At 44.2% G+C, this 523895-nt stretch overlaps 4 protein-coding genes and 2 long non-coding RNA genes across 13 annotated transcripts; 3 read left to right on the forward strand and 3 right to left on the reverse strand.

Moving 5' to 3' along the window:
- The first annotated feature begins 319 nt into the window (after positions 1 to 319).
- Positions 320 to 51027, forward strand: TOPBP1 (DNA topoisomerase II binding protein 1). 2 transcript variants are annotated; one of them, XM_053259714.1, is made up of 28 exons: positions 320 to 630; positions 2828 to 2915; positions 4436 to 4570; positions 5102 to 5245; positions 6758 to 6939; positions 7295 to 7488; positions 8788 to 8967; positions 9967 to 10136; positions 11156 to 11319; positions 12249 to 12478; positions 13990 to 14294; positions 14795 to 14967; positions 21284 to 21495; positions 27477 to 27769; positions 29734 to 29907; positions 30676 to 30785; positions 31787 to 31910; positions 33902 to 34036; positions 34464 to 34551; positions 34706 to 34895; positions 36568 to 36791; positions 38934 to 39094; positions 39810 to 39909; positions 41263 to 41426; positions 42799 to 42939; positions 49029 to 49118; positions 49997 to 50158; positions 50819 to 51027. In XM_053259714.1, the coding sequence occupies exons 2-28, from the start codon at positions 2832 to 2834 to the stop codon at positions 50960 to 50962; spliced, it is 4473 nt and encodes a 1490-aa protein (XP_053115689.1). In that variant the 5' UTR covers positions 320 to 630; positions 2828 to 2831; the 3' UTR covers positions 50963 to 51027. The 2 variants fall into 2 exon arrangements, with proteins under 2 accessions (XP_053115689.1, XP_053115690.1); XM_053259715.1 differs by lacking the exon at positions 320 to 630 and adding an exon at positions 1916 to 2312.
- A 387-nt stretch (positions 51028 to 51414) lies between these two features.
- CDV3 (CDV3 homolog) lies at positions 51415 to 65525 on the reverse strand. Of its 2 annotated transcripts, none has more exons than XM_053259717.1 (5): positions 64915 to 65525; positions 61236 to 61312; positions 59263 to 59399; positions 57928 to 58081; positions 51415 to 56754 (listed from the first exon to the last, which is right to left on the reverse strand). In XM_053259717.1, exons 1-5 carry the CDS (start codon positions 65134 to 65136, stop codon positions 56628 to 56630), a joined length of 717 nt encoding a protein of 238 aa, XP_053115692.1. In that variant the 5' UTR covers positions 65137 to 65525; the 3' UTR covers positions 51415 to 56627. The 2 variants fall into 2 exon arrangements, with proteins under 2 accessions (XP_053115692.1, XP_053115693.1); XM_053259718.1 differs by having other exon boundaries at positions 51415 to 56322; positions 64915 to 65522.
- A 25-nt stretch (positions 65526 to 65550) lies between these two features.
- LOC128329143 (uncharacterized) lies at positions 65551 to 70294 on the forward strand. Its single transcript, XR_008309534.1, has 3 exons — positions 65551 to 65845; positions 66025 to 66134; positions 69842 to 70294. It is a non-coding gene; the product is annotated as an uncharacterized LOC128329143 (long non-coding RNA).
- A 2824-nt stretch (positions 70295 to 73118) lies between these two features.
- BFSP2 (beaded filament structural protein 2) lies at positions 73119 to 91272 on the reverse strand. The gene is made up of 7 exons (XM_053259049.1): positions 90802 to 91272; positions 83005 to 83087; positions 82656 to 82812; positions 80405 to 80566; positions 79923 to 80054; positions 77166 to 77386; positions 73119 to 73355 (listed from the first exon to the last, which is right to left on the reverse strand). Exons 1-7 carry the CDS (start codon positions 91255 to 91257, stop codon positions 73352 to 73354), a joined length of 1215 nt encoding a protein of 404 aa, XP_053115024.1. The 5' UTR covers positions 91258 to 91272; the 3' UTR covers positions 73119 to 73351.
- A 4822-nt stretch (positions 91273 to 96094) lies between these two features.
- Positions 96095 to 391342, reverse strand: TMEM108 (transmembrane protein 108). 5 transcript variants are annotated; one of them, XM_053265035.1, is made up of 6 exons: positions 391067 to 391342; positions 371550 to 371687; positions 237525 to 237606; positions 122762 to 123868; positions 100926 to 101080; positions 96095 to 96441 (listed from the first exon to the last, which is right to left on the reverse strand). In XM_053265035.1, the coding sequence occupies exons 3-6, from the start codon at positions 237562 to 237564 to the stop codon at positions 96319 to 96321; spliced, it is 1425 nt and encodes a 474-aa protein (XP_053121010.1). In that variant the 5' UTR covers positions 237565 to 237606; positions 371550 to 371687; positions 391067 to 391342; the 3' UTR covers positions 96095 to 96318. The 5 variants fall into 5 exon arrangements, with proteins under 5 accessions (XP_053121010.1, XP_053121008.1, XP_053121009.1 ...); XM_053265033.1 differs by having other exon boundaries at positions 237525 to 237610; positions 391067 to 391341; XM_053265034.1 differs by having other exon boundaries at positions 237525 to 237610; positions 371539 to 371687; positions 391067 to 391341.
- LOC128331520 (uncharacterized) lies at positions 345112 to 360096 on the forward strand. 2 transcript variants are annotated; one of them, XR_008310335.1, is made up of 5 exons: positions 345112 to 345337; positions 355280 to 355374; positions 356341 to 356392; positions 358833 to 358909; positions 359943 to 360096. It is a non-coding gene; the product is annotated as an uncharacterized LOC128331520 (long non-coding RNA). The 2 variants fall into 2 exon arrangements; XR_008310336.1 differs by having other exon boundaries at positions 359946 to 360096.
- Positions 391343 to 523895: the final 132553 nt, after the last annotated feature.

The following is a 523895-nucleotide window of genomic DNA, read 5'->3' on the forward strand; positions in this document are numbered from 1 at the left end:
ATCTATGTTAGGCTAATCAGTCTTCATCCTCCAAGTAAAGAATAAAAGTAATACAAATAAACACAGAGACAACACTGAAAAACATATAAAACCCTTGTCATTGATATATACGACACTAGTCAAGCATCCCTGATACACATATACTATCATGGGCATTCGATAATTATAAAGCTTATAAACCTATATCCTTCCTAAACTGATTGGCTGACAGACGAGCACTGGGCGGGTGCAAAGGTGTTGCGTTCCAGACTAAAACTGCACCATCGTGCGAGAGGAGGAAGGGGCACTGTATCTGCATTTCCTGCACCGCTTTATACTCCGCTCTTTATACACCCCGAAAGAAACTGACGGCTGTCTTCTCATTAAGAAAGCAGTATTTAAAATTACGCCGCAAGTCTTCTGTGTCAGTTCCCACCGTCCACCTCTGCGGTCCCTTTAAGGCAGGTTTTTCTGGAATACTGTACACCGGGTCATGTGATGACGCCGAGGAAAGAAAGGGGAGAGGCATCGTTATCGGTTTACGCATGCGCGCTCAATCTCCACTGTTTTTCCCGCCATCCTTTGGAAAATTGGAATTCTCGGCTGGACTGAGGGCCTGAAATAATCGTCTAAAGAGAGTTCTGGACAGAGGTAAAGCCGGGGCCGGGGCCGGGGCGTGGCGCCGAGAGGAGTCTCCCGCGCGCGAGGATGTGGCCTCGGTCCTCGCACTGCTTCCGTCTCTGTCTCCCTCCCCCACCTCACGGAGTTTCCTAACTCAGCTGATTCCGCCCTTTCCTGTGGAGAAGGGGCCCCCTTTTTCTGGAGCGGGGAGAGAAATAAGGCTAGGCTCTCCCTCTGCTACTCTTTTCTAATCGCGTCTTCCCCTCATGCCTTGTGAAATTTCAAGGCAAGGTGTAGGGAAGGAACAACCGCTGTGGGGTACTTGTTGCCCGGAAGCAGCAGCGCACCGAAGGAGGCTGGTTAGGCACGGGGCAGTAGGGACACCCTTGTCTGTCCCATCAGGTCGCATCCCTTTGAAGGGGAGAGCGGCCGTCCCGTTGTCCTCGTTACTTGAGTCTCTCCTGTCTGTTTTTTATTCCTTTAAGGCTCAGCAGTGTTCCCTGTAACAGGGATTTCCAGATGTTGACTACAATTCCCATCATCCCCAGCCAAAGGCCATTGCTGCTGGGAATGATGGGGGTTGTAATCAACAACATCTGGACATCCCTGTTACAGGGAATATACAAATCTTAACAAATATGTCAGACTTGCGCTTAGTTAAAAATGCCCCAAGACATTTTGGTGCCTGAGGCAGAAAATACAAACGATTCCTCCTATCATGCTGTTAAAACTATAAGAATAAACCAAGTAGTTGGCAATTTGCTGCTCTTTGGAGTGGGCTGCCTCCTGGCAGGGTTGGCCCTATTTGTTACATCAAAACACATGAGAAACAAATACTGCCCAATGAAAGGAGGTTATTTGTTATGGCACCTGTATCCCATGCTTCACCCAAGAAAGCGTAGGCGAGATTTATTTCATTTTAGCTTTACAATATACCTTGTGAGGCAGATTAGGTGGAGAGAGTGACTGGCCCATGGTCCTTGGCAGGCCTTGACAAATGTTCTTTGGATTTAGGTGCCAGGCAATGGATGCTTGACAAAATTACTAGACTTAATGATGAACATTGTGAGGGGTGATTAATGGGCTTTTCTTTACAAGTAACATACTTAGAACAGAAACAGAGCTGCCTGAGACAAAGATTTTATTAAATAACTCTGCCTTCTGAACATCCTAATCTAAGCACCATGGCTCCCTAGAGCCTGGGATTAGTGTTCCCTCTAACAGGGATCCCCAGATGTTGTTGACTACAACTCCCAGAATTCCCAGTTGCAATGGCTTTTGCTTGGGGATTATGGGAATTGTAGTCAACAACATCTGGGAATATCTGTTAGAGGGAACAATGTCTGGGATTTGTTAAATCCTGAGTAGAGATGTGAACCCAGTCAATCTGCTATATCATAAAGATTCTCAAAACAACATTGTGGGGATGGGGTGATCCCCTCCATCTGCTGAATACTATCTCCAAAATGAATCAACATTTATCCTCATCAGCTTGAGAGAGATTCAATACTAATGCCTACTGAAAGAAATTATCCACTTGTTAGCCATGAGCAAACAAGCTCCATTATCAGACTGTCTTTATGTATGCTGAGATCCAGGTACTCTGCTGCAGAAGCACAAGAGCCTAGAAGGAACATGATTTGGGCCCTGCTTGCCACTTCCTTTGACAGCTCACAAACACAAGGAGCACCCCCACTGTTCATCATAAACGGGTGTGTGGCTAGCTGTCACTTTTCTATTTCTCAGTGGCATATTTAAGATTTACACAGTGTCTAAAAAGAAAGCCCATCACCCATTGTTACAAAAAATTGCTACCACTTTGCAGCATTTTTAACACAGAAAACTAAGATTCTGGACATAAAATTAAAAAATGTTCTCATCAAACTGACAATTTGACTTGTCAGAATGTATAAGTTTCTTTTGTTTGTTGTTTAGCCTATTTACATTCCGCCCCAGACTCACGTTTCTGGGCAGTTTACAATAAAATAACATAAATTAAAATAATAATTAAAACAGAACAATTTAAAACAATCAGTAAACTCAACAAATCTAATTAAAATATACCATTTTGGATGAATATACAATTTCCCCTATAAACAAAACAAAACTGGTCTGTGTCTAGTTGTCTGAGTACATAAAACTGTTTCTTTGGCAGACAGTTATACTTGTTGTTAATAGTTTATTTTTCTAAATAACATTAAATCTGCTTCCTTCATTTCTTTGTTAGCTAAATGATGAAAAATAGCAAGGAACCCTATTTTGTGAAGTTTATAAAGTCCAAGGAAAATTCAGAATTTTTCCTTCAGGCGCTTGAGGTAAGTTTATTTCATACTAATAGGTGAGGCCCGTTGTTGACTGGACATTCATTTTGTGTAAATGTTCCCCCAGCATATTCCAGTGTAAAAATGTAGAGCATTCAAGTACGTTGTGGAAGGATTGTTTACACAAAAATTGGTATCTGTAGGTAATCGGGAAGTGTGACTTTATTTTCCACAAACAAACTCTTCAAAATATATAATACATTTTTATAAAATATGAAAGAGAATTTTTTATTAATTTGAAATGCACACATGCTCACTCGCCCACTCCCCGCCACTCACTCTCTCATTCACCCCCTCCCTGACGCTCGCTCACTCACTTGCCCCCTACCTACCCTCTTCCCTATCTGCATATGGAATTCCCACTGCCCAATCACCACAGTGCTTCTGTTCTGTAACCTCCAATTGGTAAAGCACTGTGTGGGCGGGGTTTGCCACATACAACCTTAGTGGTTTTTTTTTATATATATATATATAAATTAATTACACACACACACACTAGCTGGGCTGGGTGCAGAGCATCTGTGCCTCTGCCGGCCCGCTCGGCCCGCTTCTCCCCACCCCCACCCCCCGGCTGTGGTTTCTGGCTGGCTTTCAGGCTGGCCCATCCCCTCCTGGCTGCTGCCTCATCCTGGTGGCCAGCCTGCTGCCACTGCCTCATCCCGGTGGCCAGCTTGCTGCCGCCTCATCCTGACGGCTGGCCAGCCGGCCTGCCACCACTGCCTCATCCCAGCGGCCGGCCCGCTGCCGCTGCTTCATCCTGGCTGTCGTTTTCTCACTGTCGCTAGTCTGGCAGTTGTTCGTGAACTCTTGCGAGAGCTGCCATGCATGGGATTAGCAACGGGTATGCCTAGGAGAAATAAATATATAGAAGATATGTATAGATGTTTAAGCAGTTCAGTAAACGTAAAGAGGCTCACCAAATATAGTAACTCTGTGTTGGTCTCAAATAATGCTAAACATTTTATTGTCTCCAATGCTGCAGATGTCTGCTTGCCACCGCTGACTATTACTAATAATTCATGTTGACAGTGTCATATACTTTTCTTATATCCTTTTTGCTTCATAGGGACACTTCGAAAAAAGTTACGTTGTTGAACTGAACATAGGGAGCCGTTTTAAAAGCAGTTTCAACTATTTATAGATTTTTATTTTATGGCGCAGTCACTGACCAACCTGCTGCACAATGTACTGCATGTAGAGAAGAGTTCTGTTAGTGCCAATAAGTTGTGATTTTTAGTTGCGCAATATCTGGAGTTTGTGTTCCAGGCAAGTGTTTCCGAACCACAAGCCTGCTTGAGGTTGCACAGTGGCTGTACAACTTTAGCGCACCTCATTTGTGTCACAATAGTTCTCTTGCACAAATGCCATTTTGCACTACTCCACTAGTGCAGTAGTGCTTGTTCCATATGCAGATGCTGTGCAACATGTTGGCCACTGTTTCCATAATGATACAATAAAAGTAACTGTGCTAGCAAATGCAGAGCATTCAATTATTGCTTTTGTGTATTTTGCAGTCCATTAAAGAATTTCAGTCAGAAGAATATCTCCAGATCCTTGAAAATGAAACTGCACTGAGAATACAAGAGAATGACAAATCCCTTTATATTTGTGATCAGTTCAGTGGCACTGTTTTTAATCACCTTCAAAAGGTTTGCTCTATATTTGCTTCTGGTGGGATGCCTTATACACATAGAAAAAAATGTATGTACCTGATTCTGTACTAAGCATCATCTCTGTATATCCAGTGATTAGGTAAAGTACAAAGTGACTGTCTAACACAGTATATTGACAAGCAGCATTTCAATAAGAAAGTGCTAAAAGAATACCAAATAGTTCATGTCGCCATCTCATGCAAATATAGTTTAACTCCACTTCTCTTTTTAGATGCAGACAGCAGATGTATGAATACTTTCCAATCACATATAAGCTAACAGAAACAATTTTCCTTTCCTTCCATATTATTGACATGTGGGGGCTATTGTTAGAGTGAAATATATTCTGTGTATATCATTCTTTAATCTTCTGGAAGCATTCAAAGCTACCTGGTTAAACAGTATGTCTGAATTTTGTTAGTAGATCAATAGTTGTTTTGGGCTATTTTTTGAGGTCTGTTTGGGATGGAGTTGTGTTGAGGTGGAAAGAAATCCTATTGACCTTAGTTTTTCTTGTCTTTGTTTCAGCTTGGTTGTAGAATTGTTGGACCACAAGTAGTCATATATTGTATGCAGAACCAGAGATGTGTGCCAAGGGCTGATTATCCTGTTTATAATATGACTATGGCTGATGTCACAGTATCCTGTACAAGTCTAAAAAAAGAAACAAGGGTAATGCCATATTTAAAATGGGTAAATGTATTGTCTGACATTCTGGAAGAATCCAAAGCTATCTGGTTAAACAGTAATGAGCTGTTGAGCCGCTCTGGGCTTTTCTTCTAGATGTCTTTCTTCTAGATGGCCACCTCCAGTCTCAAAAGGCAGGATGGCTCTGAGAACCAGTTGCAGGGGAGTAATGGCAGGAGAGAGGGCACGCCCTCAACTCCTGCCTGTGGCTTCCAGCAGCATCTGGTGGGCCACTGTGAGAAACAGGATGCTGGACTAGATGGGCCTTGGGCCTGATCCAGCAGGGCTGTTCTTATGTTTTTACAAGTTTACATTTGTCTGTGATGGTTTTAAAACACATAGTCCTGGGAATTGGGAGCCAAACGTTTTTTCAAATTGCCACCTAAAGGCACTAGTGAGTCTCTCTCTCTCTCTCTCTCTGGGCCTCACTCACTGATATGAAACTCCCAGACCAAGCCACAAAAGATAGAAACATAGAAACATGCCATTTTTCAGAAGTAGATTCCAGACCTCACACAGACTACCAGAAAAATTGATTAATTTGCCAGAAAATTTGGAAAAATTCTCCCACTGAAAAAGCATAGGGAATGATACTTTCCTGATAAACTGTTCTGGGGTACCTTTTGAGGAAAAAAGTCCAGACTTTCACTGAATTATGAAGCAACAAACAAACTGGTGTTTGTTTTTTAGTTTACTACATTTCAATCCCTGTCGGGTTTCCACGAAAATCACTTAAGGAATAAAAAAACACGAGAAAGCTTAAATGCTGGAGATATAAATATATTTTTCTAAACACATAAGCTCTTCTGCACTTCAACCAGCAACAAGTGAAGGGAGAGCACATGGTCATTTTGTGGTGCAGGAAGAATGCTTTCAAACTGCAAGCCTGGTTGTGTGTGTGTGTGTGTGTGTGTGTGTGTGTGTATAGATGTGTGTACACACACACACACACACACACACCCCATTTACAAAGCCCTTCCAGAGCACAGGCAGTGCTTCGAACTCTAAAGGCTCTTACGCAACAGCACATGCATGCGGGGCTGGGGGAGTGGCACGAGGGCTCCCATGGCACCCCACAGTCCCTCAAAGTGTAGGGGCTTCGTTGGTTGGGATGTCAGCCACTAGTAATACTTATTCATTCTTCTGGCAGGTGATAAGGTTTTATCATTGTATGGTGACATTTCAAACATTTGAAGGCTATCATGTCTCTTCTTTAGCCTTCCCCAACCTCCTTCCATCAGCCAAGATGTCCACTTTCAACCTGTCTTGCTACTGTTTGAATTATATCCCCTTTTTGTTACTTTTCTCTGGATCATCTCCAGTTTGCCAGTATTGTTAAGTGTGCTGTGCCTAATTGGACACAGTACATAAGCAGTGTTTCTTTTACTAATATAACCATAATGTAGCATATTTAGTGCTTTGCAAATTTTAATTGTTCGTTCATTGGTTTGACTCATTTTTTTCTGATCTACTTGTATGATTTCTTTTCTTCTGTAGGAAGAGGTCCACCAGTATGTACAGATGATGGGTGGTCGTATCTACAGAGATCTTAATGTGTCAGTTACACATCTTATAGCTGGAGAGGTTGGAAGCAAGAAATACTTAGTTGCTGCTAATTTAAAGAAACCCATTTTGCTTCCTTCTTGGGTGAAAGCACTGTGGGATAAATCGCAACACAGGTAAATGCACTGATGTATTTAGGAAATACATGGTATACATAGTATGCCTTTAATATTTTGTACCACAGTATTTCCTAAAGAGAGTTTTAAACTTTAATATTAGCTTCTTCTTAGAAAGTGTGATGCTCGTACCATAATGAGAAGAGTTATACTATGGGAGTGGAGAGCCTTCAGTGTCCCTCCTCACTTGGAATTATGATAAAAGAGCAAAAACTGAAGCATGAGATCCTTGCTGCTGTATAGCCATTACATTCTATATTGTATTTACTTGAGCATAGCTCTCAAAAAATTCATATTTTCTGCCAACGAGTGACAAATGACACGATATATGTGTGTGTTCCCTTGTTTCTAACAGCATGGTCAGATATACAGACCTAAACATGAGAGACTTCCTATGTCCTTTGTTCTGTGGCTGTACAGTCTGTGTTACTGGTTTAAGTAGTATGGACCGCAAAGAGGTCCAGCGCCTCACTGTTGAGAATGGTGGCCAGTATACAGGGCAGCTGAAGATGAACGAATGTACTCATCTTATTGCTCAAGAGCCAAAAGGTAAAAACCTCTTTGAAACATGTGCCTTTTACTTGGTTGGAGTGGAAGAGGCTGCCTGCATTTGTGCACGTTTGCAGAACCTAAACACCACTTTATAATTCTCTCATAAATCCTTCATGGATGAGGTAGTATATTTTTTTTATCTTGACGTGCTGCAAAGAGCAAAACCTAGTTTTCTAGTGGTCTCACTAAAGTAGAGATGTCACCTTAATACAATCGGATTTCTGAGCAAACCTGCAACAGATTGTGCTGTTAGTTATTTTGAGAAAACAGAAAAGACTTTTCAGGTTATATCGCCCATCTGTCTAAAGAACTGTGGCTCACATGCTATTCATTGTAACTTAGGTGGTTAAAGAGCTGCCTGCATGGCTCAAAAAACATGCCTGTGTTGCTGCAGAACTAGGCTACTCCGCTCCTACTAGCTGTTGCACAATTTTAACATAAACTGTCCTTAACCTTGTGTGTGATATTATTGACAGATTTGCCCGTGGCCAAATGGTTAAATACAGGGTCTGTTTCTTTTAGATTCTGGTAACTCTGCAGAATGATGCAAGACATTTTTGTTGGCATGAATAATCTGATCATTGGTTGTTCAGTGACCACTGTGAAAACATCAGTATGAAACGTGATTGTAAACTGCCCAGAGACTTGTGTTTTGGGCAGTATGTAAAAACGTTTAAAGAAAGAAAAGTCCTGACCAACAACAGCATGCTACATTTAAAAACAATATACTATACGTACCTGCTAACTTGGATGTAGATTCCAATGGAGTGAAGACATTTGTTCATGATCTACGTGCTAGTATGTTAAAATAGGAGCCTTGCATAAAACATTTGATGGTTTCCCCTGTTTTTCTGCTAGGTATGTGTTTTTTACTAGTTATATATCTGTGATGAAACAGATTAATTTTGTGCTAGCATAACAAGGGAAGATGCAGCATTGCGCAATTACTAGCAGAAGCCGATGAGATGTCATGGAACATCATTTTAAACAGTAAATAATTGCACAAACTGCCCTCTAGTTGTGCCATTGGTGTTCCCAGTTAAAAATGTTAAGGCACTATCTGCTGTGCAAAAAAGTGGTAGTGCTCTATGGTGTTGGAAGCACAACATCTTTTGTTGGTGCACCACTAGTCTGGAACAGAGGTTTTCACATCTCATACAGTGTAGCACTTAAAAAACCATGGGTAACATCTTGGGATGCTTGCCTATTAATGTGCTCTTTGCAGTTTCTATTTCTTTAAGAAATGTATTTGAATGTTAACTTTGTGTCTCCCCCCCCCCCCCGTACTTGGGAAAGGCCAGAAATATGAGTGTGCAAGAAGGTGGAATGTTCATTGCATATCTATCCAGTGGTTTTTTGACAGTCTTGAAAAGGGATTTTGCCAGGATGAATCCATGTATACGATGGAAGCTGGACAAAAGCAAGAAAATGCACCTAACACATCAACTCCAACTAGTGAAACTAGCAAGCCTGATAGTAAGTGGTGGTCCATCATATTTATGTACTGCGTTTACAATCTATCTGTCACCTTTCTGCCTTGACATTCAAGGCAGTTGACAATTTTTAAAAATGCTAAAACACCCACAAAAAATCTCAAAAGCTAATACAGAGTTGTCTCGGGCCATGTATGAGCTCCTTGGTCAGAGTGATGCTTTTTCTACCTTCCCCTCAAATCTCACAGACCTTAAGTAGCTCTTAGACCGGTGCTGGTCCGGACCAGACTGATGGAATGAACTCCCTGGCCTGAGCACCACCTCTTCATAAGGTGGCTGAGTGTCCATAAACTGTTTAGAGTTTTTGATAGCATTGTGATTTGATTATGACCTCAGCCTTGGAAACTTCTCAGTATGTCTCTTGCAGAGTTATTGGCTCATAAATATTTGGAGAATCTGTATACTATTTTGGCTTTTATTTTGGGAATGTTGAATTGTTTTTAACAACAATAAAAAGTCCAGAAAATTTCCTGATGTCAGATCAATTACTATATCTACAACCCTATACTAGTACCAGAATTTCAGTATTAGTAAACTAAGGATAAAATTGAATACCTAAAATTAGGGGTAGAAAGACCAGTAGATTTGTTACTAGCATGTCAAGTGTTTTTCATAATTAAAGATTTATCCCATGTACACATTCTTTCTGTATTAAATACTTGTTGTGATGGTTATATGAAATTCCTAAATCCTGAAAATATATTTGCAAAATAATGTTTTAGTCTTTCATTTTGGATTTCTTGGTGCCTCTTTTTCTTTCCTTCATTTCCAAAATGACAGGATAAAAATCAAGCTTGGGACACAGTGTATCCTGAGTGATTCATAGGGCCATTTCCTTGGAGGGACAAAGAGTAAGGATTAGGAGAAGCATTTTTAGCCTTTTTAAAAAAATACCCAATTCATAGTAAGGTCACAGGTGGTGAAAGTATGCACTCTCCTTAATCAACTCTAATTCTTCTCTCTGTTTAAATTTTATTCAAAGGTCACATGCTCTCAGATGTCAGCCATATTTCAAATATCTGCTTAGGTGGCATCAATGAAACCACATATAACTCTGCTATGACTAGCAGACTGGATCCTCCTCCTGATGATCTGAACAATTTGGATATTAGTTCCTTTCAAGCTCCTGAAGATTTACTAGATGGATGCAGAGTACGTCTAATAGTGCATGTGAAATTATCCAAATATCTATATATAGAATATGGATTGTCTATATGGATTGTCTATCCAAATATCTATCTATCTATGTATATGTATATGTATGTATGTAAAAATATGTATTTAGGGACTAAATGGTTTTTGAGTTTTGCAGGGAAGAAGTGCATGATACTCTCATGAGCAAATGTATGGAATCAGTTACTTTTGCTGCTACTCCTGTCCTGCAGTTATAACAGGCAGCAGAAGGTATTGAAAATCCCACTCAACCTGTAGGGATGTGAATGGAACTGGTTCAGAGGCCCTTTATGGGCTTCCGAACCGGTTCGAATGGCGGGTGGTTCCTCTGGTTCGACGGTGGGGGTGGTGCATCTTTAAGGGCAGGAGAGGGTGCACTTACCCCTTCCGCCGCATTTCCCCCACTGGTGCTCCATTTTGGTAAAGCCCCTCAGGGCGGCAGTTTACTTCCCGGCTACCCTGTTGCCGTGTCTCCCGGAAGGGACAGGAAGTATCAAGTGTGCCTGCGTGCACTGGCGGGTGCACGGTTCGTGTGCGCACCCGATACTTCCGGTCACTTCAGGGAAATGTGGCAACGGGGCGGCAGGGAGGTACGCCCCCTCCCTTAAGGGCTTTACCAAAACGGAGCGCTGGCGGGGGCAATGCAGTGGAAGGGGTAAGTGCACCCTCCCCCGCCGTTGAACCACCCCGCCTGGTTCCGTGCACATCCCTAGCATCCTGGCCATTCCGTCTGTAGTTTGTATTTTATTCAGTTCTAAGGAGGCCCAAATTAGTTCATGCATTTCCTTACTGATAGCGTAGAAGGTTAGAAAATCTACTCCACTTCAATGGCTGCAGTTGACATAAGTGACTTATAGTGAACAGTAGTTTCCTCTTATACTGTGGGAGTTCCTGCAGAGAAGACTTCAAAGGAAAATTTAGCAGTATTTGCCATTGTAGCTTGTTTGTAAATTACCCTTTGGGACATGTTCCCCCTTGCCGCTTGCTTTTCCTTGCAGATTTACCTGTGTGGTTTCAGTGGCAGAAAATTAGATAAAATGAGAAGGCTTATTAACTCAGGAGGTGGTGTTCGTTTTAATCAGCTCAACGAAGATGTGACACATGTCATCGTGGGTGACTCTGATGATGAACTAAAACAGTTTTTGAAGAAGACAGCACAGAGGTAATGGTAACTAAATGTCTTAAATGACAACTGCAAGCACATTCCCCTCTAAAAGCATTGATAACAGTCAAATGGTTTGAACTAAAACTCTTTCTCCACACTGTATATCCATTTCTATTCAGTGGTGAGTGGGAATTATTCTTAGGATTTTGGACAGCTAAGTGAAAATGATCCTTTTATAGGTCCCATGACTTTGGTCGTGCCCAGATTTATGGGCATGTAAGCTCTGTGATTTCTGTTGAACTTGTTAGTTGCAAGAATATGGATTGCATTTGCAGTCATAAGAGCAGTTTTCCTAGGCTGTAGGTTTGGGTAGCAATGTCCTTAATTTATATGGTTTCTTTAAAAGCCAGCCATAAGTAGGTAGCATTCAGGGGGAACGTTGTGGGAGTGGAATTATTCTGCTTGCTCAGTGCAGGGATACATAGTTTTCAGTATTTCCCTCTTCAGCTGCCTGCACTCTGTGAAGGTTTGGGAACCCTTGAGCATATTTTCATGTATGTGTATATGGGCATCAGTGTTCCCTGTAAGAGGGATTCCCAGATGTTGACTACAATTCCCATAATCCCCAGCTGCAGTGGCCTTTGGCTGGAGAATATGGGAGCTGTAGTCAACAACATCTGGGAATCCCTCTTACAGCAAACACTGCTGAGCATGCATGGAAGGCACTGCAGAGGAAAGGAGGGATTGTTGAAAACCATCCCTCCCCTTATTGCACAAACAAATGTTCCGCTTCCACAATGTTTGCTTTGAATGCTACCTGTAATCTAAAGCCGTGTAAACAGACATGTGTCTCAAGTCTCTGTGTCACTTTTATGTTCAAAAGTTTTGTCTAGTCTGGACTTCGTAGCTGTAACATAAAATATGGATCATCTTTTAAGAAAGGGTAGATTTTCCTATCCATTTAAGTTTATGGTTTTGTTTTATAGGCCATATGCTGTGACAGCAAAATGGCTTTTGGAATGCTTTAGAAAGGGTTATTTACTTCCTGAGGAACAATATATCCCACAAAGCTACCAGCCAGTGAACATTCCAGTTCCAGAGCAGCCTGCTCCCCAAAGAAATAGTCTCTCCAGTAAAGAACCTGTGAATATTGTGCAGGCTCAGGAAGCAGATGAAGATCTTCTGTCCCAATACATAACTAAAGATTCCACAACTGGTAAGAGATCCATCCATTCACCCACTCTACTCCCACTCCTCTCCTTGCCATCTCTTGCTCCTTGTTCTAGTGTTTTCTTGTATCTGTAGCTCTCTTATCCTCCTCTTCCATTAATAGATCACAGTCCCTTTTGACCCTAGAGTTTATATGAGGTTTCTCCTCATCTCGTTGGCCCCTATTCCTCTTCATTCTTTGTCACTCTTTCCTTCAGTCTTCTGCCACCTCTACCCATTGTTCTTCAGGGACTTGTTTTTCAGCCTGCTGCCTGTTTTGTCTCCCTGCCTTCAGTAACTTTGCCTCTTGCACTACATATTCCTTAGTTTGCTCTTCTCACTCAACATTCCTGTCTGCCGGGTATCCCTATTTCTGCCTTGCCCATCCTAGCAACACTACACAACTCTTTCTTTCTTTAGAATTACATTTTGTGGGTAACTTGATGTCAATGCACTCACAGAAGCTGCACTATTTGTTACCATTCCGTGACAAATCCTCAGAAGTTAGAATGTTTGTGAATATTCTTTGATTGGAGCAGCCTTGCCATGAAGGCCATGATGGACTTGCAGAAATATAATAGGTGACAGTCTGTTTATTCATTATCCATAGACATAAAACATTCATTAGGTATCAAATTTAGTTTAATACTTAAGGGGAGTCAGCGTAGTGTAGCGGTTAGAGTGCTGGACTAGGACCAGGGAGACCCAAGTTCAAATCCCCATTCAGCTATGATACTTGCTGAGTGGTCCAGTCACTTCTCTCAGCCTAGTCTACCTCACATGGTTGTTGTGAGGAGAAACTTAGGTATGTAGTACACCGCTCTGGGCTCCTTGGAGGAAGAGTGGGATATAAAATGTAGTAGTAGTAGTAGTAGTAATAAATAAATAAATAAAATTCCATGTATAGCATGCTTTTAAAACATGGGGCACTATCTACTGGGTGCTCCTGCTTCAGGAGAGCTGGTGTTGTGGTAGCAAGCATGACTTGTCCCCTTAGCTAAGCAGAGTCTGCCCTAGTTGGATATGAATGGGAAACTAGAAGTCTGAGCACTGTAAGATACTCCCCTCAGGGGATGGGAAGAGCAGAAGGTTCCAAGTTCCCTCCCTGGCATCTCCAAGGTAGGGCTGAGAGAGACTCCTGCCTGCAACCTTGGGGAAGCTGCTGCCAGTCTTTGTAGACAATACTGAGCTAGATAGACCAATAGTCTGACTCAGTATATGGCAGCTTCCGATGTTTCTATGTTACTAACCTTTATATGACTGGGGCTTGTGCAGGAGCTCCTGAAGTGAGTGAAAGTTGAGTGCAAGTAATGCCTGGTAGATTGCAACTATTAAAGAGGGTAGCATCAACAATGATTCCCAAGTTTAAAAAAGGGAGTGGATTTTATTTCTGCATCACATATGCCTAATCCCATCAATTTGGAGAACATTTTTTCCTTTCCTTCATCAATGCACCTTCCTTTTGAGTTGTATAATAATCTTTTTCTGAAGACTGCAACATTTTCATGTTTCTTCCAGTTTATGCTGATGACTACAGTGATACTAATGACATTACCCTTAAAGAAGGAAATGGGTCCCCAGTCAGATATAGTTCCTTGGCAGAAGCTGCTACAATTGTTGAAGGAGCCTTGTTCAGCAGAAAAAGATTTCTTCTTCTGGGTTTTGAGAAAGAGGATGAATCCTTCCTAAAGAGTCTGATTGAAGAGCATGCTGGGAAGGTCCTACCTCAACATAACAAAGCAGTTGCTGACTATGCAGTGGTTCCTCTACTGGGGTACAAGGTGGAGTCAACTGTAGGAGATGTGGTTACAAATACATGGCTGGTAAGGACAAGTTGTTGAATAATATCTGGAATATGTTGGTAAAAAGTAAAATTCTAAATAAGGAAAATGTTCTGTATCAGCATTAGTTTTCATATGTCTGCATTATGAATATACCAAATTAGGAATCCTATTTATGAATTTGTATTCTGGTCTCATTTTATTTCTTCTTATGTTAATCACTGACATCGAGATTGAGATTGAGATTGGTGACATCATAAGTGAAGAAAGTATCCAATTTTGATGATTACTAGAAGTATATATATGGCTGCTTTAAGTACTAAAACATCAGTTGACTTTTCAGTTGTGATCTTAAACAAACAATCTATGAAAAATATATGTGAGAGCATTGGAATGCTCATAAAACTTTGCCTTAAGAGCTTGAGATAATCCATTTGGTCGTATGGAGTGCAGTGGCTAGTTGCCCAAGGACTTTTGTATTGCTACAGCTGAAATAATTTCTAACTTATTTGTTAAATTTACATTTATTTGATCATTGTTAGGTGATGTGTATAGAACAGCAAGTTCTTCTAGATCCACAATCAAGTCCACTTTTTATGCCAGTACCTATGATGGAAGGAATTGTCCCACTGGAAAAATGTGTTTTATCTTTCAGCCAGTTTAGTGGAACAGAGAGAGATTCTTTAACATATCTAGCAATTCTGCTTGGGGCAAGGTATGTGATATGTCATTGCTTCAGTTAATATTTTTTATTGACTGTTTTTAAAGTACAGAATAAAAAGATATTTATAAGCATTTACAACAACAATGTATATTGTATTGATGAATGTCTCACAATTGCACACAAAAATTGGAAAATGTATTAACATTTGTGCTATGCTGTGTTAACTGGACACCACGCAGTGCTAAGTTTTAAATTATCACTTCTCGGTTGCTGCTGCCAGGGACATTTCATGGGTTATCCCCTCCCACTAGCTCTGAGGCAGGACAGATCTGATTTGATAAAAGAAAGAACACGCTCACTCAGGGCTGAGAGAGATAACCCCGCCCCAGTTCTTTCTGACCTTGCCAGCTCCTGGCAGCAGTTTTTCCTCTCTCTCACTATCTGTTTGTTACTATCACCATCTTTGTCTCCCTTCCTATCGCTGTTTTTCAATTCTAACCTCCTTTATATCCTTCTTAATTTTTTTTTTAAAACCTCCTATTGGCTTTCTCTCTTACTGTCTCCCTTCTTCCCCCCTTCTTCCTCCTACTGTTGTATGGAGCACGAGTATCGTGGAAGAATAGATTTGGTCCTGCGAGGTCCACAGCAAGTGGAATTCGGCCAGGGCAAATCTAAGCCCTTTGGCGAGCCCGCACCCAATAAAGCGCCACTCCAGGGAGCGGTAACGGCTGTGAAAGAGCCGCCTGTTCTGCCTCTAGCCACAACAACGTTGGCGACGGCCAACTCAGAGCCACCCTTGCCGTTCACCACCAGGTCCGCGTCGAGTCTCCCACCTTTGGGCCACAAGACTCGCTCATCAGCGGCCCGGCATACAGCCATCCAGCCAGCAGAGCATCTCCAGGTCAGTTTTCTAAGGCTGTCCATTGCCAACCTTCCTCCGTCCTCTACAAAGATCAGCTTTACTGGAGCAGCGAAGGCTGAAAATGGCAGCTGAAACCTCAAAAATGGTGTGAACAGAGGGCGGAGCCGCCATCTTGTCTGCGGAGGAATGCACCAGCTTGCTGCAGGGCCTTCCCACAAAGAGACTCCATCAAGGGAGATAACGGGGCGACCTGGGGGCGTTCGCATGTTACGGCTCTAGTGCAGGTGGGAGATGAAGTTCCTTCCACCTCTAGTGCATGCCTTTCCCTTCCCAAAGTGGTTCCACCCGAGTGGCAGGCCTGGTTCAAGAATGCTGTTGTAGACACTATACAGCAAATCAGACCTGCCAAAAAGAGCAAGAAAAGAGATAGGAAGAAGAAGTGGGCTGCTTCTTCCTCTGCGATTTCTTCATTGAGAGACTCTGCTAGCCCGCCTCCTAAGAAGGTTAAGTCTAAGGAAAAACACCTCAAGAGTAAAAAGAGGTCTCAGGGCAGAAAAGGTGCTCAATCATCCCCGCACTCATCTGATATATCTGAGCATGATTCGGGGGATCCAAAACCTCTTAACCCCAGGCCTATGCTGAAAGTTGGAGCAAAACCGCCTCATGGTCTGGACTCTGATGTAGATGATAACACTGTCAGGACTGAGGGATTGGGCCAGGACCCAGACACGCTCCCCAACAGGGAGGAGGGGTAATGGTCAGGAGGAGAGGACAATGAAACTTCTGTCTCTGAGGCTTTTTGTGACAGAGGACTCCAACCCCCTCATGTCAAGAGTCATTAAAACCATAGGGCTTTATCCCTCCGCGAATTCTGAGCCTAGTACATCTGAAAAGGGGGACCTGGTTTTTCCAAGGGCAAAACCAAGGGACTTGCTGTTACCTTTACCTGACCTCTTTGCTGAGGTAGTCAAACAGGAGTGGTGGCATCCAGCGTCAAATAGGAAGCCAATGTCTGTCTCTAACCGATTCTATTCATTTCAGCAGGAGGCTTCTGATTTACTAAAGACTCCCTGCACAGATGCCCTGATAGCGCAATTGGTGTCAAATTCCCTTGTCCCACGAGATGGTGAGGTTATCCTGAAAGACCTGGCCGATAAGAAAGCTGAGTTGGCCTTTAAGTGAACTCATGATAATTCCTCCACTCGAGCAGCAGCAGTGGCATCTATGGCAGCCCGGGCCTCCCTGTTGTGGATAGATGACCTCTTAAATGAACCACCTTCGGATTCAGTCAAGCTGAGGCAACAACTGGTCAAATTGCAGAAAACGCAGGCTTTTATAGCGGATGCCACCTTGGACTCGATCAGGTACTCATCCTGGGTGGCGGTGGCATCAATCTTGGGACGACACCACCTCCAAGAATAACCTCACAGCAGTCCCGTATGATTCCATGGAACTCTTCAGGGAGGACGCACTGAAAGATGTCCTCATCGAATCAAAGGATAAACGTAAGACCATGTCATCAGCAAACCGGAAAACGGACCGGCCTCCATTTAAAAGGAATTTCCAGCAGTTTCAGCCCTTTCAGGGCTTCCGTCCCTTCAGAGGCCAGGACAGAGACACTAGACAGAGAGGCTCATGGAATTGGCAACGCTTCTCCTACAAGGGGCCAGGAGGCTTCAGACAACAATCAGTGCAAACTAAACAAAAACCACAGCAATGACTCTCAGATAGTACAGCTCAGAGGCCGCCTGACAAACTTCCTCGCTGTCTGGGAATCTTCTGTAAAATACAATTGAGTTCTAAAGGTTATCCAGCACGGATACAGAATAGAGATAGACGCCCCTACCCACACCAAGACCCCGCTCATGGACAAGGCATTCCGAGAGGCTCCAAGCCATACATCATCTAATGGAAATCAGAGCGGTGGAACCAGTTTCCACCCCACAGGAGGGAGGGGGCGTTTATTCTATTCTATTCACTGTCCCAAAACGGGATGGATCCAAAAGAGCAGTTTGGGATCTAAAATTTTTAAACAGGCGGGTCAGTCGGGAACGTTTCTGCATGGAGACCTTAAGATCAGTATCGGAACCCTTCACCACCTGGACCTCTTAGCATTGATCAATCTGAAGGAGGCATACCTGCATGTCCTGATACACCCGGAAAGCAGAAAGTTCCTTCATTTCAAGTATGCAGGACTCCAGTCAGTACGCTGCTCTTCTCTTTGGGCTGTCCTCCGCGCCCCACATGCTCACCAATGTTCTGGCGCCCCTGGTGGCACATCTTTGGCTTCGCAGAATACGGGTTTTCACTTTTCTGGACAACTTGCTCGTGCAGTCATGATCCTTACAGGAAGCGCATCAAGACATAGCACTCACCGTCTCAGAGTTGGAATGCCATGGGTTTGTGATAAACTTCAGAGACATCTGACACCAAGCCACCAGCTTCGTCATCTGGCCGTAGTAATAAAAACAGTTGAGGGTCATCTTCTCTTGCCCCAGGATCGGTACGAGATGCTCACAGATGAGATAAAGCATGTACTGGTGTCACCGGCAACTCTACTGACATCTCTGGCGAGGTTGCTAGGCCTCGTGGTGGCAACAATGGACGTAGTCCCTTGGGCATGTCTACATCTGAGACCTCTTCAATGGTTCCTGCTCCCTCATCAGGGTGCATTGCATGGAAAAAGAGGATATAGCTATTGCTACCGGCCAGGCTTCAAAAATATATCCTCTTGTGGCTGTCCCTGGCCAATCTCCTACATGGGAGGGATGTTTTGGACACCCCAAAACTCATAGTGACGATGGACGCCAGCAACGGGCTGGGGGCACACTGCCTACACCTCTCAGCCCAAGGGCTGTGGGACAATCAGGAGAGAAGGCACAACACAAATTGGTGAGAATTGCGTGCCATCTGCCTGGTGCTGGAGACTTTTCAATCCATGGTTCAAGACTGTCGTGTTAATAAGAACAGACAACACTACAGCGAAGGCCCACGTAAATCGGCATGGGGGAACCTGCTCCAAGTCTCTCCATCAGGAGGCGGTTCTCCTTCTCGCCTGGCTGGAAACCAACATTAGTTCCATAACAGCTCATCATGTGAAAGGAGAACTGAATCTGGTGGTGGACTGGCTAAGCAGGGAAGATCTTCGTCCCGGGGAATGGGCCCTGAATCTGCTGATAATCAAACAAATCACAAGGAGGATGGGGAACCACATAATCGACCTGTTAGCAGTTCCAGAAAATGCACAGCTGAAGGACTTCATGACCAAGGTTCCATGCAGAGAAGCAATGGCCGTGGACGCACTCTCGAGCCCATGGCCAAGAGTCCTTTTATATGCCTATCCTCCAACTCCCCTACTGGCCAGAGTTCTATGGAGGGTGCATCTTCTTTGAGCAAAGGTCATCCTCATAGCACCATTCTGGCCCAGAAGACCTTGGTTTCCAGGGCTCCTGCACCTATCGACAGAGCCACCGTGGGAAATTCCAGTTCTCCACGACCTTCTCTCACAAGGTCCCGTACATCACCCCCCAACCCGAGCTGGTTACGGCTTGCCGCTTGGAAACTGAGCTGCGAGTCCTGAGCCAGCTTGGGTATTCGGAGGGTGTCCTTTGAATCATGCTAGCATCCCACAGGCCTTCTACTGACCGTATATATCAATCTAACTGTATATATCAATGTATATATCAAGGGCTTTTCTGCGATGATTGGCATGCCATTCCATATCCAGGGGTAGTGCCACGTTGAAACATCTCCTACAGTTCCTTTAGGAAGGACTGGGAAAAAGTTTAAAGCCAAATATTTTAAAGTGCCATGCGGCTTCACTGATAGGACTCATTTCTGGAAGTCCGAGGGATACTTGGCAGACTTGTCCACACCTCAAGAGATTTTTGAGAGGGGCCACTCTGTTGTGACCTCCAACTGTGTACAGATTCCCGACATGGGATCTACATGTGGTCTTATGGGCACTCCAACTTCCAACTTTTGAACCCATTGCTACTATCCTTATCAAGGTTTTATCTTTTAAACTGGCTTTTTTGGTGGCTATAACTTCAGCCAGATGCGTATCGGAATTAAGAGCTTTGTCTGTGGGCAAGTCTTTCTGCATTTTTCAAAAAGAGGCTGTCAGACTAATACCAGACCCTTTTATTCGCCCCAAAGTTGCGTCAGTTTTCCACCAATCGCAAGATGTTTTCCCTCCATCCTTCTGTCCTCACCCGAGTCACCTGAAGGAGAAGCTATGGCACAAGTTGGATGTGCGTAGATGCCTAAAAAGTACATGGAGAGGTCAGCCTCCTTTCAAATGACAGATGCAATGTTTGTGTCTTTTCATCCATCGTCAGTGGGATCAGCAGTAACTTCCTCAATGATCACTAAGTGGATACGGACATGTATTGTTATGGCATACCAAGCCCAGCGTATGAAACCGCCTTCTCACATCACTGCACACTCCACTAGGGTGGCAGCTACCATGGCAGCTTTTTCTTCTAACGTGCCAGTACAGGACATTTGTAGGGCACCTACCTGGTCTACTCCATCAACCTTCACCAGGCACCACAAGATAGACCCTCATGCCACACTTCAAGCTGCTTTTGGCAGAAGAGTTCTTCAGCAGGTCCTTCTTTAGGAATAGACAATGGAGCTCCCGCCCAGTTTGGCCAAGCTGTGGTATGTCCCATGAGATGTCCCTGGCAGCAGCAACCGAGAACGGAGCATTGGTTTCACTTACCGTGAAGGCTTCTTCTGGTTGCTGTTGCCAGGGACATTTCAACCCACCTGGTTTGGCACTCCTTGCCTGTTCCTGATTGGGGGTTCACCTTGCACCTCAAGAGTCCCTCAGTTTCATTAGAGAACATGTACGGTCTTCAATGGGTTTTAGCTGTCTTCCTTTTCCCGTTCTTTTTCTATTCCTACTGTTATACTGTTTTATCTTGACTGAGTTTCAAATAATGCATGCACTGCGTGTGCTTCCGTGTTACCTGTTTTCTCTCTATTGTTCATGACTCGGCCCGAAAGAACTGGGGCAGGGTTATCCCCCTCAGCCCCGAGTGGGTGTGTTCTTTCTTTTATCAAATCAGATCTGTCCTGCCTCGGAGCTAGTGGGAGGGGATAACCCATGAGATGACCCTGGCAACAGCAACCAGAAGAAGCCTTCACGGTAAGTGAAACCAATGCTCCATTCTATTAATTTTTTGTCATCTAAAATCTCTCAAATTTTAAAATAGAGAAAGTAGAATAGTAGTAGTGGCAGAAGAAGAATTCATAAACTCTTAAAATAAGATACCATTCAGCAGCAGAAGTTACTGTTGTGATTGGAATGTACTCTCTGTGCTCTTATAGACCACAAAGAATATATTTTATAACATTTTATAAAATCATAGATTTTATTTTGGATAAGAGTTGTTTTTGATTAACAGCGATATATAAAGTACCACAAGTCTTGTTTTAAGGTTAGCATTCTCTCTATTGAGGCTTGATAAGGAAATGTTACCTGGTTTTAAATTTTAGAGTTCAGGAATTCTTTGTCAGAAGGGCTAACCCAAAGAAAGGAATGTTTGTCAGCACTCACCTGGTGTTAAAAGAGCCAGAAGGCTCCAAGTATGATGCTGCAAAGAAGTGGGACCTTCCTGCTGTTACAATGGCTTGGCTGTTGGAGTCTGCAAGGACAGGAAAGAAGGCTGATGAAAGCAAGTTCCTGGTCGACAACGTAGGCACTGCAGGTTGGTTTGCTTGAAGCTTTGTAGGCATGTGTAGTACGTGTATCATGTCATTGTTGGAGGTGGCAGCAGCAACAGTGTGTCATCAGTGCAGTATTACCTTGTTAATGGGAAGCTATAGATGTAGCCTGTGCTTGTTCTCTCAGACATCCTGATGCTAAACATTTTCTGCCAGCATATTTATAAAATGCTTTATAAATAGCAAGTATGATTATTGGTGGCCTACTACATCTCGGAACTGGGCCTTTTCTGCAGCTGCTCCTGGTCTATGGAATGCACTCCTGGCAGATATCCGCAGTTTAGGCTTGCTGTCAGCCTTTAAGAGAGCCCTAAAAACCTATTTATTTGGCCTGGCCTTCCAAGGCTTATAAAGTGTTGTTGTTTTTAAAAGTATTTTAATTGGTTTTAAATGGTTTAAATCATTTTTGAATTGTTTTTATATTGTTTTAGCATTGTTTTAATTGTGGGTTTTATGTCTTTTTAAAAGTTATTGTACACTGCCCAGAGCCTCTGGATGGGGTGGTTTATAAATGTAATAAATAATAATAATAATAATACATACCCCCAGTGAGGCACTACCTTGGCGTGGTTGTGGGGCTTGTGTGCTCTGAGGAAGGTGAGAGCTATGCCAGAGGTCCAACCATACTGGACAGGTCTCACCAGAGGAGCCAGACAAAGAGTGCCTCTCCCATCAACAATATGGTGAGACGTAACTTTAATAAATCTATACCAGATCGGTTGTCGCCCGGGTCAACAAGGACCGTGCCAGGTGCTATAGTCCCTGGACATCTGGTGGCAAGTGGGCAACAGGACTCAGGATCTTCAGTTGAGCAACCAGGGCTGGAGACTGCAAGGTTACTGGAAGAAACGTCGCTTAACCAAAAAAAAAACAAAAACAAAAAATGAAAAATGCCAACAAGGAAATAATGATCTGCTATTACAAGTCTAGTCCAACTAGAAGAGGTTATTTAAAAAGAATGTACCAAATTTGGAAAGAGAAACATCCAGATACAGAAATAACAGAACAAAGGTTAGCAGACCAGAGAAGATTCATTATAAGAAATAAAATATTCACAGGAGTTGAGCTGGAAGAACTGCAAAGAGCAACACAGGCTCAAGATATGGAAGAAGAATTACCACCAATTGAAGAAGTTGCTCAGGCGCAGGTGGAGGAGGTGTTGGAAATCGAGGATGCCACTGTTGCTGAACTGTTTCAAAATCAAAACCAGGCAACCGCCCCTTTGCCTTCACCTCAAAAACCCAAATGCCGTTTAACAGAAAAGCAACAAGAACTAAAGCAAAAAATAACTGAGCGCATGAACCAAACAACCACCAGGGTTCGACTTCCAGCTCTAAAAACAGTTGCCAAAAAACAACTTGCTCAGGCATTAAAAGATGTCAATGCTGCACTTGCAGAAACAACAACCAATAATTTGCAAGAAACAAACCAACTAATGTACAGTGCAGCAACAATAACAACACAAGAGCTCGGATATAAGATCAGTGGACCTGTCAAAAAAGAAAGCAGTACATCACCTAAATGGAAGATTAGATTAGAAAATAAAATCTCCAGGCTTAGATCAGATGCTAGTAAATTGAAAGATATGAAAGACAAGAAGCTGAAGAATGAAAACACCAAACAGTATCTGATCCAAAAATACCACCTAGATTCAAGGAAAATTAGAGAAGTCCTGGAAATAATAAAGCAGCAAATAACAGCAGTGTCAAAGAAGATTAGCAGATATGAAGCCAGAATTACACAACACAGGCAGAATCTCCAATTCCAGTCGAATCAGAGACGTTTCTACCAAAGCATAGAAGGAGAAACTGCAAGAAACGTAGAAACACCAAATAAAGAAGAAACAGTGCAATTCTGGGGGAAATTATGGGACAATCCAATAGATTATAATAAAAAAGCAGGCTGGATGAAAGAGGTCAAAAAATGTAACCAACAAATGCAAGATCTAATAATAACACCAGAATTAATAAGTGAAAGAGCAAATAAAATTAAAAATTGGACTGCACCAGGCGACGATGAACTGCATGGCTTTTGGCTTAAACACCTAACAAGCCTTCATAAACAACTATCAAAACAGTTCAATCACATTTTGCAAGGAGGTGATATTGAACAATGGCTAACAACTGGGAAAACTCATCTCATCATGAAAGACCCAGCAAAAGGTGCAGTTCCAAGTAATTATAGACCGATAACCTGCCTGCCAACCATGTGCAAATTATTAACTGGAATAATAGCAGATGAAGTGATACAACACTTATTAACTAACAAACAGCTTCCAGTTGAACAGAAAGGAAATTGCCCAAACACCAGAGGCACAAAAGACCAGCTGCTGATTGACAAAATGATTTTAGATATCTGCAAGAGAAGAAAAACAAATCTAAACGTTGCAAGGATTGACTACAAGAAAGCCTTTGATTCATTGCCTCACACATGGATACTAAAATGTTTAGAAACAACTGGTGTCAGCAAAAACATTCAGATATTTATAAAAAAAGCAATGAGCATGTGGAGTACACAGTTAACAATCAATGGCGAGACACTTGGACAGGTTAGCATTAGAAGAGGCATTTTCCAAGGGGACTCACTATCCCCTCTGTTGTTTGTAATCGCCATGACCCCACTTTCACAATACTAAACAAAACAGGCCTCGGATACCAAACATCTAAAACATCAAGTAAAATCAACCATCTGCTGTACATGGATGATCTGAAGTTGTATGGAAAGTCCCAGTCAGAAATTGAATCACTGCTAAACACTGTCCGTATATTCAGTAGCAGTATAGCAATGGAGTTTGGACTAGACAAGTGTGCTGCATTAATAATGAACAGAGGGAAAATAAGAAAAACAGAAGGAATAGAACTGCCCAATGGAAGCAAGATCAAGAACTTGGAAGAGAAAGAACATTACAAATACTTGGGCATTCTCCAGGCTGATAACATTGCACACACTGAAGTTAAAAGAAAAATAGGAAGTGAATACATCAGGAGAGTTAGAAAAATCCTCAAGTCCAAACTCAATGGCAGGAACACCATACAAGCCATAAACACCTGGCCTATACCTGTTATCAGATACACTGCAGGAATAATAGACTAGACCCAGGCAGAGCTAGAGACGCTGGATCGTAAGACCAGGAAAATCATGACCATCAATCATGCTCTGTACCCCCGCAGTGATGTAGATAGGCTATACCTCCCTCGCAGCTCAGGTGGAAGAGGAATGCTGCAAGTCCATCAAAGAGTAGAGGAGGAGAAAAGAGGCCTTGAAGAATATATCAAGGACAGTGAAGAAGATGCACTTCAAATGGTCAATAACAAGAAACTATTCAACACCAATGAAAGAAAGCAGGCCTACAAGAAAGAACAAGTCAAGAACCAAGCAGAAAAATGGAAAAATAAGCCCCTGCATGGTCAATATTTGCACAATATAAGTGGAAAATCAGACATCAGCAAGACCTGGCAATGGCTTAAGAATGGTTACTTGAAGAAAGAAACAGAGGGTTTAATACTGGCTGCGCAAGAACAGGCACTAAGAACAAATGCAATAAGAGCAAAAGTAGAAAAGTCAACAACAAACAGCAAGTGCCGCCTTTGTAAAGAAGCAGATGAAACAGTGGACCACCTAATCAGCTGTTGTAAAAAGATTGCACAGATGACTACAAACAAAGGCATGACAAGGTAGCAGGGATGATACACTGGAACATCTGCAAAAAATACAAGCTACCTGTAGCCAAAAATTGGTGGGACCATAAAATTGAAAAAGTTGAAGAAAATGAAGATGTAAAAATATTATGGGACTTCCGACTACAAACAGACAAACATCTGCCACACAATACACCAGATATAACTGTAGTCGAGAAAGAAAAACAAGTGAAAATAATTGACATAGCAATACCAGGGGATAGCAGAATAGAAGAAAAAGAAATAGAAAAAAATCACCAAATACAAAGATCTACAAATTGAAATTGAAAGGCTGTGGCAGAAAAAGACCCAAATAATCCCAGTGGTAATTGGCACCCTGGGTGCAGTTCCAAAAGACCTTGAAGAGCACTTCAACACCATAGGGACCACAGAAATCACCATCAGCCAATTACAAAAAGCAGCTTTACTGGGAACAGCCTATATTCTGCAACATATCTATAATAATAACAGCAGCAATATTGATAATAAAATCCAGCCATCCCAGATCCTTGGGAAGGACTCAATGTCTGGATAAAACAAACCAGTCAATAACACCTGTCTGACTGTGTAAACAAGAAAGATAGTAATAATACATCAGCACTGAAGATGCACTGGCCCTGCTATTGAGACTTTTCTTAAAATGTGTTGGAATCATGAGTCCCCTGCTAACTGAGCAAAGAGGCACCTTTTAAAAGTAGTGATTCTCTTTATTTAGCAGGGGGAGAGCAACTGGCCCTATCCACCCCCTGCACAGTATCCCTTCAGTGGCTGTTGTTGGTGTCTGTCTTATGTTTCTTTTTTAGATTGTGAGCCCTTTGGGGACTGGGGGCCATTTTATTTATTTATTTATTGTATATCTATGTAAACCACCTTGGGAAGCTTTGTTGAAAAGTGGTATATAAATATTTGTTGTATTTGTATGAGATAGTCTTTTAGGAGTTATTACCATGCTTATAATTCTGAATTTCTTATTACATAAATAAGAACAGCCCTGCTGGATCAGGCCCAAGGCCCATCTAGTCCAGCATCCTGTTTCCCACAGTTGCCCACCAGATGCTGCTGGAAAGCCCACAGGCAGGAGCTCAAATCATGCTCTCTCCTCTGCTATTACTCCCCTGCAACTAGTATTCAGAGGCATCCTGCCTCTGGAGCAGGAGGTGACCTATAGCCCTCCAACTAGAAGCCATTGATAGACCTCACCTCCATGAAGTTATCCATATCCCTCTTAAAGCCATGCAGGTTGTTGGCTGTCACCACATCTCGTGGCAGAAAATTCCACAAGTGAATTGGGTGTTGTGTGAAAAAGTATTTCCCTTGGTTGTTCCTAAATTTCTTGGCAATCAATTTCATGGGGTGACCCTGGTTCTAGTGTTATGTGAGAGAGAGAATAATTTCTCTCTATCCACTTTCTCCACACCATGCATGATTTTATAGACCTCTCATCATGTCTCCTCGCAGTCGTCTTTTTTCTAAACTAAATAGCCCCAGGTGTTGTAGCCTTTCCTCATAAGGAAGGTGCTCTAGGCCCCTGATCATCTTGATTGTCCTCTTCTGCACCTTTTCCAGTTCTACAATGTCCTCCTTTAGGTATGGTGACCAGAACTGTACGCAGTACTCCAGGCGCGGCTGCACCATAGTTTTGTATAAGACTATTATAATATTAGCAGTATTATTTTCAACCCCCTTCCTAATGATCCCTATCATGGAACTGGCCTTTTTCACCTCTCTCTGGGAAGGGAGAAAGACAGTCCTATAATGGTTGTGGGTGTGTGCGCCAATCCTAGTCTTTTAAGGCCAGGATTGGTGGTGCTAACAGTTGCAATCTGTTGCAGAAAGAGAATGTAGTGCTATTCATTAACTTATTTGACCGCCATTCCCAGTTTTAAATGTACATTTAAATGCCTCTAATAACTTAGGTGCTGTTGCTTTAACCATGAAACATTGGCTCATGAAACAGCATCATACCACGGATTATGATACATTTATTAGTTAAAATAACTTTCCCCGTTTTTTGCACTCTCCTAAAATGCAGTGTCCCTCATTTAAACTTGGCTTAAGCATCTTAGAATTGAAAAGCATGCAGAAAATGGACATGAAAATTATTTTTGTTTGACATTTAGGGAACAGCACAGCCAATGTTAAATGCCAACTGTAAAACAGAAGATGGACTTCAAATCATTCTGTCTTTTGAAAGAAAATATTAGAATACATCTTTTCAAAAACTATACTCACAAGAGAGAAATAAGTAAAACACAAATAATCATGCATTATTTTTTTACATTTTAAAGAGCAAGAGAGCTTCACAAATCACTCAGAGAAGGCAGGGACAGAGGTAACATCTTCAAATACTCCCAGCCGACCTAGTAATCTCTTTGAAACTGAGAAGAGAACAGCTGTGACACCTCTTGATATGAACCGGTTCCAGAGTAAAGCTTTCCAGACTATTTTGCACCATATTGGTAGGAAGCCAAGCCCTCCAGCAGAGGGGAAACCATTACAGAAAGAGCCATCTCTGCATCTGGACACACCATCCAAATTTTTATCTAAAGACAAGCTCTTTAAGCCTTCTTTTGATGTCAAGGTAAATGTCTTGGAAATCTTGTTCCAGTATTGAATGTTTTGGGTACAATACTGCTAGTAGGTGGCATGTCAATAACAATGGTTACCATATTCGTGGAAGTTTTTGCTGTGCTTGGAAAGGGAATGGAATTTGCTTTTTGCTTAGTTATAATTTTGTACTACCTTTTAATATTAATAGTAGATATAATATCTGTAAAAAATAAACCAAAAATACTGAACCAAATACTGTACACTTAAGAAAAATATCAACCCTCTTGATACCTTGCATGACTAAAAGGGTTCTTCTACTGTATGCCTGGAATACTAGGTGTTACATACTAGGTGTACATAATAACAATATTATTTGTTTCCTCTTCTCATTCTGGTAAAATTGGTGAAGAGCACCTAGAAAGCCCATTTTATTTTTATTTTATTTTATTTTATTTTATTTTATTTTATTTAAAACATTTCTATACCACCCAAAACTTGAGTCTCTAGGGCCGGCGGTTTACAATTAAAATCAATTAAAACATTTAAAACCCAATATTAAAACTATTAAAACTATAAATCTAATTAAAAGGCCATTTTTTCTTTAGGCAAGTTCAGGGGATTGGATGTGTCTGGTGGGAATTCTGACATTTACAGCATCTTGCTTTTGAAACTGCTACTCAAAGTGGCATGCGAAGGAGATACAGTTCATAAAACAAAACCAGTCATATAGTTGGGCTTGCTTTTGTTTGTTTCTTTCTGAAGCAAACTTGAAGGAAAGCATTTAGTTTTGGAAGAAGTCATGAATACACTGAAAAATGTTTGAATACATTGAAATGTTGTTATAAAATCATGACAGTTATCTCACAGTTAATGAGTATTGCCTATTTTGAAATTTTCTGAGGAAAAGTTCCTTGTGAAATTTTATTATCTAAAATACATTAGCTAAATTTTATTATCTAAAATACATTGACTTTTGGTTTGTATTTGACTTTATGTGGAAAAACTAAGCCATGGGTCAGCATTTAGATTAGTCATGACTAAACAACACTGACATAACTGAAACAAGTTAGTCATGATTAACTTCTTATGTCCTGTTAATTTCAATGGAGCATTCATGACTAACTTAGTCTGGATGCTTCGCATGGATTTTTAGTCTTTGATGGGGAAAATGTAGTAATTAATCATTGTTTCCAATCTGTTTTTGCTTACTCATGATTTTATTGACAATATTGAAAAGTTGGCTCTGAACCTCTATTTGAGTAAAGTAAAGGAAAAGTGTGCCGTCGAGTCAATTTTGACTCCTGGCGCCCACAGAGCCCTGTGGTTGTCTCTGGTAGAATACAGGAGGGGTTTACCATTGCCTCCTCCCACGCAGTATGAGATGATGCCTTTCAGCATCTTCCTATATTGCTGCTGCCCAATATAGGTATCAGTGGGATTTGAACTGGCAACCTTCTGCTAGTTAGTCAAGCATTTCCCCGCTGCGCCACTTAAGGTGATCGAGTATTTGAGTATATTCTTCAAAATAAAGTACATCAGGCTTAGAGATTTTACTGCTTCCCTGCAAAGACAAATGGTACTGTTGATGCTGTTGTCTTGTTTCTTGCCTCTATCTCTGAAGTGGTGTATAAGCATCATACAAAATACTTGGCACAGAAGAAAATAAGGGTGGGGTGTGTGTGGAGCAACCAAACACTTCAGTTGGTTTCTCTGTGCTTGCTTTCTCTGTGCTATCCAGCTAGCCATGGAACGTTGATTGTTGGTGCAATACTGTGCTAGGCTTCTTTTTGTGGTGAGGTTTTAATAGCATGTTTCTCAGGAACATTTGCCTGGCAGGGGGCAGAAAGGACAGCTATGCCTCACTTGCTAAAGATAAGATGTTGTTTTACTTGCTGCATTGTGTACGGTACATTGTGTGCCATGACAGTTAAAGGAAGCACCTTGGATTAGATGTTGGTAAACTGAATTACTACCTTCTAATTAATTATTTTTCAGGATGCTCTAGCAGCTTTGGAAACTCCAGGGGGCCCTAACCAACGGGTCAGAAAACCAAGTACTCCCCTTTCAGAAGTCATTGGTCGGAACTTAAAACTGGCTTTAGCAAACAGCACTCGGCAAGCAGCTGTTCTCACCGCCAGTCCTCAGCTGAAGGCAGCACCTCAAAGAGTGGTAGGCTCAGGTTTTCCTTGTATCGTAGGCTCAATTAAGCAAGTACAATGTTCATTAGTTGAACTTCTGAATATTGTTCATTTGTACATGAAGAAATGTTCATCCCAGTAATATTCACATATGGCTTACTGGGGTGAGGAGGGACTTGATTCACCGTTTTGTCTCACCTGGAAGAGGTGAAAAATGTTCCAGTCCACAGATCCCTGCAAGCAGTCATGGGCATAAGCGTATTTTGCTAAACAGATCAATGGTCTGTGTGACCAGCTTTAACAGTGCCAGTCACTTGCTAGGGATGGGCATTGTTCTGGGATAACTTGTATTCAAATCAGTGTTCTTTCTAATTCTTTTCATCTGTGTGCGGAATGGTTTTTGTTCTGGGTGGCAGTATCAAAGCAGTGTGTGTGCATGTGCAGTCAGAATGGGGCCTTCCTGATTCAACCTGAGCGGGATCTAAAATTTACTGAGCTGACATAAAAAAAACATGTGAGCACCCACATGTCCGCATGCCTTAAAGGTTACACTTAACTCAAACCACCACCACCACCTCTACCCCCAATCCTGAAAAATTTATTTAGTGCTGTAGTGTTAATTGTCTGCCTGGGGCTGCTTTCATGTATTTGGTACTGTTGAGTTGTGCTAATGCAAGTTACTGCCTTTCATTTTATTTCATTAAATACTTTAAAGAGTGGAGTTACATTAATGAGTGTGTCTTTGGAAGTGTTGGAAACATTACTCTTGACTCTGTTTTACCTAACTCCATTTGAATAGGAGGAAGAGTTAAAACCTCTAACTGATGTTGTTGTATGTGTGAGTAAGAAGCTTAGTAAAAAGCAGAGTGAACTGAATGCTATTGCTGCTTCCCTTGGAGCAGATTACAGGTATGTGCAATTAACAGAATTATTTGCTGAGATGACTTTGACTTACCTAGCTCTTTCTGATTTGTTTTGCTTTAGTTTGCTATTTTATTCATGTAAATGCTGCAAACCTTCTCCTTTAAAAGTCATTTATCCCATGTCATCTTAGGTTGTGTAAAACTAGGCCTGAAGGCCTCAGAATTGCACTAAAATAAAAGGAGAACATTGGTCAAGGCCTATAGCTCAGAGGTAGGGCACGTGGTTTAAATCTTGGACTCTCTGGCCTCTCCAGTTATAGGATCTTGAGTAATGGGACTGAGAACTACTACTACTATTTATAAACCACTTTTCAACTCAAGTTTCCAAAGCGGTTTACGCAGAAGAATAAATAAATGATGGTCTCCTGTCCCCAAAGGGCTCACAGTCTAAAAATAAACATAAGGAAGACACTAGCAACAGCCACTAGAGGGATGTTGTGTTAGGGCTGGATAGGGAGAAGAGACCTGAGATAGGAGTGAGAAGAGGCCTTTTGCTCAGAAGAGTCCCTGCCTGCCAGAGCAGACAGTACAAAGCTACATGGGCTAATGATCCGACTTGGTATAAGGAAGCTTCCATTTTTCAAATGACACCCCAACTTCTTACTCTAGGGTAGTCCCATTAAGTTACTATCCTGGTGGGATGTAACACAATGAGTAACTGTAGGCCCTAGAAATGTGGCTACGTAATTTTGAACTGGTGGATATTCACTTTTATATTTTTTGGAAGTGAAGGTGTTCAGAGCATCAAAATGATTGATTTCTGATCACCATAATTGCCATTGGAAAAACAGTAGCCTGCAAGGTATTTGCATAGAGGTGTATAAATTCTTCTGCATGAGAAGATGGCAGATATGGGTATTTCTAAGGGCTATTGAAGTTGGGCAGTGGGTGTGGTGCATGCTGAGCCATCATTCTGATAACCATAATGGGCTTTTTCCTCCTAGAAAATGGCAGTTGTTAACATGGAATCGATATCCTTTATCCTAGATGGTGCTTTGATGAAACTGTAACTCATTTCATCTACCAGGGAAAGCAAAACGATAGCAACCGAGAATACAAATCTGCCAAAGAAAGGGGAATACACATTGTGTCAGAGCACTGGCTTTTAGAGGTACGGAGATACCCACTTTGCTTTTTTCTAACGCCTAGCATGGGTGTGTGGGCGGGGGGGAAGTGTGTGAATCAGTTTAAACTTGCATATCATCAATATTCTGTGCATGTCACTCTGCAGTCATAACCTTCACTAATGTAAAGTTTCAGTAATTTTAATTCAAGTACCATGTGTATTATTCCTCTAATATTCATCTGTTTGAAGTCTAGCCTGGCAAGATACATATGCTTGATTTTCAAAACCATATCAACCATTAATAACATTTGTGTATGTGTTAGCAAGACTAGTCACCTGCCCTTTGTCTTCTGATTAAATGAGTACAGCTACCAAAGGGAGTGAGATAACTGTGCTATTCAGTCAGTGAGAAACAGAGTCTCCAAGTAAGATATTAGTAATTGGTGGGGGAGCAGTATGGCCTCATTCAGTAGTGTCACAGTCTTGGTGGCAGTCCAGGGATAGGCCCCTATTAGCTATCCCTGCCCCCCAAATGGCACATGCCTCCTGCCTGCACCAACCATGCGTCTTGTGCCACTGTCAGATGCAGACCGTTGCAGGGGCTGTGGCCAGCACCATGCAGGGGGAACATGTGGCTCCTCACCCACTCCCAGCTGGCGAGCACCTTGTTCGCCAGGTGGGTGTTCTTTCTCTTCCCCACTCCTGGCGAGGCAGAGAAAAGAAAGCACCCAGCTGGTGAACAAAGCAGTGCCCTCTCTGATTTTTTAAATCTGTGTGCAGAATGAGTTTTGTTCTGGGTGGCAGTATCAAGGCAATGTGTGCACACATGTAATCAGAGTGTGGGACCTTCCTGATTCAACCTGAGTGGGATCTGAAATTAACTGAGTGGACATTAAAAAAAAACTTGTGTGCGAGCGCATGTGCACGTGCCTTAGAGGGAATACTGGAACAAAGTGTTCACCAGCTGGAAGGGACTGACAAGCTGTGTCTGTGGCTCCCAGGCGTGAGCATTTCCTTCCCTAGCTGGGTGTTTCCTTTCTGCCCCTCACTCAGAGCAAAGGAGAGAAAGAACACTCAGCTGGCGAACAAAGCACTTGCCAACTGGGAGTGGGTGAGGAGCAGTGTTCCCTCTAATAGAGATTCCCAGATGTTGTTGACTACGACTCCCAGAATCCCCAAGCAAAAGCCATTGCAGCTGGGGATTCTGGACGTTGTAGTCAACATCATTTGGGAATCCCTGTTAGAGGGAACACTGGTGAGGAGCCGTGTGTCAAGTTTCCAACTGGCAAGTGCTTCCTTGGACAGCGGGGCAAGGGCGTGTCTTGGGGAAGAGGCAAGGGAGTGCCATGCCTTTCCCCCAGCGACCCCGGGACATTTGTCCCCCCGCATCTGACAGTGGCTGTGCCCTGGTCTCATCCATGTAGTGGCCGTGAGATTCGTGACTGTCTGGGACCAGAAAAGGAGTGAAAGAACAAAAGACCTCTTTTCCCTGGAGTGGGAAAAGAGGACAGTAACAGTGTAGCACCTTAAATTCCATGCATTGTAGACATGACAGCACATCTTCTGCCTCCTCTTCTACGTTATTCAAGATTATATTGGCAACAAATTCTATACTCATTCCTCCTCATGCCCACTCTGTGAAGCTTGTGGAGCTCTGCAATTTTATTATTTCCCTCCTCCCTGTATGTGGTAACAGACAGGGCTGAAAAGGAGTGAAAAGTGTAAAGCATTGCTTACTGTTGTATTCCAGTGGCTTTGGCTACTGTTTACAAACTTTCCCCCTCTTCTGCCCACAGAAGCATTACATGCATCTGATGAACTGGGCTCTTGTTCATGAGGGCTTATGCCACAATAGAATAGTTAAGTCTATTCTTTTCCAAAGAACCTTTGAGGAACATATGTGGTATTCTACTGAGCAGAAAGGGGGGAAAGAGTTTTCTTTTTATCAAAAAGTATATTGCTCACTTTCTTGCTTGAGGTTTGCAGCATTAATTCCATCCCCGCCCCCTTAACTTCTTCCTATTATCATTTTCCAGAGTGCACAAGAATATAAACGACTGCCTGAAGCTCTTTATCCTCACACATACAATCCTAAAATGAGTTTGGACATTAGCAGCGTACAAGATGACAGATGCTCAAGTAGGCGTGACTCAGCTGGGAAGGAAGACGAGGTATAGTAGATGCAATTCCCCCCCCCCTTTTAAAAATTTGTTATGAGTATCTTAAGCTGGACAAATAAATAACAAAACAGCAAATAGATTTATGAATTGTTTTTACTTAGATTATATTGATTCTGAAATCTATTTGATTGTGAAAGTTTCAGGTTTGTGTGGTGATATTATAGCGGTTACAACATAAAATTTAAAAAAACATGGAGTATTAAATCACAGTTTAAAAGCCCTAACGATATGACAGATATTGATAGCCTCCTCAAACTCTTCATATTGGAAGTCTAAAAATAGCTTTGCTTCTGTGTATTTGCTCAAGGGAGTATTTTCAATTTATAAGTGAAGTTTTTATATTGTCTCATGTTAAATATCAACACAAATTGCTGTCTTTTTGGTCCAAGATATATAATACCTGAATCTCCTGTTTCAGATTATTTCAGATGATGATGCAGAAGATGTTACTACTGACCAAATAAACGAGGCAGCTGCTATAGAAAAAGATGATGCATCAAAAGGAGGTGACTTTTTTGTGCACATTATTGTATGGCTTGGCATCTAGCATCTTGAATTTTGTGGAATATAGAAGGGGGAAGTGAAAAGGGGACCTATTTGGATTTAGTTGTGTGGAATATGGTAGAACATTAATATACTGATGATTCTCTTGTATCCAAGTTTTAACACAGACCCTGGAAATGAGGGAAAACTTTCAGCGTCAGCTACAAGAAATAATGACTGCAACATCACTAGCAAAACTGCAAGGACGGAGGAGGTCTCTGCCTAGGAATGGTTTTGATAATTCTCCGACAACTCCTGATGGCCCTCGTGCACGTAATGGCCGTAGTAGAGTCTTGGAAGCGCTAAGGTACTAGCTAACTGGCATGTGAATATATCTAAGGTTTTGGACTGCAGTCCTAGAAAGCTACACATATGCAGCGGGGCGTGTGTGTGTGTAATACCTCTTTTTTGACATTTCTGCTGCTGCAGCTGCTTACTTGGCTGTATGGTGAGATCCTCAGTTGGAAAGTGGCTTGCCTGTTCCTTCATGTGCGTATCTGCAGTAGAAGACTTTAGACAGTCAGCTGTACATAATTCTCCCATGTGCGCATGCAAGACAGTTTCTGGGATTACAGTCTTGATTTGCTTGTTCGGGGTTTTGATATTTATGAACATCACAAGAAAGTAAATTCTTCTAATTGCTTTTCAATATTGCTAGACATACTATGTTGTGAATAATGGGTTGGATCCCACATACTGTGTGCAGAAGAAAGTTTGCACAAAGGGACTTCATCCTCCTCCTTCTCAGAGCAACCCCCCACACCCCCAAAAAACGACCTCGCCTGAGGATTGGAAGGCCTCCCCCTGAGGCTAGACGAGGACTTGAAGGCCCATGCCTCCCATTAGGGGCAGGCATGGTGTGAATTGGCTAACATTTGTGCCACCCCTGCTTTTCTTGCCAGTTGGTAAACTGCTCTCGCTCATCAGCCAGTGGTGAGGCAGAGAGAGTTTTTCTGAACACAGATTAACCTTATTGGAAGCAAAACCAACTGCATCAGGTGAGGAGGATCTACATCTAGTCCCTAAAATTGCAAGCATGGTGTTTCTGCACCTTGACAGGTAATTAATGCTGTGAGCCTATCATAGTGCTAACATACCTGTTCAGAGGGGAGAGGGAGCAATCTAGTGTCAGTCTCTTTGCTCCTTCATTTTTCAACATGGTGGCTGGAGCTATTCAGTAACATTCCTGAACACAGATCTGCAGCTTTTGGCTACATTTATTCCCTGTATCCAGAGTCAGAGAAAATAGTGTCTCCCTCTCCATAACTGCTCATCTATGTCTTCCTAGTATATAGATCTTCCTCTCTAATCTTGTTATATGCCTTTCTTTCCCGTGTCTTTCACTATAAATGATTTAGTTTAGTATTATTGTGAGCCCATCCTCAAAGCTCTAGTGAAGGAGAACGTCCTGTTCTTCAGAAGTTATGCCAATAGTAAAATATGCAACTGTGTAAAATATGTAAAGAAAGTAAATTATTACCATTTTGGCTGAGGTGTATATTTTGGTTTTCTTGAGGAATTTGGATGTTGTGGTTTCAGAAATTGTGTAGATTTATTATTGATTTCTATACCCCCCCCCTTCCAAAAATGGTTCAAGGAGGTTTACACAGAGAAATAATAAATAAGACAGATCCCTGTCCCCAAAGGGCTCACAATCTAAAAAGAAACATAAGATAGACACCAGCAACAGTCATTGGAGGTACTGTGCTGGGGCTGGATAGGGCCAGTTACTCTTCCCCTGCTAAATCAAGAGAATCAGCACGTTAAAAGGTGCCTCTTTGCCAAATTAGCAGGACTTATCCTTAAAATTGAAGTGTAACATTTCTAGCTATACTGATAAAAGGTTACAATCTGACACAGAATTAAGTTTAATGTTGGATTGTGGTTAATAAGTTTTCTATTGCTGTAGTGTAGACTATAACCTTCATGTACTGAATATCCATATTGTGCACGTTTTCATTATTTATTTTGTTCCTCAGGCAGTCCCGTCAGGTAACACTTGATGTCAACACAGAGCCATCCCAGAATGAACAGATTATTTGGGATGACCCCACTGCAAGAGAAGAGAGAGCGAGGCTTGCCAACAATCTGCAGTGGCCCAGTAGTCTTTCTCAGTGTTCTGAACAAATTCAGACGAACGCAGTGAACACAGGGGACTCCTCATTTAGGAAGTCCTTGACTGATAGAGAAATTGCTGACATGGGTAAGATGATAATACAAGTGGTTGAGTTGGACAGCAATCTTTGATTCTAAGTTGGCATTACAGTGTAAGGAAGGTATCCATGAGATCTGTTTTTCAAAGAATAGTGATGATGTCAGTTGCCTCTACCATTTTTTATTTGACTAATTGGCAAATGCCTCAATACTTTCCTTAAGAACAGCCCTGCTGAATCAGGACCAAGGTCTATCTAGTCCAGCATCCTGTTTCACACAGTGGCCCACCAGATGCCCCTGAGAAGCCCTCAGACAAGAAGAGATGGCATGCCATCTCTTCAGCTGTTGCTCCCCTGCACCTGGTATTTAGAGGCATCTTATCTCTAAGGCTGGAGGTGGCCTGTAGCCACCAGTCTAGTAGCCATTGATAGACCTGTGCTCCATTAATTTGTCTAAGCCCCTTTTAAAGCCAACCAAGCTAGTGGCCATCACCACATCCCTTGGCAGAGAATTCCATAGATTAAATACATTCTGTGAGAAAAAGTACTTCCTTGTGTTGGTCCTAAATTTCCTGGTCATCAATATCATGGGGTGACCCTTGGTTCTAGTGTTGTAAGAGGGGGAGAAACATTTCTCTCTGTCTACTCTCTCTACTTCAGGCATAATTTTATAATCTCTACCATGTCTCTCCGTCATCGCCTCTTTTCCAAACTAAAAAGCCCAAAATGCAGTAGCCCTGCCTCATAAGGAAGGTGCTCCAGGCCCCTGATCATCTTGGATTCCCTCTTCTGCACCTTTTTGAGTTCTACAATGTCCTTAAGATACTTGATTATGACATGGTATGTTTTTGTATGGCTGAAATCCTGACTAATAGTGCACTTGTGGGAGGACGTTGGTTAAAACTTCCTCCTCTTTAGTACCTAATATCTTCTGAGCCCCGGTGGCCTCATGATTAAATGTAGTAGAATGAGCAAATTGACTAATCTCTTTATCCATTTGTTCTACCTTTTTTTAAATTCTCCCAATTACTCAACCAACACATACTTTCAACAAGAACAATCTCCATCGCCAAATCAACATTTCCTTCATTTGTTTGCAGTTCAGATATAGCTAGTTTATGGTCCAAAGACCAATCCAAAACAGGACTTGGAAGGTCTGTGGACTTAGTGTCTGTGCTCCCTTTAGTGGAGAAAAAGATAGAATTTTAGTTTGTCTTTTCCTTCTCAAGGACAAATCACTTTCCATGGGGCAAGGGCGAGGGAGAACCCTAGATCCCTATAACCTTGTCTATTAAGAACCATTATTTGAACATCCAAAAACCTATAGTAAATAATTACGAACATAGGAAACTGCCATATACTGGGTCAGACTATTTGTCTATCTAGCTCAGTATTGTCTTCACAGACTGGCAGCGGCTTCTCCAAGGTTGCAGGCAGGAATCTCTCTCAGCTCTATCTTGGAGAAGCCAGGGAGGGAACTTGGAACCTTCTGCTCTTCCCAGAGCAGCTCCATCCCCGGAGGGGAATATCTTACAGTGCTCACACTTCTAGTCTCCCTTTCACATGCTACCAGGGCAGACCCTGCTTAGCTCAGGGGACAAGTCATGCTTGCTACCACAAGACCATCTCTCCTTTCTAAGGGCTTTTTAATTATCCCAGCCTACCAATTAAAAAAAACCCCCAACTTTCTCTCCAATAGGACAATTATATATTCTTTGTACCAAGCAATCAGATAAAACAGTCACATAGATCTAATATAACTGTTGCTTTTGCCCACAGGCTGCACACAACAGGCGAAGAGCCAAAGGCTTGCGCCCTTGGCAAGCCAGGTTCTTAAAGAGGCCTCTGGAAGAGTGAGGGCGAACAAGCAAGCTCTCAGCAAGCAGCCACAGCTGCGCAGATTTCCCAGTGTTCCTTTGCTTGCTGCAGCCTCTGCCCTTGGCAAGCCAGTTTTATAAGCTGCTGTTTATGAAGGGTCAGACTTAAATAATATATGCATTTTTCTCTCCTCATGGTCTTATTCAGAGAACTGTTCAATTCTCTCTTGGTCTTTAAGTATACAAAATCATGCAGTAATGACCCTCATTTATTTATTTTTTATTTCTCTATGTAAACCATTTTGGAATATATTTTTTTGAAAAGCGGTATATAAATAGTTGTTGTAGTTGTCGTAATGATTTTCTGCTTTATAGGTGCTGATGAGTCTGTGAAAACAGTTGAGGCCCCAAGGCTTCCTGCCTGTGGAAATTCAGAAACTTCTATAAAAGGCTATGATCTGATCTCAACACCATTGGCTCCTGCTATTGCTTTTTCATTAGCAAATCCTCCTGTGGCTCCCCAACTCAGAGAAAAAGTATGCTATACAGAAGGATGCTGAAAATAGATTTCTACTTGCATTGAGATATTGTACTCCAGTATATTTGTGTTTCAGCTGCCATTGGAATCTGTCAGTTATTTAATCTTAAATTACAGATAACAGATTAGAACAGACAGCAAACATTTTTATTTCGATAACTTATCAGAAATTTCTTTTAAATCATTTCTGTAGCCTAGTTTGTCCTGCTAGCTCAAGAGGAAGCATTGAAAGTTTGAAGCATGAGAGGAACTACCTGAGGTTCGTTTAGTTAAAATAATTTTATTCTGAGGAGCAGTAGTTCAAGAATTAGCTTTATTAGGATTTGAAAGGTCGAAATATTTGGTCTGTCAACCAAGACAAAGAATTAAAATCTAATCTTGTGCAACAATCTGGCTTTATGCTGCTAAATCTGCTGGCTTCCTCCACTTTCTGTGTTTCATACAGAAAGACTTTTCCTCTGGCATGTTAATAGACTATACTTCATTAGAGAAAAAGGCTTTTACTGTAAGTTTAGTTTATCATTAAGCAGAGATGAACACTAACATCAAAGCTTTTTTACAACAAAATTTGACCAAACCTTCCCTCCATTGACTTTCCAAAAACTGTCATACATTTTGAGACTGTATTAAGTTTTATTTGGGAACATGGATACTTGGGAGACAAATCACACATCAGATTCATTGTCTCCCGTTTCTCAAATTTTGTCTTTTAGGTCATAATAGACCAAAAAGCAGAGAAGCAACGGAAATTCCAGTTGTCCTCACTTAACCCTCAAGAGCGAATCGATTATTGTCATCTGATTGAAGAGCTCGGTAAGATATCAAAAACCCTATTGGGGTTCTATTATCAGATTCTAAACATGGCATATAGAAAGCCATTCTGTGGTGGGAAGGGAAAGATGGACCTCCCTTCCCCCAAGACAATCATCAAGCTCCTCTTAGGCGCACTGGTGCATGCCCACAGGATCCGTGCTGCTCCCAGCAGTGCGGATCACTGAAGTCCAGGAAAATAAGTCCCGTGAGTCTTCAGGAACGAGTCTCCATTGAGTCCCATAACGAGTCAGGAACGAGTCTCCAGGAAACCCAGAATGCATCGTGTGAGCAGCGCAGTGCATTGGGGGATTCCCCCGTGAGCCGGACACTCTAAGCGCCCAACTCTTGTGTATGTTCAGCCCGAGCATGCACACGATCCTAGACCTGGGTTAGAAGGCCTGCTTATGCCCTCTAACCCAGGCTGGGTTCATTGCAGTGTTCCCTCTAATTTTTTAAATCAGTGATCGGACTGGGTTTTCTTCAGGGTGGCAGCATCAAGGCAGTGCGCACACATGTGCATTATTATGTGCCACTGTAGATACAAAACACACACACACAGTCCCTCTAGTACACTCCTTCCCTTCCCACCCCACATACCTACCTCTCTCCCTCCCTCTCCCTCTCTCTCGTACACCCCACCCCACAAACCTCCCTCGACATACATGGGCACTAGTTCCTCTAGTACACTCTTTTTCTTTCTCTTCCCTTCCCACCCCACCCAACTCCCTCTACACACACACCTACACACACACCTACACACACACCTACACACACACCTACACACACACCTACACACACACACACACACACACACACACACACACACACACACACAGTACCTTTAAACACATTCATACTCACACACCCTCCCTCTGGGTACCCTCCTTTCCGAGATATGAGCCACCAAGATATAAGAGCTCTGCAACTGCAAGAAAGGGCTTTGAAAGCAAGTTAAGCACCGGAGCTCCTGGCAGAAGTCCCTCCCCTGGCTTTCCCATTGGACAAGGAGGCCTTAGCCTGTAGGGAGAGGTTGGGGGAAGCAGAAGGGAAGGGAAGCTGCTCGGGAGCCTTCTCTGAGCTGCTAAACGGGAGAATTGGCTCTCTGGCTTGCAGAAGGGGAAAACGCTCATTTCTTCGCTCTGGCCACAGCAAGCGCTAACTCAGCTGTGGCCGGGGGAAAGACTGCCGGCACTTCAAGCAGCCCTTGGAGCTCAGCGAGGCTGCGTGGCTGACGGAATCCTTTGAGCAGGGGGCTGGAATCCTGGGCACGTGCTAACCTTAGAGGGAAGAATGCTTCATTGTCTCTTTAAAGAAACCCATCCATCATCATTATGGTGATTGATTTATTTTTAGGTGGGGTAGTTCTTGAGAAGCAGTGCTTTGATTCTAGCTGCACACACACAGTTGTGGGATACCCTCTTCGAAATGAGAAATTCTTGGCATCGATGGCAGCTGGCAAGTGGGTACTTCATCGTTCCTACCTCGAGGCATGCAGAGCAGCACAGCGCTTTGTAGAGGTATTTAGCACTATTAAGGGCATTGTAGAGTTTTTGTATTGCTTTTTATTTTTATTTTTTTAAAAACTTCCTTACTATTTTAGTGTTCTAGTGTTTTAGTGTTTTAGTGTTTGGCTAGTGTTTGGATAGCAAACTGCCTAGCAACCCCATGGATACCGTCTTGAGTTCCATGGTGTGGTGTGGCGGTTATGAACTACATAAGTAAATAACTTCTGAAAGGTAGCTTCAGGAAAATGCCTTAAGTGGAATGTAATTATTTAGATAGCCCATGGATTTATGTTTAACCTTGTGAAAGAGGACAAACCAAAATAATTGTAAACCATGTGTGATAAAGGTCAGGTAGGTTCAAACCCAATTTCTTTGTCTCCCTGCTCCCTCTTTCTCAAACATTGAGCTTTACACCCATCAAGTTAAAATCCCGAGCCTGCTCTTTTCTATCTAACAGCTCTGCTGTGCTGAGGTTTGTGGCATTTTTCTTTTGCACAGTTACATTCGTTTCTTTGAGAAACTCAATATTTTTGCATTTTTCTCTCCCTTTTTGACACTTACACATTACAGTTTTTTAAAAAGAAGACTTTGCTTTTTGGGGAAAAAATTAGTATCATGCATTTTTCAGTAGGTCCAACAGTCATTTGCAAACATTAGACCAAGTTTTCATAAAACATTTGGGTACAAAGTAAGTGTGTGTGTGTGCGTGTGTGAGAGAGAGAGACAGAGATTGATCATTAAAATGATCATTCCGATTATGAATACAAGAAACAAGTAACTCCCTGAACAAAAACGTGAACTGCTTTTGAGATGGAGAGTAATAAAGGTAATGAATTTATTTACAATTGGAGGTAATAATCTTAGGCTGCAGTCCAGATACCTGTTTGCTAGTTCCACATTCCAGTAGGGAAAGAGGCTGGGGAGTGAGTTTTTGTTTTGAAGAGCAACTTTCTATGACATGTGGCAGGCCATTTTTGAAACTCTGGGGGACTTTTAGCCAAATTTTCTGATATGACATAACTTGTGTGTGTGCTATTACAAGAAAAACAAATCCAGTCCTACAGAGCCCACATGGAGTCCTTCAGTGCACCTAAAAGAGCTGCCTGGATGGTGGCCTTCGTTTGTGAATGCTGAAAAAAGCCAAAGGTTTAACTGTCTCTGCCTTTCAAATCTGTTCTCTTTTCCTGTAGAATGCAAGCAATAGGTCTGTTAGTTTAATTTTCTGTTCAGGAGCATCTCTTAAGTCTTGAGATTTGGTTCTATTAATATTTAATTTCCTTTGGTTTTCCTCTCAAGACTGGTTTGTTCCTGGGATTTTGTTTTTTTGAAATGTTCCATTACACATGATAGAATTACTAAGAGTGAGAGACTGTCCTCATTCTAGGAGGAAGATTATGAATGGGGAAGTAACTCCATACTCAGTGTATTATCTGGAATCAATGAAATCCAGAAGAAATTAGCAGTTGCAGCAATGAGATGGAGGAAAGCAATACAAAGGAGGAGAGAGGAAACTGGAATTACTGAGGTATTTATGTTACACTTTATGTACTTTGGATTCCCCTAAGGAGAAGAGGCTGTGTCAAAAGTTTCTCTCAAATATATAAAATATATTAAATGCATCTGTTTTCTATAACAGAAGTGATACCTGTTTTAATATTTTAAAGTAGCATTTTAACTATATTTTAGTGAAGTCGTTTTTACAAGGTTTTACTTCATTTAATAAAATGAGTTAACTAATGTTGGGTAGGCATGTTCAAAACTGCTTCAAATATGAACCAGTTTTGTTGCCGCTGAACCCAGGGGGGTGCGGCAAGCGGCACCTTTAAAAAGTGAGTACAGCAGGTCCTACCTGCGTGATTGCTGCTCCATGCAGCTTCCTGCTACAGCAGCGCTCCCTCCCAGCACTATTTGCATGGTCAGCAAGGTGTTGCTGACCACACAAATGGTGTCCGCAGGTGCAGAGGCCATATGTGTGCTGCCGCTGTGCCACCGCTGTGCACAGATTGCTGGGGGACAGGCCACTGCATCAGGAAGCTGCATGGAGCAGTGATCTGAGAATTTTTAGAAAGCATTTGAAAACTCACCTCTTCACCCAAGTTTTTTCTGTTCTTTAAATTTTAAGGTTTTAATTCATGGTTTTTAAATTGTTAAATTGGTTTTAAGTTTTTGTATATATTTTAACTTGTTTTATACTAATGTTAACCGCCCAGAGACGAAAGTTTGGGGCGATGTACAAATGTATTAAATAAATAAATAATCATGTAGATCAGGTGGGACCTGCCGTACTCATTTTTAAAGGTACTGCTCGCTCTCCACCCCTGGCCCCGCACTTAAAGCACCAAACTGATTCGACCGCACCACGAACTGTTTCATATTCAAACTTGTGCATGAACAGAGGTTCGTACAGATGCCTAATTTTGGGCAATATCTGTATGCAATCATTTTGTGTATAAAAGGCATAAAGCATAGCATAACTGGTTTGTTTTTTGGAAGAAGGGTTATCCTCATATAGTAAGGAATATCTGGCCTGGCTCAGACATCGCCAGCCTAATCCCCATATTCATGATTTAGTGGCTCAGTAATATGCCATGAGCCTGTTTGGGGGATTTTATTCACTTCCTAGTCTTCTCTAAATATATTTTGCTGCAACATCCAGCCTGGCAGTCTTTGGTTCTTCTTTGTTGTTGCTGTCATTTACACTGATGGACTCTCACGCCTGCACAGGAGTCCCATCGGGAACCTTTTAAAGTTCTTTAACTCTGCTACATTTTGGCAGTAACTCTGGCCCCTCCTTGGTGCTGCAACAGCTCGCCCTCAGTTCTTTGTCGTCTGCTGAAGGATCTACAGCTCCAATCAAGGTGCCTTCTCTTTTGCTCTAAACAAACAAAAAAACTCTATTTTTCTCACCCATTTGAATATTTTATTCTGTCTCCCTTTTAATTTAGTTTTTCTCTTCTTCCTTTTGTCTTTTGCTCTTAGTTGTGCCTCCCTATCCCCCCATTTCCTTATCTCCGTTTCCCTACCTGCCCCCCCCCCCGGAGAGGGGCAGAAGTCTGAATTTTTTAAAATTAATTTTGGATGCACTGCATGGCTGGATGCGCTGCATGGCTTGTCAAGTCTGTCGACAGACGGACATTCACGTTGCCTGCTGTGCCTGCAGGAATCAAATTGAGTGGAATCCTGCCCCCACTGCCTGAAGTTCACAAAACATGCCAGAAAAAAATAGGGCACTATGACTCTGATCCCTGCTTTGGGGAAAGGCCTTATCCGCCTCATGGTTTTGACTTCAACTGCACTGACCACCGCACCAACCACAAAGATGCACCCCATGGATTAGGATCCTTCCCACGCTTGGCATCCCAGGCCCGATCTCGATGCACATCTATCCCAACAACATTGACCTCGATCGCTGCAGGATCAAGTTGCACTGACCTGGCCAAACCAATGCTGCCTCCATCAAATCTCAAAACAGATTCCCTGGTTGTTGTGGTGGTGGAGGAGGAGGAAAAGGAGATCTCATTCAGTCGAAACTGAATCCCTTAAAGCCTAAACTCCTGGCATGGCAGGGATTACCAAAAATCCCTAAGAAAAAGAGAGTACTAGCAGATGCATGGACACTGACTACACCCAAGCAACAACAAGACTGCTCCATATCAAAAGTCAAACCGAACCATCTCATTGATCCACTAATGCTAGATGAGCTCTCTGGCAGAGCTCAGGATCCAGACGCTTCATCTCCAGTCAACCAGGGACATGATAGCCACCATTCGGAAGGCTGGCAATCTCCCGAGAATGATCAGGACCTGGCTGTTTCTTCTGGTGTGGAGGTAGATCTCTGTCCCGACGATCACTATGCCCACAGGGATTGACAACAGCAGAGCAAATTGAGTCATTATTATTGTGGGTACACCACCACCAATGCTGTGATCTAGAGTGGGATGACACCTACACTGTTTACTCCAGATCCCCCATTACTCTATTACAGGTCTTTGCACATTCGATGACAATATTGCTCCAGGTCACCACTTTGAATGACCTATCATTGTCAGATTCGATCACTGTCTCACCAGTGTGGGCAATCCCAATCTTGTGGATGATCGAGGTCCAGGTCCAACTCTTGCTCTAGACATCAAAACTGATCCCCACGGCTGTCAGCGCCTGCACAGTCCTTGGGGATTCACCCACTTAAGCAATTTTTGGCTCCACACCAGAAGTCACATGAGACTCCTAAGTCTATGGAAGTGATACCCTTACAGGAAGACTCTGCACCTGACCCAGTGCCATACTCACATAAGGCCCACGTGCAGTTGGACATAGCTTTGAACTCAGTAGCAGAGTCTGACCAAACTGATGCTAGTACCAGTAGTAGTAGTACCGACCACCTCTGAAAGGCATTCCGGAACCAAAGCCGGAGTCCCCTACAGAGTATGATCTCACTCAGAGAGAATTCTTCAGAGGGCAACATCATTGGGACTCCAGATTATCAACAGACTAAACCTGAAGGAAGACTCTATATTTGGTCTCATTGAATCGTATGCAAGCATCCTGGTTGCCTTGCCAATGTTTAAGCTGTTACTCAACATTACCCAAGTGTGCTGGACTTTAGATCAGTGGGCTTTAATCCCGCTCCAAAGCAACTCATTATATCAACTACTTGGAGCTCATGGCAATTTTCAAAGCTCTCAAGGGCTTTCTGCCACACCTCCATCACCACCAGGTGCGAATCCAGACAGACAATACTACTACCAAAGCCTATGTGAATCACCAAGGAGGTCCCTGCTAGCCCTCTCCTTACAAATTCGGAATAGGGGCCTCCATCACTGAATAGTTCTCTCAGTGATCCATATCTATGGTCAGGCAAACACACTAGCCGATACCCTCAGCAGACATTTGGTAGGCTCTCACGAACGGCAATTAGACAAGACTTGTCTCATGAACCTGTACCACCTCTGGGGTACTTCAGAGAGAGAGCTTTTTCCTTCACAAATCAACCATCAATGTCCTTGCTTCAGCACCAGAGCAGGATTAGGAAGGGACTCAATGAGTGATGCTTTTGCTATCACATAGAACTCCAAGTGTTCCCATGTGTTCCCACCAATCCCTCTCCTACCCAGGGTTCTTCAGAAGATAAAGTAGGAATGTGCTTCAGCCATTCTGATAGCCCCTTTGTGGCCACAGAAGGCCATAGTTCCTTCACCTAAATCTGTTGGTGATGGGAGGATGGCATCGCTTACCGTACATTCCTCATCTACTTACACAGGAACAAGGAAGGGTGCTCCACCCAGATGTTTACTAACTTTGCCTCATGGTGTGGCATCTTCCCTAACAGACCCTTATCTAGTGGAAATCTTGGAAGCTTCCTGTAAACCTGTGACCAGAAAGACATACCAGAATAAATGGAAACACCACGTTGAACAGCTAGGCCATAATCAGAACAATCTGACAACCTCACATTTACTTTCTTACCTTTACATTTAAAAACCTCTGGACTGGCTCTGACCTCAATCAGAGTACATCTGGCTGCCATTACATTCTACATGACACATGTTAACAAACCTCCACCCTTTCAAGACCCTACAGTGAAGCACTTTCTCAAAGGATTAGCCCACACTTATCCTGATACACCTCTCATCTCCCTGCCTTGGAACTTACCTTTTAGTACTTACCTAGCTGATGAACCATTTGAGCCTCTTGCCTTGTGCAACCTTCATCTCTTCACTTGGAAAACAATTTTTCTGGTTGCTATCACTTCGGTACGCAGAGTGAGTGAAATCCAGGCACTTTGGGCTGAATCCCAGTATTTGGTCTTCCACACAGACAAAGTACAGTTGGGCCCAGACATAAGTTCTTGCTAAAAGTGGTTTCCACTTTTCATAGGTCATAGACAATCTTGCTGCCTGTCTTTCCCCCCAGTCCAAGATCCCCAGCTGAGAGACTCCTACATTCACATTGCCCACCTCAGAAAGAGCCAATACCTCTTTGTATCTTATAGGGAAAACACATTGGGCTCCTGACATGCCTCACAAACCTTATCCAGATGGATTGCAGAGACTATTTCACTACCATATCAGCTTGCGAGGAAACCATTCCCAGCACTGGTTTGCACCTACTCCACCAGGGCGATTAAAACCTCTGTGGCTTTTGACAACAGTCTCCCCTGGAGACTATCTGCCAGGCAGCCACATGGGTGACACCGAACTCCTTCATCTTGCATAATGCCCTGGATGTCAAGGATGCCACATTCGGCAGGGCTGTGTTGAACCCCATCTTCCAGTGACTGCTCTCCTCCTCATACCTGGATATGTAAGCTGGCAATGCACCCATCGGTGTGAACAACAGAGACCACGAAGAAGAGCGGCAGGTTGCTTACCTGCAACTTAGGTTCATCTAGTGGTCATCTGTACATTCACACACTCCCCCTTTCTCCCTGCTACAGTCCCTTTAAGATCCATAGACACTCAAAACTGAGGGAGAGCTGTGGTGGCACCAAGGAGGGGACGGAGTTACTGCCAAAACGTAAAGTGTGTCATCGAGTTGGTGTCAGCTCCTGGTGACCACAGAGCCCTGTGGTTGTGTTTGGTAGAATACAGGAGGGGTTTACCATTGCCATGTCTCAGTATGCCATTACCATCTCTCAGTATGAGACTATGCTTTTCAGCATCTTCCTCTATTGCTGCTGCCAGCTGGGATTCGAACCAGCAACCTCTTGCTCCCCAGACAAGTTACTTCCCCGCTGCACCATTAAATGGCTTTGTCAAAATGTAGCAGAGGAAAAAAGCTTTAGAAGGTTCCTGACAGGACTCATGTGCACGCGCGAAAGCCCATTGATGTGAAAAGATGACCACTAGAAGAACCTAAGTTACGAGTACGCAACCTTCTGTTAGTGGCAAGGCAGGATTTGAAACATTGGTTTGCAATAGATTTGCAAACCATGATTTGGAGATAGCACGGCATACTATGTATAAAGAAAACTAAATGAAGCAAGGAACTTGTGCAAAAGGGAAAAGCATGCAAGCTTGTCTTATTTCAGATCCTCCAAAAGATGATTTGAAGGGTTGGGCTCATGGGGTCTCACTCTCCACCACAACAGTCTTTGGTTTGTGCTTGAACTAAGGGTGTTTAATCCAGAGGAGCATTTCTGTGCACTCTGCACACTCACTGGAATGTTTCCAGAAGAAACAATAGAGTTGCACCCCATATCAGATCCTGGATACAAATTGTGACCAGGGCAACCAAAACACCTTGAAGCCAAAGTGCACTCAAAAAATAACTGGTGGATACACATTTTGTACACAAACAGCTCTAGTACTATATTTGATTTGATGCATCTAAAGCTCATGTTCAGATGAATGCACTTAATCCTAAATATAAATCTTCCTGAATGAATCACTTAGGAAAAACTAGCTACCACTTATCAATTGCATATGAAAAGTTGTATGTGTGGGATTGGTATTTCCACCCCACCCCAATGTATTTATTTGACAATGGATGGGGCATTTATAAATGTATCATTTCAAAGTGAGAAACATCTGAAATTAGAGTTGGTTGGGGTTTTTTGCAGCATTATTATTATGTGTGTGTTGGTTTTTTTTTAATGGATTGATCTTTCTCTAGGGGGCATTTAGTGGTTGGAAAGTTATTTTGCATGTTGACCCAGCGAAGGAAGCAGGCTTCAAACGTCTTCTGGAGTCAGGAGGAGCAAAGGTGTGTGTGTGTGCTTAAGTACTATATTATCAGTTTTGTTGGCAGTCACAGGTGGAGGCTGGATTGCATCTGTTTGCCCAGGAATGGTTGCCTTGCAACTCCAACTTAGGCTGGTGCTGGATTCTTACAAAGGAAGGAGCTATTAACCAGAAGCTTTTTTACCCCTAGTTGCAACCAGATGTATTAAATCTATTCAAAAAGACACCCCCCACACATAGACATTGCTTTCAGTGATAAGATTTTGTAGTACCTCTGTGGGTCTCCTCCTGCCTAGGTGGTCCCTAGGATGAACCTTGTTACTAAGCCTTTGAAAGGAACTCGCCACCCCCCAAATGCACTCTCCTGTTCTGCAGTGTGTGTTGGCTCATTCTCCTGAAGCAAAAACGTTGCTGCTGCTGAAGCTTGAAACAGTACCTCAAAGCACTGAGAATTATTATAGCAATTGGCACCTGCTGGTTGCCACTTTTGTTTTTACTCCATAGCAAGACAGGAAATAACCCATCACCCTCTGCCTTAGTATTGTAGACTAAAAGAAAAAAAGGTAACCTCAACCACCATTGTGTTAATCTATTAAGAGGCAAGAAGTGACTGGTTACTTTCTGCCTTACTATAGACTTTTTTTTTTTAGAAGTGACCAGCAGGGGCCAGCTGCCATGATCATTCTCAGCGCTTCTAGGCACCGTGTCTCCCCCACCCCCCATTTATGTTGCCAGTGGCAACTATGTGAGTGATTAGGGCTAGGCTTCCCAAGAGAGTTGTTCTATCACCACCACACTGAGGCTGTGGGCACCGAGGTGGTCTTTTGAAGGCCCTGGGCTGCTGCCCAATGGCATGCACTGTAGGTAAACCAGAATCTTTTTGTGTATTTAAATTTACAGGTGTTGCCTGGTCATTCTTTTCCTCTCCTCAGAGATGTCACTCACCTTTTTGCTGATTTTAATAAGCTGAAACCAGAGGATGTAAGAGTTAGTACTGGAAAGGCTGCAGCTCAAGGTGTGAACTGCCTGAAGCCAGAATACATTGCTGATTACCTGATTCAGGTTTGCATACTAGTAGCACAATATGACTTCTGTTACACTTTTAAGAAAACACTACACATCTGGAATACAATGGCTGTGATTCAGGAGCTGTTGCTCAGAATTCTGGGTGTGTAAGGGCTTTCCCATTGTATTATAATTGGAAACCTTTGGGTATGGTTTGTTTGCACAGAGCTTTGAATATTGCTTTGGGGGTAGATGTTATTATGATGAAGTCCCTCTATCCATTTCAAAGAACAAGTGGGTACTGTCTGGATGGATACAACAGTGCTCAGTGATAACTTGCGTTTCCCATTACTTTTTCCTGCTCTTAATCACCTAATAGCTCTGGCAATGGCTAATATTGCAGACAAGGCACTATGTAGCAAAAAGAGTGGAGAAGAGCAGGGATTCTTGGGTTCCTAGGTGTTGGACTAAAACTCTCTTTAGTCATTGTGGCTGGGGATACGAGTTGTAGTACATCATCATCTGAGGATCCCTGAGGTAGAGAACATGGAAAGGGAACATTGATAAAGAGTTTGTGAGTGTTGGAAGAAATGGTTTTAAAAGCCAAAAGCATGGGACTCTATTGTAGTGGCTGGTCAATAGAAGTGCAGTAATTTGGCATTGATTACTCCTTCAAAAGCATCTTTAAAAACCAACATGTTTTTTTTTTTTGTTAAGGATCCACCACCTCCTGTGGATGGCTATCGTTTGCCAGAAGCTGCTGCTTGTCTTCCTCATAGCAAAGAACATGGAACTAGGTTGTCTCAAAAGCGAAAAGCACCTGATGAAACAAGCATAGTTAAGCGATCCAGACTGTATTAAGATTTTAAACAAAACATTTTCTATTTCTATTTATTTTTCTTTCAATAATACATGTCTTTATAATACTTCGTTTAAGATGTTCTCCTTTGCTCTGAGTTGTCTCACAGCATCCCCTTTCCCTGTAAATTCGGCATCAGGTATGATGGAGAGAACTCTTTGGAAAACATCAGGGTTACATGTTTTCCTAGGAATGACTTCTGAACAGAATCCCACCAATCAGCTACTTTGCAAAAGGTGGGAGTATCCAGTGCTACCTCTGGAACGGCTCACTGGAAATTTTAGTTTTTAAATATATTTTGTATTGATGGTTGAGAGAGAGAGTACTACTTTCTCCCCATTGAGAAGTTAGTAGCTGGTATGGTAAATGAACTTTCCAAAGGGACAAAGTAATGGATAGCTCATTATTTTAAAAATGCTAAGAACAATGTATTCATACAAAAGGGATATTAAAACAGTGTGAATGTAAGTTTATTTCATTCTGGGGGTTTACAAAAAATGACAGTTGATCTTAAGTAATTGCCATGCAAAACCCAAAAATCTTAATACATTAGATCTGCACAGTTAATCACATAAAACCAGGAAGGATGCATAAAGATTGAAAACTCAACCATGCCTTCTTACAAAGTCCATTGTTACATGATCCATACATTTAAATAATGTGTTTTGTAGAGGAGCGTGTTATAGTAGTAGCTAAACACTGTAATGAAAACTAAGTAGGTGGTTTTTCTTATTGTGACAAGATCAGCCAGCAGATGTCAGCCGATTAATTTGTCTTGCATTTCTATAGCACCTTCCATCAGGGAAACTCAAAAGCATTTTACAATAAAGTCAGCCTCACAACACCCCTGTGAGGTAGGGAAGTATTTTCTTTACAACCTACAGAACTGAGGCACAGCAATGCTTCCACTCATTCCTATGCCATACTTGTGACAGACTACACTTCCTTCCTTCCAATGGTTTTGGATCAGATTTCTTCAGCCATGTTCCTGGAACTTAGCCTTTGCTTGAATACTTTAATAGGCCAAGTGAGTAATCTATACCAGCAATAACTTTATTTTTTTTAATGGAAGTGAGAAATAGTTCTTAAGTTTTCTTTATATATTTGATGAATTCATTTTGCACTTAATATTTCCATTCACTCAGCCATCACAGATGAAAGCTATGTAGGTTCAGAAGAGAATTCCTAGTCCTACAGTATTTATTCCTATCAAGACACTTTCTTCTCTTCTAAAATAGAACTATTCTACACTTTAGGCAGGGTGAGGTAGCAGTCTAAGCTTAGAATTCTGGACTGCCATTCATTGCAAATGGAATATTTTTGAATATCCCCCCCTCCCCCAAAGTACACATCAGCAACACAAGTGTAGCCTTCTATTCCTGATATACTAGTTTTATTTTTAAATGTGAAGTGTTTGTGGGGGCACATTCAACCCCTCCACCTGCAATGATACAATCCAGTTCTACCTCATCCTGGATAATGTATAATAGCTCTTGATCTAGCTGTCTCTGAGAGATAGATGAGAAGTTTTTTCTTTCATCCCTCAACATTGAGCTATTCAAGTACTTTTCTGCACTGTCCTTCAACAGATGTATTTTACCCATAAGAGTAAAATGCACTCCTTTGGGATGGCAAAACCTCCAAGAGGGGCATGATATGAGGAAAGTTTCTATTTGTAAGAATTTGAGTATACTGCTTTCCATGACACCTTGAACCCCCCACCAGACATTTTATACTACTCATTGTTGAATCTTCAGTTAACACTATCTTTGACTACTAAATTTATGTGCAGTGAATAAGCAGGTACTTTTCCTGTAGGATTTTTGCCAATTTTTAAATTTCAACGGGCAATTTTAAAAGCAGATCAGTTGTTTCTGCATTAACTCAGCTTACGCACAGTTTGTCCAGAATAATGCAGACACTACCACCATGCAGAGGCAGCTTAACACTACGTCAGCTATACAGTATCAGGGATCATAACATCATTCCAAAGCCTCAGCATTTTCACACACAGGTCCTACTGAGGTTTAAGCATACAGAAGACATGGTCTATGTAAACATGGCTTTAACTGTACAGCCCATCTGATGTTCACAGGAACCTATGCATGTAGAGCCCAATCTCACCTGCAAGTGTTTGAGGGCAGGATAGGAACTCGGCTGGGCACTACATATTCAAGCCTCATTCAGAGGCAACTAGACACTCTGAGCAGGTGTGGCACAATCATGATCCCCTGCTGGGTGTAGGCTCTGCAGTTAGAGCAACATCTGCATACAGCTTGTTTCAACCCTAACAAATGTAGGATTTGTACAGGGATCTCTGTAAATGATGTAAAGGCTTTTCGGGCACACCTAATAGTTCTGTAGAATGAACACCCCTTTATAGATTGTATTCACTATCAGCTGGAAAACAGAGTTGTGTTAAGTGCTCCAACCATGTTTGGAAGTAGGAAGTCTGTTCCACAAACAAGCTCTGTTGACAACATTCCAGATTTAAACCCTTACATGCATGTGGAGTTAGCTTTCAGGAGCTTAATAAAACATAAATTATGCCCATCTTGAACAGAATAATGCCATGTACATTGTTAAAAAGTGTCCATAATTCAATAGAACAGCCAAATATGTTACCCATTATAAACTGGTACATATTTTCCCAAGAGTATTTGTTTTTACATCAATTCATAGAACGGGCAGGTAACCTAAACACAAACCTAGAGTGGAGTCTAATAGGCCAACTTTGATTTCAGAGACAGATTTTTCTTACCAGTACTTTCTGAACTTCAGATATGCCTCAGTATATAGTAGAGCAGATTTAGATGCTTTCCATTTTCCTTACTACCTGAAAATATACTAGTAATGAAGTGGCAAACTCACTCAAGCTGCCTTCTCCCTTTTTTCTTTCAGACCTAAAATCAGTACATCAATTCCATAAACAGGATGAATATTATTACACAGGGAAAGGAGTTAGGCATCTTTCAGGATCCAGAGCTTTTGCACAGTGTTAAGACATTCACTGACCCCTTTATACACCTGTAAGCCCACCAAATGAGTGGTGGGCTTACAGGTGTATGAGTAAGCCCACCTAACCCTAAACACAATTGCCCTCTGGGACAGAACGTTTACAGAATAAGTCATGCTTTTAGAACTGTATCTTGCTTTTTCAAGCACTGTTCAGTAAATTAAGTAGACAATTCAATGGCTTGAGCATGTGTGGATACAGTTCCCATTATCTAAGAGGCCAGAATCTAGGGCTTTAAGGGTAGGACTTCAAGTTGGAATAAGGTACAAATAATAGTGACTGCAATCTCAGCAGTACTGCTTCCTCACTAAAAGCAGGAAATCTGTCCCCTTGACACGAGTCTGATCTTTGTCTATAACACCCAGCATATTATCTCCACTAGCAATGGCTAAGCTCACCCATCATTAGCAACAGTGAACAGCTGATCATACACAGCCCAATTCTATGTGCATCTACCTAGAAGTTGTCCCACTGTATGTAATAAGGTTTACACCCAAAGAAATGTGCAAAGGATGTCAGCCTTAAGTTTCAACTTCATGGTCATATATCCGCTGTGTCATGCTTAGTTTAGAATGATGCATGCCATCATAAGACTTTCATGTAAAGACTCATTAGACTCCACAAGCCATGTATAGTTCCATTATATTTATTAATGTTCACAATGTTTTCTTGCTCTGCCAACCATGCCCAAGAATTCAAATGAAGATACAAAGGACAGCTTCATCTACTCTATCATACAGAATATTAAAACTTGATTCATGTGTAACAACCTTAATAAAATGCCAAAGTTGGTATTTAAAATTAAGTTCCCACTGTCATTAAGCGACATGCAAATCCACATAATCTTAGTTCTTTAGTTTTAATACCCTGCAAAAGTTTTGCTGGCAAAGAGACATTTTCCAGGAAAGATACACAACTCAGTGGTGTTAGCTGTAGGTTTACTTTCGGTGATCTGGGCACCCAGAGGCCTGGCTTTAAATCAATATAAAAGGCAACTATATAGTAGATGTTTCAGTCATGTCAAGCAACTCTTTATAGGAATAAAGCCAATGCCATTCTAAGCACTAAGGCAGAGGGAAGAGTTCTCATTAATCAATGATTTCATGCTGTAGCCAATGGTCTACTGTAAAGTCATTACTGCAAAGTCATCTTGTTTTTATAAAGCAAGGTAACTAGACTTCTTTCCTATGAATTTGTTTTACCTACTCATCTCATAAAGTACTGTGCTCCAGTGATGTTTGAATGCCTACTTGAGAGTCCAGAAAGTGGCTGGATTCTTGGAAGATTTATCAGCACTGGACACACCAAAGATTTAGATCAGAGGACAAAGATAGGATTACTTTCTGTACCCCGGGAAGTTCTTTGGGAGTTGGTTAGAAATATTTTTACTGTCAATGGCATATAGAATATAGCATTAACCTTAGCTCATACAAGTACTATTATACTAGCTTCTCTCCAAATAAATGGTCATACAGTTGGTCAGAAGAATGACCTATAGCTGAAGCTGTCACTAAATCTTTGGGCAGCAGAGGAAAAAAAATGCCGTAAGCGCAACACTTTATTCCCAGAATTTTTCCAAATTTCAACCAAAAAGAAGCCACAAAGGACATATTTCACTAGACATAGTTAATTTCATCCTGAAAATACAATGTGTGCGATCAATAGTTGAAACCTGCCATAATACAGTGTTAAGGCTAAGTATACGGCATATGTTTGTTTTGTTTTTTCAAAAAAACTCCAGATAATTAAGGAGTACAGACATTTATTGGCCACTGAATGCAAACCTACAGAAATCCTAGTCTCTTGAATCCCAGTAAAGAAAAGGTATGGATAGTCTGCATAATCTATGCTGCTATGTGACTATACTGCAATTTCTCAAGCCAGGAGGCTTAGAAAGGCATTTTTAAAATAAAGTGTTTAAACAGATGAAACCAGTTAATATATGCAGACTAGGGTCTCTAAGTTTTGTATCGGGATCTGTATTTTCTGGTAACCTAAATCAAAACAAGGTAAACAAACTACAGCTCAACACTACACTGCATATTTTGAAAGTGGTATACACTAGAGGTTTCTAGTAAGTTATGGCTACATATGAAAGGATGTAATAAATGGGGGCACAGGACAAGTTGCTCATTTAAGGTCACTTAAATTTGTTATTTATACTAAATCAGAACCCAAATGGCTGACTTCTGCAGGAGGAATTTCTGAGAGGAATCCAGTAGAGCTGGTTTCGAGTTTCAGATGGCCACTAAAGAGTTGTAACCTTTTCCAGAAGTTGTGATCCACATGGTGTCCACAATGAGTGCAGCAAGTCTGAGGTAGTCAACCCTTACGAAGGCTCAGTATCTGAACATAAAAAGATTTGAAATAACCACTGGCTGCAGATAGTTTTGCAGAGTAATCAACACACTGGAGACTCTTGTTCAACCACTTACATTAATTTCCCCCATATCCAAGGAAGAAGTCAGGTGTACCATATTAAGCATACTTCCATAGTGCAGAAGAGCCAATCACTTACGTCAAAGTAGTCTGCACTTGTTGTAGTAGATCCAGCAGAAATAAGACGGCATGTTCATAATAGCTGTAGTTTAGTTACCTTAGACTGGAAAGGTACCAAATAACCATTCCTTAATTGTAATGTGTGTGCAGCTTTACTGATCCCCAAGCACAGCATATTGGTTGTCTAGCTGAAGTTTAGTTGCCTGGGTTTTTGAAACCTCATCCCTACCTCTAGTTTTGTGTTTTACTACTTCAAAGCTCTTCTCCATTTCTTTATCCCTATGGGAAAATAAATGTAATCAGTAAGTGTCTTAAATGCACTTGCCCCGTAGAAGTATTAATTCAATGACACTAGTTTTGATTGCAAAGTTCCATGAGTAGGGCCTCTGACAGAGTGAAGCTACAGGCCAAGGAGCTACTGCAGGTATGGCTAAGGACTTGTGCATGGCTCAGTAGGAGTACAATATTTCTTTGAACGGACCTTAATGCTGTGACACAAACTGCTTTCGAAACACCAATGTAGAGCTCGAATTTGCTGTTTGAAAACACAAATTCAAAGCTCTCTTGGAGAGCTAGTGGTACACTTCTTTGGATTCTGACCATAAGCAACCATGCGAATTCACACTCCCACAGAAGTGTGACCACCACAATACATGAACAGTAATTAATATGGCAAGTGCAACATCCAGTAGCTATTCCAAAGAACTATACCATTAGTTCTGCATGCCCCAGGAAGAGTTGAACTTTTGTTGCTGGAACAGGTGGTCTTTATGTTACATGTCAAGCCTTGCTTGAAACAGAGACATTTCATAAGCTGTTTGAAATAGCATGAAGGGATCTACCATTCAAAGTTTTGTTTTTTGTTTTTTAAATGCTACCAGGCACAATCATGGGCTTGGACACACCTAAAGTACTTCTCTGAATCCCAATCATATTACACACTCCCAGGTCTAGTGAGAAGAGTCCTGGAAAAGCCATCTTTGTCAGCATATTTTATCTACATGCAGACAAAATTGGAACAAGGTTTAAGCTGTAGTTTAAGAAAGGGAGCCACCTGAGGGAGACCTACTTATTTCTTCCATTAAAGATACGGAAAACACTGAAGTCCTGCAAATGGTCGACTGAAATTAAGATCCATGCAGGAATGTGATTTGACATTTGGAGTGGACACAAATCCAGTCTAGTAACATTGCACCAGCCCACCCCTTTGAACCACTTCCTGTTTAAGTTAAATTACTGTTTAAGAAAGCCTGCTGTCAAGACCTGTGGATGTCTTGCTACATGCTACTTATAAGGGCATATTTGTGCTTTATAGTTTACTTGCTTCTTCTGGTGCTGATCACACCATATACTTATTTATGACCTCTGTGGATAGGGTTATGAACTCTGAGCAAATTGTTGAGGGAAAAGCAACTTTAAGGTAACTGTGCAGATTGCTATTACCATACTTACTTTCTGGTATCTACATGCTTGGCAGTGGACTGCAACGATGGAAATTGTGCATCACTATAGATCTCTGGGGGTCCTTGTGGTGCTTTCCGTGTCCTGGTTTCTCTTGCACCAGGAGGCCTATATACTCCGCTGGACTGCACTGGTTCTGGGCTTTCTGTAAGTGAGTCAGAAATAGTTTACAAACACCCAACTACAATTAGATGAGTGTGCATTATCTCATTTTGAACAATGTTTGTAAATATCAAGTTTCAAAGTACTGTATGTACTTGCTGTGATATTCTAGTTTACTGAAGATATTTAGTTTACATTTAACACACTAGTCACCTAATATAGAGGGATTCTTTATTCTAACAGCAACCTATTGTGCTAAAACTATTTTAACACAAAAGTAGTTACCAGAGTGTCACTTTAATAGAAGTTACTTTATATTCCATGTTATTTAGAATTAATCACATAAAGGAGTAATTTATCTTAACTTAAGTTGCTGCTTATGAAATGTATTCCTCCCATAAATACTGCAAGTCATACAGCAACTAAAATAGCAAGAAACATCTTCTACAGCCTTTCTGGGAGAAGGCAAAAGCAGTCATGTCTGTTGTTACGGCAAATACAAGCATGCATTCTACCAAGAACACTAAGATGACAAATATTTATATGCCACTCTTCAACAAGAGTTCCCAGAGTGGTTTACATAGATAATTAAATAAATAAAACAGCTCTCTGTCCCCAAAGGGCTCACAATCTTAAAAAAAACCCTATAAGATAGACATCAACATCAGCCACTGGAGGAATGCTGTACTGGGGATGGATAGGGCCAGTTGCTCTCCTCCTGCTAAACAGAACTGCCATTTTTAAAAGGTGCCTCTATGCTCAGTTAGCAGGGTATAAAATAAGCAAAAATCTCGCGTGTTCTATCTTCTTGATATCATAAACATTTTTTATTCTAAATCTTCAAGTGGTATGCAAAGACATTAATGTATTAAATCTTAATTTTTCTAGCCACTGATGGAACTAGCAGTTCTAGTACTTGGAAATCTGAAGTTTCCTTCCAGTTCTGGGTGTTTGAGAACGCACAAAAATACTAGCCATGTTCTACAAAGACAGCTGGTTGTAACACAGGCTAGTTAGCAGTAGCTACCAATGTACAAGCAATATAGATCCACTACATTCCCTCTACTTTGTTCTTCCTATGTGTTTCACTTTCTCTATATAAGGTACATCTTGCTCATTTATATGGATCATGTTATGCAACACTGAGATGGGTGAAACCCACAGTTTATGAATAGCAACAGGAAGCTCCTACTGTTTTAAAAAGGACCATAAACCAAAGCTTACCAATAGTTTCAGCAACAGGTGTTTGTGTAGGAGCAGATCTATTCCAAGGACCAGATGACTTATCCATACCTCCTCCTAGTTCTTCACTGCTATCTCTTGGTTCTTCTCTCTTTTCACCTTCATCATCATCTTTTTCACTGTCAGAAAAAGGCATTATGCTTGTTCACCACTTGCACTGAGAGAGCACATGACACACCATGTACACTATGATATTAAGCACACAGTGTCAATGTTAATGAAACTATGTAAGTATCTATCTATTTTGGTATGGTCCCCCAATGGGCACAATGTTACCACACAGAGGACTGAGAAGCTAACAAAGGAAAAATGAGCTACCAACCATGGCATAGAAACTTCATAAAGCTACAGCTCTGCATTTGAAGAACAGCATGCAAGGATTTAGGAAGCCATTAGTTATAGTGCTCAAGGGAGACTAAAAGTCAATGTGTTTGCTACTCACACATGTTTAAGGAATATACAAATAAGGTAATGAGAAAGTGTAGTAAGAAACAAGGTACACGCCCTTCTGTATGGAACACTCTCTCAGTTGTTTAGGTTTTGGAAGTCACTGAGTAGTAAGGACAGAACTTCCAGAAGCGTGTTTTAAAAATTCAAAACTTTCTTCCCCAGTCATACCATGAATGAATGAAACTTTATTTCGATTACTGATCAGAAGCATATCAAGGCAAGTGTTAATCAATACTTACATACCAATCAAACACTGAAAACAAAATAACATTTGCAGATTAAAACCCACCCCCATTTCATTCTAGATCTATTCTGGTAAAAACACACATCCTGTCAGACTTTACTTGCTATTAGGTGAGTAGGGTTGTAGGAACTGGTTCAAAGTCAAACTGGTCCGATTCGACAGCTCAATGTCGAGCCGAAACACTATCACCCCCAGTTCGACATCAGACCAACCCCCCACCACATCCTGTTCAGGGAGGTTCATGAATTTATTTTTAACAATTTTTGTTTCTACTTACCCCCTCCAGGGGGCTTCTCCGAGGACGTGTGTGTGTGTCTGTCCATGGAGGTTCCCCCTCCCCCCCATTGGAGGGGAGGTTTAAGGGGGGCAAACCCAACTGGCCCAGTCTGGACCGGGCCAGCCATTTTTGTGCAAACCCTTATTAGAGTTTAAATGTGCTGTCCCGATACCCAATGCTTGCAGGACTACACCAAAATATTTAAATTTATGATTACTACTACTAGGGATGTGCCAAAATGTGATTTGGAAGCTGAATCATGGCACAATCTGTTTTAAACAGAGGGCTTTCCCAGCCCCTTTAAAGTGGAGGAGAGCAGGTCCATTCCTGCTTCTCCTCTGCTCACCACCACTGCCATACTGGCAGTGCTCTCCCAGTTGCCCCCACACAGAATTGCCTCGCGAATGGCCTCTGTGCACACATGGAGACTATTTGCATAGCTAGCAACCATACTGACTACACAAATGGGCTCAGCACATGTACAGAGGCCATTTGCCTGCCAGAGACACACGGGCAGCTGTGGGAGAGTGCCGCTGCCACATATGGATAGCTGGGGGGAAGCGCCACCAGTATGGCAATGGCAGCAAGCAGAGGAGCAGGGATGGACTTGCTCTCTTCCGTGTTAAAGGGGCTGGGAAAGCCCTCTATTTTAAGTGGATTGTGCCGCGATTTAGCTTTTGAATCACTTTTCAAGCACATCCCTAACCATTACGTCAGCCATACCAAGAATCTGAGAAATGTAAGACATTTTAACAAAGTTGTTAAGATGTGCACACAGGCCACAACTGCTTTGAAGCAATATCACATGCAAGTCAAATTTAAGCAATACTTGATCAGTGGTGTTACTTCTGCTATTAAGCCACTCCAAGGCAGACTGAAATAGTTATGAGCTTGCAAAGAGAATCAGTACCAGCCATGTGTACTCACAGACTGTTGATTGGTATACTGCATCTTTCTCACAGATTTTAGTTAATATGTTAATACCTTATTTGCATGGAGTGAACTCTGAGACCACTGTAGTCAATTTCTTCCTGTTCAAATTCCTTCCAATCATCTTCTTCCTGAAAGATACAATTATTATATAGGCCCATTTTCAGTACTTCACAGAAGGCAGGTAATCAGCATACGAAGTTACAAAAATGTGCCATATTGTTAAGAATATTTATACCCTGCTTTTCAGCAAAAGTTCTCAAAGCAGTTTACACAGAAAAAGTCATAAATAAATGAGATGGTATCAAAAGGGCCTACAATCTAAAAAACAACATGAGGTAGACACAACAGCCACTACAAAGATGATGTGTTGTGGTTGAAGAGGGACAGTTACTGTCCCCTCATCACCACATAAGAGAGGAGAGCTGGTCTTGTGGTAAGGTAAAGTGTGCTGTCAAGTCGATTTCCACTTCTGGTGTCCACAGAGTCCTGTGGTTTTCTTTAGTAGAATACAGGAGGGGTTTACCACTGCCTCCTCCTGCGCAGTACGAGATGCCTTTCAGCATCTTCCTATATCGCTGCTGCCCGATATAGGTGTTTCCCATAGTCCGGGAAACATACCAGCGGGGATTCAAACCGGCAACCTTCTGCTTGTTAGTCAAGCATTTCCCCGCTGCACCACTTAAGGTGGTTGGTCTTGTGGTAGCAAACATGTATTGCCCCCTTTGCTAGGTTGGGTCCTAGAATACACCAGGGCAGGAAGCAACACCCTGTCATTAAGTCCTTTTCCTGGTGCATTACCTGGGAAAAAATGGCTGTGCCCTAGTTAGTAATGCACCAGAAAGAGGACACAATGTCATGATGTTGCTTCCTGTCCTGGTGCATTCTAGGGAGGGACAGTGGAGAGAAAGGCAGCAATTAGAAACACTGTGCTGTGGCACTGATAAGGACTATATTGAATTGGACCCGATTATTGTTCTGATTCAATGCACAACCCTACTGGCACAATTCAGATGCTCAAGTGTAAGAAAAACTGGAAGAAAAAGTAGATCATTCAAAATAGGACACACGGGGTATTAGATCTCAGTTGGCACTTGGAGGCCAGGCTTAAGCCAGCAGTATGTGGAGGTTGAATTGTGGGGGAATTTAAACCCATGCACCTTGATGTTTTAATGTTACCCAGCCAAGCTACTGGATAGAATAGCTTTAAATGAAATTAAAAATACTTAAATATTCTAGCACAGTGTTTTACAATTCAACATGTAACACACACACTTTTCAAAATATTAGAGGTACTTTACAGAAGGTAGAGAAGTAGAATTTGTATGTATTCAATATGTTTTTGTCCTGCTTTTTCTCATGTCATGCAGCCCCTGAAGTCATGATAGCTTAGAGCCAAATATTCTGAGGTTCTGTTTGATTATTTCCTCCACCTGATCTTCCAGGTTCCCCTTTGACCTGTTTTTAGACAGCTAAAGATGGGAGGGAAAATTTGCACACCTTCCTAGGCAAGTATAGATGCTTTTCATTTACATAATGTTCTGAGTCAATGCCATCCCTTAAACGGATCTCCTTTCTATAAGCAAGGAATTCATTTAAATTGGCAAGCTATTTTTTATGGCCAAGACAGTTCTGACTATATCCATATTTTAAGGCACAATTAATGCACCAAAGTAGGTAACGTTGGGATAAGAAGTATTCATTAGTGGCAAGTTTACTCTCCAACAGTTCAAGATGGCCTATTTTCAGTTGAAAGGCAACACTGATGAAAACAGGATAGCAATCCAGACTGGTAACTCAAAATTCAACAAATGAATGAGAAGCATAAGAATCCACCTTTCATTGTATTCTCTAACTCAAGGTAATCCATCTCATGCATTTCACACAGCTTCCAATGATGGTTAGCATAAGGGCTGTGACCTATAGTGATGACTTAAGGGTGCCTAAGTGCAATTTTAGTATAGTTCCATTCACCTCAAAGGCTTGCAACATGTTTGGAAAGATAGGAATACTTTTACCACACAGTCACATTATTGTAGAGCTACAAGGATGGACATCAAGTTTCTGAACAGAGATAGCAAAAAGTTCTAATTAAGTTTCTTACTCCTTTGTTCAGCTGGGGTGTACATAGTACAACTTAAGTGGTAATTTTGTTTTGCCTCAATGCTGATGTGCACAAACAAGTGATTGCAAAGAAATTGTTTTAATCCATTCACTATGGCACCTGACAGCCAGAGCCACAAGTGGGCCAAACTGGGCATGGGTCTACCCAGAATCCATCTGATCTTTTTGTGGTGGAGCTGTCACATGAGTCACATGTACAGAGATAAGAAAATCATCATAGGGAGTATGTTTTCTTATTTCTACAAGTGACTTGTGCAGTAGCTCCTTCTAGTCCATCAGTCAATTTCCCCCCATATTCCTACAGTAACCAGGGACTTTCGAGAGAAAACTGCCTGTGGAAGGGGAAAGACTTCAAATTGCCAAAGGCCTTCTGCTCTGAAGATCTGCAGGGGGAAATGAATAAAACTAAAGCTCTGCCACGTAGTGAGATATTGGGCACAGGGGTGGGGTTTCACACCAGGGTTCCAAGCCTGGCCTTGCTTCATGGTCCAGATCAACCTGGCGTTGGCCCTGACACTTGCTCTTCGTGACCATTTCCCATATACATGTGACAACTGTCTATTCTACCACAAATGTATTCTGTACAGATATTGGAACCAGAGAAAGATGACTCAAAGTCACTACACAAGAATGAATGACAACCTGGAACAGCAGCCATTAGGAGCAATTTAAAGCATCATTCATGCCTTTTTACATGCACTGGCCCCTTAAAACTAGGGAGCAAGTCATCTGGTTTAGAGTTAAGGATAGGAAAATGTGCCAAATCTAGGAAAATGTTCTGCCCATGGTTTTTGGAAACTATGAAGTCGCTAAGTTTCAGATCTTAAGTAGTATAATAGATGTACTAAGTGTAATATTTTCATTATATCAAACGTGCAAGTGTGAAGAGCTCACGTCACAGTGAGAGATATTTAATCCATATTATACAGAGAATGCACCAGGAAACATTATTGGAAAGCATAACGCATAGTAGGGCAGGCTCCACGGCCATGTTGCTTGCTCACTCAGTGGCACGATTTTAAGCAAGCAGAAAACACTCTGTTGTTCCACTTACGCAGTAGTAACCAGCGGCTAGAATACAGGGGAAGACGGCTCGGGTTATTACACAGTGCTAGCTACGGACCTCAGATGTCGGTAACTAAGCAACTCAAATGACCAAGTTCTAAAGGAAATAGGTAGTTTAGCTAGATAAACTCCTGGGTCAATATCAAACGGTAGTTACAGCATACGAAGAGGCGCGAGACAAGCGAGTCTCATACGTAGGAACTAGTAGAACAAACGTGAGAGCGAGCTCGCCTCCTCCCCCGCTTTTGTGCCAAGAGCCTCGCTGCACGCCTGCCTCTACCAAGTGCAAAGGGCCTCCCGGAGTTTCAACCAACGGCCAAAGGCAGTAAGTGGGGGCCATTTCCACATGTTCCAAAGCAAGGCCAGCAGGGCCTGGCTGACCCCGCAGCGGCGCCCTCTGTCGACAGGAAGCTACCAACGCCCACAGGAAGTGGTGAGGGAAGAGGGTTCTTCTTCTTCCTCCCCAATCCAACACCCCCCCCTCAAATTCCTGGCCATACTCGAACCCACGACCCACCCAGTTCCACCCCAGCCCTCGCGATACCTTGTTCGCCGCCTTGCTAGAGGAAGCATTGGTATTAGAAGCCGCGCCCGAGCCCCCTTCGGCCTGCCGGCTTCCCCCAGTCCCGCTGGCGCTGGTCGTGTTGGAAGAGGTGGCCGAGGAAGCCGCCGTACTGCCCCCTCCCCGGCTAGCTTTCTCTTTTCGTTTCTTTTTGTCCCGCTTGGCGAAAAAGTCGTCCAAGCTCCTCTCCTCAGTTTCGGCCATGGCGGCGGCACAAGCAGCAGCTCCTCCTCGCACTCCGGTTCAAACCGGTTGTGACTGACGGGTTGATTGGACGCGTCTCCCTCGCGCCCGCTCGCCTGGACGGCGGTTGGGTGCCTCCAACGCCTCGGTAGTTTGAGGGGGGCAGGTGGGCAGGAAGTCTGGGAAGGCGGGCGGCGACCCCCCTCACAGGTGAGATTCCAGCAGCCTCACGTGTGCCTTGGCGAAGCCCGGTCCCCAGCCGCTCCCCTGTTTCTCTTCATGGGCAGGAGGTGGTACGCTCCGAAGCCGCCGTCCGCGCGCTCTTTCTTTTTGGTCCTCTCTCCTCACGCGGCGGAGCCTGTTCAAAGGAAGGCAGCGGCGGCTTCCGCTCTCCACGTTGGTGGCCACCACTTGACACAGCCAAAGGAAAGGCGGGGGTGGGGGAAGAAGGGAGGGACAGAGCGTGGAGGGCGGAGTCAAGGAGCAAGAGTCTCGCTAACGTGGTACTCTAAGCGGCACCTTATTGGGTATGATCGCGGCAAGGAGGGAGAGCGCGTGCGCTGCTCCAGCTCCCGACCAACCCGCCGAAAGGGAGACTTACCCTCGGAGCCAATAGAGGAGCGGCGTCAGATGACGACGGAGGAGTGCGTGCCGGTAGGGAAGGACGTAGAGATCTACGGCAGGGATTGGTCCAATATGTGTAAGGCGGGGAGAACTTTTGGAGATTAAGGTTCGTTGGAGTGAACTGGGTAGGGCTGGGCAGGGTGGAGGGATGAGTTGCGCATGCCTAAAGAATGAGGAGTTCCTGAAGAATTATGGCGTGGCGAGCTGGTAGCGGGTGGGCAAAAGGCTCAGCTCTCTTCGATATGAGCCAGACGTTCTTCCTTGTTGCTTTTCGGGTTTTCACAGCGCAGTACAAAACAAGTGATGCAGAGGGTCAGAAAACTCGACGAGAACTCCTTTGGTACTCGGTTCCAGAGTTCCCCTTGACACTCATCCGTTGTTCACGGTTGTCAGTCGTGAGTAGAATCTTCACTAGGAATCCGCTTCGGTTGATAATTACTCTCCCCCCCCCACACACACACCTCTGTGGTTGTGCGCCTTTAAGGGTCGTATGCTAGGCAGGAATTCAACAGACGCAGCTTTTCCATCACGACATCTCTCAGGAAAGGGTGCACCTGTTGAATTTTGCCTGTGCCATGCTGTTAGTTCTGTCATTCCTAATTCTCGTATCTCTGCATTTTGCAGCAAACCTCACAGAGAGTTTATGAGGAGGAGAAGCAGTAGGAAGCTATTCACCATTAGCTTGCATAGGGCAGTAATCGTGCATAGTGTTTCTGTTTAAACTTAAAATAATGAATTTTTTAAAAAAATATGTAGCTTTTTCTGGTGATTGGTGATCAGATTAAGACCTCTTTATATTTTAAATAAAACGGATCAACTAGTTAAAATAGAAAATGCTAAAATTAAAAACGCAGGTATAATTTGGGAGGAACAGAGGGGGTGAAGACTTAATAAGCACACTTTAAACCAATATAATTAAATGTAGACTTGCCAAATCAATTCTACTTTAGGTGCAAGTCCATTGGTTTAAGTGTTTCTGAGTAATAGTTTTTTTTAGGTGAAGGAAAAGGTCAGACACACTATGTAAGGAACTGTGCCCCCTTCAAGCTTGCTGCTTAAAACAGCAATTTTGACTAACTTAGAGTAAATCTACTGTGAGCAGATAGAGTGCCAAACACGAGTAAATTTACTTGTGTCACCATTGCCTGTTTCAGGGGGGCATGTTTGTCCCATGTGGGTCTATTGTCCTTTGTTTCATGATTCATTATGACAAATTCATGATTCATTATGACAAATTCTAATGAATCAAAAGGCAACAAGGGTCTGGTACATATGTAATACAGGACACTAGAGTGTAAATGGATGGGTCTCCCCTGCATGGTAGTACAACTGGCATCTGTATTGCATTCATTTTTCTTGGAAGCAAAGTAGTAGAGTGGTGCAGTGGGGAAATGCTTGACTAACAAGCAGAAGGTTGCTGGTTCTTATCGGGCAGCAGTGCTATAGGAAGATGCTTTTTGGGTATGATCGCGGCAAGGAGGGAGAGCGCGAAGGACACATGTTCATGAAGAAGTGTTCTTTATCCACACAGGCTGCCATTTGAAATCCTGAGCTTCATTTTCTGAAATCCTTTTTCCTACTAACTCTTGTCTTCCAGAAGCATCCTATCACAATTTCCTTTCTCTCCTCACTGACAACCCTCCACTCTAAGAAAAGCATCCCCCAAATCTGTCCTCCCTTCCCTCTCTTTTCAGTGTTTACCTTTCCACCACAGAGTAAAAAGTTTGGTTCCAGCTGTTTACTCTGTAAACAGCTGGAACAGGTTTGTTTGGCATTACAGACATCCCCTTTTCCTGGCACTTCAGAGATCCCCTTCTTTTGACAATTCTCTCAAATGGTTGGACCATTAGACAATGAGGGAGTGAAAGGGATTATTAAGGAGAATATAGAGGTTGCAGAGAAGCTCAGTGAGTTCTTTGTGTCCGTCTTCATGGCAGCGGATACTGAGCATATACCTGTTCCTGAACCAGGCTTTTCAGGGATGGAGGCTAAAGAACTGAGTCAGATAGAAGTGATGAGAGATGATGTTCTAAACTGTCTGAAAAACCTGAAAACTAACATATCGCCAGGGCCGGATGACATCCATCCAAGAGTCCTCAAAGAACTCATATGTGAGATTGCCGACCTCCTCGCTAGAATATATAACTTATCTCTGCAATCGGGCTCTGTACCAGAGGACTGGAAAGTAGCCAATGTAACACCGATTTTTAAAAAGGGATCCAGGGGCGATCCAAGAAATTACAGGCTGGTTAGTTTAATGTCCGTTCTAGGCAAATTGATGGAAAGCATCCTCAAGAACAAAATTGTAAAGCACATGGAAGAACAGGCCCTGCTGGGAGTGAACCAGCATGGCTTCTGCAAAGGTAAATCTTGCCTCACCAACCTTTTGGAGTTCTTTGAGAGTGTCAACAAGTGTGTGGATCAAGGTGATCCAGTTGACATAGTATACCTGGACTTCCAAAAAGCTTTTGACACAGTTCCTCATCAAAGACTCCTGAGGAAACCTAGCGGTCATGGGATAAGGGGGCAACTACATGTGTGGATTGCTAACTGGTTGAAAGACAGGAAACAGAGGGCAGGTATAAATGGAGAGTTTTCACAATGGAGGGAAGTAAGAAGTGGGGTCTCCCAGGGATCTGTACTGGGACTGGTGCTTTTTAATTTATTCATAAATGATCTAGAAATAGGAGTAAGCAGCGAGGTGGCCAAATTTGTAGATGATACCAAACTCTTTCAGGTAGTGAAATCCAAAATGGATTGTGAGGAGCTCCAAAAGGATCTCTCCAAACTGGGTGAGTGGGCGACAAAGTGGCAGATGCGGTTCAATATCGGCAAGTGTAAAATGATGCACATTGGGATGAAGAACCCCAACTTCAAGTATTTGCTGATGGGATCTGAGCTGTCGGTGACTCACCAGGAGAGGAATCTTGGGGTCGTGGTGGACAGCTCGTTGAAAGTGTCAACTCAATGTGCGACAGCTGTGAAAAAGGCCAATTCCATGCTAGGGATCATTAGGAAGGGGACTGAAAATAAAACGGCTAATATAATGCCCTTATACAAAACGATGGTGCAGCCACACCTGGAGTACTACGTACAATTCTGGTCACCACATCTAAAAAAAAGACATTGTAGAACTGGAAAAGGTGCAGAAGAGGGCAACCAAGATGATCAGAGGCCTAGAGCACCTTCCTTATGAGGCAAGGCTACAACACCTGGGGCTTTTTGTTTAGAAAAAAGACGACTGTGGGGAGACATGATAGAGGTCTATAAAATCAAGCATGGTGTGGAGAAAGTGGATAGAGAGAAATTCTTCTCCCTCTCACATAACACTAGAACCAGGGGTCATCCCATGAAATTGATTGCCAGGAAATCTAGGACCAACAAATGGAAGTACTTTTTCACACAATGCATAATCCACTTGTGGAATTCTCTGCCACAAGATGTGGTGACAGCCAACAACCTGGATGGCTTTAAGAGAGGTTTGGATAACTTCACTAGTCGGAGGGCTACAGGCCACCTCCAGCCTCAAAGGCAGGATGCTTCTGAGTACCAGTTGCGGGGGAGTAACAGCAGGAGGGAGGGCATGCCCTCACCTCTTGCCTGTGGGCTCCCTAGAGGCATCTGATGGGCCACTGTGTGAAACAGGATGCTGGACTAGATGGGCCTTGGGCCTGATCCAGCAGGGCTGTTCTTATGTTCTCCCATGCAGTCTGTCTTGCTCTTGAGATTTGTAATTAATTCTGTCACTCCATTTCCTTCGACTCCCCTTCTTTTATCTCTTCTCTTTCAGTTCCTTCTCCCTCCTGCTAGAATCACCCATCCTAAGATTGTTCTGTTCCCTAATGTCTATGTTCCAATGCTTTTCCAGTTCATATTTGTATTCACTTCCCACCAGTCTAGGAGTTTTATCCTCAGAACTTGCTGGTTTTAATTTTTTCAGTTGTTCTGCTCCAATGTACTATTGTTAATTCCCTCCATAATTGGATTGATAGTATTGCTGACTCCCTTCTTGATTTTTGTGGACCTTTAAATATGTTTTAAATAAAAGTTTACTGTTATTCAGCTTGTCTTGCCTACCTCATATCACTCTGTTCTTTTGCAGAGGTTAGCCCTTGGCTTAGAGAATAGTGATGGACAGTGGCCTTTGTAGTATAAGACTGAAAGAAAAAAGTAAAAGGAAAGAAGCAGCATTCATTCTCCACCATATTCCCCAAATGAGGTGCTGCTGTCGATGTATACATTATTTAGAGTTCATTTTTGCAACATGCTGAGAGACAATCAAAGTCATGTTAATTGTGTTTTAACCCATCTTGGTAATAGAATTTCTTCTAGTAGATCATGTAAAACATCCTGATGGGAATACTTTGCAATGGTGTAATTTGTTCTTACTGTTTATATTTTCCTCTTTCTGTGAACACTTGTGTGCTTTCCATAATGCAAAGTGGCTTCTATTAAAAATAAAACTAAGCATTGTTTTTGTTAAAAAAATAAAAAATTAATAATTTTTTAAATTTCTGTTAAAAATAAATCTAAATAAAGATAAGCATTTATTGAACTGAGGTCCAAAGTTGTATTTACCTCAAAGTGCTGATTACATAGACATTTACAAAGTATAGATTTGTATTCCAAATTCTACATAAATTTGTGCCTTCTGTTGCTAAATAAAATGAAGCAAGCAACAATTTTCTCATGTTTGCAGATTGACCCTATTGTAAGCATTTTACTCAATGAGCTTAGAGAGATTCAGTTTCATTGTAAACTGCCATAGGACTACTGTATTAATTTCTACAGCATCTTAAATAGATACAGGATGGTGAGAAGAAGTAAAATAGAGCTTGAAGGTATCACAGGGCGATTCAAATGGTTCAAATGTTTTAAGCAGCTTTGGAACCCAAAGTTGGGTGGCAGTTGTGTAACAAGCACCAAGAACAAGAGACTTTGTGGTTTGACTTAAGAAAAATTTTCAAGTCCATATGACAGAGCTTTCATTGCTTTTGCCCATATTTCTGTCCACTACAAAATTAATTACTGGAATTTTCTCTTTCACATTGACAAGTATCAATCAAACCTTGATAGACTCAAACGTTTCTCCTGATAGCACAAAATTGGCGTTTGCATTGTGGCTGAGTGGTATAATAAGAGAGCACTTAGGGCAGTGTGAAGTTCTTTACCATGTTCTAAAAAAAACACACCAGGATCCAAATGTCCATATACAGTGTTTTGTTTAGTATGTACATAGTGGCTTCTTAGCTACCCATTTTCAAATGCCTCCTGGTAGTTTCATAAGGGAAAGTTTCCAGCCCCATATATGTGTGCAAGTGCTTTGCTTGCATCTATGGGCTTCTCTGAACCCTCACCAGTATTTTTAAAACTTCCTTGCTTCAGGGGACTATTCTAAGGGGCAAAATATCTATGATTGGACCTCTTGATGTCATCAGGACTGTGGCATTGAGAGGATATTGAGAGAAGGTGAGTGTAACCTTTTCCCTGAGTGGTTTTTCCAAGATGTATCTTCTCACCTCCAAAGCTGTTATCTGTCCCGCTGAGGAAAACATACAGATACTTGCCCCCTAGCAAGAGAAATAGCAGCTTTCAGGGCAGGGGATTCAGACCAAGAAAACAGTATGGTGGTAATGGTTCAACCTGGGATGACCTAGGAAAGGTTGTTTTCATGACCAAGCCAGGGTGGGGGAGCAGGAGGGAAGACAGGCTCTTACTTTCCTGCTCCCACACATGAGCTTCCTCTAGGCTCTGCCACCCACGTGCCTACATGTGCAGCATGGTGGCAAGCTCCAGAGCTCAGATGGGAGGGGGGAAACAACTTACACTGGATCCTCCAGCATTCTACGATGCACTGTGTGAGCAGCAGAACAGCTGCCTTCCACATTGCAGCAGCTCCACTCTGCTTGGCCCCTCTTTCTCCCTAACTCTCTGATTTACATGGCCACTGGCTGCCTCAGCAGTTTTGCAACTGCCAAGCGGTGGCAGTGCAGAGGACTAGGGGAGTAGGTAGGAAGGGGTTTCTTTTGCTCCTACTGCACTTTTAATCTGGGTAGCTGATCTGGGCTACCCAGGGACGGAACGTCTGGATCAGGAGGGCTCCCAGTGCCCCAGATGACCGGAACTACCTGGGATAACTCTCTAGCTCCATTGTATACTTTTACTTTCAAAAAGCTTTTGACAAAATCTCATCAAAGGCTCTTGAATAAATTTAGCAGTCATGGGATAAGAGGGCAAGTCGAATGGATTAACTGGTTAAACAAGAAGCAAAGGGTAGGAATAAATTGACACTTTTCAGAAAAGAAGCTAAGAAGTGTGGTCACCCAAGGAACTCTTTTGGGACCAGTTCCCCCCCCCACTTGTTCATATATGATTTGGAGTTAGGGTAAGCAACACAGTGGGCCAAGTTTACAGATGACACGTTATTCAGGGTGATGAAAATCAGAGCAGATTGCGAAGAGCTCCAAAAGGTTCTCCCCAAAGTGGGTTAATGGGCAATAAAATGGGAAGTGCAGACCGGTGTAAGTATGTGTAAACTGATACACAATGGGGCAAAAATCTCTGTTCACCATATGCACTGCTGCGAGCATGTGTGAAAACAAGATCTCTTCATCTCATATGGCCTTAAACTGACTTGGCTTTTTGTGTCTCTTGGTCATATTCTAGGATACACTCTTTGTTCATATTAGGCCGTAGCCAGACCTATTGGGCCTCACACCTTACCACTGCTGCATGTGAATGAGAGACTAGCCTAGAAATCACCTAGCACTCTCCTGCAGCCAGTCATTTTCTTCCACAAAAGCCTGCCTGTCATTGTCTTCTCACGGAGGAACTCCATATAATCTTCCAAGGAACTTCAGGCCGGCGATCCCACAACACACTTTGCAAAGTGCTTCTAGATCAAGGGAGCCCCTTTGATGCTAATACTCTTGAAGTTTGGTCTTGTGTGTGTTTACTGAAAACACAAGTCATAGGAACATAGGGAGCTGCCTTTTACCGAGTCAGACCATTGGTCTATCTAGCTCAGTGAGGTCTACACTGACTGGCAGTGGCTCTCCAAAGTTTCAGGCAGGAATCTTTCCCAGCCCTACCTGGAGATGCCAGGGATTGAACCTGGGATCTTTTGCATACAAGCGGAAGCTCTACCACTGATCTATCTTACAGCAAACAGTGCTTGCATGTAGTCCCCCATCCAAATGCAAACCAAGGCAAACCCTGCTTAGCAAATGTGAAAATTTATGCTTTCTACTGCAAGACCAGCTCTTCATCCCAAGTTCGATTAAAATCAGTGGGATGTAGTATTTAATGAGTGTGCATTTAGATTGCATAATTAGACTAGTTCTTTTCAGCAATACTGAAAAAAGAAAGGGAGAGTCAGCTAATTGAAACTGATATTTTATTCTCTAATTATGTTGGATGTATTGAAACCTGTAAGCAAAGCAAGCATACGTGGGGATGCCTAGTGTAGTAGGTCAAGCTATGGCCTACTTAGGTTGACAACTCAAACTGAAGCGGACTGGATTGGCTGTCGTCGTTTCCATGGTCACTTTTACCAGTGAGCACCTCTTCTGCTTTGAGTGACAATAATTGTCCTCTGAAGGCAATTTGAAAATCAGCTGAAAGTTAAACAAAAAATGCAAATATTATTTCATCAGAGAAAAATAAACTCAACAGTGCTGTGATGAAATTTTGGCAAGATAAACAACAAAATGACACGTATACTTAATTTGTATAGATCAGCCCTATGGTTGCTTTAGATCCCAAACACACATCATTGGTTGCATAGGTCTACCTGATCTTTCGCACACGAGCTGTTTTAAACATTAGGGCCAGGAGATCTAGGCTGGGATCTGGGAGTCCTAAGCCTACCTGAGCTTTGTGTTTTCCTCTCTAACCAGCTGATTCAAAGTAGGTGGAGGGGGAAGAAAGCTGAACGTATTTTTCCTGACAAAGAGGATACAGTCAAATTCAGCCAAGATTTTAAGGCTGAAAGGGAAAAAGAGAAAAACAACAACCCAGACTTGGTTGTCATGACTCAGTTGTCAAAAAAGAAATTGGTTTTTTTGGTAATCAAATTTTCCAATGAAAAAGACAGATTTTGATGAAGTATTACAGATGGGAATTCCATTTACGGTCAGCCGCAGACTTACATTTTTCTATTTTTCTCCCATGGAGAACATTTCTTCCTATTTGCTGCTTTCAATTTGTGTCTGAAATGGTTACACACTGAGGTATGCATTAAAATGCATTTTTACTCAGTAGGCACATCTTCATACTGCTGCTTTGGCTCTTAACTGCATTCATTGGGCTGTATGCAGTACTTTTTGTAAATGTTTTGGGCTGAACAACATTTATTAAGCATGTGCAAAGTGATGGTTTCAGTCATGGCTTCATTTCTTATGAAATCTTTTTAACGAGAAAAATGAAAACAACTGTATCTTCTTCAGAAGTAGCATTTAGCTAACCTTGGAAAATGGAAAATGGTAAATTGAGTAATTATGAACTAACACAAGCAGAGGTATATACTGTCCTAAATTTTAGATAACTAGCTGACCTGGCACAGAGCATCTGTGTCACTAGTTCTCCCTGTCTCTCCTCCCATCCCTTCAGCCGTTCTCCTCCCCTCCCTTCAGCCCCATTTCATTCTCGCCCGGTGCCAGGCTGGCTGCCACTTCCTCTTCCTGCCTGGTGGCCAGGCTGGCCACTACTTCCTCTCGCCATCTAGTGGCAAAGCCAGCTGCCACTCCCTCTTCCTGCCCGGCAGCCAGGCCGGCTGCCGCTTCTGCTTGCTGACCACTCACCTCCCTCTCCCCCTCCCCTCGCTCACAAACTCTTGCGAGAGCTGCCACACATGAGATTAACCATGAGTACGTCTTAGCGAATTATATAGATAGATTTGTTTGCTTTCTGGACTGGAACTGATGTCTTTATACCAATGTATGGTGCAGCCATATTTGGAGTACTGCTGGTCACCATATTTTAAGAAGAACATTATAGAACTGGAAAAGGGCAGAAGAGGGCAACCAAGGTGATCAGGAGTCTGGAGCACCTTCCTTATGAGGCAAGGCTTCAGGATCTGGGGCTTTTTAGTTTGGAAAAGAGGCAGCTATGGGGAGACATGGTAGAAGTTTATAAAACTATGTGTGGAGTAGAGAGAGTGGACAGAGAAATTTTTCTCCCTGTCTCACAACACTAGAACCAGGGGCCATCTCATGAAACTGATGGCCAGGAAATTAAGGACCAACAAAAGGAAGTACTTTTTCACACAGTGTGTAATTAATCTATGGGATTCTCTGCCACTGGATGTGGTGATGGCCACTAGCTTTAAAAGTGGCTTAGACAAATTAATGGAGCACAGGTCTATCAATGGCTACTAGTCCGGCTATAGGCCACCCAGCCTCAGAGGCAAGATGCCTCTCAATACCAGTTGCAAGGGAGCAATAGCAAGAGAGAGGGCATGCCCTCATCTCTTGCCTGTGGGCTTCTCAGAGGCATCTGGTGGTGGGCCACTGTGTGAAACAGGATGCTGGACTAGATAGGTCTTGGACCTGATACAACACAGCTGTTCTTATGCTTTTTTCCTATAAAGATCACACATTACACATTTTCTACAACTGGAAAATATAAAGGGGAGCATTTTATTCTAAGTTAAAAGTTTCTCTAACAGTATTATCAGTCATGACTGATGGAGCAGCCCAAGTTCTCAGAGGATAGTCTTCCTAGTCTTGCTGCTTAGCTCAGGGGTTCATAAGGTTGGAGGACCCCTGAGTCACAATGGCCTTTGCGGCTTGCAGTGATGAGAGCTGTAGTTCAACAAAGTCTTGGGTCACAAGGTTTGGAACCCCTGCCTTAGTGGATGACGGGATATTAAAACTTCACACATGCATTGCGAGTCTGAGCAAAAATGAAGCCCTACGCCTACACCTGATGTTTGCAGATACATTGTTGTGAACTTTTGGAATTGAGGTTTTTTACCCAAGCCAGGATCACCATCACTGAGCTGTGCTGCCCTCCCCACCATCTGCTGGTTTCAAGCTATATTTGCTTGTGCTGTAAAAGCCACAATCAGCTAGTCTGGGGAGTGCCCAGAAGCCTTTGGCAAGCCTTCTTGGGCCTTGGTGTAGTCTTGCCTCTGGTCTTCTGAGGCAGGAAGCGACACTGCATAGGAAAGGCAGCAGTGGCAGCCCCCGAAAGAAGGGGGGAGGGGCGTAGAAGCAGCAAAGTATTTGCAGAGGGTAAGATGTTCGTTTTCAGAAAGAGAAATAACCGTATATTTTACATTAACACTCTCATCATCATCATCATCAGCAGCAGCAGCATAATCAGGCATAAGTCCATGGGGAACTGTTACAGTGGCACAGCAAGATTGGAGGGGGCCCTGCGACAGGATTTGAAGACGGTTCACCTGCATTCACTGGGCAGTGGTGACAGGTAGTGCCTACCTGGCGGGATGCCCCATCTCCATGCCACTCTTCGGCTGAGCCGATGTGGCCTGATGATGTCACCGTGCTGGCTCAGTGAGGCAGAGCCACCCTGATGCCAGTGAGAACAGGCCTACTTTAAAGGGGCCTTCTTGTCCTTCTCCTAGTGAGAACAGGCAGCCCCTTTAAGGCAGGCCTGTTCTCACTGGCATCAGATCAGTCCTTCCTCACAGATCTGGCATGACTGCCAGAGAGAGCAGTCAGTGTGAGTTTGGACCAAACACCCAGTGGAGGGGAGGGGCAGGCTGGTGGCTGGCAGCTCCTGGACACCTGTACCCCCTGAGAACTCCCTCTGTCTCCATTGTAGCTGTAACCTTGATCTGTGGGAAATGCAAGTGACCACAGGAGTCCGTCAATCAGGAGGGAGAGAATGAGCTACGCCTGCATATGAGAGGCGAGTGGGGGGTGTGGGCAGGCAGGACAAGGAGTCCTAGTGCTCCATACCATGGGATAACTTCCTGCCATCAAGGGCTAAATCTGTTCCATCTGCTCAGCCCCACCCCTCTGCATAAAATTAAATTAAGAGAGATACAATTCCAGGATGAGTTATGGGCAGCATTAGCTGATTCTTGATGGAAAGAAACATCTGGTATAGACCTACTTTTAGATAAGCAGGAATTGTTCATATAGAGTTATACCAACCTGACAACATGTGCAGTTTTCAATCTGGAAATTAAAAATCCTAGTTAACTAGGATTCAGTTAAAAAGGATTTTCCATCTCCAGATTTCCAGATCTATAACTGAGGTATCAATTGCAGTACAAATAGGATCCTCAAATCCCATGGTGACTTCAGCAACACATATGTTTTGCTTACTACTTGATATTTCCTCTTGAATCCACTCAAACAGAAGTGGTTCAGATTTATTCTTCCCCCTTTCTGGACTCAGAGAGACTATTATGCAGGTTCAAGGCACAATCCATCTTTTAAAATAAAATAAAATACCTGCTCTCTTCCTTGTCTAGAAGGCAGTGGTATGCAGCAATGTCTTTCTCCAGCTGTGTTTTAATGGACAGCAGGGTTTCGCGATCTCTCTGCTGTTGCTCAGTCTCTGCTCGGATTTCTCCTACTTCTGCTTCCAGTTTGGTCACGACGGAGCCTAAATTCTGAAGCTCTATGTCATGCCAGTGCTTGGCATCATAGAGAGAGTTCTCCAGGCCTCTCTTCTGCAAGGACAAATGAATTACAGGTCTCATAGCAGAGATTTGTTTCTGGCTGTATTTGCACAAATCTTTCTAAATCTGTGCACATTGTTTATGTAGCACAGAAGCCTTTCCCATGATCCTAAACTTTCCCAGGAAGCTTTTCACATGGGACTTTTGAAGCCCTTTAACTCACATCTCCTCTGGAATGGAGAGGGTGTGTTCACATATCGGCTAGATTTACCCCGAAGTCCCTGTGAGTTATCGGGAAGCAGTTCACACACAATTTCGGTTTTTCACTGTATGTTAGAGTGTAGCCTGATTTATATCTGGGGTAAAAAAATCCACTATTTGCGACGGTTTTTTGGGACAACTTTGAGTTTACAGTAAAGCCTCCCCATAAACTCACGGTAAAACCTTCTGTGCATAAAAGTCCCAGGAGAATGATGTTTTGGCATGGGCATACTCTCAACCAAGTGATCGGCCAGGTGCATACTGAGGTATTACAGTTGCAGGAGAGGACTGTACCACTGGATGCCTGACTACGTGCTGATCAGGATAATGTGAATCCTGGTGGCATCACTCCCTTACATTTTTCAGCAACAGGGCAAGTTGCTTACTGGTCACTAATTGTTTCTGCATTGTCACAATATGTCTTAATACTGCTCTGATTTCTCCAAGTTTAAGTGTCCACTACAGGGTAATGAAAGCACTAAAAAGATGTATGTCAGACCTGCACAACTTGTGACCCTCCAAGCTGAACCCAGTTCATAAGCCATCTCTTGGGGACTGACAAAGGGTCTGTCAAACATACAGTTTTTACTGTCTGATTAAGGCTGTAAAAATGGCACTGCTGGTGTGTTTTGCAAAGCACTTGGTATAGGCTGTGATACAGCGGTGGACTGCATTCAGCTTGGTGGGTTACTAGTTGGGCAGTCCTGATTTGTGCTGAGGCTAGAATCTGGAGGGCTGTGTGACAATTTCAGTGTGTGAAGCAGGGGCATATCTAGGGTGGGGCAGGCAGGGCACGTGCCCCGGGCGCCACTTGAAGGGGGCGCCATTTTTTAAAATTAACTTTTTTAAAAAAATTGGCCACTGAAAACAAAATGGCCACTGCACATGCTCAAATGGCCTCTGCGAGGCCCTAGACCATGCCAGGCCTTGCAGAGGCCATTTGAGCATGCGCGGTGGCCATTTTGTTTTCAGTGGCCATTAAAAAAAAAATTTTTTTAATGGCCACCGCCCATGCTCAAATGATCCCTGCAAGGCCCTAGAGGCCAGCGGGGGGAGAGGGAACCTTTGCAGACTCCCACCATGGCTTTTAGGAAGCCCCCTGAAGGGGCTACAGGTAAAAAAAATTAATTTAATATAACATAAGTCACTGAACACATATTCAGTTTGGCACTATGTACAGAGAATCAGGGCTTGTGAATACTGAGCTGAAGCTTATGAGCTTGTATTGTATTCATTTGCTCTTACTTTGCTTCTTGTGATAAGTGAGTTAAATGTGATATCTATTAATGGCGAGTTTGTCTTTGAATCAGTGTGAAATCCTTAGTATTAAGGCCCACTGGGAGTTTCTTGCTCTCTTTCTCTCATTTTAACTATCTTTCTGAAATATTAGAATATATTCCAAGCAGTGACACAATTTACTCTGCATTTTCAGACTTTCTGAGAAAAGTCAAATTCTCCATTTATTTTTAAAACTTGTGTAATAGTGATGCTACAATGCACAGTAGACAATTAGGCAGGTGCTTCTGTTTAGTTTTCCAAGTACACCTCCACATAGTATTTGGGTATTTCATGAGCCCCAGCGTACTGAAATTTGTAGTTTTCCAGCATTTTGGGGGGTCTGGATAGGTCCACTGCTAAATAGTTTTTGAAATATTAAAAGATTAACTAGTTTGACTTGTATTTTTGAGCTGATAATATGGTAAAGTTATCTGAAAGATGGGTGTCAGATGTTTGGACAGGGGGCGCAATTTCAGTGCTTGCCCTGGGCGCTATTTTCCCTAGATACGCCTCTGGTGTGAAGTAGAACATTAACCTAACCCCCCCCCCTTGATTTCCCCCCTAACAACAGCTCCACATACTGTTTGATATGTTGCTTCAGAAGCTTGAGCAGCTTTAGCATCTGATACTTCAGAGTGGAGTTGTGGTCAGTGATATGAGAAGATGAGTGTACAAGTCCTTGTTTCCATTTAAAGAGGCTCTGTGGACCGTGGCCATAAACACACAGGGTTGAAAGGAACCAAAAGGTCATCTCGTTGATTTCAGTGGGAGAGGCTGAAGCAGTTATTTAACGTTCTTACTGAATCAATGGGATTTGAGGTGTTTTGTTTTTCCTAGATCTAAATTTTACCGATATTATTTGCTGAAAAGCAGCCTCTCTCAAGGTTTTTCTAAGAATTATGCACTCATAATTATAATGGATGCACTGTGCTTATTAAACAGATTTGGAAATTTGCTCTCCCAACATGCCCTTATGCATCCAGGTTTGACCATCTTGGAAACTGTGACTGCACCAGTAAATAGACACTACTTCTCATTCCTGACTTACCAGTGTTCTCAATGATTCAGTCTCTGCCTGCAGGCTTTGTATTTTGCAAGCTGTCTCATGAAACTCTGCCCTCAGAGATTCAATCAATTCCTCCTCTTGGGTTCGTACAGCAGGTGCACTTTCTGTGGCTTGCTGACAACATTTAATAGTGGCAGACATAAAACACTGATTATCATTTGCAAGTCTGTTATAATGTAGATCACTGGAAATTTAAAATAAGATTACTGAGGTTTTAAATCCTCAGCTTTCACCACTATTTATGTAAACAAATATAACTTTGGAATGGAATGATGAGTGAAGAAAATAGAAAGGAAAGTTATTTCATTATATATATATATATATATATATATATATATATATATATATATATATATAATTTATATTTATATTTACAAAAAATATAATGAATGGGCCTTCCCAGTTTCTTAAGCCTAGCTTTTTAGAGAGACACTTCATCTCCCTGATTATTTAGTTGTCCTTACCTTGGTGTGGAGCAATGCACCAGTCTCAACACGGTTCCGTTCAATATCTTTCTCCCAGTGAATCCGGATTTTCTCTAATATGTCATCCAGGCCAATTCCGATGGGGGAATCTAATTCTTCCAGTGGTGATACAGCAAGCTGCTTATATAGCATCTTGACATCCTAAAAACCACAAACAAAACCCTCAAAACATACATGTGAGAAAAAGTGCAGCCACTGCCACTGAAATAATAGCTAGATGAGTTATTTCTTTTGGGTGCAGCTATAGCCCTATTCAGAAGTTTTAGTAAAGGGTTGGAAGTCCTGCCCTTTAGCGCTTTCCAGATTATACCCTGCAATGGGGTCACGACATATCTCTGAAGTGTGCTTCTGCACTTCCTGTGTTGTGACACCGCAGTCCCTACACTGCCAACAGGGTGCCGTTCACATTTCCGATGCCTTGTTTCGGATTTTATCGCTGCGATTTATTGCTATAACATTGTATGTCCGACGTAACATACAACGTTATAGCAGTATACAATGTTATAATGTTGTATGTCCGACGTAAAAAGGCTGCTGTATTTTCCAGTTGTTAGTTTTCACAAGACTGCTCCCCCTGCTAGTAGCTTTGCTATTTACGTTTTGAATGTGATTTGCCCAAAGTGAAGGATTTTGCTGCTGTTGAGTGGGTAACCCGGAAAGCGCCCTGGCCCTGTCAGTCATTTCCGGCAGCACACCACTCACGGTTAGAACGGCATTTGTCTGAAGAGGTGAACACTGTATATTATATTATTATTACATATTATCAATATTATGTACTATTGAAATGGCCTCTTGATTTCTCTCTATTTTGTATTATGTACAATTAGCTAGTCAGTCAGTGTAATGTATACAATTAGCTAGTGTACAATTAGCTAGTCAGTGTAATGTGTGTGCAAAATGCTGATCTGGAAGTGCTGAAGCTACTGTGTACAATAGCTTTTTATAGTGCAAAGGCTGTCTAGTGAGAAATAGCTCCATTTTCAAGAGGAGCTGACTGCTAGAAGAGGATTCTTAGACTGATCACATTTTCTAGGAAATTTATTTTCCATCTATAGTGGAGCAGACATTCTAACTCAGAAAAACATTTCTCTTGAGAAGACTGAGTGCTTCATTTGGATGGTTAATTCCATCAATCCTGTTTGTGCTGATGGTGAAACAATTGTCTAAGTCTGGGGTTCTCAAATTCGGGTCCCCAGATGGAGTTGGACTACAACTCTGATCATCTGCAGCCACAGTGGTCAAAAGAGACGATGGGAGTTGTAGTCCAACTACTTCTGAAACCCAAGTTTGAGGACACTGGTCTAGATGCCCAGTCACAGGCCCAGATCCTGAGGGAGTATTCCATTGCGACCACTTTTTAAAAATTTGTTTCAGAGCCAGCTAAATTAGGAGAACCCTGTCTTAGGGCCACATGATCTTTGGATGTATCTCACCTCCTATAATTCTACAAAAGAAGAGGGGCATCCTTGCATACACAGAAGTCTGCATTTCTCCATGGAACTAGAGCACACTAAGGTTCACAAGGCAACATTTAAAGGTTTTGAACAGTTAGAATTAATGGTGCCAGCCACCTAATGGCGTAGAGGGGAAATAACTTGCCTAGCGAGCAAGAGGTTGCTGGTTCGATAGTATGGTTCCCAGACTATGGGAAACACCTATATTGGGCAGCAGCAACAGAAGATGCTGAAAGGCATCATCTCATACTGCACAGGAGATGGCAATGGTAAACCCCTCCTGTATTCTACCAAAGATAACCACAGGGCTCTGTGGTCACCAGGAGTCGACACCGAGTCGACGGCGCAACTTTACTTTACTTCAAGCAAGCATAACCCTTTGCTGCGGTGTTTTGGGGATAATCTCCATAACTTCTACCTAGCTGTTCATCAGATGTTCATTAGACTCCATAAGCTTGGACTTTCACATTTGTTACACTGTACTGGCTTGCACAAAAGCAAAAAGAGTGACTTGTTTCGGCTGCTGAAACCCTGCATTAAAGACAGCTTGCTTGCTGGTTATGTCATTAATTATACTTACCAAATGGGGGGAAATTAAAAAAATTGTGCTTTGCAGCATTAACCCTATTATTCAGTAAAATCAAGGAACACTGTTTATGATGAAGAAATGTTATTGGATTTGACAAGACCAGCCATTGAGCAGAGGGAAACATGCGTGAATTACCTGCCTAAACAAATACAGTTTAGCTATACATTGTTCCTCAGCCTTGATTTACCTCTTCATGATTCTTTGACAATAAACTTAGTTCTTCTTTCATGCTTTCAATCTGACTTTCCAGGTCCATTTTAGTCAAATTTGCATCATCAATCACTTTATAGAGGGAGTTAATTTCGTCTTCCACTGCCTTCCGGAATGGTTGTTCATTTTCATACCTGCAGAGCAAATGGACAGTGTGTCAGCTGTAACACAGAGCTCAGTCCTGGCAGAGACATTAACCATCTCCTGAAGTCATAGCTCCATCCCACTGGTAGATGTTCTGTAAATCCTCTTCTCTAGCAGTAGCTCCTGTGCTATTCCCAGTATGAATCAGTACAGAAAAAGAAAATTGTCCAATGGAGAATTACCTGTCTTTAACATCTTCAGCACAGGCTTGAATATTCTCTGTTTGCAGCATAAGCCGGGCATTTTCCAGGACTGCATCCCCGACCTAAAACAGTCCAAGCAATCAAATATAAAGAACATATACAATCTGAATCTGGAATAGACCTGAACACCTTTGGGGTAGCCAAGTGTGTTTTATGCAGAGTATTCCTTGTCGACTGATATGCATGAACCCGAGACCCCTTGAAACTGCTCCCCATAGCAGCATGGAGAAACTCCTCGGATCTGCATGGTCAAGATGAGCCAGGGCATACAAACCACTTGCCTGCGGAGCAGCTGACGCAAGGAACAAGCAGAATGAGCCTCCATTCCCATCACAGCATCCCCCCAGTGGCTGTCGCTGGTGTCTAATTCCTGCTAGATTGCGAGCCCTTTGGGACAGGGAACTTTTATTTTATTTTAATTTATTTATTTAGTAAGACACTTTTTGAACTTTTGTTGAAAAGTGGTATTTAAATTTTCATAGCAGTAATGGTAGTTGTAGTATTATGTGAGTTTTGGAATGAGGGTATAACTCCATTTAGTAAATACACTTGCATCATCCCTTGCAAGTCTGCTCACCATGTAGTAGAATATTGAGTGTCTAGGTGTGGAGAGAATGAACAGATGTTATTTTTTCCCTCTCTTTCTACAAGAGCACCCAATGAAGTTGATCTGTAGTAGGTTTGATACAGACAAGAAATTACTTCTCCAAGCATCACACTGTTTGTGGATTTCATGCCACAAGATGTGGTGATGGCTTTTAATTATATTAGACAGATTTGTGAAAGATAGGTTTATCAGTGGCTATTAATCATGATAGCTCAATGGAACTTCCATGTAAGTGGTATACTTCTGAATACCAGATGCTGAGGACTAGTAGATTGTCATTTTACAGTTCTATGAACAGACACAAATGTTGGAAGCATTTGAAATCTGCATCCACATCTCATTGGCACTCTAACACTGATGGTGGCATTCTGGAGACTCAGGTAGGGATGACTTGAAATCAAATAAATCTACCTATAATCAGCAAGAAATTAGCTTCAGCACTTGCGATAAATATGTGTCTGCTGTGAAGTATTCTTGATTCAATGGAAACCTAAAGATCATACAGATAAAAAGAAACTTTGAAATACAATTTTATCTGTGTTACAAGTTAATGTTAACTGTAATTAATTAGATTAAGAAGAACTTTAATTATAGTAATGGCTTCCCAAAGTATTTGTGGCAAAATAATACTTGCACCACATTTCACAAGTGACAGTAGTTGACATCCAGACTATTAAAGCACTGGTGCTGCAAGAGAGGCAGTGGTGAAGCACTGCTGCTTCTGAGAAGTTATAGACTAACACTGCACCAGTAGTTGCCAGGTGGGGGGCAAATTTTGGCGACCTCTTCTTACCCAAGCCCAGAATTATACTGTGCCACCTGAAAACATGTCTCTGAGGGCTGTGCAACCCTCAGAGACATATTTTGAGCAGCGCAGAGGACTTCTGGGAGAAGGGGAGGTTGTTGAAATTTGTTCCCCCACCTTTACCCCAAAAGCAGTGGAGCTGCTTTAGCTGAACTCTTCAGAAGCACCGGTGCTTCTCCCATCGCACTGGTGCTTCATTAGTCTGGATGTCAGCCAGTGTGTAGTTTCTAGAAATAAAACAAAATCTGGTATACCTTGCTTAATGAGATTCTGAAATACTTTCTGGCCCTTATCCAGAAGGCCTTGCACTTATGTTGCATTAGTGGGTACAAAGGGCTTATAGGACTAGAGAGCAGAATCCTCTTTCAGACCCAGCCTGATTTGAGGCAGGGGAGAAGAGAGTGCTTGGGCTTGTTCTTAATGCCTCCTTTGTACCTGCTCCCTTTACTTAGCAGAGGTGAATAAAATCCTTCACTGTGCCCATAGCCTGTTGGAGAAGGAGAGATGTGCCCAGATTGAGTTCTTATCCTGTCCAGCTAAACGACTGATTGGCAACAAACCAGCCTTGTATAGTAAGTGCTGAGAAAAATGAAACTCTTTCAACTGCTCTACTGGCAACCAGTGTTGCCTCTAATGTTTTTTTCATCTGTCTGCAGAATGCGTTTTGTTCTGGGCGGCAGTACCAAGGCAGTGTGTGCGCACCTGCATTCAGAATGGGGCCTTCCTGATTCAACCTGAGTGGGATCTGCAATTAACTGAGAGGACATTAAAAAAAACCCCATGTGCACACACACACATGCATGTGCATGCCTTAGAGGTAACACTGTTGGCAACACTAGTAGGTTGTGGGATGTCGGTTCTCCCCATTCATAAGGCACTCTGTTGAATCTCCAGTTGAGCAGATCGTTGAACTGTGGCATCTATTTCCTTTTAATGTATTTATAATTGCCACAGTTCAACATTGTTAAGCGTACTTTAGCCAATTGGAATGGATGGGACTAGGCAAATGTAATTCTGAGTTGCCTTGTGACTATAGTTGTTGCCACAGTTTTTTCTTGACTTTTCAACCAAGAGTCTACAAGGTTTTAGAAGGATGATTGCAGTAAGCTATGTCAGGGGTTTTAGGGGGAATTAAATACTGTAAAAGACTTTTCTCAATGCATTTCCCCCCCACATCACTGCAACAAAAAATGCTGCTATCTGCTTCAGCAGTATAGCTTAAGTAAACATTTATTTATTTAAGATTTATTTGTTTAAAATATTTCTATACCGCCCAAAACTTGCGTCTCTAGGCGGTTTTCTATACCGCCCAAAATATTTCTATACTGCCCAAAACTTGCATCTCTGGGCAGTTTACAGTAGAGTCTTTGATTAATACTTGTTCTCAGTTCGTGTGCTATTCTTTTTACATGCAAATTGGAAGAAGGGCTTTTGCTGCAATTTTTAGCACTCTGTTCTCAGATTTGGAGAAAGATGCCGCATTTTGTTTTGCTATAATAGCTGTGCATAGTTGTCCTGGCAACTGTTAGAAGTTCTAAAAACTGGTCTCCTTGGCCTGCATCACACAAAATAGGCTGCCTACCTGTTAATCAAAACTTAAGTGTCATTTGTCATCCATGTTGTATTAAACCATGATTGTCAACAGAGATATAGTTTTTTGATTGATTGATTAAGGGCCGTCAAGTCGATGTTGACTCGTAGCGACCACATAGATAGATTCTCTCCAGGATGAGAGATATAGTTAGAGGAAGCCAGATTTTAGTTCAGTGTTTCCACTTATAGCTTCATCAGTAACGGATGGGTTTTTGGAAGAAGAAAAAAAGGGTTGTGTGAGCACATCTCACAGTTCCAGAGCAGGTGTCAAGAACAGAATGACTGGCAGATATTGCTGATGGATGGAAGATGGTTTTATGTATTATCCTCCAAATTCAGTCCGTGAGGCATAAGGCTCTTGAGTCTGTAGAGCAAGTATTTTTTCTCAAGAAAAAAATCTCAAGATGTGTATGTTGTTGTTCAATAGGAAACATTTCTCCCTTGTGCTTATTTTTAGATTGTGAGCCCTTTTGGGACAGGGAATCATCTTATTATTTTTTCTATGTAAGCCACTTTGAGAACATTTTTTGTTGAAAAGCAGTATATAAATATCCATAGTAGTAGTCATCGTTGTCGTCGTAGCCCTCTGAGTCTAAGAAAGCAGAACTTAGAAAAGGTTTGGGGCAGAGCTGTGAGACAGATCTCAGTAATTCTTTGGTGAGTGAGGCTAGATCCCAGTGCAAAAGCTATCTATTTCCTTAAGACAGGGCTGCTCAACTTTGGCCCTCCTGCAGATGTTGACCTACAACTTCCATAATGCCTGGCTATTGACCACTGTGGCTGGGGATTATGGGAGTTGTAGTCCAGAAACAGCTGGGGTGCCTAAGCTGAGCAGGCCTGCCTTAAGGTATACTGCTCAACAACAACAAAATCTAGCTTTGGGAGGAGAAGAAGAAACAATTCCTCAGCTTTGGCCTTTACTTTTCCTGCAACCAGTCTGAAAGAGAAATCAAGCAATCTTTCTGGGGAAAGGGTTTTCAGTTGGTTGGCTCCCTCATACAAAGGAGCGCTTCGGTGCCAGTACATTTTTCAAAACCAGAAAGGCTAGAGAACCAGAAAACTCTCTTTCTTCACCTCAAAGCAGTTGTGCCAACTGTACCACCAGGGGGGCACCTAGGTGATTTTGAAGCCCTGACCTGAAGGGGCTAGGCTTCGGAGCCCACCCACCCCCTGCTTGAGGGCTTGGGGAGCAAGTTATTATTATTTTTCTTTAACTTTTCACTGTCCATTTTGGGCCTCTGTGCACACATGTGCGTATGCAGAGAGCCCCTAAATAGACCAAAAATGGCCTGATCTGTCATTTGGGAGGCAGGCAGGCAGGTAGGCTCAGGGAGGGAGCTCTTGATGCGGCCTCTGCCTCCCTGCCTTGGTCTCCCTTTGAGTGGCTGTCCCTGCTGCGCAGCAGCAGATGGTTAAAAGTTTTTAAAAATAATAAGTGGCGCGGCGGGGTGAGTGCAGAGCAGCGGAAGGGCTCTGGGGAGGCCCCTCCCAAATATTTGGAGGCCCTCTGAGACAGGTGGCCATGGACCTAATCTTCAAGATCCATGGCTAAATCCGCCTCTGTGTACCACTGACACTTCAGGCATAGCCTGTGCAGGCAGAAAACCACCAGTGTTGGGTGATCAAATGAGGAAATACACATCTACTTATATTGGTATAAAACTGACTTTGACAGTTCTCTCTTTTCATAACGTATTCATTGAGAACAACATAGTTCTGAAAGGCTTACTTTAAAAAAATTAAACCTGGAGCCACACATACCTAAAACGTGCCTTTTTAGCATGTGCGAGAGTTCTCTTTATTCCAGATGCGTATTTCCAGAATAGGAACATATGAAGCTGCCTCATACCATTGATTCATCTAAGGTTGCAGGCAGAAGTCCCTCTCAGCCCTATCTTGGAGATGCCAGGGAGGGAACTTGGAACCTTCTGCATGCAAGCAGGCAGATGCTCTTCCTAGAGTGGCCCCATCTCCTCCTGAAGGGAATACCTTACAGTGCTCACACATGTGTCTCATTCAAATGCAAGCCAGGGCAGACCCTGCTTAGCAAAGGGGACAATTCATGCTTGCTACCACAAGACCAGCTCTCCCTTGATTTGTATAAAGCCCATACAAATGCTAGAATTCTGAGGTAACCAATTATCTGAATAGTCTCAAATTTAACGGGGGAAGCAATACAGCCTGAGAGCTAAGTAACTGGTCTAAATTATGAATCAAAATCGATACTAAGGTCATTCACATCATCCTAATTCCTGGTGGCTAGGGAGGGCCGGGGGGGAAGGCAGGTGTACCCACCCCACCCGCCGATCATCTTGATCTCGTTGCCGCACCACTCCGCCCCGCCACACACACGATCGCTGCTGCGGTGAGTGGCGTGGTGTTTTGGAGGCCAGGGAAACATAGCCTGGCCTGCCTCCAGAAACTGACAATGCACTGCAAAAGGAGTGCAGTGCATTGTGGGATTGCCCCATGAGTCAGGTGCTCTGGGTGCCTAGCTCTGTGTCTGCTTGGGCTGCTTGCAGCTCAAGCAGACATATGACCAGAGACTGAGGTAAGAGGGTGTATGCATGCTCTATTACCTCAGTAAAGGCCCAGGGTGGGTGGGATCCCAGGCTCTCTGGCAGGGCAGCGCTGAGATCAGCCTTGATCCCGACCTTTCACATGAGGTCTTTGGACTCTCTGGTCTCTCAGGTCAGCCTTACTATGTCTTTGTACCTAATACTGACAAATGCATTTGGAGGAGTTCCACAGCCTTTTTGAAGCTAGCTCCATCTTGTAAAGCTAACGTTGCTTTGCTAAATGGTATTTGTGAATATGCTGTGGTTGATGCATACACTGAGAAAAGGCCAATGACATATTCATGTAGGAAACAGACACCTATGCACTCATTACACATTGGATTGCCGACTCTGACGGAAGCTATTTCTATTTCTGAAGATCTCCCCCCCCGCCCCAGTATTTTTCACAATATCAAGTGTTTAAAATCTCCAGAATTGCTTTCAGTCGAATTTGTCTAGATGCCAGTTTCCTGGAGGCTCCAACAGAGCAAATATGGGATACAGGAGAACCTCAGTATTCACGGGGGTTACATTCTCCGCAATTACCGCAGATATGAAAATCGTGAATACTGAGTCATTGTGGCAATGGGAATGTGCGGGTTAGCTTCCCAAAGGTCCAAAAATGGCCCAAAGGGGTGGGGTTAAAAGGGTAAAATAAAGTGCCCTATCATACTCTGTGGGCCTCCAGCGATCCAGCAATGCCCCCCAGAAGTAGAAAATTGTCCATTTTTAAGCATTTCCCTGCAGTTTTTCACAGGGGTTTCCAAGTAAATGAGCCACAAAATGGCTCAGTTTCACAAAATGGTGGGTGGAAATGACCTCAGAGGTCATTTCCACCTACTCCCAACCCAGGGGTGCACCCTTTGTGTGCTGGATTTTGGTCGCATATACCAGGGTCAGGTGCTAATTACCTGACTGTGGAAATGTGAAATCGTGGATGCCGGGTCTGCAAATGCCAAGGTTTGCCTGTATATGGCCTTTCTTTCATAGAAATAATTATCCATATGCAATATCTGCCTTATGAGAAGTAGTCCTCATCTCTTTGTGTGAAGAAACATTGAAATTTGCACTTTGGCTGCTTGATCCTATGAGTCTTTGTAATGGTAGATAGAGTTTTGATACTCTTGATACTCTTTACATAGTGGTGAGTTTGCAGGATTGGAGTAAAATATACCTTCTAAAGCAATCCCCTTCTTGAGACGTTCATCAACCAGGCTGCAGCCATTCTGGGCCACAGTATGTGCCTGACAGAAAGCAAGAGCATTGCAGAACGTTGTCTGCAGAGCAAACACTTCCAAATTGCTGAAACAAGCAAGCCAAACTACACAATACAGGAAAAAGCTAGCAAACAAAACCCTCGTTTTGCTGCTGTCTAATCTGATCAAGGCAAAAAAAAAATCCCTTCCCATTCCAAAGTAGGGCTCCTAAATGTGAGCAATTTTGTAACCCAGCTTGGTTATCCCATTTTATCCTAACAGGAATGCTGTAAAGAAGATTAGGCTTACACACGAGCCCTATCCAGACATTACATTGTACATGTGTACTGCTGTCTGTCTATGTCTATGTTCAAAAATTGGCTTTTTCATTTCATTTTGGAAACGGGCAAAACGTTCACAGTTCTTAGGTGAAAGATGTGCCAGTCCTCTTCTGTTTGCAGAAACACAATCAGAATATGCAAATATACCTCACCTTGAATAGGCTGCTGTATGCAGCGACATGGGAAAAATATCGTACTCTACAGCTTATTTTTTTAAAAGAAATGAGGCTTTTGGAAAATAGGACCAGTGAGATAGGAAGATACAACTCAGATCTCACTTTCCTCATTACAAACAGTATGAAGCTGATCATGAGATAATACTGGGTATATGCACTCTGCTTTGGCAGCATTCCTTTTAATTTATGTATTGTGTGTAATCATAACTGCTCTGAGGGTGGGGAAATCACTGATTAGAACTGGGCCAGACATGGGAGAGCTTTTCCTTCTTGCTCTCACATGCACAAACCTCTCAAGGCAATTCTCATATTGCCTGTAGATTTTTCACAGCACATTGTGAAATGATAATGCAGATGATCATGGAGATTAAAACAGAAAGATACTATGCAGGATAGCTGTACATGAGCATTGGACTGTGTTTAATCTGCAGATCAGAAACTCTTGTTTGCTTAATGATTCATTAACGTTTGTCTTCATTGTCAAAAGAATGTCTACTTACTTGGTGGTAGATGGTCTCCCAGCTGTCTCTCAGAGCTCCCCAGTTATTGGCACTGGAAGACTTCTTGTTCAGGTAAACTCGGATGCGGTCTTCAAGTTCCTGGTTTACCTGCTCTAAAGCTCTCACCTTTTCAATGTAGTCCACCAGACACCCATTCAGGCTCTCATAGGACAGGCCCCGTCCCCTTTCCAGCCCTTGGGGTAATGGTATGGTTGTACAAGAGCTACGGAGGCCTTGTAGGAAAACACTGCTTATGCCCAGAGCTCTGCGGGACACCCGGGTGCCCAGACTGCTCACACCTCCCGTCGGTACAATGCCCACATAAACACCTGGTGGTCTCGACAAGCTTCCTGCTCCACCAACACTAACCCTGCGGCTGGTGGCCCCTGAGCTTTCCGCTGTGGAAGTTGAGGGCTGTTGCCCCAAAAAGGAAGCCCTACGCCTTGGTAACGGCATGCTGAACCTCGGAACTTCTGCACTAAATGAATCGCCTCTCGCCTCAGTGCCCCTTTGCTGTTGCACACACTGGTGGAGATCTGCAGAGCCAAGCAGGTTTTGGGAAGGGGGGCATTATTTGTGCTCTGTCCCAAGAGCTTCTGGGACATTTCTCATTGTCTTTGGCTTCTCATCAGAGGCGTGTTTGTTAGGATGATTGTTTGGGACTTTTTACTGGCTCAGCAATCTATTTCATGAGCAATCTGTCTGCTGCAAGTGCAGCACATGGAAAGGATAATGCAATTCACAGCCATAATAGAAAAAGGAATTCCTTACATATTTAAACACTGGCATTCTCTAGACTTATAGATGCAGGGTCTACACATACTATCAAGAGCCCAGCTAACTGATGCTCCTTATATCAGGAGGAACTCAACTTAAATAAGCAAAACTGCTGGTCCCATTCAATGTGAGCCCAAGTGTCAAATATCTAGCTTTTGACACACAAATGCACAGTATCAAAAGAAAGAAGCATCATGGATTATAAACTATTCAGGAACTAGTATTCATATTTTTGAGTGCATACAAATATAGCATTATTTGAACGATGGGACTACCATTCTCTTTCCAGTACTGAGTTCAAGAAATATGAGTTATGTAAGTTTGCAGCAGAAGTCAGCTGTGGACAGTGCTGATTGTCTTGCACCTGTGACACCACCTTCCCACAAGCAGTAGTTCAACTCTTTTAAAACTGATTATGCTTTAAAAGCAAAGGTGTGTGTGTGTGTGTGTGTGTGTAATAAATTTTAAAATGAGTAAACCTGCAGTGGTCAGTTGTTATTTTTTTAAGTGGACTGTCTGACTAAAGTGTGCTAGTAGGGGCAAGTCTAATGATTGAACTACCAAACTACAATTTGATTTGCTAATATTTATGTCTGTCATTTACATCATGAAAGTGGGAGGAAGCTGGGCTCACCCTGTTGGAGAAAACTTCACTTTGATGCCTCTTGTAATTTCATGTAAGCCCCCACCGCCACCCTAAACAATGTCCAGCACCCAGTTCTAATAACTGATTCAGTGAGGGAAAGATGATCTACTCTGCCTCTGAGTATCTAGATAGCTTTAGTAAATGCCTGTTGAACTCCCCCATTTTCAGCTATGGGACAGAAATTTATATTTCTTTATAAACGTGCCTCTTTCTTTGATGTTATATAAATGCATGCGCTTGGTATCTGTCTTCTGAGGCCTCTCAAATACAAAAATAAATACAAAAACCACAGTACTCTGAGAAGAGACAAGCTGACCAAAAGTGAAATGAACTCCTCTCAAGTGTGCTGTGTTCTATTATATCTGGATTTATTCTTTTCTGAGTGTAACTGAATGAATGTTTTCACAACGGGGATTCCTTTGAGAAAGCAGCTGACAAACAGAACTGCTTGCTCATCGCCCTCTGTTGAATGCTCTGGGGCTGCATTTCCATTTAAGAGTCAGCCCCACTGAACACAGCGAGGCCTACTTCTGGATACTTAGGATTGCATTGTTGGTCTTTATGAACAGAGAGCTGTACGACACTGTGTGTATGTGAGAGTGAGAAAAATAGAGAGGTGGTGTGTGGGGGTTGTGTACTACAGCCCTAAAACAAATTGTTCCAGTGAACTGTTGTGTGCCCAGGTGGCTATTAATTGTCCTTTTCTGGTTTATTTTTAAAGCAATTACACCACTCAGTTAATGACAATATAACAAACCCAGCATGTTTTTTTAAAATATTGCTGGCAAAAGGTAGAATGAAGAAGAACTCTTTCTATGCCAGCATATGCAACACCAGCAGTTAAGCATGCTCACTTGAGAGCAAGTCCCTCAGTGTTGAGTGGGATTTACTTCCTAGTGTGAATCTACGCTAGGATTGCTACCTAGTATTATTGGTTCTTCAGATTGTTGCTGATCTGTATTGAGATAGATAAACTCCCTGCTTACAAACCAAGGCACGCTACTCCATGCAAACCAAACCCAGCAATTTGTGATTGCACTACCAAGGAGAAACAGAAGGACCCCTCTTCTGACAGGAGGGCCCAAATGCAACTCTGTCGTTTTGCTTTGCCTTCCTTGACTCATCCCCTTTCATCTTCATGCAATGGCTGAGGTTCTGGCAGCCAAATAGACAGCATGATGCTCCGCTACATGAATGCAAGGGCTCTTGCCAAGTTGGCAGTCATTGAGCAAAAGCCATAGGCCTGTGCAAGGAAGAAGCAGACAATGGACAGCTTGAAGAACTGGAAGATGATGTGCTTTTGCTGCCGTTCCGCAGACCTAGTGTACAGTTACAGGAATGTGGTCTGCACTGCCGCTGACTTTATAGGAATAAGTCCTAATAAAGATTTTATCTATATATTATATATCTATCTATCTCAAGAGTTTATCTATCTCAAGTCCTAATAAAGATTTTATCTATATATTATATCTATCTATCTCAGGAGTTTATCTATCTCAATTAATTTAACATATGAACAGGCATATGAACAGGCTAGGATGCAGTTCCAACATAATCTTTTGCATCCTCTTGATCCCTTTCGGAATGGCTGTTGAAGATGGATGAATCTGGAAGGCATGTAGTAGAAATAAGGCAACCATGCAGCTTGCTTGAAGGCCTGTGAATTGAGACTGGCTTCCTGGAGATATTCATTTCACAAGAGCCTCTCTGAGCAATTGCATGGATGGCCCATTTGACAAAACATCTTCATCCATAGGGTGCCTATGGGAATAATTTCCCAACGCCAACCATTGAGTACTTATACTATAAAATAATTAGTTATCTTAAATTACTGCAAAGGCTTTTTCTGGTGTACATGCCTCCAGTGGTTGGAGAGCTAGACCAATCAGAACAATATACTTACATATTGAGCAGCACATCTTCATAACCATAAAGACAGAAGTAAGAGGTTTAGGTGACAGAATGATTGGTCTTCACAACAGATAAATTAAAAAAGTAATAGAACACCAGAGCAGATTCTACAAAGCACCATATTGCCCAGAATAAATGAGCAATCTGGAAGAACGTGGGAGTAGAGAAGCATACTATCCAAAAGGGGGGGGGGGAGTGTTGAGGGTTTTTTAGTCAGCAAACTGAACATGTAACTGCTGTATAGCTACATCTTTAATAAATGGCTGTTTTGCTGTTGTGAATAAGCACTTAACACACTGATAGTGATAACTCCTTTTGCACTGATCCCAGAGGACAAAGAAGAGTCAGGGAAGACTGGCTGTTCATCAGTGGTGACCTACTTTGATGTTCCAAGGCCATGGGGTGTTCCAAGGTGTGCTCTCAGAAATTTATGGGACACACAGAATATGCACTGTTTTTTACTTTTGAAATGGACAGATGTAGCAAATGTGGCCACCACTATTTACTTCTCTAGTTCTGCCCAGCTGCACTTGGGCCTGAGTTCAACCATGGCCTCATTGTGTGGGTCACTCACTACCTCTCAGCTACAACTCTCCATTTGTGAAATGGAACTTCTGGCAACTCTTCTCACTAGTTGCTGAATAGCTAAACATGATGGCTGACTTTCCATGCAGTTGTACGCCAGCGTAAGGAACCCACTGTGGCTGCTGCACCGTGGGAAAGGCAGCCCCAATGGCATTGTACAGCAGGTCAGGCTGCACAGCAACATAAAACAGCATCCACGGCAGTGTCTTCTTGTGCAGACTTGACTTGTTGAGCAATACTGTCGGGACTGCCTTTCTTCTTTTTTTTCTTTTTCTTTTACATTTATATCCCGCTCTTCCTCCAAGGAGCCCAGAGCGGTGTACTACATACTTGAGTTTCTGCTCACAACAACCCTGTGAAGTAGGTTAGGCTGAGAGAGAAGTGACTGACCCAGAGTCACCCAGCTAGTTTCATGGTTGAATGGGGATTTGAACTCGGGTCTCCCCAGTCCTAGTCCAGCACTCTAACCACTACACCACGCTTTCTTGTTGAGCAGCAGTCCTGGAAGCCCCCTTTCGCTGGTGTGCCACTGCACGGAATATCAGCCAATGAAGATTGAGAAGTGCTACCATTTTAACTGTAGCATTTAGAAATATCTAACAGTACTGTCGCACTTTCTGTGTACCAGCTCTGGGTCCTGTTGAGTTTATGAAGTAAGTCAAACAATCCAGACCATTCAAAAGAAGGCAATTGGCTTAGCAGTTTCTGGGATTGGCAGGAAGGATCCACATCTCTGAATCCATGAGTCAAGCTTGACCTTCAGTGGACATAATAAAATTAGCTAAAATTCATAATAATGGAATCGTTCAAACACGATCTAATTAAAAGTCCTTCTGGAATCAGGACTACATGAGACGTGTCAGACCAAATGTTAAGCCTATTTTTGAAGTAATAAAGGAGCCAGAAATGGAGTACCATGAATCAGAATTTGGAAGCCAATAGTAACATTAACATAAAATTCCCATCAGGCCTTGCTCTCAGATGCTCACAAACTGAAATGTCCCAGACATTCCCAGTCTGGCTCCCTATTTGCACATATGGCAGGGAGTGGATTCTTTCCCGGTTTGTCGGCCAATCCCCTAGTGCTCAGAGAATGCTCAGTCAGCGGGCAGTTTAGTCACAGCACATTGTATTAGGGGAAGAGGGATAGCTGTTTTGTTCCATGGCTCAACCCAAAAGAATGCTAGACTATATCCTATCTATGTTCTAGTATATCAGCAGAGACTCCTGTGCTTGCTTAATCTTGTGAAATAGGTTTATGAAAAAGAGGGGAGAACTGAACAGATTAAACAAAAAATCTAGCTTGGCTACTTACAAAGGAAGTACATATTGTGAGCATTTAGTAAAGGTGACACAAGGAACCAATTCATCAAAGGTTTTTGCTTAGAAATAACATTTATTTTATAAAGCTGAAGTTTGTTCTGTAAAGTTTTTAACCACACTTATAAAAAAGAGGCTGATAATTCTTAGGGGAGGGGGAAGCTGAAAATGTTTCTCATAATTCAGGGTTACACAAAGATTATATTTATAATATATATAATATATATATTTATAATTTGGAGACAATATAGATGGGGCTGCACGTACAAGGGCAGGAGTCATATTTCCGAAACTTGATCATGTCCTGCAAATAGCGTTTCTTGACAGAAGGGGTTAACGAGGACCATGCCTGTGTCTCTGTAATCGCCATTGGCTGGAGAGCGTGGCTCAGACAGGTGGTCCTAGAAGAAAGAAGCAGGTGACGGGGGGGGGGGTGAGGGGAGAGGAAGAAAGACGACGCTTTAGAAATGCTGTCACATATTCATTCTCCGTACAATGGTGTGCGTATGTGCACCTGTGCAATACAAAAGGATTCTAAAGTGGCTACACAGCTGAGTTCTGAATGCAGACTGTTAAGTGTTGTTTCTCTGCAAGGTCTCTTCCTTTCAGCAGTGCTTATATGCGAGTGGTGCTGAATGGACTGTGCCTAACATAGGACAAGAAGTGCCTAAGAAGGCGGGCCTTAGTGATCCAGATGTACAGCTTCAGAAGACAAATCAAAGTAAACTGGAGCTACTAGTAATATGACTTCCTGAAAACTGGGAAATTATTCTCCTCCCCCCCCATCTTTTTTTTTTGGAACACCAAAGGATTGCAGATTCACCTTGTGAAATGTGTACTGGTATTTTCCTTAGTGATGCTTTAAAAATCAAATAATATTTAGCAAAATGTCATACCACAATCCCACAGTTCTGCTGGGCCTGAATGTGAGGGCATTTGCAAAGACCAAGCATTTAACCTCAAAACCAGAACTGGAGTACCATGAATGCAGTTCAGTAGCACTGGCAGCCCCCAGGAGAAAGATTGTACCTTGATACATATGTAAAAGGATGTAATATGTAAGGTGCATCTTCTCCCATGATAGTGCTATGGTGATGGCAAAAATGGCAAGTGCTGAACCATTGCCCTGCTGTGATGTCATAGCACTTTTGTGTGCATTCTAGCTGCTGAGAAATGTATTTCTCAGCAACAGAGCATTCACAAATAGGCCAGCTTCTGTGAAGAAAGTGAAAGGTCAGTTTTTGCCAGGACCCTCACACAGGAAGCATAGGAGAACTGTGTGGACAGGATAGGGATGCTCAGTGCAAAGAAAAGCTTTGTGGGCAGTACAAAGGGACAGGGGTGTATCTAGGGTGGGGCTTGCAGGGCACGTGCCCCGGGCGCCACTTGAAGGGGGGCGCCATTTTGTAAAATTAAAAACAAAATTAAAAATGGCTGCCAAAAACAAAATGGCCACTGTGCATGCTCAAATGACCTCTGTGAGGCCCTAGGTCATGCCAGGCCTTGCAGAGGCCATTTGAGCATGCACGGTGGCCATTTTGTTTTCAGTAGCCATTTTTTTTTTAAAAAAGATTGTTTTTAAAAATGGCCACTGCACATGCTCAAATGGTCCCTGCGAGGCCCTAGAGGCCAGCTGGGTCAGGGGGAACCTTTGCAAAAAAAAACAACCCTAGCCTTTAGGAAGCCCCCCAAAGGGGCTACAGGTAAAAATAAAATAAATAATAATATAAGACACTGTACACATATTCAGATTGGCACTATGTACAGAGAATCAGGGCTTGTGAATACTGAGCTGACGCTTATGAGCTAGGATTGTATTCATTTGCTCTTAATTTGCTTCTTGTGATAAGTGAGTTAAATGTGATCCTATACCATAAAAGCCTTTGGCGTGCGGCCGTGCTGCCCGTGTCTTTTTGGCCCATTCTGGGCATGCGCGGAGCGGAGCGCATGCCCAGATCGGGCCAAAAAGATATGGCCGCCCAGAGACGGGCGGCCATGTTGGCTCTAAGCAGGGAAAGGCGGCGGTGGCAGGAAGGACTGGCCCTGCTGCCGGAGAAGCCTGGCCCCGCTCACGGCAGCGGCGGCCGCCGAGAAGACTGGCCTTGCTGGCGGTGGTGGCGGCCGCCGAGAAAACTGGCCCCACTGGCGGCGGTGGTGGCCGCCGAGAAAAATGGCCCTGCTGGCGGTGGCCGCCGAGAAAAATGGCCCCTGGCTGGCGGCCGAGAGGAGGAAGAAGGGGGGGCCTGATCCAGCGCCCCGGACCGACCGGGCGCTCTACAAACGGGCGGGCGGCACAGCAGCGGGATGTACGCCCGCCCCCTTCCCTGCCATGTCTCTGCTCTGCAAAAGCGTTTTGGAAGGAAGCCTTCTGCGCGTGCGCGCGCAGAAGGCTTCCTTCCAAAACACTTTTGCAGAGCAGAGACACAGCAGGGAAGGGGGCGGGTGGGAGTACATCCTGCTGCCGTGCTGCCCACCCGTTTGTAGAGCGCCCGGTCAGTCCGGCCCGAGACTTAAGGGGGCGGCAGCTGCAGGGGGCTTCAAGCGCGGGAGGGGTAAGTAAAGCCCCCCCCGCCCTAAATAGAACCCACCACCCCCATGCCGAAACAAAACCACCCCAAGTCCGGGGGACTGGGCCCGCTGGCAGCCCAAGGTGAGGCTGAGAGCAGCACCCCCCCCCACTAGAGCCCGTTATTGAAACGGGCTTAAAAATACTAGTGTCTTAATAATATGGCTATTAATGGTGAGTTTGTCTTTGAATCAGTGTGAAATCCTTTGTATTAAGGCCCACTGGGAGTTTCTTGCTCTCTTTCTCTCATTTTAACTGTCTTTCTGAAAGACTAGAATATATTCCAAGCAGTGACACAGTTTACTCTGCATATCCTTTAATTATTTTCAGAGTATCTGGGAAAAGTCAAATTTTAAAACTTATGAAATAGTGATGCTACAATGCATAGTAGAGAATTAGACAGGCACTTCTGTTTAGTTTTCCAAGTACACCTCCACATAGTATTTGGGTATTTCATGAGCCCCAGTGTACTGAAATTTGTAGTTTTCCAGCATTTTTTGGTCTGGCTACGTCCACTGCTAAATAGTTTTTGAAATATTAAAAGATTAATGAGCCTGACTTGTATTTTTCAGCTGATATTATGGTAAAGTTATCTGAAAGATGGGTGTCAGATGCTTGGACAGGGGGGCGCAATTTCAGTGTTTGCCCTAGGCGCTATTTTCCCTAGATACGCCTCTGCAAAGGGATGCTTAGCACAAAGTTCCACACAGGACTGTATGGAAGCTAAAGGGTAGGGATGTGCACCGGACTGGTCTGGGGCCATCATAGAGGCCTCCGAATTGGTCTGGATTGGGGCCGGTCCGATGGTCCGGCGGGGGTGGGGTATGGAGCTTTAAGGGCGGGGGGGGTAGTACTTACCCTTCCCACCGCTTTCCCCCCTCCGGCGCTTGACTTTTTGCAAAGTTTCTGGGGCGGCAGTGTTCCTCCCTGCCGCCCCTGCCCCCGTCGTTGCCCGGCAAACAAGGAAGCTGAGTGTACGCATGCGTCCATTGCAGCGCACACGCGCCCATCGCCACTATGTGCACATGTGCCACACACACCACATGTGTGTACATGCAATGTGTGACGTGTGCAGCACGTGTGTGGTGCGGCGTGTGAGCACCACAATGGGCGCATGCGTACACTCAACTTCCTTGTTTGCCAGGCAACGACGGGGGCAGGGGCGGCAGGGAGGAACACTGCTGCCCCAGAAACTTTGCAAAAAGTCAAGTGCCGGAGGGGGAAAAGCGGTGGGAGGGGTAAGTACTACCCCTCTGCCCTTAAAGCTCCATACCCCCCAGTGCCGGACCGCGCCTCTGTGGTTCTGTGCACATCCCTACTAAAGGGCAGGGATCCCTGAAGAATGATTTTTTTTAAAAAAGTTGGTTGTGAACTACAAAATAGAACTAGAGGGAAGCATAGTTGGAGAAAACAGAGACCTATGTGGGGAAAGGAGGCAGAAAAAAAAGTCTATAGAGATAAGGGCTATGGAAAATGTTTAGAGATGGAGTTCCAGTGCATCGACCTTTTGCACCGACTATCCTAATGGCCACTAGAGGCACTGGTAGTTATTGAGGGCTTCCATATCTGTCCCTGCTTGCCTCTACTCTGTGACCCCCTGAGTCCATCAGGTACTTCTTCTAGTGAGTCAGTCCTCTTCCTTTCCTCCTAGAGAGAAGATGGAGACATCTCCCTCCCTCCCTATTCATTATGTAGCTGATAGATAGGATTAGGTCTTTCCTATCCTAACGTACTTCAATAAATCTATTTAGACTCTACAGTGATCTCCATACATGTACCTTAACAGCTGCAACAACTAAACTCCACACTCTGTAACTGGAATGGTAGCTTCCTTGGCACTTTGCTAAATAACCACAAACCCCAACAGAAAATACAGCTCTTATGGAGAGAAGAGGCTGTTTGTAGGAGAAAGGGATGACAAAAGTGCTGGGGAAGTGGGGAGGCTAGTCATCAGGATGGCTAAAGGTATTGGGACAGAGTAGCCAGGGGACTGGAAGCAGGAAAGGAGAGTGGGTGATGGGTGAATGTAGTGGAGGAAACACCAAGGAGAAAGTGGGGCTGGGTTATAAGCTCACATAAAACTCCTCACATGTGGAGGAGTCTATGCTAGTTGCAGGAATGAAATGGACAGGCAAGGGAGTTTTAGAGACTCAGGGAACCAAGGAGGCCTATTTGCAAGCCATCGAACCTGAGATTCCTGTGCCTTTCATAACAGTATAGGAGATTAAATTCTGCTGGGTGTGATTTCTCCCATTGCTATACTGCTGTGGAATGGCAGCTAACCAGACCACTGTTTTATTATTGACCTTCTGATGTTACCTCTGATGTTTCAAGGGACTGTATCTCTCTTGGTAATTCTACGGCATGCCTGTTGAAGTAATCCATGGTGATAGCATTGTTCCAATAGCTCAGGTTGCTTTCAGGGTTAGACGTCTTCTTCTTCCTCCGCATGCAGCAGACAGTTAGTAGGACAGCTGTAACACAAACATGGAGAACTTGCTTATGCACCAAGGGGACATTGATCAGTGACTCATTTGACTAGTAGTGTTAGTGATCAGGAGCTCTCTGCTCCTCAGGCACCTTGAAGCAGCGGCGGGCCTTTCATGAGGCAAGGTGAGGCGGTCACTTCAGACAGCAGATCACTGGGGCACCAACAAGGTGAGCTCCCCACTACCAATGGAGCAGCTCTTCAGGACCAAGCTTTCCTTGCAAGCTTTCCAAAGAGCATCTCTCCTCACACTTCTTGCAAGAAGCAAAGGGAGAAAAGAGGAACCTGTTGGCAACCTCCCCTGCTCCCTGTCCCACCTCGCTTCAAAGCTTGCAATGGTCAGATTTGAAAGGGGGTTAGCCCCTATCAGGAAGAGAGGGCAAGCCAGCATTTGGCACCATGCCTCAGGTATCACAATACCGTGGGCCCAGAGGTACACCTAGGTCCTTTTGGAGCCTGGACCTAAAGAAGGCCTTTTGGCCCCTGCCGCTGCCACCCAGATAAGCTGCAATGCACTATTTTTTACACCAGAACATGCTCAGGGAAAGCTGGAAACTCTTTTTATTTTTATTTCTAGAAGAGATTCTGAATAAGATACTTGCCACTGACTTGCAGAGCGATGCCACATTTTGCATGCTTAGCATTTGGAGCCCCCGCCGGCCTTTGGGGGACTGGACCACCACAAGGAAGTCCAGTCCAAAGAGCACCACTGCTTGGGCCACCCTTGCCCTGAAGTGGTGCTCCTTGTTTGCTCCAGCCCATCCCACCCACCCACCCAACCATTTCTGGCACATGACAACAATAGCAGTGGACTGATTTGTGGAGGATTCTGCCTTGGGTGGGACATCGGACTTGTGGCTCCTTCTAGACTTATAGTGAATCTAGGATTCATTTTTCAAAATGAATATTTTGATACTTACACTTCCATACCTATGTTCTGATTCCCCTAGCTTTGACTCACACAATACTACTCGTATTGTTGTTGGTATCAAATATTTTATGTTCCCAAATCATAAGCATCTAGAGTGAAAAACAAGCCTTTGTAAAGTCTAGGGATGAACTAGTATTACCAACAGAGTAAACAGAATCAGCTTTCATGGCATGCTGTCTTCTTAACACAAAATGGTTGAGAGAGGGCGAGAGGGAGATCTCACACAATCATATCTGTTTTGATTTGGATCAAGGGGTGCCTTATCTTCTTACTACCACTGAAAAAGCTTCAGAATCTGAGCAATTTCATCTAAGCCAGGCATAATCAGACTGCTAGGCACACTTCTTTGAATTATAAAGCTGTGTAAATTCAGACAGGTTGGAATGTGATGGGTTCAAAAAGGGTTTCAGCTGGGCAAGATTGCTCTCTGCTCCTCTTCTTTCCTATTTTCGTCAGCAAATATATTTGTCTTAGGTCACCTTAGGGAGGTACAAGAGGTGCATTCACACTGGGCCAACCCATGGTTGCCTCAAACCCCATGCTGTCTTTTGTCATGCTTTATAACGAACATCTTCACATTGTTCTGGCTTCTGTATGTGCCTTTAAGCTCTCACCCAGCTTAATGCAAAGTAAGAGCAATAAAAACCCCACCCAGAGACATTATCCAAGCTCTCTTCTTCACTCTAATCCAGATTTAAAGATTGTTTTAAACCCCAACCCACCAAGCAGCTGATGCTTGTGCAGCCCCTGGTAGGCTTTACAGCCTCAATGATTTTCTGAAGAAACTGACCAGGAGGACAGGGGCCTTAGGTAGCTACTTTGGATACTCCTTCCTTTCCCCCCAGCCCCAGTGATAACTGTATGGCAACAAGCCACAAAACTCACGTTTGCTTTGCAGGAAGTCTGTCCTATCTTTGCAGCTGGCCCTGAAAATCCTAAAACCAACCACAAACACTGTACCTGAAAAATGGAACTGGGAGTTCATATCCAAGAACACTGGAATTTGCATTAACGAGGTCATTTTATACACAAGATGAAGTTGTTAAAAATCACTGGCTGACATTCAATAAAACTCCACCAGCACAGCAGGGATTTTGTTGTGTAAGAGGGGAGGGGCAATTTCCAGCAATCTCCCCTTCCCTCTGCAGCCACCTGTCCCTCCCCAAACTGTCTCCCTGAAGGCCAACCAAACTTCAGAGACATGGTTTCAGGAGGCACAGGCAGCTACAGAGGGAAGGGAGGATCACAAAAACTCGCATCCCCTTCCATGCAATGGAAAACCCTGTCACACTGGTGGAGAGTTAGTCTGGATGTTGCAAGAGGGTTAGCGGGGAAGAAGCCCTAAAGAGTTTACCTCCCTGCAGACCCTCAGCAGTGGCCTCTTTGGCAGGCGGATTGCCCACCCAGACAACTACCGGCTGCTGCTGGTAGCTCGGAGGGCCAGGGTGCCGGGACACATTACCCCGTGTCGCCTCACTCCCTGGAGCTCCAATAAAAATGCACCAGGTGAGTGTACAGTGCATTATGGGGATCGCCCCTCTTCTCCCCGAAGCTGCTCGGGATCTCTTAAGTCTGCCAGACCAGGGTTTCTCAACGTGTGGATCTCCAGATGTTATTGGACTTCAGCTCCCATAATCCCCAGCCCTAGTGGCCTTTGGTTGGGAATTATGGAAGTTGGAGTCCAATTACATCTGGGGACCCACACGTTGAGAATCCCTGTGCCAGATGATCACAATAATGGGGTGTTTTTTTGTATGCCTAGGCAGGTTTGCCACCAAGATACCACTGGGATCGGGCCCAATCCCGGTGGTACACACATGCACTGAAAACTGGGATGGGCTTCCTTAGCCTGGTTTTCGGTGTGCGAATGAATAGCTTGTGTATCTCATCTATTCAGTCATATGTCCAAGTGACCCCATCTAAAAACAACACTCTTTATTTTGGAACCTCAGTTACACTATGTACATGTTTGTCTTTGTAAATATAAGCAGGAATCCTCCCACACATGTAAATTCCTACATTTTATTTGAGCTTTACCTGTGAACTCATAAGAACATGTTCATATGAGAGATCACATGATCATTCAGCATCAACAAAAGAAAAAGGGACTCCCCCCATTAACCAGGGACATTTAGAAAAGAAGTGATCATGCCACATGATAAATACTTTTAAACACAAGGAAGTTCTTCTCACGATCCGTGAGAAGAGCTTCTTACGGGTCTATGGGGAGGGTGGGATTAGCTCGCTCTCCCCGCAGACAATCAAAAGGCAGCCCTGGGTGGCTGGATCGGCCGCCCACATGACTGCTGGCTCTGTCATGGAGCCGGCGGGGGCTCTGGGGATTGGGGGCCGTGTGGCCCCTGGAAGTTCCAGGATGCCCCGCGTGAGTGCGCAGGGCATCCTGGAGAGACCCCTGAGGAGGGAGGCTGCTTACAACCTCCTGGTGGGGGGTCTACTTGTGTGTTGCCGTGCGCTGCGGCGATACACAAGCAAACGAATGAGGCTAATGGAGAGCTCACTCCGTTAACCTCATTTAAGGGGAAGAGGAATTAGGCGGGCTAGCTGTTGGGGACACCCCCCCCCCCCAACATTAGACCCAGAGCCACCAACCCAGAATTATATGGAACCCAGGCCTGTGTCTGATTCCATTTTATAAGAGTTCAATTAAATGCCTGAACTCAGGGTGAACTGACACCCAGACCTCATGAACTGTTCTATGAAGCAAGAAGCGATCCAGCATTGTATTGTGAAATGGGTACTCAAAGAAGCACAAAAGCCAGGCCAGAACAATCCAAATGTTAAAATCTAATTCACTATCAGATAATGTCTGTGAAAGAGGCCAGAGGCTGATCTCCCCTTTCCAGTTGCAAGAAGTCCATGTTAATCCTTGTCAATGACTGCTCTGCTATACTCAGTTGCTCTCTATAGAAATTCAACATAGGTAAATGCACACAAAGAAAACACCTATAGACTTTAATTCTTACTTTACTAACATCTTAACACCTCATGGGATCAGGCTAGCAAATCTGGGACAAGAGAAGGGGCCCATTTGCAACTCAGAGATGCAGATTTGCTTTGGGCAATGTCCCCCCTCCCCTTCTAAGCTTACAGCTTACAGAAGATGGGATTCAGATCTCTCTGGACTGGCTGAATAATTAAAAGACGATATCCAGAAGGTAACAGCAAGTTGTCACCTTTTGGGACACAGGAAGGATGAGGATATTTTGAATAGACTCTATGAGAGATCAAAGGAAGATACTACTATAAAGAATGAGGCTTACTGGACAGAGATCGAGCAATCTTGTGCCTACAAGCAAGATCTGCTCATGAGCAATCCAAGGGTTTGCTGCCCAAGCCGCGGGGCTAGAGGCGGGAACTCTTTCCATGGGAGAAGGGACTGTCTGTTTGTGACTTCTGCTGCGAAGTGAAAAGTCAAGACTCCCCAGCCATGATACTCCCTAGCAATCTTGTACCTACAAGCAAGATCTGCTCATGAGCAATCCAAGGGTTTTCTGCCCAAGCCACGGGGCTAGAGGCAGGAACTCTTTCCATGGGAGAAGGGACTGTCTGTTTGTGACTTCTGCTGCGAAGTGAAAAGTCAAGACTCCCCAGCCATGATCTGCTCATGAGCAATCCAAGGGTTTGCTGCCCAAGCTGCGGGGCTAGAGGCAGGAACTCTTTCCATGGGAGAAGAGACTGTCTGTTTGTGACTTCTGCTGCACAGTAAGAAGTCAAGACTCCCCAGCCATGATACTCCCTAGCAATCTTGCCTAACAAGCATACTTGCTCAAGAGCCATCCCAGAGTTTGCTGCTAAGCCGCCGGGCAACAAGCAGGAACTCTGTCCATGGACAGGAACTCTCTGTGACTTCTGCTGCGCAGTGAGAAGTCAAGGCTGCCCCAGCCATGGTGCTCTGACTCTCAGCCGTGCTCTGAGCAAACTGCTTGCTTGATCACCGCTCTCAAAAGCTCCTGTCCCCAGCCACAGCCTCGCTCCTTCAGCTGAAAGATCCACCGTTCTCAATCCTCTGATCTGGGTAATATGCCACCCCACAAGCCTTGGATCCCTCCATCCTTTACCCTCCTTCTCCTCCCCCCTTTCCCTCTACTAATTCCTGATCTCCCCAAACCATGCCAGCCTTCAGCCTTCCTTACCTCCCCCTCTTTTTGGTCTATATCTGAATTCTATTAGGCTCTAGAAAGATTTAATACACACATATATGTTAGTTAGGAACACTGGGTGAATATTGGTGCTGGCTAGGGTTGAAATACTGTTAGTAATACTGATAGCTTGCTCTGCTTTCTGCTCAGCTAGATTGATGTTATTCTTTTATACTCAGTAAAGCCCATTGAATCATTTATGATTGGTTTGATCTCCTTTCTTCCTTGCACCCAGATCCTACATGGTCACTATATAAAAGAACTGGTCACTTGGTGACACTGATGAAACAGGCCTAATTTCGTATGCTAGCTAATGAGCATATTTAGTATACAAATCAGGCCTGGTTCACAACATAGCCGCCTTGGGAGCACCAGGCTTGCCTGCTAGCCCGGTGGTTCCCACAATCCCTGGAAAGTGGGCTAAGCTCCCTTAGTCCACTTCCCAGGGATCGTAGAAATAGCCTCAAGTTGTAGTTAAACTATGGAATTCACTGTTACCAGATGTGGTGGTGGCCAGCATCTAGATGGTTTTAAAATGGGATTAGACAAATTTATGGAAGACAGTGCTATCAGTGGCTACTAGCTGTACATTTCCATCAGAATCAGAAGGAACACCAATAGGAGTTGGCCGTCTTCCCACTTGCAGGCTTCCCAGATGCCCCTGGTTGGCCACTGCATGAAGCAGAACGTAAGAAGCAGCTATGCCTTCTAGGGATCTGCACGGAACCAGGCGGGAGTGGCTCGAGGGGGTGGAGGGGTGCCGCTCATTTTCCATAAAAGCCTTTGGGGTGGCAGTGTACCTCCCTGCCGCCCCTTCCTCCTCTGTGGCCGGAAGTACCGGGTGCACATGCCTGCGCACCTGGTACTTCCGGCCACCGTCCGAAGAGGGGGAAGGGGCGGCAGGGAGGTACACTGCCGCCCCGAAGGCTTTTATGGAAAACGAGCACTGGTGGGGGGAAAGCAGGGGGAGGGGCAAGTGCACCCTCCCCTGTCCTTAAAGTGGCAACCCTCCACCTTGCATACCCTCCCACATTGCAGTGGTGAAAACAGGAATATGCCTGTGAATGTCTAGCAGGCATGGGTAAGCAGCCTGGGAGGGGAGGTGTCCCATTCTGACCATACACCTGCCACAAATAAAAAGGAGATCATAAAGTGCATGCCAAACCCATTATTCCAGATTACCAAAGCAGATGAGCCAGCATTTCACAGGTGAAAATAGGGATAGAATTGCCAAAGATCAGTACTCAAAACAAAAGATTACTGTCCAAGTCCCCCACGCCCTATTACACACTGCTGAAGACTGGACTCCACCTGGAGCTTTTACGCACAGCAGGTTTTACTGTGAGTTTACGGGGAGGCTTTAGTGCAAACTCTAAGTTGTCCCCCAAAACCGACACAAATAGTGGATTTTTTTTAACCTCAGATCTAAATCGATTATAAATCAGCCAGCATAGCATAGTGGTTAGAGTGTTGGACGAGGACCAGGAAGACCAGAGTTCAAATCCCTATTCAACCATGAAACTCAGAGGGTGACTCTGGGCCAGTCATGTATCTCTCAGCCTAACCTACCTCACAGGGTGGTTGTGAGGATAAAAATAAGCATGTATACCACTCAGAGCTCCTCGGAGGAAGAGTGGGATATAAATGCAATAAATAAATAAATAAATAAAGCACAGTAAAAAACCCAAATTGTGCATGTGAACTGCTCCCTGATAACTCGCAGACTTCGGGGTAAATCTAGCCAATATGTGAATGCACCCCCTCCGTTCTGGAGGAGATGCGAGTTAAAGGGCTTCAAAAGTCCTGTGTGAAAAGCTTCCTGCTAAATGTGATGCCCTGCACAGCGCCTATTTACAACTATTTACATACAGGTGCACTAGAAACCTGATGCATCCGCCTATTGGCCGCTGCCACTCGCCTCCTCCCACAGGGCACATGTGCTTACGGTGCCTTTTGTCTGAAAGGAGAGGTGCCGTAAGTGTGTTTCCAGCTATTCTGTGAGCTGCAACCTTGAGTGATCGAGGTTGCAGCTCACAGAATCTTTGGTGGACACACGGCACCTCCCTCTTCAGACAAACAGCATCGTAAGCATGTGCGCCCTGTGGGAGGAGGTGAGTGGCAGCAGGATGGCTGGAACTGCTCCCCATTTTGCCTGCTGTAAGAGTGAGCACTGTTTGTGCTGGTAACCTCTGAAAAGGGCATTTGTTTAGGCTATTCTGAAAAAACCCTGTTATTCTAGAAAGCTTTTAAGCGTTGATTTTAGGTGGTAATTTGGGATATGGTGCATTTATCATTTTCTATGGCAATTGTATTTGTTTTATTATTTGACTGATTTCTTAGCCACCTTGGGTGGACTTGTCTTAAAGGGTAGGATATAAATGTTTTAAGTAAATAAAGTAAAGTTGTGCCGTCGGGTCGGTGTTGACTCCTGGTGACCACTGAGCCCTGTGGTTGTCTTTGGTAGAATACAGGAGGGGTTTCCCATTGCCAACTCCCGCGCAGTATGAGATAATGCCTTTCAAATCGCTGCTGCTCAATATAGGTGTTTCTGGGAAACATACCAGTGGGGATTCAAACCAGCAACCTCTTGCTCCCTAGGCAAATTACTTCCCCACTGTGAATAGATACAAATAAATTGTCCTTACCCTGCTTTTAGACACATTGTAATATGATGTGTCATGATCCAGTCAAGGTTCCACTGATAATCAATGACATAAGTGTCCAGCTCTCTCATTTAAATCAAAGGTACTTAAATGTGCTGAACTAATTCTGGTTTGTGCCCTAAAGCAGTGGTTCCTAACCAGGGGTATATTAACACCTAATGGGTCTTACAAGGCTTTAAAGCAGAGGTACACTTACCCCTGGACTTTGGGGCCAAAGTCCAGGGCCTCCACACCCCTTGGGGGCCCCCAAATCCTCTTTAGTCTGTCCCAGGTGGTGTGGCTGTCCGACGGAGCATGATGATGCTTAATTTGCAAAGGAGGGGGTGGCCTCCAAAGGTCTTTAGGTCCAGACTCCAAAATTACCTAGGTTCACCTCTTCTTGTAAGGGATACTCAGAGCCAGTGGTGGAGCCAGGGAACCTATCCCAGGTTCTGCCCCGTCCCTGGCATGCCCTTTATGCACTACATCACATGCAAATGCTGGCTGGGAACGAGTCCTAGAGGGCTTAGGTGTGCCCTCCGGAGACTGGGCCATGCCGATGTGCATGTGATGTCATGCGCAAAAGGAGGCCATTTGCATAACCATGCAAATTTGTGTGGTCACAGAAATGGCCTTCATGCCTCTGTGGAGGCAGAGGCTGGAACTGCGCCTCCACTGCTGGATGGTCAGTAAGTGAGAGGTGCCCTCTCCCCCCCACACACACTCCCCCCCACCCAGGCCACTCAGACTGGAGCAGAACTCATAGCCCAGTGGGCCAGGCTGAGCCTCCATTGAGAGATTCCCTGTTGCAAAGAATCACTGAACTCCTTGCAACAGGAGTTCAATGGAGTGAAATGATTAACTCCTAGGAGACAAGCTGGAAGCTAATCCTTTACTTCCTCTGACAGAATGCTTACCATGTTGATGTCATCTATATTGTTTTGCCTTAGTCAAATGCATTGATTAACTAGCCTCAAGCATGTACCCTTTTGCTGTTACTTTGAACATTTTTTATAATTACACACTAGGTAGATGTACTCAAGAAGTAATTTAATTGCTGTCTCACACATATAGCTTAGCCTCTTCCTTCTAAAACAACCCCTTTTGACTTTTAAACACTCTTTGGAGCAAGAGGCGCTAGGAGCCTGCCTCTTAGGCAAAGACAGACCAACAACTTAAGAAATGGAGATGTTGGAGAACAAAGAAAATTGCTTCCTGACAACAAAAAACAATATGCAGAGGATGCTACTCTGAACTGAAGTCTAACAAAGAAACAGTTTTGTCATGAGAGGGAAGCTTTATGATAAGAGTGACTGACACTTTTGAGATCCATGACGGAAATTGCTATCTTGAAAGAACACTGAGTGCAGATCTATAGGATCCAGTTTTGCCTAGCCAGCAGCTCTGTGCTCAAGAGCGATCCCCAGAGTTAGCTGCTCAAGCTGCAGGGCTAAAGCAGGAATTGGACATGGAGAAGGGACTGTCTGTGACTTCTGCTGCGTAGTGAGACGTCAAGACTACCCAGCCATGGTATTCTCTCTCTGCCTTGCTCTACCACCAGCCTGTTTGACTGCTCAAAGCCTGCATCATTCCCAAGCCTAGCAATGAACAAATAATTAAACTTAAGCCTTCCCCATGACTGATGAGATGCCTATTCAACAGCTCAGCCTGCTCCCTCCTCCCTAATACTAATCACTGCCATCCCCTTTCCTAAGCCCCCCCTTCTTTCTTCTTTCTCTGTTTCTCTCTCAATGTTCTATTAGGATTTGTTAGACAGCTGTAATTATTGATTGCACACACATGAGATAGCTAGGAACATTGCACTACACCTTGAATTGGAAACCTGTTTACTTTGGATGACCTGTTTGCATTTTATCCTGATGAGCAACTGTCTATAATAAAGCCCATTGAACTTTCTGAGTGCCTCTCTCTCTATCTCTGTTTGCGCGCCCAGATCCTACATGGTCACCATCTCCAAGAACCAATTCAGTTTATGTATGATGTGACTTTGCCTCTTCCCCTCTGAGCATATACAGAGTGCAAAACCAGGTGTCGCTCCTGGCCACCCTTAGAAGCCTTTTAAAGGCAGAATTCCCCTTTGCTTGTAAAGGGGAATCCTCTCTGGAATTGACTCACACCTGAAAAGCCTAATTTACTGAATGTTCGGGATCTTCCTAGATCATTCTTCTTGGGGCTATTGGTGAAATCTAACTGGTCTGCAGGATGATGCAGCAGGAGCGAAGCTGCAGCTGTTTTCACTTAGCCCCTTCACTGATATGGATCATGCTGGCTGGTATGGAAGAGAGACCTGCGTCAGCTGCTTCCATAGGGAAGCACTGATGTGGTGTGCAGGAGGAGATAAGTGTAAACAGCTGCTGCCAGGCCCTGCTGTGATAAGCTGCTATCTGAGCCTGCTTGACCTTCCTTTCAGTATCCAAGCACACCTAATCTGTACGTTTTCTTTGAGGGCAGAAAGAAGCGGTGCTGTCCTGTGAGTTGAGCACACGTGTGTGCCTGCTTTTAGCAAGCAGTGGTGACCGGGAGAAGCTAAGCAAGTTCAAACATAGCTAGCACGGGGTTGACGGTGTGTGTGTGTGTGGGGAGAGCATGGCAGATGCACACCCCTAGGCTGCAGCCCATGAGCTTGAGTGAGACTGGGGGAAAGGCTGAGGCAGTCCATGCAAAGAAAGTTATACTCCTGCATGCTCTTCAACTCCCACTAGGGTCCAGAACCAGTGCTTCAGTCGCAAAATTGGTGCTAGGAATGTAAAGAAGAAGAAGAAGAGAGAGAGAGACCCAGACTCTTCTCATGGAAGGACTTCAATGGAGGGGGTGGTGATGGAAAGAGTGAAACCTGGGCATGATCGGGTTACTCATCCTGAGTTAATCATAAAAGCAGAAAGTCATGTAATATGAGCTAGAATGGGATCCAAGGGAACATGTCATGAACCCTTTTATGTTCTGCTGATTTTTCCACACCGCAAGCTAACCTCTGCTCACATTTTGTGACATCAGCAGAAATGGCTGAATGAATCCACAGCTGTAAGTCTGAGTCATGCCCTTCCATCCTTCACTTTGTCACCACGTCTCCCTTTAATTTCAGAAATGGTTTTGATGTTTGGCTTCAAGGACTTAGAATCCAAGACATGGGAGAAGTCTCTGGAAGTGATTTTGCAACATATATTGCTCTTTCAGTTTGCAGACGGGAGTGCATCTCCTACACCAATGATTCAAGGCTGCATGAAGAATATAAAACCAACTGGAATTATGACATTATGAGAACACTGATCTTGGCAACATTAATGCATTTTTTGTGATTGACAGCTGAACACCAGTTAGCACTTTTCAAAGGAAAGTTAAGTGCCTTTAAAATTTTGATTTTAAAAACCTGACTTAGGGTCAAAGATAGATCTGCAGTTGCCATTGAACCATTGGAAATACCAGTGTTGTCCACGTTTCTATATTTGCCTTGTGTCCTGTAGATGGCAGCAATCTCCTGGCTACTCAATATGTCTGCCAGAGCTGTTCAGTTTTGCTGAATATGAAGCTGCATATTTCTGTGAGGTTTTTTTGTTTTTGTTTTAATAAAAGCAAAGTGTTCCCTGGTAATCGAGTGAAACAAGGGAGCTGCAACTGGTCTGTCGATCTGGCTGGTGTTTGTATATCAAACCTGATCTGTAATGCATGCCTTTCCGCTCCACAGATGATAGTAGAACAGCGTGCAGTGCATCTCGAGTCAGTGATGACGATACTATGATTATTCTCTGACTGAAGACCAAAAATAGCATTTAAGAGAGTTGAACTGCTCTTAGAAAGTATTGCTGTCCACAATGTACACATTCATTCCTTATATCCCTCTGCCATCTCTGGTCAGGTAAATCGTACAGGTTTCAAAGCATGGGAAAACGGATGGGAGGTGGGGGAGCATCCCCCAAAAGCTGGTTACACTCACATAAGGGGCTTGTGCTAGCCCAATGGTATAATGCCCCTCCCTTTTTTGCTTGAACACAGGGATGTAGGGAGCTCACTTGCGGGTGGAGGATGAAATCCTGCTGGTAGCTTCCTGCCCCTTCTGCTGTTTGATCAGTGTGCCTCCCAAGCCACACCCCTGCATGTGACATCAGATGCAGGGGGTGTGGCTAAGTCAGCCCCTGAAGAGTTTCCCCAGTCAGCAGTTCATGGAATCGCTGACTGGGGAAACTCTGCGGGAACTGACTGGCCTTGCCCCTGGTACTGGCCACACTCTCTGTGTCAGATGCCAGATGCAGGGGGCGTGGCCACTGCCCAGGAGAGGATCTGTTCATACTCTCTCCCATCCTCCGTAGTCTTTGAAATGCTAGCTGGATGGGCTGCCCCCCCCCCAGCCCAGCCAGTGTTTCAATGAAACACTGGTTGGGGAGGAGAGGAGTGTGCCTTGCGCTCTCAGCCAGTGAGCAGTTTGTTCACCAGCTGGGTGTGGGAGGGGGCCTCCCTGGCAGAGGGCAAGGGGTTGCCTTGGTGCCCCCCTCTGAACCTGGTGGCCGAGGGACAATAATCTATTGTCCTCACACTCCTGCTTGAACAGCTTGACCTCCCTTTGGCATATCACAAACTGCTGTTGAAATCCCCCCTTCATTTCAGAGGCAAGTTGCTCTTTGTGGAGTGGGGGCTGCTGTTCAAGAACAACATGTCTAAAGCCCATTGGCATTGTTACCAGTTCTTGAAATCAGACATGTGAGTATTGAGTGCATGTGTCTGTGGGCGAGAACAGAGAACATCCAGTGATAGGCCCAGAAGTGGGACCCTTTGGCTTCTGGTGAGTTCATGATGGAACCCAGTGGTTTTGGTAGGCCCAGGCCCAGGGCCTTTGGAGGTTTTGAGTGGGGCCAGGTGCACAAAACACTCTATTCACCTGGAAGCATCCTTAACATGGTGCTAGGAGTTTGGGTAGGACTGGCCTGGGTACTCATGGAACTGACATCAATTTCTGGGCAACATTTTGAAAGCAATCTTAGACATCTTAATGGTTTGATGTTGTGAACAATACTGGGGGAAAGAACACTCCAGGAATGGTTTTGGCATGAGTAGACAACCCTATCTGAATAATGCACGTGGCCCTTCGCTGTGGTTTTGCTCAGAGGTGCCTGGTCTGTATGCCTGGGGTCTGACAAAAGTATGTTAGTATTCCTTTAGGGCTGCAAGGAAGACTGGTCCATGCTTCTTAATGTGAGTTAATGGTTGTGAGATGGCTCTGGAACATTCTGAAATGTGGGGAGGCTAAAAAAAGGTAACGCTTTCTCCCCACCCTTTAGCCAAGGATGTGTGTGTGTGGTCAGCGTAAAGAAATGGCATCAGCAGTTTTCTAACTGGCAGATACAGAGCTTAAATGGAGACACCAAGAGAGACAGAACTGAAAGGTGAGGAAAAGCATCTTGTGGTGCTGGGAGGCAGGGGTGAGGTCTGCCTAGGGAATTTGATGTAATCTGTTGCTGACAATCTGTTGTTGAGAACCACTGAGAATCTGTTGAGAACCACTGGGAATGGGATTGATCCTGGTACTCGCTGGCTGGGTAGCCCAGTTTTTTTACCCGGGCTAAAAGTTAGGTTAGAGAGTGCCTCCTCCCTCACTCATGCTGCTTGGATATTCAGAGGCTGGGGGTCCTCCCCCTACTCCCACTGGCCTAAGGATTGGTGCGCTGCTCACTGCAGCACCTATTGTGTGGGTGCGTGAGCAGCAGCACCCACAGGCAACCAGTAGTCATGTGGGGGGAAGGTAGGTAGGATCCTGCCTTCCCCCCAGCACTCCCCGACCCCAGTATGATGGTCTTGTGAACAACCTTAATGTATATCTTTGTAAATAAACCAAACCTTATAAAGGCTCCACAAACCTCCAGTGATATCTCCACCAGTAGAAGTCAAAACCCAGTAGTATTGCCCTGGGACTTCTCGCTGTTTGAGCAAAGTGGGGACCATGTGTAACACCATGAATATATGAAGCTGCCTTATACTGAATCAGACCATTGGCCAACCTAGGGCTGCACAACTTTGGCTCTCTTGCTGGTTTTGGACTACAACTCCCATCATCCCCAGCTACAGTGGCCAATAGTCAGGCATTATGGGAATTATAGTTCAATATCTGCAAGAGGGCCAAAATTGTGCACCCTTGACCTAGGTCATTATAGACTACATTATAGACTACATTTACCAGCAGTAGCTTTCCAGCGTTTCAGACAGGAGTCATTCTCAGCCCTCCCTGGAGATGTCAGAAATTGCATCTCGGACCTTCTGCATGCAAAACATGTGCTCTACCACTGAGCTATGGCTCCAACCCTGAGCAAACCTTTCCCCTTGCTTTTCTGGCAACTGGCCTAAAAAGCCTACAAAACTCAGCTGGTCCCTCCCCGCCCCCCCATTCATTTGGCAGCTCTACTATCTTGAGCTCACTGAACCTGCTTCATGGTTCTTTGACCCCTGGCCAGGGACACTAATGAGAAATTTTGCATGCCATGGGCAATAATGGCTCTAGCAAACCACCTTCAGCACTCTTTTTAAAAGGCTGAATTTGCATGTAATGTGGAACCGTGGGTCCAGTGGGCCGGTGGTTCTGCTCCCCACCCCCGCTCTCCTTTCCAAATTTGGACACAACGGATTGCACTCTATCTGCAGTCAGCAAGACTGCAGAGAGCAGGGGGAACTGGCTGTGTGGGCTTCCTCCTTGCATGAAGGACAGCCCGCAGAACCAATCACGGCTGGAAATAGGGAGAAGCTTCCTCCCTCAACTATGGTTGAAGGGAATCCAACCTGTGGTTCCAAAATCAGATGCAATACAGGCTGCATTGAACCTCACATTGTGGAACCAGAGTTGCATGCATTCAGATGTAATGGTATGACAACCTCTGGCCCCTTAAACTCCGGTGTTGCGTTACATGCAAAAGCGACCAAAGGTTGTCTTCAGTCTGTGCTTCAAACAATAAATGCCTGACTTCTTAATTCACTTCCCAGCTTAAGCAAAGCTTCAGCTCTTTTAATTGTTCACACCGCAGGGGCAGTCTGAGCAGGATTATTTATATCTGTGACTCAAGCCCAATTTGGAGAGATTCAGCCCAGGGAGTTCATTCTTCTTGACCATTCAGTTTTTGGCATTGCATCAAGATAGCTTTTATGATCTGGCACAGCTGCTTGTTGACCAGAGAGTGAAGTAAAAATGGTAGATTTTACCCAGCTCACCACCTGTTCATAGTCTTCTATCACTAGCATTTGTATAACAAAAAAGGGTTGAGATGTAGCTGCTGTGCTAGTTCCACAGAATGAGAAAAAAAGAAAGAAAGAAAGACAATTTCCCCAGTTTAGCAATTTGTTGTGTTATGCACGCAGGAACTCCAATGTGGAAAAAGAATTTTGGGTAAGGCAGTACTTCTGTTTGGGATGTGAATTCTAGATGTTGAAAGTTGTTGACAAACTCAGGGTTCTTCTTTAGAACTTGTAATTAAGTTCTTCCGTATTCAGGCTTGATGGATGATCATTGAATGATCTGAATATAAAGGATGTAACTCCTCAAGATATGTTAATTGAACAACAGATTGAACTGATTCTGATGCAGCTTTTTATGTCCACAGGATGGCTCCTGGAGTACATATACAGGTGGCCCTCATTATCCGCAATCCTGGCACCCACGGTTTCATGTATCTGTGGTTGGGCAATATGGACCCAACCTCGTTATCTGCAGTACAGCAATTTCACATATCCATGGTTTTCATCACGTGGTTTCGTCTTTATATGGTCGTGCTCTTCCTGCATGTGCACATGGGTTGTGAGAGGAGCTTGGAGGAGGACAGAGGAGTGCTTTGGTCTGTGTGTTTAGAGTGTTTTGTGCTTCAAAAAGACATTTTAAAGAGCATTTGACAGCCTTGGGTAGCCTTTGGTGTCCTTAGGAAGCCACTGAGAGTCCTTAGGAGCCATTGCTCTAGAGCAGGCCTGCTCAGCCACCCTACTACAACTCCCATAATCTCCAGCCACAGTGGCCAATAGCCAGGGATTATGGGAATTGTAGGCCGGCATCTGCAGGAGGGCCAAAGTTTAGCAGCTCTGCTCTAGAGCTTTTGGAGCCTTTTTGGAGATATTTCTGTGAGGCCTTTGCAAGCCTGTGGGAGCCCTTGGGAGCTTTTCTTGAGCCATTCCTGTGGAGCTTCCTGGAGGAGCCCCTTGCAACATTGCGCAGCCCTGGCAAGGCGCTAATTATCACTCTAATAAATTTAATTTGGATGAAAATTTATTTTTTTAATTTAAAAATTCAAATCAAAAATGTCATTTTAATCTTGGGTAATAAATTATAGTACTGCACTGTATAACTGTAGTTAATTTAAATTTCATTTAAATTTAATTATCCATTAAAATTCATTTTTAAATACTGTACTCTTTAAAATTGATTTTTAAATATCCATTGAAATTTGATTTTAAATACTGTAACCATTAAAAATTGATCTCAAGTACTTTATTGTATCCATTACAAATTGATTTTAATAATAATAATCTTTATTACGGTCGTTGACCAGCACAAGTTATAAAACAGTAATACTATACAGTAAATGCAATATAAGGAAAGTGTTGCAGTATTACGGAGATTAAAATTGATGTAGCATTAAGACTGAGGGGGCGGGAATCTAAAAACAAATTGATTTTAATTATGCATTGAAAACTGATTTTAATTATTAGTTATAGTACTGCACTCTCCTATCCTGTATGATGCTCTATCAATTTTGTGTGTGGGGAGTGTTGTCTGGCACAATTACTGAACTGTACGTAATTGTACAAAATTTTCCTTCCTCTACAGTCAAAATTAGCAAGCGCACAGAGGAGAGCTCTGCTGAGGGGAGTGGGGCAAGGTCTTGCAAAGAGTTGCCCTTGAGCAAGAAGGTGAAACTGCTGGACATGTTGGCTCGTGGGAACAGTGCAACATCCTTTGCACACCATTACAACATCAATGAATCTATGCCCGGTCCATCAGGAAAAGCAAAGCCAGTATCTGTGCAAGCACATCTCAGAGTCTTAAGGTGGTGCATGCAACAGATGGGAAAGCCCCTCAGTTTGTGGATAGTGGACCAAGCCTTGAGGAATGTGCTACAGTCATTCATTAGTCATTCATGAGAAAGTAATGCGTCTCGACAGGCAGTTTGTGGAGGGAGGCAGTCAAACAGTGGGAACATCTGAAGGTGCCGAGTGTGGTTTCCAGGTAAGCAAGGGCTGTTTTGAAAGATTCAAGAACTGCTGTAGCCTCCACAATGTCAAGCTGGCAGGGGAAGTAGCATCGGTGGACCACAAGGCAGCACAAAGATTTCCAGCAGAGTTCCAGTAGCTGATTCAGTCTGGAGGGTACAGACCCAGGCAGGTCTTCAATGCTGATGAGATAGGCCTGTTCTGGAAGCAGATGCCATCATGTTCTTTCATCAACAAAGAAAAAAGAACTGCTCCGGAGTTTCAAGGCAGCCAAGGACTGCCTCACTTTGCTGGTAAGTGGCAGTGCTGCACAGGACTGTGTGGTCAAGCCCGTGATCTTGTACCGAGCAAAGAATCCTTGTGCCCTGAAAGGGAAGAATAAAAGCCAGCTTCCCATCTTCTGGAGAGCCAACAGGAGAGTATGGGTGACTTTAGCACTTTGCTATGACTGGATAAACTGCTTTCTGCATGAGGTGCAGAGATATCTGACCTCCAAGAACCTGAGCTTCAGAGACCTCCTTTTGCTCGACAATGCCCTGGCTATCCTGAGATCCTGCAGTTTGCACACTGGAACCTGGAGACTGCCTTCTTGCTGCCAAGCACTACCTCCTTGATTCAAATGATAGACCAAGGCTGGTCATAACTTCAAGTCATACTACACTCACTGCACCTTCAAGAAGATGCTGGATCCCATGGAAGCTGATCCCTCTCTGTCAGTCAGCGATTGCTGGAGGAGCTACAGCATCGCAGACTGCACTGAGAACATCGTGGCATCCCTTGCAGAGATCAAATCCCACATATGGGACGTAGTGTGGAAGACATTCTGGCCAGTCACCACTTCACCTGCTGCAGGCTTTCCCACAGTAGCTGATGAAGTGGAGCAGATCACCAACCTTGAGCACACCATTGGTGGAGAAGGCCTAGAAGACATTGAGCAACATGAGGGAGGAACTCCTCCAATCCCATCAGGAGGAGTTGACAGAGGAAGAATTGGATGACATCATCAAGATAGCTCCTGAGAGTGAGGAAGAAGAGGAGAAAGTGGAAGCGATGCTCCCCAAGCCCTTCACCACAAAGGGGCTGTCTGGGATTCTGCAGCTGGGGACCCTGGCCGACAAAGTCTTCAAACTTGATCCCCTGATGGAGCAAAGCATCAAGTTCAAAAGGCAGCTGGAGGCTGCTTTGCAACCCTATACGGACATTTATGGGGCTCTACAAAGCAAGGGGAAGCAAAGGACCACCACCAGCTACTCTGAAAAGGCAGCTACACCCACCACCACAGTTGTGGAGTCATCATCAGAAAGTGACACCTGCACTTTCTTCCTTCAAGGAGGAAGAGGGTGATAACGATGACTGTGCTGTAAACTCCAGCAGTGGGGTGAAGGAACTCCACTGCATTTAAAACTTGATTTTTGCTCCTCAGGCCAAAGACTGGAGAGAGATGGAGTGCTGCTAACTCTAGCAGTAGAGCAGTGGAGTGAAGAAACTCTCGTGTATGTTTACTTGAACTGGATCCAATTCTGTGCTGCTTCTTTGGCTACCAACCAATCAGGCCAGGGGTTTGTGCTGCTAAATGTTGGACTTCGACTATGGAGTGAAGAAACGTCATGATTATGCATTACTGGAGAAGCTGAGGGCCACTGCTGGAGCACATGGAGAGTAGGAGATTGGGAGAGCTGAGGTGGCCAAGGTACAGTGCTGTGCTCCATCCTCATTTCTGCTTTCCCCCTGTTTTTTGGGTTTTTGTTTTTGTTTTTTTGGTTTCTTTTCCAGGGCTCTGGAACCTAACCCCACAATTTCCATTGACTCAAGGTTTCATTATTTGCTGTTTCATTATCTGCAGTTGTAGGCTGGAACAGAACCCCCTTGAATAACGAGGGCCACCTGTATTCACAAATGCTTTGCCCTAATTCTATGCAACTTGCTTGTAGGCATGGAAGCAGGTTGGACTTTTGGATTGTTTTGATTTTATGCAATCATCTACAGGCAAGTCACACAGATGTTCCATTCTGATAAAACCACTGAAATCCATGCATCCATTATCATTCCAGGATCTTGTGAATTGTGATCACAAGATCACAATGGTCAACATTTTCACAGCATAAAGGTCTAAATCGGATCGTCAGTAGGCAGCCTTTTGAACTTCCTCAGCTCATCTCCTAGTATGAGAGATGTACCTTTACTGGAAATGACTGTTTTTCCAATATGAAAGAGCACCTCCTGAAGAGGTGCATTTTGTATTGTTCTACAAAGTGCTCTTTCAATTCTCATTAGACTTGGAATTAACATTTTAAAAACTGGACCTGGCATTTCATTCTATTCACTATGTATGATTCCATTCTCCACCATCAGGGAAACTTAAGACATATTTTTTCATATGCCCCAGAGGAAAGATTTTCAAGCTCCACTCATCAAACAAATAGTCATTTACATATACATAAATTGCCCCTATTTCTCACACTTTTCTGAACACTTGGCATCACACTGTTCTATGCGGAGGCTGCCATGTTTTCTTGTGAGACTGTAGCCCGATTCAGACATTATGCTGTATGAGTGTACAGATGTCCATACACTCATACACATATTTGTGTGAATGACTGCACGTGTGTTCATTTTAAATCTGGATACAAGCCCTTCAAATACATGGTACAGATAGGAAGTGCACTTCTGTACCTGCGTTCAGCATAACATGTAAATTACTGTATCGATGTACAAATCTGTACCTGTGTACACTGTACATTCATTTTACGAGTGTTGAACATAATGTGTGAATGGGCCTTGTGTGTAAGCTTTAATGTGTGGCTCCTATGAAAATATGGTGGCTGGGACATTGGCAGCCTTCAAGAAGCACATGCATGCCACTGTGGCAGACCTGGGGTGGCAGATCAGAGAGGAGGCTAGAAGAAGGCTTCCTCACCATTTAATTGATAGTCAGAGACTTAAGCTACCCATTTCTGTGTTATGGGAACAATGTTTTGGAAAGTGTTATGGGGACACTGTTTTGGACCCCTGCTAACTTGGCAAAGAGGCACCTTTTAATGTGGTGATTCTCTGTATTTAGCAGGGGGAGAGCAACTGGCCCTGTCCACTCCCAGCACAGTACTTCCAGTGACTGTTGCTGGTATCTATCTTATGTTTCTTTTTAGATTGTGAGCCCTTTTGGGACAGGGTTCCATCTTATTTGTTTTTTATTTCTCTGTGTAAACCGCCCTGAGCCATTTTTGGAAGGGTGGTATAGAAATCGAATGAATGAATGAATGAATGAATGAATGAATGAATGAATGGAGTAGGCCTGTTTTTCATTCCTAGAGACTTACTTTATTGACCCTCCTGGCTATCTCATTAACTTGTTACACTATTTTGCAAAGTTAGGCAAAGATCACATCTGCAAACCAAGGATCAGAAGCATTGTTCACTTTTCACTTAAAAAAAAATTTTTTTTTTGGTGATCACATACCATAATGTTCCAACTTGGGAATGGGATGCAATGAGGTCATTCACATGACTGTGTGGGGAGGCTGGTTTAACACACGTTCCCCCCAGATGACTGATGCCTGTTTCTGGAAGCTCAGGCCACGCTCCCAAATGATCCACTCTGCATGCCTGCAATGCAGAGCTCTGGAGGCCAACACATCCTGACCTCCGGAAATCCCACAATGCAGTGTGTGACATATGCGATGCATTGGGGGATTCCCCCAAGAGATGGGTGCTCTAGGCGCCCATCTCTCTGTTCACTGGGGCTAAACATAGCCCAGCGAACACAGGACCCTGGAACCTGAGTTAGGGCTCACTTGAACCCTTAACCCTGGCTAAGAGCCAGGTTTCAAAGCATGGCTATGATGCACTGCTAGGCCTGATCCTACTGGTTCTCACACGCAGCCTAACCCAGGCTGGGCTTCCCTAGCCTGGGTTAGGCTGTGCATGAGAACAGCCTCAGTGTCTGACTGCTGCACTGCTGGAGGAGATATTACCAGTGGATACAGAAGTCCTAGTAACCTTTTTCAGAACTGCAGAACATGCTAATCATCTGGGTGCGAGAGAACGGAAGCGTCAGTCTCTGAGTATCTCTACAACCAAATCCCTTAATCTCCCCTGATGGACTAGCATTGGCCATAATTAACTCCAGTGTAATATCCATCAGTAGAAGAGAAAATTAATTATATCTGACAATGTTTGCATGACCATCAGGAAAAAACAACCCAGCCTGTGCTCCTTCCTCCTTATTATACTATGTGATAGATGATGACTCAGGGATATGATGAAACAGGGAAGGAAACATCCCACTCCAAAATCGTTGGGTGGGTGCAGAATTGCCCTTTTGCATGCTGCTTAAGGCTTTTCCAAACCAGTGGTGGCTTCTCATAGCAAAACATTATAGAGACCTACAGCATTAACCCAGATGTTCAAAGTGATATAATCAAGCTGGAAGGGACTATGATGGATCTGGAAGTGATGAGAACATGCATCTGCACATGAGAACAGCCTCATGGTGTCATGTGGCAGAGGATCATCAATCACCCGCAAAACAGCACCAGTCACAGAAAAGCTGATGATGTGAGTAGCCTTGGATGATTATGATCAAACTAGAAAAATAATACTGAATAAAATTACTACTATCAAATCTTCAGGTACTTGGACAACAAGCAGGTTTTCCAGATTTCCCCAGCTTCGATAATCACCTTGATCTTTGCATCATGTACATTTAAGATACTTAAGGAAGGCAACAGAGATAGTCAACTTACAGCATGAGGAGATGGGGACACTGATCGCCAAGATGATCCATGCTATATCCACTTTGCTGAGACAAATGGTTGTCCTGTGTTGGGGCTTGTCCTGCTCTGTGACATGGGAAATGTTTCCTGGCAGACCAGGCTTCCGGGTTCCAGCAGGCACCAGTCTGTTTAGGAAATTTCCTGTTGCTGTTGAGGTGGAACTTGGCAGCCATGTGGAGGGTTCTGTGGAGAGCGCACTGCTTGGGAAGCTGATATTATGCCCAGAGGGATACAGAGCTGTAAATGTCCCATTAGGACTTCCTGTTGTATACAGTGAAACATTGGCCTCAATGCTTGTTTGGCCAGTGTGACCTAAAGCTGCTGTTGCAGTCCCAGTCCTAGCAAAATAACCCTGTTTCGTACTCTGGCTCGAGGTTACCCATGAGTTATTTTTGCCCAGAATATCCCATATGCTGTAGTGTGGAGGTTTCAAAGGCACCGTCACCATTTCGGGAGCAGTAGATGGGCCAGTTGTTGGAGTCTTAAGATTTGTTTCCTGTGTAACCAATTCTGTTGAGCTCCCTTTCACTCCTGCTTTGTTAAGGCTTTCCAGGGTATCAGTGTGGAGAGGAGCAACCAAGTCTGTTGTCGTTACCAGCACAGTGCTATTATGATTGCTGTGAATTGTAGGTTGAGGCTGAAATGGATAATTTGAAGACCAGTTCCTCATGGTGGGAGAAGAATGCAGCTCTGTCTTTAGATAAGGCTCTGGAGATTCTGTGTGATTGCCTTTGACAATCTGGAAGGTTTTCCCTTTGGAAAGAGTCTCCCCAGAAGACAAAACACTCTGGTTGTATAAATGAAATGGTTCCTTGTTACTGACAGGATGGCTGCTGGTTGATTTCTTCGGGCCAAGAGAAGGAGCAAAAGTCACCACTGAGCTAATAGAATGAAAATTTGCAAGTGCAGCTGTGGGTAAAGGCTGGGCTGCATGATGGCCTTTGGGTTGAGGTGTCATCCTCATAGCTGAGATACTGATATTCTCTGTCCGAAGGCCCTGAGATGATGTCAAGTTGAGAGGTGGGACCTGAACAGCAAACACTATTTCTTCTGTCAGTGCCAAGATCAGTAGAACACCTTGAAAAAGACAGACAACAAAGACAGGCATTAAATAATAACAATAACAACAACAACAAATTAATTAATATAAATAAACAACTTTATTTGTTAGCCACCCCATAACAAATTGTTCTCTGGGAAGCTCACAACAGACGATTAAAACATACAATAAAACACATTAAATCATAACAGACAAAAAAGGTGAACCAAAAATACAAAATACAATACAAAGCAGCTTAAAAACTCATTCTAAAATTAGTTAAAAATCAGATCAAATCTGAAAAGCAGAATTTAAAAGGCCTGGGTGAACAAAGAGGTCTTCGCCTGGCATCTAAAAGAACAAAGTGATGAAGCCAGGTGAATGTCACTGGGGAAGCTATTCCATAAATGGGGTGCCACCATTGAAAAGGCCCTTTACCAGATAGCCACCTGCCTCACCTCTTTTGGCAGGGGTGCCCAGAGGAGGGCCTTTGAAGTAGATCTTAAGGTTTGGGTTGGGACATATGGGGCAAGGCGCTCTCTCAGGTAACCCGGTTAAAACCAGCACTTTGAATTGGGTCTGGAAATGGATTGGGAACCAGTGCAGCTGACGAAGCACTGGTGTAAAACAAAGGCAAGCAAAGAGTGGTAAGAATTTCTTAGTACCATAAAAACTTGAGGTCTGTAAAAGAGATGAAGCTGGCAGAGGTCAGTTCTCTGCATGGAGGCAGGGTCATTTGTGTCTATGTGTTCATGTACACAAACAGATTCTGGTGTAGAAGATGGCACTTACAGAATCTCAGCTTACTTCAATTAAAAACCTAATAGTCCAAAAGGTTGCGGAGACAACAGAGAGATACTTGTAAGGGCATGGGCAGTTCAGGGGATACTGGTTACTTATGTAGTCTGAATTTCTACACCACTGTGTAAGGATGAAGGTAATAGTTCATGTATGTTCTGCTTTTATATTCATTGGAAGCTGCCTTATCCTGTCAGATCATGGGTCCATCTAGCTCAGTATTATCTGCTCTGACTAACTCGTTCAAGGATTTTAGACAGGAGACTTTCCCAGCCCTACCTGAAAATGCCAGCAATTGAACCTGAGACCTTCTGCTTGCAAAGCAAAAGCTATACCACTGAACTACAGCCACATCCCCATCCTCATTTTCTGCTTTCCCTCTACGATGCCCAGGATAGCATACACGAAGCCAGCATGGTATAGTGGTTAGAGTGCTGGACTAGGACCGGGGAGCCCCGAGTTCAAATCCCCATTCAGCCATGATACTAGCAGGGTGACTTTGGGCCAGTCACTTCTCTCTCAGCCTAACCTACTTCACAGGTTTGTTGTGAGGAGAAACCTAAGTATGTAGTACACCGCTCTGGGCTCCTTGGAGGAAGAGTGGGATATAAAATGTAAATAAATAAATAAATAAAATTAAATTAATACATGAAGATAGCCCATTCTCTCCTCACAACCACCCTTGGAGGTTGACTGGGCTAAGGAAGTGTGATGACAAATATTTATATACCGCTTTCAACACTGATGCTGTGCTGGGGTTGGATAGGGCCAGTTGCTCTCCCCCTGCTAAATAAAGATAATCACCACCACGTTAAAAAGGTGCCTCTTTGCTCAGATAACAGGGAACCAGCCCAAGGTCACCCAGTGAACTTCATGTGAGAAGGAATCTGAACCCAGGTCCCCGTGGACCAAGATCAACACTCAGATCACTGAACTACATTTTCCACACTGGTTGTATAGAATACATACAAGATATCCTGAAAGATTAGTTTCTATTATTCTGATCAGGGATGGCCAACTGATGGCGACAGGCGGGATCTACTCCTATAGCAATTTTATCTGGCTCTTAGAAGCTCGAGCCCACAGTTTCACTCCTAAGGAAAAAATACAATATTTGTAAGTTGTAATAAATAAGAGATATTCCATACTTGAACACTATGCCTCTCTATTGGGTTTTGAGAGTCATGCCCTGGTAATGTATACTGTGTACTGTTCCTGAGCACATGTATTCTGCAGCTGTGAGGTGCTTACTGTTGGATGGCACCAGTGTTAATGTGGAACCTAACCCCTTGAGGAAGTCAGTTTTTGCGGCAAACTGCACCACTGACCCCCAGACCACTGTCTGTAGAATAAGGCATCCCATGAGAATGGAGAATTCAGTGTGGCTATCTCTCTTCCAGAATATAGCATACAGCAGGCAGAGAAGAGAAGCCAGCGGTAAATGTAGGAGAAGGAGTAAAGGTAAAGCGTGCTGTCGAGTCAGTCAATTCCTGGCGACCACAGAGCCCTGTGGTTGTCTTTGGTACAATACAGGAAGGGTCTACCATTGCCATCTCCCATGCAGTATGAGATGATGCCTTTCAGCATCTTCCTATATCGCTGCTGCCCAATATGGGTGTTTCCCATAGACTGGGAAACATACCAGAGGGGATTCGAACTGGCAACCTGTGGCTTGCTAGTCATGTCATTTCCCCACTGCGCCATTAGGAGAAGGAGTACCTTCGGATAAAACACATCCAGATGGCTCAAGTCAGTAGATGTGTCATGTGTGACAGGGGAAATGAACCAGACAATCAAGCTAGAGGGAAAAGCCCTTTCCAGTGTGGCAGTCAGTTTCCATCTGACCATGAAAAGAAAGCATATCTGCTGGATCTCCTCCAGTGGAAGGTTTATTAGCTCTGCAGCACATCCACATATATCAAAATTACATCTCCAATTGCTGCTATCATGAGGAAGATAAAAAAATACCTCCAAAATCTTAGACAAAAATGAACTTTTGATGACCTCAGCTGGCCACTATTTTGTAGCATCGGTCTGCCATGGAGGACACGGAATGCTTGTAGGCAGCTTCTGCAGAACTAGCTGGTCATACATTCCAAGGTCCTTTTAGGACATATTGCTCTTCAGATCACTGGTTTAATACAATGCAGCAGCTCCCCCACAGATATAAAGGCTAAGGGTGGCAGCTGTCCAACCTTATCTCCCAGAAGCACTAAACTTGTGCTTCAGAGAGGACATTCATATTTCTTCTGCATTATTCAATGAGAGGAGACGTTTGGCCTCACACATAAAATGATATAGGAAAATTAAAAATAAAAGTTGAGAACAGCACAAAAGCATTTGAATAATTTTATCAAGACATGATGTTTACCCTTATATTCCTGCTATGATGCTTTCCAACAATGGCAGCACCCAAAAAGATATTTGACAGGCAAGGAGAGATAAAAGTAGATTCTGAGGGGTGAGCTCCATTTCACTTATGAAACCTTCTCAAACAGAAATATCTCCAATCTGACGTGAATGTCCTGATCCTAAATGTATTTGCTTAGCAGTGCAGTTAACTATTTCAATAAGATCTACAACGAAGTACTTACCAAAGCAGTTCACATGACCAAAATCCCTGGGGCTAGGGAGGGCTGGCGGGGGAGGAGCCTTTCTGCCTCCCCACACATGACTGGTGCCAGTCCTGCAGCATCTGCACACCCACATGACCGGCGCACAACCGCTATGGGAGTGGTGAGAGTGAGGCTGGGTCCTCTTGCACCCCACAATGCACTACATGAGGAGTGTGGTGCATTGGGGGATTTCCCCCCTTCTGGGCTGTGCACCCTCCTCCCTCAATTTTAGCCCAGGTTTCAAACCTGGGCTACCTAGCTGAGGAGCACTGGGATCAGGACCAATCCTGGCACATCTCATGACTAGGTCTACCTGGGTAGGGCTGCACTAGCCATGAGAACAGCCTCAATGTTTAGGACCACAACGTTAACTGATTTCAACTTCCTGCCAATAGCTATGACAAACAACAAAACTGCCAACTACCAGTAGGGGTGAGCAAAGAATGTCAATGCAGTTTTCAGTTGGGGGCAGCATTCCCTCTAACAGGGACTCCCAGATGTTGTTCACTACAGCTCCCAGCAACCTCAGCTGCAATGGCCTTTGCGTGGGATTCTGGGAGTTGTAGTCAACAACATCTGGGATTCCTTGTTAGAGGGAACAGTGGTGGTAGTGGGGCACGCACCCAAGCTATGTTTCCAGAGCCCAGAGTTTCAGAAGTGCTTAATCTGCCAGAAACCCCATTTGAAGGCCCCCTGCTATCTCCTTGCTGTGGGACCGATTAGGCCTTGCTTCATCAAAGAAAGGTTCCCTGCCCATAGAATTGGAGTTAATAGAACCTAAGCTGGCACTGGTCAGAACCATGATTATTTCCATGCAAGGCTTTAATATTCTTCATATAAGCCTAAATATCCTGTGTCTTAGGACCAAACTAGACTTGATGGTGGCAGCCAGGGTTCACTCTAGTTTTTTTCATCTGTGTGCAGAATGAATTTTGTTCTGGGCAGCAGTGCATTCAGAGTGGGGCCTTCCTAATTCAACCTGAGCGGGATCTAAAATTAACTGAGCGGACATCAAAAAACGTGTGAGCACATGCACACGGGCACACCTTCGAGGGAACACTGGTGGCAGCATGTTTGCTCTTCATGCATCTGCCTTTTCCTGCTATAAAGCAGAGGGTGGTGTGTCTGATGCTAACATCAGAGGAGGTATGAGGGTGAAGGGAGTTGAACCCTCCCTGTCTTGCCACACTGTGGGCCATCACCCAAACTCCTTTCTTCTTCAGCTTGGCTCCAATACCAAGCTGGGCCAAGAGAGAGATGCCCAGGTGATGAACCAAGAGAGGAAAGGCAGGGGAGGGTTCAGCTCTCCTCCCCTGCCTGCCCCTTCGGATGTTAAAATTAGACTCTCCGTTCCCCCTGCTTTATATGTGAAATGGGCAAAGATGTGAACAACAGATGTGGCTGTTGCCACAATATATTTGGCCCTTAGGGCTAGTTTAGATGTGATCCTGGCTGTGTGAGGCACTAACAAAAAGTCTTGACCAGTGTTGAAGTTCCACCCATCCAGTACCGTGTTGATCAGGTTTTTTAACCCATACACCAGATGACATGTGTGGATTGTTTGCCCACTAGCATTCGGTGGGTGGCCTAGGAAGACACTACACTGAGATGAATCTTTATGGGCAGAATCCATGTGGCCTGGTGAGAAACTTGTAGACTTGACACTCGAGACAGAGCTCCTATAAGGTAAGAGCAATTTAAAGGGTACTGAAAGCAGCCAGCTTCACAACTAAATTAGCCCTTTGTGTTATACAACAGGTTCTGAATGGAGTCCACCACTTTTAATCAGGCCGGCTTGTCAAACAAAGCTGTTTCATTCAAACATCAAAGTGCCTGCCTTAAATCTCTGAAATAAACAGGGCACTTTCCAACCATTTGGCACTCAATGTACTCATTTCTAACTTACTGAAATAAAAGGGGCACTTTCCAACCATGTTGATGGGCTTTGGTCTAAGCCCTCATCATGCAAGATCCAGTGGAAAGTTTTGCAGCTTATATTAGCATTTTCCATGGTGAATAATCACACACAAAGAGTTCAGTCTGGCATTCCAAAGCCAAGAGCCCCCCCCCCACCTCACGCACCTCAATGTGACCCCCTGATTTCAGACATGGTGGAAGATTAAACACAAGCTCCTTGCTCAGCAGGGCTTGAAAAAATATTGCTGCTGTGGGAAGTCAGAAGTAGATTTTTGTGCTCAGACCAATTGTTGGAATTATTGTCTTCAATAAGTTGCCTTGGGCTAAGCAAGCAAAGTGAACTGTCTGGAGCCCCATTAGATTATCAAAGGAAGTGGTGCAGAGACACAGGTCAGAGGCAGAGTGTGTGCAAACCTCATGGCTCCTCTAACATTTCTGATTAAAAATGATCTCATGAAGCTGCCATATGCTGAATCGTACCATTGGCCCATCTAGCTTGTGTGTCTACAGCAACTGGCAGGGGCTCTCCAGGACTTCAGGAGGGGTTTCCCCCACCTAGGCTACCTGATATGCTAGGGACTGAACTCAGGACCCTCTGCAGGTAAATCATGGGCTCTGCCACCAAGCAAAGGCCCCACTCCCTAGTGAAGAGTATACTATTTGTAACATCTATTCAACATAAACGAGCCCCTTATATGTATAACTGAAAGTACTGAGTGCCATCTTATGCAACTTCTATTTAATTCAGAGGAGGACATGTTCATCCCATTCTGTTCATCCAATTTTGCATGGAAATAGAATTGGATGAACAGAACCTGGAGGACTTTAGCCTTTGTGAACAATCCCATTACTATTTTTTAGTCATCACGGGGCCAATTCATATACTGGTTTTGGTGGCAGTAAAGTCTACACAATGGGCGTTGCAATTTCATATTCATGTGGGGAGCCATTTGTCTGAAATTGACAATATACAAAAAGTTCAATTGCCTTGCCAGACGAAATCTTTCAAAAATAGCATATTTCCCCACTAATGTGGTCACTTTGGAGATTTTGAGGGGGTGGTGGTGCTATTTTTGACAAACACATAAAAATGAGGCGATGTAGTAAGTCATCCTGTGTGGATTTTACCTCCTCAAACATAAAAATATGAATTAGTCCTCATTTAATGACAAAGTACTGTATAAGAATAGTGATCTTTAACACATGGCCAGCATCTGTCTTGAGCAGTTCCCCTCCCCTTTTTCCTTTTGTGTGTTGTTTTATTTTATTTTCATACAATAGGAGTGCCTGAGGTAAACCATAAAGACCAGTTTCTGGACAACTGACATATGGTAAAAAATTCCACAGAGGGTTAACCAAATTATTTTCCATTGAATGCACCAATACTTTCTCCTCACAGGACCCAGTTACCAGGGTTAGGGAACATCACTGAAAATAACACATTTCATTTAAATGCTTTTTCTTTTTTCATTGTGTGAGACCGAGGGTGAGCACATTCAGTTAATATTCCTTGCACTTCATTTTAGGAATCCACCCTTTATGATTCAAAAGTTGCAACCCTGAGAGTAAGCCTCATTAAACTCAGCTGAACTTACTTCTGAGTAAACCTACCTAGGACTGCACTGTAGGTCTGATAAAGCCCATCTCATCAGATAGGGGGAGTGAGCAGTGACAACAAGAGAAACCAGTTCACTCTAAGGCAAGCACAAAACCTTTCTTCAGCAGAAGTTTTAGACATAAAGATATTTCTAAGATATGCAACTGAAAAACTAGGGGTCACCAACACAGCGTGACAGCATTAACAGCTTGACAAAGCAACCGTGCCCAGCTCCATAACAATTAAAACCCTGACAGGAGCCACCAGTAATCTTGCTTAGAAGATTCATTTCCACCCAAGGTTTCAGGCTAGTCAGTCCATAAATTAAGAAATTTCAATTCAATCTCAGATCATCATGCAGTAGGAACAATAGAGAGAATACACAGTACATTAACGCGAAGAGGCATACAGGCGGTTTCCCATTCATTCTAAGGGTGCACTGAAAAAAAGCTAGATGCTGTGGTAATAACAGATGCTTTAGGAATGCCTACTGATGGAAATACATTCAGACATCTGAATAGCTGACCCTTCTGAAAATGACCACGGAAGATTTAATTGCTTTGTAATTACTGAAAGGAGGAGAGCAAAGAGAGAGGGGGAAGAAGTGAGAAGACTCTGATCTGATTGCAACCAGGTAATTACTCACCTGAAAATATCATTTGGACTTGTCAGCAGACATTCTCACCTGCTCACATCATGTAGACTGGGAGGCTTCATATTTCAGCACTAAAAAGAAAGCCGCTCACGCCTGCTAATGCTAAGCACGGAGCTGCTGCACACAGAGGAGAGTTTGCTGCTAATGCCGGGATCTCTTTGGAGCAAAGACGACAGGCACAGAGTACGCAGGCGTGTCTTGTAGGAATGGGAGGCTTAGTGCCTGCTCTTTTGTGCAAGAGTTTTGCAAAGGCAAAGAAGGCTTGTTAGTTATTGAGCCTTTTTGTCCCTCCGCCCCAGCTGCTTTGTATCCCAGCTTGGGTTTTTCCTCCCAGCATACACTTGGTCTGATGCCAGAGTCGTATTCAGATGCTACAAAGGATCCCCGGCCTTTCTAGTTTGCCAGAAAGGAAGCATCAGCCTCACAGCAGCACATCTTTATGGGGTTGCCTCATTTCCTATTTTTAAAGCAGGATGCTCGCTCCTGCTCTGACATGGCATTTGGTGACACACAGCTGGGCTTTACAGATCGAAAGCTGCTTTCTGTATCTGCCCTCTACTCCCCTGAAGATCGAGGTTTGGTTTGGTTTAAAGGCGGAATGCAACAGTGTGCATTAACAGTGGAGCAAGTTTGGAGTGGGCCCTGGGACTAAAAGTGAAGATGGACCCCTGCCCCCACTCCCACTTACCCACCTTCAGAGAGGAGGGAGGTGGAAGTGAAGAGCAAGCTGTCATCTAGGCAGCAGGCCCCTCTCCCTCAGGGGCCCAAGGACACCCCCCCTCGTTCAATTATAACTACAACTACACCCCTGGTATGCATTCTCCCTACCTTCACTTGTATGCACTCTCTCTCTCTCTCTCTCTCATTCATTCCATTCCTTAAAGTACCTCGGCAGCCCAGGGCATTCTTCCCAGTGGAAAATACTACAACACAGTACTTTGAGACAGATGGAATCAAATCATGTTGCAGAAACTGTTGTTCTCACTGATTATTCATTTATGATTCATACTTCTTTTACTCCAATGTTTTAAAAGCTGTAAATCTCATTTATACAAGCAGTCACCCCCCCCCACCCCCACCCAGTGAAAAACAACCACCAGACCAAAGTCACAGCACATAGTGTCAGAGAGCACTGGGCTTGGGTGATACCTACTCTGATCACAGGTCATGCCCACCTGTGACAGCGTGCATAATGCCTTTGGCCTCTTCTCCGGCCATTGCTGGGGGTGTGCTGGCAGAGACATGCCGGTGGGGGCGGACACACCGCATCTGATCTGGCCCCTGCTAGATGGCCGGGAGGAACGAGTCTTGTGGGATTTTGGAATGAGATCTCATGAGATTTCAGAATGAGATTTTGCAAGACCTTAGAAAGGGCTCTTGGCTCTTGTGTGAGATTTGTGGGAGTTGCACTCATCTATATAAAGCAAGAATGGCGGCTGATGATGAGGGGCCAGTGTCTGATGTGGTCATCTGCTGGAAGCAGACCCTGTGAGTGGCTTGGGAGCTGGCTAGGGAGAAGGGGAGAAAGGTGCTCTCCCAAAGCCAGTCTGTTATCCCAAGCCGAGATATCCAAAGGGAAGGACTGCCTCAAGCAGCTTCCAAAGTGGCCATGAGACAAGGGTCCTATAAAGTCCATGACTATCCTCTAAGGCAGGGCTGCACAACTAAAATGCCCTGGTGGGCTGGAACCATTCACAGCTTGGCATGCAGCGGCCGAGGTCAATTTTTAGTGCATGATTACATTAGAATTAAACATATTACTAGTTACTTGTGCATCTATTCCCCCTTTCTAGGGACCCATAGTTTTAACCAAGGATAGTGGCCAGAAAATAGGTCCTGCCCTGCTCAATCAGTGGGACCCCTGGAGTTCATGTCAGCCCCAAACAAATGCCAAGTCCTATGCTCTCCCTAAATCACCGTTGCATCCAGGCTGCAATCCTAGGTATGCTTACATGGGAGTAAGCCTCACTGGGTACACCATGGAACCTATTTCTGTGAAAGCATGCACAGGATGGTGCTATAAGGTAATTTCCAGCTCCTGTGTTGTTGCATGATACCTGAGGACCAGTCAAATAGTCCCTGAGGGCTGGATCCGGCCCCTGAGCCTTATGTTGTGTAGGCCTAGACTTAGGGGATAAGGGGGTCCCTATCAGAGGTAAGGGTTGTAATGGAGCCCGGAATGGCAGCCGGTTGTGGCCCCTGACACTCGAGGCAGAAACGGCAATATTTTTGTACCTCCTTGCAAACTGAGCCGGGGGCAGGGGGAGGAATCTTCAGGACAAGGGCCAAGGTACCCCGGTGACCTGGATGCCCTGCCCATGCTGAATCATGGGCATACTGAAGGACCTGCTGTCAGAATGCCACTGGTACTGGGCCACCTCTGGGTCTTGAGGGAGCCCTCGGGTTAGCCTCCACCATACCTGTTTGCTGCACTTGATATAAAGGAGACAATTGGCCATCCTAGGATCCTTTACCTGTCCTTTGATGTGGGCAGAAGTGCACCTAGATAATTTTGGAGCCTGGACCTAAAGGCCTTTGGAGCCCTCCTCCCCTGCAGATTAAGCATCATCATGCTCCGCCTGGTGACCACACTACCCGGGACAGACTAAAGAGGATTTGGGGGGCCTCAGGGGCTGTGGAGGCCCTGAAATTTGGCCGCAAAGTCCAGGGGTAAGAGCACCTCTGGATGCAGGCCCCACAGTCCCATAGCACTTGGAGAATTGGGTCTGCTTCTTGGGCCTCCCAAAAGGCTGGGTCTGTATATAGGGTTGGTGGTGTGTCTTGCCCCAATGTGCAGTTCCTTCTCAGAGCTGGCTGCTCTTCAGGAACTTCCTGTGGGTCTTCCATGGTATCTTCTTCTTTGGACTCAGTGGCTAATACCACCCCCTTTTTGGGAGAGGTGGCATGAAGTATTAAGGTGCAGAAGCCAGGAATGTCCCACCCCAATAAGAGAGTTCAGGGCAAGCCACATAGCACCATCAAGCCTAACAGGTGAGAGACACCTTTTATTTTTACTGGTAACCAGACTGTTTGCAGATGTCAGTGGTGGAGGTTCACACAGGCCACCCACCTGGGGGTGGGGGCCCATACACGGGGTGTCTTGAGGTACCAAGGAGTCATCAACCATGGAAATGGAGCTCCCGGGGTCCAAAAGGGCCTACTCCACTTATCTGTGCCAAGAGACACATGGGGGGCTTGTCTACCTTCCCAAGGGGCTTTGCCCAGGCTGCGAAGTCCAGCAAGTCACAATCCATATGGGGGCATTCCCTCTGGTAGTGGCCCCTGCACCCACGGGTGTAGCAAGGGCCCTTAGTGTTTGACTCCTGTGGGCTTGGCACTTCTTCCCACTCGGTTTGGCCACTGGATCTCACATCCTCCAAGTCATACCTTTGCCAGTTCGCTAGGTTTCCTGAGTCAAGGCCTCCTTGCTGGGGTGGATCCCTTCCCCATAAGATAGGGTGAGCTCGCTCTCCAGTATCGAGGGGTCTGGGGTTAGAGTGGCCCTCCTCTGGCAGGCCCCTCTTCTTGCCCACTGACTTGTGTCCAGCTGCCAAACTTCCATCCCCAACTTGTTCGCTCCTATTGCGGTCTCTCTATGTCTCAGTGGCTTCGGTCGCAAAAAAGTTCTCCATCATATGGGTGACAGCTTAAGGGTGGAGGGCTTTCTCCTGGCCACCTAAGCTCTGGCTTTGGGTGGGGGTATGTGCAGGGCCTGCTCCAACAGCACTTTGTCAACTGTTTTTGTTTCACCTTCTGTCAGAGGTTTAAGAGTGGCATCCTTCAGCTCAGCAACCACTACTGGTAGTCTGTCCCCACGCCTAAAGTGAAGGCTTTGGAATCGCTGCCTGTATGTTTCCTCTGTAATTTAGTATTGATCTAGGATGGCTTGCTTCATTTCGCCATCATCATTAATGTTCTGAGTGGGTAAGGCCCAGAAGGTACAGCCCTAAAATGGCAGCCAACTGATGTTTGGGCCATTGGGCAGCCTCTGCCGTCTTTTCAAATGTGACCAAAAATGCCTCCACGTTGTCCTCTGGTGTCAACTTTGTCAGGCAGAACAGTGGGGGTGGGGTCTCGCCTGTAGCCCCATCCTTGCCAGTTACGAAGGGCACAGATTGTCAAGTAGCCAAAGCATCATATAGCCCTTTTATTAAGTTGGCCTGGGTCAAGTGTTACTGCTCCACCAGGTCCATGGTGATTATAGCCTGCTGCTTCACAAGCCATTGGCTAAATTGTGTTAAGTCCATAGATATTTCTTCCAACAATTCCTTTCCCATCCATGCATGACGTTACCAGCTACTAGAGGACCTGGTCTCTCCTGAGAGGCTACCTTAGGAGCAGTCCTGAGTTTCAGTACCACTTTGTAAGCTGTGTCAGGCAGACCTCTAGCTGGACTGCTTCTGGCCTCAGAGATCCAAAGGGGAGAGGGGAGGTTCCAGCACCTCTCACCCCTTCTCCCTAGCCAGCTGACTCACAGGTTCCACTTCCAGCAGATGACCTTGTCAGACACTGGCCCCTCATCATCACCTGGTCCTGTTTTATACAGGTGGGTGCAGCTCCCGCAAATCTCATGAGAGCCAAGACCCAGTTCCGAGGTCTCGCGAGATCTTATTCTGAAATCCTGCAATATCCTGTTCTGAAATCCCACAAGACTTTTTCTAGCAGGCACGGTGCATCTGCCCCGACTGGCAAGCTCCCAGCACTGACAAGAGAAGGGGCCAATGGTGGGGTGCACACTGTCCTGGGCAGGCATCACCTGTGATTGGGGTAGGTACTGCCCTGCTTTCTCTCCCCAAGCCCGACGCTCCCCGATACATAGGTACTTCCAGGATTTTCTAGTGTGGGAGTTCCCAAAGGTCATTGTGGTTGGGGATGATGGGAGTTGCAGTCCAACAATACTTGTGGACCCAAGGTTCTGGTGTATACAACAATAATACACATGAGGGTGTAGGCAGGAGATCAGATTTCTATTTGTATTACGTATACATTCACTGCAAGCATGTTTTGTATACCTTTGAGCACCTCATTGAAGTCTACATAGAGAAAAAATGGCATAAGGGATATCTAATATTATATGTTGGATAAAAGGCATTATTAGTTACATAGGTCTACACTTAAAATAGATGTAAATGAGCACAAAGTATTTAAGATAACTGAAGACCATATGATGGTAGCTTTAATCTATTTAAAGGTCACAATCCACCACAAACTTAAGTGCACATTAAGCCAATTGCTTTCAGTGAGCCTAAACACATTGCACTGGATTGGAACCAGTATCAGCTACCTAGGTAGTCAATTTCAGTGGTAATCAAGTATTAAATTTCCCTTCCTACTGTATGTAAGCTTCGTAAAGCCTGCATTACTTAATCAAATATTTTGTAAAATGTAAAGATTAACTGGTCTATGACCGTAATAAACTTTATCTATCTAGCCCTTCCTATTTTGTTAACATCAAAGCAACATATCTCCTCTTTTTCCTGCTCCTCTTCCTCCTCCTCCTCCTTTCAGACTACCCACTCCACCTGCCTCCAACCCAGGATGGAGGTGGAAGAAAGAGAAAACTGACAGCCAAACAAAATAATGAGTGTCAGACATGGCATAAGAGATAGGTGGTAGAATTTCCCAAGCAAGTTCTGGCCAATTATCTGGTTGAAGTGAGATCTTCAGTAATTTCTCATTAGCCTTAATGACATATAAGAACATTATTTTCCTCCCACTCATTAGAAAATTAAGTCATCTTGATTGGGGAGAGTGCTAAGGAAAGAAGAAATAGTATGAAGATTGTCTTGAGGACCTTTTCTGTAGTAATTTCTCAATAATGCATTATTATGATGGATTCCTGAGATTGCCCAGCTGTGTTAATAGAAATACAATGACATGTCTTATTTTCCTTCTGCTCTCTGCCTTACAAGGGTCCTGTGCGTAGGCCCGGCCTGCCCGCTAGGTGAACTAGGTGGCCTCCTAGGGCACCAAGTGGGGAGGGGTGCCAATGGCCAGGACCATGTGTGCCACCTGCCAGCACTGTCAGAACCAGCCAGCCAGTCACAGCCAGTCAGCCAGCCAGCACCTCCCGCCTCCATGGGTGACTGCACACACTGTCAGAACCAACCAGACAGCCAGCCACAACCAGTTAGCAGGCACTCCCCATCCCACCACCTGCCCACTTGCTCTCTTCGCCACCTCCACCCACTGCTCCTGTCGCAGGCCTGTGCATGGCGATGTTACTATAATGGGAATTGCCTGCCCACCCAATGGGAGGCATCTGCCGACACGGGTGAAGGGAGTAGGGAAGTACCAAAGCCAGGCTTCATCAGGGGCGCTCCGGATGCTTGGGCTGGCCCTGCCTGTGTGCTCCAATTAACGTTGGAGACAAAATATGGGAGAGTAGCTGTTCTTGCTTCTTTGTCTCAACCTCCTTCCCAATCACAGAAATGCCAGCCATCATGGAGATGGCGTTTGTCTCTATAGATGAACGCCATTGTAACTGTGGGTGATGTGCTGCTGAGAGTGAGTGATGGGGTCAGGCAGGACTTCCAGCCCCGCATTCAATGCTGTACATGAGTACAGCATGTTTTCAAGTACGTTTGAATAGGCTTGTCTCACAGCACAGCCTAATCAAATTAAGTTGCATAAAAGCTTCCAAACTCCATGTTAAGGCTGTTAGAAATTGCAGAGTTGGGGTTTTCTCCCATCATGCCCAAATTTTACTCCCCCAAATGATGTGCTTAACAGCCAGCCTGAGGAAGAACTCTGAGTAACTCAAAAAGTGTGCTGACTACTTTGTGGTATTTTAGTTGGTCCCTATAAAGGTATGGCCCTACTTTGGCTTTTGGCTGACCATAGCACGGCTAACTATGATTTTCATAAAGGTGCAAGATGGATGAGTAGAGCAAGAACTGCTATAATATACTGGGAAATATATAATGTCCTAGGAAAAAAGAGGCGCTGTGAGTTGGGAAGTCTCTGCTTCCCATTTGCTTCAGACATGAACTAAAGAGGTGACTTTAGGCAAGCCACTATCTTTCTTTCAGCAGCAGGCCTTCTCCTCATCTGCATAGAGGGGATAATAATATTGCCTAACTTTTAACACAGAGAGGCTGTTCTCACGCACAGCCAAGACCCAGCTAAGCCAGCCGAGCCTGGACTTGGCTGCGCATCAGAACCGCCAGGACCGCGTCCGAACTGCAAACCTGTCTGCGGAGCCAGCCTCTTAAACAAGGTTAAGGGAGCACTTGTGCTCATTTTTAAAATTGTGTGCAGCTCTGGTTGCTTTTAGCCAGCACTGCGGGAGCCCTACAATGCACTGTGCAGTGCATTCTGGGATTTCCAGGGGAAGGGACAACATGTGCTGCTGGGGCCAGTCCGTGCTGCTGGGGCCAGTCTGTGTCCATCTCGCACAGTGCATTCTGGGATTTCCAGGGGCCAGGATTACATGTCCCGGCCCCTGACCCTCCATGCTGCTGGGGCCAATCTGGGTGGGTGACCTTTGCGCCCAGCATGGACGCAACGATCATCTGTGGAGGAGGTAAGCTTCAGCAGCTTTCCTCCCTACATGCCCTCAAGCAGGCGTGGAGCCAGCCGAGCGGCAGCCTGAGTCCAGCCCCACCCAGTGGCCCCTCTGATAGTGCCTCGTGCTCATGATGTCACACACACAGGGTGTGCCCTGAACGACACCCCCCCCCCCCCGCGGCTACCAGGAGCCCTGAGTGAGTCCTTGGCAATCCCTTTCAGGTAGCGTTTGCTGCCTGAAAGCGTCTATTCCCCTTTCTCTCCCTCCAGAGAGGGAGAGAAAAGGAGTATAGACGCTTTCAGGCAGCAAGCACTGCCTGAAATGAGAGGGAAGCACTCTCTCAGGCTCTTCGGAGCTCAAGGTCATGTGCAAAGGGGGAGTGGCCTCGAGCTCCGAAGAGCCCGAGAGAGCGCTTTCCTGTCATTTCAGGCAGAACTTGCTGCCTGAAAGCATCTATCCTCCCTTTCTCTCCCTGCTTTCAGGTAGCAAACACTGCCTGAAAAGGATGGGCAAGCGCTCACTTGGGGCTCCCAGTAGTCCGGGCATGGGTGGGGCGGGGGTTCGTTCACGGCTCTTCCAGAGCCCGAGCCACCCACACCGGGGCTTCAGTGGCCCCTACCATTGGCGGCCTGGGTTCTTTGAACCCGTTCGCACAATGGTGGCTATGCCCTTGCCCTCAAGCCTTCCTCACCAGGGTGGCCAGAACCTCAGGGGTATACTCATGAGTCAAATAGGCCGTAACCCAAAATTTGGCTTAGAAAAACCAAATCTGGCAACAGAGTTCCTCACTGATGGTGAGAAAGGGCTTAGAGTCTTTTAGGAGTAGTAAGGATTACTGAGATGTGTGAAATGCTTTGAATAATTTTGATATGCTATATCAATTCTAAGTATTATTATTATACTATGCAAAATATTTCAAACTGGACAAAGCCAGGGTGCCTTTGGGTTATCATGGCTGTACTGATTTGGATTACCAAATAACATTCGTAAGAGCTATGCAAGCACACAGAGTGAAGAGATGTTGAGTGATGTGCATGCACAAGTGGATTCAATCTCAAATTTTCTTTGTTCAAATAATGCCTGCCCTTTCTAGTTTATACTCTATATCCCATTCTCCTTTCCAGTCATTACTTGGCAGCATTTCGGTTGGCAGAATGTTGTTGCCAAGGGAGATAGCATAGATGTGCAGCTGGTTTTTCTTTCACCAGCACTTAGACTTGCTGTTGCTATTTACCTGACTGGGTGACCTTTGGCTGCTTAGAGTTTCACTGTTAATGTGCATTTTGGACGAATTGTGACAATGGTGCAAATGGCTCTCCAGCATTCAGCATGGCTAAAACAGAACTCTTGTCTGAGGAGGCATTTTATCTTATGTTGGCAAAGGCTAACCCAGTCAGGACATCAATTTCCAGTGGTAGCAGCATGAGGGTGGGGCGAGGAGAATCAAGTGAGCTACCCTGTGGATTCGGTGCCATTTCTGAAATCTAAATGCAGTTAATATGTACTAGTTTAAGGATGTTGCGCTAGCTAGTTCTGCTGTCAGCAGCTTGCATTCCAGACTGGTGTTGCACTGGTGCAGCAGGGTGTGCTTGCACAATCTATGGCATGCCTCCTGCTGTGAAACCTCTTCTTCAGTCCATATATGTTGCAGGGAAGGATGCGATGATATCCACTATCCTTGTGGATCAAGAGCGCTAGAGATTGAGCAGCTCCGAGCATCCACTCAGCCACGTGACCTTCTTGCATGTGTGCATCTTTGTTCATTGTATTAACGCAGCATTTGCCTGGATGTCAGCTCTTGTTTACACATATCTGAAATGCGAAAATGCCATGTAAAGGATAATAATTTGTAATGTGATATATTAAAAGAGTGTGCAAAATACTTAGAAAAAATGTATTTTATGCCAGGGCTGACTCATCCGCTAGGTGAACTACATGGTCAATGTGAACGACCAGAGCACTGTCTAATCCTGAGTTGTGAGGATGCCTTTCATTTACTGAGGACATGGACAAGGTGTTTGGGGAACTGTGACCTGCCACTTATTTTCTTGAGCTTTGCCCACCACCCTGTCTCATTACATCAAGCAGGAGAGGACTGAGCAACTGGGTCCAAGGAGTCATCAAGACTTCCTTGTGAGAAGGGGTGGCACTGGCTCCCTTCACTCCATCCCCACTGAGTGGCCTGTGTCCTCTGCACAAGGTCACCCAGTGGTTGATACTCCTGGCTTGCATGATCCTTTCACACTAAAAACCTGCTCCTGGTTTCCCGCAAGCTTTCTTTGTTTCAGCAGTCTAATCTAGAAAAAGAAACCCATTTTTTTTTTGGAGGGGGGGTGGCAGCTATTTTCTGTCATTGTCATTTCCCCACCCCACACCACCCCCGAGCCCTGCCACCAGGCACAGTCAGGAGCTGCAGACTGTCCAGCTGCCAGACCCTGCCCCCCAGGAGCAAAAACCATCTGGTGCTACCCGGCCCTATGTGCTAGGTGGCACACTTCTGGTGAGGTGCTATTTCTTCCCTGTGGTCACCATAAAATGTCCAAGAAACAGCAGTTTGAAGAGCCAGATCAGCTGCAGTTGTAATGCCAGAGGCCTGAGAAGTGCACATATGAACACCTTTTATGCTCTAATGTTTTTATAATTTTTAAAAAATGGTTATAAATGGCATTGGGATCTTTGGATGAAAGGTGGTACATAAATGTGAAAATAAATAAACTCCCTAAGTAACAATCTATACATTACTGTTGTGGTTGGGTCTCAGGCCTCAAGTAAACTCTTTTTCAACCTCTCTATAGTAATCTCTTCTTTACTGGAATCACATGTGATGGCAGACGATGTGGTTGCTTCCCATGCCAATGCCACCAGAGGGATGGAAAGTATTCAAGTGGTTCCCACACCATGACAGTAACGTATGAATCATTTCTTAATTTGATACTCCCCCCCCCCACGCCCCAAATTATTGTTCCCAGTTTTGACTGAGTGCCTGGCTTTCATGGGTGGGATTCCAGGATCCTAAATCTGTATCTTCAGCCATGTGAAAATGGGAAGAAAACTCCATTTCTTGAAAGTATTTCTCTAAAACCAGCACTTCAAGCTGACATATTGCCACGGTCTGACCTTTCTGTTAGAGAGAGTGTTGAATGATCAGCCTGAGGTTTTTAATTCATGATTTACAAGGCACTCTGAAAGGCTACAGAGTGACTGGAGAACTGCTGAATGAACCACCTTAGGCTTTCCCTGAGCTTCAGTGATTTTATACTTTTCATGGCATCGATCTAATGAGAGACGTTCACTGCTTTAGCATTCATGCCAGAGAGAAGTCATAAAAGGCAAAATCTGGTAACCAGAAAGTTACAGTAAAACTGTAACCAGAAACATTACACCTGCATTTCGAAAGGAAATGGATCACACAGCCTCCAAGAGGGAGTGTCACTACAGAAGGCTGATCAAACCTTACTCTTTTACTGTAAGTGTGTGCTGATCACTGCAGGGATCATTAGTTATTTTCCTCCTCCTTGATAAAGAGAATAGGGCAATTGGAAAGTAAAGATAGAGTTTTGTCTTTCTCTGGTCAGATACTGAACTAGAATAACTGATCGCTGACACAGCTTTTGCTAATGAGGGCTAATGCCCATGGCATTTTATTAAAGCACCTTTATCATCCATTCCCTGATTAATTAGATTTTGATAAGTTAAGGTGAGGGCTGGGAATTCTGAAGCAGCCGATGAAGTGCCTTACAAATATCTGTTCTGCTGATCCCAGTAAACCAGACACTCTTGATTCAATATGCAATACAAATCCAATACAATGGAGGATGTGATTTATTTGACAATATATTCTGTTTGACTGGTGGTTTATGTTTCCAGTGGGAAATGAATTTTCTTTTTGTAATTTGTTTAACTATTCTTCACTTAATATAGTACAGGTGGGCCTCACTATTCACGGTACTGCTATTTGTGGTTCTGCGTATCTGCAGTCTGAAAATATGCACCTGATCTTGGCATATGTGGGTACAGAAAGGGTTAATACCCACATATCCGCGGCTCCTAGGTGGCTGGAAATGACCTCAGAGGTGACCCCAGTCGCCATTTTGTTTAAAGGAGCCATTTTGTGGCTCTTCTTGAAAAAAATATTACAGTGATTTTCCAAGGAATATCCCCCAAGTTGGGGGGTTTAGGGCATCACTGAACAGTTGGAGACCCGCGGAGCATGGTATGGCACTTTTTTGCTCTGATTTATGATGCTTTTCACTGTTTTGTGCCCCTTTTTTTGCTCTGCAGGAACCTAACGCCCGCCTGCCCCAGCAATCCCCATAGACTCAATGCCTTGTTATCCATGGTTTCATTATCCACGGAAATAATCGAGAATGGAACCCCTGAGGATAATGAGGTCCATCTGTAAATTTTATTTAGATGCCATAGTGCCTTTTAAAACTATTATTTAGTTCAGGGGTTCCCAATTTTGTGTCCTCCAATTTTGCTGGACTACACAGCTCATCATCTCCAGCCACAATGACAGAAGGTTGGGAATTGCTGATTTAGGTGGTATATATATGGTAAAGGCATAATCCAAGCAAAGTTAGAGTCCAACTTATTTTAGTGGAGAATTTAAGCACACACTTAAATGATATCAGCTGGGATTGGTGGGATTTTAAAGGTATTTAACTTTGGCTGGTTCAAGACACTTTTTTTTACAATGTTCTTTTTATTTTAGTAAACATTTTTCTTCACATTATATTTGACAACCAGATCAGTACTGAAATATGTTTAAGAGCAGTAAGGAATCAATCTGGATCAGGGGTTTAGCAAGGTTGGAGTGGGCCCTGAGACAGGAAGTGCAGATGGCCCCCTCCCTGCTACCTTCTTCTCTCCCCCGCTCGACAGATTCTTTGATGCAGAAGAACAGTAAGGACATGATGAAAAATGAAACATTCTCAGCAGCAGTCTTTATTGAATAACTGCTTAATGACGTTAAGCATGTCAATTCAACAAAAAACAAAAAACAAAAACAAAACTGTTTTCCACTTCCATTCTTCTTCTATTCTTCCTATTTTAATGTTTAACTGCTTTTATTGTAATATATGAAGTAGCCCTAAAAATACAGGTGGCCCTCATTATTTGTAGGGGTTCCATTCTTGCCGATAAGGCGCAAATAAGGAAACAGTGAATAAAGAAACCTTACCCCTATGGGAATTCAGGGGTTTGGTTCCTATACACACAAAAAGGGCTAAAAAAGTAGGGGGGTGGCAGAAATAAGAGAAATAAAGTAAAATACCTTGCTCTCCAGCTCCCTAGCACTCCAGCAATGCCCCTCACCCCCCAATTCCTCTGATTTTTCACGAAAAACCACAGTACCTTTTTTTAAAAAGCCACAAAATGGCTGCATTTGCATGAAACTGGAGGTTGCCGGACGTGTGGTTAATTTTTCAAACCGTGAATCGCATCACAGTCATTCATCCAACCACAGTCTGGCAACCTCTGTATTCAGGGCAGGGGAGTCCTTCCATTTTCCTGGTCAGCTGAGGCCACATCCCAGCAAGCTTTGTAGTGCTTGTGTTGCCAAACTGTGGGCAAGGTGTCAGCATGTCTTCAGGGTGGTGGCTATTGGCCACGATCTTCAAGGGGTTGTGTTGAGTGTGATCATGCATTTTTTGAAGGGTCCACCTGCCCTCAGCAGGGAAAGGGCTTTAAAATCCCTTTAATACCATACCATTCAAACCCTTCTTCTGACAGCAATTGAACCGCCACCCTTGTAAGAGTCCCGAAACAAAATTGTCTTGCACAAGCAGAATTTCTGGTCGTGGTGGTAAGATCTTGGGGGACACGATTTTTCTATTAATCAAAAAAATAAAAAATAAAAAAATAAAAAATAAAAGAAAGAAAGAAAAGAAAAAGGGAAGGGAACATGATTACTTCCTAGGAGGGGAGATAGATAGATAGATAGATAGATAGATAGATAGATAGATAGATAGATATGAGGGCAAAGGATCTTGGCGTCTGGCCTACTGCATCCAAGGATGTGCTTGCGATGGCTCATCCTGGCAAAGCAGACTATGCAGGCCAAACCACACTCCTGCCCCCGTGGCAGCTTGCCACCAGGGGACTAGCACTCTCATGAGAGGGCCAGTCTACTGGGGAGGACTTACGCTCATCAAAACCTTTGGTCTTCTGTCAAACTGTGTGCTCATGGGTTGAGCTAACCCAACAAAGGGCACCACACTTGCGTGGGACCCCCACTCTCTCTGGTTAATGATATAACTTTTGCACATCTACCCCCTCCTCTCCAGGGAAGCCTTTTATGAACCCACAGGAGATTTTGATGCTCCATGTATCTGGGTGTAGCTGCCACTGCAAAACGTCATATTGTGGCAGCGAAATGCATTACAAACTGAAGGATCAAATTGGAGTTTGGCGAGGCAAGCCTCAGTTTGTTTTTGCTGCAAAACCATGGTTGCACGCATTCGGAAGTTCATGAATTCAAACCTCTGCCCTATTTAACTATAGTTCCACATTACGTGTGAATGCAGCCAATGGCTATGCACCATAAAATGGCAGCCAGAAATGACATTGGAAATAATTTCTGAGTCATTTTTGGCCACTCAAAACCGTGAATAGGCTAATTTTGCCTGTTCTTAATACCACAGATAGACCCATCCACAGATATGTGAAGCCACAGTTATTGAAACCATGGATAATGAGGGCCAACTGTACCGCCAATAAAAACAGTTTAGATTCTAGATGCAAAAAAAAAAAAAAAAAAAGTCTTTTTCTGTACTCAGTTCAGTCTCTGGGCTGAAGCCCTCCTCTAAATTGTTTGCAATAATGCAATTAAAACAGCTGGCTTTTTTCACACATTTGGAAATGGCATAAATGCATGAAGGGAGAGTGCAATTCTGCCTGCTGTCTCTGCTCTGACTCCCATGTGCTCATCATTCCTGTATGCACTGGCTCCCTCCACATAATCAGGTACCAAATCATTCTTACAGAGTGTGCACAATTCATACTCATGTAGACTCTGGTAACACAGCAACAATGAACATATTAAGGTTGGAAATATGGGCAAAAGGTGCATCCTGCTCTTCTACAAAGCATTCATTGTATGTGGTTTCTGGATGTGTAAAAAGGGCAAATGTGCTCTAGATACAGAGTGTCTGGGGTGGCACGACCAATCCTACAAATGCACCTGAAGCCTGAATGTAGAAATGTCTATGCTCACATCTACTGTGAATTCAACAGCTCTGATCACTTCTAAAGCAGAAATCCTACACATACTTACTTGGGAGGAAGTCAAATTGAAATCAGTGAAGTTTGGGCTGTAAGGTGTCTAATATGGCCAGCAATTTAAAAAGCTTAGCCCAGAAAGCCGGTGCCTATGATTGATTTCCTGGGGCTGGGATGGGAGGTGGAGAAAATGGGAATTTTTATTGGACTGAAGGCATCACTAGGAGCAACTAGATGAGGATGGAAATCAAGATATGCTCATACACTCCTGACCCCAAATAATCCAATGTATTTAGGTTTACATTAGGAAAGCAAAACCCCTAGCAAGTACAGTGTAAGCTACATGAACAGTTTTCTAAAAAAACATTTTTAAAAACATTTATTTTAAATGTAAACTTTGGTTTAATACTACAGAGAAAAAGAACCCAATTGTTTAGGAAAGGAGCTGAAGAAAAATGCCATATATTGTCATAAACCAAGGCTAGGTGGATTTATTCTATTTTTATCAAGAAAATAAGCCATATCCCCAGTGTTGAGTCATCTATGTCATATAATGAATCTATTTCATATAATGACCCTTTAATTTTATTTTCATATAAAATCCCTTTACAGATTGTGAATTTATACTTCTTGTGAATTTATACTTGTGAATTTATACTTGTTATTAATAGCATGTCAACTATAATATCATCTAAGATACTTTAGTAACAATTCAGAGGGAAAGTTAAAAAAAAAAAAGAGTATAACATGCAGCTTACTGCATCTTTCCATGATGGAAAGCTCTATGAACAAAATGTCAAGGTGTCTGCACGACATGTTTTTGCTACTTTGTTCACTGCCCTTAGTTTTTACTGCCATCTTGCTGCACACTATTGATTTCCCATTGAAATCCTGGAAACATTAGCCGTGTACTTGGAACATTCTACTGCTGTTAGTTTTGAAAGGCTGCCTGAGTGGACCAGAAGTAAAGTAGCTACAGCCAAATGGGCATTAGGGGATGAATTCACAGAGAAGAAGAATTCAGATCTAAGCACTGCGTTCAAGAGAACTGTATAGGGTACAGTCTTCTGGGACTGTACCCCTTCAGGGTGTGCATGACTGAATACTTCTCCCAAATCAAACATTCCCTGCCATGGAAATTTATATGGCAGGAGCGAGATTTCTAGCCTTGCCTCATTAACATAAGAAGAGCCCTGCTGGATCATGTCAAAGGTCCGTCAAGGTCAACATCCTGTCTCCTACAGTGCCCAGTTAGATGCCTTTGGAAAGTTCACAAGCAGGAAATGGAACATAGCCTTCTCCTACTGTTGCTCATCAGCAACTGGTATTTAGAGATATACTGCCTTCTTTATGATGCACTAGATTTCTGTGTTTAGGATTGTTGTTGTTTTCCAACATAGGTGGGCAAACATGACCCCCACCCCACCAGGGTTCCAAAGATATAAAATTCTAGTAGTGCATGATTCTTTTGAATATCTAGGTTGGCTCTCAGACCTCTTCCTTTAAACAAAGCCCCTTCCTCCGTTATTAACATCAAGGATTCTTCAAAGCCATTACTGATTTAGGTGAATGGATACTAATGTCTTCATTTGCAAAGGAGGCTTCATCCATTAATCAATTAATTTTTTTAAAAAATGACTTCATTTCTGTATCGATCTGCTGCTGCCATCCTTGTTATAGGGCTTCCTGAATTATTACTATGCAAAGATCAGCAGTGAAATTAGAGTGAAGCAATGCTAATAACAAATTCTAAACTCTGTATTTAAGTGTTTTTGAACCAAGTGCAATTAATGCCTCTGTCTTAAAGTGGATATGCAGGCAGCTTTACCTGTGATTGTTTGTACACAGCATTGAACTTCCCTACCATATTTATACATAGGTTTTCCATCATCACCAAATGGAAGGAAACACACCAGGTGTACTCTGTGCATGCACAGAATTGAAATGTTTAGGGAAATTATTCCAGGCAGAGAGATCCTTTCATTCATTTGAGCTTCTGTGCCTGGAACAATCATTTAAATTGGGGTGGTCAGGGGCTCAAGCAAAAAAAGGCAAAGTATGAATTTCCATTAAAATCAACACGACACAAATGTCTGTTACTGATTTCAACTGCAGTTAAGGCTGAGTCGACATGTGATTATCATGAATGTGTGAAACAGTCCTCATAGATCAAACATCACAGATGGAGGAATTCATATCACCCAAATCACCTGGATCATAATGAGGTCATTCACACAATCTAAAACTGTGTTCTGCCTGCGTTTAGGAGCTGTGTGTGCTCCCAATTTTCAGCTGCGTGGAAGCAAGGTAGGAGGAAAACCTGGGTAGTTTTTCCTTCTACCCTGCTTCCACACAATAACTTCTACCCAGATTTTCCTCCTACCATTTTTCATACCCTTCCAAACCAGGAATTTAATAATTCATCGTGGCTTCTTTGCCTTGGATAGTAAGCACAGTTGTGCTTCCACACAACTAAAAATCGGGAGCACACACGGTTCCCAAACCGATTGTGTGAATGACCTCTTCTCTGAACCTATCAAGGGAAGCAGTTCTTATCTTCAGTTGTAAATCATCAAGTGAAGAAAGTGACATGAAGTGGTATACATGGATATGTGAACCCGTTCTAACTGTGCTTAACTTTCTATGTTTTGTGCCCTGCGTATTCTTAAATATGTCACGGTACTGGTGTCTTTGGCTAGTGGGGTAGTGAAGAGGTTTGGGGGCAGGTGTAGATTTTGTAACTGTTTCCTTGCCGAGCAAAAACCTGTAGGGAATATTTAACTGGGCAGAAACTGTAGTGCTGTCTTTTCCTTAATATGCTTCTGGTGTTACAGGTGATTTACTGTACCTTTATTCAACAGTATCCCCGCTGGGAGATTCCTTTGCACATTCGCTCACTGCCAATTATCCTGCCAGAAGCACCTAGACCTTACAACACTTTCCTTAAGCTGACCTTGGCCAAGAGATATTTCTCAGCAAGCATAATAAAATGCAAAACAGAGTGAAGGGGGTGGGGGAAGCCTCACACAGCCAGGTTTAGAACCCCCTACTGAGTATATGTGTAAATTTCCAGTTAACTGCTGAGCTTGCTATTAGGCTGCGGAACGGAAGGGCCATGGCAATCTAGATCTTTATATACAGTACATTTTTAAAATATGGTAAACCAAATCTAAACATGTGATTTTGGATGCATGCAAAAGACAAGAATGAGATAGATAGATAGATAGATAGATAGATAGATAGATAGATAGGATTATATTAATAATTTAATAGAGTGTTGGACTATGACCAGGGAGATCAGGATTCTGGTTCCCACTCAACCATGAAGCTGACTGGGTAACTTTGGTCTGTAACTGTAATTCTATTATATACATCCATACATGTTTTCATGTGAATGACTGTACCTGTGTTCATTTTAAACCTAGGGACCAGCCCCTCAAATGTATGGTACAGATAGGGACTGTACTGCTGTACCTGGGTTCAACATAACATGTGAATAACTGTACCTTTGCACAGATAGAATGGGAGTGGGGAGGTCCATGTACACTATTCTGAACTCCTTGGAGGAAGGGCAGGATAAAAGTGTAAATCATAATAACGTTAGTAGCAATTGCTAAGGATAATTTGCCTATGAGGTGGTCAGTCCTGGATTTAGTCCCCTCTGTGTGCAAACAGGTTATCAGCACTGGGCTGGTAGGGATAGTACCATCCCAGCACATTTGATTAGGAGAACAGTTGCACCAAGAATATGCCTGCCATGACATCAGCAGAGGACATCTCAACTCATTCTCAATGCAGCCCTTTATCTTGTGGGTTATTTTTTCATCTGAATGGCTGTTCATCTACAAATGATCCAAATAATTAAAAAAACAAGTATATGGAGCACATACAGAGAGATGATTCTGATTAAGAGACCCCTCACACGATAAAGGGGTGCACCAAGGGTGTGTTTGGAGGTCTGCCAATGTCACGCAGGTGTGCTCTTGGTGCAATCCCATCCTTATTGAATCTGTGGACAGCTGCCTCATACGTACCTGCTAGAGATGTGCAACTCATCAAACTGGTTGGCCATATCAATTGATGGTTCAATGAATCTAATCAATATTTTGCAAATAAATTTGTGATTTGCCCATAGGGAACAATGGGGAATTCGAATCAACCCATCATTCCCCATGGGTAGGTCCTAGGGACACCAAAGTGGTTTGGGTGGTAGGGCATTTTGGGTGCTACCTACCCCCCAACCCACCAAAAAAAACCATACTGGCAAGCAGGCAATTTTTTTTTTAAACTTCCCCCCAAACCCCATAAGATTCTATAGGGGTTTAGATTAAAAATGTTTTTAAAAAATCATCCACTTGCCTATTTCTTTTGTGGGTTGGGTGGTAAGCACCACACCATGGGGTGTGCAAACATGTTCAACGTCGAATGTGTTTGATGTCGAACTGATTCGGTTCGACTGTTTAAGGTCAAACGGAATCACCCCCTGTTTGGTCTGACCCCGACCCCGGACCGAACACTCCTGAATGTTTGGGGGGTTGTGAGCTTCATTTTGCAATTTTTTAAACCTTTTACTCCCCTTGGGGAGTTCCTGGAGGCGGTGGTTGGATGGCGGGGGCCCCGCGGATGTTCTCCCTCCCCCTGCCAGCCTTCCTCATACCCCCCTTGGCCGGTTCAGCCACTCTTTGGCCAGTTTTCAGCCTTCACACGGAGGCCTTTGAATACATTTTGAAATTTCCTCCAAAAGTGTTCCATCTCCCTGCTAATGGGGGCACAGTTGTCCATGCCAACACTTGATTTGAATGACAACAAACCAACCAAGAAAGAAGGAGATCTCAAGCCAATTAGAAGCCAGTGCCAGTAAACCAATCAGCAAGGGGAGAAAGCCTGCCAATTTGGCTGCTCAAATCATGAAAATCAATTTGTGCCAAATCAGGGCTGATTCAAGTTGACCTCGAATCTCTCTCTCTCTCTCTCTCTCTCTCTCTCTCTCTCTCTCTCTCTGTGTTATGTTGTGGAAAAATCGAATAAATTATTGATAAATCAAGTCGACCTCGGATCAGCCCCTTCATTTAAGGGGTGATTCAGTTCACAGTTGAGTCTGCGAATAGTGCTAATCATTTGATTGGGTTGTACACATAATTCTAGATATAGTCATTCATTTTCTAAATGAATGGAACCTAAACCAGAAGCAAAATAAAATGAATGGTTATGAATGGTGTGTGTCTCTCTGTGTGTGTATTTTCAAATTGCCCTTTTAGATCTTTTTTAAAAATCAAAATATCTTACTTTTAACAGTAGTTTTTGTGGCCATTTGTGTCAGTGGCAAGAGGAGCTCTAATTCTCAGTTGCTTCCTGACAGGCACCATTTTGAATGCTTGTTCTGTCCCAAGACAATGAGGCTCTTCACACAATTAGTAAGGGGGTTTGCGGGGAGAGCGGGCTTAGCTTGCTCTCCCTGTTGACGATCTAAAGGCAGCCCTGGGCAGCTGGATTGGCTGCCCACACAACTGCTGGCTCCGTCATGGAGCTGGCGGGGGCTGCAGGGATCAGGGGCCATGCAGCCCCCGGAAGTTCCAGGATGCACCATGCGAGTGTGCGGGGCATTCTGGAGAGACCCCCGAGCTGGGAAGGCTGCTTGCAGCCTCCCAGTCGGGGTCTACTCATGTGTTCCCGCACGCTGAGGCAACACAGGAGCAAAAAGATGAGGTTAACGGAGCACTCGCTCCACTCACTCCAGCATTCACTTCGTTAACCTCGTCTAAGGGGAGGGGTATTTATGGAGGCTAGCTGCCGAGAGCAGCACACGATCGCCCAAAAGCGAGCTAGGCTCCCTTAGTCAGCTATTGGGAGATCGTGAGACTAGCCTCAGTGCCATTCTCATCATTTTGGGATTTGGGGTGGGGTAGAAACTCATTTATCAAGTTGTTACTACTACTACTACTACTACTACTACTGTTTCTGATTGCAACTTTTCATATCTTGTTTCCTCTGCATCCAGAAACTCTTGATACACTGGCCTTGTTCGCCCTTCTTGCCAACTTTCTGCCAGGACTGTATCTCTGGCAGAGAATTTTGTGAAGCCAATGCCACGCAAACAAAACCAATTGCCAGCTCTGCAGCTCTTATCTTATGAAGTCAGTCTCACAGTCCAGACTGCAGCTGAAACTGTGACAGGAAAACTCTTGGCTATGTTAGCTAACAAAATACAGTCATTGTTATTATACTAATTATGTAACACAAATTTTGCAGCACTGCACAGATGCCTCAGCCAAGGAGAAGCTCATGGGACCAGACAACTGGAAGAAAGACATTACATTGTTCTTAATGAAAGCCAAATGGGACCAAGTTTGTGTCTGGTCTGGAAATTACATATCTTGTACTGTAAATTTCTTCTCTTGGCTTTTTAGTTTATTCTGCCCTGAACCTTGGGCAGGCAAGTAGCAAATAATTAAGAACATATATACAATTTCTAGATAAAATGAAGAAAACACATACAACTCAGATGAATAAAACATCTCTAAAAGTAGATTTCTACCCTTATATGTGTATAACCCTTGCTGCTTAAGAGCTAGAGCTAAGAGCTGGAGCTCCCCTCCAAACGCTGTATTGCTCCCACATGAAATTTAGACTTGGCTACAGGGAAGACTCCAGAGGCTGTGGGCAGCCACAGATAACGTCCCTTTTGAGGCCTTAATAATCAAACGTGGTCCATGGATGGTATACAGTCAAAAAGCTGTTCCCTTCTATCAGCAAAGTAACTTAAAGAACTCCATTAGCTGCCAGCCTGTTTCCAAGCACAGTTCAAAGTGCTGAGGCTGACCTATAATGCCCTAAAGAGTTTGGGGCCAGGCTATCTGCGGGACCATTTTCTCCCATACAGTGCTGAGGAAAAGCTTGTGATTCCCCTTAGGATGGTCTGTATGTTAGCACAATTCTTATTCAAAACATAATTAGATCCTAAGCTAAACCTTGATAGGAGAGAAAGACAATCCCACTGAATCAATACTCAGGCTGGTAACTGGTAATTGCTGGCCATGCACATGATCTCCGCCAGCTGAGTGGCGGAGCTGATCCTCTCCCGCAGTCGGTGCTGGGCGGTGCACCGCTGCTCTGAACAGCGTTCAGGTGTGGCAGAGGGAGAGGTAAGCACCTACACATTTACAGTAAAAGGTGCCTCCCGCTGCCCTGCCCCTGGCGGCGCCTGCACTGGCCGCCACTGCAACAACTTATATACCGCTTTTCAACAAAAGTTTCCAAAGTGGTTTACATAGAGAAATAATAAATAAAGAAGATGGATCCCTGTCCTCAAAGGGCTCACAATCTAAAAAGAAACATAAGGCAATGTATAAACCTGCCGATCAATTGAGATCTTCAAACAAGGCCTTCCTCTGTGTCTCCTCACCCTCTCAGGAGTTTGGCTGGCTAGCTGGCCTCTCAGTTATGGAATTCCCTTCCCAGGTAAATTCACAAGGCACCATTTTTACTCTCTCTAAGGTACCAGGTGACACGATCCATGCTTTAACAACTTCTGTCCTTTGCTGGCCACTGTTTTTTAAAAATAAGTTTTTAGTTGATTTTTTTATCCTTAATGTAGTTGATTTTAATTTTTGTAAGGGAACAGTGGGGGATTACATATGAGTTACAAAGGTGGGTTATACATTTCCTAAATAAATACACTGGACTCAAAGTATTAGAGGCTTTCTTTGGAAAAACCAGCATCTTTTATTTTGTTTAGAAGATGGAAGGTAGGGCCAGAGGAGAACCTAGGTAATTTTGGAGTCTGGACCTAAAGGCCTTTGGAGGACCCCCTTTCCCTGCAAATTAAGCATCATCATGCTCCACTGGATGACCACACCACCCAGGACAGACTAAAGAGGATTTGGGGGCCTCCAAGGGCTCTGGAGGCCTGGGACTTTGGCCCTGAAGTCCGGGGGTAAGAGTGGCTCTCAGAGGGGCAGATGTTCCCACATTGGTTTGATATCCTCCCTGATGACCCATCTCCACAAAAAGTTTACAAAGGAGTGCATCCACAGAAACTTCCAGGTGGTCACCATGGGCAGCCCCAAGTAGAACAATAGTTCAACAACAGTAACAACATCATCATTTCATTTTAGACAGGGATTGATTGCATACATATTTATGGCCCTCTGCTCCCTCAGGTGCTGCACAGCAGCTCTCATTTAAGCTAATAGGGCTAGTCCAAGAATAATGACAGGTAGACAAATTAATAAAAGAGATTTAGTACTGCAGGCTCTTCATGAGTGCACAGCACTTTCATTTAAAAATGATATAATAATGTTATTTATAAGGCACACAGCACCACAGCCTGCAGGGTTAAGCGGAATAATTCCATTATTAAAACATTATAATGAAAGTGTAGAATACCAAAGGAAAGAGAAACAAAAGGAATCCAAGTCAGGAGAAGGCCAAAGGGAAAGCCAATCACATACAATACTCTTTTCAAAGAATGGTCGGGATATTTTATTAAAGGGCAGCATGAAGCATAAAAAATAGAATTCAGTGGAAAATGGAGTTTATCTGCATTCATCAGGGGCTGTTTTGCTGGAAATGTACGTTTTAATAATAAGGATATTCTCATGAAAAAAATTAATCCGTGTAGGAGAACCATGGTCATGAAAGGATGGGGTGCTGGAACATTGATTAGGACTAGGCCTCTGAAGTGTGTTAAATCTCTCAAGAGTTCAGCATTAGGGGTTAATTGCAAAATGCTGCACATTCCACAAGGACACAGTTGCTTGGCACTGGAAAATACATGCCAATGTTCAGCCTGTCCATAATGAGACACTAAAGGATAAGGCACAACAATTGGATTGCTTGCCAGTTTAAGAAGTCATGAGCACCTCTTTTAGGATTGTCAAGTTTTTATGAACCTAAATGGAGAAATGGTTGCAACTGGATATTGTATTGTAATAAGAGAAAGAAGGACTGCTCAGCTCATCTCCCCGGCAGCCACCCTCCGCCATGTGGTGGCTGATTTTTTTTTTAAAAGCGTAGGTTTGGTACAGTGAGCAGCGGTGGGGAGGGTGGCTGCAGGAACCCCGCCCCGGCTATTTGGAGGCCCCCCCAGACCTTGGAGGCCACGGACCGGGGCCCCAAGGTCTGGGTGTTAGAGCGCCTCTGTTCAGAAGCAACTCCATTTTTCTCCTTTCCTCCCTTTTCTTTCTGACTCCACTCTTTACACTCTCAACAGAATCCCTACTGGGAGAAACCTCCAAGCAACAAAGCACAAAATATTACTAGACAGAATACAACAGGAGCATCAAAAGAAGTGTTAATAGTCAGTTCTTAGATCTGGGATAATCTTTGCCAGTATTCCCCAGTGTGGAGAGCAGGTTGGCCACTGCATCTTCTTTCATAATAAACTTGCAATCTGTTGTAATGATTATTGGTGAATAAACACAAATGATTTACCAAGTGATAACTAACTCAGCATACTGAGCACTGGTTTTATCATTCATAAATGTATTATTTGTTGATTTGAAGAAATGAGGCCTGAACCTCCTTTTTGTGTTTTACAAATGTTTGTATTTGCTTTAGACATGTACATGAAATGGATTTGATGTTTTGTTTCAAGCTTGAAACGAAATGCAAATGCCTGGAACGTTTCGTCAGAACAACATTACTCCCCCTGTGTTCTATGTATGAAGAAGCTATGCAGAAGTCAAACGTTCACAGCTCCTGTTCTAAAGTCTTGTTTGGGAGGGGAAAGAGTTTTGCTGTTTAATTTTTGGAGGGAAGAGAGGGTTTGATTTTATTGGGTATCAGTAGCATGACAAGGTCTTAATGGGTTTGTGCACAAGAATTTTTGAATTTTACAGCACTACAGGTGCCACAAAAAATTTTTGCCCTCCCCCCATAAGGGTGGGTCACTTAAATCAATTAATTATATTTGTACACTGTCCCAAATGTCCATCTCTGGGTGGCTTACAGCAACATAAAACAAACCAAAACAGAAATCAAAACATTAAAACAATTAAAAACCACAAATCTAGTTAAAAAGCTTTGGTGAATAAATTGTCTTTAGAGACTTTTAAAAAGTTGTCAGAGATGGGGAGGCTCTTATTTCAACAGGGAGCACATTCCAGAGTCTTGGGACAGCAACAGAGAAGGCCCATCCCTGTGTAGCCACAGGCAACTGCAGATGAACCTCTCCAGATCATCTCAATGGGCAATGGGACTCATAGTGAAAAAGATGTTCTCTTAAATACCCAGGGCCTAAGCTGTTTAGGGCTTTATAGGTTATAACCTACACCTTGTATTTTGCCCAGAAACCTATTGGTAGCCAGTGTAGTTCTTTTAATAAAAAAGTAATATGGTCTCTTCAAGATGACACAGTGACCAACCTGGCTGCCACATTCTGTACCAACTGCAGTTTCCTGACTATGTACAAAAGTCAGCCCCACATAGAGTGCATTGCAGTAGTCAAATCTGGAGGTTAACAGCATATGTATCACTGTTCTGAGGCCATTTATTTCAAGAAACGGATGCAGCCAGTGTATCAGTTGAAGCTGATAGAAAGCACCTCCGGCCACTGTCTCAACCCGAGACACCAGGGAGAGAGGTTTGGATCCAGAAGCACTTCCAGGCAAGATGCCTCCAAATACCAGTTGCAGGGGAGCAACAGCAAGAGAGAGGGCATGCCCTCAGCTCTTGCCTGTAGGCTTCTCAGAGGCGTGAAACAGGATGCTGGGCTGGATGGGCACTGGACCCTACACATAGGAAACATAGGACCTTTTCCCAGCCACACAAACACAAGGATTCTCAGTTTCTCTCACCTCTTTGTAATTAGGAAGCAAATGAAAATCTCCCACTCTCTCCCCCTAACCCTACAAAAGAATACAGCACCCAGGATGGAACAGCCCCCCATTCCCCAAATACCTAACAAATAGAGTGTATTTGTTAGGTATTTGGGAATCAGACTTTGATTCCCAGCCAGCCCAGCACTCAAAGTGTTTGCAAAGAGTTTTTAAGAAGATGAAATAATTATTTACCTCTTGCCCTCCTAACTGTGCTTTGGTGATTGCTGTACTGTAGACCAGAGAAGGACAACGTGTAGGCAAATCACAATTAATCTACATGTCTGCAAACCCTCCCACCTTACAAAGGGGTGGAGGTGGAGTTTGCATCCCAATGTGGGTGTCACTGATCATTGAAAGACATTAGCCTGGTCATTTCAAACTGGTCAAGCCAGTTAGCACTTGTTTTCCTCCTTGTTATACTACTTCAACATCCAAGATAATCTAGAAGATATTCCCTACTTGCAAGAACCTTTAGTACGGGAAGATGAAGTTAGATCAGCACTCTGGTCATTACCAAGTTGGAAGGCTACAGGAATTGATGGAATAGCTACAGAAATATGGCAGGCAACAGAAGAAGAATCAGTCAAGGCTCTAACCAAACTATGCCAGCAAATTTGGAGAACAACACAGTGGCCAACGGATTGGAGGAGGTCAGTCTACATATCCATACCAAAGAAAAGAGATTGAACAGATTGTGCAAACCATTGCACAACATCCTTAATTTCACATGCTAGCAAAATAATGCTCAGGATCATCCAACGCAAATTAAAGCCCTACGTGGAAAGGGAAATGCTGGATGTTCAAGCTGGTTTCAGAAAAGGCCAAGGAACAAGAGACATCATTGCTGATGCACACTGGATAACTGAGAAAGCCAAAGAATAACAGAAATAATTCAATATGTGCTTTATTGACTACAGAAAAGCCTTTGATTGCGTTGACCATGTCAAGTTGTGGAATATCCTTAGGAAAATGGGCGTCCCAGAACACCTCATTGTGCTCATGAGAAACCTATACACAGGACAAGAAACCACAGTCCAGATGGAACATGGTGAAACAGACTGGTTCCAGATAGGCAAAGGAGTAAGACAAGGCTGTATACTTTCTCCTTCTTTATTCAATTTATATGCTGAACATATACTGAGAGAAGCTGCATTGGAAGATGAGCGTGGTTTTAAAGTTGGAGGAAGAAATAGCAATAACCTGTGCTATGCTGATGACACCACTCTGATAACTGAGAATGCAGATAATCTGCAAGCTCTAGTAATGCAAGTCAAGGAGCACAGTGAAAAAATAGGACTACAACTAAATGTAAAGTAGACTAAACTAATGACAACAGGTTGACAACCAGCCTCAGAATTGACAATGAAGACTACTAAGTGGTGGATAGCTTCTGCCTTTTTGGATCGACTCAATAGTAAAGGATCCAGTAGTCACGAAATACACCACAGACTCACACTTGGTAGGGTTGCAATGAAGGCCTTGGAAAGGATATTTAGATGTCATGATGTGTCTACACCTACAAAGATTAGAATCATTCGGACAATGGTTTTCCTGTGACACTCTATGGATGTGAAAGCTGGACTTTGAAGAAGAAAGATAGAAAAAGCATTGACGCTTTTGAACTTTGGTGCTGGAGAAGACTTTTGAGGATACCATGGACAGCCGGAAAAACAAACAAATGGATCCTAGAACAAATCATTCCAAAATGTTCACTCGTGGCACAAATGACCAGGCTTAAACTATCATACTTCGGACACATTATGCGAAGATTCAGCTCCATTGAGAAGTCCATAATGCTGAGGAAAGTTGAAGGCAAGAGAAGAAGAGGATGACCAGCAGCAAGGTGGATGGACTCAATTATGACAGCTATGAATGCACCACTGAAAGACCTTACAGGCCAAGTTGAAGACAGATCATCCTGGAGAGAATTTATCTATGTGGTTGCTAAGAGTTGACACCGACTTGATGGCACTTAATCAATCAATCAATCAATCAATCAATCAATGTATTTTAAAAATAGAAAATACCTGAACAAATGAAGAGAAACCAGAGTATGCCTGAACAATGCCCTGAGCCATTTTTGGAAGGGCGGTATAGAAATAGAATGAATGAATGAATAAATAAATAAATAATGTATTTTGGATACAAAATACTGTTCTGAAAAGTATTTTAGATACAAAATACAAAAATATTGAAAATATGTATTTTAAAATACATGTATTTTAGATACTGCCCATCTCTGTATGCCAGTGGCGGGCTTGAAAGAAAAGACTGCAACTCCTGTGAGCTTCAAGCTTCTCTTTCATAATCTGGAAAATGCCAAAGTGTTATTTTGCCACTGGTATATTATCAGAACAGACCCACAGCCACCAAGTAGAAGATGTTGAGAAAATGGATAAATGTGTGTTAGCCCAGCTCTCATCTTCTCTGATTTCTTTTCCATTTCTGTTCAGCTAATGTTAAAGGATGGGGTCATTTGGGTATCTAGCCTGCAAGTAGCTGTGGATGTGGATGTACATTAAACATACAGGGAATTCATGGACAAGTATTCATGGAGGAAGAATTCTGACCCCTATAAATCTTTGCAGAATAGCAAATTTTAGCATCCACCATTGTGACAGCACATTCACCATGTTTTTCTGCACATCTATAATATCTATCTACATCAGATCAGCATGTGTGATTTAGCATCTAGCACATGATGGATGATGTATTAGCCCGTGGTTTAGTTAGTTGAACTATATATGCCTTGATGTAGAAATGATAGCAGTTTCAGTAAGACATGCTTTTATCCTTAGCCATTACAGCTGCCTGCTAGAAGTCAGGCCAAAAGAGGTTTCTTGATGCACAAAATCCAAGCTAAAGTGTAATACATAAAGCCATCAGCTGACTGTAATGTAATGTGTCACAAGAAGTCAGTAGCTTTTTTGGCTAGAAGGGAGGCCGATAGGTGGTACAAGAGGGCTATTTCACACATGACAGAAGTAATAAATCTATTAGGGATATGCATCGTGCACATCCCGGGGGGGGGGGGGAGGGGGAACTTTAAAAGGTGGGACTTTGCCCAGAGGGGCAGGTAAGACCTGCCTTCCTCCTTTAAAAGTGCCTGCTTGCAGTCTTCTTAGCAGCAGCTGTACTTCACCCCTCCGCTTGGATTATGATACAATTAGCTTTCTGCCCCACTCCTTGGCCTTCTAAATTCCTGAATTGTTTTGCTTCTTAGTTCCACTCAGGTGTGCAAGGGGATCAAGCAAGGGAAAGGGCACCAGCTCAGTTGTAAAGGTCAGCTTGTATGCCAAAGTTCAACATCACAGCACACATTCCTGTTGTCTTTTCTTCCAAGTTTTGGCTGGGGGAGCTCGAAGCGTTTCAGCACCTCAAAATAAAGATGCCAAAACACTTTGAGCACACCCCTAAAATCTATAGGGTGTCTGCAGGCCTTAAATCTAGACAGAAACACATTACTTGATCTAAATGTTGTTGGGACTTTAAAAAAAATGCTGTTGGGTCTTTTGAAGAAAGGTCTTTGCTATCAGACTGAACGAATCGCTGACTACAGTGGTCGAGTAGTCAGGTCCAACTTTATTATACAGTGGATGATTGTATTAATCATTTTAAATTTTGGAACAGCGAACGAGACACTGAATAGCGCAGGGGGAAATGGCTTGACTAGCAAGCCAGAAGTTGCTGGTTCAAATCCCTGCTGGTATGTTTCCCAGACTATGGGAACACCTATAATGGGAAGGAGCGATATAGGAAGATGCTGAAAGGCATCATCTCATACTGTGCGGGAGATGGCAATGGTAAACTCCTCCTGTATTCTACCAAAGACAACCACAGGGCTCTGTGGTCGCCAGGAGTCGACACCCACTCAACAAAACACTTTACCTAATGAGAATTAGCTATACAGTACTAGCTAATACAGCAAACGCTATACAGTACTAGCATTACTCGTGACTCCTCAATTAGGAACATAGGAAGCTGCCATATACTGAGTCAGACCATTGGTCTATCTAGCTCAGTATTGTCTACCTAGACTGGCAGCGGCTTCTCCAAGGTTGCAGGCAGGAATCTCTCTCAGCCCTATATTGGAGATGCCAGGGAGGGAACTTCGAACCTTCTGCGCCTTCCAAGGCAGCTCTGTCCTCTAAGGGGAATATCTTACAGTGCTTACACATCAAGTCTCCCATTCATATGCAACCAGGGCAGACCACAAGAGTCATGCTTGCTACCACAAGACCAGCTTTCCTCTCCTCCAAAAGACCAGCTCTCCTCTCCAAAAAAAGGAAGTACTTTTTCACATATAGGAACATAGGAAGTTGCCATATACTGAGTCAGACTTTTGGTCTATCTAGCTCAGTATTATCTTCACAGACTGGCAGCAGCTTCTCCAAAGTTGCAGGCAGGAGCCTCTCTCAGCCCTATCTTGGAGAAGCCAGGGAGGGAACTTGAAATCTTCTGCTCTTCCCAGAGTGGCTGCATCCACTGAGGGGAATATTTTACATTGCATACACTTCTAGTCTCCCATTCATATGCAACCAGGCTGGACCCTGCTTAGCTAAGGGGACAAGTCATGCCTGAAGGAGACAAGTCATGCTTGTGCATAAAACGGAGGATCTCATCATGGGGCGGGGGAAGGGGACTCCTTTCACTGACTTTCCTCTCCTCTCTGGCAAAGAATGTACATGCCATTTTTTAGGACTTCTAACTCTTTCTTCAGTCATGGGCATTCAATATCAATAATACATTCTTATGGACTCTCATGTGAGTCACCAGACTAACTTTAGAACTGGGCACATGGATCGTTGGGCAGAACAGCCTACATGGGTGGTGTGACTCTTACATGGCAAAAACCTCTGTAGCAAGGCACAACACATGTCGCAGTGCTGTGCAGAGGTGTACCTAGGTAATTTTGGAGCCTGGACCTCAAGGCCTTTAGAGGCCCTCCCTTGCTGGAGCCCCCACTGCATATTAAGCATCATCCTGGTGTAGGCCTGAACCAGACCGAAGCCATGTTACCTTTGATATATTCTGTCTGTATAAGGGGGGCCTATGGGGTTCCTTATAAGGAGTTGCTTTTCTGTACCAAGGAGGGCCAGGAGAGACTAGAGAAGAAGGTGATGAGGTATTCATTTTAAAGTGCATGCGCAGAAGTTAGCTGGAAATTTACTGAAAGTCCAGACAAAGGAAAGGGGCAGGACCTATGTATCGTCTCCTAGGCTATAAATATGTCATGCTTGTAAATGAACGGGACCTTGGACTTGAGCGAGAGCTATCCAAGACCTTTGCTACTATAGAGCAAAATAAAGCCTTTGAATCCTTCTCGGCTGGTGAAGTATTTTGGCTACTGACCCAGAAAAGAACCTCTCTTTGTTGGGGTACAACAATCCCCCTACAGACACGCACACACACCATGACACATGCAGTATTTTTAACACGTGGGTTCTTGAGGACACAAACAGCAACTGAACTCACAAGAATGTAAGAATATAAAACAGGTATATTTATGCCCTGGAGAGAATCTGTTGATGTGGTTGTTAAGAGTCGACACCGACTTGACGGCACTTAATCAGTCAATCAGTCAATCAATCAATCAATCTTTATGCACATATGCATTAACTTAATATATTCCCCTCCCACATATTTCTTTCCCCACTCCTCACTCTGTCTTTAAAGCACCCTGTGCAGGTCACAATCACACTTGGCTGCCTGGAGCAGCATGGTCCCGCAGCGTGGCATGGTAACCACACCACCCAGGACAGACTAAAGAGGATTTGGGGGCACCCAGCGTTAGTGGAGGCCCTGAACTTCAGCCCCAAAGTCCAGGGGTAAAAACGCCACTGGTGCTGTGCTATGCCAGCCAGCCCAGAAAATGGGAAGACACCAGTAGAAAGAGAGCATGACTGGTGTGTGACAGAGGACAACCCTCTATGTAGTCTATTAGCTGGATTGGCAAATTGACTTTCAGCACTGTAATTTATTCTTCAGTGTCTTGATAGCATATTGCAACAAAATATCCTGTTTTGCATGTTAGAATATGAGGCAGAAAAGCACACGGATCCCCCCGCCCTTTTCAGATAAGGAAAAGTTCCCTCAGAATGATCCTACATCATGACATCACATCATTCCAGGTATGTTCTGGAAACAAAAATGGCAACCAGCCCGATAGAGCCTGTTGCCAGGAAGAAACCTTGTGCTTCCAGTGCTACTTCTGTTGCCTCCTGCAAAGGCACAGCTTAGACTAAAAAGAGGAAGGAAAATAACACCCACTGTTACTCCCACCAAACAGCAGTAAGAAGCCTACCTCAAAACTTTAGAAGAATGTCTCAAATGGTTCATCACTCCTGGAAATTTCTCTTGTTTAGTTCCCCCCCCCCATGCAAAACTTTGAATTTTAGCAAAATTACATCTATGGGACTTTTTGACTCAGTTCTAGATTTGCAGGTGAAAAAAGGGCAACTGGACAGGGCTAGCTGCCAGAAACTTCTAGCATTTCCAGTGGTGCTTCTACCACAGCCTGCAAAAAGCACAGCATAAACTGGGGAAGGGGAGATGTTGGCAAAGATTTCTTAGCACTTCCAAGAAGAGCAGAGTACTTTGTAGATTAAGATGAAAAACAGTCAGAAAGGCTCCTTGCTTTTTATTTTCCCTACCATTATTGTAGCATGTATTAGTAATTGGATTATTCCAGGTTTTCATAATACATTTTAATTGCCAAAAAAGATGTTGTACACTGCAAACTAATGTACTAAATAATTCAGTTTAATATCACCATAATTAAAGTGCTTTTCAGGTTTCTAAGAGACTCTTAAATACTGCACCAATGACTCTACTGTCAAAAACATTTTATTCCTCCTAAAACCACAAATTGTGTTAATGCTGCTCATTAAGAAACTGGATAGAGAATCAAATGATCACCAAGAACTTTATGTTTTCAGATAGCATTAGTTATTTTTATGATGATAGTATGCTCTTGAGCTGTCCCACAGTACTGAATTTTTAGCCCAGCTGGCTAGAATACCAAGCTGCTGAAGGAATAATGGCACAATGTTTTCTGAAAAAAGCATGCCAAAGAAGGTAGTAAAAAACTTCAGGTCATATAGTATGCAATAAGTCTTCCTACCACTGCATTAATACGCATCCCATGATGTATTTCCAACTTGGCCTTCAGCACAAGTTTTTTCCATAAGATATTTTCATGTGTATCTAGTCACATGAAAAACTTGTAGGATTGAGTCTGTGTCTGGAAATTGTAATCATGTGTGAGTCATTCTCCCTCAAGAGTCTGTTCTTCCTTGCCTAAGTGGTAGTTTACACATTAACCGGATAGCCTTGGAAACACTTTTCTCCATCACAAGCTCTACATAATGATAATCTCTGGTGTCTTTTACTAGTCTGGGAAACATGCACCATTTTCGCTATGCAACGTTGGACAAACACTGACAAAAGTGACTCACTGAATCCTTGCCTGCCCCCCAGTGATATTCAAATGCTTTACACATCAGCTATAATTAATAAAAACAACTCCATGGGGCACAGAACATTCTTTGAATGCTCATGGGGTGCTCATAGGGACCTCTGTGTATGCTTTTGCACCCCTGCATGCTAGAGAGCTTGGCAGGGGGGTGGGGCGGGATTTGTTTATCTACCCTAGAAGGTTTTGCAGCAGAAGTGCACAAGTTAGGAGAGCACTGCTAATTAATATTGTCTGGAGACATGGAGTTAAAGTTCTAAATAAAGTGGTTTATTTAGGAAATCCATCAGGGAGATAGATAACCCTTCATGTCTAGCTGTCTGCTACATACAGGAAGAGGAGAAAGAGGGAGAAGGGAAGTCTCTCTCTCCTGGTGAGAGAATGAAACCTGAGACTAACAGTCTAACAAAGGGGAATCAGAGTAGAGAAGGCATGGTCAGGGAGGGAATGCTCTTGCTGGTTGTCTCTTTCACCAATGCTCCTAGTGGACAATATTATTATTGTTTACACAGTCAGACAGGTATTATTGACCGATTTGTTTTATCCAGACATCGAGTCCTTCCCAAGGACCTGGGATGGCTGAATTTTATTATCAGTATCGTTGTTGTTATTATTATAGATATCGTTGTAGAATATAGGCTGTTCCCAGTAAAGTTGCTTTTTGTAATTGGCTGATGGTGATTTCTGTGGCCCCTATGGTGTTGAGGTGCTCTTCAAGGTCTTTTGGAACTGCAACCAGGGCGCCAATGACCACTGGGATTATTTGGGTCTTTTTCTGCCACAGCCTTTCAATTTCAATTTGTAGACCTCTGTATTTGGTGATTTTTTCTATTTCTTTTTCTTCTGTTCTGCTATCCCCTGGCATTGCTATGTCAATTATTTTGACTTGCTTTTCTTTCTTCTCGACTACAGTTATATCTGGTGTATTGTGTGGCAGATGTTTGTCTGTTTGTAGTCAGAAGTCCCATAATATTTTTGCCTCTTCATTTTCTACAACTTTTTCAATTTTATAGTCCCACCAATCTTTGGCTACAGGTAGCTTGTATTTTTTGCAGATGTTCCAGTGTATCATCCCTGCTACCTTGTCATGCCTTTGTTTGTAGTCAGTCTGTGTGATCTTTTTATAACAGCTGATTAGGTGGTCCACTGTTTCATCTGCTTCTTTACAAAGGCGGCACTTGCTGTTTGTTGTTGATTTTTCGACTTTTGCTCTTATTGCATTTGTTCTTAGTGCTTGTTCTTGTGTAGCCAATATTAAACCCTCAGTTTCTTTCTTCAAGTTGCTATTCTTAAGCCATTGCCAGGTCTTGGTGATGTTTGACTTTCCAGTTATATTGTGCAAATATTGACCACGCAGTGGCTTATTTTTCCATTTTTCTGCTTGGTTCTTGACTTGTTCTTTCTTGTAGGCCTGCTTTCTTTCATTGGTGTTGAATAGTTTCGTGTTCTTGACCATTTTAAGTACATCTTCTTCACTGTCCTTGATATATTCTTCAAGGCCTCTTTTCTCCTCCTCTACTGTTTGATGGACTTGCAGCATTCCTCTTCCACCTGAGCTGCGAGGGAGGTATAGCCTATCGACATCACTGCGGGGGTGCAGAGCATGATTGATGGTCATGATTTTCCTGGTCTTACGATCTAGCGTCTCTAGCTCTGCCTGGGTCCAGTCTATTATTCCTGCAGTGTATATGATAATAAGTATAGCCCAGGTGTTTATGGCTTATATGGTGTTCCCACCATTGAGTTTGGACTTGAGGATTTTTCTAACTCTCCTGATGTATTCACTTCCAATTTTTCTTTTAACTTCAGTGTGTGCGATATTATCAGCCTGGAGAATGCCCAAGTATTTGTAATGTTCTTTCTCTTCCAGTTTCTTGATCTTGCTTCCATTGGGCAGTTCTATTCCTTCCATTTTTCTTATTTTTCGTCTGTTCATTATTAATGCAGCACACTTGTCTAGTCCAAACTCCATTGCTATATCGCTACTGAATATACAGACAGTGATTAGCAGTGATTCAATTTCTGATTGGGACTTTCCATACAGTTTCAGATCGTCCATGTACAGCAGATGGTTTATTTGACTTGATGTTTTAGATGTTTGGTATCTGAGGCCTGTTTTGTTTCATATTTGTGAAAGTGGAGTCATGGCGATTACAAACAACAGAGGGGATAGTGAGTCCCCTTGGAAAATGCCTCTTCTAATGCTAACCTGTCCAAGTGTCTCGCCATTGATTGTTATCTGTGTACTCCACATGCTCATTGTTTTTTTAGAAATAAATATCTGAATGTTTTTGCTGACACCAGTTGTTTTTCAACATTTCAGTATCCATGTATGAGGCAATGAGTCGAAGTCCTTCTTGTAGTCAATCCATGCAATGTTTAGATTTGTTTTTCTTCTCTTGCAATTTTCTAAAATCATTTTGTCAATCAGCAGCTGGTCTTTTGTGCCTCTGGTGTTCGGGCAGTTTTCTTTCTGTTCAGCTGGAAGCTGCTTATTAGTTAATAAGTGTTACATTACTTCATCTGCTATTATTCCACTTAATAATTTGAACATGGCTGGCAGGCAGGTTATCGGTCTATAATTACTCGGAACTGCACCTTTTGCTGGGCCTTTCATTATGAGATACGTTTTTCCAGTTGTTAGCCATTGTTCAATATCACCTCCTTGCAAAAAGTGATTGAACTGTTTTGATAGTTGTTTATGGAGGCTTGTTAGGTGTTTAAGCCAAAAGCCACGCAGTTCATCGTCGCCTGGTACAGTCCAATTTTTAATTTTCTTTGCCCTTTCACTTATTATTATTATTGTTGTTGTTATTATCATTATTAAGTAAGTAAGTAAAACTTTATTTTGGTCGTAGACCAGCAATACAACAATGTTAAAATAATGATGATGATAATAATAATAATAAGATGATAATATAAAATCAGACTACATTTATTATTATTATTATTATTATTATTATTATTATTATTATTAATTCGATTTCTATACCACCCTTCCAAAAATGGCTCAGGGTAGTTTACACAGAGAAATATCAAACAAATAAGATGGCTCCCTGTCCCCAAAGGGCTCACAGTCTAAAAAGAAACATAAGATAGACGCCAGCAACAGTCAGTGGAAGTACTGTGCTGGGGGTGAATAGGGCCAGTTACTCTCCCCCTGCTAAATAAAGAGAAGCACCACGGTAAAAGGTGTCTCTTTGCCCAGTTAGCAGGGGATAGGGTTGCTAGAAGCTGCACCTCCCACACTGCATACATACAGAAACGCCAGGACCGAAGCATACCAGAACGGTTGCCACAATTTTGGTGTTAAAAATCAGTACATTCCGTCCAAGTTCGTTAGTTGGAGGAAATCTAGCATTGTTCCAATTGAACTTTCACTTTTGCGAGTATAGAGACAGAGGCTAACTGTTTTGTTTGAAGAAAGGTTTAGCTTCCTAGCCATCTTTCTCTTTCCCAATTCATTAGTGAAGTCACAAATCATAGAGAATTTCCTTGGCAATATACACTGAGATCATAAACAAAGGATTACAACTTCACAGCTGGAGTGGGTTGAGAGTGGTAGCTGCATATCCCTGCCTAACACAAATCTGCTGAATTTAATCATATCTCTTTCCCAGTCTCTTTTGCTGTCTAACAGAAATTGTGCTTTCCCCCTTCTAGGGTGGATGATAGCACTGTGTTTTCCTGTAATCAACCCAGCATGAAGGAGCTTTGCTTGCCACCCAATATCATGTTTAATTAGCAATTAAAGTTCACTCCTCAGAGCATTCCCAAGACACTTCCATGCCATCTTCACCTCTTTGGTTTCTACTGCGTATTTGCTCTATGTCCCATTGCTATTGGTAAGTCTGTGGGTAAGGCTCCAATCAGAAATAAATCTTCTTTTCTATTAAAGTCTTTCCAGACATTAACCCGCACTTCCGATTTTATCTGTAGCATCGTGCTCATGCTAGTTAGAGTTGTCAAATAACCTGGAAGTTTTTCACACCTGGCTTTTAGCTTGCATCTCCTCTGGAATGGAAGTGTGCATTCACATATTGGCCATATTTACCCAGAAGTCCCTGGGAACCATCACGGAGCACTTTGCACACAATTCAGGTTTTTCATGGTGCATTAAAGTGTAGCCCGATTTATATCCAGAGTAAAAAAAATCCCCTTTTTGCGTCAGTTTTTTCTGGCAACTTTGAACTCGCAGTAAAGCCTCGCAGAAAACCCGTGGTAAAGTCTACTGTCTGGGGAAGCTCCTGGTGATTTTGTTTGTTTGTTTTTTTGCTTTCAGGTTAGCTTCCAAAAAAGCAAGGATGCATTTTGTTTCTTTTACTCACATGTATTTAGGTGTACAGCCACATTTGGCTTGTGGGACACCATGTTGGCTGACAGGATAAAGATGTTGGAGATGAACTTCCAGTGCATCGACCTTTTGCACCAACTGTCCTAACGTCCACTAGGGGCATTGGGAGTAGAGACAGTGAGTTAGGGTCTCCCTATCTGTCCCTACTCTATGACCCCTGAACTGACTCTGCAGCACTTCCTGTGCTGAGTCACAATCCTTCCTTTCCTCCTAGAGAGCAGATGGAAACATCTCTCTCTTTCTCCTTACCTATCCGTTATGTAGTCCTTTAGATTAGATATAGGTCTTTCCTATCTAAGTGTATTTAACCAATAAATATCTAGTGTTTAGTCATACAAGGATCTCCATGTTTTTTCTCTAAATAGCTGCAATAGAGCTGGTCTTGTGGTAGCAAGCATGACTTGTCCCCATAGCTAAGCAGGGTCTGCCCTGGTTGCATCTGAATGGGAGACTTGATGTGTGAGCACTGCAAGATATTCCCCTCAGGGGATGAAGCCACTCTGGGAAGAGCAGAAGGTTCCAAGTTCCCTCCCTGGCTTCTCCAAGATAGGGCTGAGAGAGATTCCTGCCTACAACCTTGGAGAAGCCGCTGCCAGTCTGTGAAGACAATAGTGAGCTAGATAGACCAATGGTCTGACTCAGTATATGGCAGTTTCCTATGTTCCTATGTTCCTATCCAAACCATCCTCTGCTACCTACTCTGTAACTGGAGTGTGTGCTCATTCCTTAGTGCTCTGCTGTTTTACTTATTGTGGGTAAAAATCAACAACCTCTAACAAAAGAAAATTACTCAAAGTAGCCCCATTAAATTAAAAGGACAAGTTTTCCTTATCATGTCAGCTAATGAATTCATTGGGTCCTATGGGGCAGTCTATTGCAGGCCACAAAGTGAAGTCCATTTTGAACAGCCCAATCTATTATACTTTAGTAGGCTGAGCCTTACAGAAAATAGCCATACTTTGGTTAAGAGTTGTCAACATTAATATCAGAACCAAAGAGTGTTTTCCATAAACTCTACAATAGCTATTTTGGGTCCCCCCTGCCCCCGCTCCCCAGCTTTAATTTGTGGCAAATGTTGGCTATTGTTGTGATTTAATTGTGCAGGGGAAGTAAAGCCACAATATTCAATTTTGCTAGATTATGGAAATTCCCCTTTTTATTGCAATGCAAATTTCATAGCAAGAGGTTTCTGAACTAAACACAGATAAACTGGCTCAAATTTTTGGGGGAAATGATGTGCCACATTTATCTCAGAAAACAAAACAAAACAAAACAATACTCCTAAACCTCCCCTAAATACAAATTCCTCTGTGACCGTATTTCCTTCCTTCTTCTGTGATCAGCATATATTACAGACTGGTCATGCCCTTAAAGACCATTTTAGGCCCTTTTCTGGCGCCATTTTGCACTTGGAAGAAAATACAACAGGAATGTGTGCTGTGATGTTGAACTTTGGCATACAAACTGACCTTTACAACTGAGCTGGTGCCCTTTCCCTTGCTTGATCCCCTTGCACACCTGAGTGGAACTAAGAAGCAAAACAATTCAGGAATTTAGAAGGCCAAGGAGTGGGGCAGAAAGCTAATTGTATCATAATCCAAGCGGAGGGGTGAAGTACAGCTGCTGCTAAGAAGACTGCATCAGATTTCAGCTCTGATCTATAGGGTTAGTGGTGAGATCTTTACTACTCCAAGAGCGGGGAGTGGGGGGAATCAGGCTCTTATTTATCCAGATAAATAGCACCTTAGTATATGAGAGCCTAAAGAGATGATGCTGCACTAAAAGATTTTCTTGGATATGGTAGTTCTTAGCATTGATTTAGAATAGATTTAAATGAATGGCTGAAGTAGTAATCAAGTTAGAAAGGTTACTACTGTATAAGGTTGTTCACACAACCAAACTTACCTGGCCTAGGGAGGGCTGGGGGGAAGGCAGGAGCCTTCCTGCCTTCCCCGACATGTCTGGCACTACTCTTGGGCCTCCCAGCGCTGTGTGTCTACACGACCAAGTGCTCCAGGAGAAGGCAGGGGAAAGCAGGCTGCAGTCTCCTGCATCCCACAATGCACTGCAAAAGGAGCATGGTGCATTGGGGGATTTCCCCACTGCTGGGCACTCTTGCCGCCTGGTTCTATGGATGCTCAGGCTGCAGGCAGCCTGAGTGTTTACATGGCCGGGGAGTGGGGTAGAAGGGAATGAGCTTCTATTGGTCTGGGTACAAAACCCATGCTACCCTGGTACAGAGTGCTGGGATTGGGGCCGATCCCAGCGCTCCGCATGACCAGCCCTACCTGGGTAGGGCTGTGCAAGCCTGGGTAGGGCTGGTCATGTGAACGCCCTTTATGTATGTGCACGCTCTCGCTTGCAGCATGATTTCAATTTTGTTGAGTATTCTTCCCAGTCACTTCTGTCTTGGCAGGGAAATGAAAATGATCCAGAAAGTTGTGGCCATTCAAGTGAGCAGATCCTCCTGCACCTCCTCTCCAAACACCCCATCATGTTTTCAACTATTAATCTACCCCTAACTTTGCACCAAACAACTGTATTTTTTGCTATTTTTATCCTACCCAAACAAGTATACACTGTAGGTTAATCTGTTTTCCCAACTTGCACAGCAATCACATACCTTACTAGAGGCAATACTTAGGTTGTGTGGGTTTGCATTTTCTGAGCAACCAAATGGCAACATTTTGTACCCTGGAAGATGTAGTACTTCCCCCTAGTGCATGGAAGGGGGTTGCATGTGACCCACAGGCACCTGTATGGGGTGTAATCTAATTTCTGATGAACATTCCTCGCCGCCCCTCCCTTTAGAAATTTGTTAATTTAGTTTAACATTTCTGTTGTTTGGAGCTTGAGCACTCCCTTGCTGCCCACCTCTCAAAGGGGACTGGGGGATTAGCAAGCCTGTTTTCCCCATATCCACCTATTGTGCTGAAAATCTCTTCTGTGCAGATGGGATGCTTGTGCTATTGCTGCTACACACCACTTGCAAGAGTATTTGACAATGGGTAAAATGCATTTGGGACAAGTTTTGGATGATTGTGCAGAAAGGCCCTATATTTCCCCTGGCACTCAAGGATAATCACCTAAAATAGACTCAGTGCAGTGGGATATTTAATTCCATTAAAAACAACAACACCTACTTCATTAAATGTCCATATAGAATGCAGAATGCCAAAAAGGAAATATATGTAAGTGGTAAGATATTGTAGAACTATGAAACACTTAGAGTGGTTTTACAGGGTAGACAAAGGTGCAGGGAGAAGGATGGATTGCAGTCCAAATCAGGATTGTAGTGAGAGTGGGGAGAGAAGGGGGCCCTTAACCTTTTGTATCCACACACTGCCCCAAGCCAGATGGCCCTTTCCTGTGGCTAACAGAGAGAGAGAGATCTGGATTGGGACCATGTGGAGTAAGCTCAAATGCTCCCCTTTTTTTCATACTGTACTCCTGGTGCAGTATGATACAAAATCAGTAAAAACTAAAAGAAAAATCATTAAAAAACAACCAAGTGCCCCACTAACATGAAATTTGGGTGGTAGGTGGCACCCATGGGGTTGTATCCACCACCCAAATCTGGTACCCCTAGGACCTTTAGAAGTGGATCAAATAAATTTGAATTAGATTGAATCAAACTTTAATAGAATCTGATCAGATTCAAATTTGAATTGATTTGGAACTTTGGAGGGACACTGCTGGAGATCTGGGGAGCAAGGTACTCTTATTAACACCCCCCCCCCATTTATTTCAGCTTCCCTTCCACTCTTTTTGCTATCTTGATGTGCTCAGGAATCTAACTCCCGGATTCCCATAGGGTTAAGGTCTCTCTCTCTCTCTCTCTCTCTCTCTCTCTCTCTCTCTCTCTCTCTCTCTCTCTCATATTTCTATACTGCCCAATATGCACATCTCTAGGCTTTATTCGTGGTTTCCATTTTCGTGATTGTGAGAACGGAACCCCAGCGAAAAACAAGGGCCTCCTGTATTTCCAGTATATCTTAAGATATGTGGAGTGCAATGGAGGAAAGGTACACCTGGTACAAATTTGCTGGTGCAAAGGCCAAAAATGGACAGAGATTGGAGCTTGTTGTGGGTGGCATGGGGGAAGAGGAGCAGACTTAGGCCGAATCCAATATCCCCTCCAGATCACGGCCACACTCCTGACGATGACTGAATATTATGGTAGCTGACATGATAAGGATAATTACTCAAAGTAGCCCCATTGAGGTGATGAGGGAAATTACTCAAAGTACCCTTGTGGTGTAAATTAATGGAGAACAAAAAAACAGTGTTCCCTGCCAGTGTTCCCTGAGAGCCAGCGTGGTGTAATGGTCAGAGTGCTGGATTAGGACTGGGTAGACCCGAGTTCAAATCCCCATTCAGCCATGATACTTGCTGGGTGACTCTGGGCCAGTCACTTCTCTTTCAGCCTAACCTACTTCACAGGGTTGTTGTGAGGAGAAACCTAAGTATGTAGTACACTGCTCTGGGTTCCTTGGAGGAAGAGTGAGATATAAAATGTAAATAAATAAATAAATAAATAAATAAATCACTTCCTGCACCCATTCTGCCCACTTTGCCATGAAGGAGTAGGAGTCAGACTAACCTAGCATTCAAGCACAGCACACTAGTCCCAGCATATAAAACTCTGACCAGAGAGACTGCAACTCAGATGATAGGGTGTGCAGCAGGGGGCTATCTTTCTCTGGCTCCATGTCATCCACATGTAGAGCACAGAAAAATGCAAGGAACTACAGAGAAAAGGCACTTTGTACCCAAAATGACACTGCTGCTGCCATGTTTCAAGTTGTCTTGCTTCAGTCTGCAAATAGGCTCTCTGCCTTTCTAACAAATGTTATATTTTATTTAACGTAACAAAGTCCATTGAGCTCTCTCAATCTGTGGCCTCTCCTCTCCCAACCCAGGCAGGAATTGGGAGTTACCCGTAACTTATTCCTGGTTCCGCCCAGAAAACAGAACTCAACCAGCCTGCCTCCAGTGGCTCTTTTCATATTACTACAGCATGTTAGTGCCACATGGACAATTAGGGGTGTGCACAAAACCAGAAAACCTGGTTCGGTTCATGTAGAATTGGATTCGAACCCAACCGGGTCCTGTCTGGTTCTGTGCACACTAGATCTTGTCCCGGTCCAGGATGAGTCTGAACCGGTTCAGGCCCGGCTTTGGGGTATGTGTGTGGGTGGGTGGGACAATTTTTTTTTAATGGCGGACTTACCACCATTGCAGGGCTTCCGGGGGTTCTGCTGTGGCTGAGTGTGTGGGTCTCCTGAGGTTCCCTCTTCCCCAGCCAGCCCCTCTGGGGCCATTTTTGGCCTCTCTGCGCTGGCGGTGGCTATTTTGGAGGCTGCCGCACATGCACACTGGCCATCTGCATGGTGAGCCCTCAAGCTGGGCCAGTTTGGGTGCGAACTGGCTTGACCTCAAGCCAGCTTGCACATACCTATGGACAATAGTCATTAATTTGTTATAGAGAGACAGCAGCTTCATATCACTACCACAATCAGAGGTTAGCACTGAAACACGGGGCATTTTCTGGAGCCATCACCCTCCTGTCTTTAAATAATACCATTTCTAAATGGAAAGATGAAGGACGATGGACCTTTTTATTTTGCTGTGTCTTTAATTAGTTTATGTATTAGCTAAGCTCCCAGTGCCATTCCTTCCATTCACTGAATGCCCAGATGTTGGTGGGAAGAACTGAATTTCATGGATCTTATCATCATTCCTAGTTCTTCTGATCTTCTTTAATATTCTCTTGAAGTTATTCTCGGTCCCAGGCACATTCCCACCATTACTTTTAATCTTGACATTAAAAAGTAATTTGAAAGCCCGTTTACAAAGAGAGTGCTATTTCCATTTATCTCATAATTTGCCTGGGATAAAGGCAACTTTCTAGCAGATCAAATTGTGAAGAACCTTCTGCTGCATATATAAATAGATCATAGCAAAGAGGTTAATCTTTTATCCGTTCAGAAACTGACAGACCGATGCTTTGCTGTTTTCCTTAAAACAGGCTGAACAAATTTCCTTAATTCAGACGGAGAGGAGTCATGAATATGATTCAAACAGATCCTTTATCCTACTTGTATGAATGAATACTTCCTTGAAGTAATTCCTTATAATCTTTCTTTAGATAAAAAAGAAGAGTGATTCACCCCACCATCAGGAATCAATCTGCTTATTATGCTGAAAGGGGTAGATTGAGGCAATAGACTGCATAATTTTAGGCTGAATGTGTGAGGGGGGATGGGGAAGGGGGGTTTCCTAATTGTGAATGTGCCCCACCCCCATATTAAGAAAATTCCCTGAATGTAGTAAATTAGTACAAGGTTCAACATAGACCTCTCTCTGATATGCTAGTCCACTTGATACAGTTTACTAAAGGTAAAGGTAAAGTATGCTGTCAAGTTGATTTCGACTCCTGCTACAGTCTGAAGTGGCACAGACTGGAATGCTACCTTTTTGTGAGATGGGGCTATAGCTCAGTGGTAGAACATTTGCTTTGCATGCAGAAATTCCCAAGTTAAATCTCTGGCATCTCCAGATAAAAGTAAAGTAAAGTAAAGGTGTGCCGTCGAGTTGGTGTTGACTCCTGGCAACCACAGAGCCCTGTGGTTGTCTTTGGTAGAATACAGGAGGGGTTGACCACTGCCTCCTCCCATGCAGTATGAGATGATGCCTTTCAGTATCATCCTATATTGCTGCTGCCCGATATAGGTGTTTCCCATAGTCTGGGAGACATACCCATGGGGATTCGAACCGGCAACCTCTGGCTTGGTAGTCAAGTCATTTCCCCGCTGCGCCATTAGGGCTGGGAAAGATCACTGCCTGAAATCACGGAGAGCCACTGCCAGTCAGAGTAGACATTACTGAACTAGACGGACTTGATATAAGTAGCTTCCTATGTTCCTAAGTTCATTTTGACAAAGGTGTAGCTTGGCTCTAAGAATTCATAGCATCATTTGAGCATAATAGAGAAATAGAAGCCTGATTCCTGAACCAAGGTAGAGGGAAACAAAGCAATATAGTCACTGGTGGTTTTATGTTACTGCCTCTTCCTTGCACAGATTAGCAAATCTGAGCCTCTGACTGGAGATAATTCATAATTTCCTTCAATATTTCATTCAGAGGGTGGAGGTGGGGGGATCACATCTTTTTGGAGCAACTCTCAGTTGGCAGGTTCAGAATGTTCAAGCTGATGAAAGAGACAATCACAGATTATTGATTGGCTGGCTGGCTCAGCCTTGAACCATTAGCTTGGTCACTGTTCATGGTAAATGGAAAGACCCACAATTTGGTTCCAGAAGGTTAAAAGATCCACATATAGAGTTGCCGTGTCCTCCAAAATTCTGAGTTTCACCTGGATTTTAAGCATCTCACCCAGATTGCTTAGCCCACCCAGATTTGCCCAGAGTTCAGCTTGCTTCCTTCCTTCCTTCCTTCCTTCCTTCCTTCCTTCCTTCCTTCCTTCCTTCCTTCCTTCCTTCCTTTCTTTTAAAAGCTAAGCTCTAGCCCTTGTAGAAGTGGAGTTATGGAGCAAAACATGCAGTCACTATTCTGCTCAGAAATTATTTTCAAGCCAATTTACATAATAAGCAAATTAGGCACCCGGATTTGGACAGCCAAAATATGGCAACCCTATCCACATATCTTCCTGAAAAGCACTGCAAATATCAGCTTTCCTTGATCACAAGCTAGTGCAATAGCTGGGCTTCCCCATACACTGGGGAAAAGATAAAGGGACAGTTTGTTTGACTGCCATAATACAACTCAGCCTTCACTCTGCACCTTGTCAAACAAGACCCTTAGCAAACATTTAGAAAGGATAATTAAAATAGACAATAACCAACACAATCCTTCTGACAGTATTTCTTTGGACCAGTGTAAATATGCATGCAATCTGTGATGACTCATAGAGCAGATGAACTGCCTCTATGGAGCACAGCTGGGAAACAAAGGTAGGCTGGTGTGCTCACACAAATCCCTGCCAGGGATCTTCACTTCTGAGCCAGGCATTACTTCCTCCATGAGGCAGCATCCACAGGGAAGTTCCACATGGAGTGTTTCAAGGCATCTCAACCAGATGTAAAAATTATTATGTTTGAGGAGAGATAATAGAAACATCTGTCTGGGATGTCTGATCCACAGTGGCTCTTCCAAGTTATCCCTTGATGCTGCAGTCATTATATCATGGACATGCCTGAGTGAACAAGGCCTTTTTGTTTCTCTCTTGGACTAGCATTTGGGCACAATATGTAACATGCCAACCCTCAAATGTAGAAAATGTGATTGTGCCCAGGTAAAGTACAGAGGTTACAGCCCAGCACTATGCAAGGTTAAACCTATTGATTTAAGGGGGGTGAGTAACATGCTTAGCATTACTTTAGATTGTAGCTGAAATGTTTACTCATTTGGAATATTTCAAAAAGAGAATCTTTCTCTCTCTCTCTTTCTCTCTCACTCTCTCTCTCTCTCTCTCTCTCACACACACACACACACACACACTCTATCTATCTATCTATCATGAGAGAAATACATGTCAGTAAAACACATATTTTCATAAACGTATGTCCATAAATATTTGTGAATAAAGTATGCTAAACTGCAATAATTTTAATTATTTTGTCTATTATTCTTAAGAAATATTAATGTTTCCCAATTCACATAACCATCACAGGAAAACAAAATAAGAATGCAATCAAGGATAGAATAAAGAATAAAGCAAGCAAGCAAGCACCCACATGCAAGCTTAGCAAACAAACAATCCCATACTTTGCATTTTAATAGAATTGGGACACAGAAGAACAGCAGAATGTGGATTCTGAAAAGTACTCAGCATTTCCCGCATTCTTTCCAAGCCTTTTAGAATGGACTTCCTAATGCAGAAATTATCCTAGTGCTTCTTGGGTCATCAGGAGGAGAAATGCTTTTTCTTTGTCCAGTTGGGCTCTGTGCCTAGTTATAGTATTGGAGGCAGTCAGGCTCCCTTCACCATTGTCTAGTCGATGTATGAAAAGAATTCATCATCACATGAATGGAAAAACACACACAAAGCCCATCAGAGCTACTGTATATCAGATGGATCCATTGTTGCCCTGTGCCATTCTAGGTTTTTTCCTTCTTCCCCAAAACACCTACCTACCTACCTACCTACTATCAGTTGTCTAATACATTGGTGGACTTTTAGAAGGGAACAATGTCACCTTGGGTTGTCAGAAAAAATGCTAAGTAAGATATCTGGCAACTTAACATTAACGTTAGATTCCAGTGGGTTGGATGCAAAGAACCGTTGACAGAAAATAATCAGTAGAGCTCTCCTGAAAATTGAAAATAACGCTGTGCTATAGTAAGTAGGATTTATAGCAGTTCCATCCTTTTGATTGTGCAGGAGATTGCACAAATTGTTGCCAGTGGCATAGCGAGACGCCGGCAGCCCCGATTCAGCCCGCCGCCATGGCCCCTGTAGCCCAGCCATGCCCCCTACGTCTGACATCAGATGAACGTGGAAGCAGGGCTTGAAGCCCATTTGCAAACGACTTCAGCGGCCAGCACTGGGTTTCCAGCATGGTCGGGAGCGCCTTTCCCTTTTTGGAAAGGCAGATAGCTGGCTCCATTTGTGAGAAGCTTCAACCAGCGCTGGGATCCCAGCCTGGTTGGGAACGCGTCTCTCTGCCTTTCCAAGCAGTGAAAGGCGCTCCTGGCCACACTGGAAACCTGGTGCTAGCCGTTTCTGTGTTTTGTGAATGGGGCTGCGCAACCATGCTTCTGCACTTTGCCATGATCCTACATCTGACGTCAGATGCAGGGGTGTGGCTAGGGCACCCGGAATGGCCCCTGGGGCATGGTGGCCCTGGTTATTCAGACCCATTCAGTCAATAGTGACTACACCCCTAACTGTTGCACGAGCAGAACCACGTATTTGGATTTCATTTCACTTTTCTCACTGGACATTCTAATGCAAGGGTTCCCAGCCTTTTCTCATAAGTGTCCCCCTTTTGTTGCAAATTTTCAGTTCAGGTACCCCGTAGAGATTTTGTATGTACACACAATTATGTACACACAAATTTAGTATGTCAACAATGAATATTTATATACTGCTTTTCAACAAAAGCCCCCAAAGTGGTTTACACAGAGAAATAAAAATAAATAAGGATGGCCCCCTGTCCCCAAAGGGCTCACAATCTAAAAAGAAACATATGACACCAGCAACAGCCATAGGAGGTATGCTGTGCTGGGGCTGGATAGGGCCAGTTGCTATCCCCCTGTTCAATAAAGCTCTAGTGCTTTCCACCTAAAAAGAAGGCTCTGTCTCTCTTAAAAGGCCCTCCCAGTACTGAGAAAAGTGCTGGGAGGACTAAAGCTCAAAGAATTATTTAATGCTTCAGAGCAGTGTTCCCTGTAAGAGGGATTCCCAGATGTTGTTGACTACAATTGCCAGCATTCCCAGCTGCAGTGACCTTTGGCTGGGGATTATGGGAGTTGTAGTCAATAACGTCTGGGAATCTCTCTTACAGGGAACACTGCTTCAGAGACTGAGATCTGTTGTCTCTGAGATTTGAAATGAACGCACTGAAAAAGTTATAATGGGTAAGACCAGGTGTGATGACTTTCCTAATAGCATGCAGATCAATTCACATTATTATATGGTGGGAGGAAGCAGTGTGTGGTTGATGAGAGCAAGTTCATCCTTCATATTGCAAGGTGTAGGCTACAGGGAACATGACAGATTGCGTCGGCCTGCAGCATACAGCTGGCAGCCACTGTCTCCTCATTAAGCTATCAATATAAATAATGAGAGATTAAAAATAGATAAGGTAACCTATTATTAAACAAACTGCTGTTGGTAAAAGTGTATAGAAACCGTGCAGTGGTAGAAAATTGTTGGGCAAAATGGGAAAGCAGATTATTCTTCACATTTTACACAGCAAGAAATGCATGGGAGGAGAGCTGGTCTTGTAGTAGCAAGCATGAATTGTCCCCTTTGCTAAGCAGGGTCCAACCTAGTTGCATTTGAATGGGAGACCACATGTATGAGCACTGTCCCTTAGGGGATGGAACCATTCTGGGAAGAGCATCTGCATGCTGGCATGCAGAAGGTTCCAAGTTCCTTCTAGGGATGTGCAAAAAATTTCGGGCACAGAACGATCTGTGCCCGAAATGAGCAATTTCGGGTGATTCGGGGCCGAACTGAATCACCCCCGATGTCCCCCGATATTTTTCGGGCCCGAGCCGAATCACCCAAATTTCGGGCATGAAAAATTCAGGTGATTCGGTTCATGGTTGATTTGGGGGGATTTTTTGAAATTTTGGTGACTTTGGGGCAGTTTGGGGGCATAGAATGGGATCTGGGCAAAAAGAGTGGGGTGGGGTGGTAGTGCCTAATGGGTGCAGGCTACCACCCCAATTTCAGGGGGATTGGGTGAAGGGCTGATTTTTGGTGAATTTTTGAAGTTTTAGTGACTTTGGGGCAGTTTGGGGGCAGAAAGTGGATCTGCCCCAAAAGAGTGGGGTGGGGTGGTAGTGCTTAATGGGTGGAGGCTACCACCCCAATTTCAGAGGGATTTGGCAGAGGCCTGATTTTTTGGGAATATTTGAAGTCTTGGTGTCTTTGGGGCAGAATGGGGGCAGAAAGTGGATCTGCCCCAAAGGAGTGGGGTGGGGTGGTAGATAGTGCCTAATGGGTGGAGGCTACCACCCGTCCCCAATTTCAGAGTGATTGGGCAGAGGGGTGCATTTTGGTGAATTCTGAGGTTTGTCTTCAAAAGGTGAAGTGTGCTAAACTGATTACTTCCTCATATTCATAGTAATTGAGAGTGTGAAAAAGTGAAAGTGGGGTCGTGAGAGTTGTCTGATTGAAAAAAATCTCATTTGCTATGATAGAATGAGAATTCACACCTCAGAAAAAACTTCTGAGGTGTGAATTCTCATTCTATCATAGCAAATGAGATTTTTTTCAATTAGACAACTCTCATGACCCCACTTTCACTTTTTCACACTTACTATGAACAGGTGAAACTCGGAAAATTAGAATATCGTGCAAAAGTCCATTAATTTCAGTAATGCAAATTAAAAAGTGAAACTGATATATGAGACAGACGCATTACATGCAAAGCGAGATAAGTCAAGCCTTAATTTGTTATAATTGTGATGATCATGGCGTACAGCTCATGAAAACCCCAAATCCATAATCTCAGGAAATTAGAATATTACATGGAACCAAGAAGACAAGGATTGAAGAAGAGAACAATATCGGACCTCTGAAAAGTATAAGCATGCATATGTATTCAGTACTTGGTTTGGGCCCCTTTTGCAGCAATTACTGCCTCAATGTGGCGTGGCATGGATGCTATCAGCCTGTGGCACTGATGAGGTATTATGGAAGACCAGGATGCTTCATTAGCGCCCTTCAGCTCTTTTGCATTGTTTGGTCTCATGTCTCTCATCCTTCTCTCGGCAATGCCCCATAGATTCTCTATGGGGTCAGGTCAGGCGAGTTTGCTGGCCAATCAAGCACAGTACACTGTATACTTTTCAGAGGTCCGATATTGTTCTATTCTTCAATCCTTGTCTTCTTGGTTCCATGTAATATTCTAATTTTCTGAGATTGTGGATTTGGGGTTTTCATGAGCTGTACGCCATGATCATCACAATTATAACAAATTAAGGCTTGACTTATCTCGCTTTGCATGTAATGCATCTGTCTCATATATCAGTTTCACCTTTTAATTTGCATTACTGAAATTAATGGACTTTTGCACGATATTCTAATTTTCCGAGTTTCACCTGAATATGAGGAAGTAATCAATTTAGCACACTTCACCTTATGAAGACAACCTTGTAGAAGCCGCTGCCTGTCTGGGTAGACAATACTAAGCTAGATGGACCAATGGTCTGACTTGGTATAGGCAGCTTCCTATTTTCCTATGTTAAAAAGACGGATGTGAACAGTTCTTAAGACCTAATCACACTTTTAAGTCCCATTGATTTCAGTGTGTCACTCTCTCCCTTTTAAATCAATGTGTGACTTAATAATGGCTAACTTAGTCTGGATTGTGTTCCAAATGGTTAGTACATTAAACAGTGGTTTACATCATAGTGATTTCAAGGAGTTACAGACAATTTTAATGGCTCAGGAATATAATCTCTACTGAATCCATTGTTTTATATTTAGCAAGGTTATATATTTTAATTTCCAGACACATCATTTAATGTTGTAAAAGTGGGCAGCAATGTGAATGGGTTTGTGTATAATTGGCACTTGATTTATCTTATTTTATAGTGCCTTTTCCCCTCTGACCAAAATGTTCAATATATACTTTGGATTTATGGTTCCATATAAATCAGAATTACCCCAATTTTGAAAAAAGGACATTATGAAAAAGAAGTGACCATGTAATTATTTTCCAGCATCACTGTTACTGCATTGACAATTTAATTAAAGCTACTGCACCTTAAGTTATAATTAGCCTATCTATGAATACATATAGAGTTTTAAAAAAACACCTTCAGATGGCACTAATCAAAACAGATCTATGTGTTGTTACTTAGATCTAAGTGATTAACAAATTTTTCCTGATTCTGAAGGTATGAGAATTATCCCACTGTCAAGTTTCCTCTTTATCAAGAGTCAGCATTGGATGCAAATTACCCAGAAATAATAATGTTCATTACAAAAGCAGAACATGAGCCCAGTGAATTAGAATCTTGTTGAATATAGAGTATGTGTAACAAATAGGGTTTGGGGTTTTTTGGGGAAAGGTACTACCCAGGAACCCCAGGGGTCACTGGTAAAGAGTTACAAAGTGGAACTAGTTACTCTGGAGTTACTCATATTATTAAACCTAGTTTAAAGAACACTGTTATCAGTCACTGCCACCAGCTCGTGATTCTTCTGTATCTCAAAATGCAGGACTCTGAGGTTAGTAATCAGCACCAGTCTCACTGAATCAGAGGGCTATGATGCTTTAGGTAAATTGTGCTGTCAACTTCTGGCGCCCACAGGGCCCTGTGGTTGTCTTTGGTAGAATACAGGAGGGGTTTACCATTGCCTCCTCCTGCGCAGTATGAGATGATGCCTTTCAGCATCTTCTTATATTGCTGCTGCCCGATATAGCTGTTTCCCATAGTCTGGGAAACATACCAGCAGGGATTCGAACCGGCAACCTCTGGTTTGCTAGTCAAGTCATTTTCCGCTGCGCCATCAGGTGGCTCACTGTATAAGTGATAATAGAAAATGTTTTTAAAATCGACCTATAGTTAAAAACAGTGACTGACACATAAAGAGCAAAGAAGCACCAATGCATGGAGGAACAGGCTAAGAGTTTCCTGGTTTCCTGCACTAGTGCACCAGTGTAGGGGTAATACTTGATGACCTCCTCGTCCCCAGGAAGCCCTCTATGCCACCCAAAAGTATGTCCCTGAGGGCTGCTCTGAATGTCAGCCACTTGAGGTACAAATGACTTGCAGAACTATGTTCCACAAAAGGATTACACATAGGATTTCCATCTTAAGACAGGAACTTCGCTTACGGGTTATTGCTGGTTCAGGATCTCTTAGTAGTTACAGAAATCAAAAGCCCAGCTCTGCATCCTGGCAGGCAGCAGTGTGACTGCAGCAACAGGGTCACTGGAATAAAACTCTAGGTGACCGCTGATTCGCTGAGCCCTGCTAGCTGGAGACTGACTTCATTTTGTTGTTAATCACATGTGCATTTTCAAGATAATTAAAAATCTTTCCCCAGTTCATGTGCATTATCACTGTTCACAAGATAAGACTTTCCCCTTTTAAATGCCATTCACTTCCCTGCAAGCTAGTATAAAAGAATATAGTTGCTCACTTGCCTAGCCTGGATGCAGGCCCAGACTATCCTGTAATTTGCCTTGAAGCATGATGTGCTTAGTGTCTGTCTGCTAACTGGGAAAAGAGGCATCTTTTAAAATGGTGACTTTCTCAATAAGGGGAGAGCCAGTGTCCCTATTTAATCCAGCATAGATATTTCCAGCGGATGCTGGAGGAAGCAGCTACTGGAGAGAAATATGTGGCAATAGAATTACAGGTCCATTTTTTGTACTTGAAGACCAGTGCTCAGATTACAGAGGGATCTGGCCTCTTTATCTTTTGTCAAAAGCAATTCTTTTTGTAATTCTGCGAACGAGGTCATAATGCGGTTTAATTGAACCGAGTTCAGGGAAAGGGTTTCTGGCTTTCTTTAATGAAGGAAGTTTGGGCGTTATACAAGTTTAAATAAATAAACAAACAAACAAACAAATAAATAAATGCAGGTCCAGTTCTCAAAAATGGGTCCTCAGATGTTGTTGGATTACACCTCCCATCACCTCCAGACCTTTTGGCCATTGTGGCTCAGTGAATGGATATTCCAACAACATCTGGGGGCCCAGGTTTCAGGACTCCTACATTACGGGATCCCTATCTATACTTCCATAATTCGAGTGCCATCTAAGTCCCACTGGAACTGAAGCAGCAAGTTCCGTTACTCTCCTCAGGCACACTCTTGGTGATGATGACTGTATGGAAATACAAATGACTAACAATGCCAACCTTAATAAAGTGCCACTTTATAAATTTACAGATTACAACCAGCACTGCAGTTCTTTGATGGAAATAGCTGCTGCCTCAGCAAAACCAAAGCCAACTGGCAACGAAGACAAGTAGTTTCTCGAGTCAAGGAAGTTAAGGCACATTGAAGAAAGCACAAGTAGCCTTTGACTCCCTTCCTCTAAGAAAGTGAACAACTCAAACATGACCTTGGCCTGCCTTTGCCAAACACACCTGCTCTGCAAGAAGCCACGGAAGCAAGATGGGTTCACATGCAATTACAGCAATATAACTGACAATCTTTTAGGGGCTATTTGAAGAGGTCTTCTAAACGGCAATTTGATTCAGCTCCAGTGCTGATTTCTATGGAGGATGTGGCTGCCCAAATTCATGACGCACGTGTAAATCTGTATTTCCCTGCCACAAATGGCTCCCAGATCCACAGTATAGGTGGAGCAAAAAAGCTGGATATGGGAGGACTGTTTAGTGCAAATTTTACTATTTTGTGTGAATGTTAAAGTATACACTTCCTCCCACCCTCTCTCTTCCCTCCTCCCCCTACCCCTTCTCCTGCCCTGGTGTATTTTTAGAAGAGATTCTGAACAAGATACTTTCCATTGACTTGCAGAGAGATACCACATTTTGCATGGACAATCTTGCCACTTAAATAAGTTGAATGCACTATTTTTTCACACCAGAATATGCTCAGGGAAAGGTGGGATTTTTTAATTTTAAATTTTAGAAGGAATTCTTCCCACTGACCTGCACTGCACACACTACATTCCGCATGGGAAGGAAACAATCTTTCCAGGCTTCCACTTCCCCCTCTTCCTCCCTCAACTCCACAACAGCAAAGGGTGGGGGGAGGGAGAGAAACACAGTAAGGAAACTCTTCAGAAGGCAGGGGCAGCAGAGGACTGGGGAGGGGGAGGAGAGAAATACGCTGAAGGTAGTGAGAACCAGCTTACCAGGCAGCAAATCGTCTTCCAAGTTCCCTATTTTTCTGCTGCTGTCGCAGCCACATTTCTTCTCCACAGCTGCCACTGCTCCTTCTCCCCCTCCACCTGGCAGGCAGCTGCTGAGCCTGCTGCCTCAAATCAACTGTGGCTCCTGCTGCTTTGACTTGCACTCATCCTCCCTCCCTCCTCACCAGTGACAATGCTGATGCGGCAACATGGCAGCCTGACAACGGCATCATGTGTGCGAGTATGCACATAGTGCAAGCAGATGCAGTTGAATGGCTAGGTGGAAATGGCTGGGCTGATGCCTGGTTTGGCAGCCTTCTTGCTCACCCGTGCAGCCTGACTGTATTAGGCAGGCCAGGCAGCTCTGTAGCTAGCCCTCACTGCCTACCTAGCTGTCACGCTTGGCCACCCGGCATAGTGTGGGTGGGCTGCTCAGCATTTGGGGGCCCCCAGGCCAGCATCTGGAGGCCCCACCAGGCCTATAGGGGACTGAGCTTCCACCTAGAAGTCCAGTCCAAAGAGTGCCGCTGCCCTCTTGTTTAGAAAGGCTCCATATCACTGGTTTTTGCTTGTTTTCAGAAACAACGTGAGGGCAGAACCTAAGCAGTTCCTAATATCAATGAGCTACTTTCATGACAGTTGTACACAAGATACCACCTTTAGTCCCCCATCAAAAACAAAGTTATGACTACTATCTATATAATAAATTCTCTTGGCTGGCCATGTGTGGAGATGCGTGGCTGGCTTTTGCGGAGGAACTCTCGTGACACGCTGCAAGAGTTCTCGGCATTGGGTGGGAGGACATTGGAGGATGATGGCTGGGCCTGGCCTCAGAAAGGAGGTGGTGGCGGTGGGGCCTGGACATTGTAATGGAGGTGGTGGTGGCTGGGTGCAGCCGGAGTGGAGAGGCGGTGGCAGCGGCGGGCCCAGCCATGGTAATGGAGGTGGTGGTGGTGGAGCGGGGGCTAGCCTGGCCACAGTGAGGAGGCAGCGACGGGCCCAGCCACACTGAGGAGGAGGTGGCTGCCCCGCCGCCAGGAAGGGCCACCAGGAAGAGGAAGAGGGCAGCCAAGAGGAGCCCGGCAGGGCGGGTGGCCAAGCCGCGCCGGGAGACTGGGGCAGAAGGTGCGAGAGAAGGAGGAACCGCCGGCCCCAAAGAGCGCATAGATGCTCTGTGTGGGGTCGGCTAGTAACATAATAGTTTGGAAGTGGTGCGTAGATAAGACAGATACACAGAAAGGCCTTAAGCTGTTTTAGTATACAGAATGCTCTAGCTGCTGAAGTCTAGAGAAGGAGCACCTGAATTGCAAAGGATTTAACATCACAATATCTATCCATTAAGCACAATTGATTAAAATGGCATTTAAGATGAATTGTCTCTGACATGCACAGTGTAAATGGCTTTGAAATGCTTGGATCCATGTGAATATTATGTTGTACTCTTTCCATCTTCCTTGTGAAATACAAATATTTTGTTTTAAAATGCTATACTGGATTGTTAAGGATTTTGGGTAAGCAGTATAATTTAAAGCAATTCAAAGAGCAAGCCCAATGAAACTGATGCTTCACAGAGTAAGCCCAATGATACTGGCTGCTATATACATCATCATCATCATCATCATCATCATCTATTTGTAAGTGGTTTGTGTAAAAAACTAACCAAACTAATTCATGATCAGGGACTCCAAATATCAACATACATTGGCTAAAATCTGTTCATCTGAATCCACCCCAGCTCCTCTGAAAAATAATTATCATTGCAATCATCAAGGCTTTTAACGAAGTGACTTTTACCGCTTTCCTCTTTCCATTTTTATCTGGAGAAAAACATGTGACCTTGAAAGCTGGGGGTTTTTGGTTTGGTTTTTTGAGTGTCAGTGATAATCCAGACATAACCAGCTGGTGTTGGTGATGATGATGTTGGTGTTTTTCATCAGCTACTTGAAAAAACTCCAAACCAGTCTCTAACTAATTCTATGTGTCCCATTTTGTGGCACCAGCATGTCAGCAACACTCTTACCAATTCCCTATTGATTCACAGAGTAGATACATGTAGTAGGCTTTAACTGATGGAACAGCGGTTGAGGAACCAAGAGCTTCTCTACTGAGCAGTACAGAGAGATGTACTGGAATGTTCAGTTGCCTAAAATATCTCTTTTTGATCTCCCTTCCTTCCCCTACACTACCCAACCTATATGAAAGTCATTAAGACCTAAGCAGTCATCTTCACCATCTTCCAGAGCTATCAACATCTTACCGACACAGCAGGCTCGTTCACACAACCACTGGAAAGGTAGGAAAAGTGCTTGGACTGGGTAGGGGAGCTGGGCACACTCCCAATCAACAGTCTTGTGAACTCCAAACATTAAGGTAGGCGGTGGGGAGCATGATCGTGTGCAAAGTGGCAACTGGGTAGGCTGGCTTTTCCTTCTTCCTTGGTAAAATGCTGGAGATGGAATCTGGGTAGGGCGTGCTCATTCTACCCAGCTGCCGCCTCACACATAATCATGCTCCTCATCTCCTACCTTAATGTTTGGAGTTTACACGACTTCCAATTGGGAGCATACCCAGCTCTTCTACCCAGCCTGGGTGCTTCTCCTATCCTGCTGGCAGTCATGTGAATGAGCCTAGTCTCTATGGCTTAGATCAGTGAGCAGCACTAGCCTGTATTAATGTGCAAGCAGAAGCATTGCTGCACTTAACTAAAATGTTCTAAAATGGCAGTGAAATAAAAGGGCTTCAGTATTTACCAAGTGATGCTTTAGTATGACTCTAGCCATGGTTCTGAAACTGAAACATACTTGGGGAGCATTCTGCCTCAGTAAAGGAGACCAGCTCCTGGAGAGAATCATTTCTAGTGCTTTCTGCAACTGAGGGCAACCTGGCACATGCACAAGTAAGTAGAAGGTACCAGGTGGCATTCACGTAGATGCTAGTATACTTTAGGGTGCATGCTATTCCTGGATGGAATATTTAAAAATAACACTTGCAATCTTAGCCATGTGCAATTAGCTATGATAGCTAAATGGAGCTTCCAGGCTCAGAGGCATCATTTCTCAGAGGAGAGCTGGTCTTGTGGTAGCAAGCATGACTTGTCCCCTTAGCTAAGCAGGATCTGCCCTGGATGCATATGAAAGGGAAACCAGAAGTGTGAGCACTGTAAGATATTCCCCTCAGGGGATGGAGCCACTCTGGGAAGAGCAGAAGGCTCCAAGTTCCCTCCCTGGCATCTCCAAGACAGGGCTGAGAGAGACTCTGCCTGCAACCTTGGAGAAGCCACTGCCAGTCTGTGAAGACAACACTGAGCTAGATAGACCTATGGTCATTGGTCTGACTCAGTATATGGCCGCTTCCTATGTTCCTCTGAATATGACTTTCCGGGGAGACATGCAGTGAGGGGGAGCTTTTGAGTCCATGCCTTGCTGGTGGGCTTTTCAGAAGCACCTGGTTGGCCACTGCTGCAAACAGGATGCTGGACTAGATGGCTGGTCTAGCAGGACTTTGTTCTTGATCTTCCCCTGCATTTTTATATTAGACTTGCTCAGCTGTTCTGTCAGGAACAGATTTTCTGGGACCACATGGGAAGCCATCAGTGTGAATTGGACAGTACAAGCAAACAGCTGATCAAGCTCCCCTTGTCTTAAAGCATAATTAGGTTGGCAATGGTGAGCGTCATCTGTAAATACCTGAAATTGGATACCTTCTTTATTTTTTGAGTTCAGAGCTGGCCTGTGTCTTTTGCACATGCCTATTCTAGTAGTAAGAAAAGGTAAAGTGTGCCGTCAAGTTGATTTTGACTTCTGGCGCCCATAGAGCCCTGTGATTTTCTTTGGCAGAATACAGAAGGGGGTTACCATTGCCTCCTCCCATGCAGTATGAGATGATGCCTTTCAGCATCTTCCTATATTGCTGCTGCCCAATATAGTCCCTGCGGGGATTCGAACTGTCAACTTTCTGCTTGTTAGTCAAGCATTTCCCCACTGTGTCTCTTAAGGTGGTATTCTAGTAGTATTGCTTGGAAATTGCACTGTAGGCCCAGAGACCAGACACCTTGTCCCATAAGGGGTGTTAAAATTAATTGGTTTGTTTGGTGCATTTTAAAATTGCTTTGTTCTTTCCATGAGGTCATTTTAAAATTCCCAAATGGTTGGAATGTTTTGTTTCCCCAACTACTGGATTCACAGGGTTTGCTTTTGTAAAGCTTTTGCATGATGCATGCCCTGCCCTCGGGGTGTACATGAGGAAACATGGAGTTGCTCTGTAAGTTGCATACCCATTTTTAAACCCTTGAGTCAATTTTAATAATGAACAGATACACGCCAACCAACCGCCAACGCAGCAGCTGCCTTTTTTAGTGCCAAGACTGAAGAACACATACTGTGCAGGTGCAAAATAGATACAGGAACTTGCCACATTCTCAGTTGAAATCACAAGCAGAAGACCATTTTCAGCGCCAAGGGAGCTCTCCTTGAAATGCATTTGCATGCTGCAGACTAGGTATGTTTGCATTGTGAGCAAGCTATTATTCAACACTGACAGCATCACTGTACAGCTGGAGTGGTCCCTGTGATCACAGTGACTGAAGGTTGGAAATAATGGAAATTCCTGTTGGATGTTGCTGCAGCTGCTCATGAGTCGGGGAACTGCTTGCATGAACTAACCATAAATCCACATATCCAGATTGCAGCAATCATGATTTAAACTCCATACATGTGAAAAGTAATCTCAGCTTGTGGCTTGTTAAAAATTCATCATGAAGAGAAAGTGATTAAACAACTGTGGTTCCTCTGGGGCTTTAGGTCTGGCAGATATCTAGGTTTGTTTCCTTTTGCTCCACGAATGTCTGTGAGTTAGAGATCATCATCGGCGGCAGATATTCATTTTATGGACTACATTTCTATCCTGCCTTTCCTCCATTGTCTGTGGACTAGGTGGCACCAGTCCAGGCATTGACCAGACCTAGACCTGTTTTGCTTAGCAAACTGGCTGCAACATGTGTCCTCAGACCATGTCCTGGGATAGCAGCTTCATCAGACAAGTCATTCAGGGGTGTAGCAAGGTTGAAGAGAGCTGTGGGGCAAAAAGTGAAGTTGAGCTCCTGCCCTCCTCCTCCTTTAGAGAAGCACAAGGGTGAGAGTAAAGCACAAGCTGTCACCCAGCCTGTGACCTCCCACTCCCACAGGGGACCAGGGACATTTGTCCCTCTTTGTAGCCTACGTCCCTGAAGTCATTATGATCAAGGAATTTGTCATGAAAATCCGTTGTTGTTTCCCTGCTACTTCTCTCCTACATTCAAAGAGGTCTCGGTAGAAAAATCTGCAATCACAATCACATTTATTGACTTCCTTTTGTTTTGTTCTGGATGCGGCCAGCTACCTCTTCCAACTGTGCTGATTATCTCTTCCTGCTTTTACGCCAGCTGCATGCCAATAAGCACAAAAGAAGGATGCAGGGGCAGGAAGGCGTAAGCTGTAATGCTGCCCTTTGGCTGACATGCCATTTTGAGATTACACATGGCTTTCTGCAATCACGAGGATTCAGTAACTGTAGACATTTCTTACAATACAAGTCTCCAGATCACCTGATGCTTGGATAACCTTCAGGTCACTGAGCATTCACAGCAGGATGAACAGCATGGCTCAGCCTAATTTGTTTTATAAGCTTGCTTCCATGCTGTCCCGATACTCTAAGGTATCTGTTGAAATCATCTCGATTTTGTTTATGTGTGGCCATGTATGCTCAGCTGCAATGTACATGAGTCATCCACTGGTTTTTCACACCATCCATCCATCCAGGAACATGGAGGTCAAATTCATGCTTGTGACCCACTGAAAACTTAATTCAGCCTGTGCTGGTGCCTTACAACACCAACCCATGTAGGTCCTAAGAACATTTTCCTCTTTGATCATCAGCCACATTTTGGCAATGGTGGCTCCATCATTGCATATTTCTTCTTTAGGCAAGAAGGTTTTGTTTATTTATTCATTTCTTCATACTCAACATGGTCTAAGATTTAGTGGATTTAATCAATTAGAAATTCTCTGATTGATTAAAAAGGCACCCCCAGTTAACTGAGCAGCAGATTTTTAAATAGATTGAGTAATGTTCCCTATCATGTCAGTCAGAGTAGTCCCACTGCAATTAAAAGGACAAATAAAATGTTACCTAACTTGCCCTTTTAATTTAAGTGGGATTACTTTGAGTAATTGTTCTCATCATGCCAACCATTGTTTTTTATACGAATATACGAATATATGAATATTAATACAAATATTTTAATATGTTCATTCTTTTTAATACGAATATCCATTAAAAACACACATGATCAGTGGGCACTTTTAAAGAAGAGGCATTCTGGTTTCTCCCCCAGAAAGGAACACAAATTTATGCCTGCAGTGACATGCAAGTGCATCATCTAAAGCAAAGAATGTGCCTTTTCTTCACAATGACTGTGTTATTTATTTATATTTATATTTATATATTTATTTTTATATACCGCCTCCTCCAAGGACTCTAGGCGGTGAACAACCAAATACCAATAATAACAATAACAATAATAATAATAATAATAATAATAGGGCAGACACCTGACGAAACCGCTGGGTCTTAAGAAGGGCCTTAAAAGCAGGCAGGGAGGGGGCTTAACAAATCTTTGAAGGCCCTCCTATGGGCCCAGGTACCATATATATGAAGATATATGTAGATTTAATTTATTAACTGATAACTGGCTGTCTGATTAATTGACCTTTAATTGTCTGCGTGGCAGCTTTAACTCTTGAACTTAACTCTTAAAACAGAAAAGCATCTATAGCGTGACAGGAAAGATTATGCATCAGTGAAGAAGACTATGGCTTGTTCTCCTTTGGAAGTTAAACCAATTCTGTAATTCCAAATGGAGGACAAGGACCACCAGAGGATTGAGTGTAGAAGTACTGGGTCTGCTTTGCCAGAAGTGAGCATTATCTGCTGCTGCTCTTTGTACTTTGTATTGTTTTTATGCTTGTGTTTTAAATTTTTTAATCAGATTTGTTTTATATTTATAGCTTAGTATTTTAATTGTGTCATTTTTACAATCTTGTTTTTAAATTCTGCTGTAAACCGCCTTAGGATTGTTTTAATGAAAGGCGGTATATAAATTTAACAATAAATAACAATAATAAATAAATTATCTAGTGACAGAGCAGCATGAGAGAACTATGGGATTCTGTTTCTGGATTGGTCTTAACATTTAAAAAAGGAAGCAAAGGGAAGGGAAGGGAAGGGAAGGGAAGGGAAGGAAAGGAAAGGAAAGGAAAGGAGGGTTGCCTTTATGGAATGGAAATTAAGATAACAGTTATTGCCTTGCCAACACAAGGTAGAAGAATATTAGATGTATATAATTGATCAATGATAGGTGCCCCACTTTCCATGTTCTCGGGAATTGCAGATCTAGCTTATATTCATATAGTGTATATTGTGTAACTTTTATGATGCTATTTTGATTTGCATCACAAACATAATAAGTTTCTTTAATTCACACACTTATGTCTTATCTGTAGATTTTCACTCTGTAGGAATACAACCACAGGTCACAAGTCAATGGGTGAACAAGAATGTGTAACTAAATGAAACCACAAATTATAAGTGTAAATGATTTCAAGCCTGCTGTTACACAGTTATGATAAATCAGTTTTTGTTTTTGTTTTTTTAAAAAACCCTCCAAATCTCTATTTCCCACCTTCCCCCACACCTTCTGATCCTTTCTGCATATCTCCCCATGTTTGGTTTTGGACAATTTGGTTTCTGTGCAATATTAACTGGGTTTCTGTGCAATAAAATAAAGTTCCTTTGCATTTTAAGCATTCATTTTAACTCATCTCAAGAAATATGGGTCATATGGCTGATTCTTCCCGAATTGCTTCTCCCTGAATACATAAATACTCCAGGGTTGGTGAGGCAAGGAATTCAACATACTTGATTAATTGTTATTAACGTGATTTTGTTCTTTATTGGCTAAACATGAAGGGAAATTTGATTGGCTGAGGGAAAAGGAAAGTTAAAGACAATTTGTCTTCCCTTACATTTCCATTGATCTATTCACACAGTGTTATCCATTCCCCATTAACATTCTATTTGAACTACACCTTATTTTAGAGCTAGAGTAGGCAAATTGATTTGCGGTTCTTAAACAAGGGTTATCTATCTAAACAATGGGGGGGGGAGCAAATTTGTTATTTTGTTCTCAGCTATGAAACAAAGAACTAAGATACCTTTATGTCTGATTCTGATCTTGGTTTTGTTTGTACAAAGAAGCTGAAAGGGAAAGTCATGAGGGACAAATCAATTTAGAAAGCATGGAACTTATTTAAAACAATAATCCTAGAAGCACAGTGAGCATGTATACCAAGAAGGAGGAAAGGTACCACCAAGTTCAGGAGGATGCCAGCATGGCTAACCAGTAGAGTCAGGGAAGCTATAAAAGGGAAGAAGTCTTCCTTCAGAAAATGGAAGTCTTGCACAAATGAATAAAACAGAAAGCAACATAAACTCTGGCAAAAGAAATGCAAGGTGACAATAAGGGATGCAAAAAGAGAGTTTGAGGAGCATATAGCTAGAAGTGTCACAGGGAATAACAAAAACCTCTTTAAATATATCAGAAGCAGAAAACCTGCCAGGGAGGCAGTTGGACCCTTAGATGATGAGGGTGTGAAAGGGATTATTAAGAAGGATAAGGAGATTGCAGAGGAGCTGAATGAGTTCTTTGCATCTGTTTTCACTGAGGAGGATACTGACCATATACCCTTTCCGGAACTGAGCTTCTCAGGCTTGGACGCTGAAGAACTGGGCCAATTTGAGGTGACAAGAGAGGATGTCCTGAAAAACTAAAAATTAACAAATTGCTAGGGATGCATAGCATCCACCCAAGAGGCCTGGAACACTTTCCTTATGAGGCAAGGCTACAGCACCTAGGGTTTTTTAGTTTGGAAAAGAGGTGACTATAGGGAGACATGATAGAGGTGTATATAATTATTCAAGGAATAGAGAGAGTGGACAGAGGGAATTTTTTCTCCTTCTTTCACAATACTAGAACCAGGGGTCATCTCATGGAACTGAAGACCAGGGGAATTTAGGAACAACAAAAGCAAGTACTTTCCCACATAGCACATAATTAATCTATGGAATTCGCTGCCACGGGATGTAAATAACTAACACTTTTATCTCTGCCCTTCAAAATTTCCAGTCAACATAAGTTTCCATTCCAAGAAGACCTTCATTGGGAACACTTAAACAGGCTTAAGCAGCCATTTCTATAGTCCTATTCAGACATTATGTTGCACTTGTGTACAGATATCTGTACACATTTACCTGTTTGTGAGTGAATGATTGCACGTGTTCATCTTAAAAGTCAACCTGGGTGCAGCCCCGCTCAAATACAGGGTACAGATAGGAAGTGTACTACTGAACATGCATTTGACGTGATGTGTGAATAACTGTATATGCATACAGATTTGTACATGGTACACAGAAACCTTATTCAAACATTGAGAGTACCTGAAGAGCATGGAGACAGCAAATGGGACAAGTCAAAGCCTACATCTGCAACACTGAGCACTTGTCCTTCATTGCCTACACCTGTTTTCCTCTGCTTTATGGACTGAGCATCTGGCAGTGCAGGATGGACCTCTTTCCAATAAAAGAGCATAATAACCTTTTCCACTTTGGAAAGATATTTAATCTCTTGATCCCCAACACCCTTTTGTGTTTCACAGTTAAATCAGGTTTCATTTCTCAAGGTATTTTAAGGTCTGGTCAAATTAAGCTAAGATAATCTCATCTCACATCTGAAGATATTGGAGAAAAGGTTTATAGGGAGCCTGTAGTGTTGGTGGTTTGGGTCTTTCGACCGGTTCTGCTGAAATAATTACACCTGACAACAGGTTTTTTGTAATCCGATAGTGCTCTAAAACGGAGAAATAAGCAGCTTTAGGCAAAGCTATATCAGAGAAATTTCTCTTCTCTTGTTTGTACGTATGAATGTCAAATGGACAACATGCCCTCCAAGCTAAGCATTAGTGGTCTTCACAGGGGCAAAATCCAGTCTGACCTCAAAAAGACCAAATTCTCATTTTACTATGGGTCTTATGCTAGTATTGCATCACCAAATCTGATAATACATTCGCAGGGAATTTTTCAACGCATTCTGTGCAATTTCAGTGGCAGAATCCACATGGAATGCAGTAACAGTCTTCAGCCTGAACTCCTATTTCCGCCCCCCCACCCCCACTTCTTTCAAAACAGTGAAGCAGAGTTGAGCAAAAATGCACATTTTAGTGTTTAATCATGTTTTTCTCTCCACCAATGAATTTAGAAGGCTGTTCTCATGAGCAGCCTGAGGCTAGGGCAGTCCAGCCCAGGGTAGGCTGCTTGTGTGCAGGATCCCGGCTCTGCCTGCCCACCTAACCCCACTTTGAAGCCCAGCCTTTAGCCATGGTTAAGGACGCTAGTGCGCCCCTAACCCTGGTGCAAGGATCATGTGTGTGCTGCTGACAGCCCAAGCATGCACAGAGATGGGCGCCTAGAGCACTTGTCCCAAGGGGGTATCCCCCAATGCACTGTGTTCACCATGTGATGCATTGTGTGATATCCGTAGGGCGGGATGCATCATCCTGGCCTCCGGAGAGCCACACTGCTCTAAGTGTGTGTGCGTGGCTTGCGCACTGAAGACAAGCAGAGCGATTGGGAGGAAGGTAGGTTGAACCCTGCCTACCCCCTGCCCGCCCGCCCTGCCCTAGTATTGGTTGTGAGAACGATCTATCTATCTATCTATCTATCTATCTATCTATCTATCTATCTATCTATTCGATTTCTATGCTGCCCTTCCAAAAATGGCTCAGGGCAGTTTACACAGAGAAATAATAAATAAATAAGATGGATCCTTGTCCCCAAAGGGCTCACAATCTAAAAAGGAACATAATATAGACACCAGCAACAGTCACTGGAGGTACTGTGCTGGGGGTGGGTAGGGCCAGTTACTTCCCCCCTGCTAAATAAAGAGAATCACCACGTTAAAAAGTTCCTCTTTGCCACGTTAGCAGGGATTATTTAAATGTTCAGGGGAGAAAGGACATCAGAGGGCTACATCAGGAAATAAATTTACCAAGCATTCTAATATAAAGGCGCTCTCTCGCTCTCTCTCTCTCTCTCTCTCTCTCTGGCCGCATTCGCACGTAACACGGAACTGCAGTTGAATGGGCCAGAGGTTCCACGGGCATTACATGCAAATGTGGAGAAATATGGTTTGGTGCGGTGACAAAACCAAGAGTTCAAATTTGGAACTTCAATCTGAACCCTTGGGTTGTACTGAGTTTTGTCACCACAACCCAAGGTTGGACACAGCCTGCATGTCATCCAAATTCAGAACCGAAGGCTACATCCCCTGGAACCAGAGTTGAAGGAGGAAGCTCCTTCTTCAGTTCTGGCATGGTTGACTGTTTATGGAAGAAGGAAGCCTGCACAGCCAGTTCTCCCTCCTCTCAGCAGTCTCACTGCAGAGTGCGGTGGCTCTTTCACCCTCTCTCCCCCTCTCTTACACACACACAGACACAGACACACACACACAGACACACACACACACACACACAACTGATCAGGATTTGGAAACAGATTGAGATTCTCAAAACATAGAAGTTTGTTATATGCTAACAGAAAGAACATGGGGAGAGATCTATTTATGAAGTAGCCCAAGCAAAGGAAAGAACCAAGAGGTAATTTCAAGTTGGTTCCCCTTTATGCAATTCCTCTTCTTGTATGACACCTGCTCTGCATGCCACTCCCCTTTCCCCAGGTTTTTATTTGCCTACCCCCCCTCACTTTCCCTCTCATTTTTTCACACTTCAGTTAAATGCATTAACAGATTGCTCAAGATGCCTCAAGTAAGAAAGCCAATGAAGGCCCTATAGTTATAGGAGGGCCTGTTCCTTAACATATGAAGGTTGCACTAAATTTTGTAGGGATAAGGCAGTGCATATTAAACCACACATCAAGAAGGAGGGTCTAGCTTTATTTATTTTTCCCTGTGGCTGATTTACATGAGATTAATTAAAATGTAGAATAATGCATGAACAGCATGAGCAGTTTAAAGGTTTATGCAATATCCTAATGCGCTCAGCAGTCAGACAGCTAATTTAGGATTTCTGCCATGGATTAGTCCCCAGCCAATCCAAGCTCACCTTTCCAGTTAACTACATTCTTAAATCAGATAACTAATGTCATAGTTTAAGATGAGCTCCTTCCCTATATGATGAAACTCATCTGGGTTCCAGGTCTTAAATGGCCAGATTAGCATTCCTTTGTTACATGGACTTGATTTTGAAAGGTTCGATTAAAATGAGGCACCAGTTGGGGGGTGGGGAAAGGAAATCTTCAGACACTTTGGCTTAGAAACTAACTGGCATGTAAACTTTAATTGGTTTTGATGCCCCTGATTGTCAGATTTTCAAAGGAAAATGTTCTTTTTTGCTGATTGAATCAACAGAACTTGGTGATCTATGCAATGATACATTTGGTGCAAAAATGATCAATTATTTTTATTTAATATGTACTCTTCAATAGCTAGTGCAGTGGGCATGAGCTGGGAAGTCTCTGGTTTCAACCTTATTTTATTCATTCATTCATTCATTCATTCAATTTATATACCGCCCTTCCTAAAGTGGCTCATGGTTTTTTTTACATTAAAACCAAAAACACATAATAAAACAATTAAAATCAGAAAACCTTTAAACATTTAATTAAAATTAAAACTAGATATCATTAAAAGCCAGGCTAAAAAGATGGGTCTTTAAGGCTCTCCTGAAGGTCTCCAAGGAGGGTAATGCTCTTATATCCACGGGGAGCATATTCCACAACCCAGCGCTGACAACTGAGAAGGCCCAATCCCAGGTGGACCCCTTCTGATGATCTTAATGAGCAGTGGGGATCTTATAGAGAAAGACATTCTCTCAGGTGACCTGGACCTATTTATTTCTGTCATGAATTCACTGGAGGTCATTCCAGGCAGCAACAAATTATGCGTTGCTGAAAGCTTTTGTTCAAGTTCAAAGCTCCATCTTACTGACTGTACACACACTCCCAAAGGCATCTGCATTCCTACCTATCGGGATAGGTAGATAGGTTCCATTCCAGGAAAACCTCACAGTTGGCGAATTCATGTAGACGAGTCATTGAAATCAATGGAAAACAGGGGGTTAGGGGAATCACAGTTGCAAAAAGACCGAAAAATACAGTAAAAAATAGACAACCCTCCCCCCAAATCATCAGGAGTCAGTAAAAGGAGTGAAGGGGACCCCCAATAATGACCCCAACCCCCAAAATGACCCCCTGACCCCTGGAAATCACAAAAACCCACCCCAAAATTGGAAGAAGAAAAAAATATCACCAAACCATGGATATTCAGGCCACAGTTGGCAAGAACTACCACAATGTCCCAGCCACAGATACTCAAAACAGTGATTAGGAAACCTGGATAGGTGAGGGATGACTGTATTACTCTCTGGCTTCATGCTATCAAAGAGCTCATGCAATTTTAGCAGCATCACCTGCTAGCCAGCACTTGCATTCTGAGAAAAACTGGCGGTCACCACGAAAGTAATATTGAAAAGGGAAATGATTCTTTTTAGAATGCAAGTGCTGGCCAGCAGGTGATGCTGCGAGAATCATTAGTGGTCAGCTTGTGGTCAGAGAAAAAGATCCTGAAAGGAATGCAGAAGTCTATGGGAGTGTGTGTATGGTCAGTAAGGGAGGCCATCCACACAATCAAAAACTGTGTTCTATCCCAGTTTGGGAGCTGTGTGTGCCCCCAATTTTCAGTAGTGTGGAAGCAAGGTAGGAGGAAAACTTGGATAGAATTGATTGTGTGGAAGTAAGGTAGGAGGAAAAGCTACCCAGCTAGGCAGAGTCTGCCCTGGTTGCATATAAATGGGAGACTTGATGTGTGAGCACTGTAAGATATTCCCCTTAAGGGGTGGAGCCACTCCAGGAAGGTTCCAAGTTCCCTCCCTGGCAGCATCTCCAAGATAGAGCTGAGAGAGATTCCTGCCTGCAACCTTGGAGAAGCTGATGCCAGTCTGTAAAGACAATACTGAGCTAGATAGACCAATGCTCTGACTCAGTATATGGCAGCTTCCTATGTTCCTATCCTAGATTCAAGTTTCAGCATTCTATCTAGTACATCTGACTGGTTCTCTAGACTGCTGCACTCATTGCATTTTACTACACATAAAAGAAAAAACACGGAATGTGCAAACACTTGCAAAGAGTGACTTTGATGTAAAACTTGCCATGGACAGGGGCGTATCTAGGGGTAGGGCAGGCAGGGCACGTGCCCCGAGCGCCACTTGAAGGGGGGGTGCCATTTTGTAAAATTAATTTTTTAAAAAAAATGGCTGCCAAAAACAAAATGGCCACCGTGCATGCTCAAATGGCCTCTGTGAGGCCCTAGGTCATGCCAGGCTTTGCAGAGGCAATTTGAGCATGCACGGTGGCCATTTTGTTTTCAGTAGCCTTAAAAAAAAAGATTATTTTTAAAAACGGCCACTGCACATGCTCAAATGGTCCCTGTGAGGCCCTAGAGGCCAGCGTAGTGAGGGGGAACCTTTGCAACCCCCCCAGACTTTAGGAAGCCCCCCAAAGGGGCTACAGGTAATAATAATAATAATAATAATAATAATAATAATAATAATAATAATAATATAATATAAGACTCTGTACACATATTCAGATTGGCACTATGTACAGAGAATCAGGGCTTGTGAATACTGAGCTGACGCTTATGAGCTAGGATTGTATTCATTTGCTCTTTGCTTCTTGTGATAAGTGAGTTAAAAGTGATGTCTTGCTAATATGGCTATTAATGGTTAGTTTGTCTTTGAATCAGTGTGAAATCCTTAATATTAAGGCCCACTGGGAGTTTCTTGCTCTCTTTCTCACATTTTAACTGTCTTTCTGAAAGACTAGAATATATTCCAAGCAGTGACACAGTTTACTCTGCATATCCTTTAATTATTTTCAGAGTATCTGGGAAAAGCCAAATTCTCCATTGATTTTTAAAACTTATGTAATGGTGATGCTACAATGCATAGTAGAGAATTAGACAGGCACTTCTGTTTAGTTTTCCAAGTACACCTCCACATAGTATTTGGGTATTTCATGAGTCCCAGCATACTGAAATTTGTCATTTTCCAGCATTTTTTGGTCTGGCTAAGTCCACTGCTAAATAGTTTTTGAAATATTAAAAGATTAACTAGCTTGACTTGTATTTTTCAGCTGATATTATGGTAAAGTTATCTGAAAGATGGGTGTCAGATGCTTGGACAGGGGGCGCAATTTCAGGGTTTGCCCTAGGTGCTATTTTCCCTAGATACACCTCTGGCCATGGAGTCCATGTGTTGAGGAGCCTCTGCATTTGCTCATGTCAAAATAACCATTTGCACTCCACTCCACAATATATGGATATATGAATAGATGTTTTTGAATGAATTTTTTTTTTCCTCAACAGTGATGGTCTCATATACATAATGTGTGCAATGGCTTTCAGCGAGAGGCTTCTAAACGTTCAATGTTCATGGAAAAGCTGCCAATGATGCACATTCATACTACTGATGCTATGACCCTTCAGTTAATCAGCTTCTTTGAGCCTGAGGGAACACTATACATTTTCTCAACAGGGATCCAGTAATTAGTTCAGTAATAATTACAGTTCCCAAATAGGATGCAGAAGGTATACTCTTCAGTGAAGCGTGTGCTACTACTTGCAAAGGGCCTCTCATAGTGAATTCACAGGTGTAGTTTCTCCCTACCAGGTGGTGTTCTTCTGGCAGTCACTTCATGCTGAGATCCAGATGTAAGAATGTCTTGAGTTAAACCATCCAGCATGCTTTGGGCTCCCTTTCCTTCACGCTTCTCACAATCTGTTGTGGATTTCACTACACTAAATAGTTTAGTGTCATCTGCAAATTTGGCCACTTCGCTGCTCACCCCAACTTCTAGATCATTTATGAACAGGTTAAAGAGCACTGGTCCCAGTACCTACCGATCCCTGGGGGACCCCACTTCCTACCTACCTCCATTGTGAAAACTGTCCACTTATTCCTACTCTCTCTTTCCTATCCTTCAACCAGTTACCAATCCACACATGAACTTGTCCCCTTATTCCATGACTGCTAAGTTTACTCAAGAGCCTTTGGTAGGGAACTTTATCAAAAGCCTTTTGGAAGTCCAAGTATACTATGTCAACTGGATCACTTTTATCCACATGCCTGTTGACACTCTCAAAGAACTCCAATAGGTGAGTGAGGCAAGACTTTCCCTTGCAGAAACCATGCTGGTTCTCCTTCAGCAAGGCCGTTTCTTCTACATGTTTTAAAATTTTGTCCTTAAGTATGCTTTCAATCAATTTACCCTGCACCAAAGTTAAGCTGACCGGCATGCGATTCCCTGGAATCCTTTCTGAAAACTGGAGTCACACTGGCTACTTTCCAGTCCTCTGGTACAGAGCTTGATTGTAGGGACAAATTACATATTTTTGCTAGGAGATCAGCAATTTTGCATTTGAGTTCCTTCAGAACTCTTGGGTAGATGCCACATGGCCCTGGTGATTTGTTAATTTTTAGTTTTTCAAGACAATTTAGAACATCTTCCCTTGCCACCTCAAATTGTCCCTGTTCTTCAGCCACTAAACCTGAAAAGCTCAATTCCGGAGAGGGTATATGGTCAGTATCCTCTGCCATAAAGACAGATGCAAAGAACTCATTCAGCTCCTCTGCAATCTCCTTATCCTCCTTAATAATCCCTTTCACACCCTCATCATCTAAGGGTCCAACCGTCTCCCTGGCAGGTTTTCTGCTTCTGATATATTTAAAGAGGTTTTTGTTATTCCCCTTGACACTTTTCTAGCTATAAGCTCCTCAAACTCTCTTTTTGCATCCCTTATTGTCTCCTTGCATTTCTTTTGCCAGAGTTTATGTTGCTTTCTGTTTTATTCATTTGTGCAAGACTTCCATTTTCTGAAGGAAGTCTTCTTCCCTTTTATAGCTTCCCTGACTGTATTGGTTAGCCATGCTGGCATCCTCCTGAACTTGGTGGTACCTTTCCTCCTTCTTGGTATACATTCTCACTGTGCTTCTAGGATTGTTGTTTTAAATAAGTTCCATGCTTTCTGAAATGATTTCACCCTCCTGACTTTCCCTTTCAACTTCCTTCTTCCCAGTCCCCTCATTTTTGAGAAGTTTCCTCTTCTGAAGTCCAACACATCTGTGGACTTCATTCCTCTGCCTGTGGTGCTCCATCCTTGAGTACTGCTTCACACATTTAGTTCATCACTTTATGTGGATAACACGGAACGATGAACATACATATCATAAGTTAAACTTATGAAATCACTCTTAAATAATGCCTAAGAGAGTTTATGCAGGTGGAAGTGCCATGGGAAGCAATTTCAGGGAGAAGGAGATTTTGGAAATGGGAATGGCTCCCTAGGGAGGAGGGGAATAACTAGAGCAACAGAGAGCCTTAGGTGGGGAGGAGAGAGATTGCATATGGGTAAGTAAAGTGACCCACTTTATTTCATTGTATCAGTAACGATGACACCTCTTATTGCACCAGTATTACACAGTACTGACATCCAAAGTGGCCCTTGGCAATTTCCTGGTGGTGCCATTGTCTATATGAAGCATTGACCATGTTGTTAAATCTTTCATTGGCTTGGTGGGTAGCTTGCCTTTAAACTCACAAATGCATTATGATCACAAGCTTTTGAACAATACTGTGGACGCACATTTTATAAGAGTCTTGCAGTAAAAGAGATGATGGCCCCTATCATTCATCATCACAGAACAGCTGGTGTTCTGCAACAATACAGAATCAATGTCTTTCCAAAGTGATTATTTTTACTCTACCACTGATAAATTGAATTATCAACTGTACAATCATACAAAGGATTGATTCATAGTTTATTCACAATTTCCGAAGCCTGGTATCCCACTGTTTTCAAAACAAGGCTCTTCAGCAGTTGTCAGAAGGTAAGATCTGAAATCCTGCAACTCCCTTGTGTGAAGTTCATTGTTAAGAGACCCATTTGCATGTTCATTCCTATTTCTAAATATAAACTATTTTTCAAGTGGAACACAGATTGGAAGCCAACATACAGGGAAAATGAGTTTGATATGCTTGGAACCTGCTCTTTAGTCCAAATAATTGTTTTGGTGGCACAACTCAGTTTGATCAAGCAGAAAACGGTATTTACAATATGTCGAATATGCCATGTACTATGTACTAAAGATGCTTATAATGCGAGTCAGAGTTTCTCCATAGCCCTCTTGAACCAAACTGCAGGCAAGATTTCCACATTTGAAATGAATACAGAAAAGAGCCTGTAAGAAGAGCCACACATTTATAGTGCTCCAATATGACATCACCTTCAGTCATCACAGAGCTCAAGAACAGTGAAGTATATCCATGCCACTGTTGCACACATACCTTTTACCTTAGTAATGAGAAGGTGCGGTGTGAGAAGTGCCAGTGCTGCTGCTGAGTTTCCACCTAATGCAACACCCATACTTGCATGGGGGACGTCAAAGTTAGACAACTTCCCTGTCTCCCAGAAGCATTTTGTGCTATGTGAAAATATGTTCTTGAGGGCTGTGCAATTTTCAGGGACATATTTCCAGGTGGCATAGAGCACTTCCTGGAGAAGAGAAAGTAACTGAAATCTGCCCTCCCCCCGTGTGAATGTGGGTGCTGTGTTAATCAAGTACAGCACTGGCACTTCTCACATAACACCAAAACATTGTTAGTCTTAGAAGCTATTCTCACGCACAGCTAAGAGCGGGCTAAGGAAGCCAAGCCCGATCTTGGCTGCTCATAAAACCACCAGGATCACGCCCAATCCTGGCAGCGCTTCCACAGCAAACCCACTTGTGGAGCCAGCCTCCTAAACAAGGTTAAGAGAGTGAGTGCTCCCTTAGCCCTGTTTCCTCAGTCATCTGCAGCACTGGTTTATTTTAGCTGGTGCTGTAGCAGAGACGGGCACCCGCCCGTCACTGCTGGGACCTCTCACAATGCACCACACACTTGCATGGTGCATTATGGCATTTCAGGGGGCCCCAACTCACCACACTGCCTGGGAGGAGGGCAGGGAACATGGCTAGCAAGGATTGACAAATCGTCTGCAGGGAAGGTAAGTTTGAGCAGCTTTCCCCATAGCCTGCCTTGAAGCCCTTCTCACTGATCATGAGAAACAACTCTTAATGTTGGCCACTGTATATAACTAAATATTTTTATGAGCTTTAACATTTATCACATTTATTATATTTGAGTTTTCAAATTAAAACACAATTTGAGGACTAGATGTGGAAGACTAGGGTTTTCTCACTATTTTTGAATCAAGGAGATGTTAAACAGAGAGCCAATATAGTGCAATGAAAATGACAGAGGTGTGTACAAAACCGGTTTTGCTGGTTCAGCTTGAATCTGGAATGGATTGAGACAACCTGGCCCAGTTCGGTTTTGCCCCCGATCGATCCAGAATTGGTTTGAGTTCGAACCATATTTTCAAGAGAGCTTTTGCAGGAAGGGAAGTTTCTTTTTAATTTTTAAAAAAATCTTTATTAAAATCTTTATTTACAACACTTTGGGGACAGGGAGCCATCTTATTTGTTATTTCTCTTTGTAAACCACCCTGAGCCATTTTTGGAAGGGCGGTATAGAAATCAAATTATTATTATTATTATTATTATTATTATTAAACAATATTGATCCAAAGGGAAGGGCAATTTCTTGAAATTCCACACACACATACATTAGCACTGATGCAGCATTAATCTGGAATTCTTCAGAAGCACTGGTGCTTCTCCTATTGCACTGGTGCTTTGTAAGTCCATGGGTCAGCCACTCTAACGTACCTGACAGGGTTGTTGTGAGAATAAAATGGAAAGGACACTGTATGCCAGCCTGAGCTCCTTGGATGAAGGATGGGATAGCAATGTAACCAAGGGTATACTATTAATTGATTCATATTGCTGTGTCACAGTACTTCTGAAGACCAAATTAAATATGCTGCTATTCTCTGACAGACTTAATTTTAAATAAGATCTGACAGACTTAAATTTTATTCAGTCAATGGCAGCCAGATCGAGCCCCACCCCGCCTCCATGTTAGAGGTTGTTAATTTTTTTACCCCAGTGGGTAAAACAGCAGAGCACTAAGGAATGGGCACACACTCCAGTTACAGAGTAGGTAGCAGAGGATGGTTTGGATATTACAGCTATTTAGAGAAAACACATGGAGATCCTTGTATGACTAAACACTAAACATTTATTGGTTAAATACACTTCGATAGGAAAGACCTAGATCTAATCTAAAGGACTACATAGTGGATAGGTAAGGAGAGAGAGAGATGTTTCCATCTGCTCTCTAGGAGGAAAGGAAGGATTGTGACTCAGCACAGGAAGTGTGGAAGAGTCAGATCATAGGTCATAGAGTAGAGACAGGTAGAAAAGACAGGAAGACCCTTATTCACTATCTCTACTCCCAATACCTCTAGTGGTCATTAGGATAGTTGGTGCAAAAGGTCGATGCACTAGAAGTCCATATCCAACACTCCATAGATCACAACCATGGCAAGAGAGTAGGGAGGGCTTTACTGCAGCCTGCAGTTATGGTCCTGAGCCACGTGGGACCCTATCTAGCTTTATTTTTATTTATATTGGCATGAATGGGAACTTTCATCTAGGGGTAAAGAGCAGTCAGATTGGAACCCCCCTGGATTAGGGGAATAGGGTTAAAGCCCTTCTGCCTCTCAGCATGGTCCCAATACATGTGAGCTCCTGATCCAGCTGCTATTGGCAAAAGAAATTCTAAGCTCAAAAAGCCAATAACACATTAAATGTTATGTGCTTGAACATTAATGTGTAAGATATTATTCAAATATTTAAGTTGGGAAGCAGCACAATCCTCTACAGAACTATATTGCCCTACCCTGAATGCATATGGGCAATCACTTAGCTAGGGTTCCCCAATTAAAATTCGGCATGTGAAAAGTTAACACATCAGGAACATGGTTAGGTTAGAAGCAAGAGGGAAACAGCCAATTCATGCATTCCAAGATCTCAGAAATGAGGTGACTGATCACTGTGTATGCTTTGCACTTGAATTGTCTCTAAGGCCTATTCACACAGTCTTTGGAACCTGGATAGCAGTGGTTTCTTGACAGCTTGTGCTGATTTCCAACTGCAGTGCCTCACGTGCACTCTGTAGCAGTACAAAGAATGCAGTGAGGCAAAAGCCAATGAAGAAAATACCCCAAATACCAACACATATATAATTCTTCTTCTGGATCTTGCCAGCATTCATGCAAACACAAACCTGACATTTTGGAATCAGCTTGGTTTTGCGTCACAGTGGAAAATCGATTGAGGTAGAATGTTTAGTGAATTTTTTTAATTAGGGTGAACTCTGAAGTGCCTTTATCATGAGTAGCCAGTTGCTTTTTGGCACAGCCAGCAAGGAGACAGCAGGAACAAAGACTGTATGAATGTAAGTTTTTACAGAAACAGATATACACACACACACATATTCAATGGAAAGGAGTGTGTGTGTGTGTGTGTGTGTGTGTGTGTGTGTGTGTGTGTAAAGCTAGATAATGCATTGACTATGGAAAGCTATTTTTAGAAAACCTCTGCTACAACTCCTGTTGTCACAGTAAAAGCTCCATAGATGTGACTAGCTATACTGTATCCATCTGGCTAAGTAATAACTCCCTCACTTCCTCCAAAGCCTACCTTTTTTTTTTCTTTCTGTCATAGACTTCTGCTGATTACGCAAAGATGACAGGGTACGGGGCCTCCCTAGCTGTTAAAACCCTTTAAGCATGAACTCGAGCCTCTCTAGATTTCAGCTCCTCACTTATAAAATCATTGTTCTTTTCCTTGCAGTCTGCTTTGACTGATGCTTCAAATTCTCTATGCTTCTCTCATTCTGACTAGAAAAAAAGGGGTGGGGGACACCACTTGCCTAGGACTGAAGTATTCCCAACAATCACCTATAAAACTGTCAGTGGCCACAGTGCCTCAGTAGCAAGGTCCCAGGGTCAGCTGCTGTCATCACAAGTGACAATTTGGCAATCCCAGTGTAACCACAGCAACAAGCCTACCTTCTGGTAATGTGGGAATGAATCCAAGGGCCATTTCTACCTCAGGCCCAACCCCCATCATGCTCTGCGCAAGAGCCGTGCTGCCTGCAGGCTGGCCATTTGATGTTGATGTATTTGAATCCACAAAAGGTGATAATTGTGTACGTGTTTAGGTACATGTGTTTAACTTAACAGAAACTCAGAGTCTTGTAATGATTAAGTGATGTCTTAGTTAGGAGACAGAAGTCTGTGATTCATGCTGATAAAGTATAGCTGTTTAATCATGGTTGTGTGGCCAATGTTTGTGTAAACTGTGTAAACGGTATACTAAAAAGTATAAAAACTCATGAAAATTGTAACTCAGGGTCCCAGCTTGGTGAGAACCAGTTGGCACCCTCTCTCTGCAGCAGAGCATAATAAAGCCATGGAAATGTTTCTCCTACATCTGATTACTCTTAAAAAAAGAGCCCTGACAAGAACCCAGAAAGGTGCATTTAGGCACATCAATGTGAATGTGGCTCTTGAGTGGGGTGGGAGAGAGAGGGGTCACCCAACCTGCTGCTGGGAAGCAGAGGCAGCCGCACCTCCTTTGGTGCTCCTCCCCTGGCTCGTTAGGATGAACCACTACTACCTCGATCCATTACTGCTAGAGACTGAATAATCTCCAAGAAATATGCCTGGAGAATACAGCAGCCTCCAAGCATGCAAAAGCTGGCCATCCAGAGAAAACTCTTACAACTGATTTACATGTCTAACAACATAGCAGATTGTATCCAAAGAATATTAGTCATGACTAAGTCCCATTAAAATTAATGGGGCTTAAGTAACTCATTTTTAACTTGCCATGTCAATGGTGCTTAGTGATGGCTAACTGTCTTTAGATACAACTCAGCATCTAAATATATAGGCAGTATCTATCTATCTATCTATCTATCTATCTATCTATCTATCTATCTATCTATCACGAAGCCACTTAATGGCACAGTGGGGAGTAACTTGCCTAGAGAGCAAGAGGTTGTTGGTTCAAATCCCCACTGGTATGTTTCCCAGACTATGGGAAACACCTATACCAGGCAGCAGTGATATAGGAAAGATGCTGAAAGGCATCATCTCATACTGCGTGGGAGATGGCAATGGTAAACCACTCCTGTATTCTACCAAAGACAACCACAGGGCTCTGTGGTCGCCAGGAGTCGACACCGACTCAACAGCACAACTTTACCTTTACCTGTCTATATAGACAGGGCTTATATGTACATCTAGACTATTGGTTTATCTAGCTCAGTATTGTCTACATTGACTGGTAGCATCCCTCCAGGGTTTCAAATGGTTATTTCCCAGCCCTGCCTGAAGATGCCAGGGGTTGGACTTGGGGACCTTCTGCATACAAAGCAGATGCACTTCCACTAAGCTACTTCCACTAAGCTTGTTCCCACAACTACCAAGTAGTCTTTCCTAGAGATAGGTGGTTCCAGTCCTTTTTGACACTTGCAGAGCTCCCTTTCCAATGCAATTAAACATAATTCAAAATTAAATGAACAGAAACTGCTGGGGCTCCCCTGGTGCCAACAGTGTTCTTCAATTTTTTAAAAAAGTTTCACAATCTGAGCATAATTTACAAATAGCCTAAGGGCAGTGTGCTGATGCAGATCAGAATATAACTTGGCAAAAATAAACCATTTGCCTGTTAAGGGCCACTGGGAGCATCATACATATTAAAGCTGAGTTACTGACTTGCCACTAGTACTTTACCAATATCATCTCAGCTGCAGTGACCCTTTCAAGGTTTTCCATTAGGTTATGTGATATTCCCCGATGTTACCAACATCTACAGAGGAACCACCTCTCAGTTCCAGTCAGTTGGGAGCTTATCAAAACATTATCTTGAGAGTGACAGAAACAGATTGAGTAACATTTGTCAAATAGAGTAATTCAGCCTTTCAAACAAAGCTTGAAAGGGTGGTTGCTATATTAGCAGAATACACACTGGAAGTTTTGCAAACCATTTGAATTAGGAGAATTTGCTTGATGATTACCTCTATCTAAATTTATTTCAACTCTAGTAGACAGATGTTTGAGCAATGCACTAGAAAAATTAACGATCAATATAAAGACAAAAGGAGGTACCACATAACAGGCTGAACTAATAATCTATTGAACCCAGTTCTGACAAGCAGCATGTTTCAACCACCCCCAAGCAATTACTCAAAGGCTTATATCAAAACAGATGCAAAAGTACCACATGCCCCCAAGTTAATTTGTTCACCCTTTTGTGAGGAAGAGAACTCAGTGGTGGACCCTTGCCTCAAGGCTGGTGAGTTTGATAATCTCTCACAGCCAGAATCCTCTGATGAGTCTGCATGACAAATGCACAAGGCTTCCTCACTACTAATCTGAACCTCCATCTACAATGCAATCTACAATCTCCACCTACAAATCCCCATTCAGCCATGAAATTCACTGGGTGACTCTGGGCCAGTCACTTCTCTCTCAGCCTAACCTACCTCACAGGGTTGTTGTGAGGATAAACTTAACCATGTACTCCTCTGGGCTCCTTGGAGGAAGAGTGGGATATAAATGTAAAAATAATATAATTAAAATAAATGCTAGCCTTCTGGGAGGCTACCGAGTGGGAGAGGCTAATTTAACTTGCTGCTTTAATCATGTAAGAGTTAAGGTCTCAGGACAGTAGCCGATCCTGTTTGTTTATTTTATTTATTTTATTTATCAAATTTGTACACCAGCCCAAACTTCCGTCTCTGGGCAGTTAACAATAGCATAAAACAAGTTAAAAACATATACAAAAAACTTAAAACAATTTAACAATTTAAAAATAACCAGAGATTAAAACCCCCAAATACTAGGAAGCTGAGAAAGCTTGGGTGAAAAGATGGGCTTTCAGGTGTTTCTTGAAAATTGCCAAAAGATGGGGAAGATTGTATCTCAGCAGGGAGCGCATTCCACAATCTCAGGGCAGCGACCGAGAAGGCCCGTCTCTGTGTAGCCACCAAACCAGTTGGCGGTAACAGGAGATGAACCTCCTCAGATGACCTCAAAAGTTTAGACATGGATATATGCCCCTACCACATATAATTAGGGGATGAGGATCTGTTCTTTACAGGACAGGATGTGTGTAGGCGAGCATGCTGAATCCTCCATCTGCCTGCTGCTTGCCTCCCCACGCCCCAGCTATCCAAGCACTTTTCTCCTGGCCAAGCACATTTCTAGTACAGGCGCTCAGCTAAGGAAGAAAGAGAGGTTGTGCATGTGACCGCTGTGTGTAGGGCTGGGGAGGGCAGCCTGGGGTGAAGGCAGGATCATACCTACCTCCTCCCCCCCCGATGATCTCTTCTCTGTCTTTGGCCATGCCACTCACGTGCCCACACAAGCTGCGCTGCCGTAAACGGCGTGGCCATATGGAGGCTGGGGGAATGAAGCCCAGTCTCCAGAGATCCCACAATATACCAAGAGAGGAGGCAGGGAGCCCGAGCATTCAAACAACTGGGGACTGGGTTGGAAGGGCATGCTTGTGCCCTTCTACCTCAGTATAAGGAGTAAAAAACCCAGGCCACCCTGGTGAAGAGCACTGGGATTGGGACCAGTGTTCTCTGTATTTTTTTCCATCTGTGTGCAGAATAGGTTTTGTTCTGGGTGGCAGTCTCAAGGCAGTATGTGCACACATGCATTCAGAGCGGGGCCCTCCTGACTCAACCTGAGCGGGATTTTAAATTAACTGAGCGGATCAAAAAAAACTTGTGAGCGTGCAAACATGCATATGCCTTAGAGGGAACACTGATCGGGACTGATCCTGGCACTTCACATGAGCAGCCCTACCCTGGTAGAGTTGTGCAAGCCTAGGCAGGGCTGCTCATGTGAATAACCTCAGTGATGGGCAGACTACTGAGGGTGGTGGAGGTGTGGATGGAAGAGTGTTTAGTAGTCCTCACTCACATTTAGCTGTTAAAAATGAACCCCATCTCCCTCTTTCTTGAGGCAGTTATTTGTTTAAACAGCTGCTGTCACCTCTAATTTGTCTTCCTTTGAACTCTGTACTGTTGACAGACAGATTTTGTGGTAGCCCAGAGACCACCTCTCTATCTTTACTACTTTGGATGGATATACAGCCCGAGACTAGGGGATTGTAGTACCTATGGCGAGCCTTTCATCTTCCCATGTTTGGCCAAACTCACAGCTGGCTCAGCATGAGCAAAGTGTGGGGCAACATACCCCAAGGTCAGAATAGTGAAGACTGGATAGAATGCCCCAACCTCTCCCTTTCAGAGAGAAGGCAATAGCTGGCGAGCAGAACCCACTTCAAAAGGAGAATCAATCAGGGGAGGAATCCTCCCTTTTACAAGAGACAACAATGGAGCACTCCTCGGAAGACACACAGATAAGCACTACGTTGCCTAACCCATTTTTTAACTAACTACTTAGCTGGCAAGGAGTTAGGAAACTGAGCCCATCAAAATTGGAGATGTGTGATCTATATATTTGGAGGGAGCCATCCTGTTCTTCAGATAGTCAGCCCAGAAGCTCTATTCAACATGTACATCACACTTACATAGCTTCCTCTTGCCTTTGTTGGGCAAACTATCCTCAGAGTGATTAACTTCGAGTGGAAATAGATTTCTTTGTCTTTCATGGAATCTGCCACCCACTGAGTAGACAGAATGGCTAGGAAACTGCCTCCTCGGGGCATGTTTTGAGATATATCTACCTCTGGTCAAAGCACATGGCCTCAGAATCTGTTTGAATCACTATCCTACAGAATCATATACAAGCATGTGGTAGCCCTTTGCTCCTTGCTTTTCTGCTTCTCCCCACTTGCCTACTGGTGAAGAGGCCAAACAATGTGCAACAAATTCACCAACATAATCAGGGAAGGATAGGTAAACTAAGCTCTTGCCCTTCTAAGTCTCTTCACCCCTCTCCTTCTTTTCAACCTCCCTACTCAAGCACTTTCCATGGCAAGTTTTAAATCTGGCTCCAGTCAAGCACCTGAGCCAAGCCAATCAATCTTTAATTAGAACTTCAAGCTAAATTTTTGCTAGCCATACTCTTGCCTATCAGCTAAGATCTATTTTCTTGCCTAACTGAACTCTTGCATTTTGTACCCCCATATACCTTTTGAACTGTATTTCCGTTTCCTTGTTTTTCCAATATGCCAAAACTTGCTCAAATTGATACTGGAGCCAAACTGCTCCACCAAGCCAAGCCAATTTCCCCACTTTAAGCCAAAAGCATAGTCGAGGTGTCCAGCCAGCATCTTGGGGAAGTTCTGGTAACAGTACTTTGTCAACAACTTGTCAACAACTTTGGAGCTGTTCCCGGACCTGCAGTTCCTACTTCTCTGAACCTGACTTTGTTTTAGCTGCTTCTCTCAGTGATCCATTATTTGCTGTCAACGTTTGTGTCCAGTAATGTGCTACTGCTATGAGCAATCAAGGTCATGGCCACTGTCTTATGGTGCTGAACCCCACTGAAATAGGACAAGGAGCGGGGAATCCAGTTACTCCTTAATGCTTCTTGATGTTGTATGTGTGTTTGTGTATGAGGGACAGTAAGAGTTGGAAATTATTTTTCTATGTATGTTAGCTATAGGAATAGTATTATTCTTTGAACTTGTGCATGTGCCCAAACATAAATAAATATCTACAAATTCATAAAGAGTCTACCCTGATAAGTACTGATAAAATTAGCTGATAATAATTGGTCATTATTTTGAGTTCAGTTTCTGCTGTTTGTGCAGATTACAACCTCAATCCATTTGCGGCTAATTCTTAATATTTTCATCCAACCCCCTCATCATTTGAGCTGTCCTGCCATGTTACTATGGTAACAATGATTGCCAGGATCTTCTGTAAATGAAAGGGAGACACATGAGGGAAGAGGAGAGGCAAAGTAGCCATAAGATTGATGCAGTTCATATGAATACTTACCCTAGAGGGAGTATCTCAGCAGTCTATAAGGCCTGACACATGCACTGCTTCATAAGAAAAGCACAAATGCATAGCAGACAAGTTGAGATATCCACGCACTAGGTCTGGACAACTGGATTACATACTGGATTGCAAAAAATGGTTCACAGAATGTAATTGTTGTGGCAATTTAAACATCTGGGCTGCTGTACTCAAACCTCCACATAGAAAACCTCTTTTTGGGGAAGAAAGTTTTAGCCTTCTAGTTTTCTTTGTGAAGAAGTATAGCAGAGCATTCATTCAATCAATCAATGAAGTAAGTGTGTGTCCACCTACAGTCCGAAGTGGTAGAGCCCAGAGACAGCCTAGCCTTAGCAAGGACTAGCCTGTGGAACCATGAGGAAAGAAGCACCCATAAGAACTGGTCCTTAGACAGAACAACTTTCAGGATTCTGTTTTTAGGCCTTGTAGTTACAGACAGACACTGAAAACTCTCTGTCAGAATGAGGAGACTTATTGAGAAATAGATTGCAATTAGGTTTACCAGAAGTACTTGGGAAATTGCTGGAGGAACATACTAATTGTATGATTGGCTGACCAATATTTATGCAAATATGCTTGCCTGTAACAGAAGCTGTAATAAAAATAGATCTTAGAGATCTTAGAGAATGCAGGGCTGGCCTGTGTGGGTGAGGGGGGGTGGAAATACGAATACAACAAATATTGATATATACCGCTTTTCATCAAACAAACAAACAAACAAACAAACAAAATGGCTCCCTGTCCCCAAAGGGCTCACAATCAAAAATAGAAACATAAGATAGACATCAGCAACAGCAACTGGAGGAGATGCTGTGCTGGGGCTGGATAGGGCCAGTTGCTCTCCCCCTGCACAATAAAGAGAATCACTATTTTAAAAAGGTGCCTCTGTTCAGTTAGCAATCTAACATCTGTAGCATTTAACATAAAGAGCTGAACCGCATTCTACCCACTAATTGTAGTGACTCCTTTTCAGTACAAGAGGGACATGGTTAGTGTGCTTGAGATTAGAAGCAGCCCATCGGCACCCAATGGGAAGTAAGACTCTGATAAAGAAAGTTGGTGATTGATATGGCTAAATAAAGAATAGTGGGACTGATTCAAAGTGGCTAATCTTGTTCCATTATTTTAAGCAGCAGTCCTTGGCACATTTACTGGGAAGAGGGTTCCAATAAAATCAATGATATCTAGGCCAGGACCCTGCCTTTCTAAACAGAGGTAGGGAACTTCTGTTGTGCCCACATTTTGAGGCTGATCACACAACCCAAAACTGGGTAGAATAAGTGTCCTACCCAGGTTTGGGAGCTGTTTGCACTCTCAGTTTTTGGTTGTGTGGGAGCAAACAACTAGGCAGGAGGAGGGAGAAGTGATTGTGTGGTAGCAAGGTAGGAGGAAAAGCTGGGTAGGACAGCTTTTCCTCCTACCTTGGTCAAATGTTGGGTATGAAAGTTGGGTAGGACAGCACTGTCCGACCCAGCTTTTCCTCCTACCTTGCTTCCACACAATCACTTCTCCCTCCTCCTACCTAGTAGTTTGCACCCACACAACCAAAAATTTGAAGCACACACAAATCCCAAACCTGGGTACAACATTTGTCCTACCCAGTTTTGGGTTGTGTGAGTGACCTCTTTGTGTCAGTTGCAGCCATGAGGAATGATGATGGGTGACACTAACAGTCTGCCTTTGTTGAGTGGGGAATGATGGGGCATGGAGGGAGAGAGGCTTGTGTCGTAAATCTGTTGGCATGGCTGACTTGACAGGATTTACGATCCCTTCAGCTCTGCTTGTGTGAGTCAAAATAAAGTTCTCTAGCTAAGAGTAGCAGCTTAGCTGCACGAACGAAAGTGAAGAATGACTCTCAAGATAAAGTATTATAAACAAAAGAAAGTCCCTTGAAACTAAACTAGGTACCCCCCCTCTACAATAACTGAGTAATAATTGAAATAAAGGAGCAAGGAGGAACAGAACAAGGACAAGCTGAAACAGGGAAGATTGAGAAAGTACAAATATGAGGACACTGTCTGCAAAAAGGCAAAGTTGCTGACAGTAATCTGTGCCAAGAACAGTCTGCTTAACATAGGGCTCAAGATAACCGGCAGCCAATCAGGCTTTCCTGACTCAGCACCTCTATTTCCTCTCCTGTGAGATCTTGCGCCTGCATGTCTCCACTGAGCCTTTCTCTTGAGATGTCTTCTTAACACAGGTGAAATTCCAGCTTCCTCCTGATCAGTCTCCTCAGCCCTCATGTCTGCCAGCTGTTCCAACTCAGCTCCAGACTGCTCTCCCAGCCAAATCCTGCTACTGTGCCTCTGAGTCTGTACTCCCAACCAAGTCCTCCCGTTCCTCCTCTGACTCAGAGGTCTGAGCCATGACAACTTGCCATTCTATAGTAACCAGGACAGGTATGAATGAAAGACATAATCAGGCTAGGTCAGTTCCTGAAGGCCATTATGCAGCATATACACTGGAATTATGCTGTATCAGTACTTAGTATTATAATATTGCTGTGTACTATTATCTGTCTCTCCCACCCTATCTCTATTCCTAACCAACCTCTAATATGCGCACCAGCCCCAGGTGCTCAATCCATGCTTGTCACTCATGGATGGCAGTGCAGTCACCATCACTTTGTCCACGGCTATTGATATTGTTTCTGTTTCTGGGATGAGTAGGTTGTACAAGAGGGCAAAAAGGGACTGGATCATAGGATGGAGAAGAGTGGAATGAGTTGGGTTTATGTGGCCACAGGGCTGGATGGAGTATCTGGCAATCTAAGATTTGCCAGAAAGGCCACTAGGTGGCATTACATCTGCAACACTAGCAGAGGAGCTGCACTTTCCCTCTAAGGCCCAGAGTAGAGCGCTGAGCTCCACCAGAGTGGCTCAGGCTGCCTGCAGCCACTTGAGCACTAAAATTACAGTTCTTCCACTCGGACGACTTTTGGAGAAAAATTGTTCCACCTCCCATTTATTTCAACAGGAAGCCCACTCTAACTGGATTTTCGCAAATAGATGTTTGATGTAACTTGTCTTGAAGCTTAGTTTTCTTCACTTTACTGGTTTTTGCATTGTAGTCTGGATTAGGTTTGAATTAGCATTTTCCATGGTCTGGTCCCCTTATCTACTGGGCTCCAGGGCAGCCACAGCAGCCACCATGCAGGATGCCGGGCTGGGCACCGCTGCTTGTGGAGGCTTGCAAGTGCTGGCGGTACCACTGGTGATCAGTTTTTAAAGGTACTTCTCACTGCCCCCCAGTGCCACTCTCACCAGCTGCCACTGGAGCATATGTGTGCGTGTTCATGTTTATTGATGCTAACAGATGGGCTGGATAGTTGCCACAACATAATTCTAGTGTCTGTGCATACCTGGGCTCCTGATTGGCTTGAACCTGTACACAGTCCTCCCTGGATAGACCACTGATAATGGTGGGATTATGGTTTTACTTCCAACATAGTACAGGTGGACCTCATTATCCATGGGGGTTCCATTCTTGGCTGAAACCATGGATAGTGAAATTGTGGATAATGAGGCATTGAGGCAATGGGAATTGGGGGGTTAGGTTCCTGGAAACAAAAAGGTTGGCTAATGTAAGAAAGAAAGAAAGTTCCGTACTTTGCTCTGTGAGTCTCCAGCTGTGGCGATTCTATTGATTTAGCAGGGGGAGAGCAACTGGCCCTATCCATCCCCAGCACAGCATCCCTCCAGTGGATGATGCTGGTGTCTATCTTTTTTTTTTTTTTTTAAGATTGTGAGTCCTTTGGGGACAGGGAGCCATTTTATGTATATCTATGTAAAACAGTTTGGGAATTTTTGTTGAAAAGTGGACAGTATATAAATATTTGTTATATTCATACTCCAGCTGTCCAGCAATGCCCGTCAAAACCTGCCATTTTCCTGCAAAAAAACCCAACAACCACGGGGTGTGTGTGTGTGTGTGTTTCAAGAAAGAGTCACAAAATGGCTCTGCTAAACAAAATGGTGGCTATTTTGACCTTGGAGGTAATTTCCAGCCACCTAGAAACTGCAGATATGTGGTTTAAAAGTCTTTTGTTACTGCATATATCAAGGTTGGGTGTACATGGTCCGACCGCAGATATGCAAAACCACAGGTGCCGGGGCTGCAGATGATGAGGTCCACCTGTAAATATGTCATGAAACTGGCCTTTATTCAGCCCAAAGGTTCATATTTTCCTTTTCCCCCTAAACTCCATTTTGAGCTTTTCGGACCTCAAGTTTAGCCCTGTGTATGCGTGTTTCCTAGTCACGTAGCCAATCTGCTTTCTATATGATCTTCTTCCTGTGTTATGAATCTGATCTCCTTCCTGTCTCAGTGCAAATAGGGGAGGTTCATAAGCTCTTTTGTATTCCCTAGAACAGTTATTAAAATAATGGCCGAAGTCCTTATCCTCAATTACCAAGTAATCAGCCCCATCGATCTCAGAGATCTGCTAGGGATGTGAGGAGGAGACTTTTAATTAACACAGTTCTACAATCTTTCCCATGTCAGATAGGGAAATTTTTTTTCCCCTGTATAAAAAGCTGAGAGAGCTTTTGTCTGTTGTTCTGTTCTGAGTTCCTGTTTCTAGGGGGATGATGTTTGTGAAGGGGTTATTCATATTGCTAATATTATAATGCCCTTATACAAAACTATGGTGTGGCCACACCTGGAGTACTGCATACAATTCTGGTTACCACATCTAAAAAAGGACATTGTAGAACTGGAAAAGGTGCAGAAGAGGGCAACCAAGATGATCAAGGGCCGAGAGCACCTTCCTTATGAGGAAAGGCTACAACACCTGGGGCTATTTTGTTTAGAAAAAAGACGACTGTGGGGAGACATGATAGAGGTCTATAAAATCATGCATGGTGTGGAGAAAGTGGATAAAGAGAAATTCTTCTCCCTCTCACATAATACTAGAACCAGGGGTCATCCCATGAAATTGATTGCCAGGAAAGCTAGGACCAACAAACGGAAATACTTTTTCACACAATGCATAATCAACTTGTGGAATTCTCTGCCACAAGATGTGGTGACAGCCAACAACCTGGATGGCTTTAAGAGGGGTTTGGATAACTTCATGGAGGAGAGGTCTATCATAGGCTACTAGTTGGAGGGCTATAGGCCACTTCCAGCCTCAAAGGCAGGATGCCTCTGAGTACCAGTTATAGGGGAGTAACAGCAGGAGAGAGGGCATGCCGTCAACTCCTGCCTGCGGCTTCCAGTGGCATCTGGTGGGCCACTGTGCAAAACAGGATGCTGGACTAGATGGGCCTTGGGCCTGATCCCGCAGGGCTGTTCTTAAGGGGTAAAAACCTTTGTAGGACTCTAGTTCCATCACAAAGTGCATTAAGATTCTGAATAAAATGCGTGGAGACCTCTTACAATAAAATATTTTGTAGACCAATTTACAATGGCTGGTGGGATCAAAAAACCAAAATCTGTTGTTCAGTACAAACCACATGTGTTGTATGTAGATGATCTCAGGTTCAGTCCCTAGCATCTTCAAGTAGGGTTGGAAAAGACTCCTGCCTGAAACCCTGGAGAGCTGCTGCCATTCAGTCTAGATAGCACACGAATGGTCTGATTTCATACAAGGCAGCTTCCTAGGTTCAAGAAAGAAAAAACACAGACCAACTCCTACCCATTTTCCTTTTGTTCAAAATATGCCTCTGATGATGAGGCTTCAGCATCTGAAACATTTGCATCAGTGTGAAAAAATAATGACTTCATTTCAAGGGAAGGATAATTCTGTTTGCCATCTTGTGTTGTCAAGTACCCTCAGTGGAGAAGAGCTGATTGACTGCTGTTGTCAAACCTCACCAGCTCTGAAGTCTTTATATTATATACTCTTCCTGCCACCTGGATTTATTAACGTTTCATTACAGGGGTGGGGGAGACTATTGATTTACAACAATTTTTAAAGTTACGATTGGAGTGTTCAAATTTGTGAACAAGAGAAATGTTCAAGCTGTGCAAAAACATATTGCTTTCCAAAGAATTATTAATAATAGATCAGCTGTACCTTTGAAGAGAAAGACTATAGTTGCAATATGCTTATACGTACGGTGCTAAAATCACCCCAGTAAATTCTCCATGCTGAAACTTTTAACTTCTGAAGTTCTTTGGCAGGTCAGAAATGCTCTGGTGATCATTAGACCATTTCAGCAACCATAATCTACTTTCAGCCCATCCCCACCACAGTATCAAAGGTTCACAGCAGGCATGTTCAAGCTGTGTTCAGGGGAAGCCTGAGACAGCTTCTCATTGAGGAGGTCCACAAAAAAAGACAAGTAACTCTGGATGCACTTCCCTGAAAAACAATTTGTCCCTCTCTAACCCCAGCACAGCATATCTCCAGTTGTTGGTATCTACCTTGTGTGTCTGTTTAGATTGCAAGCCATTTTGGAACAGCGAGCCATCTTATTTCTTTTTCTAGGTAAACCACTTTGAGAACTCTTTCATTGAAAAGTGGTATAACAACAACAAAACAACTTTATTTGTTACCCACCCCATAACAAATTTATTTACGGTCAAAGACCATAATAAATTGATTGACTGAAAATAAAACACAAAACATTTTTTTAAAAAAAATCAATTTTAGAAGCTTGAGTTTACAGAAAGGTCTACACCTGGCGCCTAAAAGGACAAAGTGACAGTGCCAAGTGAGCCTCCCTGAGGAGGCTATTTGATAAATGGGGTGCCACCACTGAAAAGGCCCTCTCCCTAGTAGCCACCCACTACTAGGGATGGCTCCCAATCTGTACAGTGGATTGAGGGCTAACTGGCTGCATGGGACTTACCGCTGTGTTGCTGCTTCTAGCAAACACAGAAATGGCTCCAGGTAAATGATGCTGTGCAACAGCATGGCCCCATGCAGCCCCTATTGGGAATGCTGGGAGTCAGGAGGAGCTGCACTGTCACACACAGCCATTTGCATGGAGCCACTTCTGTGTTTGCAAGAAGCAGCAACACAGCAATGAGTCCCACGCAGCCAGTGAGCTTGCATCTCGTCTGGGTGTATGGCTCACTGCACAGATTATGAGCCAATCAGTCAATTAATCAAATTATAGTGGATGACATGATGTGCAGCATTACAGAGCTGTAACACTGCAACCCCGAGCTGCTGAGGACTTCTAAGGCAGCCCCAACACTGTTCAGAAGCAGTGTTGCTGTTTCCCCATTCATGACATGGAGGAAACCTGTGGAAATGCTGCTCCTGCAATTGCTGCTTCTAAGTAGTGTCAGGGCTACCTTAGAAGTCTGCAGCAACCTCGGGGTGCAGCATTACTGCTCCATAGCACTGCACAGCATGTCAGTGAATATATTTATTTCTGTATTATGGGTTGTATCCTAAGAAAACTAGTCACCATCCACTAACCAATCAATGAGATAAGTTCGTCATGACTAACGGAAGTCCTATGAATTCCAATGGAGCATAGGAAATCTTAACTTTTGGGGGATGCAGCCCTAAAAGTATTTGTAACCTACCCTTCCTTTTATCTAAACAATCAAAGGGGCTAACAGCATAAGAAGTTACATTAGGCATTATTCAACCTACAACACATAAAACATTTTAAAAACTGCAGCAGGTTAGAACAGTAAAAGAGTCAACAAACCCCTTTTCAATACTACCAGAGAGAAAGTTACAGCAGTGTTAAAGGCCTAGCAAAACAGAAAGGGCTTAACCAGGTGGTGAGAAAAACAGTCAGGCAAGGCGTATCTCCCTTGGGATGGAGTTCCATCATCGGAGTGTGGACAAAGAGAAGACTTTCTACCATATTCCAAACAAGTGTGCATCTGATCTTGACAGGCTGTAGAGAAGAGCCTCTCCTGCAGATCTTCACACCCAGGGAGAAGGTTTGCATGGAAGCTTTAGATATCTGCATCCCAAACCATTTAAGGATTTAAAAGTCAAAAAACCCAGCACCAAACTGCTGTGTTGGTAGCAGGAAACATGGAGGGAACTCACAGGCATAAAAAACACAACTGTTCTTTATTGATACACTTAGGATAAGCAGAAGCTCCACCAAACAGCTATAGCTCCCAAAAATCTACAGGAGCTGCAGAGGAACAAAAAGCACAACTAAGCAACACAGGACCCCATTGCATACATAACACAAACCTGCATGTGACGGTCACCACAGGACACAAACATCTAATTACAAAATTGTCAATGATGTTCTTCCCTGAGGAGCAGCTTACATTTAAATCAAATCTTCCTTACTGCAGACAGCAATTGAATTAGATTGTGTGTTTGAATGGGTGTTGGAACTATCATATTCAAAACCAACTTTTTTGCAGCTTTCCACTTGGGCTCATGTCAAAGCTGTTCTGAGTAATTTTAATAGAACAATGCGCCTGCTCTTACACAGGAGTGGGATAGAAGCTTTGAAGGAGCAAGAAACTTTCTACATGTATCTTACAGCATTTGTCAGCCGTTACAAAAGAAGTGACAGAACTATTTAGTCTGGAGGACAAAGTCCTTTGAGGACTCCATTATGTAACAAGCAGTACAAACTAGCTTTTCAGTTCATTAACAGATGCTCTGCTTTTGAAAATCTGAATACTTGTAGATATAAGGATGGCAGAACCAAAAGGCATAGGACAGAAACAAAAATAATTCTAAATAAGTTGCACATTTATATGCAGATAAAGATATCACAATCCTTTTGATAAACCAAATATTTAATCATACCAACTCCCAAAATGAACATTTTAATTCTTATCACAGAGAAGGTGCCCAAAGGTCAGTTGGAGAAGAATATGTCAAAACGGAGACAAGACTGACCCACCCAAAATGCAATTTAAAAGCACAGGGTCATATGGAGGCCCAGAAAAGTGCAAAAATGGGAATCCTGGAATTAGAGATATGATGGCCTGGTTTATGTTGGCCAGTGCAGCAGCTGATTATTGTTCAGTTGTTGACTGGCAGAGAAATGGTTGGTAACTCTATTGAAATGCACTGCATTTGGAGTGATCTGAGAAGGTATGTAAGCTCTATCTAGGATACTAGATAGTAACCTCAAGACATACCTGGTTTTCCAGGCTTTTAACTGAAAATTTAATTTTAATATGTTTTTACATACTAAGACTGTTTTTATCTGTTTATGAATTCTTAACTGTTTTATATTGTTCTTATATTATGTTTTAACTAGTATACTGCCTGGAGATTTCTATATCAGGCAGTAGAGAAATACGACAAATAAATTTTAAAAAACACATACATACATACATACATACATACATACATACTTTGGGCCAGTTCACATGATTAATGCAATGTCCAGTAACTGTTTAATTTGAGATTCTTGTGTTGTACGTGCTCTCATGGAGCATGCTGTGAGAACCTGGAAAAAGCAGGCGATGTCCAGTTGGCAGTATGCCAACTCAGCATTCACCTGGGATTGACGACCTAACTTCAAATCTATGATTACTGGTCTTAGATTTGGCACACTGCCAACTGGAGATTGTCAACTTTCCCCAGGTTCTCATGACATGCTCCGTGAAGAGTGCATGCATTATGAGAATATCAGATTTAATGGTTACTGGACATGGCTTGTGAACCAATGTTCTTGTGAACCAGCCCTATATCTGCAATGATCCATTCACACATACAAGTTTTTTGTAACATTAAGTGATCACCATGCATGTGTGAATTAGGCTAAGGCTGGTTAGGATTAGGCTACAAATCAGGAGGAGAATGAGTTGGTCTCCCCACCCCGCCACAACAAATTTGCCACTTTTGGAATAATATCTCACTGCTGAAGGACTGGAGGAAAGTCAACACACCACATACAAAATTTTCACATGATTACGGTTTGCAAGTAATTAGGTATTCCAAAAGCAGCATTTTTATAGGAGCGAGAGACCAGCTGATCATCCTCCTGACCTATAGCCCAGTCCTAACCTTTGTCTGGTTCACACATGCATGGGGGTCACTTGTTCACTGTAACATCAAGGGTTGTCTTGTATGTGTGAATGGGGCATCACAGATAAAGTATTCTAGATAGAATCTTTATATCTTCTCAAATGACTCCAAGTGCAGTGCTCCTCAGTCAAGTTATTGGCTGTTATGATGAAGGAAATTACTCAAGGTAGTCCCATTGAAATTAAAAGGCATTGCCTAACTTGTTCTGTTAATTTCGATGGGACTACTTTGAATAATTTTCTTCATCATGTCAGCCACTGACCATTCAGCTGCCAATCACCACTTGTAGCAATCAAGTGATGTGCCAGCCCATATGAATCTTTATGCTGCAAGTGCATGCCTTGTGGCTCAACAGATTGAACTGGGTCACCCTATGGCACAAATCCAGATGGGTGTTAAACTAATCACAAGATCAGTGAAATGTATGAGAGTCCACAGGAAAATTCAACTTACACTGATTTCAAGATGTAGTTGTGTTAGTTTTGCCTGAGGTTCTGTGCTAGGAAGAACAACAAAGTTTGTGTTTATGTTGGGATCCATTAGGGGTCCCAACAGGATTTTGTGGACCAAGTCCACAGTATGTGGATTGGGCCCCCACCCACAATTTATTAGGGACTGTGCAGTGGACTGCTGCCCTCCCTCCTCAGCATGCAAAGCACACCAAGCAGCTTTTCCCACACACACCCAACCGTTACTTGCCCGTCACCCTCCCTCTGTCCTTCCGTCCCTCTTTCCTTACCACAGAGCTTTCCTTGTCTGACAGCCTGCTCCTCCTCTGCTCCAGTCTGCCACCCTTCCTTTGAAAAGGAAACTGAGGCCAGCATGGATGGCACCCTTGAGCATCTCCAAAGAGATACTCAAGGTCAGCACTGGCCTCCTTGTGACTGCCAGGTAGTGGGGTGGCAAAGGGCAGGCAGGTTGGGTGACACCTTCCCTGTCAGACCCCCTGATGTCTCTGGGTCCAGTACAAGAGTACTGGGTCCAGTTCCATTTCCCTCCTGTCAGCAGCCCTGTCTGGCACTCTAAAAATAACATATATATTGTGGGATAAGCTTTCATCAGCCAGAGCCGCATTTATTAGAAGCATTGTTACCTTCAGCTGGGATATATTATATTGCATACAGACATACGTGGGGAAGGATAGCATGCTGAGTATACTGTAGCTGCTTACAGTTTTCTGCAGTAATACAAATCCCAGCAGTCTGTGCAGCAAAGACCGGAAGTGGCAGCAGAGAGATAGGAAGTAGTGGACAGACAGAGACTCAGGAAACTAAAGGCTTAGTAAATGTGTTAAGTCAAATCTTGATGCTCATTAAAGATTTTAATATGATTTACAACTCTGGGGCTATTTGTTAAAGATTAAACAAAAGAGTACACAGCAATTGGCGTCAAAGCTAGGATATCAGAAAATCACATTAGCATGGCACTCTCTGGCCTTGCAACCCCACAGTCTGAATATTAATGCAGATGACCAGTACACTGAGTAGAAGCTATGGGTGGACTCTTTTACATTCTATGAAATTGCTATCAGTAGTTGAGGAAAATTATGCTGTCAGAAGAGCAACACTGCTGCATTATTTGGGAGCTCCAGCACAGCACATTTTTCCCAATCTGCCAGGGGAAAAGGTACTTTTTTATAAGCTAACACTGTCTTAGAGAAGTATTTCACTCCCCACAGAAATGTTGTGATGGAACAGTTTAAGAGGCTGTCCGCACAAGGTCTGGAAGAACAGTGGCTGCCAATGGAAGATACCCACAATGCACTGCGCACTCGTGCGATGCATTGTGGAATTTCTGGGGGCCAGGACAATGCAGACTGGCCTACACCTTAGGGCTGCCTGCAGCAGTGGTGGACCATCTGCAGGGAAGGCAGGGTCTTGCAGCCTTCCCTGCCACCTGCCAGCTAGCCCACTCATGCAATCGTGAGAAAGGGCTCTAAGTTTGGCCATAGAATACATGCAACTGATGAAGTTGTAGGTGCACATGTTAATGCAATTAGATAATTAGCTAAATCCTGTGAATATGTAGAATTAGGAGCCGATATGATTCAGGATCTGTAGTACTGCAGGAAACTCTGTAAGGAGCTATACTACATCGAGAGGTTAGAATATAAGAATAGTCAGGCTCAAGGCCCATCTAGTCCAGCATCCTGTTTCACACAGTGGCCCACCAGATGCCGCTGGAAGCCACAGGCAGGAGTTGAGGGCATGGCCTCTCTCCTGCTGTTGCTCCCTGGCAACTAGTATTTAGAGGCATCTTGCCTCTGAGGCTACAAGTCTAGTAGCTATTGATAGACCTGTACTCCATGAATCTGTCCATGCCCCGTTAAATAAAACTGGTTGAACTGGCTCCTCTGGTATAACATGCAAAGAGCATCCTATAAACCAGTCTTGGGCTGTAGACTATTGGTTAAAAGTTGCCCCAAATCATATAAATCTCTGAGTAATCAAGTAATGTAAAGAGCAGTGCATAGAAACATAAGCTTCTTGGTGTCTTAACAGGCCCTTTCACTATTTTTGATTTTCAAACTTCTTCTTACTCTTCAGTAACAATGATGGCTGCCTGCATCTTAATTGTTGACGCCCTCAGCAATGGGAAACTCAGCTCTCTCTCATAATGAGCCTGTAGTCACTACAGACCACTGACAAGCATCCCTTCAAAAATGTAGAAGTTATTTCACAACTGATGTTATGCTTCCTGCAGGGAACTAACCTTCAAAGAATATATTTTTTTCAGACCCATAAAGAATCTGAACTTGGAAGCACCAGCAGAGCTTCACAAATTGGTTACAAGAAGAATGAGGATTCAGAAAAGCCCTAGGATTTAAAACAGAGATTTATAACTTTCTAGAAATCATCTGAGTTCCATGCCATTTATTTGAGGCCCACCGCCTCTAATATTCTCTGAGTTTTTGTTGAAAGTACAAATAAGATATGGCATGAAGTCTTTGGGGAGTGTGGGGATTTTCAGCTTCTGTCAAGCACTTTTGCAATGATTCATAACACCAAATGACATTGGGTATCATGCTGTTTAGTCCTATATTCTTCTAGGCTGAGAAATTCAGTTGAACACTTGTTAGCATGAGAGACCTCCAGGCTGGAAGCAGCAGTGAGATTCAAGTCTATTGAACTATCTATTAAGAACTGTCGCAGCAGACTGTTACAAAGTTTTGCCTGTAATTGCAGGACACGCTAATGGCCAAATGTGTTCGTAGAATCTGCGCAGGAAGTTCCACATTCATGAAAAGGCAGAGTATTCAATTAATAACAAATTTGGCACATCAGTACAATCTATGCAATTATGCTTATTTTTAATGGATTAATTCAGCATAATCCTGTTTTAGATTTTGGAACTTGCAGGAAAGGAGTGGTGAGGGAGTTGTGAGAAAGGATATGGCTAACTGGAGAAGAAGTAATGTTGGATGGTTACATTGATGACATCATATGCTGGCAGTGAAAGGCTCTACCTGCATGTTTATCTTACGAATTATGCACAGAAATCCTTCTGCTATTGCATTTGGTCATGATGTTGGTGAAAAGCTCGAATATATGTCACATCCTGCCTATATCTAGAAGTGCTTCCTATGGACAGTTGTTTATGCCTATGAAAACCAATGAGGTGCTTCACACAATGTGTGAAGCGCCTAACGGGGTTCTGCAGGGAGAATGGGCTTAGCCCGCTGTCCCCGCAGACAAGCAGCCGTTTGTAGCTGGGCGGCCAGATCGGCCGCTCACACGGCTGCCGACTCCATCATGGAGCCGGTGGGGGCTGAGAGGATGGGAGACTGCATGGCCCCTGGAATTCCCAGGATGCCCCGCACAAGCACACGGGGCATCCTGGAGAGACCCTCAAGCCCAGCAGCCTCCCGGTCGGGGGTCTACTCGTGTGTTACCACACACCGTGGCAACACACAAGCAACAAAATGAGGCTAACAGAGCGCTTGCTCCATTAACCTCATTTAAGGGGAGGGTGTTCTAGGCGGGCTAGCCACATTGGGAGCACCAGGCTCACCTGCGAGCCCAGTGGTCCCCACGATCCACGGAAAGCGGGCTAAGCGGGAATAGTCTCAGAGTGTCATAGACGTTATTGAAGAAGTTGCAAAGATACAGGAGCTCTTCTCACAATCACTGGGAAGAGCTCCGGGGCTGTCTGCGGGGAAAGCGGGTTACACTTACCCTCCCCATAGATGATTGTCCATGGTTCCCTGGGTGAGAGGATTGCCCACCCAGAAGACTGGCAGCTGCTCCCTGCAGCTCCAGGGGTCAGGGTGCAGGGAAATGCTGTTGAATGTTGCCCTGCCCCTTGGATCTCTAATAATGCACCACGCGAGTGCATGGTGTATTATTGGGATCCCCTCTAATACCGGAGTGTGCCACGGCTGAAACGATCAAATAAATGAAGTTAAGGGAGCGCTCACTTCCTTAACCTCATTTAGAAGGGAGGCTACTTAGGTGGGTTTGCCACCGTGTAGCCGCCAGGATTGGGTCCAATCCCGGCGGTTCACACATGTGTGCAAAACCAGGTTGGGCTCCCTTAGCCCAGTTTTGCACACGTGTGTGAATAGCCTCACTATTAGTCTCACAAATGCAAACACCCTTGTTTAGAGATTCTCAAACTTAGGTCTCCAGATGTTGTTGTGCTATAACTTCCATCATCCCCAATGGCCACAATGGGGATGATGGGAATTGTAGTCCAACAACATCTGGGTTCCAAGTTTGAGAGTCTCTGCCTTAAGTTACTGCTTATGCAACCTTATACAGGTCAAGATGAATTTGCACTTATAGGTCTTGTATAAGACAATTTAATTGTGTGTGCTCAAAGATGATGTAGAATCATGGTTTATTTTAACTGTTTATTTGTATATCTGAACCTGTACCAGTTAAACTGTGGTTCAGACCGTCAAACCATAATCTAAACCCAGAGTCTGGAGTTGGTTGGTTTGTTTCAACCATGGTCTCACAGAATGTCAGAGCCCAGAAATCATGATTTAATCTTGGTTTATTTCAGTTAGTTCTATCCTTGCAGGACTCTTGTATAGAGAGAGGCAACCCTAAATCATAGTTGCTAAGCTAAAGGAATAGTACTCAAACAAGTCCTGATATTTCAATACTCCAAGATTTGGTTAATTAAATAAACCTTAGTTAAAATAAACCATTGTCCTGCATGATGTCTGCACTCACCCATTATACTGTTTTGATTCCTAGCAAAAAGAAGCCATATCTACTATAGTGAGTGAGTGTATGAAGAATATAAATTATAGAAAGCTACCCTTAATTAATCTTGAAAGAGCTTTGCTTTGGCTCTTTATAAATGTGTCAGAATAAGCACAGAAGTAAAGACGCCTTCTGTCAAGATAACTATCAAAGTGCGATGCAACACTGTGGGCAAAGGCAGGGATTTGCCTGTCTGCTGACAGAATGAACCACTGCCATCTTGCTAAGGACTGATCAGCTTTTAATCCTAAATTTACTGGAAGCGATTTAAAATCCCGTCTCTGAATCTATCGCCTCAGCCTTGTTTTAAGAGCCTGCATCTGTGCATATTTTGCCAAGACCGCAAGGAGTGTGAGATAGCAGCTGCAATTGTACAGCAGTGCTCCCCAGCCTTTTCCATCCCATGGCACACTTACATAAATATAAAAGAACTGCGGCGCACCACTCTCCCTTGACACATACACACCTCACCAGCCTCAGCACATTATTAATATTATAAACAATGTTTCATTTAGTCATGGATTTGTTTATCTCATGTGTGACTATGGATCTCTGGGATTAGATGTGCTCCATCCATCTGGCTGCCGAGGCAACTCCCTCCTTCCACTTCCCACAGGATTCAATAACTGGGGAAGAGTGGGGGATGTTTCTGTGCCACCCTCTTCCTCCTCTACCACTAGCTAGTAGCTTCTTCCAGATTGTTCTTCTCCCAGGAGCCAGAGCAGTTGGCTATATTTTGCCTTAGCCTTCCCATCTGACAATCTCACGATTTACCAAAATAGATATAGAATGAAAAGGGAGTGGGTTTTAATCTGCTGCAAATGTTATTTTGTTCGCAATGTTGTTTGTTGATTGGTATGCAAGTATTGATTAACATTTGCCTTGTTATGCTTCTGATCAATGACAGAAAATAAAGACAATCTCACGCCTGCATGTATGAGTCTCAAGCTCTGAGGTTTTGGGAAGCCTAGTTTGCCTGTATCTGGCCGTGTTGCCTGGCAACATGGCCAGCCTTGCTCATCATCTAGAGTTTTAGCAGCATTTGTCCTTTGCACTCCTTCCTGCCTTCGGTCACCTCACTTCAACCCACCAATGTGTATTGACAGCAATATCTAAGGGCTTGGCTTCTTGACAGTGACTTTTCCAGAATTCTGCGGCACACCTGTTCATGCCTGATGGCACACCACTGTGCCACAGCACACTGCCTGGGAAACACTGTTGTAGAGTGAAGTGACTACAGTTCACAACTGCAAACATCAATTAGATTTCTGTCATTTGTCTCGTTTTAAAGTGTATGCTGCTCTGTGTCCATTCACCTGAGGAGTACTTTTGCTAGATGAAGCTTTACGGTTCGCTTTTTGACAATATTGTCATTTTTCTTTTCCCATGCAACTGTTTCAGTTGTGGAAAAGCAAGGGTTCAGATTACAGATGTCTCCAACATGTGGCAGATTTCAGGAACAGGGTTAGTGAGACAGAGAAGGTAGGGAATCTTGAATAGTGGCAGAAGGGAAAGTGAGGATGTGTGTGAATGCCACATTATGGTCTAAAATATATAGGCCCTCAAGTCCTTCAACCTGGTGCTTAGTAAACTTCCACGCAGAGTTCGAGTGTGTAGCCCTGCTAACTGAGCAAAGAGGCACCTTTTAAAGTGGTGGATCTCTTATATTAAGCAGGAGGAGATCAACTGTCCTTATCAGTCCCCAAGCAAAGGCTATTGCAGCTGAAGAAGCTGGGAGTTGTAGTAAATAGCATCTGGGCATCCTTGTTAGAGGGAACATCAGTCCCTATCAAGCATCCTTCCAGAGGCTGTTGCTGGTGTCTACCTTTTATTTATTTTTAGCTAACTTTGAGAACTTTAGTTGAAAAGCAGTTTATAAGTAGTAGTAGAAGTAGTAGTGCACATGTGGCAGGATTTTTTCCATGGGCATAATCCTTAAATATTACAGTTGTATTATGAATGACAAGCTTTGAATTCAGTCATGTAATGATCTAAACATTATGCTCACTGACTTAAGGAACAGAAAGCCATTGTACGTGGGACACAATTGCCTGAAATATGTGGCCTTAAAATCCACATATTTCACAAGATGAGCATACTCAATTTCATTACAGTCTAAGGGTAAAATTCTGTCATCAATTATGCATGCGTAAAATCACACGAACTTCAAGGAGCTTATGCATGTGTTTCTATGTGCAGGACTGCTATCTGCTTCTGCATCATTTTAAAGCCCTATCTGACATTATCAAATAAATCTTAAGACTCAGCTGGGTTTCTGCTATCGAACTATAACAACTATAATAACAGCTTATTGACCAATGTTGGTTGATGCACAGAAAATTGGTGACAGCAAGCAATTTTGATTGAAACAAATAAAAATCTTTTCTAGATAGGAAGAAGGACATTGTTTTCTGTAAGCTCCTTGTTGTTTTCTATAAGCTCCATGTCATCAGGCCATATAACATATCTTAGAGGTTCCAAGCTCGTTAACTCTAACAATTTTGCACATGGAAAACTGCATCCCCAGAGGCAGATTCAAACTGAAAGCAAAGCAGGTGAAATGAAGACTACTTTATCACCTCCCAAAATTTCCTTTGCCAAACACACTTTCCTCTCAAATAGAAAGTCACAGGAATGATCCCTTCCATTTTCAATGACAAAATTTCAAAGAATGTATGAATCAAATGGTCCTAAACTACTGCTCTGATTGTCTATTCCTAACATTAAGAAGACTATCTTATGAAGGTTCTCTGAATTCTGCAGCAAGAAAACCCAGATTCAATCAAAACATATTACAGAAATATATAATACAAATAATCATAGGGGCTGGTTTATACAGGCATGCTTATTGCTTGATCACTATGCATTTGATTACACTCAGCTGAATGTGTGAACGGGCTCAGATGCAAATAGTTCTACTGCATTTTAGGTGACATCATGTGACATGAAAAAATTATTTGTTTGGCAGATCTAGGATAGCTCATTCATACATTCAGGCCATCACTGGATGTTGCAATCAACAAGTGACTAAGATGCATGAGTGAAACAGTCTGAAGTTTGTTGCCATTAAATGATAGGCAGAATGGGAAAAGAACTGCAAAAGTGCTATGCAAGAAAAGGAAGATGTAACGGATAAATGCAGAATATCAGGACAGGACATGATTAGCTATATTCTACAGCCACAAGCATTTTCTGCTGGCATCCTGACTCACATTCTTGAAAAAAGAGTTGGAACCACAGAACTGCAAGTCCCTACTACTGTAGAGCAAAATAGGAAGTTCCGGTCTACCTGGTGATGGCAGCAGCAGTTCTGTTTATTAGGCAATGTGAGAGTTATTGTCCAGAGTATCCCTGAAGGCAGCATCATGGGTGAGAAGGATGTTCTAGGCAGTCCTTCTGACATTGCCTGTAGATCTCTTTTAAGAACAATACTTATCACTGACTTGTGAGCAAGCAGTAGTGGAAAGCTACTGCATGTCACATATGGCAGCAAGTGATAGGGACACTCTAGGACAGGGATGGGCAACCTTGACTCTTCAGCTGCTATTGAACTACAATTCCTTCATCCCCAGCCAACATTTATCACCTACACCTGCTCTAGGAATTGCATTTCTGTGTTCAAAGAAATATAATGAGGTGCTTCACACAACCTGTGTGAAGCGCCAGGAGGGTTTGTGCGAGGAGAACAGGCTTAGCCCGCTCTCCTCGCGCACGAGCAGCCTCCAAGCCCTGGGTGGCTGGATCAGCCGCCCACATGACTACTGGCTCCGTCATGGAGCTGGTGGGGGCTGCAGGGATTGGGGGCTGCCCAGCCCCTGGAGGTCCCAGGATGCCCCATGTGAGTGTGCAGGGCATTCTCGGGGGACCCCCAGAACCAAGAGGCTGCTTGTAGCCTCCCAGCTGGGGGTTAACTCATGTGTGGCTGCGCGCTGCTGCAGAGTACTCACTCCTTTAACTTCATTTAAGGGGAGGGGGATTTAGGCGGGACCACCCTAACCAAGGCTAACCTCCTTGGAACCACCAGGCCCAAGGCCCAAGGCCTACCTAGTCCAGCATCCTGTTTCACAGTGGCTCACCAGATGCCTCTGAGAAACCCACAGGCAAGAGGTGAGGGCATGCCCTTTCTCCTGCTGTTGCTGGTATTCAGCGGCATCCTGCCTCTGAACCTAGGTGGCCAGATTTGGCTTTTTAAAAGCCAAATTCTGGCTTATGGCCCATTTGACCCACAAGTATACCCCTTAGGTTCTGGCCACCCTGCTCTGAACCAGGAGGTAGCCTATAGCCATCAAGACTAGTAGTCATTGATAGACCTGTCTTTCCATGAATTTATCTAAGCCCCCTTTAAAGCCATACAAGCCATCACCATGTCTTGTGGCAAAGAATTCTATAGATTAATTATGAGCTGTGTGAACAAGTACTTCCTTTTGTCAAATTTCCTGGCAATCAGTTGGCCCCTGGTTCTTGTGAGAGAGGGAGAAAAATTTCTCTCCACTCTCTCCATACCATGCAAACTTTTATAGACCTCTATCATGTCTCTCTTAAATTACTTTTCTAAACCAGGGGTTCTCAATGTTGGGTCCCCAGATATTGTTGGACTTCAACTCCCATAATCCCCAACCAAAGGCCACTGAGGCTGGGGATTATGGGAGTTGAAGTCCAAAAACATCTGGGGACCCAACATTGAGAATCCCTGTTCTAAACCAAAAAGCCCCAGATGGTGTAGCCTCATTAGGAAAGTACTCCAGGCCCCTGATCATCTTGGTTGTCCTGTTCTGCACCTTTTCCAGTTCTACAATGTCCCTTTTGAGATACAGTGACCAGAACTGAAAACGGTACTCTAAATGTGGCCGCACCACAGATTTGGATAGGGGCATTACAATTTTAGCAGTTTTATTTCAACCCTCTTTCTAATGATCCCAAGCACTGAATTTGCCTTTTTCACAGCTTTTGCACACTGAGTTGACACTTTACAACGAGCTGTCCACCATAACCTCAAGATCCTTCTCCTGATCAGTCACCAACAGCTCAGACCCCATCAGCATATATGTGATGTTGGCATTCTTTTGCCCCAATGTGCATCACCTTACACTCACTTACAATGGACCACAGTTGCCATTTGGTTGCCCGCACACTCAGTTTGGAAAGATATTTTTAGAGGTCCTCACAATCTGTTTGGGATTTCTTTACCCTAAATAGTTCAGAGTCATCTGCAAATTTGTCAACTTAGCTGCTTACCACATTTATGAATAAATTAAAAAGCACTGGTTCCAATACAGATCCGTGGGAGACCCCGTTTCTTATTTCCCTCCATTGTGAAAACTGTCAGTTCATTCCTACCCTCTGTTTCCTGTTCTTCAACCAGTTACCAATCCACACATGAACCTGTCCAATTATCCCATGACTGTTAAGTTTGCTCAAGAGTCTTTGATGAGGAACTTTGTCAAAAGCTTCTTGGAAGTCCAAGTATATTATGTCAACAAGATCACCTTTATCCACATGCCTGTTGATACTCTCGAAGAACTCCAAAAGGTTGGTGAATAGTGTTGCCATATTTAAGCTCTTCAAATCCAGGCAACCTAATTTGCATACTATGCAAATTAGCTTGCAAACAGTATACATATTATGCAAATTAACTGGTGCACTGTCCAGTTGAGTTGTATTTGCTCTGGTTATCTACCAACTATAGTTGGGGAGGATACCTGACCAACTTACTGACCTAAGTTTTGGGCGGTATAAAGGAATTGTGCATTCATCACCGTGTCTATCTTGGCTGACGGGTTTTCATTTCTCCATGGAGGGGCATGGTTTGTAAAGGGTTAACCTGTGCCGTTGGCTTGTTGAACTCTTGGATGATGATGGAGGAGAAAGTCCAAGCTAGGCTGACCTCCCTCTGTGGCAGGTACAATGCGGGCTGGGTGGAGGTGTTGAAGGGTTTGAGATAGGTAAACACCATTGGGCAGTTGGAAAGTGTGGATCGGTCACTTGGTCCTCAAAGGCTTCACAGCTCAGGGACTTCAATTAGCCATGTCACCTGTTTCAAGGGCTTCGCAGACCTTAATAAAGTTGTGCCCTTTACCCAATGTGAAATGTGTCTTCCTTGCAGCAGGGGTGTGGGGGCAAATATATAATTCCCAAATAGATTACTGCTGACTAGAAACATACCATATTGTTATGTGAAAAATGAAGACAAAGGTATTCCTATTAACTATAACAGTTAAAATACCTAGTCACTTTCAATTGAATTACATAGCATGGTATGTAGCTTGCAGAAAGCAATTTGTTGAACTAAAGTTACATTATTCAAGATTTTGCAATAATGGATTTGTGAATAGACATGATATACAATCAGTAAACAAAAGGAACTGAGTGCATTTGCATCCCCTTTAGATTAATGATATTTTGATACATGGAAAGGAAAGTAATTATTTGTAAAAAATATCAAATGGACAGGACCGGAAATGTAAATTACAGGAAGTCCTCAGATTTACAACACAATTGGTTCCTGAAAACATAGTTCCTGAAACATCTTAACTCAGAACATATTTTCCCATAGGAAACAATGTTATAAATGAAGGATTGGTTCCTGAACCAAGGCTGGATTTCCTATTTTCCCCCTGCTGCTGTCAAAGTTATGTGTGTCGGCCACAGATGTGCAGACCTGCAGTGGAGAAATTGATGGTGGAAAATCAGAAAATTCTCACCCTTACCTCCCAGTTCTTTCTTGGCTCTTTCTCACTTTTCCATGGAAAGAAGGGAGGCATCTGAGTAGCTTGCCTCCATTTCCTTCTCCTCCTGGGCAACAGTTGGACAGGGAAAGAAGGCGGGTGGGTAGAAATCATGTGGACTGGGAAGTGGCTCAGCTGTCTCCTTCTCACCATCACTGCAGAGCAGCAGAGTTTGGAGCACAATGGCAGGATGGGGAACATCTTGGATGGGCAAGTCAGCCAATCCCTCTGCAGCTTCAGGTGCAGCAGTAGCTGCCTCCAGGCCTGCCAGTCTTGATGACAATGTGAACCTGAGCCACCATTATCACCTCCTCCTCATCTAGTCTATGCACCAGTAGCCATCTAGTGGAACCTTCTCTCTCTCGCACGGTGAGTGTTGTAAAGTGAAACACAGTTATCAAGTTGAAACACGATGGCAATTTACAAATGTCACGTGTCGGTCTTAACTTGAAGTGTCATAAGTTGTGGACTTCTTGTACATTTACAATAAGTAACTATGGTAACTCCAATGGCCTGCATTGCTTCCTTTTGAGAATTCAGGTCCAAAAATATGACTTCCATTGAGCAGGAAGGAAGCCAGTCTCAAATCAGGACAGACTAGACTGCCAAATGGATGTGTGCCACTGAAAACAAAAACTACATTTTCAGTTTCCACCTCCCCAAGTGTAACATCTAGTAGAACTTTCCTGCATCCCTAACAAAACAGGGTTCAGCATTACACTGCCTCCTCCCCATATCACTGGCTGCCATGGCAGACAGTAGGGAGAAGCAGAACATCATGATATCAATTGCAGTTTTCAGCAGCACTCATGCATTGGCTCTTAATACCCGGTTCAGAAAACTTCTAACAATGCCATAATGTGCTGGTGAAGCTGAGGACTTAACTGGGCACTCATCCTCATTTAAGATAGTGATCTTACTAAATAGCAGTGTAGAGAACCAACTGTTAAGTGGCTGAGTCTGCCACCAAATTCCTTGCTTTGGTGGACAAGTTTCTTGATGGTCATTGGAGCTAAAGGTCATTCTGATAATAAGAGGGGTGTGAGGGTATGATATTTGTTGCCCATTTCAGCAATAGAGCAATCCTGGCCTGGGTAAATCAAATCTTGATATTGGCCATCATCCAGGCAAACATTGTGCACTGAAAAATGTTTTGCGTGTGCAGCAGGGGAGGGGCAGTTTTCACCAATCTCCCCTTTCTTCTGCAGCCCTCTGTGCTCCTGAAAATATGTCCCTGAGGCCGAGGATCATGCAATGCTTTTGGGAGGTACAGAAATCTGCAAAAGGAAGGGAGTATTGGCAAAAACCACTCCTCCCTCACTGCATGTATGAAATGTTATTTGGCACGTGCAATGTTAGTTTGGATGTCGGCCATTTGAAAGGTGATTCAAGTTCAAAATTTGAAGACTTCCTTATGAACTCAGTAGAACAGTATTCAGATGTTCAGGTAATTTTGAGGGAGGGCTCATACATTGTTTTACTGCTTTTCAAAATGTGATTCCTCATTTGCAAACAGAACCTATCAATGCATTTCAGACACATTTGGTTTAATCATTATTTGGTTGGAAATAATTTCCCTTATCAATTACAATTAAGCTGAGTAAGCAAATCAAAACAGTGTGTTCACTTTAATTCATCACCAAACCATTTTCACCATTCTAGTCTAGTTGCAGAACTTCATTTTTTACTTAACATGAACTATGGTTCATCCAATATTTTCAATACATTTTGTTTGGTAGCATTATGTGAAATAATAATTTGAATGAAGCCACCTTGGCACACTTGATTAATCTGAATAATTAAAAAGACTGCCAAATCAGTCTGGCAATTTTGATAAAGGTTTAAAAAAATGGTTCAGTGATGCCATAGTGGCATCATTCACATTTGAAATGAGCACAACTGGTATGTACAGAAAACATCAAAACATATTGGACATTTTTAGCACTGCTGCCAAACTAATTTACAACACAATCCTTGGAGAGAGTCATAACTTACACCATAGATTTTTGCCATTGTTTGGAGTTTGTAACCTTTGAACAGGTCTTTAGTCAATCAGCTGAGGATTGTATACTTTCTCACAGAAAACTACCACAGATGTAAGCCCAACAAATGCATTTTTCATTCTTTCAACATTGACACTTAATTCTTCATTACTATAAAATTAGGAACGATTTGGCATCTGTCATACTGACTATACATATACTTACTAAGCAGTTGGCAGTAGAGGACCTGTAAACTTCTCTTCATGGTATCATCTGCTCCTGGTTGTCTTGCAATTTATTCATGATTCTGTCTAGGAGATTTTTAAAAAAAGTATGTATGTATAGATAGATACTTTATTTACAGCCAATGGCCAAAACAACAACACAAACAATAAACATTATTCCAGCATTCAACATTAACTTAGTCATTAACTTTAGCATCAGTCAATGAGCTACAAATTCTAATTGCGATGTAACAAAATTTTGCTACAACATGAGAGATGCAGAGTGCATTATCTTCAGGTATGTATGAATTATAGCACTTACATTTATATACCGCTCTATAGCTGGAGCTCTCTAAGCGGTTTACAATGATTTTAGCATATTGCCCCCAACATTCTGGGTACTCATTTTACCAACCTCGGAAGGATGGAAGGCTGAGTCAACCTTGAGCCCCTGGTCAGGATCGAACTTGTAACCTTCTGGTTACAGGGCAGCAGTTTTACCACTGCGCCACCAGGGGCTTTCTAATCCAATCCAGAGTCCTATTCAAACATTTTAAAACACACTGAACATGCTTGCAGTATCAAAAGTGCGTCAAAAGTCCCTGCCCCGTGCATCACTCACCCTCTCCACCATGCTGCTCATGGCGACATCAGTGTTCATCTGAAGAGGGAAATGCCTTAACTATGATGGCAGGTGCTTCTGTAACTGGCAGCCTTGATCACCCAAGGCTGCTGATCATGCAAGTGCCTGCCATCCTAGTTGCAGTGTTTGCCTCTTCAGATAAATGCCGCTATAACCGGAAACAGGTGGGGTGGGGTGAGAGACACACCAGGACAACACTTTCGACCCGCTTTTGGCTATGTAAGCATGTCCAGTGCCATTTTTGTTTGGATTGTCCTCATGGGGCTCAGCAGATGGGGCAAAGAGACAGGCAAGTCCTTAACAAAGCCGAAATTCTGTTGTTGACTTTCTTTGTTCTACAGTTGGTGAGCTATTCAGCTAAGCTAAGAAGCAGAAAACTTTTATATTTGTAACATTTTAATAAGCCTTTAAGCCCTGCAGTCTCCCAGCCCCAGCTGCAAGCAGTCGGGTCTGGCAGACAATCGGCGGGGGTGGTGGTGGTGGTTAAGGGAGCGCTTGCTCCCTCAACTTCATTTTGAAGGTGGGCTCCATATGCAGGCAAAGCCGGGCTAGGTTTCCTTAACCTGGTGTTGTCTGCGCATGAGAATAGACTCAGAGAATAGATCCACAGTACCTCTATCACTACCTATCAAGAAGCTTTTGTACAACCTGCCTCTTCAGAATTTCAACAGCCATTGAAAAATAGTTAATGGTTTTTAGGCACTTGATATCTTGTAGTTCTCAGAGGAACTTTTCTCCATCTTTCAACAACTAAAGGCATTTACAAGCTATTTTAATGCCCTCCACTATAATTCCTTCTGAGCTTATTTAAGAGATGATCTTGAAGGCATCTGCAGTGTAAGCTAAGCCAATAAACAGCACTCTGCCACTGATTAAATGCCAAGGAGTTTATGAAAGCAGAAGGGCCATATTTGATTTGTTGTTGGAAGTCTCCTAGGATTGTCACTTTTATTAGCTCCATTTGCCAGGAGAAGAGGCAAGATGCTCGCTTATGTCCTATCACTTACAGCTATTTATACACATGCTGACAATGAATACTCCCATTTGGATATCCCATTTTCCATTTCACTTTCATACAGGTTGCAAATGTAAGGAGCTTTCAATATTTCCTAGAGGGAATACTTAAATAATTTAAGTATTTTCACTTAAATTAAATAATATTTATTTATGTCTGGTCAGTGATCTGGCATACAAAAAGACATCATGTGATGACAAATATAAGAATAGGGTATTGTTGTTTTTAGAATATGTATATGAATATGCACCTAATGGCACAGCAGGGAAATGACTTGATTAGCAAGCCAGAGGTTGCTGGTTCAAATCCCCACTGGTATGTTTCCTAGACTATGGAAAACCTTCTCCTACCCAAATGTCAATAATGAGAACAGCCCTGGTATGTTTGCTACATGGAGGCATTAAAAGTAGATCAAGAGCTACTGTGCAAGTCTCTGCAGACCTGCTAATTAATAATACTCTAAATGCCTGAGGATTCAAGTTGCTCACTGCCCACAGTTTGGGGAAAACTTGGATGTAAAGCATTTTATTTGGGGAGACTCAGCTTTCTCAAGACATTTCTATCTGGAACAGATGCCTGGTGAGGAAGATCCAGTTACCAACCTATATTGTTGCTGGGGTTTTGCCTTCAAATAATGAAGTTATCACGAATTCTCCAACATATAAGAAGAGCCTTGCTGGATTAGGCCCAAGACCTATCTAGTCCAGCATCCTGTTTCACACAGTAGCCCACCAAATACTTTTGGGAATCCCAAAGGCAGGAACCACCAACAACCCAAACGGCAACAACATTCTATAAAAATCACTAGGAATATAATATCTGTGCCTAACAGCATGTTGCATTTATTTGCATTCAACTATCATTCCCAGTGCATGGTTGCCTCTTGCACTGAATGTTCACTGACAATTGCATCATGATATATGTAACAAAAAATATATGCTGCCGTTGTGCTGATTTTTATTTTACTTAAATGGATTTGGGTAATTTATCCATTTATGTGGGGAAAGAACAGGCTTGTGCAATATTAAAAATCAAACAACATTTTGTTTAGAAACATTCATATTTCTTTAGCTGATGGCTTAAAAACAAATACCATTTACTGATAATTAACTTTCCATAAAGTTCTATGCCATAAATTCACTAAGGTCCTTTAGGTCAAATCCTGCCTTGACTCCATGACTTATAAATTTTAAGTGAAGCTATTGGGTTGAGCTGGGGCAGATTTAAGACAGTTTTTTGTAAAATGTTAAAGGCAGAGATGACAGCTTTTAAAGGGAACACATTTTGTTGAAGGAAAAAAGTCAGGGAGAAAGCTCACAATGGAACCCATCCTCTCAAATTTATCATAGCTCTATTAAATATTATATTAAAAAGTTGATTTTCTTAATGAAGGAGCCGATGCTCTTTGAAAGCAGAAATTATGTTGATTTCTGAAGGATGGTCTCTCTACAGTTTTCTTGCAGTGACTGACATTTTCTCATGCAAATAGCCCTGTTTGTTGAAAACAGGAAACCAGAAATGGGATGAAGCGAAATATGGAATGATATTAATCAGTTGGATTGCTTTACCAAAACAAAAAACAAAACCCTCCAGGTGGAACAATTTTGAAGGAATAAATATTTCAGCATTTAGAGTCACTTGGCCTTCTTGGGTGGGTTCACTTACAGAAAGCTATTAGCTTTCCAAACCAACAACAAGCACAATAAAAATATGCTTAAAGTTCTGAAAGAGTGAAAAAAATGCATCACCAGTATCACCAAAAAAAGAGCATCATTTTACTTTTCAGCTCTCTATTGTATCTCTTAGTTTCTGCTAGCCAAAGGTAAAAAGCCATTAAAGGCCACAGTAGTGTTCAGGCGAACAGGGTAAGGAGAAGCGACAGTTTCTGGGAGCTACAAAAAGAAAGCAATTGTAATTCACCTGAATCAGTTTAAGGGTTCTTGTGCAACAATGAGAATCACACTCAAATGATTCTGACTTCCTAGGTCAATTTGGTCACTTAACTATCTGATGGAAGCAAGGGTTTAAAATGTGGGCATTAATTGTATTTGCCTTGTGAAGATGTGCTCAGTTCAACTCTTGGTGTAGATTAGAAATGGCCAGCTGCTGAAACCTGATAAACTGAGCTGAGATGAACTGAACACATTTTCAGAAAGAAAAGCCTGGCGCTCAAGGATAAGAGCCACAAGACTATTCACAGGTAAATACAACAGATACATGTTCCAAACCTCTGGGCTCATGTCAAGCCTGGTGCACACATGCTTTAGAATGAAGTGGGAATGAAGTTGCAGAGACTAGAATGTGGTAGAATGGACTAAACCACCTCAATCTGCAAGCTGGTGAAACCATTTTTGAATGCTAACCTATGTGAAAGACTCCCTACAAGTTAAAAAAAACAAAAAACAACAACAGCTAGCACAACAGGGAGGAGGATGGGCTAGAACCTTCTCCTGAGTGTGCTGGGGTTTTTTACTTGCAAGGAATAATGTTTATGTGGGAGACCGTTCATCTTCTGGCATCACCAACCTGCAATCTGGTATAATCTCTCGATTCTGTTATGGGTTTTAGGCAACATCACCTTAAATTCCCTATCTAATCTGAGATGCTGCATCCATAGTGTATAATGGATGCACATGATGATGAATAGATGTGTGAAATCTCCATGCAAAGCCAGCGTAATGTCTTCCACGATGAATGGTTTTCAGCCTCTACCCCACACTGTACTTCAGCTAAATTAAAGAGGACAAGGAAGACATAATGATGAATCGGAAACAAAAGGGTCCAATGGAGCTGACAGCTTCCCAAACACTGGGGCTGTTCATTATGTCTGAGGGAGGGAAAATGTCAACAGTTCCTAGACTGAAGAAAACAAAACAAAACTTCACTCTGCATAGCAAACAAGACGATAAGTCTAGGCTAGAAATTTATCCATCCCTTAACATCTAGTTTGGCAAGGGAGGGAAAAAGAGGACGCAGCCTGCCAGTGAAGAAAGTGCTTTGCCCGCTGGAGAGGGTGAGGGGCAACCACACATTCGTCCCAGCATGCACTCCTGCATCGGCATGTGGATGGAGGGGGAAGGAACATGGCTGGTGCAGGTGGCGCACCCAGTTTCAGCAGTGGATGCACTGACTGGCTGGCTGGCAGGCAGGAGTGCAAAGGAGGTAATGGGGCAGGGATGAGGGAGCAACTTGGGGGAAAAGGGGAGTCCCTTGGTGCCCCCACCAGGCCCGTGCAGCCCAGGGACCTTGGTCCCTTCACTCCGTTATCCCTGCATGCCTGAGTGTACTCTAGCCTTCCTCACAGCACCACAATTCTCCATGCTCACCGGAGAAAAGAATTATGAACATTGGCAACTGCCATTTACTGAGTCAGACCAATGGTCCATCTAGCTCAGTATTGTCTACAAAGACTGGCAGCGGCTTCTCCAAAGTTGCAGGCAAGAGTCTCTCTCAGCCCTATCTTGGAGATGCCAGAGAGGGAACCTGGAACCTTCTCATGCAGGCATGCTGGTGCTCTTCCCTGAGCGGCCCCATCCCGAGAGGGGAATATCTTATAGTGCTCACATACGCAGTCTCTCATTCAAATGCAGCCAGGGCAGACCCTGCTTATTAAAGTGTCCAATTCATGCTTGCTACCAGAAGACCATCTCTCCTCCCTTTAGCCAGCTTAGCCAGCTTCCATCGGTAGTTGTAGAAATGCCCCGAGACTGTCAGGTTTAAATTGGTTCTGGTTTCTAGGAAAAACATAATTCAAATATGCTGCTATCAAGAACATTTGCCCGCACACTAGAAAAGACATAAGGCATTGATTTGAGTTCAAAAGAGCCACAAGATTATTGACTTACAAATCACTGTCTGTGGTGGGTCTGTCTTGCCCTGCAAACCTACAGCCCCTCTCTAGAATGAGCAACTAAACTCAAGAAGAGAAGCAGGATGGCAATATCCTTCACTTCACCGCTCCCAGGGTCTGAGTAGTGCATCAGTCTGATCCCTGCTTCCCCAGCCAATACTGGGGTTAAAAGAGCTCCTGGCAGCACCATTCCCCTCAAGCCATCCAGCCTTTGAGGCCGGTGATCCTGCCAGACTTAAAAGGTCCAATCCCAATTTTCCTTGTGCCATCCAGCCTCAAACAATAGGTTTGGATAATCTTTTCTTCATTCAAAGAGTGCCTCAGGGTGCTCGCCAATCTTATCTTACAATTACTTCCCCTACCTGCCCTGTACTTATCAGTGTTGAGCTGGCATACACTATCTAATGTAACCCCATCCATCCAAAACAGTGTGAAGTAAGACCCCCCCCACCCCCCAATTACAGCCAATCAGGTAGGGAAGCAAACAGTTCCTACCCAGTCTTCAAAGGGTCCTCAAAGGATCTACCATTCAAGTTCACACATCGTCCTCAAAGGGTGACCAGCAAAACTCACACTGTGAATGCCAGGTGGTGGGTGGTCTCCACTTCTGCCCGGGATGAGATGTTGGGCAGGAAAAACAACCTAATGGCTATCTAAGCTCCCCACCCCATCTCCTAAATTCACCAGTCTCTTTACTCAGCCTTGTACATCATGTGAGAGCAAAGCCACCCCCACCCCAATACAAGACTGGGGAAGGAGCGATATTATGCACTACTTATTGCCCATCACACAAAATGGTGTGATCTACCATTCAAGTTCACACATCAATTTCCCCTTCTGGTTTTCAGTTTCTCATGCACAGCCTTAATAAACAAAGCAGCAGAGCTGGCCTTGCAAATAGCTGACCCATGACCCAACACAACCTTCAAAGCCTTCAGTGTGATGAAATCTAATAGGGATGTGCACAAATCGATTTTTTGATTTAATTTGTGCCCAAAACAAATCACCCCTGATTTGTTTTATGTCCAAATCTACCCCCACCACCAATCACCCCAGATTCGATTTGCATTTGCTTTGATTTGCTTCAGATTTGGAACAATTAGGACCACTTAACAAGGTCCTAGTGGCACCAAATTTGGGTGGTGGGTAGGTCCCCATGGGCGCCACCTACCACTCAAAATTCATGACAGTGGGACACTTGGTTGATTTTTAATGAATTATTTTAGTTTTTACTGATTTTGAACATTTCCACCATAGGTTAGTATTTATTTACGGTCTTTGACCAAATGATTTTCTGCCATAGGAAATAATGGGGACTCGACGCTGCCATAACCTAGCCCTAACATGGGTCCCCAGCTTTCATTTTTTTAAAAGCTAAGCTTTTTATGGAGCAAAATGTGCAGTCATTTTTCAAGTGTTTGGATTCTTTGGTGTATAATAACTTTTCCTCATAATGAATCCCTATGAGGATTCATTGCACACCTTCATTTATTCTGTTCATTTTGACTGTCACTGGACAGTGCCAACTGTCAACTGCCATGAGCCAACTACACCCCACCCCACACCCCACCTGCAAGGCAGTGGGGTACTCATTAATTTTGGGGAATATTGAAATGTCTAATAACTTTTCCTCATAATGAATCCCTATGAGGATTCATTATACGCCTTTGACATTGCCAACTGTCAACTGCCATGTGTCAACTACACCCCACCCACCCACCCCCCACACACTGGGGTAATCAATGTATTTTTTAGGTATTTTAGAAGTGTTGAGATTCTTTTCTGTCTTCATTATTCACCTTCTTTTCATTTTGACCCCACTGCTTTGCAGTTGGGGGTGGGGAATTAGTGGCATTCCATGTTCCAAGTACCCCCCAACCCATAAGCTACAGGGTACTCAGTTTATATTTTAGGAATTTTTGAGATGTTTAGACTCTTTGGTGTGTAATGAATCCTCATAGGGATTCATTATGAAGAAAGGTTATTAGACACCAAAGCACCTAAACACTTGAAAAAAATCCTAGAACATAAACTGAGTATTACCCCACTGCTTTGCGGGTGGGAGGGGGGTGTAGTTGGCACATAACAGTTGACAGTTGGCACTGTCATGGGAGGAGAGCTGGTCTTGGGGTAGCAAACATGACTTGACCCCTTAGCTAAGCAGGGTCTGCCCTGGTTACAAATGAATGGGAGACTAGAAGTGCGAGCACTGTAAAATATTCGCCTCAGGGGATGCAGCCACTCCGGGAAGAGCAGAAGGTTCCAAGTTCCCTCCCTGGCATTTCCAAGATAGGGCTAAGAGAGATTCCTGCATGCAACCTGGCTTGGAGAAGGCGCTGCCAGTCTGTGAAGAGAATACTGAGCTAGATAGACCAATGGTCTGACTTAGTATATGGCAGCTTCCTATGTTCCACTGTCCAAAAGAGAGTCAAAATGAATAGAAGAAATGAAGGTGTGTAATGAATCCTCATAGGGATTCATTGAGAGAAAGTTATTATACACCAAAGAATCCAAACACTTGAAAAATAGGGACCACAAATTTTGCTCCATAACTCCACTTCTACAAGGGCTAGAGCTTAGCTTTTTAAAAAAAATGAAAGCTGGGGATCTGTGGAAATTAATAGGAGGAATCCGAATCTCAAATCGATTTGAGTTGAATCAGGCGCGATTCAATTTGGATCCAAATCTAGCCAGTGGACCACAGGGGTGATTTTGTTGTGTCTCCAAATCACTCAAATCACCTAGATTAGGGTACAAATCAATTTGTACCTGAATCAGTTTGCACATCCCTAAAATATAATATATTCTGTTTGTGATAAAATTCTGACTTCAGATGTGACAAATGTGTTCAGGAGCCTTTCATCATGTTCACTTGAAAGAAATACAGTATCACCCAGCAGATGTAAAATGTCTTCTTTATGTAAATAATTCCTTTTTATATTTTAAAAATCCCATCTTAATGATTTATGAAGGGTTAGGGTTAGGGTTCCGAACTCCAAAGCACTATTGTAAAGGAGGTGATTGGGTGAGAAGGAAAGAACAGAGGAAGAATCCCAAACGGACAACTTCTAGATGGGGATTTTACACAGGTTGCAGCCCAGAGGGACCTCCGTTAAATTCATTGGTTTATATCTAGATTAATGAAGCACTTTCACAAGAAAGTTGCAGAACTGCTAGAAAATTGCGTAGCTGTGCAAAATCCTAAAACTGCATTTTGGCATGCTTGAGCAAACAATCCATGCAATGTAAATGGGCAGAGGAAGAAGTTTCGTCATGAGTCAAATCACAGATTTTATACTTTGTTCTACAAGTGCAAGGAAGTTTGCACTAGTGCAACACTAGTCTTAAAATTCAAGCTAAGATAACCAAACAACACAATGTGACTAGAACAGTAGAAAAAGGAGTACTCAAACCATCAACTTAACTCCCACAATTAATTTATCTGGTAGACATATCAGAGCCAAAGTGGATTGCACACTAAACATAACAAAGTACATCAAAATGTAACAAGGAGTCTTCCCCCAGACGTATAGTACAGTTTCACATATAGGAACAACCAGTTCTTATCCTGTAGAGCTGTTAGTCCACAGTAGAGATACAAATCCCGTGGAATCCAGTGGGTAGGATGTTCCTCTTCATAATGTGGTAATACATCTCCTTCTCCATCCATTCCAAGTGGAGACAATACACGTAATGTAATCATACGCTTTCAGGACCAAGTCCATGTGCAATACGCCAAATAGTATACCATATTACAGACTAGCATGTCTCCACAGGCATATTAGTCTAAACACTGTGGTGAGATAAGGCCGGTATCAGAATGAAAGCATGCATTGCTTATACTTAGAATGGCATATCTGAAGAAGTAACAAACAGTTATGAAACAGATTAATAAAGCCTGGGCATGGCTTTTCATTTTGAGCTATTGGCTCAAATTGATGTTTAGGCCTATTGGTATTGTCTCATTGATTTTTCAAGATTCTTATTGCTCAGCCTGGTTGGAAGCTATTGAAGCGAGATTGCAGTACTATGGATTTTCACCTGCAGCCATTCTTAGTTTGCCTTATGAGGAGGCTAGGGGCAGACTTAAGGAAAGGATTCTCGATATGGAATCTCAGATTGACAGGAGTTTAATTCCTAGGGGTGTTTTCCTGAATGTCGAAACTGTAAGCTATTCCCCAGCCAGATATGTATCTCTTCTTACAGTACCTAAATTTCGTAGGGCTTTAACTTTGGCCCGTTGTAACGCCTTGAATACAGCTGTGCTGCAGGGGAGATTCCAAAATATTCCTTATCATTGCCGTGTTTGTCCGTGTGGATCGGGAGAAGTTGAGACAACGGCTCATGTTCTTTTGTATTGCCAATTTTACAGTGATATTAGGAAGAAATACATTTCACCTCAACTTATCCTGTTTCCAGGATTAACTGAAACTGATTATTTAAATTTAATTTTAAAGGATTGTAAAGAGGAGAACTTACTCAATGTTGCTAAATTCTGTTATATTTGCGGTGTTATTCGGAATGAAGTTGTTAATTCTAAATGATTTTATTTTTGTAATTCTGGCCATTGGCTGTATTAATAAAGACTGACTAACAGATTAATATCCGGAAAGTCTGTAATATGGTATACTATGTGGCGTATTGCACATGGACTTGCGTACTGCACATGGACCCTAACCCCACCCGCCCCACCCCACCTGGGGCACACCACCCCACCTGGTGTGCCCCAGCCCTGCGCCCCAACTCCCACCCTTAATTACCCATTCTGCTCAAAACCTGGCCCCTCCCCACATACATTCCACCATCCTCTCAGTGCCCCCAGTCTAGCCCTGCATCCACCCACCCATTTGCAGACAATGGGCCCAATCACACGCAACACAGAACAGCAGCACCCCCACTGGTGCGCTGACCTGTCCACCTTTGGATGTAACGGGCAGGATCCAGAGGTGCACTTAGGCAATTTTGGAGCCTGGACCTAAAGGCCTTTGGAGAACCACCACCACCCCGGCAGGAGGGCCCCCCTATCCCCATCCCACATATTTCTCTCTCCACTCTCCCCCCTGACCCTGCCTGTGGCTTCCAGCGGCATCCGGTGGGCCACTGTGTAGTACTGCCCAAGCAGCCAATCACAGCCGGAAAGAGGGACGAGCTTCCTTCCTCAACTCTGGTTACAGTGAGTGCAGCCTGCAATTCAGAATTTGGACGAACTGTAGCCAGCTCCAAACCTCAGGTTGGAGCAGCGAAACTCACTACAGACCAAGGGTTCAAATTGGATTTGGGGAGGGAAACCTCTGGTTGCTTTTTCAACAGCGCCAAGGTTGCAAGCATCTGGAAGGGAGCTGAATCCTAATGAAAGACAACTCTAGTAACTTGCATGAAAACAATTGGACAGGGCATCCCCAAGACACAAGAAAGAAGACAAAACAGGAACAGTGATTTACGAGGGACGTATTCCAGAAGATTGGAGCTGTCTCTGGGAAATAGGAACAGTTGGACGCTTATGTTAAAAGGCCGTGCAATGTTTGCTGGTCTCTGGCCTTTGAAATGAGAGATATAGGAAACACACACAGATTCTGTTTCTGGCAGGCCTAAATCTTCCTGACCTTTTCAGAAAGGCTTCCAGTCAGACAAAATCACCAAAGGAATTGGTGGGTTAAAAGAGAAAAATCCTGAGTTCTCCTCCTTCCCCCAGCCTCAGGCCCCTCAACATATTAGCTAGTATCAGATCTTTTCCTCATTGATTCAACAGTGCTAGGCATTATCGATTATTTATTTTGCTCTTAATTATTCACTATTAGTAAATCTGTTTGAAGCGATTTCCAGCGGGAGATACATCTGAACATCAATTGCAGTTAAGTTCTTCAGTTCTACTTCTTTCCTTCTGCACTGTGTTCCTGTCTGTCCTTCTGCTGAATGAACAACTAAGGATAATTCCAAACTGTATCTGAAGGTTTTTCCCTTTCATCAGGGCCCCTGATGGGACTTTCAGAAAAAGCCGAGAAGCTGTTAGCAGATTTGCTCATATTGCGCTGATTGCCTGCAGAGGAATTAATTAAAGCTTGCTCACTAACACATATTAGAGGAAGGGAAGAAATTACTCTGTTATGGCTGTGTAAATCCTTTTTATGGGTGTGTAAAACAGCTTCTGGATCCTCCAATAAAATGTGCTGCATATATATATGAAGATGAAGACAGTCTTTTGTTATGTTTTCACAGGTCAGAGTAGATTGACTCTAGGTTGCTCTAAACAACGCAGAGACTTGTGTCTGCACCTCTGAATAGATAATTAAATGTGCCTTTTAGGGAAGCATTAATACTAATTGGTGGAGAGTTGGTTTACAGATAGTTTGGCATGTTGTATTGGCATTGCACTGTGATTGAAGGAGGAGGTAGGAAGTGAAGAATGGATATTATATCATCTCTGTTAGGCAGGTCAATTTGCTTTTGTCTGAAGTGGTGTTGATTCATGTTGCTTACAGTGGATTTCTGACTGGCCATTTGGCTTTTCTCATCTCTTCTGAGTTAGATGTACGTATTTATCCCAAAGATCTTAATGTAAAACTACATACGCTTCTTACTGATATTCTATTCAGGATGAATGAATGTTCGGGTAGAACAACCCTGGGTCTCCCTGATTTCACTGAGAAGTCTTTACATGTGTAGGCTTGCATGTACATATTGCATACATGCAGATGTTCAAACTGAGGAGCTGAGACTGCTACTGCGATGCTGCTCCACTCCTATGTGAATTCTGCCCAAATAGAATGCTTGTAAGGGACTATTTTGGGGAAACTATCTAATAATACATGTAAATACAATGCATGTAAATCTGAGCAGATGTCATGATTTCAATTTAAAAAAACCCTTTCATTCAGACTTTAATAGGATTCTATGTGCCATTGACATAATGACAGTTACATTTACCTCACCATGATAATTGAAATGGATTTTTCTTTTAAATTTTCCTTTGAATTGTCCTTTTTTTACTTTTGGAAGGAGCATCATTCATTTGGAAGATTGAAGGCACTTATAGCCATCTGCTTTAATACATGATAGTATAGTATGATATATGATAGTGATATGATACATAATTAAATATTATTACTCAGCTGTGATGGGGAATACAAACGTCTTTCTTCATGGTAGATTTTCTGTGATGGCAACATTGCATTTTCTCAGCACTCAAGAAGCAATAGTTGTCACTGGGAAAATATAATTCCTTTTCCCCCTTCTGCTGTTGCTTCATTTACAGCTATGCTGGAATGCTTTGTGGAATGCCGTTGCTTACATTTGAATGATTTCTATTAGCTAGCTATTGCCTGTGACACCACTGGTAAAAAATGGCACACTAAAAATCCCTTGATAGTACCATTGTGTACACCTTTAAAATCTTTTTAAATACTGAACTGAATGCTAAGCAGTCTTTGTTGTATCATTCCAATGCAGGAACACTAATATAACCTTCTAAAGTGAAAATAAAATAATATAAAACCCACATATACCCAGAGAACCCTAGTAGGGCCATCTTACCTGTGCAGCAATGCTCTACCATTTTAGACCATCACCCTTTGTTATTTTTCTTGTATGTTCCCCCTCTCCAATTCCAGAACTCATATATCTGTGCTTTAAAGTGGCAAGTAGACTATGATGCTTTTCTCTCTGGAGAAGATGGGGGTACTTTTAAAAAAATCCTTTTTATGTCATCTGGATTGGAAAAACTCTGATTTTTTTTCTGTGAAATGATTACAAGGTGCTCTGCCTGCAGAAAGATGGATGGATGAATACATATATACAACGGTTGTGTCATCGAGATTAAGGTTGTGCCTTGACCTCTGTCTCTCTGGTTAAGCCTCCTTTTAATGGAAGCACTTTACTGCTTTTCCTATCATCATGCACTCAATATAGCCAAAAGAGGGGAGACATAAAGTGAACTCTGAAATATGACTTCTTCTGTCTTGGAGGGCTGAGATCAACATATACAGAAGGGTAGGCTATTGTACTGGTGGATATATGACATTTCCTATTATGGTTTATTGTGGCTGGCTGCTTCTACTTTGAGGGATGCCATTTATTTATCTCAACTTTAAGCTTCAGGGTTAGATGTCAACGGAAGCAATTCCTCTCTAAAAAGAACAAGAGATCATAAGCCAATGGCCTGGTCATAAATAATTCCCCTTTATATAGCACAATATTTTGTACGCCATTAGCGATAAAATGAGAGGAAATAAAATAAGATCTATTCACAGTGCTGCACAGAAATGAAGACCAACAAAGATGGGAAGGAACAACAGCTCTTGATTCATTCTTAAATTATACATGTATGGTCTCAATTGATTATTGTACTTCAAATGCTGTATTTCATTTGGAAAATATATGTCGGCTTTCTGAGATCAATTGGGAGAGGTTCCAAGAAAATGTAAATGTCAGAGCAGCCTGTCTTCTTGGTTTTACTCTTATATAAATTCATATTCTGCTACTTGGAATAATACTGGTTCTCTCTCTGTCAACATGATAAATTAGCTTCAGGTACTTGGAAAGGAGAAAAAGAAGAAAAAGAAGAAGTGTGTGTGGCAATACTTCAGTAAAGCTATGCAAATGAAGATTTAGTTCTCAACAATAAAACTTGTAGCTGTAAGGTAGATATAGCCCCATAATTATTATGCAACTTTCTACCTACATCACCACTATGTTGCTTTGTCCTTTTAGAAAAGCCTGCTATTGGCTAAGTGGCTTTTCTCTCTCTTAGTTAGTTGAGGCCCTAACATATGTAAAAGCACAGCTAATCATGAAGAAATTACATGCCAAAGGAAATGAGAATTTTCAAGCAGATATATTAGGATGTGTGCCATGCAGGATATTTTAATGAGTTAATGAGCTCTCATTTGTTTGCCCAAACCTGGATTTTAATACAAAATGAAAAAGTTTTATTTCAACAGAATGTTTTCTTCATAAGCACATTAATATGTCAATTGCAAGACCTGGGCTGCTCCCCAGATTGGAGGTTGGTCTTCTTGTGGTAAGGTCAAAGGCTTAATAAAAAGCTGCAGAAATTTTCAAACGCATTAATTTAAAGAAAGTCCTCCTGTATTCTACCAAAGAAAACCAGATGGCTCTCTCTGTGGTCTCCAGGAGTCAACACCGACTCAACAGCACAACTTTACCTTACTTTACCTGATAAAGAACCACGCATTTACTTTTGCTATTCTCACTCAAAGAGTTTTTCATTTTGATTTTCTTTTGCTTTTATGAACACTGACAGTTTATTGTGAATTGTCAGTCACTGATGTATGATGCCATTCAGGTCTCCATGCCAACATGACTTCTATACCATGTTTCAGTTGCTCCTATAGTAGCTACTTCTTCACTCTATACCAATAATTCTTTGTTACCCAGAACTTTCATACTGTGCAAAGAGTAAAACTCAAAGAGAGAAATCTAAAGTTAAACAAGTTTTTCTGGTAAGAATTAATCTGGCTGCTTTCCTTTCTCTGTAATCTTAACTGAGAATTACCATCCTCACATGTTAGCCCACTTCAGCCTTAAATGTTCATAGGTCCACCATCTTGAAGTGGGTTGGATGACAAAATCACAAACTACGCCATTGAAGTGTCCCTATGTGTCCCTACAGCTGTAGCAAATTTGGTTCAACTTGGTTAGGCAGTTCACAAGTTAGCCCACTTGCACCTCAAATGTTCACACATCCACCATCTTGAATCAGGGTGGATGACAGGCATGTGCCCAAAATGTTTTGGAGGCCATTATGAAAGCCTCCAAAACGTTTCGGTGCTGGAGGCGGTTTCGGCATTTTGGTGCCGGCGGGGATAGCGCTTTAAGGGCGGGGGAGGGTGTACTCACCCCTCCCGGAGCATTTCCCCCACCGGCGCATTGGTTTTTTTAAGCCCCTCAGGGCAGCAGTGTTCCTCCCTGCCACCACGTTTTCCCCATTGGCCGGAAGTGGCTGGAAGTCGTGAGTGACTGTTGCGTGCACGCCCTTCTGCTGTGTGCGCGCATGACAGGCGCACGCGCACTCGTGACTTCTAGCCACTTCCGGCCGACGGGGAAAACGGGGCGGCAGGGAGGAACGCTGCCACCCCGAGGGGCTTAAAAAAACCAATGTGCTGGTGGGGGAAATGCGGCTGGAGGGGTGAGTACACCCTCCCCCACCCTTAAAGCACTACCCCTGCCGGCGCCGAAGATTTCCATGCACATCCCTAGATGACATCATTACAAACGACACCATTAAGGCATTCTCACGTGTCACTCACTAAAACTGTACCAAATTTGGTTCAAATCGGTTAGTCAGTCCACAAATTAGCCCACTGGTACCTCAAATGTTCATGGATCCGCCAATTTGAATTGGGGTGGATGACATCATCACTACACTGTTGAGGTGTCCCTATGTGTCCCTACAACTGTACCCAATTTGGTTCATATTGGTCCAGGCACTGCGAAGTTGATGGGTGGGGAGACACACACGGACACAGATGGACACGCACACTCAGAGAAAGCTTACTTTCCTTAAGGAAAGTAGTCTAAAAAACAAACACATAGCCTTTTAAACCATTTTCTTCTAACTTTATTTTAATATCCCAGTGTGGCTAGATCTCCACTGTCAGCCCCATTAATTAGCAAAATATTTGTTTAAGAAGATAACCCTTCCATAACAGTTTTCTCATCTTCAGTATCAGATACCTACACATATTGCATGTCCAAATTTTCCATTGGTCACTGAATCCCTTCATCACCCCAACTATATTCACAAATGTCAGCAGAGATATTAGATGTATACATTACATTTTATATATACATTTTGGACTGTGCTAAATTTCCTGATTAAAACATCTTGAGGTGAGTCTCATGATCAGTGAGACTTGTCTTTAGGGGGTTTATGGGGAGAGCAGGCTTAGTCCGCTCTCCCTGCAGACGACTGGAAGGGAAGCCCTGGGATGCCGAATCGGCCACCCACATGACTGCCAGCTCCGTCATGGAGCTGGCGGGGTCTGCGGGGATCAGGGGCTGCACGGCCCCTGAAGTTCCAGGGTGCCCCACATGAGTGTGAGTGCATGAGGCATCCTGGAGAGACCTCCAGGGTTGGGAGGCTTGTTTCAGCCTCCCGGCAGGGGTCTCCTCATGTTTTGCTGAGCCGCAGAGCCTCGCTGCGGCAATACACGATAAAAAAGACGGTGTTAGTGGAGCGCTCTCTCCGCTAACCTCAGCTAAGGGAAGGGGGAATTAGGAGGGTTTGCTGCCTGGACCCACTTGGCAACCATGGCAGCAGACAATCAGCAAAAAGTGGGCTGAGAATTTCCTCCCTATTTATGTTCTGTTTCTCCATTGGTGTTTTTCCAGAGATGCTAGGCAAATTCACACATTATGTTCAGCATGTATACAATGTGTGTACAGTGAACACAGGTACAGTCATTCACATGTTATGTTGAACGCAGGTGCCAAAATAAACTTTCTATCTGTACCGTGCATTTGAAGGGCCTGTATCCAGGTGCACTTTTAAAATGAACACAGGTACAGTCATTCACACAAACATGTGTACATTTGTACAGACACCTGTACACTTGTACAGAATAATGTCTGAATTTGGCTGCTGGAATGCCACTGATGCCACTTCTTACCTCTTATTCACAGATTGTATGAAAACAGCAATTTATGCACAAAATTGTTCTACATTCCACTTTTCTCACAACAGAAATTTATCCAATAAAAACATAATCTAAATTATTGTTTGTCTGGTTTTTAGAAATTATATATATAGTGGAAAACTTCTCTATTTTCTGTTTCTAAACTAGGATGACACAAATGCCCAGGAATGTGTCACTTGACCTCTGAACTTTCAACCAAAAGGTCACTTTACAGTCACTTTTCCACAACTACTCAATGGACTTTGCATGATTTGATGATGAGCACTGAGGGATGGAAGATGCTGCACAAAGTGAGTGGGTAATGTTCCAGAACCATCCACATGCCACACACAATGCAGTCATGAACATTCCCCTAAAGGATGCAGAAAAAAGGATTTGCCAGGAGTTACATCCCTCTCTTGGCACTTATATATTTTCCTGGCTTGCTGCCCAATGCAGGAGCATGTTCTTTTATTATTTATCTTTTACTTATGCATGCAAAAGCCATCCTAATATAGCTCATGATGAAGCACCATACATTTATACCATGATTAGTTACAAGAATTACTGAAACTAATATCATACATACACAGAAACAGAAGACTGACAAATCAAAAAGGAAGATCATTTTAAGAGGAAGCTTACTTTAAAGAAATTAGTTAAAACATGTTTACTGATTTCAGTAAGACTTTGCCATCAAATGTATTAATTCTCTGTAAATGGCACTAAAGCCTTTGTTAGTGCTCCTTTTTGAAGTAATTATTAATGCATTACTTGAATTGCAAAAAGTAATTTTGCCCAAAGAAGTTAAAAGTAACCTGCATAAGTTGTGATCCTAATATTAAGATGGCATTGTGACTGAATGAAAAGGAAGAAAAGAAGAGGGAGGGAAGGAGGGAGGGAGGGAAAGAAAGAAAGAAAAGAAAGAAAGACTCTTCCTTTGTTTTGATTACACCTGTTTTGGATTTATTCTATTGTTATTCAACTAGCTAACCACAATCCTTTCTTCAGTGCAACTGTGTTTTTAGTCATCTGGGCTAATCGAATATGCCATCTGTTATTTAACAGGTAATTGGCTCTTAAGCCCCAAAGGCCTATGATGCATCTTGGGGGACTGAAAAGTATACACATCTGCTCCCACCTGGTATGCCATAGGAATGTGCAGAAAGTTCTGAGCTCTGAACATTCCAACTCGAAACGGGCTGTTTTGAATATTCTGAGCTTGGAACAGAATGCCCTTCAAATGAAGGGCCTGTTCCAAACTTGGAACGGAAAGACCCCATTCTGAGTCGGAATGTTTTGAGTGTTCTGGGCACCATTTTGGACTCCAAAATGGCACTCTTCTGGCCTCTGTGCATGAGTGGCAGCCCACCACACGAATGGTTGCTGCACATGCAGAATGTTTAGAGTGTTCTGAGCATGTTCTGTCAAAATAACTGGCTTGACCAGTTGTTTTGATAGAATATTCTGGGCACTGACGCTCTATTCCAAGCTCGGTATGGAATGCAAATATGTATTGTGGAACACAAATGTGCATTCCAAACTTGGAATGGAACACACATATAGTTCTGTGCACATCCCTAGTATGCCATCAACCTGGAAATGATGCAAAAGCAAGTGTATTTGACAAAGCAAAGTAGAATAGTTTAGATTCCATACCACACAATGTCCAGAAGTATATATGATATGTCAGATGTATCCGAATGTTATTGCAAGCTCCCAGAAGGAAGGTTGACAAGAACTGCCACCTTGTTTGGTACAAGACCCAAATTGAGCATTTGGAGGTCTGAGAGCTACCTGTGAAGAAGATTGGGCTCCTTGATGCTCCCTTTTCCAAATCCAAATGGGCACATAACAGGTTATACCAGTTACCCCATTGTGCTGCCACTGGTTGTAACCCATTTCATAATTGTTAAATTTTAGTTTTGGAATTGAAAGCTGAACTGATGCCTTCCTGATTCATTAGTATAATGCATTTGAGGACATTAGCTTAGTGATACTTATCTTTATTTGTGTTCCATCTAAGCCAGGGATTCTCAAACTTGGGTCCTCAGGTGTTATTGGACTTCAACTCCCATAATCCCCAGCCTCAGTGGCCTGTGGTTGGGGATTATGGGAGTTGAAGTCCAATAACACCTGAGGACCCAAGTTTGAGAATCACTGATCTAAGCATATACAAGTCAGCCTTCAGCAAGCTGCAGTTAGGGACTGAGTCTGCCCTGCTGGGACTTCCTGTCCAAATGTTTCCTGTTTCCTTCTTCAACTGCTTCCCTCTCTGGATCATGAGTTTCTCCACTTAGTTTGTTCTTATTGATGAATTGCACCTCTGTTGGCTGAATGGGGATGGGGGGATGGGATGGAATTCTGGGAAATATTTAGCCACAGAATGGAGAGGTGTGAGAGGAAACTGGAGAAGAATTATGGGATACACTGCAGAGGTGACAGCTGGATTGAAGAGGAAAAGCTCAGCTGGTGGAAAGAAATCCACTGGTGGGGGCAGCTCTTTGTTAGGGATGCCAGTTTTTTTGTCTGGTGTGGCTTTCCTGCTTATAATACCTGTATAACAGGCAAAAAAAAAAAGGTTAAGCAAGTAAAGCTTTCCCTAGTACTTCATGTCCATGCTAGGACACTGTTGAGTGACTGAACCTCTACCTGTTACAAAGCTGGAGACTGTAGTTGTTCAAGGTTGGTGAGACCTCTTTGTTGTTGAACTACAACTCCTATCATCCCCAGACACAACAGCCAAAGGGACCCAAGTTTGAGAACCCTTGGACTAATAAATTGTATCCAGCAGCATAACAGTAACCAATCAGGGCTGGATTTGCTCTCTCAAAAAATAACTTAAAATAATCTACCCCAAAGGCATAGTACAGGCATCCCCAAACTGCGGCCCTCCAGATGTTGCTGAACTACAACTTTCAGCATATCCAGCCACAAAAAATTGTGTCTAGGAATGCTGGAAGTTGTAGTTCAGAAACATCTGGAGGGCCGCAGTTTGGGGATGCCTGGCATAGTAAATAAAAGGCTATTTCTTCAATGGGGCCTTAGTCATTTCAGTATAACCATGCATACCACTTGAGTTTTGGCCCAAAGTTCCTGTTTAGTTAGAGGTATATAACCCAAATGATGTTAAAATGGGATGGGATGGAAGCAAAAGCAACAGAAAAGTAAGAAGATGGACAAAATGAGAAGATAGTTTCTTTTGGAAAAGAACTGAAATGGTGCCTGTCACATATCAGCAATATATCATTTAAAAATATATTAATCCTCTCAAGTGATTCTGAATTAGAGTACTAGCAGACACAACTCTCTCTCTCTCTCTCTCTCTCTCTCACACACACACACACACAAACACACACACACCACCTGCTCCCATTGTATTAGCAATATGGTGTGAGTACAAAGTTCAGGGGGGATGCTTTATAACTAAATTTATTTTAAAAGAATTAAAAATCAATTTAAGAACCTCAAAATTCACCAAGACACTTCCTTGGCTTGTGTCTCATGCTCAGAATTGATGTACAGATCTGTCTTTTTGCGTTATCTGAGGATGACTGAGCTGAGAGACTCCATGTGGAAATGCCTGCCTACTTTACAATATATAACAATGTATGGCGGTGGGGAGGTGGTGGAATGAGCAGCTACAGACAAAGCAGTGTTCTCCATACAGAGAGAAATAAGGACAGCAATCAGTGATGCTCAGAAACTTGCTGCAGGCAGATGACAAAGGAATTAAACATCAAAATTGTTTAACAAAATGACCTTAAATTGTTATGCAACAGGTTCCAGTAGTGCCTCTCTCTATTGAAAAAAATGCCACATGACAGCTGATTGCCCCCCCTCCCCCATTTCTAAACCATAGATGGCTATATTCCATGCCCGCTTGTTTTGTTTAGGGGCCTCTTCTCTTCATTTTGCATCTGGGGAACTAGAAGATGAAATACAATTTTGGTGAGCTGCCAGCAGTTAGCTAAAATCTACCACAGAATGAGAAATCAAGTAAGTATGCAGTCCAGTGCACCTACAGGGTCATCGTTCATCCTTAAAAACTGTCAGCCATGGAAATTTTTAGCAAAGACTTTGCTCAGGAAGATCCAACAATGCAACCAATTCCATGAGCCCTAGGCTATCTTTCTCAGCAGGCCCCAAGCCATGTGGCAATCCATTTTTGAAACCGGAGGGGGCAGGATTCAAAAGCAGATTTTGTATGGTATGGGGAGGGGGAGTCTGCTGTTTGGAGAAAAGTCCAAAATCTTACTGGGAATGCCCATAGCCCTGGAGCACACCTAAAGTAGCTCCTTGGATCCCAGCCCTTGGTTTGGAGGGTTTTGAGTAAGTGCCTGTGAAATATTGCATTCATGTCCCTCTGTTATGAAAAGCTGTTGAAAAATTAGAGAAAGCTCAAAGGCAAACATGATCAAGAGGATGGAAGAGGGGGTTTATGAAGAAAGATGAGGGCAGGCAAGCTGCCAAGTTTGGCAAACCAAAGGCTAAGTTGTGATAATGTGTGTGCAAACACTGGGTGGAGAGGCAGGGGAGTTAAAAGGTAAAATGAAGCAAAAGAGAGCACAGGATGAAAATGTTGCAGAAATAAATCTTGTTAGTTGGCTGCCATGGGTTATGAATGTCTGCTAAGGGAAAGCTGGCCAGGAGGGAGGGGGAGTGGCTGCTTTAGAATTCTTGTGAGCTAGTGTAGTGTGGTACTTTAAAACAGCTAAACTACAAAGGTTTCCCTGGTTTGAATTTTGCATCTACTATGAATCATTTGGTGGTCTTAGGTAAGTCACTCTTTCTCAGCCTCAGCTCCCATATGGGGAGAATAATATTTACCTTAAGGAGTTGTTAAAAAGATAAGAACAAGATCATGCATGTAAAGTGCTTGAAAGTGCACTTGAAAGCGCCATACAAATGCTACCAATTATTATTAAATTATGTAGACTAAAACAATGGGATAGAATGCTGTGCTGAAAATAGCCCCCTCCCCCACTGTTCTTTCCATTAAATGAAAGCTTAACGATTTTTAAATAAATAAATAGATGTTGCTCTGACAGGATGTGGGGTGAAGGGCTGCTTCCTACGTTTAAGTTTAAAAACATGGATATAACTTTGTAAATCATTCCTGTCTCTCGAAACATCCTATTGGAACATAACGAGGTGCTTCACACGATGAGTGTGAAGCGCCATGAGGGCTTCTGCAGGGAGAGTGGGCTTAGCCAGCTCTCCCCGCAGACGAGAAGGGAGCCAATCCAGCCGCCCACATGATTACCGGCTCTTGTCGTAGAGCCGGTAGGGCGGCAGGGATCGGGGGCCAGATGGCCCCCGGAAGTCCCAGAATGCCCCGCGTGAGTGTGCGGGTCATCCCGAGGAGGAGATGCACTGTGGTGACTCACGATCACCAAAACAGGGTTACAGAGAGTTTGCTTAGCTAACCCCATTTAAAGTGTGGGGGGGTACTTACTGAGGTTTGCTGCCGGGAGCCTCACAGCTCCTGTGGCAGCAGACGACCGCAGGGAAGTGGGCTTGGCTCTCTTATCCCGCTTTCCCGGGGTTGTGAGAATCGTCTTAGAATGTTAAGTTGCCTTATACTGGGTCAAACGATTGGCCCATCATATCTTGTATTGTCTACCCTGGCTAGTAGTAGCATAGTGTCTCAGGCATAGTTTTTTCTCATCACCTGTTACCTGATTCTTTTGGGGTGGTGTTGTATTCTGTCTCGAAGACCTTTATGTTTTGTTGATTAGAAGTTTGTCCCAATGTGGATCCTGTAAAGAGTGTGGGAGTGGAGTCAGAAAAGGGAGGGAGGAGGATAGTGATGTGTATGGAAATTTGACACCGGCAGGGGTCTTCCTTTAAGGGCAGGGGGTTGCACTTACCCCTCCCACCGCCTTTCCCCTGCTGGCACTCCATTTTTAAAAAAGGTTTTGGGGTCAGCCACGTTCCTCCCTGCTGCCCCTGTCCCCATTGTTGCCTGGAAATACAGTGCACGTTGCGTGCGCATGTCACGCACACGTGTGCATGCAACGTGCATGGCCGGTGGGCGTGGGCGGCGGCGGGCGCACGTGCAGACCATACTTCCTGTATTTCCAGGCAACAATGGGGTTAGGGGCGGCAGGGAGGAATGCTTCTGCCCTGAAAACCTTTTTTAAAAATGGAGTGCCGGCAGGGGGAAAGCGGCAGGAGGGGTAAGTGCAGCCCCCCTGCCCTTAAAGAGAGACCTGCCGCCGGCATCAAACTTTGAACCAGCACCAGCATGAACCAGTTTGCAGGCTTCTTGCATGGCCTTCGGACTGGTTCATGCACATTCCTAGATGAGAAAAATGGAGTTGTTTCTGGAATAAAGTCTTAGTTAAACAAACATAATACTGCTTTGTATGTATGCAGGTGAAGATTCTAGGGATTGCACATGGGACTTTCTGCATGTAAAGCATATGGCTTGCTTACCACTGAAATATGGCTCCCAGCTTTAGGTCAGACACGTGAGTTGCAGAGCCCACTAAATTCACATAATCTCAGAGACATGTCTATGTATTACTCATTTGACCATGTTATTTTCAGACATCAGAGTGACTTCTTGCATATTTAACATGGAGTCAATCCGAACCTGAACCTGAACTCCAAAAAAAAAACAGGTCCAGTGGGGTTCTTTCAGTGAACTGGAACAGAACATGAAACTAAAATCTTTTGGTTGCCTTGAACCTGGCATCAAACTGAATAATATAAAAAGTGACAAATTGTTCAAAATAAATGATCAGACACTCAGGCCTGCTCTCTTGTATAAAACAATCAGGGCTGGCTTCCATGTGCACAGGAGTGCCAGCAGACTGGGAACTCGAGCACTGCCTTGAGCCTAATGTAGGCCAGTTACCATAAATATAAAAATACCTTGATAGAAGACTTATCAATATCATAAAAAAACATCTGAGGTTGATTCCTACTAATCAGCACCTTTGTTTACTTGTGCAAGGAGTTGAAAGAATAGCAACATCATTTTGCTCCCTCTTGGGCAAAGAGGTAATCAGGTAATCAGCTTTCAACTGTATAACTAAATATTTGTTTCTTGTTTTTTATCTGGTTGTATCAATTTTGTTTGTAAATACCTTTAAAAAAAAATCAAAAATAGTTTCAAATGAATTTTTCCTCAAACTGAAAAGTTATAATTGTGTTTATTTTATAGTTTATTGCAAGCAAAAACACAATAAACAAAATAGTTTACTGTGTTTATTGCAAGCAAAAGAGCTTGATATTATAATGCATTAAATTTATCTGAACAGGTTCAAAAGCAGTTTAAACTGCCTGAGCCAATAACTGAATCATTTTTTAAACACTGGGTCTGAATCAAAACGAGACTAGAAAGTTAAAAAATATTGACCTGAACTGGCACTGAACTCAAGTTTTCAATGTTTCTACTCCCTGGCCTTTAAATCATAATATGACAGGAGACCCAGGTTCTTAATCACAGAAAGGATCTCTCCCCATGTTCAGCACTTGCCTTTGCAGATAAGCATCAAATGTGGTGACACAGCAGGAGCATGGCCATAGAGTGCATTGGCGCAGATACACTCCCATCCACCCGTTCATGCATTTGCTGTCCATGGATGGCATAGTTTTATAGATTTTTAGTTCTTAGTATTTTATTTTGTTATAATAACTTTGTATTTGAAACTTTTAAATTTTGTAATTTTAAATGTGGTTTTAGCTTGGTCTTTTAACTTGTTTAATTTTATTAATCTTTTACTTTATATTGTATCTATTTTATTAATGTTGTGAGCCGCCCTGAGCAGTAGTGTGCTGCCGGGGGGTGGGCGGAGAAATAGTATGTATAAATAAATAAATTAAATTAACTAGGGCTAATGTCCAGAGGCCAAATTAGCTCTTTGGCTCAATTGCAAGCTTCTTAAGCATACATTTTCCTGGTTTGCCTAAAAGTGGGGGGGGGGAGGCGGGGGGAGTTTCTATTTTTTAATACCAAAAGATGTGCATAGGGGAGGGGAGAAAAACATGTGCTATTTTAGTACAAAATGTAGACCACCACACTCCCATTGTATAGGTGAACAAAGAAAGCACATACAGTGAGGTCATGAACACAACCATTATCTAGGCCACTGGGGAGGCTGGCAAGGAGGCAAGCTCCTACCTGCCTCCTAGCAGACAATCTTGCCACTCCCTGTCCCTCTGCCACTTGCTTGCCAACAAGCATGCCAGGGCAGTGAGCAGCAGAGCAGGGATCCAGAGGAAGAAGTCCTCCAGCATCCCACTATGCACCATGTGATGAGCACGGTGCATTGGGGAATTTCCCCACTGCCAGGCTCTCTTTACACCCAACTCTATGGAAGCTCAGGCTGCATGCAGCCCAAGTGTCCACACGACTGGGAGGGGTAAGGGTGCGCACGTCCTTCTGCCTCACTTTTAGCCCAGGTTAAAAACCTGTGCTGCCCGGTCAAAGCACGCTGGGATAGGGACCGATCCCAACAGTCCACATGAGCAGCCCTACCCAGGTAGGGCTGTGCAAGTGCTCCAGGTAGGGCTGCTCGTGTGAACAGCCTTAGTATTTAACAACCACACACTTGCCCCAAGCTCTGGTTTGGTCCTCATATACAACCTTTTCCCCGCATCAAAGATCTTGGCTAATCCTTTTGCCATTCCATTTTACTAGAACAACTGTGTTTAAAGGACTGTGTTTAAAAGTTTGATCCTATGAACCTTTCCTAAATGGTAACAAGGAAGACAAACATTGAAACAGAGCCAAATATACAAGGTGGGTTTGCACAACCAACTATGGTGTTTATAAGAAAACAATTCCCTGAATCCAGGCCAATTCCCTGATCTGAACTCCCCAGTGAAGTTCGCCTGGCTTTATCACTTTGTTCTTTTAGACTCCAGGTAAAGACCTTTTCGTTCACTCAGGCCTTTTAAATTATGATCTGACTTTAACTGATTTTTTAAAAGTCTTTTAAATTGTTTTGTACTGTATTTTGTACCCCACCCCCTCAAGTCTCTGGACTCTATACTCGCCAGTCTGGAAGTGTCTAAAATCTTGGGAATATGTCAGGATGTGAGAGCACATACTCTCGGCAGGCTGTCAACGTTCAGGAGAATGTTGCTTCTCCCAACATTTCCCCAAGATTCTCTGCCCAACTTCCAGATCTTGGGTATGGAACTGGGAAGAACGTTGGGTGGAGAATCTCTGGAACTGGACTTGGGCAGGTTGCCACGCGCCTACCAGGAGAACTCTCTCTCATGTCCTGTCATATCCCTAATACTTTCCCCACTTCCTGGCCACAAAATGTCAAACTTAACTTTAGATGAAAGACATCTTTGTTCAAGTCATTAATGCTCAAACAAAAACAATAAAGAACAAGAAGACAAGAAATTCAGAGCCCTTCTAGGTGACATACATAAATAAAAACAATAGTTATCTAACAGAGATTTAAAATGTCACTGCTTTCCCCCACTTTCATCACATATATATTACTTTGCAAATAAATCTGTGCATTTAGAAAGTACAGCCACATCTGCCTCCAATGTATTTTTTTCTGTCTACTCATACCTGTAAGATGCCAAGCAAATATGTGTTCCTAATTAGTTATAATTATGTACTTGCCCTTTGACTACTGAATAAAATAAAATAGGGATGAGATTTCCTTTAGGCTCACGGGGAAATGAGTGATCTGTCATATGCTATTACAATTAATTGTGGAAAATATTAAAAAGTGTTTTGGTGCTCGATGGTACATATCCTTTGAATAAGGCACTCTGAGCAGGGGTGGAGCTATAACTGGGCAGATGTGATCAAAGAACCTATGCCATCCAACTCCTGAGAGCCTCCTGGCTTGCACCCTCCCCTCCCCCCAAGCTCTGGCCAGCCTCATTTCCAGTAGGCTTTGTTGTCGGCTGGGTAATGAGCTCCAAACTGGCTGTGTGGTCCCTTCCAGGTACTGGCCGCACACCTTGCATGTGACATCACACCCCGCGGGAGAGAGGGGTAAACACAAGCTCACTCTCCCCTAGCGATGCGCCTGACTGTGTGTTAGGTTTTATATAACATTCCACTAGCATGATTGCTGTCAAGGAAGCAAGCTGTATGGAACTTTTCTTCATAGGAAGAAGATGTTTGCAAGAAGAAGTTTCCTGTTACGCATGGCATTACATATGGAATGGGGTGTTGGGAAGGTGAAGGTTACCGCTGGCACATTATGAATTGAGCCAAGATGCCTTCAAGTATTTGAAGGGATTGGTATTGTATTGTATTGTATTGTATTGTATTGTATTGTATTGTATCGTATCGTATCGTATCGTATCGTATCGTATCTGAAGGGTTTATAATTAATTTAACCCACTGGGAGTTTTCCCTAGCACCACTGCCTTCTTCCTTTTCTTGACAGTGGGCAAGGCTCATGGAGGTGTCTCTGTTAGACCCTATAGAGTGCTGTGACCATGTGTAGTATATCCAGAGCCATCAGAAATTCTGAGAAATGTAGTTCCCACCATTTCTTGCTGAAATTCTCAGGGCTGTCAGGAGTCATAGGAACTACATTCTACATGGTTCTTGACAGCTCTGGATGCTGCTCTGAAAGATCTTATCGATCTCTAGGATTTATTAGAGGCCCTCGCAAGAGCCATTGCATAGGAAAGGAAAGGAAAGGAAAGGAAAGGAAAGGAAAGGAAAGGAAAGGAAAGGAAACCGTGCCCCCGCCAGCATGCCTGCTCATGCTGCACCCCTGCCAGTGCCCTGGATTGGCCGCCCCACTGTTCCAGGGCACTGTTCCGGGGAGCCCCCAGAGAATGGGGTCTCCCCTGTCCCATGATTTCCCACAAACACAGATCTGCATATGGCACACAGATGAGGCGGGACTCAGAACTGTGATTTGGTTTAAAGGTCTGTCCCAGTGCCTCCCTCTCTGCCCCCTTCTGGGCAATATATGGAGCATCTGGATGTCCTCTGGGTGAGTGGAGAAGTCTGCACAGGGAAGGAGGGGAGGGCTGGGAGGATCTGTTCTATTCTTTACAGAGAAAGGGTGAGGAAGTGGGGCCTAGCCACTTCCCCAGGATGGGTGAGTGGGGGTGGGGGTGTTTACAACTCTGGCTTACTCATGAGCAGGGCCAGTGGGATAAGAATTGCTTCAGTTATTGGAGTGATACTTCCTCTGTGATGAGGTTGGCTAGCCAAGCCCATGCAGACTATGCCCGCTCAAAAGAATGTTAGGCCATGGGTGCTCCAAGTAGAACTATGTTGCTGTGTGTTGGGAAGAGGTGGGCAGGGGAATCGCAGAGACTGCTTTCCTGATCCCAATGACAGCAGCCAAGGTGCCTTGAACACAAGGCCCCCTCAAGCACAGGTGTGCTTTCACCTGCAGTCCCTGCAGTCGAACCTGTTCTGAGGTAAGGGGAGCAGAGGAACGTGCCCCCATCCCATGATTCCCCACGCTTGTTTATCTGCATATGGCACACAGACGGAGCGCACCCAGAATTTTAAAATTTGTGTTATAGTGCTGTCCTGTTAGTCCACTCCCCAGTCATACATGCGGCCAGGATATGACACATGGGGTGCCAGGATGTCCTCTTGGCTGTGTGCAAGGCTTAAGAGGGATTTGGGGAAAGGGAGGTGATGAAGGTTCTTTTCTACTTTTTCACAAAGAGAGGTGGGGGCCTGGTAGTTAAGTGGGCTAGCTATTCTTGTGAGCTTGCAGTATATGGATGGGGATTTGCCCTTTTACAGGCAAGACCAGCCCACATCTCCAGCAGACTGGCCCTCTCATGAGACTGCCAGCCCACCCGGCAGCAAGCTGCTGGATGGAAGAATTTGCTTGGGTATAGATGGGCTGCTTTGCTGGGGTCACCCCTTGCGAGATCTTCCCAGGTTATGGTGGGACAGACCTTCCAGTATCCTTTGCCCTCCTCCATCTGCACATCCCATTCTAACGAATGTGGGGTTTCCTCTTCCCTCGTGCACTGAAAGTGGGATTCCTTTCCCTCTGGGCCCCCAATCCACCCTCACGGGAATTCGAGTTTGTGTGGTGCTTTCAGTGTGTGGGAATCTACTCCGGGGGTGGGGGGGGAGTGGCATCACCATGGCTGGCAGAAGCAGAGCTGGCACTGCAGGGCATTTAAAGGGCTTTCTATGCCCTTCTGCTGCCAATGGTGGGCGGGGCGATCCAAAAATGCACCATCGCACTCGACATGCCCTTTCCAGCTCATAGCCAATCACAGCTTCCCCCAGGTGACACGCTGATACTTTGCCCACAGTCTGGCCATGGAGCTGGCTAGGATCAGGCTGGGAGCCCAAGCTGCAGGGAGGGGCTTCCCTCCTGAAAGTCCAGCTCGGCTGGCCATGGTTAGTTGAACATATGCAGCACGAACTGTGGTTATCCTGTATGACTGAACTCAGCCTTTGAATCAAACTGAGGAATGGAGATTGTCCATACCTCTCAGATGATTCAGGACAATTTCAACTATGCCAGCAAAACTCTCATTTTTCAAGGGGAAGAGAGTTTGGGCATGATTACAATAAATCTTTATCACAGAGGAGATATTTCACCCAAACAGCTTCCCATGTGCAAAGCCACCTACATGGGTTGCCTTTCATCACATGTGGAGTGTTGGGGGCAGGGCAAAGAGAAGAACATCTGCATCTGGAAGGGACTATTGATTTTACTATTTATTGAACCTTTCTTTCTTTCTTGCATCAAACTGTGTTTCTGAGAAAGAAAAAAGTGGTGCAACTGTAAAGGAAGGTTAATTACTGATAAAGTCTAATCCAGTCTCTTAATTGAAATGGCTGACATACATATTATAGTCTGAAGGCCTTGGTGGAGAGTCTGTCCATTACAGAAATTATTCCTTGCAGTTCCTGCCAAAACAAAGGAAATGTCAATGATGCCAGAGAGGATGTCAGGATATATCACATTATCTTCTCCCTGCCACGGACATTTGCTGGGTTTATGTAATGCTTCCATGCCAGTCAGCTGAATTTTACTGTAAAATCCTGCTTAATTATGAAGTGGATGTTCAGTAGTAGCTTTTCTCTATACTTAAAAAGGTAGCTGACTGCAGCTTCCTGCTTGCATTTTGTACATAGTTGTGGCCTGGTTCACACAACTGTTTGAATCTAAATTTAAAGTCAGTAACCGACATTCGTGTGATCATGTAATCCCACACTAAGGTGGTCTATGGCCTGAGATGAATCTGAGATTCCTGCCTTAGTGTTGATTATTAACATAATCATGTTAATGTCAGTATCCCACATTAAACCTCAATTCAAACAATCGTATAAACCAGGCCTGTGCATTGTGTGAATCAGGCCTTACACACATGAGACATCATTCCAACAATGAGTTATGAGTAGGGCTACCACTCTATCAGACAAAATTCCTTGACACAACATCAAAAGGGGAGGGTGCAAGTGTTAAACCCCTACTTTAAAAAAAATGGGATTGGAAAAGGTGCTTGGCAGTGTAGCTTGGAGGCTTTTTGGTCATTTTTTTTGCTACAGAATTCTTTGCACAGGAGAGGGTTAAGAGCATTTCAACTCAATAAACACAATCAAATATACAAAACAAATATAATGACAGTAACACAAGTGCTGGCAAGAAATGAAAGAATCCTGTATTATATGTTTTCATTAGTCCCATTTGGCTTAGCTTTTATTTAGTGAATAGCAGACAGATCCCTCTCTCCATGGATTGGCAGTGGATAAGGGGCTTTCAGCCTTCTCCTGCCATGGCCCCAATTTGTAAGGCTCTGATTTGGCTGCTATTTATTCTGGAGAAAAGTGCCCATTGGTGCCAATGGGGGAATTTTTCTCAGGGGCATCTGGATCAGGAGCACTCGGGAGAAAGTTAAAGCCCCTTATCCCCTGCCATGATACCAATCCACGGGGCCCCTAATTTGGCTTCTGTTCACTAAAGATAAACTAAGTGAGGTCATTCACACAGTCAAAAACTGTATTCTACTTGGGTTTGGGAGCTGGGTGTGCTCCCAAAGTTCAGTTGTGTGGAAGCAAGGTCAGGGGAAAACCTGGGTAGAAGTGATTGTGTGAAAGCAAGGTAGGAGGAAAAGCTACCCAGGTTTTCCTCCTACCTTGCTTCCACACAATCACTTCTACCCAGTTTTTCTTCTTACCTTGCTTTCACACAACTGAAAATTGGGGAAACGCACAGCTTCCAAACCTGGGTAAGACAATGTGAGGCTGTTCTCACGAGCAGCCTAGCCTGGGCTAGGCTGCTTGTGTGGAGTGCTGGGATCCACGTGGACTCCCACCCAGCCTAACCCTGCTCCTGAGCCCAGCTCTTAGCTGAGGTAAAGGGAGCAAGTGCAACCTTAACCCGACTGCTGGGCTCATGTGTATACTTGTCTTCATGGAGCCAAGGAGACACGGAGATGGGCACCTAGAGTGCTTGTCTGACAGGGCAATGCCCCAAGGCACCGCAATTGTTGCATGGTGCCTTGTGGGATATGTAGAGGCCAGGAAAGCGAGTTCCAGCCTTGTTGCTCTGCACCGCCAGAAGCAGCGTGGATACTAGTCATCCATGCTGCTCCTGGCAGTACAGGTCATGTGGGCACGCGGCATGCACACCACAGGGACTACACATGATCAGCTGGGGAAAGGAAGGTTGAATCCTGCCTCTCCCCACCCCCATGAGTGTGGTCATGTGAATAGCCCCAGTTTTTGATTGTGTGAATGACCTCAGCCTCTCAAAGCTAATGACACTTTAAACATCCCAAATAGTTTGGCCTTTCAACTCTTTCTTTGAAACCATTTGAAGGAATAAACATGATGTGGAACCACCTTGCCTCAGTCATCCTGCTTGGTTGTTTAGAGAGCAGGTTCTGCTATTACAAGAATAATACCCTAGCAGCATTGCTTAGGTTCTGACTTTGATACACCTGGAGAATCACCCGGAGAATTAAAAACCTCCAGGTCCATTGCTCCTTGCTTTCACTAGTGAGACTGCCAGCAAGTTCTTCTGCTGCCAATTGTAATACATTTCATCATATGGGCATCTGTTCACTACAGCACAAACAGTTGTTTCTTTAACAATTCATGTGTCTAGAGAACAAGTAGGTTTTTAACCTTCAGGAGGGTTTAAGCTGTAAAGTCTTCTTAAAATGTCTTATTTTTCCCAGAGAGCAATAAGCTGCATGTGGTATAACAATGATTGGCAGCCAGAAGATGTTACTCTTCATAGAGATCTTCTTTAGGCAGCAGTGAACTAGTTGGGGTGAAAGAGAGATACAACCAAAACAAAATTTCCACGGAAGATTACACAGTATTTCTCTTTCAGCACGTGAGCCACAATACCTAAGACAAGTAAATAGAGCATTTGTCTAAATTTTTCCAAAGGCGATTCATGGGGCTTTTTATTTGTCATGTTGCAGTTTGTGTTTATTTGCATTTGTGTTTCTATGGCAACAGAGTAATTGAAGTATACAGTGGCTCTATAAGGAAGAGGAACATTGCTATCAGAGTTGCTGCCAATTTAAAAATAGACAATGCTGTGTGATTAGCCATGTAAAATATATATTTATATAGTTGTTGTTTTTTAAGTAGCAGGCTTAGCTACAGTTCTAAAACACAGGCAGCATCCAGAGCAGTTTGCCATGACTAACCACCACTGAAATCAATGAGACCAGCTAGTCATGACAAACTTTAAACCCCTTAATTTCAATTATTTCTTGTTTACACAGTCAGACAGGTGTTATTGACTGGTTTGTTTTATCCAGACATTGAGTCCTTCCCAAGGACCTGGGATGCCAGAAATTTATTGTCAGTTGTTATAGATATTGCCGCAGAATATAGGCTGTTCCCAGTAAAGCTGCTTTTTGTAATTGGCTGATGGTGATTTCTGTGGCCCCTATGGTGTTGAGGTGCTCTTCAAGGTCTTTTGGAACTGCGCCCAGGGCACCAATTACCACCGGGATTATTTTGGTCTTTTTCTGCCACAGCCTTTCAATTTCAATTTGTAGATCTTTGTATTTGGTGATTTTTTCTATTTCTTTTTCTTCTATTCTGCTATCCCCTGGTATTGCTATGTCGATTATTTTGACTTGTTTTTCTTTCTTCTCGACTACAGTTATATCTGATGTATTGTGTGGCAGATGTTTGTCTGTTTGTAGTCGGAAGTTCCATAATATTTTTACATCTTCATTTTCTACCACTTTTTCAATTTTATGGTCCCACCAATTTTTGGCTACAGGTAGCTTGTATTTTTTGCAGATGTTCCAGTGTATCATCCCTGCTACCTTGTCATGCCTTTGTTTGTAGTCAGTTTGTGCGATCTTTTTACAACAGCTGATTAGGTGGGCCACTGTTTCATCTGCTTCTTTACAAAGGCGGCACTTGCTGTTTGTTGTTGACTTTTCTACTTTTGCTCTTATTGCATTTGTTCTTAGTGCCTGTTCTTAATGCAGCCAGCATTAAACCCTCTGTTTCTTTCTTCAAGTTGCCATTCTTAAGCCATTGCCAGGTCTTGGTGATGTCTGATTTTCCACTTATATTGTGCAAATATTGACCATGCAGGGGCTTATTTTTCCATTTTTCTGCTCGGTTCTTGACTTGTTCTTTCTTGTAGGCCTGCTTTCTTTCATTGGTGTTAAATAGTTACGCGTTATTGACCATTTGAAGTGCATCTTCTTCACTGTCCTTGATATATTCTTCAAGGCCTCTTTTCTCCTCCTCTACTGTTTGATGGACTTGCAGCATTCCTCTTCCACCTGAGCTGCGAGGGAGGTATAGCCTATCTACATCACTGCGGGGGTGCAGAGCATGATTGATGGTCATGATATTAATAATAATAATAATAATAATAATAATAATAATAATAATTTGATTTCTATGCCGCCCTTCCAAAAATGGCTCAGGGCGGTTTACACAGAGAAATAATAAATAAATAAAATGGCGTAGTCATGACTAATACCCTGTTACAGACTGAGCCAGGGTCTCCACTGAGGCTGGAATCTGGCAGGGAAACCAACTTGGACAGCTCCAAGGGGAAATGAGTCAGGACCTTGGATAGCTCCGAGCAGACACACCCAACACACACACACCCATGGGTGCATGAGCTGGATATAGCAACAGAAGAGGGATCTTGATCCCACTGTGGCAGAGTATCAATTTCTATGGCTGCTGTTCAGGTAAAGTGGACAGATCCAACACTTTCCTTGGGGAAGTCTCTGTTGTTAAAGGGGCACAGCCTGGTGTTCTAAGCACTGTTCCCAGTGTTTTCAAACACTTATTTGGGCTGGCAGGTTCTCAGTGGGCTACTCCAAGCCAGGTTGAAGATAGGGCTGAGATATTGGATCATAGTGGGGATACTGCCTATGTTTGCTCTGGCTCTCCTGCAAAGGGAGTCCCAGCTGCACAGGGTCACTGGATGTCTAGACCATAGGGTCTTCCCACCTTGTCTTATCCCTTGAACTACCTGCCTCATCACCCAACTTGGGGGTCCTGGATCTGGGTTTATGACACTAACTGTGTCTAGCTGTAACCCACTGTTTGCCTTTTCCTTCAGAAACATGGCTTATTTCTTCTTTTTAAAACATCTTAGCAGAGTGATCAGGGCTGTGTTCATCCCAATCCTGCAAGCGTCCTCAGCTGCCTTCACCTCCCCGCTGCCCCCAAACACCCAGAAACTCACATTGGGGTAGTGGGGATGTGACACAATGGAGTGAGCACTCCAGTCCCTGGCAGAGTGTCCTGCCCCTCCTGGGGCTTGCCTAGGACTACACATTCCCTGTGGGAATTTCTCTATGTTACATTCCCTGCAAGGAAAAGGCCACAAGCGAGTGGTAGCAGTACAATAAGCATTGCAATTCCAATTGGCTCCATTTCCCTTCTTGAAATGTACCAGGGAAGAAAGCAATGTTGTGTTCTTGTGACACTGTGTCATGACAATCCTTCTACATTCTAGAAAGCAAAACAGAGTAACTCGGGAGACAAGCAGTGATCCCATTGCTGCTGCCACTGTCCACAGAGGCAGCAGCCTTTTCAGTTTTTAAAAAATGAAGAAAAGCATTGCCCATCTCACTTTAATTAAGTCTCTGCCCCTCTTGTTGAATTTAGCAAAACTTACTTAGGTTTCACCCCACTGAGTGTCAGAACTCCCACATTTTTGCCACCCACAAAAATGCTGGTGAAAACTGGTGGGTGGGGGGAACTTCACACCAGCTCTATCAAAAGTACACGTTGATATAATTGCTTGATCTTTGTCTCACTCATGCCAATCCTAAAGTGGATTATGCCATTGCATCAATTTCACAAGAAAGCTTTTATCAATATACAACCAAGTTTTGAGTTAGGGGTCTTCCATGAAGTTATGCAACTATAGGCTCTGGAATATTCTTATTTCCATTCACATCCCTTTGTCACTGAGGCACATATGTGCATTAATAGAACACTACAACAAAAACAATTTTAATCAGATCAGGTGTATAATTGCAGCAAGACTCTTTTTGTGTAGTGTTGCACTGATGCACACATATTATGCTACTGCAAACTGGTAAAATACTATACAACAGAATCTTGAAACAACAGTATGTAAATCACATTACTTGCTTTTTGGTGGTGTTTTACCAGTGCTCAGAATTGCATGTGCACGTAATTTCAATACTGCACAAAAACAATCTTAAGGCAATCATGCATACGGTCACATCCAGATATATTTTTTGCAGTTTCATCAGTGCATACATGGACATTGCTGATTTAGAGAGGCGGAAAGACATGGAGGATTTTGTTTCCATTGTGTACACAGTGCATTGTATGCAATTTGGATTTTTAAAAAAAAGAACAATTGAGTGTTCCTTCTGTATTAGTCCTATTTTAGAAACAAGACCAGAAATCCACAATTCAGGCAGAAATTTGGAGGAGGATTTTGGAATAATCTCTGCTTTTCAGACCAAAGTACAACAATGATCTTTTTCTTTCTGTTCTTATGCTCCAGTGTGGAATGTTTGTTTACTGGCAAATCTGAGATTTACGAGCCATGTGCGCTTCCATGAAGCCTATCCTGAGCACCCGGATATTTTTGCCAATCCAAGATTCATGCCTCATCAAACCAACACTTAACCGGGATCATCAAGCTGAGTTCAAATTTAAATTTAACAATACCAGGTAAATGTTGGGTTGGCATGGTGTCAGACTGAGATCAACAAAAACGTCCAGGTTCTCACAACATATTCTGTGGGAGCGCGTGCAGCTTGGAAAGCTCAAGTTTTCTGGTAATCAAACATTGCAGTGATCATGAGAACCAGCCCTGTGAACTCATTATATAATCTGTGTAACCTGCATAATGCAGATACTACCATGGAGCTCCTGTCTGAGGTACAAATTCTAATAGAAACAAATTCTATTATACAAGAAAGAAGGAATACAAATGTTCCTTATAATAACCCTATTGAACACTTCCTGGCACCAGCCAGCCTCGCCACAGACTACATTAGTACAGATTTTATTCCAATGTTGTTAACAAGTGCCAGCCATACACTTGCTACTTAGAGATATACAGAGAAAAACACAGCCTCTTTCTTTGGCACAGCTGTGTTTGTAAAGAGGGAGGCTGAATGTCTCAATTCCTGAACAGTAAATTTGCAAGGAAATTTGGAAATAATTTGAATGTTGCACAATTGCTTTGCTGAGACAACAGAAAAACTGTAACTGAAGCTCACAGGAGACACATTTGTTTCATTGTGTTTACAACTGTTCATTCAGAGTGCTCCACAGCTGAGCTGTGATATTGGAACATAAATTAATTTACTGCAGTTCTGATGTGAGATTGAAAGATTAATGTAATGTGTGTCCAAAGGGAATTCCCACTAGATGGTGTTTGCGAGAATCCATAGAAACCAACCTCCCTTACATGCTGTACTCCTCTGCTGTGATGCCTTAGCAACAGACCGAGTCTTCTGTATAATACTGAACAGCAATCCAAAATACATAAACACTGTAGATAGCCATATTGGTCCATTAGAAGTAAAAGGAGAGCGATCTTGGAACTGGAAGCAAATGATCTCCTGCCATATGGAGCTGGGACTTCACTTTTAAGGGGCAATGCCTATCAACCACTAAGTAATACTACCCAGAGTCTTCGGAGTGGGCAGTATATCAAATGTTTCTAATAAATAAATAAATAAATAAATAAATAATTTGGCTCCTATTGACTCTGTACCTAGTAAAGTAAAGGTAAAGTTGTGCCGAGTTGGTGTCAACTTCTGGCAACCACAGAGCCATGTGGTTGTCTTGGGTAGAATACAGGAAGGGTCTACCATTGCCATCTCCTGCTCAATATGAGATGATGCCTTTCGGCATCTTCCTATATTGCTGCTGCCTGATATAGGCAATTCCCATAGTCTGGGAAACATCCTAGCGAGGATTTGAACCAGCAGCCTCTTGCTTGCCAGGCAAGTTACTTCCCCGCTGTGCCATGAGGTTGCTTCCTGTACCTAGTACACCACTTAATATTAACCCTCAGTGTTGCTAATATAAAGACGACTACATTTCTCATTACATCTGCTCTCTGCCTTATGAGGGGCCCTTCAGTTAGGGCTGTAAATAGAACTTAGTACCTACAAGATTGTATATACCTCTGCCAGGTAGCCCAGTTTTTGTATTTGGGCTAGAAGTGAAACTTGGACTGCCATAGAGCTAGGCTGAAGGAGTGCCCGGCAGCACAGACATCCCACCATGCACTGTGCTCCTCATGCAGTGCATTGTGGGATACTGGAGGAGAGCCTCCAATTGTCTGGGAGGAGGCAGGTAGCAACCTACCTCGCCTCCAGCCTACCCCAGTATTGTCATGTGAATGACCTTAATATCTTTTATTCCTCCCCACCTTTTACATTTAAAAAGCAACAAGCAATTAATAAACCATGTCAGCACCTGAACAATATGCACTAGTGCCACAGGAGTATTTGAGTCAATAAAAACCATTCAGCCTTTTTCATTAATGTGCTTTCCAGCTTACCCTGAGGAACGTACTGGAGAAGCATGATGCTATGTGTCTGTTTTGCTTACTCCACCATACATTCTGTGTGACATATTTTACCCCTTGACTGCTCCTGCACTCTTCTAAATGCCAATGTGTTATAGAAAAGTTTGGCTTTTCAGTGAGAGACTACTTGGCTCCATAAGAGAAGAATTTACTTTGCCCGAGGTCAAAGTGATCTAATTTCAGAAAGTGGTTTCAAATTTGAGAAGTACAAATATTTTATATTGATGAGTGGTCACATGGTCTGACTGATTTCTTCAAACAACAATATAAAAAGTGTTGTGGAAGTAACTCATTAAACTAGTGCAATAGAGCTGGTCTTGTGGTAGCAAGTATGACTTGTCCCCTTAGCTAAGCAGGGTCCACCCTGGTTGCATATGAAAGGGAGACTAGAAGTGTGAGCACTGCAGGATTCTCCCCTCAGGGGATGGAGCTGCTCTGGGAAAAGCAGAAGGTTTTAAGTTCCCTCCCTGGCATCTCCAAGATAGGGCTGAGAGATATTCCTGCCTGCAACCTTGGAGAAGCCACTGCCAGTCTCTGAGTAGACAATACTGAGCTAGATAGACAAATGGTCTGACTCAGTATATGGCAGCTTCCTAAGTTCCTATTTGCAGTGTTTCCTTCCCAAGAAAGTCTTGGTCAGATGCCTACTCAAACTGAATTTAAAGTAAGCCTGCAAATACCAAGCCAAACAGAGCTCACAAGCCATGTATGGCAGTCTGCTAGAGGCTCAATAAATCTCTGGGTTTTGCTGCCTGCTTGGGAACTGGAAAAGCAGTTACAGGTCTATCAGATCTGGCAGGCCACAGTACAGGGCTGGTGGAGTTCAGCTTGGTGGGTCACAAGCTCTGCAGGTCTAATCTGCAGCAATCACATGTGAAACATTAATCTTGGAGAGGATGCTGATGTTCAGCATTGGGATGCCATCTGGAATTAAGTACCGGGCAACAATATCATACCTGATCAAGATTAACCCATCAACAAATAGGTTCCAAATTGAGCTCTCCACCAGAGAAATAAAGAAACCTTGCAGTAGCAGGAAAACCTGTTACCCAAATTTGCCTTGTTCAGATTCAGATACAGACATTAGTGGACTAAAATGCTTCTGCTTTATGATATACTGTTAGTATATAACTACTAATTATGATTTATTTGTTGGTTACATTGTGCCAGTTCAAATGAACAGCAGCACCCCTATACACATTGATGTCTGGACTATGGCAAGAAGGGACCACCCCTATGCCACTCACCAAAGGATGTGTCAATGCATCACCAAACTGCGGCCCTCCAGATGTTGCTGAACTACAACTTCCAGCATACCCAGCCACAAAAAATTGTGTCTAGGGATGCTGGGAGTTGTAGTTCAGCAACAACTGGAGGGCTGCAGTTTGGGGATGCCTGTGCCAATGCAATCTTGGCACATCCTTTAATCTCGTGTGAGGGTTGTTCCTTAGAATCGTCCCTCTACACATGCTACAAAACCTTGTTTAAAGAACTTGTAGAGGGGCAATTCAGATGATCATCCCCTCATACTTGATTAAAGGATGTTCCAAGATTGTGTTGACACATCCTTGAAGGATGTTGGGTTGGGAACTTTCTCATGTCCCCGCCTTCAACATGTCTAGAGGGTCAGTGGGGGCCATGGTCATCTGAATTGGCCCATTATCCTCTTTTAGGAGCCAATTAGGAACTTTTCTCTTACCCAAGCTTTTGGTGGCACCTGATAGGTTAGTTGTCTTTGGGTTATATATCCAGAAAAAGTTAGTCATAACTAAGTCCCATTGAAGTGAATATTTGGAGTTAATCCAAGCGGAGTTAATCTAAGCTGGCTCATTGATTTCAATAATACTTAGTCATGAGTTACTTTTGTGGGGTACAACCCTTTGTCTATTTTGTCTATTGGCTGCTGGTTCTATTGTCTGGTTTATTCTTTATTTTTATCACAATGGACCATTTTAACAGTGTTTTAAATGTGACTTTGTGTCTATATTTTGTAGAAAGATGAAATGTAAATATATTAAATAATAAGAGGTGAAACTTTATGTATGTATGTATATTAGTTGTGGGACAATAACACTCAGTGCTCAGCAAATTACATAGGAACATAGAAAACTGCCATATACTGAGTCAGACCATTGGTCTATCTAGCTCAGTATTGTCTTCACAGACTGGCAGTGGCTTCTCTAAGGATGCAGGCAGGAATCTTTTTCAACCCTATCTTGGAGAATCCAGGGAGGGAACTTGAAACCTTCTGCTCTTCCCAGAGCAGCTTCACCCCCTGAGGGGAATATCTTACAGTGCTCATACATGTAGTCTCCCATTCATATGCAACCAGGGCAGACCCTGCTTAGCTATGGGGACACGTCATGCTTGCTACCACAAGACCAGCTCTCCTCTCCTCCAATTAGCTTTAGCTTCTTCCTGCTTTGCAGCTGGATGTACCTCAAAATACATATAATAGCTGGCTATATATATTAAAAAGCAAATTTGTTATACTGAAAGAAAAGATAGCTTCATTTAGCTTAAAAAAAAAATTCTGGGCCAATCTATAATGCAGTCATCCAACCTACCTCCATCTATCCTTACACCACAATATTCTCAAGGAAAGCTTTGATCTAACCATGCACATGGCTAAGTCGTTTTGAGTATTAAAGAATTAACAAAGACGTCGTTCATTTCCCCCCCTTCTAAGTCTGAACTCCTGAATACGAAGTGCTATCTCTTTGACAAGTGACACCATGGTTATTTAGGACTTCATAATGGAACAGTCTGCTATTAATTCAGTGAGTACAGCAGCAGGACAAATCCAGCAGCAAATGGAAATTCCAGCCAATAGCCATTAAGCCAGCTCTCTGACCTGTCAGAGCAAAAAAAGAAGAGCCATCACTAAATTTTCAGGCAAGCATACAAGACCTTGTTTAGTGCATGGCTGAAACAGAACTAAGACCTTTAAGGCACAAAGAATCTGAGCGCAACCCTTAGTTGGTTTTTGTGTCTATGATAAGCTGCTTTATTTCATATCCCTAAGAGGAATTTCCAGGACTCCAACCAAATGCCTTTTTATTTGCAACCAAATACATCAATATCATAGGCCTGGTTCATACATGCATCTTCATAACTCAATTTCTCTACACATCACTTATGGCAATTAATTACAGTGAAAAGCATCATATTTGAGGTGAAAGGTCTGTCTGTGGCTTATCTGTAATGGCTCATTACCACACAGAGATAATTGCTTGATGCTGCAGTCATAAAGGGATTATCATGCATGTAAAAACCAACACTCGGTGGCTATGGTATAAATGTGGGAAACCTTCTTACCTCTACTGTTTTCACATCTAAGTAAAGACTCTGATAATATAAAGGCTGACACCTGGACTACTGCAGCACTTGTCCTCCTAACACTGCACTGGTTTTGGGAAAAGGGGTGAATTTTGTTCTCTGAAGCTGACTGCGACTGTGAAAAATATGTCCCTAATTGTCACACAGTGGCCTTCAGAGGGATGGGGAGATCAACTACAATCTTCCCTCCTCCCCAGAACCAGTGCAGCAGTTGGACCTCCCCAGGACCACTGCACCAGGACCAGTGCAGACTGAAGTTGTGGAGCCCTGATCTAGACATTTGCAGTGCATGTACTAAATCAGGGCTCCACAACTTCAGTCTTCCAGCTGTTGGAATACAACTCCCATCATCCCCAGCCATAGTGACCAATAATCAGGAATGATGGGAGTTGTGGTTAAAGAACAACTGGAGGGCCAAAGTTGTGCACCCCTGGTCTAGATGTTGGCCTTTACATCAAAGGCTTTATTTAGGTGTGGAACGGGCAGAGGTAAGAAGGTATCCCATTTACACCATGGCAGGTAATGTGAGACTTCATGAAGTCCATGAAGGGGGAAAGATTACAGGTGAAACTTGAAAAATTAGAATATCGTGCAAAAGTTCATTAATATCAGTAATGCAAATTAAAAGGTGAAACTGATATATGAGATAGATGCATTACATGCAAAGCGAGATAAGTCAAGCCTTAATTTGTTATAACTGTGATGATCATGGCGTACAACTCATGAGAACCCCAAATCCACAATCCCAGAAAATTAGAATATTGTGAAAAGGTTCAACAGTAGGCTCCAGGTGTCCCACTCCAATCAGCTAATCAATCCATAACACCTGCAAAGGGTTCCTGAGCCTTTAAATGGTCTCTCAGTCTGGTTCATTAGGAATCACAATCATGGGAAAGACTGCTGACTTGACAGTTGTGCAGAAAACCATCATTGACACCCTCCATATGGAGGGAAAGCCTCAAAAGGTAATTGCAAAAGAAGTTGGATGTTCCCAAAGTGCTGTATCAAAGCACATTAATAGAAAGTTATGTGGAAGGGGAAAGTGTGGAAGAAAAAGGTGCACAAGCAGCAGGGATGACCGCAGCCTGGAGAGGATTGTCAGGAAAAGGACATTCAAAAGTGTTGGGGACTTTCACAAGGAGTGGACTGAGGCTGGAGTTAGTGCATCAAGAGCCACCACACACAGACGGATCCTGGACATGGGCTTCAAATGTCGTATTCCTCTTGTCAAGCTGCTCCTGAACAACAAACAACGTCAGAAGCGTCTTACCTGGGCTCAAGAAAAAAAGAACTGGTCTGTTGCTCAGTGGTCCAAAGTCCTCTTTTCTGATGAGAGCAACTTTTGCATCTCATTTGGAAACCAAGGACCCAGAGTCTGGAGGAAGAATGGAGAGGCACACAATGCAAGATGCTTGAAGTCCAGTGTGAAGTTTCCACAGTCTGTGTTGATTTGGGGAGCCATGTCATCTGCTGGTGTTGGTCCACTGTGCTTCATTAAGTCCAGGGTCAACGCAGCCGTCTATCAGGAGATTTTGGAGCACTTCATGCTTCCTTCCGCAGACGAGCTGTATGGGGATGCGGATTTCATTTTCCAGCAGGACTTGGCACCTGCCCACACTGCCAAAAGTACCAAAACCTGGTTCAATGACCATGGGATTACTGTGCTTGATTGGCCAGCAAACTCGCCTGACCTGAACCCCATAGAGAATCTATGGGGCATTGCCAAGAGAAGGATGAGAGACATGAGACCAAACAATGCAGAAGAGCTGAAGGCCGCTATTGAAGCATCCTGGTCTTCCATAACACCTCAGCAGTGCCACAGGCTGATAGCATCCATGCCACGCCGCATTGAGGCAGTAATTGCTGCAAAAGGGGCCCAAACCAAGTACTGAATACATATGCATGCTTATACTTTTCAGAGGTCCAATATTGTTCTATTGACAATCCTTGTTTTATTGGTTTCATGTAATATTCTAATTTTCTGGGATTGTGGATTTGGGGTTCTCATGAGCTGTACGCCATGATCATCACAATTATAACAAATTAAGGCTTGACTTATCTCGCTTTGCATGTAATGCGTCTATCTCATATATCAGTTTCACCTTCTAATTTGCATTACTGAAATTAATGAAGTTTTGCACGATATTCTAATTTTTCAAGTTTCACCTGTATTTGCCTTGTGTGACTAGGTTATGGGGTTGGCCCATGGGTCAGACACAACATGGTTACAATACTGTACTGCATATGATGGGAGGAGTTACAATACTGTACTGCATATGATGGGAGGAGGTGTTGGTGGACTTCATCTGGCCTACAGAACATGAAATTGCCTACCCCTGGTCCTCATCAGTTCTGAATTCTATGACTCAATGCAATTATATAACAAGTATTCTTCTTGAGAACAACCTGTATGAGTTACCTCTGTTCAAATCATACTAGGATGCACATTAATTGGCTTCTGTTATTTAAAATGAAGTTCATGAAAAGAACAGAGGTCGTTCACATGGTCCACTTTTTCTGGATAACCCTAGTTATCCAGGGTACAGAGGCTTGTCTGGAGCCTCAGAACCTCTTCTCCCCAGAGCCTGTCAATCTGGGCTACCCAGCTTTTCTATCCTGCCATTAACATAGGTGGGCAGAAATGTCCCCTATCCTACCTTTGTTTTAGGTCGTGTGGGTGCCCGCAACGGCTTTTGCAGCTCTCGGGGCTGGCGACCATAGAGTGCTTGGGTTTGTGATGTCAGGGGGATAAGCCCTCATGCACTGGTATGGGCTGCCTCTCTGCTTCATATGCATTATCCATTCTGGAAAAATGGAGGACTTTTCCCTCCTGATCCCAGCTCTGCTGATCACCACTGTGCCAGTTGTCTGGGTGCATGCTTGGTAGAGGCAAAAGGAGCCTCCAATCATCTGGGGGAAGGTAGGTAGGTTCCTGCCTCCCCCCACCCGCTCCCCTCTACTTGGTCTTTTGAATGATCCCATCCCCCCCCCATACACACACACACACACACACACACACTTTTTGCTTAAGTGCTGCTACAGGTAACAAAAATTACTCTGATATAACATTAGCATATCTTGTACAGAACAGCAGCAGCAAAGTTGAGGGGCGGGGTGGGGGTGGGAGAAAACTAGGCCACTCTTTGCTCAAGGCTCACTGCAAAAAAGAAACACATTTCACATGGAAAATTCTGTTCCAAAAGCACGTCGCACCAGGGTTCCGTGTTTTCTGCTTCATTTTTGCAGTATCAAGGTGGGGAATGGGGATTATTTTAAACAGAACTCCCATTAATCAAAGAGTTCTAGGTCATTTTCCCAGACATATTTTCTGACAGAAGCCTGGGACATACTATAGCTTGTCATTACCAAAACACCTCTTCTAGCAGAGAACTGTAGAGACTGTAGCGGCCAGTGAGTGCAGCGCCGGGGTGGTGGTGGTGGCAAGGGCGAGAGGCACCTTTACGGATTAATCAGCAGGCGCTTACCAGCGTTTAGGCAGCACCTGCAAGCTGCCGCACTCCACCCACAACCCCACGCAGGCAGGACGGCAGTGCTCTGCCTGGCATCCGGCAGGGCCGCAGGCATGTTCCTCGCCTCTGGGCGTGCATGGAGCCTCAGCACATGCACAGAGACCAGGGCCATGCCACTGCCCTGCTGGATGCAGGTGGAGCATCACCGCCTCACTCAGGATTGTGGGCAGAGTGCTGCAGCTTGCAGGTGCTGCCTGAATGCTGGTAAGCACCTGCTTATTAATACTTTAAGGTGCCTCTCGTCATCGCCCCCCCCCCCACCGGCGCTTTTCTCAGCAGCCGCTACTACATAGAGCTTGACACAATGTTTTCTGTTCTGGCAGAAAACATTGAAAGGAATATGCCTTTTCATATAACCATGCCTTCAGTAGCACTTGCCCAGGAAGTTTTTCACACAGGGCTTTTAAAGCCCTTTAACTTGCATCTCCTCCAGAATTGAGGGGGTGCGTTCACATATCGGCCAGATTTATCCTGAAGTCCTGTCCTTGCAAGTTATCGGGGAGAAGTTCACACACAATTCGAGTCTTTCACAGTGCGTTAGAGTGTAGCCCGATTTATATCCGGGGTAAAAAAATCCGCTATTTTCATCGGGTTTTTGGAGACAACTTCGAGCTCTCAGTAAAGCCTCCCAGTATACCCGTGGTAAAGCCTGCTGTGTGTATAAGTACCAGGAGAAGGAAGCACTGCAGAAACACACATTGTAGCTGGAACAGAATGGAATAGAATGGAATAGGATCCTCGGCAGTAGCAGTATTAGGTACAAGTTCCATGCACACCACCTGGGTGCTTTCCAGATTAACCCCTACAACGGTGTCACAATGTATATGCTAAGTGTGCTTCCATACTTTCTGTGTTGTGACACTGCAGTACCTAGGCTGTCAGTAGGGATGGGTCCGGACTGGTCCGGAGGCCATTGTAAAGGCCTCCGGACCGTCCGCACCAGTTTGGACCTGGCCGGTTCGGTCCAGGTGGAGGGGGTTCCTTTAAGGGCGGGGAGGGTTTACTTACCCCTCCCGCCACTTGTCCCCCTCCAGTGCTCGTATTTATTGTAAGAATTGGGGCGGCAGGATACCTCCCTGCCGCCCCTTGCCCCTCCACAATGCAAAAGGCTCCGGCAAGCCTTTTGCGCACGCGCACGTCGCACGCAAGCTTCACTTCTCCCTGACGCCGGAGGCCTGGTCTACCCAGCCTCGGCCCCTGCCGGCGGGCCAGAGGCCTGGTCTACCTGCCAGGACGAGGCCAGGTAGACCGGGCCTCTGACCTCTGGAGGCCTGGTCTACCTGCCAGGACGAGGCCGGGTAGACCGGGCCTCCGACCGCCGGAGGCACGGTCTACCCACCGGCAGGGGCCGAGGCCGGGTAGACCGGGCCTCCGGCGTCGGGGAGACATGAAGTTCGCACGCGACGTGCGTGTGAACAAAAGGAGGTATCCTGCCACCCCAATTCTTACAATAAATACGAGTGCTGGAGGGAGACAAGTAGCAGGAGGGGTAAGTAAACCCTCCCCGCCCTTAAAGGAACCCACCCCACAGTGACGGACCGCAGCTGTGCGGTTCCGTGCACACCCCTAGCTGTCAGCAGAGTGCTGTTCACATTTTGGATGTTTTGTTTCAGATTTCATCACTGCAATTTAGTACTATAATGTATGTCCGTTGCAAAAAAGTAGCTGTATTTTCCCGTTGTAGGGAAATTTCCCCGTTGCAGATTCTGGGGATCGTTTTCAATTCAATCAGTATATATAGGGTTATCACGACAGAGCTAAACCGATTTGATTGCCAGGTTGCCAGAAGCTGGTGTTGGGGAAAATGCTGCAGAACAGTCTAAAAGGATTTCATTTCTAAGTCCTGGGCTGGAAATGACAGATGGATCACTGAAGAAACAAAAATATCCCTTTGATGGATGCCTTCATCAAATATTAGGGTACAGTGGAAGAAGACACAAGAGGGAGCACCATTATGACCAGAACAATAGAGAAGGGCAAAGTTCTTTAGGAACACAGGAAGCTGCCATATACTGAGTCAGACCATAGGTCCATTTAGCTCAGTATTGTCTACGCAGATTGGCAGTGGCTACTCCAAGGTTGCAAGCAGGAATCTCTCTCAGCCCTATCTTGGAGATGCCAGGGAGGGAACTTGGAAGTTTCTGCTCTTCCCAGAGTAGCTACATCCCCTGAGAGATGGAGTGTTCACATCAAGTATCCCATTCATATGCAACCAGGGTACACCCTGCTTAGCTAAGGGGACAAGTCATGTTTGCTACCACAAGATCAGATTCCTCTCCAGTTAGGGTTTTAAAAGGGTCCTGTTCGAAACCTGGGATAGTCATTACCAGTCAGTGCACACAATATTGAATAATGGGCCAACTGTCTAATTCAGTACAAGGTAGCTTCCTACATTCAATAGGATTTACTCACAAGTATGTACACAGATCTGTAGAGGCTGCATATTAATATTAGGCGCTTTCATTGTAAAAATAGCTAACCCCAGATATGATTAACAGACCACCAGTATTTAACACAATGTCCTAACTGGGGTCTTTTAAATAGTTCATTATCTCCCAGGACAGGACCATCATGTATTTCTTACTAGGGGGACAAAAGTCACAAGTGCTACTATTGCCTTCACAACTAATTAAAAATTCAAAATGGCCACTGCATTGCCTATTTCTGGATTAGTAACTCCGCTTGTCAGTCACAGTTTCTGGAAACTGATTCCTGAGTTTGACTGTCACACTGCCTCCCTTTGATAACTGAACAGAGCGGTAATTCCTTCTTTTCCATTTTTATCTGTCTCCATAAGCTGCCATGCAATGAACCAAAGAGTAAATTAATGCACAATTTGCAAAACCATGAATGTTATTTTTTAAATGGAAATTAGGTGTTCTTTCTGTCATTTGCAGCCATGGCAAGCTTAGCCCTGGAATTTAAAAAAATGATTGAGGGGGAAATTACACACACACACACAGACTGCCTGCTTCAAGCCATAGATGCTCTTTTGTAGTTTACACACAAGCCCCTTCTTTCCAGGTACTTCAAAGCCTGGTGGCTGTTACATGTATATATCTTCCTCGATTTCCCCATGAAGGAAAGTGGTCTTTACATCCAAGTGGTCAACGTGCATCTTTCTGGTTGCTGCCATGCTGAGCAGTGCCCTAATTGAATTATGCTTGACAACTGGCACAAAGGTCTCATTGTAGTCCTCAACATAGATTTTGGGGTATCCTTTGGCTACCAGTCTGGCTGTGAAGTGCTGCACATCTCCTTCTGCATCCTGTTTGACTTTGAAGACCCAATTGTATCCTACAGTCTTCCTTCCAGCAGGTAGTTCCACAAGTCTCCAAGTCTGATTTTTGTGCAGGGAATTAATTTCTTCTAGTGCTGCCTTTCTCCATTTTTCAGCTTCATCAATCAGCATCTTTTCTACATTACACCATGTGGTGGGTTCTCGTACCTCTCTTTCTTTGGTCATGAGCGAGAGCCTCTTGGATGGAATATCTTTGTTGGGCCTCTGTGAGTGCTTTAGCTCTGGCTCAGGCTGTATAGCACCCTCTGAGTCTGTATCCCCTTCTGAAACGCCTCCTGATTCTGGCACATGTTTCTTGGGTTTAGTGGGGTTCCAGACACATGGGTCCTCTTTCACCTGAATCTCTGTCACAAGTTCTGGCTTGTCACCTGTAGCTGGCTCTTGTATTTTGTCAAAATAAACTACATTACAAATTCCGACCTTTCCACTTATAGGATCAAGGATTATGTATCCCCTTCTGCCAGGCACATATCCAACCAACACTCACAGTTTGCATCTGCAATTGAGTTTGGTTCATTTGGCCTTTGGAACATATGCATAAGCCTTTGATCCAATCACTTTGATATGTTTAGAGAGGGTTTGTGCCCATACCATAATTCAAATGGTGTCTTGTCGATTGCTTGCGTTGGCAACCTGTTTTGCATGTAGTTTGCAGTCATCACGGCTTCTCCTCAACAATTATTTGCTAAGCCAGCAACATGCACCTCGTCATCTCTAGCAGAGAGCGATTTTTCCTCTCTGCCACACTGTTCAATTCCGGTGAGTATGTGGCAATGACTTCCTGTGAAATTTCATTTTGCTTCAGGAATGTTTCCATCCCTTTTGACATGTATTCGCCTCCGTTATCTGTTCTTAGTCTTTGAGGCCTTCTTCCAATTTTATTACTGACAAGTGCAACATACTTTAAAATTTTTTCAAACACTTCACTTTTCTTCCTCAGTAGATATACATGATTAAATCTTGAAAAATCATCGATAAATATTAGTATGTAGCGATTGCCCCCATACTGTGCTCCATTGGAACAGAAATGTCATAATGAATTAACTCCAGAATTTCTTGTGATTCTGAATGTGTCCTTTCAGAGAAACTGGGCCTCACTCCTTTATTGAGTAAGCAACACTGACATCTTATGGAGGTTTTGTTGCATGGCATTGCATTGAAATCTTTAATTAATCAAATCCTTCGAAGATCATTAATCATACTCATTTGTCTATGCCCGAGCCTTTCATGCCATCGGGTGATGCAATTCTTACAATTACATGAAGTTGGGAGATTTGCTCGCTCAGTTACACAATCCAATGGAAAGAGACCATCTTTACACATGTAGCCTGTCATTATTATGTCATCATCTCTGGTAATATAACAGTCTTTGTCCTCAAAAGTCACTTTACATCCTTTATTGACTCCATGTCCTATAGAGATCAGGTTACATTCCATATCAGGGACAAATAAAGCATTTTCAATTAAAATTCCTGTTTATTTTTCCATTCCAGTGTTTGCAATATAGTTTAGCAGCTCCTTTCCCTTCTGCATGAGAAATATGATCATTAGCAGTAACTATTGAGATTTTGCAATTTGTGTCTAAGTCAACAAACAGTTCTGGGGAATTTAAAATATTTTGGGTAGCCACTGAATCGGTTATGAAGATATTTCTTTCATTGGTGTCCTCTCTTACATTGAAGCTTTTCTCATCAATTTGATCACACTGCTTCCCTCTCTCTGTATCAGGCTGTAAGTTCCTTCTGTATCCATGGAAAGGCTTCTAAGTTGTGTTTCCTGATCTTGTCCTTAAGCTTTGGGCAATCGACCTGGAAATTGCCCATTTCAAGGCAAAAACAAAAAAACAAAAAACAGATTCCCTGTTTGCTTGAGACGGCAGCAATGCTGTTGCCAGGTTTCACAGTTCTTTCCCCTTGATCTCCCTTTGTCTTTATGCGAAATTCTTGCAAAGGCGTGATTACATTTTGATGTTTAAGCTCATGCTCAGAGATCTCCAGGTCTATTTTAATGGGATTATAGCTTTCCGGCAGAGATTGCAAAATCATTCCTATCATCATCTGGTCATTTAAATAACATTTATGCTTCCTCAATAATCTTTGGACATCTATCATTTTGCTGATATGAGCTGAGAGGTCTTCTCCTTCAGCTACATTTTGCAAATCTTTTGAATTAAGAGTACAGCTGAATTTGGAGATATTCTCCTAAAATGACTTTTGAGTTTCTCCCAAGCCTCAGCAGCAACAGTAGTATCATGAAAATGCATCAATAAATCATCACTTACATTCAGAATTAATCCAAATGCTCTCTCATTGCATGCATCCCATTCTGCCTGGGCGTCTACGCCTTCTTCTGGTCTCTTTTGTGCAAGAATACAATTGAGCCCCTTGGCCATCAGGAGCCCTTTCATCTTCATGACCCATTGGTTGCAGTTGGTTCCATTCAACTTGAAGAAAGCACTGCTGCCTATCTCTGGGTCCATGTCGTCTCCCTCAGCTGCAGGCTCTTGAGATGCTGGGCCCATAAACCTGTTCTCATTTGTGATTGTTTAGCAAAGCACCAAGAGGAAGCTGCCCACTCTAATTATGAAGTAGTGCAGAGCCTTATTGCTGCAGTTAGTCAAGAACAATCATGGAGATTGTAGTGCAGTATAAAGTAAATAAGATTTATTAGGTTAAGTACATTTGAGATAGGAAAGACCTATCCTAACTATGAGCTACATAGTGAATAGGAGGGGTGAGAGAGAGATGCTCCAATCTGCTCTCCAAGGAGAAAGGAAGTAGAACTGACTCACTACAGGAAATACCTGAGGAGTCAAGGCAGGGGTCATAGAGGCAAAGCAGGTAAAGGGATCCTCACTAGCTACCTCTACTCCCAATGCCCCTAGTGGTCATTAGGATAGTTGGTGCGAAAGGTTGCTACACTGGAACTCCATCTCCAACATGTTCAATGGGACTGGGGTCACTGGCCTCCCTCCCTTTATCAGTATTAACAAAGAACCAGCATGCATGGAGTCACGGCTGAGAGAGCCACCCATCTGCCTCTTGCTTGCCTTCTGCCCATTTCTCACTTGCCCTTCTCCCTTGTCTGCGGGTTAATAATGTAATTAGCTCATGCAAAAAGGAGGAGGGTGAAAGGGAGGCAGGCGGGCAAGTGAGTGAAGGGCAGGATGAGTGAGAGGTGGGGGGCAGAGGCAGAAGCGTATCTAGGGAAAATAGAGCCTAGGACAAGCACTGAAATTGCGCCCCTATCCAAACAGGGATGATGGGACTTGTAGTCAACAATATCTGGAAATCCTCTTTAAAAGGAACACTGTACCATCTAGACATGGTTGTTGATCAAAACCTGAAAACATGAGCCATCTCTGTTAAAGATTTAGAACAACAGTCAGGAGTTATGTGCAGATTCCAAGTGCCATTTTCTCTGTCTCATCTCATGCTTTTTAAAAAACATGACTTTGTCCTAGAGGATCACCTGCCCAAATAGCCACCAGCAAAATAGGGAAAGAAGAAGGTGGCGGGGTGGAGGGAGTCTATAAACCAGTGAATGATTGCTGCCAGCCTTTGTTTTGTTATGACTGTTGGCTCATGATGGGGTATATGTGCATTCACCACACTAGTGATTACTTTGACACCAGGAGGGAGAAGGATACATTAGTTTGCCATACTAGACTGAGGAATTTGCAACAGGAGCAGACAGCCAAGTTCTACCAAGGCCAAAATCAGCCCCTGCCAGACTAAGAAATCATTGTAATTTGCCCCTTCCTGTCACAAGCAGTGTGCTGTTCTTTTATTCTTGACTCTCTCTCAAATATCCCAGTCATGGATGGAAAATTCAGGGTCAATTCACAAGAGACACATTTTCTACATGGAAGTTTCTTCTGTGCAGGTGTTGTGCAGAAACCCATGTGTAGTGATCAATACATGTGTATCTATTCTGCCAGGGGCATAGCAAGGTTGGAATGGGCCAAGATGAGATTTTAAAATGGGCCCCCAACCCCTAAAAGTCCAGGGCTTCCACACACCCCAGGCCCCCAAGGATTTAAGTCGGATATTTCAAAATAAGTATGCTGCCTGGAAATACATTTCATTGAATACACACACACACACTTCACAATATACACAGTGGTCCCTCGACTTACGAAGATAATCCGATCCGAACGCACGTTCGTAGGTCGGAATTTTCGTAAGTCGAAAAGCGCATCCACGGAGGTCCGGAAACACTCGTAAGTCGAGGAAACCGCATCTAAAAATTCGTAGGTCGAGGAAGCCGCATCTAAACCGGCAACGACTTCCGGTATTTTTTGTCGTTCGTATGTCGAAATCTTCGGATGTCGAGTGCTTCGTAAGTCGAGGGACCACTGTAGTGATATACATTGAATACTATATTTTTGTGCTACTTTTAATGCCTAGAACACACTAGAAACACTAATTATTAAAATGGTCCCCTTGCTGCAGACTAGCAAAGGAGACTTTCAACCATGGAATGTATGTTTTCTCAGAATTCTGAACAAATTCAGTAAAGTTTGATTCCAGGAGGTTTTTCACACAAGGCTTTAACACACATCTCCTCTGGAATGGAGGTGCTGCATTCACAGGTTGGCCAGATTGACCCTGAAGTCCCTGTGAGTTATTGGGGAGCAGTTCACACACAAGAAAAATAAAATAAAATAAAATAAAATAAAATAAAAGCACAACACATGCTTCACAGTTCTTACTCAGATCTTCTTTTGTAATTTTCTGCCATGAAACAAGCCACTTATAGGCCTTTTTAGACAGTTTTTGTTTTTAAAGCCAGCAAATTTTCCAATCTGTTTTAAATTAAATATTCAGAGGCTTCTCAGTCTCCCCCCCACACCCCATATCAAAGCCCTATGGCAAGCAGATCCCTATATATGCAGTGGGGGGGGGGTAACCACAAAAAGAAATTTCCGTTCTACCTGGCAAAAGCTGTGCTGGATGGTCTGGGCAGAGGGTCTGCTGCAGAGAACTCTGCCTGCCTGCTTCCTTGCTTGCTTGGGGTCTGCTGAGTTCAGGCTTCAGGGAGGCCTGCACAGAGGCCTCTCTGTAAGCCCCGCCCACCCACCGATCAGCTGAGAGGCGGGAGAGAAGCGCTCTGCAGTTTGCAGGCCGATCCTAAGCCGGAGGGCAAGGCAAGCAGGACGGCAAGTGGCTGAGGGACCCTGGGGCTGGGCAGGTGGGCAATGGTGTGGGGGGAAGGCACTCAGCGCCCCCTCAGTGGCACCTAGGGCATGTGTCCTGGCTCCCCCCCCCCAATAATGCCCATGGGAGGAGGGTGAGTGGGGGGTAGGTGGGTGGGTGGTCCTGACCCCATGTACACTGGCTCTTTGCTGGTGCTGATAAGGGAGGGAGGGTAGGTGGTGAGGAGGAGCTGAGAAAAAATCTAGCCATGGGACACTGCCTACATCACTATGCCATTGGCGACTTTAAAAGGTGCCTCTTTGCCCAATTAGCAGGGATTCTAGTTTATGGAAATCTGTAAATACGATAGGTTCAGCCCTGGAATTTACAAAATGATTGCAGGAAAAGTTTGCTTAGTGCCGCTCCACTGAAAATATATCAACAGTTCTTTCCTAGTCATGTAAAGCAGATGATGGCAGAACAAAAATGTGCAAGACAGTTTGGCTGGGCACTGGAGGATTACTCCCATTTTATTTTACCTTGCAAATCACACACCACAAAGGAGGGTATTTGGGGAAAGGCAAGCAGGAGGTTTGAGTGTCCTCTTGGCAGTTCTCAGTTGATGGAATGATCCCTTGGAGCCACATGTGGCAGCCAAGTGAAAAATACGGCAGCAATGAAGCTGCTCTAGTTTACACCAAGGACTTTATTAGCAGCTTTGTAGCCCCAGAACTGAGCTCAGATGGAACAGACAATCCATCTTCCTTGAAGTTTCTTGGGAGTGAAAGAAATCTAAGGGGAACACTTAAATCTAAGCAAGATCCAAAATGACTGGAACCTGAACTATATGCCGTAGGGAGGAGTCAAAGAAAGAATCTCTTTTAAAATGAAAACCAAGCAAGCAAGCAAGCAAGCGTTCATCCAATTACACTAATATAGAGTAAAAATACCTTCCAACCCTTCAGTAAGGGGACTAAGGACATGCTTATAACGTCTCTATTAGTATGCTAAAGATCACTTCATGAAGCACACCCTCTCCCTTATTACACATCGGGCAGCATCCTGACTAGAAGTCCCATGAGTGGAAGATGTTCTGCTCATGCAAAAGGAAAGGGGTGATTCTTGCTGATCTCCCTTTTCCACTGTGCTCTTTGGACACACAAACCTCCTCAATCTGTTCTTGAGGTTCCCTCAGTCCTCAGGAACATAATTTCAGGAGGCATAAGGGGCTGCAGAGGGAAGGGAGGATACGTGAAAACCATTCCTTGTAAGCGCAGAGGTGCAGGGGTCAGGATGCGTTGTCCTGGCCCTGGAAATCTCACAATGCACTGCGCAAGTGTGCGATGTATTGTGAGTACCCCTCTGGGTGTTTTTCACAAAGCAGGCTTTACCATGAGTTTACTGGGAGTCTTTACTGTGGACTCAAAGTTGCCCCCCAAAACTGATGCAAAAAGTGGATTTTTTAAACCCCAGATATACATCAGGCTACACTCTAACATGCAGTGAAAAACCCAAATTGTGTGTGAAGTACTTCCTGATAGCTTGCAGGGACCTCGGGCTAAATCTTCCTGATTTGTGAATGTACACCCTCCATTCCAGTTGAGATGTGAGCTAAAGGGCTTTAAAAACCCTGTGTAAAAAACACCCTGGTGATGGCTGGGAGCCCATTCCTGTACCAGTGCCGGCTTGGAGCAGCTGGCGCTTGCACATGGGCAATTAGCTTGAGTTAAGGGCAGACTCACTAACCAGCAGGCCCCATAGCGTACTTAACCTCAACTAACTGGTTGGCTCCATAGGCGGGTTTGCTGCTGTGGTGCTGCCAGGATCTGTGTGTATGCTGGGTGTTCTGATGGGCACCCAAGCCCCAGCTTAGCTGCCTTCACCTGGTCTTGGCTGCTCATGAGAACAGTCCTGGCTGCTCATGAGAACAGCCTTATAATCTTTTAATCTATTGCTGACTGCCTACGAAGTATGTGGATAGGCACAGAGGCCCCACAAGTTCCCATTAAGGGTGTAGGGGCATTTGAGGGGCGTGTTTGGAGGGACCACAAGGTATGCCTCCAAATGTTAGGTTTTGGGGAGGGAGAACAGGATGACTTGCCTAAGTCCACTTAGTGAATTCACTGCAGGAGCAAGATTTCCATGAGCAAAGTCCTGAGTTATAGCTTAGTCTCTTTGCCAGTACATTACACCAGCTGTCAACATACATATTATAACTAAGTTCTTGTTATTTGAAAACTGCTTTTCTTAATGGTCCCCAAAATGGAATTGTATATGCCTTTGGGAGCATTTATGCTGATATACTGAGGTCATTCACACAATCAAAAACTGTGTTCTACCTGGGTTTGAGAACTGTGTATGCTCCCGATTTTTGGTTGTGTGGAAGCAAGGTAGGAGGAAAACCTGAGTAGAAGTGATTGTGTGGAAGCAAGGTAGGAGGGGGAAAAGGGAGTTCTTCACACAGCAAGCTTTACCACGGGTTTTCTGCGAGGCTTTACTGCGAGCTCAACGCTATCCCAAAAACCTGTTGCAAAAAGTAGATTTGTTTTACTACAGCTATAAATCGGGTTGAACTCTAACAATTAGTGAAAACACCAAATCATGTGTGAAATGCTCCCCGATAGCTTGCAGGGATTTTGGGGTAAATCTGCTGAATATGTGAATGTGCCCACTCCATTCCTCTCTGGAGGAGATGCAGGCTAAAAGCCAGGTGTGGAAAACTTCCTAGATAGCTTTTCCTCCTACCTTGCTTCCACACAACCAAAAACCGGGAGCACACGCATCAACCAAACCAAGGTAGAACATAGTTTTTTATTGTGTGAATGACCTCTCGAAATTTTTTTAACAGTACTGTAAGATAAAATATACCTAGTAGTAACTTTCCAGTAACTGATGAAATTGTATAAAGCACTTCTAGTTGAAGTCAGCTGATATGATGCTCCAAGCCCAGTGATTTATTCAAAAATAGATTTTGGATGGAAAATATGAATTCAAAGGGGGAAATATCTGAACACTTGGAATTGCTAGTACTCTGCTGTCAACATCAGACATTAATGAACTCTAGGAATGCTCGCAGTAGCCATGGGAACCAGAGAACATTGAGGGAGGCTGTTGGGCCTTTAAGTTGCCAGAGAATCAAAGCCTTCTAGCTCATGTGTCAGGGAATAAGTAGTTACTAGAAATAAAATTAGCAGAGCACGTTGAAGTTGACACCAGGAGAATCCTTGAGTTCACCTGAACTAGAGAAGGACATCTTCACCTTGTACTCTGAAGGTCCCAGCAGCTGTGAACTGACTAGCTCAGAGGCAAAGACTTTCAGCAGGTCCCAGCAGGTGTGGGGAGAATGGCTTTGGTTGGTTTGACTTGGCTGGAAGGATGGGTCTAAATTATCTGCTGCACTATAAGCAAGGATGAATATGCGAGGGGAATGGAAAGCAAATGAGTGAGAGAGGGAGGAAAAGTTGCTGTTCTGCTTGAATAAAAACACTCCAGCACACAGACTGGTTCCAGCCATACTTCACTCAACCAGCCTACCCCATGTGCCAAGGGCATGCACCCTGTTTACCAGATCTCACTGTAAACTGGATATCTCTCTCATAAAGACATGAACATGCCATAAGCACATATACATTGTGTGTATATGTGTGCCATTCTTGTGTGCCATTCTCTAATCACATAGTGGAGGAGGGGCTCCCCAGGGGTGTGCAGTAGTTGGACCATGTTTAGAAGGGCAGTTCAAGTGATTAAGAGATGGTGCATTGCAGTGGGGAAGGTGTGCACACTCATGACATGCTCAAGTCTTTATTACATGGGGCAGGCAGGTAAAGTATCTATGTAATTATCAATTCTCCAAGACGTGCCGCTTCAGAATGCATGGGGGTGCATGGCAACCTCTCGCGAGAGTTCTAGGCTTTGGGTGCAGAGGAGGCAATAGGAGGTGGCCAGCTGGCGGGCAAAGCCACAACAGCCTGAGGAGGCAGCCAGCTGGCAGGTGAAGCCATGCTGTCCTGAGGAGGTGGCCGGCTGGCGGGTGAGCAAAGCCGCGCCAGTCTGAGGAGGTGGCCAGCGGGAGGAGGTGGTGGCAGGCCGGCCGGAGGCGGCTGCCAGGCGGGTGGGGGAGAGAGTCAGGGAGAAGTCAGGGAGAACTAGGGGTGCAGATGCTCTGTGCCAGATCAGCTAGTTGCTTTTAAAGCCCTTTACACTCGCATCTCCTCCGGAATGGAGGGGGTGCATTCACATATCGGCCAGATTTACCCTGAGGTCCGTGAGTTATCGGGGAGCAGTTCACACACAATGTTGGTTTTTCACAGCACATTAGAATGTAGCCCGATTTATATGTGGGGTAATAAAATCCACTATTTGCATCAGTTTTGGGGGACAACTTTGAGTTCGCAGTAAAACTTCCCAGTAAACTCGCGGTAAAGCCTGCTGTGTGTAAAGGTCCCTGCCCTGCCCGCCCTGTTACAACTCTGGGGAGAGGGAAGGATGTGTGTGGCAGGACATTACAGCCACTAAGAGAGAAGGAAGAGATTGAGATCCAGAGTTTCCCGTGAGGTTTGGAGAAGGAAAGTGAATAGGGGATACTGAAAAGTATAAGCATGCATATATATTCAGTACTTGGTTTGGGCCCCTTTTGCAGCAATTACTGCCTCAATGTGGCGTGGCATGGATGCCATCAGCCTGTGGCACTGATGAGGTATTATGGAAGACCAGGATGCTTCATTAGCGGCCTTCAGCAATTCTGCATTGTTTGGTCTCATGACTCTTATCCTTCTCTTGGCAATGCCCCATAGATTCTCTATGGGGTCAGGTCAGGTGAGTTTCCTGGCCAATCAAGCACAGTACACTGTATACTTTTCAGAGGTCCGATATTGTTCTATTCTACAATCCTTGTCTTCTTGGTTCCACATAATATTCTAATTTTCTGGGATTGTGGATTTGGGGTTTTCATGAGCTGTACGCCATGATCATCACAATTATAACAAATTAAGGCTTGACTTATCTCGCTTTGCATGTAGTGCGTCTGTCTCATATATCGGTTTCACCTTTTAATTTGCATTACTGAAATTAATGGACTTTTGCACGATATTCTAATTTTCCGAGTTTCACCTGTATGCTGGTTTAACTAAGGCTTTATTCAGAAACAACTCCATTTTTCTCTCTCCTTCCCCTTTCGCTCCTTTTTCATTCTGACTCCACCTACCACACTCTACAGGATCCCCACTGGGACAAACATCCAATCAACAAAACACAAAAGATTACTAGATAGAATACAATAAGATATTATTGAGTTGAGCTATTTCTATGACTGAAAAGCTGATTGTTATACTTGTGATTGTATTTATTGATTTTTTTTGAAATCTTATCTTTCCCTCCATTGTATTTATTTCTGAACTATTTGATATATTGATGCTGATGTTATTTATCTTTATTTACATTTCCCCTATGAACTGAGCAAAAACGCACCTTTTAAAGTGGTGAGTCTCTTATATTTAGCAGGAGGAGAGCAACTGGCACTATTCAACCCCAGCACAGCGACCCTTCAGTGGCTATTGCTAATGGCTACCTTACATTTTTTAAGACTGCGAGCCCTTTTGGAACAAGGAACCATTTTATTTTGTTTATTATTTATTTGTCTATGTAAACCTCTTTGACAACTTTTGTTGAAAAGCAGTATATAAATATTTGTAGTCATAATCATGTATTCTGTTTTGAGTTGGGTCTCACGATCCATGAGACCCGGTTTTGCAGGGTGAGCCGGGAGAGCGGGCTAAGCCTGCTCTCCCCACTCATGAGCGGAAAGGGAGCCCTGGGTGGCTGGATTGGCTGCTCACACGATTGCCGGCTCTGAGACGGAGCTGGCGGGGGCTGGGGGGATCGGGGGCCCCGCAAACCTGGCCCCGCAAACCCCCGTTTCACTCCGCAAACCTGGTTTTAGGGCAGGGGTTCTTGAGCGGGTTACCCACTCTAGAACCACCGGGCTCACAGCTGAGCCCGGTGGTTCTTGCAAAAATCGGGCTAGGCTCTCCTAGCCCGATTTTTGCAGATCGTGAAAATAGGCCCTTTGATTCCTTGTGGGCCAGCTTTGGCACCATCTGTGGCAACATACAAATCAATTGATTTCTTGACAGTTCCAGTGTTTGGGGTGGAAAGGTGAAGATGTTAAATAATTCTCTTTACTATTTCTCCTATAAAATTTCTTTCTAGAAAATCCAGCCACGTGTTTCTACTTTACATAAGTGAAATAAATTATGTGGCGTTCTTGGTTACAGAGAGGAGGGGTCTAGAGCGCAGAGAGAGGGAAAGCCAACTCCTGAGTTAAATTTTGAGGGGGAGGAGAGAAAGAAGACACCTTTGGGGGAGATATGGTTTATTAGGTATGGTGGTGATGTGGAGTTCAGTAAAAAGAGGAGGGAACTCCCCAAATGCTTGGTAGGATCTACTCCCCTTACATGGAAGCACTCTAAGTGCATATGGGCATACATGCATGAACGTGTGTGAAGGTAAACAAAAACCCTACATTTTTATTCATGTATTTATTAAGAGATTTATACCCCACCTGTCAGTCTTCACAAGGGCCTGAAGGCAGCTTACCATTATCAACTAACACAATATTTAAAAACAAAAACAGAATCTAACTTAAAACAATGAATTAACAATATAAACTAAAGCAATTTAAACAAAAATAATTAAAGCAACATATAAATCAGGGACCACAAACTATAAATGAATACCTACATAAAAGTATTAACCATTTATTATATTTCATATGAGAAGTCATGGGTCTTCTACTTGTTGTTCCTTTAATTCCCTTGTGTATTTTGACATTCCAAGTTTGTTTCAGTCCTCAAGATGTTTAGGCATGTACCTGTTATCGAAACATTGGCAGCTGATACAATGTACTGTCTTTGGACTTCTTTCCTTAAACCATTTTGCTAGCACATAAACAAAGCTATTATGAAAATATTGGTCGCTCAAATATGATTATATGTGCTCTCTGGCAAGGTAGCATGGCTTCTACACTCTCTGTGAATGCAGTAGGAATTAAAGATGCTTATTATTAGGCTGCCATTAAGAAACAAAGTACTCTAAGTGACTTGGTTAATTAGCTTAAGCACTGGGGATAATAAAAAGATTCATTCAGCCATTGTGAAATGCACTCATTCTTGTACAGCACTTTATTTTCTCTACTTAGGGCTAAGAACAAAGAGGTGGAAACATGAAAATGTAATGGGTCAAGGAGAGAAATAAGAACAACTAGCTGACTAGCAGAGCATCTCCATCCCATCAGCCATTCTCCCCACATCCCTTCAGCCAGTTTGTTTTCCCTGCCATCCCTTCAGCCAGCTCGTTCTCCCCCGCACATCCCTTCAGCTACTTCGTTCTCTCCCCCCTCCCCTGCCCACACACAAGCACTTTGGCCAATTGTGATGTCACCGCTCCTTTCCAGCATTCCTCTCCCTCTCCTGGCAGCTGCTCTTTAACTCTTGCGAGAGCTGCCATGGATGAGATAAGCCATGGGTACGCCTTAAAGAATTATATATATAGATGTGTAAGAACTCTGAGGATGGAAGAACAGTGAGGGGCACAGAGGCTCTTTCAAATGTTGTATGATCAAGCCAATGGCTCTGTGAGGCTACAAGACAGAGAATGTAGAGACAGTCACTACAAATACTTGAACGATTTTCTTTGGATCTCCCCAAAATTTAGGAGCCAGATAATGGACATTTGGCAAAATTGCCAGTCTTAGTGACAGACATTGAAGCTGATCTTGTGCGCTGCTAAGGGCTAAAGCAGCCAAGATCAGTCTTGGCTGCTCGTAAAAACTGCCGGGATCACTCCTGATTCTGGTGGTACTTTGGCAGTAAACCCACCGGCAGAGCCAGCCTCTAAAACAAGTGAGCACTCCCTTAGCCCCATTTGTGTGTGTGTAGCACCAGCTGCTTTTAGCCAGCATGTCAGCAGTGATGCTGCTACAGGGATCCCCAAAATGTAGCACACTTGTGCTACTCAGCTTGGGACAGCGGAGGATCATGTGATGCATGTGCCCAGAAATGGAGGAGCCGTCATCTGTGGTAAAAGTAAGTTTCAGCATCCGTTCCTACTGCCCACCCAGTAGCCCTTCTCACTGATCGTGAGAAAGGGCTCATTGTGGACAGGGAGGGTAAATGAGCTTCTGTTTATCCTCTTTACAAATAACATGAACAGGACTGCTGTGGCCATTAAAGGTTTTATTAAATGATTCTACCTCTGAATATGCTAGTCTAGGCACCAAATTCTAGGCACCATGGCTCCCTGGATCTTGAGATTTGTCAAATCCTGCACTGCACAGCAAGGGCTGGGGCGGGGCGGGGGAAGGAGGAAAATCCTGTGCATGAGCTGTTCAGAGCAGAAAGGATTGCAACCAGTTCTCCATGATTATTTGGAAATCTAAACTAATCATAATTCATAAGAGGACAGGTGCACCAAGTAACCTTCCAGATCAGAACCCCCAATCTGTTCTGCTTTGCTCTTGAGGGCAATGATTCAATGCTTGGATTTCACAAAATCATGGAGATGGATATGATACTGTGAAATTATTCGTGACATTAAAAAGCAACAAGTCTTCTCTATTCATTTGTAGCTTGAAACATTCATCTGCAGCTGGCTCACTAAATCCAATATTCCCTGGGAAAAGTTGCCCCATCCTTGCACTAGAAAGTTTAATCAATTCTTTCTAGTCGGGATAGCCATAATTAAATTTGCTAGTTTTGTACTTGTCTGTGTTCTGGAAAATTGCCAGGGAGATTACAATAGTCACAACACAACAACAACAAAATTAAATTATCAGTTGTTCAGGTCTACCTTGAGCACACCCCCACTGCACTTGGCCAGATTGCAATGTAGCAAGAGCTTTTAATATGATAACTTACTCCAGGATCATGAAAGACACTGAGGCTTCATTACACATGACAAGCAAGCAAATCCCTGCTTAGGATTCCATACAGCACATTGTTCTTTGCTGCTGTCACTACTTCCAACCCTGGTGGGGTGCAACTCTTGGCGGCTCTAAGAAGCAGACACTATAATTATTACATGTGAGTGAATAAGCTGTATTTACTGTTGAAACATTGCCCTCAAGAGCAAAGCAGAATGGCAAACCAGGCTGAATGTGTCTGGAAAAAGCTATGGAATGGTTTATTCACGGGCTTGTCATAATTAAGAATTTATGGCAACACAGTGCCAAGCTGAAGTTGATTTAACCAGCATCATACATACAAAGAACTTCTGAGAATGGGCGAAAGTAGGGTTCAGCATGTACTGCTTTGAAGAGGGGCATATGCTCCTTCCATAATGTAACGAGGGCACAGAAATTAGTGGAGACAGATGTCTGAGCTAAAGCTGCACTTGGACATCATGGCTGGTCATGGTGATCTGTCCTAACTTGTCCCTTTTTCCTGTCCCTCTCTGCTGCTTTGTCTGATTCAACTGGCACACAATATGAAAATGTACCCTGGTACAACTACTTTCAAATTGGCTGATGGGACCTTTAATTTTTTGGTTGTTCCTTGTGAAAATCCACAGACTAGGAATGTTATACTGCTTCATTTTATCACACTACTGAACATCTCTTGGAGTGAGGGAGAGAACGAAGAAAATACTCTCCGCTGATAACGAAGCCGGCTGGGAATGAGGCCAGCCAAGCTTGGTGGGGAGGGACGAGGGACGAGCTAGACAGCTCTCAGGAGCTGTGTGGCTGGGTTCTTGGAACCCATCTGCCCAATTATATCTTAACCCCTGGCTTTCTGGTCACATATGGTTTATTCTAGGACCCAGCCAAACCTAAGCTTGGAAGTTTTTCACACCTAGCTTTTAGTTCGCATCTCCTCCAGAATTTAAGTGTACATTCACATATTGGCCAAATTTACCCCAAAGTCCTGAGATCTATCGGGCAGCACTTCACAAACAATTTGGATTTTTCATCACATGTTAGAGTGTAGCCTGATTTATATCAGGGGGCTAAAAATCCACTTTATGTGTTGGTTTTGGGGGGCAACTTCAAACTCACTGTAAAGCCTTGCAGAAAACCCATAGTAAAGCCTGCTGTCTGGGAAAGCTCTTGGAGAAGTGTACCTTTTCAGAAGCTAAGAAGCTGGCTGCCACCTAAATATTTTATTTATTTGGGATGTCTATAATTCACATTTCAATGTAAAATTCCCAACCTGAGCAATAAAATTTAAAAATACATTATAATATCAATGAAATAAAAATAGACAAGAGAGCAAATCAAAACTACTAGAGCAAGACAGTATTAATCACGAGTCTAAAAGAAAAGTCTTAACAGTCTGCTTAAAAGAGGCAAGATCCTGAATCTGGCACAGAGTGACAAGATCCTAGTTCCAAAACAGAGGGGACCACTGAAAAAGCCACATTTGCACCAGCCTAGGTGATAGTGGGACTGCCAGAAGGTTTTCATTCAACAAACTTAACGAGCAAGGAGGTACATTTGAGAAAAATCACTTCCTCAGATATACCTGAACCTGTCCATAAAGGTGAGCTTTAGAAGTAATCACCTGCACCTTGAAGTAAGCCTGGAAACAAATCAGCAACCAACTGAAAGCATAAAGAATCAGTGTTATATGTTTCCCATGGTTCACACTATAAATTAACCTGGCAGCTGAATTCTGAACTAGAGCGCCTTAATAACCTGCAAGAACAACTCCATGTAGAACAATTACATTAATCCAGTCAAGAAACTACCATGCCGTGCATAAGAGTGTTCAAAAGCCCATATTTTTCCAGGAAGAGTGTACTGTACTTGAAATCAGTCAAAGCTGACAAAAGCCAGCCGATCGCAGGCTCTCTAGGCTGCGCAGCTTGTTTGCCCTCAGCCCCACCTCCGGGGGCACGTGGCACCAGGAGCTAGCTCCCATTGGCCCGGCTCCGTCTCGGAGGCGGGGCTAGCAGCAGCGAGCCAGCAGCAGGCCTGCGCTGGCTCAGTCCTTCCTTGATCAAGCAGGAGGAAGGACGTGCTGCTGCTCTGCTCCGGGGCCTCCACATGGCCGGCTGGGGACCCGGGATCAGAAGCCGGAGCGGGAGGCCCACTGGAGCGGAACGTCGACAGCTCGGCCAGGCCGAGTGCGCAGAATCGGAGCGGCAGCGGAGCATGGAGCAGCGCGGCGGCCGGGGCCTTTGTAGCCCGGCCGCCTGTGGTAACGGGCTCGGGGGGGGGGGCGGCCAGAGAGGCTTTTAAGCCCTCCAGGGAGATGCCAGCACAGGGCTACCCATTAGGCTTTTAAGCCTCGGGGATCGGCGGCGGAGCGCGGAGCAGCACGGCCGCTGGGCTCTGGGGGGCGGCGGCCTGAGAGGCTTTTAAGCCCTCCGCGGAGTGGCCAGCACAGGAAGACCCGGGAGGCTTTTAAGCCCACCGTTGGCGGGCCCCGGAATGGGCTAGGCTGATAGGCCACCCCGCCCACAGGGCTTTGAAGAACAGCCGGGACAGTTGGGCCTTTGACCTTTGGGCCTTTCCACACCGGGGCCTTTAGGCCTCAGCACGCCCGGGCGGCCCAACATCGAGTGGGGGCAGTTAGGCCTCGCCAGGCCCACAGTGGTGGGCCATTGCCGGGCCCTCACAAGTGGGTGGGCCTTCATTAACCCAGGCCCCGTTAGACCTTCTAGTAAGAGCGGCCTTTTTTCTTTGTTGTCGGGCCCGCAGGCTTTCCCCGCCAGGCCTAAGCCCCATTTGGGGCCTTGCATTGGTCTAGGCCTTCCTGTTGGGCCCGCGGGCCTTCCCCGCCGGGCCTAGGCACCATTTGGGGCCTTGCAGTGGTCTAGGCCTTCCCGCTGCGAGTTGGGGCAGGCTTCGGTGGCCCACAGGCCTTCCTTGCTGGCGTAGGCCCCGTTCAGGCCTTGCGCCGGCCGGGTCATCCATTTCACTCTTGAGGGCAGGTTACAAGCCCATAGGCTTCCTCCTTTTGACATGGGCCCTATGAAAGCCCCAGTTAAAATGGGCGGGAAGGTCCCAGCCAAGAAGGGTGGCAAGCCAACGCGGCCAGCTAAGAGGCCTAACGCACCCATCGAATCCTCCGACGATGAGGGCGATTTGGAACTGGGTGCCATCAGGGCGCTTATAGCGGGGCTGCAGGCCCTTGAGAGGCAGCGTGCCACTCCAGGGGGCGACGATGCAAGCGGGGGACCTTCGGGGGTGCCCCCACAAACAAGAAAGTCAACCAGAGCAGAAAAGAAGGCAAAACTAATGCAGGGCTTTGCTGAACGTTTAGCAGCTTTGAAGGCGGTGGCAGGACCTGCTCACGAGGAACCGGCGGGGATCACGCCACAACCAGTGGACTCGGGACCGGGCGATGGCAGGGACGACAATGGTGAGTCCCCGCAGGGGGCCTGGCCTTGGGGTTTGCCCTTTAGCACCCCCTACGGACCATACGGGTGGTTCCCAGGGCCAGTTAACTGGGCATCTCCGCACGCCACCTGTAATCAGGTCTGGCAGGGTGGGAGCACCGCTTTGCCTGCCCAGTGAACAACGGCGCAGTTCGGCTCCACCTGGCACACTGGGGATGGTCCCGTACCCTTGGGAGACCACCTCCTACCAGCTGTTAAGGAACGGATTTGGAAAGGAGAGTGCATTGATGTGTTTCAATTGCTCTTCAAGGAACCAGAGCCACTGGAGAAGGAAGGGTCCCAAGGGAAGGACAAGGAGAGGACAAAGCGGAAGCCCATTGAGCATAATTGGGCCAATTGGGTTTCAGGGTACACAATCTACATGGGCGTTCTGATGCAGAAATATCCAGAGCGGGGCCCTGCGCTCGTTAAGTATTTTGATATTATACACAGAGCCTTCATGGACTTTGCGGGTAATACCTGGGAGCGCTACGACCAAGCGTTCCGCGAGCGCGCCTCCAACAATGCGGGTATATCCTGGGAAAGGCAGCACCCCGAGTTATGGCTTCAGATCATGACACCCACGAGGCCCTTGGTTGGCGAGCACGCCGACAGCGGGCACCTCATTTCCAAGACCCCGGCAGCGTCAGCAGCTTCTGCCGCAGGCGCACAGGGGGTTCAAGGTCCCCTGGTGTGCTGGGAGTTTAACAAGAACGGGAAGTGCACCTGCTCCCCGTGCAAGTACCGGCATGACTGTGGCTTCTGCGGCAGGTGGCACGCCGGTCTCTACTGCCAGCAGGCCAAAGCCCTTAGGGGAAAAGAGGGATACCAAAGCCCGGGAGGGGGAAAGGGTCCAGCAGCCACGGCTGGAAAAGAGCCCCAGCCCAATTAAAATCCCGGTGCTCTGGAGGTTGCTGCGTGACTACCCGAACAGGGAGCACGCACACTATATTGAGGACGGTTTTGTGGAGGGATTTAGAATTCCGTGCCAATCCAGGCGGGTCCATAGCTTTGCCCGCAACTTAAAATCGGTTAGGGGAATGGAACACATAGTAGCAAAAAAGATTGCCAAGGAGGTGTCACTGGGTAGGGTGCTGGGCCCCTTTAACAGGCTGCCACTGCCAACCTTGCGGGTATCCCCTTTGGGCATGGTCCCTAAAAAGGCGCCAGGTGAGTATAGGCTTATCCACCACCTGTCCTACCCAAGGGGCGACTTGGTCAACGATGGGATACCGGCGGACCTTTGCTCCGTCCGGTATACATCGTTTGATGAGGCTGTTGCCATGATCAGGGGCTGCGGGCCTCGGGCCCTGATGGCGAAGTGCGACATTGAATCCGCCTTCCGCCTACTGCCCGTGCACCCTGATGACTTTGACCTATTGGGCTTCGCATTTAAAGGTGGATTTTACATCGACATAGCCCTCCCCATGGGATGCTCGGTCTCCTGCGCGGCCTTTGAGGCCTTCAGCTCTATGCTGGAATGGGCACTACGCCGGAAGGCGGGGCTCAGCTCCTCCGCTCACTAGCTAGATGACTTTATTTTCGGAGGAAGCGAGGGCTCTGGCCAATGCCTACACTTACTGCACTCATTCAGGGCACTCTGCAGCGATCTGGGGTTGCCTCTGGCAAAGGACAAAACGGAGGGCCCGACCACGAAGCTTACATTTCTGGGGATAGAGCTGGACACGGTGGGGCAGCTCTCATGCCTTCCCGAGGACAAGCTCTGTACCATGAGGGAATTGCTCAGGGAATGTAGGGAGGCTAGGAAGGTAACGCTACGCAAATTGCAATTGCTGATGGGCCACCTGAACTTCGCCTGCAGGGTAGTGGCCCCTGGCCGCCCCTTTCTAAGGCGCCTGTGTGACGCCATGGTGGGGTGTAGTTGGCCCCACTTCCTCATCAGGGTGTCTGCCGCCATGAGAGAAGATATGGGGCTCTGGCTCAGGTTCTTGGAGTCCTTTAATGAGGTGTCATTCTGGCGTTCTTCCTAGCTGCTCGAGGCTGACTTCCAGGTGCAGTCCGACACCGCGGGTGGCCTTGGCTTCGGCCTGTACCTGAGAGGGCGCTGGTGCGCGGAACGATGGCCGGGCGGTTGGGCGGAACGGGGAATCACAAGGGATCTCACCTTCCTCGAACTCTTCCCCATAGTGGTGGCGGTGCACATTTGGGCTGAGTCCTTCAGGGACTTGGTCTTGCGTTTCTGGTGCGATAATTTGGCCGTGGTTCAGATTATTAATAGCCAGACTTCCAAGTCCCAGAGGGTGATGGGGCTGGTGCGGGCCCTGGTTTTAACATCCACTGCCAAATGTTGACCATGAATTCAACAGCTACAAAATCTAGTAGGGAAGTAACACTCAGAACAATTTTTGAAATGATTGAACCCTTTTATTTCAGATTAGAAAGTTGCATCTGAACAAATTGTAGTGGCAAGCCCCTAAGTACAATCCAATGTATTTTTCCTACATCTGTCCAGAATTATTCTCACTCAGAAGGACACAATTCCATTATAATACACAATTCACCCAGAACATGTTGCTTAGAAGGAGCAAAAAGCTGTAATGAGCTACAAGACTTGGGTGCACCCAAGGCAGAATATTTAAATAAAGGTCAATTAAATGGCATCCTCCCATTAAACATTTTGTCAATTCGATTAAATGCTAGATTCAGGTTGCTTTCTGTAACCATTCCGCTTTAAATATTTCAGCTAAAGAAGAACAGACTCTTGAGGCTTTATTTCCTCCCGAAAACAAGAATCAAATGCTTTTATCCAGATCTTTCCTGACATCTTCGTACTCCAGCTATGCCCAATTTGGATGACTCATTTGATACATAAGCAGACAAACATCAATAGCGCTGGGGTTCTGCAGCTTTACAAAGCAGACAGCTTCAATGCAAGCAAACCGAGTGAATGACATAATGGGAGTAAGAATTAACCTTCCCTTTGTAGATTTTTATTCCACACATGCTCAGCTTCCATCAACAAGAATTTGATGGCATTATTTATTTAAAAAAAAAATATCACAGGTGCCTGCAGAAAGCAAGCCTTCAATGTCTCCAGGCAACACTTACAGCATTTGTAGCTGGGGCCAAACGAGCTTCTCAGGAGGAAGGTTGCCTCTCTGAGCAATAAAGCTGGCATCAGGTTTGTTATAACAAACAACAGGACTGGGAATTCACCTCAGCAATTCATGCTTAATTTGGAGTGGAGACCCAACATCCAAGTGTCCCACTTTAGCACTATAAAGACACTATAAAGAAGTGCTCTAAAGAAATGAATCACGTACATTTAAGAATGAGTAATAGGGATATATCCTGCACATGACCTAATGACTTTTGGTGAATTAGTGGATACTAGCTTAACCTGCACAGAGCATCTGCGCGCTAGTACTTGATTGCTCCCCTCACCCCCTGCCACAGCCCCCTCACCTCAGAGATCTCTCCACCCTCACCTGAGCTGCGCTCCTGCTCCTCCATCCCATTACTTCCACCCCTCTCATCCCCTCACCCCTCTTGTTTGCTCCTCCATCCTGTTGCTCCATCCCCCTTAACCCTCTTGGTTGCAGCTGCATCATTGGCCAAGCAGCAGCCCCCTAACCCAGAGACCTCCCCACCCTCACCCAAGTCCCACACCTGCTCCTCCCTGCAGGAATAGCAGCAGCTCTGAGTAGCGGCAATGGTTGACTGGGCCCTTCCTCAATGCCGCCATGGCCACTTGTTCCACTCAGGCCACTGAGAGGCCCAGTCCCGTCCCTCACCCTTCCTTCTTTCTCTTCTCCCCTCCCTTCTTTTTTTCTCTCCTCCACTCGCTCTTCCCCTCTGTCTCTCTTCCATTCATTCCTTCCTTCCTTCTGCTCTCTCTCTTCCTTCCTGAGTTAACAGATCTTGTTCATCTTGTTTCCTCATCTAATTCACACAGTGGCAGCCTCCTTCTCCTGAAGGGGCTCTTTCCTCCCTCACAACCCCTCTCTTTGCAGATATATATATATATATATACACAGAGAGAGAGAGAGAGAGAGAGAGATTGTTAGTGTTGTAATAAACATCAGCTGTAGATCAGAAATCTGCTACAGCTTAAAGCAGTGGTTCTCGTCCTTGAGTCTCCAGAGGTTGTTGGACTGCAAATCTCATCATCCTATGGCCATTGTGGTTGATGGGAGTTGTAGTCCAACAGCCTCTGGGGACCTAAGATTGAGAAGAAGATTGAGAAGAAGAAGACTGAGAAGAAGACCTTAAGATTGATTGCTGTACAGAGAGAAAGTGTTAGAATTAATGCCACCTGCAGTGCCAGACCCAAAGCCTGTCTCTGAGCTTCTGAAGAAACAGCTGTCATTTTTCAGTGAGAGATGGTAACACTGGAAAACAGCATGGTGGGTAAGGTAATGGAGGACCTGGGCCAAGGAGACTTTGGTTCAAATCCTTGCTCTGCCATGAAATTCACTGTAGGCACCACCTCTCAGGCTCACCTGCAGAACCACCCAGAAAGTATGTCACACTTCTAAATGCCTTTTCACCTCCTTCCCCTTACTTAATCCAGATAAGACAGAGGTGCTTTAGGTCAGTAAAATTGGTGATCTGAGTAGTAAGGTCAATCTGGAGGCTATTCTCAGGAGCAGTACAGGCTAAGGGTGCCCATGCTGGCTCCTGATGCTCGTGTGCAGCAACAGGAGCTGCGTGGTTCCCAGTGGCGCGGCGGCAAGTCCGCTTACGGATTCTGCCACTTAACCTGGGTCTCACACCTGAAAACCGGGTTACAGGATCGTGTGTTGCTGCGACGTGGCTTCATGCTGCAATGACTTATGAGTAGCCCCCTGACAGGGAGACTACAACAAGCCTCCCAGCATCGGGAGGCTCCCCAGAATGCACCACACGCTCACAAGGGTGCCATGCCCTTACCCTCGGATAGTGAGGAGGAGGAGGAGGAAGTAGGCAACCCTCCAGCAGAGCAAGAGGAGGAGAGTTTGTCGGGCTGCAGGAAGAAGCTGAGGCAGGCCAAGTTGAGGTTGCAGCTCCCGAGGGGCTGTCAGTTGCAGACAGGCTGGGGGGTCAGCAGTCAGACTCGGAGCTGCTAGAAGTACAAGCGATAACCCCCGAAGAACAAAGGCGTACCAAGCATCAGCAACAGCATGATGCGCAGCTGCAGCCTTTGAGACTAAGTGAATGTCTTTGTAACAAGGCAGATAAATGCTGAATTTACAGCAGCTGGCTGAGGGAGGAGGACAATTAGCCAAATGTTATAAATCTTACAACAGACCATGACCAAGTGGCTAGAAGCAATGTATCATTCCTAGAACATTGCTGCAGCCCCAGCCTCTGACTCTGAGGGATTCCAGCTTTGTGTTGGCTTTGGAATTTCTGGCTGTTCCTGATCAACCCTTGTTCCCTGTTTGTGACTAGACTGCTGTGCCCAGTCACCATTCCTTTGGTGGAGGAGGCCTTGCACCTTGTTGGGTTCTGGACCCGTGGAAATTTGGTGAGCGAACCAGGTTGTGTGGAAAGGCAGTTTGAACCTGATACTTCCAGTAAAGTATTCTCTTGTGTTTTCTTTGCAGACCCGGCATGACTCCAAGGAGCTGCCTGCAACCCTGCTCGAAACCTCAATGAAGATGCTGGACAAACGGACCGGAGAGGATGCCAAGGAACTTGCAGCGGCCCTGACAGAGACCTTGACTCAGATGCCTGATGGACAGGCTTCTGACAGTGGGCCATTCTGGGACTTCCAGGGGCTGGGAGGCCCCCAAACCCTGCTGGCTCTATGATCAAGCTTGTAATCGTCTGAGCAGCCGCTCTGGCCGCCCAGGGAAGTTTCCCTGCTTGACTGTGGGGAGAGCAGGTCAATCCCACTCTCTCTGCAACCCCCCTATGGGCTCTCTACACCGTTCGTGTGGAGAGCTTTCTGGTCTTGGATGGGGCTGCACTCCTCCTGAAAGATCAGTCTGTTGCTTGAGGGATCTCCTGGATTCAGTGTTGTCCCTGGAGGCCCAAGTGGTGGCGGTGTCCAGGAGTGCCTTCTAACAGTGTTGGATGGAACACCAGCTGTGATCCTACTTGGAGAAACCAGAACTGACCACTGTCACTCATGCACTGGCCACATCCAGATTGGACTACTTCGACACACTCTATATGGGACTGCCTTTGAAGACTGCTCAGAAGCTTCAGCTAGTCCAGAATACTGCCACACAGATGCTTGGGGTGCTAGTCACTACACATGTATTACATCTATCCTGCAGCACCTTCATTGGCTGCCAGTTTGCCTCCAGGCCAGACTTAAAGTGCTGATATTGACCTTTAAAACCCTACACGGCTTGGGACCAAGATACCTTTTGGATCACATTCATCCATATGAATCTGTTAGGGCCCTCCGATCGTTCAATCAAGCACTTCTCTTGGCCCCACCATTAACACAAATCTGGTTATTGGGGACCAGGGATAGGGCTTTCTCAGTAGTGTGCCCCCCTCTTTAGAATGGCCCCCCAGAAGGGCTTCATCAGTCTCCCTCTCTTTAAGTTTTAAAAAGAACTTTAAAACCTTCCTTTTAAAAGAAGCATTTAAAGACTGGCTGTGATTGTCATCTAGTTTTAATCCTGACTGCTCTTCTACTTGTCTTATATCTGTTTTGCCCTTTATTGTGTTTTAAGATGATTCATTGTATTTTATTGTCTTTTACTCTTTTCTCATGGATTTTATGTTGCGGTGTTTTGTTTTGTTTTTGTTTCTATTGTTAGCTGCCCCAAGCAGCAGTGTGCTGGAGGGAAGAGATAGAAATATTTTATATAAATAAATAATGAATACATTGATCTCCTGAAAACAAACAAAATATTCTCATCTGATTTTATTTCCCATCACTTCGGACCCAACGCACTATGAAGATCTTGGGGGAAGCAGTATACAAATTGGCTCACTTGCTAAGTAAGGTCTAATCTACACATGAGCTATACAGAATGAGGTGATAATAGCCTTATTCAGACGTTATGTTGCAGGTGTGTATAGATGACTGCGAATGAATGAACGGCCATTTTGTATAAAAGGCCATACATAAAAGGGGTCTATGGTGGATACATTCCCTTCCCAAAGGCAATCAATCTCTGTTAATGTGACATGGAAGGCTAAGTCTGCTTCTCTTTGACCTATGGATGTGTGGCAATTTTGTATTAAAAAAGGACCCATGGAGGCAGATTTGAATTGCCTCACTAGCTGCTGAGCTGCAAAAATACCTCCAAAGAGCAGACTGACATTGAGTTTCTGATATCATGGATCTGACAGGCCAGCCAATGACTTTCATTTTTTTCCACAGAAGGCCAAATTTTCTGCTGGAGGAGACTGTCACCAGAGCTCTTCTAATTTCCAAGGGTTTTAACAGTAAAAGTGATATTAGTAAAAATTATAGCTCATCATTTTCAGTGCTAAACTCTTCTTTCTAATGGTAAAGTCATGCTTGCTTGGTCTGCAGAACTCCCCCCCCCCCCAAACACTATGAGGTAGCTTTCCGCTGTCACCACATAATCCAGTTTCACCCAAGTCTCTGTGTGAAGTGTTCAGCACACATTCAGGAGATCTGATCAATGAAATTTGCCAATGTTCTGTTTCAGACCACCAGCCTTTTTCTGGAAGGGCTCTTGTGCCTTTAACAGCGTGACAAAAGATTCAGTTGGGTGCTTTCCAGACTAGCTGCTCAACAGCAGCAAAATGCCTCCGTTCAGGCAAGTCGCATTCAAAACGTAAACAGCAGAGGGAGCAGTCTCGCGGAAACCCAGCAGAGAGAGAAAGGGAGAGTCTATCTAGCTCCCACCCAGTGCTCCCTGGAGTGAGAGACCAGGTGGGTGCTGGGGCGCCTTCTGCTGTTGCCTGCCTGCTTTTGCTTCCCCTGTGGGGCTGCAGCCTCAGGTTAACATCTGTGGGAAGTATGGGCAGGACTGGGACCAGCCCCTGAGTGACTCAGCTGTTCCTCGGGTCACCTGCTCAGTTCTGGGCTTTATAGGAAGGCTCCTTGTGGCGACGGGCCCGCCACTGGCAGGGTTGCCACCAAAGGGGTGACACCAAATGGGGTCGCCCCTTTGGGGGAGGGCGAGGGCTAGAGGGCTTCTGTTTAATTCGTTTTAAGCTGTTTTAGACTTGGGTTGAAACTGCTGTAATGTGTTTGGGTTCATCTGAAGATGGGGGGACAGGGGGTGCCTTAGTTGACTATGGGGTAGGCATCTAGGTGGTGGTGGGGAATAGAAGAAGTAATGTTGGCAGGTCAGCAGGCCGTTCTAAGGGAAGGGTAGCCAGAAATTTAATAGCGGTCTCCCCTTCCCACTGTCCTGCCAGCTCTTTGACCTCGGGGAGCACTGCCAACAACCCACATAGCTTTTCCCTGCTCCTCTGTAATGCCAGGTCAGTCCAAAATAAATCTGAACTCATCCATGATTTGATCATGGATGAAGGGGCCGACCTGGTATGTATTACTGAGACTTGGCTGGGGGAGGCTAGTGGTCCAGTTTGGTCCCAGCTTCTCCTTCCAGGATATTCTGTAGAGGAGCAGGTGAGGGGACGTGGGCGGGGAAGTGGGGTGGCTGTGGTCTATACGGATAACATCTGCCTTACCAGGGTCCCTGTCAGGTTATCGGACCATATTGAATGTGTGTACTTGAGTTTGGGGACCAGGGATAGATTGGGACTTCTGTTGGTGTACCGATCGCCCAGCTGCCTAGCGGAATCCCTTACTGAGCTCATGGACTTGGTCTCAGAACTCGCGATGGAGTCTCCCAGACTCTTGGTGCTGGGGGACTTCAATGTTCACACGCACACACATAATATTTATTCGGTCATTTGACCAGCAGTTTTACAAATACAAACATTTCAAACATGAACTAAACATTAGAACGTGTTTTGCAGAGAATATAACAATATTTGCCACAGTTCTAATTTTAATTTCATCGCATAAAGAAAATAAAAACCTCAATAAGACATCATCTTCTCTTCCATTAAGATTTCTCAAGAGAGGAGAAAGTAACTTTCCTCTGGCTTCATCATAAAAACTACAATGTAAAAAGGCATGTGCTATTGTTTCAACACAGCCCATGTCACAAGGACAAACACGATTTGCCAAAGGAATTCCTGCATATCTGCCAAACAGGACTGCAGACGGAAGAACATCTAACCTGGCCAGCATAATGGCTCATCTATATTCAGGAATCCTAACTACCTGAAGATAGAAGGCCAAATTAAATCCACTCAGTTGATCACCCAAGAACAGTCTTTTGGGTATCTGGGAGATTTCATACTGCAGCTCAATATCCATTAGGCGTTGAATAATTTGGGTACGAGCTCTGTTGTAACCGAGCTCCTGTATAACCTCTAATGAGTATCCACAGCGGGCCAGCTTATCAATGGCCTCAGTATGCCATCTGAATTTAAAGGAGTCCTGTTTTATGAAAGCAACCAAACCCTCCTGCAAAAAAATAAATTCTTAACCAGTAAAGGATAATAACTCTCCATAGGCATGGCTGAAGCCTAACCATTCTGACCTCTCTTCTCAGAGCCACCGTGGGGGCACATCTAGGAACAGCCAGTATAGCTCTTAAAAATTTAGACTGCAGTGCCTCCAATGGATCAAGGTTTTTAACTGTGTCCAACTGAGCTCCATAAAAAAGTTGAGGCAAAACCTTTGCCGAGAATAGTTTAACCACGGCCGGGACATAGGATGCACCCTTAGTATAATAATAAGAGAGTATTGATTTAACTACTGGTTTGGCCTTTAAAATTGCCGAGTCAAGGTGCGGTTTGCGTGAACAGGAAGAATGAAATAATACTCCTAAATACCTAAAGGACTTAATCTGCTCTATCCTATGTGATTGATCACCGGTGCCCTCTGGGCGGGTTTGCAAAAACCATAACTTTTGTCTTTTGGTAATTGATCTCCAAGTTATCCTGAGTACAGTATTTATCTAACAAAAGGAGAGCACGCTTTAGGCCAATTGGTGTTAGCGAAAGAATCGGCATATCATCTGCATATAGTAAAACGGAGACATGCCTAGTTGCGACCTTGGGAGGATGCGTGGAAGGAGAGGAAATAAAAGAAACTATAGAATTGATATAAAGGTTAAATAGCATAGGGGCCAGTATACATCCTTGACGGACCCCTCTATCTGAAGGGATTGCAGCGGTCAGAACCCCTCGGAAGTTGTAACGTACCTTTAGAGTGGAACCAGAATATAAAGTAAAAATTAACAAAAGCAGTCTTTTCTCGATACCCATATCCCAAAGTCTTTTCCAGAGTCTTTCACGGGGGATAAGGTCGAAAGCTGGTTTTAAATCAACAAAGGCTGCGAACAGTCCTCTATGTGGCTTCGTTGAATATTCAGCCAACAAGAATTGAAGAACCAGGGCATGATCCAAAGTGGATCTTCCCTCTCTAAAGCCCGCCTGCTCTGGAGCCAGGATATCGCTTTCCTCAAGCCAATCTATTAGCTTTAAGTACAGATGTTTATCATATATTTTGCTAATTATGCTTAGCAAGCTGATTGGGCGATAGTTTTTTGGATCGCTCCTGAGTCCTTTTTTATAGATTGGAACTACTATAGCTACTTTCCACTCATTTGGTATTAACGCTGTTACATCTATAGCCGTGAAGAGAGAGGAAAGGAGCGGGACCCACCAGCTCATATTTGCTTTAAGACCCTCTAGTAATACTGTCAATTCCAGGGGCTTTCCCAGAGAGGAATGAATTAATCAGCCTCTCCACCTCTGCATGTGTTACAGGGGGCCACGCTGGAGTATCGAGAGTCTGGAGTTGCTGTTCAAAGTCAGTGCTACCACTGGCTTTGATAGCTGGTTTTTGATACAGCATGCGAAAGTGAGTTTCTCAGATTTCAACAGAAATACATGCTGGGAGACAAGGTGTTGACTTATTTAATGCAGGGGTCACCAATTTTCAAAACCTGATCTGATTTCTCTCCTTAGCTGCCTCTATCAAGAGTTTCCAGCCCTCTTTGACTGATTCGGACTTCAATGTTCATTTCGGGACCAATCTGTCCGGGGCAGCTCAGGAGTTCATAGCGGCCATGACAACTATGGGCCTACCTCAAGTGGTCTCTGGACCGATGCATATTGCAGGTCACATGCTTGATTTGGTCTTTTATTCTGATCAGGGTGGTGTTCCGTGGGTGGGGACTCCTGTGATTTCCACATTGTCATGGACAGACCACGATCTGGTTAAGGTTGGACTTACAACCACTTCCCACCTCCGCAGGGGCGAGGGGCCCATTAGAATGGTCCACCCGAAGAGGTTATTGGATCCATTAAGATTCCAAGAAGCCTTGGAGGGATCTAATGTTGGCTTTGCTGGTGATCCTGTTGATGCCCTGGTTGAGAATTGGAACAACTTGCTCACCAGGGCAGTAGACACGATTGCTCCCAAGCATCCCCTCACCTGCTTCAAAATTGGCCCCTTGGTATACAGAAGATCTACGGGGGCTGATATGGCAAGGTAGGTGACTGGAGCACAAGTGGAGGAAGACTCAACTCGAATCTGACAGATTGAGACATAGAGCACATCTAAAGATCTATGCTCAGGCAATACGTGCGGCAAGAGGCGGTTCTTTTCTGCCCGTATTGCCTCTGCAAATTCACGTCCAGAGGAGTTGTTCAGGGTTGTGAGGGGATGAGTATCTGCCCCCACTCCCTTGAACCAGAATTTGGAGTCATCAGTTACCCACTGTGATGTGTTTAAAGAGTTTTTCGCAGATAAAATCTCTCAGATTCGGGCTGACCTAGATGGAGACTCCACAGTTAATTTGATGTCTGAGCTGGAGGTGCCCAACAACTCCTCTTATGTGATTTGACTGGATCGGTTTCAGTTTGTGACTCCTGAGGATGTGGACAAGCTGCTTCGATCGGTAAGGCCTACCACTTGTTCTCTTGACCCTTGTCCGACATGGCTTGTTCGAACTAGCAGGGAGGTTGTTGTAAACAGCCCGGTAGATATCATAAATGCTTCTCTGAGGGAGGACAGGATGCCTCCTTGTCTTAAGGAGGCAATCATTAGACCTCTTCTAAAGAAGCCTGCATTAGATTCCTCGGAGTTGAGCAATTATAGGCCTGTTTCCAACCTCCCATGGCTGGGCAAGGTAACTGAGAGGGTGGTGGCCTCTCAGCTCCAGGCGGTCTTGGAGGAAACTGATTATCTAGACTCATTTCAAACTGGTTTTCGGGCGGGCTATGGGGTGGAGACTGCCTTGGTCGGCTTGATGGATGATCTCCAATTGGGAATTGACAGAGGAAGTGTGACTCTGTTGGTCCTTTTGGATCTCTTGGCAGCTTTCGATACTATTGACCATAGTATCCTTCTGGAACGTCTGAGGGTGTTGGGGGTGGGAGGCACTGTTTTACAGTGGTTCTGCTCCTACCTCTCGGACAGATTCCAGATGGTGTTGATTGGAGATTGTTGCTCTTCAAAATCTGAGCTTAAGTATGGTGTCCCTCAAGGCTCTGTACTTTCTCCAATGCTTTTTAACATCTACTTGAAACCGCTGGGAGAGATCATCAGGGGATTTGGATCTGGGTGTTACCAGTATGCTGATGACACCCAGATCTACTTTTCCATGTCAACTTCTTCAGGAGCTGGCATATCCTCCCTAAATGCCTGTCGGGAAGCAGTCATGGGCTGGATGAGGGAGAATAAACTGAAGCTGAATCCAGATAAGACGGAGGTACTTATTGTGCGGGGTCGGAACTCTAGAGACAAATTTGATCTGCCTGTTCTAGATGGGGTCACACTTCCCCAAAAGGAACAGGTTCACAGTCTGGGAGTACTTCTGGATTCACACCTCTCCCTGGTTTCTCAGGTTGAGGTGGTGGCCAGGGGTGCTTTCTATCAGCTCTGGCTGCTATGTCAGCTGTGCCCGTTTCTCGAGATCAATGACCTCAAAACTGTGGTACATCTGCTGGTAACCTCCAAACTTGACTTTTGTAATGCGCTCTATGTGGGGCTGCCTTTGTACGTAGTCCAGAAACTTCAGTTGTTTCAGAATGCGGCAGCCAGGTTGGTCTCTGGGTCATCTCGGAGAGACCATGTTACTCCTTTACTGATGGAGTTACACTGGCTGCCAATAGGTTTCCGGACAAAATACAAAGTGCTAGTTATAACTTACAAAGCCCTAAACGGCTTAGGCCCTGGGTACCTAAGAGAGCGTCTTCTTCATTATGAGCCCCACCGCCCATTGAGGTCATCTGAGGAGGTCCGTCTCCAGTTACCACCAACTCGTTTGTTGGCTACACAGAGACGGGCCTTCTCGGTCACTGCCCCGAGATTGTGGAATGCGCTCTCTGCTGAGATACGATCCTCCCCATCTCTTTTCAATTTGCAATTTTCAAAAAAACACCTGAAAACCCTTCTTTTCACCCAAGCTTCCTCAGCTTCCTAAATTGTGGGGGTTCTAATTTCTAGTTTTTAAAAAAATTCAAAACCCGATTTCGGGGTTTTTAATCACTGTAATTGTTTAATTGTTGTTTTAAAATGTTTTTAAATTGTTATATTGTTTTTTAATTTGTTTTAGCTCTTTACTGTTTTAGTTGTGTGTTTTAATTGTGAACCACCCTGAACCATTTTGGAGGGGCGGTATACAAATCAAATCAAATCAAATCAAATAAATATATATATAAATAATAAATGAATAACCCCCCAAACCAGCAACTTATTTACATCGGATATACGGCGTCCTAGCAATATATTGCAGCGATTAAATTAGAAACAAGGCATTGGAAATGTGAATGGCACCCTGATGTTCGCGCAGGGACTGCGGTGTCACAACACAGCAAGTGTGGAAGCACACTTCCAAAGATACGATGTGACCCTGCAGGGTCTAATCTGGAAAGCACCTTGGTGAAGCTTTTCCTCAGCATTTGGATGCAGTGGATGACATCCTGACTAACAAAGAACTGGTACAATTGAAGAAGCACTGGTGTACCACTAAGGTTTCTGAAGTGTTCCAGAATGTGTGTGTGTGTGTGTGTGTGTGTGTGTAAATTTCAACAACCTTCCCTTCTCCTGGAAGCCCTCTCTGTCACCTGAAAATATGTCCCCGGGAGCTGCACGTACCTTAGGGACATATTTTGGGCAGCACAAAGCTCTTCTGAGGAAGGGGAAGTAATAGAAACTTGGCCCCATTGCTGAGGCAGTGGTAGAGCTGAGTTGGATAATTTTTTCAGAAACATCAGTGTTTCTCCTGTTGCACTGGTGCTTTATTAGTCAAGGGGTATTAGTCAATCAAATCTAGGTTTAATGTGGGTTAACAATATTAGCACGATTGTACGAACCCACACCAAGGTGGGAATCTCAGACTTATCTCAGGTCATAAACCACCTTAGTGTAGGCTCACACAACCATGCTGATTTTGGTAACTCACATTAAACTTCTATTGGAATGATTGTGTCATCCAGTGAAAGGAAAAGCTGCAGCTGCTCAATTCCTGCTTGTCACTTAGCTGTAAAGGGCAGAGGAGTCCTGCTCTCCCTCTGCAAAAGTTGGAACTCTATGTCCATTCGCCTGCAACCTGAGCACATTTATTTTTACAAGAACATCCTGTCACATACAGGCTTGAGAAGATTTCTGTGTAAAATGGAATGTTTCAAAAATCTAAACCTGACAGCTTTCCTGGGCATCACAGGGAGAATATATCAACATTAGAGTGCCTATCAAGGATTACAACAATAGCTCATTAAACTTATGGACATTTGTATACAACCTACTCAAACGATTATCAAGGTCCTTACATCTTTCAAGGGGATAATTAAAAATAAAGAGCAGTGTGCAATGCATATTTATGTGAGAGTCACATGGTGGATGCTTAGAGTACATTAGGATAATATCTTTTATGGACTGGACCAGGTTGGTTAGAGATTAATTAACTGTAGAGAGCCCAGCTGCAAAGGAGGAAAGGGCTCCTATATCTTATAGCAGTTATGATGATGAGGCAATTTTGGCTAACACAACTTGTCATGCAAGGGTGAAGAAACTGTGGGTGCTTTCAGACAAAACGTGGAACCTTCCTTGAATTTGAGAATCCCTGCTGTCCTTTCCCATCCAAATCCCATCCACCTTTCAATTTCACCCAAAGTTCAATTCCCCACCACCACAAAGGCCGACATTTGTATCCAAAGTTTGTAGCTGGCTTGTTTGTTTCAAGCATGGTTGAAATTGCCACTGTGTTGCATCCGAAACAACCCCCCTATGGTTTATCCTCAGCTTAGCAAGGGAGGCAGGCATATAGCAGACAGAAAACAGCCATGGATTGGGCGAATGGCGGATGGAGGGGCCAAAGGAACCACTGGCAACCAAACAAACCATGCTGCTGTCAGTCACCTGTGGAGGGAATTGACTTGTTCTTTGAAGTTTAGTTAGAAGCTTCCATGGCTCTGTGTTGCGTCTGCAAGCGCCCAGCTATCGGGGGTGGGGATGCCTTGGCTCCAACAGCCCTGCTGGTTGACGGGATGGGATTCTAAATGCTCCTGGCAATGTTCACCATTTATTTAGGTAAGGTGGAAATCTTGCATCTGGCAGGCTAAAGCCAAGCTGTAGATTTATTTATTTTTAACCATTGCATGATGTGGATGCTACTTTTCTTCCCTATGCATTTTAAACTAGTAAAAGCAGCATTGAAACTATGAGTAAAATCTTACTATGCTTTGATCAAAATTTGGTACAGCCACTAGAAGGGAGGACAGGAAGATAAAATAGCTGTGTGGGTTGGATCTAGCCCACGGGCTTCCGGTCAGACATCCCTGTTCGAAGTTATTCCTATCTTTTATCTACTTCGCCCTTTGATGCAGGAAATTTTCTTTGATGGAAGACATCTGCATCCCAGCCCCAGAAAAAATTCATCTGACAGCTAAGCCATAGAAAACGGGCTCTTCTTCGTTTTCATATGGACTTGCTGCAACCAAGATCAAGACATTTGTCAGCTTTTGGTTTTGACGGCTTGTAAGGTGACTGACTTAGCCTAAAGGGATGCTACTTAAGTCAGCTCCAATAACCAAAGCTAGGCATAAATGTTCCATTATGGCCGATGGCAGACTTGCATGGTAAACGTGGGTTCATAACGCAAAAGATGGTGTCGGCAAATCAATAGATGGCACTCTTCTCTCAAGATCGGTACTCATCTAATATTGTAGAGCAGCAAAAAAAGGTACTATTTTGAACAGATTTCTTATATTTAGGCAGAAAATATTCTGGGGAACCTTTCATGGGAGAATATGGTTGAATAGTTTTAAATAAAGACATTACCTCTGTGAGCCAACATGAATGCAATCTTATTATTTACTGATCAGCTTAGTAAATAATGGGCTGATTATTTCAGTCTGATTAATACGTTACATTTCCTCCTATAGGAAGATTCTCCTTGTGTAGGGGAGGGGGAAAACACTGTGAATCATAATGTTTGCTTGTTTGTTTGCTACATTTCTCTGCCATCCAATTTAACAGCCCTGGGAAGTTCACAGCTAGTAAATGTTTGAAGCATACTGCAAGTGTTTTTCACAGCAGCATGTTCCAGATAGACAGAGGAAGGTACTTATGAAGGAGAGGTCTATCACTGGCTACTAGTCACAATAGCGATGTAGTACCTTCATGTTCAGAGGCAGTATACCTCTGAATACAAGTTGCTGGGGAGCCAACAGCTGGGCCGTTTTGTACCCTGCTTGTGAGCTTACAAAAGCATCAGGTTCCCCACTGTGGAAACAGAATGTTGGAACTGCTGACCCTTTGGTCTGATCCAGCAAGGCAGTTCAAAACAAACATCAGAGATCAAGCAGCAGTAGAATCCACCCGGCACCAAATCAGCATATTTGGGTAAGAAAAATTATTTGTGCTGCTCTTCAGAAATTATAGTACAGATACATTTTCCTATATCAGGAGCATCTCCATCCATTATAACTGTAATGTATGGATCAGGCCGTATTTAGTTGTTAGTGAATGGTTACATCTGTAGTTGCAGTGATCCCTGTGCCTTTGTACTTGAACCTGCCTACACACCTCATTCACAGCAAACCTTATAAGATGAATAGCAGATGGTGGCAAGCAAGTCTATGAGTTTGCTCTGTCCTGCATACCACTTCTCCTGAATTCCAGATTAACTGAGCAAATTTCTAACATTAATCCTAAAACTGGAGCATATTCACTTTTCTGAAATATTCAGGTCTTTCAGTTTTGTAGCAGAAGTGGTTGCTATACTGTGCAACATTGCGCATATGGTGGAACATAGATTTGTGCAATTTTTGCGCTTGTGCAAGAGCGCTCTTGTGCAGCTGCACAAACACTACATTCCACCATTTACGTACCGTTGCACAGTATGTCAGCCACCATCCTGATTCCAGCTCATTAGCCATAGGATAAGACCATTACAAAATCAGAAGGGTAATGTTTGTGTCTTTTTTACCCCCTCTGTATGCTGGTACTATATCAGGCAGCAGTGAAACAGGAAGATGCTGAAAGGCATCATCTCATACTGCATGGGAGATGGCAATGGTAAACCACTCCTGTATTCTACCAAAGAAAACCACAGGGCTCTGGTCGCAAGGAGTCGACACTGACTCAATGGCACACTTTACCTTTATATGCATTGTAAAACATTGCACACACACAAAAATAATTTTGAGGTGATCATGCACATGATTGCCCCCAGATTATTTTTCTGTGGTGTCTTGCTGATGCACATATGGGCTTTTATCCACTGGTAAAAGGCAATATGGTTTTATATGTGCTTTTATGCATTGGTAAAACACCATACACAAAGAACCTTGATTCAACTGAGCATAAAATCATATTGCTTTTTGCAATGCCTACGTGGAGAGAAGGAAAAGCCACAAATCAACTGATAGAATGAAAGCTGCAGAAAATGGAACATGTGCTTTTGCTCCGCACAATATTTGGAAGATAGAAAATGGAACAATTCAAATTCCTAATGCATTGATTCCACTTCAGAAATAAGGCCAGGAAATTTTTCACATCCGGCTTTTAGCTCGCATCTCCTCTGGAACTGAGGGTGTGCATTCACATATCAGCCAAATTTACCTGAAGTCCCTGTGAGCTACTGGGGAGCAGTTCACATACAATTTAGTTTTTCATTGCATGTTAGAGTGTAGCCCAGTTTATATCCAGAGTTAAAAATCCACTTTTTGCGCTGGTTGGGTTGGGGGGCAAATTCAAACGCGCAGAAAGGCCTCACAGCAAACCCATGGTAAAGCCTGCTCTCTGGGAAAGCTCCAAATAATTCAGAACTCTAACATCTGGGAAGGAATCCAGATCAGGAAAACCTCCAAAGCCTCCCTACTTTGATTCTAGCTAACAAAACCTTATTGTTGCTTCCTTCCTAAATCTGAAAAGATAAATGCTGCTGGGCAGGAAAAGTGGTGAAACTTCAAACACACTTTCCCTTCCCCCTGCATAAGCTGTAGTTTACATGTGTTAGCATTACTGCTATGAACTCCATGTTGTGGCGCCTGCCCTGCTCTGTAGCTGGAGCGACATTTGTTGATTCATCTCCAAGAGGGGAAGGGCGGGGATGAATTTCTAGCTAGTAGCACATTACTCTAATGCTGTGGCATCTGTAAGGTAAAGGTAAAGTGTGCTGTCGAGTCGGTGTCGACTCCTGGTGACCACAGAGCCCTGTGGTTATCTTTGGTAGAATACAGGAGCGGTTTACCATTACCATCTCCTGCGCAGTATGAGATGATGGCTTTCAGCATCTTCCTATATAGCTGCTGCCCGATATAGGTGTTTCCCATAGCCTGGGGAACATACCAGTGAGGATTTGAACCAGCAACCTCTTGGTTGCTAGTCAAGTCATGTCCCTGCTGCACCATTAGGTGGCTTCTACTGGCTTTCTAATGCTTTCCAGGCATAGACAAGCTGTTGGTTTTGATCCAAAAAGCACTACATGGTTTGAACACATATATAATATATTTCATATATTACAGAATGTAGAATGCACTCTATTCAGGGACGTAAAAAAATAATTTAGGATGATGTTCTGTTGTGGCACATAGGAGACACACACACACACACACACAATGTTTTTTGTTACCACTATTCAGCCTCATTTAAGATTTCTTTACTATATGAATGGAGCTTTCGGGGAAGGGGGCATTTTAAAATCTTGTCTCTGGGCCTACTCCAACCTTGCTATGCCCCTGACTCTATTGTCCCTGCTAATAGCTTCCTACTAATGCCTCCCTCAGGGACTAATAAGTAAGGCTGTGTCCATCTCCAGTCCCACAGAAATGCAAAAAAGAGCAATGTTTGGTGGTACACCATCACTAATGTGAGACCCTCAATGTTTGCTTTTTCAAAATCAAGCTTCTAGCTCTTCTGGCTACAAATGTAAGTGTGGGCAATGTCTGCTGAAATCTCACAAGTTAAAGAAGGGAAGGACCCAGTAGGCCTTCCATTAGCCACAGGGAATGGTTTTTGTGCTCTGCAGCTATCTAGTCAAAGGCCTATAGGCCACCTCCAGCCTTAAAGGCAGGATGCCTCTGAGTTGCAGGGGAGTAACAGCAGGAGAGACGGCATGCCCTCAACTCCTGCCTATAGGCTTCCAGTGGCATCTAGTGGGCCACTGTGTGAAACAGGATGCTGGACTAGAAGGGCCTTGGGCCTGATCCAGCAGGTCTGTTCTTATCAGAGGCGTATCTAGAGAAAATAGCACCTAGGGCAAGCACTGAAATTGCGCCCCCTGTCCAAACATCTGACACCCATCTTTCAGATAACTTTACTATAATATCAGCTGAAAAATATAAGTCAAGCTCATTAATCTTTTAAAATTTCAAAAACTATTTAGCAGTGGACGTAGCCAAACCAAACAATGCTGGAAAACTACAAATTTCAGTATGCTGGGGCTCATGAAATACCCAAATACTATGTGGAGGTGTACTTGGAAAACTAAACAGAAGTGCCTGCAACAAACTCCCAGTGGGCCTTAATACTAAGGATTTCACACTGATTCAAAGACAAACTCATCATTAATAACCATATTATTAAGACACCACATTTAACTCACTTATCATAAGAAGCAAAGTAAGAGCAAATGAATTCAATCCTAGCTCATAAGCTTCAGCTCAGTAGTCACAAGCCTTGATTCTCTATACATAGTGCCAAACTGAATATGTGTACAGTGACATATTATATTAATTTTTTTTACCTGTAGCCCCTTTGGGGCGCTTCCTATAGGCTGTGGGAGGGGGGTCTGCAAAGGTTACATCTCCCACCGCTGGCCTCTAGGGCCTCGCAGAGACCATTTGAGCATGTGCTGTGGCCATTTTTAAAAATAATTGTTCATTTTAAAAAATGGCCGCTGAAAACAAAATGGCCACCACGCATGCTCAAATGGCCTCTGCGAGGCCTGGCATGGCCTAGGGTCTCACAGAGGCCATTTGAGCATGTGCAGTGGTCATTTTGCTTTTAGTGGCCTTTTTTTTTTTTAAATAACTTTAAGAATTTGCACCCCCTTCAAGTGGCGCCCAGGGCACGTGCCCTGCCTGCCCTGCCCTAGATACGCCACTGGTTCTTATGTTCTTACTAGTCACTCCGCATGGAGCATTTTCAGACAACAGGCTTTACTGTGAGTTTACTGCGAGGATTTACTGCAAATTTGAAGTTGCCAAAAAAAACTGATGCAAAAAATGATTTTTTTTACCCCAGATATAAATCGGGCTACACTCTTATTGCACAATGAAAAATCCAAATTGTGTGTGAAGCGCTCCCCGATAGCTTTCAGGGACTTCGGGGTAAATCTGGCTGATTTGTGAATGCATCCCCTCCATTCTGGAGGAGATGTGAACTAAAGGTTCTGTGTGGAAAGGCTCATGGCTGAAGAGTAAGTTAGCAAATCAAGCCAAATATTTGCAGATCCTTCTGTAATTTATATAGGCAAAGAGTTCCCAACCTTATTTAACAAATGTATCCCTTCTGTTGCAAACCTTCAGCTCAGGTACCTCTGTGTGTGTGTGTGTGTGTGTGTGATGCGCATGAGCGCACGCACACACACACACACACACACACACACACACACCAATTTAAATGTTACCATTATGAGAAAGGCTTCTTCAGTCACTGGCTTACATCCAGACTAAGTTATTCATCAGCACTCCCATCGAAATTTATGTGACAAGTAAATTAGTCCCACTAATTTCAATGGGAGTACTCAGTGCTAATGTTCTGAAGCCTGACTGTCAGGCTGAGGGGAGAGGCATGCTGAGCTTCAGCACATAGCCAGCCATTTAAGAGCTGAGGAGGAAGGTCCTTATTCCTCTTTCCGCCATTTCTGCCACAGACACATTGCTGAGGATGCATCAGCTTAAAGCTCAGATGAGGAGGCAGGAGGGCTCTGAGTAATCCCTGGGAGCCCTTCAAGTACCCCTAGCAGCAGCCCTTCAAGTACCCATATCAGTACTTCCTGTTGGGAACCCTTGATATAGGCCTCCAAGTTTCCCTTGTCTTGATGCGGAATGTTAAACGTTGTTTTGAATGCATAGGAACATAAGAAGCCACCATATACTGGGTCAGACCACTGGTCCAACTAGCTTAGTATTGTCTTCACAGACCGGCAGTGGCTTCTCCAAGGTTGCAGGCAGGAATCTCTCTCAGCCCTATCTTGGAGAAGCCAGGGAGGGCACTTGAAACCTTCTGCTCTTCCCAGAGTGGCTCCATCCCCTGTGGGGAACATCTCACAGTGCTCACACTTCTAGTCTCCCATTCAAATGCAACCAGGGTGGACCCTGCTTAGCTAAGGGGACAAGTCATGCTTGCTACCACAAGACCAGCTCTCCTCCATGACAATCACAATCACAACAGTGTTGTGATCAAGCATCCTGCCTTGTTCACAACACTGCCTGGTGGAATAAAAGCAGAATCTTAAATTTGGTAACATGACTTCCCCAAGTGCAGAAATATGGTGAGCAAGGAGAAAAATGAGGCAATACGAAGCAAGCTGCACATTTCCCCAGTATTATGAAAAATGTGCCATTTTTTCTCATTTCATCAGCCTGTTTAAGTTGACTGCACAAAAGACAAGGGCCAATTGAAAGAGCAAAAGAAAAGAAAAAATAGAACATTGGATTCAGTAGGTTTGAAAGAGGTGGGTAAAACAAACATTTGATAAAGTTCCCTTCAGAAAAAGTAAAAGAGCTATTTTAGCTCTTTAAAGCATCGTATTACACATTCCATCAGAGGCTTGAATCACTGTTCAAAGTAATCATTACTCCTTGGAGAAAGGTGCCAAGAGGTCAGTACCCAATGGAGATAAAACCAAGGAATGAATTTATTACAGATTACTCTCAGCCCGCATATTACCAATTTATAGCAACCTCAGTGAATTACATAATGCTGTTTCATTGAGCTACCTTGGAATATACACTTCAGTGCAACAGTGTCCTGCCATAAGCAGGAAAGATCATAACAAATTTGAAAATAGCAATGCTCCTTTTTGCTGCTATTTGTAAGGTGTCTACATAAGAACATCCCTTCTGGCTCAGGCCCAAGGCCTATCTAGCCCTCCTGCTAACTAAACAAAAGAGGCACCTTTTTTAAGTACTGTAGTGGTTTTCTTTATTTAGCAGGGGGAGAGCAACTGACCCTATACAATTCCAGCACAGCATCCCTCCAGTTGCTGGTGTCTATTGTTGCTGTTGCTAGTGTCTATATCATGTTTCTTTTTTAGATGGTGAGCCCTTTGGGGACAGGGAGCCATCTTTATTTATTTTTATTTTTATTTCTCTATGTAAACTACTTTGAGAAATTTTGTTGAAAAGCGGTATTTACATATTCGTAGTGGTAGCAGTCAGGCATCCTGTTTCACACAGTAGTCCACCAGATAATATTGGTCTACATGGCCAATATTATACATGCAACAATAACATGCATTAATTTAATGAAAAGGTCCCAACCTTTAATCTTTCATTTGGTAACATTTTATCCCTGAGAAGTAATTTTGTTCTTTTCCCTTCCATCTGCATGACAGAAACAGCTTGTTTTAGGGCTGCAAACAGCACCCCTCCATGTGATTTGGAGTTACAGGCTTGCAAGCGCCATCTTGGCTACTTGAACTCATGGAATCATGAATTCTGCACATGCCCATAGTCGGCAAATATAGAGTTTGGTCGTTTGGCACAAGCTAACGTGAGGCAGCACTGCCCAAGGTCAGGCTAGCAAACGACCGCAGGGAGACCTCCATGGCCTCTCTTTTGCAAAAAGGGAGGAAGCTAGCAAGTAGACTCAGGTCAAAGAGACCTTCACAAGCACAATAGCTAACTCTTTTTGCAATGGAACTAGCTTTGCTAATCACTTTCACAACTACTCAAATAAGCATGGCACACCCCCAGCCTCCTATCACCACATTAATGAGCTGGCCTGGACCCAGAGGTAAGATCATTAGCAGGGGAAAAACCCTATCTATCTCTCAGGAAGAGATGCTCCAGTGTCCGATAAGGGTTTTGAGCTCATCCATACAGTACCATATACGTCTTCACCAGCCATTCCAGCTTTTGTTCCTTAAAGAGCACACCCACTTGATTGGTTCATGTAAACATGAACTTCTTTGTTACATGTGAGTCTTAGCCCCTGCAGTTAGGGTGCTTAACTTATGCATTGCCTCAGGATATGTTTCTGAGTACAAAACCCCCTGGCCTAGCCACATGGCCTGAGGATCAGACTTAGGAGCTGACTCAGGATCAGATTTGGAATTCAACTCCACCTGGATCTATGCCTTGCTTGTTCTCAAGGGTTTGAGTTGTAGTGCTCTGCTTCTCAGTCTTCCTTCTTCCCACTTTTCTGCTGCTTCCTCCCTGCAAGGAAGTCTATCTGAGCACCTCAACCTGCAAGTGGATCCAACACACCACCAGATCAGGATCGGTAACTTCCTATCCCTTTAAAATCTCATTGCTCCCTTCTCTCTCCTCTTTAAGCCTACATTTGGTCCTTTATCAAAGTAAAGCCTTATGCTAATTTATTGACAATTTGGACTTCAACCCAAAACGCCTCTATGTGATATTCTATTTAATACTGTTAAAGATTTTATTGCCTCCTCACCTTACCTATCCAATCATTTTCTTTTCCTGTACCCCGATAATCCCTAAATAAATCTGATTGTATCACATTTCCATCTCCTCTTCATTTTCCAGATCAAAACTTTGCATAAATTTATTCTGTAATGAACTGTTCCATACAGTCACGCTGATTCCCTACATTAACCCCAAATCCCAATTTGAATGTTTAGCCAGCATTCCGGAACAGTCTCATTAACATCTGCCAGGGATGGAGCCATTGAATTAGGGGCCTTGGAGTTCTCTGGACTCTTTTCATCCCAAATCCTCTCAGCATTTTTGACAACCTTGTAAAGGTCTTTGTTCTCCTGCTAGTCCCACATCTGAGTACAGTTTTCATTGTCAACCTCAAGTCTTTTGCTTATTACAAGGTTGCCTTGTGTATTTTTCTAAGGTGCTTCAGTTCTCTGTCTCAATCCTCTCTGGTCAATAGTCAGGGAGGATGGGAGTTGTAGTCCAGCATCTGAAGGAGGGCTGAAGTTGTGCAGCCCTGGTGTGTAGACCCTTCTCTGCTGCAAATCACTGGTGTAGGGAAGATGTGTGGGCTTGAATGTCTGCATCCTGAAAGGAGCCAGAAATAAGAGCCTCTCTCATTGGCCATCTCCTGCAGCCCCTGGAACTTTTTCACATGGTGCTTTTTTTTACCTTGAAACTTAGTCGGAAGGGAGTTTGTGCATTCGCACATTGGCCAGATTCTCACCAAAATCTGTGGAAGAGTTTTGGGAACACTTCACACATAACTTGATTTTTTTCCTTCTGTATTTAAGCTTAGCCTGATGTATGTCCAGGGTCAAAAAAATCCTGTATTTCATCTACTCTTTCTGGATAAAGTGAGAGCGGCTTCCAGTCAAGCTTTTGAGATGCAAATAGGAAGCTGCCTTCTACAGATGCAAATAGTGGAAAAACCAGTTTTCAGGCAGCAAGCTATGTTTTGCTGGCTGGCTCTAGGAAGCCATTAGCCAGGAGGAAAACCCGGAAGCAAGTAGTGCGAATATGCACAAAAGAAAACTCGGAGAGGAGAGGAGCTGCTTCTGCAATGCCGCAATTCCTATTCAAAGTGGCTTCACTCGTCAGATATGTCGAGAGCTGAAAGCATTATCTGAAAAAGCTCCTGGAAGTTTTTCACACCTGGCTTTTAGTTTGCACACCTCCGGCATGGAGGGGGTGCATTCACATATCACAAATTTACCTCGAATTCCCTGCGAGCTATTGTGGATTACTTCACATACAAGGGGGGGGGGGTATTGTGCATTAAGAGTGTAGCCTGATTTATCTCCGGGGTGGGAAAAAATCCATTTTTTTGGCATCAGTTTTTGGGGCAACTTCAAACTCGCAGTAAAGTCTCTCAGTAAACCTGCGTTAAAGCCTGCTATCTGGGAAAGCTCCTGGGCAGCACAGGTCTTGCTACATCTTGGATTCAAGATCCTGCTTCCCTATTCAATAAGCTCTTCAAACAGAGTGGAAGTTGCTTTACCCCCTCCTCTGTTGTCCAAAACACCCTGCCGATATGACATCCAATTCTCTCAGGAAAATTTTTGGGTGCCTGAAGACAATTCAATCAATCAATCAATCAAAGATTTCTTAGTCCACTGACCATGTATAATGCAGTCATTTTTAAAGCTGTGGTATGAGATCCACCAGAAATCCTGGACACAACTTTCAGGTTGTGCTTGAGACTACAGTGAAAATAATAAATGAAATTGTTTATGAGCCAGATTTTTTAAAAGTCCTTACCACATGCTGAAGAAACAAGCCCAATATTTTGTTTATATTTTAAAGTTTAACCTTAAAAAACAGCCTTGCCTCTTCAACAGCTGCAGCAGAAGCTGTTAAATTATATGTCACACACATCCAAAGATGGTACCCAGCAATGTCAAGGAAACTGCCTGGCTGCTGAAACCCTGGCAGGACTTTCAGTGAAGCCTCTACCACCACAGAAACTGTTGTTGACAATATCTATGATTGACCAGTTCAACGATTGTATGTATTCATGGGATACATAGTGTAACTTGTATCCCATGAATCTCTTCATAAAAAGAATGAAAGGCTGAAATTATCATCTGTGAAAACTGCATATTTAGAATACTTGTCAGTTAATAGGTTCCACTGAAGCATAAAAGAACAGGCACAAGCAATTTGTGTATCCTTGTTCCCCACTTTAATGTGGGAAGTGAGATTTGGAAAATTTACCTCTGAGGTAATGTCCATGGACATCAAGTCTAATTCATAAGTCACTTTTCCCAGCATGTACAGCTCATCATGGCGATGTATCTGCCATGGAAAATGTTAGTGTGAACTGGTCTGTACGTGGATACTGCTGATAGCAGCTTCCGTGATTGCTAAAAACACTCTGTATTTGCTGCATCATGGGAACTGTGGCAGCTACATCAATTAGCTGCCACATTAGCTGCCACAAACTTGCCTCAGTTATCTGAGGAAAGTTTGACCACTCATGAGTAGGAAGAACTGAATGAACTGTATGAACTGAAAATGTATGAACTGAAAATGACATCACACTTGTATGAATTGAAAATGACATCACACATGCTTCTTTTTTCGTTGCATCAGTGTGACACATTAGCTAATCAGCCTGAGGGGACTGTGGAATAAACATTTCCTAATTTTTGATATCTATCCAGAGGGAAATAGATATTAAAATAGCTGTCAGTCATCACACAAGTGACTGTGAAAGCAGTGATGTGGTAACAAAAAACTCTTGTCACTGGATTTCACATCAGGTAAAACACTGCAAGGATTTGAAAGGAAGCCCCAAAAGTTTGAATAAAACTAATGAAACTTCTCAGGGTAAGTTGGGGGGTCCCATGTCTATACACACATCCCATGTCTATCCAATGAATGCAAGCTTTGGGGGTCCCAAGCTATTAAATTGCTAACCAAGGCATCAACCGTCATGTTCATATACCAACAACAAAAGGCCTGGATTGTTGGCAAGAAGCAAGCTGATCATAACTTATTTGCAAATTGAGTATCTTTATATGATACTAGTATTTTTAAGCCTGTTATAATAACGGGCGCTAGCTTTCTCTCCCGCCTTTAAGTTTTCTTCACCTCTTTCTCCCGTTTTTTTTTAACCTTTCTGTTTGTCTCTCTCTCTCTGTCTCTTTCTTTCTTTCCTCCCCCCCCCCTTGTCTCTGTGTCTCTGGCTGTTATGTTGACCATCTCCACTCCTCATCTCATACCACCTTCAGTTCTCTGTCATGTTACCAAATGCAAACATTCAGTACAGTACAAATCCAGGGACCTTCAGAAACTGCCGTCCGTGGGTATTTTGTTGCCGGCGCCGTCTCTGCCTTCCAGCGGCTGACACAGCCGCTTCTCTGTGTGTCGTCTGCGGGTGGTCTGGTCCCGCCGCCCCCGATCCAGCCCGCAGCAGTCGGGAGAAGTATAAGCATATTTTGCAAAAAAGAAGAGAGGAGCTTGCATACAGAGCTCCTCTCTGTGCTAATCCACTGCCGAAACTGCCGCTATGGACGCAATAGGCGTCCTTTGAGCCCAATGCACCAGTTCGGGAAGAGGCTTAGCACAGAGAGGAGCTCTTTTCGCGAGCTCCTCTCTTCTTTTTTTGCAAAATATGCTTTTACTTCGCCCGACTGCCGCGGGCTGGATCGGGTAAGGAGGGCTCGGCCAGCTGGGAGGGTGGTTGGCGTTCGCAGCAGCGGCGGCATTCTCCTGGGCCATTTTGGCCCTTAATCGTTTGGGGGGGGAGCAGGGAAGGAGAATTTGGGCAGCTGGGAGGGCGGGAGAGCGGGCGGCAGCCGAGGCGGGAAGCATTTGGGCAAGGGCAAGGGCAATTTGGGGGCCGGGCTAGGGCTCCATAGTCTTCAAGCCGCCCGTCCTCAGCGGCGCCGCCAGGCCTCAGCGGCGGCTCCGCTGCCACCTCGGCCGGCTTCCCCGTTCCCCGTCTCCCCATCCCGGTCTCCGTCTCCTCCGGCTGAGGCGGCGGCTCTGCCGCCGCCTCGGTCAGTCTCCCCCTCCCCCGCATTCCCGGCTTCTTCGGGGCGGCCGTTTCTGGCTGCCCAAGATGGTCGCCGGGTCCTGCTGTTTGTGCCTCCCTTGCTCTGTTCTGGGCATGCACTGCGCGCATGCCCAGAACAGGCAGGCACGAACGCACGCTTGGTGTCCGTCCACGGACGGACACCAAGCGTTTTATTAGAGAGGACAGGAATGATAAAACACAGGACAAAGTGCAGCCCTTTGAGTCAATGGGGACCATTTGATATGAAACATGAAGATTTTAGATTAAATAATATATATTTGTTTTCAAGGTGATTTTCAATAAATTGTTTTATGCTTGGATTATTGACATTAGATGCATCCAGGCTGGTTTAGATTATACCCCTCCCACAACCCAACCAGCCCACACAATTAAAAAGGGTGATGCACTAATAGCTCACACATCCTTTCATTTTCCCTGTACAGCTTGATATCCTCCTAATGCTTTTCTTTATCGTGTTGGGAGTGATTTGACCACTGCAAGGCACAAATACTAGTTTAACTAGTATTTGGATGTGTGACACATAATTTAACAGCTTCTGCTGCAGCTGTTGAAGAGGCAAGGCTGTTTTTTAAAGTTAAACTTTAAAATATAAACAAAATATTGGGCTTGTTTCTTCAGCATGTGGTAAGGACTTTTAAAAAATCTGGCTCATAAACAATTTCATTTATTATTTTCACTGTAGTCTCAAGCACAACCTGAAAGTTGTGTCCAGGATTTCTGGTGGATCTCATACCACAGCTTTAAAAATGACTGCATTATACATGGTCAGTGGACTAAGAAATCAATCAGAATGCGGCAGCCAGTCTGGTCTCTGGGTCATCTAGGAGAGACCATATTACTCCTGTATTGAAGGAGTTACACTGGCTGCTGATATGTTTCCGGGCAAAATACAGGGTGTTAGTTATAACCTATAAAGCCCTAAACAGCTTGGGCCCTGGGTATTTAAGAGAACATCTTCTTCATTGTGAACCCCACCACCCATTGAGTTCATCAGGAGAGGTCCGTCTGCATTTGCCACCGGCTTGTCTGGTGGCTACTTAGGGATGGGCCTTCTCCATTGCTGCCCCAAAGCTTTGGAATGCGCTCCCTAGTGAAATAAGAGCCTCCCCATCTCTGACAATTTTTAAAAAGTCTTTAAAGACACATCTGTTCCACCAGGCTTTTAACTGATACTGTTTTGATTGTTTTTAATGTTGTTTTAGAATATTGTGTGTGTGTGTGTGTGTGTGTGTGTGTGTGTGTGTGTTAAAAAAATTGGTTTTGTTTTTAACTAATGTTTTAATGTTTTATCTTGTAAACTGCCCAGAGACGTAAGTTTTGGGCGGTATTAAAATATGTTAAATCAATCAATCAATCAATCACCCTCTCACATGCAGGACCAGCCCTAGGATATATAGCACCTTTAGGATATATGGGATGCCTTTGGCATCCCCCATAGTTAGTACAGTACAGCCAATAAACAGGAAGCCATCAAGCTTACCTCAACACCCCCTTCAGGTAAACACCTTCAGTGACCATCCAGCTCACCCACACAGTAAAGGAATGTGCCAGGAGCAGAGGACATCAGGACATCCAGAAAAGATGTAAAGATGTCTGCACTCTTTGTATACTATTCTCCATTTTAACTGTCAAGGCCAGTTTGAGGGGGAAAGCATAGTCCAGTCTGACTCATAATTTGTACACAGAGAGAGCTAGCTAGTGAAATGTACATAATATGATGGAATTTACATGAAGTAATTAAAAAGCGGGGGGTGGGGTGAGAAGAGAAACAAACAAAAACAAAAGGCCTAGGACTGCAAACTTTGCTAGGCAAACATTTGCATGTGCTTGCTTAGAAACAAGGGGCTCCCTCGCAATGGCTTCCACAGTGGCCATTGTACAGAAGTACCTGGTCTACAAGACAGGTTAGTAAGTCCAGTTAGTTACTACAAGCCATCCAGCCACAAGCAGAAAATCCACAAAGTTTTACAGAAACATTTAAGCCAACTACTTTTTAATTCAAATCTGGTCAGGCATATATTTTGATCAGCAATAATTTCATTAGCACAACTTACTGCCGATTCAGCCTTTATAGGAGAAAACTTCCACTTCCGCTTAGGTAAAACAAAACATACACACATTATACTAATCACCACAGACTTCCATTTCCTTTCTGCATTTGATATAATCAGGTAAAGCCTAAGGGCCAAAATACATCTGAGTGACGCGATCAGGTGCCCAAATGTCTTTTTGTTTTTCAAAGTGAAGCAGCTCTAGGAAGAAGAATCTGTAGGAGAGCAATTTGGATCATGGGGACGAAGGATAAACATTTTGAGGAATCATCCAATATGAGAACCTCTATTTTCCTCCTCTACCATCAACAGCAGTCTCTTTTGGGTGAGGGGGCTGATTTGAACTGGGGAATTGGCAAAGTGGGGGGAAATGAAACTCTTCCCCCCTGCCACAGCCCTGCTGCAAATCATGCTCCCTGCTGTGTGCTGCTTGTAGAAAAAGAAGAGAATGTCAGGAGAGTTGATGACAGATCTCCCTTGACACATGTGGTTTGACCCTAAGCTGCAATCCAGTGAAAAGGATTTAAAGCAGGAGTGTCAAACTGCGGCTGTTTTTGGCCTATGACTCCCATCATCCCTGACTACTGGCTATTGTGACTGGGGATGATGGGAGTTGTAGGACAACAGCAACTGGAGGGCCGCAGTTTGACACCCCTGGTCTAAAGGATAAAACTGCCAGCTTTTACAAATATAGCATAAGAGAGCTCCTAACAAAAGATTCATATGTTCTCCTGTTATTTTTTTTAAAAAATGCCCAAACTCCCACTACTACAAATTGTTACTTTCAGATTTCCATGCGACAGATTATAAGATATGTCATGTCCAGGGGTGAATTAAGCTCTTTGCCGCCCATAGGCGGCCAAAGATTTGCTGCCCCAGCGGCAAGGGAGGAGGGCGTTAAAAACTATTTTGTAAAGGTTAAAACTGCTGCCGCGCAGCAGCATCGGAGCAGCACAGCAGCGGAGAGGGCGGCGATACCCCTCCTAACCCAAGCCCACCTACCTCCCAAATGACAGCTATTGCCTGATTTCAGGCCTTTCTGCGCACGTCCGTGTGTGCACAGAAAAGCCCGGTTTGGGGCAATAGCTGTCATATGCGAGGTAGGCGGACTTGGGTTAGGAGGGGTATCACCGCCTTCTCTGCTGCCCTTTCCGCTGCCACCGTCACATTGCTGCACTGCAGCGCGGTGGTGGTTTTAAAGTCTAAAAAATAGATCTAAACTCCTCCCCTCAGTTTTAAAGTTTAATTTTTTCCCCATATGACCAAAATTTGCCACTTGAGGAATTTTGCTGCCATAGGCAGTTGCCTCTACTGCCTCTCCTTTAATCCACCACCAGTGGTCATGTCTTATAATCATATATGTATTAATAAACATTGATTTTTTTCACTTTCTCCCCTGATTTTAAACAGAACCCCACCCCCCGCAACTTAGTACTGAAGAATATTTTTCCTACCCTTCTTTTGCCATAATAAACAGATGGGAGCAACTCAATTTCTGTGCTACCAATTTGATAGCAGTACCTGTTTTCCAGCTGCATAATGCATGAAATGGCTCTTATTTTTGTAACTGATAAAATCAGTTACTGTATGAACATGTTCTGGATGTCATAAAGATTTGCTTCCATTTATTTTGTTGTGGATTTGTTGGCATTTAAATTTGTGAAATTGGAGGAGAGTTCCAAGATCGACATTTCAAAGCTTAGGGATACTGTGGAGCTGTTATTGAAATAAGGGACACCCATTATACTACATGGTTCTTTTATGTTCTGGGATAAAGAGCAACTCTTTTCCTCACATCTTGATTCCACACAATCACTTCTGCCTCCTCCTCCCTAGTTGTTTGCACCCACACAACTGAAAATTGGGAGCACACACAGCTCCCAAACCTGGGTAGGACACAGTTTTTGGTTGTGTGAATGACCACAGTGTCTTTTTCTCCCCCATATTAAAAGTTTTTTCTCCTTTCTCCCCAAAATGTATTTTTGCCCCCCAAAGTGTATTTCTCCAGTTTATCCCTGTTTATCCAACAAAATCCAGGTTATTTCCCCCCAAATTTCAAACAGAATGCATAAGAAGAGCTATCCTAAACGCCCTTCCATTTTAATTTTCAGGTCAAAAATAGTGCTTTTGGCAGCAAAACTATTCCCTGAAAAAATATTTCTGAGAATGTTCACTTCTTTATCATATTAATTTCCATTCTTTGCCCTTCGATTACTGCTTCAACACCATTTTTGCTCATGGTGTCATCATTTTAGCTTCATCCTTGATCAGTTACATGGGTGAAACCAATTAGATTTGGCTGCATGAGAACAAAAGGCCAATTGAGAATGAGGACAGCGCTTCCTGGAATCAGTTATATGGGTAAACCCAGCCAATTGGGGATCACATAACAAATGAAACGACTTCATGATAGAACACTGCAGATTTAGCATGTGCTAACATCCTAATGATGCAGCGAGGAAGTAACTTACCTAGTGAGCAAGAGGCTGCCAGTTTGAATCCCCACTGGTATGTTTCCCAGACTATGGGAAACACCTATATTGGGCAGCAGCGATATAGGAAGATGCTGAAAGGCATCATCTCATACTGCATGGGAAATGGCAATGGTAAAATCCTCCTGTATTCTACCGAAGAAAACCATATGGCTCTGAGGTTGCCAGGAGTCGACACCAACTCAACAGCACAACTTTACGTTACTAACATCGCTGAAGGTAAAGAAGCCAATTAAGGAAGCACTGCCTTTACTATGAGATGAGTCTCACAATCAGTGAGACTCACCAAAATGAGGTCTGCGGGGAGAGCAGGCTGAGCCCGCTCTCCCTACAGACCATCGCCCATGGAGCCCTGGTCGGCCGGATCAGCCACCCACATGACTGCCGGCTCCATCACGTAGCCAGTGGGGGCTGTGTGGACTGGGGGCCACGCAGCCCCTGGATGTTCCAGGATGCCCCACATGAGCATGCAGGGCATGCTGGAGAGACCCCTGAGCCCAGGAGGCTGCTTTCAGCCTCCCGGTCAGGGGTCTACTGGTGTGTTGCCACGGCGTGGAGGCATTCTGCGGTAATTCACGATCAAAAAGACGAGGTTAACAGAGCGCTCGCTCCGTTAACGTTGGCAAAAGGGAGGGGTACTTTGAGAGGTTTGCTGCTGGGAGCTGCGCAGCTCTCGTTTCAGCACACGATTGGCCAAAATCGGGCTAGGCTGCCTTTTTGGCCAATCGTGAGAATAGCCTCCATGAATAGGTGAATACTTCTGTCCCTGTTCAAAGTAATCACTAAAAGTGTGTGTGGGGGGGGGGGGCAACACCCCAATGAAGGGGTATGAGTGCTTTTTGACCCTGCTGAAAATGTTCATGAAAAGCACCTCCATTTGGTCTCAGCTTTAATTAAAAGTAATTAATCTGGTATGTATTGGTGCATTACAGCATTGCAGCAATTAATCCAATTTGTTGGCATTTAGAATTTCTTCTGCAGAGAGCTTTGCTGAAGTGATGTATAAAACCTTAACTACTGGATTTTTACAGAAGCAGATGCAGTCTTTGATTTGTCTCTAGAGTGCAAATTGTGTAGAAAAGCAGACACCAGGGGTTAATAACTGGGTAACTCTGATGTGTGGTATTTAAATAATTGATTTCAACGTATTTTTAGTTGACAGCAAACTATGAGACTTTTCTACAATTGTTAAATAACAGAGCTTTATTTGTACTTGAGATAACAGGATTATCTCATCTAAAACCTTAGACTTTACACACCCAACAACAAAAATCTACACCCCAATCCAGAGATTCTTGCCCAAGCAGTAGGCTGCAAATGTGCTGGTAAATGCCAGTAACTCTTTGCCAAACATATGCTTGGTGCTGTCAGCTTCGGATAAGAAAGAGGGAAGGGTCTAACTGTAATCAATCCCCTCTGACCTTCCCCAGCATGCAACTAACAATCTGTTCAGCAGCTGTGCATGCAGTCCCTTTAGAGGAAGAACTGTCTCTCCGTGTTAGCATACATGATTGGCATGCAGAAGATTCCACACTTAATCCTTGACATCTTCATGTAGAGCTGAGAGCTTTTCTACTGAAGATGTACCTGGCCTGATAAACCAGATTAACAACAGAGTGAGTTAGACCAATATTTTAACTCAGTATTAGGCAGCTTCCCATGTTCCCCTATTAAGCAATGGGAGCCCATGCACAAGAGCCAATGCGGGATGTGAGGTCTCCCCCTATGTAAGATCCTTTTGCAAAAGGATCTTTTTAAAGCTCTGATTGACCAGGAAACTGAATGTTGAGGGCCACCACCTTGCTTCTCTTCTCATTTGCACTTTACTGTTTGTTGATGTAGCTCTCTTCATATGTGAGGCTCAAGTCAATTTATCCTGCCCCATAAAGGGTTTATTGCAACCTGGGGCCTGATTCAGAAGGGAAACTGCACCAATTTCCATACATTTCATGTAGGGATTATCCTTGCTGGATTGCAGTGGCCGCATCTGCATTTAAGTAATATCTCACTGAAACTCTTTTCTATATGCTCTATATTCACATAAAAAGAACTAAAATAGCCTAGCCTCATTCAGTCACCTCCAGCAGCCATGATACCAATTTGGAAAAGTGCACTTATCAGGGAAATGAAGAAGATATAAAGACCCCAAAAAATATAAACACATTCAAAATAATCATTTAGATTTTGGTTTTAAATTTATATTGTTGTGACAATTCACTCAGATTACCAGTGAAATAAATTTTTAATCAAGCCTGTTAGAATTTGTTTAAAATAACACTTTTATTTAGGCTGAACTTCAACAGAATAGGGACAAACATTATTGGTTCAAATTGTGCTCTTGATTAGGCCTTGGGATTTTTTAAAATCCTGGAGTGCATTTTAACATTGTGATGGTTTTTTGTCTTCTTCAGATCTGTTCAATTATCATCTTATTACTCTTTTCAACAATGCTATGAAATTTTTGCCAGGAATTTAAATCTCTGCTAAACAAACTGAACTGATGCAGAGCTGACTTAGCAGCCCTCAGAGCTGCTCACAGCTATTCTCCGATTTAAGCTTGGAATGCAAGACATGCTTCACTTTATTTAAACATTCCTACTGCTAATCAGAACTGAAAAACCTTTCCAGGAGTAATCCCAGATGGGGCTTTTAGCTCGCTTCTCCACCAGAATGGAGGGTGTGCATTTGCACATTGGCTGGATTTGCACCGAAGTCCATGTGAGATATTGGAGGACACTTCACACATGAATCAGGTTTTTCATTGCACGTTACAGCCTAGCCTGATTTATGCCCAGTGTTTAAAAAATTCACTTTTTGCATTGGTTTTTCTGGGCAAATTTGGACTCGCAGTAAAACCTCACAGTAAACTCGCAGTAAAGCCTGCTGTCTGGGAAAGCTCCAGGTGAACAGTTCCTCATTTCAGCTCTCTGGGCATCCCTGCCTTATAGAGTTATAATATATAACTATTATGCACACAGTGTATCTTCTTAAATTGCTACTGTAGTACTAGAATTGCATAGTTAGTAATAAAAAAGCTTATCCTATTGCTTGTTGTTGGGGCCAAACTTACACATTTTAGCAATCTAAAGTAAAGTTGTGCTGTTGAGTCGGTGTCGACTCATGGCGACCATAGAGCCATGTGATTTTCTTTGGTAGAATACAGGAGGGGTTTTCCATTGCCATCTCCCGTGCAGTCTGAGATGATGTCTTTCAGCATCTTCCTATATCACTGCTGCCCGATATAGGTGTTTCCCATAGTCTGGGAAACATACCAGCGGGGGTTTGAACCAGCAACCTCTTGCTCCCTAGGCAAGTTACTTCCCCACTGCACCATTATGTGACTATTAATCTAGGTGGACATTAATTTGCTCACGTGCAAGCACGCACACACCCCTTGTCTGAAACAGTGCTGCATATGCCTACAGCAAGCAAGGGGTTTTTTTAAATACAGGCACATTTGTAAGTATGTTAAGCAAAGCAGGACTGATTTAAGTGGCTAGGCAGATATAATGCTCCTCCCATACTGATGGGGCTGAAGTTGAAAAAATAGCTGATGCAACATTCAAAAGTCCCCCACATGCAAATAGTTATATTCTACTGTGTATCTAAACTCCCATGGTTCAAGAGCCATCTGTTGGGTTCAAAACTTGCAACACTTTTAGACAATAAAATATTTTAGTCAGATAAAAGATGGTGTTTCATCTTTTCTGACTAAGGAAAAGCACTGACCACTGAACAAAACCCGCTTTCATTGTTCCACTGAACTCATGGCCCCTCTGGAAATCTGTGGGAGTCAAAAGCTTCAATTTTTAACCAGCCAGCTAAATCTATGCCACTTCTACTCTGTCCTTCCTCCCAAAACTCTGAGTAGCTTACATAAGGTTCACGGCCAGTCTCCCATCTAGGCAGTTTATTGGGCCAGATCTGCTAATCATTTTACCCAGTCTTCTGTGGAATAAGAAATCTGCCTCAGAAGACAAGATGCAAGGTCTATTTTCAGTCTTTTTCAACTGGAGAGGCAGGAAGACATATGGCCTAAAGCAGGGATTCACAAATGTGGCTACAATGGCCATCATCCCCAGCCACAGCTGCAAAGGGCTGTTGTCCAACAACATCTACGGACACAAGTTTCAGAATCTCTGGCCTAAAGAAAGCAAACTACAGAACAGGGTGGCACAACTTCAGCCCACCAGCTGCTGTTGGAATACAACTCCCATCATCCTTTACTATTGGCCACTGGGCTGGGGATGGCAAGAGTGTAGTCCAACAATAGCTGAAAGGCTGAAGTTGTGCAGTCCTGCTATAGAGCATTAGGCACCAGGCAGGAACTGATGCTGTGCAGCCACAGTAGTGGTCACACAATCCACAATAATCTAACAATTGTCAGGGTTGATCACATCTATGAAGTTAGCTGGGAAACAGACCAGTTGACTGAATCAAAGAGATTTTATTTGCCAAAGTGCATAAAAGCATATCAAGTGACAGGGGAAAAGAATGTTCACATTAAGGGACAAGCTTGGTAATTTTTCTTTAAAGCTAAAGCAGCCACTTTCTCCTTTGAGAACAAACAAGGGTCAGTTGTCACCAGATGCAATTATATAATGATGCAATGCTTTCTTCCCAACTGCTATAGGAGCATAAATAAACAGAAACAAGCCAGGACAATACATTGCGCTCAAGGATGACGGACTAATGAATCTCAGCTAAGGTTCACTAGCTGCCATTCAATGACTTGACTTGCATAAATTAATCCTTTAAATGCCCCCGGACACGCAGCATATGTCCAGCAAATCATAACTCACAACCATACGGCCACTGAACAGTCCATTCCAGATGCTCCTGTTAACAACACTGGAAAGGGATCCAGGGCATGCCAAATGAAGCAACTTCAACAGGGCTTCTTCTTCCTTCAGTGGAGTATATTTTCAAGGTACTACCACTGGCATGACACCTATAATGAGCATGTGTACCGCAGAGCAGTCTGGAGATATTGTTATGGTAAGTACTGGCAGTGACAAGTCCTAACCTAAGTGGGTCTGAAAAAAACCAGACACTTAAATTTGTCAGATTTCTTACCAATTCTTACAGAAGGAAGTGTGTGACCTTGCAATTTGCTAGAGAAAAGCTACCATTTGCCTTTAAAAGGAAAGGCTGGCAATTCATGAGTTAATAGCAATAGCAATAGCAATAGCACTTACATTTATATACCGCTCTATAGCTGGAAGCTCTCTAAGCGGTTTACAATGATTTAGCATATTGCCCCCCAACATTCTGGGTACTCATTTTACCGACCTCGGTGGGATGGAAGGCTGAGTCAACCTTGAGCCCCTGGTCAGGATCGAACTTGTAACCTTCTGGTTACAGGGCGGCAGTTTTACCGCTGTGCCACCAGGGGCTCATTAATGCACCTCTTTGTTTTTCAAGAGAGGGAAAATTAGTGGGACGCTTAGAAAGCTTAGGTTACATAAGAGAACCTCTGATATGAATCAATCAAGCAGAATGAAGTTCCTCATGAAATCTAATTAAAGTCAGAACATCTGACTTTACCACCCATGCAGCACAACCCCATGCATGTGTGTTACTTGGAAGTAAGTTTCACTGGGTGGCATCCACAGTTTTCCTTTTTCTGAAATAAAGTAATTGGAATCCAAATTAATGAATTGCACATGCAGGGAATGCACAGCACACACTCAGGAAACGGGTGGTTTTCAGCTATCTCCCTTTCCCTTTGAAGCTGACTGTGACCTGAGAATATGTTCCTGAGGGTTGCACAATTCTCAGGGACATATTTTTGGGAGTCACAGTGAGCTTCAGAAGGAAGGGGATATGGACAACAATCACTCCTCCCCTGTAGAATGTGTGTTCAGCATTGCTACATATGTGTTTTCATTAGTCTGGATGTCAGTCAGTGTTGTCTTCTGGAACACAGTGGTCTTGTTTCAGAGTATAAAGTTCTTGAAGTCCTTGTTTCAGAGGAAGACTCCTTGTTCTGGATTAAGAGCAACTGGATGCCACTCAGTACACTCCATGGGATTTATTCCTTAGTAAGTGTATTCAGGATTATAACCTGAGCCATGCTGCCTTTCAGTGTGGAATGCTTCACTTCTGGATGTGCTAAAGCTCTACTTTTCTAAAGAAAAGTGGAGGGCAACACCAAGATGGGTTTTTTTAAAAAGTTTGGGATTTCTGCTGGACCTGGACTTGTCCCTGGATGCCCAGATGACTGCTGTGCCCAGTTTTCGATGGCTTGCAAATTGCAGTCTTATCTGGAGAGAGAGGATCTATTCTCAGTTACCTCTGCAATGGTTACATCCAGACTAGATTGTTACACTGTACTATGTCTGTGTGTAGCTGTATTTAAAGATGGTTTGGAAGCTTTAACTGGTGCAAAATGTTGCTGTGTTGCTGGTAGGAGCAAATGGGGCCATGTTCACACAACCATAACAATCCTAGTCAAAGCGTTAACCAGGATCACTGAGCCCTGCAGAGCTGATTCTGAGAACCCAGAATTTCCAGGCAATCCTAGTCAAACCACTATGGCTAAGTCATTTAGGGCTATCTCCCAGGATAGATAACCACAATAAATGCAATTTAACCAAAGCAATCTGACCAAGATGGCCAGGAAATACTGGATTCTCACAATCAGCTCTGCAGGTCTTAGTGATCTTGGTGAGCTCACCACCATGTGTGAACGCAGCCTATGCTGCATCATAGCACACCTCAAGCATTTTGCTGAAGCTCTGTTGACTCCCAATACACTTCCAAAATTCAGGATCACTGTAAAGTGCTAACTTAAGCTAGAGATGTGAAGGCCTGGAAACCCCACCCCCCACAAAAAACAGCCCCCCCTTTAAAGCCCTAAATGGTCTAGGACTAGGTTACTTTAAGGTCTACCTGTTCCCATATGAGCCTGTTCAGCCCTGAATATTAGCTGCAGAGGCTCTGCTCTTTGGGCTGCTGCCTTCTACAGAAATTTGGAAAGTGGCTACCAGAGACAGTCTCTTCAGAAATGGCCCCTCACCTGGTACTCTTTTAAGCATCTTCCTCACTTTTAAGTGGAAGCTGCAAGCTTTCTCATTTAAACTGGACTTTAACGTCATGCCAAATTGCTTTTATGTAGTTGTTATTTATTTGCTGTTGCTCTCTTTGGATTGTGCTTTTTGTATCTCATCCTGTGTTTTCAATGTTTTTGATGTTCCTGAAAGGCACTTTGATGTATTAAGGCTATTCACATGACTGGGCAAGCAAGCGGGGGAGGCAGGTTTCAACTCACCTTCCCCCCTACAATCAGGTAAATGCTACAGGGAGTGCTGCTTGCGCTCCCACATGATCCACGCTGCTCCAAGTAGCGCGGATCTCCAGAGCCTGGGATGATGTGTCCCAGCCTCTGGATATCTGCCACTACACTTCATGACGAGTGCTCTAGGTGCCTGTCTCTGTGCATCCTGAGCATACACACGGCAGCTATCTTGGGCGTGCAGCCTGAGCCTACACACGACCCCGTACCTGGGGTAAAGGTCACATCCTTCAACTCAGGTAAAAGCCTGGGCATAAAACCTGGGCTTGCGGGGGAGGCAGCCCAATTGCAGTACTGCACACAAGCAGCCCTACCCAAATAGGGCTTCCCTAACCTGGGTAGGGCTGCTTGTGTGCATAGCCTTATTATGTGAAAAGTGATTTATGGGGGCTAATCCCACGTTCAGACAAAATCGGGCTAGGGAAGCCTAGCCCGATTTTGCCTGATCGTTGGAGCCACTGGGCTCGCAGGTGAGCCTGGTGGCTCCCATGTGGTTAACCCACCTAAGTACCCCTCCACTAAAACCGGGTTTGCAGAGTGAGTGCTCCGCAAACCCAGTTTTTTTAATTGTAACTGTGGCTACTCACGAGGAGACCCCCAGAGGGGAAGTGAAAAGCCACCTCCTGGCTCCGGGATCTCACCAGCATGCCCAGCGCGCTCAGGCAGGGCATGCTGGAGCTTCCGGGGGCTGATTGACCCCCTCTCCCCCAGCCCCTACCGGCTCCATCACAGAGCTGGCAATCATGTGGGCGGCCGATCCAGCCACCCAGGGCTCCCGCCTTGCTCGTGTGCTTAGCCCGCTCTCCCCGCTGAGCTCCTGAAACCGGGTCTCACTGATTGTGAGACCCGGCTTACTGTGTGTGGGCTCTAACCAAGTGTGGTTGATGCCAACCCCACCCCCTTTTGTTGATTTCCATGGGCACTAGAGCAGGGCTGCTCAACTCTGGCCCTCCTGCAGCTGTTGGCCTACAATTCCCATAATATCTGGCTATTGGCCACTGTGGCTGAGGATTATGGTAGTCCAAAAAACAGTTGGGGGGGCCTACGTTGAGCAGGCCTGCACTGGAGCATGTTAACATGGGCTTACCTTGTGATTAGACATTTCCCACCATAAGGTTTTGCATGACTATAATGTGGTTAGGAGTTGTCTGGATATACCCTACAGGTCACTGTGAATTAAAGCTTTTCATTAACTCCAGTGGACTTTGGAGTGTAGCCCAAAGAGCACTCAATTGTACTGAAGAAAGATTCCAGTTTCTTTCCTCTCTCTCTCTATTCATTGAGTAAAGTGCTTATGTCAGGACAATTCATTAATGAAAACAATGGATGGAAATGAACAGCACACAGACACATTCTGTTTTCTGTTTCAAGTTGTAAATACGCATTTCTTAAAGAGAGTAGATGATTACCTATACAAAGTGCCAGTTTATATGCAAGACTGGAGAATAAGAGTAAAGGATACAGGATGGCTTAAATGTCCAAGAGACTGGTGTCAATTTTACAGGCTGCAATAATCATTTGCACTAGTTGCTTTATGAGCTGACGTAAATTACTCCAGTTCTAATTTATCATCCATTAAAATGCCTTGCTCTGTTAAATGAGCAGAGAGAAAACTGAAGCATCTGACTGAGTACTGTAGCATATCAAATATGAAATTATTTCCGGGAGATATTACAATGAAAAATTAAGCTGAATAAAGTAAACAGAATAAATCTTATTCAGTTAAGGATTTAGTGAAAGTGTTTTCTGAGTGCAGAAAACAGGGGCACTTTTTATCTAGTTGGTTGCCAGAGCAACCAGCAAGGCCACAATGGGAAAAATTCCATGAGAGCTTTCACAAGAGCAGGAGCTGGGTGAACTCTTGAGAGTGTGTCAGGGTAGTGGGGGCTATTTCAGAGCTATGGAGAAGAGGAGAGATGGGCAGCCGTTGGTCATGCCCACAGGAGTTAGGCCAGCCAAAGGATGCAGCCCATCTGTGAGGAGGAGGATTTGAGTGTTATGTGAAGAATGCCCCCCTTCCTTGCTGAGGTCTGAGGGGAGAGTCTTTGCACCATGTAGCAGAAACAAAGGTTTTAAATTGAAAAGGTAATTTTTCTGATGGTTATTCTATCTGCCCCCAGATGTTGTCATCTGAACCTTGCAAAGCAAAAGGCTGTGATTAATGGTAGTAGGACTGGGATGAGAAACTCCTGCCTGGAACCTTAAAAGGTGGTATTGAGACTCACGCCAGTTGCAATTGACAATATTGGCTCAGATAGGTCATTCGTCTGATTCAATATCAGGGAACTTCTCATATAAGTGCTGCAGTGGGGGAGAGATAATATCTCGTGATGGAGAGGCCATGAAGTTGGCAATCTCCATGAATGTTTCCATCCCAAGGCATATTTCTTCTCAGTAGAATTAAATAAACTCGATAACATACTGCACAGTGAAACATGGGTGTTTGGAGAACTGCCCACACTGCTGTATGTGTATAAACACCACAGATGGTGTTGTGGAACAGAGCTGTTCTGCACGCAGTTGTGTGATGTGACATCCATCATTTCCAATGGGTGTCGCATCTCACAACTGCTTTTGTGCAACTTTAAGACAGAGCAACACTGAAAGTGATGTTCTCACACACGCAGAGCATGGGTGATGCTCCAACTACCTGCATTTTACTGTGCGGTATGTCAGTGACCAAAAACTGCTGCCCCTGAGAAAGACAGGCTCTGATACTGATTAGAAAACTCAGTCCTATTGATCAAGATTTATTATTAATAATAATATAGGGCATCCATACAATCTGTTTTCCAAAGGTAAGTTATGTGTGCGTGGCTCATAAAGTAACTGGTAAATGTGAGAACAGTTTATTGTATATTTGCAATGATAATATGGAAAACATCCTGACCTGGAGCAAATACTTTGCAGGTTACCTGAGCTTATCTGATATAACAGAATTGAGCTTATCTGATATAACAGAATTGTGTCATTAGCTGTCTGGAAATTATGGCACATTGTCCCTTACTATCTTTGCACACAACATTCTGGATAATCTTAAAGAGATTTTACAGTTCAAACCTAAAACTAATTGGTTGTAGTAGTATGAAACACAAACTCTTTCTCTTAGATTTCAGTCAGATCAAATGATTTCTTTAGATTCTTGTGCACACTTACATTGTCGATGAGATTCATGCAATGGAATAGAAAACAGTAAATGCAATGGAATAGAGAACAGTAAAAGAAAATCCTTGCTTTTGCATAGCATGACAGCTCATGAAGATGGATAATTCAAGAGTGAAGGAGCTGTGACAATGAAGAATTATGAATTAAAGCAGCATCAAAAGTAATCGTTGCCAAATCTTCCACCATTCAAGGCCAATTTATATTTTCCAGAGGTGCATGACACGCATAGCTTTGCTATGCCACTATAATACATGATTAATAAGACGCCCAAGCCTTAGTTACTGCCTATTATTGATTTTAAGAAGAAGGGGCACACTGGCCTTTTGTTCTAAAAACTGAAAAGTGTTGAAGATCACTGATGGGTTTCAGTCTTCCATGGTCAGTCAAGTTCACAGCCTGAGTGCTCCTGGATCCTGGGAATGTCCAGGAGAGTTTTGCAACTGATCCACCTGCTGTGGTGGTCTCTGTCGCATTCAAGACTATCAGTGTGATCATCATTGTCATGAGTTGGGCCATCTAACTATAGAGGGACCTGGTGATGTGGGGTCCTCAGTATATCGGTTTAAAAATAGCACTCATACGCCTAGCCTTCCCCTCTACACTCAATCCCATAAGACTCCCAAGGACTCCTGGCTGCTCCATGTGTCTGAGTGTTTCCCTGTGGGCACAGTCTGGCAAGATCAGGGATGCCTCCTAGTACACATGCAAAATTCCTGGGCTGGGACCAGCATTGTAGCATTATTGACCCCTGCTAACTGGGCAAAGAAGCACCTTTTAAACGTGGTGATTCTCTTTATTGAGCAGGGGAAGAGCAACTGGTCCTATCCATTCCCAGCACAGCATCCCATCAGTGGGATATTATATTTCGTTTTTAGCCTGTGAGCCATTTGGGGACAGGGAACCATTTTATTTCATTTCATTTCATTTCATTTCATTTATATTGGTGTAAACCACTTTGGGAACATTTGTTGAAAGCATTATATAAATATTATTTGTATTCATATATGCAGATCAGACACTGAGGGGAATCATGGGTGAGGGGAGCACCTTTTTTCAGTGATCCTTGGCAAGCAGGGTGGCTATTCTGGGAAAAAAGGAACATGCATATGTGCTAAGGGGCAGCCAGACTGCCAGAATGTGTGCTTTCAGTCCTACTGTCCACCAGTCGCCTCAACCTGGAAAGGTGTGGGTGTGATACCCTTCCCCAAGGCTTGCATGATTCTAGCAATGGAGCTGGACAGCAAAAGCTCTCCATCCCAAATGTATGGGTCTATGGCCTGCGACTCTCATGAGAGAGCGTTCCTTGGGAGAAGAGGCATCATCACACATTATTAGCGATCCAGCCTAAGGTTCCCCAAGATGGTTCTTCTCATGAGTAATGCCACTGAGTGTGTGCTTGCTTGTCTTATATTTCTTTTTAGATTGTGAACCCTTCGGGGACAGGGGTCCATCTTATTTATTATTATTTCTCTGTGTAAATCGCTTCAGAAACTTTTTTGTTGAAAAGCGGTATAAAAATTGTTGTTGTTATTGCATCCAAGGGGAAGGGGCTGGGCCCCCCTTCCCCTACTAATCTATACAAAAAATAGAGCAGATCCACTCAATAATTCCAGGGGCTGCCTTTCAACCCAGATCCCGGCATGACACCCCCCACAAGTGTTTTCTATGTTGGGGAACAACCAGGTTACCCAGTTTATGATGCCACCGGTACTCCATGTGCTTGTGCAAAGACTTTTTCATCACTTGATACGTGGAGACCTCTCCCCAAAGTGCCTGTCTTATAACCCCATCCCCCTTTCCTGCAGATTGCTGAATGGGAGGGAGGCTGGGATGAGAGTCATGAGACACAGTGGAAAGCGGGCATCCCCCAATGTGGCTTTTCCCTTTGACATGCTATGAATCCTGGGATGCGGCAACATGGGTGTCCCTGTTGCTGGGCAATAGCTGGAGGACAGCAGAGATAGCACGGGTGGGCTCTGAGAGGCAGCCAGCGAGAAGCGCGGCCACCTTGCTGGCATAGAGCTGGCATGTTTCTGGGCTAGTCTGAACCACCCTCTCTATGGTTTTGGCAGCAGTCAATGCACAAAACCCAGATTAAGGCAGCAGCAGAATTCGGACAACACAATGCTGCCTTCAAACCTCAGGTTGGAGCAGTTAAACTCATTACAAACCGAAGGTTCAAATTACAGTTTTGGTTCAAAAACCTCGGGTCACTTTTGGGATGAAAACATGGTTTCACACATTCAGAAGGGCCATGAAATGGAACCCTTACCCCCTTCGTCTCCAGTCTGGCATTATGTTCAAAGGCAGCCAATGTGTTTTGAGCTATGTGCAGTCCAGTATTTTTTTTTCATCTGTGTGTGGAATAAGTTTGGTTCTGGGCGGCAGTATCAAGGCAGTGTGTGCACACATGCATTCAGAGTGGGATCTTCCTGATTAAACCTGAGCAGAATCTAAAATTAACTGAGCAGAGATAAAAAATAAAAAGTGTGCGCTCATGCACATGTACACACCTGAGAGGGAACACTGGTGCAGTCTGAACCTATGAACATTTACTTGGAAGTAAATCCCACTATATTCAGTGGGCCTTACTCTTGGTTAAGTGTGCATAGAACTGCAGTTCCTCCGGGAAATTCAAAACATCCCTTGTGAGTCATATAGACTTTTCTTCAGGGAACTCAATAACACTTTTATGAGTGTGCTGGATTAAAAGAATAAATGTTTAAATAGCACCTTCGGACTTCTCCTCTGCTTTCATGAAATGGTGTCACTATCTATCATTCCCACTTGTGTTCCTGGTCTCCCTTAAATTGCATTGTAGCTCTTTAGTGGGACTTTTGTAAGGCACATAGCCAGTATAGCAGGGAGTTCTTATTCTTGCAAGACTTCTAGGCAGTGATTCAATGTAAAATTCTTGTTATGTCAGGTGTTGCTGTCAGACCTGCACTGAATAAGCTGCTACCCACTCAATACCTATTTTAAACCAGCATCTGAGAACTGCTCTCCTTTTGCTGGTAAAGATGGCCCATTCCCCTCCATATACTCCATAAACTGGGCTTAGAACATTTGAAGAGGAGAGAAAATTCTGGCAAATCTGATACCTCTTTATGTTGGTATTTGCAACTACTCCTGCACCATGAAGTGCCTTGCCCATGAGTAATAATCTTTCCTAATAAATTGCTGGAGTGTTGCCAACTTCCATGCTCTATTGATTGTCTGGCAAGAGGAAAGCAATCTACAAATTAAGCTGAATTAGGTTGCAGTTTCATTTTAGCAAATCTAAATCTAAAAGCAGCTGTGGGGACTTAATGAACAAATTACATTGATTATAGAGCAAGGTATTGTGCCCAGGTACCAAAAGGAAAAATTACCAAGGTTATAATTGAACTGGGGCTCTCTTCAGGCAAAAAGCAGAGATTTTTGGCTCCTCTTTTTTGCTCCCCAAGTCTCATCATCTGTTAACAAATCTTGGGAAGGTTATCTGGACATCTGTTAGGGCTAGAATGTAATGCTCTCACTCATCCAGCACAGAAGAAGCCATTCCATTCACGGTAATAGCACTAAGCATGGCATGAGTAACCATTCAATTGTTTTTATCCCGTTTTTAATTGTTTTTATTCTGTGAAAGTGTTTTAATTGTTCTTATTTTACATTGTAATTTGGATTGTGTACACCACCTAGAGATGTATATATCAGACAATATAAAAATATGATAGATAAATAGATAGATCCTCAACCATAATAGCGTATAAGACTCATAGTCCCAGTGCGTCCCAGTGGTGTAGCAAGCTCTGAAAGTGCATGTGTGCAATAATTGAACTTGGGTTCCATCAGATAATTTCCCCATACAGATCAATGTGAAACCTTAAAAAATTAATAACTTCCAAATGGCTGGGCAGAAACCTCTGAAATCTCACATGCTATTAAACTAAACTAAACTAAACTAAACTAAACTAAACTAAACTAAACTAAACACTAATGCTTTCACAAGATGATAGCATCAAGTGTGTGGACTTTCGAGGTTATTGGTTCACTCAATTTTTAATGAATATTTTTGTTAAAAGAATGTTGTTTAAAAGTGCCATAATGGCTTTGCTTCATGGCAGAAAGTTACAAATAGTACTGGAATTAGATCCCTCACTCTGTACCTCATTCAAACCATTTGCAGGAAACTGCCCCTGGCTTTCATATACATTCCCATTTTTGCACCCCATGTTATGATTCCAGAATGGCTGAGCAGAAAGTTCTCAAAATATATATTGTAGCAGCACATGATGGTAGCATTAAATGTGTGGACGTTCGAGGAGATCAGTGCACCCATTGATTTTTAATGAATTTATTTTTAAAACATTAAAAATCATTAAAAAATCAACAGGTGGACAGATCTCCTTGAACATCCACACATTTAATGCTATAATCATGTAGGAACATCATATGAAATTTCAGAGCTTTCTACCCAGCCATTTGTGAGTTATTAATATTTTTGAGTTCCCCATTGATCCCAGTGGTGAAATTATTATTTATGTAGGAAATTCAGGCACAGCTCTCCATAGTGACAGCCCATGTTCATTGCACACATTAGTTCAATTGTAATTCCGCCCCGGTATGCCCATTTCATCTGCAGTTGTGTACAGCATAAGAACTGGTAAAGTTTGAACCAACAATGTAATGGGGTATAAACAGATATTTTGAAACTAGGATACAGTATTCAGCTTTGTAGCATTTGAAGGTAGAATTTCTAAGCATACCTATCCTCTGTATACATACGTTATTATTATAATACTTTTGTATTGCTTTTTAATTTTTAACAAAAACAAACACATTTATAGGTAGAAATGACATAGGATTGTATCCAAAGAAAGGGAATCCAGACTAAGCATCACTGAAATCAGGAGACAGGTTAATTCTGACTAACATGTCTCATTAAACTCACTTGGATTTAGGAGGATTCACTTGCTTTTGATAAAGCCCATAGTTTTCTATCTATTTGAATATAGGGATGTGTGAAACGGCTTGACCTCGAGCCGGTTCAACATCGAACCAGTCCAGTTAGAGGTTGAGCCGAATCCCCCAAGCCAGCTCAGGGCTGGTTAGGGGGTTCTACAGTTTGTTTTTTAAAACTTTAACTTACCACCGGGTTTGGTGGCCTCAGGGAGGCATCAACCCGGGGAGGTGTACCCTATCCCACCAGCCACTCCCTCCTTCTGGTGGGAGGTTCCCCTCCCCCACCAGTCATGACCTGGCCACTCAAATGGTCAGGGCACATGCACAGCAGCCTCCAAAATGGTCACTGCTACTTCAGAAAGGGCCGAAATGACCTTTCAGAGACCAAGGGAAGGCTGGTGGGGGGAGGGGGAACCATCGGAGATCTCCCCTGAGGCCACGGCAGCACCCCCAAGGCTGCTGAACCCAGTTCGGACCAGACCCGGTTCAGCTTGATTCCGCTTCAATTCGAACCAAACCGGATTTTCTAGTTTTGTGCACATCCCTACTTGAATAATATTACAGATATGAAACACATTTGGGACACTTCCTAATAACTGGAATACAGAAGCTGTATAAGTGGTTGACACTCTAGCATCAGCCACAACTGAAGAACAATAGCAAATTAGCCTTTTGATACCATAGTTTGGGGCCACATGCGAGTACTATGAATGCATCTTACATCAGAAAGTTTATAGGCCTATTCAAGAATGTGAATGTGGAGATGAATAATGAGAGGTTAAACTAAGGATAAAAACTAAAAATAAAAATAAAAGGTTTCATAGAATAAGTTCTTGTAACACTTCAGTGAGTTATGGTCTTATTACATAAACACTTTTTAATTAGAGTCTGCTATATCCCCAACGGGTAGTTATGCATGTCAGATTTCCGGATATTAGATTACAAAATGACTAAGAGTATATGTGACTTGCTTGGAATGTGAAAATGATGTTCCTGCTTCCTCCCCTTAATGATTTCCCTGTATTTGTTCTCTCCTCACATCAAGGTTATACTGTTGTGGATTCAAATGGCTAAGCTATCTGTTTTAATCTGTAGCGAGCATACTACTACATAGAGTACCAATTTATTAAAAAGGCTGCCTGCCCTTTTACAAAATAAATAAAAGCTGGAGCTGGCAGCAAGGAATTGAAATATGATTTGAGGGAACCCTGGTGGGTATTTGCTGTGTTGTATTTCAGAGTGCCCAAAGTGAAGTAGAAGCTTTGCAAATGTCCAAATATTTTATTCCTTCTGATTTTGTACTAACACATACAACGCTTGTTATCCAGGGCTTCACATCTAGAGTCAATTTACACTTTCAGCAGAATTAAGTGGTGCACTTGCACCTGGCCTGTTCCACTTTTAGGAACTTTTAGTGACGGTATACATCCAGATTGTGTCTGGATGACCCACAGCCCAATGAGCTTGGGATTCCCCTATTCTGAGTGGACCAACAGCTCACAACATGCCACTTCAGACTACAAGTGTGTGTGAGAAGGCTGCAGGAGTGAATACTCCCTCATGGTTTAAACTACTGCGTACAGAAAAATAGCTTGTCAGAAAATTAAATTGGACCTTTTTGACAGGGCCAGCCCACTAATGGGTATAGTGAGGCAGTCACCACAGGGAATGCAATGGCAGAAGCAGGCAGGTGCTCTATACTCATCCCTGTTAGCCACCAGGTGGGAGAGCACTGATGCAGCTCACAGAGATGGGCATAGGGCATTTGGCTGCCACTGTCTGAACCAACTGCATGCCTGTGGCGGCCACTTCATAACTACACTTATTAGTGGGCCGGCCCAGTCAGGGAGAAAAGTCCAGTCCAGTTTTCCCCTTGATGAGCTATTTTTTCTACCACATGGGCAATAGTTTAAAGCCTGAGGGAGTATTCACTCAACCAACCTTCCCATGGAAGTTTTTCACACTCGGCCTTTAGTTTGCATCTCCTCCGGAATGGAGGTGTGTGTTCACATATTGGCCAAATTTACCCCAAAGTCCCTGCAAGCTATCAGGAAGCACTTCACACACAATTTGGGGTTGCTGTTTTTTATTGTGTGTTAGAGTGTAAGGTAAAGTGGACTGTCAAGTTGATTCTGACTCCTGGCGCCCACAAAGCCCTGTGGTTTTCTTTGGTAGATTACAGGAGGGGTTTACCATTGCCATCTCCCACCCAGTATGAGATGATGCCTTTTGGCATCTTCCTATATCGCTGCTGCCCGATACAGGTGTTTCCCATAGTCTGGGAAACATACTAGCGGGGATTCGAACCAGCAACCTTCTGCTTGTTAGTCAAGCATTTCCCCGCTGCGCCACTGTAGCCCAATCTATATTCAGGGTTAAAAAATCCACTTTGTTGTTGTTGTTGTTGTTTTGGGCAACTTTGAACTCGCAGTAAAGCCTCACAGAAGACCTGTGGTAAAGCTGTTGTCTGGGAAAGATCATGCATACCTGCAGTCTGAAGTAGCTAGTTAAGAGCAGCTATGGCACACTGCACACTAGGAGGTGCTTCCCACGTTTAGTGTGAAGTGCTTTTAGGGTTTGTGCGGGGAGAGCAGGCTTAGCATGCTCTCCCCGCACATGGGCAGGGAGCTGGCCCTGGGTGACTGGATCGGCCGCCCACACGATTGCTGGCTCTGTCATGGAGCCAGCAGGGGCAGTGGGGATCAGGGGCTGGCTGCTCCCCGGAAGTCCTAGGATGCCCCTCGCGAGCGCACGGGGAAACCTGGAGGGACCCCTGAGGCCAGGAGTCTCATTGGAGCCTCCTGGAGGGGGTCTCCTCGGGAGTCGTTGTGGCGTGAAGACGCGCCACAGCGTCCCATGACCACAAAAATGTGGTTAATGGAGCGAGCGCTCCGTTGACCTTGTTTAAGGAGAGGGGTTCCTAGATGGGCTAGCCGCCATGGAACCACCGGGCTCCCAGGTTAGCCCAGTGGTTCTAACAATCACTAGAGAACGGGCGGGGCTCCCTTAGCCCAGTTTCTAGTGATCATCAGAATAGCCTCTACTGTATATCTAAGGAGACTGGGAGGTAGAACGGAAAATTGGCTTGTGGCATGCAGAGTGAGCTGCAGGGGTAGGAGCAGTGGTTCGCCACCTCAGGTGCCAAGGGCTCTTGGGCTGAGCCTGCTCCCTGAAATGCTAGTTTTCTATGTGCAAGACATTTCTTCACTGGGAAGCATAAATATGGCTTCTCCCTGCCTTTGTACTCTTTCCACCCTGTTCTGCAAATAGTCATGATCCCAGTAGTCAAGCCTTAAAACTTTTGTATATCTACCTGACCTTTTCCTGACCTTTTGAGAAACCCAAAAGTATGTATGCCGCTGAAACCACAACTGGGTAGCTAAAAATGCTCTACTGGTAGGATTTACTGCAGAAGACAAAAGATTGGAGTTGTCAGCCTCAGTTGTGTACTTGAAAAAATGTTCCACTGAAATGATGCCTTGGGTCAAAGTATTCAAAATGGTATACTGCAATGTTCTGCCCCTCCCTGCTGCACTACAGGAAAGAAAATGGTGCTAGTGAAGAGGTAAGCAGTGCTTCTAACACTGCAGCTGCTGCCCACAGAAGTGGCAGCTTTTTCAGAGTTGTTAAAAAATCAATCAAAACACCACTGTCACGGCCTTTGGTAAGCCCTCTGCCCTACAGGTGTAATTTCAAGGAATATTTGTGATTCTGCCCATGGAACTGTCAAATCTCTCCTCCCAACCCCCACCCCCACCCCCGCTCAAGTATCATTGAAAATGGGAGGGCAGATTTGATCCAGTCTGAATAAATACATAACGCTTAGATGACAAGCATGTTCTAAGTTAAGAGACAAAATGTAGCTGAAAAAAATGTGGTTTCTCATCATCAAGGCAGTAAATTTTCATTTCTTTACAGGACACAAGCAGTTCAAAGGAGAAAGTGAGACAGAAGAACCAGATTAAAACAAAGGAGGATAAAGCCATGGCTATCATTAGGCAGACAGCTAAAATGTAATATAAACCATTTTGAGGACTTTTTGTTTTAAAAAGTACATTAATATTAATAATAAGCAAATGCAATAAAAGAACTTTGCCAGCCTGGGGGCGGGGGAGGAACAAATTTAATAGTCTAGCAAAGAAAACACAATACTGATAAATACAGGTGAGGGGCCAATCTAAATGCAGGAGGCCGTTAAATAAAAGAATAATCCAAAGAGTTTATAAACAATGTGGTTTGTTTTTATTTATTTTTTTTAAATCTTGAATGGGAAGAATTCAGAGAATCTGGATCGCTTTCCCAGAAATGTTGATACCAACTTCCTTCTGGAACCTACAGAGCTGTTACTATTACACTACTGAGACAATAAAGACCAAGAGAAGCAATAAGGCTGTTCTCACGAGCAGGCAAGCCCAGGCTTGGGCAGCCAAACCCAGGCTTGGTTGCCTGTGAGAACCGCTGGGATCCACACAAATCCTGGCACTGTGGTGCCCAGGTGTGCCCTTAACCCAGCTGCCAGGATTGTGGGTTTGCTCGGGCTGCTTGCAGACCAAACAGAGACAGAGATGGGTGCCTAGAGCGCTTGTCTTTTGGGAATCCTGCAATTCACTGCACTCGTCGTGTGGTGCATTGAGAAATATCCGGAGGCTGGGATGCATCATCATCCCGGCATCCGCACTCCCAGCAACCTGTACTTCATTGGCTGGGGGGAAGGTGAGTTGGACCTAGTCTTCCCCACTGCCCGCCCAGGGGTCGTGTGCCCGCCCACCTCAATGTCTTTTGCTGGATCACACTACATGTAAAAAAAAAAAAATGTCAGCAACTGATGGCCCGTATTAAAAATCCAGCCTTTTACGGGTGGGGATGGAGGCCAGCTGTTTCTCCATTGCAACTTGCTTCCCTATCTATTGTCTGTGCCGTTATTTTGGACATGGGGTCTATGTATAGGTCAATACATTCTTCCTTTTTCTCATTCACAGGTGCCTGCTCTTTGCCCCAAGGGCTCACTAAGGAAAAGAGGGTGGAAATCAGGTAAGAGAAAAATGATCCCTTTTATATAATATTGTTCCTTAATATCTCCTCTCTCACATTCCAGGTGGTATGATGTGAAGGAGCTCAGGAGAGCAGTTGGTAGACTGGTTGGTTTGTCTCTGGACTTGGCTCATCAGCCAAAGGCTGAGAAACAGACTAAATCACTCATGAGTAGTCCCACTGAAATCAGTGGGACAAGTTAGTCATGATTAACTTGTCCCAATAATTTCACTGGGACTGCTCATGAGTAATTTAGGCTGAAAGTCAACCAAAGTTGACAACCAAGAGAGTAGAAGCTTAAATTATGGTTGGAAATCAGATTGAAAACAGAAATTTAGAAAGTGGCAGTGCTTGAAAGCCATTACCACGCAAAATAGCTTACATCAAAAGTGTAAAAGGAAGAACAGAGAAAAAGGTCGTTCAAGGAGATCTCTCTGCTCACACAAGGCTTTTGCTGTGTGCTTCATTTAGGAAAGCCAATGGACAAAATAGAAAGAAAGGTGAACAGTACAAGGTGACTGACACTCTCTCTATAGTTATTCTTAGCTTGGCTATTTTAAAAAAATCTCTTTTAGAGACCAGAATGAAGAGAGTGACTCAGCGAACAAGTGCAGATCAGCTTAACCAATCCAAAATTTTACAGACAATAGATCTGACCTCCCCATTAAATGAAGCAGTGAAAGCCAGAAAGGTGGTGCAATTAAATCTGGACAAAATAATAGGGGTGTTCAAAACATGAGGAACAGAACATTTTGAGCATTCAGAGCTTGGAACAGAACACCCCTGGAAGGGGGGCCTGTTCCAAGCTTGGAACAGTGGAATGTTATGACCCCATTCCGAGCACCATTTTGGAAACCAAAATGGTGCTCAGAACGGAGTCAGACCATTCCCCTGGACTAGGGTTGTTCTGTTGGAACAACCAGCTCATCAGTTGTTCTGTTCCAAGCTCAGAACGGAACACAAAATACATTTCCTGAACAGCCCTACAAAATAAGGCCATGTTTTCAAGAATATTATGTTAAGGCAGGGGGAAATAGGCTCATCATAGCTAGTAACAACTCTGAGCATTGGATTCTTATGCTTTCAGAAGTTAGGAGGTCAGGGACCCTTGAGATGGTCTTTTTACTTGTGGTGTCTCTCTCAGAAAGGTCATTTGGCACTGAGCCTGATGTCTGTCCAGCTCAGGGATGCACAACACAAATGCTCCAGTGGGCCAGAACCAACCATGACTTGGTGTGTGCAGACAGAGGTCATTTTTCAGGACATTAATGACTACATTACAGTTAATTATTAAATATATCAATGCAAGTAAGGGGGCAAAGGACTGGAGTAAGGGGGAAGAGGGATGGTGTCACTAGGCTCCATCCCAAGGGCGGGGGGCATCTGATCTTAAGTAGCCAACTGCACTGAGCCACTGCTGTTCATCAGCAGCACAGGACAAAAGATCTTCATGGCTTCTGCTTTTGCTGCAGGATATTCCTACCTGTGGGCCAGCAAAAAATGTCCCCGCAGGCTGGATCTGTCCCTTGACCCTTATGTTGTGCAGGCTTGGTCCAGCCCCAGGTGAAGAACTTTTAAATCCTGGCAGACATCCAGAAGGATGTTGCACTAGCTAGTTCCACTAACTGAGGAGCCTGAAACCCTGGCTAGTGTTGTGCTCATGCAACAGGGGGCACTTGTGCAACCTGTGACACACCTCCTGCTGTGAAACCTCTTCCTCAGTCATATATGTTGCAAAGAGTGATGCAGAACTATCCACTATCCTTGCAAGCACAACGCGTGAGCAAGCTGACCAAGAGCACAAGAGATTTGAGCAAATTTGAGCATCTGCACAGCTACGTGACTTTCTTGTGTTCATTACACTAGGACAATGTTAATCTGGATGCCAGCCAGTGTGTTTTAATTGCCATTTCTAATTTGGCTTTTAAGAGTGAGTGACAGGTGGGAGAATCAGAGAGTGTAACAGCTGAGGGAGACAGTTGAAGGACTAAGGATGATGGAGAGAGGCTGGTGATGAAGACAGCTAATAAAAGAATAATGCTGGTTACAGTCTATATTAGTCAGAAGCATTTCTTCATTTATTCATTAACTGGGTGCCTGTTCCTAGAGTTAAGTATCCTAAATAAATCCCTGTAGTCATTTAAATTACTGCTATGTTCTGGTATGAGCCTGATCTGCACGTAGTATATCTCATCACATAGTATCACTGCTGCTGCTTCATTTGCCAGTGGTAAGTTCACTGCCACTAGTAAGTTCGAATATCTGTTCCTTTTTAATATTTGGCCTTGGTTTTGAAAGGAGTGTCTCCATGTAAAATAATGAGTGGTTTTGTGTTCTGTGATTTTCTTATCACAGTGTGTTCTGTCATTTGCTACATTATGTGATGAAAGTCCTAGCACTTCAGATTGCTTTACATGAACGCTTACACATATTTTATCAGTGAGAATAAAGACATCGGGAGCTGACAGAAATGTCCAAAGGGCAGAAAGAGTAAAGAAGAGAGCTGGAGAGACTAAGGTGTCAAAACCTTTTTTCTTTGGGACTTCTTTGTAGCTTGTTAAATGTGCTGTCCTGGGGGCCTGTTTGGATTATGCCTCCTTGGCCCATGTGATTAAAAGGAGGCTGCACTGAGTGTGCACCCATCATGACATCTTTTGTAGCATCCTGATGCCCTCCTCACACATTGCTTTATTGCACAGGGATTGCTGTTCATCCTAATGGCCACTCCACATGTGTTCCAAACAACAGTTTATACTAGTATTTGAAAAGAGTATAGAGCTGCCCTTCAGTTGAGCATTCCCACAATCATGATACACAGCAGGGAAAGATGTCACGACAGGCGCACACTCAGCGCTTCCTCCTTTAAATTTTGTAGATGGGGCATGGGGAAGTGCAGTCATCCCTTGCCAACTGCAGATTTACCCACTGCGGTTTTGAGAATCCATGAATGGAAAATTGTGCCTGGCCTCACCAACTGCGACCTGAGTATCCACAGTTTGGGGTGGGGGGGTTAGCAATTTTGGAGGTTTCAGAGGTTCAATCTGCTCATTCCTCTTGCTGACCCTTGCTGATCTTTGCTGACCATTGCCCACTCCTCATGATTTAAAGTGCCTTTGAGTGATTCCAGGGAGTTAAAAAAATGTCCATAGGTTCAATCTGCTCATTCCTCTGGGTGACTCTTGGTGATATCAAGGGAGAGTTTTGCCATTTTTTAAAAAATCCTTTCTTTTTCTTTTTGTCTTTTCACCATCTCAGTTCCCCTAACCCCATTTCCCATTCATTTCAATGGCTCTCCAACTGCGAATTTGCCAACCGTGGGATTTTGCCGAATGGAATCCTCATGGTTGGCAAGGGATGACTGTATTGTCCAAACTGGTCCTGGGGTAGTCAGTTGACCTTAAGTCACAACATACCACTAACATAAATATATCAAGTAGCAGCAAAGCATCTCCTTTGAGATGGGGCTCAGTATTCCTCTGCGCCATATCTCAAAGGATCATTGTAAAACAATACAAATTTGGTGACACTTTAAAATGTTATTTTGCTGTAGTAGATTGCTGCACTAACAAGGCGTTGGACGAGAAGATCTCCAAGGTCCCTTCCAACTCTAATATTCTATGAGAAACATCTGGAAAGTGGAAGTTAAGCAAAGTAGCAGACAGGAAACAAAGACATCAGCAAGGAAATGTCCAAATAAAATTATTTTTAAAGCCTTTAAATACTTTTATTTAGACTTATTTCCATCTGTTATAAATTCATCCCAGGTTTATGTTGTTGTTGTCCCCCCCACCAGGTATAAGGTTACCTTCTCTTTCTGTGGATAATATGTCCACCTTAGTATGTCTGATGAGACATTGAAATAGAAGCAGCAGCAAAAATACTTGAAATGACCCAACTGAAGGATTTTCATCAAGGTGGCACAAATCCTTTAGAGATTATTTTGTGCTCCTTCCACTAAAAATAGAACAAAAAGCTTGAGAGGTTAAAAAAATAGACAAGTTCAATGCACAAAGCCAGCGCCTGTTCTATTAAAGTTAGATAAATAGCCTTGCTTATGTTCCAATTATAGGCTGATCTAATTTATAATAATAGATGTTGAAACCCTTTCAACAGTTTGGGCAAACAGTCTGATAAAGGTTCTTTCTCCGGTCATTCACCAAATCAAGTAGAGATTGGCTCAAGGACTGAATACAAGGATCAGACCAGCTCATGTGATTTGGCACTGCAGTACTGCAAAGAGAAGCCTCAGGTTTGGCACTCTTGCTTGATACCAGAAGAGGACAGGATTAACTGTAATTTCCTATACAACATACAGTAGTGTGGTTTAATTTTCCTGCTAGGTTTATTAAACATCAAGTACCTGAAGGAACAGAAGCCACCTAATGGTGCAGTGGGGAAATGACTTGACTAGCAAGCCAGAGATTCAAATCCCCACTGGTATGTTTCCCAGACTATGGGAAACACCTGTGTCGGGCAGCAGCGATATAGGAAGATGCTGAAAGGCATCATCACATACTGCGTGGGAGATGGCAATGGGAAACCCCTCCTGTATTCTACCAAAGATAGCCACAGGGCTCTGTGGTCGCCAGGAGTTGACACCGACTCGATGGCACACTTTACTTTACCTGAGGGAATGCCTGTTCCCACACCAACCACCCCATGCATTGATACAAGCTTTGAAGGTGTTCCCTGGGTACCTCTGCCATCTGAAGTTAGGTGGTGACCAAAGAATAGGCCTCCTCTGTATTTTACCTCCAAGAGATTGCAGTCAAGGGGACTGAAGAAAGAGGGCCCATCAATGTCCTAGTGCCTAGGGTTCATAAAAACCTGTACTGACTTTGATGATTGTCAGGAACCCAGTGTGACACCCCCTCAAGTCCAAGGAGGTTCTTTTTTTATATTGTTTTGTAACAACATAGTCTCCAGGTTCGGGGAATTTATTCAGTTTTTACTTTTGTTTGCTGCCACCATATGATTACTTATTACCCTGCTCTCAGTACTCAACACCTTGGTTATGTAGCCTCATGATTGCAGGTTAGGTGTATATGTTCAGTGTACAAATGAAACAAAACTTGAGGTGTGGAACAAAAACAAGAATAAGTTTATTGTTTACAATTGATTGGGATAAAGATCTCTGCAAGGCAGGGCACATAAACTTCTCTACAAAGTTGCTAAGTATGTCAGCTATTTAACTCTCTTTGTCCTTCTTGATAAAATGTAATGTTTAGGGAGGTGATATTACATGGGACAGAGGTAAATAAAATTTGGTTTGCAGATTTAGTGAATCAACTCAGACCTTCCTGTCTGTCACCAGGGGCTTTTACAGCAGGTTTTGCCACGTGTTTATCGGGAGGCTTTACTGCGAACCCAAAGTTGTCCCAAAAAACCGACACATATACTGGATTTTTTTACCCCAGATATAAATCGGGTTACACTCTAATGCACAGTGAAAAACCCGAATTGTGTGTGAACTGCTCCCCGATAACTCACAGTGACTTCAGGGTAAATCTAGCCAATATGTGAATTCACCCCCTCCATTCCGGAGGAGATGCAAGTTAAAGGGCTTCAAAAGTACCATGTGAAAAGCTTCCACGAGGTTTCACTTCTGGGCACCTTTCACATTCAAGGTTTCTTTCCTAGACTTAACACTCCCCCACTTTTAGAGCACTGCCCCAATTCACTGCTGGTTCCACAGTCGCCACACATTCAACACTCAAGCCAATAGGTTTCCGGACAAAATACAAAGTGCTAGTTATAACTTACAAAGCCCTAAACGGCTTAGGCCCTGGGTATTTAAGAGAGCGTCTTCTCTGGTACAAGCCCCACTGCCCATTGAGATCATCTGAGGAGGTCCGTCTCCAGTTACCATCAACTCGTTTGATGGCTACACAGAGACGGGTCTTCTCAGTCGCTGCCCCAAGATTATGGAATGCTCTCCCTGCTGAGATACAATCCTCCCCATCTCAGGCAATTTTCAAAAAACACCTGAAAACCCATCTTTTCGCCCAAGCCTTCTCAGCTTCTTAATATTTTTGGGTTTTAATTTCTGGTTATTTTTAAATTGTTAAATTGTTTTAAAGTTTTTGTATATGTTTTAAACTGGTTTTATGTTATTGTAAGCCACCCAGAGACGAACGTTTGGGGCGGTATAAAAATTAAATAAATATATATATAAATAAGTCTCACACAAACCCCAGATCACATAAACCAATCTCTCTGCTGTGCTCTGTCCAGCCTCTCACTCCTAACAATCAGCTACAACTACCTCCAACTCCAACTGTCTTCCCCTAATCAACTGTCCTTATTTAAATCTCTCCCGTTGAATATTCCATGCCTGGTTATTATGGCAACACACACTCTCACATACTAACTGTCCAGCTCCTATATGTACGTTCCATCACAAACATCTTCACTTATAACTGAGAACTGAATTAAGAGCTTCTAGATTTGTTCATCAAATTCATGAGATTTTCCAGCACAACTCTTTAATAGGGATGTGCCCAAATCACTTTGGCACCTTTTTGAAGAGGTGTTGAAATGATTTGGCTTCCTGCAGCCAAAATGTTGGGTGAAGGGTTCCTTTAAAAGGGGGAGGGATGCTTGGGTAAGCATCCCGTCGCTGGGTCAGGGCATTTTAAATGAGACTGTGGCACTGGCTGCCGCTTCCACTGGGATGTTTCTTATAGAACAGTGCCGTGATGGGGCAGTGCGGGCCAGCAGAGGCTTGCAGGAGGGGCAGATAGGACCTGTCTGCCCTCTTAAGGGAACCCCTCCCCACCCCCTGCGATGTACCCAAAGTATTTTGTGCACATCCCTAACCTTAATTCAATCTTTGTCTAATTCCCACTCATGTATTAAAAAGGGTTGGCATTTTAAAAATTGCCTGTTTTGTTTAGCTTATTTCATTAGATTAATTTTACTTCATCCTTTAAAATCAATTATAGCCACTTGGGAGCGGGTTGGTGAGTAAAGGTTTAGAGGAATGAGAGTTTTGTCAGAGTAAAAAATATCAAATTTGCTGTCTTTTTTATTCTTTCTACTTGTACTCTAGCAATTCTCTGTTGTTTCAATAAATTTCCTATGTACAAGCAGACCTTTGGGTGAAGTGGTCTTATATTGAGTCAAACCATTGGTTCATAGACAAATACAGTCTGATCTGTCTGGCAGTGGCTCTCCAAGGTTTACTCCCTGACTCTTTCAGCTGGAGATTGAATCTTGGACTTTCTACACAGAGAACATTTGTTCTGCTACTGAGGTATGATCCAACAGTGCCATTGAAATGAATGGGGAAGCTGTTGTAGGGAAGGAACTCTGTGTGTGCATTGGAGCTCCTGTGTCTTCATTAGATTTTTGAATTATGCTAAAAGAACATGCCCTTATGGAATATTAATTATGACTCATTCACTGTAACCACATTTGTGCTCATCAAGATTAACCTAAATAGGGTTTATGTTGCATCTTTCATACAGTTTACTTAATTCATCTGAAGTTCCCAGCTGTAATTAATCTTGCACTTTTAAGAGATAGTATTTTAAAAACATTTCAAAGTGCCAAAAAGATTGGATCCTTGGGGTAATGTAATCTAGTTACATAGGTATTAAAATGTATTTTTTTGTGTTACAGTGGTAGTTCTTTGTCTTATTAGGCTGCTCTCTTAAACGATTAAGAGTATCTTCTTTGGGATCCTAAGGGAAATCCTTAGGACACGATCCAATCAAAGGAAAGCACCTTTCAGTTATTCCAATTCTAATGGTAGAGATTTAAACATGCACTTAACTCTCCAGGGGTGTATCTAGGGTAGGGCAGGCAGGGCACGTGCCCCGGGCACCACTTGAAGGGGGGCGTCATTTTTTTAATGGCCACCGAAAACAAAATGGCCACCACACATGCTCAAATTGCCTCTGCAAGGCCCTAGTATCTGGGAAAAGTCAAATTCTCCATTTATTTTTAAAACCTATGTAATAATGATGCTACAATGCATAGTAGAGAATTAGACAGGCACTTCTGTTTAGTTTTCCAAGTACACCTCCACATAGTATTTGGGTATTTCATGAGCCCCAGCATACTGAAATGTGTAGTTTTCGAGCATTTTTTGGTCTGGCTACGTCTACTGCTAAATACTTTTTGAAATATTAAAAGATTAACAAGCTTGACTTGTATTTTTGAGCTGATATTATGGTAAAGTTATCTTAAAGATGGGTGTCAGATGTTTGGACAGGTGGAACAATTTCAGTGCTTGCCCTAGGCGCTATTTTCCCTAGATACGCCTCTGTAACTCTCCCACTGAAATCAGAAGCTGACATCTTGATAAAATTTCTTAATAGTGCTACGCAGGGAGTAGCCTAAAGGACTACTAAATTGAAAAGGACTTCCTCTAGTAAACTTAGTCAGGATATTAGCCACTGTGACTTGTAAATGCTCAACTCTGGCTGGATTGGGTTCTCAGTCACTTTTATGGTTATAAAAATATCTCTATTATTTTAGATTGTATAAAGGTTACATTTTATACAGATATAATTGGAGGCAAAAGTTAATATTCCCTATAGCTTAAAGGGGTGAGAAAAGAATAAATTGGAGCAAATGAATTACAAACAGAGAGTCTTATTAGAAATAATTATCATAAAATATTCACTATACTTTTATATTATTAGTGACACCGCCCATGAGGATCAATAATTGTGTACAATGCCATATGTTTCCCATTAGCACCACCTCTTTTTAAGAAGTGTTACTGATAATAAATAGAAGGGCAAGGTGACATTGTTCCAGATATAGCTTACCTTTATAGACAGATAGAAAAGTTGAAAAGTTCATCCTGAACATTCTGTAGTAACAAGATGAACTCTCTGTCCAGCTGTCAGTACTCGGATACTATTGGGGCCCTCATTTCCCTAATTCCTGTTTGTTCAGATTCAAACCTCTTTGTTGTCTCAAGGCAAGATATCTGGGGTGCTTCTTGCTGACTATCCAGGTCATTCCATTATTTTGAACTGTGCATTTAACCCATTACAGATAACAGCACTCTTTCTACTGCTTACTACAGTGCTCTTCATTGTACGGCCCAGAGGCCAGTGACAGCCCCCATCAACCCTAAGTGCGGCCCTCTAACAAATTGTTTATTGGGCTTGTGCGAAGCTTCGGGCAAAGCTGAATACTCTGCACAGTGCCCTTGGCACCATGCGGAGATGACCATTCTTACTTTGTAGTGCCATGCTTTGCCCAGACCCAGGGAAAGGGGCTCCTCTTAAGCAAAACAGAGCCCTCTTGAGCCCCTGCACCATCTTGGAAGGTGTGCACAGCATGCTGGGAAGTGCAGCCCTTCGTAAGGAGCCCTCCTAGCACTGAGAAAAGTGCAGTACTGTACAGAAGTCAGCACAGTTGGAAATGGCTTTCACATTGAAAGGTTTTTGCCAAAGTGGCTCCCTCTTGAAAAATAGTGAGGATCACTGGCTTATTCTATCACTTACACTAAGAAGAAAGAGATAAGAACTTCCAATTTTGCTTGGAAATGTTAATTCATGTCAACTTCTTCTTCATCCTTAGAAAAGCTCCCCCACCTGCCTACTCATACGTTTGTCCCATCAGAAAAGTGGGATAAGCACACCAGACAGGCACGGAGAAAGGTGTTTTCTAGCTCAGCCATCACGTCTAACCATGTGGGAAAGTGTTTCATCTGAATCGGGCCAATGTGTGAACAAATCAAAGGTTTTATTGAGTTCAGAGACTGTTGATATTTCAAAATAACTGATTCCCAAATGATTGATTGGGTAGATTGGAGAATAGCATTTCATATTATGACACTTTCTTTGCTCCAGCTGTCCATTGTACAAAGTCTGCTATCTAAAATTAGAAAAATTAGTCGCTTATTTATTTATCCAAGCAGGTTCAGTCCATCCACTACGCAGAACTAGGTAGTCATCTAGGGTGCTAGTTCTTAAGGGGCACAGGTGCCTCCCGACCTGGTAAATCAACTTTTGGAGGGCACAGGGGCTGTGCTACCCCATACCACACAGGTATACAAATTAGGGGGCATGGGCACTGCCACCTGTCTGCCCACAATGCAGCCTGCTTGGCTAAGGGAAAGGGAATGCTTTGCTGTGCTGCTGCCAGAGCTGCAGCTGGCTAGAAGTTGAGTGGTCGGCAGGGCCTGCCTCCTGGCTGGTCTCTGACTTGCTTTCCTCCTCCTCTTCGTCTCTCAGTGTGCTTTGTCCCCACTGTGTCCCTGCCTCCCTCTGCCCTGTTACTACTGTGGTTGCTCAGCAAAAAGTCTCCAACCTGGTCTCCGAAGTGCCCAGACCCCAAACAGAAAGTAAATGATGTGTGTTTAAGTTGCCTCTCAGGGAAACAAGAGAGGTTGGTTGGCCCTGAGGATGACAGGGCTTGCACTGCTGAGGGAAGGGAGGTGGCAGCATGAGAGGAAGGGTGGGCTTCAAGGGACCTCCTCAACTCTTTCCCCTCTGTCACGATGTACAAGCTGGGAGAAAAATTCAGGCCAAGCTGGGTAATGGCTCAAGTAAAACTCAGGGCTTCATTTTTATCGTCTGGAGGGGCACCACAGTCAAATTTCGTCTAGGGTCAATCCTATGCATGTTTACTCAAATGTAAGTCCCATAGAGTTAATTGATGATTACTTCCAAGTAAGTGGGTCTAAGATTACAGTTTTAACAGCAAAAAAACTTAGTGCCCCATCCTGCACAGGAGAAAACCTGTGTTTCTCCAGCACCTATCATTGAAGTAGATAGCAAAGCCGCTGAGACAGCGAAAACCCCAGGCAAGATGACCCATAGATCCTTCACTTCAAAAACTCCAGTAATTATAATATTCCTTTTTAATTCTCAAGACTCTGATCTCAATCTTTCATTCTTTCCTTTTGATCTGTTTCTGAACATAAATAACACTTTGAGGTTGACGCCCAATAGTAGCAGCAGCAACATTAGAGTTAAACAAGAATATATATATACAACTCATTGGCTTTGCTAATACATCGGCATGGTAACATCTGCTTTGGGAACATTATAACTTCTGAAATGAAGTCCTTCATGATTAGCCTCATGAAGAATTAATGGCTACTTATAACACATCCTTATGTAGTTGAAGGGAAGTGGTGTCAGAGAGAGAGAGAGAGAGAGATGCATGGGCACACATGTGCATATGAAATCTTACCACTAATTGCTATTTCAATCATTTCATTCTAGGCATTGTTGGAAAACACATTCTGTAGTAAAAGCCAAACTTCTGAATAGGGGTGGAGGAGCAGAGAGCAGGGGCGTAACAAGGTTGGCTTGGGCCCAGAGACAAGTTTTTAAAATGGGCCCCCACCACCACCCGTCATCCGTCACCACCTTCCTCTCCTTCTCCTGGCCCAATGTAGACTCTGCTAACTATCCCAACTAGTTAAAAGGTGTAAATTACAGCACAGCAGAACCAAATTTATTGACTGCCTGACTCCCTTAGACTTGAGTCGGTTTACATAATTAAAACAACAATAGCGCGGTGGGGTGGGGGGAAAAACACACACACACACACACACACACACACCTAAAAGCCTGGCAGAATAAATAAATTTTCAGAAGTTTCTTAAAGGACAGAAGGGAGGGGCATTAGGAATCTCAGGAGGCAAGGTATCCTCACAATAAATGTGAGGCTGGATGGGATGGGATACAGAATGGGCAGAAAGCAGATTATAATCATGCAGGAAATGAAATGGCCATGAATGGAACCTTGCACAACTACTGACCTTTCTCCAATTTGGGAGAGCTAGGAAGAGAGGCTTCTTCTCCTTCATCATGTATACTTTTAAAAGACCCATAGGATCTCATGTGCCAAGGATAGGTCTGTAATGTTTGAGTGATTTCTCCACCCTCTTACCTAACTTTGCATGTTAAGTGATTAAGAGTCAAAGAACAGCCTTGGATGTTAAAAGGGGGTTGATAAACGGAGCCAAGGAACTGTGAAAAGCACACATTTGTCACTCTTCTCTTGTGTGTGCCTCCCCACTTCTGTTTTCCTAATGGGAGGAGGAAGGGGGAGTGGAGCATTGCAATTAAAATGAATAAAGGCCCTTTTCGACGCTCTGCTTCCCCTTCCTCTCCCCCCCCCTTAGGGAAACAGAAGCAAAGCCTTATGGGTGGGCAGCCATAATGCCCCAAATAATGAATTCATATGCCCACTCCCACTGCCAGACATGCAGCAGGCAGGCGGGGGGGGGAGTGGGCCATAATGCCCCCAAATGAATCAATGCCAACACGAACAATGGCGCGAGCAGTACTCTAAAGCTGCTGTAGCTCCTCCATCTCTATAACAGAAGAACTGAATTTCTTAGAAGTGGCTGGCTAGCCTGGTGGCTGGAGAGGCTACACTCGACCTCCTCTCTTCCTTGCTCTCATCTGTGTCCAGGAAGCAGAGCCGAACCACCCACTCATGTGCCTGCCTTTCCTTTCTTTATCATGTGAGCAGGGGCGTATCTAGGGTGGGGCAGGCAGGGCACGTGCCCCGGGCGCCACTTGAAGGGGGCGTAATTAAAAAAAATTTTTTTTGAAGGGGGTCGTGCACATGACCATGAGAAGGCAGGGAGAAGGGCAGACCATGAGAGGGCAGGGAGGCATTGTGGCAGTAGGCCTAGTCCCCAGCCTACTGGTACCCATTAGAATGTCAGGAAGGAGCTCTGCACAAGAGGCCTGCCCACCTTCCTGTGAGCATTCACTGAGGTTGTTCTCACAGCCAGTACTACCTAGGTAGGAGAGACAGAGCCCAGGTAGGGCTGGTCATTTGAGGCATATTTAGCAGGAAGCTCCCAGGCTGCCAGCAGCCATCTTTATAGAGATGGGGAGACGGCATGCCCCAGCAGCAGGGAGGTATCCCAATGCACTGTGCCACTTGCATGGTATCCCAGTACCATTGGGATCCTGGGCCACCTGGCTTCTTTCCCACCTGCTCCTGATTGCCACCGGGCTTGCTGCAGCGCTGATCGTGTGGGTGTGTATGCAGTGGAGCCCAAAATCAGCTCAGATGGTGTGGGGAAAGACAGGTAGGTTCCTGTCTCCCCTCCCCAGCCCTCCTCACTTTGGTCGTGAGAATGACCTCATTGTATCCTAACAGCTAAAAAGGACTACTGTCTGAATCTAGATGATCAGCTGTGGATGGAACTTGCTTCTGGTAACACACATTACTATTCCTTCTCTCAGTGTTCACAAAACAACATCCACTAGTACCTATTAACCAATAAATTATCTCTCACTATAATTCCTACATTATCACTGGCCAACATATAAATTTTGAGTCCCAAAACCAAACGATTAAAATCAATCTGAAAAGATACCACAGTGGCAATGATTATCTCTACTATTTTCAGCAGCTGCACTTCAATGATTAAGTGACTGCATGAAAGCCCATATGAACCAGGAAATGGGGTACAGCTACTGTCTCCATTGTCTTGCGTACACAATCATCTGTTCTGCAGTGAACTGAATTTAAACACAACCATTTGGCCTGAATACAAGCCAACCTCCGGAAAATGCGAGTACTGTATTTATTTCAAGGCTCTCAGCAAATCTTCCAGAATCAATGAGCAATTTTGAAAAGATGCTGGTGAAAGCACTTTGTACTTATTCTCACAACATTTCTTTATTATTGTTTCTACTGCGTAAGCTCATAGTCTGAAGAATATTTGCACTGTGTATGTGGTAGAGACCTCATATCTCTGTGTATTAGCATTTGTGGTCGTGTTATCACCATTAAGTACCTAAACTTTTCTAGGTACTGTATAAGATAAAATAGTAAAAAGTACAAGTCCAACTGCAAGCTTACAGTCTAATACATGTGATACAAAAGGAAAAAGAGATGGGGAGGAAAGAGGAAAACAAGCCATTCATTTACCAAAAAATTCAAATTACATAATAATCCTATTCACAAGTTACATTCAACACACGTACAATCTGTGTGCAGTCTATGCACAAGCAACTGTGGACACACAGATCATTATTCATACTGCTTGACACACATACAGTAGCACACTTCCTACCTGTACCCTGCATTTGAGAAGGCTTGTATCAAGGCTCACTTTTTAAATGAATGCAAGCACAGTTATTCACACAAATACACGTACAAATGTACAGACACCTGTACAGGTTTGCAATCTGTCAAGGCTGCAAGACCAACAAAGGACTGATTGCCCCAACCAAGTATGCTTATTTTTCATGGTTCCTAGTACCAGCCAACTGTATTTCCAATGGAGACAGGCCAGAGATTAGGACCTCTGAAGCTGCTCTTAAGACTTAGGCTGCTTCACATGAACAAAAGTTACACTTAAGGAAATTTGGTCCCAGGCTGTTTAGCACTTTGAAGGTAAAACCAGTGTTTTAAATTGAGTCCACAAACCAATGTAGTTGATATAAGATTGTTGTGATGTGCTCTGATTGCTGCATGTAAGCAACATTCTGCATTTTCTACCAATCACATTTTTAAAAATATCTTTAAAGGAAGCCCCACAAAGAAAGAATTGCAATAGTCCAATCTGAAGCTAACTAGGGCATGAGGCCAAGTTCATTTTCTCCAGGTAAGGCTGCAGCTAGTGAACCAGAGAAACCTAGTTAACCATGTCATCTGGACACCCAGGGCAGGGGCAATCGAAGGAATACCTGCAAGCTGCGTACTTGATCCTTCAAGGGGAGTGCAACTGCATTTGAGACAGGTTGTGCATATCCAGCCAGATCAACAGAGCCCGCAACCAACAGTAACTCGATCTTTTGTGGGTTGAACTACAGTTTGTTCACTTGACGTCCATACCAACACTGACCTATGCACTGGCTGAACATAGGATGCTGCCTTATGCCGACTCCGAACATTGATCAGTCTAGCTTAGTATTATCTACATTGACCAGCAGCAGCTATCCAGCTTTCCAGACAGGGGTCTTTTCCAGCCTTATATGGAGTTGCCAGGGACTGAATCAGGACCTTTCCATTGTTTGGGGGAATTCTATAGGGTTGCCAGAGACTACTGCTTTACCAAAAATTGCTGTAGTATGGAGGACATTAATCCTGCACCAAATCGCTTTGTTTTCCACAAGGTGCAAGCATCCTTCACATGGACCTACTTGAGGACTGCAGTTATATTACAAGCAGAAGGAATAATAATAGGCAGTGATTACCTTAGACGTACCTTGGAGTGAGATGTGTAGAAGCTCTCAGTCACACTTATATTCTCATAGCCCATGAGTCTTCAATGGTGTCTTCAATGGTGGTTTTTTTCTGATTTTTTGTGTGTCTTGCTTTTGAGATTATAAATACTTGAGGCAAGCTGAAAAGTTGAAGAAAGAGTGTTTCTGTCAAGACACTTATCCACACTACATTCCAAATAGCAGTCAATATAAATGTATGTAGTATCTCTCCAGACAGATCACTTCTCTCTCGTGACCACAACAGTTCTATGGCTCATTGATCTCCAATGAGAGACGATAAACTTCTTTAATGATTTCCCTTGAAAGCATTTCCAGAACATCATATTCATCTTTATTTGTGAATATGCTATTAGAATCCATACATCAATGTATCCGAATTACAAAATCATCTTTATTTTCAGAGTTCTTCCTCGGGCAATAAAGTGAATTTGCTAATTAGAACATCTAGCATTCAACACATTGTTCAAAGTATTTCACATCATAGGTGGCAATTCATTTCTGCCTTAGATAGAGTGAGCTAACCAATCGTCTGAACATGCCATCTGTGTCTTACTGTTCATGCTCCCTATATGCGCTCAATAGCACATTGTTGTGTATCACCCAGAGCTGTTTGGATGGGGTGATATATAAATGTAATAAATAAAATGAATGAATGAATGAATGAATGAAAGCATTTAGCTGGCCCTTTGCTAAATAAAAAAGATGCAGGAGGCCGCATGTTTGCTTTCCCTCCTTTCTCTTGCTTTTCATTCATTAGCAGTTGTAAGACATCAAGGTCCTGGCTTTCCAGGGTTTTTAAATTGGTTTTAATATTTTAACCCGGTTTGGGGGGTTTTAATTACTGCAATTGTTTAATTCTTGTTTTAAAATGTTTTTAAATTGTTAATTGTTGTTATATTGTTTTTAATTTTTGTTTTAGCTCCTTATTGTTTTAGTGGTTTGTTTTTAGTTGTAAACCGCCCTGAGCCATTTTGGAAGGGTGGTATACAAATCAAATCAATCAATCAATCAATCAAGGTCATTCACACAACCATTGTACCCTCTTTGGTGGGTGGTTGGCAAGGAGGCAGGCTTCTACCTGCCTCCCTACAGATGATCACTCTTCCCCTGAAACTCTGCCACTGGTGCACATTAGTGGCGCTGCAGCAAGCCCTCCAGCATCCCATGATGCACCACACCAGGAGCACGGTGCATTATGGGATTTCCCTGCTGCCGGGCACGCTTGCTGCCCGGCTCTCTGGATGCTCAGGCTGCAGGCATCCTGAGCGTTCACGCAACAGGGAGTGGGGTAGAAGGGTGTGCTCATGCCCTGCTACCTCACTCTTAGCCCGGGTATAACACTTGGGCTAGCCCTATGCAGAGTGCCGGGACTGGGACCAATCCCAGCACTCTACACAACCAGCTCTATGCAGGTAGGCTGTGCAAGCCCGGGTAGGTTGGTTGTGTGGACTACCTTATTTAGCTAATAAAGCCAGCTCTTATGTAAAAGTTGATTATGTTAACCTTGTTGCAAGAGAGACCCAAAGTATTGTGGTACCTGAAGTGAGTACCAAATGCTGCCTTGCCACAGCTCTGGTAGGGGCCCGCCCCCTTTTAAAACAGACTCTTGCAAACTCTGAAAATGGCGAAGGGGGCAGGGAGTCAGTGGCAGGGAGTCTTCTCTTCTCTCCTTGTGCTTCTTGCAAGCTTTGAAAGGAATGTGATGAGAAGTGATCCTTGCAAACCTTGCAAGGATCAGATTGATCCCAAAGAGCTGCTCTGATGGCAGTGCTGGGGGGCATCTTGCCAGTCTGCTGGTGCCCCAATAATCTAACACCTGAAGTGACTGTTTCACCTTGCCTCATGAAAGGACCAACCTGCCCTTTTCCGGTGGAATATGAGGGAAGAGTGACCATGTGGAAGGGCTGGGATCATGACGCCCTGTGCATACTTCTGTTCTATGCACATATGACTTCTGAAAATGATGGTAGTAAACTGTGGCAAAGCTGGGGTGCAACATTTCAACTGGGATATTGTCTAACTGAAGCTCTGCCCATTGTTACATGTACCACAGGAATTCATGCAATCATATCAGTGGAGCAACATGCATTGTGGAAGGGAGGGAGGAACAGTCTCAAAGGGGTTAAGCAAGCTGAAATGTTTGTGTAAATCCATCTGCAGCCATATGTTTTCCTAGTTGCTCAGTAAGATTAATTACATTGATGAGACACAACCCCACTTCAAACACTGTGATCAATCAGAAGACAATAATATATGAAATCCTTTGACTCTGGCCTCATAAAAACACCAGATGACATCATGCAGTGCTGTATTTCTATTCAATAGTTGAGTATTAAGGAGGTTCCTAGCTGTAATATTTATGTGAACAAGGGCATTGAAGGGCCTCTGTAGCTCACATGTCACAGCAGTACACAACATTTGGCTCAACAGAAACATTTTTCTTAAAATGAAAATAAAACCATGAGAATGTCAGCTTTCTTGTCTTAAAACTAGCTCTCATGGTTGGGTTTATCAACTGAAAAGTAAAAATAGGCCCCCAGAATTTATATTCACGCAACACTGTACGTCGCAACACTGTACGTCAGTCTCATCATTTTTAATAAGATTCAAAAGTGGAACACATTACCATTATACAGTATATTTCTTATTACTGGCTCATATTTTGTGCAGCATAACAAGGGTGGTTCAGCACCATGCACACTGTTGCATGTGTCTAAAACACTGCCAGCAGTGTTGCAGAACAGACCTGTTCTACTGAGACTTAAAAACGTGCAAGCACAGTTGTGCAACTTGACACCCATTGGAAATAATGAATGTTGTGCCATGCAAATGCAGTGGCACAATTTTAAGTTGAAGCAGAACAGAGCTGTTCTGTAATACTGCTGGCAGTGTTTTAGACACATGCAGCAGCACATGTTGTGCTGTGCAGAATGTGAGCCATTATTTTTAAGTATATCTATATGTGTCATAGGCCAGCCTGTCGCCACCTCCTCTTCCAGCAGATGCCACCAAGTCAGATGCTGAGGGGGTGGAACTGGCGCCATCCTCCACTCTAGAGTCTACTAATATGGGGAGTGGAACTGGCCCTGACCCCAGCCCTAGAGCATGCCACCAAACCAAAAACCAAGGAAGCGCTGGGGCTAGAGTGCCTAAGGAAGCTCCCTCAGGGTCAGGAGCCTCTGAGGCAGTACCCGTGGAACTCAAATCCACCACAGAGTCAGCCTCTCCTCCATCACCACACCCCTTAATATCAGCATGCCAGTGCCAGCAGCAAGCCGCGAGAGAATAGTGTCGGGATGCTGTGTTACCTGATTGCCTTTGCGGCCCAAGGAATTCAGTGGGGCACATGGGGAGGGCAACATCACTCCTTTGGGGCTTCTTCCTTCCCCCAACAGGGATGTGGGCAAGGCAGCTCTAGGTCTGTCAGGTCCAGGCAGAGCTGAACAGGCAGGGTAGGGGATATTGCCCAGAACAATGCCAGTGGGGCTGCCATGTTGGGGGAAGCAGGAAGTGAGATCTGGAAGGGGTCAGGACTTAGAGTGGGCTTTCAGCCCTGTCTGCTCTGTAAGGGAACATTTAAAGACTAGTCAGCCAATGAAGAGAGCTGCTTTTGGGAGTGGGGCCAGAGTTCTCCTGGAAAGGGAGCTGGCTAGAAATAGCAAGCCAGGAGGAGTACTAGGGTGATTAAGGAACCTCCTACCATAGACTACTCTGAGGCTGTCATTACCCTGGATCCTGAGTCAAGAAAAAGGACTAGAGCAAACTTCTGAAACTCAAATAGCTTGAACTCCTGCTAACTGAGCAAAGAGACACCTTTCAAGATGGTGATTCTCTTATTTTGCAGGGGAGAGCAACTGGCCCTATCCAGCCCCAGCACAGCATCCTTCCAGTGGCAGTTGCCGGTATCTGCTTTATGTTTCTTTTTCAATTGTGAGCCCTTCGAGGACAGGAGACCATCTTATTTATGTATTATTTATTTTTCTACGTAAACCTCTTTGAGAACTTTGGTTAAAGAATGGTATATAAATATTGGTAGTAATATTTGTGGTAGAACTGAGGAGTAGCACCAGACTCCCAGCAGTGTTGCCTTTAAAGATCAGACACTCCAGGCAGAGACTAGGAGGAGTTGTCTGAACTCCAGTGCATTTAAGGATTCAGTCTGTCTGAAAGCAGTGGCAGATCATCTTCTTTCCTGGGACTTGTCCAGGGTCCTGCAGCCTCAGCCTCAGCCTTGTGGGCAGCTTGGACAGGACAGGACATTATGCCACTTTTCAACAAAAAGTTCACAAAATAGTTTACATAGCAATACAAAACTTGCAGAGCTCTTTCAAGGATATGGTGACTATAGATGCAACCATAAGTGCTGCGTTAGTGAGGCCCTGGCTCTATCCCATATCTCTGAAACCCAGCCTCCGAGGAGAATGCCAATGAAGTTTGAAAATAACGGCTTTTAATACAAATGTTCACTGCTCACAAAACCCATTTTTATTACAAGTCAGACACCTTTACTCTGAAATTGTTTGTAATTTTTGAGACGTATTTTGAGCTGATGTCTTGCTTTTGCACTTCCACAGTCAGTAGTCAACAGATTAGGCCAGCAAGGCCAGCTGCTGCTGCCATAAACTTGAAACTTGATGATTTTCATACCTTCCTTGGTTCAATGAGAAATTATCCTTCCTTCCTCTTAGATGCCTATTAGACCAGTCTGACAAGCCAAGACCTGGCTTGGCTGGCCGAAGAACCACCAGGAGCTGTGTGGTTCCTGGCAGTGCCATGGCCACAAACCCGCCTACGGAGCTCGCTGGTTAGCCAAAGTTAAGGGCTCGGGCTAACTGCTCGTGTGGGAGCACTGGCTACTCCCAGCCAGCACTGGCACAGGAGCAGACTCTCAGCTGTCACCAGGGGGGATCCCCACAATGCACCACGCACTCGCACAATGCACCACGCACTCGCACAGTGCATTGTGGGATTTCTGGGGGCTGGGACAATACATCCTGCCTGGGGGCAGCAGCGGTCTGCCTGGTTGAGCGATCTATGCACCCAGCAACATCTTGGAGATCGTCTGTGGGGAAAGTAAGGTTATGCAGCCTTCCTCCCTGCCCACCCTCCCAAATGGTCGTGTGCATGTGCCCTTAATATGCGAATTGCTAAGTGGAAGGGGATGCCTTCCCAATCTTTGAATTAGCAAGTCCTGCTGCCTGACCCACATTCCTGCTTCTACTAAGAACACTTGCTGTGATTTATCAGCAACAGGCTCCACTTTCACATGGGGAAAAGATCTAAAGGTAGAAGGTGTGGACATTGTCCACTCCTGGAACCGGTTTATGGCAAAAGCCCTTCATCATATGATGGACGAGACTGCTGGTGCTGATGTTGCCAGAGCTGCTGACACCTCTCCCTCCTCCACATTACTGCAGCCAATCAAGGGCAACAGTGTCAGAACTAGTGACATGTAATGAAAGAAGCATGATGCAGTTGCTTAGGCTACGCAGCCCTGCCTGCCCAGGGTCTATGACAACTTGCTGTGGCCAACTCACCACGGGGACAACTCACCGTGGGGACAACTCGCCTTAGGGAACAATGCAACTCCCCCCACCCTGCAAGCCCATCCTGTCACTTTGGCTTTTGATCCGGAGGGGACAAGCGGGAAGGTGGCAAGAGGAAGCTTAATCTCCACCTACCACCCACCACAGAACACTTGGGAGATCTGGTGTGCAGTTGAATTTTGAATTGTTTAGCAAAACTCTGAATAGGAGATTTCCTGGCCAAGGTCTGTCTGCATGTTGTATTGTTTTTTAATTCTCTGCAGGAAAGTACAACTCACTGCACCCTATGGCCCAGCATAAAACTGCTTACATGGCGGGTGGGGGAAGTGGGCTAGGAGAGCAGCAATGTGGGCTCTACCCATTTCAAGTCAAACGCCCCTTCTCTGGAGGCAACTTGCCAGCCTCACTGAGAAAGCTGCAACTCTTCTGTAAGACGGAGCTTCTCCTGACAAAACCAAGGGGCAGGTGGGCAGGAGGAGAGCTGGGAGGCTCTCTGTCCAAAGCAGAAGGGCGCTCAGAGAGCCCTTCCTGCAGCTTCCACTCGGAGGACAAAACATCTCCCTCCACGCCCACCCCCTCTGCATGCCCGTCCTGTCACTTTGGCTTTTGATTCAGCGCAGGCAGCGCCGCCACTGCAGGCTTCCTGCCCACCACTTGTTCGTTTGCAACAAACTCCGTTGTGTGTAAGAAAACTCCGTGTGTAAAAGGTTTTGCAAGCTTTCTCTCGCTTCCCTTCCGCTTGTCCCCTCCGGATCAAAAACTAAAGTGACAGGACGGGCTTGCGGTGGGGAGCTGCGTTGTTCCTTGCGGCAAGTTGTCCCTGCGGCGAGTTGTCCCTGCGGCGAGTTGTCCCCGCGGCGAGTTGTCCCATTCCCACCTGCCCGTCCCCACACTACAGTTCCCAAGCAGCACTGGGAGAAAGCACGTGTGTCAAAACATTACAAGTCAATGTAGATCACGGGGGGCGGGAGCAATCTTTTCCCCAGTTGTTTGCCAAAGAAGCTCATAATTAGCAGCCCAAATATGTGTGGAAGGAGCTTGTTTATCACTATTTCAGAAGGAACTGGAAGAAAAAGTTGGGTTAGGAGTAAATAAATGTTTGTGGGGCACAGTCACTGCTAGCATTTTCTGAGAGGATGAAATGAGAACGCTGAAAAGTTATATCACAGTAATTTGTTCTAGAGACACACCTGATTCACTTCTGTGCCCCAATTCCTCTGCCCTAATTCAGAGATATACATATGCTCCAATATACACACAGATTTCTTATGCATGCAAGCTGCTCTTTTCATTTTAATGGAGGGTCTCAAACCACTTGAACATTCTTTTTCTGTTAAAATGAATGAGAAGCTTTTGTAGACAGGGGATCTCCAAAGATGCAAAAGAACCTTCTAAACAACCTCTGGATTGGGGATTAATTCTATTTAAAAGTATACCAGAAAATGGGAGACAGACATGTAATGAACTGATTTTGCCCTGGTCTTGAACATCATGGCTAATATAGTACTGCCAGGAATAGTCTCAAGGGCTCATTCTGGAGGGGCACCACTCTTGGAATACAGGAAACATTCAATTCTGGCTAAAGCTTTTGAATATGATTGTTAACAAATACAGTACATGAAACTGCTGGGTGACATCATCCAGAAGTTTGGACCTAGATGTCATCTTTACACAGATGGCACCCAATCCTATCTCTTGTTGCCATCTTACAATCTTGAGGAGCAAGGGAAGGTCTAGGCCAGTGCTTCAGGGATGTTTTTAACTGGATGGGGGTTAGTAAACTGAAGCTTAATGCAGCAAAATGAGAGGTACTGTTGGTTAGAAGGTTGGAGGATCCAGGTGGAACTGCGTATGCAATCAGTACTAGATGAGGTTGTACTCCTGCAAAGCAGCAGATTTTCAACTTGAGGATGCTCCTCGTTCCAGCACTTCTTCTGGATGCCCAGGTGGGACCTGTAGCCAGAAACACATTTTACTAGCCTCATCTAGTAGGCCTTAGCCTGGAGAAGTCAGGCCTGGCCAGAATTGTTCAATCCCTAGTAATTGGTTCAGAATGCGGCTGCCAGGCTTGTGGTTGGGGGCCAAGAGCTTGGATCACATAATTCTGATTCTTTATCCCGTTTACAGCTTGCCACCTTGTTTCCAGGCTCTATTCAAGCTGCTGGCGGTTCTAAATCTTAAGGTGATATATAGTCTAAGACTGGGATATCTCCAGAGCCTCTTCTTCCCATATGAGCCTGCCCAAGAACTCCAAGCTATTTTAGAGGCCCTCCTCCATGATCCCTTACTGTTAGAGGTGAGGTGGGCAGCTATGGCCTTCTCAGTTATGACTCTGGAATAGCCTCCCCAGGTAGGTACACCATTCCCCATCACCGCCCTCCTTTTGGCAGGGAGTGAAAATTGTCCTATTCCAGCATGGTTTTGCTTAGATAAAATTCCCAGTGCTCACTAGTTTAAACTCCTGTCATATGTTTTAATGTGTGTTTTTATGTTTCACTGATCCATCTATGTTTAAAACTTCTGTATTTGTAATCTCTGTTATATTGCTTTGAATTGTTAAACGCCTTGGGTATAATGCTTTTATAGAAAAGTGGGAGATAAATAATTGAAACCAATAAATAAAGAAGGCTAGTTATAAAATGGTAAAGATACAACAAATGCCTTGTATGTCACAGTGACCGGCAAGTGACTGAGAGCTCTGTGTCTGTGCTAGAAGTTACCCAAGGAAAACTATTTCACTATGCTCTCACTGAATCTGCACAAGCTGCATCTCCTTTCATCCAAACTGTTTCTCCTACAGCCTATGTAGTAGGAGGATGTTTTGACAAGAATCCTTTATGATGTGACTGTGTCTGCCTTGTCACAGCACTGTGATGCTTTGTGAAACAGAGGGAGCTTGCTTGTCTGGTAATGCTTCAATTGGCAAAGCACCTTAAGAGTGGGAGACGGTTGTGATCTGGATGCTGTTTTGAATGGTGAACGCCAAGGCAGCAGCACTCCACTCTGTGGGATTTAGCAGCAGCCACTGAGGCCGACTCATCTCTGACATGCGGAGAATGCTCTAATGAGCACATTACTTTGATCAGGTCACAGGACAGGAGCTGCTGCACAGGAGAACTCCTCCAAGCACCCTAACCAAGCTGAGTCACACAGCATGGCACCATGCAAAAGGGCATGCTCCAGGGGGTGCCACTTCAGCAGTGCACAGTCTCACCTAGTAGAAGGCTGTTTGTTATGCCAGCCCTGTGCCTCTAATGAGCTCTACTGTTACTAGTACACACCAGCCGCATTCGCACATAACACAAAGCTGGAGGTAAACGGGGCAGAGGCTGGAACTCTGTTACATCTGAATGCATGCCATGGCCATTTTGCAATTTGCCTTGTCAAACTCCAATTTCAACCTTGAGTTTGTAGTGAGTTTCGGCACCATAACCTGAGGTGGTTCCCTGAGATGGTGTTACATCCGAATGCAGATGGTGCCATGACCACAGTTTCATTCGCTTTCTGGAGTTGCAATCATAGAGACGGCAGGGCAAGCCCACCCACTCCATGCCTGTGGCACTACTCTCTGCCCTCCTCCCCGAGCACTCATCCCGCCCCGCCCCCCATCTCCAATCCAACAAAGCAGTTGCCTGGCAACAGGGATGCCACCACGTCCCATCCTAAGCTTGTCAGCCTGTCAAATGGGAAAGTCACACGGGAGCATTCCCTCTTCCCACTCTGTCCATTACTCCCCACTCCCTGCCAGCAATCAGGAGAGAAAGGGGATGGGATGGCAAGAGGAGCACTAAGTGCTTTGCTCTCTGAAAATGAAACGGCAATATGTATGTTCACAAGCACATTCCTCTGAGACGGCAATACAGCCAGGGCAACCACATTAGAGTGCTGGGACTCTATGGAAGTCTGGTGATGCCTGGGGTTGGGTTTCAAAGGCAGCCCCAACTAGGATGTCTTGAATCACTAAGGTCTATTTTTTGTACAATGAAGTTAGGGAAGGGGGCCCCAGCCCCTTCCCCTTGGGGTACCTGTGCAGTTCCCAGGCTTACTCATAAGAAGGGCCAGGCAGCAGGATCAGCACTGCCTTAGTGAAAGGAGCAATTCAACATATGAGATGACGATGGATGCTGTTCAAGAGTGGACTGCTCACTCATCAGAGTGTAAAGCAATGGGGATACTCCACAACTCACAAGAACAATCTGTGGGGACAGGGGTGTCGGGCAGAATCTTTAATAATGTGTGACAACAATCCCCCTTCTCCCATGGACCACTCTCTCACGAGAGTGTCAAGCCATGGGGGCTGGACAGCAGACGCCGCCCAGCCAGTTTGCTCTGTATAAGCAAGCTGCGGGAACGGATAGGCCAGCAACAGCTCTCCCTGTCTTGGTGACTGCCGCCAAGCAGCTGTCAAAGCATTGCCCTCTGCCAAAGCCCATCCTCCTATTTGACCATGCCCAGAATGGCAACCCCACTCTCCTGGGGCCACTGGAAATCGAGGCTCCCTTCTCCACGGCAGCAGATCTGCATACAGCGCAACACCAGTCCAAACCTGTAAATTTTGAATGAGAGTAAAGATCCCTCCCCGCTCCCAGTGTTTCCCTCATCTGCCCACCCGGCTACTCCCAGAAACATGGAGCATCAAAATCTCCTATGGCTGTGTGAAAGGCTTCCCTGGAGAGGAGGGGGTAGCTGTGCAAAAGTTATATCATTAACCAGAAAGAGTGGGGGGCCCAAACAAGCAGGGGCACCTTTCTTGTGTTAGCTCAACTCATGAGCATGCAGTTTGACAAAGACCAAAGGTTTTGATGAGCCTAAGGTCCTCCCCAGTAGACTGGGGAGAGAGTGCCCTCTCATGAGAATGCTAGTCTGCAGGCAGCAAGCCACCACAGAGGCAGGAGTGTGGTTTGGTCTGCATGGACTGCTTTGCTGGGGTAAGCCATCACAAGAGCATCCTTGGTCACAGTGGGCCAGAACCCAGGATTCTTTGCCCTCCCTCATATAAACATCCCCTCCTAGAAAGTCAACATGTTCCCTTCCCTTCCTTGAGTAACAGGAAAATAGTGCCCCCTCAACATCTTGCCCACCAGAAACTGCTTAAAGAAGACAGTTTTGTTTTGGGGCTCTTACAAGGGCAGCGGTAAAAACACTGTCAGAAGAAGGGCTTGAATGGCATGGTATTCAGAGGGATTTAAATGCCCTTTCAGTGCCGAGGGCAGGTGGACTATTCTGAAAAGGCATGATTGTGATTCACACGCCCCCTTAAAAATCGTGGTCAATGGCTGCCGCTCTTGTGATGTGATGACACCTTGCCCACAGTGTGGTGACACAAGCGCTACGGAGCTTGCTGGGATGCAGCCTAGGCAGACCAGGAAGAGGGAGAGGCTCCCCTGCCCTGAAAACGGAGGTTTCCAGACTACAGTTGGACTAACATCTGCGATGTGATTCACAGTTAGAAAAACTAGCCACGGGTCCAGCAACGTCCAGTTTCACATTACGTGCGAATACGGCCATAGTTTTGTATGCCATAAATCCAACTGTAATTGTCCTTGTGACAAGGACACTTGTTACTTCACTGCATGAAAGACACTTGGCCATGCTGTTGCTCACATGTGGCAGGCCTCTTAGGGTTGTACAAAGCAGTCCCTTGCAGAAAGAAGACGAGTAGCATTACTCTTTTGATTTTTCCTCTCTTCTTTCTCCTTGCTCAGTATCTTCTGTAACACTCTGAAGCTATTCTCACGATCACTAGAAAGCGGGCTAAGGGAGCTTAACCCATTTTCCAAGGATCGTGGGAACCACCCAGGCGGCTAGCCTGCCTAACTAACCCTCCCCTAATATGAGGTTAATGGAGCAAGTGCTCTGTTAACCTCATCTTTTTGCTCGTGTGTTGCCGTGGCACGTGGTGATGCACGAGTAGACCCCCGACTGGAAGGCTACAAGCAGCCTCCTGGGCTCAGGGGTCTCTCCAGAATGCCCTGCATGCTCACGCGGGGCATCCTGGACCTTCTGTGGGCCTCATGGCTCCTGATCCCCACCGCCCCTGCCGGCTCCGTCATGGAGCCGGTAGTCGTGTGAGCAGCCAATCTGGCCGCCCAGCTACAAACAGCTGCTCGTCTGCAGGGAAAGCATGCTAAGCCTGCTCTCCCTGCAGTTAGCCCCAAAGCTCTTCTCACTGATCATGAGAAGAGCTTCTCTGTCTACCTTATCATTTCCCTCTAGGTCCCCACATTTTACTTCCTCTGTATCTCTTCAGCTGAGGCTACTAAATATTTCTTCACTTCCTTATTTCTGCCCCCACAAATGTACTCAGCTTCTCTTGATTCTTCTCTCAATTTCCCCCTCTTTTTCTTTAATAACTTTCTGGCTGTGCTTTGCATAAAGTAATTTTTGTGTGTTACAGATAGAGAAACTGAAGCACAAAAATAGGAACAGAATTGGGGTTGACACCTTTTTCAGTATTTTAAGCCATTATGCTTATGCCTTTGGCAGTTGCACAGCAGGCAGAAATTCATAAGGTAAACCTTTCCTCAACATGCAGATACAAAGCTGGCAAAAAGCTACACCTGTGTTCTATTCTATCTAGCAGTTCTTTATGTTTTGTTGATTAGAAGTTTGTCCCTGTGGGGATCCTGTAGAGAAAGTGGAGGGGTGGAATCAGAAAGAAAAAGGAGGGGGAAAGGAGAAGGAGAAAATGGAGTTGTTCCTGGAATAAAGTCTTTGTTAAACAAACATAAGATTGCTTTGTATTTACAAGGGAAGCAGCTTTAAAACAACCTATTATACTGCTGCTAAAAGCAGAGGAGCCCTGATGAGGAAAAGGTGCTAAACTGACTAGTTGCCAATACCTAGTTGGCATAGTAATTTCGGTTCAAATGACCTAGGAAGGAAGAGTCAGAGTCCACAGTGCACAGCTGTGAACATAATCTGCATGTGGGGGGACAGATTAAAAAGATGTGTTGCTGCTTTCTGATTTGAGTTAATATTTGCAACAGTAACGCATAACTCAGTTATTACTGCTCATTTCGCGCAAAAGCTATTGCCTAATCGTGAGCTCACAAATGGAGTTGCACTGTGCAGAAAGCACTTCATTGGCTGGAGAGGGCAAGGGGCTGCCCCCCTTTTGTTCCCAGCAGCCGCCATGCTCCCTGTGTCAATGTGCCGGTGCAGGGGGAAGGGATGTGGCCGGCATGGGGAAGCGCACTCAGCTGCAGCAGTGGAGGATGGGTGGGAAGTGCGGTGGCAGGGGGAGGGGTAATTCAGTGGAGGGGACAAGGAGGCACCTTGGTGGCGTCCCCGGGCCCGTGGCCTAAGGACACTTCCCCCACCTCATCCTGCTCCATTGTCCCTACACACCTGATGCGGAAATTCCCTCAAAATTTGCCCACCAGCACCTGGGAGGGCAATATTTCATAACATGAAGAGATTAACTGTGTCAAACATCTTCCCCTTCAGAAACAGAGCAGGGTTACCTGACGGGCGAAGGAATCACAGAGCTTACGCATTTTCTTCTGTGAAGACTATTAGACAGCTTTCCTTCTTAGAAGCAGAAGTGTTTGTGATGGTCTTGAGGGTGTATTCTTGAGACTGGAAAATTTCCCGCTCTTTTTGGTGAAGCCCCCCCCCCCCGACACACCACCAGCCACTGAGTTCCATTAGCTCTGTCCACCCGTTAAGTGTCTGAGCTCACATTCTGTCCCATCGACAGTCTGTCCCATTGGCAGTTTGGGGGGCAAGGTAGCCCCCTTGGGGTTTTTCCCTTCAGATTTTTGTGAAACTGATGTCTCAGTGGGTCATCCCAAGCCTACCCGTACTTCCCACTGGCCCACAGGCACTTCAGTTCTCTGTCCATAAGAATCATATCATTTCCGCCTCTCTCAGAAAGAGATATAAGATTCATTTTGTCATCAGATGAAAACTTCTTTTTAATTTGCCCAGGTCTTTTAGTGTGTTTATTGGCTTTTTATTTTTATATTGGTGCCTCTGTTTTTATTTTTAATGCTGTTATGCCTGATTTATTGATTGTTGCTGATATTTATTAATTTTGTAAGCCATCTGGGAGATTTTAAAGGCAGGGTAAAAATAATGTAAATCAACCAGCCACCCATTAGCTGGAAACAGAGTACCTGACAAAAATAACCAGATTTGTTGTATATATGGGAGGGAGTTCTCTCTGATAGAAAAAGCGGGCTAGGAGAAATGATTTACCTTTGGTACTCAAGAGTGCTCAACAAAAGAGAGCTGGTAATTGTCCTGTTTTTTCCACTACATGACTGAGGGAATGGCATCAGCAGGTAATGCTAGATGGCTGAAATTTATGCTGGGGGAAATCATGACAGGCATCTGCTAGCACTGTATCCTCAAAAGAGCAATAAACGAAGAGACATGCACATCAATGTTTTCCCTTAAGAACACAAGAATTGCAGTTAGACTCACTGGTGGCTCACCCAGACACCAGCTGAGTCCAATTCAGAGGAAGAGGGGAGTTTGCCTTCGCCTGGATTCCCACTCCTAATGGCAACCCCACAGAACCATCAGAATGAGAGCAGCTAGACCAGCCATACCTTTGGAGGGATCCTGGAGCACTGAGAACCTGGTGCTTCCTGGTGGAGCCTTGGGCCCAGCCCTAGAGCCCCCTTCATCACCCCTTAGGTCCCCAGGACCAGAGACAACACCAGGCTAGGGCTGAGCTTCAACTCAGAAAGTGGGGTGCACATTTGCCTGCTCAGGGCCTCCCTGCTGATGGGTCTCCTTGGGAGGAGGGGGAAACTAGCTTGAGTGCCTCCTCAGGAAGAAGGCTGCCCTAAGAGTCTAGGCAGAGGTGGGGCCCCTACAAACCATAAATGCCTTCAGTTCTCATCAGCTCTCTGCTATTTCAACAGCTCCCACTAGAGCTCATGCCTTCAGCCTGCCTTGCCTGCCTTCAGACACTAACCCACACTCTCTTTGACTGTGGCCAGCCAGATGCCTCAAAGAAGACCACAAGAAGGAAAAGATGGTGATAGCCATCCATCATTGTTTATCCCCAGCCTCTGGCAATCATGGATATGCTCCTTTTGAATATGGAGGATCCATTACCACCCATGAGACTAGATGAGAGAAGTGGAGTCTCATGAACTTGGGTAGTGTGAGCAAGGAGCTAATGGGCAGTTGTTGACAATGTCAGGAGTTCATGCCCAGGGATACCTACATCATACAGGAGACTAGGCTAGGAGTAGTGAAGGACAGCAGTCAGGCTGAAGTTTATTAGTCTAGCAGTACATAGGGGGAAAGCTGATGGCCCCCTCAGCAACAATTTGGGAGATGGCAGCTGGTCTTGGAACTTGCTATCTTATGTACCATTGAATTGGCCCTCTGATATCACCTGACTCCCCAGCCAGGCCAGGAGGATGCTGTGCTGTTGTACAAATTATCCCGGCTGGAAATGCCTGCAGTTCCTTCAGCCAGAAGCCAAGAACCTCTGTCTGATCTCCGGGGCTTCCAGCCTGAGGCCTGTAGCACCCAACAGGTATTGGCAGGTTTGCAATCTAAATTTGAGAAACTTTTCTTATGAACTGGGGCCTCCTCAGAATAAGCTTTTATAGATTTTCACTCTGTGCAACATTTGGAATACAATCTATTCCAGAAAGACATCAATCATTGCTTCTCTGTACAAAGAAGGCAAAAGGCAGACCAATGTATTCAACTGACCTCTGTCTAAAGAAAACACTGCAGAACAATATGAAGAAGTCATACAGTCCACCTGTATATACCCAACTGGTTGATATATAGATAAAGAAAATACAGCCTCTTCTCATCCAGCATAAAGACCATTAGGATGAACCAATGTTCACCCCAGAAGAGGAATCTGATGAGTTAGGTGTATATTTAGCAAAACAAAACCCAATGGCTCAAGCACACGAACAATAGGGCTGTTCACACAACCATTAACGTGGTAGAACAAGTGTTCTGCCCAGTGTGAGAGCTGTGTGCACCAGTGTTCTCTCTAATTTTTCCATCTGTGTGTGGAATGAATTTTATTCTGAGCGGCAGTATCAAGACAATATGTGCACATGTGTGGTCAGGATGGGGCCTTCCTGATTCAACCTGAGCGGGATATAAAATTAATTGAGCAGATATGTGTGCATGCCTTAGAAGGAACACTGGTGTGCACTCCCAATTTCCTATCATGCGTGAGCAAACTAGATAGAAGGAGGGGGGAGTCACTGTGTGTGAGATGGGAGTTGGGTAGGACAGCTTCTCCTCCTATCTAGTTAAAATGCTGACTACGAGAGCTGGGTGAGACAGGGCCATCCTACCCAGCTCCTCTTACACACAATCACCCCTCCTTCCTACCTACTTGTTTGCTCACACATGATCAAAAACTGGGAGTGCACACAGCTCCTGAAGCTGGGTATGATGCTTGTGTGTCACAGACCCCCAGAGATATCAGCCAGTCATCCCTAATGGGTGATCAGAGAGCACATGCCCAAGCAAAATTCATCTATCAAGCCCTAGACATGAAAGTGTCTTATCATCAGACCTCCCTGTTCCACATCCCATCCACAGTGGTGCCTATCTCTGTTACTTGAAATAATGATTTACAATGATGGGATAGTATTCCTTCCTGGCCCCACCAAGGAATTTACCTAGCTCAGTCTGGAAACCAGATCTGTTTACTCCAACTTTTTTTCCTGGGAAGATAATGTCAGAATTTCTCTCCAGTAATGCTTGTCAATCTTCTGCTTTGCAACATATCCTTATGCTCGGTACATCGCACAGAATAAAGTCACATGGAATAAATGTTGTAAGTAAAGGGCTGCTTCAAACATGTTGGGTTTTTCCTAGCAGAGATAATATGAGCTGTAACTTTCTCACTCATGGTAAAATGAATACTTGCAATGTGCAAGTGACAGTAATGCACAGAGATTATATCTACATAGGAAAAAGTGTCATGTATGACATTATCCTTGCTTCCATGTAATGGGCACAATCTGGGGAAAGTTATGCTTAAATTCCAGTGGTCTTGATCCAGCTAAAGCTAGCCAGGTGACCTCTTTGACAAACAGTGGAACAAGTGAATAATAACACAAGCTAAAAGTGTTATTGATTTTAATGGGACTTAGAGCCAAATTAGAGAAGATGCTGGGAGTTCTGCTATTAGAACGCCCATTGCAATTTTTAAGTTTGACTTGGACTGGAAAAGTGGCATTTGTTTAACCCATTCTGCCCAATTTTTCCAGTTACAGAACCCTCCTTCCAAATTCAATATTCGTTCTACAGGGGAAGAAATACGGGCCAGCATCCTGATGAGAGCTGAAATCATGCAAATAAAGAGAACAAGTTCACAGTGGTAGTCTCCCTGCTTCTGAAGCATGGCTGCTTATGTTGGGGATGGTGGCGGGGGTGGGGAGGCATGCAATTATGTCTCTGAGGGCTACGCAACCTTCAGGGACATAATTACATGTTGCTCAGAGTGCCTGTGGGGGAAGGGGAAATATACAAAAATTGCACCCCTCCACGAACACCCACACTTTAGATGCAGGGATGCTCCCACTACGCATAAACTTTCTTTGCTTGCACAGGCATAGCTTTAGGGTGTTGGCCACAGCATCATATAGTACCTATATGTTTTCCCCAAGCTGGGAAAATTCAGGTTCAATTTATAAAGCAAAAATAGTGAGGAAGAAGGGTGAAACACATCCTCCTTCAGTGCCACTCCACTAAACAGATTCACCCTCCACCCTACAACTGATTTGAACTTTAAAAGGGGGAGGGCTGTGGGACATTCGAACACAGAGCTCCCAGATCTCCTAGTATGATTTTTTTCATATGTGACTAACTTTACTAAGGCCATTCACGTCACAGGAGTATGTACCAGAAAGATCCTAAGCATGTTCACTCAGAACATGCTCCACTGAGTACCACTGGGCTTAAACCTTAGTAGGTGCACTTAGAATTGTGTATTGTGATTGCAGTTTAAATTAAATTAGCTCTTGGATCTAAAGCTTCATTTAATGCTGCACATTTAAGAATTTTGGTGCATGTTCCCCTGAATATTTTTTCTTTATACTTAGCTATATGAGGTAAGCTGTCACCTTCATTAGCATTTTTATCACACTCTTCTAATTCATGCTTCTTTCCCTTGTTTAAAATGTATCATTACTCTTCTTATCCATATCTGGCATGTACACCAAGAACATCTGTTTACAAGTGTGGAGTAAACTCTCCGCTTCTTAACTGGATTATAGATTTTCTCAGTTGGTGAACCCTGAAAAATTCCTGTAGAATGCTTGGCATCTAAAGAATCCTTGAAAATCAGACCTGCCAGAAATAAGTTTACCATAATTAGCTTAGTGCTTGCACATTCAAGATAGCTTTGGAAGTATTCACACAAAAACACTTGTACAAACAAGGATGGGTCAGAGGGGAGCATTTCTGGGAAGACAAGAGGGTAGAATAACAAATCTTGCTGAGTGCCTAGATTCAGTTCTCACTGCAGGCTGTGAAGCAGATAACGTAACGTATTAGAACTAGTTATAATTTTGTGGACTATGTAGCAGTCTATTTGTTCACAGTAGCTTTTGTCACTGAAAAAATTCTGTCAAGGGAAAATACTCAAAAGTGTTAGTGTGTAGGAGCACTTGATTCCTCAAGCAAGTGCTATCTAGGCAAAACATATATTGACTCTCATTTTTTTCTGGGTTTTTGGGGGAGGGCAGGTTTGTTATACAAAATGGAGTGGGGTGGGAAGGAAATCAGCCAAAAAAATGACAGCACAATTTATCAGAAATATCCCTGCTGTTGAATTACCTCCTGAGGCTGTCAAGAGAGTTGGTATGAAACATTAAATTGTCTCCAGGAATTTTTTTGCAGGACAGATCCTGCTTCATTTAGGCATTGCCTTCTTTGTCTTGCATTCTGTTCAGAACCCCATAGAAATATGTGTGAGCATATGTAAGTATGCATGTGCGCGCGCGCGCACACACACACACACACACACACACTTGAGCATGCATGCTCATACACACATGTATACACTAATGTCCTCCGTTCATTTGGCTATATCTTCTTCAGTTCCTCTGCACAGCTGTTTATTCTTAAAAATATTTCCACTACACACACATATTTCCTTTCCTTTAAATGCCATGATTGGAATACTTCAATACAACCAGTCTGTCTATTTTGTTTATGGTTGGTGGCCAATCAAGAGTTAAAATTATTTCCCTTAATATTTGGTCTCACACTCGTTGGCTTCCCTCTTCCTCCCCTCTCTGCAACCATGCAAGAGATCCATGAAAGCACTCTGTACACTGGCTGGCTAAGAAAAATACTTATTTCAGGGCTCCAATATGCCTTTTTAACCAGCTGCTTTTCCAGACCTATTTAAAAATGCTGCTCTCTTTTGCAGGACTATTCTGCTTAAAATGCAGAGAACAGGATCCATTGCATTTCCATTCAGTGGGATGTGCTGATGAGCATCCTTCCTCTTGTCCTTCAGGCAAAATGTTCCGAAATGGGATCTCACTTGATAGACATTTTATAGGTTTCATTTAAAACAGCCTGCTTTGTAAAAAGTGACAGGATGCCTTTCATGCAGAGACATCCCATCCTTTGCTCTTCCCCTTCCTGCTCAGTGGCAGAGAAATCTAAGCAATACATTCAATATGTTCCAGCCTCATTAAATATTTGTCCCTCTACAGTGGAATGTGCTTCAAAAACTGCTTCTATAACTCTGACCATGAAAATCTGCATGCAGTCTAACATGCAATCACTTCCATCAGCAAGGATGGCTGCTAAGAATATTATTAGCTCTTCACTGCACACCACACTGAATTGGGATTTTTACACACACCCCTTTCTGAAAGAATGGACAGGCACATCTTCGAGAATCCAGGAAACCCTGCGGCAGCCTTCCCCCACCCCCACTGCCCCCCATGGCTAATTGACTAGCATGAAGAGGTATAGTTATTCCTTACCTCAATAGAAGAGCCGCTGACGGCTTTCTCAGACGGCTGTGGAGAAATCAGGGGCTCCTTTGCCCACATACGCGCACAAACTGATACTCCTTCGAAGCTGTCTGCAATCCAGAAGGCCAATAGCACATGTTGCCTAGCATCAGTCACATGACGGGTGTCAACCAATCTGTTAGCAGTTCTCACTTCTGCTTCCCGAGGGATGCTTCATACAGCTCTCAGTTTGTTCAGGTCAGACACAATGGGGATGAGTAGGAGTTGTTCTTGCCCCCCACATGTTTCTCTGGATGAGCCTCGTAAAGAAGAGACACTTGGCACTTATTGAGTGACAACGGTGAGGTCAACGGGGGCCAGGCTGTTAAAGAATTCCCAGCTGTGAAAACATACACAAAGGTCCAGGCAAGAGCCCTGAGTCTTTTCAGTGGGACGCAGAGCAGAGCGGAGGAGCTCGAAGACAAGCAGCAGTGGCTGAATATAAATGAGGACTTTACAACAGCAGGGACAGGTTATTACAGAGATTAGAGGCAGGATTTACAAGAGCTGTATTGGATTAGCCATAATTGGGCCAAAATGGGAAAGCCCATATTAGGTCGGAATAGTTTTTAAAAGATTAAAAGCATAATGATGAAACCAGGTGCTATCAATAAACAGTACAAATCCACACACACTCCCACTTCCATTCTATTCTAGAATTGGAGAGGTGGTCTTGTGGTAGCAAGTATGACTTGTCCCCATAGCTAAGCAGGGTCTGCCCTGGTTGCATCTGAATGGGAGACTTGATGTGTGAGCACTGCAAGATATTCCCCTCAGGGGATGAAGCCGCTCTGGGAAGAGCAGAAGGTTTCAAGTTCCCTCCCTGGCTTCTCCAAGATAGGGCTGAGAGAGATTCCTGCCTGCAACCTTGGAGAAGCCGCTGCCAATCTGTGAAGACAATAGTGAGCTAGATAGACCAATGGTCTGACTCAGTATATGGCAGCTTCCTATGTTCCTATGCACACCCTCCAACTTTTGATAGAGAAAAACGGATGTCTCTTTAAGTGACTAAGGGGTATGGAATATCCTACAGAATCCAGGTGGTTTAGCATGCTTGAGTTGCTTCTGAGTGGGCTCGGCAACAAGGCATACTTGATCCAAGAATTGTTTCTATATTATCTTCAAAGCAGACATGTTTCCAGAACGCTTCTTGTGCTGCCACTTTACGGGACAGTGCCATATGAGAAGATTGGCTTTGGAAGGATTTAGACTGAACAGTCTGAACTTCAGGAGATAGGTTTTGGGGACGGGGTACCAAAGAGAGCAATGGGGTGTGTGCACAAACCTGGAAAACCCGGTTCAGCTCAAATTGTACTGGACTCAAGCCAAACTGGGTCCGGTCCAGTTTTTTGCATACTCAAACTGGAACTTTTGTGCATACTCAGTTTGAACTGAGCCCGGTTTGCAGGGGGGCGGGGTGGATTTGAAGGCATACTGGTAAATCCAGTATTGATTCCCCTTTACCAGTAAAGGGGAATGGAGGGGGGTCAGGGGACTTAGCTAAAGAGAGTTGGAGCGGGAGGGGAACTAAATTTTACCTAAAAATTGTCACAATTTTGGCGGCTGCAGGAGCCGCAGGGGTGGGCAGTGGTGGCAGTGGGGACCCCCAAGCCCAACCCCACTGGACCAGGCAGACCTGGTTCAGGCCTCTGTGCCTGTGTGGCGGTCAATAAAATGGCTTCACACATACGCAGAGGCCCAAACTGGGCCTGAACCAGGCCTGCCTGCTCCAGTGGAGGTGAAGGGAGTCCTTGCCACCACTTACTGACTTTCCCTTTACTAGTATGTTCCAAGCTGGTTTAAGCCAAACTGGACCCGGTGCAGCTTGACCTGAACCTCATCGAGCCAAACAGCTCGATGTAGAGCCAGCTCGCACACGCCTAGAGAGCGATTTGACACTGTGAAGAGCATTTTCCACCCTCCCAGCCATCTCTTTAACTTTATCTAAGGTTAATTTTCTCCTCCAATTGCAGTTTCTCACATAGTTTGGACCAGTTTGTTTTCATAACAATCTGGTTCCTGATCAGTTCATCAGTAAAGTTGGCAAGGTTACACTTAAGGCATGTATTGCTGTGATATACTGATCAATAGATTCACCAGGCAATTGGGATCTGGATAGAACTTGTAATGTTCAGCAATCACATTCAAAGCAGGGTTGAAATAATCATCTAAGGCTTCAAGAGCCGCTTCATAAGAACTGACATCCCTTCCAAGTTGGCAGGAAAGGGCAAATGATTTGTTATTATCTTTAGGGCCCAGGCAGTGAAGCAATATAGCTTTCTGCTTTGCTGGAGTAAAATCAGTGCTTTCTACAGTGAGGAGGTAATTGCAGAAATAGGACTTCCATTGTTTCCCGGGAAGAGCAGGTTCTCCTCCACCTCTCTGGGGTGGACAAGAAAAATGGTGATGGTGAGATCTGAGCCATCTTGCAGTGGGCTTCCAGTGGACAACTGAGTCCAGGATTAATAAATAAAAAGTACCTTCAGGGGTTGTACAGCTTAGGAAGATGGAGAAACAATCAGTAGCAATGATAGTAGAAAGCATTTCGGGAATGTAGGCCCAGTGATGCAATGCAATGATATTGCAAGTACATTCACAAGCTTTGCAGGCTCACACAATTAGCTGGTTCAAAATCTCATTGCCAAATGTTTCATAGCTACTTCCCCCATGCACATAAGGGAATCTTATGTAGATTAACTAAAGATTAATTCAGCAACTCAATTTTCCCTTTCCCTTTCCCTCTCTGTTGCTTTTTGACTCCTTCTTTCTACAGGGCCCCACCCTCCTCCACGACAAAACAAACAAACAGCAAAAGATTGCTGAATAGAATGCAATAACATGTTCATACATTTAATATTTTCATTGAAGCATCTTAAAGAAGATCCCATCTATCCTCACACAAAACTGTGGTACTGAGATGGTAATATTGTTAGAACTTCAAATATCAGCACAAAAGTTGTAAGACCCGTTTCCTGAGCAATGCAAACACACATTTTGCCCGTTAAATAACAATGACAGATAAGCTCCAGTGTTTCAGAAAAAAGAACACACAAAAATACTCCAGTACTGTACTTATTTAAAAGGTGCAGCTGAATATTATAACATCAGTTTTTGACACAATAAACACACTCCCTCTGGCATGTTTAAAAATACTGGGTTTGTTCTCACAACCAAAATCAGGGTAGGACAGTGGTGCTCTTACTCCTGGGCTGGACTTCAGGGCCGAAGTGCAGGGCCTCCACGCCCCTTGGGGCCCCCTAGATCTGTCCTGGGTGCTATGGTCACTGCAAGCCCACACTGCACCAGACAGCCAAGTGTGTGTATGACCTGTGCCAGGTGTTTTAGAGACAGAGGGGGGAAAGAAATACATGGGGTGGGAATATGTTAAGTTACGTGTTGAAATGTTTCTGCTAACGCATATTTGCATAAATATACCTGTTTTATATTCTCACATTCTTGTGAGTCAAGTTGCTGTTTGTGCTCTCAAGAACCCATGTGTTAAAAATACTGCATGTGTCACAGTATGTGTGTGTGCGCGCATAGGGGGATGATGCTTAACTTGCAGCTGGGGGTGGGGCTCCAGTGGGGTGGGTGTGGGGCCTCCAAAGGCCTTTAGGTCCAGGTTCCAAAATTACCTAGGTGCGCCTCTGGGGTAGGAGGAACATCCAGCCAGGCCACAAGCCTTGTGCACAGTCCCAAGAAACAGTTGTGTGTCAGCAAAAATTGAGGTAGAAGGAGGGCAAAGTGACAGTGTGCTGTCTGTGATCTGGGCAGGATTTTCTTTGCCTCCACCCTCACTACAGTGCTGGGTATATGATGTGGCTTGGCCACTGGTCATGAGGTAACAAGCATGACTTGCCCCTTAGCTAAGCAGGGTCTACCCTGGTTGTATATGAATGGGAGACTACATGTATGAGCACTGTAAGATATTCCCCTTAGGGGATGGAGCCTCTCTGGAAAGAGCACCTGTATGCTTGCATGCAGAAGGTTCCAAGTTCCCTCCCTGGCTTCTCCAAGATAGGGCTGAGAGAGATTCCTGCCTTCAACCTTGGAGAAGCTACTGCCAGTCTGTGTAGACAATACTGAGCTAGATGGTCCAAGGGTCTGACTCGGTATATGACAGCTTCCTATGTTCCTATGTTCCACTACTGACCTAGACACAGATCGCGGCTAGCACACAATCACTTTCCCTTCATTCCACCTCGATTTTTGTGGGCACACAACTGTTTCTTAGGAGCATGCATGGGACTTGGAGAATGGCTGGACAGATACTCCTCCTACCCAGCTGTCGGTTGTGAGAACACCAGCCCACTATGTGTATATAATATCCATGATTTTCTATCATTCATTGTGAAAGGAGCATATTCTCTTCTGTTGCAATAAAATCTACCAATTGATCGGAGGAGTCACAGCTGAAGAAGTGGGCAGGAAGACTTTAAAGTCTCATTATTTCACATTATCTGAATTTTTAGAGAATATGTGAGCATATGAAGCTCCTTCATGCAGTGCCATGCTATTTCTTCTATGTGTTCTGGTTCTCTGGGATCTCAGGGAGAAGCCTTTCTTGTCGCAAGCTGATCTTTCTGGTTGGAGAGAGGTGGGGAATTGAACCTGAGACTTTCTGCCTGCAAAGCATGTGCTCTGCTCCGGAGCTATGGTCCTTCTCCCTTCCTCCCACACACTTTTGCTACAAGGTAGTGCTATCCAGTGGTAAAGATGGTAAGCTAATATACAGAAAAATATGCAGGAGATGTAGACTCACCAAACAGTGGGACTAGAAGGTTCCCAAAGATGGGTCCTCTGTAACTATGGTTCTTGATATACAAATAACATCATATGCAGTAGTTCTTAATATTCAAAGGAAGAACAAGCAGTTGCTAGGAGAAGTGCCATTTCCTCTCTGATCTGCATAGCACTTTTTACCAATAGGTTCAGGAGTCAGGTGAAGAATCAAGAACATCAGCCACTGTTAATTGCTTCCAAATGGTTGGGGCTCTTTGTAGTTACAATAACATTGGGATTCAGAATCAACTTCCTACATGGGTTGGCTGGATTGAGTGGTCAGTAACCCGTACAAGCTCTACACTTGCTTGAATGTTATTGGGGGGGGGCAGGGGTTGGTCCCAGAAGATGTGTCAGGCTTTGACAACAGTGAGGTGAAAGGAGGAGTAAATGTAAGCAGCAGAACAGTCCTAAAATTCAGCAGAGTGTTGATAGCTGTACAGCAACCAGAATATAGATGCAGCTGTCAAAGTGATTGTTTAAGGTTGTTTTCCAAGAGGTTTGCAAACTTTGCAGTGTTTCAGCCAACTGCAGAATTAGCTGTAAAGTAAAAAATATCAGCAGCAAAGGAATTGCAGATTGTTCACAGAAGCATCTTTTGTTAGGGAAGTGTGCCAAGTACTGCACCATTTTATGGTACTCCACTCTTTTCCTTACTGGCATTTTCTCATTCCCCCCCCCCCCCACCTGATCTTATCCTTCTATAAAACTCAAGACTAAACCATGCTGCCCAGCCAAAATATAACTTATATAAACTCAATATTGTAGCAGCTTGATCATCTCTCTATTTATTTCTAGGCCCAATCTGAGGTGCTGGTTTGACCTTATTTATTTATTTAGTACATTTATATACTGCCCCATACAAAATGTCCCTGGGCGGTTCACAATATAAAACCAACTGAAACATTAACATAATTAAAGCAATTTAAAATACAATAAAAACTCTAAAACCAAAGCTTTAAAACTATAAACTAAAGCCTGACAAAACAGATATGTTTTAAGGTTCTTCTTAAAAACATTCAGAGAAGGGGGGACTCTAATTTCATTAGGAAGTGCGTTCCTGGAGCAACTCTAGAAAAGGCCTGGTTTTGATTCGCCACCAACCGAGCCAGTGGCAACTGCAACCAGACCTCGCCAGATGATCTTAACAGGTGGTGGGGATGATGATGAAGAAGGCGCTCTCTTAAATATCTCAGAACCAACCCATTTAGAGCTTTGTAGGTAATAAATGGCACTTTGTATTTCACCCAGAAACTTATTGGCAGTCAATGTAATTCTTTTAAAATGGGTGTAATATCATCTCTTCGGGCAGCCCCGGAGACCCACCTGGCTGCTCCATTCTGTATTAACTGCAGGCAGCCCAACACAGAGCGCATTGCAGTAGTCAAGTCTGGATGTTACCAGCATAACTAGCATATGCACCACTATTTTAAGGCTGTTAATCTCCAGAATTGGATGTAGCTGGTGAATAAGCCAAAGCTGATAAAAAGCACTCCTGGCCACTGCCTCAACCTGATAAATCAGGGAGAGGTTTAGGTCCAGAAGTACTCCCAGACTACGTACCTGCTCTTTCTGGGGAAGTGCAACTCCATCTAGAACCGGCAGATCTAAACCACTTCCTAAGTCTTCCTCCCACAGTGAGTACCTCCGTCTTGCTTGGATTCAGTCTCAGTTTGTTCTCCCTCATCCAGCCTATTACCACCTCCAGGCAGGCATTTAGGGAAGTTAGGCCATTTCCTAAGGAATTTGGCATGGAGAAATAGATTTGGGTGTCATCAGCATACTGATAACACCCTGCACCAAATCCCCTGATGATCTCTCCCAGAGGTTTCATGTAGATGTTATAAAGCATTGGAGACAGTATGGAGCCTTGCAGGACTCCATACTGGAGCTCTTGTTTTGAAGAGCAACAGTCTCCAAGTGACAGCATCTGGAACCTACCCAAGAGGTAGGAGTGGAACCACTGCAGAGCTGTGCCTCCCACTCCCAACCCCTTCAGGCGCCCCAGAAGGATGCCATGGTCGATGGTATCAAAAGCCACCGAGAGATCCAAAAGGATCAACAGAGTCACACTCCCTCTGTCAATTCCTAATTGGAGATCATCCAACAGGCTGACCAAGGCCATCTCAACCACATAGCCTGCCCCAAAGCAGTATGAAATGGGTCCAGATAATCTGCTTCCTCCAAGACAACCTGGAGCTGAGACGCCACGACCCTCTTGATCACCTTGCCCAACCATGGGAGGTTGGAGACAGGCCTATAATTGCCCAATTCTGAGGATCCAATGCAGGCCTCTTCAAGAGTGTTCTAATAATTGCCTCTTTTAGGGAGTAAGTTTATTGTGGTCACAGACCAGATTAACAAACAATAACAATTAATAGCATTAATAAGAAAATTCAAGAAATTTCAAAGTTTACAAAATCACAAACTGTTCAAATTACTAATACAGTCTTTACACAGCTTCGATGCCACAAAACAGAACTTTGCCACATTATATGAAATTACAGGTTTAAAATTGGTCAGCATAATTTCCAAATAAAATTGGTCTGTGTGACCAGGATAAATGGCTAAAATAGGAGCAATAAATTTGGTGCGAGCGTTCTTATAAAACTGGCAATAAAGAATAACATGGGTGATAGACTCTATATTCCCTGAGCCACAGGGACAACAGCGCTGATTCTAAGGAAGTCGTTTGAATTTACCATCAAGTACTGCTGAAGGGAGAATGTTCAATCGTGTGAGGGTCAAAAATCTCCTAAATTTTGGTACCAAGTTCTGGTCTAAATATTCAACCGGTTTATAGTTAAAAGTTTGAGAACTTAAGTATATTCCCTTGGGTAGCCGTGTGGACTCCTCCTGCAAATCTATATCTCTGAGCCATTGCTTCACAAAGCAAAGCACCTGCTCTAATCCTCGCCCAATAAGAGCTTCTTGAGGCGTGCCCAAGTAATGCAATTTTAATTTCAGAGCTGATTTCGATTTGGAAACAAAACTGTCTGATAACACTAAATGGGCAAGACCAGCTGGAAAGAAGACCAGGCTTAACCAAAATTTAATTATGCAAAACCATATTTTTGCTTTCATAGTGGTGACCCCTGCTTCCCTATGAAAGATGACATTTGCTGTACCCCTGGGTACTGGTACTTGAAAAATAGCCCTCAGGAATTTAGTTTGTACTGTTTCAAGCTGAGAGAAATTTTCCAGAGGACTGATCTGCGCCCCATAAATAATTTGGGGATATATATTGGCCTTCAACAATTTTATAGCCACTGGTATGAAAAAGGCACCCCTAGAGTAATAGAAGGACTTAATCACATTTGCCATCTGTTGAGCACCTTGGGAAATATAATCAAGATGGCTTTATGTGTTCCAGTTTGGTGGAATACTACCCCCAAATACTTAAAAACCTTAACCTGTTCAATACCATGCCTGTTTATTGTCCATTTAAAGATTTTGGGGTGCTTTGAAAACACCATTATCTTGGTCTTAGAATAATTGATCGCTAAAGCTTCTTTCTCAGTAAACTTACCTAAGGAGGTCAAAGCACGACTGAGACCTATCCTGGTTTGAGATAAAAGGGCAATATCATCCTCATAGAGCAATAATGAAATATGTCTGCCAACAAATTTGGGGTGTGTGTGTTTGAGCGCAAATCCAAATCATTAAAATGTGAAACTTTTGAGGACCGATCTGCGGACCGATCTGAGGACCGATCCCCTCCTTTAGGGATGTGCACAGAACCAGTTCGGAGGCCCTTTATGGTCCTCCGAACCAGTTCAAAGAACCAGCGGATCCGCTGGTTCGAAGGCGGCAGGGGTGCCGCTTTAAGAGTGGGGGAGAGTGCACTTACCCCTCCCACCACTTTCCCCCTGCTGGCGTCCTTTGTTCAGAAAGCTAATCGGGGCAGCAGCATACCTTCCTGCTGCCCCGATGCTCCCATTGGCTGGATATGGGGACTCTGGCCATATCCAGCCGATGAGGGCAAAATGGGGGCAACGGGGTGGCAGGGAGGTACGCTGCTGCCCCGATTAGCTTTGTAACAAAGGGGGAAAGCAGTGGGAGGGGCAAGTGCACCCTTCCCCACTCTTAAAGCAGCACCCCTGCCCAGGGGCGTAGCAAGGTTGGAGTGGGCCCAGAGACAAGATTTTAAAATGGGCCCCTCGCTGATATACACACAAAAGTGCACTGATCTCCCCACTCAAATCCCATGGAGGCTGACTGAGAACGGTTTGCAAAAGGAGGCTCGTGCAGCGCAGCGTAAGTTAGGAGCCACTTGCAGCAAGACTACAAGAGAAGCTGAGATTCAGAGTGAGGCAGGGAACCAAGTTCCCATCTTTTTTTAAGGTGGTTTCCAAAGATGATCACTACCTCCTCCTTTTATCTCCTGGTTGTTACCTTTTCTTCTCCTCATAGCAGACAAGACTCCCCTGCAAAATCCCAGGGGGGCTGCAAATGACTCCCATCCAGAAAGGATTGCAAAAGGAAACTCACGCAATGCAAGCTAGGAGACAGCCACTTTGCAGCAGCCAGTAGCATTGCAGGAGAAGTTGGGAGTCGAGGCTTCATTAACGTTGCTATGCCCCCTGGTCACATTTTAGCACCCACCCCCACAGTCACAACATGGCCAAAAAAAAAAAAAATCAGAAGGAAACACACAAACAGTTTTTTGCTCTAGCAAAATTGAGAACAGCAGAAAGAAAGAAAGAAAGAAAGAAAGAAAGAAAGAAAGAAAGAAAGAAAGAAAGAGAAGCATCCAATGAAAAAGCAATAAGAAAGTAGAAGTCTTAGGATGCTGGGAATTGTGTGCAGTCTTCTTTATCAATGAAGTAATAAATTATGTGCCCAACACATTTCCACTATAAATTTTCTTTAGGGACATTTATACAACCATCTTAGAGGAGATCAATTGAAAAAACAAAACAAACCCCAGCCCTAACAGTGGCTTCCAAATGAGGGAGAAAAGAAAATCTCTCTCGGAGAAAGGCACACAGAGACTAATTCAGACATGGGGCGGGGGGGGGGGGGAACCCATACATTCAGAAATCACACACAGAGAGAAACCACTCACACACACTCACACCACCAGGGAGAAAGTGATCTTATTACTTTCAGATACTAAGTAGTTTAGTATCTTTAGACCCAACAGCCAGCACATCCAACAATCTTTTTCTCAGTTTCTCCAGTGTCCAAACTACTCTAGAATGACTCTGTTCTGTTGCAGATTTGCAGTTGTCCACTCTCCCACTCTGGCTGTTCCCCCTGCAGCACATGTGCCTCCAGCAGCCAATGAGAGAGAGCCTCTGGAAGGGGAGGAGGAGAGCCCACTGTTGTTTGCACGGCAAAAGGGTAGTGGAGGGAGAGGGACGGCGTGGCGAGATTTTTGGAAAGAAAAATAATAATGAATGGAAGGCTGGGGAGAGCCGTGTGTGCCCCCCCCCCCACTGTGGGGGTCCCCAGGCAACCAACTCCCCTTGCCCAATTAAAGTTACGCCCCTGCCCCTGCCGCCTTCTAATCACCTCTACACAGTTCCATGCACATCCTTAGCCTCCTTGTCTCAATCATTGCCTCCTTGTCTGCTCTCCCTCAGAGAAGCATTAATAATCTTAACAAGGCCCTCTCCAGTAATCTCACTATTAGGTCATATAAGCCATGTTGGGCAAGGGTTGAGAGAATAGGTTGTGAGGTGCAGTGTCCCAAGTATTGTGTCCACATCCTTGGGAGTCACAAACTGAAATTGATCCAATTTAGCCACACAAGAGGAGCTGCTGGACACCTCCACAATAGACTCTGTGGTAACTGTAGAGTCTAGTTCAGCTCAAATATGAGAGATTTTATCTGTTTAAAAAACTCATTAAAAATGTCACAACAGGTAACTGATAGATCCAAATACTCATTCAAGAGAGGAGGGTCATGTACTAGTTCCCTCACAACCCTAGACAACTCTGCTGGATGTGAGCTTGCAGAAGCAATGTGGGCAGAAAAGAATGGTTTCAGCTAATGCTGATCTGAGCAGATTTCCCAGGGACGGGTGGGACACAACAACCCTGATGTTGTGTGTTTGTGAGTGTGAGGGGGGGGAGAGGGAGAGGAGGAGCAGGGCACTTAGCAACTTTCCAAACCATTTTTACTCCTTCACCCACCTAGCCCCACCTTTCAAAGTCAGGGCTTGATGAATATAGAAATAAATAAATATTTGTATCCACACTAGAATCAACCCATTTTCTCTGGTCTTTGGATGACTCTGGGTTCCCGCTGGCTCTGGGTTCCTTTATTATCTGAAATGAAGTGGGTGAGCATGGGGGACAGGGCCTTTTGGCTGTTGTGCCCAAGATCTGGAACTTTCTTCTCTGGAAACCTCATTTGCCGCTGCCACCACCCCACTCAGCAGCACTTTTCATGTGATCATTCTGCAAAGAGTGATGTACATAAAAGGGAAGCAGGGCTAGCAGTGTCAACCCACCCTGGATCACTGCACATTTATTAGACTTGTTGTATGGTCCCAGCATACTAACTGTGTGTACTAACTGTGTGTACAATCATTTGCTTTTTTTACTCTCTGTATGTGTGCAGAGCTTACACACATACAATTTGAAGGTGTGCAGAGACTGATCAGTCTTCTGACTGCATAAGGCTGGGGATGGCTTGGGCATTAGGCTGGGGAGTCACAATTCCACTCCTCACATACGTATTCATCATGCGGCCAGGTAAGTGATGAAGCTGTGCTGCTGCTGCGCGCAGGCTGCTGGGGGAAGCACTGCAGCAGCAGGAAGCTGTGTGGAGCGGCAGTCATGCTGGTAAGGACCATGCAGCTTTACTTTTAAAGGTGCCAGTTCATCGGATGGTGGTCTGGTCTGAATTTGGACCTCAGACCGAACTGTGGTCCGTGCACATCCCTAATACCCCATGCTACCTTTCAATCCAATTTTGGCAGATTCGTGGTGGTGCAGGAAATGTGGGCTGGTTTGCTAGTTAGGATTGTACTAAAGCCACTTCGCCACAAGTAGAATCCAGCTCCTTTTGTTAGCCTGGCTGATATGGGGAGAAGTAGCTGGAAGTCCCTGCTGCCTGCTGCAGTCTTGACCATCACAAATAGAGCCCTCCTATCCATTTGTGTGAATGGATGTGAGGGGAGGGAGAATCGGAGGCATGGACCCCATTTGTGGGGTGAGCAGGGACAGGCATATGCCAGCAGAGGCATATGCCGTATGGCAATGATGTCATTGCTTTGCATCAAAGCATGGACTCAATTTAACCCAGTCCAAATCCTGAGTGGTCTGGAGATCTAGTCTAAGATTTATCTAGAAGGGGTGGAATCCCCAAATCCAGATTTGAAAAAGTGGGATCTCCAGCAGTCATGCTGAATTATCACAATTGGGGCTGAAGAACTTATTGGACTAAGGGGGCTCCTGTAGCATACTTTAGTGTCTTTCCTCAAAGCTGTACAGGTGGGGTTTGTTTTTTCTGGGGGTTCTGTTCTGACTTATAGGTGCAAATATGGAAACTGTGAATAACAATACCTTATCCCTATGGGAATCTATTGGTTAGGTTCCTAACACCAAAAAGGACACACACACACCCAAAGGAAGGCAGAAATAAGAGGAGAAAAGCACTGTAGCATATTCTTCAGCTCTCCAGAAATGCCCCCCCAAACCCCCAAAACAGTATTACCCCCCCATTTTTAAAAGACCCACAAAATGCCTCTCCACTGTAAAATGTCATCTGGAAATGACATCGGAAGTCATTTCCAGCCACTAAAATCTATGGATAGCAGGTGAACCTCACCTATTTTTCTACCTGCAGATAACAAAGCTGGTTCTCTAAGACCCAACTGCAGATATGCGAAACTGTGATCTGTGAGTCTGTAGATAATGAGGGCCACCTGTACTGGAAAGGATTGGAGCATATCCTTGGCAGCTAGAGCCAACACACAATCCAGTCATCATATCTAAATCTCATATGCATGTGCCTAGGAGTATGAGTGGACACTCATGCTTGCTTCTTTGAGAAATGTTGAGAGGAAACAAATATGGTTAAGGGAGCCCAGCATTTCTACTGTTCATATGGATGATGCACATCAGCGGGCAAGAAACACAGGATAAGAATAAGCAGAATGCTATTTCAGCTGCTCCAACATGACATAAATAAGACCACCTAATGGTGCAGCAGGGAAGTAACTCTCCTAGGGAGCAAGAGGTTGCTGGTTCAAATCCCCACCGGTATGTTTCCCAGACTATGGGAAACACCTATATCGGGCAGCAGTGATATAGGAAGATGCTGAAAGGCATCATCTTATACTGCGCGGGAGATGGCAATGGTAGACCCTTCCTGTATTCTACCAAAGATAACCACAGGGCTCTGTGGTCACCAGGAGTCGACACCAACTCGACGGCACAACTTTACAATAATAAAGCAGAGGGGTAGGCTAACCTTGCATACATTTCAGCTTTGCAGATAAATGTTACAGACAGTAGCCCTTTTTAGCCCTCCCTCCCTTCATATTCATATTCATATTCTCCCTTCATATTCATATCCCCCCCTTCCTGAACACCCAAGGGGGAAGCAAGATGCTTACCACCCCCATCCCTTTACTTCTGTATGTTGGGTGAAGTTCTGAAATATGTGTGAAATACACATACACGTGTGCATGTTTGCCCATGCAACTGGGAACTCTGACAGTGCAGGGTTGTATGTATCTAACACCTCTCCTTTCAGACCCTCACCCCTAATGCATGGGAGTCAGTGGGCAGGGCCAGTAGGAATTGCCCTTATTGCCTGGTGCATTGGGATTAGTTTCCCATGTCCAAGCCCAACACATGGGAAAATCACACTGGTTCTTTCCCCAGTTTCTTCTAACAAGTAGGCAATCAAACGTAAAACAAATTAATTGGTGAGATGAAATCAACATGCATCCTCTCAGAGAAGACTCAACATTACTATGATTTTTTAAAAAAAAGTATTTAAATCATGCAACCTCAGCAATTACTTAGCTGGCAAGGAGACTGATAATGTTAGGAATGTGATTGGAAAAGAACAGCAGATGAATAGATGGGGCACTTGCTGTAGTGTGAATCTGCTGGATCATGGTCCCAATCCAAATGAAAATCTTAAAATCTATGAATACCCGATTTAATTTTTTTTTAAAATGCCTCGGGTATTAGCTTAACAGCTTGATCATTTCAACTTTTTGCTTAAAAATCTTTTTCTTTTTCCAGGCTCCTTCCCTGATGTAAATGGTATCTTCAAAGCAGTCATTACATTAGATCCATGGGGGAGGGGGGAAGGCAAATACAGATACTCTACTATTGCATTTATATCAGCAAAGGTGAAGGTAGGGTTGCCATATTCAAAATTCCCAAATCCACATGGCCTAATTTGCATGTTATGCAAATCATATGGCAACTAATTTGAATTTTTAAAAATTTATTTCACAGATTTGTATACTGCCTGCCACTACCCAAGTCTCTAAGTGGTTTAGAACAATAAAACAAAACCGATGACTGCGGAGAAACTGCGGAGCCAATGTCAGGAGGTAAAGCAGCAGAGCCTTCCTTTCTTTCTCCTCCTTCTCTTCCCTCCCATATGATCAGAGGCGTAACTAGGGAAAACGGCGCCCGGGGCAAGCACTGAAATTGCGCCCCCCCATCGTGCCCCCCCGCCGCCCCCCAACATACATCTGACTGACACACATGTGTTTTTTCCTCACAACAACCCTGTGAAGTTGGCCTGTATCTCAAACATCAGAATTATGATGCAATGATGATACATACTACATTAGGTTTTTCCTCACAACAACCCTGTGGAGTTGGCTTGTATCTCAAACATCAGAATTATGATGCAATGATGATGATTATGATTATGATGCCCTTCCCTCACGCCCTGGTTCTGTTCCTGACTTTCCCTTGTGAGTGACTGTATTTTAACAAACCGAAAACCAAGGACTCCAGAGTAATTCGAGGGACTAGGGTGATAGTGCTAAAGACTCCTTATTCATGCCATCCTTTTTAATCCACTTTTTGCCACTTTTTGAGCCACTTTTTGGCGCCCCCCCCATGTGACCCACCAGGGTGGCGCCCGGGGCACGTGCCCCCCCTGCCCCCCCTATAGTTACGCCCCTGCATATGATTGGATCCAGAATAAAATCCGGGCAAACCGGGTGGCACATTTGAAATCTGGGTAAATCCAGGTGGAATTTAGCAGCTGGATGGAGTAGCCAAAATCCGGGGGCTACCCTAAATTCTGGGGGACATGGCAAGGCTAGTTGAGGGTGAATTTACCCTGGGGGGAAGTTGGGAAAGGAAAGGGTTAAACACCACTCCCCAGAGCACCATATTCCTGATCTGTGAGGGCAACATAGCAAAATAAAAATTGTGGGGGATTCCAGTTACAGATCTCCTATGCCTTGTTTGGTTTGGCCCAAAGATGTTTTTTTTTTTAATACACTTAAAATGGAAGGCAACAAAGAAGTGTTTGGAAACACCTTGAAGCTATTCACATGCGCGTGCAAATCCGAGCCAAATCTGAGCAAATCTAGTCCCAGCTGGGGCTGGCAGACTGCGGGGCTCCCGGCCGACTCAGGGAGTGGGTATCCCCATAATGCACCGTGCACTGGTGAAGCTCTGGGGGGCAGGGCAATGCGGGGCAATGCAACCAGCACCGCGACTTTTGGAGCTATGAGCAGCAGCCAGTAATCGTCTGGGCCCGCCCAAAGGACAGGACTGGATCATCTCTAGGGAGGTAAACTTTTTAAGGCTTCCTCCCTGCTAGCCCTCTTGCCCTTTCTCACTGCTTGTGGTAAAGGGCCCCTCATTTTGATACACTCATGAGAGCCAGGATTGGCTGAGGCTTCCTTTTGAATGTACATCCCATGGCAAACCTGAGATCCTTGTAACGTAATATGGGAAAAGGCTCTTTGATGACAAAATTGGGTGGTGTCACTGAAATATTTTTGCTCAAGGGAAAAATGAATGCTACTTGGGGTTCTTCTCCTAACATTTCAGCCTGCTTGTTGGCCTCTTGTGCTGAGCAAAACCTTTACAGTTATATTTGCTCACTTCCTTCCATTTGCAAAGTGCCCAGACTGCATTCATTACCTGCTGCTTTTTTGTTCGTTCCACAGTTCAAAGCAATCTTCAGCCAGTTATTTACATTTGTAAGGCACCACACTGTTTGAGAATTTCCTTCATATATAATGCCGAGAACCGTTGTTCAGAGAAAATTGCAAATTAATAAATTTAGGTTCTCCCAACTGTTAGACTGTGTCAGCACCACTGGGTTTCTCTCAAGTCTCCTGAGTGCCACATGTGGTTTGTTATGCAGCACTGAGAAGAAACATCTAAAGCATCCACATATGGAACTCACATATGGAAGTCACATGTGGAAGTATTTGGTTCCTACTTTAGGTCGCTACAGCTGTTATGAGCCCATAGGATGAGAGAGGCAGTAAATGACATATTGGAACAGCCCGCTCCATTATGGTTTAAGATTAGAAGAAGGAAGTTTTACTCATCAGCATCCTCTTCCTCCCACAGCAGATTGGATTAGTTAGCCACCGACTCCTATGGAGCCAATAGGAACCGGGCTTGCTCAACGTTTGGGGGCCCCTTGGGACGATGTCCTGTCCTGGCATGTGACAATATATCACTGCTTTGCAGCAAGGTCTGGAGACCCATTCCAGATGCTGAGTGGTCTGGGGTCTAGTCTAAAGTCAATTTACAACAGGTGAAATCCCCAGATTTTGTGAGATTTATTCTCCAGAGCATTTTTCACACAGGGCTTCCTTTAGCTTGCATCTCTTCTGGAATGGAGGGTGTGCATTCACATATTGGGAAGGCTTACCCGCAAAGTCCCTGCAAGCTATTGGGGAGCACTTCATACACAATTCAGGTTTTTCACTCTGTATTAGAGTGTAGCCCAAGTTATATCTAGGGTTAAAAAATCCACTTTTTGCATCAGTTTTGGGGGACAACTTCGAGTTTGCAGTAAGGCTTCACAGTAACTCACAGTATAGCTGTTGTGTGAAGAATGTCCAGGAGCCCTGGAATACCATAACTGGGCTGAAAAACATCTTGGGCTAGGGTTTTTGTGGGGTTTTATTTTTATTTTTTTATTTTTGCAGCATATCTAAGTGTCCTTTCTCCATGTTGAGCTATGCCTTCTATTGGTGACGTTGAACTGAAGTTTTGAAGCCTCACATGAGACTCTTCAGTCTGCTTTCAATTTCCCTCCTTTTAAAACCTCTTTTCAAATGTTTGAATTCTATTTCATTAACCATAGCTAATGACAAAATACAGCCTAAATATGTTGTGTGTTTTACTTTTCTCCCCTGCACCCCAGCATTACAGGGTCACTCCTGGTTATGATTCAAGCTTGTGGTGGTTTATGAATGCCTACTGTTATGCACAAAGAAGGAAGAACTAAAATAGTATTGAAAAGGGAATAGTTTTCAGTTCTCCATTCATGGATTGTCAACAAATAGACAGCAGATGCCACTAAAAAAAATATTTAAACGTCCCTTGATGCTGGGTGGCTCCAAGGGGGGAAAACTTGCAAAAAATTATGTTCATGTTAGAATAAATTGTGACCTGGACAAGCCCCCTGCCTCTGCTCTCACTGCCTGAAGATAAGGGAAGGAATTCCTTTCCTCCTTCAATCACTATGCTGTCAGCAGCAGTTCTCTCTACCTCGCTCACTATGACTGCTTGCCTCTCCTTTGCTCCCTATGCTTTCTCACTGTCTCTTTTAGATTGTAAGCTCTCTGAGAGCAGGGACCTGACTATGTTGATTATGTAACTCTGTAAGGCAACAAATACACTGATGTATATGAAGATGTTTTTCAGGGTCAGGAATTGCCATGGCCAAGCATTTGCTCCAAACTTGCTTTGCTCTGCAAGGGAAAAAAAAGTCACAACTGAGAACATGCGAACATGCTTCAACATCATGGTGAACATCCCCACAAAAATTAATTTGAGGTCATAATTACAAGTCAGAGCAGATGCAAATAAGCAACACCACAAGATATAGCAATGGTCAGTGATTTAAAAGCCTTTTAAAAAGGATTGGGCATATTCAAGGGAAACAAATATCTCACCGGCCGTGGGCCATGACAGCTAAACAGAACTGCAGGGCTGATGGCTTCATGCCTTGCTTGTGAGCTCCCTGGAGGTGCCTGGCTGGCTGCGGCTGGAATCAAGCCGCTTGCCGCCCTCCTCGCTGGCGCGGCTCGTTTGCCCTCAGCCCCCACCTCACAGGAGCACACGGGACCTGGGAGCTCGCTCCCATTGGCCCCGGCATGTTTCCGGGGCAGGGCCGGAACTGGCAAGCCGGCAGCACACCTGCGCCAGCATCAGTCCACCTCTCTACAGCGAACCCTCCCTCCCATCCCTCAGATATAGACTGGGCTTTGGCTGGTCGCCATTTGGGGCCGGGCAGGAATTTTTTGGGTCTACACCTAACTGGCAGTTGGTGTGCGCCTTTTTTCGCCTGCCTCAGGCTATATCTGTTTTCCCCTGAAGCTAGCTAGAGCGTTGTTTGGGGTGACTCTTATCGTGGGTTGGCAGGTACAGTGCGGTGCGGAACAGCTAAGAAAATGGGTGTGGCACCTTAGGTAAGCTTTATACATCAAGGAGTGGGCGGATCCCTTGAGGCTTGACAGATCAGGGATGCTGCTTAACTCCTACCTCTTCGCAGGCGACATCCTTTCCGTATGGCTGTACAGCATCGGAGGGGTGGCGTTTGCTATCGGACACCTGACCTTTGGTCAGCAAAGACGGGCGCTCCACGCTTTAGAGCGGAGGAGCCGCCTGGAGCCAAGGTGCTATCGCCATGGTCATAGGCGATGGCAGCCACAGCTGTGGCCTGCCTGCTAGGGACCGTACTGTAGGGGGAGGAGGGCCAATCCCAGCCAATATGCCTTGTAGGCACAAGACAATTAAGCCTCAATAAAAGTGACCAATTACACCACAGTAACGTCTCCGTGTCTCCATGGGTCTGGGCGCAAAATACAACTAGAACCCAAACAAGGCATACAAAACAAAGTTAATGTTTTTAGTACAAAAATGATAAAGAATGCAATGCTGATAAACCTAAAATGCCAAACTGAAAGAACAATATATGTCGCACTCTATTTTCATGTTTCAGACTTCTTCATGAAAATACACTTGCCAAGTAGATACTTGCCAAGTTTGTTCAGATTATGTACATAAAAGCAGCTCCAAGAAGCAATAACATCCAACTCATTCAAGGTAAAACCTCTTAATACAAATTATATCCCAGTGCAGAAAGAAAGTACTCAACAAGGACGGATCATAACTGTGTGCAAAACCTTTTGGCTTCTACTCTCCATCTTGAATTGCCAAAAATGGTTTTCAAAGATACAGCTCTCTGAAAGACCTCTCAGACACTGCTTCAATCTGTCCTTTCAATCTGGTATTTTAAAGTTGTCATTATACAACACTGTATTCTTTATCATTATTTGTACTATGAACATTTACTGGCTTACATACTGCACAGCCTACTGTCATTCTAAATGAGATGCTCACATGCTGCTGCAATCTACTCAAAAGCATACTGCTGCTGCATGCAAACATTCAGAGCCTCCCATGGCTCTTAAGCATAATCACTAGAGTGATAACTCTCCTATTGGGGATCATGGAAGCTTCATCAATGAAATGATGACATTGTGCTTCAGAACTATGGAGGCTGAAGTGGTATGTCTTGAACAGAATGTGGCAGCATGTGCGCATCTTGCTTAGAATCAAGGTAGACTGTGCAGTATGAAACCACATTGTTTTGTACTCCTTGCTTTGGTTCTAGTTTCATTTTCTGTTCTTTTGGAGTACATCCCTCCTGTGCATTTGCTGGCTATTCTGGACTAGAAAGACCTTTGGTCTGATCCAAGATGGCAGCTCTCAATCAGTGGTGGATTAATGGAGAAGCAGAGTAGGCATTTGCCTATGGTGGCAAAATTTGAGAAGCAGCAAATTTTGCCCCTCCTCAAATTTGGCTTCCCCTCTCTGTGGGCAGTGGCAGCTGCAGCAAGGGTGGAGCGGGTGAGGAGAACCTCCTCCCGCCTCTTTACCTTATTACAAAAAAAGGCAAACCTTTTTTGTTTAAGGTAAAAGGGTGGCAAAAGCCTTTTTGCCTATGGGCGGCAAAAAGCTTAACCCGCCCCTGCTATTAATAGTTAAACATACATTGGTCAGATTCTGACATCCTTGCACACAGCAGCAGGCTTTAATTATGTGGTTAGTACTGTCAGTTTTTACAGTGCCAGGCCATCTTGTTAAGGGAATAAGACAAGAGAGTTCCTGGAACCATTAACCTAGGATGATGGGGGCTCTTGCTCATTGGAGGCCTTCAAGCAGAGATTGGACAGTCATCTGTGGGGGATGCTCTAGCCTCTAGCTCTGGGTTTTCCTGCATGGATCAGGGGGCTGGAACAGATGGCCTGCAAGCCTCCTTCCAACCCTGTGATTCTAATGCCTCCATGAGCATTGCATCCAAATGGGTAATTGGCATCATCCAAGCCAACAGAGCAAGCTCTCTGTTTGACATTACACTCACAACCCTGAACCAGCTATGAAACCTCCTCAGCTCCTCCAACCATGAAAAACACTTTTGAATGCAGGATCCAATCTGGTCCATGGTCAAAAGTGTCTTGTCATGTGTGACTCACCTTTGCTGGATGATGTGGCAGTGATAAAATTATAATTAGTGGCAATGTAAAGTGAACACAATAACACTATTGTGGATCAATGTCAAGAGATGGCAATCTTCACATCATTGTGGTTATATTTATTTTTATACACAGGAACCTGCCTGTGACATGCATGGCACTGTTGCAATTAAAATCTTCAAAATCCTTGTAGATTATCTCTCTGTTCCAGTTCCAGAAACTTTCCTGGGAAGCGACTTCTGCATTTTTGTGCACAGCTAAACTATCAAGAAAGCCTTCCATAGTGCTCTTTACTTTTCCCATCTCTTTGCCTAAAAACACTGCAATTTTTTCTTCCTCCACCACTTGCACCGTAGTTCATTCTTTATCCTCCCACTCACTTGATATCTATTCTCCAAAGCTTATTAAACACCCTAATAAATGATACTAAATATTACTAAAAAGATTGTAGCTTCTGCTAAAAATGGTCTTATCTATGCAAAGAAATAACTTTAACCATTTTAGTAAAAATGCTATTGCTTATAAAGTTCTGAAAGTGGATTTCACACGCACACACACACACACAAGAGAGAGAGAGAGAGAGAGAGAGAGTTCATATAGCCAATTTTTATAGTAGAAATATTTTCCCTGTCCTTTATTTGCTCTTTTCCATCTCATCTCTAAATTTAAATAAAAGAATCATAATTATTTACATCATCAAAATTATTTTTCACACCCTAAAAAACCAACCATATTTCTAACTACGTTTACTGGGAAAAGTCCCATTTTGTTCAATGGGTTTTACTTTCAAGCATGTGTGTTTTGGATTGCAGCCATAATGTTTTAGAAATAGAAAGGGTAAATTACTTGTTTGTTGACTGCCAAAGAATGAATATCACAACTCTTTGAAACTCCTCCAGATTACCTTCTCTTTTAGACTGTTTTAGCTGTGCATAGACAATCATAAATGAAAGAAGGAGACTTATATATGTTTGCTGAAAAATTGATTTCATTTATTATTTCTTGTATCAACAATTATTAGTATAATGATGCACTTCACATATTTTCTTCTTTTTGTTATACTCAGAAACTCTTTGTCAGTTAATTATTGCATTTAACTGTGTTTTTTAAAAATGCATTAAAAGAGAAAGAAAGCAAAAAGATTTCATGGAAACATTCTTATGGAAGTATGGTACCACTTTAATTATTTATTACCATAGTACATTCTCAGCAACAATCCTACTTAATATTTACAGGAAATGGTAGCTCAGAAGCTTGATCCAACAGTCTGATGAATGAATGTTTGCCTTCTTGCTGGGAGTCGTTTTTCTCCATCCAGCAAGCCCCGCTTTCAATTGGTGATGAACCCCTGATATTGAGATGAAATGTCCACTGGAACAGGGTTTCCCTTTCCTACTATATTTGGAGAGAAAAGGACCCAAAGGGGAATGTGGGGACATCCACAATGTCATGTATGGCATGCTAAGGGAGTGACCCTATACAACTAACAGCTAGCTATGAAGTAAATGTGGCAGCAAAAACATACAGCAAAAAATGTTAAAAGAAAGCAGGTGAGAGCTGGACTATTATGCCCATCTAATCCTATTTAGGATACTGATGTGCAACCTGTACAGCAGATATTTTCTTAAGAACATAGGAACATAGGAAGCTGCCATATATTGAGTCAGACCATAGGTCCATCTAACTCAGTATTGTCTACAGAGACTGGCAGCAGCTTCTCCAAGGTTGCAGGCAGGAATCTCTCTCAGCCTTATTTTGGAAATGCCATGGAGGGAACTTGGAGCTTTCTGCTCTTCCCAGAGCGGCTCCATCCCTTAAGGGGAATATCTTACAGTGCTCACACAGGACTGACAAAAGGAAGTACTTTTTCACACAATGTAAAATCAACCTATGGAATTCTTTGCCACAAGATGTGGTGACAGCCAACAGCCTGGATGGCTTTAAGAGGGATTTAGATAAATTCATAAAGGACAGGCCTATCAATGGATCAGGAGTGGCCGGTGAGGGCTGTGCCAGGAGGGCGGCGAAAGGCACCTTTAAAGAGTAATAAGTAGGTGTATACCAGCATGTAAACAGCACCTGCAAGCTGAAGCACTCCACCCACAATCCTGTGTGGGGTGGTGGTACTCCACCCAGCATCTGGTCTCTGTGCGTGCGTGGAGGCTAGGGCTTATGCCACAGCCCTGCCACATGCCAAGCAGAGAGCTGCCACCCCGTGCGGGACTGTGGGTGGAGTGCTACAGCTTGCAGGTGCTGCTTACACACTGGTAAGCACTTGTTTATTACTCCATAAAAGTGCCTCTCATTGGCACCCCCAGCACTGCCCTTACCAGTCGCTCCTGGAACGTATTCTAGTCTGAGGGCTATAGGTCACCTCGGTGCTTTCCAGATTAACCCTTACCACAGTGTCACTATGGATCTGCAAAGTGTGATTCTGTATTTCCTGTGTTGTGACACTGCAGTCCTTGTGCTGACAGCAAGGTGTTGTTCACGTTTCCAAAGCCGTACATCGGATATTATCTTTGTGATTTAGTGCTACAATGTTGCAAGTCCGTTGCAGAAAAATAGCTGTATTTTCCGGAGTTTGAGATTCTGGGGATCATTTTCAATACAATCCTGCCAAGCCGAAGCATTTTGCTGCTATTCTAGGGTGCAATCTGGAAAGCACCCTCTAGCCTCAGAGGCAGGATGCCTCTAAATACCAGTTGCAGGGGAGTAGCAGTAGGAACGATGGCGTGCCCTCAGCTCTTGCCTGTGGGCTTCCTAGAGGCATCTGGTGGGCCACTGTGTGAAGCCGGATGCTGGACTAGATGGGCCTTGGGCCTGATCCAGCAAGGCTGTTCTTATGCTCTTAAATAAACAGTTCTTTCTGGGACACATTGAGCTTATTAGCAGTGTAAATGCAAAATGACCATTAGCCCCACCCCCACATTCTCAATTATTTCTCAGAGTATTAGGAGAGGGAAAGACATATTTAAAGAGTTACATTAAAAGCAAGCTGATTAATTCATCTACTTCTATAAGTCGCTCAGGCATTATGCAGATGAGGAGGCTATAAATCATTAAACAGGTGAGGAAAAAATGGAACTTTTTGCAGCTCACTGCTTTAGGCTATGGCAGGAGTCACAAGCTTCAGCAGCACTGAGAGAACACATTACTTCACCAGTACACAGTTGGTCTAAATGGAACCAAATTTTGCATGTTCCTGGAACATTCCCGAGGAAGTCTGAGGTGGCAACCAAAACTCCAGATTCTGTACAAATAAGATGACCCAAGAATAGGGATGTGCATGAAATGGATTTTGCATTTTGTTTTGAGCTCAAAATATTTTGATGGCTGAAACATTTTGTTGAAAAAGCAATCAAACCAGTTGTTTCAGCGAAATAAACTTGAAACGTTTCTAGTATTTTGGCCATAGGGAACAATGGGGAAACTTGAAACACCTCATTGTTCCCCATTGATAGCTACTAGGGACACCAAAGTGGGTTAGGCGGTACGGCATGATGGATGCGACCTACCACCAAACCCACAAAAGACATGGGCAAGTGGGTGATTTTTAACAAATTTCTAACCTTTCCCCCAAACCCCCATAGGATCCTATGGGGATCCTGGCAGCGACAATGTGCTCACGTGCATCAGGCACTTCCGGGTACTTCCAGTCCACCATGCACCAGGGCAGCAAGGAGGTATGCTGCCGCCCTGCAGGACTGTTTTAAAGCATAGCATTGGTGGAGGGGGGAACATGGCGGGGGCACCCTCCCTGGTACTTAAAGCTATCATCCTGCCCTTCAAATTGGCCGAACCACCAGACATTGAAACCAGTTTGGAGGTCTGTAAAAGGGCCTCCGAACTGGTTTGTGCACATCCCTACCTACCACCGCAGTTGCTGCAAGGACTGCAGACTTCAAGCAGTGCTCCCTGGTAGTGCTGCTGGCCCTTTAATTATAAGAGCAGTGGGGGCCTGGTGTGCCCATTGGCAGGCAGAGGAAGTAGGAAGTGTGCAGGGAGGGGTGTGGCATTTAGTCAGGGAAAATGCCATGGAGTGCTGGGTAAGCCCTAGAGTGTAACCGCTGTTGGTGCTGCTCCGAGCTGGCCTCTCACTGGTCATATAACCTGTAACCACAGTTATAGCAGCGGATGAATGCAGACAAGACAACAGCCCTTTCTAACAGAGATTTAGAGTGGTGAAACAGAGGAGTAATCCCAGCTCCAATTTCCAGTTTGGTAAGTAAACTGAACCCTGTTTGGTTTGGTTGCGAGGCTGTGGTTGCATGTATTCAGACACTGCACAAAACTGGAGTCACAGGTTTGCCGGTGATCTGTAACTCCGGTTTTGTGCAATGTCTGAGTGTAGCCACAGAGTGCACACAAGTTTTGCACTGCAATTTGTGCATTTTGCAACCCTGCCTTGACAAACACTGCAGAATAACACAGGAAAAGGGAATCTGTCCCTCCCAACACACATTTTGAACACAGTCCAAAAATGGACAAAAAGAATCACTGACCCAGAATCCACTGCCAGCCACAGTACCTGTGCTGCAGTATCATCATTGCCACAAGTTGCTCTCTCACACACAATTATGACTCCTTACATTCCAGTATTGCAACAGTTGTCACAGCAGCACCCTTAGCAGAAAACATAGCCATAAGCTCAACTAGAGCAACTTCAGCCACATTTTGACTGAGTACACATTACAGTGTGTAGAGAAGGCCAGAGCAGTGAGTGAAGCACAAGTTAGTCTCAAAGCCAGACATGGAGCTCGTCATAGCAATCACCAAGTAATATTTTACACACACACACACACACACACACACACACACACACACACACACAGCTGCCACTGTCAATTTCTCACCACAACACTATCTCACAAACAAAACAAACCACAACTCAAGGAAGGAAGGCACCCAAGTTCTGCCTCTGTCAATATGAGATCCAGCAAAACCAGATAGTTATAGCAGAAATAGCTTAGCATATTATACACATTGTTGAGAAAAGAAAACCACAAAATCACACCTACTTTCCTGCTCTCCTGATGTATCATCAGGACAGGCACAGTATAAGGACTCTCAGTCCCTTTGACTACATTTTGAAATTTCTTCCTTTTGTGTTCCCCCCTCCCCCCTCCCTCCCCCCAGCCAATGGAGGCACAGTTGCCCATGACACCCCTTGATTTGTATGATAACAAGCCAACCAAGCACCAAGGAGATTGCAAGCAAATCAGAAGCTAGTGCCAGAAAACCAATCAGGAAGGGAAAAACAGGCCTCCAAAATGGTGCTCAAAATGGCAAAATGTTGTGATTGAATTGGGTTGTTTTGTTCCAAGCTCAAAACAGGCCTTGTGTTCAAAAAAGTGTTTTGTTTTGAGCTCAAAACACTTGAAATGGCCTGTTTCTATTGCACATCCCTACCCAGGAAGCAGCAACTATGGGCCCAGACAAAAATAGTTCAGTTGCAAACGAGATGGAGAGCCATGTTCCTGACACATCTGTAGATTCTGGTATTACATTTATATATCTCCTTTCCTTCTGTCCTCACAAAACTCTGTGTGATAGATGGGTTGAGAGAGAGTTATTGGCCTAGATTCATTGGAACATGAGCTTTTAACAAGTCAGACCATTGATCCATCTAGCTCAGTCTGGTCTACTCAGACTAGCAGTGGCTCTCTAAGGTTTCAGGCAAGATACTTTCTCAGCCTTACCTGGAGATGCTGCCAGGGATTGAACCTGGCACGCAAAGGGATTGAACCTTCTACATGCAAAGCAGATACTCTACCACTGAGCTACAGCCCCATCCCCAGTGAGCTTAATGGTCACTTGGGGATTTGAACCTGGATCTCTCTAGGCCTGGTTCAACATTGTAATCATTACCCCCACACCCATTCTTAAATGCTAAGATATAGTTAGTTTCTTCCCCTTGCCAAACAGTGAAGGAGTTGTATGGATGCTTTACCATGCACTTGGTCCCAATGCTGAGTGGCAGGTGGGGACAAAGTTGAACTTGTGGCAAGAAAAACTGGGCTCTGGAAATATGGAGAAGCAATCACATGAGCACTTGTCAGGCCCTGCTTGTGAACTTCCCAGAGCATATCACTGACCACAGATGGAGGCATAATACTGCGAGGCAATTATTATGCATTATGCGAAAGCCCAGCTCCCTTGAGAAGTCCATAATGCTGGGGAAAGTTGAAGGGAAGGGAAGAAGAGGATGACCAGTAGCAAGGTGGATGGACTCGATTACGACAGCAATGAATGCACCACTAAGAGACCTTGAAGGCCAAGTTGAAGACAGATCATCCTGGAGAGAATCTATCTATGTGGTCGCTAAGAGTCGACACTGAATTGATGGCGCGTAATCAATCAATCTGATGTGCAAAGAGGAAGAGCTCAAACCATACCATATTTCATCTCCTAACAAAGGGTCATATGAACCAGCCCACATATTAAACTAACTGAAGTCATGTACATTGATCTCTGGGATAATTGCACCTATGTCAATATTCTCACACCAGGGATGAATGGAAAACCAATATATTCACATTGGGGTTGAATTGAAACCTTCACAAGTCTCCTTCCCATCTCCTGATTTTGATCATATAGAAGACTTTCCTGGTGGTACAGAACATATAAAAGTAACGCCTTGTAGAGATAGAAAAAATTAATAATAGATGTGACTTTGATACACAGATAGAGACGGATTGAGCTTTTTTCATTTCTTTGGCTAAATAGTCTTAGCAAAGCATTTACTGCTGCCACTAGGTTTTAATAAATAATGCTGATGCTTGTGTGGTGGCATAGTAATATAAATCTGGAAAATTCTCCAGAGATCATCACCCTGACAACAGGAAGGTAGCAATGGTATCATGATAAACATAATAAAAATGGCAAGACATATACTCCCTTCTTTTTCTGGAGCCTTATTTTTTCCTCTCCTTGCCCAGAAGCTGCTTCTTTTCATTGTTGTGTCATTATAATTAGGACCCTGCAGATTTCTTTATAATTGCTAATTATAAATAGCTTTTACAAGCTTAATTGATTTTGCTCACAAGAACTAACAGATTACCCATGATTCCCTCATCATTTGTCACATAAACACATGGAGAGGAACATTGTTGTTGGCTCTTTTTAAAAAATCATGGTGTTCTTTGTTCAGTAGTATGGTATGTAGGCTTATGATTAGTACTGAGCGGGGGTCCAAAAATGTCACTCCCAGCCTGAGTCATTGAGGATTGAACCAAGACACTTCAGAGTTCAGGTTATACCAAAATGGATCCGTTTTGGCTCCTCCAGAGTCTTTCCCACCCATTTCTCTGCTTACTTGACAGGTGAATCAAGTTTTCATAGGCATCAGTACAGCAAGCAACACAATGACCAACATGGTGGGTGTGAGGGTCCACCCTACTTCAGGGTACCTTTTCATTGCCATCACTTGGATCTTTTGTTTGGATCTGAGACCAAGTCACATCTCTTCCCCCTCTTTGTTCTGTAATAATGTGGAAAAGGCTTCCCTTTGGGTGCTGTGGGAGAGGAAATAAAACTGACAAAACAAATAAGTCTTTTTATTCAATAATAGTCCTTTTAGTGTGGTGGTTACTAGTCAAGGTGTTCTGATGCATATTGATTTCAAGTTTAAAATGGTTCAAAAGCTTGGTGGTTACATGAAGATGACACAGCTTGCATAAATATTTCCAGAATCCCTCCTTACAGAAGTTTAGGTTTTGTGCTTGTTCCAGAGTTTTTCTACAGCCTTTTCCCAGAGATCTGCTAGGGTCTCCAGGAACAGGTCTTAGCTTTTCACACCAGATAATCTTCCTGGTTCAGAAACCCTCACTCTTCAAGCCCACAGATATGAATACGAATATGATGAATATTTATATTCTGCTCTTCAACAAAAGTTCCCAAAGCGGTTTACATAGATATAAATAAACAAATAAAATGGCTATCCTGTCCCAAAGGGTTCACAATCTAAAAAAGAAATTTTAGATAGATAGATAGATAGATAGATAGATAGATAGATAGATAGATAGATAATTTATTTACGGTCATAGACCAAAAATACAAGGACAAAGTGCAACAACAAGAACAAAGTACAGAATAAATTAAAATACAAGAGTAAAATAGTAAAATTAAGCATAAAGTGACTCCCCTTTGTACCATCTAGAAATGATATAACAAAACTTTGCAACAGAGTTGGAAACAGAAGAATCCCTTTCTGACAATAAAAATTTAACAAGAAGGTCATCAGACTGCTCTGTCAACCCACACACTAGAGGAAGAATAAAGCACTCCCTGATCTTCTGATGTAATTCACACAGGCGGTTCTCACGATCAGTGGGAGCTGCCTGGAGTGGGTTAGCGGGGAGAGTGGGCTTAGCCCGCTCTCCCTGCAGATGACCCAGCAGTCTGCTCCGGGTGGCCAAACTGGCTGCTCACACGACTGCCGGCTCCATTAGAGAGCTGGCGGGTGCTGGGGGGAGTGGGGGCTGATCGGTCCCCGGAAGCTCCAACATGCCCTGCGCAAGCATTTTTTTTTTTTTTTGCATTTTTCCCATAGGGCATAATCCAACTGACCCCATTATTCCATATGCAGAGCACCTAGGGGCACAAAACCAGGGTGGAAGGTAGGCACCCAGGGGTGCCTACCACCCACTGAATCACAAAGCAATCGGACACTCCTGCAATATATAATGATTTTTTTGGAAGATTTTTACATTTTTTGTATTTTCCCATAGAGAATAATGGGGATTTGAGGATGTCTCAGCTGCCCCCCTGGGGGATTCCTGGGTGCCAAAGTAGGTTTGGGGGCAAAGCACCTTTTGCCATAACTCGCCCCAGCAGCCTCATGCTGGTGGGGCTCATGGTTCTTTGTTTTATATATATATTTTAGATTTTAGCTTGTCTCAATGCAATGAATAGGAATTTCTCCCCCATTCAAAAATATAGAACAGTGTGTGATCTCAGAGTTCACAGAGTAGAGAAGAAATTCCTATTCATTGCCTACCAGCCACCCCAATTTTGTGCCCCTAGGTGCTCTGCATTGAGAATAATGGTTCAGTTCGAGTCCCCATTATACCCTATGGGAGAAATGCAAAAAAAGGGGAAAATCTTCAAAAAATCATTAAAAATCAGTGTCCGGTCACTTTGGGGTTTAGGTGGTAGTTGGCACCCATGGGTACCTATCACCCCAACCCAGTTTTGGAGGCTCAAACCTTCAAACTCATTCGAATAGAACCAGGCTCTGATTGGTTCGAACTCGGACCGGCATTGCCAATTCAATGCCCTGTTTGGTTCGAGTTCGAACCTTCAAACCAAACCAGTTCAAATTCAAACCAGTTCACATTCGAACCTGTTAGCACATCCCTACTTAAAACTATTTTTGCACAGCACTCCTTCCATCGCTTCCAATGGAAATAGAGCTGCATGGCCATATGGATGTGGTTTTATGTCATTCTGCCGCAGCCCCTCCTTCATAGTACACTGTTGCAGGTGCCTTTCAAATTTTGCAGCAGCCCTGGCAAGTCCCTAATATAAAAGGAGGGCTGGCCTTCTCGCCAGCCACTGTCCTGTAGGAAGCTGTCGGGCTTTGAAACATAAGCCTGCAATTATAGTCCATGGGCATAATATTCTGGAATATTCTAAAATGAGACACAATCATTTTGTACCATCAAATAAAAGTTATCTGGGAAGTCTAAGGTAGTACAGTTGGTTTAAATAAGGACTCATCAGAGAAGAAAAGCCTTATACCTTGTTTTGAAAATCATGTCAACAGTGGCAGGACCAGGGGACGGAATTGAGAGGTAGTACAGATGGGGCAATGTGCATTTGAGGGTTTAAGGGTGGGCAAGCTGGGTTCCACTTATTAGTTTTCTGAAACAGAAATGGGGGGCAGGTGAGAGGGCAAAGTACTTGTCTGAGGGGACACTTGCCCCCCCCGCTCTGGAGCCACCCTTACATATCAAAGAGACTCTGCTAGACATATTTATATAGGAAGGGGTGCTTTAGAAGGACATCCTGAAATGACAGGACACTGGATTTCCTTATTCATTTGAAATGGAAACCTACTGAAATATATCTCCCGTGGAAATGCTCACATTTAGACCGTAAACAGGCCATCTTATATCATTTCTGAAATAGGATACAGCATTAGTGAGACCTTGAACTCTCTGGTTTATAGTTCACTCAAGCAGCGCAAATGACAGAGTAAGCATGAACAGTCCTTTCCAATACTCCTCACCCACACATTAATCCACAGAAAGGAAGAGCAGGATCCTACAGTATGGGTGGTTCGTAACTCCTGATACTATGGCACAACATTCACAGCCGCAGCCTCATCTGCACTGCAAAAAAGGGTAGGCTTCCATTGGCAGAACTACTCCACACACTGCATCATGTGACTACATTACATCGCTGTGGGTGGAGCTACAATGCTGCAGACGAAACTTTTGCTGCATTCCTTTCACTTTTTACCCCATCACCATCCTATGACTGAGTTGTGCTAATTCATTGGGGAGAGTGCCAGACCTCCCTGCTTCTTTCCCCGCTCCTGCTTTGGCTACTCTCCTTACAACATGAGTCTTTTCAGCAAGCAGCCACATTATCTTGGAAAGTCAATGGGCTTGACCACTGAAAGATGCAATCCAGTTCTGAGGATGCGTTCACACATGATTCTCAAATTTTCATGTGAGCCTCTCTCATGCTTTCAGAAATCATTCATGAATGGTTGACTTTTAGAGTTTGAACTTGGAATGGACTTTGAAAGTTTGCTAGACCAGGGATTCTCAATGTCGTGTCCCCAGATGTTCCTATAGGATGCCTCTGAATACCAGTTGCAGGCAGTGCTGGCCCGTGAACGCGCCTCCAGGGTGGTGGTGGCGGGAGGCACCTTTAAGAGGAAATTAATTCGGTGCTCACCTGAACACTGTTCGGAGCCACAACATGCCGCCCAGCAGCCCCTACGGCAGGGAAGCACCTCCGCCACTCACCCAGCTTCCACGGAGCCGAGCCCCCACCAGCAGCCAGGTGAGTGGCGGAGGCTTTTCCCTGCCATAGGGGGTGCTGGGTGGCATGTTGCAGCTCCAAACAGCATTCAGGTGACATGGCAGCAGAGGTGAGCACCGAATTAATTTCCTCTTAAAGGTGCCTCCCACTGCCCCCCCCCGGAGGCATGTTCACTGGCTGCCACTGGTTGCAGGGGAGTAGCAGCAGGAGTGAGGGCATGCCCTCAACTCCTTCCTGTAGGCTTCCAGCAGCATCTGGTGGGCCATTGTGTGAAATAGGATTCTGGACTAGCTGGGCTTTGGGCCTGATCCAGCAGGGTTGTTCTTATGTTCAGATCTTATTGGACTTCAATTCCCATAATCCCCAACCAAAGACCACAGGGGCTGAGGATTATGGGAGTTGAAGTCCAATAACATCTGGGGACCCAATGTTGAGAATCCCTGTTCTAGACCAACCCAGTATTCCGACACATGGCTATCCAAGCTCTGTTTGAAAACCTCTGAAAGCTTTTCACTCCTGGCTTTTAGTTTGCATCTCCTCTGGAATGGAGATATGCATTCAAAAATCAGCCAAATTTACCCCAAAGTCCCTGCGAGCTATCAGGGAGCACTTCAAGCACAATTCAGGTTTTTTCTTGTGCGTTAAGTGTAGCCCAATTTATATCCAGGGTTTTAAAAAAAATCCACTGTTTGCATCAGTTTTTTGAGGCAACTTCAGACTCGTAGTAAATTATTTATTTATATTTCATTTCTATTTCATTTTTATACCACCCCATCCAAAAATGGCTCAGGGCAATTCACAATCCAAATACTGGTGGGGTCCGTATTGTTAGAAATAAGAATTCTAAAGCATTGCTCATAGCACCACAGTAAAATTTTCTGACCACTAGAGGCATGAGGAGTTATGTTACCAGGTCTCTCTTGGTCAGTTAAGAGCCAGAACTGTTCAGTTGTTGTTGAAGGCTAGTGCTTGTTTGGGAATGTTGTTGTTCTCTCTCTCTCTCTCTCTCTTTCTCTCTCAGTATGCGATGTTCTTGTTTCTTAATAAATTTTTATTTGTTTTTTGAACTCAATCTACTGTCTCCAGATAATCTCTTGGGCTAAACATATTTACTACCCGAGCTTACTTTGCTGTGTGAGGATTTTAATGTTTGTCTTCACACCCAACACATATGGTCTAGTACAGGGATTCTCAATGTTGGATCCCCAGATGTTATTGGACTTCAACTCCCATAACCCCCAACCATAGGCCACTGGGGCTGAGGATTATGGGAGCTGTAGTCAAATAATAGCTGGGGACCCAACGTTGAGAACCCTTGGTCTAGTAAACCATTGGTCTAGTAAACCATAGTTTTTTTTAATCAGGAATGTGGCTGCAAGGACCTCTCAGAGCCCTAATAGTCATTCTTCCCCTTTCTTTTTCTCCCTCAGTTTCTGCACACAGCTTGCAATGCAACCATCTTTGTTTGCTGAACCATGGCTTCATGTGTTGCCAAGACCTGTAACCTGTGGTTACAAACCAGGATTATTTCAAACTGGTTTACAAACTATGGCTGACCAACTGGGATCTAATTTTCAGTTTCATATCTTGGTTTGCAAACTATAGCTTTCAATTTCAGATGACAGAAGCAAGGGTTCCCATGCATACAAGGTAAGGAGAAAAGGGGAAGACAGAGTTGTAGGCTTGCATTAACAAAAAGAGCGAGCAAAAAAAGAGAGCCAGCATGGTGTAATGGTTAGAGTGCTAGACTAGGACCGGGGAGACCCGGGTTCAAATCCCCATTCAGCCATGATACTAGCTGGGTGACTCTGGGCCAGTCACTTCTCTCTCAGCCTAACCTACTTCGCAAGGTTGTTGTGAGGAGAAACCTAAGTATGTAGTACACTGCTCTGGGCTCTTTGGAGGAAGAGTGGGATAGAAATGTAAAAATAAATAAATAAATAACCAACAAACCATGGTTTGTTAGGCTTTCTGAACTGTTTTGCGAATATGGAAGACATAGCTGTTGTTGTTGTTTATTTATGATCTTAGATCAAACATCAATATACGTAGAATATACACAGTAAAAAGAAAATAATGGAAACAAAGTCTAAAATGTCATCAAATATATAAAATCAGGAATCTTTGACAGTAACCGATTGCTGTGCTCTAGCTTCTCTTAGTTTGGTCAATGTATAACAAAATTTAGCAACCGCCAGGATATTGTTGGGTCCCTGTCTTCTAATAAGCATATAAGAATTGTCTCCACTGAGTGGCTTTGGAGATCTTTCAGATACTGAGATAAAAATAAATCTCTTTCATCTGTATAAAGTGGGCAATGTAACAGTGAATGCGTCAGTGTTTCGGGAGCAGCTCCGCAAAGGCATAGTCTCTCCTCATAGGGTTTTCTCTCAAATTTCCCTACTAGCATCGCTGAGGGTAAAGCATTCAAGCGAGCTCTTGTAAACGCCCAGCGCAGCTTTGGTGAATAGATTGTATAGAAATAAGAGGCTGTGACCCAGTCTTTCTTAGTGCTTAGGAATTGTAGCGGCCTATTTACGGAGGCCCTTTCCTCCTGGAAATTTATGTCCCTAAGCCTTTGTTTAACTAGGGATCTTGCTGTTGACTCGCCCTGTTCTAACAATTGTACTGGGCAGAAGCCCATCTTCCGGAGTCTTTCCTCAACCATCATACACCAACGGGGTTGTGGGGTAGCGGCAAGGAGATGAGGTATAAGTCCTGTCGGGTAAAGATAAGTCTTAATCCAATACAGGATTATGAGCAGCCAGGCCCTGGTCTCCAATTTCCATAGCCCAATCTCCAGCCGTATTAAGGAGTTCGGGACACATTTTGGTACCCCCAATAGTGATCTCAGAAAGCCCGATTGTACTTTTTCTAAAGCTTGTAAGTCTTTTGGTGGTCTAACCTGAATCCCATATAGCAGCTGAGGTATCACTTTAGCCTGAAAGGCTTTATTAGCTGCCGGAATATAGCCACCACCTTGTGCCCAGAAAAATTTCCTGATTGCCATGGAAGATCGAGTGACATAGCAAAAGCTACTATGACTCTACACACCTCATTCTTTATTATGGCAGGCCAATACCATTTGTTCAGCTAGCTCCCTGCTTCTTACTATGCAAATGTCTGAGATTTCTGTTATTACAACTAATCCTCAGAGGCAAAAACATGTAGAGCCAACTAAATGCTGCTCTTTTTGAAGTCAATGAGCTCCTTATTTGAATTAGTTTAGAAAGTAGCATACGAAAGCAATTATCTAGTTAAAAAGGTAAGCAGGAACAGGCATAAAGACTCATTAAATCCACACACACACACACACCCAGGACTGCACAATTATTTCCAATTTTTTCAAAGTGTGCTGAGCTGTAGCAGTGACTTCTACAGCTTCTCTGAGCTGTAGCAGTGACTGGCATTAGACTTCTAGCTCCATAGGTGTGGATTTTGATGGTGCTGTTTCTCATGTCAACTTAACATGCCATATTTTCATTCTTTTACACCCTACTCTCTATTTTCTTTCTTTCTTTTTAATGAAATATGATTTACAGATTTTAAAATAATTTAACTATCAACAGAATTATTCTACGGACAGTTAAATGCTTGTTATTGTTACCCCTGCTAACTTGGCAAAGAGGCACCTTTTAACATGGTGATTCTCTTTATTTAGCAGGGGGAGAATAACTGGCCCTGTCCACCCCCAGCCCAGTACCTCCAGTGACTGTTGCTGGTGTCTATCTTATGTTTCTTTTTAGATTGTGAGCCCTTCGGGGACAGGGTTCCATCTTTTTTGTTTGTTATTTCTCTGTGTAAACTGCCCTGAGCCATTGTTGGAAGGGCAGTATAGAAATCGAATGAATGAATGAATGAATTGTTCTGCCTTAAATCTAAATCAAGTGAGGGTGCAAAACACAAGAAAATAAAAGTTGTAATATTTGATCTTAGGTCGTAAGATTATAAGAAGCTGTGTTATACAAGGTCAGACCATTGGTTCATCTAGCTCTATTGTCTACACCAGGGTGTCCCGAGGTATTCCTCCAGATGTTGCTAAACTACAACTCCCATCATCCCCAAACACAATAAATTGTGGCTGGGGATGATGGGAGTTGTAGTTCAGCAACATCTGGAGTACCACAGGTTTGGAAGCCCTGGTCTACACTGACTGGCAGTGGCTCTCCAGAGTTTCAGGCGGGAGTATTTCCTAGCCCGATTTGCAGGTGACAGGGGTTGAACCTGGGGCCTTCTACATACAGCCTCTGAGCTACAGACTCACAGGACTGTCTGCATCACAGATGTCTTTTTCTGGCCCTCTCAATGTTAGAAAAAGAATGCTCACTGTTGTGTGGAAATAATGACACATATGTCTTATTCTTTAGATATTTGTGCAAGGAGGCCACAAAATGCATTATGATTTTGTTTGTTTTATCATATTTTTATACCACCTGATATGTACATCTCTAGGTGTTGTACAAAATTTAAAACACAATATAAAACAGAATAAAAACAGTTAAAATTTCAGAAAATACAATAAAAACAATCTCATAAAATAAAAACAAATTAAATAGTTTAAAATTCATTTCAGTTAAAAGCTTGAGAAAATAGGTGTGTCTTGAGGGACTTCCTAAAAGCAAACAGAAAAGCAGATGCTCTTATTTCAACAAGGAGCATATTCCATAACCCCAGATCAATCACAAAGAAGGCCTCATCCCAAGTTGCCACCAACGAGCTGGCGACAACTGTATCCAGACCTCTATAGAAGATCATAATAGGCATCAGGGTTCATGTCAAAGTATTTTTGAGTGTATTTAAATCTTAAACGCCTCAGACAGAAGCAGTCTGTAGTAATTGAATAAAACTGGGTTTTTGTTCTTTTCTCTTTGCAAGCCTCTCCGAGTTGGTTTTTAACTCAAGAAAAAGGGAGGGCAGAAAGGTGATTTCTCTGGTGCGAAAGCGTCCTCAAGTGCTCAGCAGCTATCAGTTTTCTCATCATTTGTAAGCCTACAAATGGAAAGTTTTTGTACTTATCCAATAGCAAAATAAAGAGAGTTTCCCCTTGGATTCCACCCCAAGCCAAGAGAGGTTCAAGCTCCACCGATAAGAGGGGTGTTGGTGGCAGCATTTTAATTCTTCTAGAAATATAGATTAGTTTTATGAGAAGCCCAACGAGACAGTTTGCCAGGAATGATACAGCATTTTTCCCCTCATGTGCTCTGAGACAAAGACTTTAATCTTAAATAAATAAATACCCTGGCCCCAAGCCATTAAGGGCTTTACAAGTAATCAGCACTTTGTATTTCATCCAGAAACATATTGCCAGCTAGTGCAGTTCTCTTAAAATCAGTGTTATGTGATCCTTTCGTTTTGTCCCAGAGACCAGTCTGGCTGCTGCATTCTGCACCCACTGCAGCTTCTGGACTATTTTCAAAGGGAGCCCCGCATAGAGTGCATTACAGTAGACAAGCATGGAGGTTACCAGCATATGCACCACTATTTTAAGGCCATTTGCCTCTAGTAATTGATGTAACTGTTGTATCAACCGAAGCTGGAAAAAATGGCTCCTGGCCACTGACTTAACCCGATAAACCAGGGAGAGTTTTGGATCCAGGAGCACTCCCAAACTATGGACCTGATCTTTCAGGGGGAGTGTAACCCCATCTAGAAGAGGCAGCTCTAAACCATCTTTTGGGTCTTGGCCCCCCACAGTGAGTACTTCCATCTTATTTGGATTCAACCTCAGTTTGTTATCCCTCAACCAGCCCATTACTCCCTCCAAACAGACATTTAGGGAAGTTATGCCATTTCCTGACTAGGTTGATATGGAGAAATGGAACTGGGTGTCATTAGCATATTGATAACACCTGCCTGCACCAAACCTCCTGATTATCTCTCCCAGCAGTTTCATGTAGATGTTAAAAAGCATTGGAGACAGTATGGAGCCTTGTGGAACTCTATACTTTAGTTTTCACTTTTCAAAGTAGCAGTCTCCAAGGAACACCATCTGGAATCTGCCAGAGAGGTGGGAACAGAACCACTGTAAAACAGTGCCACCCAATTCCACCCTCCTCGGGTGACCCAGAAGGATACCATGGTTGATGGTACTGAAAACCTCAAAGAGATCCAAAAGGATTAGCAGAGTCACACTCCCTCTGTCAATAGCCAATTGGATATCATCCATAAGGCTGACCAATGCAGTCTCAACCCCATAGCCCACTTGAAAGCCAGTTTGAAATGGGTCTACATAATCTGTATCATCCAAAACTGCCTGGAGCTGAGAGGCCACCATCCACTCAGTCACTTTGCCCAGCCATGGAAGATTAGAAATGGGTCTGGAATTAGCTGACTCCAAAAGATGCAATACAGGTCTCTTCAAATAAGGTCGAATACTAGGTATTAAGGTGGCATCCCGCCCTCATCAGAGAAGCATTTATAATATTTACCAGATCCTCTCTGATAATGCAATTACCAGATGAGATAAGCCAAGTTGGGCAAGGGTCAAGAGAACAGGTTGTAGGACATTCAGTCCGAAGGAGTATGTCTACATCCTCAGGAATCTCAAACTGAAAATAATCCAGTCTCTAATCCTATAAGAGGAGTTGCTGGACACTTCCACAGTAGGCACTGCAGTAACTGTGTAATCCAGTTTGGTCCGAATACAAGAAATCTTATTCCAAAAAAAGTTATTGAAGATGTTACAGCTAGTGAATGATGGTTCCAAGTTCAAATTCAAGGGGAAGGGGCACATTCTAACTCTTCATGACCCTAGACAACTCAGATGGACGTGAATTTGCAGAAGCAATGCAGGTAGAAAAAAACCACTTCTTTGCTGACCGCTCTGCCAGAGCATAGACCTGCAAATATGCATGTTGTGATCTGTCAGATTTGCAACAAGTCTTCCTCCACTTGCTCTCTATTAATCTACCTCAGCTCCTGTAATTCTTCTGAATACCATGGGGCAGTTCAGAGAGAATACTTTGGAGCTATTGTGTTTACTGCTTTCATGAGTTCATTATTCCGTATTTGCACCAGAGTATCAACATAATCACTAGCAGAGCCAACTCTATACCCTTCCAAGGCTTCTTGGAATCCTATTGGATCCAATAACCTTCTTGGACAGACCAACCTAATAGGTCCTTCACCCCTGCAGAAGTGGATTGTGGTTGCCAAATCCTTCCTTAACTAGATGGTGATCCATCCATGACAATGGGGAGATGACAGGAGTCCTCACCTATGGAAAACCACCCTGATCAGAGCAGAAGACAAAATTGATCGTGTGACCAGCATCATGCATTGTCCAGAAACCAATTGGGATAGGCCCATAATCACCATAGCTGCCATGAACTCCTGAGCCTCTCCTGACAACTCGGTCCCAAAATGAACATTAACCCTGACCCTAACCCATCAGCAACAACCTGGGTCACTCCAATGCCAACTCCTCAACCAGATCTATCAGCTCAGTTAGGGATTCTGATGAGCAATGCGGTGATCGGTACACCAAAAGAAATCCCAGTCTATCTTTGGTCCGTAGATGGTCCTCAATATAGTCCAGTCCCTGACAGGGATCCCGGTAAGGGAATTCTATAAAAATACCATCTGTCTATAAGAATAACATACTGTCTCCAATGCTCCATAAGACCACAGCCACCCCACCCACATCCTCTCACCTGCTCCACCACAGAGTAACCCACAAGGAGAATCTGGAACCAAACTGGACCACTAACCTCTCCTGACCAGGTCTCCGTGATACACACAGAAGGTCTGCTCCTTCATCCATAATCAAGTCATGGATGATCTCAGACCTATTTTGAATTGACCTGGAATTACGGAGTAAAAAGGTGAGGTTCTGTGGGTTGTTGACACTGCTCTCCAAGGTCAAAGAGGTGGTAAGCTTGCTGGAAAGAGAAACAGCAATTAAATTTCTGAATTCCCTTCCTCTGTAATGGCCTGCTGACCTACCAACACCATATCTTCATCAATTCCCCACCACTATCACCTGAGGGGTATACTCATGGGTCAAATGGGCCATAACCCAGAATTGGCTTTTAAAAAACCAAACTGGCAACCCGTAGCTGTCCAAGAGTTGTCCCTCACCTCCCCATCTATGGACATCCCAAGATACATAACAGCCCAGCCAATTATTAGACAACAATAATAGTGTAGAGAGCAGGAGTCTTCCTTTTAGGAGTCCCAAACAATACGTTGGCCCCAGCCCTCAGTCTCATCCCTGAAGGCCGCCACCCAAGACCGGCCCCCTTTGGCACCTCTGGTGCTGCTCGCTTTTATAAGTGCCAAAAATTTAAAAGCCCAACCAGTGGGGCTCTCACCCACCCTATAAGGCAAACACACCCAGGTGCAAGATGTTACAACCATTAAGGTGAGCAAAAGGATTGGATAACAGGTAGCCAAATGGAGAAGTACACAGAAGCTGCAGCCAAGGTCCCTCTCTCAACTCAGAATGCGGGGGAGCCAGATGAAAACAATCTCCTACCCAATAGCGTCTCTGCCAGACCCTCTGAGCTGTCCCCCAGTGCCTTCCTAATGACAGCTGCTACAAATATTCAAAGTCATGAAAAAAAAAATTCTAGGTTACAATCAGTGTTCTCTCTAATTTATTTCATCTGTGTGCAGAATGAGTTTTGTTCTGGGCATCAGTATCAAGGCAGTACATGCGCATGTGCATTGAGAGTGGGGCCTTCCTGATTCATCCTGAGCAGGAGTTAAAATTAACTGAGTGGACATAAAGAAACCATGTGAGCGCATGCACGTGTGCATGCCTTAGAGGGAACACTGGTTGCAATCTTCCTTTATATTGATGAGAGAGGATGTTCTAAACTGTCTTGAAAAACTAAAAAAAAAAGGAAATGCCAGGGCCAGATGGCATCCTTTAGGGGTGTGCATGAACCAAAAATGGTAGTTCAGTTTGAATTCAAATAGAATTTGAACCAAACCATGTTTGGTGGTGAAAGAAGTAGTAAAGTAAAGGTCTTACCTGGCTGGCACAGGTGCCTGCACCAGTGCTGATTCCCCGTGGTGCAGCCCAAGCATGTGCGATGACTTGTTAGCAAGCTGCTCACATGGCAAAAGTGCGGTTCTGGCCTCCATACAGAGGCTGGAACTGCGCCGCTGCAGCATGGGCAGCTTGCTAACAAGCCATTGTGCACACTTGGGGGGGGATGTGCGCACTTGGGGGATGCGCACAAGGGGGGGTGAGCGGGCCAGGGAAGTATTTCCCCCCCACACTGTGCATAATTGATCTATGGAATTCTCTGCCACAGGATGTGGTGATGGCCACTAGTTTCAATGACTTTAAAAGGGGCTTAGACAAATTCATGGGGGACAGGTGTATCAATGGTTACTCGTCTGGTGGCTATAGGCTAACTCCAGCCTCAGAGGCAAGATGCCTCTAAATACCAGTGGCAGGGGAGCAACAGCAGGAGAGAAGGCATGCCCTCACCTCTTGCCTGTGGGCTTCTCAGAGGCAACTGGTGGGTCACTGTGTGAAACAGGATGCTGGATTAGATAGGCGATGCAGGCTGTTCTTATGTTCTTATATTCTAAAAAGATAATTGCAATAATTTTACAGTATACGTGGCAGGCTGGTAACAGTGTAGAACTCCTAGCCTAGGAGAAAAGTTATTGAAATGATGGGACATTGCTTCGATGTCAGAATTAACAAGGTGCATTCACATGAGGGACAGAAGGCAGAGAATTAATAATTTCTGTGTAAGATAGCCAAATTTTGTAAATTCAAATAGAGGAATAGCACAGTATACAAACTGGTTTTGTTTTTATAAATGTGCATGCATTATAAATCTTTTTTTAAAAATCTTTGTAGTAACTGACTCAACAATATATTTTATATGACCATTATGAGGGAAAGGTTGCGGTGTGATACTTAATGTATGTGACAAATGATTATGTATTAGTTAGATATGGAAATAAATTCAAGAAAGAAAAGAGGGAAAGAAAATGTGCTAGGTACATTTTCTTTATGTGGGAAATTGCTGGAACAAATTATTAAATGATCTGTTTGTCAATGTCTAAAGAAAAGGGAGGCAATTCCTAGTAACTAACATGCCATGAAGAAGCTGTCATTGACGACAGGATAAAAGGCAGTGACGTTAAATTATAGGAAGGTAATTTCATGTTAGAATTTATAAAAAATTACATTCCAGCTGTGAAAGTAGCTGGACAATCCAATCGGTGCCCAGTGAATTGCTCTCGGTGGCTTTTAGGTTTGACAAACACCCTGTTGCAATGTCCAAACTAGCATTCATATTTTGACAGCAAACAACAGCAGCACTGAAATTAAATATTAGTATCTAATGTAGAATATACATCAGCATATTCTAAAATGCATTTTGAATTTTTCCATTTTAGCTTTAATCTGAATAGATGAACTAAAAATGTCAGTATCTCTACACTTTGGACTACATTTTCAAACACGTAAAATGCTATCTATCTATAGTCTTTCCCCACATGATTTTCGTCTCAACATGAGATTAACTCCTATATCTATTAACATAACTGTTTTAACTTAAATATTAGCTCCTACATCTATTAACACGAAAATTATGCACACATTTTCTCTGTAAAGGAACCTGCCTCCTACAAAAACATGATTTTGTTAAGAATCTGGAAGTGGCAGGGCTGGCCCACCAATGAGGCATGGTGAGGTAGTGACCTCAGGTGGCAGATGCATTTTGCCTGCCTGCTCTTTTGCTACTAATTTATCTGCTCTTCCTGCAGTTTGAAAAGGTAGGCGGTGGGGAATGGAGCTGCAGAAAGTGTTGAGTCCATATTTTCTGTTGCTCATTTCCCCACCCTCTGACTTTTTGAAATGCAGGGAGAACAGGAGGCCAGTGACTATGAGGAGCTGCAGTGGTGATTTTCACTGTCCTCACCACAAAATAAGCAGCAAGAGAAAAGGGTATGGAGGAGAAAGGGCAGGAGAGGGGACAAAAGATTTGGGCAGGGAGAAAAAGCAGCATGGGAAGGAAAATATTCTGTAGTGAGCTCTGAATGCCACAGGGAAGGGGCTGTGTGTTGGTGGGATGAGAATAGAGGTCTGGGTTGTGGGGTAGCTACAGTAGAAGGGAAGGGGAAGGGTCCTTATGGTTTGAGGGCAGGGAAATTCCTCCATAGCACACTTCATGTGCCATATGGAATAATGTCTCCGTGAGAAGAAGCAATCCATGCAGACCAAACCACAATCCTGGTCCTCTGGCAGCTTGCTGATGTTGGACTATCCCTCTCATGAGAGATCCAGTCTACTGGGGAGGGCCATGGGGTTAGAAGTGCTAGGTCTCCCATCAGACTGCATGCTCACAAATTTAGCTAACCCAATGAAGAGGGCCCCCACTTGTGTGGAGCCCCCAACTCTCCACGGTAAAAGATAGAACAGAACAACCCACCCCGCTTCCCTGTGAAACCAAGGGAGATTTTGACGCTCCATGTGTCAGAGCCTGGTCACGTGCATGGATAGCGGGGTGTGGGGGACACCAGGTGTATGGACAGATCTTTAAACCCATTCAGGATTCCTGGGTTCAGTCCAGCGTTGCATCGAATGCAGATCTGGCAGTGCAGGGAATCACGGGAGTAGGGAGCCCCTATTTACAGCCTCAAAGTCACAGTCAGTGATGTTCTTATATGCTGTAAAGTGCTTTTCATCTTAAAGGCACCTAGTTTGGCCTAACAGTTGACATTTTCCCTCAGAATCAAAGTGTCATCCCCCTTAGTGTTCTTTCCTTATGCATAATTAAACAGAAGACACACATTAAAATAATAATAATAATAAATATATACAATAAATTATTAATACTATCAAGCTTGAGGGAAATAAGATGAAAGCCAACTGATGTATTTTGACAGATCAAAAGTATTTCCTCTGTGCAGCAAATGTAATTGGCCAGGCCTGTGAATGAAGAGTAGAATGTTATGAATAACGAGAATCACAGAAACAAGATCTTTTTAATTTTCATTTCTCTTTAAATTAGAGATTTCCAAAGGTTGTCAAAGTGGCCAGATTTTGATGCCACACAGAACCATGGTTTAATTCTGGCTTCATGTGATGTTTCCAAACCTTAGGCTCATACATTTCCTGCTCCCTTCATGTGTAAGGGGAGGAAATTTTCTAGTTCTGATCATGGTTGAGAATGAGCCACAATTCACCATGACATCTGAACCCAGCATACCCTGGCTTCCTTTAACCATAGTTTAGGAACAAGCCGGGATATGAAACTGGGAGTCCCCGTGTAAAGTGGAGGAAGAACCATGTAAGCCTGAGGTTTTGGAGCCATTCCCCTTCCTCACTCACTTCCTTCTTTTTCAGCCAGCAACATCATAGAATCACCAACGGCACAACTCTAGTAAACATTCTATGTGGGGCTGCCTTTGTACTTAGTCTGGAAATTGCAGTTGGTACAGAATGCGGGAGCCAGGTTGGTCACTGGGTCATCTTGAAGAGACCATATTACTCCTATAATAAAAGAACTACATTGGCTACCAATAGGTTTCTGAGCAAAATACAAGGTGCTGGTTATAATCTATAAAGCCCTAAACAGCTTAGGTCCAGGGTATTTAAGAGAACGTCTTCTTCACTATGAGCCCCATTGCCCATTGAGATCATTTGGAGAGTTTCATCTGCAGTTGCCACCAGCTTGTCTGCTGGCTACACAGGGATCGGCCTTCTCAGTTGCTGTCCTAAGACTCTGGAATATGCTCCCTGATGAAATAAGAGCCTCTCCATCTCTGACAACTTTAAAATAGTCTCTAAAGACACATTGGCCACATTTGCACATAACATGAACCCGGAGGTTGATGAACCAACGGTTAATATTTCAAACTGTGAATTGTATTGCAGATGTTCATTCAACTGTGGTTTGGCAACCTCTGGGTTCAGGGCTGGGTGCCCCCTCCCTCCTCCTCGGACGCCGAGGCTGTATTCCATGCAGTCATGTGCTGCTCGCATTGTCAGAATGAGGACAGGGCATCAGTTCTTTGTCCAGGAGGCTGCCATTGGCCACAATCCCCACAGGGGTGTATCGATCATGCTTGACTCATTCCAGATTTGCCGACTGGCTTCATTGGGCCAGTGACAGTTTAACTCCTCCCTCACTGTACTCCCAGCTATGTCCTTGCTATAAATCTGCAGCAGAGCATTGCATTGCACACTAATTCTTTGATAGGCAGAACTGCAGCGGGGCAATCCATATGTGGGGAATTTGGGTGGCCACTCATCAAGGTTGGGGGTGCTTTATTGTTTAAAGCCCTAGGCATTTGACTGGATGTGGGTGGTGTTGGGGTGGGGGACCCGGGGAAGCCCGCTTGACATTCTCTTCTCCATGGTTGCCAAATAACCCAACTTTACCTCCCTCTGCACCTTCTGGTTTCTGAATCTAAGGATCTATGGATCGACACACCTCTTGACTCATTAAAAGCAATACCCCCTGTGCTGTCCATTCAGTAAACAGCAAGTGGAGGGGTGGGGTGGGCAGGAATATGTCCTTCCCTGCTGCAATCGACCACCTAAACTGCACATTGCTCTCCCCGCCATTGGCCAGGTCTTAGGGGGGAACGGTGCAGATGTTCCCTATCTCTGATCCCACTGATGCTGCAGCTGTGGGTGATGACCCCATGCTACCATCACCAGTTTTAAAAGTGGCACACCCTTCCAACACCATGCACCTGCCTGCCTTGGCAGTGGACCAGAGGGAGATGCTCCCAGGCATGTTTTGCAAAGGCTGCTCTCATTGCCCATGCCTGCCTTCTTGACGCAGGGCAAGATTCCTCCCATTTACCAAGCCCCTCATCCCACCATCCCCGATGGTGCTGAAGTTAATAAGTAACCTTCCCCACATTGTGAGGCATATACATAGCAAGGACAATGGGAGGTACAGCAGTGGGGTGATGGAGGCCTCCTCCCCCATCATGGTCTTAACACCCCCACCCAGTTACTTTCAGATGTAGAATGGATCTGTGAGAAGGTCCTGAAAGTTCAATGTGCAGCCCCACATGGCAGCAGCCCATAGGAATTCAGCCATCTCACATTAACCAGGAGGCTGTTTGACAGCAAAAAACTAATGCTAATATGCTGCAGTGAGAGCACAGCAATGCCAAGCTGTGCCCCTTGCTTTTAACATCAACAAAATCTTCCCTGTGGCATCTGGAGAACAGTACCCTTGCTGTGGGTGCATTGGCACCACATGGCTACCACCTTCCACCTTCCCGGAACCCCAGCAATGGGAATTGCAGTAGGTGCACACCTTTTGTGCAGGTACCACTACTGTTGGGTTACACATGAAGGAAGCACAGGTTGTCCGGTGAAGGACATCATTGTGTAAGGGACAGACCCCGCCCAAACTTCAATGGGGGTGAACTGATCTGAAAGACGGGGCCCTTTTGGGGTGCAGTGTTGCAGTACAGAAGTGTGTTGTGCGCACCAGTGTTTCTGCACAGACGGGCATCAGTATGGATTCAACATTGTGAAAATGTTTAACATTGTGTGTGTGTATTGTGTGTGTGTGCAGTAGCAGGTTGGACTGCCTCCTCACTTTTCATCATTCCCAACTTTCTCTCCTATTTTTTTTTTGGGGGGGGGGCACCCAGTTCCCCTTGAAAGAGGCAGAAAGCCGGCAAAATATGAAAGGGTAGTGTCCACTGTTCCCTCTAATAGGGATTCCCAATTGTTGTTGACTACAACTCCCTCAATTCCTAGCCAAAGGCCACTGCAGCTGGGGATGCTTGGAGTTGTAGTCAACATCATCTGGGAATCCCTGTTAGAGGAAACAGTGGTAGTGTCTTTTTAAATACTCCTAATGCGGGGCCATGGTGTCACTGTTGCCAGGCAGAATCGGGAAGAGAAAGGAGGAGGATGGGGGCATAGCGCTTTCGCCGAGAGGCAGCCATCAAGAATAGCAGCTTACATAGAGCTAATGTAATCCTGGGTGGATCTGGGTTATTACGGTTCCAAAATAAGCATGAAACCATAGTTATGGAGGCCTCTGTCTTCAGACATAATGCTGCCTCTGCCAGACCTCAGGTTGGAATGGCGAAACTTACTACAAACTGAAGGTTCAAACTGGAATTTGGTGAAGCAAACCACAGGTCGCTTTTGCCTCAAAATCACAGCATTTGGAAGTACCAAAGTTCCAACTTCTGCCCCGTTTACCTCTGGTTTCACATTACGTGCGAATACAGCCATTTATTCACCCAAGCTTTTAAATTAGACTTGTGCTTTTAATTTTCTTTAAAAAAAATTTTTTTAATTTGTCTATGATGCTGTAAACCGCCAGTGCACATGCCACTACTGCACACGCACAGAGACAGAGGTTTGGGGCACTGTACAAATAGAACAAACAAACAAGCAAACAAACACCACTCTAGGCAGCCCAACTCTATGGGCAACACCATTCTAGCCCAACTCTATGAATGGAAATTCCTTCTCTTCCTCCTGCCGCCTCTTCTGCTTCCTCTCCCTCTTGTATGACTGATGCAAGGCACAGTAGTACTCTCACTTGCTGCCAACCCTAACATTGATTTCACAACTTCTTTTTACACACTGCTGTGCACAACATGATGTTGCAGGTTTTGTCCATCTTCTGTAGAGCTGAGGGGGATTTGTGTAGGTGTGGAGGGGGAAGGGGATGGGATTTGGTAACCTCATTCAGCTGCCAGCATATCTTGGGGCCCTGCTGCAGCTGCGGCTGCCTTCCATTAAATCCGAAGTCTTATCCAAGGGAAGAGGGACCTTAACTTTAAAATACAAGCGCTCTGCTCAGAGTATGACTAAAATATAGTTCCCTACGTAACGACAGCATGTAATTGAAGAAATTCCCAGCGCAGTTAATGAGAGCTCAAATATGGGAGCTGAGCTATAAATATTTAAAAATAATTAAAATATATTGCGAGTGCTGGGCCCTGAGGAAGCAGGGGGCAGCGGAACTGTCAGCTGTGGTACTAAGGGAAATTGTTTTTGAAGGAATGAATAAATGGAACCATTTAAGTAATAAGATTTTATATTTGCTAATCCACCCACCAAGAGGAAGATGGCAAGCAGCAAGTACAAGACAAGATTTTAAACAAACAAAGAACAATAGTTAATGCTGCCGGCAGAAACGCTTACATCTCCTTATGGCTATGCATATTCATATTATTTTTATGTCAAATAATGATGCAAATATTGTTTCAGGTATGTAGTCTGTTTCTTAGTCAGTAATGAGAAATAACTAATAACTCATATGTCTCTGGCAGATTCTGGTCACAAACCCCCACCCCATGACCACACTTCATGCACTTTTCTTCCAAATCAAGGAACCCTCACTCAGATTTAGCTTGTTTGCCCTCAGTGACATCATCACATTTCTAGATGTGGATGGCCACAGTGTTGCAATGTGATATGAGTCACTACACATGAGTTGCAATAGGTTAGGATCACCCATATAGCTTCTCAAGGAAGAAGAGGTAGTAATTAGAAGTGTGTGGGGTGGGTGGTGGGGATGGCACCAAAGCAGCAGAGAAACAATGGCAGTGGACAGGATAGGAGCAAATGGTGAACATTCTTTCAGTTAAGGAGGTTGTGGCGGGGGTACTTCTTTCTTCAACGCAAACAATGAAACGGTAGAATATTTGGCCCAGCCCTAACTATTTTACAGTCTACTGGCTAGAGCAAAGTATTTAATAATCTATTATGTATTTTGAATAATTGGTTGGTTGGTTTGGGTGAAATAAAGTCATGCTTCCCAATAATTGATAGATACCAAATTTTGCATACGATGTAGTCCACTTCAGACATTACAAGTGTGAGCAGCACTCAGACTTGCAACTGCATAAGTGGGGAGGAAGTCCCACCCCACTGCTGTCACTCACCTCCTCCTGCCAAGTGCACATGCTTACATTGTTGTTTGTCTGAAGGGAGATATGCCGTCAATTCATGGGCAATTCCATGAACAGCAACCTGGAGCAATCCAGTTTGCTGCTCACGGAATCTCCAATGGACATACTTACAGCATGTCCCCTTTCAGACAAACAGAGTCATAAGCATGTGCATGCATTGGGAGGAAGTGAGTGGGAGGAGCTAACCAGGGTGGTCTGCAGATTATGGTGAAACTGGGCACTTGCTGGGATGGGAGCAGATTGACAAAAAGTCTGCCACCACAACAGTGTCACCATTCTCACTTGGGACACCCAGGTCAGTCAGAAGCAACATGAGAAAATTCTCAGTCTGTCCTTTCCCCAGGCTACACCCCACTTCCCCAAAAGCTATCTTGCCCAAGGGTTCTTAAACTCCTATGACTGTAGATAACCATTATTACAATTTTATAGACTGGGGAGCTAGACTGAGTGATTTAGAGACAATGGCTTATTTTGTTTTGGAGTATGCTTTGCAACTTGATTTTATTATCCTTTCCCATATAGCTGAAATGGTTAATAGCACAAAACTTGTGGTGTATTTTTTAGAAGAAAACATTACATTTCCTTTTTCAAAATAGCCCCAAATGGAAAATTTACTTGATCTACACCAGCATAGCACAAGAGAAAGGGCTGCCTCAATTTTCCCCAATGTTCCTATGAGTTGAAAAATGTTTCACATCTAATTCTAACAATGAATTATTGCTTTGCAGTACTCTCTCTAGTACCCATGCTGAGTTAAACCTTATATCCACAGGAACATTAATGTGTGTGTATTTTTAAAATCACAACAGAAATAATCTCTGGGAAGCGACTGATAAGGTGATGCAGCCATGAGCACTTCTTATCTTGCGATCATGCAGGCACTAATAAAAATGTAATATTCTGTAGTGCTGGCCAGCCTATTCGATTAAAATAAATTTGAAAGAGAGAGAGAGAGAGAACGAGAACAAACAAAGGAACAAAGAGGAGGCCCCAAAGGAAGGGTCATCTAACTCAGATGCCCGATATAGGTGTTTCCCATAGTCTGGGAAACATACCAGCGAGGATCCAAACCGGCAACCTTCTGCTTGTTAGTCAAGCATTTCCCTGCTTTGCCACTTAAAGTGGTGGTTACAAATTCATTTTTGAGTTCTCTTTTCTTTATTTCACAGACTGCATTGCTGTTTTACTGATCCAATCTATATACTTAATTCTCTAAGCCAAAAGGCTTAGAGAACACGTGGGGATGCTTGATGAAACTCTCGTGAGATTCCGCGAGAGTTCCACCGTGCTGCCCGGTAACGGCCAGAACAAGGGCAAAGACTGAAGAGGAGGATGAGGGAAGAGGAGGACAAGGCTCCCAAAAATGGTGGGGAGGGAGCTGAGGAAAAGGACGGAGGGCGGTGATGGAGGAGGAACAGGCGGTGGCCTTTGGAGGGCTGGGACGGAGGAGGAAGGGAGGAGGATGGGTGGCAGGCGAAGCCCTGCCACCCTTTGGTGGGCCGGGACAGGCGGCGGGTGAAGCCCCACCGCCCTTTGGAGGGCTGAGGGAAGAGGAGAACAAGGGAAGAGGAGGACGGGTCTCCCAAAAACTGGCAGGGAGGGAGTGGAGGAGGAGGGCGGGGGGCCAAGATAGAGGAGGGGTGGAGGAGGAGGGGTGGCAAGTGAAGCCCCGCCACCCTTTGGAGGGCTGGAACAGAGGAGGACATGGGGCAGGAGAGACTGGGCCTGAAGGTGTGGGGAGTGTATTGTCACACAGATGCTCTGTGCGGGGTCCGCTGGTATAGTTTATCTTTAAACTATTAAAAGGTTTGCTTTAAGAGTAAGTTTACAATGAGGACTGCTTCACACAAATTTCCAACATAAAAAGCACTTCTCTTTCTGTGGCCACTGGAAGCAGGGATGGGCCCTAAGATTGGCTATGGAATCCCTTTTGAATTTAAGTTGAGATTATTGCAGTTACATTCCCTTTTGAATTTGACGTTTTATTTGTATTGGACCTAGACAGTTTGCCCTCAGCTTTCGAAATAGAGCAATCACCACTTGAAATAGAGCACTGCCTAATACTATGCATGTTTACTCAGAAGTAACACCCTCTGAGTTCAAGTAGGTGTACATAGGCTATCAACTAATTAAATAAACGATTGTCCTGGCCTCAACCAGTGCCGGCTGTAGCGGCTGGTGGGGGCACAGTTGGAGTGGTGGTAGCGAGAGGCACCTTTAAGCATATATTAGTAGGTTGATCCCCTGCCAGCGGCCAGGTGAGTGGCAGAGCTGATCCCCACTGCAGGAAGTGCTGGGTGGCATATTGCTGCTCGGAGCAGTTTGCAAGTGTGGCCAGAGCGAAGATAAGCACCTACTAATTTATGCTTAAAGGTGCCTCTCGCCCCAGTCTACACCAGCAGTGCCTGCACCGGCTGCCACTGAGTGCTGGGTAAATTATGCTGTCTGCAAGGTAGGCCCCAACGCATACACACACACACACACACACACACACACACACACACCCTACACAAAATAAACCTCAAAGTGGATATCAGAAGCCAAATGTTACAAGAGATCTACCTCTAATGTAGGGTTGCCCACTTTGACTGAAGCTATTCCTGGACTCTCCCCCCCCCCCCCCAATATTTTAAAATACTTTCCACAATATCAAGTTTTTTAAAATTCCAGAACTGGTTTCAGAAACCACCTGGAAAGTCCTGCTTGCTCATGGAGACTTTAGTCTAGGCTAACCCTAGAGGATTACGGGTGAGGGAAGAGAACAGAACAAAAACAAACATACAATCTATATATTCAAAATGAATCAGAGTGTAGGCCACAGCAAATGCAGTGTGCGGATACTACTACTACTACTCAGGGGTGTAGCTATAATTGAGTGGATGGGTTCAAAGAACCCTGGCCCTGCAACTCATGAGGGCCCCCAGCTCCACTTCTCCCTATTTTCTTCATTATCTCTCTCAGAACGGCCACCGGGGAGGGGGGCAAACACACGTCCCCTTTCCCCTAGCTACACCCCTCCTCCTCCTCCTCCTCTCACTATTATTACTACTACAGGTAAAGGTAAAGTATGAGTATGCCATCAAGTCGATTTCGACTCCTGGTGCCCACAGAGCCCTGTGGTTGTCTTTGGTAGAATAGAGGAGGAGTTTACCATTGCCATCTCCCGCACAGTATGAGATGATGCCTTTCAGCATCTTCCTATATCACTGGTGCTTGATATAGTACCAGCAGGGATTCGAACCAGCAACCTTCTGCTTGTTAGTCAAGCATTTCCCCGCTGCGCCAACTACTACTACTACTGATATTTATATACTGCTCTTCAACCAAAGTTCTCAATGTGGATTATATAGAAAAAATAAATAATACATAAATAAGATGGCTCTCTGTCCCCAAAGGGCTCGGCATCTAAAAAGAAAAACAAGGCAGATACCAGCAATAGGGATGTGTGAACAGGTTCGATGTCGAGCAGGTTAGAAATCAAACCGGTTTGGTTTGATGGTTAGATATCAAACTGAACACACACACCCAGTTCAGTTCGCTATCTTACCGACTCCCCCCACCCCCAGCCGTTCAGATCTGGTTTGGACTCAGACCAAACGGGGTAACCCGGTTTTGTGCACACCCCAGGGTCAGCAACAGCCACTGGAGGGATGCTGTGCTGGGGATAGATAGGGCCAGTTGCTCTCCCCCTGCTGAATGTAAGAGAATCACTAAAAGCTATCTCTTTTGCTCAGTTAGCAGGGGTAGAAAGTGTAAAACAGTATGTGCATTTAACACAATGGACCAGGGTCCGGGGCGGCCAGATCGGCCACCCACACAACGGCCGGCTCCAAGACGGAGCCAGTGGGGTATGGGGAGCTCGGGGGCCACACGGCCCCCGGAAGCCCCAGTATGCCCTGCGCGAGCGCGCAGGACATACTGGGGAGACCCCCGAGCTGGGAGGCTGCTTTTAAGCCTCCCGGCCGGGGGTCTACTCACAAGTAGCCGCGCCGCGGAGCCACGCTGCGGCTACTCATGAGCAGATAGGGGTGGGCTACAGGAGCAGGTTAGCCGCTCCAGAACCACCGGGCTCAGCTGCGAGCCCAGTGGTTCTTACGATCACAAATATCGGGCTAGGATTTAGCCCAATTTTTGTGATCGTAAGAATAGCCCCAATGTGTGAGTGAGGCTTTCGTAAGCTAAGAAAGAAGACAGAGCTGGAATTGTGACACACCACTGACTTTTAAAAGACAGGATTTACCCTTTGAATCACAATCAGAATTGTCCAAAAACATCCATAAAAGCATACAGGTGTCCATCCCACCCCCGCCAGTATATGATTTTAAAGTTGACTTTTCTTTTCATAGAATGATCTATTGCATGCGAAGAAAAGCGAGTGAGAGAAATCCCCAAAGGCTCTAGTTAAGTGAAATACAATTGTTAGTGGGGGGGGTTTAAGGTTAATGTTCCTCAACACATTTTAAGCCTTCTTTTTGCATTGTAAATATATGTCCTGCCATGTAGAAATTGTAGACTGATGAACAGTTCCAGCACTCTGGAAAGAGAAAAGCTGCTTGGAGCATCATGACAGGAGGTAGTCCTCAGTGCTTTGAAATGAGATTCATACTCCTACACCTGTCCAGGAAATGTCATAAAAAGGGATGCTGTGGGGTGGGTGATTAGTAGCATTGAGGGGTAGAGGAAAAGCCTGTCTCTTCTGGTTAAACAAAGACGCCTTAAAGCTTGCCAAGGGCTTATAACTGCTTCAATGTCAGATTTTATTTACCTCTTTATAGTGAAAGAACAAATCTACAGTGGCAACAGATTCTGCTACAGATTAATATTTAGATATGCATTTTTTAAAAAAATCTACCACTATTATTAAACACTGTGAATCTGGAGTTCAAAGAGCTTTTTATGACTCGGTAAACAAAGACTAAGTATGCCTCTTAGGGTATGGTAGTTGTCAGTAAACACCAGAGGATTTTGCATCATCCAACAGCTTTACACATGATGTAAAAAAGAGGACATCAACGGAATGTCATTAAATCAATGAGCTGGTTTGGATAATACCTTAGCCAACTGGCTGGACCCATGTGATAAAGATGTGCATATGGCATGCATGTGCAAAACCCACACCCTTCATCTTATAGGAGGTGATTGGTCCAAACCACTTCTTTACACACTGCCCAACTATGACTTTAAGTTAGCATTTGGACCATGTGTAGGGGGTGCTTTTGATGAACCACAACCCCATGTGATGTTGGGTTAGGGATGTACTCACTCGTGTCTATTTCTTGTGGTATAGGCTCGGCCAGTCAAGCAAAGTATTCCCCAAACCAACCCAGAACTATAACAGGTGAATAGAGCATTTTTCTCTAGTCCATTTTCTACCAAGAAAGAATGTAAAGTAAGAAACAAAATGGTTTCACAAAATGGGCCATTCTCTTCCCAAGAGTATGTATGAGGCTTTAGCAGAATGGTACAAACAATTTGGGCAATAGGGCCATGTGAATAGTTAAGGTTCATGATTTTCCAAAGTGTGGGTTATGATTTATAGTTATATATCCCTTTACATACCTTTATCACCTTAAGTGGTGTAGCGGGGAAATGCTTAACTAACAAGCAGAAGGTTGCTGGTTCGAATCCCCGCTGGTATGTTTCCCAGACTATGGGAAACACGTATATTGGGCAGCAGCGATAGAGGAAGATGCTGAAAGGCATCATCTCATACTTTTATTGTTACATTTATATATCGCCGTTCATTAAAAACAACCCCAAGGCGGTTTGCAGGAGGAGGCAATGGTAAACCCCTCCTGTATTCTACCAAAAGAAAACCACAGGGCTCTGTGGGTGCCAGGAATCAAAATCAACTTGACGGCACACTTTACTTTGTATACCTTTATATTTATATATCCCCTTTATATACTTATTGAGCAAAGAGGCACCTTTGAAAGTGGCGAGTCTGTTATATATAGCAGGTGGAGAGCAACTGCCCCTATCCAGCCCCAGCTGGAGTAGCAACACACAGAATCCCTCTGGTGATTATTATTGGTGTCTAACTTATGTTTCAGTTTAGACTGTGAATCTTTGGAGACAGGGAGCCATCTTAGGAACATAGGAAGCTGCCACATGGTGAGTCAGACCATAGGTCCATCTTGCTCAGTATTGTCTACACAGACTGGCAGCGACTCCTCCAAGGTTGCAGGCAGGAATCTCTCTCAGCCCTATCTTGGAGAAGCCAGGGAAGGAACCTAGAACCTCCTAAGGGGAATATCTTACAGTGCCCACACTTCTCGTCTCCCATTCATCTGCAACCAGGGCAGACCCTGCTTAGCTAAGGGGACAAGTCATGCTTTCTACCACAAGACCAGCTCTCTTCCTGTGAGAGCTATTTAAACAAAATAAATCTTGTTTATTTTTCGGTGCGAAATATTTTTCTGTGTGCTTTGTGAAGTTTTTTTTTTAATGAAAAGCTGTATATAAACATTTGTAATAATATTAGTGATGATGATGATAATGACAACAATTTTGCAGTGAAACCAGTACAAAAACAAGCAAAACTGATCCCAGAATTCCCTTGAGGTCACTGAAAAGGAGGACGGGGGTTAATAGTTCCTCACTGCTGTGGACCCACTTACCTAAGAGTAGAGATGTAGTGATGTGAGAAGAGAAGGTGTTTTGGCGTCTAGGGGGAGCAGGGTAATAGAACTAGGCAGTGTGTGAAGGCAATTGGACCAGTGTGAAAGAAGCGGTTCCAAGTTTGGTAAGAGTGTACACCTAGTGAGATATCAAGAGTGGGGCACAGAAGATATAGAGGCCATTCACACAATCAAAAACTGTCTTCTACCCAAGTTTAGGAGCTGTGTGTGCTCCCAATTTTCAGTTGTTGTGTGGTAGGGCTGGGTAGAAGTGATTGTGGGGAAGCAAGGTAGGAGAAAAATCTGGGTACCTTTCCCCTGAGCACACACAGCTCCCCAAAACAGGTAGAACGTTGTAAGGGTATTCACGCACACAGCCTAACCCAGGCTAGGGCAAGCCTGGGTTAAGCTGTGCGTGTGAAGCACCGGGAGTGAGGTCACTCCCAAAACTGCACCCGCACCAAGCCCCCCTTTCATACCTGGCATTCAGCTGCAGTTAAGTGAACCTGTGGTTCACGTAACCTCGGCTGGCAGTCGTCTGGGTGATTCCTGCCAGATTAAACAGCTTCTCCCCAGTCCACTGCCATTTTTGGCAGCAAGCCAGGGGGAAGGAGTGACCGCACTCATGCCCCAGAGCACCCTGGGATACGGGAGGTGGGAAGTCCTCCTGCTCTCCCTCCACTGCACCATAATCTCCTTCCGCTGCACCACTGTTCATGTGGGTACATGCTGCAGCGGAGGGGAGGATGGAGGCTGCTCATCTGCTGGGGAGGGCAGGCGATCTCCTGCCTTCCCAGCAGCACGCCTGCCCTCCCCAGTGAGTTTGTGTGCACAAGCTCAGTTCTTGTTGTGTGAATGACATAGTAATTTTAGAATGCTAATTAAACTGATGCTGGAATGACAACATCATTATTAAATTTATACTGGAATTTGGCTTTTTATCCTTTGCTTCTAATTTAAGAAGTTCAGGAGACTAATTGGGTTTAAAAATATATATTATTAGAAGTCAGGAAAACGGGTCCCAGCCTCAGATCAATCCGCCCTACTCTGCACTGCACGGAGTAGGGATGATCATGTGGGAAGGCGATTCACGCTCCCACCAGCAATAACCGATCATTGGGGGAGGGGGAGGCATGGTCTGGGAAGCCTCCCCCCCCCCCGAACTGGTAGATTGTGTGAATGGCCCCTTAGATTTTTATCACTTGCCAAAGGAAGAATGGCCATTTTCAAAGGAAAGCCTGGGTTGGTTTGTTGGTTGGTTTGTTGCATTTTATACCACCTTTCTGCCTTGACAAAGGCACCCAAAACAGTTTACAGTATTAAAGAGCAAAGGAATTACGTAAGATCAAAAGCATGTTTTGTCTCAGGCTGTTGGTCTTTTCAGGAGCTGAGGACAAGAGCATCTTGGCCTAGGTGTCTCCTTTCTTGCCTTCCTCTCAGAGCACACTGGTCTTTCCGTACTCCTGGGAAGGTGGGTTTGATAGCTACCTATAACCAAAGCTTTACACTGTTGTAAAATGAAGTATTTTATCCTTTAAAAATGGAAGGTAATGACAAGCAGACATAGGGAACTGCCAATAGGTGATCTTCACAATAAATTAAATCAGAAAAGGAGAGAGCATTTTTCAACAGCTATTTTTCTTGGTTCTGATGTTCTTGTTATAATCCCTTTTTATTGGCTCAGAAACTGTAACTAGAGGATACATTCATGATTACTTTGATTTGCCTGCACCTGAAAATGTTGCTGTGATGGACTCCCCATTCTAACTAGCATACAAATTGGCTTATTTCACTGCCTTTTTCTTTACTTTATGACCAGAGAGAGGCCAGAATACTGCACTGTAGGAACCATTGACTCAGTGAACCTCCAACCATAAATAATATTTGCTGCTAGTAATTCATAAAATGGGTACTGCCTGTCCTTTAAAGGCAATCAGGTCATTAAAGTTTTATTTAGAGGTAGAAGGCTATTATAACCTCCAGTTCTACCCATTACTGCTAAAATGAAAATACACCCATATGAGATAGCACAAATTGTTTCCTCTTTACATCCCTGAAATGTATTTCTTCTAGAACGACATGGGAGGCATAGCCAGAGGAATACGCCACTTGAAAAATCACCAAAGACATTTGAAAAAGTTTTTTACCCCTATGATAAATAACAAACTGCCCACAGCCACAATTTGGTTGGTTATTTCAAACCAATTTGTGAACTTCAGCCTTGCACTCCTCTGCAGCTCCTGGCCATGGGCACCTCTCCTATCTGCTTACTCTTTTTCCTGTTTTCATTCCCTCCTTCAGTCAGGCTCCTTCCTTTCAGCTTCTTCTCCTTCCTTTCATACATTTTCTGTTTCTGCTCTCTCTTCCCATGCCCCCCCCCCTTCCCTTCTCCTTCTCACTGATACCTCAGTTTTCTTCCTTCCCTGTGCACTTGCTCCTTATGCTTTTCCTTTCCTAGGTCCTTCTGCCTGCCTAGGGTCAGGGCAGTGCAGCCAATGAGAGACAGAGGCTGACTTCTGAATCCTGACCACTGAAGCACACATGAAAAGAGGGACTGTCTGCAGAGAAGATGGAACTGGGGCTGACATGCAAGTAACTCCCCAGTCCTTCTACACGTGCGCTGTTGTGCAAGTGGGTGAAACACTCTCATTCTGCCCACACTCTGGAAGAACTCTGGAAGAGAAGGAACATGTTGCTAAGGGTCATTGTGGTTACCACTGCAAAGTGCTGGTTTTAACCTTTAAAGTCCCGAATGGCCTGCAACTGTTATAGTTGGTTTTTATCATGTTTATTGTTTTTGTTTCCATGCTTACATTGTATTTTTAATAGTATAAAACCTGCTGCCTCATAGCCTGACAAGACAGAAAACAATAATACTAATAACAATATCAAGCACAACACTGGGACCCTCATAAGCAGCAGATCTAAGGAGCTCAATTTGCTACCATTCCTTGAGATGTGGTAAACCACAGACCTACAAAGATCATCATCATAATGTTATGAATTGGAAAAAAATAGCTTGTCCCTCCTCCAAAAATAGTGCACACTCCCCTGGTGCACACAGACCCTAAGAAAATCCCATTGTGTAACACTGCCCGGTTATATTTAAAAAGTCTTAGCTAGGCACCTTCCACCACAATATAATTTCTCACCAAAGCTGACACATTTAGACATTAGAAATTTTAAATTTGAACTGAGTTAAGTTCTTGTAAATATATTTTTTAAAAATAACATTTTATCTTCTTTCTTATGGCAACCTCAGGCAGTTCAATTTCACTTTTTAATTTTGGAGTGCAAATAATATTTTAATTTGTTCATCATTGGAATCTAATACAGTATGCCATCTATACTGTTAATAGATCTGCTCCAGAGTGCTTGGTTGGACACTCTGACTGTGCTTTTGGGTTATTGTGGGGAATCAGCTTGGCTATGGCGGAGCAGTCTATTGCATGCAGTATTAATATGAGCAATGTTTTGGTTTAAAATGACACGGAAACATAAGTGTAATACAACAGATTTCTTTACGGATGAAGATGGGGTATAGGAAAGCAAAACTTGGTTAGTAAGGACAACAAAATCTTAATTAACAGTCTCTGCAAGAATCTCACTTAGAGGAATTTTACCTATCGGTACACTTGTAGATAGGCAAATGGGCAGATCTCCTCGTGGGGAAAGGCAGCAAAAAAGCAGGGAAAAATAAAGAGCAAGTGGCGCAGAGTTACCACTTGCAAGCATGAGTACCAGTATGGTGTACATCCAGGTAGACTTCCATGCAGATCTTGATTCCGGTTCTGACTCCAAGTCCATGTGGCTGGGCCAGGAGTACTTGTACTCCAAAACATGGCCGGGGGCAATGCATGGGCCATGTTTCCTCCCTGGAGGGGCTGAAACTCATGCTAACAATGAAGTTCATAGTTGCATGAACTGGTTGACTTGGGTGTGAACTCACTGAACAAAAAGCTAAAATGACTTAGGCAAAGGGTATGTGGAGGTCTGAATGGGTGACCTTAGAGCTTATCTGGAAAAGGAGATGTCTCTCCTCGTACAAAGATAAATTTTCTTAAATTTTAATGAGTTCTCTCCTTCTAGTCCTTGCCAGCTCATTAGCTGTTGACAGTGGGGTTGGGAGTTGCCGCGCTTATCTGAGTTACTGTGGAGAAGATTAGTGGAGCAATCTCTCTTATAAAAAGGAAGTTTGTTACTCTCCTCTAAGTGGATGCTTTTGACCTGGGCTCTACTTCGCTGGCTTCCTTCCCTTTGACAGAGAGACAAAGAGTGGTTTGTTGTTTTTAAAATGGGGACGACTCCCTTTCAGTCTCTGATGTTATGACCTCGGGGTAGTGTTGCCCCATGTCTTGCTTATGCCAAGCAACCATCTGCAAGTCTTGCCATATATGGGCATGTGCACAGTTTGTGATCCCACAAACTTAAGTATCCAAAATGGAAGCTAAGGTCCTACAGGTGGGGTGCTGCCTGCTACCCCAAAATAAAGCTGTTTGGGCAACAATACTGAGATGCTTCCATTTGGAGTCTTATGTTCACTTGAGGAAACCATGAGGCTACTATGTTTTCCCCAATCTATGTTTACCATGTCTTCACTTCTTATCTGATCTGCATGTAGGCAGCCATCTATTGACCCAAAGAGAGGTCTTCTACCCTCCACAGCTGTATTTCACTTGTGGTTCTGCCATCACAGTACTGCAAAGTTGCAAGAAACCACAAAAGCCAAACCTCTCCCTGATGTGCGCAATTATAACTGGAGAGATTCCTACCTGAGGCAGGTGCTGCACTCTCTAAATCACATTTCTGAAGAGTAAAATGTCCAAATATATTGTAGACACTGCCAGGACAAGACCAATCCTGCCTCACCGATGCCTTAGACCAAGGCCTGAGTTCAAATCCCCATTCAGCCGTGATACTTGCTGGGTGACTGGGACAGTCACTTCTCTCTCGGCCTAACCTACTTCACAGGGTTGTTATGAGGAGAAACTTAACTATGTACACCGCTCTGGGCTCCTTAGAGGAAGAGCGGAATAGAAATGTTAAAAAAATAAAATAAAATAAAATAAAATAAAATAAATAAATAATAGAGAGAATGTGTGGGGTTCTAGCCCATAGCAGAAGGGGACTTGCCAGCATGCTCTCAGGGATGTTGCAATGGTGTATACTGTTGCCACTTCCATAATACCTGAAAAGGGATTTAGTTTCTTTCCAAACATTCCATGCTGTGATTTGTATTGATTGCAAACACTAATGGCTGAATAAATAATATTTTGCCACTTTTTGAGTGATTTTAATTTAAGAATTACATTTCTATTCTGCCCTTCTGGGTTCTTTGGAGCCATTGAGACAGCTTTCAACAATTCAAAAACAGCAATAAAACTGACATCACAAAAATTAAAGCAATATCATTTCACTAAACAGATTAAATAACATAATAGCAAGCAAGTGAAAATCAAATAGCACTTAGCCTGTCCCTTCAAAAAGCCTTTGAATGTTCCAGGGAGAGGGAAGCTTTTTACTCTGGTAAGTTTTCCAGTAATGTTCAAAGAGGTTGCTCTCACGCACAGCCGAACCCAGGCTTGGGGCACCCAGACTGGGTTAGGCTGCACATGAGAACTGCTGGGATTGAACCGATTCCGGAGGGGCAGCACCACCTAGCCCAGCTGTTAGCCAAGATTAAGAGAGCAAGCTCTCCCTTAACCTGGGCTACGGGCTTGTGTGTACTACTACTACTAATGAGGATTCATTACACACCAAAGAGTCTAAACACCTCAAAAATAAATAAAATATAAACTGAGTACCCAGTGGCTTGTGGGTTGGCGGGGTAGTTGGAACATGGGATGACACGAATTCCCCACCCTCACCTGCAAAGCAGTGGGGTCAAAATGAGCAGAAGAAATGAAGGTGTGTAATGAAGACACCAAAGAATCTAAACACTAAAAAATAAACTGAGTACCCCAGTGTGTGTGGGTGTGGGTGTAGTTGAAACATGGCAGATGACAGTTGGCACTGTCCAGGGATAGTCAAAATGAACAGAAGAAATGAAGGCGTATGATGAATCCTCATAGGGAATCATTAAGAGGAAAAGCTATTAGACACCAAAGAATCTAAACATTTCAATATTCCTAAAAATTAAAATGAGTATCCCACTACCTTGCAGGTGGTGGTGGTGGGGGGGCGTAGTTGGCACATGGCAGTTGACAGTTAGCACTGTCCAGTGACAGTCAAAATGAACAGAAGAAATGAAGGTGTGCAATGAATCCTCATAGGGATTCATTATGAGGAAAGGTTATTATACACCAAAGAATCCAAACACTTGGAAAAATTTGACTGCACATTTTGCTCCATAACTCCACTTCTACAAGCGCTAGAGCTTAGCTTTTTTAAAAAAAAAAAAAAAGAAAGTTGGGGATCTGTGTTAGGGTTAAGATATGGCAACTTTGAATCCCCATTGTTTGCTATGGCAGAAATGTCCAAAATCAGTAAAAACTTTTTAAAAAATCAATAAAAATCAACCAAGTGTCCCACTGCCTTGACATTTGGGTGGTAGGTGGCACCCATGGGGACCTACCCACCCCCCAAATCTGTTGCCCCATGGGCCTTGTTAAGTGGTCTGAATTGGTCTGAATCCAAATTAAATCAAAGCAAATACAAATTGAATCTGGGGTGATTTGGGGGAGTAGATTCGGACATAAATCAGTGGTGATTTGTTTTGGGCACAAATCAAATTTTAAAAATCAATTTGTGCACATACCTAGCAGGAACTACAATAGGAGGAGCCAGTGTGGTATAGTGGCTAGAGTTCAGGATTAGGACTGGGGAGACCTGATTTCAAATCCCCATTCAGCCATGATACTAGCTGGGTGACTCTGGGCCAGTCACTTCTCTCTCAGCCTAACCTACTTCACAGGGTTGTTGTGAGGAGAAACCTAAGTATGTAGTACACCGCTCTGGGCTCCTTGGAGGAAGAGCAGGATATAAAATGTAAATGTAAAAAAATGTAAATGTAAAATAGCATTTCTTCTAGAGGGGAGCAGCACTCACTGGATTGTATGATAAGATTATACTCTAAGGCCTGATTTTTAGGTAAAAGGAGAAGAAGAGTTAGAGAAGGAGATACTATCTCCAAACTCCTGCTAAGCAGGTGGAAAACGATAATATCAATATCTGCAAATTGTTCACATTCATCAGAAATGCACTCAGGGTTGTAAAATTCAGCTATATGCAGCTGTTTACCCATCTTCATTTCAGAACTTGCTCAACTCCAGCACCTGTTAAAAATCCAAGCATTTGGACATGCCTTAACACTGTGCCCCCTAGATCAGTACATTCAGATCCCTTTTAGCAAATCCATATAGACATTTTCATCTTGTTCTCAGATAAAGGAGTTAAGTGATAACTCACTTCAAAACAATAATCTTAGGAAGAATTGTATTATTAAGCCTAATTATTTTCCCAGTAGTCGTTAACAATCTGTCAGGATAAACACTAATTGTTCACTTTGTTGAATAGAGTATTTTTACCCATTCTAAAGTAGCTTCAAGAAGCCATTCTTCTATACAATGATATTTCTAACTATACAATGATATTTCTAACTAACAGGAACAGTCACTTAAAATAACGATGGAAAGATTCACCCAAAGGAGGACTAATTTTCAGTCCTAATTAGGCTGTTATCCACAACCATTTAGTTGAAGTAATCTTGCTGAAATCTATGGGACTTCTCTAAACTATAAGGCTCAAGAATTACAGACACAAAAAGCTACAAAAGCCTGTGATGAACAAGACACTGAACAAAATATATTTTATGCTTAGGATACAGGAGATGGTACAGCAATTTATTAAAATTTTCTGCTCCACTAAAACCAAAGCCAGCCCTATGTAGGTTTATTTGAAAGTAACTCCTGTGGACCAAGGACTTGGATTAATATCATTTTATCATATTAAAATACCAGCAAAGGTATAACTGAAAGGCTTTGACTTAACTCAAGGCTAAGGATTTCAGCAAATACTGTAGGCCCCAATGAAAGATAGCTCTTGGGATTTTTCAGAGATGAATATTTTGGTTAGTGCCAGTTAAATGTGCATTGCACACAAAACATATGTGTAAAATTGGCCTCTTAGATCAGTTCCAAGGGAAGGAAATAATTTCTTTCTCCAAGCAGGAAGAGAATATTTCCTAGGAAGTGCACATAGGATTGCAGCCTAAGAAATGCTTTTGATAATATTTTCCACTTGTTCCATGTTGTATCACTATTTGTGTTCTACAGTGGAGTTCTCCAGACAAAAATTTCACAAAAATTGAACAAAGCTTGTGGGAGAAATTAGCTGATTCACTATGTCTGGGATTGAAATAGGAAATATTCTCTCTCTCTCTCTCTCTCTCCCTTCTCTCTCTCTCTCTCTCACACACACCTGAGAAAGTAGCATTATAAATATTGTATAGTTGGTACTTAACACCACAGCATTCAGCAAATAACAACAATGGAAACTATTGGAAAATATTGTATATTGAAGCCAGCCTTTCAATATATGTGTGGTAGCAAGCATGACTTGTCCCCTTAGCTAAGCAGGGTCCACCCTGGTTGCATATGAATGGGAGACTTGATGTGTGAGCACTGTAAGATATTCCCCTTAGGGGATGGAGCCACTCTGGGAAGAGCATCTAGGTTCCAAGTTTCCTTCCTGACATCTCCAAGATAGGACAAGTATTTTTATTGAACCAACAAAATACCAAAGCATACAGTACATTTCCAAAGCACAATTATATACAAAGTGGTTGTTTGTACATGATATATCTACAAAGATTTACACACAAGGATTTGGAAACCCACAAGGTTATGAGGTATATGCAGGTAGTACTGTAACTCGGGGGTGGGGGATTACAAGGCACATCAGGTAATCAGGTAATTACGTCCAACGTCCATTTCCATAATTTGTCTCATTGCTGTTTAGAAGAGATACTCTTGTCTTTTTGCACATAACCATACAAACTTTTCCAGAAGAGATTTACTGTCTCATCTGCGTGAACCTCTTGGTCACGTCTTCCCTCCCTATTCCTATGCACGAACATTGCATAAATGACATACAGGTTTACTAACCTGATTAGGTGAAGGGGAACGTTCCAATTCCCAGTATGAGGGCACCTGTTCCATCCCGTTTTCTTGACGGTTTCTTTTTGGGACCTCGAAAAGAGCTTCTATTGCTCAAACCCGAGGTTAGTTCTTCCCAAGTCTGTTTTTCCAAATCAGGCCACTCTAACAGCTTGCTTACTCGCTGCCACACTCTTTTGGCTATCACACACTCTGTTAAGAAATGTGAATGGGTATCCTTGAATGGGAATGAAATGTGAATGGGTTTCCCTGAATGGGTTTCCCTGAATGTTTTGCCTAGCTCACTAGCTTTCTGTTTGCAGGTGATTTTAGGACACTCTTGCTCGTCCTCTGGGAGCCATGGCTTAGCTCCAAGATAGGGCTGAGAGAGATTCCTGCCTGCATCCTTGGAGAAGCCGCTGCCAGTCTGTGTAGACAATACTGAGCTAGATGGACCTAGGTTGACTCAAGGTTGACTCAGCCTTCCATCCTTCTGAGGTCGGTAAAATGAGTACCCAGAATGTTGGGGGCAATATGCTAAATCATTGTAAACTGCTTAGAGAGTTTCGGCTATAGATCGGTATATAAATGTAAGTGCTATCGCTATTGCTAAGTGCTATGGTCTTTGTCCCTATGTAACCATGCACACATGGTGGAAGTGTGATAAGATCGGGGAATTTTGGAAATAAGTTTTGATACTAATTTATTATATTTTTATTGTTTATTTTTAGATTTATATACCACCTTTCATTAAAAACAATCCCAAGGCGGTACTCTATCCAATCATTTCAAACACATGTATCAAACAATTTCAAATTTCAAACAAATTATATCTTGCTGGGTTGTTTACAAACATAATCTACCCAGAGCATTTTGCATTGGTTATAATCCTTGCTGACAGCTGTCAAAATCTTACTAGCCACCAAATGCAAGGATCTAAACCCCTGCAATAAAAGAATGGCTACAAAAGAATTGGAAGTTGGCCTTGATGGCAAAACTCCCTGCTTAATTTCATCAAAATAATGGTTAGCTGCAGATGCTGTTCCAAGAGGTCTGGGTACCATATGTTGGAGATCTGGTCTTGTGGTAAAGGTGAAGGTAAAGTGTACCGTCTAGTTGGTGTCAACTCCTGGTGACCACAGAGCCCTGTGGTTGTCTTTGGTAGAATACAGGAGGGGTTTACCATTGCTATGTCCCGCGCAATGTGAGATGTTGCCTTTCAGCATCTTCCTATATTGCTGCTGCCCGATATAGGTGTTTCCCATAGTCTGGGAAACATACCAGTGGGGATTCGAACCAGCAACCTCTGGCATGTATGGTTCCCTTTGCTAAGCAGCATCCACCCTGGTTGTGCTTAAATGGGAGACTATATGTGTGAACACTGTAAGATATTCCCCATAGGGGATGGGGCTGCTCTGGAAAGAGCACCTGCATGCTTCCATGCAGAAGGTTCCAAGTTCCCTCCCTGGCATCTCCAGGATGGCAGCTTCCTATGTTCCTACTAATTATCATAAGATGGATATTAACTTCTTTAAATCTTTGTTGCTCCTGTCACAGATTTATATAATCACATATATGTCTGTAGAGATTTGTTGTAGTGTGATGTTTTGTTTGTGTGATATATTATCATGTATTTGTAATTTGGTATAGAAATGATGATGATGATGATGATGATGATGATGATGATGATGGTGGTGATGGTGATAGTGGCTGACGTTGTGCAGTCTTATGAGGGCAGAGCAAGATCTCCATCCTCACAAGGAATGACTTAACAATATACAAAGCTTGTTTCACAGTGCTGGGTGGGTGGTGGTGGGGGAATGGTTTTTTTTTTTTTTTTGCTTCTCTTCTCTCCCCACAAAAGCAAAAATCGGAAGAGAAGCAAAAATCACTCCCCCCTCCACCCAGCACTGCGAAACAGGTCTCACGAACTGTTTGTTGAGTAGCTCTTTGTGAAGATGGAGCTTTTGTTCTGCCTTTGTAAGACTGAGCAGCTTGTCAGCTAATAATAATAAAAATGAGATAGGCATTTTCATAATAAGAAAAAATGTAATTACTCTAAAAGTTGAAGCATAATGAATACATGCCCCTACACCAGGATCTGCCACCTCTACCTTGTCCTGTAACCCAACACTAAAACAGAAGCCCTAGTCACATGTTATGTTCAATGCGCATACTATCTATGCATGCACATGTATCAGAATGTAGTTCTGAATTCATGCAACAGTACAGTTTCCATGTATGGGGATGAATGCAGGTTCACTTTTAAAGTGAAGTCATGCACAGTCATTCACACAAAACAAAACACAACAAAACATGAATTTGTGTACAGGAACCTGTATTCACATACAACATAATGTCTGAATAGGGCAAGGGTGTTGCACGGTCAGGATGAAGACAGATCTAGAGACACATTATTATCACTAAGATGGATTCAGAGATAGAGAGATACATTCTGATCACTATGCTGCCATCAGCATTGGCAAAGCACCTGCTTTGCATCAGCAGCTATAATACTGTTGGGACTACCATCCATATAGCATGCCTGGTCAGTCTTGTTTTATTTGCCTTGCACAGGATTCTGTGCTGGTAACTGAGCTGTTCCTGCTTTTTCAGATCAGGGTAATGCAGCACCTGGCATGTAGCTACACTAATCCTAGATGTAACCTCTGAGGTTTGGGGTTTACCCCCTTCTTTTTATTACCGCAGGATTCCTGTTGTAAGTTTATACTGGTGGCCCTTAACTCCCCTTGTCACTGAGGAATGGAATCTCTCAGCTTCCTCTACAGCACATGCTAACTAGCCATTTGCCCCCATTTTTGGATTTTGCATTCTCAAAGGCTTCACTTCCAGATGGTTCACATTCTCATTAAGCTTGGTGAGGGTATCACATGAGACACCGAGCGTGCTCCAAAATAGAACTGTGTTTTCTCTGAGAATAAGATACAAGACAGGTTGCTGCCTGGGAATGTGCAAACCTCAGCCTTCTGGGGCATGCTAGATATAGCACTAGCCGTGCTTCATAAGAGATGATGCTCTTTTCTCCTGGGTTAGTGGCAATAGCCCAGCAGCACGGCAATGAACCAAAGCTCAATCCTGGAAGCAGTGCTCAAGTAACAAGGGGGCCAGAAAGGGCCTGATTCTCTTCACTTTTGTGATGGCCCCTGGCTACTATTTCTAGAAGCTTACTGGGGACATGATTTCGGTAAATTGAAGGATATCAGAAGCTGGGCCTTGTGGATTTCATTCAGGGCCCCCTTACTTTCCACTCACCACTCAAGCGTTGCTTGGAACCTTCTCTGAATGGTAAGCTAAGTCCAAAAAAATGCCAAGTAATTATACTGGAGCATGTAATGTAATTATACTGGAGTAATTATGCTGAGTAATTATGCTGGAGTAAAAATGCCAAGTAATTTACTAGAGAGTGTAATGCTGAGCATGTCCAGAGCAGTGTTCCCTGTAACAGGGATTCCCAGATGTTGTTGACTACAACTCCCAGCATCCCCAGCTGCAATGGCCTTTGGCTGGGGATTATAGGAGTTGTAGTCCACAACATCTGGAAATCCCTGTTAGAAGGAACACTGGTCCAGAGTGACATTTTCTTCCACTGAGCAATTGCAACCAATCTGCATACATTGGTAATTAGGGAGCAGGACTTGCAAGCCATGGAAAGTGACTTGCAGGTAGATGTTACATATCAGCCTGTCATATCGGAAGTCGACCTGTTCCTGACATGACTTGAGTTTGACACGACCCACTGCTAATTTTAGGTTAGTAGAGAACCAGCTGCTTGATAGGAATCTAATTCCTGAAATGAGGACCTGGGATGGGGTCACAACATCTGTGGGTAATGTGGTAAGGCTGCCCCAGGGGAAAGGCATTCGTCTACATTTTATGGTTTAGGGATCACAAGACCGTTCACATTGTTTGTTTGCCTTGAATCAAACTGCTGTGTAACTTGGACCACAGACATGTAATAAGTAAGTAAGTAAGTAAGTGGTCTCTTTTCAATGAATAGGTTCTCAAAATGATTTACATAGCAAAAGGAACAAGAAAATCATTCCCTGTCCCAAACCAGCGGACAGTCTAAAGAGAAACACAAAGGAGAACACCATCAGCCAGTGGGAGGAGGCATGCTAGGCTGGGATGAATAGGACAGTCTCTCTTCACCTATTAAAAATTAAAAGGTATAACTTTGCCCTGTTAGCTGCCAGCCTGCCGGACCGGTTTTTTAGCCATCGCCAGCAGGGGAAAGGCAGCACAATAATGTGCTGACATGGGCAGGGGCATAGCTGGGGGAGAGGGGGCCCGTGTTTGCCCCTCTCCCCAGCGGCCCCTCAGAGTGAGAGGGATAATGAAGAAAATAGGGAGAGGTGGAGCTGGGGGCCCCTAAGAAACTCAGGGGAGGGCAGGTTCTTTGAAGCCATCCACTCAATCATAGCTGTACCCCTGGACATGGGACATACAGTATATGTTGGTAAGAAATGGCTAATATGTGCTTCTTCCTATTCTCTAGGACAGTATTCTACTTCAGTGCAAGGCTTGGGAGCTGGTGGTGGCTCCCATTGGCCCTGCGTCTGGCTCCCGACTCACTGTTTACTGGGCCTGTGGGAAGCTTCAGCTGAAGTTGGATACTCCACCCAGAAGGGTGGAGGCAACCATTCCCACTGTGCGGTGCTGCACTTGGCTCAGAGCTGGTGGGGCTCCTTTAACGGAAACCGAGCCCTCGGATGCCCCCCGCGCCATCTTGGAAGGTGTGCACGGAGCATCGGGACATACAGTGCTTCCCACCACTTTTGCCATAGAGCTACATTGAGGAAAGGGCTGGGAAGGTCAGGATTGCACTTCTCAGTGCTCCATTCGTGCCTTCCCAGATGCTGCTGGGACTTTTCATTTCCATTAAAAGTATCCCCCTCCAACACTAGAAAAAGAACAGCACTGTGTGGTAGAAAGTGACTCTCACACTGAAGGTTCCCCCTGACCTGCCCAAGTGGCTACTGTTTTAAAAGTAGTGAAGATCAGGGGCGTAGCAAGGTTGGAGTGGGCCCAGAGACAAGATTTTAAAATGCCCCCCGCCCCGCTCACTGAAGCTCAGCTCATGAAGTAAAGAAATCTTAAATGAGGATGAATAGTGGTAACAAAAAGCTTAGTAAAATTTATTACACACACACACACACACACACACACACACACACACACACACACGGTAGGGATGTGCGGTCCGGTCCGGATCCGGCGGTTCGATCCCGGACCAAATCGGGCCCTTCTGGGACCGAGCCAGACCGAATCCGGGCCGGTTCGGTACCGAACCGGCTCGGGTTTCCCGAACCGGTCCGGGAGTGCCATTGAGTATCTGGAGTGTCTCTTTAAAGTTGCAAGTGTGTCCTCCATTTTGTGTCTCCTTCCCGAAACTTTTGCTCCTCCTTGCATCCATTTTGTGATGCTATTTCCAGGCATTGTATTGGCTGCGCTATTGATCCTTGATTGGCCAGAATGAGTCCTTTGGTCTGGTAGGCTGCTTGGCTGTTGCACTGTTGAGAGCTGGCACCCTGTTGGCCGTGGGGGGAGTGCAAAGGTGGGGGCTCCCAAAGGAGGGAATTTCAAACCTATATAAACCCAAGCCTCTTCTCTGGAAACTTCTCTTGGCTGCAGTTGTGGGATCATCTCTGACACCTTGCTTGCTCTTTTGCTGCTGGTGTCTGCTGTGAGTCCCTGACTGTGTGTCACATTAGTGTGTGTCTGTCTCTCTGCTCTCTCTGTGTGTTGTTGTGTGCCACCTTGTCCATCTGCCCTCTGTCTGTCTCTGTCCAAACCTCTTTAATACTTTCCCCTCAACTTTTTCCAACTTTTCCTGTTGTGTTTTCTGTTCTCTTCACCCTTTCTCTCTCAACCCTTCTCCCAAAGTTTTGGCTTGCCCTCCTCCCCCCCCACCCCCCCCATCTTCTGCATTGCTTTCCTGTTTTTGTGCCTTGCCTGACTTTTGTTCCACTTTTTGAGTTTCATTCAATTATTGCTTCTGTGTAAATTTATATATTTGCTGATTTTGGTTTTTAATTAATAACTTCTGCTATTGTTATTGCTGGCTGCCTGTCTGAGTTGTGTTCCTGAGGATTTAGTTTATATTATTGCTGCAATTGGATTCCTTGTGTTCTGATTTTGATTGTTAATTTGTTCCCCTCTGGCCCTGCTCCTAGCTTCCCCCCTCCCTCCCTCCCTCCCACCCAGAGAAGATTGTTTCCCTCCTGTGCTGCTGCCTGTTGAGTCTTGCATTCTTTGGATTTCTTTGTGGAATTAGGTTCTGGTTTTGGTTTTGCTCCCTGTGTGTGTCCCACCCACTCCCCCAGTCCCTCCCCCTGGTAGTTGTTCCCCCCACCCCCACCCTGAGACTTTCTGGCTGCCCTTTGGTTTCCTTTTTTTTTACTTTGTGTATAGATTCTTTTGATTCAAATTTGATTGTTCCCCTGTGTGGCCCTCTGCTCCCAGCTTCCCCCTCCCTCCCCTCCAGAAACCCACTCCCCCCACTGCCACCTCCTCCTCCTCCACTCCTGCCCTGCCTGCCCCCTCCCACCCAGACTGAGTGTTGTTCCCCATCCTCCCTGGTGCTGCTGCTGCCTGTTGAGTCCTGTCTTAGTTACTTTGGTTTTTTGTGTGAAATCAATTAGCTTCTTTTGGTTCTGGTTTTGCTGTGTGTGTGTGTGTGTGTCCCATTCCTCCCTGCTGGTTGTTGTTGGTTCCTCCCCCCCCCCCCCGACTTTCTGCCCATTGGTCCCAGGTTGTTGTTTTTTTGGACTTTTTTTCATATTGTTTGGTTTGCTTTGATTGATTCATTGATTGTTCCCCTCTCTGTGTGGCCCTCTGCTCTGCTCCCAGCTTCCCCCCTCCCTCCCCTCCAGAAACCCACTCCCCCCACTGCCACCTCCTCCTCCTCCACTCCTGCCCTGCCTGCCCCCTCCCACCCAGATTCATCCCCCTTTACGCATACTAATCCCCCCAAAACACACCCTGCCCTCTGGTCTCTCCCCCTCTTGCCCCCCAACTCCCTGCTACATACCCCAGACCCCCTGAAACACACTCCACCTCCCAAACACCCTCTGGTCTCTCCCCCTCTTTCCCCCCTGACTCCCCGCTACATACCCCAGACCCCCTGAAACACACTCCACCTCCCAAACACCCTCTGATCTCTCCCCCTCTTGCCCCCCTGACTCCCCGCTACATACCCCAGACCCCCTGAAACACACTCCACCTCCCAAACACCCTCTGGTCTCTCCCCCTCTTGCCCCCCTGACTCCCCGCTACATACCCCAGACCCCCTGAAACACACTCCACCTCCCAAACACCCTCTGTTGGTCTCTCCCCTCTTGCCCCCCTGACTCCCCGCTACATACCCCAGACCCCCTGAAACACACTCCACCTCCCAAACACCCTCTGTTGGTCTCTCCCCCTCTTGGGACCGTCACTGCTGCTGTCCTCCTCCCACACCCGAATCCCCCTCCCTGCTGCTACATTACAGCTCCTCCTCTCTTCTTCCTCTCTCTCTCTCTTTCTCTCTCCTCATCCCTTCACTTCTTCCTCCCACAGCTGCAGCCACACAGTATCCTACCTCCGACCTCACCTGGAGGTCCCCGCCATCGGTTTTTTTTTCTTTTGAAAGTTGTTTTATTTCATTTGTCTCTGCTTGGGGGTGAGTTGAGCAACAACACATAAACAGTGTTGTCTCCTCACTTCTGCCCCTCCATCGTTGAACTACCCCGGTTGCCTGTGCCTCGTGCGGCTGCCCTGTTGTGTCCAAGCCCAGGGGGTTGGCTGGCGGCGGCGCATCCGTGACCAGCAGCGAGCGGCAGGAGAAGGACCGGAAGAAGAGGGGTTAGTGCGTGTGCAATTGTGCACCTTTTGTTGCCCCCTTTCTCTCCCTAGCTGGCGGTTTTAAATAGGGACACCCCTATCTTGAAATGCATTTGGGTGTGGGGAGGAGGGAGAGGAGATGTACCGTTGCAACTTGTGTCTTCATGCCCAATAAAGAAATTGCTGCTGTGTGTTGCGTTGCATTGCATGCGTCTTGCAGGTGGTTTTTGAACAGGTGCCTTCTTCCAGAGTATTTCCTTGCCTCTGGGGCAGTCTGAGTGGGGTCAGGGGATCGGATGCTGCCACTACATGCTGGGCCAATGCCACGCCAGAGTGCTTCCTTGCCTCTGGGGCAGTCTGAGTGGGGTCGTGGGTTCTGATGCTGCCACTACATGCTGGGCCCATGCCATGCCAGAGTGCTTCCTTGCCTCTGGGGCAGTCTGAGTGGGGTCAGGGGATCGGATGCTGCCACTACATGCTGGGCCAATGCCACGCCAGAGTGCTTCCTTGCCTCTGGGGCAGTCTGAGTGGGGTCCTGGGTTCTGATGCTGCCACTACATGCTGGGCCCATGCCATGCCAGAGTGCTTCCTTGCCTCTGGGGCAGTCTGAGTGGGGTCAGGGGATCGGATGCTGCCACTACATGCTAGGCCAATGCCACGCCAGAGTGCTTCCTTGCCTCTGGGGCAGTCTGAGTGGGGTCCTGGGTTCTGATGCTGCCACTACATGCTGGGCCCATGCCATGCCAGAGTGCTTCCTTGCCTCTGGGGCAGTCTGAGTGGGGTCCTGGGCTCTGATGCTGCCACTACATGCTGGGCCAATACACACATATGATGATGATCATGATGTTCAATCCATGAGGCTGCCATCAAGTGTTTGCTGCTGCTTGCTTGCCATGGCATTGGGCAGGCAGAGTCACAGAGTGGGTGGGTTCAACCTCTGTGTAGGTGTGACTGGGTTCTGGTTTGGGTTGTGTGCAATTTAGAGTCACTAAATAGGCTGCATTGAGTTTGATGCTCCCCCCACAGGAGCATTACTTGAGAACCACCCCCCAGAACCCACACTTTGTGTTCCAGTTCACTAAATAAGGGTTTCCTCCTTTGATCTGCAGGTTCCCAAGCATTGACTGCGTCCCTCCCCCACCCCCGGTAGGTGCTGTGCCCTCCCCCCATCCACTCCCCCCCCAAAAAAAGTTAAAAACTTGCCACCCACACCACAACTACTCCACCCAACTGCCCGTGCCACCCTCCCACACCAGGGGTCCACCCTTTAACCCCCTATTTTTTTTAAAAAAACCCTCCCAGGCCCATCTCCCCAATTGGCTTGGTGGTTGACTCCCAAATTCTAAAAGGACACCCTCCCCCTCACTTCGATTGGCTTTCCCCCCCCCCATATCAAAAAGTCTTCCTTTCCCCCCAATTGGCTTCCTTTTTTGAAAACAAACTTCCCCCCCGCCGCTTCCAAATCAGCTGCCTTTTTTTTGGCCCCTAAGCCCCTCCAAATTATTTTTTTGACCCTGTCTGGCCTTCCTCCTAAAGTCTCCCTCCTTCTGACCTAGCAGCATGTCTGAGCGCCGTGTGGCGGGCAGGGCTCGCTCAAGGCTGGCAGGCAGAGGTGGGAGAGGCCAGGTGCGGGGTGCGCCTGCGGCACGGGGAGGGAGAGGACGCGGGGAGCCTGAGGACACCCCAGTTCTCCCCATTGGAGAATTCTTTGCTCCGGCCCCATCTTTGGTGCGCAGGATTCAGTTCCCCACGCCTGCTGCCGCCAATCGCGGCAGAGGCAGAGGCACCGTTAGGGCTGTGGCGGGTCCCTCCTCGCCGGCGGCACCAGGTGCTGCTGAGCTACCGCCAGTTGTTGAGGTGGAGGAGACTGTGGAGTTGGAAGAGCAGGTAGAGGGCGGTGAGGACCGTGCAGCTGGCAGCGATGCAGCCAGGTTCTCCCTCCCTCTGGGGCCCCTTCCCCCTATCCTTTCGCAGCTCAGTGGGGCCCCCCCTCGTGAAGCCCGACACTCTGGTGGGGAGCGGTCTGGCGAGGTGGTGGAGGAGAGGCCTGCTTCTCCGATGCCAGTTCAGCCGGGCCCTTCCTCTGCTGTGGAGGGCGGAAGGGGCGGGTTGGGTGGCAGCAGTGGGCAGGCAGCGGCGGCCGCCCCCCCCTAGGACTGCAGCCACCCTGCGAGAAACGGCCTAGGACGGCGCCCAGGGCGCAGGAGGCCAAGGGCAGTGGTGCATGGGTGCATTTTGAGGTCCCTCAAGATGCCCCATTCCACGCCCGCTGTGTCCACTGCAGGATGCTTGTCAGCCGTGGAAGGGACCCTGCGCACCTGGGTACGACGCCTATGTGGAGACACCTAGAGCGTCACCACCCAGGTCTCAGGGGACAGGCTGGCAGCGCTAGTGCGCCTTGTGCATCTGCCACTAGGGTGGGCAGCGGCAGTGTGCCAGCCAGCAGGCAGGCTACACTGCCCGTCCAGCGGTGGACGCAGTCCTCGGGCAGCCAGCGTATTGTTCGCGTGGACCATCATCACCTCAGCCGCCTCATAGGGGAGATGATTTCCACCGATGACCAGCCGTTTCAGGTGGTCGAGAACAACGGCTTCCGCCGGATTCTCCAATACCTGGCTCCCGAATACGTCATCCCCTCAAGGACCACGTTCAGCCGGAACGTGGTCCCCTCCCTGTACCGCCGGTGCAGGGAGCTTGTGTCGGCCGAGCTGCGTGCAGCTCCGGCCGGGACAAGCGTGCATTTCACGACTGACCTCTGGACCAGTGTCAGTGGGATGCACGCTTCTTTCCTGGCCCTCACTGCCCACTGGTGGGGACTGGAGAGTGAGGGGACCTCCGCGCACGATGCTTCCGGGTCCGGCGTGGCTCCCGCTGCACTACGGCACAGGTGGGCCGTCCTGCACGTGGAGACGATGGACACGAGGCACACCGCGGAGGAGGTGGCGGCCGTACTTGACCGCCAGATAGAGGAGTGGATTGGCGGGTGTCCACACCTCTCCCGCGGCTTCATTGTCACCGACAATGGAGCCAACGTTACCGCCGCTGTCGAGACAGTCATGGACTGTGTGAACATACGGTGTATGGCACACACGCTCCATCTGACTGTCAGGGACGCCCTTGGCCTTAAGGAGCTGAAGGCGTCCCAGGAGAAGGGGGCCTGCCCCATCCCAGCTGCTGTTGCTGCCACGGCCACGCTTGTGGATAAGTCTCGCAAGCTGGCCGCCCACTTCCACCGCAGCGAGAAGTCCAGGAGACTGCTTCGCCAGAAGCAGGATGACCTTGGCCTTCCTCGCCATCTCATCCCTACGGATGTGGAGACGCGGTGGAACTCCACCTTCCTCCTGTTCCAGCGCCTGTTGGAGCAGGAGAGAGCCCTTGTCGCCCTGGCGAGGGACAAGTCCTTGGATGTCTGCGACTTCTCGAACGCAGAGTGGAAGCAGATGTCCGAGGCGGTGTCGGCACTCGAGCCCTTCCAGCTTGCCACGAAGGGCTTGTGTGGCGACACCACTCCCTTGAGCCAGGCGCTGCCCACAGCTGTTGGTCTCGAGAAGCTGATGGGTGGACTCCATATCTCTCTGACCACGCCAGAGGGTCGTGCTCTGGCTGGGAGGCTGAGGTCTGGGGTTGACAAGCGGCTCGTTGATGTGCTGGGAGACAGGGAGGAGTATGTCCTCGCTTGTCTCTGTCACCCAGCCCTCAAGGGCAATGCCATGAGTGCCGACGAATTGCCCAGGTGGAAGGGCATCCTGGTCGAGAAGGTTAGGGAGGAGGAGGCCGCTAGGGCCCGCAGAGACCAGGGTGTTGGTAGTGGTGCGGGGGCAGCCCTCGCGGCCCAACCCGCACCCAGCAGCAGCATGGGCGGCCAGCCGGCGTCAGCTTCCCCTTCCCCTCCCTCTTCCCAGTCCAGCAGCGCGGCATCCCAGGCGGCGCCATCGCAGCAGCCACTTGCTACCGACTCGAGATCCGCCCAGTGGTTTCAGCGGTTCTGCTATGGCGCCATGCCTGGTATGCGGGAGGCTCGACCTGCCAGGCCCCCCTCCAGTGCTGAGCAATGCGTTGCGCAGTACTTGGAGGAGCCTGTGGAGGGAGACGGCGTGACCCTGGTCTGGTGGAGCAGCTGGTCTTCCTTAAGGTGAACCTCCCCCTGTTGGGCTACCCCAAGCTGGAGTTTGAGCCGGGCGAGTGATTACCGTGGGTTGCCCCATGGTTGGTCACCTGCCTGGCTCGACCTCTGTGCTTATCCCTACCCTCCCCCCTTCCACCTCTAGCTGAGCTGACGTGACAGATGCTGAGCCGTGCCAGCCAGTCGCAGCGTGTAGTGTGCCCACACAGAGATGCAGTTGTAGTAGTAGTTGTAGTGCTGCGACTGGCCAGATGTTTACAATGCCCACGCCCACCTAAAAAGAAACCCAATGCTGACCAGCACAGGCCCTTTATCTATCCACCTGTCAGCATTTGGGGACCTGGCGTGGGCACGGCACACCCCCCCAAAGTAGCACAGCCCACGGAGTACTAGACTTAGCGGCAGCGGCGGGTATACGTTCTAAAATGCAGTGTAGATATGTAAATACTGTATGTAAATAAACATGTAAATAAATTTTTCTTTAAAAACCCCATGTTAAAATCAAGCCTCAAAATTATGCAAAAGAAAGAAAAAAAGGTGACAAAGGGAGAACAAAATGATGAATGCCAAATGAATTGATTTTATTGAAAATGTTGCCAGAAATCATGTGTGGGGGGCTTGGTTTACATGGAGAAAATGATTGGATGATTTTTTCTAATGAAACGAATGAATTATTATCATCTTATGTTCATCTTGATTGTGGTCACTGTTGATGTTGGCTGATGGCAAAAAACCCAAAACCATCAGAATAGCAATGAACTGGCTGCCAACACAACATATTGATTGATAACTGTGCAGGGGGGGAATTGGGTCTGTGTGTGTGTGTGTGTGGTGCAGGCTCAGTCTGTCTCTTCCTGTTGTGTGTCTGTCTGTCTGTCTGTCTGTGTGAATGGATGCCTAGCACTGTCTCTGTGTGTGGATGCTTCCTGTGTGTGGTGTGGTGTGTGTCTGTCTACATGTTTTTTCCTCCCCCCTCCAACTCCCTCCCCCCCATGCCTCCCTCCATCCCAGCCCTCTCATCCTCCCCCCTTCCTCTTCACCACTCTCCATCCTCCCTCCCTTCCAGCCCACCACCGCCTCACCTGCCCCCAACCCCGGTCTGGCAGATGATGAGAGTCTGGTCTCTCCCACCGAAGCACACACGTGAGCACGTGTGTGCACAAATATGTGGCTGAGCAACTCTGAGCCGGACCCTCCCCCCCTTCAATCCCCTCTACATCCCTCTCCCCCTCCCCTTTCCTCCCCCCTGCCTCCCTCCCTGCCTCCCTCCCTCCCCCCTCCTAGCTAGCAGCGCACACATACACAGTACACACACACAAAACACCTGTGGTGGCAAACACCACCAGCACACATGCACTCACACTGGTGCCACCACCTCTGCCTTGGGCCTCTGTGTCCTTGAGCAAAAATGTGGTGGTGGACCAGAGAAGCATTTCTTTCCAGCAAGGCAAAAGGCATGCACTCACTGCACACGCACACACACACACACGACACGAAGAGGTGAAAAGACGAGAAGAGGCAACTTCTAGAACCAGCAGCAGCAGGTGAGTGTCGTGTAATTGTGTTGCTTCCCAAGGCCACTGCCCATGCTCAATGCTCAGTCTGCTGAAACTAAAGAACTAGCCACAATCATCCTTCCTCACACGCAGCGCAGCGCAGCTCAGCTCAGCTCAGCTGCACAGCACACTGACTAACTAGACACTACAGCTGGTGGTAGAAAAAACAGAAGTCTAGATTCTAGAAGATGTCCTGGTGGATTTTAAACTTTCAAATCTGTGCTAGGATTGCCTCGCCTCCTCCTCCTCCTGCTGCCTGTAATTGTGCCCTCTCCCCTTGCAGTTGCGCCGTCGTGATGGGTTGGTGATGTGCGTGCGCCGTCTACTTAGCTCTCTCCTCCTCATGTTGGCTGGGCTTGCCAGGCACTGGCTGGCAGCAGCTGTTGGCTGTGTGCTAGGCTCAGGCTGTGGCACGCGTGACTGGACTGGGAATGTTATTGTAGCGGCAACACTGGTTGTGGTGGTAGCAGTAGTAGCTGTTGCTGTTGCTGGGCTGGTGGCTGCTGGCCTGTGCTGACTCTGCGCACTTGGTCTGGTCTGGTAATTTGGATGCAGATGTAGGGTGTGTGTGCATCATCCATGGGGAGCAGCAGAGCAGAGCAGAGCAGGTTGGCTGGCTTCTGTCTGTCGGGCCTAGTCAGTGGCAGGCACTGAGTGAGGCGGTGGTTTCTTTGGGCATCACATCACCCATCATGCAGAGCGGCAGGTCTGCTGCTCTGCTGCTCCGCCTCCTGCTTCTTCTCTGTGTGTGCTGCTCTTGTGCTTAGTGTGCTGCTCCGCTGCTGCTGCTGTGCTGGCAGGCAGCACAGCAGTGGCCTTTTTGTTAGATCAGAGAGTGGGTGTTGTCTCTCTGAGTGTCCTCCTCTTACTTGCTTGGATAGGAGTGGTGGTAGTAGGTAGGCATTAAGATGGACTGACTAGGTGTTACGTGTTAGGGCGCCCAGAGAGAGGGGCCAAAAAGATGGGGTGGCAATTGTTGGGTTGCTCCTAGTATTATTGGTGAATAATAGCCCTAAACCCCCATTCTAGCCAATGGAAAAAAATTTTCTTCAAAAATTCACCAATAATACTAGGAGCAACCAATTGCCTTGGGATTTTTGGGGTGGAGGACACCCATGGGTGGCTACCACCCACCCCAGCTTTTTGGCCCCTAAGGGCTCCACATTGTGAGTTATGGGCAAAAATTAATTTTTTAAAAAAAATTGTAAAAAATCAGAGGAAGGTCCAATCGACTTGAAATTTGGGTGGCAGGTAGAACACAATGTCCCCTTCAAAACCAGCCACTTTTTGTGATCCGAACCGGTTCGGTTTGGATCCGAACCGGTTTGAAACCGAACCGGACCGGGGGGGTGGTCCGGCAAAACCAAAACCGAACCACCCCGGTCCGGTCCGGACCCGGTTCGGACCCGAACCGAACCGGGAGAACCGGTTTTATGCACATCCCTAACACACGGCAGTGGGCCCCCAGATGACTGTCTCCCCTTGCCCTATTATAGTTACGCCCCGGTGAAGATCATTGCTCTAGAATGAAGTCCTGTGAATAAAGCCAACCAAGCTTTACCTAGGACAGGGGTTCCCCATAACTGGGGGCCCAAGGCTGGGAATCCCAGACCTCTCTCTCTCTGTCCCTCTCCTCTCCTTCCCTCTTCCTCTCTATTGCCTCTGTCTTGACAGCCCTCCTCTTCATTCACTGAATGTGTGGAGAGGAAAGCCCTCTTCAGACTTTTTTTTTTTTTAAAGGACAGTGTACTCATGTACTTCACCCAGAGTACATCCAGAAATCCTAACCCTGGCACATCACTCACTCCCCACCACCACCCGCCCATGCTGCTCACAGTTTTATGGAGTTCTGAAGAGGTAAATGCCGTAAGTGTGATGGCGGGCACTTCCATGATTGACAACCTGGGCTCCCAGTGAAACACTTACTACTACTACTACTACTACTACTACTACTACATCATTTATATACCGCTCATCAACCAAAGTTCTCAAAGTGGTTTACATAGAAAAATAAATAATACATCAAGAAGATGGTCCCCTGTCCCCAGAGGGCTCACAATCTAAAAAGAAACATAAGGCAGATGCCAGCAACAGAGGGACGCTGGAGGGATGCTGTGCTGGGGTTGGATAGGGCCAGTTGCTCTCCCGCTGCTAAGTATAAGAGAATCACCACTGTGAGAGATGCCTCTTTGCTTAGTTAGCAGTGTGTTTGAAGAGGCAATGCCATAACTGTGAGCATCAAGCGCTGGAGGGGACATACCAGGGGTGAGACTTCTGGACACACTTTGGATTATGAACATGATTATGCCACTCCTGAAGAGGGCTGAAGAGGTAAATGTTCTTCAGAACATACCTGTTGGTGCTAGCCCTTAATTCTGTGTGTACAATGTATGCTATGAAAAGGGATTCTGCATCCAACCTATGCATGTTCACATGTCTATGCAGAGCTCCTTGGCCCAGCAAGTGAGCAGAGGGCAGGGCAGGGTGATGGACATGACCCTGCTGCTCCTGCCACACATTTAGTGAGTATATATGGGAATGACTGGAGAGGGCTAATGTCTGCAAGCTTGCTGGTCCATAGATCTGTGCTGGTGTTCCCATACCCCATACCTGCCATTTTCCCATTCAGGCGAATGGGGAAATAGGGACACATTGGCAGGTATGATTCCCTAGGGCAATTTCTTGTAGGCGTGAACTCAAGCACCTCTCTTTTAAGAAATAAATCATCTAGACTCATGCACAGGCAGAGGATCAGAAGGCTAATTGATACAGGGGGAAACTAGAAAAGTGTAGCTATTTCCATCATTTGGAACTTGCAGCATCCATCTGGAGCAAAGCAACCCTATTCAAAATGAATGCTATTGCAAAGACTAGGCTAGGTCCTTATGTCGAAATAAGCTCCGGCGATAAGAAACTTAACTCCAAAAGGCTTAATGAATTTTTAAAAGCATAGCTTTGCAGCTTGGCCTTTCCTGATGGAAAAACCTCTATACTTTCATACTGAAATATGACATGCAAAATGCCGTGGCAAATCCTGTTTACATGGTTTAAGTAAATAAGTGATAAGTGCCTGTGCAGACTTGGTAATGTGATTGAAGAAGTGTTTCTTTGATTTCAGTGCAATGTATTCTGTAGCTATACAAGAATACTCTGACCCACCAATGCAACACAGCTCCAAAGCAGGCACATGGACTTTGCGGCTGTATTAGAAGCAGCATTTCAAGAAAGGATAGGGAAATTAGCTATGTAAAATTAACATTTTATATAACAGAATACAGGCACTGGTGAGACCTCGTGCAGGTAATGCAGAAGAAGACAAGCTGTGTAATTAAAGAGTGCTGTAGGACAAGGACAAATAGCTACCAATTAGATATTAACACATTTAGATGAGAAAGCAGAGATGTGTTTAATTATTTGGAAGGCTAAATGGTTGTGGAATCAAGGAACTAGGAGGGATTCGTAACACCGCTCATGATGTTAATGAAAGGAAATAGTCTCATTCACACAGCCGCCATTGGGAAGGAGGAGTGCCTGACCAGGGTAGGAGTGCCTGACCAGGGTAGGACCAGGGTAGGAGAGCCGTGGGTGCTCCCGATTGGCAGTCATGGACCCACACATCAGGGTGGAAGGTAGGGATGTGTATGGAACTGGTGGGGGCTGGTTTGAAGACAGGGGTAACTTTAAGGGTGGGGGAGAGTATACTTACCCCCCGCCATATTTTCCTTGCCGGCGCTCGCCAAAAAACCCAGTCCAGCGGGGCAGCAGCGTACCTCCCTGCCGCCCCGTCCTCTCTTTGGACCGGAAGTAAGCGGAAGTAACCCGTGCGCATGCACACGTTGGTGCATGAGCCCGACATGCACACGAGTGAGCCTGGCATGCACGCTTGCCTGACTAGGCAGCAGGGAGGTATGCTGCCAGCCCGCTGGACTGGTTTTTTAATCAAGTTCCTAAGCAGAATCAGATGGGCAACTCACATGCACATACTCTCTCGATCTATAGTAGCTCTCTGAGTCTCACCTCAGTTCAACTGGTCTCTTCCCTCCTGAGCAAAGCTCTGCTCCCAGACTCTGGGAACAGAGCAAACTCCATAGTTAGCTTCTGGGTTCTAGTGAGAACAGACTCCATATCTCTTTTATCAGTCAGCCAATCTTTCTTAACTACAAACAATGCTTGCTTTTTTTTTTTTTTTTTTTTTTTTGCTTAGCTATCCCTGTGGGGGTTCAGCCAATCTTTGGTAGGGCTCAGACATGAGACCTTTGCAGGTTGTTCATGATGCTTGGATTCTGGCACTGATATGCTGATGCTGGAAGAGAAACAGTAGCTGTAGTTCCTTTCTTTTCTGAGACCCTGAGTGGAAACACTGCAAGCAACAATTTAAAATATCTGTGTACCGATGCTGACAAAGGATAGACTATAAATCTAGGTGCCCTCTTCACTTTTCTGGCCTCTGGTAAACAGACTCTGGGCAATTTTTCTTTGTAACAACACACTGTTTTCTTACAAGCCAAAGATACTCTTCTATTGGCTGATTGATTGATGAACTGATTGAAATTCTACTACTCTTATAAACCTGCCCTTCAAAACATTAAAGAAGCTAGTAACTTTTCAACCAATTATTGACCATGAAGGACAATTTAATAGCAGCCCTGATAAAAACATTTCCGTTACTTGATTATGGAGCTAACCTCTGTGAACCTATTGATTTTATTTCTTTAAGATTAGGATGTTGGGGCTTTTTTTTCCAGGCTGGTGGGCTGTTAGTCTATGTTCTCCTAGAGCACAGAGAAATAAAGAAGCACAAATAAAAAAAGTTGGGAGCTTGGACAATCCAGAAACTGATTGAAATATATGATGAAAAGGCAAAATTCCAAGAAGAAAACTACCAAATAGTACATACTGGAAACTAGCAATGTGTGTTGATTTATTAAAAATAAATCTTCCAAGGTTAAAATCTTCCAGGTAAAACCTTCCAGATAAAAATAACTTCCAAGGTGAAAATGAGTTGTCAAGGAGAATTGAATGAAGACATGTACTGAATATGGAGCCACACCCCACACCCCACTGTAACTAAGGTATTCCAATTAATTCATTAATAAAATACCATCCATATTCATTAATAAAATACTATCCATATTCAGTTAATTCATCAATAAAATACCATCTGGGTACATGGTGCATACAGAGTTTAGTTAGCCTAAATAAATAAATAAATAAATGCCCCGAGGAGCCTTTATTAAGGAGCCTCCAGCCCCAAGGAGTTTACAGTCAAAAATGCAATACAGGAAAGACAGCAGAGGTATAGATCAAGAGTGTGGGGTGCAGGTAGGGAGAGAAAGAGAGATTCTACAAGTAAAGGACAGACATAAGCAAATGCTGTTACACATATTAAGACTTGGGTACAGTTGGGAAATGGGGATTAAGGGGTTTAACCAAAGGAAGCTTTGAAACAATGGATTTTGAGGAAGGATTGGAAGGGGAAAGAATCTATCTATCTATCTATCTATCTATCTATCTATCTATCTATCTATCTATCTCAGCAGAAGCTTGACAACCCTATATAAGTTCGTAGTGCATATTTGTTTTTGAAGGAAACATTCTAGCTTGACTGAGCTCTTCACAGATGCCATTGAGAAAATGCAGTGAAAGAGGAAAAGGACTAGTGCTTTCATACCACTTCCATATCACAAGGAGAGGAGAGCTGGTCTTGTGATAGCAAGCATGACTTGTCCCCTTAGCTAAGTAGGTTCCGCCCTGGTTGCATATGAAAGGGAGACTTGAGGTGTGAGCACTGTGAGATATTCCCCTCAGGGGATGGAGCCACTCTGGGAAGAGCAGAAGGCTTCAAGTTACCTCCCTGGCTTCTCCAAGATAGGGCTGAGAGAGATTCCTGCCTGCAACCTTGGAGAAGCTGCTGCCAGTCTATGAAGACAATACTGAGCAAGATAGACCAATGGTCTAACTCAGTATATGGCAGCTTCCTATGTACCAGCTCCCAGAGTCTGGTTAGCTCTTAGTAAGGCCCATTGGAGTGAGTCCGACATCGAGAGCCAGCATGGTGTAGAGAGAGCCAGCGTGGTGTAGTGGTTAGAGTGCTGGACTAGGACCAGGGAGACCCGAGTTCAAATCCCCATTCAGCCATGAAACTAGCTCGGTGACTCTGAGCCAGTCACTTCTCTCTCAGCCTAACCTACTTCACAGGGTTGTTGTGAAAGCGAAACAAGTATGTAGTACACCGCTCTGGGCTCCTTGGAGGAAGAGCGGGATATAAATGTTTAAAAAATATTTAAAAATCCTATGGGCAAATACTTTTAATATTTGGCAGATCTTTGCTCTGCCATCAAAACTGTTCTTGATTTACTAGTAATGAACATGGGCACAAAACACTTTGAAGCCTCACTTTGAAGTCTCATTGATTGCAGCGAAAGAGCTAAGCATGTGATTAAATCTCTTTCTTTGAGATCAATGGACCTTCAAAGTGATTAACTTGGGGAGCATCTTGCCTTATTATTTTTATTTATCGCATGGAAGTGAAGAGTCTTCCCAACCCTTCTTCTTTGGTTTGTTTCTTTTTAGCCAGTTAGCAACTTCCACTCTCCTTTTGGGGCTACATATTGCACTAAAGAACATCCAGGAAGGCCGATGTATTATTATTTGCTGGAGGGTGTTGTTGTTGTTGCTATAATGTGCCCCCGCCCTCCGCTTTTCTCTCACTTAAGATACAAATGTGATTCTGGACTGTGCGGTGTGATGGCCTCAGAGATCACAGCCCTGCTGGCCTCCCTGGTAGCTGGCGCTGAGCACCCAAGCTCCTCCCTATCTCGGATGTGGTTGAAAGGGACTCAACTCATCACTGGCCTGATAATTCTGTCCCCTCTTCCCTTGCTGGCCTGTGCACTTTCCCCTTAAGCTAGGATGTGGTGGTCTTTGGGGCCCTAAGGTCAGACCAAAGATGCTTGGTGAAAACTGTTGATTTTCCTAACTGCTGCCCAGGTAGAGTGGTTTGCCTCCCTCCATGGGAAAGGCTCTGTGGTTGTATTTATATATTTATATTTATTTTAATTATCATATTTAGTCAGTCAGTCCTTTATTGCGGACATAGACCAATACTTAGTAAAACATATATACTTACAAAAAAAACCCCAACCTCAGCATAATAAATCAAACAGATTGTAACGCAAAACTGACAGGTTAAAATTAAGACAGTTGTGGTGAACTCCAGATAGAGCTTACTGAAAGCCAAAGAGAGCAGAGGACCCTCCATTACAATAAAAAAACAGGAATCACGGAAAAAAGAAAGCAAAACATTATTGAAAACCTAAGCGGATGTTGCAAATGATATAACAGTACCTTGCCATTTTGCTAATTAGGTTGTCATCAAGACTGGACAGTAAATACTTCAAATAGAAGTCATCCAAATGCCCAGGAAAACGTTGCAGATTATCATATTTATATATTACCTAGAGAGCCTTTGGAGTCAGGCGGCATATTAAACAAATAAACAAACAAACAAACAAAATAAAATATGTGCATCTCTGGGTGGTGACCACAATTTAAAACAACAAATATAAAACAGAGTAAAAACAAAACAATTTCACAGAATAAAAAGTTAAAACAATTATATAGGATAAAACCAAAACAGTTTAAAATTAATTTCAGTTAATTTCAGCCTGAGAACACAGGTGTGTCTTGAAGGTCTTCCTAAAAGCAATCAGAGATGGAGATGCTCTTATTTTGACAGGGAGTATATTCCAAAGCCCTGGGGCAGCCACAGAGAAGGCCCAGTCCCACCAAATGAGCCGGTGGCAACTGTAACCGGACCTCCCCAGATGAGCTTAATAAGTAGTTGGGTTCATGACAAAGAAGGCACTTTCTTATGTACCCTAGACCCAAGCCGTTTAAAGGGGTTTAAAGGGGCTTTGGCCAGGGGCGTAACTATGATAGGGCAAGGGGAGACAGTTGTCTGGGGGCCCACTGCCTTGGGGGGGCCCACAGAGGCAAGTCACATGACTGACTCCCCCAGCCGCGCACCCGCCTGGGCTTCCTTCAGTTGTATTCATCCTCCGAAATTGATGTGAGTGTTAAGACCTGGAGCTACCAGAACAGCATGTCTTTCTCTAGTACCATTAAATGGCTTGCATCATCCACAATTTACAAAACTTTTGAGCTGATCTTCAGTGGGGTGGGGGCCCATTTTAAAATCTTATCTCTGGGCCCACTCCAACCTTGCTACGCCCCTGGCTTTGGCTGATTTTCTGAGTGCAGGCTCTGGTGGTGCTGTGGGACTTCTGTCTGGGCTGGCAGGTCCTCAAAGAACTCTGAGTCTAAGACAGGACTGTGTCCTCAGGTTGTGGTGAGGCTGTGTCTCTAGTTCCCCTCCTGTGGGGAGTCCCAGCAGAACAGGAACACCTGAGGTCTGGGTTGTAGGTTCTTCCCACTTTATCTCATCCCCTGAACGACTGTCCTCCTTGTCCCCCAAGTGGAGTGGTTCCAATTCACCCTCTTGGTGAGCCATCAAGTCCCCTCCCTTTCCTGTCCTTTAATCTACTCACCCACGTCTGCCTGCTTGCTTGCTTGCCTGCTTGGCTCCCTCCCTCCCAATCTTTCACTTGCATTCATTGCTCTGGTGGCAGCAGAAGAGGTAGATGACGATGTTTCTTTAGGCCAGGCACCCAAGTGGAGAAAAGAGAGATCCACTTCTCTTCTTCCACCCCACTGTATTTGAGGTGAGCATTACGAGCTGCTGAGATCTTCATTCCCAAGGAATATGAATTTGAATGACATCACTAATTAGTACTCTTAAGTGCTCATAACAAAACACTGGTCACCTCTGAGCAGAATTGCAACTTGAAACATTAAGTGGTCTAATAACATCAAACTGCTGCACAGTCTTAACTCATTTGAGCTGCTGTAATGATTCAAGGTTTCTTTTCTATTTTCTAAATTAGAATGTTTCAAGGTTGGAAGTGTCAATGAACACAATAAAAAGACGCCATGGGGGTGGGGGGAGAGGATAATGTTGAGTAGCAACAGTTCCTTGAAAACACAGGACACAATCCATTGCCAAGGAGTCCTACACAGTCCCTTTGAGATAAATGGAAAGTCTATAAGAGGACAAAATAACAACCTTAGGTTAATGCTTAGGAACCAAACCAGAATTCCAAATGAGATGTTTTGTTTATCTGCCAATGGAAATCTAAAACAAAGGTAGGAACGTGTCACAGTAACAGACTGTTCACCCATGATCCCAAATCACGTAATATATTCTACTTCCGTGCAGTAATAAATTATTCATAATGCACCTACACTTCCATCTCTAGAGTGCTTCACAGGCAATTAAAATACAATCATCACAATAAAGAAATAAATAACCTTAATTAAAACAGTGCGCAGGAACTTAGAACGAAGATGTAACCGTGTAGTCTATGGGGAGCTGCCTGTTGACATATGATTTTATACCTCCGTCAACTATATCTATTATATATATGGCGGGGGGGTGGTGGACTTCAGAGACCAAATGTGGACTTGCTGCATTCTCTGAAGGACTGTGGCGCCGTGCACAAAAGAACAGATAATATCATCCATAGGTAGGTTGTCTTTTCATCACTGCAAGATGTAGCTAATAATTAATTATTTTTTCTATAATTAATGTATTACGTGATTCGAACAAACAGTGACCCATCCTAATTTCCTTGATTATGCAAATCCCTCTTCCCCCTTTCTCCAGATCTTTGCTGATTATTTATCAATGATGAAATTCTACAGTACTCGGCATGAGTTTTAGACACTATGGAGTAGGGATGTGCATGAGCTGGCTTAGCAGCCATGGGTGGGGCGGGGATTGGTTCCTTTAGAAAGGAGGAACATAGGTGCTTCCCTGGTCTTCCACTTCCCCACCACTCATCCGGGACTGGTGCTGGCATGCAAAAGGCCACACGCAGTTGCTTCCTTGTTTCCAGCAGCCTGCATATGGCGTCAGCACGCACATGGCCCCACGCAGGCACAGCGGCCATGTGCGTGCCGATGCCATGCACAGGCTGCTGGGAACAAGGAAGCAGCTGCATGTGGTCTTTTGCACACCAGCTCTGGTCCCGGATGAACTGTGGGCTGGCAGAGGAGCAGGTAAGCATCTGTGTTCCTCTTTTTAAAATGAACTTCTCCACCACCACTGAACCGGCTCGAGTGCACCCCCCCAAACGGGTTTGGCGCTTCCATCCTGAGGCACCAAACCGGTTTGGGTACATCCCTACTATGGAGAAGTTGCCACCACTGCATGGATTCCCCCCCCCCAAAAAAAACCATTTCCAAAGTATATTTTTATTCCTTCCAATATGAACCAAATCGGGGACAGTTGTAGGGACACATAGGGACACCTCAATGGCGTAGTTTGTGATGATGTCATCCACTCCAGTCCAAGATGGTGGATGCGTAAACTTTTGAGGCACAAGTGGGCTAACTTGTGACCCACTTAACCAATTTGAACCAAATTTGCTACAGCTGTAGGGACACATGGGGATGCCCAAATGAACATCTGAGGCTCAAGCGGGCTAATTTGTGGACTAACCAATTTAAACCAAATTAGGTACAATTGCAATGAGTGACACACAGGGACACCTCAATGGCGTAGTTTGGACTGATATCATCCACACTGATTCAAGATGATGGACTCGTAAACATTTAAGGCGCAGGTGGGCTAACTTGTGAAACGCTTAACCATAACTGATTTGAACCAAATCTGCTACAGCTGTAGGAACACATAGGGATGCCTTAATGGCATGGTGTGTGATGATGTCATCTACTCCAATTCAAAATGGTGGCCGCATGAACATCTGAGATATAAGCGGGCTAATTTGTAGACTGCCTAACCCCTTTGGACCAAATTGGGTACAGTTGCAGTGAGTGACACACAGGGACACCTCAGTGGTGTAGTTTGTGATGAAGTCATCCATCCCGATCCAAGATGGTGGACACATGAACATTTGAGGTACAAGGGATCTAACTTGTGAACCTCGATTTGAACCAAATTTAGTCCAGTTGTAGAGACTGTGAAAAGAAAGTAGGCTGATTAGTTCTTACTAGAACAACTTGTTTACATGCCAGCTCCATTTTTCCCATAGTAAAATGTGTACACAAAAATACCCTTGAGCTTGTCTAACTCCATTGCTGGCAATAACATCCTGATTTCCTAATGTAACACTATTTCAGTAACATGTTGAGTGTGTTTGGATCCATAGGTTACTATCTTTTATAGTTAAATGTCTTCAGAAAAATGGAAGGGCATGATCTGACAGCATCTTACTGAAGCTAAGCAAGTCTGGGTCTGGTCAACCCCTTAATAGGAGTTCACCTGGAAATGCTCTTGTAGAAAAATATTCTACCATTTTCAAAATTGATGTACACAACTGAACATGGGGTTTTTAACTTTAAAAATTGAGAGTTCAATCAGCAGAAGCATCAGTTTCTTTTGGATGGACCTCTTGTTTCCTATATATTGTGCAACACAAGTCAAAGCAGTGAAATTGTGCAGTGAGCCAAGCTTCTCCCTAAAAAACCATACTACACAATTACAGTTTCCGAGGCTTCCTGTTCTGAAGTCAGCACAGGCAACACCACATTATACACAGCTAGATAATTGTAGCAGAAACTACTTTGTTCCGGCTGGTTTTCAGAAGACAATCTGAAAAGTGGTATGTAAATGTTCTGGATGATGATGATGATGACTATTGAGCATAAGGTTCCCTGAAAAATGTGGTCTATCGCAGAATTCAGGATTTCTGCAGCTAGAGTGTCACTAAAGTATTGTAACTGGGCAATTGTATCCAATCAGCATTAAAGTAAAAGGTAAAGTGTGCCGTCAAGTCGATTTCGACTCCTGGCGCCCACAGAGCTCTGTGGTTTTCTTTGGAAGAATACAGGAAGGGTTTACCATTGCCTCCTCCCGCGCAGTATGAGATGATGCCTTTCAGCATCTTCCTATATTGCTGCTGCCCGATATAGTACCAGCAGAGATTTGAACCAGCAATCTTCTGCTTATTAGTCAAGCAGTTCCCCGCTGTGCCACTTAAGGTGCCATCAGCATTACAATCCTCCAAACCCCAAAACTATGAGGTTTAAAATACGGTATCTTCTCCTTGTTTTGACCAGCGGGAAAGTGCAGTTCATGGGCTTGTCTTGGAGATCTGGAACGGATTTAACAATGCACGGACCTTGCTGTTGCCCTCTTCACTATTGGTCCCTGCCCTTTTCCAATCACTCTCTAATAAAGCTCAATGAATAACACAGATGTGCCATGCAAAGCCTGGAAGTCATCACTGATACTCCATTGTATATCATACCATAGTGGTGGTGCACTGTAAGCACCATTTGTAAACAACAACAATAACAAGGTTCACATTTAAAAAATTCCAATTCAGCAGTTACATTGGTGTAAAAGATGCAATTGTCAAGCTGTTTTTAGCTGGGAACCAGGCCCAAGGAGTTATTGAAACTGAGGCAAAGCCTGAGTTCTCTATATCCTTCATGTCCTGAAAGGATTCAATAAACACCAGGGTCTATCCACGGCCTGACTGAGACATGGGGCAGCAGAATGCAGGTTCTCAAGATGACTAGTCAGTTCCTGACACTGGTTTTGGAGTAGGACTGTTTGAAATGCTAGGAATGTAGCTACCCTCTACCCCAATGAAAACATCTATCTATCTATCTATCTATCTATCTATCTATCTATCTATCTATCTATCTATCTATCTATCTATCTAACTACCTACCTACCTACCTACCTACCTACTGCCTGATATATATCTCTGTCTAGGTGATGTATACCCTTCCCTTTCTGCATCATAAACTTGCAGATGATATCTTCATCTTTTTTGGTCAATCCTTAAAAACCTAAATATTTTTGTACAATTTTAATATGCTACACACTAAGTAATGAAATCTTTATTACTCATTTAATTTGGAAGCAATTACTTGCTGTCTGGATTTATCTTGCATACTTTCCAAATCTCAAAGCTCTTTTAACAGTTGATATTTAATGAACATATGGCAAACGTCCTCGTGAATCCAAATGTAATACTCCCTTTAATGAAGCTGGGGAGCTGAAGCTATGTTTCACAATCCCCAGTTGTGTGGTCTATTAGAACTTGCGGAGGTATCATTTTAGACAATGAGGCTAGGTGGGGAAACATGGAAGTGAATGTATTAAAATGGAATGGGGTGGAATATAACCTGAAAATGTAAGCTAAAAGAACCAGTCTACTGAATTCAGAATTTCATTTGAACTGGGAAAAGCAAATATAAGGGGCACTACTGTTGTGGCTAAACAAATAAATTTGAAGTTTCCCCTCCATATATTTAAGGTTACTTCTCATGCCATCCTAGTTAGCTAGTGTCCCTCTCCAACTCTTATACAATGCCCCACTTTCTATTTCTATTACTGTTACATCATTAATGCGCCACTAGGCTCCTTCTGCAGTGAAATGGGAGGATAAGTGGAAACTCTTATTAATCTCCTTGGAGACAGACCTCCAGGACTAGCCTTCACTAGCTTAATGGGAGTTCCCTGAACCTCTCACTGATCTTTCACTCATTGAAAATGCTGTGACTAGGTCCACGGGGCATTACTGCATTGTATTGTACAATAGTGGCAATCTTTCTAGGGGTTTTCAGAAGGTTGGGGAGACGTGCAGTTTTTTTGCATCTCTTTGAAGGTACAGTACAAATACTCAATAATTTGTTGGATTATAAATTAGATCAGTGTTTAGGTTCATTTTACTAATAACAGTGCTTGCTTTCTGAATCCTAGAAGAATATACCTGAGACAAAAAGACTGAGGACTGATTCACACAACCACTCTGCAGATGGATGTGAAGCATTCTGAACTCCCTAAGGTACTATATAAGTGTTAAGTATCATTTTCTCAGCTCGGACTTCACTACACATGGAAAATCAATTGGATAATTTCATCATAAGGAATCTGGATGAAAGTCCTTCTCCAGCCTGCATTTTAAATCGAACCAGAGAAGAATCCAGGGCTACTAATAATCACCTCTTCTTTGAAAGTGAGCATTACATGCCTCCCAAACTTGAATTTGGATCTTGGAAATACACATTTCTTTGGCATTTCTAACTGTATTCTGAACCAAATGAATAATTTTCATAAGCAGCCCCGTATGTAGCTCACTGCAATAATTCAATTTGGATCTTATGAGGGCATGGGTCAAAAGGGGACACAAAGGGGCCAAAAGGGGACACAAGCGATATACCAGCCAAAGTTTGTGACAATTATTTCAGAGGACATATCGACCACATGAGGCATTGAATCCTGACTAGAAAAGAAAGCGGCCAGTTGTGAGCAGAAAGAGTGTGCAAATTGTTCTTGACTCCACTAGTATTTATGGATGTCAAAGAAATGCAAAGAGATGGTCCAGTCTATAGCCAAGGAACATGGGGGAAGTGTTGCAGAGGCCTCCAAGTGCCCAGTGACTCTAGAGGCTGACATTCCAGTCCAGCTCCTGGGACACTCACAGTTGCACAGCCCTGTCTCCAACACACCATAATACAGCTGGCCAGAGTTAGATTGCTGCTTGAGGAGGAGGTGACTAGAGTGTGAAACTTTATGGGGGAGGCACTGTAGGAAGAGGCATCATGGTAGAGATGGGCAACTGAGAGGTGTTCTGGATCATGCAAGTGATTGCTGGCTTCTGAAGCTGGGATGATCCCTGCTGTTCTGTCTTGAAGGTAGGAACCAGTGAGGCAGTCATGGCTGCAACACACTAGATACTGTATTAGACCTGTGCACATTCAGAAAATTCAGATTCGGATTCAACCAATCCAGCTTCAACAATGTCAGTTTTGGATTCTATTGGCTCTGGTGATGTTGAATATCAGATCGTATTTGGAATGTGAATCCGAATTTCGACTTAAATTTGGATTTCCCCCCATAGCAGTCAATGGGGAAATGGGGGGAAATCACCAAAAATCAGTGGATGATCCTAGGGATTAAAGATTGGGCACACATGTGGGGCTTAATGGAAGGAGGCAATGAATACAATTTGAAGCAGATTGAGCAATCTTGTGATTTTTCACATTTGTTAAAACCTAAGAATTACTAAAACTGGCTTGTTTCAAGGCAGATAACAACAACAACAACAACAACAACAACAACAAAACCCTCTGGAATTAAAGCTTCCCTCCACCCCCGGACCCTCATTCCATTTATATTTTGAATATTCTGAAATGTGCCTTCGTAAAAAGGGTAACAGCACCCCTTATTTTGTCAACTCTTATATTTCTGAAATGACTCAGCATAGAGGGCACAGAGCTAGTCCTTGATAGTCTATCTTGATGGACTGTCATTGGGCACACAGATAGTCAATCAACCTTTATTACGGTTAGAGACCAGCATAAAACTGTATGAATAGACAGAGATAGTCCTTGATGGCAGGACCCTGGGGTTCTTTCCCCAAGGAAATCAGTCAAACTGTTTAAAAGTTTCTTTGAAATCATTTGGGAAACTGTCAAAGAAAAAGATGCCAAAAATGGTCAGTGCATGGAGCACCACCCCACTTTTCAGTGCAACCTTCGGATTATACAGATTTTTACCAATTTTGTACAATTTCAAATAAAATCTGAATTCTTGAATCCAAATTTGCACAGGCCTACTGGATATCACCCTGTGAGCAACTTGCTCCAACAATGGTCAAAACTTAAATACTACTAGCTGACCCCGCACAGAGCATCTGTGTGGTAGTGCACTCAGCCTTTGGCCTCCCCTCAGGAGACTTCGCTTGCACGTCCCCCCCTCCTTGCCACTTGTTCGTTTGTGTCCCTCCCCATCTGCTCACCTGGTAGCTGTGGCCATCCAACCCACCCACCTGCTGCTTGCCCATTCATCCCAGCCACCATAATTGCCCCAGCTTGCTCTCCCCCCACCTTCAGCCCCAGCTTGCTCCGTGTCTCTCAATCATCCATGCTTCCCATTGCCACCGAATTCCTCTCCACTTGCCGCCTTGCTGCTTGCCGCCTATTGGCGCCGAACTCCTTGCCCACTTTCCTCTCTGCTTTGCCGCTTCTGTCCCCAAGCAGCCACTTGCCCAAGCGGCCAGCCGCCACCCAGCCAATCCACTTAGTACTGGGCTCCCTCCCTCCCCGCCATTTTTGTTTGCCCGCCCGCCTCCTCCTCTGCTGCCCAAAGTCAAAGTGCCCATCAGAGTGTGTCGGCCATTCAACGGCTTCCTGCCACGTGCAAGCCTCCGCCGCCCAGCCAATCTGACACCTCCACCGCAAAGCTAATCTGCTGAGTGCCGGGACGCATCCCCACACATCCAGGACAGGCATGTCTATGAGAATTAATTATTATAAATACTATTATTAAAGCCTACTAGCTTAACCCACGTAGAGCATCTGTGCGCTAGTACTTCCTCGCTGCCAGCACCGCCATGGCCGCTCATTCCCCTCAGGCTACTGACAGGCTCAGGCCCATCCCTCCCCCTTCCTTCTTTCTCTCTTCCCTTCCCTTCTTTTTCTCTCTTTCCCTCTCCTCCACTCGTGCTTCCCCTCTGTCTTTCTTCCCCTCCCTTCTTCTCTCTCTCTCTCCCCCCCTCCTTCCTGAGTTAACAGATCTTGTTCATCTTGTTTCTGTGGGAAGTGAAGGACTCTGTGCTGCCTCATGCCTCAATGACAGAGGGGGACAGACTAGTGAGTCAGAGGGCTAGAGGGGTCATTGGTCATTCCTCCTCTCTACTGCTCTGACACTATCCCTTTGATATGTAGGTTGCTACTCTTAGGGACTTCCTGCCTGCCTCCCTTCCTTCCTCTCTTCTCCCTAACACACATGCTCTCCTCTCTCTCTGCACCATGTATGCAGAGATGCATGCAATATCTCTTTGCATCCAGCTAGCTAGATTAGAGATACTATCTCTCCACTTTCCTATCTAGAATGTAGTTCTCCAATAAAGACTCCTTATATTGATTAGAAACGATGAACTGGCTCCAAGTTTCTTTTACTTTCAGCAAAACACGCATGCCTAGGCAGACTCCTCTGTGTTTTATCTCTGTGCACTCTGCTGTAATAGAAGGGTATATCTTACCAGAGAGAATTCCCAATAGTTTCCTCATCTAATTCACACGGCAGCCTCCTTCTCCTGAAGGGGCTCTTTCCTCCCTCACAACCCCTCCCTTTGCAGACCCCTGCCCACTATCCTTCTATATTTAGAGATTCCTCTCCTCTACAATCAAGAACATCTTCTGACCAGTAACAGTTGCATTCCAATTGACCTTAAGCATCGCAGGCTCCACCTCTCTATCTGCATATGGAATCCCCACTGCCCAGTCACCATGGTGCCACAGGCTCCTCCTCCCTATCTGCATATGGAATCCCCACTGCCCAATCCCCATGGTGCTCTCCCTGTCCCTGTCGCTAGTCCAGCAGCTGCTCGTGAACTCTCGCGAGAGCGGCCATGCATGGGATTAGTGATGGGTATGCCTAGGAGAAATAAATATATAGATAGATACTGTTCCTCCCAGGCTCTGGCTCCCTGCCTGGACAGTGGAGAGGTTTAAAGGGGGCAGTCCTGGAGTCTAGCATTCCTCTTCTGCTCCATCTAGTCCCTCTTGGCCCCTGATGCTGTTGTGTAAGCTTAGGAGAACATGAGGTATGAGGTGTGGAAGTGGCCTGTTCATTGGGGGCTCAGGCTAATGTTCAGAGCATGACTTCTGGGGTCTCCACTCCTGGCCAGGGCATGGGGCTCGCTCCTCCAGCCTGACTATTCTCCCCTTCTCAGGGCTACATGATGTGATACTGCTTAGGGCTCAGACTATGAAGCACTGCTTCAGAGTCATTCCTAGTTCCCCCAACTTCAGAAAACTGCTTAGTCCAAAAAGGCTTGTAAACATCACCACGAATTATGAAATGCTTCCTTCCCTGTGAGTGGCACAGGACCTTGGGGCAAAAATGCAGCTTATCAAATGGGCTGGATTTTGTTTCTAAAATAATCATAATGGATTCCAAATTATGAGTATGGAATAAATCAGACAAACATAAATTATTACCTTGTTCTAACTACAAAACTAGGGTGCATGCAAACTGTGAAATTTTTGTTGTGATCTTATTTTTAATGGAACAGTGTGATAAATGCCTAGGCCTCGGAGGAGGCCATGTTTATGTGTAATGGTTCATTAGAGGAAGCCTGATTTCAAGGGCACCATGTAGAAAAAAGCATTAACTAAATATATCTTATCTGTGCCCTGTTAGTTAAAGGAAAACTGCTCACCTGTCACGCTCATCAATTCCCAGGAGTCTTGGAAAATAAATTATTCATGTTTATGCCTTCTTAACTTTCTGTTTCAAACAAATAAGATGAGGAAACTAACTGTTGCTTAAAGAAATGGGATTTGTGCTTTTCATTCCATGGAGGAAACATGGCAGGAAACCTGAGGGATTGCCTCACTTCCCCAAAGGACACAGACATTAATGCATTCATGGAAGGACAAATCTGATCATGATAAAACGAAGGAGACAATGGGACACTTCTTGCAATCACTGAGAGCAGGTGGGTGTAGAAGGCTCCAAAAAGCTTACCTTCCCCACAGACAATCGAAGGATCGGTGGTGGGAGCATGTTCCCGGCCCCTGTGAATCCCACAATGCAATGTGCGACATGCATGTTGCATTGGGGGATTCCCCCAAGAGACAGACATGCTAGGTGCCTGGATTCCGGCCTCTGTGACTCTCACAAGGCAATGCACGACACAAGAGTTGCATTGGGGGATTCGCCCAAGAGATGGGCTAGGCGCCCATCTCTATGTCCGCTGGGACTAAACATAGCCCAGCACACACATGAGCAGGTAGCCCGGGGTAAGGGAGTGCTCGCTCCTTAACCTTGACTAAAAGCCAGGCTAAACAGTGGAGCTAGGCGTCGCTGCCCCGCTAGGACTGGACACTATCCCAGCAGTTCTCACATGCAGCCTAACCTGGGCTGACCTGTTGGAAATTCTCTGTGGTGAGAGAATCCCTTTCTCAATATAGCAGAGTGCACAGAGGCACAACAGAGCGGTAGATTAGTTAGGCATGCGTGTGTGCTGAGAGTAAAGTAACTTGGAGCCAATTCATAGTTTCAAATCAATATAAAAGGCATTTATTAAGGAACTCCTTTCTAGATAGGAAAGTGAGGAGTTAGGATCTCTAACCTATCTGTCTAGCTGGATGCAGATGGATTCTGCATCCTCTCTGCACATTTGGTGCAGGGAGAGGAACTTGCCATGTTGCAAGGTAGGCGGGCAGGTAGAGAGAGAGAGAAGGAGGAAGGAAGTTTGAATCCCCTGAGATTAGCAATCTACACATCAAAGGGATAGCATCAGAGCAGTGGAGAAGGGATGACAAATATCTTGACCCTCTAGCCCTCTGACTTACTAGTCTGTCCTCCACTGTCTGAGGCAAAGAGACAGCGCAAAGTCCTTTAACTTTCCAACATGACCGTCCCTTGCCTGGGTTAGGCTGCCTATGAGAACAGCCTCAGTGCTTAGTTTCCGTGGTAATCAAGAATGTAAACACTCACCACCTCTACAACAGTGGGCAATTTAGGGATGCAATTCTCCCTTTGGATGTTGCCTCTGAGTAGCAGCTAGTGAAGCACCAAGGCCTATGATTAAGTTTCAGCATTAACACCAGAATAAGAACTATTTATTAATACACATTGATAATGATGTTTATAGCAAACATAATGTGAAGCTACATGAGGGTTGATAAACAAGAGCATGATGTGACTGTAAACAGGTATTTCAAGGATAGGAGTAAGATTGTCATGTACTAATCTATGAAGCCTATCAGATTCATCTGCCATAAGAATTTTAACACTTCCTTCAAAGGAAACAGTACAGTCCTAAACACTGCCAGTTGCAGTGGCCCTTACATGAGGAATTTTATTTCTCCAGCTTCTAACTAATCAATATTTGATCACATTCCTGGGAGGGAAATCAAAGCAAGGAGGGAATCTTTTGTGCAGTCAGATTGTGCACTGCAAAGCATTTGATGCACTATGGAAAGGAGACATCTGAGGCCCATTCCACTGTGAATACTACTGTCCTCTCCACTTGGTGCTGGGCACTGCTGCTATAGCTAATGGCTTCTGCAGAGGGGCAGCCCATGGGATTTCAAAGGACATACAAAAACCAAACTAACTTTGCTTTAACCATGTGATGATTTATTTATTTTATTTATTTGGCACATTTCTATTTCTCCCAAAACTTACGTCTCTGGGCGGTTGATATGGTTAGAGTGTTGAACTAAGACTAGGAAGACCTAGGTTTGACTCCCCACTCAGTCATTCACTGGAGTGACCTTGGACCTGTTACTCTCTCCCAGCCTGTCCTACCTCACAGGGTTGATGTGAGAATGAAAAGTCGGTACATAAATGAAAAGTCGGTACGTGAATGAAAAGTCAGAATGAAAAGTCGGAATGAAAAGTTGGCTGGAGCTCCGCAGAGGAAGGTGAGATATAAATGTGAGTAATTGAAATGGCCAACATGATGCACAGTTGTAATATCTCCATTAGAACCTGTGGACCTCACCCTGCAGTGCTGGAGTGTTAGAGCAGCTTTCCCTATTTGCAGCAATGGGGATGGGAAAAACAATGGGACAAAATATGGTAATTCAGGTAGCACTATGCTGGTTCTCTACAGTGCCACCACTGCTTCTGGGTCTGCAGGAGTGGAACCCAAGTTGTAATAGAGATGTTAAAGCTGTGCATTAGTTTTATGGTTCATCCTGGTCTGACCCTGGTTCATCCTGTCATAATAACAAATAACAATTAAGAGCATTTGTTACTGTTCTTGCTCAGATCCATGTCTAATGTATGGGTCTGTTCGGATATAGCATGAAACCTTGGGCAGACAAACCTGCGGTTAATCTGTGAACCTGAGAATCATCCCACAGATGATCATCCAGGAGCAGTTTCACAACCTCTGGCTTCTGGGCAGAGGGACCCCTCCCTCTTCCTGGTCTGCCAAGGCAGCATCCCAGCAAGCTCCATACCACGTGCATTGCCAGACCACAGGCAAGGAGTCAAGACATCAGTAAAGTGGCAGCCATTGGCCATGATCTTAGAAGGGGTGTGCCCAATGTGATTGTGACTTTTTGGCATCGATCACCCACCCATGGCAGGGAAAGGGTATTTTAACCTTTCCCACACACCGCTTCCGCCACTACCCTTGCAAGAGCCCTGCAACCATAGAGTATTGCACAAGCACATTTACTGGTGCCGGGGGAATCAGAGGGACACTAGTTTTCTGCTACCCCAGGAAGGGACCATGCTGTCCTCCTAGGACAGAATATTTATATGAGGGAGGGCAGAGAATCCTGGGGTTTGGTCCACTGTGAAAAAGGATGTTCTTGAACTCGTAGACCCAGACCAAGCAGTCCGGGAAGCCCCCGCACACTCCTGGCCCTATGCCACCTTGCTAGCCAGGGATTAGCCCTCTGATGGGAGGACCTTCCACTGGGGAAACCCAGAAGCACCATGTGCTTTGGGTCTCCATTAGACTGCACTCTCATGAGGTAGACCATCCAACTATAGCCACCCACCCCCCAGTGGATGTGTATCTCTGGGTAATAATAGAACCCATGCTCCTTCTCCTTCTCCTCTCCACTCAGCCCTTACAGACTTCCAAGCAGTCCAGTCCGCTCCATGTGTCTGAGCAGTTTCAGGTGGGCAAAGCTGGGAAAGAATGGGGATGGATCCTACGTCCACAGCCAAATGGACCAGGCAAGGACCGGCGTTGCGATGTATGTAAATTGGCTGCTGCAGTTTACCTGAAGATGTGGGCGATCCCTGACAATCCAGGTGGCTATGGGAGGCAAAAAACCCCATGGAAATGTGTTGCGGGCAGACCACACTGTTGGGGGGGGCTGAGACTCCTGCTTTGCAGCAGTTGCTAGGACCAGGAAAGGTGTTGCTGGGGTACCCTTCCCTGGGCTTGCATGGAACTAGCAACTGGGCTGGGCAGCAATAGCTCTCCAGCCCGCATGCACGTCTCCATGGCCAGGCACTCTCATGAGAGAGCAGTTCTTGGGAGAAGGGAGTGTACATCTACTGCGTGTTTTATTGTCACAAAGGGCTCTTGAGTTCATTCCCTGTTTCCCACTGGATGGTTCTGCTCATGAGTTATGGCCAAGAATGCATGCTTACACCCCAGGGGAAGGGGCTTGTCCCCCCTTCCCCTACAAACTGGTATGAAAAAGTAGAATAGAACCACTTAACAATATCTAGGGGCTATTTTACCCAAACTTTGGGTTATCCCATCGATGGTTGATTTTCCTTTGCTGGTGTGCGATGGTACCACAGCAATCTGGGGTACCTCCAAGCCTGGGGGCCAAGGCTGAACATTTGGACACACATATGTGCAGAGTTGAGGGCACCCCTCTATACAGTTGGAGGGAGCAGCACCATCCATGGGAACCTTTAAAATACAGACCCTGTCCTGGCATCCAGAGAAATCAATGCCCTGCTGCCCAAGCAAACAGCAACACCTTTGAAAGGATGCCTTGCTGAGCAGCTGCACTAGATCAGGTGCATTGTTAATGAAAGGGTACTTATTGCATGTGCCCCTCCCCTTCCCTAGATGGAAGCTGTCAAAACATTTTGTATGGTAATTCCAAGTAAAGGTCCTGCATGCTGGGCAACCTGCCAAGGTGTGTGTTGCAGGTTTCTCAAGAATTCCATGGACAGAGACAAATACCAGATTTGTGGGGCTACCTGTTGTCTCTTTCTTTATATGACTGGACAACAGGAAGGTTTCCACGGCTGGGATTTCCATGGGTTTATGCACAGGATTGGTACATTGGCATTTCTGCCAAGCAACGTGGTATCACTCCCTTGGCATGTGTGCCCTTTGTGGGGAAACAACCGAGTTCTTCAGTTACTGGTGTTACCAGGGCTTCATGTGTTTGTGCACATATCTCTGCAGTCCTAATTGCTGAGACCTATTGTGCTGTGCCCATCTTGTCATCCCATCCTTTTTGTCTGGATTGACAAGGGGTGCCCATAAGATTCAGGGGAAAGTGGGTGTTCTCCAATGTGGTTCTCTCCCTTTAAATGGATGAATGCTAGGATTGTGGCGACCCTGTTGCCAGACAATGGCAGGAGGAATGGAGAGACGCCAGAGGGTGGGGCAACAGCTCAGAGAGGTGGCCAACGAAAAGTGTGGCTGGCATAGACCTGACCCATTTCTGGGCTGCTCTGAGCTGCCCTCTCTACGGTTTCAGAACGAGTCACAGCACAAAACCCAGGTTAGAGTGGCGGCAGGATTTGGATGAAACAATGGCACTTTGGAACCTGAGGTTTCAGCAGTGAAATTCACTACAAACCGAAGGTTCAAATCCAGGTTTGGGGTCAAAAACTGACCTACAGTTGGGTGATGAAACCATGGTTGCACGCATTCGGATGACCACAAATCCGAATCTCTGGCATGTTTGCCTTTGGTTTTGCATTGCATCTGAAAGTGCCCTTATTGTGCAGCTAGTTGTGTATTTGTGGCTAGAACATATAAATGATTCCAGCAGGATTACTCATTAAGTTGGGGGGTCACTTGGATGCTAAGGGAACCCTTTCCCCTCTGAGCCAACTCTGAGCAGCCCAGGAAGCAGGCAGCTATCAATCTGGTAGGGTGGGCTCAGACTGATTAGCACCAAATCAGCAAGCATGAAAATCTTCAGATCAGGTCTGGAGATGTGCATCACCACAGAGTAGCCCAAGAAACAAAGAGAGTCAGAAGGAGAGAGCTTTTCAGAAGAAAGAAACTTATTTTTAAAATATACAATAACTAGGTATTGAGCATTGGTAGCAATAGCAAGGCTCAAGTCTGTTCCAAGAGAGAGAAGGAAGGCACAATGGGGGATAGCTGAAATTGGAACACTTTTGGGGAAAGTGAAAGTGGAAAAGAGTGGGAGGAGGAGGAGGTGGAAAGATAAAGAGGTGCTTCACATGAGCAGTGTGAAGCGCCATGAGGGCTTTGCAGGGAGAGCAGGCTTGTCCCGCTCTCCCCGCACATGGGCAGGGAGCTCACCCTTGGGGGCTGGATCGGCCGCCCACACGATTACCAGCTCCATCACGGAGCCAGTTGGAGTTGCGGGGATAAGAGGCTGCCTGGTCCCCAGAAGTCCCAGAATGCCCCGCATGAGTGTGTGGTGCATTCTGGGGAGACCCCCAATGCCAGGAGGCTTGTTTTAGCCTCCTTGTTGGGGGTGTCCTCATGAGTCACCGTGGTGCAGAGCCGTGCCATGGCAACTCACAATCACAGAAGCAGGGTTAGCAGAGCGCTCGCTCCACTAACCTCATTTTAGGGGAGGGGTATTTAGGCAGGCTAGCCACCAGGCTTGTCTGTGAGCTTGGTGGTTCTCACGATCGCTCAAAAGCAGGTTGGGCTCCCTTAGGTCACTTTCAAGTGGTCGTGTGAATAGCCTCAAAGAGTAATTTTACCTCTCATTAGTCTGCTGAAAGAGGAGAGTGGATTTCCTCAGCAGGAAATCCTGTGTCCATGCCACAGCAAGGCCTTCATTATAACTGAAGGGTTGTCCTAGGGGTTTCAAATGTTTGAGTACCTAGTGGACATCAAGTTCCAATATGAATTTATGGACATCAGGTTGTCTGGGTGCCTAGTGGACATCAGGTTCCAGTCTGGGTTTGTTCATGGTGCCTGCAAGACTGACCCTGTTAAAATCCATGACCTTGGGGATGAGCGCCTTCTGTGTACCGCTCCCCACTCCCATGATTCACTCAAGAAATAGCTAGGGATGGTGAAAGCTGTAGTCCAACAACAGCTGAAGAACCTCAGGTTGTCCACCCCAAAATAAAATAATAACAACTGAAACTACACAAGGCCAGTTTATCTCTAGCCACTGAAAGCCCAAAAGTATGAGTAAGAAGGTTGTGTGATGCTTCTCAAAGAGTCAGTTCAGATGACACTTTAAGTTACAATGTGTTCACATGGCAATTTAATCTCATTGTATTTGAGCTTTCCTCCAAACAGTGTTAGTCAGCAGGAGAGAATGTAGACCACCCTGAAAAAGCAGATGGCAGAGCCTACCAGATGGGGGAAAAAGAAAGGCATGTACACCAACAATGAACTGAGTCACATCATGCACAACAGATTAAGCCTGCCAGCCCAGCTTCTGACCCTGTAGAACAATCCTTTCTATAAAGTTACATTGGTTCACTTGTACCTGCAATACCTGCAGGGCTGTAAGTACAAAAAAGGTTGCATATGTCTCGCAACAAGAAACCTGTTCTTAAAACCTATTATTGTCTATGCTACTGCAGAGATTATTGTTGCGAGCAGAAAAAAGGCAAGGATGTTCATTAAAAGAGCCAGCTTGGAGTTGGTGCTACCCTTGGTGTTATTATAATTCATGTTGTTCGTCTACAAATTCCCAAATAAAAAGTATCGTCATTCCAATTAATGTTCCCCAAACGGGTCAAAATCTTTTCAACAACTGGGAATTCCAGATTGTGGGCTCTTATGCAAGCTCATCTGTTGGGGAGGCATTTACTACGGTAATATCAGGAACATCATTCTTTTTAAATGGGAAAAGGTGATGCTCTTTGTTCTTTTCTTATATATAGACTTCCAACTTAAAGGCAATTTCCATAACGATAATCTGAAGTCTTACATTTCTAAATTAAACTTTGAATGCCTAACTGTGAATATATTTACACAGATCTTTCTATCACAACCTCAAAAGCCAAGGTTGTGGAACAGTATGTCTGCCGAGGAAGTCTTCTAGCATATCACAAAAATGGGTGACAGTCTAATTTACTTGTATATTTACAGGAATTATTATTGTCATGTATGTGGCAGAACGGTGCTTGGTAGGGATATGCACGAACCAGTTCGGATGTCTGGCATTTGAGCCAGTTTGGAGGTGGGGGGGTTCCAAATATGCAGGGAGAATGCTCTTACCTCCCCTGCCGCATTTCCCCCTCCAGCGCTCTCCCCAAAATTGCTGCCGCAGGGCTGCAGCATACCTCCTTGCACCCCCAGTCAGCATCCTACCAGAAGTGGCTGACGCACGCGTGTGCGCATGAAGGGGAAAATGCGGCGGAGGGGGAAATGCGGTGGGGGAGGTAAGAGCACCCTCCCTGCAACTTAAAGGACCCCCCCACCTCCCAAATATGTTGGTGCAGATCCCTAATGCTTGAGACTGTGCAATGTGGCTGCTGACTGTCCAGCAGCTGCTGATGTTGTTAACGGTAGGGGTGTGCACAAAACGGATTTTGTGTTTCATTCCAAGCTTGAAACGAAACTCAAAATGCTCAAAATGTTAAGATATAGTTAGAGATTGGTTTCAGTATCATCAATTAAATGAGATGTATAAGAAGGACCTTAAAGTCGGATTTGAGGACCAGACTTCAAATTTTGAGAAGGAATTATGTCAAAATGATGAAAAATTAGTTTCTAAAATGTATAAACTGTTGCTTTTGGAGGAGACAAGAGAAGAAGTGGTTAAAACGACAATGATAAAATGGGCTCAAGATGCGGGGCGTAATATAGAAATGGCAGCCTGGGAAAAGTTATGGAAAACTGATTTAAATTTTACTGCATGCTATGCTTGAAAAGAAAATTATTATAAAATGATGTATAGATGGTATCTGACACCAAAAAAACTGGCTTTAATGTATAAAAATGTTTCAAACAAATGTTGGAAGTGTGGACATTCTGAAGGCACATTTTTTTCACATGTGGTGGACCTGTGGGAAAGCTAAAGCCTATTGGGATATGATATATAATGAACTAAAGAAAATATTTAAAATGACATTTCCTAAGAAGCCAGAATCCTTCCTGCTGGGAATAACACAAGGAGCTATCTCTACAACCAATTTAACATTTTTTATGTATGCCTCTACAGCAGCTAGAATCATATATGCACAGAAATGGAAGTCTAGTGAACTGCCTTCAAAAGAAGACTGGCTGATAAAAATTTTGAAATATGCGGAGATGGCAAAACTTACAGCACTATTAAGAGCTCAACATTTGGAATGTTTTAAAGAAGATTGGAAACCATTTTTGTTGCATTTAAAAAATTACTTCCCTACTATGGACTTGACAGCAGGGTTTGAAATTTAGTATAAATCGCAGGTTGGTTAGTTTAATTATGTTTGTGAGGGCTTGAACTTATGTTTTGAATTATTATTATAGCAAGGGTAAATTTTATAGTTGATGATTCACGAAGAAATGTGAGCGGGAAGTCCATCTTTTATGTGTGTATTTGTAATGAATGACAATATTGCTGTTGTTAAAATTAATAAAAAAATGAACTTGGGGGGAAAAAATGCTCAAAATGTTTTGTTGTAACAGCGGCCAAGCCGGCTGTTTCAACGAAACAAATTCGAAATGTTTCAAGCGCCATTTTTTGGTAGGGGGGGTGTTTTTCTGGGGATTGCTTGTCTACTGATTGGGTATTAAAGGCCTGTGAAAACATAGACCAGTTATCCAATCCTGACCAAACCTGATGCTTGAAATGTTTTACACACACCCAGTCAACAGCCTCACATTTGCATGGCACTATCCCAGCCACCCTCTTGCTCCAACACTATCACAAAACACCAGCTGGTAAAGGTGGGAAGACCATAACACTGCTTTGATTAAAATAAATATTTCAGGGTCAGCTTGATTTTAAATTATGTAGTGAGGCTCTCCACATGAGCAGTGTGGAGAGCCGGATGGGTTTAAGCGGGGAGAGCAGGCCCACTCTCCCCACACACAAGCATCTGTGGAGCCCTGAGTGGCTGGATCGGCCACCCACACAATTACCGGCTATGTCACAGAGCTGGTAGGGCCTTCTGGGTTTCAGTGGCTGCCTGGCCCTGGAAGTCCAAGAATGCCCCACTAGGGTGCATGAGGCATCCTGGAGAGACCCCCGGGACCGGGAGGCTTGTTTTAGCCTCCCGGCAGGGGTCTCCTCACAAGTTGCCATGGCGTGGAGCTGTGCCATGGTGACTCACGATCACCAAAATGAGGTTAACCTCATTTAAGGGAGGGGCTTAAGCGGGCTAACCACCAGGAGCCATGCAGCTCCCGGCAGTTCCCACAAACATAGGAACATAGGAAGCTGCCATATACTGAGTCAGACCATTGGTCTATCTAGCTCAGTATTGTCTTCACAGACTGGCAGTGGCTTTTCCAAGGTTGCAGGCAGGAATCTCTCTCAGCCCAATCTTGGAGAAGCCAGGGAGGGAACTTGAAACCTTCTGCTCTTCCCAGAGCGGCTCCATCCCCTGGGGAGAATATCTTGCAGTGCTCATACTTCTAGTCTCCCATTTATATGCAACCAGGGTGGACCCTGCTTAGCTAAAGGGACACGTCATGCTTGCTATCACAAGACCAGCTCTCTTCTCATCTAAGGCTGGGCTCCCTTAGCTCACTTTCCTGCGGCCATGAGAATAGCCTTAGTATTTGGCATTTGTGCTGACTCAAAATATTGGTAGGGCTTGATGTTCATTAACTATAATACATCGTGCAATTATATGTATGCATGCACACGCATGCATGCACTAACATTAAAGAGATATGAACAGCATACTGTGAACAGGATATGAACAGCAGAAAGCCTCAGTGCACATTTCCCCTTGGCTTAAGCCAGTTCCCAATAATAAAGAAGAGAAGCCAACTCTGAACAAAATTTTAATTCTCTTCAGTTGTTACAATCCCAAGCACACTATTCCTGGATAGAGGAGGACAGGAGCATGCTGGGTAGTAGTCATGCCCCATGATGCCAATGTGCTCCATAGTCACACCCCTTGCAATTCATTCATTCATTCGATTTCTATGCCGCCCTTCCACAAATGGCTCAGGGTGGTTTACACAGAGAAACCACAAACAAATAAGGATGGCTCCCTGTCCCCAAAGGGCTCACAATCTAAAATGAAACACAAGATAGACACCAGCAACAATCACTGGAGGTACTGTGCTGGGGGTGGATAGGGCCAGTTACTCTCCCCCTGCTAAATAAAAAGAATCACCATGTTAAATGGTGCCTCTTTGCCAAGTTGGCAGAGGTTCCTGTGTTTAGTGCTTGTCTGCAGAGGAAAAGCTGATCATGGGACAAATTCTTCCCATGACTTGGAACACTGACCAGCATTTCAAATCATGAAGAGGAAGAACTCTCCTTGTGATCAGCTCTCGCCTCTGCAAACAAGTGTTGAAATGGGGAGAGCAGGAGGTGTGGCTATGGAGTGCACTGGTGCCAGAGGCAGGACTTTGAAGCGAGTACTGGGGACCTGACTAGCCAATATCTTTCTGTTTCCCCTCTATTCTGATATTGCATACCTGGGACTAGAGTAACTAAAGAGGGCTTATCCTACCATCTCAGAGATCTTTAGATGTTGGCGTTTCCCTTCCACCAGGGCTACTGCACATGTAAAATCCAGTCCCAGCAGAGCTGGGGGAAGGGGGGAGGACCCTCCCAGGACCACCCCACACACAACCATGATCCTGTCAAAAATCCCCCACCCACATATACTGTCTGCCCTAGGAAGGAAGCTGCTTTTGATGCAATTGGCAACTTCCTCCCTGGGACAAATAACAGCTGGGCAAAGGTAATTTTTGTTGGTACCGTGGCATGAGGGAAAGGGTTGACTCCTTCCCCTACACTACAGTCCTAATCTGGATCAAGCTGCCTGCAGCTGCAATTAACAACAGTAACAGCAACAACAAAATCTGAAAGGGCAACCCACATGTTTAAAGCTGCATCTAGTTTGGCCCTTGCATTGCTTCATAACATTGTCCTTGTTATATTTCAGTCAATTATATGAAATCTCTCGGGTTCAGCAAGTTTTTAAGATGATGCCCAAGTCTTAGGTTGCTCTCAACCAAAATATTGGCAGGTGTGGCTTTTGTATTCTACTACAACAACAAATGGTAAGATAAACATTCAATTTATTGTTATTATTTTATGGTTTAATTATTTTATTGTAAGTCGCTCAGAACAGCAGTGTGTTGGAGGGGTGGGATAGAAATTTTTTAAGCCAACGCATAAATGATCAGAATTCCAATGGCCACAACAGAAAGAAAGGGTGTCTCATTGCTTTACAGCTGTCTGGAAAGAACAGAATTACCCTCTCCACCTTTCTGCACAGTGGCAAGATTTTGTTGCTGTTAGTGCTCTAGTCTTCTAAAAGATTTGCACATAGTGCTATGAAGGCCAGACTCATTTCTGTTTATTGTTTTATTTTTGATTCGCTAATCATTCAGAGGCAGAGTTTCCCAATGAATGTTGGTATTGCTGATGAACAGCTCTATTTGTTGCTAGGGTCCTTTTCCTTAATCTCCAGCCAAACCTAAATGAACAAAAGATGTTCAGGCTATGCCATTAAGAAATGCAATCAGCTATTAACCCCAGATTGCTCCTCCATACGCATAACGATTAAACTCCAGTCCTCCACTTCCAACCTAGACTTTAAAGGGTTGGGGTGGGGGTGATAAGCCAGCAAAATCTGGTACTGTCATTTTTACTTCTTTATTCGGAAATCAGATGGCTGCTTTGCAAAGCTGTGCAAAAAATAATCCTTTTCTTGCCAGATGGGGTTCCTCCACTGAGTATATTTCCATAGCCTCATTAGGCAAAGCTCCATTTTATAAGTTAATCTTACACTCTTATGAAGCACTGTGTGACAGCATAAAGATAAAGCAGATAACATTATGAAGTTCCTAACTTCACCCTATAAAATGATAAGCATTAAGAACTATTTATGGGTGCGTCAGATAGTGGGTGTTGTTCTGCTTTTGTTTTTTACACCATGAAGGCAAGCTAGCAGGAAGGCAGCAGGCAAACATGTACTGCTGTGACATCATCACCTTCACTAGATTGCTTCACCTGGTCAGGAGTAGAAGACACAAATATGAGTAATGAGAACAGTAACACTGAGAAACTGAAGGCTTTCTTGTGTGACCACGCTGTTCTGTGCCACTGAAATGGAAAAAGAACTAAATGATAGTTTCCCCCCTTTTCATGTCTGCATTTTATTTGCTTTTTTGCAGACCCAGATATTATTTACATTTAGCTTTCTGAACATCTGTCTATTAGGGATGTGCACAAACTGGTTCGAAGGCTATGCAAGAGGCATTCAAACTGGTTCATGCTGGTGCTGGTTCGAAGTTCGACACTGGCGGGGGGTGGTTCTTTAAGGGTGGGGGGTGCACTTACCCCTCCCCCTGCTTTTCTCCCGCTCCTTTTTAAAAAAAGTTATTGGGGCGGCAGCGTACTTCCCTGCCAGCCCTGCCCCCATTTTCGGCTGGAAGTGGCCGGAAGTCCTGTCCGCGCATGTGCATGTCGCACGCGTGGATGGGACTTCTGGCCACTTCCAGCCAAAAAGAGGGGCAGGGGTGGCAGGGAGGTACGCTGCCGCCCCAAGAACTTTTTTTTTAAAGGAGCACCAGTGGGATGGGGGGGTGGGGAAGCAGCAGGAGGGGTAAGTGCACCCCCGCCCTTAAAGAACCACCCCCACCAGCGTCGAACCACGGAGGGACGGTTCCATGCACACCACTACTATCTATCTATCTATCTATCTATCTATCTATCTATCTATCTATCTATCTATCTATCTATCTAAATTTTTCAGTGTATTCATCACTTTCCTGTGATGGATATACAAGAAATTCTTCCTTGCTAAGCTGCACAATTCATGTCTTTTGTTCCTTTTCAAATTAATGTTCTTACAATGGATGTTGGCCAATGGAAAGAGAAGAACAAACAAATATACAAGAAGTAAAACCCTGGACAGGCCCAGCCCCAGAGTTGAAAAGCAGAACAAAAATATAACCCGCTCTCAGTAACCCAAGTCATGGTCACTTTAGGTAATGTTTTGGAGAAGGAAAACATTCTCTTTCCTCTCCAAACCACCTAGTAACTATTAGGCTTTATCTATAACCCAGCAAAACCTTCTGCATACTTCCTGGGTAAGATGTTAGAGGTTGTTGATTTTTACCCACAATAGGTAAAACAGCAGAGCACTAAGGAATGAGCACACATTCCAGTTACAGAGTAGGTAGCAGAGGATGGTTCGGATATTGCAGCTATTTAGAGAAAACACATGAAGATCCTTGTGTGACTAAACATTTATTGGTTAAATACACTTAGACAGGAAAGACCTATATCTAAACTAAAGGACTACATAGTGGATAGGTAAGGAGAGAGAGAGAGATGTTTCCATCTGCTCTCTAGGAGGAAAGGAAGGATTGTGGCTCAGCACAGGAAGTGCTGCAGAGTCAGTTCAGGGGTCATAGAGTAGGGACAGATAGGGAGACCCTGACTCACTGTCTCTACCCCCAATGCCCCTAGTGGTCATTAGGACAGTTGGTGCAAAAGGTCGATGCACTGGAAGTTCATCTCCCACAAAAGAATGTGCATTGCTGTTGGAAATCTTCACCAAAAAAAAAAATTGATTTGCCCCATGTGATGTTTTAAAACACTAATGGAAGAGACTATATGAACCAATGCACCAGTTTACAATCTGCTGGTTTCATCCCCCCCGCCCCCCACATATGCTACATATATCTATGGTACATAGGAAGCTGCCATATTCTGAGTCAGACCATAGGTCCATCTAGCTCAGTATTATCTACACAGACTGGAAACGGCTTCTCCAAGGGTACAGGCAGGAATCTCTCTCAGCCCTATCTTGGAGATGCCAGGGAGGGAACTTGGAAGCTTCTGCAGTTTCCAGAGCGGCTCCATCCCTTAAGGGGAATATCTTACAGTGCTCACACATCAAGTCTCCCATTCATATGCAACTAGGGCAGACCCTGCTTAGCTAAGGGGACAAGTCATGCTTGCTACCACAAGACCAGCTTCTCGCACCTATAATTTCAAATTACCAGAATTTTCCCACCTCTAAATTAATTATAAAGGTAAAATGTGCGGTCTTAATGCTGAGATGCTGTAACATTCCTCTTAAGATGCTGTTGTATGCAGGAATTAGAGTACTTATTCGGAACTGACAGAGGGGAAGATGATGAAAGCAATGTGACATTTTCTTCCAGTGAGGAAGGGCCAGTGATGATTATCAGGTAGTCCAAAAGACCTTGATCCACAGCTTGAAGCAATAATTTCATCTGTGCGCAGGGATAAAGGTAAAGTGTGCTGTCAAGTCGATTTTGACTTCTGGCACCCACAGAGCCCTGTGGTTGTCTTTGGTAGAATACAGGAGGGGTTTACCATTGCCTCCTCCCATGCAATGGTAAGCGGTGAGGCCGGGGTGAGCAGGTAAGGAGCTACTTACCTGCATCTTAAAGGCCAGTGTTCGAGCCTGTTCGGCGCCTGAAAAAAGATGCTCTGAACAGGCTCATACTCTCCCCTACAGCCAAGCAGAGTGCATTGTGGGGGCCTGGCTGGGTCAGAGCACTGCTGCTGTGATAGGAGCTACATTCTAGGACCAGCAGCACTGGGAACAGGGATACCCCAGGCAGGAATCTCTGTGCCTCCAACACGTCACCACCTCACCAGTGCCCTGCATCTCTGTGTCACCTCCACTGTTTTGCTGGGACCCCACACCCCCTGGGACAGGCCTGATTACAAATCTTGGAAAAATCAAACATATGAAAGTAAATGGTTGTGTTTCTGATCATTAACATGCACGCTTCTCTCAGAAAGAGTGATGTAAAATCAGAAAACAGCATGTTCTCACATTGACTAAAACTGTATTACTATTGTGTTTCAAGCTGCACTGAAAACTGAACTTGGAAAATCCATAGCCTGACGGCCAAACTTTAAGAAACAAGCATTCAGTATGTCACCTTAAGTGGCGCAGTGGGGAAATGCTTGACTAACAAGCAGAACGTTGCCAGTTCAAATCCCTGTTGGTACTATATCGGGCAGCAGCAATATAGGAAGATGCTGAAAGGCATCATCTCATACTGCGCAGGAGGAGGCAATGGTAAACCCCTCCTGTATTCTACCAAAAGACAACCACAGGGCTCTGTGGGCACCAGGAGTCAAAAACAACTCGACGGCACACTTTAAGAATATAAGAACATAAGAACAGCCCTGCTTGATCAGGCCCAAGGCCCATCTAGTCCAGCATCCCGTTTCTCACAGTGGCCCACCAGATGCTGCTGGAAGCCACAGGCAGGAGTTGAGGGTGTGCCCTCTCTCCTGCTGTTACTCCCCCGCAACTAGTACACAGAGGCACCCTGCCCCCGAGGCTGGAGGTGGCCTACAGCCCTCCGACTAGTAGCTGTCAATAGACCTCTCCTCCATGAAGTTATCCAAACCCCTCTTAAAGCCATCCAGGTTGTTGGCTGTCACCACATCTCGTGGCAGAGAATTCCACAAGTTGATTATGTGTTGTGTGAAAAAGTACTTTTGTTTGTTGGTCCTAGATTTCCTGGCAATCAATTTCATGGGATGACTCCTGGTTCTAGTGTTATGGGAGAGGGAGAAGAATTTCTCTCTATCCACTTTCTCCACACCATGCATGATTTCATAGACCTCTATCATGTCTCCTCGCAGTCGTCTTTTTTCTTTACCTTTAAAGTTGGAATTTAGCAGTTAAATTTTGACCCAAACTAAGGTTATACACAGGCCCAGCAATTAGTTTGGTGATGCCTGATGATGCAGCATTACTAAGGCTGGACAAGGGTGGACTTGATCAGTGCCTTGGATGGCAGAGCATTTGGGACAGTGCATATAAGAATAGGGTAAACGTAGCAAATGATGTATACCTTTTTAAAAACAATGTGTGGGCAAACAATATATAATAGGGTTGTTCACACAGTCATTTGAATCTAAGTTTAACGTGGGTTACCAACATTGTAGCGATTGTGTGAACCCATGCCAAGGCGGTTTATGGCCCAAGATTCCCATTTGGTATGGGTTCACACCATTTATTTATTTATTTATTTGACATATTTTTATACCGCCCAAAACTTATGTCTCTGGGAAGTTTACAGCAAGATAAAAACAAAGGTAAAACATCAGTTAAAAACAAAAACAAGAAATTTAAAGCACAACAATTTATATTTTTTAAAACAAAAAACAAAAAACATCACACTAATATTGGTAACCCACATTAAACCTAGATTCAAAGGATTGTATGAAAAGGCCTACTATCTTTAGTGGCTAATATGGCTTTATATGTTGAAGGGTCATGCCTAAATGACCAATCAGCTCATGAGAACCTGCAAAACATGCTCCTTAAATAGCTTTTTTGATCTTATATCTTGGAGTCTGCCCTTAGCTTTGCCTAAATATGAACTTAATAATTTTTCCTCGATGGTCAATTTGTCTTTAATGCAGATGCATCTTACCAAGATGAAACATTTCATGAAAACAGCTGGCAGATTAAGCATATTCTCACAAGCAGCCTAACCCAGGCTAGGGCAGCCCAGCCTGGGTTGGGCTGCTCATGTGAAGCACCGGGATTGAGCCCGATCCTGGTGCTGCCTGCCCTCCCACCCAACCTGGCTTCTACCCTAGCTTTTAGCTGGGGTTTAAGGGCATCAGTGCACCCGTAACCTGGTGCCTGGGTATTGGGTGTCAGAAGCTCACTCGACAAAGACACTGGCCAGAAATATATGACACAATAGCCAGTGGCTCAAGATTCAGTTTTACTGCTAAATAATCAGGTTTAAGAGTCTCACCAGGAATACAGGAGTGAGAAGCCCAAATTCCAAAGTCATAGTCTCACTGACAAAAGCTCAAAGCCTATTTGACCTGTTGTTTCCAGCAGTTTGTTCATGGTACAGGCTGCCCAGTTTATAGTCAGCAGCCACATGCACTTAATCAACACTCTGACCCCCTCCAGCTGCCATAGATTCAATCTGGCTCCTGCTGTCTTCGTGCCAATCGACGACTCCTCTGTTATTCCCTCACCTGCTGCTGACATTTTCCCCATCTGCATCCTTGAGAAGATAGTGGCCGTTAGTGGATAGTGGAGCACTAGACTCCTGGGGGAATCTCCTAATGCACCGTGATTGTCTCACAATACATTATGGGATTCCTGGAGGCCGGGACTCATTTTCCCGGCCTTCACTGGTCCACACTACCAAGAGCAGCGCGGATCGTGTGGATGCATGCCGGTATGCCAAAGAATTCAGCCACTGTCATCTGGCGGGGAAGGTAGGTTCATTCCTACCTTCCCCCCTGCCCGCCTGACGGTCATGTGAATAGCCTTATTGTGTGAGGTATAGCAATTTGAGTTTTAGCACAAATTGATATCCCCATTTAAAAAGAGAAAACAAAATTCACATCTGACAGCAAGACACCCACAGACTGTCAGACTGGTAAAGACTCTCTTTCTGAATGTGCCAAGATACAAGGTATTGTAATTAAAATGTGGGAAAGCACATTATTGTTTATGGTAAAGTGCACGAGAAGCCACACATTGTCAAGATATGTGACACATTCCCTTAATGGAATTTTTAAACTAACTTGAATAAAAATTAAGGAGGCAAATCTTCTCCTGTTTAATGCAGCACCAAGAGCATTCTGGATGCATAGACAATAAAGATGCTCAAAGGGCTTGTGGTTTACAGCAGGGATTCTCAACATTGGGTCTTCAGATGTTATTGGACTTCAACTCCCATAATCCCCAGCCCCAGTGGCCTTTGGCTGGGGATTATGGGAGCTGAGGTTCAATAACATCTGGGGACCCAACGTTGAGAATCCCTGGTTTACAGGATGGTCCAATGCTGATGTATTGGATGATACATTGGAAAGTAATGGGGTGAGTCAGGGAAGCAGGGCAGAATTGGCCTCAGAGTAAGTGTGTCCTTCAAGGCCAATCCTGCCCTGTGCTTATAGTTCTTTAATCTGGGAGGGCAGTGTCCCTCGTAAAGCCTCCTATAGAAGGGAAATTAGGTCCTAAGGTACACAATCACCAAGTTCAATTCTTCCAACGTTATGACTCCTCTTCCCCCTTTACCTCTTTCCAGTACCAAATGCTAGCATAGACGTACTGCAAACTCCTCCAACAGAAATGGATCTTGGGTGAAAATCACTGCAAAGACAATCCACAGATGTGCAGTGTGCGCCATCTGACCACAAACCTGAACCAGGTGCAGCAGAGAAACACAACCTGATGCAAGTTGGGTGACATGTGCAAGGTAAACAGTCTTTAAACCAAGAGTGATAATATGTTGTCTTGAATCTATATGAGAAAGGTGGGATTTTATTTTTTTAGAAATAACTGAAGAAACCCCTTCTCCCCATGCTCCTCTAGTGGATGTAGGTCCAGAAGCAAGCTCAGGTTCTGCAAGCTTTCCAGTGCTAAAAGAACACTGAGATTCTTGACTTAGTGGGAGGTTTGATGTCATTTGTGACCAAAGCAAATAGGATGTCTCAAGATCAATCAATCAATCAATCAATTCTTTATCACAGTCAGAGACCAGCATAAAATTGATACAGGTTAAAAATTACGTTATGTGATGTTGTTATGATTATATGATGGTACATAACTTGACAAATCTAAAATTAAGGATGATGTAGTAAATCTGTTAGCTTGGCTCACCCAACAGGATTTACAACCCCCTTCAGCACTCCCCCTGTGAGTTAACAGAAAGCAGCAGCGAAGCTACACGAAAGAAAATAAAAGGCTCACAAAGAAAATAGTAAATGAATTAAGTCCCTCTGAACTGAACTAGGTACCCCCCTCTAACAATAACTGAGTAATAACTGAAAAGAAAACACAGAGTGAAGAATGAAAGAGCGAAGGACACCAGAAACAAGGAATTAACGGAACAAAGCAGGAAAGCATAAACAAGGGCAAACTGGAATTTGGAAAAGTTAGGAATTCAGAATAGCACACAGACTGCAGTCAGCAACATTGCTAACAGCATCTGAGCAGTTGACAGACTGCTTAATATATATGGTTCAAGAGAACCAGCAGCCAATCAGGCTTCCCTGAGTCAGCACTTCTGCTTCCTCTCTTGTTATCTCCTGTGCCTGCGTGACTGCCACTGAGCTTGCCTCTTGAGACGTCTTCTCAAGACAAGTGAAATCCCAGGCTCCTCCTCATCAGAAATCATGTCTGGCAGCTGTTCCAAATCCTCAGCTCCAGAGTCTGGTCTCCTTACCAAATCCTGTTGCTGTGCCTCTGAGCCCTCACTAGCAGGCAAATCCTCCTGCTCTGACTCTTCTGAGTCAGAAGTCTAAGCCATGACAGATGATTGCAATTTTAAAAGGCAAGTTAAAATACATATTAGTACATATCATCAAAAGGCTAAAACTAAGAATGATTGCAGTTTTAAAAGTAAAATAGATAGAATATACTAGTTAAAACTAAATAAGCTAAAAAGATGTCTCAAGAGCAGCCTCTCCAGTGCCAGGTATGCTGCTGCAGTGTCAAAGAATGGGCAGGACCATTAAAGGAAGGAAGATGGTTGCTTCTACAATGGGAAGGATTCACAATGGGAGCCAATTCACAATGGGAAACCCTAAGGTGGCCATTAATTTTAGCATATCACTACATTACAACTGAAGTCTCTGCTTCAGTTTGAGCTTGATAAAGGAACAGGTCTTCCCCCGCAAAAATGTTTCTCAGACAGCAATATGTTGTTGTCACTAACACTTTAAAAATACAACGGCAGGACAAAGTGATAGCAGGAATTCTTAGTTACTAACGTTTTAGCTGAGATGAGTGGGAGGTATTGCATCCAATAGGTTTTAAGACTCTGTTTCTGTCCTTATACTAACCCTTTGAATTTGTAAAACCAGTAACAAGCAAGAGCTGACGTGTACACTGATATTATTGTAAACAGAGACAAAGAAATTGAACAGCTTTTATATGAAGGGGGAGAATATGTTCTGTTGGGCATTGTATAGCAGCCAAAGCTAGACCGATGAAAAGGCTGAGGCCCGATTCTGATCTCATTTACACACCATTCAGCATGTGTAATCGCTGATTATGTAGTGGTCAGGTAGATAGGACCAGTGTATTTTCCTGACTCCTGAAACTCTGTATGGCTGAATGCAGACCGACAACACAAAGAGGCTGACCAGCTAAGACTGGGCTAGGGCAGCTAAGCCTGGGCTTAGCTGCCCGTGGGAACCGCCGGGAGCCAACTGGCTCCCAGCTGTGTCTCAGCAGCAAACCCAACTAAGAAGTGAGTGCCCCTTAACCCCATTCACCTGACTGTGTTGTCAGCGCCAGCTACTTTCAGCCGACAGTGAGTGAAGCTGGGGAGATCCCCACAATGCACCATGCACTTGTACTTGTGCGGTGCATTGTGAGATTTCCAGGGGCTGGGATGATGAATCTCAGCCTCTGCACTGCCCATGGCAGCCATGTACCGTCTGGGCTGCCTTCGCCACCGCCAGCCCTCTACTACTACTACAACAAATATTGATATACCGCTCTTCAACCAAAGTTCTCAAAGCCGTTTACATAGGAAAATACATAAATAAGATTGTTGCCTGCCCCCAAAGGGCTCACGATCTTAAAAAAGAAGCATAAGAGACACCACTGGAGGGATGCTGTGCTGGGGTTGGTTAGGACCAGTTGCTCTCCCCCTGCTAAATATAAAAGAATCGCCAATTTAAAAGGTGTCTTTCTGCTCAGTTAGAAGGGGTAACAATCTCACACAGTCGTGAGAAAGGGCTCAAGGTCTCTGGGGGACACTCCCATTTGCAAACGTGGGATGCCAAGTGAAGGCAGCAGTGATACAAGTTCCCTGACCAAGTGCAAGAAGGTGTCATGGCAAGGAGGTGGGTTCTAGTCTTGGAGCTTCATTCACTGGTTGGGCCAGTGAATAAATGTAAATGTAAATGTAGGAAGCTGCCATATACTGAGTCAGACCATAGGTCTATCTAGCTCAGTATTGTCTACACAGACTGTCAGCGGCTTCTCCAAGGTTGCAGGCAGGAATCTCTCTCAGCCCTATCTTGGAGAAGCCAGGGAGGGAACTTGGAACCTTCTGCTCTTCCCAGAGCAGGTCCATCCCCTCAGGGGAATATTTTACAGTATTCACACTTCTAGTCTCCCACTCATATGCAACCAGGGCAGACCCTGCTTAGGTATGGGGACAAGTCATGTTTGCTACCACAAGACCAGCTCTCCTCTCCATGTGTACAGACACCTGTACTCACATTTGTGTACAGACACCCACTCACATTTCATAAAAGAGTGTGTGGTAGCCAAAAGAGTGTGTCAGAGAGTAAGCAAGTTGTTAGAGTGGCCTGTTTTGTAAAAACAGACTTGGGAAGATCTAATCTCGGGTTTGAGCGATCAAACCTCTTTTCGAGGTCCCAGAAAGAAACCTTCAAGGAAACGGGATGGAACGGGTGCCCTTATACTAGGGAATTGGAACGTTCCCCTCCTTGTAATCAGGTTAGTAAACCTGTATGTCATTTATGCAATGCTCTTGCATAGGAATAGGGAGGGAAGACGTGACCAAGAGGTTCACGTAGATGAGACAGTAAATTTCTTCTGGAAAAGTTTGTATGGTTATGTTCAAAAAGACAAGTATATCTCTTCTAAACAGCAATGGGACTTAACAATTGTGGAAATGGACGTTGGACATAAACACCCAGATAACCTGATGTGCCTTGTAATCCCCCCCACCCTGAGTTACAGTACTACGTGCATATACTTCATAACCCTGTGGGTTACCAAATCCTTGTGTGTAAATCTTTGTAGATATATGATGTACAAACAACCACTTTGTATATAATTGTGCTTTGGTAGCGTACTGTATGTTTTGGTAGTTTATTGGTTCAATTAAAAAACCTTGTCCTCTCCTTGTCCTATCTTGGAGATGCCAGGGAGGGAAAATGGAACCTAGATGCTCTTCCCAGAGCGGCTCCATCCTCTAAGAGGAATATTTTACAGTGCTCACACTTCTAGTCTCCCATTTATTTGCAACCAGGGTGGACCCTGCTTAGCTAAGGGGACAAGTTATGCTTGCTACCACATTAAAAGGTGCCTCTTTGCTAAGTTAGCAGGGGTCAAACATAAAAAATATATAGTTGCTAATGCAATGACTGTCTGATTTTGCCTAAGATTTTGATTCTGGTGCAAAACTTAGATCATCTTTCAAAAAGCTGTAAACCTGTCCTATTATCCCCTAACATGCATACTGATTGGCAGTGATGTTTAGAATGACGTTTTTCTCTCAGATAAATATAGGCATTGTTTATTTTGACATTTCCCTTACTTTAAAGTAAGTTACATTAACAAAATGACTGTATCAGAAAGACAACACATTTTCCCAATAAAGGTAATTCAAGTGCTATCTTTCATCATTTGGTTTGGTTACAAACAAAAGCCCCCTTCTCAGTGTTTAATATTCTAAATGCCATGTTTAGGTTATTGTTGGCAGATTTACGAGTTCCTGTAAGCTTGAAGATATAGTGTGGAAATTTTTCCTTCCGATTTAAAGGTTGTGCTGCTTCTGACAGTTCTGAGCTCTGCTTTTTTATGGGTTTGTTTACCTTGCTCAGGAATGAAAAGGCAATTTCCTCTTTTTATAGAAGCTAAAGAAGTGTCTTGACAGTAAACTATCTTTTTTCTTTGAAGCCAGGAACATTGGCTTAAAAAACAAAACAGAATTAAGTGGTAACACACAAGGAGGTTATTCACACGATTGCAGAAAATTGGGCTAGCCTCTGCTAGCCCGATTTTCTGCAATCGTGAGAACCACCAGGCTCGGCTGTGAGCTCTGTGGTTCTTGAGAGGGTAACCCACTCAAGTAGCCCACCCCTAAATCCGGGTTTGTGGAGCGAGTGCTCCGCAAACCCGTTTTTTTAAAAAAATTGTGAGTAGCTGCAGCACGGCTCCACGCCACAGCTACTCACAAGGAGACCCCCAGAGGGGAGGCGAAAAGCCGCCTCCCAGCTCCAGGGGTCTCTCGAGCATGCCCTGCTCGCTCACGCAGGGCATGCCGCAGCTTCCCCCAGACCCCGCCGGCTGGCCTTATTTCGTTGAGTCTCACCAATCGTGTGACTCGCCTCTCTGCCTAGTGATTTTGCTTTCGTGTGAGCTCTGGTTTCTCCCGCCTTTAATCTAGTTCAGTCCAAATTGTAGAAAATTGGTCAAAATTGCCCTGACTCAGTTCCAAACTGAATTGACCTCCAGTCTAAAGCTTCATACAGCCCTATTAAATAGCCAGGTTGGGAGAGTGATTTTCAGTTGGTGTGCAGAAGTAAAAGGTTAAACATCCCTACTTCTGCACTGCTGTCCTGATATGTATTGGGTCTCCTTGCAGCCTCTATTTTCAACTAAAAACAAGACCCTAAGAAGATGGTGGCATATTTACAATCTCACATCTAGTTTGGCTTCGGTTCTCTAGGATGATTCACATGATTGCCCTGGGCAGGCACGGAAGGCACAGGGAGAAGGCTGCTTTCACCTTCCCTTCCCCGCAGACGACCAAGCGGGTCCTCTTCAGCATGCCTCCCACGTGCCCACATGGTCAGCCCCGCTTCATGCAGCTCTGTGAAGCATGGAGCAGGACGGAGGGATCAGGGGCTGGAATTTGTTGTTCCGGCCTCCGGGCATCCCTCAATGCAGTGCACTTGAAGCACCCGTCTCTCTGACTCCTCGGGCTGCACGAGGAGTCACATGATACCCGGTAGCCAGTTTAAGGGTGTGAGAGCACCCTTGGCCTTGGCTAAAAGCTGGGTCCATTAAGGGGGTCAGGCGGGCGGGGAGTGGAGGGATCTGTGGGGATCCTGCCCCTTCTCACAACCAGCCTAACCCTGCCTGGGGCAGCCCCCTGGATAGACAGCCTCTCTATGTAATACAGGGGTTGGCAGCCTTTCAGAAGTGCTGTGCCAAGACTTCATTTATTCACTCTGATTTTAAGTTTCACATGCTAGTAATACATTTTAGATTCTATCCCTCCTGCATGGGGTGGGTGGGTGGTTGCCCTTCTTCTCTCTGCCTCTAGTTTCCAGCATTCAAACTCTGAAAACCCCCCAAGAGCCAAGTCAGAGATAAATTCTCTCCAGCTCAGCAGTGAGACTGGTTTCCAGGGGCTGCATGCTGGCAACTGGGGGTGGGAGAGCTGGGCAAATCCCCCCATGGGGGCCCATAGTGTCATAGGTTCCCCATGGGGGATGCCTGGCTCTCCTTTTCCCCATAGGGGGCTGCCCACTTTCCCTCCCCCAATTCCAGCATGAAAGCCACCCCTGGAGCTACCCTGAAAGCCATCCCTGAAAGTCACCCCTAGAGTGAAGTGTTGTTAATTGGACTAGCAGAGTGGGGGCCACTTAAAATCATTTTGCATGAGGTTGCTGATCCCTGATTTAGTACATCAGCTTTGATCCTCAATCTTGTAATAGTGCCGTATTTGTCCATATTGAAGATGACTCTGAATTTAAGAAGACACCCTTCAAAAAGAGAGATTAAATACAGGTTATACTAGCATTTACTTGAAAGGAACAGGACTATGAATTTAAGACGACCTCTTGATTTCTAATATCAAAAAACTTGGGGCGGGGGGAACTAGACTTGGATTCAGGTACCTGTAAATACAGTAATCCACACATGCTTACAGTAACCCACACAGGAAGAATGCTGGTCTTGTGGTAGCAAGCATTACTTGTCCCCTTAGCTAAGCAGGGTCTGCCCTGGTAGCATGTGAAAGGGAGACTAGAAGTAGAGAGAGCGCCTTCTTCGGTATGATCCCCATCACTCATTGAGGTCATCTGGAGAGGCCCATCTCCGGTTACCACCGGTATGTCTGGTGGCGACTTGGAACCGGGCCTCTTCTGTAGCTGTTCCTGGTCTATGGAATGCACTCCCAGCAGATATCCGCAGTTTAGGCTTGCTGTCAGCCTTTAAGAGAGCCCTAAAAACTTATTTGTTTGGCTTGGCCTTCCAAGGCTTGTAAACTGTTGTTGTTTTTTAAAAAGTATTTTAATTGGTTTTAAAAGGTTTTAATTGTTTTTGAATTGATTTTATATTGTTTTTAGCACTGCGTTTTGAATTGTGTGTTTTTATGTCTTTTTAAAAGTTGTTGTACACCGCCAAGAGCCTCTGGATGGGGAGGTTTATAAATGTAATAAATGAATGAATGAATGAATGAATGAATGTGTGAGCACCGTAAGATATTCCCCTTAGGGGATGGAGCTGCTCTGGGGAGAGCATCTAGGTTCCAAGTTCCTTCCCTGGCAACTCCAAGGTAGGGCTGAGATTCCTGCCTGAAATCTTGGAGAAGCTGCTGCCAGTCTGTGAAGACAATACTGAGCGAGATGGACCTATGGTTTGACTCAGTATTTGTCAGCTTCTGAAGTTCCTATGCTTGTATCAAGAATTCCTTAAAAGTATGACCTAAAAACTAAATATTAGAGGATTCTTAGCTCCTCAAAGAGGACAGTGACAAAATACCTTCTTTGTGTTCATGTTTGAGCTGCAATCTCTGCCTTAGTTCATACCTTCTATTCCCTCCTCCCACGTCCCATTTCCTCTGGTCACAGTTCATTGCTACAATACTCCTGAAGTAAAATGTCTTGTGGCATGAGCCTGGAATGTAATCATAGATCTTTCCACTTTCAATCTAAAGTTCTCCCCACTTTAGATTGAAAGTTAATGTAAGGGCTTATGTAAGAGTTAATGTAAGGGCTTGCTTCAAATGTTTCGGAGAAAAATTAGGTAGGCCTTTTGCTGTCTCTGCCTTCCACTTTGCCCAACATGATTTCTAAAAATACATGATGCAAAGCTGGTGAATGTACAATAAGGTCTATAAACTCCATTTAATGCAAAAGTACTAAACACTATTTTCTGAATAATCATGTTTAGGTTTTAAAAACCATCTCAGTATGTTCAAAAGTGTTGTTTGCTAACACCCATGGCACTCAGGCGTTTGTATTGGATAAGTCTTATCTTATCTAGGTATAAACCAGCCAGTTATTCCTCAAGGAAATTGAGAACATTCTTCAATTGTTACAAGCCCAGCCATACTATACAAATTCTGTGCACGTTTCATGCCATAAGCCACATATTAAATTAAAATGTTACAGAAGGCATATTTGTTTTTTTGTGGGGCGGGGGGGGGGGGAAGAGTTTCATCAGACAGCTAGCCAGGGGTGTAGCTATAACTGAGTAGATGGGTTCAAAGAACCCGAGGCCCCCAGCTCCTGAGGGCACCCCAGCTCGACCCCTCCCTATTTTCATCATCATTAATAATAATAATAATAATAATAATAATAATAATAATAATAAATGCAATTTCTATACTGCCCTTCCAAAAATGTCTCAGGGAGGTTTATACAGAGAAATAATAAATAAATAAGATGGCTCCCTGTCCCCAAAGGGCTCACAATCTAAAAGAAACATAAGATAGACACCAGCAACAGTCACTGGAGGTACTGTGCTGGGGGTGAATAGGGCCAATTATCTCCCTCACCGCTAGGGGCCGCCAGAGAGAGGGGTGAACAGGGGCCCCCTCTCCCCTAGCTTTGCCACTGCAGCTAGGGTAGGTTATTTATCTAGAATGCTACCCAGTGAAAGTGTCCTGAGAAGTAAAATGTTGCACGATTAACTTGGCAGGTGTAGGTTGGATATGTAAAATTAACCAGCTGTATTGCAAGAAAAATCACAAGAGGATTTTGAGAACTTGTGTGTTCTGATGCAGATTGTTTCATTCTTTTAACCACTTCCAGGCCCGTTCTAGTGCTGAGCCAAACAGTCTCGTTGAAGAACCGTCCTTTGGACTCAAATTTGGGGTTGTGGGCCAAAACTGGGAGGGAGGGCAATTTCAAGTGGGGCCCACTGAAATTTGAAGAAGGTTTCAGGGGCAACTTATGGTTTTTTGGTGGCAGGCAGCTCTCTTTCTCTCTTTTCTTTCCACGCTCCCTTTGGTGCTGAACATTTCTCAGCATGTGATGCCTGCCAGCTGCCATGAATTTCCCATCAGAATATCTCATAAGTGGTGCTGTGTCATGAGGCAGAACAGTGACCTTTGCTGTTTTTCAAGTGGGGGCACTTTAGCACAAAACCCTCAGTGTGAACATCATTTTCCACCATGCTGACCTCCACACAGTGCTGCAGTTTTCTCAGGGTCTGGGGATCCCTTTAAGTAACAAGAGCCTGTTGGAGACCCCCCCCCCCCGCCAACTCCAACATTAAACCCAGAATACCAACCCAAAATTGTGTAGGATTCAGGCCTGTGTCTGACTCCATTTTTATTAAGAGATCAATTAATGCCTGAACTCAAGGTGAACGACCAGTACATGACTTGCCTCTGAGACTGATGCTAATTGTTCTGTGAAAGAGGAGGCAATCCAGCATTGTATTGTGAAATGGGCACTCACAGAAACACAAGGGCTAGGCCTGAGCTATCAATATGCTAAAATGTAACTCACTATCAGATAATGTCTGTGTAAGAGGCCAGAGGCTGAGCTCCTCTTTCCTGTTGCAAGAAGTCTATGTTAATCCTTGTCAGTGATGGCTCTGCTCTGCCCAAAGGGGATACTCAATTGCTGTCTATAGAAATTCCACTCTAGGAAAACACCTGTAGATTTGGTCCTTTTATTAACACCTTTTTAACACCTTCTGGGACCAGGCCAGGAATCCAGGGACAAGAGAAGATGCCCATTTGCAGCTCAAAGATGCAGATGTGCTTTGGGCAAAGTAGAATGTCCCCTCCCCTAAATAGCAGCTTACAGAAGATGGGATTCAGGTCTCCCTGGACTGAGCTAATATCCGGAATAATTAAAACACAATATCCAGAAGGTAACAACAAATTGTCACCTTTTGGGGACCCAGGAAGGGTGAGGATATTTTGGATAGACTCTATGGAGATCAAAGGAAGATACAACTATAAAGAATGAGGCTTACTGGACAGAGTCGGCAATCTTGCCTAACAAGCATACTTGCTCAAGAGCCATCCCAGAGTTTGCTGCTGAGCCGTGGGGCAACAAGCAGGAACTCTGTCCATGGACAGGAACTGTCTGTGACTTCTGCTGCGCAGTGAGAAGTCAAGACCTCCCCAGCCATGGTGCTCTCACTCTCGCTCTGAGCAAACTGCCTGCTTGACCATCGCTCTTAAGCTCCTGTCTCCAGCTACAGCATCTCTCCTTCAGCTGAAAGCCCCACCACTCTCAAGCCTCTAACCCTGGTAATATGCTGTTTCCACAAGCCTTGGATCCCTCTTCCCTCCTCTCTACTAATTGTTGGAAGTGAAGGACTATGTTGGAAGTGAAGGGCTATGCGCTGTCTCTGGTCTCAATGACATAGGAGGACAGACTAGTGAATCAGAAGGCTAGAGGGTCAAGACACTGGTCATCCCTTCTCTACTGCTCTGACACTATCCCTTTGGAATGTAGATTGCTACTCTCAGGGATACTTCCTTTCTTCCAGCCACTTCCTTCCTCTCTCTTCCCTCTTCTTCCTGTTCCTTCTACCTTGCAACATGCAAGCTCCTCTCCCCTGCACCATGTGTGCAGAGATGCAGAATCCATCTGCATCCAGCTAGATAGATAGATTAGAGATCCTAACTCCTCACTTTCCTATCTAGAATGGAGTTCTCTAATAAATACCATTTATATTGATTTGAAACTATGAACTGGCTCCAAGTTACTTTATTCTCAGCATACACGCATGCCTAACTAAATTCCAGTGTGTTGTGCCTCTGTGCACTCTGCTATAATGAAAAAGAGTTTCTCTTACCAGAGAGAATTCCAACACTAATTACTGCCACCCCCTTCCTAAGCCTTCCCTTCCTTCTTCCTTCTTTCTCTGCGTCTCTCTAAATGTTTTATTAGGATTTGTTAGATTGTTAGATAGCTGTAATCACTGATTGCACACACATATGTTAGTTAGGCACATTACACTACACTTTGAATCGGAAGCATGTTTTTAATGTGGATTCTTTTATCCTGATGAGCAACTTTCTATAATAGAGCCCATTGAACTTTCTGAGTCTCTCTCTCTCTCTCTCTCTGTTTGTGCGCCCAGATCCTACATGGTCACCATCTCCAAGAACCAATTCAGTTTGTGTATGATGTGACTTTGTCTCTTTCCCTCTGAGCATATACAAAGTGCAAAATCAGGTGTAGTTCACAACAAGCCCTATCGAGCCCTAGCACCATCTTAGAAGTGTGCATGGAACACTGGGAAGTGTAGTCCTTCCCAGCACTTTCTTCATAGTGCTCTATGGAGAAAGCTCTGGGAAAGACTACACTTTCCAGCATTTTGTGTACACCTTTTAAGAAGGCACTGGGGCTCAAAAGGGCTCCATTGCCTTTAAAGGAGCCCCACCCTCACTGGGAAAAGTGCAGAACTGTGCAGCGGGAACAGATAACACAGTGGTGGCTGAAACCTAGTAGAGGCCTAAACAACAATTAGTCAGGGTTGATGGCAGCATCATGTCTGAACAGGGCTGCCATGTTCAGCAGCAACTCGCACTCTCAATAAAGAACTCTCAGTAGCATCATCCTAAGTGTGCTTCTGGGGAAAGGCTGGTGGCTGCCAATGAACTGAGAAACGTTTTGAAATTTCTCAATACCCTCCTGAAAAATTGCTGAAATAGCCCCACCCGACCCCATTTTGCCATGTGAGCATGGGGTAGGTTAAATTTCAAAACAGTGTTAAATTCAACAAATTAGGCACAATTGGATGAACAGAAAAGCACAACCAGTTGGGTCGACAACATGGGGGGAAACCGGCACTGTGATATTAAGACAGGACAACTCAAGCTATGAAGGAGCTGCCAGTCCGCTTAACTAAATAATTAAAGGTTCCTGTAAGCAAAAGAGCTCCCACATACAGAGGAGGCACCCTGGTGCATCTCTGCAAGATATACTGGCTGACGTGAGGTGCAGTGTTACAGAGATTGTTCTTCGGGGCTGCTGCAGACTTGGAAGGCAGCCCCAATGCTGTTAAGAATATGCGGTTTTGCTAGCAGCGCTTCTGCAGATTCCCCGGGGGGACTGAAGAAGCACAGTTAGCACATCCACCTATTCTAATAGTTTTGGGGGCTCGGACTGTCTTCCAAGTCTGCAGCAGCCCCTGGGAGCAACATGACATCTCTGTAACTCTGAGCATCATCTCAGCCCCTGCTTACCATTTATCCCTGTTCAGACATTACATTGTATGTCAATACAGGTTCCTGTATGCGTGTACAGATTTTTGTAGCCATCTTCAGGCATTCCAAAAAAGGGCACTGTACTTACGCACAATAAGCATCACATACATCCCATGCTCTCCATGCTTATAGTGTTCATCTGAAGAAGTAAGCGCTAGAAGTGTGCGTTGACGGTTGATTCAGTGATCGGAAGGCTGGAGTGCAAACCTAATTATCAGGTTCATATTGATACAGTATTTGATATATCTCAATACAGTTTCAGATTTTAAAATAGTAATTACCAAGTGCATATAATACTATCTGTACCTTCTTTCTTTTTTTTAACCAACAACCAATAAGAGTTCGCCTTTAAAACACTTTAACACTGTATAGTCACATCCACTATACACACATAGCAGTAAATTAGCAATAGCAATAGCACTTACATTTATATACCGCTCTATAGCCGGAGCTCTCTAAGCGGTTTACAATGATTTAGCATATTGCCCCCAACATTCTGGGTACTCATTTTACCGACCTCGGAAGGATGGAAGGCTGAGTCAACCTTGAGCCCCTGGTCAGGATCGAACTTGTAACCTTCTGGTTACAGGGCGGCAGTTTTACCACTGCGCCACCAGGGGCTCTTATTCAGGATTAAGTGTTCACACAGCCTATAAGTTGTTGCCTGTTGTGACCTGGCCTTCAAGTTCAGAGACAGTATATCTCCATAGGATCATCGGAAGTTGCCTTCTACTGAGTCAGGTCGTTGGTCTATCTAGCTGTAGTACTGTCTACATTGATTGGCAGCAGCTCTCTAGAGTTTCAGGAAGGTTCTTTCCCAGCCCTACCTGGTGATGCCAACTGGAGGGAGGGAGAAGATAGGAACATAGGAAGCTGCCATATACTGAGTCAGACCATTGGTCCGTCTAGCTCAGTATTGTCTTCACAGACTGGCAGCGGCTTCTCCGAGGTTGCAGGCAGGAATCTCAGCCCTATCTTGGAGAAGCCAGGGAGGGAACTTGAAACCTTCTGCTCTTCCCAGAGTGGCTCCATCCCCTGAATATCTTACAGTGCAAGCACTTCTAGTCTCCCTTTCATATGCAAGGTGGACCCTGCTTAACTAAGGGGACAAGTCATGCTTGCTACCACAAGACCAGCTCTCCTCCTCTCCTCAACAGGATAGTGGATGGATGCTACCTTCATAGTCTGCTTTTTGACTCTCTGGCTGCATCTGGTGACCCACTGGAGGAAACTGTATACTGGACTAGATAGTCCCTTGGTCTAATCCAACAAAGCCCTTCTTATGTTTTTGCCCAACTAATCTTTACAAGTACTAAGTAAGTAAGGCATTTTTAACCCCCCAATTATAGATAGGGGACTGAGGCTGAGATGCAATGTCTTCCTATGGTTTATAGTCAACTTTATAGGTGCAAATCAATAGGTTGTGACATAGGTTGTGCCATTTCATCAGCACCACAGTTGTCATGCAGATTTTGAAATCCTGATTTGCGGCTGATGGCTGCCATGTGCCATAAGGGCAAATTGTATCTTAAATCTTGTTTTCATCAAAAGTTTTCATTAAAAGCCGACACAAATCGAGGATGAAGTGACTCTCTTTTTCAGCACACTTATTATGCATACAAGCTGAAGTGGCTCTTTTCTCCTGCTGGGATCCTGACTCACAATTGGACTGACATTGTCAGACATTGATCAGAGAATGACAACCAGACAAGGCTCCTATAGGGACCCATCCAAGAAAGAAACTGAGTACAGTTGCTGAGTCATGGGATAGAGTCTGGAGAGTGTAAATCTTGTTTGACATTTGGCAGCTGTCAGAATGATAGGCTTGGTTCTCATTATCTGTCTGAATCCAACAGCAACACTTTAAATCAAACTCTGTTTTTGTACTTGATGTCAGTTATAATTAAAGTAAACAAGTGGAAGCCCACAAATATTTGCAGACAGAGTGTGTCCTCAACAGAATCAAAGATGAGGCCTTGCTCTTTTTTTCTCTTCTCCCCACACTGGAAGAGTGAAGAGCTTGGCCCAACACCCAGCATACTCTTACTCTCTCTCTCTCTCTCTCTCTCTCTCTCTCTCTCTCTCTATATATATATATATATATATATATATAGCCTGAGTCCTTTCTAAGCATGCTGATTGTGCACCCAGATGGTCACTGGCTACTCCAGGCAATGTGGAGTTTTGGGGGCCAGGACACATCATCCCACAATGCATTGCAGAAGTGTGCAGTGCATTCTGGGGGTCCCACAACGATGGGCAGGCTCCCGTCAGTGTTACAGCACCAGCTAAAAGTAGCCGGCACTGCACACAGTCAGCACACAGCTCACTCCCTTAACCTCGTATTAGAGGCGGGATTGCTGTCAAGGCACCACCGGGAGCCAGTCAGTTCCCACATGTTCTCATGGGCAGCCAAGCCAAGGCTTAGCTGCCCTAGCCAAGTCCTCTACATAATCTAATATCACAGTATGCACTATAACTCATGCACTTTAACTTCCTAGAGTTCAAGTCTCAATTATTATTTTAGATGTTACCAAACAAATCTGAGCATTTTATGAATAACACACACCTTTCCATATCTGAATATAACAAGCAGACAATACTTTACCATAATTTATTTGACTGATAAAAAATATTAAATCTTGCCAGATCACAAAGAAAGAATATGGTTTTGATTGTCCTGTTCGAAGATGCAACAAATGGGTTAATTTATCTGCTGTAGCTATAAACCAAACCTTATTGTACCATTCACCTAAAGATAATATTCTATTCTTCCAATTTTTAGTTATCGCCATTCTGGCCGCTATCAACATATAATTTACCAACTCTTTAGATTTTAATTACTTTATTATCTTCAGTAGATATTCCCAACAACGCTAGCTGAGTATCTATTTGAATTCCCTGATCAATGATTTTACCCATTTCTGCAAATACAAAAAGGTCCAAAAAGGTTCTAATACTTGGGCACATCCACCATAGATGAAAATATGTGCCCTTCTCATTACAGTTATTCCAACAGAGCACAGATTTGTTTTTAGCATTATATGTCAATTTCACAGAAGTCATGTGCCAACCCCTTCTAACTTGGCAAAGAGGCACCTTTTAACGTGGTGATTCTCTTTTATTTAGCAGGGAGAGAGTAACTGGCCCTATCCACCCCCAGCACAGTACCTCCAGTGACTGTTGCTGGTGTTTATCTTATGTTTCTTTTTAGATTGTGAGCTCTTTGGGGACAAGGATCCATCTTATTTATTTATTATTTCTCTGTGTAAACTGCCCGGAGCCATTTTTGGAAGGGCAGTATAGAAATTCAACAAACAAACAAACCAACTATACATTATTTTAAGATAATTTTCTCTAATTTGAGCAGAGGATGAAAATATAGCTTTAAAAAACCAAATCCTATTCCAATGCCCTTCCTCAATGGCCATTTGTAAATCATTTTCCCAAACTGATTTTAATTCATCCAGTGGTGAGATCTTATACTCCAACAGAATAGCATAAAGTTTGGATGTTAGCCCTTTAGTTGATGTATTGATATATAATATTTTTCAAATTTGGTAAGTAATCTTTTGGCTGCTTGAATATTTTGTTGAGAAGAGAAAGAAGATCAGAGTTATAACAAATGTAGCCAAGTAAGACTGAAATCTGAAAATGTTTGTTTTATCTGTTCCAAGGAAATTAACGTACCATTATGGTACATATGTCTCACTCTGATCCAATTATCCTTTACCCTATTATACCTTCCAAATATTCCCACACAGAAAGGATGGTCTACAACTCATATAAGTGGTGAAATGGAGGGATAGGCAAGATTGCCATCCTCTCCAAATCTCCATAGTTGACTTTTAAAATGGATTAGAACAGGGTCGGAGGGAGACCAGTGGCAGCCTGGGTTCAGCCCGCCACCGCAACCCTAGCCCCACACATGGTTCTTTTGGATGCTGGATGTACTTAATCACTGCATCTAATTTATACAATTCCTAATTTGTTCCTAAGCAATGCTGAGATGGAAAACCTTATCGCCCTTGTGGTCAAGCTTCCTGCATCTGATTCACTTTCCAAATACTGTGTGTGTGTGTGTGTGTGTGTGTGTGTGTGTGATCTATCTATCTATCTATCTATCTATCTATCTATCTATCTATCTATCTATCCACACACACAAACACACACACATCATAGGTCTATCTCTGTGTCATGGAGCTCAGATTAAATGCAAGGTTCAGATTAAATATGAGAATTTTAGTTGCTCAGCACTTTTGAACTGCTCTGACTCTTATCCACAAGACAGAAGTTAGGAATCAGAGGCTATACTCAAACCACACCATTCATCTGGTGCAGCAATGGTGGCATACAATGGTAGCAAGCATCATGTTGATTCTATATATTTCTTCTTCTCTTGCTCACAGGACTGTAGCTCCTTCTCCCAGGACCACAGGTCAGTGGTAGAGCACAGAAGGTCCCTGGTTCAAACCCTGACATCTCCAGAAAGAACTGAGAAAGACCCCTCTCTGAAACCCTGGAGGAATGCTGCCAATCTCTGTAATCAGAGGCTCCCAACCTTGGATCCCCAGATGTTGTTGGACTGTATCTCCCATAATCCCCAGCCACATTGGACCTTGTTGCTGGGGGTGATGGGTTTTGTAGTCTGACAACAGCTGGGGATCTGAGGCTGGGAATCCCTAGGGTAGGTATCACTGAACTAGATGGACCAGTAGGTGGCTTCATATGTTGATAGATATGAACCATGAACATGGGGAACTCACTGGTCAACGTAATTAGGCATAACATTAATTTGTTAGTATTACAGAATAGGTGCATTAAAGCCAGATGGTCAGACATTATTGGTTGACAGTTCACAACCATTGTCAGAACCTCTGCTCTCATAAAATATTATCATGTGGATGCAGTGGCCCACATTCTCTGCCGCATTAGGAGGACGGAGCAATAGCTCCACCCTCGCAGGGAGCCAGGACTGTAGCTGCACTGAAGGCTTGCTACATAGTCCAATGCCCAGGAAAGGAGGGTAGTAAGAAATTTCCATTTCTTTCCCTTCCCTGTAATAACCTTGTTCACTGCCGAGGATATGTCCTTGAGGGTCATGCAGCCCTCAGGGACATATTTCTAGCAGCAAAAATGGCTTTTGAAGGGAGAGAAGTGAAAAATGCTTCCTCATCCCCTCCTCACATGGAAGCCCTTCAGTGCAGTTAGTATCCTGGCTTCCTGCAAGGGCAGAGCTCTTGCTCTGCCCTCCTAATGCTGCAGAGAATGTGGGCCACTGTTTTTAGCAAATAAGACTTTATTATCATAGAGCTACAAGAACACAGTACAGCACATGAACATTTCTAGCTCACTGATGGAAGGATAGAGCTGAAAGGGGATGATACTTTTCACAAAAACGTCTGGCAGCCACAAAAGGCACCTCTGCCTCTAGAATTATTTTTCAGAGGCACAGCAAAAAGAAATGAAAATAAGCTGCCATTCGGAGCAAGGGCAATGCTGATACAGAATGCATTGCGCTCACCCTTAGTTGGTTTTATAATATCACATAGTCAAATCTGCTTGGCTGCATAATGCAGTAACATCTTCACGGTCCTCAATTGGCCACTGCTCTGGTGCCATTTCCTCCTTCTGGGATCCCAACTGAGCAAACAGCTTATCCCAGCTGAGCAAACAGCTAATCACATGGTGAACAAAGTAAGCAGGTGGGGGGTTCAGGAAATATTTTGGTAGATTTCTGATAGGGAACTCGTCTTTAATTTATCTCTCCTACTCCTTCATAGAGCCACTCCCCATTTATTCTCTGGGTCTTGCTGCCCTCTAGTGGTATAGGTTGTTGAATTTCAAGTTCAAAGTGTTTGTTTGCAGCCCTACTGATCACACAGAACGACAGGCATATGAGGCTTTTTTCCAGACAGCAATTTACTCTAACATGAACACAAGTGGGAACAATAGATTTTCTGGGGGATCCAGAACACAGTATTTCTTAGCACCATCTGCTGACAATCCATGAAAAATCCCTCCCTTTATTTAAAGGGGTGTGTGTCACATCTTTAAGTGACAGCAGAAAACTGATACGGTTGTGAGGGCACAAATCTCTGTGAAGGGCATCCTGGAGCCTAGGGGCAATCACTGACAAGGCCCTGTCCTGCATGCACGACAAACAGATCTCATCTGGTGTCTGCACATGGAGCAAGCCTCTCCCCCAGACTGATTCGTGT

The sequence above is a fragment of the Hemicordylus capensis genome, chromosome 6, assembly GCF_027244095.1.
Source record: "Hemicordylus capensis ecotype Gifberg chromosome 6, rHemCap1.1.pri, whole genome shotgun sequence".
Lineage (NCBI taxonomy): Eukaryota > Metazoa > Chordata > Lepidosauria > Squamata > Cordylidae > Hemicordylus > Hemicordylus capensis.

Coding starts and splice junctions, on each gene's coding strand:
- TOPBP1 (XM_053259714.1), top strand. CDS start 2,832: ATGATGAAAAATAGCAAGGAACCCTATTTTGTGAAGTTTATAAAGTCC. Junction 10,137..11,155: donor ATTTACTAGATGGATGCAGA/GTACGTCTAATA, acceptor TTTTCCTTGCAG/ATTTACCTGTGTGGTTTCAG. Junction 36,792..38,933: donor TAGAGAAATTGCTGACATGG/GTAAGATGATAA, acceptor TCTGCTTTATAG/GTGCTGATGAGTCTGTGAAA.
- CDV3 (XM_053259717.1), bottom strand. CDS start 65,136: ATGGCCGAAACTGAGGAGAGGAGCTTGGACGACTTTTTCGCCAAGCGG. Junction 59,400..61,235: donor GTTCACTCCATGCAAATAAG/GTATTAACATAT, acceptor TTTTTCTGACAG/TGAAAAAGATGATGATGAAG. Junction 56,755..57,927: donor AAGCATGTAGATACCAGAAA/GTAAGTATGGTA, acceptor ATTTTCCCATAG/GGATAAAGAAATGGAGAAGA.
- BFSP2 (XM_053259049.1), bottom strand. CDS start 91,257: ATGCCGTTACCAAGGCGTAGGGCTTCCTTTTTGGGGCAACAGCCCTCA. Junction 82,813..83,004: donor GCTGAAGATGTTAAAGACAG/GTAATTCTCCAT, acceptor TTTGCTCTGCAG/GTATGAAAATGAACAACCAT. Junction 80,567..82,655: donor TGTCAAAGAATCATGAAGAG/GTAAATCAAGGC, acceptor TGTGGTTTTTAG/GATGTCAAGATGCTATATAA.
- TMEM108 (XM_053265035.1), bottom strand. CDS start 237,564: ATGAAGAGAAGTTTACAGGTCCTCTACTGCCAACTGCTTA. Junction 123,869..237,524: donor CCTCTACTGCCAACTGCTTA/GTAAGTATATGT, acceptor GTCTTTTTCAAG/GTGTTCTACTGATCTTGGCA. Junction 101,081..122,761: donor TGTCCCCATCTCCTCATGCT/GTAAGTTGACTA, acceptor TTTGTGTTACAG/CTGTCCTACTAACTGTCTGC.